Source organism: Petromyzon marinus, chromosome 7, assembly GCF_048934315.1.
Source record: "Petromyzon marinus isolate PM22_M1 ecotype Great Lakes invasive population chromosome 7, UKy_Petmar_22M1.pri1.0, whole genome shotgun sequence".
NCBI classification, from domain to species: domain Eukaryota; kingdom Metazoa; phylum Chordata; class Hyperoartia; order Petromyzontiformes; family Petromyzontidae; genus Petromyzon; species Petromyzon marinus.
The window spans coordinates 10,956,749-11,439,584 of record NC_133673.1 but is presented as its reverse complement, the minus strand read 5'-3'; the positions used below and the strand labels follow the sequence as shown (position 1 = coordinate 11,439,584).

The window sequence follows — 482,836 nt, the reverse complement described above, 5'->3', positions numbered from 1 at the left end:
AAAAATGAGAATAGCTTGTCCCCTTTTTTCTGGCAATACAGCAGGTGCTGAGATGTTAAAACACCAAACTGAAACCTTCTACAAGGAATCATGTCTGCATTAACCGCAATACTTGCGGTCAGGATGCAAAACAAAAAGAAAGCTGTCTCTGGTGTGGACCAATCAGTTTCAAGGACAATGCATATACTACCAGAATATTTTGTTTTTGCATGTTCACCACAAGTATAGGTGGTAAACATGCAGACATGATTCATTGCAAAAGGTTTCTATTTTATTCATCATGTTATCAGAGTACGTTTTTTTGTTTGCATTCTGACCACAGGTATTGTGGTTAATGCACACATGATTCCTTGTGAAAGGTTTCAATTTGGTGTTTTAATAATTAATTTGTACCTGATGATGGTTGCTTGTGTTGCAATCGAAACGTCGTATTCTATTATTACATTTCTTTCAACGTGACTATACCGAAAGAACCAGAGTAATTCCTGCAGTCACGAATGCTTCGAATCTTAACACCTGTTTTGTTGCCAGATACTGGCAAAGGAGGTCCCATGATGAATAAAAAATAGGTTGTTTTATTTGCATATTATATATTTAAGTTATTTGTTCACCTTTCCTATACTTTTCACTCCTATCGTATTTTTGTATTGTTGTAACGTTATGACCTGCCCTTACTGAACATTTGTGAAAAGGAGCTTCTTAGCTCATTGGATTCCTCCAGTATAAACAAATACTATAATTCTAATCATCCCCTCCTCTGTTAAAGACCAGATTAAATCATTGAGCCCAGAAGTTTATGTGCACGTGCGACAGTGTAACATCAGCTGTTGTTACAATGTGGTTCCTTACGTGCGGATAATTCCATTCAACGTTAACGCCTCGTGGTCACGGTCCAGTACGTGTATTCTTAAAATATATAATCAGCGACGTTTCGGGCAATGGACCCTTCTTCATCGCACATAAATCGAGAGGCTAAACCCGAATCACTGCCAGCACAGCATTCACCAAGTTATTGATTTCAATCCAGGCGCAAGATTCACTTAAATTCCAAGCCGTCAGAGCGAACGGCTTGGAAGAGCGCAAACGGTGTCGCGATCCCTTAAAGTGTCTCCATGCCAACGATGATCGATTGTGACGTCACCACCCGAATGGTTTATCTGCGGTCGTGGGGCCATCGCGTAGGTAACTCGGTCGAGGTAAAAAAAACGAATAAACTATTTAAATTTTCACCAGGTAAGGGCCCACTGAGCTATTTCGCCGTTATTTAGAAGCGACCTGGCCACAAGTGATTGCTCAACGAAGTGGCTCGTCATAGCTTGGAGATTTATAGCATCCAAATTACTCTTAAACGCGTGATGTCGAGTCTAAATGTGGAGGGGGGAAAATCCGGCGAGCATGGGGAGCGACAGAACAAGCAAACTCTAAATATATAGCAGGCGTCCGGGTCGGGATCGAACCCATGACCTCCTGTATACCACGCGAGGTAGTTAACATCGTGCCACCATCGCTGCCCCATGGCCAAGGATTCGCCCCAAGGGTCTCGCCCACCTTCACCACCCCCAACCCCCCACGTCCAGTGTCACGGTGCGATGCGAGTTTGAAGCTTCGTTAACAATGACTAATAAAGCAAAACCAAAAGACTTTCAAAGTTATGGCCGGCCAACTTTCACCGATATCGGACAGAGGGGACGTGACGGGATTGCCCAAGTGGCGCGTATGATTTTAAAGGTGGGTTTTGTTTCGTCAGTCGATTTGATTGGGATTTGCATGTTTTCTTTAATATGTAAGAAACTTCGTGTGCTCTTAGATCCAGGTCTTCAGCAGACGCGTCTCCTTCCACGCGGTTGGATACACATAAAGCTGTTTAGGGCCACCCTCAGGACTCCCATCCGAAAATGTCTGTGCATCCATCAAACAAACATGCTCTGATAATATATGTAGTCTTTCAAACGGATTGCCCTGCACCAGACAGCCTTCTTTATGGGCTTGTAACACAAGTGTGAACTGCTACGGTAATCAGTTTCAAAGAGAATACATATATTATCAGAGCATGCTTGGATGTTTTGCCACAAAAATGTGTGGCTTAATGCAGCCCCGATGCCTTGGTGTTTGAACATCGTAATACCTGTTTTAAAGCCTATTGTCATCTCTGGGGGGGGGGGGTTGCTTGATCATTCTTCGCCATGCTGGTCAGGTGTGGGTCGTGAAGACCCAGGGTCGACATCAGATGTCGCGAGTGATTTCAACTGGTTGGGTTGACAGTGTAGTTCAGCAAGCAGTCACCAACTCCACCGCACAATGGGGTCTTAGCTCGCTAAAAGAGAATATGTACACCTGACGAAGTGGGAAGGAATTGCACTAAAAGATAAAATACACAAAATTTGCACAAACCAGGCAAATGATTGAGACACGAATGAGTGTAGGTGGGCATAGGGAATACGTGCATGTGTAATATTCCACGTGGGTTAGCTGTATTTTACAATTGCGGTTTATAACAGGAAAATGGCATTTCGATTAAAACTTTAGCTATATGCATAGTACATGGAAATTAGTTTGCCGATTATGAATTGCTTTCACATGTGCACAAATCGTTAGTAAATCTTGATGTTTCATATTCTTGGAAACGTCCCTCTTATTTCCCTTGCAAAAAAGAAAAATGACTGACATCGAGGCGACAACTTTTATTTTCACACCACTGCAGTCGTCACTGACGATTCAGTCAAATTGTGGGTTATGTACAGTTACCCCGTTCGACAGCAGTTATAGGGGGATGTATTATAAAAAAAAACATGACTGAATCTGTTTCTGTTATAGAGCTGCTGAAAGTTAAGGATTCAATGAAATTCCAAAACAGTTTCCAGCAGATCGGTGTATAGTACAGTATGTGCGCAAGTATGCATTGTGTATATACTGCATAATGCACGTAACTAATCCAACAAATAATATACAAATATCGCCCATTAATGCATCCAATTATTGTAATTTAAGGAACCTTTTTAGCTAATTCCCCTTTCTTGGGAAAAATGTGGGGGATATCGAATGCAAAATTGTTGGATGTCTAATCTAAACGAGTCATGGAATTAAAAATCAATAAAGGTCAAAGTTTAACAGCACAGCCACATGCAGTAATTAGCCGAAGGGCCCATGTTTTGCATTTTGTACTGACTGGCCAGATGCACTTTTTCACACATGGGTAAAGGAAAGTTAAAATTGAACAAGTCTGTCCTTACTTAAAATATTTTCTTCCAATTAAAATAAATTGCAAGTACCTTTTCCACTATCAATGCTGAGGTGGTATGTACAAATCAACACCTATCCAAAGTGTTGTTCTATTTTTTAAAAAAAGGTAGAGGATTAAGATGTTGGATTTTTTTTTCTATTTCCACAATTTATCATTTACGGTCTTTAAATTTATCCAGGTTTACGTATAATACTGACTACACCTTCCCATTAGACAACGGCTCAAAACATCACTGTATATACGGTACTGTATAATATTCACATTGTTAAAACGAAATATTTTATGTACCTGCTTATAATGCCATTTCCCCATGCATCTGTATAAACTATTGTAGCATACAAAAGTGTATCAACACACCTAGGTTATGGATATTTTAAACTATGCATTATTCAAGACACCTGGGATGTACCCACCAGTTTTATCCCTGCATAGATTTCACTGTTAAACCAGCTCAATGCAGCACCATGTTATCTTGGTAGACACAGGAGTAAGGTAATGTTTATTACACTGCTATAATTTATTCAAAATGCTGGCATGCTTTAGATTTGTTTGCATTTTACTATTTGGAATTAACTGATGTATGTTGCTACAATGCACGCAGTTGCAAAAATGTTAAGCCCACGTAAGCCTCCACAGTGGAGATGTCTGTATGTCTATGGAAAATAAAACCAAACTCTGGCTCTCTTAACGGGTGTTGTACACAATTCAGTCAGATGTAAACACCCACATTTTCTAAAATGCATTAAACTAAATATTGTACATACCTTTTGCTTTACACTCAGCATACTACGTATCAGGCTAATAAAAGTGCAAAACTCTAGTAATTTAATCACGTCTGATTAATTAATTAAACATTCCATCAGCCTGCTTGATTAAATGTTAGTGTCCGACTTATCACAAGAAACCCCTTGGATAGACCAGCAGCTACAGCATGTTAAACAGAAGTGCCCTCATGTGGATTTACTTCACAATAGACCTTTGATAAAATACAAAAGTGTGTTGTCTCCACTGTCCCTTTATTCAAGGATGGCAATTATACTTTGTAAGGCAAACTGGTCGCCTGGCCAGGCAGATGGGATCACCAGGAGGAAACCTGTGGTCTTCTTTTGGCGTTGCTTCAGTTGATGCCTGGTGTTCCACCACTAAAATTAAAGGAAGATGGAACCACGTGGGATTGGAACTGGTACCCGCCTTGCTTTTCAATCTGCTTCGACTCTGTAAACAAAAGGAAATCAACAGTATATGTGTATTATTAAAATATAAATACACATGTAAAGGACGATTGGTAATTCAATGGTTCAAGAGTTAAGAAAATTACGTGAAGAGTATCATGGTCCAGACAACAACTTACGAGCTGCTAGTCTCCGCTGTTCTGCCAAAGAAAACACCTCCTGCACCTGCTTCCTCTGCTCCTCAGACAGATGCGAGGTGAGGGCCCGGTACCAATCTGGCTCCCTTTGCTCCAAGACTGTCAAACACACAGCACAAGTGGGCATGGCCAAAACCAATTAATATGTATTTGGTTGTGAAACAATGTGAATGCGTTAGGTTGTTTTTATTTGTGCTTAATCACCACTGCTAATGAAAATCGTAATAATTTTATGACAAGTGACAATTTTCAGTTGTGATTTAAGTATCTCACCTTGCAACACACCCCTAAACACTTGATATTCATCAATGCCAGTGTCTTCATCATCGATTGGTGTGGTATACTCTTCCAGAGCAGTCTCATCCTCTTCCCACTCATCATCGTCGTCATCATCGTCGTCATCGTCGTCGGCGGCTTTGGCGAGCATGTCCAGGTACTCCTGACCCTCATCATTGATATCATCTTCATCACTACCCAGTTCTGTGTGTAATGCAAACAAAGAAAAGCAATTACACCAAGTGTATTAACAAGAAGCTTTTTTAATGCACTTTTCATTTTGGTAATTAAACAGTCACCTCAATATTTTATAAGATCATGTGTTTATAAGATGATATACTTTTCTGTTTTAAATGTTTCCAATCAGTTTTCTGTCAACAGCAATTGTTTCCATATTCTCTGGGTTACAGGATGGAAAAGTTTTCCCCCTGGTGGTTCATTTTATAATCTGGTAGGTGTTTGTCCGTAACCACATTTATATAACTTCATTAAGACCAGACAATTGTGAGAGTGCATTTTACTTTCCAGAGCATAGTATTACCCAGAGGTATGGTTCCTCAGCTTTAGTCGTATAAAACTAAAGCAGCAACAAAGACTTTCACCTCAGGACCTCCATTGTTGTCCAGTCTCAGTGTTGTTATGCTGAAGCTACAACAAAAGATCCATGCAATCTTTGTTCAACCTTCAGAAAGACATTACCATTCTCGCCATTTTCCTCATCGTCTTCATCATCGTCGTCGCTGTCTCCTTCCGCTTCGTCCTCGGCCCGCTTTGCGTAGGAGCGCTTGATGCCCTGGAAGAGCAGGATCAGCGAGGGCACTATCTGTGCGGCCACGCTGCCCACGGCCTCGGGACGCTGCTGAAGCTCCATCAGCGCACACAGCCCCAGTATGCAGATCTTACGGTCATGGATCCTGCCACGCACATCACCATCAGCCTTAATCAATACACCGCAGAAATTAAGGACTTCCCAAACCGTCACAATATCTAATGGTCTTGCGTTGAAGCAATCAAATCTAAGATCTGCACACAAGCGAATTTCATCCCTCCTGGGTGCACGCACTCCTTTAGTTACCACTCTGATGCTATAGTCTTGACAACCAGCCATCATCCCTTCAAGCAGTGTTCTGCCCAATCCTCACTAACAGTCGAGATATTTTTCACGAACATTCTCTACTCAAAGCGATCCTTACGTCTTCAATTAATTTTATGCCTGCTTCTCTGCATACTTCTTTGCATACTGAGAAGTTTTTGTTCCATATTTTGTCAATGTCCATGTTTCTAAGCCACATCACAGCATGAAATATTCACCAAGTGCACAAAACTAATTTTTATGGAAAAGTCACCTAAAAAACATAGAAATGGCCAACAAAACCAATCCATCTCGGTTGGCATAATTTAAGTTGACACAAACACACAAAATATAAACGCAAACCATGCTTACCCGAGAAAGCAGTCCGTGTCGTCGAGCCAGCGCGTTACAAAGTGAGATGTTATGGACTCTGCGCCGTTGGATGGGCGGATGTTCTCGAGGGCACCGACCAGCATGGGTGGGTTGTAGTAGAGCGCAGCAATTACGACCTGGAGGCACATGGTGCGCAGCTCGCTGGACACCACCTCCCGCGTCAGCCTTTCCAGCACCACTTCCACGAACAGTGGCACTACCTATGGGAGACGGGTCCGTGCGGAAAAATACCACAAGAGTTCACTCGCATAGAAGACCGGACAAGCAAGTAGCAGCAGCAGCAATTGAACTACAATGACACCTTTCAAACAATGCAGCAAGAAATATTACGTTGCTCATATTTTTCCCCACATGCTGATTTTTTTAGACAGCTGATGTAAATTACAAAATAATTAACACCATGAGGCATTTTAATATTCACTGCAGGATGAAGGTATGCCCACTCGATCGCAAATCCTCAGCCTTGTGATGCCACAATCCATTTTACTTCTGTAAATGGATAAGTTTGTGTTAAAGCAATTATTACTCCAAACTTATTTTTATCCAAAAATAGTCTCAAGTTGCCAAACATTAATGTACCAGCACAATAACAATTTTTACATACATGCAAAACAAATTCTGGTGTGTACAGATAGTTCCGTACAATTAAATGAATTTATTAGTTTGCAGCTGAATATATGTACGTAGATCCCTCGGAGCACGATAAATTGCTCTGCATCGTTGTTACCTGATCAATGCCTCGTCCTTTACATTGCAGTATGACAACTTCCAGTAGCTTTGCTGCATGGCATTCAGTGTCCTCCCCAGCATCACTGCTCAACACCTAAGAAATATGGACACATATCAGGGACTACAGAATTCAGAGCAGCCAGTGACTCTGGTTTAGCATTGTAACGAGGTGATGCGTCCGTTTACGCTTATTTTCCTACCTTTTTGCACATGTTGTAAATGATCTCCAGGTATCGCGAGTCTGATAGCAGCATGTCTGTGTCGACGGTGATGTAGTTGTGCAAAACTGGCATCAAGTCTGGGTGCAAGAGGTTGCAAGGGTAAAAAATACAAATGGATCCGATCAAAACAGTGTCCCAATACATTCTGTTTAATAAAAACACACATTTATAATACCTAAAATGTAAATGAAAATGTTAAATTGCAATTTACCTGTGAAGTAATCAAAACCATCCTGCTGGAAGACTTCAAAGAGGATGGGCAAGAGTTGCCACAGCTGTGGTGAGATTTGCTGGCAAGTGAGGCTGTAGGCCAATGACAGAATCTCTTCATAGAATTCTACACACAAAACACAAATCAAAATATACCTTGTGCACAATGATAATCAGAATGAACTAAAACACAAAACCATGAACCTATGTGCTTGGAAGAGATACGAAATAAAATGCAGTGTGACCTACCAATAACATGCTGCTGAAGCACCACACCAATCACTTGTAGACAAATGCCTTCCAGCTGCTGTGTAATCTGTAATCATAAACCTGAGGTTGCAAAAGCTCTCGTATTCACTTTATAAACATTGTACAATTTAAATACAAACGTATGTTTTAATGATCAAATATATTTAATTGTCTTTACCAAATCCCCGCAATATTTCAACGCTGATTTTCATGACAGATTAATCAGCATGTATGGAGAGCACGGACACAGCGGACATGTGCTTTTACCCACCTCCTTGTGATCCTCTACCACGCTGAGGATGGTGTCGATGGTATTGAGGATGCCCATAGCAGTTACCGCTTTGTCATCAGAGTTCTCATCATCTCCACTGCTCTGGATAACCTTGTTGAATGTCATTGCCTGCAAGAGGAAAAACCATGGAAATCTCAAAAATACATCATTTATAACCCGACTTTACATTGGTGATTTTGGTTTAAATATTAAACTTGTGAATACTGAATATAAAGTTGTGATAAAAGTAACAATACAAATTCTGGGTACTGGTTTTATATTAGGACCCGTGTATTCAAAGCTTGCACAATGAATGAAGCTCCAGCCTCACCAGATGTTGTGTCATTTCTACAGCAATGGAGGCCATCTCCTCGCTGTACTCGCAGATCATCTTTTGCACCACGCTGGTGAGGTCATCGTTCTCCGTCTCCCGCACAATGTGAAGCAGCTCTTGCATCACCGGCCGCACATGCGGCTTAATGTAGTCCTTGGCTGGTGTATAACAGTAGACATTTCGGCGTTATGCAAACCATTATAACAGACAATTGTCTATTGTATGTGCATTAGGACATTAAGATGCATGTTATTGTTGGTAATTTGAATTTGGTTAAAATACAAATAATTAAATATACTGTTGTGAAGCATATTTCTAATTGTTTTGTACTGTGAGCCACATTTGAGGTCAGATACTATCCAGCAAAAGCTGTGGTCTCTCATCAGAAGTCAATGACTCCTCCAGCCCTTAATATGTACATCACACCATATATGGCCCTCAGTCATAAATAATATGTACGCTCCATTATTAGTTTATTACATTGACCTGCCGATAAACATTGTTTACTAATCATGGTTAGACATACGGTTGTGAATCACCACTCTTTACAAACAACCAAGCTACCAGCCAATACACTGTTCAACTTTTACAAAAAGATTTCCGAATAAACATGCACAATCCAAATTTTACCTTTGTCTTGGTTGGAAATGAGCACCTGTAGAGCAATGGCTGCCTCCACCTTGACGGGCATCTCCTTCTCTTCAATGAGGCAATGTCGTGTGAGCTCCAGCGCTGTTTGCAGGTTGGCATCACTCTTGAACTTCACCTCGCAGAAGTAGTGCAACACCCAGCAAGCCTGCATGCAGACAACCCAACAGCCACTTGTAAATTATCACAAGAAACCAGGCATTTATTTGTATGAACACAACTGTATTCCTCAACCTCTAAAAATCCATATATACTTAAATTATGTCAATTGGATGATGAAAACAGGAAGAACAGATGCACTGTACAACAATGGATTTTGCTGCATTGCTCTCTACTGCCCAAAATGTAGTCACAACAGCCATATGAAACCGGTGTGTGCATGGTGGTCCATCCATCCAAGTACTAGCCAGGCCCAACTTTGTTTAGCTTCCAAGATCTAATGGGACTGGATTCAATCTGGGGATATGGTAACTGGCTCTAAAATTATACTGTTTAATAATCACAATGTAAAATATATAAAATAAAAAAAACAAATACACATCAAAGGAGCAGTTCAAGATTTGAATGCTTGAGTGCAGTGTGAGTGAACATGTATGACTTGACTAACAGATGTAACGTGCATGTGTAAAATGTTGTCTTACCCTGGCCCTCAGATAGCCCAGCTCACTGCTGAACAGAGGAAATACGTGATTCTGCAGCATTGTCTCCATCTGATGCTTGTAAACATTTTTCTATGAATGGACACAAGACCCACATAAAGTTCGGTATAAATAAACATTTAATGTGGAATGCAGTTTACATGTTGACATTTAAAAGTGGGAATATTTATCGAGCTTACCTTCAGAAGGAGTTCAGCAAGCTGACCAATCATGTGTAGGGCACCATCCTTCTGACGTGGATCCACAGCAGCCTCTGTCAGCAGTTGGTAGCAGAAACCCATAGTCTTCTGCAGAACCTACAATCCAGACACCCACTTTATTCACACGATCCATTTTGCACTTGAAATACGTTACTCTTATGTGAACTGAAATGCATTAACTATTGCACACACAAATGGAAATAATCGAGGAATGAAATTGTCACAAGAATGGCACCAAACACGAATCCAGACGTTTACCAAAGTAGAGGCTGGCTGAAAATAGATGGACCGATTGAGTGGAGGAACAAGCACAGAGGAATCACATGGAAACATCAGCCATATAGTATTATAACGGTCAAGTGGAAGACTTCCTGCTGGAAGTGTGTAGATGCAGCGGTCTCCGTAAAGGGGAAGGACAATATGCAAGGAAGAAGAACTCAACAGATCAGGTGTCAGGAAGAGGCAGAGTTCCCCCCCTCTTTTACCTCTTTCCTCTTTTTGGCTGCAGTGTATAACAGAGTCTGTGCAGCCGTAGTTGGAGAGACAAAATCTTCAAAAACATCTATATAAAAGACGATGAAAAAGTACGTCAATTTATACACATGCTTTTTTTTCTCAATAAAACAAGATTGCAGGTATGTACAATTAATGCGCATGCAAGTGATAATACAGAGATGTATGGTTCTGTGCTACAGAAAGCACATAACTTGGCCAATGTAAAATCATAGGCCTCTTTATCCATCGTGACCCTAACCTTTTCTTACCAAACTTCAAACGAATATACTCGTATGGGTCCTCTTGCCATAAAGCATCATCCTCATCCGTGTAGCACATCAGGGGAAAGATCACATCTCGTACGATAGTCTACAAAAATAGGTACAATAAAAAAACTCCCTTGAACATGCAAATATAACAGTAACATATGTAATGCACGTTGTACATTAATCACCCTTCATGAACACACTAACCTACTGCAAATACAAAGCTAGCGGTTAAAATACTCCTAAATATTATGAAACAGGACTAAAAGGTTAGCTGTGACTGGCAAGCAACCTCAGGTTTCCGGGTTCATAGCGCAGCACGTTAACCATTGTACCATCACTCCGCATCCAAAGAAATCATTTATAAATTAATAGGTTTCTATTCATTTTGAAAAGCTTACAAACTACTAACAGAACCATGCTAATTTCTTCCTCAAAAATGTACCTGCATGTGTGGCTTCAAGCCACTCCAGGTGACAGCATGTGCCACACCTGTACTCAGGTAATTGAGTGACTGTTGCAACACACGTGGAGCCATGTAGAACTTCTGCCGATAAAGATCCACCTCTTTCAAAAGCACCTACACAGGTATGGCATTGTGACAGGAAAAATTGACAGCGCAAGTTTAATATAATCCAACCAAAACATCTCGTAGACAGAACTATCGTAGAGAAAAATACTTTCAATATTTGCTCAAGTACAATTGGTTAAAAAAAGACGTTTTGGCTTGTATGTTATTTACCTTAATATTTTACTTTTGGGTATTCAAATCATTTCAGTTGCAATAATATTGAAAGCACAAATTCAATATACTTAGTATGAATTCATCTTCAGAGCCACCTTACAAAAGTGTATTTTTACCTGCTGAATGCCGAGAGCATAGGTCTTCAAGAAGAACTCTGAAAACTCAGTGTACTCCTTTGTCACATTTCCAGGACTGCCATACCTGCAAAAACAAAAACCAGTTATTTTTATAAGATGTAGCAGACTATTCAACACAAGTTTAAACATGCATGTTAGTTTGACAAATCCCACAAGTGTCAACATTTCTACACCTCCCAAGTGTAATATTGCAGAATACTCAATATACTGTACTTGATAAGCATATATATCTTTTTAAAGCTGCATGATTTGTATCTATTTTCCTGTTGGATGCCTATATCTTCATACGTCATTAAAGAAGACTACAAAAACCGTGTACCTCGAAAAGGTAGATAATGAATGTCAGCTTATGCATTAAGTGTGGAATTAATTCATAATGGTCAAACACTGATAGGGCTGTGTACTTGCCTGTCAAACAGACGGGCTAGGATGTGCAGAGCCCACTTCTTCACTTTCCACCATATGAGCTCTGGTCTGTCCTCCTCGTCCACCTGAAGAGTTTCCTAAAAGGTTAACATGGAAAGAGGGTTAAAAAAATCAAGAACAATCACGCAGAACGTATATAAAGCTCATGAGACCACTATACATACTGCAAGCTTAATTAAACACTCAACTGAGTCGACAAAATTAGCACAGTAAATAGTTTTGGGTTGAAAGTTATTGCACAAACACTTACTATTTTTACTTACCGCAGGGACCTCTCTGTCTACCACAATGCGAAGAATCTGCATCCAGGGAGTGAGGGTCTGTTGATTTATGAGCTCCAGAGGTAGTGTGAACTGAAAGTGATCAACACAACAATAATATAAAAAAACCATGTATACAACATCATTCTGATATTAGTGGTTCCCTTCAAATTAAGAGCTGCATTTCAGGTCAGATACTATCCAGTGACGGTACTTCATTCAGCCAGAAGCTGCTCAAGCCGTTTGTGTGTTATACATCACTCCTGAAGCAGCTTTGTAATAAACATTCATAAATAGCAATCATTTAAGACACAGATCTATCAAAAATGTATAACGAAAATCTCTAACCCATGTCTACTAATCGTTTCAAACATGCACATCTATACAATGCTAGTGCAACAATTCTATATATTGTCTGGCTAAGGAAAATATACCTGCATGAGCGCATAAAAGATTTTAAGGATCAGCTTCTGCAGGAGTACAGAGTAAGGTGAATCGTCGTTGAGCAGCTGAACAAAGCGCTCCTGCAGCGTGGGAAGGAAGTGGCTCATGGGCTCCAGCAATGGCCCTCGTTCTTCCGGTTTCTTGTACCTTGTACGACAGGAAAATAACATTTGGATAAAAAAATTAGGGACTATACAAAAAATGCCATCAATATATTCCCCGCAATGCATTTTGCATAACTTTGCTAGCATGCGGGCAGATAAACACTAAACAAATCTCAAATAATCGTAGATAATATAGACACGTTATCTGGCAAGACAATTGATGGCTGCTATTATTTAATTTCCCCATGGTTTCCATTCCCTGGCATTCTTGACTTACTCATAAGCTTTGACAAGCTGGTGCAGGCACAGCATGCTGCCCAGCCAGTAGGCGCTGTTATCAGATCGCAGGTAGAATCCAACCTTGTCCACGACAGCTGTCCACCTTCCCGGGTAATCGTGTTTGATGATTTGACTGATGCACGTGGTGAGCTGCACTCTGCAGAAGGGCGAATGCACACAAGTAGTTTTTTTCCTGTTCATGTGGCATAGCAAACTCAGAACATACCATTTCAGAGTGGGGTACCCAGTAGAACTGAACGATTACTGTAATTGATTTCAAATTGAAATTTCTATTTCGAAGACAATGCATTATGCTTTAGCTCATACATAACTCACATTTTTATAAGTTACAATTGTATGTTGTATGTATTTTGAACTCCTTTTGCATCGTGTGTTGCCAACCATGCTAATCGGAAATGCGAATTAAGCAGCTATGATGGAAAAAAAGTACTTAAACCATCAATTGAATACAAAAGATCGTTACCTGATGAGCTCCGGAGCCTGAATGACGGCCTCCACTATGCTGCCGCGAATCTGCTCACGGTCATTCTCGTGGATGTTAAATGGCATGATCTCACCAGGTGGTGGTTCACGGTCCGGCCAAAACTGACTCACCATGTTTTTCAGGTAAATCACACCTGCAAAGCATATTTTACGTCAGTCGATTTCTCCCCACACACACCTTTTCTAAAAACGAAATCTCAACAGATTAAACAGTGAAAGAAAAACCTAAACAGAGTCGTTTGTAATAACTTTACATTAACTTACAATGTTAAACACTGCAGTTCGCAACACACCAAGGGGGAATCTCATTGTAAATTATATTGATAAAGTTTACAATCGTTTCACATCTCATCTGCTGTAAATAATAGCTTGTCTACCGTGTACCTCACCTGCCTGACGGACAGGCATATCCAGATTCTCAGACATGACAATCTGCAGCAGTGTCGGCGCAAAGCTGATGATCTTGTGCACCTGCAAGCAAAGAAAAATGACACGTATTTGCACTCTGATGCAACAAATTTACCAAAATACTTAGCGAGTTGACGACCATAGCTTTTTGAGCTAGTCTCAGAAAAAAAGCAGCTTACATTTTTGCATCTCCACTTGTGGAACACAAAAATAAGTTATCTAACATGAGCCAGCCATGTGGAGTAATTAATGCTTGAATAACAGTATAATTTTTCACTTGTTGTGACAGCTAAGCAATTATGCCCAAAATACCAGCACTACCATTAAGTTTTAAAAAAAGCACAATGACGAAAAAGACTAAAAAACACATCTAAAAAACGACACGTTGTACATTTCTGTATCATTAATCGTATCCAATATTATGTATTTATGTTGAACTTCTTTCGCACCGTACCGCAGCCAACCGTGCTAATCGGAAGTGCGGGAAACATTACGTTCACCTTGGAAATCCTTAACGTTCAGAGGTTTTGCACTATACAGCTAGAATCTAGAAATAAACTGTATTTAAATGCCGGAGATTAAAAATCTACCAGTTGTGAGACCATAAATTCAAACCATGGCCAGGCCAAGATAAAGTCGGCTGATTATCACGTCTCCAGCGGCAAGAAGAATTAGCACCAACCGGAACGCATCATTACAGAGGCCAACAGTTAAGGTCTTAAATCTTGACTTAAAGCTCCGTGACTTTGCCGAAAGGCCCAAAGAGTAAGTTAACATCTTATTGACGGATCCACCCAACGGCTGGGCAGGCACTAACTAGAATATGCGCACCGTCCTCAATCGAACGGAGTGTTGAAAAGCGTAACTTTTTAAGTCAGCATAAAATTTAAGCAACCAATATCCGCCCGCAAGTTCCCAGTTAAAATGTGCGCGACTCGGGGGCTCCCGTTAGCGTCCAGATGATTGTTTTAACATTACAAATACAATTTTACGCATTACAATCTACGTGGCACGATTATAGTATTCGAGCAGTTTGTTTCCCACAAGTACGCGCTCATTGTACAATATGATCTACTGCTTAAAATAAACTGGAACTAAATTAGATGCGGGGCATCGCCCACATGGCTAAGGGAGGGACTCTCGCCCCAGAGTTCCTTTCGCTACCACGCGGGAAACAGCACCAGCTGGGTGGGTGGCACAATATAAAAGAAGTCTTTATTTAATTTCAGTTTATTATCTGTATGTACATTCGCCGTTGCTTTTCGGCTCTGCCGTTGGATACTTTCTTTAGACGTGGTCGTGTGTATAGAGGAAATGGAAGACAAGTTCAAAAATGTATTGTTTCCCTCTCGGCGTGTGCTGGCGTTGCTATTAAATCCAATTCAGTTCTAGTTTATTAATTTTAACCAGATATTATACTGTACTGCAGTACAAAGCCCTTAATCTTCACTCGAGTCGTGTTTTGTCGTCACACACTTAAGATAGGCTGCTCACAATCCGTCCGAAACCAAATGAAACGCATCAAAACCACGTGCTTGAGAGCACCGCACTCAACATACCGTACTCGGGATCTTATTTTTTTAAACGACGCCTAATCCAATTGAGATTCCGTACATCTTTAACAAAACCCACCCGAGTGAATTAGCGTCGCGCGGTCGCACGCAGGGGCAGACGGAGAACCATGTGGGCCCCACCACCACCACGCTCACATTCCACGTCAATGAATTAAATAACCCCTCCAACGCCGTACAGCACAAAAGAAACGATCCGCGGAACAAACCACCGCCGAACAACGGACAACGCTGTGCCTAACAGTCGACGACCAAAATAAATGCCCACGCCACCGCTAAAAAGGCACGACCGATATATATTTTTATCACGACGCGAATCTACGCGGAGGAGGCGGCGGCGGCGACACCGCGCAGCTTGGGCCCAACGCCTCGGACTCGCCTGGTTCAGCTCCGTCTCGGCCGCCTGCCTCAGGCTGGGCTCCATGGTTCCCCGCAGCGCCTCGATTATTCGTCCGGGATCCATCGCTTCTCTCTCTCTCTGCGTGCCGTCCTATATGAACAAAAAGACGTCTCGATGTTTCGCTGTTATTAAGTTTAAATTATTTGTTATATATTTTTTTAAATGTTCCCTCGCTCGCTCGCTCCGACACGCGGGGCCTCCCGGCGCCAAAAGGAACCCTCGACCGCGCCGCTAGTGCGCATGCGCATGAGCTTTACGGCACACTCCCCCTAATTCCGCCCCCACCCACCCCCATATGTAGTACGACCCGTCGTAAAATAAATATATACAGACCGTCGTAAACCTTAAGACGACCACGTCACTGGGGCCTCCCCTAGGTCGACTCAGCCTCAAATGAGTTACCCTTGTGCGGTTGTGTAGTTAAATATCGTCACTGGGAAGACAAAGGCGGCCGGGCGTGGTTCTGCCCCCTCTCCCCCCCCCAGACCGCATCGTGTGTGCCCCGTGCCAGCATTCAATGGGTGCTACTCGTATCAACAGCAACGCAATTTCCCCGACAGTCTGTGTGTTTTCAGGCCACACGGCGGTGGGGAGTATCTTTGTCTTTGGGCCTCCCCACTGCCACGTAAGTACGCGTGCGTGCGTGCGTGCTCAGACTTTTACCCACCACCACCACCGAGACACATTGAGCCTCACCCGGCAGTGAAAGAAGTGGTGAGAGAGAGAGCGAGAGCCCTTGGGGAAGTGACGTGCGGGGGTAGGTGGAGGGTGGGACGGGGTCAGAGGTCAGCTTCACCGGCACAAGAGAGGCGAACCCCAGTCGCTCGCACGGCTTCTCCGCGCTTCGTCTTGAAGGTGAAACCCGAGGAGAGAGAGAGGGGGGGGGGGGTGTGGAATTCTTCTTTCCTACCAGCGAAAGGTGAGTTCTCCGTGTTTAAATGCATGCGTTCTGTGTCGTCGCTTTATCTGTTCGATCTTTCATGGCAAGCGTTGCTGTTCCGCGTGACGTTTTCATTTTTTTTCTAACATAGGCCCCCTTTAGCTCGCGTGTGCTCGGCACTCGTGGGGGTTTTAAACGTCGACGAGAGGTACGGGCGTCGTCGCGTCGAGGAGACGGAGCGATGAAGTCCTCTCGTGCCCCTGTTTGGTGGATTGTTACTCCAGCGCTGGGTCCAGCCTGAGAGATGGCGGCTTCGCGAAGGCCTTGATCCGGCAGTGGATCGACCGTGGCTGTTGACGACGACGACGATGATTATTATTATTGGAACGCAATTGTTTGTTACATTGTGTGTGGTGATGACTGTGGTGGTTCGTGTGGGTGCGCTTTTTTGAGTCGCGTTTCCGTAAGGTGGTGCTCGGTATCAGAGGTTTCTATATTTCAATTCGTGGTCACACGTGTATTACATAACATTGGCTCGTGGCCTTAAAGCACCGGGCAAACCAACATCAAATTCATCATTAGCGGCGTTGTGGAGACTATTAGTACGGAATTAAATAAAAAAAAGACGTTCCCTTCGCATATCTGACCCCTTCATGAGCATTCGAGCTTGCGTTCAACCGATGCTGCTCAAGTAATGGACACTCAAAAGGGCATGTAGCCAATGCGATGAAATGTTTTATTTATGTGTAGAGACCTATGTGAAAGGACAGATGTGAAAAAAACGTGTTGTCATCAACATTTATTCAACTGGTCGCACCCTAGATGTCTTAAAAGTGTTGGATAGCACTACGATTGTGGTGAAAATCCATTTTGTCCATTGCTGTCGAGTGGACGGGCGGGCAGAATTCAGAAACTTTCCCATTGTTTCAACTGCCGTACTGAGAGATCAAATCAGGGACCTCTGGATTACAAGTCCAGTGTTATGGGAGATACAAAAAAATCCTGTACGTGTATGCGCAGTATTCGACAACTAAAACAAACCGGTGACCTCTGGAAATTAAGTGCAATATGTGCACCATTACATCATGGCAGCAAGCCCACATTTTGTGGTCTCCAATGATGCGTTCATGCTCATTAACCCGGGAGCCCCAAAACCAAATCTGAAAAAACAATAGTAGCAGCACCATCGGATTTTTTTATGAAAAGTACAGAATACGTGTTATTTGTGGAGCAGTGGTACTGTGAACCCGGTGAATGAGTTTGATTCCTGGACAAGGTTAACATCATTGTGTCTGTGTGTCTATGTTGTGTGTCTCTCTCTCTGTGTGTCTGTGTTGGCTCTCTCTGCTTCTGTGTGTCTCCGTGTCTGTGTTTTGTCTCTCTCAAATTTAGTTCTACCTGATGACGTTTGCTTGTGTTGCAATCGAAACGTCGTACTCTATTTAATTTATTTTCTTTCTACGTGACTTTACCGAAATAACCAAAGCGCTAACATCGGTGTTTACTGACATCCGAGCTGGTCCTAGGCATCCCCCTTCACCAATCTGCAATGACCAATGTGGGGGAAGTATGTCCAAACAATCCCATTGCCAACACAATATTGGGAGGCCTTCAGCATTGAATTGACAAAGTTCTGTGCTGTAACGGTTACTCACGTTTGCTTTCTCGGACTCATTTCCTTTAAGGAAACGAATTTTCCTGTTTCTGCATAGCGTTTCGTGATGCGGTCACATTTAAATGCTACATTAAACTAAATTGTTGTTCACTAGGTGCATCAGGAGACCCGAGCTCTATGGGAATGGCGAAGGCCGAGGTTGGAGCACAGCAGGGCAGGACGAGCAGCACCAGGAGCAGGGTCGCACAGAGCAACTCCCATCCCGATGGGAGACTCTCACCAGCCCTGAAACGTACGTTACGGTGTCGCAAAAGCCTCGGTGCTCACGCAGAGCTCGAGTTGCGAAACATGTGGTCGATGCGAAACATGTGGTCAATGCGAAACATGTGGTCGATATGTCAAAATCAGTGGTGGAGCATGACATTGGCTAGTTTAGACTTGAGAGTTGGGATCTGTTGTACAGATGCCACCAAAGGGGGTGGGTGGGGGTGAGGATGCTGCTATATTTTAATTCACACAATTGGTAACTTGTCAATATGGTCATTTGTCAATTGAGTAGGGGAGTTGCTGTCAAGCTGTTTCAAGCTTTTTGCCATTGTGCATTCAGAAAATATGATTGTAAAAATATATCGGAGTCTTTTCCTGCTCCCAAAAATAAATAAGCATTAGCTGAATTAGTCTTAATATTTCAATTATGAGTCCGTCTGAAAGATGGAGCCTTGAGAAACTGCTATAACTTGGGGAAAATGGCCCTAGCATATAAGCTATGACAGGTTAGGGACTTACATGCTCATTTAAGTCTGAAGACTCTGAACTCTGGTTCATACATAGTTTATGTTAGAGATGGCACTAATTCGTGGCATCCTTGTTCCAATTAATAGCTATTTATCGATGCTTCCACTGTCATTTTTTACATTATTGTTAATGTAATGTGTGTGTGCAGAAAATAACCAAGATGGTGTGGACTCTACAAAGAAGCCGCTGCTCTTGCTGGCTCTGATCTTCCTGACAGCTGCAGCAATCATGTTTATCATCTACATTAACTTCCCACAGCTGAGCGAGTAGGTGACTTTTGTGCCAATTACATTGGGCAAATCTGCAATATCAAGACAATACATTAGAATGTTTTAGCAAATGCAATATCATGCTCCATATCCCGCCTCTTACTTCTTCAAGTACTAACCACACAGTATGACGGTCAATGAGGAAAAAGTGTAGACCTTTGTTCATTATTGGTTTTTGGTGTTTAATATACGTGTGGGTGTCGTGAATGTCTTAAGGGTGGACATGAGAGCATACGTTTTTTTAGTGGCTTTAAATATACTGTATCATCAGCCAATATCTATTTACTACTGGATGAAGTCCTCACACAGTCACGATCCCTTAATGAACTTACCATCATCCATCTTGTTCCTGTACATACATTTTTCTCAATCTTAGGTGTCTGTGGTGGTTATTCTCTCAGTCATATTCTCTCCTTTGGCTGCTGTTACATCAGCAATTTCATTTATCAACTACCCTTCTAATGTTGTGTTACTTTCCTTAACGGCCAGTATGATGTATTTAATTCGCATTTGTGTCCTGATTTTCTTTAAGTCTGTGATTTTTATTCCAAGCATGCACCCCTCCATGTTTATTTGTGTACTTTTTAACTTTTTATCCCATTTTCTTTTTCAATGTCCATGTTTCTGATTCATGTCATCATGGGTAATATGCGTTGATTGCAAATATCATTTAGACACAATGGCATGTTACCTGTCATTGTCAACTAGTTTTCTAAAACCACTCCAACCTGCTCTGAATTTCCATTTCATTTATTGTATTTGATTCTCATCTGCCTTTATTAAATGTCCTCGGTATACATATTCTCTTTTGTTTTACACTCGTGTCCCTCGAATAAATCAAAAATATATATTTTAACTAGGTTTTTTATGTACTATTTATATAAACATGTTATTGTGTTCCTTATAAACTGTTTTTCCACAGAGAGGAAAGAGGAAAGATCAAGCTTCCCAAGGATATGGATGATGCAAAAGCACTTGGCCAAGTTTTGTCAAAATACAAAGAAACATTTTACGTTCAAGTCATGGTTGCATTTTTTTCAACATATATTTTGTATCCTTTTTCATATGCGAGCAAATTGTGCCTTGAACGTTAAACTGCAAACACCTGAACATGCTTTTAATTATAGCACCATTTATTTTTTTAAATGTGTTCAAATGTGGTGTTGTCCTTGACTTACATATTTGCAGTCTCCAGACATTTGCTATTCCAGGCTCTATATTCCTCAGTATTCTTTCAGGATTTCTCTATCCTTTCCCCTTGGCCTTGCTGCTGGTTTGTTTGGTAAGACTTTTGCAAGCATTTTTTTATTGAAAAAGTGTTAAATGCCAATTGTCGTATGTGTAAATTGCAAGCACCATAATGAAATATATGAATGTACTCGTTTATAGTGTTCCGGACTTGGTGCATCTTTTTGCTACATGCTGTCATATCTTGTTGGTCGGCCAATTGTCCACAAGTACCTTTCAGAGAAGGCTGCTGCATGGTCAGATAATGTAAGTATTACCTTATGGGCACTATTTTAATCCAAATGTACATGTTCATAATTAATATGTAAAACGAATCTAATTAAACACAACACGTAATTATTTTATAACGGCTTTATAAACACTGCTTACGGTTTCATTTTGAGAAAAATTATTTAATCACATTTTTCTTTGCATCTTTCGGTAACGTCACGTAGATAGGTTAAAAGAAAATAACAAAAACTACGACGTTTCGATCGCAACACAAGCGGTCGTCCTGATGTACACATTCTCTCCGGTCGTCCTGAAAATATGTATACATCAGGACGACCGCTTGTGTTGCGATCGAAACGTAGTTTTTGTTACTTTTTTTTTACCTATCTACGTGACTTTACCGAAAGACCCAAAGAATATTAATTCTTGCAGTCACGAAAGCTTTAAGTCAAGGAATAACCACATTGTCTTGTTACTTTCAGGTGAACAAACATCGGGAGCATCTCCTCAATTACATAATTTTCCTGAGAATCACGCCCTTCCTGCCGAACTGGTTCATTAACATTACTTCTCCAGTCATCAATGTCCCACTTGGCGTGTTTTTTGTTGGAACATTCATTGGTAACTCATTTTCTTGGAAATGTAAAAGTATAAGCGTGACATTTCTTGAGAGATCGTTTTAGTGGTAATGTTTTTTAAAGTAATAGTGAATTTTCTTATTTCAAAGTTGTGTTATAACTCGTAAAACCCATTAAATGTGTTTTATCAGGATAAATTGTGAGTATAAATACCCTAAAATATTTTTTCAAATAAACATTGTATTTATGATGTTGAAATGTGATATGCAAGAGAAGCTTGTTTAAATATTCAACCATAGTATACATTTTTTAATAGAAAAGCATTCTCATTTGATGGTGTCTTTTAGGTGTTGCACCACCTTCATTCATCGCAATTCAGGGGGGCACGACCCTGTATCAGCTGACGACGGCCGGCGACGCTGTCTCCTGGAACTCTGTTCTGGTGCTCATGCTCTTTGCTGGGCTTTCGCTTTTGCCCGTCTTTCTGAAGAACAAGCTGAAACAGAAATTTCAGTGAAACCACAACTGCCTTTCGCAAATGAAATATCCTTCAATCTCATTAGGCCAACATGGCATATATTCACAAGTAAAAAAAAAATCCGTTTAAACATTTTTTCTTTGATCCACAAGTTGTTTAGCAAAATGTCTCATTGAGCTTTCATTATTCCAATTAACAGTTTTTCTGGGCTCATTTTTGTCCAATATTAGAATGCAATAATGCATTGTTATAAACACTGTTTAATTATTGTATGGCACTATTTAAGGTGTGTAAAATGTTACTATTCATGCGTTATAAACAAATATTACCACTTTTATATGTGATATATTTGTACATTTTAAATTCATATTCGTCAAGGAAATGTGCACATCTGTTGTACTTTTAAGAAAAGGTATATACTTATACTATTAAAATAATCTTCAGTTCATAAATGTGATTTCTAAGCTTCTTTAAAAGCTTTGAGTACCATGATAAGAATACTTGTGGATTTTTGTGACTGGTGGTGTACTATCTGAATACTAACATGTTTGTTGATAGGTCAACAAACATATTTTGTCTTGCGTTGTATTATCTACAAATGCCATGATTTAGACTTTCAGAAGTAAATAACGAGTGTTTTAATGCAGTGAAGAAATCCCAGCGTATCGCTGAATTGATAAGTTGTCACAAGTGAACATATTTTCGTAAGATTTAAACAACAAATGGGACTTCAAGTTAATTAACTGAATTACATTTTCTTGCACGCTATCATAATGTACTACTGTAAATGTTCAATGTATAATTTCTTGCACACTTGTGTAGAAATGTACAAAAAATGACATAAAATAATGCACATTAATACTTAAGTATAGCCTATGCATAGTTTTCTGCTTTGATTATACTGTACATTAGTGACCTATTCTGTATCTTGTTAAATTAAATCTTCCACATGAACAAGTACGTTTCATTGTGTACTGTATACCTGACAGCAGCAATACATGTCTGTATATTTGTATTAAATGAAAAGAGACATGACACTAAAGTGCAATGCATTGGTTTTCTTCAACACCCAATGCTGTTTTTTCATCCGAGCTGCCCGACTCGTTTAATCACACAACACTTATGCTATCTAAGATGCTTATATAATTTGTGCACAATTCTATTTAGTGACTGTGGGGAGACCATCTAGCAGTCGATTGACAAAGGGCTCTAAGTTATTTTATCTTGTGATTTTTGTTTCACTGTCATTCTGGGTTAGGGTTAAAAACTGGAAGTTTTATATTGTATTTGTTTTAGAGATGTGGGACTGGTGCATGCATGCATAATGTATGTACTGTACAAGTGCTATGCTTCAAATCCATTGTAGTCACTTGCACGTTTTACAAGTTGAAAATGACACTACTGAAATTGTCCCTAAAGTCATGTGTAAATGTCAATGAGCGGAGTGTCTGAACTTGTTGAGGAATGCTGCACGGGTACATGGTCCTCTGTTCGTCTTGCAAGATGAATTGCATGTGTGTAGGAAAGTGCACTATTGTCATAGTTTTGCATTCGGTGTGAAAATATGCCCTTATATAATCCCCAGACACCCACCTATATTTATAAATATACTGTGCAATAATCTGCTACTGTATTTGCAAAATGCATTTCATTCTGGCTTTGATCAATGTGCTACAATGTAATGTCGGTACATTGTTTGCATTATTGTTATTGGTAACAATATTAATGTACTGTATATCACAAGCAGTTCAACATACCAAATATGGCCTAACAATGTCTCGACTGTCCCGTCCTTTAATCACAAGGTATTTCTTAGTACTCTGTAGGTACCAAGGGCCGTTTTTATGACTGCCATGAATTACAGGAGGACCCGTTTCTAGATACCCCCACAAATAGGGAGAAATTATAACGAAAATTTTCATTCAAAGCTTCTACATGTCTCCCACCAATTTTAACACATTTAAAGCTTTAATATGCAAAGGGCTTCGACACCAGACTGACGTACTATCGTCTCATCCATATACTGCAGGTCGAAATACTCATCTGTTTTTTTCCACTGCTCCACTGGAATTCTCTCCAATCTTAAACAAAACATTACAACCTTGATCAATTCAAGAGCCGTATGTGTCAGTTTAACACTTATCTTTCGCGACGAATATTAAGGTTTTTGGGTTAGATTGCATAAGTATAAATGTGTCGTAACCCTTCACCCGACAGCCAATGAGTCAGGGATTTTTCACGTAAGCAAAACGCCAATTAGTTACTACTTCAGCCCACCGGTGTGTTGGAGAGTAAATCCACAACATTTACAGCCGTATGTGTATTAACTTTTGTTCCAACCTAAATGGTGCCCTTTGTTGTGAGCCTCTTGGCATTTTGCATCTGTGCTCCGCAACTGTGAATTAAAATATTTAGTGGCAGATCTAATAACGTATCGCCCAGTGTAATTGGAAAGTGTTGTTGAATACACATTTTTGTCTACAATCTCCTGAATTACAACTCATCCGCAGTAATGTGACCAATATCATGGACCGCATTATCCAGGTTATCCGTGAATGCATTCCACATTTGTGGGTCAAGAACAAAAAATTGTCCATAATTTGAATAGTAGGGTCACTGATAATCGCGCAAATAATGAGTCGTGAGTAATAGGGATAAGAGGAGTTGTGAACTCGAGCTCGCTCAACTAGAGAATGCATAACTCCACTTCGGTGGGAAACATTTGCGGATAATTAATCGGAAGAATTGGAGCCACTGATAATAGGGCTTTTCGCGGACTCGACGGTTAATCTCAAACTAAAGTATTAAAGTAAACTAAATATTTTTTTATTTAAAGCTTTCGTGACTAGAGGGATTCATATTATTCATAATAAAGGTTTTTGGTTTAGATCGCGTTATTTATAAATGTGTCGTAACCCTCCACCTCCCGACACGGCCAATCAGCAAAACAGTGTCACGTTGACAAAAGACAAAATAGTTAACTACTGTAGCCCACCGGTGTGTTGAGTGAATCCACAGCATTTACAGTTTGAATACGACGTTTCGCTGGTAATTACATCTAGCATCATCAGGCAATGCGCCAGAATGGCAAAGCCCTCACTTGCTCTCGGTCTTAAATAGAGCAGCAGGGTGACGTCATCATTTAACTCATTTCATGTGCAGTGAATTGAGGCGGAGGGGGGGTATTGTAATTATATAATCGATTGGTAATCAGTCAATTGTTATGATTAGTAATGAGTTGTAGATTAGTAATTAGTTGTAATGTGTGTTATTGTGATTATATGCTACATTAGTAATCCGTTAATGTTTCCCCTATAAGGAATTGTAATATGTATTATTTAATAATACGCTTCCAAGCCGCACTAAGCCTATAGCTATCAGAACGATTAAAGTTATTTCTGTTTCTCTCAATTTCAATGGATTCTCTAGTTAGTCTTTGCCAGTAATAATTGGTTTTACACAACACTTCAACGTTATCAAAATCAATTGAGTGTCCTTGTTGACAAGCATGTTCTGCCACTGCCGACAGTTGTGCTTGGGATAATTTTATATTTCTTTGGTGTTCTTTTAGTCTTATGCTGATGTTACGTCCCGTCTGTCCAATATAGCATCTGCCACATAAACAATTAATCCGATATACACCTTCTGTTGATAATTTAGGTAATTCGTCTTTAGTGCAAGATACTAGTTTTTGAATTTTGTGTACTGTACCAAATCTTACTGTAATGTTTTGCTTTTGCAAAACACGGGCTAATTTGTCAGTTACTCCTGAGATATATGGAATTTTAATTGTTTTAAGAATCTGATCGCTTTCAGCAGTGTTGCTTTGCGATCGTGATTTGGCATTCAGTGCTCTGTTAATTTGAGTATTATTGTAGCCATTCTGTCGTAATGCTTCTTTAACGTGTTTGATCTCTCTCACTAGACTCTCACCATCTGACACTGTTTTAGCCCGATGTATGAGCGTCTTGATAAGAGAGGATTTCTGAGCTGGATGATGATGCAAATCTGCATTCAGATAGACATTAACGGATTACTAATGTAGCATATAATCAAAATAACACACATTACAACTAATTACTAATCTACAACTCATTACTAATCATAACCATTGACTGATTACCAATCGATTATATAATTACAATACCCCTCCTCCGCCTCAATTCACTGCACCTGAAATTAGTTAAATGATGATGTCACCCTGCTGCTCTATTTAAGACCGGGAGCAAGCGAGGGCTTTACCATTCTGGCGAATTGCCCGATGATGCTGGATGTAATTACCAGCGAAACATCGTATTCAAACTGTAAATGTTGTGGAGTCACTCCTCAACACACCGGTGGGCTAAAGTAATGAACTAATTGTCTTTTGTCAACGTGACACTTTTTTGCTGATTGACCGTGTCGGGTGGTGGAGGATTACGACATATTTATAAATAACGCGATCTAACCCAAAAACCTTTATTATGAATAATATTGGTCGTGAAAGCCTACATGTTTAACAGGGATTCATATTCTTTGTTCTTATTGTTTTATATTTTCATTATTTGATTGTTTCCCTTCGACGTGACTTTACCGAAAGAACCAATAATATAAATGTTTTACCAGGTAAGGCCCACTGACCTATACACCTCTCTTTCAGAAGCGACCTGCCCGCAAATGATAGCTCAACGAAGTGGCTTATCACGTAGAAATGTATATAGCTGCCAAATACTCAACGGATGTTCATTTTAAATGTGGAGGGAAAAGCCAGAAGACCCGGAGAAAGAAACATGCAAACTGCAGGCGTCAGGCTCGGGGTCAAACCCACGACCTCCTGTATACCCGAGATGTTATCTCCTATACTCTGGTTCTTTCGGTAAAGTCACGTAGGTATAAAATTAAATCACGACGTTTCGGGCGCAACACAAGCGTCCCCCTACCGCACATACCCCTCTCTATCTCTCCTCCCTGGCTCCTCCCCCCTCTCTATCTCTCCACCCTGGCTCCTCCCCCCTCTCTATCTCTCCTCCCTGGCTCCTCCCTCTCTCTATCTCTCCTCCCTGGCTCCTCCCCCTCTCTTACCTATATAGCCTCTTGTCACAGCAGCCCTCTTGCCCACTTCAGCAATTGTTTCTTGCTGTGGTTGTCCCACCTGATGACATACGCTTGTGTTGCGCCCGAAACGTCGTGATTTAATTCTATTTTCAACCTTCGTGACTTTACCGAAAGAACCAAAGAGTATGGATCCCTGCAGTCACGAAAACTTCAAATCTAGATTGAATGTTATCTCCTCTTATCCGTCACCCTTGATAAGGGCCCCCCCCCCCTTAATACAGTCTTTTTTATTTCGTACGGCTTTAGTAGATGCAGAACAACAACTTACAGTTTCACATTCATCTGGTCAAAGCAGCGGAGTGTTATCGTCGCTGTGATGCCTCCTTCACATTTTGTGGATCGGGAAATTGGCCTCGTGATGATAACCTTGTTACACGGTCTGTTCCGGATGACCGGATTAGTATTTTTTGCTGCTGCTGCTGTTGTAATATCCTCCATGTTGTGCATCAGGGCATCTGCTGCCACGGGTTCCAATGAAGGGTAATAAAACCGAGGGGTTTGTGAAGAGGGAGTTTATTGCATCCTGCCGGTGCGGACAAGCCGCCGCCAAACTCGAGCGATTTCAGTTTTATTTATTTTGGTATAGCCCTGTGAGCCATTCGGCTCTTGAATCTGGTGCAACCACAACCAAACAAACAAGCAAAAACAAGAACAAGAAAAACATCTTCAAGTGACTATGTGACTGTGCAAACAGAAAATCCATGAAAAAAAACCCAGCAAAATATTCCCGAAAAAAAAGCACCGTGTACCAACGCCGTGTGCGAGTGCGTGATGTGAAGGTGAACCGGTGTCCGTCGATCCGAGACGCCCCCCCTCTCACCCACCACTCAGGGCGATTTTTTTTTATAATGCTAAACGAAAGTCGCCAGCGCCTCGCCGTGGTCGGTAAAGGAAACGCGACAAGATTTCGTTTCTTTGCGTGGGGCCTCTCGTCAAAAAATATGGCGTGGGGACGGAGGCTGCTGCTGAGGCTGCTGAGGCTGCTGCAAAGCGGCGGTGATTAAAGGAAGAAGACGAACAGGACGAGACGTGATTTTGTTTGTTTGTTTGTTGTTATTGTTTTAATAGAGGGCTTGGGAAATTTTATTTTAATTTGTAAAAAAACCCAGGCGTTTTTATTATTATTTTATTATTATTACTAAGCCATTATCATTGGCTCCGTCAAAGTGTGTGGTGTGGTGGTGGTAGGGTGGGGTGGGGGACATCCATCGCAGAGTCGGCCCCTCGTCTCGGTTCGCCGATCCCCGCGCCGCGCTCTTCGTGTCCGGTGGGACAGCGACGACGACGATGATGATGATGGCGATAACGTTCTGGTCGTGACAACAACAAAGCGAGCAAGGACGCGGACAAACGGCAAGGTCGAAGAAACAAGGCGTCTTGAGACGTAACACACAGAGGCGAGGAGGCGAGGAAGATGAACGCACAGAGCCCTCCCGGGTGCCGCTTCGTTGACTATTTCGTGGTGTGCGGACTGGACCCCGACACGGGCTTGGAGGCCGATGAGCTCGCAGGTAAGAAGAGGGTGCGACGATGTCCAGCTGACGACGACGACGATGATGATGGGTGCCGATGTTCTAATGATGCACAAGTCGTTCGCGTCTCTCGTGTGTGTGTTTGTGCTGTGTCGCCTCGTGTGTATTGCGCATACAAAACGTGCTCCGAGTGGGGGGGGGGGTTGTTGTTTTTTTTTGTTAAGCGCACTGCGCTACGCAGGCCGAACCGAGTTTGTGGTTTGACACCCCGCTCACGGCACATGATCGTGTGACCTGCCCCGACAGCGGGGGTCTTCAGGTGGACATCATCGGCCGACTTAGCCGTGAATTGAGTAGCTGGTGTGGCTCTGTGTGTGTGTCTCTGTTTTGTGTGTCTCTGTGTGTGTCTCTGTTTTGTGTGTCTCTGTTTTGTGTACCGAAGGAGGGGGGGGGGGCGGCGGAATTACAGCACTGGAGAGGCAAATGCGGTCGGGCGTGTGGTGCATGGGATTTTGGGCACAACAACCCAGATCGTGTGCCCTCCTGGCCCTTAATAGGTGCTCGCTAACAGCCCCCTAAGCCTCGCCGCAGTAGTTCGTGTGTACGGCTACATGGGAGGTGGGGGTCATCTGTCTTGGCGCATATGCAATTGTGTAGCACATGCTGAATAGGCAGAGGTGTTATTTATTTATAGGGTTCGTCCAGAGACTTCTATCACAAGGATGAGACGAGGTCTGTGTGTGTGTGTGGTATGTTACCAACGCATATAAAACGCGTTTTGTACGCTTAATCTATCAACTGGTGCATACGGTCTCACTGCTGCTTGTGCTGTATATCATAAGTGTACATTGATTGTGGGTAGCCAGCTAAATGTATCGAGTGTTTCCAATAAAGTGTATCGTGCGTAGGTGTTTGTATTTATTGAACTGGTTGGTCGAGAGCGGCAGAAGACCAACAGAGACCTCCCATAGTTCAGATATTGATGAGACAATTACGAGAGGTGAGATCGTAGAGAGAGTGGCTTTTTCAGAGGGATTTGACGAGTTGTATTGTTGTGTACGTTGACTCAATTGACTCTGCCTACAAATATTATCAAGCAGCATTTGCTTTTAAAGCAAGCAAACTCTGGACCGCTTTCGACCTTCTGGGTCTCATCAGGAGAGTCAAGATTGTTAATCAAATGCTGCTCGATTACCATGTGTCATTTTGGCAAGAGTGCTTCTTATAAACGATGGCACCCGGGGTATGTAAGAACGCAGTGGGACTGCAATTATGTTACAAATGTGGCCTTGCATGATACGGACTCAGGTTGTGTTAGTTTGTTTACTTACATCTGCTGCTAACCCTGACAGATGTCCTTGAATGATTATAATTCGTGTATTTAAGAATGTTTATTTATTTCATCTCTCCGAGGCTGTGCCAATGCCAAACAGCACCAGTCTGGAAGCACACTGACAAGTTAATGGTTTTCAATTTTGAGAAATTTCTGTCATCGAGTGGTACTTTTAGAATCTTTGTTATTTCTCATCAACTTTCCATTTGTAATGTTGATGTGAAATGTTTTGTCATGGCTGATGATAATGACAAAAACATATGAGCCTCTTTCTCAATCCACTGCTGGATGAAGGCCTCCCCACGCCGTATTGGGTCATGGGAGTTGTTTGACCTTTACCACACTGGTCAGTAAGGTTAGGAGGGGTGTTCAGGACTATATGACTATATGCGATTTCAGCTTACTGACGTTAGCCGTGGCCTGGAATAGAATGTAAGCTGGCGATTTAATCGTATTGCAGAGCGCTAGCCACTGCTCCACTCTTCCACTATTCGACTGCACTCTGTGTGTATACCATTTTATATGTTGCAACTACTGTAAAGCAATACTTGACACTGGAAATGTTATTTCTAGATAACACACGCAACCTTTCTCCGCCCATATGAGCGTATTTTGTCTTAATCATTTACTTTGTTTTTGTACTAAACATCTATTTGCAACAATAATACGTCCCACTTTTTTGTACAGAGCATTGGTTGATATGGCTACCTTTATACGTTATATAATCCAAATTGTGTTGCGTAGTCGTGCGACTTATTCACATGACTGTGTGTGCCAGGAGTTAATGATTGAAAAGGTCACTGGGCGGGCAGCATTGTGGAGTGGATATGCCTGCATAATGGACCCCGAATGCATATCTATGCTAAAGCCCATCATCGTCCTTGGAGCAATGCTTGCATCCACCCCCACTTGCCCAGGCTGTGTTTGAAATGTGCCCCAATTCAAAACCGTGAATTCGACTTGGATGTGCTCTTCTTTGCAGGTCTAAATATTTGGCTATTGTGTAACAAGTACCATAAATATGTCAATGCATGCAATAACGGAGCATGGTTATTGCATTGTGTATGGTGTGCAGATTTTCCATCACTGCATTGTCCTATGCTGCACCATCCCTGTAATACAAACAACTCTTTGTAGGATAGCAGGATAGGACAATATGTACAATACTTACAAATCGGAAACAATATACAATGCAGTAATCGTGCTTTAATTTAACGGTTATTATAATACAATAATCAGCGTAATTATGGAGCATGATTTATAGTATATTGTTGTAGTTGTAAGTACAGCTTTTTTTCCTAGTCGCAGAGTTTGTAAAATTTACAGATGTTAATTGAGGCGGCGTAGCAGCGTTCTTTATACGGTACAATATTCTTTATCATATGTGCCTTTAGTCGGCCCGTGTGCCAATAAACCCTTTCTATATAACCAATAATATCCTAATCTATTCGTACGAATATAGTAACATATATCAGTATGTATCTTTTATAAGGGAGACTAAATCGCAAGATCCAGACAAGTTCCACATCTAAATCTGCAGCGACGATCTCTTGTATTTATATTTCTTATGACTGATTCTGTTAGCCATCCCTGAGCTCCGGTTATCCTACTTGTTCATGCCCCATATAAGCCAAACTGTATAAATGTAATGGACAATACTTTAACAGTACACTGCTGAATGAGGGCCTCCACACTTCTTTCGGTCATGAAGATTGATTTCACCATACTCGAACCAGTACCACTCAGGGGTTGTGTGTTGGCCGTGTCCAGGAATCAAACTCAGGTTTTCCGGGTTCGTAGTTTAATACTGATGTATTGTAAGTGCTTGGGTTTATGCACTTTACATACTCATCCCTTACATCACCCTCATTACAATGTTTTCTAATTAGAGTATCCAGGGACATATATGTACTTTCATCATAAAAAAACGAATTGTATCCTTCTTTTCAAAATACAGTAGAGTGCAATTATTTTATCTGTGTTGACTTGCATCTTTTAGTATGCAATTCTGTGGGTTCTGTTGGCAGATAAGGAAGTTATTGAACCACAACTATGCATGATTTGCAAAGACATTGCGAGACCAAAACTGCGTGCACAGCAGTCTTTGCCTCACTACTGCCGAGGGCTATTTCCACAGATGGAGCTCTGTAAGAACTGAAAACATGATTGGACATGTACATGTTTAAGTTTCAAAATCATCTCTATTTTGTGTCGGTGCACCGTTTGAACACAAGCCTATGATCAAATCACCTGGGATGCACCCAATCCCATCACACCTTTGAAGCTAAGCAGACTTCGGCCTGGATATCGCTTGGACAAGTAACGACCATGCACAAAACAGTTGTGGCTGGAGTTGTGGGCAGCAGAGTGCAACAAAATTAATTGCTCTGCATTTCCTCCACCTTGACCAACTCACTGTGACCAACGTATGGGAAATATGGTCAAATAGCCCTCATGACCCGCATGGTGTGGATGAAGCTCTCATCCAGCAGCGGATTGACAAACAGGCTGTATATGTACACGTTTTATGTTGTCATCACTACCATTTTTTTAAAATAGCGTTTGGTGGGAACAAACCGCAAGCATATCAAGTACTTAATGTGAAAATGGCTCCACGTCCTAAAATCCTAAACTCTTGTTCATAATTTGAAGGACGGTCATTATTTGCATGATGGCAATTCACTATGGGGAATGTGAGTCGTGATCTTTCACACACATTTGAGTATTTTCCTCTGCAAGCTTTATCGGAGGCACATGGAAATGTTCATGAACAGTATAATTAGGGTGACTTATTTCAGCCCATTTAGCACACATCACACAGGTTTCAGTGCTCAGTTGCATCACCTAGAGATGTCATCTACGCCTCACTGGTGAATTTGCAGCCAACAGAGGCGCCACCTAAAGCCTTTCACAAAATTGCAACATATGGAGATATGTTTTGTGAACCCTCCCCTAGTTAGAGAGCAGGACAGGCGATATATATTTATATTGAGAACTTTGCACACCAAATTTTTGCTGGCAAATGCATTTCGAACATGATGGCCCAGTTGCCTGTTTTTGGCTATCATTGCTCTAACATTTAGTAACCTCTTCTGCATAGAGCTCTTTTTGTGTAGTAGAAATGTCAGAGTGCTGTTTCATTCATATAATTACACTACAGTATTGTATGACATAAGATTTTCACTTTGCAGTACGTACATTAAACTAAAACTATACTTTGGTTCTTTCGGTAAAGTCACGTAGAATGAGAATAAAATAATAAATTGATAAAATAAAATAACACAATAATATTTTATCAATTTATTATTTTATTCTCATTCTACGTGACTTTACCGAAAGAACCAAAGAAGATGAATCATTGCAGTCACGAAAGCTTTAAATCGAAAAATAAAACTATACTATTTTTTGTTTTCCGAGGTAATGGCCCAGTGAGCTATATAGCTTATTTTCATGATAGCCCAATGAAGTGGCTTGTCACGTGGAAATATAGCAGCCAAATATTCAAAACGCATGTTTCTAAATGTGGAGGGGAAAAAACCGGAGGACTTGGAGAAAAATCCGCGCGACCACGGGGAGAACATGCAAATTCAAAGTATACAGTCATCGGGGTCGGGATCGAACCCACGATCTCTTGAATACCATGCGAGGAAGTTAACATTTCGCCACCGTGGCACCATTATATTATCCTAGCCCATTAAAGACTGAAAAATGCATGATTCGCATGCTATAAATTACGAAGCAGCATTGTACTTTTGATTTAAAGCTTTCGTGACTGCAGGGATTCATATTCTTGGTTCTTTCGGTAAAGTCATGTAGAAGGCAAACAAAATAATAATAAAAAAATTATTGCTGTGGTTTTCACACCTGATGATGATTGCTTGTGTTGCAGTCGAAACGTCGTGAGAATTGTATTGTTTTATATTTGTATTATTTTATTGTTTCCCTTTTATATTTGTATTATTTTATTGTTTCCCTTCTACGTGACTTTACCGAAAGAGCCAAGAATAACATTGTACTCGTTCATATTTATATTATTTTGCCGTAATTCATGCACCATTGTGCAATGCAGCACGCCCAAGTACAATGTGGCAATATGGATAAGTGCTCAGCTGTGTCAGGTGGCTTGCCTGAGGCAGAATTACTTTGTTGGCCAGTGCATGCTGATAGTTTAACACTTTCCACAGCAAGTGTACAATGAAGTTTTCATTTAAGTTGCCTCATATATGGTACATTTGATGGAAAATGGACAGACAAATACAAGCCAGGAACTAGCGTTCACTAATTTTAAGTAGAGTGTAGAGCTGAAAAGATGCAGAGGGATGGTTACAAATATTATTTTAAAAAATAAAAAAATGTTAACGACCTTTTTCTAGCAGGGAATTTTAATTTGGTGGAATGAACACAACTGTTTAGAGCGAATCACACACCCCAGTGCAACGCAATGAAATGATGTCGGAATGTGGAAGTGCACGTTAACGTTTTTTTGTGATTCATTGTTTAATAAAAAAAAATCACGATAATTAATGATGCACAAGTAATGTGTTAGGGCCCGGCCCCAGTGCTTTTGCAACTGTGCTGTGCACGTGGTTGGGTGACGAGTCAATTCTCCAGGCGGATGCGACTCTCTACCGTGGATTTACGTAATACCCTGAGAATATTGGTGACAAAAATATCGGGTTTAAAATCTATTAAGAGTGGCTCGGTCTTTTCCGTCTGCCCATGTTACTTAGAGAGGAAACCGAGGGACTACGCCGAGGTCAGAAACTTAATTACAAACAGACATTATTGATCACATGAGCTTTGTAAACCAGTCAAATGCATCACCGTTGATGACCGGTCGGTGCTCTTATTTGCTGTGTGTTTAGGGAATGTGGAATCTGCATGTGACAAAAATAATAATATTAGTGCGGCATCACCGGTGGGTATAACTTCTTCAGACCACATGATTTAATCTTGAGCCACAGAACACGGTTACTGTATCGTATGCAAGGCTTAGTTCTGGCTTGTCTCAAGGTCATTCTGTTTCCTTCCGTTTTATTCAAAACCATGGCCTTGTTTCTATAATGGGGAAAAGGAACTGAAGTCATTGGCTTTGTAACATTCACCGGCTGGAGCTTTGTATAATTTACTCCTAAAAAATATACCGCAGGAGTCCATAAATATTATTTTACATAAATGCAAATACTGTACAGTATTCTAAGTATTGCTGTGATGTGTGTAGCTTTAGTTGAAACCACATTTAAAAAAAATTATAATCTTGCATTTAGGTCAGTTGGTAGGGCTTTGCCAGTTCTTTGTCTCTTTGATGTTTAACACAGACAAGAAAAGGCACATCCTCAACATGACTCCCATGAAAAATGCATCACGGGATATCTAGCTTAGCCCACACCGATGGTATTAGTGTGCCGGAATAGCAGGGCGCACGGTCTGCTATAACGGGAACGTGATTGCAGGATGATTGTGGAGAATGGACACAGTGCACTGTCACTCGTTGATGTTAAAGCAACGTTGATGGAGGGCGTTGGAGAATTTGATTCAAAATGCTTGCATGGTTTACACAGCTAGGCATGTATAATAATCTACGTGCTGTAATTGTTTTTAAAAAAAATATGGTTCTGTTGAAGCAAAATTAAGTTGCTGATATTTTATTGAGTTGCATGCATGGCTTCTTAATTGGTTCTGCAATACAGCACTTGCTTTATAAAAAGGAGGCCAGATGTAGGTTGTTTTTTTTTTACTCAACCAATACTGAAATTTACAATGTCACAGAAGCCAGTTTTCACCCCGTGCATTAATACACTTGCAACAGGAATCAATATCGTCAGTGTTTCATTGAAAGGTCCAATTGTTCATTGTAATGATTTTTGGGGTTTGAACAATAGACTGCAATCACATTGCCATTTTGTTTTTACCTGCACTCCACGATAACAGTGGAACATTTAGCTCGAAAACTGCTGCCTTGTTTTGATCTTTTATAGCTCCGTTGAAAATAACAGTTATTTAGTTACTCCTTTATATTGTAATAGTTCTGATGCTCTGTGATGTATAAATATTGCTACGCCTGTAATATGTATAGGTATTTTTTTTTATTTTACCGCTCATCGCATTGTTTGGAGCGTATGCTTGGCTGTGGCTAACATCGGTGATAATTATCTGAACCGGTTTTGCGCCTTCCCCTAGGTCGACTCAGCCTTAAATAATTGTGTGGTGTTTAACATCAGCGTTGGGAAGACAAAGGGGGACCGAGTGTGGCGCTAGCTGCACCATTCCCCCTCGTGTGCCACGCTGGTCATGATGGAGTGCTCGCAAGCAGGGCAGTCTGTGTAGGCTAAACGAGAAAGGGTCCTTTGTCTTCCTTACTTGTGTGTGCTCTACCAGTTTTTAATATACTAAAAGGGGATACACGTTTATGTCTGTAGATGTTTCTCCAACCACACTAGAACGGTTGGCTGTGTACCGTGCGAAAGAGGTTCTACAATGCGTACGTGCATTTTTCCAGGGGTACATTTGCGATGCACTTGTTCCTTGGTGGTTACTTAAAAATGTTCACGGGAGGGGGGGGAGGGGTCTGCTCATACAGATTTTAAAATAAATATGAATGTTTCCAACATTGGGTTAATAACCAGTGTTCCAACACTGTTTGAATGTGACCGTTAAGTTGGTTGTCACTGACCAGCAGGGCTAACCGAGGCAACAGTGATACCTTGCGGCTGCATATGGTCTCAGGAACATAATCTCTACATAGCCCTGTCGAGTTGTTTTGTTCTTGTTAAAACGATACAGCATAATTCGCATTTAAATACTATTAACTGTCGATTGTCTGTGTGCGGCTTATCCAGTTTGCGGATTATCCATTCTCATTTGCACCTTTCGGCATGCAAATCTGGCTTTGTAATTAGCTGCTCCTCACTCGCGGAGAGCAAGGGTTTCGGTGCCCACGTGACTGCAAACATGTCGAAGAAAACAGATGGGGGCATAGAAGTACAGTACAGTGCATCAATGCATTCTGCTGCATTGCTCTCTGAAGCCCGCAACGTAGCCCCATAGCGTGTAGCACCTGTAATGCATGGTATTCTCCCATTAAGGCACCGGTAATTTCCCAGGCTCAAGTCTGTGCTTAGCTTCTGAGATCTTGCGAGATTCCGGGTGATTTTGCCATCGGCAGAACCCATTTGCAGTACCACAAATTCTAGAACCGTTGCAGCTCTGTGTGTGTGTGCACGCGCCTCACAATTTAAAAAAATCCCCACATGCGAGCTGTTTGTCACAGCTCTTTCCCGCAACTTATAGTCTGCAGTTTGGCACCGTTGCGTGTTCGTCACGATGGCTCAATCGCCCGGGGTGACTCCGTCACATCTGCTCCGCGTCTGCCGGCCTGGCCCGTGTGCTATGCTTTCACACGAAATAGAAAACTTGCTAAAATAAGCTCCTTGCTGAGTGTGCATATCCTCATTCTCATTCCTCCCCCAATCCCCCCCCCCCCACCACCTCTCACTTCTTACCAGAATGGAGTCTTCAATGTGTTAGGCCTGCCCCCCCCCCCGGGGAGAGCAATGGGACTGCCCCCCCCCCCCACCAAGCCATTAATTGATGTGACATCTGTTGTCTGTTTCAGCCCGCATTCGATTGCTCTTCGGAGTGGGGTTGGAGTGGGGTTAGAGGTTGCGCTAGGGTGCAGCTGTGTGGCGTTTGGCACCCCCGCGCACACACAGATGGGCACCGCGGTGATGAATGGCAAAAGGCTGAAGGTGGGGCTGGGGGGGGGCAGTTTGTTTCATTTGAATGTAAATGCGTTTACTCACGTTTTGCCTTTTGTAACACTTTTTCAGATATAAATGAAAGTATTGAACTAAAATTGTATTTTATCATGTAAGGTGCTCACTAAGCTGTACAGGTATAGCTCGTTTTCATAAGATACCTCGCCACAAGTGATCGCTCGGCCAAGTGGCTTATCTTTTGGGAGTGTATAGCAGCCAAATACTATAAAACGCGTGTTTCTAAAAGGTGGAGGGAAAAACTGGGAGGACCCGGACAAAAATCCACACGACCACGAGTAGAGAGACATGCAAACTCAATATATACCGGCGTCAGGGTTGGGTTCGAACCCACGACCTGCTGTATACCAGCCAAGGTAGTTAACATCTAGCCAGCGTGGTGTCACATCGTTGAGAAATAGTTGAGATGGAGTTGAGCAAGGAAAGTTCATTTCAGATATGTTTTTCAGATGACTATTCTATACGTAATTTATAGGGGCGTTTAATCTATGACAATTATATTTTTTATTTACATGGTATGTAAATATCATGAGCATCTTATTATGACTGGATTGTAAGTTTAAATTGCTCTATTAGTACAACTTTTGCAAGGGTATTGTTTTGTTTGTACGGCTGGTTCTATTGAAACCAATCTGCAGTCATTTGCCTCGTTTATTTTTTGCAGGTCTCTGGTTTGCAGGACTTGTCTAAATGAGCCGTCATCTGGTTATAAAATAAAGGATATGAATGATTGAGTGAATGAATGAATCACACTTGTAAGATTAAGATGATGAAAATCCGGCAAACCTGAAATTGATACCTGGCCACAGCTGACATGAGCGGTGAAGTGGTAACTGAGTTGGATTTTGTACTCTTTGGTTTTTTCGGTAAAGTCACATAGTTTGAAATAAAATAAAACAAATCACGGCGTTTCATTAGCAACACAAGCGGTCGTCGTCAGAGAGAATGGATTCCTGCAGTCACGAAAGCTTCAAATCAAGATTGAGTTGGATTTCTCCCGTCTCCTACCATCTAGCCCCCCTTTCATAACCCTTGCTGACCGGCTTACTTAAGTCTGGTCAAACAATACCCCCATGGCTGACAAGGCACGAGGAGGCTTTCATCCAATAGTGGATTAACAAAGAGCTGTAAACTATTGTTATTTTACTATAATTATCCTACATGGTGCAGTATTACTTTTTGTATGCTGAATATGCTTGTATATCGTGTATACCTGCACCAGTATAAACACGCGACAACACTGGAGCACTGTACAGTATAAAGAATTGCACCATATGCTGTGTTGTAAAACGTAGTTTTCTTTTTTTAACATGATGGACGAACCCCAACGCCGAGCGGTAAGTTATTTTCGTTTCCTACAGAACGTATATGCTTATCGGGAGAAGCTTAGCGCTGCGGTGAAACTAAATTCAAGAAGCATCGTTTTCGTGCGTGTCAGAGGAATTGGGGTGTACGTGAGATCACGTTGACACGTGAAATACAGGACTTGTTTGAAGTGCGCGGGGATTTCTTATGGCCCACAGGAAGCAGATGGTCAAGTTGTCTCAATGTTTCCTCCGGTGACACCATTCTTGCGTTTAATGATCAATAAACGTTATCGCTTGTGGCGCTACTGTCAACCATCAAACAACACAACAACATACTCGGGTCTCAAGACAACAGTCAAAACAACAAGCTGTTGTAAAATTAAAATGTAGTAAGCTCGTTTAAAGAAAAAAGACCTACGGCTACTTGAAGTTAATCCAAATATAAATAAAATGTGTATTTGTGCGCAGTTGGCTTCTGTGAAATTGCATGCTAATTTTAAGGGATCCCGCTTAAACGCATTTTTAGGGAATTAAATGCCTTAATTGTATTAAGGCATTAATATTTTAATGCTTGTTTCCCCACCCAGTCATTCGCACTCGACACTATCCAAGCCATTACTTTTTCATTTAGAGTCCCGTTTTTGGCTTCCGCAGTGTACACACTTGTGTGGCTCTCAAGACAAAATGTTGAAGTGTCTCCGAGTGGATTTAAATAATAATCATCATCATCAAAACCTGTGGAACTGTAGGTCAGTGGTCCGCACACTGCACTTTGTACATGGTGGCTTGATTTTGATTACGAGTCACTGCAAACATCAGTGACGGGGGGCTATCCAGTCACCATTCCACACTGACCAGAGTGGTGAAGTATGGCTAAATAGCCCCCCCCCCTTTCCAACATGGCGTGCAGAGGCCTTCATCCAGCACTAGATTTGTAAAATAGCTGAATAAACTTCATGCTCTTTAGTTGCAAAACGTAATTTTTTAGAAGGCTCTGTTATACCACTGTTTTATATAATGCAGGTGAAATCAACGTGTACATAGTTATGACATTAATAATTATAAGTCCTTTTTCCAGCAGTAGATTGACAAGAGAATCGTAAAATATTAAAAAATGTTGTCTTAACAATTCAATGACTTCGTAAATGCGAATGAAACAAAAACGCATCACGTGAACCTTGAATTTACGTGTAACCAATAAAAAAACCGTAAAGGTACACATCGTCTCAGTTTCGCGCACACGTCACTTTGACATACTTGAAAACTTACCAGGCATTTCGTAATTTTTGCAACCCGCATTCATGCATGCATGCATGTTGGCGGTGTGGAAATTCTAAAAAAAAAATGGGTCACGAGTGCCTTTTGACACACAGCCGTTTTGTGCGCGTGGCATTGGCCGGTTGGCTGGTCGTGGGAAATCCCACTGCAGTTTGTTGTGCCGAGGTGAGTTGGCTAAATCGCAGCCAAAGGTCACTTTGGAGAGTTAAGATCCTTGAGTGGTGCTCAAGAGGATCTTATTTAAGGGTGTCTTCACCTGCTGCCACTGGGACGACACACACGGAAATGACCGTACGTGTTCTTCCCTCGGTTTAACACGTAGGCTTTCGCGAACAATATTCTTAATAAAGGTTTTTGGGTTAGATCGCATAACTATAAATGATTCGTAGTTTGGCAAATCGCCCGATGATGCTGAATGTAATTAGCAGCAAAACGTCCTACTCAAACAGTAAATGTTGTGGATTTACTCTCCAACACACCGGTGGGCTGAATTAGTCACTAATTGTTCACGTGACAAACCTTACTGGCTGTGTTGGGTGGTGGAGGGTTACAACACATACTTACGCGATCTAACCAAAACATATTTATTATGAATTATTTTTGTCTCTCTGGCGTATATCATGTTTATGCATTTCTTTGTGCTTGGCACGAAAGTGTGAATTTTATGGCTGGGAATATGTGTCCCTAAACACCCACTGAGATTTGCAACACTACGCGTTATGTAAATGTTCTAAAATCTCGGGCCATTATCCTGTTACATTACAGTATTGCGAATGCCGTTGAACATTGTTTAAGTTAAAGTGATTCACGTTTCACATTTGTTATTACATTCGAATCGCGATTGCCCACGGACTTTCAGTGCCGCGGATTAAATTATCCCCACCGAATATTGCGGCGCTATTTGAGAAGAAGATTCGTATGAGAGCCATCAGGATTCATTGTTGCGCCGCGCCCGTAGGAGATTTTGTACTTAAATGAACCAGTTTATGCTAATGCACATAAGTCCATTAGTGCTGCTAATGAGATGTGCACAGCATACAGGACCAAAGGCGATGAACCGCCATCTATTTCCTGCTTACCGTTTGCAAGATTCGGGTTGTTTTGTGCTGGGGAGTGGTGGGGGGCGTACAAAGGTGACAAATTGGTTCCACGCCACCACCTTTACAATCACCGTAATCACTAAACCTTTAGCAGCCGTGTACACGTTCTTGCTGTGACGGATTGGAATTAATGACGTTGATCGGACGATGGATTACGTAGCTTTCCATTGTTTATTCGGGACCAGTATCACTTAACGTTTCTATTTTCAAAAATAATCACTATCTCTTTTAAACTGAACATTTATTTTCTTTTGTACATTATCTTATGTGTCCAAGGTTTAACAAACACGGCTGTGCAAATGTACTCTTTCATATATAAGCGACTGTTTTCTGGCAAAAGATAGCATTGCTATGCAAGCAGGTATAGCTTACGTGTGCCGGGCACAGAGTCATGTTGATTCATCAAAATGTCAAAGTTCAAATTAAAATAGCTGAGTAAGCAATTTGTTTATAGAACAAATAAATTATAGATAATATTCCCTATTGTATAGACTGTTACTAGTTCGCAAAAAAAAAACATTTTACTATAATGGTCAAGCAAATATAAGAAAAAACCTTTACGCATATGCTTATACATATTCCATAATGCCGCAGTACCAGACCTGAGCTAACAAATTATGCTTAACAGTAATAATACCTTTAAATTCTGTAACAGTTTGAAGATATAATATCAATCTCACAAATATCAGGCAATATTTGCCATTTGTGAGAATTAAGGAATGGGGTGACTGATATTTATCCGTAATAAAAAGGTTTATTTTGGGTTAGGTCGCCTTCAATATAAATGTGTTGTTAAACCCGCCACCACCCGACACAGCCAATTAGTAAGGTTTGTAACGTATAAACAAAATATGCCAATTAGTTACTACTTCAGTACACCTGCGTGTTGGAGAATAAACCCACAACATTTACAATTCGAGTACAGGAAGGAATACCTTGAACTTTCGTCCGGTTAGGGACCAGAGCATAGACGAATGTCAAAATTGGACGAATGTCAAAGCAGAGCCTTTATTTCGCCCTGCTCATTAAGTTTGATTATGGTAGGCTTTTCTTGCAAATTGAGAACCTTATGGGTTCTTTTAGCTTTACTATCACCACACTTAGGACCGAATATGAATATATTAAAGCACAAAAATAAGAATTTTACAGTAATCACAAAAATAAGCACAATATGAATACTGTACACGTTTTTTTATCATCACGAAAATAACTATGAACACTGTAGTATTATACTGTTATCACAAAAATAACTATGAATTGCTTACAATATAATCACAGAAATAAGTACAGTATAAATATGTGAATATACACAAATATAAGAGATGCTCACTGAACGACTTTTATTCAAAGACTGAACGAAAAAGATGGCGCGTGGCTTGAACGTCGTGGAAGGTTTGGGATGAAATAGGACGAAAGAGGAAAGCGCGTGGACGAAATTTAAAATGTGGTTATAATTGAAAACGGCCGAAAGAGCAAAGCGACGAAATTCAAGTGGACAAAAGTAAAGGTATCGCTGTACAACGTTCCGCTGGTGATTACAACCAGGCTCATCAGGTGATTAGCCAGAATTGCGAAGACGTCTTCCTGTTTCGTTCTTAAATAAAGTGAAGGTGATGTCATCATTGTATGATATTTATCTGATTCCTAAGATGCTATGTTACATACGTAAATCCATATTTATTGTCAGCAAGGAATTCTGAAGTGATAGACGCTACACCGCTTGATCAAGAAACTAAGTTGTGGTGATCAAGTCTGAGGTCTTGTCTGCACAGTACACCGTGAATTCCAGGCACCCTGGAGGACCGCATTTAATTGACAGTCCTCTCTCATAACCCCCGGTCGGGAAGTCATCAGAGGGCACAATTGTGGAAAAAAACCGACACTTAAACAAAATGCGTCGGTGCACGGTTTGACAAGTGATGTGCAAAATGTCTGGCAGCATTCATCAGCAGTATTTACCATGGTTATAGTGGACCATTAGATACCTTATCTGGATGAGTTTTTATTGGAAGTCCTTTGTTAATTTGTTCGTAAAAATGTCTAAAGATGCTTTTTGCATTTTACGCACCCAATAAATAGTGCATTATTGTATTAAGTGGCTCCCCGATGGCTTATTCTAGATTGTGAAGCAAAGCCAATAGCTGGATGCAAATTTAGTCCAGCTCAAGGTCATGAACTGAGTCTTGACTGATGGCAGTTTGGTCAAATTGTGTCCACGTACCAAGCCCAGAATCATTTTCTGTGCTTTATTGGACTGTGCATTATTTCCCAGCTGATGTAAATAACTGCTGAACAGTCACTGCTGGCCTCTAGCAACTGGCATTTTTAAAAGGCAGTTGTGATCGCTCGGACATTTTTGGAGGGGGGGGGGGTGAAGCAGTGGTTCAGTGGTCTGCACACTGCACTCTGAACCCAACAACCTGAGATTAAATCCCTGCTGTGGATATCATCTGTGGCGAGTGATATCTGAACCGGTACTTTGCTGCTCCATCGCCAACCTGCACTGACCAGCGTGGGGCAAATACGGTTCCAACAAACGTCTTGACCAGCACAGTGTTGGGGAGGCCTTCATTCAGCAGCCAATTGACAGAGGCCCCTAAATTATTACTAACACAGGAACGAGGCGACATGTTGGAGGACTGAAAACGCCAGTTACCTACTGTATAAGAAGTTAATCTGGTTTTAAAGGTGGCCCAACAATAAGCTCGCCATAGACAAGTTAAATATAGATCACCTTTTGTGGTAATGTGGTGTGTCGACCTGCACAGCAAAAAATGTACGCTTTTTTTTTTTAGCCCTTTGGTGTTCTGAAATGACCGTACAATACTGGGATGAACTGGAACCTTTCGGCAGTCTGACTTGGCAGGGGCTTGTGTTTATGGGTCACTAGGTGTTGGGGGCTATTGCAACTGTGCCAATATGTTCATGTCCTTGAGTCATGGGATGAGTATTGTGTACATTGATTATGAAAAATGTCCTGAAACATAAAGAGAATAGCAGCTTTTGTACATTTGTTTTCGTTTTGGTCTCCTTTTCACTCTCGGAATTGATAATCGTTTTGCATGACATATTTCATGTCTCCGCAAAAAAAAAGCATCTGTAAAATGTTTATATTGACCCCCTGCAGCATGTGGAAAGTAATGAAGGGAGATGGATTAGAAAATAAAACGTACCCTTTGAACTGGGAACTTTCTGGTGTCATCCATTAATGATTGGCCTGTAGCCTCGTGGTGCTAATTAATGAGAACTGCAGTTGGATTCCCCGCAGAGCGGTCTCCATTATTTCCTTGGGCCCTCCCCAGTGAGCCGCGATCACTCCCCAGGCCTCCTGTTTAGAGTGGCCGCGCGACTCTGCCGCTGGATCGTGTGTCTCATCTCCATTTCCTGATGCTGCATCTCAAATAACTATGGGTAGTGCAATGGAATAAATAACGCGATGGGGGGGGGGGATCACGCATAGTAATTATTTGCTTCATATGCATGCATTAATTTTTTTGTCAATAATTAAACACGATAACCTTTGAAATAAGCGAAATCACGACCTTTTTTCGGCCCTTTGAGGCCTCTTGATGTGTCTGTGTTTTTGACCGCTGCCTCTTTATCGGGGATGGCTGGGCAATGAAGAGCTCTCCCCGAATGGGATTTCTGCGTGAAATTGATTTTCTTTGCCGGACCTCCCATCCTTGTGGCAGAAGGGAGAGAGCTCTGACCTTCCTTGATGAAACATTAAATCTTCTCGGCACCGCTTGGTAATACCGTGGAAGTGGATGGTATTGCAGCATTAGCTAAGCGCTGTAACCAAACGTGTGCCACACCTGGCCTGGCTTGTGGGCCCAGCAGGATTTGCATATCACAGCGAAAATATATATTTTTTTACAGACACCTTTTGGCGTGTATGCTAGCAAAAAATATATTTTCCCAATAGTTTACTCGTTTCTACGTGTGTATTGTACAGCAACCATTTTACCACGCAGGAATCAGTTGAGCTGCTGTGTGTGTGTGTGTTTTCCCAACTGCACAAAAATGAGATTACGAATCCACAGTAGCAACAACAAAGACCGTGCTGCTATTGATGCACCGTTAAGAGCGGATACTATTAGTGCCTATGAATAATCACCCTGTCCTAATGCTCGATAAATTTGTAGTCTCGTAAGTCTGTCCACTTTGTGAATTGAAATGAAAGCAGTGATTTAGTGAGTTGTGGCTAGAATGGGCCATTACATTTAAAATGGCGCAGTAAGAATGGCTGTGGGATTTTGGCGCCAAATTCAAGGTATAACGAGGGATATAGGTTGTATGCAAATCACAGGGTGGATAAAACCCCAAATACATTCCATATCTTTTTAAGTGCAGTCTCAGCTCATCAGACCTACTGTGTTAGAAGCTTCGCACACTGAGAGCGCACACGGCCTTGGGGGGGGGGGCGGGAGCGCGTGTCGGATGTATTATTAATAAGTCGGTGGTAAACCTGCTTTGTTTTTTATTCTCATAAATAATGCGTTCTGCACACCTATGAAAATGCAATTCTGAAATATGTATTTGTCTGAATTCTTGAGATTTATAATGCCTACTTTCAATTAATCAGATTTGATGTCCAGGGAAGGTTTAGCACAGACTATCGATATTAAACAATTTACTGCAAGAATAAATGGTGAGGGGGGATTGGGGGAGGGAACCATGCCCAGGCATACATATCTGCGCTGTGGAAATGGAGCAATGATACTGGCTTGTGTGGAGGATCTGGAAGAATTGTTACCTGGTAAGACTGTGAGCAATGGTGACATCAAGGGGGAAGATTTCATCCTGCAGTGGATAGATCATGGCTGATGATGAATATGAATTAAGGCGGAGTGGAGCACATCTGTAAGCCAGCGATTTGGAGGTGATTTGGTAAATCGGCGAGATGAACCTGATGGCGGGGTCCCATAAGCCCCCGGCTTTTGCAGGAACTGCGTTGCGACGTCATTTTATGTTTGTTGGAAGGCGAACGATACGGCAATCTATTCCTCTCGACGAGCTCTACACGATGTGCTTATAAAAGTTTCAACGTTGTTTTTCTTCTGCGCATTCGTCCTCGCCACTGCGCTTGGACGACACGACAACAGAATGATCCGCGCCAGGTGGGTCGCCGCGTTTATGTGCGCGGTTTATTCGGGATCCCGGGTTCAGCTAAAATCGGCGAGATGAATAATGTATAATCTGTGTGACTCACCCACCCACCTGCTTGCCAATTATATTCCTGTATTAGGTAGTACAGCAGGTAGGTTTGTTCAATATCTGCATGGGATTTTGAGTGCTCTTCATATGCCTGGCTTTTCTCGAGGTAATTCAGTTTCCATACAAACAGAATCACGAAAACATTGCCATACATCATTGGGCATGACATTTGATAAATAATTATGTTTTGTTATCGCGATTGTAAACACAGTACAATAATCACATGTGATTGATTTTACATTGAGCATTGGTGAAATTAACAAATTAATAAACACTTCAATGTGTTATCCATTATAGTGCAGCTTCCAGGGATTAATTTCAACCAGAGCTGGTTTGAAGTTAAATAAACTAGATTCGAAGCTTTCGTGACTGCAGGAATTACTCTTTGGTTCTTTCGGTAAAGTCACGTAGAAATAAATTTAATCAAATAATAGAATACGACGTTTTGATTGCAACACAAGCAACCATCATCAGGTACAAATGAAAGAGAAAGCAAACCTAATAGACTTGGAAATATAATGCAATACAACACAGAGAGTCGGCTAACATAGCAGTCAACACCCCACCTGGTTGATTACGTTCTTCCAAAGATTGCTAAATTTGAGAGAGAGACAAAACACAGACACGGAGACACAGAGAGAGAGACACACACATAGGCACACAGAGAAACAACGCCTCTGTGTCGAGGCCTTAAATAGAGAAAGGGGGGCAGAGAGAGAGGGGGGGTAGAGAAATTACTGTTATGTTAGCCGCCTCTCTGTGGTATTGCATTATATTTCTAAGTTTACTAGGTTTGTTTTCTCTTTCATTTGTACCTGATGATGATTGATTGTGTTGCAATGGAAACGTCGTATGCTATTATTTGATTTATTATTTTCTCTTTCTACGTGACTCTACCAAAAGAACCAAAGAGAAATATAGTAAACTTGGAAATATAACGCAATACAACACAGAGTGTCGGCCAACAAAACAGTCAACACCCCACCTGGTTGATTACGTTCTTCCAAAGATTGCTAAATTTGAGAGCGATACAAAACATAGACACGGAGACAAACAGACAGACACACAAGCAGAGAGAGACTCACACAGAGACAAACAGAGAGAGACACACACACACATAGGCACAGAGATATGCTTTTGTAAATGAATAAGAGTTGCGGGGAGAAATTGTCTGGCTTATAAATGAAGAAGCAAGCAGGTATGCGGAGCTACGTCTCCGAGATAAGTGGACTCGCATTCCCAGTTGATGGCCAATATCAGCTATTGGGGGAACTGCTGCAATCGCAGGGGGAAAAGCCAGGGCTATTTAAAACCAGAGGAAGCGGCGAGTGAATTTGCGATTTCGGGGTGTGATGACCCCTGCATCACAACAGCTCGGCAGCTCACACAGATCGTCGCATCCTGTTGCATCCTGCATTGGTCCGGGATACGGGTTTGAAGTGTGAACCACCCTCTGTGTGGTCCTTTGAGACACGTCTGAGGGAGAGGGTTTGTTTTAACTGTTGAAATTGCAGTATTTAAATAGGAGCAGTACAGACGTGATCTGCTTAGAGTTTAGAACGTAGCGTGGAGGATTTTGCAATAGGACAGGAATAAGCCGAGCTATTGTCACACCATTATTGCTTCTGTTAAATTGCCACTTGGCATTTGTGTTGTACCCCGAAGAATGCAGACATGAAGCCTTTTTTTATTACCACCAGAATAATGGGATGATAATACGCTGTAATAACACTTCTCCTAATGTGTTTCTCCTTCCACTTTTTATTAACCGATTTAGTGCACACACCAGCATTTTATTAGAGGGTGGGAGGGAATACTAACTTTAGGGGGAGGTGGCAGCAGTTCCAGAAGTCTTATAAAGGTGTCTGCCTTTTTTGAGACACCGGCCAAGGAAACTTCGCAATGATCTGACCTTGTAAGAGGGCCTTAGTAACAGCCAAAGAGGGCAGTTCCATGATTTCGGATGTATATTTCAGATACTTTACAGATGCGCGTAATCAATTGGTATAATCATAAAGTGCCTTATATCGTGGGTATAAATGTCAACCAATTAGGATTGGAATTCAGATAGGAAATATAAAATCCACCTTTCCCAATAATGGAGAAATTCTCATGAATAAAATACCATGGTGTCAACACGTACCAAGTCAAACTTACTTCTTCACCAACTGGGATTGTGCTGGTACATGCAGTTTCGTGTACCTGTCCATCCATTGACTAATTTGATATCTGATCCATATTTTCTAAAGTATAGCTAATTACCTTCAAATGGACACTGTATGATTATGATTTATGACTTTTGACTGTGAACATGCCTCATTTGTAGCGCTTCCCCATAGTTCTCGACAGCTTCAATTATTTTTGCTGCTTCACATTTTTGTTACAGCCGACACGTAACTTTGTACACCTCCCAAACGGTTACTTAATTAAATGCTTAACACTATATACTAAAGATATGGAGCGATGAAATCCGTTTGTGTGCAGTTGCAAGGTGGATTATTATTGATTATTACATCACAGAATTGAGAGATGATGACAGCTCTTGATGACGCCTTCATCTAGCAGTGGATTGACCATGGCTGATGATGTTGACCTTGTCTTGGTTCATTCATCATTATCACGATCCATGGGCAGATTACCCATAGGTGTATACTGCATATTTCGTCATTTGTTTCCACTTTCCTCTGTCTTGTGCCAAAATGCTCAAGCAGTGCACATCTTTCTGGCACCAATCTCTTATGTGGTCGTCAAAGCCATTCTCTTTTCGGTCTTCCTCTCTTTCCGGTTCCTTCCATTTTTTTCGGACAACACACATTCAGTCTTCTTGTTGTTTGCCCATCTTATTCTACTATTATAAATAACAAAGGGGAAATTATCAAAGGTTCTCGATACAGAATTTCAGGTTTATTATGCAACACTTGATTGGCAAAAGAGAGAATCTATCGCATGCAGTTTTTTGTTGAGCTGTACCACAGAGAATTCGTTTTTTTACAATTCAAACCCACAAATCCGGTTTGCATGATGCGGGGTTTAGCTGCATAAATGACTCTGGGCGATTAGATGTAAGAGATGAAAACTGAAATTCCATTTTGGGCTGTCATTTAATCAGCAGTGACTAAAGTACTGTCCCGATCGGTTTTGGCATGAGTTTTTAGCAATTTCACTCCCGTTAAAATGACCTCTTTTCACCGTCATGCTCTCTGCCTCTTCTTTCTTTGAGAACTTTGGTGGCTGATTATGATAAAATGCCTCTCAGGCAGGGTATTTTTGGAGTTTTAATATTCCTGGTTGTAAAATTTAAATGGGTGTTTGTATATATTGTTACAGTTCTATCGATATATTTCATAATGTCTCGTGGTTAAATTTGTTTTATCTTTTTTGAGGGTGTGCGACAAGAGCTTTGGAACCTTACGCTGCGGGGCTAGTGTGGACCATGCTCTACTTGCGGCAACGTCACCACCTTGAGAGTTCCGGGTATCAGAATCTGGCCTGGGCTTCTCGGTTGACTCGGCCTTGAATGCGTACCGGTTTACTGTATCCAGCATGAGCCCCGGGGAGAAGAAAAGTGGTGACCCCTAAAACCCCCGCAACGTGTGTGTGTGTGCCACGTTTTGAGACTCGGGAGGCAGTTTCGTCCAGCACTTTGCCGAACATGCGATGAGGCTCAATGTGCAATCTTTTGCACGTATGTGGCCAAGTGAGTGCTGCTGAAAGTGATTTTTTTTTTACAGCCAGTGTGCCACGACCCTTTTGCAAGAAAGTATTTTTGGTATGGAATGCAAATACCCTGTTCTACTGTAATGTCTCGGGTATCGCCAAAGAAGAGCAACTTTTAACGCCAAACTTTATTGCAGTGTGCTTAATTTTGTCAAGGTTACACAAGTGTATCCACGTTCAGGTGTAAGGTAAAATTGCATGTGCAGACTTGTTAGTTCTTCCACTAACCACTTTGGACACACTCGGTAAGGGTGGATGTGAAAGCGCCTGCACAGCCTCATTGTGTACAACATTTATCAAAAGTAAAACTGCAGAATCAGAAACTTTATTTATACTGGAGGAATCCGATGAGCTATGAAGCTGTTTTTCCACAGATGCCTAGTATTTTCACAGATGTCCAAGACGGGTTTTCCTTGCAATCCAGGTCTGAAACCTTTTGAATGCTGGAGGAGAGTTCTGGTTTGTAATACCAAAGGCTGAATTTCTATGTGGGTAGCGTGTCATTGAATCAATATGCAATCTGATTTTCCTGTTCACCTCTTAAATCATAATTGCTTAACAATGCCTAATTTAGATTTGTCGCAGTAGTTTCCATTGTTAATGAAACATAGTGCAGTTAAATTTCAAAGGATCTTATACCACGTATCTAAACTTGTTTCCTGTTATCTATTTAAATTCAGTGCAATACCAAGTGCCAACTAGATCATTAATTTACGGCATCTTTTACCTCTGTTAAAAGTATGACCATCGTCAGTATATTTATATTAGAATTCTAGTTTGTTAAAAAGAGTATGTAGGTCTGAAACATTTTCGAAGTGAAGAAAGCAAAATTACTTTTCTATTGACATCATACTGCTCTTCTTGCCAGGCAGTGTTGAATGTTGCAAATGGTGAAAAGACCCTGAACTGCTCTTACACATTGTCTTGATGACTGACCTTTATCGATGGCTCGCATTTTTAATTAATTTATTTTTGTCATTTTAACGATTTTTGTTTTCAGGTCTAATTTCATCCCTCGGCAGGACATAAGGAGGCGATTCCATTTTCCCCAAAAGTCCGCCCTCTGTTGTGACGTTTTGTTCACTTGTGCGTCTTGGTGCTGTCGCACAGCTCTGATCGAGTGGCTGAAGGATGAAAAAAGCGGAGCCCCTGTGGCTGCAGGTTCCAGGGAGGGAGGTGCTCAAGGTAAAGCTAGCGCCCACAGTGGCCCCTGCTGTTGCTGCCTGCCCAGCTCTTCTGCAGATCTTCCAGTCCTGTCCTGCCAACAGCCCTCATCTCTTCTGCGTCTTCGCAATTTACCTTCCGCATCTCTTGACCTTTGCGCGCAGCAGTGACGTCGAGTGTGGACGACGAACAGGAGCGAAGCAACGCAAGCTGCGTTTTTTTGAGAGAGAATAAAAACGTGTAAGCAGGGCTCGCCCAAAAGCGCTCCATTGCTGGGCGCGTGACGGTGCATCGATTTTGTCGACTCAAACCGACTGTTTGCGCTCGTGATGCGCAATGAATCGCAAGAGCAAGTGAGTGCAGTTTGTGCGAATTGCACGATAACGCAAAACATTTTGGCCAACGGGCTGGACAAAACTTTTACAAACACGAGAGAGGAAAAAAAATGACGAGCAATTTGTCGATGCCATTTGTTTTTATTCTACCAATTCAGTACAGTAATTGTAAATTGCTTTCAAAATTCGGGTGTGCCCGCTCATTGCGTTGCGGTGTCTGCTTTGTGAGTGCGAACGCACGTGGGTTGGTTTCAGGGTCCATCCTCTCTCCCTGCCGGTGGTTGGGCCTGTGCTCGCTGCAGGTCCGTGGTTTTAGTTTGTTCCTACTTTGCCGTTTCATCTTTCCAACTAGTGGTGTCTGTGGCTTGTTTTCCATTTTCTTCATGTTGGTGAAAATCAGGTTCTTTCAGACTCTTGAGAGATTCTCGTTGATTCACGCTTCCTATTCTCTTGCCGAGCATGACGATGAATCGGTTTATTTGCTGTGATTGCGGTTATTGTGAAGCACTGTTGCAGTTGTTTTCTAATAAGGCTGCGGTTGATTATAAACCTTTTGCATATATGCACTTCGGCGTGATATGCAGGTATTTATCTTTTTCATGGAGTTTCAGAATTTGTATGACCACTGCCAGCTCGGAGCCAAATCTCTGAATGCGAATCGGTGAATGCATTTTGGTGATCACCTATCAACTTATAAGTAGATGAGAAAAATGTAAACCACACATCATATGTTCGTTAATTTCTCAATCCGCTGAATGTGAAAACAAATTAACCTGTTAAATTTGCAATGCATTTTCACACATCTTATACAGTCGTAAAGCATTATTTTAGTGATCGATTTGGTCAATAAACCCTCAGAGGCTTTCTAAACAATTTAGTTGAAGTTTATTTTTGCCAAGCAACGGATGTCACTAAATGTGTTTGTTAAGATTAAGACATCTGTAGCGTGTGTAAATACTGAGGCGCGCACACACACTATATTGTGGAGGCAATGCGTTTAATAAACAACTTACTGATCACTGGGTTCTATTGTTAAGTATGACTATACTGTCCTAGACTGTTCACTATGTGTGGGAGAGTTGGCTATCACCGGGTCGGTAGCACACTTGTAACGGACCCACGGTTTCCCGCCCGAACCTACACGAAGAGCGAAGAGCAGAGTTCTCTTGAGTGGATCCCCAAACGAGCTCCGAATCTTGACTTAAAGCTTTCGTGACTGCAGGAATTCATATTCTTTGGGTCTTTCGGTAAAGCCACGTAAATAGATCAAACAATATATTTTTTTTTAAGAAATAGCAATATCACGACGTTTCGATCGCAACACAAGCAATCGTCATCAGGTGAGAAATATCGCAGCAGCCCGCGATATTTCTCACCTGATGACGATTGCTTGTGTTGCGATCGAAACGTCGTGATATTATTTTCTTTTAATATTTGATCTATCTACGTGGCTTTACCGAAAGACCCAAAGAATATGAGCCCCAAATCCCCTCAACGCTCCCCCTTTATCCCCTGGCCGCCTTCGGCTACGCTCCCTCCTGTGTCAAGACCCGAGCTCTCCGCTCCCGGTCACGTGTCCTTTCGTCCTCCAATGGAGGCTTCCGTTGCTCAGCGCCCCTCCAGCTCTGTGATTGGCGCAACAGCGTAGAGACCGCGTTATGGGTCTCTAACACATCCACTGCCATAACTTTGCTCTCAACGGGATGTTTAACGTCCTCATTGATGTAAGTCATCGCGGATTGTGCATCAGCGTGACCTACATCATCAACATCCACCATAATCACACATCTGTCAGAGGGACTCAACTGGAAAACACAGCACAAAAACGTGTGTTGAGGATAGCTATTGAAAACCGACTAGAATCAAAACGATTACATGTAGTCAGAGTCGAGGGCTGGGTTGTGGAGGGCTTTTGGGAAGCTGAAATTGATCGTCACGAGACAAATATCTTATTAGAAACTTGTTTTAAAAAAACTTAAGTAGCGTTTGGCAAAAGCTATCGAATTTCCACCCGTCCCCGGAGAATGCATTTGCATTTATTTCAGCACGGCATGCTTCGTGTAATTGAACAAAACATTTATTGATGCTCCTGTGGTGGCAGTGGTGCCCAAATCATTATAAAAAAACTCAGCACATTCGTCAATAGCACTGCCTTGTATAGAAGACATATATAATCCACGTCATCTCTCTGGCCTCTATATGTATGTGCTATGAAGAAGGGTCATTTCCAGAAATGTTACCTATTATTTTTTTCCGTTTAAGGCCACAGTGTTATTGATAAATGTGTTGCGTTTCTTGTTAGCAGTGTAATTGAAGTGTTTTTACATCACCACCTTTTATTTGCCTGGAAACTGCAAGTGAATCTGTCTTCTCCAATGAAAGGCATTTTTCCAGGTGTCAACACTGGATAAGGAGCTCAGCAGCGGTGTGCGTTGATGCTTTGCTGATAACATCTCACAGCGTAACTGAACTGGTCCCCTCGTATTGAACCCACACACATTCACGTGCAGTGTTTACTCTCTCTCTCTTCATGTTGTTTTTGCGCAGGAGAAGATTTCGATGCCAGCCCACTGCGGAGGACGTTTAAGTCGAAAGTCCTTGCTCATTATCCGAACAACGTGGAATGGAACCTCTTTGACCAGGATGCAGTTGGCATGGTAAGGCCTGGAAAAAACACGGGAAACAAAAAATGGCATTGCAAAACATGCAGCGCGCAAAGCAGTTTTCATTATGAATGCAATATCTGAAGGTGAGTGATGCCAATAAAAGCAATGACTATGGACAATGTGTTTGTGCATACCTTTGTGTTTTTATCTAATTTTATACATGTTGATTTTTTTCGTTATAAACCGAAACCTGCATGAATAGGCATTGGGGTACGCTATCAGCCGCTCGAGGATGGCTGTATTTCCTTGCTTACATTATAGGGTGCATTAAAAGTTTGTTAAACTTGAATTACAAATCTTAGTGAGCTGAACACACATCTGCGAACGTGTCACCACAATATATAAATGTATACATGTACTAAAATACACGTGGACAGAGCAATGTTCTGCATAGACTTCTAGGATGTGCACTGAGAAACATACACGTATCAAAGCCCAGTAATTATATGATATCAGGGCAACGTTGGCATGTTGATGGAACTGTTGGATCAACGATTGACCCAGCGTTCCATGTTTACTGTGAACCTGTCTCCCTCCTGCTCCCATAATCAAAATATTTAGTGTGGTCCCTGATTTTAATATTAAATCCTACAACTCTGCATTAAATATTTGTTCATCTTTCTTGAGGAATCGGCTTGCGTGGCTCTGTGGTAATTAAACCTGTTAAAACCAATTTAGTCTCATTTTAATCAGTTTTATAATCAAATCGTGTAAGATATTTCTCCGATGCGTTCCTCCAGAGCATGTCTGGTTTATTGAATTAGTCGTAGACGTCATCTTTTATGACGGAGAAATAAATGGCAGATTGCTGTGATTGTTTCTAATGCTACACTGGGGTTAAAACGTGGTAAATATTTAATTAACTGTCATGCGTTGATGAACCACGCGCATTTGTATTCCAGTTGTGCGCCGCAGACAATTGGGGCAATATGGCCCACAAATTAAATTCCTAAGTATCAAATAATGTATGCGGATGTGTGCTTTCAGGAAGCTAATACATATTTATGTTACGCCCATGGCAATGGATTTTCTCTCCGCCACAACCTTCCCCTTTTTACCAAAAAAAAAAAAACTTCAGAGGCGTTTGCTTTCGTGTCATCCTAAATGCTCCATAACTAAAAAAAAAAACTGGTTCTATACATTCATGTTAAGTCGCACTCGTCCTGGTTATTTAAGCGAAGTTGAGCAGTAACGACACTTCATGGACTGTGGGAAATCCATCCCACGAGAGTGTTTTCTGGTCATAACCCACAAGTGCTGTGTGCTCACGATTAATTACTCAGCGTGCTCAGCATTTTAAGGAGGAAATTACATCAAAGGTTGGAGCTGGGTAAATTGTGGTTGGTCATTTTTTACAACATAATTTGATTCATTTTGACTTTTTCTCTATTTTTTTTTCAAGTGAAGTGCTGTATTTTGCGTGAGCTATCGTTTGTGCTTGAAACAACAGCTGCCCCATGATTTTATGTTTCTTACAATTATCGTGAATGAATTATTACGTATTGTGATGCAGTGCTTGTGTAGATGAAGCACAAACACTGCCTAGGGCTAGCCGTCAAAATACAACTATTAACAAACAATAATCTATAACATATTCTTTGGGTCTTTCGGTAAAGTCACGTAGATAGTTTTTGTTATTTGCTTTAAACCTATCTACGTGACTTTACCGAAAAACCCAAAGAATATGAATTCCTACAGTCACAAAAGCTTTAAGTCAAGAAATAATCTATAACGTTTCTCACAACAAATGTATGTAAATGTTGAATACACGATGTAACACAATTGTTGTTCCTGGGTAGTAAGTGTTATTTTGTATTTGCTTATGCCTTAAAAGAATAGAAAATGGCTATTATGCCCCACAAACTTTGCTATTGTAACCAGGACAGTGATATGTAGAAATGTACCTATTTTCAATGAGAAAACGGGCGAATTTGTGTCTTTTCGTTCACATAGTCAGAAAAAAAACACATGAATCAAAATTTACATGTATTTATACTAAAGTAATACAAAAAATACTTTGAAAGATTTAGAAGTGAGTAGTTTTTCGAGATTAAGTCGCACTCGTCCTGTAAATCACTTTCACGAATCAGCCCCCAAATGTAGCCTCCCATCATGTTCTCGTTGGTAGCGGCGTTCAAAGTCCAGTATATCCTGGTGGAAGCGCTCGCCTTGCTCCTCCGAGTACGTTCCCATGTTCTCTTTGAATTGATCAAGATGAGCATCAAGGATATGGACTTTGAGGGACATCCTACAGCCCATTGTGCTGTAGTTCTTCACGAGAGTCTCAACCAGCTCCACATAGTTTTCGACCTTGTGATTGCCCAGGAAGCTACGAACCACTGCGACAAAGCTGTTCCAAGCCGCTTTCTCCTTACTAGTGAGCTTCTTGGGGAATTCATTGCACTTCAGTATATTCTTTATCTGTGGTCCGACAAAGATACCGGCTTTGACCTTTGCCTCAGACAGCTTAGGGAAGAACTCTTGAAGGTACTTGAAGGCTGCCGACTCCTTATCTACAGCTCTGATAAATTGTTTCATAAGACCCAATTTGATGTGCAGTGGTGGCATCAGCACCTTCCGGGGGTCCACCAGTGGCTCCCACTTGACGTTATTCCTCCCCACAGAGAACTCGGTCCGCTGTAGCCAGTCTCGCCTGTGGTAGTGCGCCTTGGTGTCTAAATTATTTGTCGTCATTTTTGTATTACTTTAGTATAAATACATGGAAGGATGTTATTGGAAGGATGTTATTAACCAGGTAAAGTCATAACTGTCTGTGATGCTTCCATCCTACCTGCCTATGTTAACAGTTGTTTCCGAGTCTCTGAGTTACATTACCTTGTTAAATGTCTTTACATTAACAGGCCAAATGTCTCACTAACATAGCTGCTGCTCCCTTTCCCTCGATGCGGCGGTGGCGCTCGTTGTTTAATAGGCTGAATGTCTCTCATTAACACAGCCGCTGCTGTGGGAGCCGTCTCACATTGACATGCTAATCTCTAATCTCGAGCAATACAATGGCTTCTTCAGCACCGTAGCCGTGTGGTTCCATTAACAGATTGGCATGCTAATCTCTAGCAACACAATAGCCGAGGTATACCTAGCTCTGCGATCTTACATTTACTTGCAAATTCCATCTCTAGCCCCGCCCACTTACTTTTGGGTTGTACCCATCTGAAACTTTGATAACCTTTGGCTGCAGTAGCTCTCTCGCTATATTTCTTCCTGCCTCAGAAGTCCGCCTGCTGTATTTTTCACCTGAATACGATTGCTTGTGTTGTGATCGAAACGTCGTGGTTTTTTTAAATTATTTTATGATTTTTCTATCTACGTGACTTTACCGAAAGACCCAAAGAGTATAAATACATGTTTATTTTCATTAATATGTTTTTTTCAGACTTTATGTGAACAAAAATACACAAATTCGCCCGTTTCCTCATTGCAAATGGGTCAATTTCAAAATATCACTCTCCTGGTCACAAAAGCAAAGTTTGTGGGGAATAATAGCCATTTCCTGTACTTTTGAGGCATAAGCAATTAGGAAATAACACTTACTACTCAGGAACAAAAAATAATTGTTACACACTGTTATTTTAGCAATAACTGCTGCATTACATACTTGCAGCAGTCCCGGGTATTAAATTATTTATTCTCCATGAATAGAACAAAAAACATAAAGTGAGTGCATTGGCAGTGCTGCACAAACCAGATAGAGGCTATCACAATTACCACAATCGTGGACATCTCATAAAAAAAATATACATGTCCTACATGACCTTTAATTCATTTTCTACCCTTTATTCACTCTTCTTCCCCCCCCCCCCCCACACATTTCTGCAGCTGTGCATGCCCCGGGGCCTGTCGTTCCGGACGCAGGCCGACAGGCGCGACCCGGAGTTCCACTCGTTCCTTATCACCCGCGAGGACGGCTCGCGCACCTACGGCTTTGCGCTCACCTTCTTCGAGGAGGTGCGCAGCGAGCCGATCCGTGAGGCTATGCAGACGCTGTACGCCATGCACCGCGCCGAGCAGGCGGGCGGAGGCGGGTGCGGAGGCAGCGGCGGCCCCTACGGCGCCCCGTCGCCCGGCTGCAGCTCGGATTCGCTCGTCACGTTGGCCGAGAGCACGAGCAGCGACTTTGGCGACACCGACTCGGCCACCGGACTCTCGTCGTCCCTGCTCAGGATGCGGCACAGCGCCTCGTACGACAGCTCGCGGGACACCCTCTTCACGTCCAAGTGCATCTGCCTCATCGCGCCGATGCCCTTCGTTCAGGTGGCGCTGCTGCTACACCGCCACGCTTGGATCGCTGGCGCGCATGACCTGTGTTCATACGCCGCTTTAACGTGTAGTTTCAACGTATTTTAAGTCATCGAATATTTCGACTGTGATTAGTCTCGCGTTACAGTTTCTTCGGAGCCAATCAAATGGCAGGAAGGCAGGCTTTCTTAAATGTTTATATCCCACGGCTGGGCAAAGCCCCTCCCCCCAGTGTATTTCACGATCCCTTGCCACCAGCTGGATATGAACCGCGGACCTTTTTGCTTCATGCATTTCCCTCACAAACGTGTACGCGCGTACGTCTAACCTCTTGGCGCCAACCGTGCCGATCGCACGTCGCTCACAATCGATGCCTTAATGTCGGCCGGCCCGCGATTCGCAGGCCTGCCGCAAGGCGCTGACGCAGCTGCACACGGCGGTGACGTCCCCCCAGCCTCCGCCCCTCCCGCTCGAGAGCTACGTGTACAACCTCCTGTACGAGGTGCCGCTGCCACCGCTCGGCCGCTCCCTGCGTTTCTCCTCCGTCTACATGCCCCCCGTGGTGTGCCAGCGGCCCGGCCCCCACGAGCTGCCGCTCTTCGACTACTGCCTGCGCGAGGTCTTCGAGCTGCTGGGCCTGGAGAATGTGGTGCAGCTGTTCACCTGCGCGCTGCTCGAGCACCAGATCCTGCTGCTATCGCGCGGTGAGAGGGCAGGAGGTCCGCGGTCGAGCCGCCGTGTAATGACCGCGAGCCACACGAAGGGCTGATTCAAGTGAAAGACGGATATAGGCACACCTCATATAAGTACAGTTCTCATATACGCTTATACTATTACACTTGGGGGGTGGGGGGGTGGAAGTGGAAGTGATAATTATATTCATGTTTTACGGTGTTTAATAAGGTACTGTTATTCCACTTTAATGTACTGTTCTAACGTTTAGTTCTTGTGGAAAGGTGACTTCTATAAACAAAAGAAGGAACAGCAATGAGCTCTCTGATAGCGATGTGTCTCCTGTGATAGCGAATTTGTACATGTAAAATTTTGAAACAAAAGCAATAGCTTCAAGCACACTAAACCCCTCTGCTTGGTTTAGATATGTGGATAACACATTGGTGGTCTGGCCTAACAGCAAAGATACACTTAATGAATTTTGAAATCATCTCAACTCGCAAAACCCATCCATCCATTTCACCATGGAAGTGGAAGTTGACAGAACTCAACCATTTCTGGATATTCTGCTCGGACAGGGTCGAAATGGTAAAATAACACACAGCGTTTACCGAAAGAAAACGCATACTGACGCCTATCTGAATGCAGAGTCACACCATCACCCTGCACAGAAATCTGCTCTTATCAAGACGCTCATTCATCGAGCTAAGAAAGTGAAATTCAACATGTTAAAGAAGCGCTGCAAATGAATGGTTACAATGATGTACAAATCAAAAGGGCATTGAATGCCAAATCCAATAGCACGAGAATTGAAACTGCCCAAGTAATTAAAACGATCAAAATACCGTTCATTGCGGCAGAAACTAATATAATAGCTCGATGTTTGAAAAACAAAACCTCCGAGTCAGATTTGGCATGGTACATAAAATACAGAAATTAATATCTGGTACAAAAGATGTACTACTGAAGCTATCAACAGAAGGTGTGTACAGGATTAACTGCAATTGTGGCAAATGTTATGTTGGGAAAACAGGACGAATGATCAGCACGAGACTAAAAGAACATCAGAGAAATATGAAATACCTCAATTCAACTGTCAGCAGTAGCAGAACACACGTGCCAACAAGGACACTCAATTGATTTTGATAATATTGAAGTTCTGTGCAAAACTAGCTACTACTGGCCAAGACTAATTTGAGAATCTATCGAAATTGAATGAAATAAAAATAATTTTAACTGTTCGGATAGCTACCGACTTAGTGCTGCGTGGAAGTGAATCATCAAATTATACATTGTTTAAATGCATGCCTATACAGGGCACCATACTTGAATAGGGATTACCGTTGGTACGGCAATAGACAGGACGGACAAGATCAAAGTGTTTGCATAATGCACATGCATGATGTACGTTGACTCATTAATCCCCCCCCCCCACTTTGCGCAAGAGCACAGAAGCGTGGTCACCACACCTACGAAACAGGTGGACTTCTCCACAAATCTGGCTGTCGCCTAGTTGCAATTACTGGCGAAACGTCGTACTCGGATTGTAAATGTTGTGGCATGTTCTGTTTACGTGACAACCCTTACTCGTTGGCTGTGTCGGGTGGTGGCGGGTATTAGCGACACATTTATATGTTTACACGATCTAACACAAAAAAAAAACCTCTTGTGGTTTCAAATATAATGTTAGAATCTGACAGCGATTCTTTTTCTTGCATGATTTAGAATATCTGTGGTCACAATGGATCAGTGGATCACATGCAAAGCAACACCCATGAACATCTACATTACAGTCTTAAACACCTTGTGTACCATTCTTGCTTTTATCCATCTGCCATTTGCCTGCCCACTCTAGAAATTCGATGATATGCTGTTAACACCTACAGGGTTTAACATGAAAGAAATTATACCTAACGGTGTTAATATTGCAACTACTAATGAGCATTTTGGCAGAAATTAGGCCATTTCGTTCAAAATAAAGTTAATCCTTGGTAATGTTAATGTAACTTGCCAGGAGCGCAGTACGGTATATTTCAATGGATAATATCACACTGAGCAGGCATCCTTGAAGATATACGTAATAAAGGCAAGGAGCCTGCGTTAACAGTTGCCAGATATTATTTATGCCACGGAACAGATGCCGGTTTATGTGAAAATGTTAATACCTATTCTGGCTGCCAATTTATAGTGCAAATATGAGGGCTACCTGCTGATAGATGGCAACAGGGAATAATGAATCCGTCTAAAGTTTATCGTTTAAAAAAAAGTGATTTGCATCTGTAATTGTCAGGCGCTATTATGAATGTAATTAGCTGCCTCTCTATAGGGTTTCCTTTATGGGCCACTTAGTTTTTATATCGCCTTCGTATTTGCCCGTTCCGTTTAAGTTTTACTCCACTTGAAATACTTTCTGTCAGTTCTTTTTGTGGTCTCTTTTATAATGAACAAAAAAAAAACAACCCCCGTAGTACAACGATGCCAAGAGTCCCTGCCAGTAGTTTAACCCCGCCATTACAATACTCTTTTTGAGTTTCAAAGTTAATTTTGAAATGCACGTGGAGCATGTGGATATATGAGCTGGATTGAGACGCATGGTGCAGTAGTGACTTGTATGCGGCGTAATGCTCAGAGCACAGTTGTCTTACTCCAGGCTTTTAAAACACTTAATTCCCTAAGCAACAACTCTTCCTGGAAGTGTGCAGCGCTAAGACATGTTAAAAAAATGCACACAAAGGGACGATGTATTTAGGTCTCAGGCCATCATGAAAAGCGATCCTAAAAAAGAACCCGTCAACCTCCCCAGAGCACATACATAAGCACAGCAGCTTGTTTTGTTTGTTACCCCCTTCCAAACTGATGAGGTTTCTCATTGGCTGGGAAGGAGCATGGTGTCTTGGGTCAGTAGACATACAGCCTGAGGCCATTGGCTCGACAGCTAAAAATATGTTCGTGCGGCTTTTGCAGATTCTTTTTGTGTTTGATGTACCGGGGCAAATGTGCTCTTTCCCTGTGGGCAGACTACCAGCGTCTGATGGTGGTGGCAGAGGGCATCATGGTGCTGCTCTTCCCATTCAGCTGGCAGCACGTGTACGTGCCCATCCTGCCGGCATCGCTTCTGCACTTCCTCGACGCTCCCGTACCGTACCTCATGGGGCTGCAGATCGATGGTGAAATGGGCCGCAATGGGCTGGAGCTACCTCAAGAGGTGCTTGGCGTGTGAGCGCGTGTGATCGTACGTATCGTGGTGGGAGTGCTAGTGCAGCAGTTGGCGTGCTACGCTACGAACCCGGCGATCCACGTTCGATGTCTGCTCATGGCCACCGACACCAGTGATGATTGTCTGAACCGGTCCTGGGCATCCCCTAAGTCGACTCGGCCTCAAATGAGTACTTGGTGTGGTGTGTAAACATCACCACTTGGGAGACAAAGGCTGTCGGACGTGGTGCTGGCCACCCGCTCCCTCGTGTACGATGCCGGCCTTCATAGGTGCTCACTAACAGGCTATACGGGGGATTTTTGTCTTGTGTACGGAACCCAATATATTTGCCTTCATAGGTGCTCACTAACAGCACTTTGCCCCAACGGCCTGAAAAGGTTATGGGCTGGTCTTTGTTTTGTGTGTATTGCAGTGCGGCTCGCCAACTATATGACAGCCTGGCTCGCTCACTTGGCTGTGTTGTGTTGGTTGTTGGACTGCAGCGTTCATAACCTCCCACCTTTCATCAACATGGCTGGAATATTTTTTTAGACATTTGTTGCTACGATCATAGTAAAGCACAATCTTATCGCTGTGAATGAGGTTTCTCTTCTCCAATACCGTCCTGCGGACCTGCCACACAGAGTATCTGGAACAAATAGCGCTGGGCCCTGCTCTATGGCTTGCCCACTCGATCAGTAAGGAAATTACTCACTGATATTTGCTGAGAGCAGCTTTGTTTCGAATCTATTGTCTTTTCAAGTTAGAAGCGCCCAGTTGGTTAGGAGCTTGATTGGGAACTTTTCCAGTGCCAGGGCCACGAACTAGAATTGGATTTCACATCCTCCGATTATCGTCATCATCCACAGAATGGACATTTTATCTACACGCTTTTTCAGCGCAAGCATCGAATAGTACAATGTCACAGTTGCGAGCTAGGTTAAAACATGCACGTATGCTAAAACACTGTCGGATAAAACAGTGCCACCTTTGTTCAGTGCCCAATGAAACAACAGCGGCACGGTCCGTATGGGACAGCAGATTCCAGTGTCGCTTGGGCCAAAATAGCATCGTGGGTCCCCCGGGCCTAACGCGCTGTCGCATTGTGCCGTGCGTGCGCAGGCGAGCTTGTGCCTGGTCGACGTTGACAACCGCAGCCTGGAGCTGCCCGAGGAGCTGCCCCAGTTCCCCAACAAGCTCGAGTTTGTCCAGGAGCTTTCCGAGGTGCTGCTACGCTTCGGCGTTCCGCCCGAGGGGAGTCTGCACTGCAGCGACAGCGCCGCTCACCTACGCAGCCTGTCGCTGTTTGGCCAGACTACGACCTCCCCTCCTGCGTTGGGGAACCGCCTGGGCACGCTGCCGGCGCTTGGCAACCAGAACCATCTTACGAGCGAGGACCGGCGGAACGGAAACGTGGTGCCCAACCCACGCGGGATGGAGGAACTGCTGAAGGTTTGCGTTGTTTCTTATTTTGTTGTTTGTTTGTCAAAGCAGAATTTCAGAGTCATCAGGATCTTTACTTATACTGGAAGAATCCGATGAGCTATGAAGCTCTTTTTCACACATGTCCAGTCGAGGCGGGTCAGAAAGTTAAAGCAACAAACAATACAAAAACCGATGAGAGTGCAAAGTATAGGGATGCTAATCAAGTCAATAAATATAAATAAACGAAATATACGAGTACAAATTGCTAAGTACATCAATTCCTGCTGATTTACCAACAACAAATGCAATCTTGATTTGAAGCTTTCGTGACTGCAGGAAATGCAATCTTGGGCAAGGCAGTAAACAAAAACAGTCGCAGACCACACCAAGACAACACACAGTCCCTCAGCATGCAGATCGAGATGTCCTGCATGGGAGGCATGCTATCATCAGTGAGTGATGGAAATAATGAATATATCAACCGTGCGAAAGGGTAGGGTGGGGCGGTGGCAAGTGTTTTGTTCGCACACTGCGCTATGAACCTGGCGACCTTCCCCATGGCCAGCATCAGTAGTGAGCGATATCTGAACCCGCCTTGGTCCCCACCCCCCCCCCCTTTGCCAGCCGGCACTGACTGGCGTGGTGAAGTATGTTAGAACAACCCCCATGGCCGATACGGCATGGGGGAGGTCTTCATCCAACATTAGATTGACCAAGGGCCGTCCACGTTTATTTTACAATAGAGCAAAGCCCCTTCCATCTCTGCTTTAATTCAATTTACCGAAGGGTCATGTTCGCTGAACTAAAATTAATGGTCCCATGACGAGTTACACGATACATTTTTCAAACTTTGATTAAATACAAACTTTGGTGTTAAAACCCCAATTGCGAGTGACCGCTGTTTGGCCACTCTCTATGTGCGTTTAAATGATAACCGCACGAGCCACTTGTGTGCGTGCCTTCTGTGCTCATCGTTTCCATTTTCCTGCAGGGAAACGAAACGCTGGCGCGCGTGCAGGCGATAGCGAAGAGGACTGGGTTGAATTTTGACATTTCTTACTCGCTGAAGCGTCAAGGAAGTGAAAACCGCTTGGAAGGTCGAGGTAACTGTGCAATGCCACTGTATTTCCACTTTCAAGAAGTAACCGGGTGTAGTTGATTTCATTACCGTACGCGACACTGAGCATATTGTTGAACACGTCTATTTTGTTGGCAAGGCCCTTGTGCCCTCTGAGAGTACTTTAGCACATGAGCAGTGAGGCTTTACAAATGTTTTTCATGAACTCGGCTGGAGACACCATATACCTACCTCAAAATACATAAAGCAGTGTGTGGTTAAAAGGAATTTATTGTCTCTCTTTAAAAAAAACCTGATAACATCTTGACAGATTAATGCAAATGCCCAGTTATTTGTCCCACAGTGAAGTTAAACCATACATACATTTCTATATTTTTCAAAAATGCTTTTTGAAGCATCTGTGTTATGCTATTGTGTGTGTTTTCTCGGTTGTGCTCTATAGTTATACATTGGGGTTTCGGATCGTGCCCGTGTGCTGTTCGGTGTGATGTCCGAACGGAAATTCGCTTCCTGAAGAGGCTCCCCTATAAGTGCGGGGCGAAACATCGGACATCGTGCCGAAATGGCGGACAGCAACAACCCGAAGACAACATCGGAGAGCTATGCGTCGTGTGTGTCGCCGTGCTATTGTTGACCGATACTTCGGGGTGTGTGGGGGGACAGGGGAAGGCTTCGACGGTTCGGAGGCAAACCAAGAGCTTCTCGACCAGAAGTTGAACATTCACGTGCGGGAGGTCTTCGCCAACCAGTTCACGCAGCTGTTCGCCGACTACGAGGCCTTCGTCATCCAGCCCACGCAGGACATGGAGGCGTGGATCACAAGCAGAGAAAACATGCAGAACTTCGACAAGGTGTGTGCAGCGTCATTGAGCGGGCCGCATAGGGCCATAAAGACGAGCGTAGATCCACGTTCACCATCCTGTTGAGCCAAGTCGGCACACCCAGTGCGACGAGGGTGACATTGTTGTAATGTTACGATTTTAATTTTAGCAGTTTTTTTTGTTCACTTACTGTGATTGCATTTTTATTATCTTAGGGGTCCCACGGTGTAATCTCTTTCATTGTGTAAACGAAACCGGATCCTTAAGAAAATACATTTTGTGTTATTGAGTGTATATCTCCATGTTAAATCGTGATAAATTAAGTAAAATATTGAGAATTTCCAAATACTCCTTACTACGACGATTCTATAAAATATTTACTCGGTAACTTCAGATTGGCATTTATGGGATCGTTTCTTGATAGGGAATTACAAAATCGCTTTTAATAGTAGAATGTAATGTTTTGAACTTGTATAATGTTACAAAGAACTAAATGCCGGTTTTCACTCATTCCGCTTGTTACTTTCATGCGAGCACATTTTTTTTTTACATCCCCAAACTTAAATTAGTTACATTGGTCACAACTCCGTATCACTCTGCGCATTCGTTCATTAAACATTTGACGTAAAAATTACGCGCCCGCCCGCTTTATCTTCCGGTCGCAGGCTTCTTTCCTGTCGGATCAGCCGGAGCCCTACCTGCCCTTCCTGTCGAGCTTCATCGAGACGCAGATGTTCGCGACGTTCATCGACAGCAAGATCCTGGCGCAGTGGGAGGAGAAAGAGCCGCTGCTGCGAGCGTTTGACGCGCGCGTGGAGAAGATGCGCGTGTACGGCGTGCGGGCGCCACTGCTCCGCACGTCCACCTACCAGAAGTGCACCAGCACGCGGGAGGCAGGTGAGGACGAGTGTCTGGGGAGAGCAAGCGAGCGTGTCGATATTTACTCGCCACCACGCCACGTCCCGCAAGAATATTCTGCGAAATTGTCGTCAGCGTTCACTTTGGACTTTGATTGATTGTTGTCACCTTTTTCCGCCTTGTTTCTATTGTTTCTTTATTCTGTGTTTGATTGTTTCGGTGTTTTTTTTTTTCTCCGTTCCCCTAAATTTTACGAAATTTTATTTGCATGTAATTTGCTGGGAAAGTAAAAAAAATGCCTGCCCCCGACGCTTCTTTCTGAACTTTTTCGTTTTTTGTTCCTTTTTTTCTGTCGGTGTCCGTTTCGGATCCATCCATCACAGCAGGCAACGTACACTGATGTGCCGAGTGACAATTGCCCTGTTTGCACGTCTGCCTCTCCGTAATTCCAGAGCAAGCTTTGGAGCAGCGACTTTCAAAGATTGACCACACGGCTGTCCACCCACACCTCCTGGACATGAAGATCGGACAGGGCAAATACGAGCAGGGCTTTTTCCCACGTTTGCAAGCGGAGGTGCTCGCTACCGGACCCACCAGCGAGAAGTACGCCTATGTTTGGCTTCGGTTCAAATGCTTGGGTGTTTTTTTGTCAATTTGTATGTTGGTCTTCTTTCGCACTGTACGTAGCCAACCGTGCTAATCGGATGTGCGATGTAGTCACCGTTTTATTCGAGGAGCTCCTGATCTTCCCTGTGCAGATCATCGAAGAGAAGCTCTTCGGCCCAGTGGAGGAGGCGGGACAGGCTGAGGCAGCACTCGGAACACCTGCAGCTCGACAACGACCAGAGGGAGGTGAGACCCAGAAACCTGCGAGGCCTTTATTTTAATTGGGGTTGCTGCAGTGATATTTTGGATTACGGTAATATAGTAATAGTTTGATTTAAGCACACCTTTTATATATATACGCACCGTTATAATATGAGCAACACCATGCACTGGTGCAGGGGGATATGCAGAAACCTGCGAGGCCTTTATTTTAATTGGGGTTGCTGCAGTGATATTTTGGATTACGGTAATATAGTAATAGTTTGATTTAAGCACACCTTTTATATATATACGCACCGTTATAATATGAGCAACACCATGCACTGGTGCAGGGGGATATGCAGGATAATTTTTTATACAAGCATACTTTACCTATTTTGTTTAATTTGTTGTCCTAACCCCACGCCTCGGATTAGCACAGTTGGATACGTACGGTGCGAAAGAAGTTCAACATGCATTCAACATACATACACTACAATAATATGTACACCTGGCCTTGCACCCAAGGGATGTGCTGAAATCCAGCCTCTACTTTATTGTATAAATTTTTTTAAAAAACTACAAACGTGGTTTTTGCTTAAATTTTATCAATCCATTGAAGAGAGTCTAGACTGTGGTGGGAGTCCCTTGAGGTGGTACCTCCCATTTGCTAGAAAATATACTTTTATGCTGACATTTATGGCGAAAGGTTCGGTAATTTAAACTTCGTAGAGACTACAAATGCTTCTCTGCAAAAGCCATCCTTTTCCTTGCATGCTAAAATTTATTTTTTACATGTTTCATCTTTAAAACATCCAACTTGATTTCTTCCTGCAATTTCCACTTTATCCCTTTTATTCGTGTGTACATACCACGTATCGCAGCATGCGTTCACTCGTTAACTATTTTTGCTTTCTTGAAAAGTGTTCAGTTTGCCCTTTGCTTCATTCTATGCTGCGTGCTCTCTTCATCTCTCCGTTTGTTTTCTGCTTGCACGTGCTTGCATGCTGCCCGTGTGACCTCCTACGAACTACAAAAAAAAGCGACTGGAGCGCCTTAGGGCTTGCCTAGAGGATGCCCTGGCGTGCTTGGAATGGGAACAGGTAGACAGACTAGACACCCAGTGGCAGTGGGAGGAGTGGGAGAGGCCCGACGGGACTCTGGTTCGCCCTCCACAAAAATCCCGCTCAGAGTTCTCGCTGGTAGGTTGTGAGCATTTGTTATGAATGTGTTGGGTGTCGCGTGTTGATGGGCGCTGCGGTGGCGAGATGTTAACTACCTCGCCTGGTATACATGAGGTCAAGTTTTCCCGATCCCAACCCCGATGCCTATATATTTGGAGTTGGCATGTTCTCCCGTGGTTGCGTGAGGTTTTCTCCGGGTCCTCCGGTTTTTCCCTCTACATTTATAAACATGCATTTAGGGTATTTGGCTGCTTTTAATTTCCACGTGATAAGCCACTTCCTTGAGCTATAATTTTTGGCCAGGTTGGTTCTATTAAAATAGTTATATAGCTCTGTGGGCCTTGCCTTGTGAAATAATAGTAAAAACAAAATAGTCATGGCTAGATACTCGGTGGAAAAATATTTACACTGTCTAATTGTGAGATGTTATGTACAGAACAGTTGTCAAAACGTTTGTAGAATAGATATGGTATTGGCTTATTTATAATAAATGTTCACATCAGTATGGCAGTATACTTCTGGGTTAACTCATATTGAGAAGTTATTATGTATTTATTCATGCAATAGGCATCACATGTTTTGTTTTACTTCCAAAAAAGCGTCGCCAACCCGAACAATTTTGAGAAACACCGTTGGATACAGTCACTAAGTTTGACGAGCATTAAATTATCTAAAAAAGCGTAACGTAAAGTAATCTTTAAACGTAACATAGAAATGTGCGCAAAACCCTACACTTAAAAGCATTTCAAAAACGCAGCCTTGAGTTTTTCTATGAGTAAGCCCCCCCTGGCTGACGCACGGGGTGACACGTCTGTCAGCGCTACATCCAGGAGGCACGGAGTCTGGGGAAGAGCGTTCGTCAGCCCAAGCTCTCCGAGTTGTCGCCCTCCGTCATCGCGCAGACCAACTGGAAGTTTGTGGAGGGGCTGCTGAGAGAGTGCCGTCTCAAGGTACGCAGCTCCCCATTACGGCTTCCTCAAGGGGGGGGGGGGTCAGTGTTCGACCGGGTAAATTGTGCAGTCTGCTACTTGGAAGTCTCAGCCTGAGCCAGACTTTGCTTTTAAGAGTGTCTGTGCTGTGTGTTAAAATACCCCGCTGTTGAGAGCCAGGCCTTTGAAACCCAACCATTTATCCATGGAAAGTCAGACTCGTTGATTAATCTTGAGAAGCATTTTCTGCAATATTAAAGCAAAAAATGTATTGCTTTATATGTCCATGTTACTTCGCATAAGTATAAATTAATAGTTTACATTATTTTGTCAATCTACTGGTGAAGTCCTCCCCTACGCCATGTCATGTTGTTTAGCCATACTTCACTACGCTGGTCAATACGGGTTTGTGAAGTCGGTGCCCAGACCCAGTTCAAATATCACTCACTGCCGATGTCAGTCGTTGCTCGAAAAATGAACTCTGTTTGCAAGGTTCACAGTGTAGTACGATGACAACTGCACCACTGCTTTACCCCCAGTATAAATATATATAGGATTCTAATTAAGAGAACGTTGTTCTCACATTTCGTGCTTTGCTGGGCGAATGAGCAATCCGCCACTAGATACTGTTACAGAAACATTAGAAAACGGCATTCACACGTTAAGGTATCCCTGGGAGGCCACTTAACACGTTTCCATAAACCTAAACGCAACAACTTAATGAGGGAATAAGGGCACGGATCAATTCACCCCAACAGCCAACCAGCCCTCACGGACGATGGCGTTCGCACGGGAGTCGGTTGTCAACAATGTTTCAACGCCCAACGGCTGTGCTCCTGCGACGTCCCTGTGCAGACCAAGCGGATGCTGGTGGAGAAGCTGGGCCACGAGGCGGTGGAGCTGGGCCACGGGGAAGTGAACATCACTGGCCTGGAGGAGAACACGCTGCTTGCCAGCCTCTGTGATCTGCTGGAGAGGATTTGGAGTCATGGCCTGCAGGTTAAACAGGTAATCGTTGGAAACGATTGAGGTTAGGGCAGCATTCTTCGTTGCAGGGCCCGCGGGTCACTGGCGAGCCCTCGGTGGCATTTAGTGCGGCCCCTAACGTGTGGCACCCGACAATACACAAATGTGAAAACGCCCCATCGTGCTGCTGTCAAACCCCAATGGTTTCAAATATGTGGTGGCCCTCACACTGATGATGTCTTATCGGCAAAAGTGCCCCCCCCCCACCTCTGAAAATTAGTGAAGAACACTGGGTGAGAGAGTAAAGGCGCGGCCCTTCATTTGCTTGCTCATGCCACTGTCGACAGGAGAGTTTCCACTAGAGGGAACTCTTTGTGGCCCCTATTAGAGGGTATCTGGCCTACTCTTCCATGCTGGTGGAATGTTGTCAGAGAGGTGGGAGCAGCCAAACCCCACCACACGCAAATTGTTTATCAACTGTGTGGTGCACCCATTTATATCGCCATGTGAAAGAATCAGAAATAAATACAGAGTTAGCCATTGTATTAAAAAAGTAAGAGAAATAACTCGGCTTACTTGATTCAAAATGTCACATTTTTTCACTAATTGAAGTTGAAGTAATCTTCCGTATTCTGAAAGACAATTTGTTTCTCCACCAACCCACATTGGCTAATGTGGTGAAGTATAGTCAAAACAATCTCCACGCATCTGCATGGCGTGGGGGTGGCCCTCCTCACCCAGTGGTGAAATGGACAACATGGCTGTACAAATCATGCATATACAAGAATAATATTCACGGTAACAGGATAAAGGGCTAATAGTCATGGTGATAATTAAACATCATTGACAATTTTGTGTGTACGGCTGCTCGATTTGAACAGGGGAAGTCTGCTCTATGGGCTCATCTCCTGCGCTTTCAAGAGAAGGAAGAGAAATTGGAGAGCAATCCTGAGCTTGGCTCAACCGGCTCTGGTGAGCGCACTTCTCGCTCCTGTTGGGAAATGTTCTATTTTTACATGTGCCTGCTGCTGTGACACTGCAGCTGCAGCTGTTGTCATCAGTGTTGTTGTTTGATCCTCAAGTGATTTGCTGTTTAATCTGCCGCAGGATTGGTTCCTGGGCATGAAAGAAGAAAATCCGATGCCTCTCCGATTATGCCTCAGCTAAAAGTATCGTTGACGCAAGACATGAGGTGAAGGGCATAGTGTTATCTGCACATTTTCACGCAGTTGTACAACTACAACACGCTATGCGCGTTTATTAGCTTTATCTTAATGTGCTAACTGAAGTTAATCTTTCGAGTCAGTATTGTGTATTTAGAAATTGATTTACAAGCCCTTACCTTGGGTTTCTGCCTCGGTGTAATGGTTAGCAGCACATTGGACCTGCAATCTAGAGATCGCCAGTTCGATTCGGTCTCCCAACGTGGCATTTGAAACATTCAGCAAGTTTCTTAAATCCCACCGCCGAGGGTCCACCCAGCAGTGTAAATTGTTACACTGTTGTTAGTCGATCAGCAGGTGGCACGCGGTGGTGTAAAGTGTGGGTACTCCCACCTCTTCCAAGACATGACCATCGTGGAAGAGGAGGCAAAATACCATCTATAAGGGCTCCCTAGAGCTTCCTGCAGTGGAGGCCTTTCCGCCTACAGTGATGTGAACAAGCAATTTCAGGCCTGTGCGTTTACCTTTTGCTATGTTAATGAATTAAGCAAGTATTGTGAATTGAAAACTCATTTCTTTCTACCTGTTTTTGGTGTTAAGTTTGTTGTCCTTCCCCTACATCTCCGATACGCACGGTTGGCTACGTACGGTCTGAAAGAAGTTCTACATACATACATTTGGAATTTGATCTACGAGAGACCCTACCTTACAGTGGTGGTGATGATAACGACGACGATGACCTCGTGGATTTGTCCCTTGTCACGTGACCAGCACGAACAAATGACCGAACTTGAAACACACCCCCTGCAGGCACATTCAGAATATGGGCGAGATCCACACTGACGTGGGGAGAGCGAGGGCCTGGGTGCGGCTCGCCATGGAGAAGAAGCAACTCGCGAGGCACCTGAAGCAGCTGCTGTCCGACCAGGAGCTCACCAAGTATGAGTTTGAATTTGCCTTCTCCCCAAACGGCAACGTGTAATTGTCTTCGGGATTTGTGTTTTCCAACAACCTCGAGTTAAAAAAAAATCGGCTTCATTTGGGTGCGGCTGCGCATTTGACGTCGTCACTGTCTGTTGCTGAAGTCCCCCGCCCTCCTCCTGCGCAGCCTCTGTAGATCGCGAAGGCACACGGGGAAATAGGAGTGTCGTTTGCCTTTGTTGTCTACGGAACTGGGTGCGAGGAGTGCGACGCAAAGCAACAACTGGAGATGAAGACACACGCACGCGCGCAGTCGTACCCAAATAAAACAGAATTTTGTTTTTCGTGGCTTTTCCTTATTACACCGCCGCCATGCGCACAGTCCCAAAGGCCCAAATTTCCAGGCGGGCCAGGAGCGTAAGCGGCACCGTCAAAGTTGCAGGAGATCAGAGTTTACACGATTTCTTGAATTGAGCAATATCATACAAGAGCTCGGGAAAGAGAGACGATGGGAGGGAATTGCGGAGTCAAGCAGCGTGAAGCAGAAGGAGAGAAGCGTTGCGACATGCGATCGTGGTGCTTGAACGTACAATGGATGAGATGAAAATGGTCAGTCTGGCAGGCCGAGTCAAACACAGAACAGTATCGCACGTCCGACACTCGCTGGGGACTGAGGTGTAGGCGGATTTGATGGAAAGGCCGGTTACCTGAACATCGATATAAAACGACAGTTGCACCACATCCAAATACGTTACTGGTCAATTGGAAGGCGTAAACTGCTCTAAATATAGTGAAATGCTTTGTGATGCTTTTAACAGTAAGTGAATGTACGCAAGATTAAGAATACATTACTGCGTGCATAAAAGGTCGGATGTGTGAACATCTAATAGAAAATTACTTCAAGCACGCACAAATATTGCACTGGGTGTGGCCGGTTAATTGGTCCTTGTGGATTTATGATGGTTGGATATGCGATTTTGTACTGCGAGACTGGAGCGGGTGTTGCAGGATACTTTAAAATTGCCCTTGATTTTCCTGACCTTCAGCGACGTCGATGGCACGGCGAAGTCCTTTGGGCACGGAATGGACAGGAGAAATGAACGAGCAGATTAAAAGTGATTATCGTCGTTGTTCTGTCCATTGATCCAGTCCTTGACATCTGTCTGTGTTTCCCGCAGGAAACTCTACAAGCGCTATGCCTTCCTTCGGTGCGACGACGAAAAGGAGCAGTTCTTGTATCACCTTTTGTCCTTCACCACCGTCGAGTATTTCTGCTTCACCAATGCCTTCAGCACCATCGGTAAGCCACAGGCGTGCTTACTTTTAAACTAATTAGGATAGTCATTGTAGGACGATAACTGCACAAGCTTACCTCCATACAGCAAATAACTCTTGACGGCTGTATTTCAAATGGACTGCCGTCTGACAATGTGCTCCTCTAGAGTATTTTCAATTTGGCCCAAAAAACGTTCAATCATTCGCCCATTTCACATGCATGTTTATTCAAAAGGAAACGAAGGTCGAGTGGTTTCGCAGGCGATCACGAGCTGCGCTATGAATCCCAGCCACCTGAGTTCAATTCTCAACCACAGCTAACATCAGTCACGAGTGATATGTGAACCGGTCCTGGGCCACCTTCACAAACCCGCATTGTTTAGCACGGTGAAGTAGAGGTCAAACAACCCCACGACTTAACACGTAGGCTTTTGCGACCAATATTTATTCATGATAATGTTTTTTTGGGGTAGATAGCTTAAATGTAAATGTGTTGTAAACCCACCTCCAAACTGTAAATGTTGTGGGTTTGCTCTCTTAACACACAACCGTTGTGCTAAAGTAGAAACAAATGTGCACGTTTTGAGAACGTGACAAACCTTTACTAATTGGCTGTGTCGAGTGGAGGTGGGTTTATGACACATTTACATTTACTTGATCAAGCCCAAACAACGTTATCATGAACCCCACAACTGACAGTGTGGGGAAGTCTTCATCCAGCAGTGGATTGATTGACAAACAGCCTGCAAGTTACAAAGGAAATATTTCACGTACGTGGAAGTATGTTTTATTTATTTATATTTAGTGACCTGCTTACCTTTTATTTTTTGCACTCCTATCGTTTTTTTTGTATCGTTTGCTGTTGCAACTCGCTGACCCGCCCACATACTGCACATCCGTGAAAAAAGAGCTTCGCAGCTCATCCGGATTCCTCCAAGTCTAAATAAAGATTCTGAATCAGTATTTCACGTTGGCAAATGATGGCGATGCCTCGTAACCTCCCCGTGTGCCTACCGCCCCCCGCCCCCACCATCCTGCACTCGTGTGCTTTGCAGTGATGCCGTACCGCGTGCTCATCGTGCCCAGCAAGAAACTGGGAGGCTCCCTCACCACGGCCAACCCGTGGATCTGTGTATCTGGGGAACAGGAAGAGACGGGGGTAATTCCTGTGCCGAAAAACGTGCTGGAGATGACATTTGAGGTAAATGACCTTTTTCAGGGGAATGACCTTTGAGATCGACAGAAGACAGAGGAAAAAAATAAGTGCGAGTATTTTTTTTCTTTTCATACCACTAGAATAAGGTTGGTGTGTTAAATAGGTAGTATATATATGCTGTTGTGTATCAAAAGGCACCATTTATGTAAATAATTTCACATTGGTAGGTACTTTGCCTTTTAAAAAATTGCCAAAAGTCATATTGGACCCCGTGCAGAATTCAAGATGGCCAGGTGTTTTTGTAGTACTGTGATGGGTTATTTAATCTGTATCAAAGATTAAAGTGTTACCTGATTGTTTGTGTGGATACTTTTGTTTACTTCCTCATGCCAAACGGTCGTTAATGGAAACTTTCACCGAGTCTGAAGACGTCGTGATGATTTCATGGAAGGGTGTAACAATGCATCAATCGAAAAATCTCAATTATCGTAACTCACAATACGTGCATTGAATCGCACTCATACGAATTAACGTTTTAAGTTTTTTTGCAAATGCTAAGCAAGTGTTACGTTTGGGCTACTGAAGTAAGCAAAAATGTACAAATGAGATTGAAAAAAAATCTTAACAATACGCAAAATTCTTGATTTTCATCAATCTAACTGGCCCTGAATTGCAATGGATCATTGGATCACCAGGGTTGGGGGCTGCGTGTGAGGAATTGTTACACCCATGCTCTCGTTGAAAAAATAATTTCCATCGTTATTAATGTGAAACAGCAGAATGCTTTTCATTACTTTCAATTCTATAATTTCCTTCAAATTGCTGTCAACGTTGATGCTTCACAGTGCCCGAATCTGGGGAAGCTGACGACCCTGCAAATCGGTCACGACAATGCCGGGCTCATGGCAAAGTGGTTGGTGGACTGCGTCCTTGTACGGAACGAGATCACCAGCCACACGTACAGGTCAGAAAGCCAGGTTTACGATTCAACCCAAACCCACATTCGAACCACTGACCCTGAAGTGGGGTTCGTGTTTTTAGTATCTCGGCAGCGGGGGGGGGGGAGTTGTGGAGAATTCAGAGCGAAACTAAACTATTTTTTATCTTACCAGGTCAGGTCCACTGAGCTATGCAGCTCTTTTTCAGAAGCGACCTGGCCACAAATGATAGCTCAACGAAGTGGCTTATCATGTGGACATTTCTAGCAGCCGAATAAATACTTTAAACGCGTGTTAATTATAAATGCGGAGGGAAAAACCCGAGGACCCGGAAGAAGAATCTACATGACCACGGGGAGAACAAAGAATGTGGTTTTGAGTTGATCTGGGATACAAACCCACGACCTCCTACATACCAGGCGAGGAAGTTAACATTTCGCCACTGCGGCGCCCCTCTGCTGTGCGTGCCGGTAGGTTCCCATGCGGCCGGTGGCTTGGCCGTGGTGTGGATGACGGCAGCTTGGAGAGGATACTGGTCGGGGAGCTGGTGACGGTGGACGGTTCGGCAGAGGACATCACACGAAACAATCGCGCAACCTCTCCTCAGAACCCCCTGCCCATGCCGAGCAGGAAGATGGGCATCGCAAACAAATTCAGTGCGTTTCATGCTCATTTTTTTTATTGGAGGAGAGAAGTTGATGAAATTCGTTTTAGATCCCTTTAAAAAAATAAGCGGGCTTTTGTCAGCACACATCGCGCTAGAGCGTGTGGTGGCCGATGGACGAGACTAGGAAAGGAATGGCAGCCAAAGGAGTATACCTCAGAGGGGGTGATTGCTGTGGTGATGGAGTAGTGTAAACGGTGCCAGATGCAGCAGTGAGATGGATTGTGGAATCCCCAGGACCATGAGGGATTGTAACGGCATAGAGAGGCCTTCATCCAGCAGTGGATAGACAATGGCTGTTGAGAATTATGATGAATAATCCATTGAGACTACCAATATTTTATTTCAAGAGTAAGCTGGGTTTTTAAAAATATTCTCGTCAAATGATCATTAGTTTGAAGCGCTATATTTAGCTGCCTAACTGTGATGAAATAAATTGTTATATCTGGGCTTAATATAGTGTAAACATAACGCAATAATGAGTCTGACAGCTTTATATATACTGCACTGTTACGTAAAACAAAATTGTGAGTCGTTTGTATATTTATGTCTTAACTTCGATTTTAACTATAAATAGCGCATACATAAATGTCACTGATACTAAAAAAAATGCATCACCCCCATGTATGTGACGACTTCCATTTATTTTTCATTGATCTTTACCATATTCTCTGGATTTTAGGACACTCTACAAAGTACGATGCATCCCAAACTTGTGCCCAGTGTACATGAAGTTCTACAAATCTGGTCACAGGCACAAACACTTGGGCGGCTTGTAAGACGCACTCCCAACTTGTGCGTTAAAAAACAGTGCTGGGGGGGGGGTGTCCCTTGTAATCCAGGAGAATACGGCACGAATGGAATAATTTAATTTAATTAACACAGCATGTATATTCCGTGTTTGCAATGTGTACGAGTATTTTTTGTTCGTTTGTTTTTACGTCTCAATAGTTTCAAATATTCCACCAACAGAGTTGGACACAGGCCAAATACAGGAGGCTGTTGGAGAAGCAGTTAACAGCCTCGTAAAACACTTCCACAAGCCAGAGAGAGAGGTGAGCAAATATAAAATGAGGGGGGAAAAGGGACATCTATACTAAATCACTCCATGAGAAAATAACCTGCTTCAGTAATATGTCTGGGAGCCCCCAGTGGTGGATATTTCCAGGGCCACAAAATCTATAAGTTGGCCCCCGAGTGAAAGAGTGAATGTCTCGGTGATGTACGTCTGTCTGTGTGTGCTCCACTCTCAGAGGGGCAGTCTCACTCCACTGCTGTGTGGGGAAGGAGGCCTGGTCTCTGCCCTTGAGCAGGTTTTTCACCACGGCTTCAAGTCTTCTCGTCTCTTCCAGAGAACCGTTTTTCTCTGGGACCTCCTGGGTAAGTAAAGCATTCTGGGGGGAAAAAACAAACACTGGCAGCATTTTTGAGGAATTGTTCAGCTTTGGCCGTAATTCCAGTGCTTAAACTATGATCCTGTCGGAGTGGTGCGACAGCATCCGTCTGTCTACCCCCACGCGTGAGCAGGCATTGTTCTTGGAATAATTTCGCGTGAGCATATTTATCACGAGCCCGAGATTACATTTTTAACCAGTTGACATTGCATTCAGAAATGACCTCACTAACTACCGATCCACCCAGTCATTTGGGAAATAAAATATATAGTAATCTAAATGAAGCTGCTCATTTAAAAGCTATCTTTATTAAAATAGCATCAACAATATTGAATCCTCCATAATAGAGGGATTTTTGGGTTAGTAAGGGTTGTCACGTAAACAGAAAATGCCAATTCGTCACTAGTACAGCACACCGGTGTGTTGGAGAAACAAGCCACAACATTTACAAACTGAGTGTACGACGTTTCGCCAGTAATTACAACTAGCGTCATCTTTGTTCAGTTTTTTTTACTCGGGCATAGTTATCGAGTGCGCAGGCAATAATTACACACGGAGGGGCTCATTCTCCATCCCACACTGACCAGCTTGGTAAAAATATGTTCCATTTGCCTACATCCAGCAGTGAATTAACAGAGAAACGTAAATGATTATCATTATAGAATAAACCCAAGGATAGAGAGATGGGTTATGAAGAAGGGTGAGGGCAGGAATTTTGACAGTTTAATGAGGCCTCCTGTTAGGGTCCATGCCAACCCTGCTATGCCACTGCTACACCATACGACTTTGTCAATGCTGCTACACCGTACAGCGTTGTCGCTGGCGAGATGTTAACTACCTTGCCTGGTATACAGAAGGTAGTGGGTTCGATCCCGACCCTAACGATGCCTGCTGTATATGTTAGTTTGCGTGTCTCTCTCTCTCTCCCCGTGGTCGCGTGGATTTTTCTCCGGATCCTCCGGTTTTTCCCTCCACATTTAGAAGCACGCTTTCAGACTTTGGCTGCTTTAACATTTCCACGTGATAAGCCACGTCATGGGCCTGTCATTTGTGGCCAGGTCCCTCCTGAAAAAGAGCTCTACAGCTCAGTGGGCCTTGCCTGGTAAAATAAAATTGTAAAAAATATATAGTTTAGTTTCGATCGGACGCCTGGTGGTGTTGTCGCCAACAGAGAAGGTGTGCATTCACCTGGAGAGCCTGGGGGATGGGGACGGCATCCAGGAAGAACCCACGCCTGTGCGCAACAGCCGCAGCAGCTTCTGCCGTGTCGTCAACTCCATCAACACCTCGCGGCGCAACATCGGCAAGGACGACAAGTTTCAGCTACTCATCTGCCTGGGGGCCAGGTAGTGACGCGGCTGGGACTGCAAGCAGAGCTTTGCCAACACTTGAATAGCCCGTAATGCAAAAACAGGACCGAGTAAGCGTTGACTTTGCCATTGTTACAGACACCGATGTGTATTTGTACATCTGTGCGTATACATGTTCTTGTTGAACACCTAGGCTTTTGCAACCAATATTATCCATAAGAGGTTTTTGGGTTATGCTATCTAACCCAAAAACCTCTATTTTGGCTTGCGTTTATTTTTTGGTTTTCATCCTTACACACGCAAGTTATTTTTTGCTTGTATAATTATGTAAAAAAAGTGCATTTATGCATCCGCTCGTGTACATTCGCTTGCATTCGTTATTACTTTGACTAATGCATGTGTGTGTATATGTGCGTGTGTGCGTGCACTATTTAGCCCATTACCCTACGAACCTAGCGACCCGAGTTCGATTCCCGCTCACGATCAACACGAGTGACGATTAACTGAATCGCTCCTGAGCCTCCCCTAAGGTTGCCTCGGCCTCAAATGAGTATCTGGTTTGGTGTGTAAACATCGCCACGAGGGAGATAAAGGCAGCTGGGCGTGGCGCTGGCCACCCACCCCCTCGTGTGCTGTGCAGTCCTTCATAGGTGCTCGCTAACAGCACTTGCCCCAACAGTCTGCTAAGGCTATACGGGGGATCTTTGTCTTTGTGCGCGTGTGCACTCAGGGACCACCAGCTGCACCGGTGGCTTCCCCTGATTGTATCAAGCCCGGCAACGATGCAGCTGTACGAGGAGTGCGCTATGCTGCGCGACCACTCGCTCGTCAACTCGCTCATCCGCGTCTTGCAGAGCCTCCAGGAGTTCAACATAAACCTGGAGGCGTCGCTCACCAAGGGGCTGGAGCTCTGACGGCAACCGCATCCTCTGAACAGCGTTTCATTCATTTCCCAGAATTAAGAAAACCGTTTTTCGGTTAAAAGAAAGTTTGAATTCAGGTAAACGTGTACAGATTATTTTTTTCCCCGTCTAATTTTTTTTACATTTACGCTGAAAATGAATGAAGGTTGATTAAACGAAGACCTTGGCATTTGCGATTTGTGTTGGGCCTGCCCACCTGCCCACCTTCCCCATCACATTATTTAGTTCGGAGAAGACTTGAGTTTATTTATGATACAAAGAGATTGGTGTGTTATGCTAGATCTGTGAGAAATCCACACCTGCCATGTGCTTGCTTGATCATCTGGCTGATGAAGATGCACAGTCTTTCAATGAAACTGATGGGGTCTGTGTGGTCCCCCTGGGCTGCCTGACCAATTGTGCGCGAATCATTATACTGTATATTGCGAAAATGAAACATCTCACTTTAACTCTTTTCCTTTCCGATGACGTAGGTTTACGTAAGCTTTTTCTTACGCTTCCGTTCCGATTCTGTTCCGATTATACGTTTACGTCATTGGAACGGAATCGATTCTGAACTGAAATTGATTCCGATTCAGAATCTGAAGTAAAAGACCATGCGGAAGGGGCGTATGGCACAGTTTGGTACCAGCTATCAGAGTGTGGCCCTGCCGCTACAGTTCTCTGCGGCGAGTACAATGTCTTTAAATACAGCAGCGGCGGGCCTCTCTAAATGAAATTAAACGTTAACCGTTTGCGCGTTCCGAGATTGTGGTGAACGGGACACCCACCCTGCAACTTGCAGACGTCTGGGAACGGGAGAAGGGTTATAATTGCAAATCAGGAGCAGGCTTTGGGGGTGGGGTGGTGGTTGTGAGTGTAATGAATTGCAGTGTAGGGTAAGTCATGTATGAATCAAAGGATTACAGACTTAAGAAATTAGAGGTGGCGTGGGGGGTTTGTTAATGCACTTCTGAAGTGATGTCAGGACACTGTAAACATACTCCCAAAAAAAAACACTTCATGCCTCAACGCTCTATGGCTCAGTGTGTTCCAGAATCAGAAATTAGCAAGTCGGCATTCCAGCGTGTTTTGTTAACGAATACAAAAAAAGTATAGGTGACGTATTGGTTATCGATCTCTCACATCAGCTGGGAAAGGATGATCAAATTTAATTCCTTCACCAAAACAAAGAGGGGGAACTTGCAGTATATATTAAAAAAAACAGGTGAATCATTACAGAATGTTACAAATGTATGACGACGCTAATCCACGTATAATGTTATTGTTTAGGCTTTCAAGCAGTGTTATTTTCATGTTTTGTTTACAAGAGATGGATGTCACTTAAGTCTTGTTCATCCAGGTATAATCAACAAGTGCTGCCGGAGAAATCCCGCAGCCCATTGCTGTTCTCGTAAAACAAGTCAATCAAATTTGAGACTGATTTAAGCCATGTGTACTTTAAGCTATACCTTTGCAGTAATCTGTGTAAAATACATTTACCTAATTTCCTAAAGCGAAATCAAAAGACAATTTCCCCCCCTCCACCCCATTATTTAATTCTAAGCAATGCAAATGTGAACCTTGTGTAGTCATTTGCTATAACGCAAATGCCGTGTACCCATAACCCCTTGAACAGTTATAAGCTTTATTGAATGTAACAGTAACAAGTACACATCTGCCAGCTTAGTTTTATACATGAACAAAATTGTACAACATGTAACTTATTCAAAACTACGTTTTCGTCCATGTAGGAATCGGTACCTGTTTAAAAAAACACGTCTGCTGTAACTTTGCGATTTTTTTATTTTTTTTGTCTTGCAAGAAATTTTGCCGTCTGCCTATTCCTTTTGTGTGTTGTGAAATTGTCAAGAGTGCTTCGTTTAATTTAAGCTGTTTAGTTTGAAATACAAAAACTTTGCAACTGGAATGATGTGACTTCCATTTTGTTTTCATAACTGGGGTTGTTGCATTGAGGTGGAGCTGTTATTTTGCATTGCAAACATCCACTGTTGTATATTTATCGAAGGGTAAAATGGGTAGTAGATTTGGACACGTTAAGCTTTTGCAATTTAACCAATAACGATTGGTATTTGAGAGCACATCACTGCTCCTTGAAACATTTGTTGTAATTATCACCATCAGTCACTTAATCATGGAGGTGTCAATGTTTTTTCCATCTGCATGTCTGCCACTGATGTTCCTGTCCAAGACACTTTGTTCATCATCCAGCTCGTCTTTGACCAACCAATCATCCTTTTGACTGGGACCTGCAGGAAAATCCCTCCAGTCTTCAAGTGCCAAGCCATTGCAACTTTCCCGTTTGCTCCTGCCAGGAGTGGTTCACGTACCCCAATCTGTTTAGTCCACATGAATCGACAGGTTTGTCCAATTGGCAGTGTAATTTAATATCGACGATTCAGTGTTCAACAACTGCCAGCTTATATTGGAAGACTTTAATACGTATCAAATACAGTAATTGCTTTCACAAATGTATTGGATTGGCCCTCTTAGGTCTGATGCCAAAGCCTGAGGGTTAGATTTGCAGGAGACAGTGCTCATCACACCAGTCACAGGTGTGTCATTCAAATGCTTCCTTTACTCCCTCTTCCCCATGTACCCTAATCTTTGCTGTTCATAAATTGAGTCCAACTGGACTGTAGATTCCCAATCTGGCAGCTGTTTGGAAAGGCAATGAGAAAATATTTAAAAAATACTTTTTTTAAATGAAATGTACCATACGAGTAATGGCAGAACTCTACAATTCCAGGAAGTGGCCCCGAAACTTCCCACAACGTAAGGGGACTGTTGATTTACAGCCAACGTGAGTTGAGCGTGGACAATTTGAGCCGTTAAAAAGACCGTTAAAAAAATATTTCTAATGATAGAATATAGTATTGTCATCAGTATGACATACCTATACCAAGTTTGCAGTCGATAGCACATTGGGAAGTGGGTTAAAATTGAGTTACAAGATTTTTTGAGGATACAACAGACGGAGTGAGTGAAATAAAAGCATGTAAAAAAGGCTTTACCCGTTCTGGCACTAAAACAGGTTAAGATGTTAAAACACCAATTAGATACCTATTGCAAGACATGTCTGCAATAACCACATACTTGTGGCAAAAGTTGCAAACAAACATGCTCTGATAATATGCATTCCTTGAAACTGGCCTACACCAGACAGCCTCCTCCATGGCCTTTGTCTCACCATGTATTAAACCAGAAAACGCGAAAAGGTGAATATCACAACGGTAATTCAAGTATCAAAGCATTAATAACTCGTGTTAAGAAGTTACACCTTTGGGACCTTTTTGGAAAGGCTTTCCCAGGACTCTAATGGCACCATTATTCAGTTATCTCATCGGGCCTTATGGGGCTGGAGTTTCTCGCCACCATTGTGATGAGCACAGTGGCACACGATGGCCACGGTATGCCTGTGCAGCTCTTTGGAGGGACCGTGCTTCAAATAATTATAAAGACCCCGTGCAAATCCCATCAATATTGGCACAGTGCAATTTCCATACTTGCAAACGGCAAGCCAGCTCATTCATTTAGTATGAAGGTTAAGGGATCCAATATTTACTAAAATGTATAATTAACCACTCGGTTGTTACGAAAACATGTTACAACTTGAAAAGTGGCGCACACTCTCCAGCAATCCTGTGCTAATCTGCATTAACAGCAACTAGTACTGTTTAAAACGAACATGAATTCGCAATTAATATTTAAATCATATGGTGTCGAATGAAGGGTCGTTTAATGGGTGAATTTGGCTGATCGGAGCTAGTCCCCTGCACCGTTTCAATGGAATGTTGAATGCACGCATTTTTTTAAGAACCGTCTACGCAAGATAGCCAAACAGGCCTCAATTGTCCACGTGATTTCAGGAGCCGTCGACAGTTACATCTGACGAGTCGACAGTGGTTGTCCTGTGGGTAGATCAACCCTTCCATAGGAATGAGGAATATTCCACCAATGGCTCAGGGCTGTAAACCGGATATGAACACTACCCCCAAAGGCTCATCGGAGCAGTAAAATCACATTGATGTTGACCCTAATTTGTGAAGGAAAAGCTGCCATCTCAAAAAATTGTTCTCGTTAAAATGCAGTTTGAGCCATTCAAGAGCCAACCGATTAGCACGGCTGGCTACATACCGTGCGAAAGACGTCCAACATACATACACTACATTGCCAACATTAACCATTTGTTAAAAAAGTTACATTTCAATGCAGCCGTCTTAGCAACAAAATCACTTTCACCCATATTGCTACTGAACGTATTTATTTGAACGCAAAAATGTACAAGGCTTAGCACAAGACCTTCCGCCAAGTGGTATGCAGTTTACTTAATTTGTTTGGCAACCTCAGGCACAAACTCCAAGTGCAAACATTTAAACAAAAATAGTGCAAAGATGACAGCCCAAATCTGCAGCGAACAGCACAGCAAGTAGGGAATGTAGGCGACCATTTCAGCACAATCTGAATTTATCGCAGCCATGTAATGCATGAGGCTGCACTTGAGTCAGTATTCCAAAAACAAGGTCACACGAGTAAACTGACTTTTGCATTATTAATAATTGCGTTGCTCCGAAAGTGTTACACACATTCAGTTAAAGTGCAAATGGGAACGGTTGAGTTACAATTAATTGCAAACCTCAGGACAAGAAAAACACTCATACCTGTCAACCCATAATGGTTTACCCATATTCTTGTACAGGGAAATAGAGTTCAGGTCCATCCGGCATAAAACAGTTTCAATACGGGCAAAACAAATAGTGTCCGTTTGTGTTTCTCCCTTGCGATGGATTAATCTGTAATAAGGTAGGCACTGATAAGGGGTTGACAGGTATGCAGACTGGAACACTGCTTTGGACTATTAAACGTGCGAGGGTCAAGCAAAATAAATGCATTCGCATCTAAATGGTTGTACACATCTATTTAAATTAACTCCCTCATTAAATCATGGAAACTAATTGTAATACGACAGTAAAAAAAAACCACGCCGGACAGATAACTACCCCTTTTTTTTTAAAGCAAGGAAGACGGTCTAAAAATATATATAAACAACCGAGGGCCGGCACATTGAATAAACAGAACAGAAACAGGGACTTAAACGAAGTGTAAAAAAATTAGTACGAATGAATACATCGCAATCTGTGATCCTCGTGAGAAATGCAGATTTGAACACAAGCCTGAGAGAATTCATGGGCCCTGCCATGAGGTGGGGGGGGGGGGTGTCAGGGTGGGACATGGCCATAATCAGTCCAAATACAGCAGGTATCCGGAGAACGTCGAGTACTTCCAGCTGCTCCCGTAGATCGTGCCGCGGTGGACGCGCAGCCAAATGTTGTCGCCCGTCACCAGCTGCAGCACGGCGTGGTTGCTCGCAGTCTCGTGGTCGGGGGCGCCATCGTTTGCGTAGGCGGACACGAGCACCTCGTCGTTGCGCATCAGGTTAATGTAGAGCGGCACGTTCACGGCCAGCTTGAGGATGTGGAAGATGAACACGTAGGTGCCGTTGGAGGGGCACAGGAAGCGGCCCGTCGTCACGTCGAACGCCTCGCCCAGGTTGCTGATGATCAGGTCGAAGACGATCGGCTGGTCGAGAATGCCCGGCGTGAAGTTGACGGTGCGCGCGGCCGAGAAGGCGACACGCACCGTCTGCTGCGGGAGAGGGTACATGTTGACGGGCATGATGGTGGCCGGCTGGCCCACCACCTGCACGTCCACAGGGGTGACGCTGCGAGAGTCGCCCCGGCCAGAATCGTTGCTGTTGAAGGTGCCGCTCACCCGCTCGGGGCTGCTCTGCTGGGACGAGTCGCTCCAGCCTGTGACGTGGGAGACACAGGGGGGGGTGGGGAATATCGTCACGACGACGAATCGGCAGAATGCACTCGCACAGCTCTTGAACCCGTCTTTCGACTGGTATGTTCAAAGCTGCGCCGCTTTCAATCCCAAGGCCGTTTCAGGCCACGTTTTTCCACTGCAGAATACTAGCCGTGCCGCGGACGTCAAATTGTGTGACGTCGGGGCGCATATCGGTGATGTTACGATTCCCACGTTGTTCAGTCTTCTTCAGGAGTGTGCAGACCGACATCAAATACAAGGAGCGTATTCATTAGCCGCATCCCTGGCCCTGCTTTGGTTCCAACTCGGCACGACAAATAGCCAGTGCAAAAAACACTTGTATCCTGAAACCCCGCGCTGGCTCTAACATGCCAAGATAATAGGGGTATCACCGTGCACCGTTAGATAAATATAATATAGCAACGTCCAATACATTTTGCCATGCAAATTATGTTGGGAGGACACTCCGAGCGACAGCATGACGACCAATGGATGAGACTGGTGACAGAATCGCAAACAAAGGAGAGAACGTGTCCAAGAGCAAGACTGCCAGGAGTAATAACGGTTGATAGCAGCGCTGGAGCAGAGAAATGGTGATGGCATTCATCCAGCAGTGGATAAGACGACAGATGACGACAAAGAAAATTAAAGTGTTAAAATGACTGGGCCTCACCGCTCCGGAATCCGCCGTGCATTGCGCTTGCCACTCTTCGATATCCGTGCTGGTAGCCATAGCCGTCCTTCAGTGCAGAAAAGTCAAGGTTACACATCTAGCTACCAGTTAGAATAAAGAACTACGCAGCACTGCCTTCATTTAAATTAATCAGGGGTGAACCTAGAGACCACGACTCACCCGGTAACTCATGCCTGTATATTCCCGAGCGGGAAAAGTGGGTTGCATGTAAATGCCATTTGGCAAGGCTTGGTACACCGTGCGATAATTCTCCATTCCTGTGAGCAGACACATGCGCGGTCCCAATGTTACAAAGTCATTTGCCTGCGTGACCCACACAGCGGTCTCAACCCGAGGGTGGAGGGGGGGAATGATACAATTAAGGCCACCCCAATTGACAATCCAGTGTGTTCCTACAATGTCCTTTGACAGGGAATACAGAGAATATAGGTTTACATAGCGTTGCACATGGTTTCCAAAAGGCAGGCAAGGTCCATAAATTAAGCCAAGCCAAGTCTTAATTTCAAACTCATCCCAATAACGCATGTGGTGCCATTTTGAAGCCGTCTATCGAATACGAACGGCTTATTTTACACACAAGTCTGAATAATCACATCCCCGTGTAGATGAAAAAGTCTGTCCGAGTATATCCGACACCGCGGTATTTTAGGAGCATTTCTCCCTTGGAGAAGTCGGAAAAAACAATTCATAACTGGTTGCTGAAGTAATGGTCTAAAAATAGGCCACTTCATGACAATACTAAAGGATTACCCACATCTTTACAGTGTCTAAAAATTCCCATTTAACAATCGTGGAACTACCCAATGTAAGTCCTTCTTAGGCCTCCGCATTTCACACGCATTGCTCCCACCCTAGCCTCCCCCCCCCCCATCTCCATCGCTACCTCTGTACATGGCGTGAGAGCCCCGATAGCCACCAGTGGGAGCTCTGCCTCCCCGCACGCCCCGGCTCATCCCACGGCTCGGGTAGTAGGATTGTCCGATCGTCTTGCCCGGGAAGGGAGTCTGCGTTGCGGCCACTTGCTGGAACGGAAGTGGGGGGGGCTGCACGAGCTCCACCTGCGACCCGTACGACCCCACTGGTATGGGCCATCGCCCCCAACCAGAACAACAAGATGGCAAACGCCAGACAGGCATGAGAGAGGAAAAAAAAAACGATGAGTGGCCTTTCGGTAAAACGCTTCACAAACCAAGCACCAACTAACTGTTCGTGCGTAGGCAACCACATTTACAAGCAAACCGTATAAAAGCTAGCTTTTCAAAATGTCAAAGTTTGCCATCGTCAGCCACGGTCACTCCACTGCTGGTTGAGGGCCTCCGAGCCACCGACAATCTCCCACGAATCCTGCGATGCAACAAGTCACACGGCACCCTACACACGAGCAGATTTCATCGCTCCATCCAACGGTTGACTTTGGAGTTGTAAACAACTTGAGCCAAATCAATTGTGCCTTTTCTGCTGGCCAAACATTCCACGCGGGACCTTTATGAAATAATACAAAGCGATATAGCACTCCACACGCACACACATTTTGACTGCCAGAAAGTGTGGAGGCCGGCATCACCTGGCTGCATGGGGCTCGGCTGCAAGAGCTGTGCACTCGTGACCGGCTGTGGCTGGAGGTATCCTGGATTGTAGCTCGTCGAGAACGTTGGTTGGCTCTGCGTCTGATCCTCTGCCTCCATTTCACTCTGGGACTGCAGCGAGTTGCTCATATTGAAGACCTGTGAGGGAGGCCCAACGAATGCACAGCACCCGTGGAGTGTGGCCGAGTTGTACAACTGCCACGGGTGGGTTTTTAGATGCATTCCTCAGAATCGCAGCAATGTCCACACAAATAAACTAAACTTTTTTTTGTATTTTACCAGATAAGATCCACTGAACTACATAGCTATTTTTTTCAGCAGCAACCTGGCCCCCCGTTATATCTCAACGTAGTTTATTGTGTGGAAATTTATAACAGCCAATTACTCTAAACGCATATTTCTAAATGTGGAGGGAAAAACTGGAGAAAAATGTACGCGGCCACGGGGAGAACATGCAAACTCGAAATATACGGGGCGTCAGGGTCGGGAGACGAACCCACGGCCTCCTGTATACCAGGTGAGGTAGTTATCTAACCATGGTGAACCATAGGAGAATGGATTGACATCAAAAGGAACTTTTAATAGACGGGGACATCTATTGACAGCAAGACATACCACACCACTGGTAAGCAGCTACATATTCAATGGTTCTTGCCACCCCCACATACCCAAACTCCAATTGCACGCGTTTATTTTAGTATTTTTAAACATCTATTGAAGACACCCCAACAAGAGGCTCCAGACAGAGTTGAAAGTTGGCTACGGGTGGGGCTACCAGCGCACGTAGACCTGCAAGTATTGCTGAAGCATGAAGTAGCAAGTCTTATGTACAAGCACGAATGGAGTTGGCCAAATATGCAATATATAGGGCCACAGAGCTTGGACAATTAGCTTCAGTTTCTGGCTTCCTTCCGGCTTGTCTATGATTTCCCACGCCTCTGAATCTAATCTAAAAGTGTGCACGTTAGGAATTTGTGTAATTGTATATCTTCTGTTTTAAATTAACAGATGTTAAGTTATATTACTACCCTTAAATTCAAATGTTATTTTTATACCGCATGTTAAGGTCACTCAAAACAACGTCTACCACTTATGTAATGCATATAAACACGCAGAGACGGCACGGTATTGTAATATGGATAACCGGACGTGTTGCGAGGACTGGATTCCCGCGTCTTACGGAGTGCATGCTCGTGAAGGGCACGGCGTTGGCGCTCATGTCGGTGGAGATCCGGACGGAGCTGCCCACGGCCTTGGGCAGCGGGCTCGGGGCGGGCGACGGGTAGCCCTGCGACTTGGGGCTCGAGTGCCGCGAGGATGCACTGGCAGGGGACTCGCGCTCCCGCTCCTCAACGGGGGCAGCGTTCACCTGGCGGAAGGGGGGGGGACGAGCGAGCAGATTGCGAAACTGCCTGCATCTCCCTCTACTCCACGCACTCCCCTACCTCGCTCCTCGCTCTCATCTCACTACTCCCCTCCACGCACTCTCCTAACCTCTACTTCCTCTCAGCTGGAATGTTGAAATGGATTGAAGGACATTAATAGGAATGTGTTTTGCACAGTTATATTTGCGACTGGGCTGATAGCTTATTTTCTAAACGTTTGACAATTGCGTTTAAGCCACACCTCCTATGAGCACAGTTGGCTATGTACGGTGCGAAGGAAGTTCAAGATGCATACATATATCTCACTACGCACTCTCCTACGTCTCTACCCCACCCATCTCACGACTCCCACTTAATGCATTGTCCACTAGAAATCAACGACCTCTGCTAAAGCCCTCGGTTTACCATTTCTCAACGAGAGGTCACTTCGTCTCTTCTGCTGCCACGCCCCGAGGATGGAACTTCCTTTCCCCAGCCATCTGTGCCGTCGACTCCCTGCCATTATTCAATTACAGGCTCAATACCTCCCCCCCCCCTCCTCATAATGGACCACCTCACTCTACCAAATAAATATTTTCAGTTTACGTAAAGCGCTTTGATATGCGGTCACATTTAAAAACATGACAACAATCAAAATAGTGTTAAAAAAGACTTGTCAGCATCCTTTGGATTTCGTGAAATTAATTTCAAACCTCGGTCAAGTCCACGTTGGAGTTGGGCGAAACTGGCCGCGATGGGTTTGGCGTCGAGTGAAATATCTGGCAAAGGAATCAAACATTTGCATTTATAAGAATGTACCCAATGACAATATATGCTTTAAATATTTGAATGTTAAAGTCATTAACTGTCATTATGATCATGAAAATACTGTACAAATGTAAAAAGCATTGAAAATATTAAACTGCCTCTTTAAAATTTAAACAAACCGATGGATTTACTGCATTACTGTGGAGTTTACTCACATTTTCAGAATCATAGTTTTGGGTCACAGGCAGAGGAGAGCCGTGGTTCTCCATTTCCATGGTTGGACTGGATGAGTTGGACGAGGAATGGTTTGACAAGGCGAAGGGCAAGCACATCTCCTGAGATGCCATACAACATTAAAGCAAAGGGGAAAACCCACATGAAAAAGTTGACGCCATCAAAGTCTAAATCATCGCTGCATTCCAACTAGTGCGCTGCTTTTGAAAATAAGTGTAGGCGGCCAAAAGTCGTGTGCAAAGCCATAAAATCACGTTCCGTACCTTCTCGGGTGAAAGGGGTTGAACGATGTCAAGACTGGCTGGCTTTTCTTCAGCTGCCCCTATGTTAATGAGCATGCGAAGCTTTATTTTTTTCAAAAACATTGCTTTTATTACGACAGTATTACTGTAATATTGCCATTTGAAAACTCATTTCTTTAAAACTAGTTTGTCCTTTCCCCGCACCTCCGATTATCACGATTGGCTACGTACGGAACGAAAGAAGCTCAACATATATACAGTGACGTAGAATGAGAAAAAATTAATAAATTGATAAAATAAAATAACACAATAAAATTCTCACGACGTTTCGGCAACAACACAAGCCGCTTGCGTTTCGGCCACGACACAAGCCGCTTGTGTTGTGGCCGAAACGTCGTGAGAATTTTATAGTGTTATTTTATTTTATCAATTTATTATTTTATTCTCATTCTACGTGACTTTACCGAAAGATCCAAAGAAGATGAATCCTTGCAGTCACGAAAGCTTTAAATCGAAATATATACAGTGGTATTCGCAATGGTGAAGGCGGGCCTGGTTTACCTGCGGTTGCTGTTACGTTTGGCAAAGCAATTCCCTGCGCTGCCATGCACTGATGACTCAAAACGGGAGACGTTTCTGCACCTCTCTCTTGATCGCTTTCAGCTTCTATCAGGGACTCCTGGACAGGAATACAAATAAAAAGTTCTTCACATTTACAAAGCTCATCTGTCAATAAAACGTTCAAAACAGCCTACTTACTCATCAACTATTTATTCGAATGCTCAATATTTGCCCGATTATAACGAGGCACAACAATGATGCATACGCATATATTCTGTAGCACTTCCAACCCGAGTTGGTTGTCCAAAGTGATTCATTAGCGATAATAATTTTTATCTTGTGAGCTGCACAACGAGAAGACGTCACACGTGACTGACATCATCAGGAGGGGCATGTTTGACGTGCGATGTCAGCACCTTGGTCAAAATGGGCTTCGTCCATTTAGTAGGTTTTTTTTTTAAACCGTCAAGATTTAAGAGACTCTTTCATCAATTTGTCCAGTTTTTTTCTGAAGAAAATCTTTACAAGCAGTTATTGTGACCGCACATTACATACAGACAGCCAGGCATAAATGGACAGATAACCCAAAGAGGTTTTCACCCAAGGTAAAAATCAGAATATTTATTTATCTAGTGAGCTATTTTCACAGATGCACAGTATGGGCAAGTCGGAAAGCTACAACAAACAATACAAAAAAACGATCGGAGTGCAAAGTATCGGAAGGGAAAGAAATCACTAAAAATAAACACAAAATGGGTAAAGTATATTAAATTCAAATTGCATAAGTATACCAATTCCAAAACTTGGCAAGGCAGCAAAATAGCAAGAAGAGTCCCAGACCACACCAACACCACACAGTCCTTCAATACAATTGTACACATTAAAATGTAACTATCGATACATGGGTAAAGATGAAAGTAAAAGTTGAAAAGCTTGAAAATAAATATAACACAAGTTTAACAAATGGGGGGCGAGATACGAGAGCCAGTCACCTGCATGAAGCTAAAAGTTCCCTGCATCTGGGCTATGAGGTCCAGCAGGCGCTGCCGTTTCGTTTTCGGGTCAAGGGTCGCATCCGGCAACTCCAGGGGTCCGTTGAGCACCGGGATCTCCAATACCGGTGCTGATATTTGGATCTCCAACTTCTTCACCGGAACTGCGATCTTCTTGGGTTGGGGGGGCAGCAGCAGCCCAGATTCCTTGGCCAGCTGGCCAATTGAAGGGGGGGAGGAGGGGTGGAGACATTGTGTTATACAGAGTTGTACAAATACAGCATTGTTATTAATATTTTGCTATGTATAATAACAAAAAAAATACGTATGCGGAACTTATTTCGCACTGTACATAGCCATCCGTGCCAAATCGGAGGTGCGGATATCTATTATATTTAAAATATATCATTAAAAGCATTCATTTTCAATTGAAATTTGAGGACTTACATTTTAAAAACAATTCTTACCGTTGCGAGCGATCGTTCTCTTTTGGGAAGCCTTTGCTAAAAAAAATTAAGGCGAGAGAATGCAATGGCAATAAGGGGATTGTTATTAAAAAAACTTTTAAATGTTTGTTATAGAAATTAAGTGCATAAAATAAGATGCCTACCTCCAGAGATTCAAACTGCAGGCTTGGTAATACCTCCGATGACTGGGAAACTTGAACTTCAGAAACATATTGTCGGTTCACGAACTAAACAGAGCCACATTTCATAAAATAAGCAGGAAATTTAATTGAAATAATGCATCTGTGCCGGTGCCTAATACCAGTGCAAAAAACTAAATAAAATCACTTTCACAAAACTACAACAACTTCTAAGATAAGTCTCCTTACCTCCCTTGTTTTCACGGCTTTTGGAGACGCGGTGACATGTGTTGGAATATTAAGGCCTTGTGGAAAAGAGAGGAAGAGCAGTAAAGAATCACAGCACACACCTCGGATTTAGCAGTAAAGAATCACAGCACACACATAAGACTTTAACCGTTGCCATCAAAAGGCATCGGCCGTCGTTGGTCTCCTCGAGTCTAGCGATCAAGGTGAAGAAGGCCCCAAGGGTCAGATGGTGGGAGGTCATGAAGGGGGGGGGAGGGGGGGGATGTCATGACAGATCTTTGAGATTGCACGTCTACTGTGCAGCAGTTTGCAAGACCTGGCAGAGGGTGGGAAAAGTGATGGCGAGGTTTTGGTGGCGGCATCAATGGCTCTGGCCACGATGACTTCGTGATTAAAACTTCGCGCTAACATTCGCCGCAGCTTGCGTGCCGTTCGAGGGATGCATGGTAACAAACTTTACAATCGCCCTTGTGATGGAATTACATTTCAAGGATTCGATTTGAGAATTCATCCCTTTTTTTGGGTTTCAATGTTGTAAACATGGCGGCCTCTACTGGCCAAAGGTCACGTGAACCAGCTATACGAAACGGATGAATCGACCAATCAAAACTGTGCTATAGTCGACCTTTTTCCATATAAGAGAACAATAATATACACATGCATATGCCTTTTTTTCCCCTCGCTACGCCATTCCTAGTGTGTGTACAAGTGACTTGACACCTGGTTACATTTAGGTTATCGATCCACTTTGCTGTTCACGATCGCACTATTATCGGTATGCCGCGATTAATTCAAGCCACCCTTTGGGGGTGGGGGGGGGGAAGTTGTATTTATCATGTTGCAGATTTTTTTTTAAGTGCTCAGAATACTAATGGCTATGACAACATTCGCCTCGTTTTCGCACAAGGTGCACCGAGGGTCTGGCCTATGACAGGACGCTTCATTATATCTTGAACTCGACGGCCTTCCCCCATGACCCCCGCCTGCTCTGATGAGTCCGTGTGCCCGATACCGTCGATGAACCTGATAATTCAGTCCTGAACGTGAGGATGTTGCAAAGTATGATGCGAGGGAGGATGTGGAATAAAAAAGTGTATATACATTAAAAAAAATACTTTTGAACACGACTGCACTTCACCGCTTTTGCGCATCAATTATCCAAAGCAAAACCAAACGTGGTTGTTTTTGTTGTTGTCGGCACAATGTGATTCAACCCAAGCAAACACTCCAAATCTGTTGAAACGTACTTTCATATTACTCACAAAAAGTATGATCGTGCCCATCAGTGGACGATACGTTTCCACCAGCTGCGGCTTTCTAACACAAAGCCAAGCTCAGATTTACCCAATGTTTTTTTTTTGCCTTAGTAATATTTTCCAAGGCTATGTTGCAACACCGAATTGATAACGTCCCCGTGTAGAAGACTGCAGCAAAAGTTAAGGCGTGTGCACCGTTACTAAAACACCAACAAACCATAGCAGTCCACCAAAGTGCACACGGTGCACGCGAGGGTTAAAAACGATCTGAATTGCACTCCCTACCAAACATATTTCTCACCTATGCTTTTGGCGACAGGTGTTGGAGGTGGAGTGAGTGGATGGATGCGCTTGTTCACTTTGTCGTTATTTTTGACAGGAGTTTTTTCACTCTCTTCCTCCGAACTCTCAGGTATGTACTCCGGAATTTTGTCAAAGTATCCGCACTTTATCACTTTGCTCACAACCTCTTGCACATTGTCTGGGATAAGATAGAGAAATAAAAAAAGACTTTTAATATGAGGTAAAAGGTGCTCACCTTCAATGACTTACTCACTCGGAAAAAGGGAGCTCTAGACAGCCCCCCCTAAAAAGTGTATTTTGGCCTACTCTTCCATGCTGGCCAGAAGGGGGGAGGGGGGGATTTACTCACACTTCACCCCACCAGATGCAACCTGCCGATCTACGAACCGTAGTGCACCCCTTTAATTTATCCCGGTCGGTTGAGATAAGTGGAAGGATTTCAGAAATGTGCCGATGGCTTAAACTGCCATGCACACTGGGGGACAGGAGCAGTCCAGGTGGCCAGTTCGAGATTAAAAAGAATGGTGATGTAATAAGCATGCAACTTTCTATTTCAAATGTTAGTGGAGTACATACGAACAATTTCTTGTTTGAATATATGTGTAAAAGCTCTTTAAAGTATTTTTTGGCATGTTTAGTCGGATTTTGGTAACTACTTACGAGCATCGTCTGAAACGCTCTCTTTGCCTTCCAGAAACTCCCACAAGTGGATAGATGCGTTTTTCATCTGCGTGTCAAAACTGCCCACATGTAACAGGACATTGCAATATAAACTGTTATCAATAGCACACACTGTGATTTTAAGACATTGGTTAAAGGCGGTTAAACAAGAAATAGAAATCACATTTAAGAATTGTACCGGTATACAAAAAATACATACGCAGTGGTGGCCGCTCCCACTGTTGTAAGCCAATCGGTTTCGAAGACAACGCATATATAATTATCAGAGCGTGTTTGTTTGCATGTTTTGCCACAAGTACGTGTGGCTAATGCAGTCTCGGTGCCTTGCAATAGGTGTCTCTCTTTGGTGTTTGGCCATCTTAACACCTCCTGTGTCATTGCCAGAAACAACAAGGCCTGTTCTCTTTCTTTCATCATGCTCATTAAGATAAAAAGATCGAATTGATATTCGCTCTCTCGTGTCTGCTTCACAATCATCTCCGCTCACTACATCTATACCGTCATCTCGCAAGGATTTTACAAAGAGCAGCCCCTCCCCACCAAAAATAAAATTCTGCTTAGTCCATCAGTGAGCTAGTAACTCCCACTGCCGTCTGGTCCATCCCTACTGTCGAGAATGTCATTAGGTATTGACCCAACTGCCTTCATCTGGCAAGCTTTTCATTTGTATTATATACGACAGGCATATTCGTAATGCACAGTATAATAGTGAAGCTTTGTGCAACATAAATTATTCCGTTTACAATAGGCTCCAATTCCATGTGGGAAGAAACTGGAGTACTTAGAGGTGGGGAAAAAAATGCATAAGATTCATAGCTTAGCAAAAATTTCGAATTAATCCACTGCTATTCTACCATCCCTTGAACTCACGTCCCCCAGGTTCGTAGCTCCCAACACTACCGCTGGACACACCACACGCGCGCGCGCGGGTACCTAATGTCCTTCTCGCGGTTGGGGTGGATCAGGGAGTACATGTCGTCGAGGGCCTTTAACTCGACGGGCGCGAGCATCGCGGCGCCGTGCAGGCCCCGCGTGAAGTCTCGCCGCACGTTCTTGTTGCCCAGGTGCTCGAGCACGTACTGCAGCTCCACGACGGTCCTCAGCCGCCTCTTCTCGCTCTCCTCCTGCAGCAGCAGCTTGCAGTGGGCGGCCTTGCGCTGCGATTTCTGAAACTGAACGAGCAGGAGCCGACGCACCCGACGGCGGCAGAGGGGGGGGGGGTTTGTCGTGCCAATGAGAGTCGCCTCTCGTTGCTTTCTTCGCGAGCGATCTCAGCGCAGCCATTCCATTCGTCGTCGCGAATGTGTTTTTTTTTTTACACGTTTAAATGGTCGTTTTAGTCTTATTTTTTTTATGTAATAGAGCGAACGTCACGATTGTTGATATTGACCACTACGGCAACAACCACCACCAGGATCACAACCAACCACCGCAGCAGCAACACTTCAATGACAAGCTTACCACGATGATCGCAACCACTACAGCAATTAGCGGGGAGGTAAAATTTATACTTTATTTTTTAAAGGACAAACACAGGAAATGGGCATGGAAAAGCCCAATTGGAAAATTCATGAACGAGATTAACACTCTTTGGTTCTTTCGGTAAAGTCACGTAGGTAGAAAAATAATAGATCACGATGTTTCGATCGCAACACAAGCAATCGTCATCAGGTGGGACAACCACAGCAAGAAGCAGTTTTTTTCTTGCTGTGGTTGTCCCACCTGATGACGATTGCTTGTGTTGCGATCGAAACGTCGTGATCTATTATTTTTCTACCTACGCGACTTTACCGACAGAACCAAAGAGTATGGATTCCTGCAATCACGAAAGCTTCGAATCAAGATTGAGATTAACTTAATTCAAACGGACAATCCCCTATGCCATCAGACACGTCTCGGTCCTTGACGAATTCAAACATAGTTGCACTTTATCATAGCCAACGGGAAGGCAATACTACTGGTAACGTATGCGATCAAAAATTAACTGTATGCTATGGAATACTCTGGATAGAGTTATTTAATTACCTTTACACTGTAGAACGTTCTGGAAGATCACACTACAAAAAAGAACAGTGTCGATTTTAACACAACTGCGGTTCTATTTCTCCCTAATGAGAGCCACTTTACGTGAAAGTGTGCGCTGTGCAGAGGGAAGGGGAATGTTTACATGGGTTTCTGATATAATAACTACATTAAAGGTTAAATAATGACTTGCAGCTGCTGAGCGAATACATTAAAACGGTCGCACTCGTTGCACACAAAAGTGCTTGCCACAAATGAACCACAAAACCTCGCCCATCTCGTCAAGGAGCATAAACCATCACACGAACGCCGGAGGTCATCCTTGCAGCGGCTTTTGGCTAGCCAGCGAACAAAGATGGCAATTGCAACATGTGCTTTCAGATGCGCTTCTGCGGCCGCCTGGAACGCTTTTTCCTTACGATATTAGGAAACCACTGGAGCTATGCACTTAAATCTAGATTGAAAAATAATTTCTAAATGCTTTTGGTGTCTAGTTTGTTGCACTTAGCCAACCGTGCTAATCGGAGGTGCTGGAAATGTACGGTGCAAAAGAAGTTTAACTTACCTACACACCAATGGCAAATGTAAAACTGACCATCATTTGGTTACAAGCGTAATCACTGCATCATCCACACTCTTCCTTTCATCACGTAGAAAAAACCTAAAACGTACCTTAGATTTTGATACTCACCTCTTGGTTCAGAGTCGTGAAGGTCTTTTGGACATCCTGCGCAAATTCCAAATTGCCAATAACTTCCTGGTAACTATTTACAGCTTCCTGTGAGGCCAACAACAATTTTGGTCTGAAAATATTTTACCCATCATGACTGACAACATTACAGCAATTATACACAGCCCAATATTAGGGCAACAAAGTCACGTGGAAGAAATTAAAGCCCAACGCCTTCACAATCCAATACATTTTAAGCTGGAATTTATTTTAAAAACTCTGACTACAAGAACACATTGCGAAAACGAATTTGTATCCACACAACAATTTCCATTAAGTGATGTCCAAGTGACCGTGATGTCGCCACAGCTCGTGCCAGGCTAAGTGCACTTTGTGGTGATATGAAGCAAATTTATTTACGCACCCTTAGAAATAATATCTAATAACTCTTGTTGTTCAAGGATACACAGGTCATTTTATTACCGTGTTAAAGGTGCAGCAAACACCAAATCTTCAGCCAATTGCTTGGGGGTTGCTTCAGCCCATCACCTCTCAAGGATCCATAAAATCAGTACCACTTTATTGGGAAGTCAAATTGAGATTTGTCCTTTGGATAGACTCGCCACTGCAATAGGAATTTAGAGGCAAGTCCCTTAACTGGCGTTGTAAACAGGAGGCGAGCACCCCTCATCGGGAAACCACATTTCAAATCAACAAAAACCGTAAAACTGGACAAAATAAACTGAGAAGGCCATAATGCATGAGGAAGAGGGCCGGCAATTTGGAGGTTTGGGCACGCTAGCCACCTAATTCGGCATCCTTCTGCTGTATCCACTAGTAACTTGCCCTCTCAAAGAGCCTACCCCGAACAAACTAACCAACCAGCCACTAGAGCTAGCCTTTCCACCGAATAAACATCTTGCCACTCGTCTTGGTTTCCCACATCCGTAATCGTTCTCACCACTTCTAACCAGCCACTAATATACCAAGCCACCCACCAACCCGAACCAACTAGCCCAACCAGTCACCGGTGCTCGCCCTCCGACTTACCCCACCTTTAACCACAACAGACTAACCTACCACCCACCTATATATTTTTTTATTGTTTTATATATATTTTATTATTTTGTTGTTTCTCTTCAACGTGACTTTACCGAAAAAACTAAGAATATGAATTACTGCAGTCACGAAAGCTTTAAATCAAAATCTACCACCCACCGTCAACCCTGTAAAGCAGGACGCTGTTTGTAAGGGGGTAGGGGTTGGTGGTGAGGAGGCGCGAATATCAGTGCTAAAACAAACTTTAAACAAACGCTACCCCACAGGATGTGTAACGGCACGCGGTGCCTCAACCACGCGTCGACTTTGCGTGCGTTCTGCTGGAGCTCTCTCCACCGGCTGTAACGCCTACCGTCTAATTGTACTCAATGATGCTAAACCAAACTGGCTTTGTTTTCTACTTTACCAAGTAAGGCCCCACTGAACGATGTAGCTCTTTTTCAGAAGCGATCTGGCCATCAGCAAATCACGTGGCTTTATCATCACGTGGACATTTCAGGCAGCCAAATATTCTAAAGGCACGACGATTCTAAATGTGGAGGTGGGGGGGGAGCCGGATGACCTGGAAAAAAATTCCACGCGACCACAGTGAGAGAGAGACACGCAGACTCGAAATACACAGCAGGCGGCGTCAGGGTCGGGGTCAAACCCACGACCTCCTGTGTGTACCAGCCGAGGTCCCTGGCATCTCCCCCATTCAACACGCGACACCCATCACGTTCATTTGTACAGCCCCCTCCAATCAATTGTTTTTAACTCGACAGAGGCAGTGGCACAGGGGTGGGGGCCGAGGGGGGAGGGGGCAGGAGGGGGCTGAGCCTTCAGTTTGGGGGGGGGGGATGTCGGGCGGGGGGGGGGGATGTCGGGGGGGGGGGATGTCGGGGGGGGGATGTCGGGGGGAGGGGATGTCGGGAGGGGGGGGGCTCATCCCCCGCCCGCACCCCTGCCCAGCCATCGGACTGGGTGGTACCCCCCCCCCGTCCCGAGCGCTTGTGCCCTTGCCAGCCACTCGCTCACCTGCTGGTCAAGGTTAAGCTTCTCGTCGCTGTCCAATCGCTCCCGATACCCGTCGAGTTTCCCCTGCACGCATGCGTCAAACAGAGAGGGGGGGGGGTTACATCTGGTCATATACAAGGTGGTCCCAGATGTCTTGTGCCCCCCCCCCCCGCATTTTTTTCATTCGTTAAAACTGAATTATTATTGTTTTAAGCAAAGTTTATTTAATACAGAAATTAATATGCAAAAATTGTTAGGGGTCGATTAATTGGGGTGGGTGTGGGGGGGGGTCACATGATATCTGGACCACCCTGTGCACGGAAACTGCAGCACTCGAGCATTTACCATGGGCCAAACGCTAAATTCCAAAACATAATATATTTTACAACGAATCCCCACTGCCCCATGCTCAAATATACCTGCGTGGTTACTCCCTTAAGATTAATAATTCACTGCTGGACGAAGAGGCCTTCGCCATCGTCCACGCCGTGGTACTTATTTGACCATACTTCACCGCACTGGTTCGTGCGAGTTGGGTCTATCACTCGCCACTCGATGTTAGCCGTGGCCGGGGAATCGAACCAACTCGGGGGGAGGTGGGGGGGTTGGAGAACCGCGGTCCACACCGCAGCCGCGCGTCAAACACCGCAATCTCTGCTCCCACCCACCCACACAGATGCAGTGCTGTAACGTTCAAAGGCGCGGCCCCTGCAATTGCTTTCTCTCGCCACTGCTGGCGGACAAAAAAGGAGGGCCCTCCCACTCGAGTGCGAGCGCTCGAGAGAGAGAAAAGCCACGAGAGTTATTCGGCCTTGCAAATTATAAAAAAACGCCCCCATCGTACACAGCAAGTTGAGGTTACTCGCCCAAATTAAAACGAATTCGTTAAAAAGTGATGACTGCATGGGGAGAATAAATCGCATGCGGTAACAAGCACACGCAGTCCAATATTTCCAGCAATTGAATGTAAAAAAAAATCGCAAACCTAACCAATGCCTGGAAATAAAAGCCACGGCTTTAAACAACAAAAATCGATTCCATCCCAAAGCGTATTTTGTATTCAGGACCTCCCCGTTCTACAGTCTTGCTACAGTGCACGACGAATGACAAAGCAATGGAGGAGGCAACATTTGTTCTCAGACAATGCACAATTGGAGCCATCCCCTCCATCACGCCGCGCACACACACACACGCGTGTCCCATGCTACGCACAATTAAACCCGAGAATCAAACCACTTCGAAGACGCCGGCTTTGAAAAATCTCACACATATATAAATGTACACCCGTATACAATACAAGCAAGTAGATCAGCACACACAGGCGTGCTTGCAGTCTAGAACTGCGTGGCTAAACAAGAATCGAGGCAACGGAAGTCCACAGCACACACTGCGCAAAAGTTTGGGGCGTAAATCAATTCACGTAATTTACCTTTCGTTTTTCCAAGTTCCTTATTTTGTGTTTCAGATAGACCATCACGTTATCGATGTAGCTCTCATACACGCCCGTGAGCGTGCGAATGCCTCTTCTCTCGGTCGCACTCTGCTTCTCTTGCATGGTGGGCTTAGGCACGATCATATTTGGCGTCGAAAAATGAGTGAGGATGGGATGAATGAATGAAACACAACAGAGAGGATCGTTCCTCCTCCTCCTCCCTCCCTCCCTCTGCCCACACCCGAGCCTCTCGCGACAAACCAAAGAAACTAGAGGCGGGCAGACGCACTGCAGACGCTTATATAGCTCACGCGGTGTCCCACAAGTCATTGCAAATTTCCTTGGGAATATTATAATAAATAAAAATCATATTAATTCGCATAAAATTGCGTTACCTACCAAGTACATGTACCGAGAAGCGTAACCACAAATAATTTTTAAGTCAATTTTTTGTTTAAATACAAGATCATCGATCCGTTGTTTGTGAGTCTTTGAATTTAGCTGAAACTACCGGATTGTAATTGCACGTCCTAATAATCGGAACAGAATGGCTTTCAGTAGATATTTAAAGGGTTTCAGAACATTAAACTGCTCATGTTTAGTCAGGGAAATCATGATCATAATTGTCCGATTCTTTGCTGGTTTTCACTGAACACGAAGTGTAGTCGTCAATTAATGAGGGATATGAAAGCTCATCACGCCAAGTGGCCAGCAACACGCGGCACCATTTACAACGGATAGGTGATTACAATTAGATAATTTTCATATAATAATGTATGACAAAAATGTATACTTTTTATGAACTGTTGTAGTTCTTTTATACAGGAAAAGAATAATAGAATGAAATAATATCCCATAAGTTATTGTAGTCACTAACTGTACAAAATAAAAAAAACTGATAACATTGTAATCACGAATGACAAGTCTTTAATAGGAATATGCAATGATCACATTCACCCTGCGGCATACAAGTACAGTACAACAATGTGCAGGATTGTGCAGTAACTTACCTCTGTTCCCAACAACATAGCCCCTGTACCGTAGAATAACCTGGTTAATAATGACATTGTTTTTTGGGGTTAGATCGTGAAGATATGTTATTTGTTGGACTATAATCCTCCACCATCCGACATAGCCTATCAAAACAATTTGTAACGTAAGGCAAATATAACAATTTATTTGTTTTTTCACAAAAAAACTATAGTTTTTACCATTTTGTCAAAAACTCTTTCTGGAGAATTTTGCCAATGAAAATTGTCAATAAATGTGCTTGCATTTCAAAATTCCGGTTATTAAACCGACTGCTGTGCCTTTACATTGTCTAAATGTAAAGTGTAAAAAAGTAAGAATTGCACCTACAATTATACACGTGTTGTGCTAAAGTGTTTATTTTCCCCCACACAGAATACCGCCACGTGAGCCCCTGTATACGTTTGACATTTGGGGTTTGACCAGGTACGGAGATTGCAATTGACGTGTACAATAGGGTCTACGCTTTTAAATCATTACCGTAAAAACGCGTGAAATATTCACATCACTGATTTATGTTTGTGTCATATACTGTATCCTTACTGTAAGAGTGGAGCGCATCTAAAAAACCAGAAAATCAAGTTTCGGAGCCCACATGCGCCCAGACCAGATATTTAATTTGCCGTTACCACCCGAGGTGGCATGGCTTTAGTCGTTCCAATGGCTTTATGTGGCCAATAACAGTGAAATTATGCGATAACCATTTGAAATGAGTGGCAATAAAATAATTAAGTCTTAAGTAGCGGTATCATTACATCGGTATGATACGCGTTTCACTCCTTGAGGTGGTTCCAATTCCGTATCTGGCCCTTAAACTAGCAGACGGCCATCTAAGTTTTTCACGCGAGAGAACATTGAACCGATATTATATATTTTTTTTATGAACGCATGTTGAAAATATATGGTGATATTGCACCATTTATATGCAACAGCTGTTTGTATCCTTTATTTGCCCAGGAGCTGAAATAAACACATTGAGGCAAGGTAAACATTGCCTCGTTTGCAAGGGTGACCTGGGTTGTACATGAAGTTTAAAGGTGGAATTAAAAAATTCGTGGCAGACCGTTGAAGATGAGCTGAGCTAAGGGCAACTTGCGACTACAGTGACTTCTATCCAAAAGTGCCTTTAGAGTACTTGGCTGCTAGACATTTCCACGTGATAAGGGGCCGTCCATAAATGACGTCACGCACCTAGTGGGGGTCAGACATTTGTGACGCCGTGTGACGAGGGGGGTTGGGGGTCAAAATCGTCGAAAATTGCGTGACGTCAGTTATGGACGGCCCCTAAGCCACTTTGTTGAGCTCTCATTTGTGGCCAGGTAGCTTCTGAAAAAGAGCTACATAGCTCAATGGGATTTTACCTGGTAAATAAAAAAATATAGTTTAGTTTAAAATGAGAACATCAAGGCTGCGTGAGACATGATTGTGGAAGATCACCGTGTTACTGTTGTGCAGTCAGCCGACATGCGACATTAAGGGGGCGCGTCCAATAACTTCCCATGACAACAAGTTTGACCGAATAAAGGCAAACTGGCACAAGTTAAAGAGGCAATTTATTACTGGTGGTTAGATCTGGAATAAAACATTGAGAATCAGAGCCTCAACGGCAGCCACAAAAAATCTAGTCGAAGCACTATGTAGGCAATATGCGTTTCATATAATACACATGAGTCAAAGGGCTGTGGAAAGACAAGACATACACCCTTGGTTCTGCATGACAGTGCTCCAGTTCACACTGCCAAGATTTACAAAGGATGGTGTCAAGGAATTCCACGTTTAAGGAACTCCTGCATCCTGCCCCTTCTCCAGGCTTGGTATCCAGTGGCTCTCACCCGTTACCCAAAATGGAAGGAGCATTTGCGTGGAAAGCATTTTGACGATGATGAGCTGAATGAGGTAATGCAGAGGAACCTGAATGAGCGGAAATAAATCGTATTTATGGAGGTATTCAAATGCTTCAGAGACAATAGCGCACTGAGAACGGTTGTTTAAACGCGCTTTATGAATTTAAACAATTATATGAAGAATAGATTTTGTAAAAATCTGAATGTGTTGAATATTTAATGTGGTTCTTATAAGTATATGTACTTGGTATATATGTTCGTCTCATTTTTCAACAACTATCATATACTGTTGTTACATCACTCAATCATTTTCTCTTGAGTGTAAAAGTATTTGCTCTTTAACCTGACCAAGAGCAATTTACACAAACTGTTGCATCCGTTACAGATTTTACGGATAGGCCCACATCCCACTTTTGAACATTCAAGTGGAAAGGCGAAGTTAACTTTTTTTTTAGAACAATATTGTTGACTAGCATGTCACATCGACAAAGCAAGGTTACTCTTGAAGTGTCTTCCTTGTGTGGTAAATACACAACAAAGTCATTCACGTTATAAGTTACAGCTTTATTTCACTGTCATATATATATTCGATCATACCTCGTAAAAGGGAATCATTGTTGGCAGTGGAATCTCATTGTAAATGTAGGTGTGGTGAGATCACCGCCCATGGCAGTCTTAAATGATTAACATGTATGATTAGCACATAGGTTTTTTCACAGTCACTCATAATTCAAGTGTAGTGTTCTTCCACGTTGAGCCGCTGCATGTCGAGCATTATATCTCCCGAGCTTTCACTATGCACTCCTGCGAGCATCTTCTCTGAAGAAGCTGCTCTGAAGATGCCTGCGGTAATGTGTGGTGAAAGTAAATTTTTAACTCAATGCAGTGTTTATACATCATCATCATCTGCTACAATGCTTGTACCACCCATATAAACCATATAAACATGTCACCTGTGACTTTATAAATCTTACAACTCTACCTTGACCACTCTGAGGTATGTCAATAAGATTGTCCAGTACATTAGACGGTAATAAAAACTTTACGGGAGTGGAGTGGTAGCACACTGTGGTTAATGCACTGCTCTATGACCCTGGTGACTTACGTTCCATTCAAAGCCACGGTTAACATCAGTGGCAAGTGAGATCTCCACTGCCGCAGGCACCCCCTTTGCTTCTCCAAATAAAGCGCATAATTTTCGAAAAATTCGTTCAAAGCCATATTTAATGCCATAGGCTGCATAGCAAAACAATATAGACCCAGCTAAGCAAGACCACCTCCTGCCACCTGCTCTCAGCCTCATGACGATGCTGAAATGATGTCAGTGATGAGTGTGATAGGAGCACAAGGGACGGGTCCGATGTCCAATGACTCCTGTAGAGCAGCAACGTGCTCGCCTGCAAGCTCTGCCTCCTCGTGAAACACACGAATCCACTTCTCACCTGGAACACGGGGAGAGGCGGCATGAGCTTCTGTTTAATGCATGATGCATAGATTGTGTTTAAACGACGACCATCACATATATCATTGTGCGGTCGTTGTCACTCGACCATTCCCTCATTTGTAATTGAACAAGGTAGAAATGTTGGCACAACATTGGCACAACATTTCTCCTTGGCGAGCTGAGTTTGATTCCCGGTGAGCAATAAAACAATACTTATTTAGCAAATAAAGCCACAACTCAGTCCAAAAACTTTTTTTTAGGAGGGCCCTGCTATATTGGGATGTTTGACCAACTCCAATGTCATTGTTATGGGCCTGCTCTCCCTTCACCAACCGGTACTGACCTGCGTGGTAAATATGTTCAAACAACTCCCATGACAAAACAACAAGGCATGGGAGGGCATTCATCCAGCAGTGGCATGACAAAGGATTACGTAATAGATTTAAAATATATATTTTTTATTGATCGTAAGACTTAGTTTTCGGATTTATGTTCCGAAGTTGAATTCAATTATTTAAGATCACGTATTTTAATGATACCTTTTTACTCAAGTTTCATCCCAATTGTGCCGTCGGAATTCTGTCACGTGACAAAGTATACATTTGCACCTCACACAGCAGTGCAGCTATTTCTGTGAGAACAGCCCATGGAAGCGGACATCACAGAGCTACATCCAAGTTCTCTTTTAAGTAATCTCTTGGTCGACACATGATGGCAACAGCACTTTCCCAGCCACTCAACATTTGAGAGCAATGTTCATCACATTTTCCCGTCCGCACAGCAGCTAACCATCAAGCCTCTATGCTAAAAAGACGACCACTGCATCGCGTGCTTTGAGATATGCTTCTGTGGCCGTCTGGAATGCTCTTCCTTCCGATTTTAAGAAGCCCACTGGAGCCATGCAATTTTAAAATCTAGATTGAAAACTCGTTTTTTTAGAATTGCTTATTGCGGGTTAGTTTGTCGTCATTCTCCCGCACACCTCCGATTAGCACGGTTGGCCTACATACTGTGCGAAAGAAGTTCAACATACATACACATGACAGTCAAACTGATATTCAATTCTCAGAGTTGGAATGTATTCAAAATGTGGTGCAGCATCCAAACTCAAAAAATGTTTAACACGTGTTAAAACGTCACGTCGGGGGCAGGCATGCACGGGCACGTGGGCGGTGTCACCTCGGGTGAGGCGGTGTCCGACGGGGGCGAGGATCTGGACGCCGACGCTGTGGTTTACCGGGTCGCCCACCTGACTACGTCCCACTCCCAGCTTCTGCAAAACTATGGCCAAGGCCATTGCATCTATCGATTGGACAAACCCTGGAAGGAAGAAGAAAAGACATCCATTTTAGTTGTTTTCACCGGCAAGCAATTTTTGGCACTCTTGAATTTTTTTTACAAGAGGCCCTCTATTTAAAGCTTTCGTGACTGCAAGGATTCATCTTCTTTGGTTCTTTCGGTAAAGTCACGTAGAATGAGAATAAAATAATAAAATAAAATAAGACAATAAAATTCTCACGACGTTTCGGCCACAACACAAGTAGCCTTCTTCAGGTGACGTAACAAAACTCTCGGGACGACAGTGCTTCAATACATTGGAGCTCTGTGCTTGTGTTGTGGCCGAAACGTCGTGAGAATTTTATTGTCTTATTTTATTATTTTATTCTCATTCTACGTGACTTTACCGAAAGAACCAAAGAAGAAGAGGCCCTCTGTTGTGGCTGAGAGAAGGAAAAATCCTTTTCAATATTGTGAGTTAAAAACAACGATTACTATTACACGTCCTCTACGCTTTGTCCATCTCGTCTGCAGGTCGTCCTTTATTTGAGTTGGGTTTATATTTGGCCTTTCAATTGTTTAGATTTTCTTTAACTTCAAAGAGTTAATTCATTATACTTTTCACTTAACTGTGGTTTAATAACATTTGTACTATATATACTCTTGGGTCTTTCGGTTAAGTCACGTAAATAAAAAAGTAATAGATCACAATGTTTCGATCGCAACACAAGCAATCGTCTTCAGGTGGGACATGAAAGTTCAAGATTCTGCATTGCTGGTTACTACCGTGCCACTTGTCCCATTGTGGGGGGCTTTGTTATTCGTTTAAAGTACAAGGGGGGACGGAGCATGTCGCGGCAGCAGCTATGAGTAAAACTAGGTTTTAGTACGCATGCTAAACCTCGTTTCTCGAGCCAGCAGTCGACTCACTTTACATTCTGACCCGCCCCCTACTGGAGGACATCTATGAAACATATCTTTAGAGCTCATCGGATTCGTCCAGCACAAATAACTATTCTCATTCTGATACTGCGGCAGTAAATTCACTCTAAACTGCTGGGAAGAGGGGGAAAATGCATTGTATATTTTTTTATAGATAATAATGTTGTCTTTACGTGGGGCAGAGTTACACACCAGTGAACAGTGCATGTTGATGACGGCCTTCATCAACGAGCATTAACATGAGTTTAACACGGAGGCATTCGAGACCAATATCGTCCACATTAGATTTTTTTTTGGGGTTAGACCGCGTGAATATAAAAACGTGTCGTTAAACCCGCCACCACCCGACACAGCCAATTAGCAAGGTTTGTCACGTAAACTAAACATGCCAATTCGCCTGATGCAGCTCGTTGTAATTGCTGGTGATACGTTGTACTCGGATTGTAAACGCTGTGGCTTTGCTCTCCAACACACCAGTGTGCCGTACTAGTATACTACACTATACACTACACTGCTATACACTACACTATACACTACTATACAATACACTATACACTACTATACACTACACTATACGCTAGTGCTGTACTAGTAACGAATTGGCATGTTTTATTTACGAACACATGCTTACTGACAAACCTCTGTAAATTGGCTGTGTCGGGTGGTGACAGGTTTAACGACACATTTATATATTTACGCGAGCCAACTAAAAAAAACCTGTATTGTGGATTAACATGGGTGTTGAAACATTGCTTCATGATTGTGCACTTTGCTAAACTTGCCTCTTTTCTTGGTAGTCGTAACACAATAATATTAGATCAAGCTTATGGCCAAATCACCCAGGATATGCCCAATTTCGTCAGATCTTCGAAAGCTAAGTTGGGTTTTAGCCTGCATAGTGTTTGGATGAGCGATCACCATGCATCATTTAGGGGTTATAGGCTGCTGTGGGGCTATTTTGTGGGCAGTAGAGGATATTTCAGCAACATCCATTGTATGCTCCCTGCTTTCTACAACCCACGCTGATGAGCAGGGCGAAGCTTGGCTAAATAACCCCCAAGGCCCGCGCGGTGTAGTGGAACAGAATGCAACATTTCGTTTTACCATCTTGATCCACTGACAAATACGTGGAGTACTTGGCTGGCTTCATTGTCCCAGAAAAATCAGAATCCCTGCAAAGCCTGCGAGCGACGCCTGCCTCGACACCCTGCGCCGTCAACATCGCCTCGAACTTGGCCAGGGCAGAGCCATCGAGCAGCACGCTCCTGATCTGTTCCTCGCCCTCTTCAGCCGACCCCACCTTGCCGATCGCGTTCAGCAGCAGGCCACCTGTCCAGAAAAAAACAAAGGGGCCGTCCATAAATGACGTCACGCGATTTGGACGATTTTTGACCCCCCCCCCCTCCTCCCTCCTCCTCGTCACACGGCGTCACAAAAAGTCAGACCTCCCCCCCCCCTCAAATATGACGTCACAAAGCTCTGCCCCCCCCCCCAAAAAAAAATGAAAAATGCTTCAAATCGCTTTGAACTATTGTCATTGTAGTGCCTATTTAACGTGGCGCTGCACTCTGATGTTGTAAGAGAAAATATTTATTAAAAAGTCTATTTAACTAAGTAGAACGTGTTGGCTATATTCATTTAAAGTTGCGCATTTTCATGTGACGTCACATTTCTCAAACCCACCCCCCCCTTCGTCACACTTCGTCACAAATGACTGACCCCCCCCACCTCCCCCCTAGGTGCGTGACGTCATTTATGGACGGCCCCTTATCGAGCCTATTCCCATCTCTTCCACGAAGTTCTTAAGTCGGTTGTCTCCTTTTTTTAAAAAGCTGTTTATATAAAGACTCAGACGTTTTGTCGGCTGCTGGTTGAGGCCTACTTGAGCCATGCGGCTCTTCTGCACGCACGGCCACAGCCCAAGACTGTCGGTAACCGCGGCAGTTACAGCGGGCATTGCAGGGAGGCGATGAGCAAACTAACGGGAGCAAATACATTATTGAGGCATCATTCCTTGATGGAGGTATTTCATTTCTACGTTGATGGTTATAGTAAACAGGTCTGATAATTGCGTTATGTAATTTGGTCATGCTTTGTAAATGATATCCACAGTTTTTTTTTCCATCTGGTCCAGGAGCTTTTCCCCTTTTTCTCAGTTACGTTATCTGGTTATTTTTCGATAGTCAAACAAATATCGAATACGAATACAATAAAGCCCAGTCCACAGAGTTCATTCAGAGACATGCCATAAAAACTCAAGTGATAGTGCTTACTGCCTAACCACAACCAAACGCTGTTAACATTGCAAGCAGGCAACAATATGAGCAGCTCAAGATTGGGAATATGCTATAAATAAGTCAGGAGGATGTGAGCGCTCTCACCTTGCTTGGTGACCAGTTGTACCAAATCAGCTGGACCTTTGCCCTGCATGCATTCCACAGACTCCATCACCTCCAGGGAATTGCCAACCCGGAGTCCGATGGGATTATCCATCTTACTCAGCACGGCAATTGTGCGAATACCACATTGTGTCCCCACCTCGACCTGTGATTGGGATAGAAATGTATTGCTTTATGTATGCATGTTTAATTTCTTTCGCACCGTACGTAGCCAACCGTGTTAATCGGAGGTGTGGGGGAGGGACAACAAAGGAAATACAAAAAGCTGTTCTCGGGAAATGAGTTTTAAATCTAGATTTAAAAGTGCATAGCTCCAGTGGCTTCTGAATATCGGAAGGAAGAAGTGCATCTGAAAGCGCGTGATGCAGTGACCGTCTTTGCTCGATGGGCAGCCAAAAGCATCATATATACAGATAAGAAACTGGCGAGATCATATTTCAAAGTGGATTGTTAGTGGTGAAAATAGTAACAACCTCACCAAAAGTAAGTTGTTAGTTTTGATCAAACCACTGAGTGGGTAAATTGTTACATATCTATGACGGATGACTGAAAACATTCTGCATTCTGTATGTCAAATTACCCATTATGCTTGCCATAAAGTTCTATTCATTAGCAAATATTTGATACTATATTAACTGAACTGCAGTGATACAGATAAAAATGACGAGATAGTCAAATTTGATAGGCCCTGATATAGTGCTGACAAATGTCATCCAAATATGACAAGTCCATATGAATTTTCACCATTGACAAAGGGTGATGTTGAATAACCCCTTGAGAGTTGAATACTCGTGGGAAGCCCCTTCGGTTTCAGTTGTTCCATGCACACAATGCTCCCCAATGGTGCGTGGCTATCCATTGTATGCTTAGGAAATCGGGCAGTCACGCACATGTATATTGTTAATGATAGCAGCGCGAGGGCCAATAAGCAAAATGATCAGGTCAAAAGTCCAATTGAGTAATTTCGACCTCGCTCATATGCGCTACATATTTACACAACGCGGTTGGCTATGTAAGGTGCAAAAGAAGTTCACTGTACATACATAGTGGAGCAGCCTATAGAGGAGTTATCTGGCCATCGTTTATATACGGATAAACCACTTGTATAACAGATAAGACAATGGCAATGAATAATATACATCAGTGCCGGAGTAAGCTAGCGTGGGGCCTGTAGCATATGATATAAAGGGGCCCTAAATAAAAAAGACGTAAATATTAAAAACACAATTTTTTTACTTGAATAGTAAAGTAATTGTATTTTTTCATTTGCTATACAGCCATATAATACGACAAATCGCTAACCTTAAACACCCAGTAGTTCATAAAAGTTGAAGGCAGCATAGTACTATAGTAATAGAGCAAGTGCAGAATCACTGAACCGGAATTGATAGCTTGAAAGCATTTAGCGCGGGGCCCTTGAAAGTGAGGGGCCCGTAGCTACTACACATGTAGCTACTTTTGCTACTAGGATAATCCGGCACTGATCTACATCAAGTATTTTATTCTAACACAAGTCACTTTAATGTTATTAAAGTAGTTTATTGAGTTGGAAGGTGATAAATATAAAACAGGTAATAAATGCCATTTATTTTCTGTTTGTGTGGCGTTGGTACCATTGATATGGCAAGTTCCCGAGCGGAAGCTTCACTCTTGTAGAAAGCAGCTTTTCCAAATTTCACATCCAGGACCAAGGCAGATAGGTTCTCGCATGCTTTTTTAGAAATTATAGATCCTACAGACGGCAGGGACAGGAATATTAGTTTACACAATGTAAGCATACCGTATATCGTTTCTCAGTTTCTGTTAGAATAATGCATGTGCATTGTTGTTGTGATGTTCGATACCAGTCACGAGTGGGATGCTGTCCACTGTTGATGTCACATCACGGATCCCGTACAGTACTCTGTCTGCAGGAACCAGACTCTCTGTCTGCCCCACAATGCAGCAGCCCACCGTCTCCAAGATATGCAGAATCTAGAGTCAATGAGGCCAGAAAATGTTCCATGAAAACAGTGCAGAGGTTTGCAAAGAATTTAGAAAGTAATAAGGGAGGTACTGTATTTAAACATAATTGCAGTATGATTGTTGCCATTACTGTAAGTGATGGAAATGTTTTTTATAAATTATATTTATAACAATGTAGTAAGCTCAGGGGGCCTCGTTAAGTCATTAACTGGCAGAATTTTAAGAAAACAGATGATCCTACAACTAACCTTGAATATGTTATTCAAATATTGTATGTTATCACCATTGTAGCTAAATCGTGCTACTACGTGGATCAAGATACACACAAAAAAGTAAATATTCTTCTGTAGTATCCACAGAAGAACTTTGCATAACATCCGGGTAAGTTTTACATATAATTTTTTACAATCTTAACCTTATCGGTGCTGCTTTGCACCCAATACTTTGTGTATGTGATGCGCTCCTACGGGCCTTGTATTTTTTCTGCTGGTTGTTGATGCACGACCTTGCCATTTCGAGAGTTGACCATGTACAGTTGTTTTTGGGTTGTTTGGTTGTAACCAGATTGCAACCACATTTCTACTGTGCAACGAGATCCCCATCGAAAATGAGCATGGGGTTAACTGTGCCAAAATAAACCAAACCAAGCCAAATGTCAAGTTATGGCCAGGAAGATAAAACCCACAGAACTACACCTCCAAGTGTTTATTCAATTGTCATGCGTATTAAACAACGTTTTCATTTATACTGTACATGTGTGGTTATTTTCAAAAGCCGTCTTGCCAAGTATGCAATCCATTTTGGTTTAGCAGGCACTGCGTATTTACGCATGCATGTATGTTGAACTTCTTTCGCACCGTACATAGCCAACCGTGTTAATCGGAGGTGCGGGGGGAAAGACAACAAACTAAACACAAACAGCAGTTCCAAAGAAATGAGTTTTCAATCTGGACTGCGTGCAGTGCCAGAATCGGTATCTCCACAACTGTGCAACATTAAACCACTATGAGTTCCCATTTCACTCGTATTATTGCATGCGCGTGGAAGACTAAAGACAAAAACATGCTGTGTGTCACGACGACACTTTTAATCTAGCAAATATAAAAAAAACTTACGTAGCAGTAGCTTATTTCCCAACAAGTGATGCTGCCATGGTGTAGTGGTTAGCACACTGGACTTGTAAAAGCCAGAGGTCACTGGTTCAGTTAATTATCCAGCCGCAGAAGGCTCAACAATGGAAACCTTTGTCCTGCCAGCAGTGTAAATAGCTACAATACGGATTAATTGATCAGCAGGTTGTGTTTGGTGGGAACGAGTGTGGGTACTTTCACCTCTTCCGAGGCATCTGGCCATCGTGGAAAAGTAGACTAAATACCCTCTAGCGCTCACACTCATCTAGGCTTTTCCACCAGCAGTTGGTGTGAGAAAAGCAAATAATCGCAGGGCTGACCCTTTAGATTTTACCTCAATGTTATATATATTATTTCACCAGGTAAGGCCCTCTGAGCTATATAGCTCTTTTTTGGAAGCGATTTGGCCACAAATGATAGCCCAATTAAGTGACTTATCATGTGGAATTTTATAGCAACCAAATACTCTCGAAGCGTGTTTCTAAATGTGGAGGGAAAAACGGGAGGACCCAGAGAAAAATCCACGCGACCACGGGGAGAACATACAAACTCGAAATATCCAGTGGGCGACAGGGTCAGGATCGAACCCACGACCTCCTGCATGCCAGGCGAGGAAGTTAACATCTCCTAGCCACCGCGGCGACTCAATCACTTGCACAGGGCCTCTGCCGTGGTCACATTCACCTGTTGCTGACTTTGCTGCACACAGAACCCTGGGATGGACTCGAGCTTGTCAAGCGTGCCCCCCGTGTGGGCCAGCCCTCGCCCGCTGATCATCGGCACCTGTTCACGCGGCATCCCAGGTAGTGTGCGATGAGCGAGTTTTAAACATCCCCGCGAAGCACGGTCAGTGGGCCTTTATGTTACTGTACACTGGGTGTCAAATATGCAATTCATGGCACAAAGTAATTGTTACATTTTATAAAGTTAGTAACGTGCTTTGGAACACTAAAGACGTGTGACACAAAGTATAAAATATAGGGTGGGACTGGTGGCGCAGTGGTTCCCACACTGCTGATATAACGGGTGAGGGATATCTGAATTAGTTCTGGGATTGATAAAGGGCTGTATATGATAACGTTTAGTTTATTACACTATTCTTTCAACATACTGAGACAGCCCTACTTTGCTGAATAGTAACGAGCAGAGACACAACTTTGTAAAAATTTGACCTTAGACATGGTCCGCTAAACTCTTTTCCGTTTCTGATGATGTACGTGTACGTCATCAGAAACGTGTACGTCATCAGAAATGTACGTGTACGTCATCAGTTTTTCTTCTGATTATTTATGTGTACGTCGTCAAAATGAGACCGAAAGAAAAAATAAATAAAAATTACTTCATCTGTACTGAGGCTCCCACAAGGCCATGTGGGTGGGCGTGTGGCACAGTTTGGCGTCAGCCATCATAGAGGGCGGTCATGTCGCTACAGTTCTTTGCGGTGGGTACAATGTCTTTAAAAACGGCGCCGCAGTGCCTCTCGAAATAAAATTAACGCCGAGCCACTTGCGCGTTCCGAGAGTTAGAGGTGAACGGGACACGCACCCTACAACTTGCAGACGTCTCTTGAATGGGGAAAAAGTAAACACGCAGAGTGGCACACACGAGGACGCGTGAAAGTGACTGCACAAACCTTGCATCCGCAGGCGGCGAGCGCCGGCGCGAGGGACAGGCTCACTTTGTCACCGACCCCACCGGTGGAATGTTTGTCCACCACCAGCCCGTGCCACTCCTTGGGCCACGGCAGGCGTTCCCCTGAGCTCAGCATGGCGCGCGTCAGCACCGCGGTCTCACTCGCGTTCATCCCTTGCAGCCGTATCGCCATGAGCATCGCTCCTGCGCGCGGTAAAAGAAGGACGGACAATTTGTGCCGTTTTTTTACCGGCCAAAAAAATATATATTTACAGTGAGGGAAAAAAGTATTCTGATCCCCTGCTGATTTTGTACGTTTGCCCACTGACAATGAAATGATCAGTCTATAAATTTAATGGTAGGTTTATTTGAATAGTGAGAGACAGAATAACAACAAAAAATCCAGAAAAACGCATGTCAAAAATGTTATAAATTGATTTGCATTTTAATGAGGGAAATAAGTATTTGACCCCTCTGCAAAACATGACTTAGTACTTGGTGGCAAAACCCTTGTTGGCAATCACAGAGGTCAGACGTTTCTTGTAGTTGGCCACCAGGTTTGCACACATCTCAGGAGGGATTTTGTCCCACTCCTCTTTGCAGATCTTCTCCAAATCATTAAAGTTTCGAGGCTGACGTTTGGGAACTCGAACCTTCAGCTCCCTCTACAGATTTTCTGTGGGATTAAGGTCTGGAGACTGGCTAGGCCACTCCAGGACCTTAATGTGCTTCTTCTTGAGCCACTCCTTTGTTGCCTTGGCTGTGTGTTTTGGGTCATTGTAATGCTGGAATACCCATCCACGACCCATTTTCAATGCCCTGGCTGAGGGAAGGAGGTTCTCGCCCAAGATTTGACGGTACATGGCCCCGTCCATCGTCCCTTTGATGCGGTGAAGTTGTCCTGTTCCCTTAGCAGAAAAACACCCCCAAAGCATAATGTTTCCACCTCCATGTTTGACGGTGGGGATGGTGTTCTTGGGGTCATAGGCAGCATTCCTCCTCCTCCAAACACGGCGAGTTGAGTTGATGCCAAAGAGCTCCATTTTGGTCTCATCTGACCACAACACTTTCCACCCAGTCGTCCTCTGAATCATTCAGATGTTCATTGGCAAACTTCAGACGGGCATGTATATATGCTTTCTTGAGCAGGGGGACCTTGCGGGCGCTGCAGGATTTCAGTCCTTCACGGCGTAGTGTGTTACCAATTGTTTTCTTGGTGACTATGGTCCCAGCTGCCTTGAGATCATTGACAAGATCCTCCCGTGTAGTTCTGGGCTGATTCCTTACCGTTCACATGATCATTGCAACTCCACGAGGTGAGATCTTGCATGGAGCCCCAGGCCGAGGGAGATTGGCAGTTCTTTTGTGTTTCTTCCATTTGCGAATAATCGCACCAACTGTTGTCACCTTCTCACCAAGCTGCTTGGCAATGGTCGTGTAGCCCATTCCAGCCTTATGTAGGTCTACAATCTTGTCCCTGACATCCTTGGAGAGCTCTTTGGTCTTGGCCATGGTGGAGAGTTTGGAATCTGATTGATTGATTGATTGCTTCTGTGGACAGGTGTCTTTTATACAGGTAACAAGCTGAAATTAGGAGCACTCCCTTTAAGAGTGTGCTCCTAATCTCAGCTCGTTACCTGTATAAAAGACACCTGGGAGCCAGAAATCTTTCTGATTGAGAGGGGGTCAAATACTTATTTCCCTCATTAAAATGCAAATAAATGTATAACATTTTTGACATGCGTTTTTCTGGATTTTTGTTGTTGTTATTTTGTCTCTCACTGTTCAAATAAACCTACTATTAAAATTATAGACTGATCATTTCTTTGTCAGTGGGCAAACGTACAAAATCAGTAGGGGATCAAATTATTTTTTTCCCTCACTGTACACACTCAAATACTGTGATAGTAATTCGGCACAGTTGGTGCTCATGGCCATAGTTATGAGGCGATCGGACAAGGTGCCAGGTTTTACAGATAGGCAAAGTCTGCCAGCAGGGGGTGGTGTCGCAATGTCGGCTTCCCAATTAAGTAATTTTGCAAGTTGTTTTTATTAAACGTTGCAAATTTAACATCCACTGCGAAGCAGACGGTGTGATCCTCTGGTTAACGCACCCGCAGTATCAACTACAACCACCTTCATCAGGCGATTTTCCAGAATCGCCCCATTGCCTTAACCACCAGCGAAACGTCGTTACTCAAATTGTAAGTGCTGTGGGTCTACTCTCCAACGCAGCGACGTGCTGCAGTCGTGACTAATTGGCACGTTTTCTTTACGTGACAAACCTTGCTAATTGGATGTGTCGGGTGGTGATGGGTTCGCGACACATTTATATTTACGTGATCAAACCCCAACCACCTTTATTATGGGTACGAAAGAAGTTCAACAAACATACAGCAGAATCCCTTTTAGCGACGGTAATTGATTCCACGAAACCGGTCGTTAAGCGATTTGGTCGTTAAGCGAGTATAGGAAGTACACGTTAAAGGCTTAATATGTTCCGATAGCATTGAAAGTTATCCTTTTTTACCCAAAAAAACGTACTTTATAATATTTAAACAATGGATATTAACACATAAATATACTAACAACATTATAAACACATAATATTAAAAGAAACATGGTTAATCAATGCATCACATAATATTTACTGTACCCACGACAGCCCGTCGTTAAGAGGGGAAATGGTCGTTAAGTGAACACATTGGGCTCTATGGAGGCCCGTCGTTAAGCGATTAGTCGTTAACAGAGGTGACCGTCAACAGGGGTTCTACCGCATGTACACATGTCACCGCCACCATACATGAGTGGTGACTCTGCTCACGTACCGATTTGGCTCTCCTGTATGGTCCCCTTCGCCACTCCTTGAACAAAGAACTCGATGTCCGCGTCCTTCAGGACACCGCCGTCCCGTTTAATGCGGATAATCTCGGGGATCTGAGGAGCCGCAGCCATCTGCAAGCAACGAGGGAGTTAGCACTTGATCTCATGCTGGGCGCGCGTATTATTTGAGTTCTCATTTATATTGAGGTTATAATAAAAACACCGGTTGAAATGAAAATGATGTTACAAGTCATAATCGTACCCCCCACTCTTCAACCTCCCCCCCCCCTCCATTAATTTGGAGCTACAGAGAAAATACATATATTGGAAAGTATATTTTAGCAGCCCTTTACAAACATCTCATACAAGCATAATTTAGTCTCATAAAAAGTTAATGATTATTTTGCAGCAAGTTTGGTGACAAAAGTACATAGCTCAGATAAAAATAAAAACTGTCGGAAGAGAAGTAATGGATCGTGGCATCGGCAGGATCTTGAGAGATAGCTATGATGTAGGGAGCGGACTTTATACAGCATTGGATAGACCAGAGCTGACGTTTAAGCAAAAAGGCTAGCTGCATTTAGATAACAGAATTAGTTTTTAATCGGAGTTAACCCCGAAACCGATATTGACTTTCGGTCGTCGAACCGAAGATCTATTTTTAGAATATAACGCTAGTGCTACGTCTATATCTGCCTACCAGCCGGTCAGTCGGCGCTAGGCAATCCTATGCGATAGGCTGCAAACACACACACACACGTCAGCAGCAGCAGCTTGAGAGCGAGGTTACAGCTGTAGAGGTGTTAACCACGCACTGTTCGGTAACCTGCATTGCTACCAGGTATCAAGGGGGCACTGCAGCGTTACCTCGGGGTACATAACGGTTGGGGTCAGACGAGGTGAAGTGGATCGTAGCCACAGTTTAGGGAGAACCAATCAGCCAGTTCCACGTGGGAATGTGTGATTGGTTATACCTGGCCACGAACGAGTATAAGAAGGGTGACCCAACAGAGCTCGGGGAGTTCTCTCCCTACACGAAGACTGAAGCCCGGGCTGAAGACTAGCCAGGACCCTGAACCAGCCTTCCAGCCCTTTTGAGGGCTAAGGCTCGGCATACCCAGTGGTCAGGACCCACCGGGCCAGCGGTGGGTCAGATAGCCTCCCCTAGGTCCAAGCCGGAGGACTCTAGGCTAGGATAGCGGTAGACGTGTAAGTCCCGCCAAGTCCGGAGGCTGTACCTCCTTAGGTATCAAGGAGGTTAGCGGTAGACGTGCAAGTCCCACCAAGCTAGGAGGTTAGCGGTAGACGTGAAAGTCCCGCCAAGCTAGGAGGTTAGCGGTAGACGTGCAAGTCCCGCCAAACTATGAGGCTGTACCTCCCTAGGGTATCGGGTGAGGGGACCGAATATCCCTCTTGTGTGTGTTAAGGATTGCGTAAGGAACAGTTACAATGAACAGAGTGTGCCTCCTAAGAAGTTTACTCGTCTTTACAACACTACACAGCCACAACCATGGTCTGCTAATGTCAACAGGTGGCAGTCTGCATCTGCATCCGTGGATGGAGTCTCTTTGGCAGGACGACAACAAAGTGCCTCTGCTGTCTTCCCAGCTGCCTGCCCGCCTTGGCTTTTGTGTGTTGCGTTCGCTTAAGTCTACACGTGTGTTGATACCGAGATTCGAAGTCTGACAATATTGATATTCAGTTAGTTAATAGTTCCGTAGCGAATTAGTGATAACGAAATTACGAATCTTGAGTGGAGTAGCAGATTAAAGTGAATAAACGGAGCAGTTAATCACCGTGAAGAATGTCGAAACATGCGGTGTGGGATGACTTCACGAAAGTCGATTATGATCAAAGCAAGAAGCAGCAACCTGCTGGGCGAGAATGCGGAAAAACTGTTGTTTCTTAACTACAATATTCGTTTGTTTGGATATAATTACTAAGTAAGTAACACCTAAAGATTTGATATTTAGCGACTCTTACTGCATGCTCTGAATGATTAGTTCTAGATTTATTTTTAATTAAAGTATTGCATCATGACATATTTCATAAATCTTGTGTTCGGTAACTTCGGTTATGTACCTTTCTGTTTCGGTCTCGGTCCAAAGTGAAGTTTAACTTTCGGTTTCGGCCGAAAGTCAATGTTTAACTTTCAATGTTTAAGTTAACCAGAAATTCAGTTTCGGTCGGTCTCTAGCGTCGGTATTCTTTAACATTTCACTTTAAAACAAGTGTAAATTACGTTGCTCACTGATAACTTGGAGAAGTTTGATTTTTTTGACATCCTCACCACATTGACCCCACAAATGTTTCGACACAACGTAGGAAAGAGTGTACGACCAACGCAATATACTGTAAAAAAATCATGATTATTAGTGTTGCTTGTTTAAAGAATACACAATTACGAATTGAAAAAAAACACGCGTTAAGTCGTTTCACATGGTACAAATGTCATTCATATGTCCTCCAAGTAATAAAAGAAAGTGACTCCTCTACTTACGAACATTCGACTTATGAACTTTCAGAGATATGAACAAACCTGTCCATACTAGCTTTCTTTGCACGTCCAAGGACGGGTGTAATATTGCAGTAAATCAGAAATATTGAATATAAAAATTGTTCAGCTTATGATTATTAATGAGGGGCGGGGGGGGTTGCCCATGTGGAGTGACGTCACCCGCCAATTATTATTGGGGAGGGGTGCGGCATGTGGAGTGACGTCACCCCTTCATGGTTATTGTGGAGGGGTGTGGCATGTGGAGTGACGTCACCCGCTCATGATTATTAATGAGGGGAGGGGTGCGGCATGTGGAGTGCGTGACCTTGTGCGTTCGTGTAAATTTCCACGCGGGCATGAATATTAATGAAGGGGGGGAGGTGCTCTTTTGCAGTGACGTCAGGCACGGATGTAGCACTGTTCTGCGTAGATGTATTTTTTACCGTCACTTTCTATAAAGAAACGTATTTTAAGCGACTTTGCGTAATAAATTATTTAATTCAGCTCGACCTTCCTCTGCGTTAGCGTAAAAATCCACCCACTCATGAATATTAATGAGGGGGGTGGGCCTCATGTGGAGTGACGTCACGCGGGGGGTTGGCCTCATGTGGAGTGACGTCACGCGCGGGACGGACAGACATTTCTGGGTGATTATAGGTAATGTCCAGTTCCAGCTGTTCACGATGTTATTGCTTATTACAAGTTAATTCATGAAGAGAAGAAGAGAACATCTCTTGATACGTTTTTCAAGAGGGTAGAGAGGAAACACGAGCATCAAAGGGAATTAGCATCTACATCTGCAGAAGATGAAGAACCAGTGGCATCTACTTCTGCAGAACATGAAGAACCAGTGGCATCTACATCTGCAGAAAATTAAGAACCAGTGGCATCTATTTCTTTGGAACATGAAGAACCAGTGGCATCTACATTTGCAGAACATGAACAACCAGTGGCATCTACATTTGCAGAACATGAAGAACCAGAGGCATCTACATCTGCAGAACATGAAGAACCAGTGGCATCTATTTCTGCAGAACATGAAGAACCAGAGGCATCTACAACTACAGGAGATTATACAACTTTTAAAGCCAATCCCCGTGTTTAGTGTAAACGCCGTACAACATGTTTGGAATCGACAGGAGTAAAAATTGGACTTACGAACATACTTCTCAAACCTAGCTCGTTCGTAAGTAGAGGAGTCCCTGTACACATTTCATCCGGGGTGTATCCGGAAATCAATTCTGCACCCGGCACACCACATTCAGTACACATCTCGATGTGGCTGCGTTTGCTACCACGCGTGCAACTTATTCCAGGAAAAAAAAAGTTGTCGTGAGAAATTTAGCCTCTATCAAAGAATCGCCAAACTGCAACTGTGGTGAAGCCCAAATCATCAAACGCATCGCCGCCGAGTTCGCCATCCACGCACGCACGCACGCTGGCGATATCGCTGTAGTCCACACAGGGTCTACCGCTGCCTTGGATTGGATTGATGAGGGCCTGCCCATGCCATGGGGAAGTGGAGAGCATAGACGTGGGAGCATCGAAGCGCAGCACAACAATGCATTTTTTTTGCTGCACTTTCCTCTGCCCTTCACAGTGTAGCAACAGCCTCGAAGACGAAGACGCCTACGGGAATGTGCTGCACTCTCTGTACACGGTGGTCAGCTACCCGAGAAATAATCGTGGCTCAACTTCTGCTTTTCCCCCCTCCCGAGATCTGAGAAGATTGAGCGCCTCATGGGCGTGAAGAATGCTGACATACATTACAAATTGTTACAGAATTTGAAATGCGGACGAAACGCAAGTAATTTAGGACGGTATAAGTATCTTCTTGTAAAATGGTATGACAGGAGTAGAGTGAATTATATGTGTGTGTTAAATTCCCCGCTGGGTTAGAGTAACACATGCACGAGAGAGCAGTGTCGCCTATTGCTGTTATTACATTACAACATGCCTGGCCAGCGTGAAAGAGGAAGTCAAAGGGACCATCCAGATTCTAGAAGCTGGAGGCGAGCTCCCTCAATACACAAGCTGGGAGGCCCTTTCGCCAGCAGTGGCGTGAACAGGAAATTGCAGGGCTGCGCATTATTTATTTACCTTGTTATAAACTATTTGAGAATTTAGAACTGGAAAAAATATATATAACGGACTTAGTTTTCAATTTCCAATTATTGTTTATATATACACACACACGCGTGACATGCTGTGCAATAAACTTTACCATGTAGTGAGGACATACGGTACAGTGGTGGGGATTAACACAATTCATGATGAACAAATTCTGCCTGGCGATGGAGGAAGACTTCTACAACTCAGGAGGTAACACAACACACAAGGCCTTTCATCCCATCAAGAAAACAGCTTTATAATAGTTTGTAACAAATGTACTGTAACTGAAATATACTTGTTGAATGGGGTGATGAATACAGTACGTGGAATTAAAATGAGAAAGAGGAACACATGTGCGATGTGAACATTCCAAAGTACATTACATCGTTCAAATTGTTAAGAAAAGTGTGGTTTGGGCAGGACAAGTCTTGGGCTTGACACGTCTTGGCTAGGAGGGCCGACGGCCAAGCATAATGACAGTGACTCATTCCAGGAATACAGAACTCCTATTATCCGCGACCCTATTAGCTGCGACTCCTATTATCCGTGACAGCTGTAACGTTCGAGAAAACTAACACTGTTGTCCGCATTTCTTTCTACTTTCCGCAACCATCTGCCAATTTACTCATTTTGCAAAGCGAAGCTGCTTCTTCGTACTCACGATTGATCGCGGATAAGAGGAGTCATGCCGAAAATTCACTTCCAATTCCCGCAGGTTATCCGCGATTTTTTTTGTTAAAGAAAGCGCGCTGCGTCCAAAGCGAGTGTCACTGTTGTAACTGTTGGAACTCGCTTTGATTGCGAGACAACACGGATAAGACAAAGATCTCCCGTACAGCCTTCAGTTTATTTCAGTTTATTTATTTTGGTATAGCCCTGTGAGCCATTCGGCTCTTGAATCGGATGCTAACCACAACAAACAAAAAAACACGAACAAGAAAAACATCTTAAAGTGACTATGTGATTGTGCAAACAGAAAATCCATGAAAAAAAAGACCAGCAAAATATTCCTGACAAAAGCACCATACACCAACGCTGTGTGCAAAAAAATCCCAGACTGTTGCGGCAAGACCTGGTAGCGAGTAAACATGAAGGTCGGAACGGCACACGAGGGGGTGGGTGGCCAACACCACGCCCGGCCGCCTTTGTCTCCCTAGTGGCGATGTTTACACGCCACACCAGGTACTCATTTGAGGCCGAGTCGACCTAGGGGAGGCCCAAGACCGGTTCAGATAAACATCACTGGTGGTTGGCCGTGAGCGGGAATCGAACCCGGGTCGCCAGGTTCGTAGCGCACCATAGCGCTAACCGCTACACTATCGCTCCCCCAGTTCCAAGAAGACACTTGCATCGAGAGGGGGAGATGCTCACAGAGACACGACAATTGCACAGAGAAAGAGACGGGAGAGACAGGGAAACACTCCTTTCTGTGTGCCGGGCTTGGGCAGGACACAGAACACGCGTAGAAGAGACTCCCGTACTGCAAAACACATGAGCAAGCAGGAATAGTGCAGTAAATGAATGATTAATTAATGATATTATCCGCCATCGGATAAGAGGAATACAATTCGCGGCTGCTAAGACGGAGTTATTTCATAAAACGTCTGAGATGTTCAGCCAGCGAGGAGATGGAGGCTGAGTCATCAACGTTGCTGTGCAGGTGGATTGTTTCATTTCGAAGTGCATGGCAGATGTGGCCGTCGTGTTAACCAAAACAATGGAATTGACTACTTGACTGCCCCGGTCACCAGTGCCAGACAGACCATGGAGCATGTAACCCAACAAACAACGCGTGCCCACGGATAATAAACCAGCGACATACGTACACCAAACCTCAAGAGAGGCTATCGAATGGCTTGATTACAGTGAGCGAAAAAAGTATAGTATTTGATCCCCTGCTGATTTTGTACGTTTGCCCACTGACAAAGAAATGATCAGCCTATAATTTTAATGGTAGGTTTATTTGAACAGTGAGACAGAATAACAACAAGAAAATCCAGAAAAACGCATGTCAAAAATGTTATAAAATGATTTGCATTTAATGAGGGAAATAAGTATTTGACCCCCTCTCAATCAGAAAGATTTCTGGCTCCCAGGTGTCTTTTATACAGGTAACGAGCTGAGATTAGGAGCACACTCTTAAAGGGAGTGCTCCTAATCTCAGCTTGTTACCAATATAAAAAGACACCTGTCCGCAGTAGCAATCAATCAATCAGATTCCAAACTCTCCACCATGGTCAAGACCAAAGAGCTCTCCAAGGATGTCAGGGACAAGATTGTAGACCTACACAAGGCTGGAATGGGCTACACGACCATTGCCAAGCAGCTTGGTGAGAAGGTGACAACAGTTGGTGCGATTATTTGCAAATGGAAGAAACACAAAAGAACTGTCAATCTCCCTCGGCCTGGGGCTCCATGCAAGATCTCACCTCGTGGAGTTGCAATGATCATGAGAACGGTGAGGAATCAGCCCAGAACTACACGGGAGGATCTTGTCAATGATCTCAAGGCAGCTGGGACCATAGTCACCAAGAAAACAATTGGTAACACTACGCCGTGAAGGACTGAACTCCTGCAGCGCCCGCAAGGTCCCCCTGCTCAAGAAAGCACATATACATGCCCGTCTGAAGTTTGCCAATGAACATCTGAATGATTCAGAGGACAACTGGGTGAAAGTGTTGTGGTCAGATGAGACCAAAATGGAGCTCTTTGGCATCAACTCAACTCGCCATATTTGGAGGAGGAATGCTGCCTATAACCCCAAGAACACCATCCCCACCGTCAAACATGGAGGTGGAAACATTATGCTTTGGGGGTGTTTTTCTGCTAAGGGGACAGGACAACTTCACCGCATCAAAGGGACGATGGATGGGGCCATGTACCGTCAAATCTTGGGTGAGAACCTCCTTCCCTCGGCCAGGGCATTGAAAATGGGTAGTGGATGGGTATTCCAGCATGACAATGACCCAAAACACACGGCCAAGGCAACAAAGGAGTGGCTCAAGAAGAAGCAGATTAAGGTCCGGGAGTGGCCTATCTAGTTTCCAGATCTTAATCCCATAGAAAATCTGTGGAGGGAGCTGAAGGTTCGAGTTGCCAAACGTCAGCCTCGAAACCTGAATGACTTGGAGAAGATCTGCGAAGAGGAGTGGGACAAAATCCCTCCTGAGATGTGTGCAAACTTGGTGGCCAACTACAAGAAACGTCTGACCTCTGTGATTGCCAACAAGGGTTTTGCCACCAAGTACTAAGTCATGTTTTGCAGAGGGGTCAAATACTTATTTCCCTCATTAAAATGCAAATCAATTTATAACATTTTTGACATGCGTTTTTCTGGATTTTGTTGTTATTCTGTCTCTCACTGTTCAAATAAACCTACCATTAAAATTATAGGCTGATCATTTCTTTGTCAGTGGGCAAACGTACAAAATCAGCAGGGGATCAAATACTTTTTTCCCTCACTGCACCTCGCTATGTACACGGTTGCCCAGAAGTATTGTGACCCCCCCCCCCCCGGCTTTTTTGCCTTTCGCTCATTCATTTCCGTTTTTGCACCCATCGGCATGCAACGATTATTATGTTTTAGAGAATTAAGTGGGGGAGGTCACGAGACATCTGGATCACCCTGCACACAATAAATCTTGCCAACCACACTTTCCGTTTCGAAAGAAGCCCGTTGCATCGCTGCACCCGTGACCAGATGTCCGACGGTTCAGGCAGCCCTTCATCCAGCAGTCGATGGATCATGGCGATGATGGTAAAACTCACCTCTTCGGTGTCGTGGTGGTCAGCAGTTGAGAGGACAAGCTTCTGGGAGTCGAGTTGTAAGTTAAAGGTTAACCGCACTTCTCCGCAGAGCACCCAGCGCTTGGAGAAAGCGGAAGGGAGGCGTTTTTTTGGGTGTCCTCACTGAACAAAAACGCCCTTTGGCCGACCAATTCGCGTCCCAGCAAACTACGCGCAGCCAAAAACAGAAATAGCAGCGATGTGGGCGCATTTTTCTTTGACTTTGCGATTTGTAATCGCTGTGGTCAAAGCCATGTCCAAATACCGTAACACCCTCTCCCCTACCCCCCAGATCTGCTCTAAAAACCGCGTCTCTCAAACGCGCTGGTGTTCAGCCAGCCACATCTGACATTCCCTTTTCATTGGTTGTTGTTGTTTCAATTCCCGAGCACTCACTGCTCGACGATTTGGAATTTCCCTGCCCATCGCCTCTCCCCATCGAAGTGCTTAAACAGCCTTGCTCAATGCGAGAAAAGGTGTGAATTAACTCTTGTTTGAACCTATTGTTTTTATTATCTGTTGTAACTTGGACAGCGCTGTTTGTCGCTTGGCCATTAATTTTGTCGCGTGGGTTATTTTGAGCTTGTTGTACTCCAGCAAATGTTGTTACATATTTTTGTCGTTTCGGCAGCTAAGCAGCGTTGAACCCGTGTATATGTTGGATGGATAACCACCATGCGTACATGCATCACGTTGTTTGTCATCAGGCCGCTTAAAGTGTTGTGGACAGCGGGGGAGAGTTGTGTACAATTCCATTGTTACTACACTTCGACTAAACGTCCAATGCTGCCCGGCTTCACCAACCCTGCACTTACCAGCGTGGCAAAGTATGGCCAAATAAGCGCCACACGGCGTGTGGTCGAGGTGATGATCATGCAGCAGTGGATAGACACTGGCTGACGACGACGACGCACGTGCTCCTACTCTCGTAATCAGCCAGCGTGCATCCACTGCGGGATGAAGTTGCCCACGTCCCCACGCCGCCTAACCCCTCTCGCCACGACAGCGCTCTGCATCGGAGCGATTCGTCTCGCTCCTGCTCATGAGTTTGCGTCTCATCATCGCAGCTGCGTCTCTGCGGGGGTGGTGATTCCTTCTCGTCTCTTGTTTCGAAATTTCGTCAGCAGCCGCATCCGTTAACAGTCTTTCCTACCTTCTCACCGAAGACGCTGTATATTCCCTGCCTAAGCCAAGCTCATTGTTGTGAACAGTCCGTGTCCAATGTGCGTTTGCTCACAGATTCCCCCGTGGTTTTTTTTTAAATGGATTGTTGTTACACTGCATATCAGGGCAACCCTAACTCGTTCAGCAACACCGTAGCATGCATTGGCAATGACAAAGGGCATATATCGGAAACTATTGTTTTGTCAACATACAGGTTCTACCAGTGAATGCATTCACCCCTTTTAAAAATATGTATACAGTATCCATACCTCTGAACCCCTTATCAGTGCTGCCTACCATATTACAGACCAATTCAGACCTTATAGATCACCCCGTGCCTTATACAACTCAAAGTTCATCCTTCAAAGTCTCATTCACAAGGGAGAATCACAAACAGATAGACAAAAACATTGGTTTTACTCAATTCCCCTGTACAAGAACACGGGTAAAACGTATGGGTTGACAGGTATGAGTATCGATTGCAATCTACCGGAATAATATCTTGAGTTGTACGATATCTTCATCAACAGTGTGTGTCCCGGGCGTGGAGTTGACACGTCGCTGCATAGAGAACGATGTTTTACTGGTAGGAACGAAGTTGTAAACTGAGTGTACCAGCCTGCAATAGATTAATGTGTCCGTCCGTCCGTCCCCTTTCAATACTTTAACGAAGTGAAATCTCGTGCTGTTGGGTGTAAAATCAGCAATAGACAGAGGCAGAGACTTGATATGTCTTATTGCACCCAACATTTGGACGTAACAATGTCATAAAATTGCGCAAAATTCCAATGTTCTTACGAGCCCACCCTGCAGGGACCTGTTTCGCTCAAAATGCGTTGTGGATATTCAGTGGCGCGACAAAGCAATGCTCCACGTGCAACTTGTCAGGGCGCCTTTCGCGATGACGTGCCAAGGCGCCTTGCGTGAAAATAAGAGAAAAGTATAAAAGGAAGGAATAACCTCAGGGGGAAATAAAGAGCCAAAGAGGAACGACGTTTGGCGTGATTAGGAAAAGAAAAAAAACGGTTTAGAAAAGTTGGGGACCTGAAACTTTGCCTGTATGATATAATTTTACTTTTTAAGGCCATCTGTTATTGACGGATGTGTTAAGATTGTTGTGTTGCATAGTATATTGCAGTGCATTGCAGTATTATAATTAGGGTTATATATAACCAGTAACGTAATGCAGAATTAATATGAATATATTACTGGTATTTTCCAACGAGGGCTTGTAATGTAATGCATGTATAACCGTTAGTGTTGAAAACCGCATTTATATTAAACTCACGTGAATGTTATTCTATGTTTGTAATGGTATTCTATCTTTCCAATACACCGGTGTGCTGAACAAGTAACCAATTGGTATGTTTTGTTTACGTGACAAACCTTACGAATTGGCTGTTGGGTGGCGGCGAGTTTAACGACACATAATTACGCGATCTCACCCGAAAACCTCTAATATGGATCTTTGTTATATTATGTTTTCTGCCACAATGTCACCCTTGCCTTTTTTAGAGAGGTGTGGATCCTGAATACTGTACATTCTTTAAAAAGTTTACTTTGTTTCCTGAAACGTATGCTCTCCTTGACGTCTCTTTAAGTGTACCACTGGGTATATTTTGACTTAAAACTTTCGTGGCTGCAGGAATTAATATTCTTGGTTCTTTCGGTAAAGTCACGTAGATAGAAAATAAAAAAAATACAATTAAAATATTCATTAAAAAATATTTTAATGTTCTTTCTATCTACGTGACTTTACCGAAAGAACCAAGAATATGAAAAAAAATTCATTCAAATATTTATATTTATTCATTTTTTTACTTTAAGTTTATTTTTTATATACGTGACTTAACCGAAAAAAACAAGAAAACTGGGTATATGTTACACTTTCAACGTTAACCTTTATAATGCTGATTGAATTCCGTAAGTGTCCATGTTTACGATCGTGTCGTTCACCTCTACAAATATATACTTTAAAATATAATTCATTGCTGTGGTTCGTGTTACAAAACCTTGATACGTCGTGTTGAATTTGACCGATGATTTGTTACCAAAGGACGTTGTATGTGAAAGATTGTATTATCCGTTCAAACAGGGTATTATTATTTCAACAAATATTTTATGGGATTAAGAGTCTTTGGCAAGAAAGACATAGGTTACGTACAAGAAGAATAAGAACACACGTATAACATTAGCACAGGAAAAAAAATGCAACTTAAAATATAAAGCACAAATTACGTTTCTTCACAGGGGATTATGCCAAAAAGAATATCTGCAAAACCTAACTTAGTACAGGTATCATAAAGACATTTGAAATTATTAAAAAAAAACCAATTATAGTAGAACTGCATAATTCGTAAACAACAGTGGTGTTTAATCCCCGCCTCAAGGCACGTGTATTGCCTCTGGCTTTCGTTGCTCTTAATATACTTCTACGTTTCTCCTCCCCTTGGCCAACACTTGATTTATTGTGATGTATTGTGCCATAATTACTTTGTAAAAAAAAAGGTCTCTTTAGAAATGTAATTTATTATTGACACCTGTCTGCACTATTATAAACGTGGGATTGGTAAATTGTTTAGTCGACACTAATCCACACATTTCTCGATTGTAATTATTAACCGCACAAAGAAGCAATGGTAAACACGGTTACCGCAATAGAATACGTCTCACCACTTCCAGCGAAATTACTATTTTTATCTGCACGTTTGCATGGATAACGGTATGCGTGATGGATGTACTTTTGGGAGACCACTTTAGTATCCAATCGTGGTCGTCATAAAATGCGTGTGTAAACATGGCAACATTGCAGTGTGAATTGGCTACCGCTTTCAGTTTACGTATTCCTCTTACACGTGGCTATGAATAGTAATTAATAAAAAAGGCTGTGCATGTATAATATGTGCAAGTACTAGCTGGTTGAAAAGTACTTGGATTGTTTATACGGGCATTGTGTTCACTGTTGAACTGCCAATCATCCAGCAGTGGATAAATACTGCCTGATGATAATGATGACAACACAGAACGGGTTTGAGAATACAAAACGTGCGAGCATGTATTACTAACGCAGTGTATACATGTTAAGGGTGGCTGGTGGAAAGTCAAAATGTATGTGCCCTGCCGAATGAATTAGTAAGGGCCAACAACATCGAAGCCACACAACATTGTGGCAGAAACTCGGGATGTTGTTGATGTATTCTGCTGCAGTGATTGCCACACTGCAGGTTTGAACAGGCAATGCTTGAACATTGCCACTGGGCGGCGTGGAAGCCCTGCTCAGACAATGCCGAGCTCATTGCACACATCCAGCATTTGTCAACATCACTTGCCTTGGTTTCACACGGAGGCTTTCGCGACCAATATCATCCACAATAGAGGTTTTTTTTGGGTTAGATCCCGTAAATAAATAAATGTGTCGTTAAAACCTGGCTGTCGCCTGATGAAGCTAGTTGTAATTACTGGCGAAACGTCGTACTCAGATTGTAAATATTGTGGTTTGGCTCTCCAACACACCGGTGTGCTGTACTAGTGACGAATTGTCCACGTTCTGTTTATATGACAACACTAACTAGTTGGCTGTGTTGGGTGGCGGCGGGTTCAACGACACATTGATATATTTACGCGATCTAACCCCCCAAAAAACCCTCTGTTATGAACACTGCCTTACGACAACAAAAATCTAGACATATAGAAATCTACGCAACGGGCAATGGCCCTCTTTAGAGCACATGGAGAGGGCCATTTGCCCGAAACGTCGTCTATTATATACTTTTTAATCAGCGTCATCGACGAATGTGTTCGAGTTTTGTTCGTTCATTGTGCTTTCTGCACCACTGCCAACCGCAGCAGCATCAGCAAATTATCTGATTACGCCTTGTGCATATCCAGAAGGTAAAATCATCATTATTATTATGAGCAAATATGCAAACGCGTTCTGCTTTGGCTACTGTCATTTCCCTACTGCTAATACCCACGGAACTCATGAGGACAAACACGTTGGAAAACGTGAATACTGCATAAGTGTATATCCACGCATGCACATGCATGTTTTTTCTTCCTTGTCGTTTTATAATACGCCCACGGAATAGCATTTATTGCATGTGGTCGGAATTATACATAACCTCCTTTTGCTTAAAACAAACTTTTATTTGTGGTTAAATCGAAATTTAAAAACGCACTAAATTAAATGCAAACTCGAGAGTTGGAGGTTAACAACAACAAAAAACCCCCATCCCATCTGGAAGACTGTGTCACAACGGTGAGTTTTATTTTTTTCAAATACTGTAATTATTTGCCGTTCTTCTTCTATTTCAGGCAGCACGGCGAGCACGCCGGACGCCTACGGCCACGTTGGGGTTTTTTTACTTCCGCGTGCAGCCCTGGAAAGGGGGAGGGGCTGGGGGTCCTTCGTTAGCGCCGCGCACAGCACGTGGTGGCTTGTGCCGCCCAGCAGCTACCACGTGCTTGCATCGCTCGGCACGGTGAGGCGATACAACTTATAACCCGTATCGGGTCAACAACACACGAGGTTTAAACCGCGTATTTTTATGTGGGGGGGGGGGGGGGGGGTAGAGTTTGCAGGTCTATGCGGCGGTACAGCCGTTTCAATACGGGCAGCAACAAAAGTGTCTACAGTTGTTTGTCTTTCTCCCTTTGTGGAATGGTCGTTGAGATTCATAAGGGAATGGGGTGACGATTATGCTTTGAATTGGTCTGTTATAAGGTAGGCACTGATAAGGGGGTTGACAGTTATGTAGTATTATAGTAGTATATAGTATCATACCTTGTAAACCCATACGGGTTCACCCCGTATTCTTGTACGGGGGAAATTGAGTTTGCAGTTCCATAGAGCGGTATAGCCGTTTCAATACGGGCAAAAAAATGTATGTGTTTGTGTTTCTCCCTTGTGATGGGACTTCATAGGATGAGCGTTGATATTTAGAAGGGCACGGGATGACCTATGAGGTCTGAATTGGTCTAATAAGGTAGGCAGTGATCAGGAGTTGACAGGTATGCTCACGGTACTCTTATGTTTGCCTCTGTGATTACCCCCATTGGTTTTTGAATTGCAGCGGTAATAGGTGATGTGAGTAGCATTTCTTCCCCGGCCCTGCAGTTTCTAAAGCCTTTCCAAATTACCACGGTTGGTTCCGTACGGTGCGAAGGAACTTCAACACACATGCCTTGTACCGTTACTATGAGAATGTACGGCTATGCCAGGGATTGTAAACCAAAATCACAAGAATAGCTATTGTTTTTTCGAATTGGGTAAGGAAAACACAACTCAATATTTCAAGAGCTGGAACGTGCGTGACTATTATAAACTAACACGTGTTTCTCACCACGTGAAACACGATACAGCAACCCATGGGCCTTCTGGATCAATATTTTCCTGCGGAATTTAAGTAGGACTGCCGCACTTTAGACTTTAGCAGGGTCTGACGTGTCAGTGATTTTACCATATTCGTTATTATTACAGTACGTCATTTGAAGAGAGAACGGAGCACTCGGTAGTTTGGGATCTGTTTTAATGTTGCGTGTACTCGGGGGAGGTTATATGCAACCATTGTGTGTATGTTGAACTTCTTTCACACCATACATAGCCAACCGTGCTCGTCGGAGGTACGGGGGATGGACAACATGTAATGTCAGTGATATCAAGGGTGCTCCTGCTATCGATGTGACGGGGGCATTGGATTGAATAGGCGATAAGTTATAAATGCAACACATGTACAATAACTTAAGGTTTTACACTGGTTTAAAGAGCCATTGTGCATAACGTGCTACAGCCTCATCACGCATGTCTTTTGCCGTCTTAGGCCTCAAGGATGTCTCGCAAAAAGGTGGACAACCGCATTCGAGTTCTGATAGAGAATGGATTCAGCCAGAAGTACAGAACCCTCTTTGTGGTTGTGGGAGACAAGGGAAAAGACCAGGTAAGTAATTTGGGAATTCACAACATGACTCGCCAGTGTGGTGGTCTACATCTGTCACACATGTGCACAGCTGAATTGTAAGAAGAAAAATCTATACTAACATGAAAATTATTCCCTTTTTTGTCATGTGTTATTTTGTGTAGGTTGTTATTTTACATCACATGTTGTCAAAGGCTGCGGTCAAAGCCCGCCCATCAGTGCTGTGGTGCTACAAGAAAGAGCTGGGTTTCAGCAGGTAACAATTTTCCAGTGAAACATGTACCAGATACAATGTCATCAGTTGTCTTACAAGTCTGCGCTTGGTGTTATCGCCTCTACATTTTACTCTCCCTTTACTAATTGAAACAATAGCGGACATCCCTTTCTTAATCCACTCACTTCTGGATGAATGCCTCCCTGTCGCTTGCCAGTTATGGGGTTTATTTAACCGAACTTTACCGCTGGTCAGTACGCGGTAGTTACGGGAGGATCCCAGTGCTGAATATTTGTGACTGACGCTAGCGCTGATAGGGAATCAAACTCGTCTCGCCAGGTTCTTGGCGCAGTGTGTGCGAACCTCTGGCCCACACAAATATTTCAACAAATGTAAAAAAAAAATGCATTTGATATCTTGAAGCTAAAAATGCAGCAGACTATCAATGTGCTCTTACACTTACCTTGAGAGGGTAGAGAGTGTTGGCGAGGTGTGGCATCAAGAGCTTTGCCCATGAGGACATCTTGTTCTTGGGATAGCTTTTGCTCGTATTTAAGTAGCATTCCATATTTGCGCTTAAGGAGACCATAATTTCAATGAGTATTACACCTTTGTTGCGCAGCCACCGGAAAAAGAGGATGCGCCAGCTTCAGAAGAAACTGAAGACAGGGACTCTGGATGTGAAGCACGATGATCCATTTGAACTGTTCGTGGCAGCGACCAACATCCGATACTGCTACTACAATGAGACGCACAAGATTTTGGGAAATACCTTTGGCATGTGTGTGCTGCAGGTGGGTGGAATGCAGAAGCACGTCGATGTGTTTTCGGGTTCTGCATGTTGTTCGTTATGATGTTAAACATTTCGCTGCACGTTCTGGGGGACCATCTGCAACGATTGAAGTTCAGGGTGCTTCAGTTCCTGAAATTCAGTTCCTGAAACTCCCAGCATTTTGGCTAAAATGTTTTTTGAATTTCATGCCAAAAAATACACGGTACAGCCTAATAACACATCAGAGCGCTTGTGCAGCACAATCCCGAGAGCCTATGCAGTTATAATGTATCTCTTGGTTCTTGTAAAGTATTAAAAAAATATGTCAAATCTTGACTTAAAGGTTTCGTGACTGCAATAATTCATATTCTTGGGTCTTTCTACGTGACTTCAAAAGACCCAAGAATATAATGTCAACATGAGCATGTACAGATGTAACAATGTAAACGTATCAATGTTTTATTTTCCCAAATTACGACAGCCTTGCCTTCTGTGTCGTTTCATGTGCAGGATTTTGAGGCGATGACACCAAATCTGTTGGCCAGAACGATTGAAACGGTTGAGGGTGGAGGCCTTGCTGTCATCTTGCTCAGGACAATGAACTCACTCAAGCAACTTTACACCATGACCATGGTAAGGCACTAACAGCAATCGATAAATGGTAATCACGACGATGCAGTTAACCCAGGAGTGTCTCACTGAGTCTCAATACCTTTTCAGGGGAGTGTTGCTGCCCATTTGGAGATTTGGCAAATACCATTCATGCATGCGAGAGGAAACCAGCGCAGACAAAGAAAACACATGCATGCTATAACACTCAATGCTCTGCACAGGTCGTTTTAGGACTATATTTTTTTTTATCTTTTGTACTTACCTGGTCACCTTGCAACTCAAGTTTTCAACACCAACTATTTCCAGACAGTCTTCCATCCAAGTGTATGCTAGGCTTAACCCTCCTTATATTCTGAGGTTTGAAGATATTGGGCACATGAGGTGATAAGTTTTTGTAAATTGTTGATATAAAGTTATGTAACACTAATAGATGTGCATGTAATTGTGCAGGATGTCCACACTCGGTTTAGGACGGAGTCGCATCAAGATGTGGTTGGAAGATTCAATGAGAGGTAATTTCTTTTTTATGTTCATGGAATTATTTAATTTATATGTGCAGTGTTAACTAAAGCCACTTTTACTTTTAAAATAACATGTAAAAAGTGTAATTTTTATCTCAAAATAATGGTGGTGTAATTTATGAGCTTACAGCAAAATCTATTGATGAGTGGAATATTACATCTGTTTGCTTTAACTTCCGCTTTGTATAATGACCCCAAAAAAATACAATTTATGGTAAAAAATAAACTTCCATGAACGTTATTTTGCTACGAAACTTGAATCCAATCATCTATGCACTAACGTCATGACACAGCTGCAAAGTATTGTTTGTGCACTGATTTGACTTTGAATGTGCCAAGTGAACTTGAGCTGAGAAAACATGCACATGTGTGTGCTCATAGTGGAGCGGTTAGCGTGCTGCGCTACAAACCTGGCAATCGGAGTTCGATTCCCGCTCACGGCCAACAACAGTGACGACTATCTGAACCGGTCATGGGCCTTGCTTAGGTCGACTCGGCCTCAAATTAGTATCTGGCGCGGTGTGTAAACATCGCCGCTGGGGAGACAACATCGGCCGGGCGTGGTGCTGGCCGCCTACCCCCTTGTGTGCTGTGCCAGCCTTCATAGGTGCTCGCTAACAGCACTTACCCCAATAGTCTGTTCAGGCTACACAGGGGATATTTGTCTTTGCTCATGCACACTGGTGGACGTACACATTCACCAGGGTTAAAACAATAGACAGGACTATGTACGTATGTATCTTTGTTTGAACTCCTTTCGCACCAACATACGTAGCCAACCGTGCACCCATTAATGTGTGTGAGCCAGATACAGCCTAGTATCTCGGGTCCGAGCACTTGGCTCGCATCACTGATAATCTGGTTGCAGTCCAGGCAAAGACACCTGTGATTAAGCCGACTTTTCCAAGCGTAATGATTTTATGGTCCTCAGCCCAGTCGCCAAGGACTGGCCAAAAAAACAACCCATCGCGTGAAATTTGTTTGTTATTTAATTTGGCTAAATGACAGCTGTTTTTTTTTTAAAGAAATCGGTTTTAACTGAATGATGCTGGGTTCTGAATTTAAAAAAATTACGTATAAAAATATATTTGGCTCATGGCACGATGCCAGTTGCATACTTGTAATGTAATTTTGGGAAAAAGTGTTTTTTAAAATGTGTAAAATTTCAATGAATAATACAATAACGCTGCCTCTTAGATTCATCCTGTCTTTGGCCTCGTGCAAGACATGCATGGTGATCGACGACCAGCTGAATATCCTTCCCTTGTCCACCCACACCCTCTCCATCAGTCCTCTGCCTCCAAAACCACAGGCATGCCTCCGCACACACCTTCAATTGTCGTCTATTACACCATCAAATCGTGCTGTTTGTTGCTGGTCGCTTGGTGTTTTGGGCCTTTTGGGACTGTGCTCAGAAACCGTGATAAAAAAAAGAAAAAGGCACACAACTGCCCTTGCAATTCTGTCAGACCATGCACCAACTCTTAACGAGTAGCACAGCAATCTGGCTCTGTACAGAATCAAGTAAATGCGTGGCTTTACGTCCATTATGTGTTTAGGATGAAAGCCTGAGCCCAAGTGAAATTGAACTCGGTGACCTGAAGGAGTCTCTTCAAGACACCCAGCCTGTGGGTGTGTTGGTCAGTTGCTGCAAAACGCTTGATCAGGTAAGGCCTTTTTACACTTCGAGTTAACGTTGAAGGCATGACTGCAAAGCAGCATTTTTTTTGCGGTGACTTAACAGCCGTGGTCATTTTCCTATCCTTCTTTCAAAGGCGCAAGTACTCGCATATTTTAATGAAACTGAAAGAAACCGTTTGACACTGAAAGTCACAATTAAATTGTCTCTCCCATTTGCTCATATGCATTTCCCCCCAAACAGTATTAAGTAACAACCTACTTATGTTAAAACATGTTTTACAACAAAGAAAGATCATGTACATGCGTGACTTCTATAAACAAACACGGAAGTATTTAAATAGCAAACATAACATTACATTTAAAACCCGCACAAGATGACATCCGACGTCGTTACGTAATGGGGAGTCGAGGCACACACGGCATGTGACGTCATCGCCTTGGCCCAAAAGGCTCTCCATTTAGCACTTTTTTAATTGCCGAGTTATGGGCGAAACCCTTTGTTCAATTTGACCCGTTTTCTATTTGGTTAAGGTCCCGTATAGGAAAACTATTTTATGGTTTAAGATATTGTGGCTCGTCTGAAAGAGACTTATTGCGTATGACCTCACCTAATAGACGAGTGGAGCATAGACAACGCTTTAACGCTTTTCTACCGCTCTTTGAAAAGTGTCAAGAAAGCGAGATTTCCACGTTCTTTTGCTGCTGCTGCTGCTGCTGCTGACGTTGCAGGCCAAGGCAGTCCTGAAGTTCATTGAGGCCATCTCGGAGAAGACGCTACGCAGCACTGTAGCCCTGACGGCTGCTCGTGGTCGGGGGAAGTCCGCCGCCATGGGTTTGGCCATCGCCAGTGCCGTGGCCTTCGGGTGATGCTCTCCCCCCCCCCCCCCACCTATGGCTGCACCTCTACCTTTGCGCGCGCAGAATTGTTTCGTGCCAATTTGGGCAGCTGCATAGTACGCTACAGTGTCGCACATCCGACTGTCACGTATCCACCCTGACCATGCTACCAGCTCCAGTGCACTCAGTGCAGTATTTGCTTGTGGCGTAAATGTAATGTTTTTGTCTGTTCACAGATGCGACATTTTCACACTTAGCTATGTGATCTCAACATCACTCACATTTGCATATTTGTAAAGCACAGTCAGGCATTTCCCCCCATGTTTAAAGCGGTGTGCGCTTTGTATTTGTCCAATAACCAATCTGTGCATAGTGCAATTACATTTTCTCTATATATTCATGTAAACAACTTATTTTATATATCTGCCTAGATCCCGGTGCCCAGTGAGTAGGAGGTTATAGGGCATTGTACTAATATCGACTTTGCGTTGTTTGCATTATCGTCATTGTCAACGTCTGTTGTCTCGTCAACAGGTATTCCAACATCTTTGTGACCTCGCCAAGCCCAGACAACCTGCACACGCTGTTTGAGTTTCTCTTCAAGGGCTTTGATGCCTTGCAGTACCAGGTGAGAGATGTGGGTGAGCGGGGAATTGCCCAGGGTGATATTGTTCAGTATCACTTTCAATGTCACTTTCAGATCTCTAATGCCACATTGCTGTAAAGAAAATAAAAAAATGCACACAATGTATCTCATTTTATTCTTCATATGATATAGGTGTACCTTTTGAAATTAATCTCAACTTTCCCTTAAATGAAAATCCTCACGTTCGTGAACATTCGGCAAAAATTCCAATGTATATAATATTACTTGACCATTTGCAGGAACACTTGGATTATGAGATCATTCAGTCCACCAACCCGGAGTTCAACAAAGCTATTGTGAGAGTCAACATCTACAAAGAACACAGGCAGACCATCCAGGTATTTGCAGGAGTGCCACTCTGCTCTCACTGAGCCAGTTGATTAAGTTGTTTTGAATCCATTTGGGCTTGCCGAGGTTAAAGCTTTTCGACTTGCTGTCGGCAGTACATCCATCCAGGGGACGCAGCCAAACTGGGCCAAGCAGAACTGGTGGTGATTGACGAGGCAGCTGCCATTCCTCTTCCGCTTGTTAAGAGCCTACTCGGCCCATACCTGGTCTTCATGGCGTCTACCATTAACGGGTGAGTGTTTCTTTGCAAGTTATTTTTATAGTCGCTATTTTTCCCCCCCCGATATTGGATCCAGCCAGATGGCTGGTCCCTTTTTATTTAAGGCAGAATTGCAAATAAATGTATTAAATTCATATGGCCACATGGGGCCCAGCCACTGCAAAACGGGCCGCAGATGTTACCCGTCACTGTTTTAGCCATACTAATCAGGTACTAAACTGAAATATTTTTGACCTAGAAAATACCGGTTGTAAATTTAGCATGCTCGGTCACTCGTGCCACTGCAAAAGCCTCTTTATAATCGGTGGACGCAGACGTTATTATCTACTCAATATTGGATGGTGCCCAGGCGAGTGTTCATGCGTGGCCTGCTAAAGGTAATTTGAATGTCCAAAATCATCTCTCCGTAAGCAAAAAGGCTCCAACATCCTGCCTGTAAGGGCTTGCCCATAAGAACCCGGTGTAGGGTGAGAACGATGCCGCGCTTTAGCCGGACACCGAGTGCAAGGGCTGTGCGTCTTATTGCCGCTTGTTCTGGCCAGGTACGAAGGCACTGGTCGCTCCCTCTCGCTCAAGTTGATCCAGCAGCTGAGACAGCAGAGCTCCCAGAGCCAGGTGACAATGAAGGCGGAAAACAAGAACACAGCCGTGAGCAAGCTCGCGTCAGGTACGTTTTGTGTGTGAACCCACCATCTAAAAGTCGGGTTGCAACGTTGTTGTTGTGCAGGTTAGGGTTTACACATCCCCCTGCTTGTCACGAGTACATGTACAGCCCTTTTGTCAGTCCACTGCTGGATAAAGGCACTCCCACTCCACGCTGGTCAGTGCGGGTTGCAGAGGGCAGGGAGCACAGATCTGTGAGCACAGAGGTAAAGTACAACACTGGCTTTGCAACAACGTATAACCCTTGTGCCCTTGCATGACTTGCTTAAGTGGCAACGAATTGCGGAGAAGAAATGTGTGCATTTTCCAGGTTGGGCATTCTGCCATGACGGGCTTTCGTTTTTGCAGCACGGAGCCTCCACGAAGTCACGTTGGACGAGTCGATTCGCTACGCGCCCGGAGATCCCGTGGAGAAATGGCTGAACGATCTGCTGTGTCTCGACTGCCTCAACATCCAGCGTGTGTCCGTGGGATGCCCTGTCCCTGACACTTGCGACCTGTATCCGATCTCAATGCTGCTGTTAAATGCTGTGGTGTCATTGAATGTTGTAACTGTCCAAAAACAGAATTTCTTAGGCGCTCGTTCTCAACATTTCAACACCCGTTTCATGGTGTGCAATTTTTTCAGATGGCTTTTTCTTCGTCGCAGTGAAAATGTTATTGCCCTCTGGTTTTGGGGGGTGGGGGGGATCCATTTGCCGGTGTAACAGTTCGTAAAGAAACATTCCCCATGTGGTCCTGACATTCGTCATTGTGCGTGAACTGCCAGTACTTCTTTCAGGAATATTTTGCTGTTCTTTTCAAGGATTTTCTGTTTGCACAGTCACATAGTCACTTTAAGATGTTTTCTTGTTCGTGTTTTTTTGTTTGTCGTGGTTGCACCCGATTCAAGAGCCGAATGGCTCACAGGGCTATACCAAAATAAACTGAAAACTGAAGTACTTTAAGGCAAAGTAGTTTTCACTTTCCATTTCGCGTTCCTTTCTCTTGCTTCACATCAGGCTAACAATGAGTTGTGCATTAGGGCAGCTCTTACAAATGCTTTTGTGTTCAGATGCACTTTTTGGTTCTTACAGGTGAGTGAGTGTTGGCTGGTGAAGTCTGTTTTTGGTTTGTTGTGGCTTTCCTTGACTTGAAGCTACTACAGTTACTATGTGAACCGGGACACGCTGTTCTGCTATCACAAAGCATCGGAGGCTTTCCTGCATAGGCTAATGTCTCTCTACGTAGCTTCACATTACAAGGTATGCGTGTCCATTCAGCCACTTCATCATTTATCATGATAGTGCAATATAACAACAATGGTGGTTGGAAATAAAAAAATATACACAAACGTGAGACATTCTGGGGGAAAGGCCTTTCCGCATATTTACGCCTGCAATTAATATTTAATTTTGCTTATCTTTTTCCTTTGGGACGGCAAACCAGAATGGTGCATTAACATGTATTGGAGGCAAAATACCGGCAAAAGGAGGGCTATAAAAACTGGCTTCTCTTTGAAATGGAGCCATTCCTCCAGAGGCAGGCGGAGTGTTGTAAATTAAAGTTTAGCTGGAGGGGATGAGGATTTTAAAGATTTAAAGACAGATGGTTCTCAGGAAAGACGCCTTAGCCCCTGCTGTTGCGCATGATCAATGGGAAGTCACCTACGGCACTGATGTGTGTAGCAAACTCCCCAGGAGGCGGCGGCGGAAGAGAAATGGAGAAAGAAAGGCCACAAGTGTACTATTCCGAGGGTTCAGTGTTAACCCTTAGGGCACGCCGGAAGGTGGGCTCCCAGTGGAAGCATTTACCGCCACTGTGTGCAAACACGTGTTAGGTCTCAGGTGCACCCACTTGTTCTTCTCTGCCCCCAGAATTCGCCGAACGACCTGCAGATGCTCTCCGACGCGCCCGCCCACCACCTCTTCTGCCTGCTGCCGCCAGTGCAGGCCACGCAGAACGCCCTGCCAGAGGTCTTGGCCGTCATTCAGGTGCCGTGCTCGCACGCAGATGGGGCCGTGCGCATGTTGCCTTTCTTTCGCACCGTGCGTAGCCAACCATGCCATTCGGAGGTGCGGATCATCCCTGCGTTGTGTCCTCCCCGGGCACTCGGTCACCGCTCGGGTTTCCACATTTCCCCTTTCTTGTCACGAGTACATGCACAGCCCTTTTGTCAGTCCGCTGCTGGATAAAAGGCACTGCCACGCCACGCTGGTCAATGCGGGTTGGCGAGGACGGGGAGCAAAGACTTGTGGATGTGGAGGTATATTACAACACTGGCTTTGCTGCACTGTCCTCTGCAGAACACAAGGTAGCCTTGCAGCAATCTGTAACCCTTGTGCCATAGAAGTTAATTCCCCTTGCATGACTTTCTTGCGAAATGTGTGTTCAACACCACAGTTGATAGACTGTCTACTGGCCAAATACATCTCTTCATGCTAGGAAGTTCATACATAGAGAGCACTCAGTCAGGCACTCACAGCTTTGCAGTTGGCCTTAAAGGGTTCTTAGCGCCACCAGGAGGAACCATATATAGCATCCCGTACACTTTAATTTCTCACATTGGTTGATAATTTTTAGTGGCTTTCTCTCAGATGTGTTTTTGGGTTGTTACCCATTTGGCATGATGCCCGATATTCTACTCCATGTGCCGAGAGCCTTCTTCAGGAACTGGATTAATTTAAGTTCCACAAGAAGCTCCAAGGTAAACACAGTAAAATGTCGAACATCATTCAGAACTACATGAATTTTTGCCCGAAAGCACATTGGACGGCGATGTGCATTACAACCGCGAAAACCTATGCAGTGGTATTGCCGCGGTGGCTCTACACACACACACTCATTTAAAAGTTTGAAGAGAGCTGCGTCGGATTTTGCCCGGCTTTGCGTACTGTCGAAAGAATTAACTGTGAGTGGTGCCCTCCTCAGTGGGCTGCTGGCTTTGATGGTGCCGTGCAATCTGTGTAATGTTTTTATAGGTTTGCCTAGAGGGTGAAATCTCGCAGCAGTCCATAATGAGCAGCTTGGCGCGGGGCAAGCGAGCAGCGGGAGACCTTATCCCATGGACGATTTCGGAGCAGGTAAGGCTCCGCGCAGCGTAGTTTGGGTCGTCCGTTTTGTTACCGGCTCGTGGAAATGTTTGGCCAGCGATGCTTATTCTGCGAGCCAAATTTGTTTATTCCCAATGTGTGCTTTTTTCACATTTGTGATGCAGCTGTAATTTCTTTACAACCTGGCAGCATCCTTGGCCATTAACAAACAGAATTGGGCTATGGTTGCTGCCAAACCCTTTTAAAAAAGCCATCGTTTACACTCTAAATCTCACTCTTAAATATGTTGAAAGACGTTTCACTTTATAACCGGTTAAGGGCCGGTGAATATTTAATCTGTTTGCATATGTTGAGAAAAATTGTATGCAGCTTTTGTGGATGTTATTTGAGAATTTCTGCCTTCTAATGAATGCAGTTCCAAGACCCTGACTTTGGGAGCTTGTCTGGAGGAAGAATAGTGAGGATCGCTGTGCACCCAGACTACCAAGGGGTAAGTCAATGCTGCAACCATGCAATGAAATCGTTCAATCACAGTCGACAAAGTGCCTTAACGTTACACCGGTAATGCTGTTGTGGGCGTCTAACTCTGCTGCGTGTGAATATCTGGTTCGCACAATATTGTAACAAATTGGAAACGGTGTTTCTCCTGCGATGTAGAACAAATGCATTAGACTCTTACCGCTGCGTGAAAAAGGGCATTGTAATTGTGTTGTGCTGTGTCGGTGGCTAAATGTGTCGCTGGCGATTGTGCTAATGACTTGTGCACTGGGCTTGTTCCCCTCTCCCGATTCCACTGCTTTCAGATGGGATATGGCAGCCGGGCTCTGCGGCTCCTGCAGATGTATTACGAAGGGAAGTTCCCGTGCCTGGACGAGACGGCGTCGCAGACGCAGGGCCATATCTCCTCCATCGCCAGCGACGTGAGGATCCAGTTTCCTGGGGCCCCTTTCACTGCAATGGACAGGCGATTAATTTACAACGGTCGACTTTGATAGCCGGCTATGAATAACGGTGACTGTGGGTGGCGGTGATGTGGTTGGTGCAGGCGGTGGGGCTGCTGGAGGAGACGTTGACACCCAGGAGAGACCTTCCACCACTACTCCACAAGCTGAGCGAGCGTCCGACCGAGAGGCTTGACTACCTGGGCGTCTCGTTCGGCCTCACGCCGCAGCTGCTCAAGTGAGGCCTTCCCCCAAGCGCCTTGCTGCCTCACGGCGCCCACGACAGACGCCTCTGGCCACTGGCAATCAAAACCTTAGGGGAGGTGATAAAAAGCCTTAATTGGAGATGAATAATTTTAGCGTACCGAGGAGCACCTGCTTTTTGAAAGGCTCTTGAATGGATAGTAAATATAAAATGTTGTCCTGGGATTTCTTGATTTATATGTTTTTTTAATTTTCACTCAAGGCCATGATGCACCCCCCCCCCCCCCGGGCGTTTTAGGGCAGTCATTGCCAGCAATCGACAATGCGTTTTTACTCCAAACAGCTGTGGCTTGACCCCTCCACGGAAAAGACATTGAGTGACAGGTCTGTTTAGATAACGCAAAAAAATTGTGCAGCATCCATTGCGGGTGAAGATTACCCACGATGATCGCCCTAAAATTGCCATAATGTAGCATTGCACTTAAGGCTGATAATGTCTTCTGCGGTGTATGTGTGTGTGTGTTACAAAATGCGCTTTGTTCACTTTGCGATCCCAAGGTTTTGGAAGCGATCAGGCTTCACCCCCGTTTACCTGCGGCAGACCCCCGTAAGTGAACGGGGCTTTCTCTCATGCCCTGTCATCGCGCCGCGCATTTTGTGTGTATGCACGTATGTTGATCTTCTTTCGCCGCGTACGTAGCCAACCGTGCTAATTGTAGGTGCGGGGGAAGGGCAACAAACTATATGCAAAAACAAAATAAGTTCTAAAGAAATTCGTTTTCAATCTAGATTTAAAATTGCATAGCTCTGGTGGCGTTCAGACGGCCACAGAAGCGTCATGGTTTATGCTCCTTGACCAGCTCAGCAAGGTATTGTGGTTTCTGCACTCCAGGCATGCAAATAGGCGGGGGGTGGGGGGAAACACTTTGATTATCTAGCAAAGCGTCAATTTTTAGTCGACCTACTAAATTGCGAGTAAAATAAACGCGTCTGTGTTGCTTTATTGTTATTTCACACGCTGATGTTCTTGCAGAACGACCTGACTGGAGAACACTCATGCATCATGCTTAAAGTGCTGAATGAGGACGAGCAGATGGAGAGGCCCGAGAACTGGCTCGCGGCGTACTGGAAAGGTGCGACTGTCAAGCCTAATCGCCGCCAGTGATTTGAACTCATTGTGCTAAAGTGTTAATACGTTACGTCGTATATCTGTCAGTATGTGGACGCTCGTTGTTATTCATCGTGGTTATTGCTGGGACCACCGTGCTGTTTATCTCCATGTCTTTTTTTTTTACTTACGACTGCCCTGCCCCCACTGTTACGGTCGCTGCAGACTTCCGACGGCGGTTCGTGACGCTGCTTTCGTACCAATTCAGCGGCTTCCTGCCAGCCGTCTCTCTCAACATCCTGCAGAACCGTAACGTGAAAGAGAAACCGGCTCAAGGTGGGTGCCCCCTGCTGCATGGGGTGTCAATGTCGCGTCCAACAACAAACACTCCCCACATCCTGAAGACTAAAAAAAATAAACATTAATGGGACTTGTTAGTTAGTGAGAATTCCTTGGGACACATTTGTACTGCCCTGTCTTTCAAGGCTGTTGGTGCTGGGCCCACCCCCCTACCCCCACTTTCAGTTTTCAGTTTCAGTTAATTTATTTGGTATAGCCCTGTGAGCCATTCGGCTCTTGAATCGGGTGCAACCACAACAAACAAAAGAACAAAAAAAACGAACAAGAAAACATCTTAAAGTGACTATGTGACTGTGCATACAGATAATCCATGAAAAAAACAGCAAAATATTCCTGAAAAAGCACCGTACACCAACGCTGTGTGCAAAAATCCGAGTGGGATGCAAGTCAAACAACAACAACAACAACCACTAATGCGCAGTGACGAAAGTGTTCAAATATCTAAGGACAATTTTAATTTGTATATCTTCTATTAGTATAATGAATTAAATGTCACAATATGTACCATGGAGATAAAGAGTTTAATTAAAAGATTGAGGTCAAAGCTGAAATGTAAAAAAAAAGAATTCCTCTCTACAATTCACATTTCACACAAGCTTTTCATTTGCAGCTATGTAACAAAATGTTCACCAACTTGTAAAATAATGAAACATTTATTCGATAATCAAGTTCACAAAGTTCAAAAGTAACAATCGGGGTAAATGAGATGTTACTTGATTCTTCATGGGCTGCGGCCGCAGTGCTGCGCTCTCTCTATGTCTTGCCCTACCGCATCCGCCCCTCATCTCAATTCCTCCACATTTATAACAACAAGAAAAAAATATATTTTTTTAAATGCTTCTTAAGATACAATTGCATTTTGGCGCTAAATAAATTGTAAGTTGTTGTAATTGACGAACGTAAAAACAAACACTATATACGTTTAAGTAAAATCTCCAGTATATATTTGCTTGGTTTATGGTTGCTTTGCTTGAATTGTATTGGCAACGGGGATAATGTACGATTAACAAAAACTCAACATATTTTAATAACACTTTCATAGAGAGAGGAAAACATATATATAATAGGTGACATTTTGGACAATGGCCCAGAAGCTTTCTGCTATGAATGAAGGCCATCGTCCATAACGTAGCAGATTATGTAAATGCTGAGTCGGGTCGACTGGCTGCCGCATATTGAAGCCACTTTGGGTTGCATTGGTTGTGAATGCTTGCTTGGTGCGCGCGCCACTTTAATCCTGTTGGCAGCACTCAGCAAGTCCGAGTTGGAGGCAACCTTCAGCCCGTACGACCTCAAGCGCCTGGAGATGTACTCTCGCAACATGGTGGATTACCACCTCATCATGGACCTGGTGCCAGGCATCGCTCGCCTCTACTTCACCCACCGGCTGCCCGACATGTCCCTGTCTGCTGCCCAGCTCGTGAGCCTCCCGGCGTTCACTCGTGCAGCTCTTCCTTGGTTATGTCCAATAAATGTGGTCGGCAGCAAAAAAAAAATACGACCCTACCTTCTCGCGTCTAAGCCTCCCCCCTGCCACACTGACCAGCGTCGTGAAATACGGCACCCCACGACCCCAGCACTGTGGAGCCGAGGGTTGGCGGATCGCACCAACGCTGCGAAAACATCCTTCGCCATGGGCTCGCCAGGAGAAGGCAGTGTAGCAAAAATGGGACAGTGTTTCCCCCTCGCACACTTGGGTTTTCGCCTGGTGCTTCAGTTTCCTCCCATGCTTAAGCACTCATTAATTGGCCGGTAACACCTTTAATATACAGAGGACTGCCGAGCATGGGCAATGTATTTGCAGCGGCCCATCACATGCTTGTCTGTGGTTCTTCCTCGAGAGTGAGCGAGCACTGTGCGGGGTGTTATAAGTTGATATTTGTATTATTGACTAAGCGACTGTGTACCCTCTACACAATCAACTGTATCATAGTTTTATGAATTATACAATTTAATGCCCAGCTTTACTCTTTTTGGTCTGCAAATGACCGACCCCATTACTGTAAATCACCCGACTCCTATTGTTAAGAGTCTTTGTGTCTGCATTTGTACAGAAATGCCAGGGCGTACGTTTACCGTTATGAAGCTCGCAACGTGCCGCAGAGCCACTGACGGGTGTTGTTATCGCGTTGCCGACCACACAGGCTCTGCTGCTGGGCGTCGGACTGCAGCACAAGGCTGTCGAGCAGCTGGAGAAGGAGATTGACCTTCCCGTCAGCCAGCTTATGGGGCTTTTCAACCGCATCATGCGCAAGGCCGTGCAGGTTCTCGAGGAAAATCCCACCTTTTACCTTCTGCCTCTCTGTTCTCTCCGGTGTCTTCGGTTTGTACCGCGTGATTCGATCGGCACGATGTCCAACGTTTTTTCCCCGCGCGCTCGAAGCTTATTCAGGGGCTGCATTGAGCAGCTCGCAGGCTCAATTATTTAGAGTTGTCGGCTGCTGTTGGTGTCAAATGTAGGCCAGCCGATTTTGTAAAATTGTCCCTTTGTCTGGGATAAAACCTGAAATAACACATGGTACAACCTGAAATTGCATCGGAGGGGCTGTACAGCATTACCGTGAAACGCTACCTAGTAGCCTTAACTGACGTGTGTGTGTGTGTGCCGCTGTGCGTGTGTTTGTCAATATCTGTTCCTCCGTCGTTGTCTGTGCATCTGTATATTTATTATTCATTCAATTCATTAAATTATTTAAGTGAGATGAATGGTTTAGAAGTGGCTTTTTATTCGCCCAAAAGAGCGATCGCTTCCCCAGTGATGAATCGAGCACCGGTGTAGCTCTCAGATAAAGCACAGACCCAGCATTGTAGCATAACAAGAAATATTTAATCAGATAAAAAATAAATGGGGCACTTTAACTAATCAGTGGTGAACGGTTGAGTGAATCAAAGCATGTTCTACACAGACAAATGGCTTTGAAGCGATTAATTGATTGAATGAATCGCACAGTGATATTGATGAAGGTGTAGCTGGTGTTTCCCTCCTCCCCCCCCCCCCCTATTGTGGATGAGATTGCATTCTCCTTTGCTGACCCTGCTCTTCTTGCCAGGTATTCACTGCCATCCAGGAGACAGCCATCGAGGAGCAGATGACAAAGGTCAAGGAGGTGGTGATGGAGCCTACAGTAAAGTCCCTGGCCGAGGACCTGGTAAAAAAATACCATTTCATCACGATGGCCTGTCGATCAAAAATGGAGGGCATGCGAAACAGTAAATATCAACTGGTGTGATATTTTGGCGTGTTGTGTGTTTTATTTTACAGGAGGACGCAGCCAAGGAGTTTGCAGAGAAGCACAAGAAGGACTTGGTCCAAATAAAAGACATGAACCTTACAGAGTAGGTCCACAAAATCGATAACGGATTGATCGATTGCCTTTGCAGCTCTGCTCCTTGGAGCTGGTATTTCATTGCATTGTACCGCGGTCAATCAGAAGGTCGATTTGAATCGCCTGAATCCGCGCCCGAGCTTGTCAGAGCTCAGAAGCTAAGCAGAATTTTTGTCTGGTTGGTACTCGGAAATGGCAGAATACCTGGGAATAGCAGATGTATATAGGCTTGTGCCAGGAAGATGACAGACCAGCACCAGTGTGTTCTTGCATTTGTTCAGATCTTTTGAGTGTTTCCCCATTTGTTTGTGTACCTTTTCTTTAGGTACTTTGGTTTCCTGCCACATGGCCAACATTAATGGACTCGCCACAGCATCCCAGTACAAAACGAGTATTTACAATTGTTGTGGCTTTCCTGGGCAATTCAATGACATTGTATCTTGTGAGAAACGTGACAGAATACACCCATTATCAGATTGCGAAATCTAATTATGGTTCAGCCTGGATAGTGCTTGGATGGGTGACTCACCATGCCATCAGACAGGTGTTGTTGACTGCTACATACCCGTGTTGTCAGCAATGGACAGCACAGCAAAATATAATTCTTGACCTGTGAGGGTATGCTGCAACCATCTACGCTCCCCACCGTTACCAAACCGCGCTGACCAGCATCGAGAAATATGAGAGGAAGTGGGTCAAGCCACATGGCATGTTCCATCGGTGGATGGGTGAAAAGGGCTGGTACGTGTATTGGTCACGGAGTCCTTGATTGTAGCCGAGGCACAAGCAGTGGTCGTCGTTGTTGAGCACATCTGTGTTCGCAAATACCTCCTGAAATACACATGCGGCACAGAGCACATCCTCCATGGGTTAACAATATAACCCGGTGAGGGGTGTAACATCTGGAGAATGTGTCCACATCCACATCTCGCATGGGGCGGCCAGTGTCGTTCTGAATTTACCTCGCTCGAGTATCTCCGGTGAGCCCAGGTAGGGGAAGAATGCGCTGTGGGGTGTAATAATAATAGGGAGCGTGCGATAGCCGCCACGTTTGGCTGCCGCGATGCATCGCTGGTGGGTCGGTCGGCAACGCTGCTGCATGTGGCGCCTCAGGTACGTGATTCGCGGGGACGACAAGGAGTGGAACGAGGCGCTCAAGAAGGTTGGACCGAGCGCCAGCGTCGTCAGCATCACCGGGTGAGAGTGCGAAACCGTTCAGCTTCCAGTGGCATTTAGTCACCGTAACAAACCTTGTCCCTGTGTCCGCAGGGTAGGTGAGATTTGTTTTCATTGTAACTCAACATGAGCCCAGTACAAAGCACAAACCGTAACGCAGGGAGGGGGGAATAGCAACTCTGCAAACAAAAGCCCGAATTCGGTGCTCCTGGGTTTAAGGAAGGAGGAGAAATTGAGCTCCCCTACCCAGGTGGGCACCACGATCGGGAGGATTAGAGTTTATCTGGGGAGAGAAAGGATGGTTGAGATTTTGAATAATTGATATTGAATTGTTTGGGCCTTGTAAATCACCGATGCCTTCTCCCAGGATTTCGTGTTATCTGATGGAGGTACGGGGGGAGGGGAAGGGCTGAAGTGCATTCGGATCAATTGCAATGCATCAAAGCCATTGCCTGCTTAAGTATTCTAGCAGTTTAATGTCAATTAGACCCATTGGCCGGATGCAACCCATTCTTGGAGTACACAAAGCCCCCCCCCCCCCCATCCATTTCTGTAATTGAGGGCAGGGCAGTCTGGAGATTTCCGCCGCGTTTTATTTGTATATGTGTGCCGCGTAGTGCGAGGTAATACACAAATAGCTTTCCAAGTTCAAGAGGAGGTGCAAAAAATAATAACGTAAGAAACTGATGAACAGCCGCACATGTAAAAGAGCCTTTTTGTTTCGAATAGGCCTGCGAAGATTAAAACCTTAAAAAAAAAACTAACAGTGACGCGCACCTTCACCGTTTTCGTTACCGCTATGCGAACGCCGAAATGCACGCATTGGAACGACGTGTTTTCAGTTCGAACATAAATTGATGAAAACACGAGTAACGATTTAGCGTATTTGATTAAATCGGCTCGTGCAGGTGCTAGGTGGATTCCCATTGCAGGATCGTAAGAGATGCTGGGTTTGATAGGCCCTCATACAGCAGTGGCTGGACCATGGTTGTTGCTGATGGTGAAATATTTCACCTTACCCTGGGGTCTTGTAATTTTTCACATTTCACATTAACAACAGGTTTGTAGGCCTTTTAAAATAAATAGTTGTGCTTTTCAAAGGACAATCCAATGCTGACATTTGTTATTTCCACCTCATATTTTTTGGTATTGCGCGTTTCAGGGAAAAGAGGAAATCTGCCGAGAAGGACTCTTCACACGACCACAAGAGCAAGAAATCCTTCCAGAAGGGCAAGCCTGGGAAACTTGGGAAACCCGGGAAACCCGGGAAACCCGGTGGCCCAGGCAAAGCAGGCAAATCCCGGGGCGGTTTTAAAAAACAAAAGTGAAAGAAGGAAATGTCCTAATTAGTGGCAAATATTGTTTTGCTTTTAACCATTTTTTTATATTATTGATATTGTCAATAATGTCTTTACTTTAATGACTGTGGTTCCACTTTGAATGTTGATTAAAATTATAACATTTTTATGTAATGGTGTTTTTGTTTTGATTTAAAGCTTTCGTGACTGCAGGGATTCATATTCTTGGTTCTTTCGGTAAAGTCACGTATTATTTTATTGTTTCCCTTCTACGTGACTTTACCGAAAGAACCAAGAATATGACGTTTTTGTTGTTTGCATCTAGTGTCGTCGGATTTTATCCCCCGTCTTAAGTTTCCGCGTAACGGGCTTGTGCTTGATGTGCCAGGCTAATGTACAGTGTTTCATCTGGAGGGAAAATCCACGAGGGATGGACTACAATACCAGTTTTTATTAATGCAGACGAACTGCTCCTGTTAGTACTGCCTGGTGGAGTGTATAAAGCATTGGCAAGGTATAAACTAAACTAAAACTAAACTTTTTTATTTGACCAGGTAAGGCCCACTGAACTCTAGCTCTTTTTTAGAAGCGACCTGGCCACAAATGATAGCTCAACAGAAGTAGCTTATGTGGAAATTTAGAGAATAAAAAAAATACAGATTGATTTATTGTTACTGTGCAAGTTGGCTTAATTCTAAAACAGCCGGCATGAAAATATATATTTTGGTGGAAAAATCTACGATGTGTGAATTCTGCTGTTAAATAAATAGCTTGGAAAATGGTTTGGTTTGCGTGTTCTCTGAATGGCCATTGCATCAGGGTAGTTATTTTATAGGAAAAGCTTTTAGGCAATATATAGCTAGCTTCCCATACATTTTAATTTAATTCTGCTGTGAACGGACGGGGCGTTTTCGTTTAATTACCTATACAGTACACGGTACAATAAGTTTGGTGTGTTTATGCCCAGAGTGTGTTGGCTTCATTATACAAAGTGCCCCGCCGAATGAAAGCATTGCCCAGTGCGATCGTGCAAACCTTCAAACAAACCACCGTTATGAATTCATTTTGCACAGTTGGCATGCATAGCGAGGGCAACGGGGATCATTCATTGATCCCTCGTGGCTTCAAACCGCTGTAGGTCATTGCAGTTGGCGCGTCCGATGAGGAGGATACATTAACTTACCCCCGCTGTTCTGCTGTGCGCGGCTTAATGTAGTTCAAAGCGTTGCGTGCCCCTGACGATATTGCGTATGGAAATGGGTAATTTGAAAATGATGAAAAAATGTTCAACCGTTTCCACCCCCCCCCCCTCTATTATCCGAGGGCTGCCGCATTAAAAAAGTGAGGTTTAGCTGGCAAGTGTAGCGTGTCGGGATAGGACGATGAGAGTGCATTTGTTCACAGCCAGGGGTCGTTGTGGACCCACTTCCCAGAGAAGGATGTGGATTCGGTTGACGGTGACCGTGAGCCGAAAGACAAAAGCATGCTGCCGCTTGGCTCGTAGGCAGTTTGTGTTGTCGTGGCTCGAGAGAAGAGCTTTCCATTCAATAAGCATGTTTTGCTTTATGACCACACTCGTGAATTAAATATTAAATATTTTATACGAAAAATTCTAATGCGATGTAGGAACACCGTTGCGTGTCCATGGTGACAATAATGTCGAGCATTCAACGCTAACGCATTCCTTCTCGATCAGTGCTTTGTGCAACCCCATGCATTGTTTTTTATATCTTACTGCCCGTTATTGTCTCTCCTATGACATTTCCTGAATAGTTGGCCCTTGCGTACGTGCGTTGCACGTGTATTTACCCGTGTTTAAAATGTATCTGAAATATGGATCATAAAAGATGGGGCTTTTGAACATTCAGGCCACATTTTACAATGAGGTTAAAAGTTCATTGCCATTGGGTAAGGTCGTAGTGTTCACACCGCTGTGTAATCCGATTTCTATGGTTAATGACAATGATATATTAAATTACAGTTTTGCAATTATACTCAGGATTCCGTAGCCCTTTTTTTGCACACACGCCGGCAGCAATAGGAATTGATAATGCGAAATAAAAATTGTGTAAAAATTAGGAGTTAATGCATTTACCTGTAAATTGGCATCGAAATTCAGCTGTGACGCATCTTATTGAGGGTTGAAGCCGAAGTAAAATTCCCAAAATAATATTCCGTCAACTTTGCAATATATTATCACATTCGAATAAAGACTGACATTTCATCATTACTATCGGGAATATCTTTCCACGGTTTGTGGAGAGACAAATTTGACCGTCCATTGAGTTGTGTTGGAGACGATCGGGTGTAGTTTCCAACAATTATATAAGGGATATGGATTTTCTGGGCCGATTAGTCGGCTATTTCAGCTAAGCTGTGCCTTCCGGATAATTACCATTATCCATTTGCAATGCGATTGTTTTCCAATCTGAAAACATAGCAATTCAAATCCCACCCAATCAATTGCCAAGTCGTCTGCAGTATATCCCTGACGGTAAATCTTGTTCACAGTTATTAAAAAATATATTTGGCTGCAGATTGTTTACATTATGGATTGCTTATGTCCATAGAAATGTAATTTGTCACTAGAATTACATTTAAAATGTTGCCTGAACTGTGTGTATGTGAAATATCAGATTAAGCTAATGCTGTGATTGTGATATTTTTCAGATAAGCAGTACAGCATATAGACATTGGTGTATTGTTAATGCTCTCTCTATATTTATGGTAAAACAGAAGTCCATTCATTCAGCAGAATATCACTTCTGATCGATATTCCGTTTTACATAATTACCATTGATTCTGCCTGCATAACGCAGAGTTTTGGATGGTCGGGATTTAGAAAGTGATACATTTCTTAAACGTACTGAATGAAACTTGATTGCAGGACATCACGGTTCATTTTGTTAGGGCTTCACAATGCTTTTATTTGATCGTCATGAGGCACATTGGCCTTTTGATTGAGGCACTTTGGTTGATAGTCCACTGAGGCGTTTTGGGCACTTTACGATCGGCGATGAAAGACATTAGCAGATTTACCTGGGCATTTGCTTGTCTTTTATGAAGAGCAATTAGCCGATATCCTAATGGACCTCGTAAGAACCTTTCCCCCCCTCCCCCCTCCGCAATATGCTGATTACGGCGAGCCTCATTGTAAGCGGCTAAAACCAGAGCCCGAACAGAGTTAAGTGGTTTAAACTGTGGCAGCCGGAGCTAATCCAACCAATTATCCTATGGAAAGCATATAAAGCCCATGGGGTGTTTGGCAAACACTGGATTTTTTGCGTAATTCAAGGCATGTGCTTTTAAGCCTGACCAGACACGGCCTGCAAAGCGGTGGGGAGTGGGGGGGTGAGCAACCGGCAACCATGTCCGGAGATGAAGAGTTCTACTTGTTCAAAAACATCTCCAAAGTGGGCCCCTTGGATGGTCCGCATTTTCACATTGCCACAAAGTGGGCTTTAGACTTCCAGGCCGCGTTCATGGGCTTCGTGTTCCTGTGCGGGCGGCACGCCACTGAACAGCCATCGTTCTGATTGTCACCGTGAAATGCAAGAAGCTGCGACAGCCACTCACTTACATGCTCGTGAACATATCGGCGGCAGGCCTCGTTTTCTGTCTCTTCTCCATCTCCACGGTGTTCCTCTTCAGCACGCAGGGCTATTTCGTCTTTGGACCCACGGTCTGTGCACTGGAATCATTATTTGGCTCGATGGCCGGTAAGTCTTTCAATTGTTTTCATGTCCAGCTTGTAGTGGACTAAGGTGCACCAGTCACCAAATTAATTACGTATGATTTGTCCACTATAATTAGGAAATTCAGAAACTTTGTTGCATATACTTTCATAACGATAACCATAAATGTATGTTTAACATGGCTCTTCACACAATAGTTCGCGTGTTTTTTTTTCTTAAAGATTTATTTGTACTTTTTTCCGATGGAAAGGCCTGTATTTGAATTCGAATGGCATTTTATTGACAGAACACAACTTGGAACTTTCAATCTGTTCTACCGTATACCCGTATTCTTGTGCAAGGAAATTGAGTTTTCAGGTCGTAAAAGCCGTTTCAATACGGGCAAATTTCGTTATGTCTATTTGTGTTTCTCCCTTGTGATGGGACTTTGTAGGATGAACGTTGAGATTTCAAAATGGCATGGGGTGACCAATAAGGTGTGAATTGGTCTAATAAGGTAGGCACCGATAGGGGGTTGACAGGCATGCTGCTGTGACAGTTGTCTCACACCACCAGCCTTTTCACAAATACCGTTTACTATGGGCGGAATCATCCACTGGAAGAGGCCAAATCAGTTTACTCTTAGAATCTGCTGTGAGCAAGCAAATGCTTCCGGCTGACGTTTGTCTTAAAAAACACTCATAGGCTAATGAACTTAAATACATAGTTTATTTCGGTGAATACAGTATATGAAACGAAAGTCTTCTTTTAATTCGTTATGTAGTGCTACGCAAAAAAAAGCCAATATTTGATTCGGTGCGTTTTATTTGCACATACCTGCATGGGACGATGTATCATTTGTCATTTGTAAATGCCGCAATCATTAATTACACGGTGCATTGCTTGTGTCTGCCCGCCACACAGGCTTGGTGACTGGCTGGTCGTTGGCGTTCCTGGCAGCTGAGCGCTACATCGTCATTTGCAAGCCGTTTGGTAATTTTCGCTTTGGCTCCATACATGCCCTCTTTGCGTTTTGCCTTACCTGGGTGCTGGGTCTCGGTGTGGCTTTGCCACCTTTCTTCGGCTGGAGCAGGTGAGATCTTCGTACGCGTAAGGACAAACTAAACGACTTTCGAGTGTGATTCGCTCTGATGCAAGTAAAGCTACGTGCCTTAATACCAGTATAAATAATCCTACTTCTTTGGCCTTTAAAAGAGCAACGTATGTGGCTGATGATAATATATTTTTCTGATGGATGCTGTAGACAACTGGAAGGAAAAAAAAACTATCGAGGCACTGCCTCTGTTGAGTGTCAGCTTTCGTCCCGTTAGTCCAAGTGATTTTTCGAGGTTGGAACAAGCCAGTTTTAAACTTGACTTCGTGAAATTTATTCATGGTGCACTCATCTTGGTAATGATTTAGTTGGGTAAAGAAAATAGCATGATGCTTCAAAAAACACTTGGTGCTGCTCCCCCCATGGTGCATTATACTCGTAGTCGCTCAACATCCCTACTGAACTATCAGAATATTCAACGGATGATTGCTTTTATTGCATCGTAATGAGTGAAAGTGTGTGTGGGGGGGGGTTCAGTTGCTTACACATGCATTTCCAGTTTGAAGCTGTGATTATATATTATCTTGACTTTAATTCTTGCGGCGTCTACAATAGTTTTTTTACGAGCACATGATAAATATGTAAAAAGGGTTGCGGGTGGGTGCAATTAAGGATCGTACCATTGGTTAAGTTGACCTGTTGTTTTGACCCATATTCATTTCATAATATTACAAATGCTTTAGATTATTTTTGTTGGATATACAGAATCAATTCTTGAAATGATTGTTTACATGCATTTGTCACATTTGTACCAGGACAGATGTTGGATTCTAGGCATTGTAGTGTTTACAAATCGTGTGCAGCCCCTGCATACAATATAACACATTGCGAAGGGATCTTGCACACACGGTTAAATAAAGGTCTGAACTGTTACATTCTGTAAAGTCAATGAGGTACGGAATTTTAAAACCTTGGCATCCAAAAGCGAAGAGATTGCACCCTGCATAAAACACTCCCAAGGGAAGTGCCCAACACGGAAAAAATGGGGTTGGCTGCCCTGCTTGGCAGATACAACGTATCCAATAATGTGCCAGAAAGTAATTTTTACTTTAACAAAAATCTACTCAAATGAACCATTTGTGGGCAATTTCATATTTCTATGGTGGGGAGTCTCTCCATTGTCCAGAACTGTTGTGACTTCGCCACAAAGTAGTAACTCGATTTAGTGACCCCGAAGAGATGATGGGCCGAGACAACCCCCACCCCCCCCCCAATCAGGATATTTAATTTGCAAGCTTTTGATTGCAAACAACTTACTCTAAAACTCCTGAGCAACCTCGTCGGATTAAATTGCGACAATCATTCGAGAAAATATAAACGGAATTATTCGTTCAGTTGGTCCCATAGTCCAACATTAAACGCATGTCGTGCCATTGAATCCAATACCTTAGCAGCTACACCGTCAACTACAGCACTCCTTAGCGCAGGTGCAGCACATCTTTAACAGGGTAGGGGCCGTGAAACACCGCTGCTACGTTGGGGCTGCAGCAATGTTGCAATATTTTGCACACGATGCCAGTTGCTGGCTATTAGAGAGATGCACGCTTCCCAATAGCATAACTAGCGTGGGGGCAGGTGGGGGTGCCTTGCCCTCCCCCCTGCCAGGTGGCCAAAGCTACGAGTTGGGGGGGGGGGCCTTGACATGCAGCACGAGATGCGTTTTTATCAACACGAACAAGCGCGCATGCAATGATGCGACCGTGCGAGACAAATTAAATATCGCGGGCCCCCACCTGACAGATTGCCATACCCCCAACCCCCCTGCTCTTGCACTCCCCCCTCTGAGCTTACAATGTAGTTAACTACTCACACTGGCCTGCTCCCGATGCGTGGTCAAAGATACATCCCCTAGGGATTGCAGTGCTCCTGCAGCCCCGACTGGAACACGGTGGGGACCAAGTACGAGAGCGAGTACTGCACCTACTTCCTCTTCGGTCTTCTGCTTCTTCGTGCAGCTATCGATCATCATTTTCTCCTACGGCAAGCTTCTGAACACGCTCCTGAGCCGGTGGTGGGTTGTTGGGTTCGCGCGCGCGTGCGTCGATTTTAATTATTGGTGAATAATTAAGACAATGTGTGTGTGTGTGCATATGCTGGTTCGTTCCGCGGTAACTCGTGATTGGAAGTTGTTGCGGGGTTTCTTTAGTTTCTTTCTGGATCACCCGTTAAAGCGACATGTTGAGGTGCTTTTTTTTTGTTGGTCTCCTCTCAAATAAAAGGCCAGAAAATTCGTTTAAATTGATATAAATTACACACGCAACTTAATAAATGACGCGCGCATCACATGACGCAGAAGGCCCGGAATTTTGATTACAAATTGAAAGTGTGCAATTTGCTCCAAACGTCCAATTATAATTTGCGTTTTATTTCTAAGTACGCGCTTTATTTATCGGTGCAATGGATACATTAGCGTATGCAACTTGCACGTTCGTGGCAGTCTCCCCACACACCCGTGCACGCTGCAGATGCCTCAAGCGTTTATAATGGCAGTCATGACTTTTGAATATGCTACAGACACATGAGCCACATCTTGGAGGTTCAAATGAGTTACAACTCCGCACCTCCAGTAGGAGGTTGTACACCTAGGAACTGCCCCCCCCCCACCTCTCTTGTTTTTCTCTGTGGGGTGTTGCGTTTTGGAGCGGTAGATACAAATGTGGCTACTTTCTGGAGTTTTTATTTTTCCATTTTTATGGCATCCAAAAGCGAAGAGATTGCACCCTGCATAAAACACTCCCAAAGGAAGTGCCCAACACGGAAAAAAATGGGGTTGGCTGCCCTGCTTGGCAGATACAACGTATCCAATAATGTGCCACAAAGTAATTTTTACTTTAACAAAAATCTACTCAAATGAACCTTTTGTGGGCAATTTCATATTTCTACGGTGGGGAGTCTCTCCGTTGTCCAGAACTGTTGTGACTTCGCCACAAAGTAGTAACTCGATTTAGTGACCCCGTGGAGATGATGGGCCGAGACGACCTCATCACACAGTGGCGTCAACAATTGCCCAAGCTCTGTGGGCCTCTATGGATTTCGGTGTTATTGGCCAAATCATGAGTGTTTTACAAGTGGGAGAAAACCACGCGTGCGAGGGGGAAACACTCCATTCCATACAGACGGAACGAGTGTGGACAACATCTTTATTGTTGTGCTGCCATCTCCTGGCCAGCCAGGATTTGTGATCATCTTGATTTCAAGCTTTCGTGACTGCGGGAATCCACACTCTTGATTCTTTCATGTTGCAGCAGCTCTTTCTCTTTCTCCTACGTCAGCAGTTCTCCTGCTGTGTTTGTTTCACCTGATGACGGTTGCTTGTGTTGCGATCGAAACGTCGTGATCTATTTATTTTCTATCTACGTGACTTTACCGAAAGAACCAAGGAGTGTGATATGTGATAACTGGACGTTCAGAGGAACGGAGTTTGGCAACGTTTGTGCTGACCACCAACCCTCTCGTAGTCTCAACAGTGCTAAGTAGACACGTGCATAGCCACCATTATCCGACTTGATACAATCGATATAAATAGAATAAAGACCTGTACAGTACTCTATTAAACTATAAATATAAACGCTATTTTATATTTGGGGCCGTCCATAAATGACGTCACGCACCTGGGGGGGGGGGGTCAGACATTTGTGATGATGTGTGACGAGGGAGGGGGGGTTGAGAAATGTGACGTCACATCAAAATGCGCAACTTTAAATAAATATAGACAACACGTTCTACTTAGTTAAATAGACTTTTTAATAAATGTTTTCTCCTACAACATCAGAGTGCAGCGCCACATTAAATACGCACTACAATGACAATAGTTTAAAGCGATTTTAAGCATGTTTAAAAAAAATTGGGGGGGGGGGGGCAGAGCTTTGTGACGTCATATTTGAGACTTTTTATGACGCCGCGTGACGAGGGGGGGGTCAAAAATCGTACAAAATCGTGTGACGTCATTTATGGACGGCCCCTTTAACCAGGAAAGGCCCACTGAACTTAATGTGGCTCTTTTCCATAAGCGACCTGGCCACAAACGGTAGCTCAACGAAGTGGCTCATCGTCATGTGGCAATGTATAGCAGCAAAATACTCTAAACGCACGTTGATGATATAATGTGGAGGGAAGAACCGGAGGACCCGGAGAAAAATCCACGTACGGGGAGTGAGACACGCAAACTCCAAATATACAGCAGGTGTCAGGGTCGTGATCAAACCCACGACCTCCTTGTATACCAGGGACGTGCGGTCAGCGGAGGCAGAGCCCCACCTGTCAATTCTGTATGATTCTAATCATTTTTATTTGTCAAAAATCGCCAAATTTTGCGGAGCTGCGCTGCAAATACAGGAGGGAGAGGTGAGGCAGTGACGAGCTCAGCCTCCCCTCTGATTGCGCAACCCCTCGGTAACTGGATGGAGCGCGGGCAACAAGCTCGTGCCTGTTACTATCTCTCCGGAATGATTGGAATCGTACAGAAATTACATTTATAACACGGATCAGTGGAAAAAAATCTAAAATTGTATTCTATAAAAAAAATACTTTTCGTAACAGCTATTTTCATTGGGGTATGACAGGTGAGGCTCTGCCTCTCATGCATCCCCTGAGCGTGCTGCATACCAGGCGAGGTAGATAACATCTCGCTACCGCAGCGCCCAGCCTCACCGCCACAATGCTACGGGATATATCGGCGATCTCGTTGGCCGATTCAAAGCCACTCCCACCGAGTGCCAAAATGAAGCGAATGGGGCGCAAAGTAATTTGCGCCAGTGGCCCATCAAGGCCATTTGCACGAGGGCAATCCTCTGCCAATATCCCTGCTCCACTAAACCCACCGGCCCCTCCCCCTACCCCACCCGCTATCCCCCCCCCCCCCCCCCACATTAGGGCGCCAGCATCGCCCCACCGGAGATTTGTGCCATCGGCCACCCCTGCGAGTCTCAGGCGTCAATGATGAAAACATAAACAACAAACTATTCTCATCAGGTCCCCATGGTGCGAAGTGCAGTCTCCAACTCTTACTAACTCAACCTCTCTGGCCTCTATATTTATGTGCAATGCAGAAAGGCCATTGCCTGAAACTTTGCCGATTATATATTTTTTTTCTTTTTAAGGCAGTGTTGTTGACGAGTTTTGTTAATTGTGCACCACTGCCGACGCAGCAGCATTACCACCAAATATTTGCTGGTATGATTTAGGTCCTAAAATTATAATTCTTAAAATACGGGCCATGGAAACCGTAAAGCCTGTTGCCACGGTGGAGTGATTTCAAGTTCTGCCTGCTTCATGGCCCGAATTCAAGTTTTATTCTCTTGAAGATTTATTGTGGAGCATAGTGGCCCGTGACCCCAAGTGCTTATAAAGTGGAGCCTCCGTCCTCCACCAGCATAATCATCACGACGCCGATATAATTTTAAATGCTACGTAATTATCATGGTTAATGGGAAATGGCAAAAATTGTGCAGTCGCCAAATGTGAATCTGCACAATTATTTTGGAAGAGATATCTGCGTCAGAGGGTATAATTACATTTTCTATGTTATTTTTAGTATAAAAGTTAAATATATTGCAAAGCAATAGCCTACAGGCTTAGATAAAATGTAGGCGTAACAATTAGCAAAAAAAACCCATTGTGCTCTGGCTCGTATATTTTTTGAATAGTCTGTAAAAAGGCCATCATCATGTATTATTTGTGTTTCATATCCAGCATTCAATGCACTTCGCAGTGTATTGGAATAGCAATGCATTTCTGCAAAACGAATTACTATAGATTGTAATTTATTTTACAATTTGATTTAAACTGCAACAGCGGTAATTTCAAATCTATTTTTCGTGGGGTTTTTTTCCATACACGGGACTGTACTCTCTATGTGGAGTGGAACAAGCAGGTTCACACACACACACACTGCGATCTTGAATCTGGCATGCCAAGTTTGATCCCGGCCACGGCTAACATCAGTGGCGAATCCTATCTGAACTGGTTCTGGGCCACCTCCTTCACCAACCCGCACTCTCTTCGTGCGACATTTGATTGATTAAGCAGTGGTCTCCATTCACACGTAACGCACGCGTTTTCACAGCCATTTGTAACCCACGTGTGGTGTTCCAGGTTAGGCTCCGCGTGTTGGAGCATTGATGTCTTCTCTCAAACTTTCGGCACGCATCCTAATTTTACACTTCAAGATTGCCCCGCAAAAGCAGCGCGCGGGCGCAAGCTTGAGAGAAGGCATAGACGCTCAACGCGCACAAATGCCCACGCACACTCGGAACGCGACGAAACATCATTAACACGCGTGCCCTGAGTGGGAACCTTCGGTCAGTAAAAAAACCGCCGCGCCGTGCGCTTCTGCGTTAAAGGTTGCGGTGCAGTAGCAGGAGTCTTTCGAGCACTCAGAAGGCCGAGCGAGAAATGTCGCGGATGGTGATCGTGATGGTGGGCTCCTTCTGTACGTGCTATGTGCCCCTAAGCCGCATTGGCCCTCTACGTAGTTACCAACCGCGATCACAACATCGACCTGCGCTTCGTCACGGTGCCCGCGTTCTTCTCCAAGGCGTCATGCGTCTACAACCCCTTCATCTACTCGTTCATGAACAAGCAGGTGAGCGCCAAAGCGATTGGATTGGAGGAAGAAGAAACGAGTCTCGTGTGTGTGTATGCCCGTGGCCCACTCCTTGCAAACAGAACCAAAATGATGTATTTATTTTGGAGGAATCCGATCAGCTATGAAGCTCTTGTTTACAGATGTCCCGAAAATTGTTGCACTTGAATAGAGCGGGGGCGGCGGCGGAAGATCGGGTTGCCATATTCTGAAGTACACAGCAACCCAAGGCATAACATGTGGGGGACTAACATGGATTTCTTTCCATAAGACATTAAGCAAATTAATGAACCACGTGGAAGCTATTCCACCAATAGTCCTTCAGTGCGTTGTCTTTGTGCTGTTCGCCTTTTAGCGTTGTCTGGTCTAACACGAGTTGAGACGAGGGTTGTACGATTAATCGATTTCAAATCGAAATCGCAATTTGAAAAAAAAATGCGATGAGCAAATCGCAAAGGCTGCGATTTTTTGCGATTTTAAAAGTCCTATTATTCTTATTGGAATTGTTTTATTTGTTATTATACCGTTATTTATTAACTTAACAATTGTTATATGTTTGATTGTTCTATTTAAATTAAAATGTTTTAATAAATACATGTTGGAAGCAATTCATATCTTTTAAGTTCTCATCCTTGCATTAGAAATGAGCAGTTCATATTTTGATGGTAGCATGCGGTAATGCTCCATCGCATGTTTTAAATCTATTCAACAGTGAAAATTGAACTGAAGCTTGACTTTAAAAAATGTAATCCCAAATCAAATCGCAATCGCAATCGAAATATCTGTCAGAAAAATCGCAATTAGATATTTTCCCCAAATCGTTCAGCCCCAGTTGATACCAGGCCCTAAAGAAGGCTGTCTCTGGTGTAGGCCAATCGGTTTCAAAGACAATGCCATTTATTATCAGAGCATGTTTATTTGCATGTTCACCACAAGTACCACGTGTGGTTAATGCAGACATTGTTCCTTGCAAAAAAAGCTTTCTCTTTGAGTGTTTGAACATCTTAACACCTGTTTTATGGCCAGAAAGGGTAAAAACTATATATTTTTAATAGTCCTTTATTGGGAGTGCGTCTGCCTCCTCCCGGTCGTTTGGAGGTCTTCATCTTCCGGTAAGAATGTTACACTCCATAGGTCAACATTTCTTCATTAAGACTCAATGATAGAGTACTTATCGGCCTTAATTGTACAGGTTGAGTGGTAGTGGGAGAGATGGGGTTGCCCTTAATAGAATGAGAGCTGCACTGGCTGCTGCCGGGAGCCCCGAGTGAAAAAGGGTCTTGGAATGTGGGACCGGAGTCGAGTGGGAGTTAATCAGGATGCGTGCTGGAGGGGGAGTGGCAATACCATGACGTTTGAGAAGCCAGGGCGAGCCTCGTCAACACATTAACAACAATCTCTTGCGATTTGAACGGCTCGGATGTCGCCTAATTAAATGCACCATTCCGGCGAGAGTGACGTTGAGTTAACACGGAATGAACAGTTCATGCGGCAGGCCATCTTCAGGATCAGAATCTTTATTTATCCCGGAGAAATCCGATAAGCTGTAAAGTTTTTTTTTTCCCCACAGGTGTCCAGCAGATGTCCAGGAAGATATATTTGTCCATGTGGTAGCGTATATATATCTTCTTTGATAACCCTCATTTGATAAAGTAAAAAAAAGGAATTACATTTGTGCGATAATCGATACGCCACACAGAAGAAAGCAGTGGCGTAGCTATGAGTGTGCAGGCGGTGCAACGGCGTCGGGTCCAACGTGCTCGACCCAGGAACCGGGATACAAAGTCGGGGCAGGTGGAGGGTATTCGATCCCTTGCTCTGAGGGCCCATGCCTACCACCCTATGCCAACCCCTGCAGCGGGACCTTCTTTAAATTGGGTGGGGGTGGGGGCATACAAAAACTCTGGGGGAACAACAGTAAATGTTAAACAAAGGTTAAGCTCTAAAAGCGAATGAGTAGCGGCGTGATCTGCTTGCGTATTCTGCTCGATGTCTCTCGCCCACCGTGGTGTATACGAGAAGGGAAAAGTTGCAACACACGTGGCTTAATTGCAGTGCCCATTTCAATATTTTGCCCAGCCCACAGAAAGCGGAGTTCTAAGCCTTTATTGTCAGGGGCGCTGGGGAGGGGGGGGGGCGAGCACTAGGGGCCAAATTCCACTCGCACGATACCACGTTATAAGAGAGTACTCTGCGGAACCGGGGTATACGCCGAACGAGCGAACGACTTCGCATCGTTGCCTTTGTATTCCAGTTCAGGGCCCGCATCATGGAGACCGTGTGCGGGAAGTTCATCACAGACGAGTCCGAGACGTCCAGCAGTCGCACCGCGGTGTCGTCTGTGTCGACGAGCCAAGTGAGCCCCGGGTAAGCGTGGGTCTAGCGGCACGGAAGATGGAGGAAGGGGCCGTCGGCTGGATGCCCCCGTAGATTGGAGACCTTGCGAGTGGAAACGGAGAACAACGCAAAGGCGAGAACCCTCCGTTGGTTGCACGACAATTGAACAAGCCGTGTAATCAACGTCTCGCCTCCCGCATCAAGGTGTTGCCGAGTTAATTAGGCTTATATCGGTGATATTTATAAAATCTGTCGGAGAACATTGAAGCGTGGATTTTGTGTCGCACATCTTAGAAATTATTCGTATTGCTATAGAAGCAGAATGACCCGTATGCACTGAGTGTGGGCATCTAGTTATGTTTTATAAAGTTCTGCTCAGACATAAATCTAATAAAACCTGCATGTAATGTGAGCGTTTTGCGTCATTTAACCCAAGTCAGTTGGGGCTATACAGGAGTTGCGTTCCTTAGATATATCGAACAGCAATAACTAATTAAAAACAACGCAATCAATGATTCGTTTTGAAAAGTGTTTTGGGCCTGACAATGTTTTATGTGCTAAACACTCGCATCGCACAACTATTATTTTTTTATCTAAATGGAACGTGTACACAAATAGGCCTTCTTTCAGAGCGCAAATTTCTCATTTCGTCACCCCAAAGATCCACGGGGCATGCATCGCGCTGCGTTTGTTGTTTTTTGTCGAACAAAGCCCAAGACCCGCAGTGCGTCTAAACTCCTAACTTACTGGCTGTGCACCGCGAGCCCCGTTGGCAATGTGATTTAGTGATCTGCATTGTAATTACTCTGGGAGTGAGATAGTGGATGTATGCAACATTGCTTAAGCACAACGCGCTTGGGCGCAAACACGGGATGCACAATGCAATCAAATTATGGGGGGGGGGGGGGAGGGGGGGGGAACGTGACATGAGTCGTATTCTTAAGTATTGCGTGTATTCTAGTGTTTTAATCGTATCAGTTTAGCAATGTGTATTGCATTGCGTTATTGATTTAATTGTAGACCACTATATAGCGGCATTACCGTTGCTTTGACGCGCGATGCTTTGGACGAAAACCTACTTGTGTAGAAGTTGCCCCATGGCTGTCCTTGTACCGTCACGTTGTACCCTTTGCTGCCATGTTAATAAACACACGCGTGGGCGATTGAGATGACTGCATTAATAGTCGACTCTTGTTGTTTGCTTCGTGAATGAGTGACATCACGAGGAGATGAGACGTGTCCCCGTGTGAGTTTGAGATGGTTATTGGGGGTCGCCATGCCCTCCACCTTATCGCTGTGCCAATTCAGCACGGAAGGCCTCGCCACACGTGGCACAATCCACCACCCCCCCACCACTCCATCGACTCCTTGCGTCACCGCAACACCAATCCTGAGAAATTCGATCAATTGCAACGATCTGGGGTCGTGATTGAATCAAAGAATAAATTATCTGTTGCCTAGTTTTCATCGTTTCTCATTTTTGTTGCTGGTTATGTTTTGTTCACTCGTTTATCCTAAATGTAACGTGAGCGTGCAATCGCTGTAGTCTGCACTCCTTCATCGCAAGAATAGCCTGAAGACCTCTCGTGGCTAGCAGACCTTGACATTGTCATTTAGGTAAAGTCTCGTAGAAGGGAAACAATAAAATAATAAAAATATAAAACAATAATTATATTTTTATTATTTTATTGTTTCCCTTCTACGAAATTTTACCGAAAGAACCAAGAATATGAATCCCTGCAGTCACGAAAGCTTTAAATAAAAAAAAAATTGTCATTTAGCTCTTGAATACTCACTCTTGTGGCATAGTCACTCCTTTTAGCTGTCACTCCATAACTCGTCTTAACTCACTTCTGTAGAACTGCTTTTGGTGTTTAGTCTGTTGGCCTCCACCCCCGCACCTGCGATTAGCACAGTTGGTTACGTACGGTGCGAAAGAAGTTCCACATGCGTACATACATTGCCATACTCAATAATAGAATACAATCTTGACTTAAAGCTTTCGTGACTGCAGGAATTAATATTCTTTGGGTCTTTCGGTAAAGCCACGTAGATATAATTTTTTTTATTATTTTTAAAAATGATGTCTCTATCTACGTGGCTTTACCGAAGGACCCAAAGAAATAGAATACAATCTACCTATACATTGCATACGTCATAAAAAGTGCCTCACGTACACAATGTGACATGTCATGAGCGTAGCAACTGAGTTTAAATCAATGATCAACGTACTGTTACATCAACTTAAATGCCTAATAATTATCATCATCAGCCATGATCAATCCACTGCTGGATGGAGGTCTCCCCACACCATCATTCCAAACTGTCGCCCCCCCCCCCCTTCACCACCCACTCACTAATTTTACGATATTCACAGATATTGTGTGGCTCATGAGCCTTCCCCTTGTTTCAATTACAGTACTGCAAGTGTGACATCCCAAGTCTTATCATGTAAATAAATACAAATTTTAGTTAAATATTTAAGCATCGATTTCATAATTTGGCCATGTATTGTTTTAGGTGGTAAATTTAAAAAAAGCCTCCCTACGTAAATTAGCTTTTATATGGCACTGGTTTACCAAATATGTAAAACGCACTGGGTAATGTATGAATACTCACAGAGCATTCGGGAAAACAAATTCTGTATCTATACTCTACTGTTGTACGAGGTAGAATGCAAATACAGTAATCAAAAGCGTTTACGCGAATATCCGTTTCCAAACAACCGATCCAGTTTTATAGGAACCCCATTGAGAATGTACGGGCATTAAAAGTCAAATGAGATGCTACGTATGTTAGTGAAACATCACGGATGAAAACATGTATTTCCCCCAAATCTATAACGCCAGAAAGTCTGGCTTATGCCGCTGATATACATCTTAATTTTGGTAAGCTCGGGGAGAGTTCTACGCCTGGCCGAACGCTTGCCGATGCCCGCACAATCACACAGTGCGTGCTCGTGCAAAACTTTGGCTTATTTCACGAAAACATAAATAATAATATACCCTTTAAATAAAAAATAATAGTGACTTGGTGGACATCACGCGGTTGTGCATAGATCGGAACGAATTTTTTTGAACTGCAAGTGAAGCCTACGTGCGAGAGGCTGCTCCGTGTTGTTATTTTTTTTGCACTTTACCGGCTCACGAAAGTGTCCTTGTTATCGATCAGAGCGCTCGAGTGAGGAAAGGCACCCAATACAACGGTGACCGCACACGCAAACCCGAACGCGAGAACTCGATACGCCGGGCCCGGGTACATTATTCACCGGGCCTGCGGTCGTATTCTTCAGAAATATTGATTATCTTGTTACAATTAAAGATAACAATGAGTGTGATGTATTCGCACCCCCCCCCCCCTTCCTCTCTGGTCCTTTGATTCACGCTCTCTCGTGGCTAATGAATGACACGAGAGGGCCGCCGTCGCAGCCACGGGGGGACATTGAGCCATCTCGTCTCCGCCGTGCCTTTGTAATTTGTTCCTGGACGCCTCGGGTTTTTAGTCGTTTCCTCGCTTCTCTTTCGACCCTCGGGTCAACCGGGTCGCGGTAAATTTAATTATCGGCTGTGAGTTATTTGCACGGCACTAATTAAAACTGCCCACAAATGAATCGTGCGGTACTGATTACGGCTTCAGTGGAGATATTTGATGGCACAGCGGGTGACCGCGCAGCCTTAATGCATTAAGTGCCGCGGTCCATATGCCAAGTGCAATGTAAAGTAGTGTGCCTTAATACCTTAATGCGATTCACGTCCTCAAATTGATGTTGGCTCATTCACCGTTTTTATTGAGTCCCCTTTTAAGTTTGATATTTAAAAAAATAATACCTTTCTTTTTACAATGCTGCTTTCTTCTTCTATGTGAACTCTCCTCTGCTTCGCTTTTCCTGCTTTATATCACGAATTAGATTCCTCCTAAGACCCATTCGTTTGTACCGAATACTGTATATCCTGTTTGTGTGTGTGTTTTTTATTTGTAATATGCTTTGTTGAAAATATAGATTAAAATCAATGTTGTAAAAAAATGCGCCATTTGGTTAGCGATTTAATTTTCTTTGAAATATCATCTCAAATCACAACTGTATTGCTGTTTCCACAACAGCGAAGTACAAACATGCCCTCCAGTGCTCGTTATTAAAAGCACATGTTTATTGCGCGTATAAGACTCAATCAGTTGATGTTCCACTACACATCGGGGAGATACGTATTATTTAGTTAAAGTTCCCCGTCAAGGTGACCCTATACATTTTACAGTACAGCAATTTACATCATTCGACACGTCAGCGTTTAACAATATTGAAACGGAAATTACACCCTATTTTGCCAAACATTTCAATTAAAACCTGCTACGGTTATAGCTAATAAAAGGTTCAAAAGAGGTAATTATTATTCAAATGTTCTACACATCCAGCCATGTCAGCAATTTGATTGGTGTAATGCGCTTTCGATGATTAGCATAATGTAAAGAGCGAGGTTCAGCTTATGCTAGATATATCCATAATGCGCCGCAACAATGCATAATTAGTATTCACTTGTTTTTTTGCCTTCAACAGCACTCCGTAGTTAAGACGGAGTGCCCTTGCCAAAAACATGGGATGACCCAGCAGCATTTAACAAGCCTGACTCCTGATGAGACCCAGAAGGTTGAAACCGGTCCAGAAGTTGTTTGCCTAAATGCATTTGTGTGGAAAGCCAAAACCCCAATGGCCTAAACATAACGTGTAATGAGTTTGTCTCCTATTGTTATTAATCTGGGTGATCCACATATAGAATAATAATTTGATGGTGATGCTGCTGCACAAGCACAATTAGCCAAAGAAAACCCCGACACATTCGTCAAAAACACTTGTGTCCTGAAAATGTAAAATAAGTAATATGCGACGTTCCTATAGATATAAAATAATGAGATAAATAGAGGCAACATCATTTACATGACAAAGCCTCTGCGCGTCTCCCACCAATCTCAATACACTTGATCAAATCGGTTAAACACCCGTGTCTCCTGACTCACGTTGTTTAGCATAGCCAGTGTGATTTGCTTTGGGCATTCAGTGACGATGCGTAAGCTGAAGTTTACGATGTCTCACGGGGTTTGTCGTGTACAATGACAAAGGCTCTCCCCCATATAGCCTTTAAACAGACTCTTAGGGCAAGTGCTGTTCCCGAGCATCGATGAAGACCGGCACGGTACACACAGGACCGGATTATCCTAGTAGCAAAAGTAGCTACATATGCTACGGGCCCGCACTTTCAAGGGACCCACGCTAAAAACTATCAATTCCGGTTCAGTGATTCTGCACTTGCTCTATTACTATAGTACTGGACTGCCTTAAACTGTTATGAACGACTGGGTGTTTAAGGTTCGCGATTTGTCGTATTATCTGGCTCTATAGCAGATTAGAAAATACAATTGCTTTACTATGCAAGTTAAAAATTCGTGTTTTTTTAATATTTAGGGCCCCTTTATAACAAATGCTACAGGCTCCGCACTGAGCTTGATCCGGCACTGGGTACACAGGGTGGCGGGTGGCCAACACCACAGCCGCCCGCCCGCCTTTGCCTCCCCAGTGCTGATATTTACACACCGCATCAGGGCTGAGTCAACCTAGGGGAGAACCAGGATCGGTTCAAATATTCACCACTGTTATTGGTCGCGAGCGGGATTTGAACTCGGGGTGGTCGGGTTCGTATCGTATTGTATTGCGCTAATCACAACCAATCGAACACAGCACCAACGTCTCTTGTAACCAATCACCTATACTGCACGAGTAGATGTCAGTGGGCTATCTAATGGACATCTGTGAAAAATAGCTTTAGAGCTCATCGGATTCCTCCAGTATAAATAAATATTCTCATTCTGATAAATGAAAAAAATAAACAAGCAATACATCTCCTTAAACGATATGTCCTTCCGCATAAAAATAAAAGTACATTTACACTCGAACCCATTTCTTAAAGATAGGGTCCTTGTCTATAAACAGTTGGCAGTTCATTAGTATTAGTTCAAGCAAGCCTGATTGTTGGTGAGACAATGTATGTTAAAACCATTCCAAAGTTTTGCTTGCGTTGAACCAATTGCTGATAAAAAAAATGCACTCACAAAAGGCCTTGTGGAGGACAGTAAGTGTAAAAAATAAAACTCCTATTTATTTTCGTTCGGGTTATTGAGAGACAGATGCGTGAGGGAGATATAGTGCCTGCATGTTTATGTTGTTACTTATGTTCTCCACAATGAGACTACGGTAAGAATTTATATATATTTACGGGAGAGGCCAATGGAAGGTGCTACCCCACGTAGTAAAACATCCTAACGTTGCATTAACGTTGGCAAACGGTTGGATCCAAAGTTTAATATTTACTGGCGTAAACTTGGTTATTTTCAACTTACGTCCAGAATCCGTCGAAAAGCATGAACGATGCCCTTTTAACGCACATATTCTTAGACAGCATAATGTAAAATAAAAGTCAAGTGCTTAAAAAAATCGATACGTGTGATATGAAAAAAAATTATATGCGTGTTTTTTTTCGACATGTCATGCTAGATTGAGTTGTTTTTATTAAAACCTCGCAATGCATGTGGCAATGCTGTCACTTCAGAACATTGGGGTGAATTCTGGATTCAAATTTGGTTGGATATCGGATTGTTGGGCCCAATGTTAAATGGATAAAATTTTAACGTCATTGTTTAGACACTGATATAAATTATTTCTATAATCCTAAATATCGATCATTGTATTTACATTTTTTAACAGGAAGTGCAATTCGTAAAACAATAATTTTAATGTATGAAACATATATATTTTAATAATTGAAGCGACAGTGACATCAAATATGTAAAAAATTGTCACATTTTGCGAGAAAAGCATGAAGAAGCATGATATCATTGAAGTGACGTCGCTTTAGAGACGTCACTTTTTTGGCTCAATCCGAAATGGGTTTTCTTTCCTCGGATCATTCGAAATATCATACCTAGAAACGAGTATACGCATAACACAGTAATCCTGCAACATTGACCCAACGTTGCCCTGTAATTGGAATCGTTGGGCCATTATTGGCCCATTCCAAGTTTTGTGGGCAGTTTGTTTAGATTTTAAACAGGGCTTAGTGTTTGAAGTGTGAAAAGTATTTTTTTTTTTATCCATCTGGATGATCTTTCATATTGCACTGCTCGTTGATGGTGCAGTTTGGTCAAACCACTCTTACAACCGACATTGTGAGAAGATCTTCATCCTGAAGTGGATTGACAAAGGGGCTGTAAAATGATAACTGAAGGGGCTCTGCGGCTTACAGCAGCCCTGACGTCAGCAGGCCAGGTGATACACCAGAGGGGATGTCTGGGGGAAAGGCTACAGAAGGGGCACAGGGGGAAGCCCCAGGAACCCGCTGGTAGGTTCTAGACAGGGGGCGTGGCCGGGGCGGAACGAGGCCACGCTGGGAGCATAAAAGGGGGCCCTGAGCGAGAGCTCGAGGCTGTCGTTTGGAGTCGGATTCCCGTCGTGCTGTTGAAGATCGTCGCCATCGTTGCTGTCGTCTCGTCACCATCATCTCTGCCGTCTCCACTCGATATTGCGCTCCTCGACGGTAGTTGTCTGTCTCGGTTCAGCGCCGTCAGTGTTAGACGGCTAGTGCTGTGTATAGGCGAGCAACTCACGTAGAGTTGTGTATAAACGAGCGACAGAAGAATGTGTACCAGCGTAGGGTGCGTATTGTGCAAAGGGTGCTCGGCGAAATAACATAAGTGCCTCCAAGTCTTAGCATCTCCGAGTAAGTCACTACGATGTTGAAGTGGCTCGCACCGTGTGCTAGCCTCTGTACCATGGTGGCAAGATGTTAACTACCTCGCCTGGAATACAAGAAGTCGTGGGTTTGATCCCGACCCTGACGCCTGTATATTTGGAGTTTGCATGTTCTCCTCGTGGTCGTGTGGATTTTTCTCAGGGTCCTCCGATTTTTCCCTCCACATTTAAAAATATTATTTTAGAGTATTTGGCTGCGATACATTTCTACATGATTTGCCACTTCGTCGAGCTATCATGTGGCCAAGGTCGCTTCTGAAAAAGAGCTATACAGCTCAGTGGGCCTTAACTGGTAAAATAAGACATTGAACAGTTTTAGTGCCATGAACCCAGTGGCGAATAATATCTGGGCCAGTATGAGACCATTTCCTCCCCCTCTACCCCTACCTTCACGAACCCACACTGACCAAAGTGGTGAAGTATGGTCAAACAACGACCCACATGGCATTGGGATGCCTTCATTAAGCAGTGGATTTACAAAGGGATGTACAAACCATATCAATCACATCAAGCAATGGAGAAGTGAATTGCTCCTGCTTGCTGATAACAACATGTTGTCTCGACAGGTTTTTTGCACATTGTTTAAGACTAAAATATTAATCCCAGCTCTGGCAACCAAAAATTGAGACAGTTTTTTTGTAAACATCAATGTTACATGTATTGATAATACATCGTCATGAAATCACACAAATGAATGTTAATTTTTATTATCAAGTTCCTTTTTCTAAAAGTACCTGAGCTAAATGTGCTCATCTGCTTCTCGATTCCATGATTTTGGTCCTGGTCTGCCTTCAATAACTGTCCAAGGTATTCTCTCGTGGTTTTTTTTTATTGTCTCTCCAAAAGACATCTTAATGATGATAATTCAGTGCGAATGGCTATATGTTCAGGAGCCAAATACCAATATCTAAACTACTAACTCAACTTTTTATTTTACCAGGTAAGGCCCACTGAACTATATACAGTAGCTCTTTTTCAGAAGTAACCTGACCACAAATGATCGCTCAACGAAATGGCTTATCTTGTCAACATTTATAGCAGCCTAATACTCTAAACACGTGTTTCTAAAGGTGGAGGGAAAAACTGGAGGATCCCATATCGAGGTCTGATAGCCAAGAGAGGGATCCAGGAGAGTGTTTGTGTAGTTTTGTTATTACTGCTCCACTGATAGAATGTAGACTACAGTGGCTTAATATTTGGTCGATCATTTTGGTTGCATGGCGACAATTACACTGTGGTTTATTTGGACGAATTAATTCTCATAGCGAAATTGTACTACATGATTTAGTTTTACTCTTACTTATCTTCACCCCACTTTTCATGGAATCATGAATTAAAATGAATTTAATTCAACAATTTCCTGTAGTTCATTCCCACTGCTCGCTATAATGACAATGTCATCAGCAAATCTGAAATTGTTAATATTTTACCCATAAATGTTTATTCCCGCATTTGTCTAATTCAAGTTTCGGAAACATCTCCTGTTGTTGTGGGCAAATTTGGCAAAAGCGTATCTCCTTGAAGAGAACGTTTTTAATCTTCAGTGCACATTACCTGGACAATAAAAGAAAATGCAAAAACCTGAAAGTAGCACAACAAAACATGAAGCGGTTTCAGTTTTCCGTTTCATTTGTTAGGTAAAACCCTGTGAGTCATGCGGCTCTTGACTCGGGTGCAACCGCAACAAAACAAAAACATGAACAAAAAATATCTTAAAGTGACTACGCGCAACAGAAAAAAATCCTGGAAAAAAACAGCAAAGTGTTCCTGAAAAAAGATCGCATTTTAACGCTGTTTGCAAAAATCCCAGTGGGATGCAAGTCAAACAATAACAACCATAAGACAATGTAGATTAGCGTTATCAAGCCAACTCTGTACTACAACAAACAAACATGGCCAGACCAAACCGTCCTCTAAATCACCAAAATAAAGCCACAAAAACAATGTAACAGTGATCATAGGAACTGTGATTCAAATCCAACAACAAACGATATACATAACATGTACGACCAAACCCCGCAGCCATAGCTGGCTGCATGAGTCACTCCATAACAGCAGGAGCATCAGTAGCAGAATATACATTCTCAATACACCTTTAAAGATCAGCACACCACAATCAAAACTCAAGATTATACTTTGCAATGGTCATCCGGAATGATACATTTGATTTCAGGCCATTCTGAATAGCAGAAATGCAAGCTTGGAATTACAAATAAGAGAAATTGTAAGACATGAAAAGATGCGAAATTTAGAGACTAAATGGGAACTTTTTGCCAGTAGCAAAGTATGAAAAAATAAGAATAGGTTTTACCCTTTCTGGCAATAAATCAGGAGGTTTCGATTTAAAGCTTTCGTGACTGCAAGGATTCATCTTCTTTGGTTCTTTCGGTAAAGTCACGTAGAATGAGAATAAAATAATAAAATAAAACAATAAAATTCTCACGACGTTTCGGCCACAACACAAGTGGCCTTCTTCTACAATGTTGTAGCTCTGTCGTCCCGACAGGTTTGTTCCTTTCACCTGAAGAAGGCCACTTGTGTTGTGGCCGAAACGTCGTGAGAATTTTATTGTTTTATTTTATTATTTTATTTTCATTCTACGTGACTTTACCGAAAGAATCAAAGAAGATGAATCCTTGCAGTCACGAAAGCTTTAAATCGAAACCTCCTGTTTTATTGCCACAAAGGGTAAAACCTATTCTTATTTTTTCATAATTTAGTAGCTGTTCGTGAAGTAATTGGGTTTAACCAGGACATGTGGCGACAAGGCATGGCGACTTCATGGTGATCGTGATTAACGGTAGAGTGGCAGCCACGGGATAGAACACGCCCGAGAGGATGTCGACCGTGCAGCGAGATGGATTGTTGCATCGCAAGACCATGAACGATTGCCATAGCTTGGGGACAGATGGCCTTCATCCAGCAATTGATATGAAGGTTGACGAGCGTGATAATCACCAACGTTTGTTGATGGAAAATTGTATTTATATGCGTACACTGGTAACGCCTTCTACTTGCTTTATGCTTTCTCCTACATCTGACAAAACATTGCATCTATATCTCTGTTTTTCATTTAATGGGCAATTGCTTCTTAATCACACACAATGTATGTCACTTGACCATTAAAGTTGCGTATCAACTTGTATTGCTCTTTCATGTTTTTTGAAATGTAAGATTTGTTGAACTGTATTAAAAATATATATGCGTGTCCTGTAATCTCCAGGCGTCGCAGTTGAAACAATGGGGTCATCAATTTCTTTCATAACTCCCGCCACTGGCCACCCATCAGAATAAATGGGCGGCATCCCACAGCAAGTCAGTCGATCGCCAGGTGGCTCTATGGAACTCATGAGCCAGATAGTGCGGGTAGACGTTTTGGAGGTCAACCTCAATGCACTCATGGCAGCTGAACGTGGTGAAGTCACGCCATTTGCTTACTAGACCTGCCTGCTGTTGACACGGTTGATCATAACATCCTAGTCAGCCGCCTTCGAACTGCTGATGGTGTACAAGGTGCCGTGCTTTCATGAATTGAGTCCTTCATTACAGGTCGGATACAAAGGGTCAATTTTGCCGGTAACCTGTCACGCAGGTCATCGGTGACGTGCGGTGTGCTGCAGGGACTTATACTTGGCCCGGTGCTCTTCCTCCTTGATACCGCTGATGCCATCGGCATCGCCCTCCGGTATATCATCGGCGTGCGTTCATATGCCGGCGACACACACAAACTTTACTTCCATACAAAAGCTGACTCGTGCGTTTCACACGTGCCAAGCCTCATATTGCGTCTCAACGGCATACGGAACTAGGTGACATCAAACCACCTGCAGCTTAACTCTATTAGGACTAAATTAATCGTGCTTGGGACACGCCATCACCTGCACAGAGTCGAACGTGAGCCCATCCACAAAGACAACTGCGACATCCCAGTGTTGGACAAGGCAACATGCCCTTGGTGTCCTTGTCGATAGCGAACTGACATTCGCATTAGGCGCCTGACTGGACGGTGCTTCTACCAGCAGCAGCTTCGACAACTGCGCACGGTCCGTCGTGCCCGGAATGCGGAGACTCCGAGGGTGTTCGTCCACGCATTCATCAGCCACGTGGACTTACTGGCAAGAGCCATCTTCGGCTGTGCCAGATCCGTTCACCTGCGGCCAATGCAGTCGGGTGTCAGATGCTGCAGCTCGTCTGATAGGAAACAGAAATATGATCCGATCACGAGCTTTGATACGTGATGAGCTGCACTGGCTACCTAAAAAAAATACAATCTGAGTACGACGTTTCGCTAGTAATTACAACTAGCTTCATCAGGCGACAGTCAAATGTGGCTGTCGCCTCACCTATATTCACAATCATCAGGCATGTTCTGTTTACGTGATAAACCTTGCTAATTGGCTGCGTCGAATGGTGGCGGGTTTAATTACACATTTATGTCTACGCGATATAACCCACAAAAAAAACCCTCTATTACGGATGATATTGGTCTCGAAAGCCTACGTGTTAAACTGACCAAACAGACACCTTTCACAAGGAATCAAGTCTGCAATAACCACGTGGACTTGTTCGCAACAAGTACGTGTTTGAACATCGTGACACCTGTTTTATTGCCTGAAAGGGTAAAGCCTATGATGTTTCACACTTTAGTCCTGGCAAAAAAAGGTCCCATGATACATTTCATAATTCTTTCCCCCCACCCCCATCGCTTCCTCGGCCTTTTGGCTAAGATCAAGTGAAGCATCTGTTCTTATAATTTAAATAATTCGTTTATTGTTGTAGACGTTCAGATGTGTTTAGTCCTGTGAACGAGGTTGTGGGGGGGGGGTTAGCGTTACCCCCAGACGCACATTCTCGTGGCAAGCGCGCATCCCGTGCCACGTGTCAACAAAGACGCCCCGCATAGCCTGCGCGGACCGGAGAGGCAAGTGCTGGTAGCAAGCACCTATTAAGGCACACGAGGGGATGAGCGTCCATTGGGATTCACGAAGTGGCGACGGTTCACAACATCGCCATTTGAGGCCGAGTCGACCTAGGGGAGGGGGGGGGGGGTGCTGGTGCCCAGGATGAATTCGGATAAATCGCCACCAGTGTTGGCCGTGAGCGGGAATTGAACTCGGGTCGCCGGGTCCGTAGCTCGGCGCGCTAGCCGCTACCCCCCACACACAAGCCACGTCAACACCACCACCACCATCATCACCACCACCACCATCATCACAATCATCATCACCACCATCATCATCACCATCATCAACACCACCACCATCATCACCACCATCATCATCACCACCATCATCATCACCACCATCATCACCACCATCACCATCACCACCATCATCATCACCATCATCAACACCACCACCATCATCATCACCGCCATCATCATCACCGCCATCATCACCACCGCCATCATCACCACCACCACCATCATCAACACCACCATCATCATCACCACCATCATCATCATCACCACCATCATCATCACCACCATCATCATCATCACCACCATCATCATCATCACCATCATCATCACCACCACCACCATCATCCTTGCGGTGATGATGACGCGGAGAGAGGAGACAGCGGAGAGGGAGGCGTGCCGAGGCACACGTTGTGGGAGGAGGTGGTAGTGGTGGTGGTAGTGGGTTGTGGGAGGGGGAAGTGATGGACGGGTTCGAGGCGGTGCCACGTCTCTAACCTCCGTACCGGACGTGGTTACGCTGGGCTCGGCGTGGATCGGTGGCGCTGTCGCGGCCCTCACTTCCTTTGCTCGGCAACCAAGTTCCCTCCCTCTCACCCCCCCCGACAACTATGGCGGCTCCCACGCAACCCGTCTCACAGCGCGGCATCGTCAAGCAGGTGAGAGACAGAGAGACAGACAGAGGCGGACAAAGAGACGGGCCCCGTCCACCCTCCTTGCTCACATCCCCGACCTCCCTCTCCCTAGGCCAGCCTAGAACACAACCAAAGCGGCCGCTCCACACTTCACGTGCTACCAATGGGGGGTCCTCCTCCTCCTCCTCTCTCTCTTGCCACAGCCATGGACTATCTCTCTCTCTGTGTCCGCTGTGAATGTTTAAAAAAAACAAATCCCTTTTTTTTAAATCAACCCGCACTCGTCGCCGTCTCTCTCTCGCTCTCTCTCACAGCGTGGTTGGTTTTTATTTTTTTATTTTAAAAAAAGCATCGACTTTGGACACGTTTCACGCCACGAAGTCGCTCGTGCGTTCCCTTAAACATTTAACTAGCAGCAAACCAAGACACAGCCCCCCCCCGGGGGGCACTATCTTTGCAGTTAACACACACGACACGAAAACAATATCCACGCACTAAGTTCTGGAGGAGTATCGAGGAGGGGGTGCTGGGGGCCGGGGTAAGAAGTTGAAGGCCCCGGGGTTGGGATGGATGGACACGTTGGCACTGCGAGAGTCGATGGGGGCTCTTGGTTCTTGCCGCTGCCCGTGGTGGTGGTGGGAATCTGGGCCGGGCCATTAGCGCCACGCGTTTCCGTTTCCCTTTTAACACGCCACACAACGTTGCAAATATTTTTTACAATAATTTAAACATTTTTTTTGTTTGTTACGGGATGTTTTGTTGTTAGCCCTCCCGTCACCACCACCACTAAGCCCGACTGGCTGATAAAGTAGAAGCGAATGTGGTTTAAAAAAAACCAAAAATATTTTCCCTCCTAAATTAGTTTTTTTTAAAACCACCGTTCGGCGCAATAAAAGGGAGGTTTAAGAAGAAACAAAACCGCGAATGTTTGCAGCATATGTTAGCATTAAAGTATATATGTAAAACTTTAAAAAAACAACAACCCCGAAATGCTTATAAATAAACCGTTATCACCAAGCCCGCGGGCAAATCCACTGCTGGATGAAATGCCTGCGCGCACACACGCACCACACCGCCGCGATGTTATACACATCGTCTTCCCGGCAACTTTAATCGCAACAATGCTGCTGATTTAATCGTTCCCGGGTCTCCTCGTCTTTCCCTTTTTTTCCCCTCCACGCTTGACAATCCCGCCCCAACGCCTCTGAAACATCGGCCATCATCGCTCCTCGCCCATGACGTGTGGCCAAAGCCCACCCTCATTTTAACGATTCATTAAAATGTTTACACCTCGCTATTTTTCCTTCATCCACCTTGTTGGAATTGCAAGTATTCATCGCCACCCCCCCGCCCCCCCCCATACGATGAATATTACGTTTGAGTTTATTAGGTTTGAAAACAATTTGTTTTCTTTAAAGTTTTGCTGCTCCCCGGCCGCCATCCAGCTCGTGTGTTAAATCGTTTCAACTTAACCGTGGTGAGACCCGGTTTAAAAGTAAAATGATCTCTTTTATTCTTTATTTTTTTGTTACCAGGTAAGGCCCACTGAGCTTCACGCGTCTCTTTCTTTCTGAAGCGACCCTGGCGATTACAAATGATAAGCGCAAACGAAGTGGTTTATCATCGCGTGGGAATGTGTAATTTGGCAGCCAAATTACACTTAAAGGCACGTTGATTTGTAACACACACACACACAAAAACCTCCAAATATACATCCATAACAGGGAGGCGTCAGGGGTCGTGATCGAACCCACGGAGCTCCTGTGTACCAGGCGAGGTAGTTAACATCTCATAGCCACCATTGCCTTGTGTCCGCACGTCACACATTATTATTATTACGTGTGTGTAAACAATATACTATAACGTAATTAAAAATGTGTCAGTGGTCAAGTACAGTTCTTCAGAGTAAAAACTAAAAGCGCAGCCCTGCAATTGCCTACTCACGCTACTGCTGGCGGAAGGGCCTCAGCTAGAGTGAGCTTTAAGAGGGTGTTTTTGCCTACTATTCCACAGTGCCAAATAAACTTGGACGTTTGTAATTGTTATGTAATACAGCACTGCAATAGGTTATGTGGAGTATACTGTTTGGTTCGTAGTGTGCAGTGAAGTAAAATATCGATGCAAGAACGTTTAGGACCTTTCAGATAGTAGAGTTGAATGAGGTGAAGAAAATGTTGTAACGTAGAAACTTTTTTTCCCCCAATGGTTCTGTCAATTATTAAAAACTCAACCCTTACGAAAGAGGCCAACGTATGTGCTCATCAACGGTGTTTTGTCTGGTTAGAAAGATCTTCCGTCGAAAGTGTAATGCATAACTAGTGGTGAACTTTAAACAAAAGGGGAACACTTTGTTTAGGGCTGCCGAATGAAAATGTCACCCACAAAAATAATGCGTAAATTAAATCACCGTTAGCAGAATTCGACGAAGCGCCACTTATCCCGCTATTCGTAGCGCAAAAATCATTGTACACTTGGCTCCATAGCAACACGAGGATTTCCAGGCCCGGATGGGCAATTTGTGAGCAACATTTGAAGACATTTCTTTCAGTACCCAATGTACTCCTTGCAAAGGAATTTCCACTAAGTTTGAGATTCAGAACCTAGTTAACTTTAATTCACGATGTTGTGAATTGAACACTGTCTTTCAAAATCCGTTCAATCAGCAGTCCAGCACATGTCTGCAATGACCCATACGTGGTTAGAAATCTTGTATGCACAACTTGGGTGATTAGCTCAGTGTTGACTTTCTGTATTAACCCAACAAATCATTACAAAACAAGCGTTAAACAACATTAAGAGATATATGCCATTGTTAGCAAATACGTGGATAATTGAATGACTATCGAAGGCTTTCAGGCTTACATTGATTCAGACAAAGAGTCATTATCTGGGACTGTTATTGCAAACAAATTAAGCTTTTGTTTAAGAGAAGGAAAGGTTACGCGCTGTTGTGTTTTTAACCAAGGTTAAGCAGATTCGTGCTTTCACTCTGTCCGTCTATAAGGTCGGGCACTAACTCTTGTAAAGCTGATCCAATATGGACACAACTTTAATATAATGGTGTTGGTCGGAAGGACCCAAATGAAAACCGGTCAAATCGATGAAAACCCAGAGACACAAACCAGCACAAAAACAACCGTTTGCAAATATCCAAAAGCCGAAAGCTACCCTTGCCGGCTTCCATACTGCCCTATTGAATACATCCTGGGACAAAAAATAATGCATGTTGGAAAGCGTGACGCAATCTGCTTGTGCGGTGCGATATCCCCCCCCCCCCCACGAATTCGTTAACTTTGCGAACGCGTTGTCTGTGCGCGCCCTCTTCTTGCTCTGTGCACCCGCCCCCCCCCCCCCCCGGGATCGCAGGTGCTCTCCGGCGGCGCGATCATCGTCCGCGGGCAGCCCCGGGGGGGTCCTCCGCCCGAGCGGCAGATCAACCTGAGTAACGTGCGGGCGCCCGCCCTGGCCCGCCGTGCTGCGCTCAGCCTGCCAGACGCCCGCGACATCCCCGATGAGGTGTGCCACAGCGCCTCTGCTCGCACCCAAAGGAGCGCCTTTACCAAGCGTGGGGTGGTGGTGATGGTGGATGTGGCTCGGCGGAAGTGAGATCGCCGGGCTCTGTTGCGTGGGTTGGCGGTTCATGCCTTGTGGCTGCCCTGGTTATTGTTGTGGGTGTATCGACCATAAAATACGACTACGAGCTGTCCACTTCACAGTTGGCGTTGAAGGCCCTCTCGCATAATTTTAAAATGGGTAGGCCCATTGTGTGCCAGCGTCATGGTCCAAAATTTTACAAATTGGAAACATATCCCGCATTTTCGCACCTCCGATTAGCACAGTTGGCTACATACGGTGCGGAGCATACATACTTTTTATGCAATTGGGATTCCAGTTCGCAGTCATCACTCCCCTACTCGTCCACTCATGTTTGTTTGCAGGCCTGGTGCCGAGTCACCCTATACTCACAGGGAAAGCTGCTGCTGGAGGTGGCCATTTCAAATGTTTGAGATGTGACGCGAGTCGCTTAGCGTTTGCCAACTCCACAAAATGCGCCCGAGTATAAACTTCAAACGCGCAGATCGAGCACTGATGTCTGAGAAGTGAAAACATGTAATTTTGAATCATTGCTGTTGGCTCTTACGTTTGGCTGCATCACGGTTTCTCATACTGCATTCCTCGTGACCCGCTACAGTATAGGTATTATGAGTTGACCAATTTACCTCTGTTCTGTTCAAATCCAAATTAAGTTGTTACATGCGGGACATGCCTGATAGTTGTTTAACACGTCCCTCGTAATGAGAATGCTGATGAATTTGAATCAGTGCTGTCTGCATCATGTAGGTTACATGCGAACACATACATATATACAAAACATAATATGAATGCCAGCACTCTATAAAAGCACATGCCAATCAGTCACTCCAAAATTTACCCACTGCCTTAGGGGAGGGGAATGCTTGACGAAGTGTGTATGTGTGTTGAACTTCTTTCGCACCGTACGTAGCCAACCGTGCTAATTGAAGGTGCGAGTGAAGGACAACAAACACTTGTTGCATTTGCAGGGAATTGCGTCATCCAGCCACAAGAAAATCTGAAATAGTTCCTGTTTATTATTTCCAAAAAGAGTTGAAGTCTAAAAAGTTATGAGTTCATTATTTTTATTTTAAAAGCGTATTTGTGCCATTGTTTACGTAATTATAACAAGCCTATCGATTTTAAAAGTATGCCCTCTTGTCATTTCCTTTTAACTCTTGGTGAGTTGCTTTTTATTCTTGAGTTCAACTTTCCAAAATCATTGCAATTTTGCTCTCTTCCGCCTCCTTATTTTTGTCATTTTAACCCCGGTCTGCCTTGAATAAATTTGCCTTGCAAAAGAAGATTTTTTTTATTGGTCCATATTTCCCACTATGAAATATGGATCGGAAGCTTGGACATTGAACAAAGTATATGAAACAAAAGCTGAAAGGAGTGCAACAGAGCATGTTTGTAATTACACCAAGAGAGAGAATCAGAATTGTCATAATGGTGGAATCCGATGAGCTATACAGCTCTTTTTCACATGTCCAGTAGGGGCGGGTCAGAATGTAACAACAACAAAAATACAATACAAAGCAAGGCAATACAAAAAAAACAATACAAAACGCGTTTTAGTGAACATGCACGTTAGAGGCATCGTTGAATGTTCATGAAAAGTAAGTAGGCATGAGCAAGACATGTTCCTGTAAGTGATGATGGCTGATACTCGATACTAACGGCGGGAATAACAGTCATAGAAGGAAATTCGTCTAAGAGACCGCCCTTTGCGGAGATGGAGTGGTGAAATAAACACATACAAAAGCCATATGGATTGTTGGATTGCAGGACCATGAGAGAGATGGAGGCTGCGAAGGGGTGTTCATCCAGCAGTGGGTACATCATTGCTGCTGATGTTCACTGTATTTTTTTAATGCCAAAGGACAGTTCTTACAGTTAATACCTACTGTACGTTGGAGTCATGGATACTCTACTTGTATATATGAACACCGAAAGTATGGACGCATTTCTTAAATCCTCCCCGCTTCCGTCCACCAAGCGCATTGTGTGCGGTGTGGTAAAGTGTGGGTAACCCCGACTTCCCGGATTCGTGGCAACTGGCCAATGTGTGGCAAATAGCCAAATAGTATAAATTCCTTCGAGAGGCGGGCTTTTTTGAGTTCTCTTTAGAGGGAGGTCCTTCCACCAGATGTGGCATGAGCAAGAAATTTCAGGACTACCTGCATTTGTGTGTGGGCTTGGTGGGTGATGCCGTTGTCTGACGCGGAACTGCGTCTGAGAGGGCCAATTTTGTAACACGAATTTTATTGCTCCGAAAGTAGATTTCGCTTTTCACTTGTCACTCGTGAATTTCGTAACTCAATATTGGGGGGGTTAAAGCAAGTACGTGAATGAAATCTACTTGTTGCCCCCCCCCCGTCCTCGCTTTCTCTTTCGATACTCAACGTGTTCGTCAGTTGCCAAATAATCTGTTGTTGATGCGATGTGCTTTCTGCAGGTGTTTTCATTTTTGGCTTAGGACTACCTCGTGTGTAACTTTATACAGTGAGGGAAAAAGTATTTGATCCCCTGCTGATTATGTACGTTTGCCCACTGACGAAGAAATGATCAGTCTATAATTTTAATGGTAGGTTTATTTGAACAGTGAGAGACAGAATAACAACACAAAATCCAGAAAAACTCATGTCAAAAATGAAATTGATTTGCATTTTAATGAGGGAAATAAGTATTTGATTCCTCTGCAAAACATGACTTAGTACTTGGTGGCAAAACCCTTGTTGGCAATCACAGAGGTCAGACGTTTCTTGTAGTTGGCCACCAGGTTTGCACACATCTCAGGAGGGATTTTGTCCCACTCCTCTTTGCAGATCTTCTCCAAGTCATTAAGGTTTCGAGGCTGACGTTTGGCAACTCGAACCTTCAGCTCCATCCACAGATTTTCTATGGGATTAAGGTCTGGATACTGGCTAGGCTACTCCAAGACCTTAATGTGCTTCTTCTTGAGCCACTCCTTTGTTGCCTTGGCCGTGTGGTTTGGGTCATTGTCATGCTGGAATACCCATCCATAACCCATTTTCAATGCCCTGGCTGAGGGAAGGAGGTTCTCACCCAAGATTTGACGTTACATGGCCCCGTGCATCGTCCCTTTGATGCGGTGAAGTTGTCCTGTCCCCTTAGCAGAAAAACACCCCCAAAGCATAATGTTTCCACCCCCATGTTTGATGGTGGGGATGGTGTTCTTGGGGTCATAGGCAGCATTCCTCCTCCTCCAAACACGGCGAGTTGAGTTGATGCCAAAGAGCTCTATTTTGGTCTCATCTGACCACAACACTTTAATCCAGTTGTCCTCTGAATCATTCAGATGTTCATTTTCAAACTTCAGACGGGCATGCATATGTGCTTTCTTGAGCAGGGGGACCTTGCGGGCGCTGCAGGATTTCAGTCCTTCACAGCGTAATGTGTTACCAATTAAATTTCGATTTAAAGCTTTCGTGACTGCAGTGATTCATATTCTTTGTTCTTTCGGTAAAGTCACGTTGAAGGGAAACAATAAAATAATAAAATATATATAAATAATAAAATTCTCACGACGTTTCGACTAACACAAACAGTCATCATCAGGTGTGAAAACCAACGGCAAGAAACATTTGAAAAAAGCGGCGGTCAGTTTTTATTTATTTATTTAAATGTTAGTGTCACGGATAGCGATTTGACAGTTTGTTAGATGGACTCATCCATCTATGTTCGGAAAAGAGGAGGGGGGAGACGAAAAAATTAATGTGTGCTGTCTGAAAGCCACCGTAAGCGTGAACAATCAATTAAGACCTGAAATGGTTTATCACATCCTTCCAATGATTGCTAAGCCAGAATCCATCTTCTCGGTTGAAATTGTCTCTGTGTTTGTGTATGTGGATAGCCTCATGAACGAATCTCTCATGGTAGCCCGATGGCTTGCAAAGAACCTCTGTCTTGGAGAAGTCAATGTCACGTGAGCCTACTGAATTATAACAGTGATCTGCCACGGCCGAGGTGTTGGTCCTACCGTGTTTAAGGTCTGCTTTGTGTTCACGAATGCGGTCCGAGACATGTCGTTTGGTTTCTCCATTGTAACTACTACCACAGAGGCAACTTAGTTTGTAGACACCAGGGTACTGTAGGTCCGGAAACACATTTTACAGACGGAACCAGATCACGGATTTTATGTAATGTGTTGAAACGGACCTGGATCTTGTGTTTATTCAAGATTTTGGAGATCTTTTTTGTGATCCCCGCAATGTAGGGTAAAGTGATGGTTTTGAAAGGCTCCTCAAGAGGGTCTTTCTTCATGGTTTGAGTGATAGCTTTGCGGATTGTATAGTCGGAGTAACCATTAGCCTTAAGAGCTTAGTGTACGTGCTTGAGTTCACTGCCTATGTGTTCCTGGTCGGATATGCATTGGGCTTTATGGTGCAGAGTCTTGATGAGAGAATTCTTCTGTGATGGATGGTGGTGGGAATCCGGTTTCAGATAAGCATCCGTATGGGTAGCTTTCCTGTAGACAGAGTGGCTCATTGAACCATCAGGTCTCTTTTTTATTAGGACATCCACAAAAGGTAGCTTGCCATCTTTTTCGACTTTCATGGTAAATCTGATGGCTGGGTGTATGGAATTGATGTGGTCGAAGAATTGGTCTAGAGCAGGCCGGCCATGTGGCCAGATGACAAAAGTGTCATCCACGTACCTCTTCCATAAGGTTGGGCACAGAGTGGCAGTCTGGATGGCGTCAGTCTCAAATTTCTCCATGAAAATGTTGGCTATAACCGGAGATAGGGGGGAGCCCATTGGGGTGCCCTCAGTTTGTTTGTAGAAAGTTCCATTCCAAGTGAAGTATGTATTGGTTAAGCAGTGTCTCACCAGGTGGGCGGGGTACCTCAGTGTTGAGTCCTTGATGAACCAAGTCTTCAATGATTGCGATGGTGTCAGGTACAGGAACTTTGGTGAATAAGGAAACTACATCAAAACTGACGAGCAGGTCATCTGGGGACAGGGAAATAGCCTTGATTGTCGATACCAGGTGAGTAGAATTTTTGTACTGCAGAGGTGGTTTTTCCAGTGAAAGGCTGCAGGATTTCAGACAGAAAACGAGCCAGTTTGTAGGTGGGGAGTTGATAGTAGAGACGATGGGACGAAGGGTTGTATTCACTTTATGTATTTTTGGTAAGCCGTATAATCTTGGTGGCCTGGCAGCAGAAGGTTTCAACGAAAACTGTTTAGTTTGATCAATTAATGCGGTTGAATCAGAAATTATTTTGTTGGTTTGTGTGACGAGGCTGTTGGTGGGATCTCTTTTTATTTTTGTATAGCTGCCATTGTCGAGTAATTCTTTAATTTTGTTGTTATATTCTATTTATCCATGATGACAGTAGCATTGCCCTTGTCGGCTGAGAGCATTACAATGTCATCCCTCTTTAATTTATATAATTCAAAACGCTCATCTTTGCTATCCACATATACAAACACAGACAATTTCAACCGAGAAGATGGATTCTGGCTTAGCAATCATTGGAAGGATTTGATAAACCATTTCGGGTCTTAATTGATTGTTCACGCTTACGGTGGCTTTCAGACAGCATACATTAATTTTTCCGTCTCCCCCCTCCTTTTCCGAACATTAATGGACTCGTCCATCTAACAAACTGTCAAATCGCTATCCGTGGTGCTAACGTTTAAAATAAATAAATACAAACCGCCACTTTTTTCAAATGTTTCTTGCCGTTGGTTTTCACACCTGATGATGACTGTTTGTGTTACAGTCGAAACATTGTGAGAATTTTATTGTTTTTAATATATATTTTATTTTATTGTTTCCTTTCAACGTGACTTTACTGAAAGAACCAAGAATGTGTTACCAATTGTTTTCTTGGTGACTATGGTCCCAGCTGCCTTGAGATCATTGACAAGATCCTCCCGTGTAGTTCTGGGCTGATTCCTCACCATTCTCATGATCATTGCAACTCCACGAGGTGAAATCTTGCATGGAGCCCCAGACCGAGGGAGATTGACAGTTCTTTTTTTGTTTCTTCCATTTGCGAATAATCGCACCAACTGTTGTCACCTTCTCACCAAGCTGCTTGGCAATGGTCTTGTAGCCCATTCCAGCCTTGTGTAGGTCTACAATCTTGTCCCTGACATCCTTGGAGAGCTCTTTGGTCTTGGCCATGGTGGAGAGTTTGGAATCTGATTGATTGATTGCTTCTATGGACAGGTGTCTTTTATACAGGTAACAAGCTGAGATTAGGAGCACTCCCTTGGATGTGTCCCTTTAAGAGTGTGCTCCTAATCTCAGCTCGTTACCTGTATAAAAGACACCTGGGAGCCAGAAATCTTTCTGATTGAGAGGGGGCCAAATACTTATTTCCCTCATTAAAATGCAAATCAATTTATACAATTTTTTACATGCGTTTTTCTGGATTTTTGTTGTTATTCTGTCTCTCACTGTTCAAATAACCTACCATTAAAATTATAGACTGATCATTTCTTTGTCAGTGGGCAAACGTACAAAATCAGCAGGGGATCAAATACTTTTTTCCCTCACTGTAGGTGGTGGCACTTTGGGGCTGCAGGAGATGGCTGGTGTTTCCATTTGACCGGCATGCGTTTACTTTGAGCATGTGCAAGTGTGGCTGGTCTGCTGCCACGGGTATAGCAGCAGCTGCTGTAAACACGTCTTTTTTCCCATGTGCATGGTAAAAACTCGTGTTCAACAGGAACAGCATTTGGCAGCAGGACATTATGGCCGTAGGCAAACTGAATTAAAAATATATTTTTCCATCTCCTCCTTGGATGTTTCATAGAATAAAGCTTTGAATAAGTTACATTTCACTTAATCTCAAGTTCATCCCCAGCTGAAATTGCTCCTTTGCTCCACAGTGGCAACAAATTGTCACTGTCGTTTTATTTCTATCATGAAGGTACTGAATGTATGTCATGCATAATTGTAACTTAAACGAACCTGGGTCTTCCGCGGTTGTGTTGTACATCACTCCAGAACAGACCATAGAACATGTATAACAACTCGTTGCTCGATTCACAAATATGAACGAGGCATCGCAGCATTACATACTCCTGCTACTCCTGACCCTGTTATCTGGCTCAATCATCCCAATGTAAGATGTTAGTTGTTGCTATGCATCAGTGTTCTTCACTCATTAAAGAGGGGGGCCATTTTCGCCTATAAGACGTTAGTGTGAGGGCTGCCACACATTTCAACACATTTGGTTTGACAGCATGATGGGGTGTTTTCACAGTTGTGTATTGTTGGGGGCCGCACGTCAGGGGCCGCACTAAAGGCCACCAGGGGCCCGCCAGTGGCCTGCAGGCCTTGCAATGAATAACACTGCTCTACATCAACGTCAGCGACAAGAAAAATAAATGTGTAGACGTGGCAGCTTTTAATACTTAAACGCCTTTTTTCCATTTGATTTGTACTGGAAATATTCTGCTGAAAAACTTTGGACTGCAGTGGCACAACCTTAAGTGCACATTTTCCATCCGGACTGCTTGTCGTTGATAGTGGGGACTTGTGTTTGCAATTGGGTCTGACCTCCCCCCATCATTGTTTTATTGCTGCGCCCAACAGCCGTGGGCTTTCCCAGCACGCGAGTTCTTGCGGAAGAAGTTGATCGGGAAGGAGGTGTGCTTCGTTGTGGAGTACAAGGCCCCTGCCGGGCGCGAATATGGCATGGTCTACATCGGTAAAGGTGAGACCGAATGTTCTCCCCTCACCACATCTTGGCAAAAGCACAGCAAAATGTTATTTGTTGCAAAAAAAGCCTACAAAAAATACTGCTTGGCTTTTAATTCCAATTCATAGAATAAAGATGTTTACAGGATTTTACTCTTAAGCTGAAAAATAAAAAAATTTCGCCGAGATATATTTCAGAAATGAAAATACTAATTGTTTTAGATTGATCGTAGAATATGTTACTGAGCGTGATGTTACTTCGGTCACTTCACATCCTACGCTTTTCCCACGGAAAGTGGCATCGGTGTCGCGTGACGTCACTTTTGTAATGACGAAAACACGTAATATTTTTACGTCACGTAAATGATCCGAAAATTTTGACAAAAAAGTATCAAATTTTGCTTAAAAGTCCAACATTTTCTTTACGCATCCCTGGTTATTCGTATTTAGTCGAATAGGAGATTGCTATAAGGTGCGGCGCTGGAAATCACTGGAGTGTGTTTCTACCCTTGTAATGTTCCACTCTTTTGAAATTCTTTAAGAGACATTGCAGTATTTAAAACAACATGAGTGTTACCATTATGAGTGCATTATTTTGCCTTGAAAAGCACATTAGAGCACGTTAGCCAAGTATGCACATGGCCAAATACCAAAAGTAAGATTCCATTTTACTCAGAAGGGACGTTACGTAAAAAGTAAATAATTTGCATCAAGGGTGCATATGCGTTTACTCATAGTTTGATCTTCGTTATATCCATGTCTGCTCATGGTGTTTGCATTTACAAGTGTGGGTTTTGTGCAGTACAATAAAAAAAGAGAATACAGTAATGATAATAATTTTCAACGATTTGTGAATCTTGTTGCTGGAAGAAGACGACCCCATACTGTAGATTGTGGGGATTGTTTGACCATAATTCACCACTGGTCCGTGCTCATGTTAACTTACGTCATCGGAACGGAATCAGAAGTAAAAGGCCAAGCGGGAGGGCGTGTGACACAGTTTGGCGCCAGCTATCCTAGAGTGCGGTTGTGTCGCTACATAGAGTTCTCTGCGGTGAGTACAGTACAATGTCTTTAAATACAGCAGTGCTACGCCTCTCTAAATACAATTAACGCTTATCACTTGCGCGTTCCGAGATTGAGCCATGAACGGGACCCACCCTGCAACTTGCAGACGTCTTGGAATGGGTTATATATGACCGGAAATCAAACTGTTGGCCAGGACTGCTGACCATCCTTGCGTCATGGCCTTTTCTAGACAATTGGCAGGTTTTCAGAGATTAGGTAGCTGCAAAAATCATAGTTTCACAGATTTGTCTTTTCGCAGCTGCTTTGTGTTGCTCAAATTGAGTTGTCTTATTCCCGTCCGCAGACACGAGTGGGGAGAACGTGACGGAGTCTCTGGTGATTGAGGGCTTGGTGTCTGTACGCCGAGAGGGAATCCGAACGAGCAAGTACGTCGCCACATGGACGTTGTCGTGGTATCGTACGTTCATCTGTAGCCACAAGGGGTTCCATGCGCCGTTTTGAGCTGCCGCGTCGTGGCACTGAACATTTGACATTCGTAGCTGAAGATGATGACGATGTTAAACAAAAGGCAATGCTCGACAAATGTATTCCAGTAACGTAACGATGTGTTTTGGTAGTATAGTTGGGTGTGGTTTGCTTATTACCAAATCACTCTGCAGGCACCTGTTCTCACCGGATCTTTGCAGCTAAGCGTTTTGCTGGAAAACAAAATCGATTGGCACATTTTTCTACATGACAACTTGATTTGGCTGTGTCGGGTGGTGGAGGGTGATGACTCTTATTGACCTAACGACATGCGGTCTGACCCAAAAGAAACCAATTGTGAATCAGAATTTTTGCCGGGAAAGCCTTAAGCGTGCAATTCATTATTATATTGACTTAACAAGACTTAACAAGACAAGATATTGACTGTTAACAATAAAAGTCAGTGGGGATGATAGTGGCCAAGACTAATGATCGAGTGGCAGTCCAAGGAGAGACACGCCCGAGAGGATGTCCACCGAGGAGATGGAGCATGGAGATAAGCCCGTGTACCGGAGCTAGGATGAATTGTTGCATCACATGACTTTGGGGGATGGTGGTGGTGGTGTGTAGATGAAGGCATCTACACACCACCACCACCATCACGTCACGATACCATGTGCCATTAAAACGTTCGTGCACGTGACGCTGTGGCTTTAAGAACTCGAGTGACGCGTGTGACTTCACATGGCCAGGAGGAAGTGCACACAAGTGCACTTCCTAGTAAATTATCAACCAATTCAAGAAATGTGATCTCTTACACCTTCGGTAGTTCTTCTGTTTGTTACTGGCCACTTAGCGTTTGGGCCTTCAGGCCTGTGCTCAGAAACCGTAAAGAAAAAAGTTACCTACACAGTCTGTAAGGTTAAAAAATTCATATTTTTGTATTTTAAGTTGTTTTGGATAAAATAATGTATATAGTGCTGTGAGAATGATTATTTAACTTTTATGATAAAATAGCATATTCTCCTACATGTGTGAAGTGCATGGTCATCTTTCAAATGTAATTTTTGCTGCTAGAAGAATTCAACATCTCTTCCCATGCTTTAGTTTAAAAAAAGCTGTGTTTTGGTCAAGATAGAATAAAAGCATCGTATTTTTTCTGTTTTAGTATCATATTGTTCTCAGTTTACAACTCTTACATAGGAAACAACAATGTCTCTTATTGTTGTTTGACCTCATAAACTGAAATTAACTATACAGGACAAGGGAAAGCACAATCGATTCCCAAGTCACATATCTGAAAAGCAAAGCTTATGCATCATTTCAAATGCACCGAGCAAAGTTATTCCAGAATTTGAATATCACTTTGTACTTGTGAAATTTTCATGCATTGATTGAATTGCTAAATTGACTTTTTTCAAAATGTATCTTGTATATTTAAGTTACATGCAGGTTGAAAAAATACTAATAATCAAACTCACAATTGTAAAGTGCAGGACAACAAAATATGACCTTAAGATGCATTTTTGTCTTTCCCCCACATCTCCGATTAGCATGGTTGGTTACGTACGGTGCGGAAGAATATCATCACACATACATACGAGTGTTATCGGCTGCAGTGCTATGTTGTGGGCAGCAGAGAACAGTGCAGAAAAATCCATTCTATTTCACGTCTATGCTCCCACATGTGTGTTCCCTGCCTCCACCGACATCCGCTGACTAACGTCATGGAGTATGGTCTAAACAGCAACACCTGACCTACATACCATGAAGAGGGCCTTCATCTAGTAGTGGCTTAACAATGGTTCTCAATTGCAACAAATTCATTCATGTGAAATTTCTTTGGACGGTACGAACATGTGCTCACACGCCATTCCAATTTTTATTGGAACAGCAACATTTAAAGTAGTAACATGTTTTAATATATTAGGCATTGAAATGTCATATTGGGGCATTGATTTTCACATCATTTTAGAGAGTTTCTGGCCGTTACGGCGATATGCTTATGTATGTGGACAGGCATTTTCACTTGTTAGGAAATGTAGAAGCTGCGGTTTGTTATGGTGGGCCACTCCGTCAAGCCAGCATTCCAACAAACTGGAGCCTTGGGGAATGGTTCCAAATTTATTAGTGCATCTTCTTTTTCCGCATCATGACCACTGTCCGCTATACTCTCATGCTCTTGAAAACACACGTGACACATGTTCCCAAGTTGATCCATGAGCAGTCTTTGGAGTTTCGATTTCGAGGGTCTTACATTACGCTGGCCTATACTTGGAACTAACGCTACTGCGTAGGTTTTCACGGTTGTGGCTTCAGTTGCTATCGTGTGTTGTTTGGCACGATGTCTGGCGTTTCACTGCATGTGAAGAAGCTCCCAATACCGTGGAGTGAAACGGACATGATACCGAACAATGCTCGATATCCAACCGGAAAACACGCCGAAGAGCTATACACTTAGAATTGTTTTCACAACCGCCATACAATACAGTTAACCTCTCTTTACTTCGGTGACCAGACGTGAATTGCAAAGGCGAGTGTCAATGAATTCAGTTGGTGGCAGCGCGGTAGCGAAGGAGGGTAACTACTTTAATCCTGGGGAGCGGGGGTGGCGGGAGGCTTCGGCCCCTATATATGTGAGTTTGGCTGATATGCCAGACCTGCCCTACAGAGACTTGTGGAATGATTGTCCTGTTGTAGCCACCGCACGAATCACTGCAGGAGATTTATCACCGGAGGGGCGGTGCTGCAGTGGTTCGTGCGTACGGCGCTCCTTAGCCCTGGCTACCTTAGTTTTATTTTCCCCAGCGACGGCTAACATCTGTGGCGAGTGATATTTAAACCAGTCGTGGCAATCCTACCCTCCTTCACCAGCGTGGTAAAATTAAGTAAAAAAAACCCCCATGACTGACACAGCATGCAGAGGTCTTTATCCACCAGTGGATTAATGGAAGGCAGTACATTATTTAGAAAATTATTTTATGCTGTAGAATCCAGATGACTTCTTGTATGCAAACAATATGCTCATATAGGAACCATTTCTCAGTTTTTGGTTCATGTTAATTACAAGTATATAAGTGCAGCCCTGCTATTACATATTCACGCCACTGCTGGTAGAAGGGCTTCCACTAGAGGGAGCTCTAGAGATCCCCTCTGGAGGGTATTGAGATGTCCGGACATCTCGGAAGAGATTGGAGTGCCCGCTTGTTTGATGTAAATCATACTGGATTGTCACATGTGATGGGGGGGGGGTACCCAGTGGTGGGGAGAGGGGATATGGGGGGGGGGGAGTGGGGGGGGGCTGTGCTGTCAATAAGCGATGGGTACTTCCACGAGCAGATAACAAACGTACGTTTGAAAAATAAAATGTTCGTATCCTTTTCACGAAAGCAGCGCCGTATTTTGAAACTGCTCTCTGCACTGCCTAATCGATTCAAAGTGGTGAAGCCTGCACCAAACGCCTCCCATCCCTCGTAGCCATGTTATCTGCCACTGAAGACTTGAGAAAGTCAGTGTCCACAAATCCATTAGCTACTCCTTTACCACGGTGAGTGGGCTATATTGACTTCAGTTGAAATCCATCCACAGTGGATTTATAAATATACAAATATATACACGCAAATGTGCATGTATATATTTGTTTTGGTATTTAAACATGGACCTGTTTACAGTGCACTATACATATGTATGCATTCCAAAAAAAAAAAATCTCGCTCACCCAACAGGCGAGAAGAAAACGCTCATTTATGTGAATAAGGCAGGTGCTTGTGCGTGCTCACACGTGCGCGCTCGCTTGCGAACGTTCGCGTTTGAGCGATTGGCCGGTTTCTTTTTCATAGTGAGAGGGGTCTCTGACATTACGCGGTTTTGGCACTGCTGGCGTGTGGATGCCATGGTTGGTTAGGTTTGCTGAAAAGGCAGTTAGGGGGGGTGCAGGCTCTAGCTTTGTGCGGTTTGTTTATTTGCAATTTAATGCACGTGCTTTGCTCGTTTCTGTGAATGCAGATATTTCATGCCCACGCGTGTGTGACCTGATGTGCGTAGTTGGGGGCGCTCGCGTAGCTGTTGGTGCAGAGCACACCCTAATCTTGGTAACTCGTGTTTGATTCCTAGCCATGCAAGGCAAAGGAAATTGGTTATTTAAAACTGGCCTGCTGGTAGCCTTAATTCACAGTGGCCTACAATTAGTACCTGGTGCAGTGTGTACACTAAAAAAATTGTGCATACAATTGAGACGGGCAAGCCTGCTCATCCTCGTGTGCTGCGCCTGCCATAATAGGCGCTTGCTAACAAACACTTGCCGTAATAGTTTACCGTGGCTACGCGAGGGAGTCGTTTGTTTCGTGCATGCTTTGTGTGTGCATGTGCGTGCTTGGTCAATTCGGCCCTTAAATGAGTACCTGGTGCCAATTTGTAAACATCAGCATTGGGGAAACAAAGGCGGTCGGGCGTCAGGGCATTGTGCTGACCACACCACCACACCCATATGCTGTGCAGGGATTAAAATGATTGGTGCTCACGAATAGCACTTTGGTCCCAGCAATTTGTATATCATAAGGTTATAACAAGGAAATCTTCATCTTTTATGTGCAGCCAAGACCAAGCCCGCTTGTGCGACTTGGAAGACCAGGCGAAGGCGCAGAAGAAGGGCCTCTGGGGAGAGGGCACGGGCTCGCAAACCACGCGCGACCTCAAATACACCGTGGAAAATCCCCGTCACTTTGTGGACTCCTTTCACCAGAACCCAGTGAACGGTGCGCTTGCAGAATGCTATTTTTTTATTCATTGCACTATATTTTGTAACCGTAATTGGTTTAAACTCAACCGTGAAGTTTCTATGGCCTCTTCATAGCCACGGGGCAGTGTCTTTTCATCCATTCCGAAGCGTATTTTTTTTCCCTTCAACGAGCTTTATTCTGCATTTATTCATACGAGAGACCAAATTATAAATTGAACTTCATGCTAATTTATTTATCAACCAAAAAAAAGCGTCAAATATAAAAACGTAGACTGAAATTAATAACACATTCATGAAAGTGATCAATATTCATTTGATTGAGCCAAGTAATTTAAGGTTAATTGGAATGGATTGCAGGAAATGATTAAAAAAGCTGTTTGCTGCGAGGTTATTTGGTAAATGAGCTTGTATTGGATTTTGTTCTCTGTTTTCGCAGCCATAATTGAGCATGTGCGCGATGGCTGCACATTTCGTGCCCTGCTGCTGCTGCCAGACAACTTCATGGTGACTGTGATGCTCTCTGGAGTCAAGGTAACCCGCCTCCCTCTTGCGGTCACCACGAACAATGCCCCGCGTGATATTTCGTGCCTTTTCATCGGCAGGATTGCCAATCTGGGGGGATAATGTTGCGTTGCGATCGAGTTCATGAGGTAAATTATAACACTGCGTGAATCTCTATTGTGCCCGCTGTGCCGTTAATGGAACTTTAAAGGGCTCGCCCCCCCCCCCTCCCCCCGCCCCCCCCGTTTAAAACAGTTGTATTGACTGCGAATCATAATGTGCAATATAGGCAATGCAAAAAAAGACTAAGATTTAATCTTCACGAAAAAAGTTAATTTGTTGTAAACTTTCACAGTGTATACTTGGGGTTCATATTCTTGGGTCTTTCGGTAAAGTCACGTAGATAGTTTAAAAGATAAAAGGTGTATAGAAAAAGGTTCTTGGGGTGTTTAGCGTTTCTTTTAACAGTTGCGGATATAATTGTGAAATAACACTTATATTATCTTGTGTTTTATTTTTTACTTCTCAAATGAGTTTTTTGTAAATTGCATATCTTTCTTTTAGTTTAATAAAACAAAAAAATCGTTATATCTTTTCAGTTTAATGACTTCTGAAAGGGCCTATTTATTATTCTGACATGTATTATTGATTGGTTATCTCTTTATGTTGTTTTTCTTCTCTTTAAAGTCTAATTGTGACTATTGAGCTCCTGCCATTTTCTTGAGATCCCTTAGAATGAGAATCTAAAGGTCTATCCTGGTTAAATACGTATTATTTGTAGGTATTTTGTGTTATATATATTTAAACATGTTATTTTATTCACATTTAGGTGATCCAGTCATTTGAGAATTCAGCAGGGTCAGTGTTAAAACACAGCAAAGCACACAGCTTATATATATGTGGAATTGAACACAGCCTAGAGGGTGACAACCTAGGAGATGGAGCGATGAAATCAACCAGTGTGCAGGCACTGGGCGGGATTGTCACATGAGATCATGAGAGACGGTGGATATAACCATGGCTGATGGTCATGTTGAAATTTTACAATTGACAAATTACACTTTTGTTCAGAAATACGTCGCCTTACGAGTCAGAATTTCAGCTGCGACTTAGGGCAATTGTTGGTCTGGCTGGTGGGTGGGGCGGGGGGGATTGGTATCACGCGGGACCACGCGAGTGCTAAATGTCGTTGTGCGTTTGTTGCAGTGCCCCATGTTTAAGCGCGAGGCCGATGGCACGGAGACACCAGAGCCGTTCGCAGCAGAGGCCAAGTTCTTCACCGAGTCGCGTCTGCTGCAACGCGATGTGCAGATCGTCCTGGAAGGGGTGTCCAACCAGAATATCCTGGGGACTATCCTTCATCCGGTGAGGCCTCCATTGCAGTCACTCGGCTAAGTCATCCTCATGTTACTAGGGGCAGCCTTAATTAACCCTTTCCCATTCCGTACACGTCTGCAAGTTGCAGGGTGGGTCCCGTTCAACTCTGAATCTCGGACCGTGCAAGCGGCTCGGCATACATTTTATTTAGAGAGGCATAGCGCCGTTTTTTTAAGATACATTGTACTCATCTCAGAGAACTGTAGCGACACGACCGCACTCTATGATAGCTGGCGCCAAACTGTGCCACACGCCCTCCTGCATGGCCTTGTGGGAGCCTCGGTAGCTAGTAGCTTATTTATTTATTTAGTTTTGCTTCCGGTTTCGTTTTGATGATGTATACTTATGTCATCGGAACGGAATCAGAAGAAAAACTGATGACGTACATCATCGGAACGGGAAAGGGTTAACTGATTACTCATGCCATTGCAGGCTGGGAGGGCTTCCACTTGAGGAGAGCCCCCGCTAGAGAGTATTTGGCCTACTGCCTACTTGCTATTTCTCGCTGGCCAGATGTCTTGGAAAATGTCAGAGCACCAACCTTAATCCCATCACGCGCAACCTGCCGATCGACTAACTGTGATGTACCCCATTTTAGCAGTGTAAAGCCCACTGCGCTAAGAAGCTCTTTTTCGGCTGACAGACAACATCAAAGCATTCCACATTTGTCCATTTCAAATGCCGCGCTGAGAGGTTGAATTGGCAACCTCTAGCTTGCATGTTCAGTGCACTTACTATACTGTGTCAGGAACCACCAGTATACCTCTCGGCTAAATCATCATCTTGGTACAACCATTGCTTTATTGAAATACATTTAGATATTGGTAAAGTACAGCTACCAAAATCATTTCAAATAGTGTAGGGAGTGCAGAGAAGCAAAAGTATTACATTTAATGATGAGCAATGCACTAAAAATTCAGGAAAGTAAAAAAAGAAATCCCATTTCCAAAATGCAGGTGTGGCTTTTGAAGAGGGGGTGTGACCTGACCTGGCGAGCGGGCATAAAAACATGTTTAATGGTGGGAATTAAGTTTCGCAACCACCACCTCATTTTCATCTGCACGTTGCAATGGGATAGATAAGTGAGTGGTCACTACATTGTGTGTGCAACGGTGCATGTTTGGAGGAGGCGACGAGAGTGAGGTGGGGGGTATTGCAATGCCATTTGTCATCGTTTGTCGCGATCAGATGACGACTTGTAGTTGCAGTCAAAAGTGCCGCCCCAACGGGAGTGTAGAAATTTCCCAACAATATGAGGGGTTGTGTTTTTGTTACCTGTTTAACTGCTAAAGTTAGGCAATTGAATTACATGAATGTTTTTTTGTTTCAATGTAATGTGTTGTTCAACTAAAGCATCACTGGCGAGAACTGTATTAGCAGGTAAGAATAAGAAGACATGAAACAGTCACAGCTGTAAAATAAATCGATGGCAAAATTATTGTCAGCATAAACAGAAAAAAACTACAACAAATGAATCAGAAGAGATAACAAAATGCATGGAACAAGCCAAAAACAAAATAGTAAACTGCCACAATTAATGTTATTCATTTATGGTAATGTTACTGGTTAAAATGTTTAATTTATTTTTAATTGTTATAATACATAATCTAGTCGGTGGCTACTAAAAAAATCCACGTGAACATTAATAATGTGTTTTTATTCAAATGCCTTGGCTACATCCATTTGCAATTTAACTCGGTTAAGCTGATGAAAGTCACGTAATTCAAATATTATAATTCTGAAACCGGTTTGAGATATTTTTTTGCTGTATAATTACAATCGTAAATATTTTTTGCATATTTGAATCTTAACCAGATTGTTAAGATGACCAGCAACTCTCATCTGCATCAAAACACACAAATGCGATGCACAAAACCAGTGGAGGTTGAACTGAGAGGTGACCAATTGAGATTCTCCAGCAGCCTGTTCTGTTGGAATCTGAGCCTGTTACTTCTATATAAAATGTTCACATGCATGGCAACACATTGCTGATCTGCCATGCAGTCCTTATAGTGGAGTTTAAAAGTTGCAGAATAGGTTTGAGGCCTTGGTTTGATTTCCGGTTGGGTGGCAATTTCAAAATTTTCAATTGTTTGCTGGAGTTTTGCAAGACTCGAGTGCTATCTTGTGTTTATTGGCAAGAGCTGACTTAATCTGCAAAACGTAATACATTTAAATAAGATTGCAAATATATTTTTTGTAGCCTAAAACGATGCAATTTACACTTTTTTTGCTATACCTTTAACATCCCACGATTGTCACACGAAAATAGTATGCCTGTTGAAAGTTCGCTTAATTTATAATCGACAGCAAATGTGGTTTGGTTGGTGTTAAAGACCGCAATAGCCAACAGTGATTTCGTGAGCACTCTGCGAAAAGGCGAAGTGAATGTCACATCATTATGTCTTTGATTTAATGTATGCAAATTGTGAAAATTTTAAAAGGCAAATGAAAGCGATGACCTATGGTTTTCGTACAGATGTCTTGTTTTTTTCATGCTGATGGCCCCCCGACGGAAGTGTTAAATTATCCTTCAATTCCGTTAATTTACAGCATGCATGCGTGGACCTAAATTAACTCGTCCCTCGTCCTAGGCATTCATCTGTGTACGGTTATCTGGAATGTTGTTGAATTCCGTGAAACTGCTACTTGCACTTAATGTCGCACCTGTGATGCAGTTATGATATAAATTTGAAATAACTTTTTTTAATTGGGCATCCAAAATTAATACGTTTTGCTGCTTCCATTATTGCTTACAAGTGTCCAAGTTGGTGTACTGTGCAGAGAACAATTACAATTGTGGTCTAGACTTCGACTATATTCGTGTCTCACAATCATTAGCATTCAAGTGTTTTTACCCTGTCTCGAGTATGGTTTATTATAATTGGTTGTGGAATTTGGATGGTGTCATCATTTTGGTTTATTTGTTCCCCTCTTACATTGCGGTGAGTCCTCATTAAACCCATTTTCACACGTGTTTTAGCTATAACACTATTCTATTATTAGTGAACACTTCGCACAACGCGGGATGCGTCCGTTTTCGTGCCTTATCTGAGCGGCCGACGACTCGCTAATTTCTTGAGCTGCGCGGCTGAGTGGTCCGATTCAGTGCGCGGAATGATAACGTAAGCGACGTACCCTGCAGTTATTCCATGGCGGGAGCTAAGAACTGAGATGAGGGAACGCCGCTGCGTGCCGTATATCATTCCGCGCATACACCCCGAATTCCCATTCTGCTCAGCCACGCATCTGAAGAAAGTAGTTCGTCATCGACGCGGACAGAAACTGCGTCACAATGGTGTGCGCTCTGCATTGTGCAGAAATTCTTCCCTTATGGAAGAACCGTTTTGTGGCGAAAATGCATTGTCTGAACATGCGTTAAGCGAGGACTCGCGGTATATGAATGTTGCATGGCGGTGAATGTTGCCACAGTTGTACACGTCCATCGCAATTGGAATTTGCACCTGGAGCAAGTCAAATTGTCTCAAATGGTAGTTTGTAAAGAGGCGGCAGTTAAAAAAAAAACAGAGGTGTTATTTTCAAGTGATTACAACGTTCATCAAGTCATTGACTTGGCCGACTTTGGTTTGTCAACTCAGTTTTAGGTTTTGCAAAGTGCATCAACTGATGGGGGCACGAATTGCAGTGGCAGCAACAGGCCAAGGACATTCACTCCGCATCTCAGGCTGTTTGCTAAAATGTTACATTTGACGTAATTATTGTGACCCTTTATATCGCACGTCCTTTCTGTACTTGAAGGCAAAGAACTGAACAAATGTGTTAACATAATGTCATGGGGCCCCCCATCCCTTGTCCAATCATAAAAAAATGGAGTCATGTTGCAGGCCAATTTGAGCTGAAGATGCAGATTTTTTTTACACATGCACTCTACGTCGATGATGCCTGGGCTTTTATTTAATTTAAAACAAGTCTCATGAGGCCATGCTTTGAGCTTATTTTATGGCGCAATGACCAATGTCTTTAAAGGTATTGTTACGTAATATTGTCATCTGTTTCCTTTAGCGTCATTTTGTTATATGGTGGTTGCAAATATTGAATGGACCAGTGGTATTTGCCACAGTGATATGTTTTTTTTTTATAATTTAGTATCAAGCGCTGTTTCATCTAAGTACTAATGCTTTGATAAAAGGGTTAAAATATTTGTCATGTAGAAACTGGGTATATATGCTTTCCTTTAAAATATAAATTTTATGAATATACACAAAGAATATACGTGCTTTATTTGTTGGAGATTTGGTTAGCAGGAGTATGAAATTGAGAATTACAGATGTACATTGAGCTTATCGCATAGCCAGTGCATGGACGCCTGTGTGTGTGTGTGCGTGTTCGCGTGTATGTGCGTTTGTTTGCTAGTTTGGAATCTGCTGATTTTGGATTCTGCTACATTGGGACAGAATCGATCGCGAGACAGGCAGCCAAGAGTGGCTCGCCAGCCGCGCACTCGTGCAGCAGAAATTGATGGGCCTTTGAGACTCACTGCACCCTTGTGACTCAATTTGCTCCGAAATATCGGAGGTGTACAAATGAGTTACTTATTGACTTGACGTTTACTGCTCTTGTATTGTCCTAGTGTTTCGGCGCGTCCCGCACATTCTTTTAGAATGCGCTTTCAAGAGCACATTGCCCTAAATGAGTACGAACAACATAAATGTACCTTGAGGCGGTAAGATATTGAATATTGATTTAACCTAAAAGGTGCATGAGAAACTGTCGGGGCTTTCCCGTGAGTGTGGAAAGTGCGGTTTGGTGGGAGGGGACGATGTGGGGGGAATTGAAATAGAAAATGCCCTGGATTGAGGGAGCAACCAGCTCTGCTTTGTACGCTCCTGAGATCCCAGTCCATTAGCCACAGAAATTGAACTGCTGGCTAACTCAAAGTGCTGTGGCCTCATTTGTATTAGGAGACCCGAAATGAGTGGGGGAAAAAGGGGAAGAAACCACTGAGGTCTGTGGGTGACAGAGGGGCAATAGGCTAGGCTATGATTACATGGGGCATTGACTAGTGATGGCGCCAGCATTGATGATGACAACATAGCAAAGTATATATATATACTCCAACTCGGGTTGCTTTCGTTACTGCCAAGTTTATTCACAGTGTTTAATAGTTGCGTATACATTTTATTATCCGCGAAATCACTTTATTGTAAGTGGATGTTGCGCGAGTGAAATCTGTTCGCATTGCACATCTGTGTGAAAGGAGGTAAGTATCGCGAGGATGCACATTTCATGTTTCAAGGAGACGAGTTTGTAGGAATGGAACGGGTGGTCGCAGCACTTTGAGGGGATAGTGCCAGTGTCGGGAGGGGCCTTTCATCCAGCAGTGGATAGAATGTGGCCGATGATACATTTTTCATGCAATTTTCATTCTCAAAAACATTCACCAACTTTTGAATTTGTGGGCTGAATTGTAAAGTAATTTGAAATACTTTTAATCCCTATATAATTGCTTTGTGATGGAAAAATGAGTAAAATCACTGAATTAGGCATTATACATGCATATAACAGAGTTTTTTTTACGTAAAGAAAAATGTCGCCCTGCTTAAAATATTAACTCAGAATAATTTTAATTGTCATCCCCCCCCCCACAAACATAATGCCTGAGAAAAGACCTATAGAAGGTAAAGAGTCTTGAAAAGACACGTTTTAGACGGCTCGCTAATAAGACTGGCATTCCTTTTACTGGTAGGAACCTCTGGTTACACCAGCCCACAGGGGATTATTGTGTCCGTCCGTCGTGCATAAAAAAATGGGAGGGGCTGGGTGGGGAGGGGAGGGTAGGGAGGGGCTGGGTGGGGAGCGAGGGGCTGGGTGGGGAGGGTGGGGAGGGGCTGGGTGGGGAGGGTGGGTAGGGGCTGGGTGGGGAGGGTGGGGCTGGGTGGGGGCTGGGTGGGGAGGGGCTGGGTGAGGAGGGTGGGGCTGGGTGGGGGGTGGGGCTGGGTGGGGAGGGGCTGGTCACCCCGTGGTGCCCTTATAAAACTCAACGTTTAACCCACTCACGCCGGCTTGTGCCTGCCTCAGTCGGGCATATTTGTGGAATACACCACGCCACTGTTGACCCTGGTCATTGACCGAGCACCCCAACATTCCTACCAGCTCCCTCCGCAGGAATGTGTTTGGATAACCAGCATCTTTAAAAATGTAACATCTCGTCGGTCAAAATAGTTTTGAAATTAAAATCTCGCGTATTTTTTAACATAACGTGAATGCCAATTGCTCACCAGGTAATGAAACGATCACCTCTTCTGGATCATTAAATTTCAACTCAAAAAGCAAAAAAACCCATCGAAAATAAGCAAATGTTGAACGATTAATGGAAGCTTGTTTTGTGTTGTTACTCCTGTGTCGGAGGGGAGGTGCTGGGAGGTGAGCATGTGTGTGTTCTAATTATTCGAAGCAACTTTAGCTCAACGTGATAGAAATTTTAGCAATTTGAAGATAGTTTTGTGCTCTAAGAACACTCGTGTTCACAGTTTAAAACTATCATCGTTAAACATCAAAAGTTCCGTGTAGCTTTTTATATTTGATCGTAAAGAGTGTGTATATTTATGTTCTACATGTGCCAATTACAGCCTTGCAACATGGCTATTGGTGGAACCCTTCTAATCAAATCTGTAAATGATCAGAAAACCCATCATAGCAGGCTGGTAAACCATAACTTTCAAACGAGACAAAAACATTACTAATAAGCACAAGGCCTATGAGCGTACGCAAAAAACACATCCGAATGTCGTGAAGGAGTGCATCGTGATTCCTCTTGTCTTGGATCACCATCAAAATCGATTTGAACAAATGTGACGGACTTTGACAGCAAGCAGGGATGGACAACTGTGGACCGGTTTTACCCCCATTGGGGACGCATCGACACAATATAGTCACCAAAGCTCACTGCTGCAAAGTCTACCTTTGGAAGAAAATAAAGTGTACATGTTGAGTTCACACTTGCACACTTATGGGGCCCATGAGCTTGCATATGAGTAAAGGCTGTGTGATTGCTACGTGTTTTTGTGTGTTGGTTGATACGTATGGTTTGTTCCGGCCTGCACCATTTTGTTGTGATGTTTATTTTTTTTATTTAGAGATTTGATTATTGTCAATAGCCAATGCTAATGGGGGCCCCCATAGTGTGGACATCTTTGAAAAAGAGCTTTATAGCTCATGGGATTCCTCCAGTATAAATACATATTATAATTCTGAAATGTTCTGAGTGTGGATGTAAGGACGCGACTTGTATGGTTTCCAGAGGCAGACTTTGCAGCAGTGAGCTAAGCATTCGTGACTTTAGCATTGTTTATATTATAACTCTGCTGATGAGTCCTAATGAAGATTAAATCGGCCCACAGTTGTCCATCACTGCCACTGTCAGTTGGCCACATTTGCTCGAATTTATTTTGACGGTGACTTAAAACAAGATGACCACAATGCACTTCTTCAGGAAATACTGATCATTGCATAATGCACAAAGGCTGTGCTTTAGACACATTTGTGTGTGTTTGTAACGTATGCAACCCTTTTAGCTTGCACAATTCCTCATTATACCCTGTGCAAGTATGGAACAAAAACTGATTCATGTGTTGGTATAGTTCAAACATGCTGTGTGTGTAAATATAGAAGTACAGCCTAATAATTGTTATCTTGTGTTGTGAGATCATTAGAAATGAATGATCCTATTATAGTAAGTCCCTGGGTTGCGGAAGACCCAACTTACAGAAGTCCGACTTTACGGAAATGCTCCCATAGAGTTATTTACCTTACCTACTTTATTTAACACAATTACACTTTGATTGCTCATGGTCTCAGCCATCCGCGATTAGAGAAGTCTAGGTCTCGCCTAATGCACTGTGTTCAAACATTCGGAAGTGACTGATTTCTGTTAACAATTACTTTTTAAATGTTTTTGTGGTATTTATAAACAATTTGATACAGTATATCTTCCATTAGTTGAATTATTGGGTAGTAGTATTAGGGTAGAAGTGCCAGAGCATATGTACAGTGATACGATCAAGCTAGCGATAGAAAACGGACGATAGCGCAATGCAATACTGAGAGCAAACGAACTCTTAGTTGGGTAGGGGAGACGCCACTATTTCCCCCAATGGGATTTTATCGTTGATTTTGGGGGGAAAATTGTTCAGTTTCCGACATAGGTAAAATTGGGGTTATGAACCCAGGGACTGCCTGTACTGAAGAAGTATACTGATATGGCATACCAAGCGTAATGGTTGACCTGCACAAGTTTTGTGTCTAGAAAAAGCCAACATTTAAATTTAGTTTTATATTACTTATTTGGAATTGCAATTTCTAATTTAAATTCTTAATCTTTGGCCTTCAATAAAATATTCTTTAATCTAGTTAACTGAGCTGGAACTGCTCAGTACTTATTAAAGTTTTTGAGGTTACCATTAAAAAAAGTGAACGTTTCCTTAATTGTTCCTTTGCATGTTCATGTGTGGAAGCCATACACGGTGCCAAACTAAAGTTTAATTGTAAACAATAATTATAAGGGGTGGAGAGGTGGCGCAGTGGTTCCTGTGCTACGTTGCTATGAGCACGGCGACCCGGGTTCGATTCCTGGCCATAGCTAACATAAGTGGCGACATCTCTGAACCAGTCCTGTCATTTACCCCCTTCGCCAGCCTTCGCTGACTTAGCGTGGTGAAGCATGATGAACATGGAATGAGGGGTGGCATTTCATCAACGGTGGAGTTTGAATGGCTGGAATTGATTCATTTTATTTACAATAACTAGGGCCCATTGTCAGTCATGCAATTGTTTGATCATACTTCATGCTGGTAGGTGCGGGTTTGTGAACAGTGTCCAGGACCAGTTCAGATTTTAAAGTGCCGCTGATGGTTAACTGTGGCCGGGAATTCAGCTCGTGTCGACATCTTCAGAGCGCAGTGCGGCAAATGACTGGCCCACACCACTCTTCCCTTGCAATGTAATATCGGATCATAATTTGTACTTTTGCAGGTTTCATTTGGTCACGTGCGCTTTTGGGAATTGAATACTTTAAATAGAAATAGCAGCATTGAGGTGTCACTTTAAGGGCTTGCCAGGAACATTTCCTGTCGTACATGTCACATTGTTTCTCCCCCCCCCCCGCCCACAGCATTAGGTGATGGTACATTTTTGAACACTTAACGCACCCTCACACTTCAGCATGGCTGATATTTTCAAACCCAACTCGCTTGGTTAGATCCGAATATTTCGTCATGGTGACCTGTTCTGAATTATAACACTAGAGGGAGCCAGATGTTTATTATTTCCGCTGCTGCTTTGACGACACGTACAATTTTCGTTGTTATTATAATGTAATTGTCAAATACCCTTTAACTGCACAATCTTAAAATTTTAAGCCAGCTTACAAGTTTTCTACGCGTAAACATTTAAGATAATTATTTAAGTTTTTGTTGTTGATGTCTCCAAAACCGTGCGTGTTAATTTTTGTCTTTAGAGAGAGAATTTCAATTGGAGAATCAGTTTTTTTTTTGGGGAAAGAACATGATGATGATACATTAGAAGATTTGTTTTTGTGTTTTGCTTGTCTATGAGATGTGGGTCACAGAGCATTTGTTTACGGTAATAGTCATGCATTTGTAGTCTGGCTTAATGTTGCTTAGCACACAGCAGGGTGCAACAATTACTGACAAGAGAAATGAAGGTTTCAGTATTCAGAAAATATTGGGGGGTAGGTTTATTGAGCTGTGGACAAGTGCTAAGGAGTGTCATAATTTGGTCATGCTTTCCCCCCCATTCTGTACGGATCATCTTTCTTCCAACATGGGCGGAACAGAGCCCCCCTGCCCCCCTTTGACAGCGCTAATATTTCTTCGTGATAAATTGCTTTAATCTTGAGCCCAGAGAGCCCCCCCCCCCCCCTCCTTAAAAAAATAGTTTGAGATTGCTCTGGTATTAACACCTGCTTAACATTAGTTTTTGAATGGTGTTGGCAGGCTTTTTGTCGCGTGCATCTGGCTTACTGTGGAGGTTAGTTCATGTGTAAAATTGACCGCTCTTTAAATTGGTAGCTTGCCTGGCTCTCCAGCGAGGTTTTTTTTGTGCTTTTGCCAGATGTATACAGTAAATTACATGTTTCCGATTCGGTACAAATGGAGGAGGCTAATTACAGCGTTTGGCTGTAATGAAAAATATAACGTTTTAATTACGTCAGGGCACACACGCTTACGTCGTGTTTGTTATTGATGCAGTTTTAATAGCCGCATTTCGACGTAGTCATTGGAAAAAAAAACCCCAGACACGCTTACAATTCTACGCAGCTTGAAAATCAGATTGTTGTTTCATGTGTACATACTTACGTACACGCGAACTGCGCGTCGAGGTTATATTTGTAGGTTCGAAATGCCCTCTTGGAGCAATGCCGAGCGAAGCAAGCTGGTGTGCGTAACGAGCGAAATGCAAACGCGCGAGGAACCCGCTCGTAGTTCTGAGAATAAAAAAAAAATCTATAAGACACGACTCGTGGTCATTGTCAAACCGCGCGTAATACCAGTCGCAGAGGTCTTGTATACTGGGAGAGGTGGAACGGCCTTGAGGGTTCGTGTTTGTGTTAACCAGAGCATGGGCGTGCGATGAACACCCACATGGTAGCTTACAAGCTTCTTTCCCAATGTTTTGCTCTGGCCGGTCGGCGGGCGAAACCTCCGAGTTGTGGGATACACACGCTGCTCCTGACATATTTCCACGTAGCACGTTATAGCTCTGAGTTGCCCGCCATGAAATTCAAGATACCTGGAATTGTTCTGCAGGCTTTAAATGAAGCTGAAAAGACTTAATTTGCACTGCGTGGTTAAACCCGACATGTTGCGTTTACGTGTTGATGTGACCGTTAAAGGAGTTGTTCATCTGCTTCTCGTGGACAATTGGTTGGGTGCAGTCGTGTGGGACACGCTGAGCTGTTAGCCGCGCACGGTGGCTTACATTTGCAACACAACTCTGATTAGAATACGTCAATGCTTTGGGCTGATTGTGGGTTAACTGTTTTGTTATATTTTTATTACATTCGCCTGCCACATTTCATCTGATGTATTTATTTTGTGCCAAAACATTGTTAGTATTGAAAATAATGCAATTGTTTAACGAGATTTTAGCTTGCTTTCATACGTCTGTTTTGAATTGGTTTATTTTAGCACAAGTAAAACACATTGGGCAGGCAATGCCTTTTTAGAACGGGGGGGGGGGGGTGGACCTGGTTACACAATAGAAACTTGGTTAGAGCAAAAAAACACGAACAAAAACATTCCAAAACTACTACATGGTCAAGTTCCGAATGGCAAGGTCGCGTATCAACATTGTACAACTATCACTGATTACACCGAGCCTGGCAGAATCAGATACAACACAGTATTGGGTGCACAACATGACTGAGTTAGTTGAGATTTAATTTATAACAAATATATAAATTAAAAGTTCCACAAAGCAGAGTGATGAATTACACATTTAATTTACCACTGAAATTGTAAGTGCTGTTGTTGGTCTTAACAAATGCGTCACATACTTCTAAATATCGTTAAAATTATATCTTTTTATAAATGTAAATTCTACAAAACAAGTAATTGGACTGACCTGCGTTGGTGTTAGTATTGATGTTAATTTTGCCTGATGACTGAAAAAAAATCAACCCTAAATTTGATTTCTCTTTATTAGTTAAAGTCCATTAAAAATAATTGGTTCTATTGAAACCAAAGCATTGTTTCACATACTTATTTTTAAGGATGATTGATGGGCTTGTGCAGTACCCAAAATTACCAGAGTGGTTCCTGTTAAAAAAGAGCTATTGTTTTTTTTGCTGCAGAGGGCTTGAGTGGTAATATCAAGGGGATAGAAAATGGTTGTCCCTATTTAAATAAGGCCAGGCACAGTGTAGCGAAGGCAGAACACATTTCCTGAATGCATTATCCATGCTGTGGCTCAGCCCAGAATGTTTCTCTGATATGCAAATGTAATGTGTATGCAACTGTTTTAAAGCACTCTCCAATCCACAATTTAATGCAATTTACACTAATCCCTTGCTGTGGAATTTCTGTTCTGCATTTTAATCTATGAGACCCTTCTCCCTCTTTTGCAAAGTGATGGCATATCTCTCTCCAAGTTATTGTTGTTGATCTTTTATGGCTATGGTATCCAGTGTGCGGCTGCACCAATTCCTTTTTTGTGAAATTTGTATGCGTTGCTTTTTATAAGCATTCTTTTATATTGATCTTTCAAAAACACTATCTTATTGACAAAATCTAAATCTGTCAAGTGGCAACTTTTGAACGTCCATTGTGTGAACAGAGCTATGTGTTTGTAAATATCATGAACGTACCAATTTGAGCTAAATATTTAGGAAAACCGCTATTATGTTATTCACATTTTATACCTCGTATATTCCATTTTACAAAGCGAATAGTTTCCGTTTTCTCTTTTACAAAAAAAGTCACGCGATTATATCGATCGTTACATTGAACCTGCCCGTTATGGGTGCAAGATAAGAGAACGTGAGCTGATGTGTGCACGATGGACCGTCATCATCAGTGCCGTGCCATCTGTAAAAAAAAACATTGAGATCTCCTTGGCTGTTTGCAAACATCTCCGCAGAGAAGTGGCACCCTGAAAGGAGCGTCTACGTGCCTCTGAAGGCATGCACATTAATGAGCCCCCGCGTCTGCTTTAGTATGGATGACGACACCCGCAAGTTTTTGCCACTTCACTATAAAAGCGGGCGGCTTGAATGAGAATTTCTTTTTAATAGGTTATTTTAGCCAGTATGCCGTACGGTTTTAAATGGCCGCTGCCATATTATATCTTTATTTTGCTTCGATGCATGGACTGTTTTTACATTACACATGGGCATTTCTCTGACCGACCGCAAAGGTATAGGTGCGATTTGTTTTTGACCGAGGCGCTCGCAACGTTGGCTGCAGACGTGTCGTTTAACAATAGGTACGATCCGGCATGTTATTCACAAACGTAAAAAAAAATATCTCTGTATCAGTATGCCATTGTCTTGTACACACATTCATAACTGTGTGCCGTTAGGCTTCTGCGGTAGTAATAATAATGTACACTGTCAGCGAGAAAGCTGCCCAGTGTTACAGAGGCATGGCCTGCTCAAGTGACGAACTCAAAATCCGACATGCGTACGTACTTTTCGGTGTGCCGGGGAGAAGTTGAGGGTGAGGAGAAGTTAACATTAACGTAATGTGGAAACGACTAAAGCTGAAATGGGCCCTTCGAAATACAATTGACATCCTGAATGCAATAATACGAACAAAAGGAGGGAGGCTGAAAGGGATTAGTGCAGGCTTGGGTGGCTCATTTCTCATTTGGATAAAGGCTGTGTATTAGCCAAACCAGGAAACCAGCTGTGCGGGAAAGGCCACAAAAGCCACATTTGAATGCAGAGCAGAGAAGGGAACAGGCTTCTGTCCTGAGCAGCCGCAGCATGTGTTTTTGTTGAGCCGAGTTGAAAAGCTCAAAATCCAGAAAACGGCTAAGACCTATGGGCTAGTTAAATAGAAGTGCACAAATGTGCTCACCTGCATAAAACAGCATTATGTTTGTAATTGGAGCATAACTCAAAACCAAGAAAGCCCTTTGTTTAATGCGGCATGTGGGGAGGACTTCATGCAGCAGTGCATTGACAAAAGCTGTAAATTATTAGTAATATATACATGAGATGCACAATTGATGTTAAGTTGTTGTTGTGGCTTTGGGCTACTGTTGGTTCGCAGAAATTTTACAAACACAACGAGTGGTGCATTTCGTTGAGTGGATGCAGTCTTGACAACACAGCTTGCGGATTTCAAGCGTGACGCACACCTCTAATCTAGCACTGCTGGCTTGCCAGGAGAAGGCAGTCGAGCAAAGTGTGGAAGACCATCTGTATGGGGATAGAGTGCTGTGCCCCCCTTCTACACGTGTGTTTTCTCCAGGTGTGCTCCGGCTTCCTCCCACAATTAAACACTCATTCATTAGCCGATAATACCTTAATATATAGAGGCCCATAAGAGCTTGGAGGGGGAGCGTAATTTATCGTCGGTTCACACGTGGCTGCCTTTCCCACTTTGCCTGTGGTTCCTCTCATATGAGTTGTTCTCTCTCCCCGAGAACAAGCGAATCCCACGTGTTTCCAGTTGAAATGATTATTATTACAAGTGTGCCCACTGCAGAGATGTAAGCTAGACTTTGAAGTGTACAGACCTTATCACATTTCATACAGTGCACCATTGTTAAGGATCAGAATTGGATTAGATGGTCACACGGATAAAACGCAATATATGAATGTTATCCAATGAAGATTGGGTCACAACCTGATCAGTCGATTGGATTAAAACTTTTTTTTCAATTCTAATATGCTTACAAATTCGTGTAATGATTTGCCACTTCCATGATTTTATTGATTCGTCATCACACTATATGGAGTCTGATTTTCTATCGTTTGATTTACGATAGATTATTTTGGGCCATTGTGGTGCAAATAAAATATCTTATTGCTGCTGGATTTCCATGAAACACGAACAAAATAGGCTAGAGTCATCATGACTTAAAGCTTTTGTGACTGCAGGAATTCATTTTTCTTTGACCTTTTTGGTAAAGTCACGTTAATAGGTTCAAATTAATACAAATAAAATAAACAAAAAACTGCGACGTTTGGATCACAACACAAGCGATCATCATCAGGAGTTAAACAGAGATCACAACAGATACGATCGCTTGTGTTGTGATCGAAACGTAGTTTTTGGTTTATTTTATTTTTATTCATTTGAACATATTTACGTGACTTTACCGAAAGACCCAAAGAATATAGAGTCATCATTATGATCCATGGGCTCTCCGCTGCTGAATAAAGACGTCCCCATGCCGACACCATTCTTCGCGATCCTGCAGCGTTATTAACCATCTTGCTCCTGTGTATGAGCCAATCACGTCACTCCATTTCTACAGTTGTCCAGTTCTCTACCATTCTGTCACCAGTCTTGTCTACCGGCTATCATCAATTGTATAGTGGCTTGTGTTTGTTCCTTGATGTATGCAATCCCCTTTCTGTCTCAGTGTAAGTTCCAGCATGCTTCTTTCCATGCCAATTTTCATGCTTATAACAAAGTTCTATTTTCTTTTCAATGTCCAATTTTACGATCCATGTGCACTGATTTAAAACGTTTTCCTCAGGTAATTTGGTATGCTGTTGTTATTTATTTCTTTACATAACATATTTTTTTTATCCCAATTCACTTTTCAAATATGTTCTTGGCATATATATTCTACCTTTTTTCCAGGCGTTCCTCCCAATGAGCCAACTTTTTCTACGTGACTTTGGTTTATCATATTTTTTTCTGACAATTGGATTGCCAAAATAAATAAGGTATCACCGATTGGATCTGATTGTATTGGGATTTCCTGTTGATCTCGATCGGCTTCTGTTAGACCCAAATAATCATCATCAGCCATTGTCTAGCCGCTGCTGGATAGAGAGGCCTCCACTGGCCATTACCATCCCTCACACTTCGATGCTGGTACCATCTTTCTTACTTTGCCTGGTATACAGAAGTCATGGGTTCGATCCCTCCCCTGACGCCTGTATATTTGGCGTTTGTGTGTTCTCCCCGTAGGTCACATGGATTTTTCTCCGGTTCCTCGGTTCTTTTGCCTCCACATTTAGAATCGAAATGTTTTTAGAGTATTTGGCCGCTATAAATTTCCACATGACGTGCCACTTCGTTGAGCTCTCATTGGTGGCCAGGTCGCTCCTGAAAAAGAGCTGTATAGCTCAGTGGGCCTTACCTGGTAAAATAAAAAAAAACAGTTGAATGTTTAGATCGTTTATTCCTGCATATGGATTGACCTCACCATTCCATGTACATGGTGCTTGGCCTCTTGGATCCGTTCTCTGCTTTGGCTGCCATTCCATTACCAGTTTCTTCTCCGCACATGGTTCCTCTGATTTTATACTCTTTGGTTCTATTGGGTAAAGTCACGTAGGTGAAAATAAAATAACAAAAAATCACGACGTTTCGGCCACAACACAAGCGGCCTCCATCAGGTGAAGGGACGAGACTGTCTGGAGGACAGCGCTGGAGTGGAAGAAGCCACGCTTAGATCACGACCTCTGATTTTAGTTTGCTCCATAATCCACGTTAATTTTGTTGGTCACTCTGTGTTTGTCTGTTTGCATCTTCATGCTTCTCTGCACTTTTCAACATTGGTTCCATTCCCTTTGCAGATGTATACATTTCTTATCCATTCGTCACCGCTGACATGCACAGGTTGAAAACTTTTTTCTTTAGATACATTGGTATACGTACTGCTTTTCACTCCCAACAATGTGTTGTGCACTGTTTCACAATCGTATGGTGTTTTTTTATATTAATATTAAACCTTTTTTTAGTTAATAGTTAGCTAGTTTTTTCATAGTCGTGGTTCACATTAAATCTACAAACTAAATTACTGGTACAGTCTTGGCATTACAGACACCTCTATTTATAATAATATATCAAAGCATTCTACTATTTACATTTTAGTATACCCTAGAGAGCAATATGCTGCTGGCACTGGATTAAGCACCGCTTAGTCAGCAAAACACCATAGCACAATGTACTCCACAGTACAGCATGTACTTGGTACGCAGTTTTATTATGGCATTTAATATTGTTCTGTTTGTAAGTATAAATTGACATGTGCTTGTACTCACAGCATATATCTTTTTTTACAAGCTGATGCTTGTTTATCAGTGCGTGTTGTCTGTGTATACAGTGGAGCGGTGTTGCGCAGCGGGTTAACGCACTTCGCTCCAAACCTGGCGACTCGAGTTAGATTCCTGCTCACAGCCAACACCAGTGACAATTATCTGAACCGGTTCTGGGCCTCCCATAGGTCGACTCGGCCTCAAATGAGTACCTGGTGCGGTGTGTAAATATCGCCACTGGAGAGACAAAGGCGTTCGGGCGTGGTGCTGGCCACCCATCCCCTCGTGTACGATGCTGGCCTTCATAGTTGCTCACTAGCAGCACTTGTGCCAACATTTTGTTAAGGCTATAGGGGGGGAGCTTTCTCTTAGTATAAACAGTGGGTAGCAAAAGCACTGCGCTGCAAACCTGGTGCCCTGCGTTCAGTTTCCGCTCACAGCTAAGACCAGTGACAAATGTCTGCATCGGTCGTGGGCCTTCCTTAGGTCGACTCAACCATCTAATGAATACCTGGTGCAATTTGCAAACGTTGTTACTGGGGAGACGAAGGCGACCGGCATAGTGCTGGTCACCCACCCCCTCGTGTGCCATGCTAGCCTGAATAAGTGCTCGCTAACAGCACTTGTCCCAACAGTCTATTTTAGGCTATATGGGAAGCTTTCTATTTTTTTCGTGTGTGTATATGCATTTGCAGGGGTGGTGGCTGGTGTAAATAACCCTTGATCCTGTGATTCCAGTCACCTGTTTAATTTGTTGTAATTAATAGCAGTGGGGTGGATTCGTGGCATAGTATTTAGCGCGCTGCGCTCTGAAGCCGGCGATCCGAGTTCGATTCCCAGCCACGGCAAACATCAGTGGCGAGTGACATCTGAACCGGTCTTGGGTCCTCTTCCCCCCCCCCCCCCCCGTACCACTTCACCAATGTGCATTGACCAGTGTGGCAAAGTATGGTGAAGCAACCCCCGTGAACGATAAGGCATTGAAAGACCTTCATCCATCAGTGGATTGACAAAGAGTAGTAAATTTTAACAGCAGTGACGATTGGTATCTGAACCTGGCCTGGACCTGCACTGTATTGATAGACGCAGATTAAAGTGGATATTTGGTGCGGTGTCAAGATGAGAATAGAGAGGCAAGGTTCCGACATAGGCCTATAAACCCTCCATTTAAATTTGGCACCATTAATAGTTGCTCACCTAATACACTTTGGCCAAATTTCTGTCCATTAAAGGGGAGGGGGGGGGTAGCCTTTGGATTTGAAAAACCCATATTAAAATTTTCTATGAGAGTAGCAGATCAAGATGTACCCTTTGGTTCTATTCGGTAAAGTCACGTAGGTAAAAAAATATAAAACAACAAAAATCACGACGTTTCGGCCACAACACAAGTAGCCTTCTTCAGGTGAAGGAACAGAACTGTCGGGACGACAGAGCTTCAACGAACGCTGCTAAGTTTCGTGGCGTCTTTTTAAGCTGGGTGAGAGAAGTGAGGCACCTTGATAAAGGAGTGTACATATCAAACAGGAGAATTTAGCATTGAAATAGCTGAGGGATTAGCTTGTGACTGGTGACAGAAATTGCTATGTTAAAGTCAAAGTTTACACATCCCCACAGAGGCACCTAGTACATGGACGCCAAAGGGGCTGCGCTACCCAACTATCCAGATGTGTGTTTTTTTCATGAAACAATGAGTGCTTATGGCCTCATTACCATGAAAGCGTAGCGTGACGCGTAGCAAATGAGTGGCATTGACCATGTATTTGTTGCATGGTCACTGCATTGATTCATTGATGAATTTTGATTTCTAAAGGCTCTCCATGCCCTGCAGTGCAGTGCCTCTGAGAATGAATGTTATTTGATCAATGCAAATGATACGCAAATAATATACTCCTGTTAAATTTAGGTAAATGGAGCAAACAAAACTGTACAAACGAGACAGCAAAAAGTAAGAATGCAAATCGTTTGTGCCATGTTTTGCTGTCCTCGCGCTTGTCTGTAGTTTATTGTGCCTTTGAATTATTCTACGCATTATAATTTCAACGTTATTATTCATTTGATTTATTATTATTTATTTGATTTAGTTAAACGTTATCTGCAGGAGACGATCATGAATTGTAGAGGTTGTTGCATGAAATATTGTGATAGACAATTAGGCTTCTATTGCATATCTTATATAACTTGTTATCCAAACTCGTTGGCCCCCAACATAAATACCGTCCCAATTCACTGGCGGAGCGGCTGAAATTACTATTGTCTTGAGACAGTTTTATTACGTATAAATCCGGGTTCTCCGATTAAATAAAGTTGCTTAGGGGTTTTGAAAAAGTCCAAATGAGAATTACGATAATGATCTGTAGATTTTGGATGTATGAGCTACAAATCAATATTAAGGGAACCGAGATTGTTTTCATTTCAGCGGAGAAGACTGAGTGGTGATATGTAATAGGTTTTTGAATTGTAATTGAGTTCGGTAGCATTAACAGAGATGAGCAATTTCGGCGAGACACAGCTGTTATGACCAGAGGTCATTCTTACATGTCGAAAAGAAGTCTGACATGGGCTAGAGGAAACTGTAAAAAAAGCAATGCTAATGATGTGTATTTTATCAAACACCATCAATTGCTAATGATGCTGAGATGCAAATGCTCCAGAGTGGCTTTTCTGTGTCTAAAAAATGTTTGTAAATTGGGCCATTTCAAGATTATGGCCAAAAAATAGTTGGCATCTGTGATTTTGTCACTCTGCTCATGTACAGTAATGTATGAATGTAACCACGTGGATGGAAACAGCTGGATTCATATAGGAATGAGCCAGATGGCTAAAGGGCTTTTTCACATCTCAATGTGTTTCTGCTGTTAAATTCTTATGGACTCTGCTGAAACCACATGCTTCATAACCTGCACAATGGGTTTAAATATGGCTTTGTAACATTTGCTTTGTAGATTAAAAAGTAATTTACAATTCTGTATTCTATTTGTTACTTTTTAATATGATTTGAGTTATTTTTGAGGCCTCTCAACTTTTTGAACAATTCTGCTGTGTAATTTCCTAAACCTATAAAATAACACTTCATCATATCATACATTTATAACGATTAGCATCTTATTTCATGAATCATCGTGAGCTACGGTCTATCCACTGCTAGATTAAGGCTTCCCCACATCGCTGTCCGTCACGATTTGTGCATGTGAACCTGTTCACGTGAACTTGTTCACGTGAACCTGTTCACGTGAACTTGTTCACGTGAACAGGTTCACGTGAACCTGTTCAAGTTCACGTGAACCTGTTCAAGTTCACGTGAACCTGTTCACGTGAACTTGTTCACGTGAACCGATCTCAGTGCCTCGGTCTCTCCAGCGGTCATATACTCGTGGGCATGTGTCCCTCCTTTGGCTGTCAATTCCATTGCCAGTCATTTCCCAATGGCCATCATCCCCTTCTATCGATGGTGTCCTGCCTGAGCCCACTTTCTTTAACAAGTCAAGTATCATGTCTCTAATTTGTATTTAATTCCCCGATGCACGTGCTATTCTTTCTGCATCTCATTGTAATTCCAAGCGTGTCATTTCTCTAATGCTTCTTTGCCCACTTTTCAGGCATTTTTGTTTTAATTGTATTTGTCGGTGTCCATGTTTCTGATAGTGTCACAGTGGGTACCCTCGTGCAGACGAAAAACCTTAAAAAAATACCATCCTGCTGTTACCTATTTGCCATCATATTGATCCCATTTCACGTTCAATCATAACCATAGGTATATGTATTTTTATATACGAAAGAAAATAACTGTTGGGAGGGGACATGGGTGAAAATGTTTAATGAGTATGGAAGGAAATTTATGGATCTGCAAAAATGAAGACACCGCTGTGGCATATATTATGTCGCATGATCGTAGGAGATTATGTATGTTGAACTTCTTTCGCACCGTACATAGCCAACCGTGCTAATCGGAAGTGCAGGGGGGAAGCCTTCATCCACCTGTGGATTGAGAATGGCTGTTGATGATTGTGAAAGAATGTAAATTCATTTGTTATTGAAGGTTAGATTCACGGGAAAGTAAATTTACCTACCATGTCAATTTAACTCGTCTTTTGCGACCAATATTATCTTTAATGAAGGCTTTTTTTGAGTTATATTGCGTAAATAAAAATGTGCCGTTAACCCGCCACCACCCGACACAGCCAATTAGTAAGGTTTGTCACGTAAACAAAACGTGCAAATTAGTTACTCCTTCAACACACCGGTGTGTTGGAGAGTAAACCCACAACATTTACAATTTGAGTGTGATGTTTCGCTCGTGATTACCACTACCTTCATCAGGCAATTTGCCAGAAATGTGAAGAAAGTCTTCCTGTTTCTATCCGAAAAACCCCATAAATATGGACTATGTACATTTTTTACAGACTGCCAAGATGTAATTCTCAAGATGCTAAGTAAAATCTCACCCTTGATTATCAAATTTCCATATCCACACGCAAGTTCCAAACCACATTACCTGCGAGTTATGTTATGATAGTTTAAGATTACCTTACTAATTTATCACATTCACTATGGAGGAATCTATTTCCATAAACCGATGCAGTGGCAGATGAACACTCCCACGAAGTACATCCCACTGACAGGACACAGCATGGGGGCATTTACGTGATTACCTTTAAAGTTTCTCTTTGAACAACAGTCGTACGAAATCTCTGCTTGTTAGTTTCCGAAGAGTTTAAGGAGATTAAAATAAATCTGTCTACAACACAAATATGAAGGTTACATAATTTTTACGCCTTTTTTCTGTACGTGGTGTTCACACCGTACAACTCTTATTTTGGTGGCCAATATTTTTTGGTGCTAATTGTGAATATCAAAACCTTATTTTGTTTGTTAAACACGTAGGCTTTCACGACCAATATTATCCATCAGAGGTTTTTTGTTTAGAATTATAAATGTTGTGGATTTTCTCTCCAACACCACCGGTGTGCTGTACTAGTAACGAATTGGCATGTTTTGTTTACGTGACAACCCTTACTAATGGGCTGTGTCGGGTGGTGGCGTGTTTAACGACACATTTTTATTTACGCGATTGAACCCAAAAACCTCTTATGGATTATTTTGTTCGACTGCGAGCGTTCGGTCTTTGCAGTAAACTTGTATAATCCTTGAACAATATCTTTATGCAGTATCTTGGCATGAGTATCTGTGCCTGGCCCATGGCTCTAGTGGCAGATTGTGCTTCTCTTTTGAGGGTCGGACTTGAAAAAAACAAATGTCCATGTTGATCTGAAGGGCTTCCTTTCAGAAGTGGATGAGATGCTGATGGACACAGCCCATTGGCAAGGGACATCGAAGCTGCCTGTCCTGTAATCCAGTTGGCTGAAGTGATAACCGGGGTCAGGGACTGCATCGCCGAGTTGAAGCCACCGGTCGTGACATTGTAAGGCCCAGGAGGGTGTAATGCAGCAGTACCACGGTGTATGGGCGGTTTATATTGTTGTTCTGTTTCAATGGATTTACGTAAAATGACATCTTCACGCTATTACCTCTGTTTAATTGCAAAATGTTCAAGAATAATTTAGCGGTAAGCCTAACTATGAAGGCAAGGCCTTTCCCCCAAAATGTCAGGTATCCAGCAATGCACAATAAATGTGTACATACAGTGCAAGTCAGCCTTTCCTTTTAATCCCATGGTAACCATTCATTTTCTTCTTTCTTTGCACAGCACATTCTTTCATTCGAAAGGCTCTCCTCGGGATAATATATTTTATTTTCTGGGGCGGTCTGGAGGAGAGGAGAAAATAATTTTGGGTCTTTGGGAGCTGTAGCCTGTGGCGCGTGGACTTAGGGCTCTGTTGTCGTCGAGATGTACGAGCTGGAAGATGAGGAGCTACAGCTGTGCCCCCCCCCCACTGCCCCCCCCCCCATTCCACCGCCTCCCCCCCCACCCCACTTCACTGAGAAAAAAAAATCATCGCTGATGCATTGCTTTTCAACCTGGTTACCCCAGCAACAGCCGTATGGCCAATGGGATTGGCTGCGGGTTGAGTTGACCTTATTGAGGCGTAATTTGGTGTGTGTGCTTGCTGACTCAGGCTGACTGCTAGCAAAGAGGGGTTGGAGGGGGGAGGCATAGATATATATGAAAAAAGTGTATTGGGCTTTCACGTTGCCTCATGTGGGTAACCCGTTTGTGTTTCAACATACCTCCTAATCAATGGTGATTACAAGGACCAGTGCTCACTTGCAACTGTACAATTGGATTATGATGTTCATTGGTTAGATATTAAAGTAATTACCTTCCCTTCAATTCTTGCCATGCATCCGGCGCAAAGAGAAATGACCATTCTTAGTTGTGCGCTTATAATCAGCTATTACCGTTTTTTAATTCAAGTACCCTGTGTTCTTGCTACTTTATTTTTGGCAGTTTCCTTCGGCAGATGCATCACGGCGCAGGATTTAAAAGATCACCATGTGCGCATTTTCTGACAGATTAATTAGCAACGTAGAGAGAAACCACAATTATTACATTGCCCCGACTTGCGTATTTTGAAGACAAGGTGGAGAATATAAAAGGGTTCCATTTTGAATTAGCAAAGGAGCGAGCTAATTTATCTTTTTCATTAACAAAATTTGTGATGCATGATGGTGCCAATTTATTGCAGCTTGAAGTATGCTGAAGAGATCGTAAATGTGTGCACAGCATGCGGCTGATGAATGTTCATGTGAAGCTTTAATTATTTTCCTGTGAGCGCTTGTTTACCACGAACACTGGATCTTTATGGTCCTCCAGAGTAGTTCCTAAAGCCGCAGGCTATTGGGCACTAGCCTATTAATGCATTCAGACATAAACCACGATCAACATAATTAATAGTGTTTATCATTTTTCATAGTTGAGGTGCTACAGTAGCTGAGCTTGTGATGGGACCCCGAACGTTGACCTGATCTCTCGATATTCTGTACGGCGTGGTGGCAGTGCCAGTGTTGTGGCGGGGTGCTGGGGGTTATGTCGTCCTTCCACAAAGACACAAAGGCCATTGTTCCATTCTTGTTGCAGACGTTAAAATCCCGAGGCGATATTTTTCCGAGAGTAAGATGTTGTACGTCATCGCGAGCAAATTGCCTGCCCCGCACCCCCCCCCTGCCCACCACATTCTCCCGCAATAATTCATTTTATCCCAAAATATTAAAGGGGGGGGGGGGGTCATCCATCTCTAGTCAAGCCTTCGTCGAGTCAAATGGCATCGCGAATCACACCCTTGATTCAGATTTTCCGAGTAAACCAATGAGTAGAGGAGTGTACGCAACACGGCATGGACGTTACCGAATGCGAGGCGTAACTCTGCAGTCAAACAGTAGGCAGCTGCCTCGGCTTGGGCTCCCGTCGCTGACGTCAGTAAATCAAGCAGCCAGTGACAGCGGCAAGCCCCCCCCCCACCCCCCTCTCTCCTCTCCCGCGTACCGTCTCGGGCAGATAATGCAAACAATTGCAGAGCCTCAATAAATAGTGTTGCCGTTCAGGTGCTACATTCTCTTAGTGCTTTTGCGCATCGTTGCCATTGCACGTGAAAACATTCCAAATTAATGGTTCTTGAGTGTAACACCTCCCCCCCCCCTCCCCCTTGTCCAAAGTGGGCGAAATCTATGTTAACTAATTGCCATAGGCATATTGGAAAATAACAATTAATTGAAGAGTAATTGCATTTTCCACTTCTGCTATGTGTAGTGCTTCTGCAGTGACTAATTTAAATGTAACTGCAATGATTTTGTTTGTTAATGTGTCAAAATGTACCAGTGCACAACAAAATTGCAGGACATGGTTATTTTAAGTTATAAGCCAGCCTTTTAGTGCCTTTAGTCTCAGGTCTATCAATTTGGCTCCAGTTTATTAGAAGTTGTGGGAACAGCCGCATAAGACGATGGTCACTGGTAGATGATAGTTGTGTGTGTGCATTATTTTGTGGGGAGCTGTGGCTTGCTGCGCTGCAAACCCGGCGACCCGAGTTCAATTCCCGCTCACGGCCAACACCAGTGATGATTATCTTAACCGGTCCTGGGCCTACCCTCGGTCGACTCAGCCTCAAATGAGTACCTGGTGTGTTGTGTAAACATCGCCACTGGGGAGCCGAAGGCGGCCGGGCGTGGTGCTGACCGCCCACCTCCTCGTGTGCCGTGCCGGCCTTTGCTAACTAACAACACTTGGCCCGGGAGTATGTTTAGGCCAATTTGGGGGATCTTTGTCTTCATATAATGTTGTTGGAAAGTTTAGTGTGTAACAACATGGCGTAGGCACAATGGCAATGCGTACTCATTGCAGCGTGCTTTTAATGTTGTAGTAATTCCCATAGACGCCGTCTTCCTCTACCCTCGCGCTCATATTTATGGGCGCTTGCTCCATGGGCCCCAAACAGGAGTCATATTATATTTCAAAAAATATATTTCACAGTTCATTTATTTTGAAATGTGATTGAGAAAGTGGTCATGCATACTCTAAAATGAATAAAATTTGATGTGGTCTCAACTTGTTTTTGTACGTGCTCGCCAACCATTTTAATTCGGCGATCAGCGACAACGACGACAATGATGATGATGATGGTGATACATAATTGTTATGTTTTACATTTTTAAATGTTTTGTGTGCTTTTTGATTTCCCTTCTCATTTAGAATGGGAATATCACAGAGCTCCTCCTCAAGGAAGGCTTTGCACGCTGTGTTGACTGGTCGATGGGCATCTACACACAAGGCCCAGACAAGCTTCGAGCTGCCGAGCGGTATGATCAGCACTCTACAGTGCATCGACATAACACACCGATCTGTATGAAGCCGTCACTAAGCTTACGGTCTCGTCTTATTTTCTCACATAGCCCCTGATAGCAGCAATGCACGTGACCCTGTGCATTGCCTTGCCTCGTCTTAATTTGTTTCTTTGTGTGATATATTACTTTGCACATGTGCAATTTAAAAAAAGTGCCATTTCCTTGAAATATTGCCGGATTGTAATGAGTTGTGTGGACCTGCTACAACAAACATGGCCTACATTGTACGTTTTATTATGGGAACAGTATTTTTTTTTAAGAGTCAAGATTACAAATGGGAGGTTTTGGAATTTGGTTACATTTTTTAGCGATCGATGGGAGTTTTTTGTTAAAATTGATAATTGTAAGGAGGTCACGAGCACACAGAGACTAAAAACCAAGCAAATAACATCTGGTAAACCTGCGACAGGCATGTCTGCATTAAACACAGAATACACATGGCCCATGTAAATACAAATGCTGTCGTGTTCTATGGTGGATTGTTCCCTTCTCAAACATCCTCGGTTGTGCTTTCCATTATTTCCACCTCAGCATGGTAAAACAAAAAAAATGTCAAGGCACCTGAGATAAATATTATATCATGTTGAGTGATGTCATGTGTTGATTCTTCAGGCACTGAACAGAATTCATTTCCAGTCAGGTGCTGTGTTAATTTAAACACACAATATAGTAAATGTAAAACCCTTCGCTTTTCTTTTTGAAAATGCATTTCTTTAGAGCTGCTTTTTGTCTTTAGTTGTCGTCCTTCGCCTACACCTCCCATTAGCATGGTTGGCTACGTACGGTGCAAAAGAAGTTCACCATACATACATATGTACACTTATGGATGATGGCTCTGCACAAGACATGTTAGTCATGGGGGTTGTTTGGCCATATTTCACCACACTGATCATCACTGTGAGTTGTTGAAAGGAGGGGTGCCCACAACCGGTTGAGGTATTGCTCGACACTGACATTAGCCATGGCCAGAAACAAGAGCTCCGGTTGAATGTACGTTGAACTTCTTTCGCACCGCACGTAGCCAACCGTGCTAATCGGAGGTGCGGGGGAAGGACAACAAACTGGACACAAAAAAGCAGTTGTAAAGAAATTAGTTTTCAGTCTAGTTTTAAAAGTGCACAGCTCCGGTGGATTTCTAATATCGGAAGGAAGAGCGTTCCAGATGGCCGCAGAAGCGCACCTGAAAGCGCACGATGCATTGACCGTCTTTGTTCGATAGCTACCTAAAATCCGCTGCGAGGATGACCAGAGTTCGCGTGATGGTTTATGCTCCTTGACGAGATCAGCGAGGTTTTGTGGTTCATTTGTGGCAAGCACTTTGTGTGTAATGAGTGCGACCTTAAAGGTTGCCGAGTGCATATCCACAGTGCACCATCCAGTCTGCCACCGCTCCACTCCATATGTTGTTTTATCTCTTGATTCCATTAAGAGTTTTTTTGTACGTAAATGTCGACTTTGTTGCGAATGTGAAATTAGAAATCAATGCTTTTGTCTTGTGATCTTGAGGTTGCAAAATAGTAATTGTGTTGCACCCAGCTGTGTAACGATTCGACAATGCTTTTTAGAAAACACCTTTGACAGATGTTAATTATATTCTTGGTTCTTTCGGTAAAGTCACGTTGAAGGGAAACAAAATATATAAATTGTTTTTTTAGATTTGAAAATGTTTTCCCCTATTGGCCAACATTTGGAGTATTACCTCAAATGTTTCACAATGCTTCTGCCATTGGAAGAGATGCACAATGCATTCATAAGCATTGTTCATTTTAAACAGTGCGCGCACACACGGAAAGTCACCTAACAATATGTACCTTCAGAAACAGTCAAGTTTTCACATATGGAATGTTTAGAATATTCGAGGTTATTATTGTTGGTTAAATGTAATTTTATTGCTAATATTTAATCTTTGGGTGGAGGGCAATGGCTCAGTCGTTCAGTGTACTGCACTATCAATCCGCTGACTTGAGTTCTATTCCTGAGCGTGGCTAATGTAAGCGGTAGAACGCAATATTTGAACCGGTCCTGTGCCTTGGGCTTGCTAACCGCCACTGTGTAGCATGGTGAAGTCTGGTCAACCACAGCCCTCTGCTGATTGATCGCGTTCACAGGCTTCCATCCAGCAGTGGATTGACAAAGGTGGCCTGTCATTTGTTTAAAGGGTTGGGTTATTTTTTTTTTACTTAAAGCGCTGTGAGGCCCTTTGTTAATGGCGCTGAATAATATCGAGTTTCAGTTAGTAGCCAGTTATTATTTTGTAAAATATTAATTTGTTGTTTTAATGCCATATTGTGAATGATATTTTTCGTATTCTAAAGGCTTCTATTTTTCGTCCATATTTTGTGGATGGATATCGTTTGTCTTCATAGGTGTGTGGAATATTTATTGTTGAAGAGTGTTCAATTCCACTGCTTTGTAACAAAAAATTGTGGTTATTCGCAACGAGTTGCTGGACCGTTTTTTTGCCAACCTGAACAAAAACATTATCTTAAGGCTGTCCAATGAACTAATTTAATATTTGATCACATTTAGGTATTCAATTTTAACTTTGTTTATCTTTTCAGCAAAGGTAGAACCAATGTAGAAAAAAACAGAACGGGGATCGCTGAATTTGGTAGAGATGAGTAGGGATATACAAGCAACTTAATGTGAGGCTCACTTGAAAAAGCGTCAACGTGTTGTGTACCTGTCTCATAAAACTGAACTCGTGCTGCTCTGGACCGGTAATTGCAGTGTTAAATAACAACGCTCTTTGTTCCCTTAAAAAAATATGTTATCAAAACCCTTTGTTGGCCCTCATTGCAGAGCCATTTATTAACTTTTTAAATTGTTACATTATAATTTTTGATTCCAATACGTGTCAAAATGTCGTGTGTAATATTGCATTAAATTTTCTGTTTACTTAAATCAGTTATTTATGTCATTCTATTTTACCGCTTCTTTATAGGTGATTTTCATTTCTCTTATGTTGGTAATGCATGTTTTCTATCAAATTGACTTATTAATATGTCATTTAAATGGGCACTACATTTCTAAATGTAAAATAGTGCGTCACTTTTGTTGTATTGTTTTGCTGTTTGAATGCACTTGTATTAAATTGAACACATTTATCAGTAACATATGTAAGAGGCTGATTCAGGCAATCTTCATAGAAGGGTCATTGCCCAAACCATTGCCCATTATATATTTTGCGTGTGTTTTTTTCCCTTTTAGGAACAGCGTTATTGACAGATGTATTGTTGGTTATTTGTGCTTATGCAACATCGTCAAATGCAAGAAGCGCGAGAGAAACAAAGTGGTTGTATTAAATGTGTTATAGTTTACATTTTATTGACCCAGGGTTTTTTTTCCTCTTGAGAAAGAGACGTTGGGGGTCTTAATTGGCTCTCACCTTATTATACATAAAGGTCATCTTTCTATACAAAAAATAAAAACGCTTACAATTGCAGGATTGAAATGTTATAAATAGTGTAATGTTCAGTTTCTCTTGCTTGCATTGACCGATTTCTTTCCACAGGGTTCTCTTTTTTGGGAAATTATATTTACAAGAAAACTATTTTAGCTTGCTTAAAAATTATTATAAAAAATGTGTATTAAAGTCTCATCACTGTTATTAAATCCAAACACAAAGTATTCACATATTTTAGATGCATCTAGTAATTAAATCACAGAAGCGATTTTGGTCATTCAAACATTGATACATGATAGGTGCTTGTGCATAAATGAAGAAATAATTGCCAGTGTATGTTTTAACTACTGACAATAATGTTTTTTTTTCACTACTAAACATTAGCTTAAGCGGAGTTCATAGTGGTTGACGCAATCAGGCTTACACTTTCAGCTTCTTTTTTAGAACTAGATTTTCACTTAGTAATTGCATTTACATCTTGTAAAAAATTGTTTACTTCCACTTAAAATTAAGTCCGGATTGTTGTCAAAAAGCACATGTTTTTGCCTACTGCAATGGGCAATGCAATTTGCATATGCATAATAAAACAGGCAAGCTATTATAAGTCGATTAGCCATTACAAAGGACTTTAAAAAAAATTTAGGCAGTGAGTGACATTGAGCATACACATGCGGTGGGTGAGAGTCGGCATACTCAGGCAGTGAGTGACAGCCGCATGCACAGGCAGTGAGTGACAGTAAGCATGCAGGGGCAGTGAGTGAGAGTAAGCATACCCAGGCAGTGAGTGACAGCATCATGCACAGACAGTGAGTGACAGTCAACACACACAGACAGTGGATGACAGCATACACATGCATTGAGTGACAGTCAGTGGGTGGCAGTGTACACAGGTAGTGGCTGAATATTACAATTGATTGTGCATAAGAACGAGTTAAGGATTGCTCGGTAATGGGCTACCGAATAAACTGAATACGCGAATTTGTATACGACCTCTCAGGAAAACAACACTTCACTCTTGGCACACAATAATTGCACGCAAGTTGAGTGGTGTGAACCAAAAACTAAGCCATATCATGGATTTGAGAAGGCTGTTAATACAATTTTTTTTTTATTTAGCAGATTTATAACCCTTACTGGACGTGTATTGTGTTCTAAATTTGACATTTTCACGGACATGTCTACAAGGAGGCTTTCAGCACTTTACGCTCCTGGTTTATAAGGTGTTGCATTTTATCAAATTGGATTTAGACTTTACACTTTCCAGTGATGATATGCCATAAACAACAGCTCCTAATACCGAATGCTCTGGTTGGTTGGGCAGTAGTAATATTAAGTAATTGGATACAATTATTAAGTATAATTACTTTGTTACATAGAAATATTCCAAAGATAATTACAAGTAATGTTTATCATCTGTGGATAATATACGTCTTCAAGTAATAACGGTTCTTGCTGAATTTTGCCACTGAATATCGTTCAATCAAAGCCGCGGAAATTCCACATTTCCTAAAAAATTCCTTTGTTCTGGTTTGCGCGTTATCCTAAAGCGATATATAAAAAAATGCTGACGTATTTTGTGCGGTTTCCTTTGTACACAATCGAGTACTCAACACCAAGTGTGTGCTTTGAAAGCTGGGTAATCTGGCGTAGATACAAGGGTATAATATTTCATGCCAGCTTGTTTATGATGCCGACATTGACAGATGTATTTTGCAAATTAAACAGCGTACCATTTCTTATTTTCCACTTTCCCAAGACCTCAATTTTAATCCACCCTTTGCAATGAATGTAATTTTACATGTGTTTCTTAGTAAAATATAAGTTATTTTAATGACTCCGACCACTATTCTAAGGCACAGTTATGGAACTGTATGAATATGTCTTCAAAGTTTTATTTAGAACATAACTTTGCTCAGTAGGCCTTCATCTGTCCTGATTACATCTTGCTCACAAGAAAGCAATATTCTCTGCTCGACAGATGCCAGTGTTGGATATACAGTCACACGAGAGCTAATACCAGTCCCTTCCTTGCAATTTCTTTTTTGGTGAACGTTATGACTCCAGACACCAGGCTGCTAGTAGGTACATATAGCATGTCAAAATGTAATGTTTATGGTCTCGTACTGGTATCTTTCTTTTATCTTCTGCCTCTTCAAGCACCTTTTGTCCTTGCCAATAGACATGGTAGCAGTTTCCAAGCCCTCTCTGCCCGTTAAAGTAGACAATGATTGTTAAAAGTATTCCTTTCTCATTTATGAAAATAACGTAAAACGATAATAATTGACGTAAAAATATGCACCTCAGTAAAATAATTTGAGCATCATCAGCTGTAATTCATCCTCTGATAGATGAACACCTACCAGAGTAATTGCCATCTCTCACGGTCTCGCATTGCAACAATCCAATTTAGCTCCCGTACTTGAGCTGTTTTCGTTGCTCCATCTCCTTGGTAGTTATTCCCACGTTCCCTCCTTTGACTGCCGCTTTGTAATTTCTCTTGACTATCGGCCATCATCCCTTTTAGTGGCATGTCTTGCCCAAGCCCACTTATATTTCTTAACAATCAGCACGATGTCTCTTTGGTCAATGTGTTCCTTTTTCTGGTGTCTCATTGTAATTCCAGCCGTGTAACTCTTCATGCATCGTTGCATACTTTACAGCGTTTGTTGCATTTTTACTCCCATGTCCATGATTCTGATCCATATGTCATAGCGAGTAATTTTCACCGAATAAAAACGGTTGTTCTTTCACCACATTGGTGGAATCGTTTGATTTCAAATATATTTTTTTATGTCTTGCCTTAATTATAACATTCAGTTTCGGCTATTGATCTGGACTACAAACACATGCAGAAAAAAAACCACGTGGATTTTGTATAAACAGCTGAAGGAATGAAATGCCTAATTTTTAATGAATAAGTGGAAATAACTTGCCTTATGAAGCCAAAAGTAAGTTTAATAGTTTTTCAGCTACATACACATTTTTAAGTGATGAACTTCCCAATGTGACAATGTTGGACACGCTTTGGCGATGGTTGCTATGAGTTTTTGAAGCAGACATTTCATATGCGACTTGGGGTTGTGGCTTCATCATCTGCCTGTTGTCTTCAATCTAGCACAAGGAGATGCTAATATTTCGTGGTGTATAAAACGAAATTTGGGAGGTACTCAAAGGTTTAATTTTATTTTAGACAAATGTACGGAATTTCATATGGCTTTTGTAAGCTGTGTAATGAAGTTGATCGCAGCCTGAGAGTTGCTTTCAAATTTAAATGTTTTTTTATTATCTTAGAAAATGCCCCTGTACACAAAAAAAGCTACTTCATGATTTTGCATTCTGAACTTAACATTTTTCAAGTAAAAAAATGTTTGCTTCAACATTCTTATTTTTCCACTTAGCCATTTTTGGATCTTATTTAATTCACGTAGGTTCTTTATTTGCTGAATTCTGTAGTTTTTTCTCTTCACACAGTTTCTTGTCTTTTTTTGGTTGCATTTGTCCTCGTGACATTTTGAAAAAAAAAAATCCTACCGTTTCTGCGATTCCTTGTTTTCCTGTCAGTGCCGATAATTTTTTCCTGTCACTCACAATCTCTTTGCATCGCCGCTCTCTCCCTACCCGTCCGTGCGTTAGGTGGCTGTCCATTTGTTTTAGCCCCTGCCCTCCAGAGTGTTTTTTGTTGGACGTCTCGCCCTTATTGCCCCTGCCCGTGTGCATGTGTCTGTCCAGAATTGCCAAGGAACAGAAGCGTCGCATCTGGAAGGATTACGTGGCACCAACGGCCAATTTGGACTCCAAGGACAAGCAGTTTACGGCCAAGGTGCGGACGCGCCAATCGCTGTTGTGGTTAGCAGCTGGGTTAATCAATGAAAGCAATGCCTGCTGAATGTTCAGCCTGGTGACATCCAATAATAAAAAAGTGACTCTGATAATTGAATTTTTACAGTGCCCAAAAGCAGGTGCATGTGAAAAATGGGTGCACAAAATATTTCTTTAAAATGTAAGAGCATTTGCATATTGTTATTGTAATAGCGGGCATGCTTGTTAATTTAATGCCCGCCAAGCTATACAATTTCCTTGTGTGTTGCCTTTTGTTAATGCTCTTGATTGTTTGGTAGTTGTTAAAACACATTGGGGTGCAATATTCATTTGAATAGTGAAAGAGTGCAAAAATGAAATTTAAACCTCAACATATAGTTTACCTTTACAGTGGAGGATGTCCTTGGCTGGGTACATATTGAATGGACAAAAATTTCAGCCCCGAAAAAAGTGGGTATTCTATCAAAACGGCAGTGGCAGGTTTGCCACAGCAATCTATCATTGTGACGCTTCAGCTCTACTGTGGCAAGTATAAATGAAGGAGACTGCACCATGTCAATTTAACTTAATTTGACTATGCAGACCAGTGTTCTTAAATTACCCAATCTTATTTATTTACCTAAATGCATTTGTGAGACACTGTCCTGACGAGTCGAAGCTACATTTTAAGCAAGTTTCACAGCCAACTAAATTTTCAAAAAAGTGTTACCACTCTGCTCTGTGAGAATTAAAATATATATTTTGGTGTTAAAACAAGTTACATGTTTTAACAATTGTTAACTGTTGTTTTGCCATTTCATGAGTGGAAATGATTATCAGCAAGTATACGTTCCAGTGAATTCTCGATGCAACTAATTGAATTGTGAACTGAGGTCACGAATTTAAAACACCGATGCATGTGCCAGTTCAGCCTGATACTGTTTGCTGCTAAGGCACACGCTTAGAGTAAAGATTTTCAACATGGCTTTAGAATTGCATTTTTAAATTAAAGACTATGCTTTGACTTGTTACTTTTTTCTCTCATAAATGTAATGACTCCTACTAATGTAGCGTTATTTCATGCGGGAAGATTATCACGTGGTGCTTCAGGGTGAGCCAAAATGCAAGTTGCTTTAGCTGCATTAAAGTATAATTTTAAAAAGTGTGATTAACACCTCTTGTATTCAGTTTCTTTTCAATGGCATATGGATAGCATTTTATTCTGATAAATGGTTCTCAGGAGGGCCCCTATTTTGTAGTTGCCTGCTGTGGATGGTGGCGTGCTTTATTGTGCTTGCATGGTGCATCCTGGTGAATGTCTTGTGATGCCATGAAGCCGAAACAATCGTTAACTGATGTACCCCAACGCTGTTTTGGCTTTTTGTGCAGGTGGTGCAAATCCTAAATGCGGATGCCATTGTGGTGAAGACCAATGCGGCAGAGTTCAAGACGATCCACCTCTCGAGCATTCGTCCGCCCAGGATGGAGGAAGGAGGAGGGCAGGTGAGGAGGCCCTGCGTGAGATGGGTGTCAGAAGCACTTTGACCCGCAACTGCAGTTGGCCCTTGACACAGCCCCTGCCATGCGATTTGATATGGACTCTGATCTTTGCTACTGAGATAATATGACACGCGTGAAAGCCCTTCTTGTTTGACCATTAGATTTCACTTGGAAGTAAATACTGTCAATGAAATGTTTCAAAAAGCATATACATACGCACATACGCATGTGCATAACGTATATTTATGTAAATATTTACAAATCCCCTGGGAGCCTGTTTTTGTATAATGGTCATAACACTGGTCCTACAATGTAGAGGCCACACGTTATATATCCCAGCGCGCCAGTCGAAACAATCTGCAAATTCCTTCAATCTTCCTGCTTCTTTTCACCCAATAGAAGTATAAATGCGTCCACTACAGTCGTTTGGCATGTCAGGTGTGGTCAGGTAAATTATGAGTAACCCCACATTTTCAAATATTTGTGGTTAGTGTGGAAGAGACCAAATTACCCTTGGGGGGGGGGGGGGCGGCTCTAGAACTTTCTCAAGAGGAGCATCTGTCAGCAGTGGTGTGAGCAAGCAATAAGCAAGCAATTGCAGGGCTGCCCCTACATATCTCCTTTTACAAACGTTGTGCGCTCTGCTGGTGAGAGAGCGCTGTTCGCGAGCGCTCGTTTTGGTTTGGCATGGTGCATTAGGGGAGGGCTGCCTTAGTTTCCGTGGTGCGGACGTTGGCACACGGTACCAAAGGTACTCCACTACAAAGTAAGCGGAAGTCGATTTGGTAGAAGCCAATCCGAATGCAGACGCTCGTTGATCGCAGGACAGTGGCACTCAGCACAGTGGGCTACTCCCGCACGTTGTCCGTCACGCGCGCGCATGAACCCAGCACTCGCCAGACATCCCACATCTCTTGCAGTGCCTTGGACAGCTTTGCTTGTGTGTGTGTGTGCACTTTCTAAAATGGGGAATATTCTTTGGAGCAAGAAAGTGCTGTTACGCGCAGATTCCGTTATCTGTCATGATGAACTCTCCAGCTGCTTATGCGCAGCATCGGTGTGTGTGTGTGTGGTGATAGTGATGTGGTGTGATGAGGTATGACACCGCTGGGCAAAGCGTGGTTTGTTTGGGTTTAGTACATTATCCTGTTATATATCTACTGTGCGGAAGCAGTGCATGTATTGCACTGTGAGGCCTGTCAAACCTGAGTTTGTATTCTGCCCACGGCTAATGTTTAAGTAGAGATGCGGGGGCTTAGAGGTATGGCACAAAAATGCATTTCACAGTCAGAACGTTGCTCTGCAGCCCTATGGAAACATGTTTGTGCATGGTGGTCATCCACGTAAATACTAACCAGGCTGAAACGTGCTTTAGATCTGATGAGATCGGTGATTTTGATCATATTCTTAATGAATGTGTCAGTCTGCGTACATTGTCTCCAGTCGTAAGTAATTTACGTGGCAAATGGGGCATAGCACAGTGCGTATTATTTATGGACATGTATATTTATTGTTGTTTTAAACACTTATTCATAATTGTAGCCTGATTTTATAAAAATGTACAAAAGGGATTTCAGTTTAGTTTGTGTTAAACTAGCTGCACGCTTGTCCTTCGGATGTGACTCGCCATCCGTACTTCCCTCCCACGCATCCCCCCAACTCCCCCAACCCGCACTTCCCCTTGCTGCCCCCCACCACACCCCCCTCCCCCACCGCACCCCCCCCCCCCAACTCGCATTAGCCACTGCAGGGAAATCAAAAGTTAGGACGTTGGGTTCATAGCGCAGTGTACTGACCACTGAACCAGTGATTTACCGCGCCCTCCCCCCTCCCCCACATCAGTTTTTTTCCCCCCCAAATTGGTGATCCAGGTACAAACTAATCTTCTTTGGCACGACTGACTAATGACTTGTAAAGGGGCCACTGCTGACTCGAGGTGTCATGTCCTGATGGCTGGAGGGTTTTGTAAAGTTAACCACGTGACAAAGCAGTGTCATGTTTAGTAGTGGGCAAGACATTGGAATTTAAGCCACTTGGAGCCATCTAGGTGCAAAACAGTTAAAATAAAAAAAAAATTCTGAGTAATACAATGCATTTTTCTTCCATTGTTGCCACTGCAGCTTCACTGAAGCCTTTTTGGCATCAACTGCTTGACGTTTTTCCACCGTCACGGTTCCGCTAGACTTAAGTGCAAATGCTCGGGGCGCCCGACGTGCTGAATTTTACGGCATTAAATCCGGCAAATCATCAGGCGTTCCGCTAACGATGAAAGAAATTTGTTTTTTTTTGTATGGCTGCATTGTATAGAGAGCTGAATAAGAGGCATTAACTGATTGTATTTTCACTCATGTTGATGGAGGTAATTTTAATTTTTGCTTCAAAATGTCTGACTGTTCAAGAGTTTTAAGTTATTTATAACAAATTGTTTAAGTGACCTAAAAAACAATTCATTGTAAAGTGTATGTGGTTATTATCGGCAATAATAAACCTTGTTTTAAAATGTAGCCTTTCACTAAATTAAAACATTTGTCATTTTGCTTATATTATAATTTTTTAAATACAGTAGGAAAAATATTGGAATCGTTACTTTTCTGCGTGAAATACCAACATTTTATTTTATTGCACTGTTTATAGAGTATATGCGTATTTGTGTCATTGTAATTCTATCTGATGGCACTTGCAAAGCTTTTAGGTGATTTTTGTTCAAAGATTGTTCAATAGCATTGGCAGTTTTTCGTGTCATTCGGAATTGACGTTTCTGGCCACTTGTGCATTGTTTTAGCAGACAACAACAATGGTGCATTTTTGGCAATCAGATCACACCTGTGTGATCACTTACTCAGCTCAAAGACTGAGCGCTTGACATTAAAGTTCAGTGAATTGTTAAGCGAATACGGAGCACATCTGACAGTAAGATTGTGTACGCTATTTGAAAGCTCTTTTGCCAGTTGTCATTCTCGAGTGTATTGCAAATTCATGCTAATGTGCCTCGATCAGATTAGTAATTGTCAGAATAATATTCTGCAAATTGACATTGTACACAAACTGCATGTCCACAGTCAGCCTGTATGTGTATGATGAATGGTCTCATTTTGTAATAAATAAAAAAAGCTATTTTTTTGCATGTGTGTGATTGTTAATACAGGACAAGAACAGAAGGCTACGTCCTCTGTATGACATTCCTTACATGTTTGAAGCTCGAGAATTTCTCCGGAAGAAGCTCATTGGAAAGAAGGCAAGTGTCTGCTACATTTCTTGCATACTAATGCACTGAGCAGAGGTACCGTATGTTCCTGTGCGTAGTGCGGCATTACGTATACTGCATACTTGTACATGAACACACAGCAATCATTTTTAACTCGCATTCATTGTGCGATCTGTGGGGGAGGGGAAGAAGCTTTCTTACATTTATATATATGGCTATATGGTCTCACAATTGTACAAGCCATGGTTTTATTCTGGGGCAAGGTGGCTGTCATGTAGGACACATTATTTTCAGCAGATGTTATGTCTGTGCAATCAGCACGAGCTGCAAGTCAGTTGGTGAATTGCATTGGGTTGGATACCCCACCTATCACGACTGGCCAGTGTAAAAGCGTGACTCAATTTCAGATTTATTCTGGCAAGAAGAGCTGTGTGTGCAGCTCTGAAAATTGCCATTTTAACTTGTACAAAATACCGCAACGGTCTCACGTTATTTCCGATGAGGTTGATCCAATTGATATATAATAAAAACAATATTTTGTCGCCTCTTATTCTGCTGGTAATTTTATTTGTATGTTGTATTTTTACTCGGTCAGAGCTCCTTTTTCGTGGCTTAACAACAGACCGCTCTTACGTCATGGGGACTACCGCAATATTGTCAAGTCAGTAGCGGGTGGTGTACTAAGTCCTTTGCGTGCTTTGCTGCTCGTTTGGCATGATGAGGCCGTGTTTTGTTCCTGGTTTACCTCGGCACTACCGTTGGTTGCGCCATCCCCTGAAACACACTAATTTTGACAGAGCACGTCTAAATTATTTACTCTGCGCACACCATTATTGGTTTGTTAATATTCACAAGACTTTGGCGCTCTGAATGAGTAAATCCCATACGGCAATATATCCCCACCTTAGATACGTTCTTGCACTGCAGTGCTTACAGATGCAGCTGTATATATATGCGCAGGTAAATTGCACCGTACTGTGCAACATGCACGGTGAGAATGACAGCTTTGTATTTTTGTCGTAAAGTATAATCGCGTACAGGCATGCTTGGTCGCACTTTTTACTGCGAAAGTTCAACTTTTTTGCACACAAGATTACAGTACTCGCTGCTTAAAGTATATTGTTTGGAATGGACGGGGGTATAGCGTGTGTCGTGGAGGCTGATATCGAGAACAAGAGATGCAGCTAAGCATGGCCCTGTGCCATCCATCAACACTGCTGAAGACCAGCTGGGAGTTGGCAGGGGGCCACCATAACAAACGTTTCTCCTACTCAAGTCTGGCCTCTTCTAATTAAATTCTGGTCCAATCAGCACTTTAAAAAGAGAACTGGCATTAGCGGTGGTGCAGGAAATGAGGCTGCTACTTTTAGGCCTTTAAAAAAAGAAGATATTTGTGCGTTTTAGATGTCTTGCGAAAAAATAGAAAAAGTACATGTGCAATATAGTTGCTGCTACTGCTGCATTATCAATTAGTCTCAAATTAGTTCTGGAATATATCAACAGGATTTTTTTTGCCTTGGATTAAAATTATCATACTTTGCAAGATAAGGTAGGAAAAATATTGACTCTTTCCTTCCTTCCACAAGAAAAATATTATGACCTTTAGCTAATGCCTAAAGTAATTATATATGTATGATTCAAAATATTACATATCAATATTTGATTCTATAATAAGCCATTTCAGATTATTTGCTCGTATTTAAAAAAAGAATAATTCAAAGCAGAATTGGCTAGATATGGCAGAAAAGAAATTGGGTTTGTGACCCGTGTGCGTGGGTCAGAAAGTTAAGCACCCTTTGAGTTATATTCTTGTGTTCGTGGGCTTTCTGCGAGTGCCTTGTGTTTTCGTAAAAACAACTTGTTAAAGGGAGCCTGTTCAATGTCCCAATGCAGCACTCCTGAAGACATTGTCTTGAGACTCTCGGTGAGGCTTTCCGGGGTAAATAAACATTACGTACAGTATGTGTGCAGTTTAACACGTAGGCTTTTGCGACCAATATTATCCATAATCGAGGTTTTTGGGTCAGATCGTGTAAATATAAATGTGTTTAACCCACCACCACCCGACACAGCCAATTAGTAAGGTTTGTCACGTAAACAAAACATGCTAATTCGTTACCCACAACATTTCCATTGACAATTCGAGTACGACGTTTCGGCAGGAATTACAACTAGTAATTACAACTAGCATCATCAGGTGGACAACTTGTGAGCAGACTACATGTATTGCGATTTCTTGTACCCACAAACGGCAGGATGTACAGGCATGGCGTGCATGCATTATTTAAGTTGATTAGCCTATGAATAACCCACCCGGTAATGGATGTCGATTGTGATTTATATGCATACGTTAACCCTCCCCCTCCCTCTGGCCTTCGCACCTGATTGGCTCACGAGTGATGACATCACATTTATCCTCTCTATTTAAGACCGTAGCAGGAGGATTTCTCCACAGCTCTGACTGTCCGGCTTCATGATGCTAGTTGTAATTATTGGTGAAATGTCGTACTCGAATTGTAAATGTTGTGGGTTTGCTCTCCAACACACCGGTATGCTGAACTAGTAACGAATTGGCACGTTTTGTTTACGTGACAAACCTTACTAATTGGCTGTCTTGTAGTGGCAGGTTTAACGACATATAGTTGTACGATCTAACCCAAATAAACCTCTTATGGAGTATGTCTACAGTATGCATACAGCATATCATAAACCCCCCCAAAAAACCACCCCACATCCATTTTTCAGATGGTGAGAAAACATTGGTCGTTTTTGTCACCTTGGTTTGTTTAATTATTGTAGCCTTTGCTGTGAGGCCCATTTTGGTTGCCAACCTTGCTAACAAGGTGATTGACCAATAATGAACTTTTTTGACAAACCTTTCTTCTGCCATGACATTTCCCCCCCCCCCCAAAGTGCAGACTCAACACATCAGGGCGGAGGGAGATGTCAAATGAAAATAGCTATATGCGCAATGCAAGAAAATGAATCTCGCTCAATGAAACGGCACAACTTTGGCAGGCAGATGGGGAGCAAGGATGGTGAGCTGTCTGGCAGGTATATTAACTAGGCTAGCCGTAACTCTATTTGTATAATTTATTTATGCACTATATTTAACTCGAACTAAAATTACTCTAAAGTATCGTATATCATTCAGAGCTGGTGTTTGCATTATCCTTTTTATACTACAATATGCCCAAGCTAACATTGTTATTGCTGAAAGTTGCTGTTAATGCATCCAGATGTTTGGACGTGATAAGCTATCGGGCTAAAATGGAGTTTAAAATGGAGGTTGGACCAGGGATGCCATTTTTGAGGCCTCACAATAAAGAAAGTGCTTAAAGCCTGATCTTGGTGAATTTTAAAATTGCTTTTCTGGAAATGTTACACATTTCACATCTTATGTTCATACACCTCTGGCGTAAATAAGTGGATGTAGTTTTATCTTACAGTTTCAATGTTTTTAAAACGAGTGTGCCAAGCTGCAGAAGAAGTGAGCATTCTTTCATACGACAAATGAGTAAAATAAAATATTTGTTGTTGCAGTCTTGAAATAAATAGTTGTTTGCGGTGCTTCCCTGGGTGAATGTGTGCATAGTGTGACATTAGAGTGGCAGGTGGGTTTGTTGTTACTATGGGCTTTGTCGCCTGCAGTGTATTTCCACGCACCAAAGCCCAAGCAAGGCACAAACAGTTGGCGTAATTGAGTATTGATGGCCTGATGATTGAGATTGACGTACAGTCGTTTTTCTTTCACGTCTATCAATATCATATAAATAAAAAAGGCAAAATTCCCAGTCTTGTTTAATGATAACATTAATATGAAATACAGCTTAAGATATCGGTGCATAATTATGCCTAAAGTGCTCTTGGCATATCAAAATACTGTGAGTTTGTGACTGACCAGTGAAAGAATGGCAGCGTAACATACCGAACATTGAAAAATTATTTTATTATGATTCAGCATTTTTTCGTGCTGCTCTGTACACAGAAAATCTTGAAAATTAAAGAGATGAAATCGTACGTCCTGACACAGGTTTCAATTTGCATTAAAAAAACCTTGATAAAACACCTAAACGATTTGTCAATTTTAATGTGCTTATGTCATACAGATTATACGGAAACATAAATATTGTGGCCTCAGAGTTATTAAGTGACCTTTGATTGTGCGACGTGATAAATATACACATTGACACTGCAAAAATTAATTCTGTGATCCAGTGTATAAAATTGTTTGGCCAAGGAGAATATTTTTCAGCAGCCGTGTTAGTGTAGCAGTGGTGTCACTGAGATTGTGTGCATAAAGAAGAACAATAATCTTGAATTAATACATTATACAGACACAGACTGCATACGGATGCGGGGAAGCCACTAGCATTTTAAAAAGGCAATGGAGATATTGCATGGAATGTATAATTAATGAATGGGTATTGAAATGATTGGTTGTTTTTTTGGTACTTATGAATAGACCAAATGGGAATTGTGTGAAGCAACACGCATGGCTGTTTAGTCATCATGCTAATACATTTTTTTATTGTGTAAGAAAAGGAAAATTATATTTATGTACATGTTTTCTTGTTACAAAATGTTCCGAGCACAGTGTAGATAAAGCCCTCAAAACACATTTGGTGTTTGTTGTTTACGTTTAATTTTTCTGTGTAATTGCCTATCTTCTGGGTGCACTCGTCCCATCTGTAGGTCAATCTGTGGGCCGAGTGAAAATAATTTATTTTGGTAATGTTAGACATTTTCCGAGACAGCTGTCTGAAGGTCATTAAAATTCTCCGTTTGGGAAGGTGCCGAAATAGTAAGTTGCATGGAAGTAGGTAGCCGGTTTGGGAAATGTATTTTGTGATTCATTCTTCCATTTGTATGAATATTTATGATGATTATAATCGCATGAAATCCTGGTCATATGCGCTATTATCAGCAAACATTTGAGGCTATAATACTCTTGTGGAATACATTTAGACTCTCTTTTGTCTTTATTGTGTAAAAGTCCATGTCATTTGAATAAATATGCTTTGAAAAAAATACATTTAACAAAAAGTCACGTGCTCAGTCTCATGTGTAATGTAATAAAATTAAAAGACTTTCAGCAGCGAAAAAATGCAACAGTTCATTATCGAGCGGTTCGGCTCGAGAAGCAAAAAAGGAGCTCTGAGCGTGGCTCCTAAGTACGTACGTCGCCCGCTCTGCTGAATCCGGGCCTCCCAATGCCACACACGGGTCTTTGGGATTATTTGGCAAAAACTATATCGGAGACGTTTGGGAAATTAACAAACTGAATAACACTGAACAATTCCTTAAACAAGTTGCACATTATTGCAGCCTACAAAACAGAGTTAAAAAAAGTATGCATTTTATGTAATATAAAAGTTGACGTAATTTGTGTATGTGAGAACGTTTTACTGGATTGTTGTCTGCCTTACGATATTGGAAGAGATGTACGTGCCCTCTTGGACCTTATAAAGTACACATTTTTAATATTGTCTGGTTTATTTTACACGAGCGTTGAGAATATTTGACCATGAACCCACGTTTATGATGCAATCGCAGCACTTACGATCAGTGGCCGCGCAGTGGTGCCTTGGCTAGTGCATTATGCAATAAAACCAGTGACCTGAGTTCTCTTCTCGGCTTTGGCTAACATCAGTGGTGAGTGAGATTTGAACTGGCTCCGAAGCTCTCCCTTCACCAACGTGCATTGACCGGTGTGGCAAAGCGTGGTTAGCAGCCCCCAATGACAAATACGGAAAAGGATGTCTTTATCCAGCAGTAAATCAACAAAGGGTTGAAAATGCTTCTTATTGATGCGTTTGTAGTGCATGCACCTAGAGCTGTTGGCAGCATTTTTCGACAATATGTCAAGTGATGAGACTAATTCAATGATGCCAAGAAGAGTGCGTACTTGTGCTTATGTTGGACAGGTGTCCCGACACTCTTGATGGGAACAAACTTGAATTGCAAATTTAAACAAAACACTTTATTCCAGAATATATCTATGGGTGTACGTAGGTTTGGGTCTGTGAAAATAAAAATGTCGGTCCTGTAGATATTCATGGCAATTTGAAATTCTACAAGGTCAGTGCTAGGATGCTTTTATGTCGAACCCTTTTGGGTTGCTTGTAAACATGCATTTGCGCACAGACAGTCCTCTTCCACCCATCTTTTAGCCCAAACGTCACACCGATGGATTTTCATTTCTCTCCTCAAACTGAAGGACAACCGCTAAGGACAATATTTTCAGAGTAAAAATGACCTTTAAAGGCTTTCCCAGCGTTCTGACAGCACCAAGAGGAACTATTTTCATCAGGAATCCACAGCATTCTGCCAGCTATACAACTACTCATCCTGAAAAAGGAAGAGATTACATCAAGAAATTACATTTACATGACCCATGGGATGTGTCTGTTGTTATTTACACTGGTGCAGGGATGCATCGAACCGCAGTTAAACTTTATTGAATTGTCCAGTGTAAATCACTTGTCTGTATTACAATGAAAAACTATTGTGAAATAAAGCGGGACACAGAAACACTTGGACAATTGCGCTCCACAGTAGCACCTGCAAAAATACTACGTTATTGCATGTGGGTGGACTATCTTTTTAGGTTATCGAAAGTAGCCTGCCCAGAATGTTCTGCACAAACACACTTTTATGAACTGTGCTCTACTTTCTGCTGTGGCCGCTTTGGGCTGCTGCTGCTGCTGCTGCGTGCGCGCGTAGGTGAACATTTCCGTGGACTACATTCGGGCTGCGTCGGCGGCCACGGACTCCACGCCAGCCTTCACTGAGCGGACGTGCGCCACCATTACAATCGGAGGAGTGTAAGTGGGGGGGCCTGGGATCCAATTCTCTTTGCAGCCGTCGGCTTCGCTCCAGCGCAAGTCCTGCGTTGGGGACCTCGTGCTGCGTCGCGCGCTAACTGTGAGCGCGGCATTGGCTCTTCTCTGCGGCCCTTTCCAGTGCGAGATAATTAAGTATGGTGACACTGCTCTTTAAGGATCATTCAGGATTTATGCGGTCAGCTGGATGTTAACTTCAATTTAGCTCTGACCTTCAGCTTTAGAAACACGGATGTGCACTAATTTGATAAACCCTGTTGTTTTCTCAGCCACCATTTGAGGCCAACAATCTTTCTTCATGTAATATAAATGAGCAATCCTTAGCTAACTTTGTTTTGAAAGGCATGTTATAGGCAACAGCTCTGGCGAGCATCCTCGGCTGGAAGCCTACACGGGTAAAAGTTTTTGCCAATAATTGTGACAAAGATCGGCATTTTCCGTGCCTCGAGCCAGACATCAACATCATCATCGTTGTAAACAACAACAACAACTGCCTCAATACGTACTGCCAATTATTGAGCAACAATGCTGTGCAAGTATTTTGTTCCCTGAGATATGTATTCAATTGCTCACTTGAAATTATTAATTATTCTCATTTTGGCGACACTTCCCCACCCGCTCCCCAGACCCCCCCCCCCCCCTCACTTTTATATTGTGCACAGCAACACGGCTCTGAAGCTGGAGCAACCGCTCGGCCACTACGCGCCTTTATGTTGGCATTTGCCTTTACCATTCCCAGCACCTGTGATAAAGTGTCTGCGATGGAGTGCGAATGCTCGCATGGACTGATGGTCATAGGCACCTTCCCGACAATGACTCCGTTGTGTCGTCGTTCCCCCCCCCCACCCACCCTTGTGCAGTGTTGGTTTTTAAATCCCTCACTTGGTAGTCCCTGAAAGTCGGCCCACACCTGCTTTTGCTTCTGCCGGGAGCAGATGGGTTCTTGGCTATTGCGATGGCTGCAGCATTTTAAAATTGTTGGCTCTTTTATTTAGCGGTGTGGATTTAATAATTGCATGTTCCCGTTGGAGATGTGCGTGTGCGGATTAAACCGGCCGTCCTGTACCTTTTGATCACCCCGACGGTGCTCGTTTCTCTCAATTATTGTGGAATTTTCAAAGTGGGACGTATATATTTTTTGAGAATTTATTCAAGAGAGAAAGTTGGAACTCGTAAAAATAGACTAATTTATCTTTTGGCAGTAGATGCAATCTAAGATTTTGGTGTAGGTTGGTTCGCTTGAATGTTTCTTCTTGTATGTTAAAATGTTGCCGGAGTATTTGGCAAGGCAATGCGCTGGGTAGGCTTTTCTTGAAACGTTTCCCCAAGGCTTTAGTTTTCTATCCAAGATGCGCGGCTTCTGGGACTTGTGCTTCTGGTTGCTTACATTAGGAATGCATCGGCCAGGCTCTGCTCTCCAGAGGAGGCTGTGGGTAATATTGAGCTGCTACGTGTATGGGGGGGGGGGGGGAAAAATTAGTGTTTGCTATGTATCAATCATACGCATGATTGGCCTCGAGGCTGTGGCTGTGCAAATGCATTGCCACATGTGAAGAAATTTGCCGAGATCAGCTCGGTGTGTACCAGCGATGCTTTTGACCTCCAGTGCCGCCCTGTTGATGGCTTCATATTTCTGCCTAATTAAAAGTGCGGAAAGCTGAGCGTCGTTGCATTTGCCAAGAAATTATCACGTATTATATTCATCGCGTAAACCGGCAAATAAATGGTGTTATTTTTAAAGTGCTTAATGCTGCACAGAGATGTATAGCTATTAAAGCATTACAAGCATTTGTATTACATTTCAATCTTATGGATACACTGTTCAAAGTTTGAATATTTAGTTATTTGGAGGGGGATGCCTTTCAGCTTAGTATCTGTCTTTAAGAGCAGATTTTGTTTTTGATTTTTTGGTCACGCTCACATGTACGTATGTGCAACTTCTTTCGCACGGCATGTAGCCAAGTACGCAGAACGAAGGTGTGGGATGAAGGACAACAAACTAGACATAAAAGGCAGTTCTAAATAAATGAGTTTTCAATCGAAATTTAAAAGTGCGTACCTCCCAATGGCTTCCTAATATGAGAAAGAAGACGAAACACATGTATCCATAATAGAGGTTTTTTTTTGGGGTTAGATCGTGAAAATATAAAAATGTGTCGTTAAACCCACCACCACCTGACACAGCCAATTAGTAAGGTTTGCCTCGTAAACGGAACATGCCAATTAGTTACTAGTTCAGCACACGGTGTGTTGGAGAGTAAGCCCACAACATTTACAATTCCAGTACGACTTTTGCCGGAAATTGCAACCAGCCTCATTTGGCGATTATCCACAATTGATCTAACCCAAAACAAAACCTCTTATGGATAATATCGGTTGCGAAAGCCTACCACGTGTGAAACTGAAACACACCGTGTAGAATCCGCGTGCCCGTCGCGTATTGGCAACGTCGCGATTTTTCAATGCTTCTTCTCTGGGATATGTGCCCCCCCCCCTTGTCCCATGGTTCCCCCGGTTCACAACTGTGGGTGCTTGATGAGTAACGTGATGTGGCAATTCCATCGGGAAATCCTGTTCAGGAGAAGAACTTTAGGGGGGAGCAAGTAGGCTGGCCCGATGACCAATGGCTGTGTAATAAGTGTGAAGATTTATGATGTGTAAGGAGACGGTGAAAAGGTGCAAAAGCCTTGTTTTTTGGGCGGTGGTTTTTTTTGTTGTTCGAAAGAGGGCAAGAGGTTTGTGGCAATAAATCAAATCCTAGTGACGGAGGAGTCTAACAATAAATTGTCCAGGGCTTTGACTTCAGTGATTACATAGCTCGGCCAAAGTTGATATTTGGTCGTATTGCGTTTAACTAAGTTACAAATGTGAAAGCTATCAGTGTAGCTCATGTAATATTATGCAGTGCTTGAAATATATTGGTTATGCGGTGGGTTTTATAAATATAGCCACTGATTTTATACATTGCTTGAAGGTATTTTTTTTGTATTTGGGGAAGCAGTGGCACAGTGAAAAGCGCACTGCACTCTGAACCCAGAAACTTGAGTTTGATTCCCGACTATGGCTTCTTCAGTGGCGAGTGATAATTACATCTTTCCTGGGCCCTTCCCACTGTCACCAACTCCGCTCCACTGACCAGAATGGCAAAATAACAAACAAGCAACCTCTGTAACCAACGCAGAATCGGGGAGGCCTTCATCCAGCAATGGATTGACAAGGCCGTGAATATTTCTATACTTTTCACAGTTGTGTTAATGGTGAGGACGCACTTGGCCGGTCAGCATATATCGTAACGAGCACACACACAGTTGATGTGTTTTTATTCATGTGCAAAGTGTATGTGTTTTATATACATACACAATAAAACATATGTACAGTATGTGTTATGCATATTGAATCTGACGGACAGTCAGACTGCATGCACTATTGTTCTTTGCCATCCCTCTAAAACATTTCCACCTTACACGACTCTGTGTATCTTCTGTTGTAAATTGACTCTACCGTATGCAATCGCTCTTCACATCAATTAATTATGACCCCCTTCCGCCCCATTCCTGCCCAGCTGCCTTGTGTTTTTCCTCCTTTCATGATCACCCCCACCTAAAATTCCTGTCACTGCATAGCCTCTTGAGAGATATCATTGTATCGAGATGCTTTATACATGCAAATTGTGCTTTTATGCCGTATCAAAAGGGTTAACGGTGTCGAAAAATAAAGTCTTAAGTGTTAGTTTGCACACCTTTTAATATCACGGTTTCATGATACGTAGCATATATAATGGAGATGAAGGGACACGGTGACGGCTGTCAAGAATATCGCAAATCCCGAGCGCCGCCTACACAGGCTCGTTGCTATTTTACAAAAGAAAAAAAACAGACTGTAGAGGCATATCCTCCACTACAGGGAACTTTTAAAAGCTGGGAAGTGCTCTTGAGAACAATATGTTCCCCTATAAGAGCATCGTAAGGAAACAAGATGTTCACTACAAAAAGGTGCGTGGCTGCCTATTATTACGCAGTATCTGTAAAAACAACGGGCTTAACTATTAACCGTTGTGGTGTGGCACTTTTTCGGTGCTTTCATGCTGCAGTTTTGTGTGAACCTCAGCAGGTGTAATCAAATGTAGAATTCGGGCCTCTTGCGCTGAATTTAAAATTTGCCTTTCATAAAAAAAGATAATGCGATGATGAAACATTACCTGCATGCCAACTGTGATGTGAATAGAATATTATACTTTCCACATTCAGCTGGAATGACTTAGCAGGGATTTTCACCTGCTGAATAATAGCAGCTCTCTAGTAATTAAAGCAAGAAGCATCGGCATTTACAGTTGCGAAATATATTTCCACTGCGATGGTTGCAGGTGTGAAGATTTTTCTTCTTCCACAGGTGCAAATTAATTCTCGTGATTTAGATTTCACGATTTGATTCACAAAATGATTCATAGTTCATGGTGTGTGTCATAGCGGATAGTGAGCGCTGATTAAAAAACGTTCTTTAGGCACATTGGTATGCATGGAGAGAGAGAGATGCATGCTTGGAATTACATTGACAGAAAAAGGAACGCGTGGAATGGAGAGAATATATGCGGGTTAATTGCACTATTATATTTTTTTATTTTACCAGGTCAGACCCACTGAGCTATGTAGCTCTTTTTCAGACGCAACCTGGCCACAAATGATAGCTCAATGAAGTGACTTATGGTGTGGAAATGCGTTGCAGCCAAATACTCCAAATGCATGTTGATTGTAAATGTGGAGGGAAAAACCCGAGCACCCGGAGAAAAATCCACTTGACCACGTGGAGAGAGACACACAGACTCCAAATATACAGGCGTCAGGGTCGGAATCGAACCCATGATCTCTTACATACCAGGCGAGATCTTGACTTAAAGCTTTCGTGACTGCAGGAATTCATATTTTTTGGGTCTTTCGGTAAAGCCACGTAGATATTCTACCAGGTTAAATGTCTTTACGTTAACAGGCTAAATGTCTCTCTAACACAGCCACCGTTGCTCGTTTTCCTCGATGTGGCGGTGGTTTTCGTGTTGTCCATTTTTCTTGTATTGACATGCTAATCTCTCACAATACAATGGCCACCTCCACAGATTCGTCATCGTGGAGGTAGCTCAGCTCTTCGATCTTACATTTACATGCAAATTTCATCTCTAGCCCCGCCCACTCGCTTATGACCTTTGGGCTATACCTATCTCAAACCTTTATAACATCCTGCCTCAGCAGCTCTCCCGCTATATTTTCTCCTGCCTCAGCAGCTCTCCCGCTATATCTTTTCACCTGATGACAATTGCACGTGCTGTGATCAAAACGTCGTGACATTTGTATTGCAGTCACGATAGCTTTAAATCAAAATTTGTATTGTTTATTATTATTTTTCTATCTACGTGGCTTTACCGAAAGACCCAAAGAATACACCAGGCGAGGTTTTTAACGTCTCGTCACTGCGGCACCCATTCAAGCTATGAAGAAAAGAAAGGCTTGGTTAGGAGACATTTGTAAAATGTGTGATGGTTAAGATTAATGACGCAGTGACGGCCAAGGAATGGAACACATCCGAGAGAGGACGTACACCAAGGAGATGGAGCAACGAGCTCAGCTCATGCGCAGGTGTCGGGTGGATTCTATTTTTAGGACCGTGAGAGATGGCAACGCATTAGAGAGGCCTTCATTTAGCAGTGAATGTATCATGGCCGATCATAAATGCATGTATAAGCTTTAATGCTGGTTAAATATTGCAGGGTGCATCTTAATATTAAAAAAGTATCCTATTGGAATTTGGGATGTTTATCTCGCTAACATTTGAATTATTAGGGGGGAAAAACCTCGGAGCCTGCTTTTTGGTAATTTAAACAAACCTTCCTGCATACTAAAACTTTCATAACCATTGTGTTATTCAAAACATCGGATTTTGCGGCCAATATCATGACTCAATTATGTAATGAGTTATGAATATCTTCTTTGGTTCTTTCGGTAAAGTCACGTAGAATGAGAATAAAATAATAAATTGATAAAATAAAATAACACAATAATATTCTCACGACGTTTCGGCCACAACACAAGCGGCCTTCATCAGGTGAAGGGGGCGAGACTGTCTGGTGGGTGCCTCTGCGGATGTGTATGCTTTAACTTTTAACATAGCTATTTCTGTGACCAGTCACAAGCTAATCATTCAGCCATTTCAATGCTAAATTTTATGCTAATTCCTTTGTCAAGGCTCTTTGTTCCTCTCACACAGCTTAAAAGCCGTGATCTGAACGTGGCTCTCTCACTCCAGCGCTGTCCTACCAGACAGTCTCGCCCCCTTCACCTGATGAAGGCCGCTTGTGTTGTGGCCGAAACGTCGTGAGAATATTATTGTGTTATTTTATTTTATCAATTTATTATTTTATTCTCATTCTACGTGACTTTACCGAAAGAACCAAAGAAGATGAATCATTGCAGTCACGAAAGCTTTAAATCGAGAGTTATGAATAATTTGCAGTGATCTGTAAGTCCACCGCTGGTTTGAAGGCCTTCCCCAACCCATGTCGGTCACAGGTTTTCACGCTGATCAGTGTGGGTTGGCGAAGGGTTTCCAGTACCAGTTTACATGCAACTTGCCTCTGATGTTATCCATCACTGGGAATCGTACACAGATCATTGAGTTTAAAATGTAATTGTGCTGACCAGCACACACACACCACCACCTTTCCACCCCCCATTTAAATATCCTGTTTTTTTTTTTACACGTGTTTCATGTACCTGATATCTAGAGAAGAATAATTTGTTTGAACGTAATTTTCTCATGGTAAATTGCTTTCCCATTATAAAAGTCCATGGATAGCAAGTCAAATCTGTATAGTGTATTATTTTAAATGAAGCGCGAGGCCTCTCCAAAATGTACATGAAGAGTCGGTGACAAACGTCGTAAGACAACAAACACCGCTGTTGCGCCACTAAGAAGCAGTGATGTGACCAGGGCGTTTGTTCCAGGATAAGTGGATCTTGAGGCGACGTTAAGTGTCGAAGGCTCGCTGGCAGGAGATCACGAGACAAACCCCCAGGTGCTATGGGTTGACTTTGCTAATATGACTGGCAGATGCAGCTCCTGCGCTCAGGTCTTGTCAGATAGGCCTTGTAAGACAGGCTCTTACCAGATACGTTTTCTGATAAATTCTGTATTAAGTTCAAAGCAATCATAATGAATAAGCATTTTAATAAATTAATCCTGTTCTCAAAAACTTTGCAGGTGCCTTTTTACAACCGTTAACACATTCATAAAACCATTATTTCTGAGCTAAGAATAGAGATTTAGTGTTTAACTGGTGCAGTGTACACAAGTTATATAGACAGATTATAGACCATAGGATTGGACACTGAAGTGTGTTGAAATGTTTTCTTTGACTTATTATTAAGTAATATTAATGTTATAAATATTATAAAGCCCAAAGGCTGTTCCCTACATGTCAAGTCTTTAATGTGTGCATGCCATTTCTTGTTAAAGCTGTAATGGAACTTAAAACCTCCTTTTTCCGTGAACAGCAGTGATGGCTTGTACCCAGGGTTTGGCTAGATTTCCCTACCCGTAGCGCCGTCCTTTGTATAGACTGTGGTCACGAGCTGATTTTATACACGTTTATACAAAGCAGAGCCTCGTTTGATGCACTATGGTTGAAATGATGCAAACCTATATTCATATTCTTAGTTTTTCAACGTGACTTTACCGAAAAAACTAAGAATGTGAATTACTGCAGTCACGAAAGCTTTAAATCAAAAAAATATGATGCAAACCTGTTTTGAAGAAAGTGCACTATTTATTTTTAAGTATTTCTCATGCAGGGTTTTTGTAAAGGCATGGGATCAGCGATTACAGTTCATGAATATCCGAACTATATGATGCAATTAAATTTTGTTTGGATGATAATACAGTTCCTTAGTGTACAGGGTTGAATGGCTGTACCGTTCCAGAAAGTTTTCTAGGTGATTTCTTACGGTCGGTTAAATTATGGGTATATACTTGTCTTACAACCAAACTCTTTTGAAATCGATGGGTGTCCTCTTTTTTAAAATTATCACAATCTCAGTTGGACCAAGAACCAGAATGAAGCATGCTTTAAACACGATTGGTCACATGTAGTAGACATGACTTGTCGACTGTCCGTGTATGGGTTTAAAAAGTGAGAGTGTTATCGCAGGAAGTGTGTGATTGAGGAATCGGGGGCATCAGATGCGTAATAGCTATAATGCCTTGATAGAGTTTGAAGTATGAGAACATTTTAAGTTAATTTGCTGACCAGTGGGATACTGGTGGAACTTGTATTATAATGTTGCCCTTTATGTATTTGAGCGCAGAGTCTCGCAGAGAAATTCTGTACAATCTGAAGTTTACATTTTTTTACTTGGGATGTTATGTTTATTCATCTAATACATTTAAATGTGTCGTGTAACCCGTAAGTGTTCAGGTACCTGTCCTGTGGCTAATCCATCTGGCCTATTTATTCCATGTGCTTGATGGAAATTTTACGGAGGAGACTTTTCATTCGTGCCCAAATTGTTGGTTACTTTTGATTGTCTTCATGGGGTCTGCATAAAATGTTTATTCATTTTGCATCCTAGAGATGTGTTGAAATGGCCACCTTGGTGCAAGTTTTGAAATTAATAATATTTTCACATTTTAAAATATTTTGTTCAGATTTAGAATCTGTAATATAATTGAAATAAATACAAAAAAGTTGAATATTTTATCTAATACGCTGTGGCCACCTTCCTTGAAGAGATTCATCACTTAGTCTATTGAGGCTCGTAAGTCGTGACCTGATTAAATCATACCAACCCTCTGAAAAGGTCCCTAAATGTTACAATCTTTTTTTTTTAATCTGTTAGGATTCTTTGTTATATCCAGAGAGGTTAAATTCAGTTTATGCATTATTAACTGTGATGAATTAAACCTCCATATGGGTAGAATTTTTAATAAAGTGTCAGCTAACGGCACCCTCTACAAATCATTTGCGCTTGGGAGCGCATGAATCATTTCCAGACACAAGTTGCTGTTTTTTTGGGGCTTCTTCAGAAGGGCAACACTTTTGTACTGATGGGGGGGGAATAGTACACGTGCAGTGTGAATCCATTCAAGCCCATTTTTGTTTGCCGTGGATCGTTGGCTTGACATCATCATGTGGTGTCCTCTCCGTCTGCGTTGGAGCAGACGTCACAGCAGGCCTTCAACAGTGCTTCTGCGCATATTGGACAATAAAAAGACAAATGCGTGCCTTAAAAGCCAGCCTCGATGAGGCATTGCACTGTTCATGCGTTCGTGCAGCAATCATTTTTACAAGAGTGGAACATTCAAGGATATTGATTTCTGATCGTGTAACTAACATGGGCACGGCTACAGTTTGTCTTTTTGAATAATGGAGGGTTTTTTTTTTCCCCTCGTAGATAAAATGTCTCTTGCCTTGTGACAACAACCCAGGCTACATTGACACGTGCAGCCTGTTAAGGGTAATATATTGCCACGGTAATGATTTCCTTGCTAAGCTCACTAACGATAGGAATAACTTCTGTTTATGTCCTTCATTTGTCTCTGGAAACTAAGGACACCCACATGAAAATAATTATCTTAAGTGTTCATCCTAAGACAGAGGAAGAAATGTAATGTTTATTGTTAATAAATTCAACATGTTGCAAACAGCATGAGGCCGATCAGGACCCTTTTATTTTTATTATTATTGTTGAAAAATGGTTATGTTTCATTACAAGTGAACGCAAATGCAAATGTTAACATCTCTAGAATGTATTTAAAATTGTCGAGATTATCCATTCCAAAGTGTTTTACATTAAAAAAAAATTCAAGGCAACTGATCCCTTGCAGGCAAATGACATGATTACTAATTGCATCATGTTCTTTGCAGCATCACCATTCTGTGAACCCTGTAGCGATGGTGGAATGGCTGCGATGGCTGCTGCGATTCTGGTGCAATAATTGCTTCTTTCTGTGTGCACGTCATGAGTGTGCTATAATCATAATTACGATAAAAAGGATTTCCTAACCAATATACGGAATGTCTCTCTTTGAGCAGTTGTAAAATTGGGTAAAAAATTGTGATTAGTCAGGTATGGCAATGAAATGTCAAATAGCAATTATAAAGTCAATAATTATTCTATTGTAATTTGCTGTCTTGCAAAACTAAAACGTTGTGGCCGCTGTTCTATTATACGCTGGACTTTCTATTTGTGATTGTCGCCCCTTCCCAGTTTGATTTTGGATCGTTGGGATGTTTTGCAGGAATATTGCCGAAGCCCTTGTGAGTAAAGGGTTCGCCACCGTCCTCCGATACCGCCAAGATGATGACCAGCGTTCTGCCCACTATGACGAGCTACTTGCTGCCGAGTCCAGGTATCTGTTTTTTGCCGTAATTTACACATTGACCTGTCACCGTTCGCAAATGAGCAGAGTACCCAGTGGTTGGTGTCGTGGTCAGCACATGGGACTCAATAAAAATCGGAAATATTTATTTTTACTGGAGGAATCTGATGAGCTTATGAAGCTTTTTTTCACCGATGTCCAGTAAGGGCGGGCCAGAATGTTACAGCAACAAACAGAAAATATATATACAAAGAAAACTTACCAGCTATTAGCTTCTTGTCTAGAAGCGACCCGACCACAAATGAGAGCTCAAATAAGTGGCTTATGTGAAGATTTATAGCAGCCAAATAATCTAAACGGCGATTAGATTTTTTTTTGTTTCGGGACGGTAGTGAAAACAATGCAGCGGTATAATTGGATTCACCACAGCTAGTCCATCAACAGGTCGCATGTGGTGTGATATGAATTGTGGGTACTCCCACCACTTCCCATATTTCTGGCAAGTTGTGGAAGAGTGCCCAAATATCCTCTAGTTGGGGTGGTCTTTAGAGCTCCCTCTAGCTGGAGGGCCCTTCTGTTAGTAGTGGCGTGAGAAAGAAATTGTGGGTCTATAACCTCTGGGTGAGTAAGCGGCGGAGAGAATTTTGGGTGTCCATTTTGTTTGTTTTTAAGGCCACTGTCATGTTTAAAGTGTGTTGCTGCTGCTAACCTGTATTAACTCTAATAATGAAAATAAAGGTTAACTGCCTGTTAACTCTTCTCCATAGTTGGCTAGGTATGGCGCGAAAGAGGTTTAGCCTATATACATGCATACAGAAGGACAATTCCCATGAACGTCGTTTTCCTTTTAAGGTAGTGTTATTGATGAATGAGTTTTGTTTTCTCTGAAGAGAACCAAACTGTCTTATGTCATTATATCTGCCTTGGTTGGCCGTCTTAGGCATTCATAATACTGTGGAGTTAGGAACTGCATGCTATTACGAGTCAGTGGGCTACAAAATACCTGTTTTGCGCAAAGGTAGTGGTTACAAATCAAATAATAGTCGTACGTTATTTCAGTCTTGATTTTGTATGTGACGTGTTTCCTACCATATTTATGGCTGTTATCCAAGGCTCCCTTACACTACAACCACAAGTGTATACAAAAAATAAAGGATGGAATACAATTTTATTAAAAGTCAAGAGTACATGTAATGGGTATCTGCTAAAGAGAATTTGTGAATAATTACATAGTAAACAATCTTGTAAGAAAGGTTTAAAGTACATTGCTGATGCATCTAATTAAAGCAATTATGAGGCAGTTTGTATTTACCAAATAAACAAGACACCAATGCATTTAGAATTAAGGTATTTTGATAGCAAGCATTAATATTGATAAAGTATTAAAGCTTTCGTGACTGCATAAAATTACTCATTGTTTTTTTCTTTCGGTAAAGTCACGTATGTAGAAATATAATAAAATTATATTAAAACAAACAATCACGACGTTTCGATCACAACGCAAGCGATCTTCATCAGGTGTCAAGAACAAATCACGGAGGTAAATACAACAAAAAGATGAGAGATGAGAATTCAACAAACCTGAAAAAACATTATGTGAAGCACATCCAGTCAGGCCAACAACACAGTTAGACACTTCCTGGCGGATCACGAACACGAAATTTAACACTCTTCTGAAATTCGTGGTCTGCCAGGAAGTGTCTAACTGTGTTGTTGGCATGACTGGCTGTGCTTCACATAATGTTTTTTCAGGTTTGTTGATTCTCGTCTCTCATCTTTTTGTTGTATTTACCTCCGTGATTTGTTCTTGACACCTGATGAAGATCGCTTGCGTTGTGATAGAAACGTCGTGATTGGTTTTTTTTTAAATATAATTTTATTGTATTTCTACATACGTGACTTTACCGAAAAAAAACAACATTAATATTAAATTTTGATTTAAAGCTTTCGTGACTGCAGTAATTCATATTCTTAGTTTTTTCGGTAAAGTCACGTTGAAGAGAGATCCCACCAACAGCCTCGTCACACAAACCAACAAAATAATTTCTGATTCAACCGCATTAATTGATCAATCTAAACAGTTTTCGTTGAAACCTTTTGCTGCCAGGCCACCAAGATTATACGGCTTACCAAAAATACATAAAGTTGATACACCTCTTCGTCCCATAGTCTCTACTATCAGCTCCCCCACCTACAAACTAGCTCGTTTTTTGTCTGAAATCCTGCGTCCTTTCACTGGAAAGACCACCTCTGCGGTACAAAATTCTACTCACCTGGTATCAACAATCAAGGGTATTTCCCTGGCCCCAGACGACCTGCTTGTCAGTTTTGATGTAGTTTCCTTATTCACCAAGGTTCCTGTACTTGACACCATTGCAATCATTGAAGACTTGGTTCATCAAGGACTAAACACTGAGGTACCCCCCCTGGTGAGACACTGTTTAACCAATACATACTTCACTTGGAATGAAACTTTCTACAAACAAACTGAGGGCACCCCAATGGGCTCCCCCCTTTCTCCAGTTATAGCTAACATTTTCATGGAGAAATTTGAGACTGACGCCATCCAGACTGCCACTCTGCGCCCAACCTTATGGAAGAGGTACGTGGATGACACTTTTGTCATCTGGCCACATGGCCGGCCTGCTCTAGACCAATTCTTCGACCACATCAATTCCATACACCCAGCCATCAGATTTACCATGGAAGTCGAAATAGATGGCAAGATACCTTTTTTGGATGTCCTAATTACAAAGAGACCTGATGGTTCAATGAGCCACTCTGTCTACAGGAAAGCTACCCATACGGATGCTTATCTGAAACCGGATTCCCACCACCATCCATCCCAGAAGAATTCTCTCATCAAGACTCTGTATCATAGAGCCCAATGCATATCCGACCAGGAACACATAGCCAGTGAACTCAAGCACGTACACCAAGCTCTTAAGGCTAATGGTTATTCCGACTACACAATCCGCAAAGCTATCACTCCAACCATGAAGAAGGACCCTCTTGAGGAGCCTTTCAAAACCATCACTTTACACTACATTGCGGGGATCACAAAAAAGATCTCCAAAATTTTGAATAAACACAAGATCCAGGTCCGATTCAACACATTACATAAAATCCGTGATCTGGTTCCGTCTGTAAAAGATGTGATTCCGGACATACAATACCCTGGCGTCTACAAACTAAGTTGCCTCTGTGATGGTAGTTACATTGGAGAAACCAAACGACATGTCTCGGACCACATTCGTGAACACAAAGCAGACCTGAAACACGGTAGGACCAACACCTTGGCCGTAGCAGATCATTGTTCTAATTCAGTAGGCTCACATGACATTGACTTCTCCAAGACAGAGGTTCTTTGCAAGCCATCTGGCTACCATGAGAGTTCGTTCATGAGGCTATCCACATATACAAACACAGAGACAATTTCAACCGAGAAGATGGATTCTGGCTTAGCAATCATTGGAAGGATTTGATAAACCATTTTGGGTCTTAATTGATTGATCACGCTTAAGGTGGCTTTCAGACCGCATCCATTATTTTTTGTCTCCACCCTCCTCTTTTCCGAACATAGATGGACTCGTCCATCTGAACAAACTGTCAAATCGCTATCCGGGTGCTAACGTAAAAAAAAAACGCCACTTTTTTCAAATTTTCTTTTTGTGGTTTTCACACCTGATGTGATGATTGCTTGTGTTGCAGTCAACGTCGTGATAATTTTATTGTTTTATATTTTTATTATTTTATTGTTTCCCTTCTACGTGACTTTACCGAAAGAACCAAGAATATGTTTCTTTAGTCGCTTCCTTATTTTTTGTCAAGCAATTATTTTAAGTTTGAAATATTTCTGGTGTATGGTGGATTATGGTAATCTAGTGCGTCAGACTCACCTTTTGCCAAGTAAACATTTAATAATATTATTCAACCTATCATTATTTTGAAAAATATATTTTATTTCAAACGAGCGTCTCATAAAATAACGTCTGATAAATGTTACTGTCCTAAAAAAAAATGTATTGCAAGTTCCAATGGCATCTACCAATGCTTCCAAGGAATATATACATGACACAGAATCACCTTGCCACATTCATCATTGACACTTCCTCATTATAGAAGCATTTACAGTTGTTTGACAATTTAGGCAATCGACCTTCAGAGCAAGGAGCTCTGTGGCAATTGCCCAGAACGTCCACCGACTGTATATTTCTGTTATAAGGCACCGTTAATGATGCATGAATTGAATTTTTAAATACACTAACGCGCCACTACCAACGCAGTTACCGAATTTTTTGAGGGAGAGAGTAATCGCCATTTTGCTTCATGGAACTGTTTAAGAGCATCAAATGCAGGTGGTACTAAACGATGGCAAAAAATGAAAAACAAATATCATGCAGCCATTCCGAGGTAACCGTATGCTTTAAATATATCATTACTATTTTGAGAGGGAAAAAAATATTTCCACATTTTATGGACGTGTTGAAAATATCTAAATGCAGGTGGCACTTAATGCGTCATAAAAAATGTTAAACAAATAAATAAATCTAATGCAGTCATGCTGAGATACCCAAATGCTGTACACATGCTGGTGTTAATGGTTCTCCGAATAGTGGAATACATTTTCATGATATTTTTGGGTATTCCTACAGCATGAATTGCTCACCAGATTTTTTTTAATGTTTCAGGGTAGATGCAATGGAATGTTTTTTTCTCAACATTCTTTAACACGGTTTGGGCAGTCACCCCTTTTTAATAGCAGAGAGAGACCATCCAATGTCTAGAAATGTCACGGAATATATATACGTACATTTGTTTTTCCATTTAAGGGCATTGTTATTGACGAATTTGAGTTTTTCTGTGGTTGGTGTTTGTTAACTTTGCTTGTGCACCGCTGCCACGTGTAATAATAAGTGTTTTTTTTATTATTCTTTGGTTCTTTAAGGAAAGTCACGTAGATAGAAAAAATAAAGGTGATATTGTTATTAACCTTATGTATTGTTTTATTCATTATTTCTTCTATCTACATGACTTTACCGAAAGAACAAAAGAATATGAATTCCTGCAGTCACGAAAGTTTTAAGTCAGTGTTTTCGTTGTTTAAGCGAATAGCGCAGCTTTGTTTTGCCCCACCCAAGCGAATGAAACGTGGGTCGCTTCTGGAAAATAAAAAGAGAAGGGGCAAAGATACGCTGAGTGCTATCGTCTAATTGATGGCACAAAATGTTGAAAAGTCTCTTTGGTGTCAGGAACCTTGAGTGGTGTAAATTTCAAATGCATTTTCACGTCAAGTTTAGAAACAATTTAATTGCAAGGACACTTTACTCAAGCTGACAAAGTCGTTGTTTGCTTTGAAGTAATGTTAAGGGAAGAACAGTAAACATGGGACCGTCTGTTGCCTCGCCCCATTACTCCGTTTCATGTACGGAACATCTTTTATTTGGTAGTGAAAGTGAGAGATTTATGCTTCGCGGGTGCAATCCGAGGTTGAAACGCAGCGCTGGGGTCTGCAGCGTAAATCCGCATCCACCAGAGGGGAGAAAGCCTCCATAAAATAAGGCCAATACGACGAAATGGTACTTAATTTTCTACCACTCACTTTAGACTTGGCACAACAGAACTTTGCTCGATTGGAGGTTGTGTTTACTTTAATGAAATCACGAATTCACATACGTGTACAGTAAACATCTTGATTTCTGTTAACACAGTGTGGGAAAAAAAAACTATTCTGAAGAAGTGTGCAATTGAGAGCCCTTGGAAATGAACTGCAATTTTTCGAGTCAAAATATCATTTCTAGAGGAAGAAATGCAAACGTGGATACTGGGGAAATTTAGGGTGCAAAAAAATCATTCAAGGCATGTTTTGATCCGTCTGCTTAACTTTCGTGTTGTCATTACTTAACTTTTGTGTTGTCATTACTTAACTGGGGCTGGTTTGTGTTGGCCAGCACACAGTGGCCTTCTTTTATGGATGGGGGGGCTTAAAATTTTTACGAGTGCAAGCTTACAGGGCCTAGTCAGTGTGTGATGCCTTATCTTTAAGAAGTCTTGCCGTGTGCCGTTTGGATTGTAAATAAGAAATTGCTTGCTTATAATCATTCTCCCGCAGCTGATTGTAAAGGCCTACAGTGGTAGGGCAGGCTGGGTGGGGTGATTGTGGAGGTGTGGTGGGGAGGAAAAAATACATCTGGATTATGATATGCAGATATCTAAATATATTTTTTGCTGAAATTATTTTTTGTATTCTGAGTCCTTTAGAAATTGCCACTTAGGTTTTTTTTTTTACGAGCAAGAGGAATTTACCGTAGGCTTTTTTTGTGTTGAGACAATACGTTGCTCGGATAACTCAAGCTATCTTGCTGAAAGGTGTATTCTGTCTCCATTGTGTGATGCAAATTATTTAAATGTAGTAAATGTCACTCATTGCTTTAAAACGGCAACCTGGTAATTGATTGTCTGGTGTGCTGCCATTTGAAAATAACTGTCTCGGCCTCGCTGTGCGCTGCGTTGCACCACTATCCGAGTACCCTATTTTCCCGCATATAACCCGCGGGGTATACCACTTTTTACAAACAAAACAAGACCCTGCGGGGTATATGGAGGTGCAGGCTATCCCAAAAATATTTTACACGTGTGACATGTCATAACACTTACCTTTGACGAAAGCACTGCTGAATAAACCACTCACACTAAAATTGCACACGTTATCACGTTTTAAATTAATTGTTTGTACTGTACAATTAAACGATAATGTTTTAAGTGCGCGCACTGTTTACTGGTGACGGGAGAGCTGGGAGGAGAGAGAGGTGGGGGTTGGGGGTAAGGGCAGCTGGGGGGAGGGAGAGGTGGGGGGGGCGAGGCGAAGGCGTCACTGTAGTGCCGCTATTATCTGCGCAGTGCGCAATCTACCAGTGCTAAAACTGTACTTACCGTACTTATCTACCAGTTGTGTTACTTATTTATTGGATATTTACTTTTGTTACTTATTTACTGTTTTAAGTTCACTCGCTTCCAGTTAGTTTGTTTTCTTTGTGCACGTTATGATTTTAATGTTAACAATTGATAGTGGAATGTATTACAAATGTAAACTTTGTATTAATATGATGGAATTAAGCTGCGGTAACGACGTTAAATATATGAATGCATACGATGTATATGGAGGTGCGGGCTATCTGAAATTTGTTTGACACAAAACGCTATTTTTGCAGGGTATATGCGTATGCGGGTTATATGCGGGAAAATACGGTAGTTAACCTCGCATTCAATAAACCTTGAGCGCCAGGGTGAACATCCGACTCCAACGTATTTAATGAATGAAATGAGGTAAAACTGATGGAAAAACACAGCACAAAATACAGCACCTGTTAATGCTTGCAATATCAATACAATGAATGAACACTGCAGCATCATAACATTGTCTTAGATAACATGAATCTCAACAAATAGGTCCTGGATGGACCAGGCACCTACATTAGCACTGAATAGCTATACAACAAGAGATTAAGCTACTGTGTTAAATAAGGCCACTTTGTGTAATCACCATACTGCAGCCTAAATGTACAGTGCTGCATATAACACTGAACTGTGGATGAGATACTTCTTCATCCTTCCTCTCAAGATCGAACTTTCACAATAATACAAGTGGTAAGCTTCGTTGTGAGCTCGGCCCCATATTCGTCATAACAAGTTAACAGAATTATAGAGGCATTTACAGCATTATAACGGCAATCCTAACTGTTTTAAAAGGTTTGAAATGGGTGTAGCAGTTACATGCTAATTTCTCACATTAACATCACTAGCCCCGGCCTCTTCTTTATAACCCTTGAGCTACACCCATTTAAAACCTTTTAAAACAGTCTGCCTCAGCAGCAGACCATGCTTTCACACCTGATGACAGATGCTTGTGTTGCGCCCGAAACATCGTGATTTATTTTATACCTACATGACTTTACCGAAAGAACCAAAGAGTATGGATTCCCAGTATTATAAGAACATAAACGAACTTACAGACAATGAACAGATGCACCCGTCTTCACTGAGACGCTAATTGTGCCTCCATTTTGTACTCTGTGTAATGGTTGATACGCCTGCCTCATGGCTGAGAGAACCTTAAATCGTAACTTCCTGGTCACGTGACCAAACTCAACACCATATCAGGAAGTTCCTGTGTAAACACACCCCCATATCTGCCGTGGGGCAGAACATTAACGAAATTATTTTTTATTTCAAATTGTTCTGCGTACTCCAAATAATGGAGAGGAGATGGTTAAAAGACATTTATCTGATTTCAGACTCCAAAAAAAATGCTCATGCTTTTGAGAGGTTTTGCAAATAAGTAGGGGCCAGAGGCCATACGCACACAACATACTCAGGAGTGGATCAGATTTTGAGCTGTCTGTGCCTTTATTGTTCAGCAGGTGTGCTTGAGGCATTGGCTTTCATGTTGAAACTCTACTTTTGTGGACATTCTCTTATACTTTCTCATCTCATGAGGTATCGCAATTCGTCATTTGCTAAAGCTGATATCCATTGTTCTCCATGTGAAGTACCGTTAGCTAATTGGTATTTGGCTTTCATTCTCGTTAGCTAATTGGTATTTGGCTTTCATTCTCCAATTGCTTGATATTATCTGGTCAATGGTCTTTTACAGGATTCTGCGTATTCATACTTTTGTTTAGCATCTCTGCCTCTTTGTATACATCTCCTTGCCATCAACATGTCTTCTGTTGTTCAATATACTGTATTCCCTTTATCCTTTTAAACCTTTTCCACCGCTTTCAATGCACTCTTCATTACAATCGTAGATATTGCATTATGTAAAATGCATTTGATCTGTTGCTTACACATTGGTTGTCTCCTGACGTAGACTCGATTGTTACCTATCTTGTTGTCTAACCTATAATTAACTTTGTCTTCTCTTTGGCTATGTTGAAGTTCAACATCCATCACTATCCTGTGATCACTTCACGTGTTGAATTCATCGTGTTAAATTCATTGTGCAAGATGGTTTGGCTGTGCACATTATCAAAGAAGTGGAACGAACTGTTGGAATAAAATTAGCAGCCCTATTTATTAAAATTCTTAGGTTCACCTATCTACGTGACTTTTTCCAAAAGACCCAAAGAATATGAATTCCTGCAGTCATGATAGCTTTAAGTCAAGATCTATTAATTAAAAGTTTACACAAATTAAATGCCTTAATCACGTAATTATACTTTCATCATTATGGTATTAAAAATGGTGGTAAATTAGACTTTATTAATTAGAGACCCATTCGCTTTTTATAGCACATAAATTGTTCACAAAGATCAATAGGAATAGAATAATGGGTACTTTAGAGGCCAACCAACCACGTGAGCAAACTAGATTTAGGAAGGGATTACTAATATTGATCACCACATATGTTCTATTAATCAGATTCTGGAAAATTATTAATGAGTGCTAATACTATGGTCTAAACTTCGTACGCTCTGGAAAGCAGTTTAATGTGGTGGAAATTGTTGCGTGCAATTCAAGCTCTCCATACCAAGGCCCTTAAATGGAAGAAAATGTATTGAAATAATTAAACCCAATTTCAAAAATGGAAGAGCTACACAGACGTTGCATGATGATAGTACCAAAAGGCCACTCGGACAAGGAGATGCGCTTTTACCAAAGGTATTAACGGTGACATTGTAAGATATTTGACAGAATTGATTGTAAAACCAAAGGTATGTAAAATAATGAAGAAAAATATAAAGTAATACTTGAAAGTGCAAGTCCAGGATAAATATGAGAGAGACAAAAGTCATGTTCAACGAATTCGCTTATCAATTGCATTCATCTGTTGGAGAGACACAACTGTAAAAAACTAATAGACAAACAAATAGTAAGTTTTTTTTAAAACTGAACGTATTCATGAAATCGTCATGCCTTCAGAGTAAACTCTTTTTTGCAAGTGCATTTTCCCTGCTATGACATCGATCAGACACATGGACATTGACAAAGAACATCGAACAAAAGATGAAAATAGTGCAAAGAGGCATCGTTTGGTGCATTCTTGGAATTACACTGAGATACAGAGTGAGAGGGACACATGGTTTCGAGAACATAAGCAAATTAGAGTATTGATTGCTCAGAAAAGTTAGTGGGCTTGGGCAGGAGGACTTTTGGCTCGAAGACGCGATAGCTCGTGGTTGAGAATAATGACGGAGTGGCTGCCAAACTAATTTCTTTCGAACTGCTTTTTGTGTTTAGTTTGTCCTTCCCCCCGCACCTCCGATTCACATGGTTGGCTACATACTGTGTGAAATAAATTCAGCTTACATGCAAGGGGAAGAGGGAGCACCCTTAATAGGTCGCATCCTCCATGGAGATGGAGCTCTGAAACAGCTTGTGTGAAGCTGCTGGGTGGATTTGTTGCATTGCAAACCACAAGTAATGGGAAAGCTTTGGGCGGAGGGAGGCTTTCACCCAGCAGTGGATTGAGCATGGTCGACGAATATGCTTTTTTAATTTTAACGTTTGCTTCATGTCCACAAACAAATGTTTTCCTAAATGCCTTTCCTTGATCCAAGTAAAGGCATTTAGTTAGCAAGCGGCACGTGTTTTACAATGTTGTCAATGAACGTTATCTCATCTGTTATAACCATGGTATGGTTGTTGAATGCAGGTGGTGTTGTGTCTGCTTGGGAAATTAGCTTGGCACTTAATTAAATTTGTAATCTGATCATGAGCCAATATATGTCCATCAAACAAATTTTGTCTGCTATTGAAATCTTCATCAAAAGAATAATCATCGTTGCTCTGAAGTGTTATTAATTTTCAAATAAAGAAAGATATAATTAAAATGAAACAGGAAACAAAAGTAACAGGAGCTCAGACGTTTCGCAGTCTACCCAAATGTAGACGGCATTTATGGGTCATGTAACACGCTATTTACTACGATAATGAGCCAAGAATGTCTGTCCCACGTGTGACGTCACTCCACCTTGGCCAGCCCCCCTCATTAATAATCATGAACAGGTTCATATTTGCGTATGGAAACCTTTCACGTGAGCGGAAAGTTAGGGAGAAGGGAAATTAACTGAATAAAACAGATGAATCTTTGATTCCTTCCGGAATGGATTGAAATTTTCACTCCCATTTCAGGGCTTTCAAATCCATTTTGGCCCATTTCTACCACTGAACGAACACAAGGCCATTGCATTCCTACATGAGGGATAATTGCTCCCATCTCCGTGGTGGTTGTCCTGCGGAAGGGATTTTATGTCGATCTCTATAAGGAAAACAAATTGTATATTCCCCAAGAAACAATACATTTTTGTTCAAGTGAGTTCTGACCTGTTAAACAAAATAAAGCGAGGAGGGTGATGGTCCAGATGTCACTCTTGAAAATTTAAACCACCACTGTGCCCTTTACAGTATGAAGAAAGAGCTCCCGGACCAAATGTAATAAACCCTGAGCATCATAAAAAAGTGGGACCAGCTGTTACTATTGGATATATTAATAAATCATTAGCAATGAAAAACAGCTGAGAAAAACGTACATTTTGATGTCTGGCATATCACGTTTGTTGTCGCCGTGTATGCTTCTTAACCATATATTTATACATGCTACATTTCACTCGGTATTTTCAACAATAATGACCCCGTTCTGCTCCAAATGTGGTGAAATTTGTTTTTTTTATATCTATGTAATCCTTCAAGTTTTAGACACGAAGAAACAATGTGAGATCAAATTATGTTGTCCTCCACATTTCTGGCATCCTTTTTGCCGTCTGCAGTGCCAGAGCATGATGCAAAGGAAATGTTTTGATACTTTAGACAATTCTGTTATTTCTTTCAAATGTGGTGCGATATCGCCAAAATTAATTTTGATCCGTTTTTTGTTCTTGAAGTTGAAGTTGGTGCAAAGTGGAGTAATTATTTCTTACCCTTACCGCTTGTGGTTTGTTTAGCTGCCCGTGAATGGATTATTGATGTTTTTTAAATACTTCAGATACAGTTAAATGTGCTTTTAGTTCAGATAATGTTGCAGGTAATATCTTAAGCACGAGTGTCAATTTTGATCACTTCCTTAACTTAGTCTCTAATATAAACATGAATTATATATCTGTTTTACCTTTTTGTAGTCATTTGTGTTATTCTTAGATGAGACTAATTTGGCTGCTAAGGTTAAGTTGATGATGGGTCCAGTCTAAAAGCACTTAATGCAAACAATCATGTCTGCATGGGAGGAAAGTAGATAAAATAGCTTTTTATTTAACCCATAATTTGAGTTATTCGCAAATGTATTTAACTCTTGCACCCTTGACACCATTTAACCACTTTGGATGCTATTGCTGCTCAAATTTTATGCTGCCAGTTTTTGTCAATTATAAATAATTTTATTACGTACATTTCAAACATCTTCACGCGTTTTTTGTTGTCAGGGCAACGCATGCGTGAGAGGTAAATGCCTGCGCTTGTGAAAACGATAATGTGTGCGTTTAATCACGAAGGGCTTTGGGAGTGTACTTGATGGGGGCACATATGGCCAGGCGAAGAAAAATTGCATCAGAATTTTGACCTTGACGGAGAATAACAAAAAAACACACGTTTGTCAGTAATGCGACAGCCGTGGAAATCTAAAGGACAGGCTTTGTACGGCGTAAATTTCAAAAAGCGTCCTTTACAAATTGGGCTTATCTATTTGCCTCCCATGGTCTTCCTACTCTGGCAAGTTTTTTTTTGCACTTGATTTATTTTAAGGATGCAATTTCAGTCGGGTATAATTTGATGGCACCATTCATTCAAGAGGTTGTGTTTTTTTTTTAGTAAAATTAATAATAAGTTAGATAATTGTAAAATAATTAAAACAAATGTGTTCGTCGTGCTATAATTTCGGTGATTTTATAAAAGGAAAAAGTCACCTTAACACTTGTGAGCATAACTGATATTAAATTTGAAATGCTTGTGTGTTAGTGAATGGTGTTTAACGTAATCTTCCAAGCTGGCCAGATGTTTGGAAAAGTGTTTTATAGAGTAAAATATAAATAATTGTCATGTGCAACATTTAGCGAATAATTGCAGATGTCATATAGCAAATGATTAAATATCGTTTACGTATTCCGGAATGGCTCTGCCATGGGAAAGCCCTCTTCTGGCAGTGGATTGACAAAGGGCTTTATACACAAAATTGTGCTATGTGAATTCCTTCTAAAGTATGCGTGTTCTGTATATGCAAATATATTTCATACAATGTAAGGATCTGTGTTGGCAGTGGAATAGAATCCCAGGCAAATACTTTTTCTGAAATTATATCAGTAAAAGTACAGTTTTCAGAATGTACTATGCATTTTCTGATGAATTTGAATTGTAAATACTGTGTATGCAGTTATTCATGATTAATATTTGCATATGCATATAAACTAACCATATAAGCATGTTCTGAATGCATGTGGCCTTGGTTTTTGTTATATATATAAATAAGCTGTAAAAGGTAATGAAGGTTTTTTAATAATCAGAAAATATTCTTACAATGAATACACGTGGACATGGCTGAATGTTTCAAGCATCACTAAATCTTCAATGTCATTGCAACTGCAGTGGTAAATTGCATATGCTTCTCACAGAAAAATAAGGCTGCAACCTCGCAAGCATTCTGTGATTGCAGCCTTTGTACTCTGTCTGTGTCTTGTATAACGCACAGGTGAACGTGTTTGCTGAGAAGGGTGGCGTGGCAGGCAACTTCCTCATGCCTTCTGCTGCGATTTCATTCACAGGGCAATCAAAAATGCCAAGGGGCTGCACAGCAAGAAGGAGGTTCCGATTCACCGAGTGGCTGACCTGTCTGGGGTAAGGCAACCCCCCAACGCGCGTCGCTTCGGTTGCCGTGAAAATAAATTGAGTCGACCTCTACACCGGCGGCATCGTGGATAACAAAAGCTCAGTTTTGGTATTCCTCATTGTGGGTGTGCAACAAAGTGATTTTATTTCCTGGCTGGTGATGGTGACAAATGCAGGTGATTGTATGTTTCATAGAAAAATATTGAATTGATTTGTTTGTAATTATAGCATAGATGGAATATGTCAGCATGGACAGCTGGCACGCACGGGCTCGCTTGGCTCTCGTATATTGTGAGGTCTTTTTTCCCATTCCTCTCACATATTTTGTCAAACTTTAACGTTTTTTTTTCATCTATGAAACAAGTCACGAAATGGGGAGGAATGAAAAAGAATTCAATAATGGAAAACGAGCGAAGCGTATCACGTGAAATCCGTATAATTTAGGATGCAAAACGGAAGGCACCCTCAAGATTTGGGAAAGTATCAACTTCGAGCTCAGACTTGATGACCCATTCATTGACGCTTGTTTCTTCTGCGAGGTGTTATTCAAGTTATGTTAACGCTATACATTGCACACTTGGGTACATTGTGGGTTTTCACATTATCTTGGGGGTGCTTTAAAGAGCAATTATCAAACTACGAATGATGAAGTCCCAAACATTCAACAAATTCGGTGGCTACTTGAAGTATGCACAGAATAATGTATAACTAATTTCTTCCATTTGTTTTGGTGTCCGATTGAAAGTTGTACAAGTTTATTTATTTTAAGTGATCTGATTAAAAAAAGTTTCAGGCAGCAGCATGACTTGAAATGAAATTCCACCTCAGTTGTTGAATGTGGGATTTATGGAATAGCCTTTGTTGTTTACTACCTGTAGTGAGAATTTTTCCAGCATAAATTGCATTGCTGAATTACCCAGATTGGCAGTTGGGGGCCACTGTCATATGCCAGTTGGATATCATGAAACCTATTGGTATGCCAGCTCTTACCACCAAGTACATTTTCTTCGCTGTTTCATACAGCCTTCAAACTCTCAGCAAGAAGTATCATATCCATGCCACGAGCCGTTATTATTCTCACGATTCCAGTTTGTAATGCGGGGATTTATGTATTCTTAAAACCTGTTCTTTTGGGAGCAGTATTATGATTGCACGTACCTGTCTGCTTCCCCTGCTGTGCGACTGGAAAACAAGTTTCTTTACCTCAAATGCAAATGGTTTGGGTTTGTGGTGTCCTGAGACTATACTGATAGTTTAACAAAGCCTGCTGGGTCAGTGAAGACCAGCTGTTCAAGGGATGGCTAGTAATGCTTGTATATCGACATTTGCATGGAAGCTGCTTGCAGTGGTGGTTTAACGCCTCACTGCTAGAACCAAAGACTCACCACTGGGGGAAGGCTCTTCGTTGAAGGTCATTGGAACAGCAGATGCCAATTTTGAAAAAAAAAATCCCAGAGTGCTCGGTTGTTTCCGTGCACCTGCAAGAGGACCATTTTTGCTTTGTAACTATTATGTCATGCATTATAGAAGAATTGCTCCAAGACCTTGAGAATGACTTGCCAAGACATTGTCACTCTGGGTGGCTTGAATAACTTACCTCATCACACAGCACAATATATTCACTTCACGTAGAGTTAACGGTTCAATTACCGCCAGTGCTTCAGAATGTCTGCGAGGATCTACCAAATATTTTGGTTATGAACAAAATGAACATTACACATTCCACGAAATAATTTGTCACAGCAAAAAAATAAAAATTGGAGATAACCCACAACTCTGTTCAAAGAAAAAAAGGACACAAGAGAAAAAGCACTGCTCTTACACAATATTTATTACCCGTAGCTCTCTTGATGGGGGGGGGGGGGAACATCATAAAAATATAACTTGATTTGACGAAGCACTTGGAAACGACCCTGGCTTAGTCAAACGCAACTTGGCTGCATTGATGTCAGTGACGCGCGTGTGTCCGCCTAAAATAATTGAGATTGAAAGAGTAGCGCTGGAGCCGAGTTGTGCTGAAGGCACTGGGGGGGAGGGACTGATGCTTTGAGTTGCTCGACCTGACAGGTGGAGAAGCCTCCCACAGGGCCCCGGTGGCCATGGCTGTGCACAGTGGTGGTGTCGATTCTGCCTCGCTTTCGCCTTCTTTTTTTGCCGCACTAGCAGCCAAGATAATGGCACACGAAGGCATCTGGGCGCACCAGGGGAGACGCGCACAAGTGCTGAGGGTGCCGCGTCCAAGCGTTTTGCCAAACGCCATTGTTGTTGGCAGTTGGTTCTAATTCACAAACTGCAGTTAGATTTGTTCAGCGTAACAGATGGCAATGCTACGAGAATTCTTTCACGGGGCTGTGGGTGGTTTTTCAACCCATGATGCAATATTTTCGCTGAACGTATTAACATGTGCGCATTCAATATGCCGGGTACATCGACTGAAGTAAATGTAATGAGCTGTGTTTATTTTATGTTACATAGTGAATGAGAATAATACAATTTGAAATTATAATAATAATAGCCCTTGGTAAGCATAAATTACATTATCATATTGTGTGGAGCCAGGTGGGTCCTTTGAGAGCTTGCAGTAAATTAAGTAATTATTTTGGAGTTAAAAATATGTTTTTGGAGGAAATTATAGACGGCAACATTTTTGGTTTTTGTTTCAGTGATATTTTGATGTTCTCCCTGATTCGATAGATGAGTAACCAGCACAAAAATTCCAACCGTGATGACACGTTATAGCCTTGACTTCAGTCGTGGAGTTGTTCTGTTGAAGAAAATGTGCCTTTAAAATTGTATATTATGTCTGAATATAATACTTGAGTTTTCCCGGCCCTTTGTACCGCTTCACTTTATGCATAAATGGAGTTCTCTAAAGTGTTTCACAGGATGCTATATATATAAAATCCCCGCTTTTGGACTGATAGAAACATCCTGGTTTTTTTTTATTTGCGCAAATGAGTATTCAAAATGTATACGGAGGCATTTTCACTGCATGCGTCACTGTTTGATCAGTAATACATAGCTGCCAGCATAATGGTACATGCAGTAGCTTTTTCCTGTATTGATGTTCCGACCATAGCCTGTGAATAGCCAGATCAGTGCTCTGTGTGCTTTCACTTTCGTTGCTAAGTACAACTTTTATACTTTTTAAGTACAGTACGTATGTGAACATTTTATAGGTCGGTAGTATTGCTCTGAGAGTGACAGCAAATTGATTGTTATGCATTTGCCCAGAATACATCACGGTTAGAGCTGTTCTATGAAGCCTTCTCTCTTTAATCCCGGAAATTCTACACATACGTTCGAATATGTTTTTGTTTGTTTAATCATTGGAAACGTTACCGTTTGTCCGTGTATAAATAGATATTGTCACAACCACACAGTTGTACCTGCTGCATGCTGGGAGCTGGAGTCCAAGTAAAGAAACTGTCATTGTTTCCCCCATGATACATTGAGGTGGTGCTCCATGCCTAGTTTATATGCATAAGCCAGCAGTGGAAATTCTACGTTGCTATTTCATGTTTGAGATTATCCATAGGACAACTACTTGTTGACTTCTCCGCAAGGCGGTATTTATGATGTTGTTTCGCCCTTGGATGGATAATATAATTGTCCGAGTTAACCTGCCCCAAAACCAGGATATTAACGCACAACCTTAACGCACAACCTTAAATGTACTATAACCATGTGATATGTGTCTTTACACTGTATCTCATACAATGGTGTGCAGGAGCTTTACAGGTAACATTTGAGATGGTTTGGGTATTTGAGGGAGTTTTTTTTCCATTTGGGTTGGGTATTTGTTCCTTCATGAGTAATTCATGGCTGTAGATTTGTGGTGCTTCCATTTTGACCTGCTTCACGGTTCATGTCTGTGTTTTTAGAGATAGCCCCAGCTGATGCATCTTTGTAGTCGTCTTGTCAGCTGGTGTTTGACAACATATAATTAATTATTGAGTGCAGGGACATGTTTTGACCTCGACATCACAATGGCACGTGTAATTGTTTATGTACGCACAAGTGCTCTGTTTACATGCCGAAGACATGAATAAAACAGAACTTGTTTAGAGCAGAAAAGCAATGCAAACAAAAAGGGTGATATTTAGTGTGCTATGGGGTTGAGTTTCCGTTCATTACCTTGTCGGTACATGCACACGGTCTTGCGTAAGGATAGCATTCTCCCCAGTACAGGCCATTGTTGTGCAGAGTCTAAACTTATTATTTAGCTTGGTATGTGTTGAGTTATAGCACTGTTATATATCGACGGTGATAAACTGATCGCCAGGGGTTGTTTTTCTTGACAAGTTGATCGCTCAGTCATCAGTTGCTAAATAAACCACGGGAAGACATCCGCTCGCTCAACACACGTGTCATGGATTACGATTTCTAACAACCAGCTGAGGATTTTCACGGCATTGCAAGCGATCGATTGAAAAAAATATATACCTACGTTGCATTCTCTTATTTTGACGACACAATTCTTGGGCATAAGTCACACTTCTGCAGTGATGGGGATAGAGTGGGAAAGGGAGTCACTTTTCATTGTTCTTTGTTGACAAATAATGAATTATCAGTGTTTGGGGGGGGGGGGGGGAGACGAGTTTTGTCTAATGGAAGTCAATGTCAGATGAGCGTTAAGTCCTTCCATCATGTGCCATCGGGGGGTCAATGTGAATAGCCACCGGCATTCCCCTCCCACCCCTGGCCAAAACGTTAGCCATAGTCGACAGGCATACTCGGTAGAAGTGCATCACCGTCAACTGTAATTCGAAGGAGTTTTTTTCTTGGCGTTTTGTAGATTACGGTAGATCATCGATTACACCGTAACCATTTTTTTGTTCCTGGGTAGTAAGTGTTTTTCTGATTGCTTATGCCTCAAAATGAACATGTATTTATACTAAAGTAATGCAAAAATTACTACAAAAGATTTAGACACCAAGGCGCACTACCACAGGCGGGACTGGCCACAGCGGACCGAGTTCTTTGTGGGGAGGAACAATCTCGACAAATGACTCCTAAATCTTTTGTAGTTATTTTTGTATAACTTTAGTATAAATACATGTACATTTGTATTCATATGTTGTTGTTTTTTTCTCATTTAAAATAGGTAAAATTCTCATTATCACTGCCCTGGTCACAAAAGAAAAGTTTGTGGGGAATAATAGCCATTTTCTATTCTTTTTAGGCATAAGCAATTACGAAATAACACTATCCAGGAACAAAAATTGTGTGACATCGCGTTATCCAGCGGCTTCGTGGGGAGGGGCGCTGTATTTAAAAAAAAAAACGCTGGATAATTATAATCACTATCATTCAAAATAGATTATTTTTGCACATTCTTGTATGCCGTGTTTTTAAGTGTTTTTATATATTTTTTAGTATTTTATTAAAGTGTTTACTATATGAAACTCGCATAAATAAACATACAAATAGACAAAAATATCGTTAAAAAAAACTTACTGGATTTACTGTACTGTACTTACGACTCCTGTCTTGAAGACTCTGCATAGGGTAATGTATACACGTGCAGTATTTTCATTGTTTAAGTTATATGTAGTGTATAATATACTGTATATAAAATTTAACAATGCAATGAAGCGTAGCTACCTTTTTTGTCACACACACGCACGGACTGGTGACAGCCTTTAGAGGCGCTTTGCCGGTTTCGCCGGATCGGCCTGGGACCGCCAGATAATATTAGAAGCCGGAAAATTGTTCGCCTGATAAATCGATGTTCAACTGTGTTTACCTGAATACATTTGATTCTCCGTGAACGCCGCACGTGCGACTTAACACGAAGGTGAACTTAAAATACAAATCTGTTGTGAATTTCAACACGTGGCACAGAAATATTTAATTGTAACAAAAATGTCTTAAGAGTGTTACTGTGAAACTAATTGTCTTTAAATAAAATTTCTGCCAGCGGGCACTCCTTTTGTTAAAAGATGCTGAAGCAAAGTCTGCTGTCAAACTGCGGTTCAAAATCTTGCGTGGAGATTTTGTTTTTTTTATATCGCTTAAGTGATATTCAGCTGTCAAACAAAGTGTACTCCATGCCTTTATAGTGCACGATGTAGGAAGAGCCATGCGAATTTAATCAGGACACCTTTTAATTATTTTTGCCTGCAAGAGTTAATCTCGATAGTGTTCAAGTAAATGTCCCGTACAAATGTACAAAGATGGTGAAATAAGAACAATTATTTTCATATCACCCCTATTTATATTTGTTTATTTTAATTTGCTGTACATATAGAATGAGAATAAAATAATAAATTGATAAAATAAAATAACACAATAATATTCTCACGACGTTTCGGCCACAACACAAGCGGCCTTCATCAATGTGTTGTGGCCGAAACGTCGTGAGAATATTATTGTGTTATTTTATTTTATCAATTTATTATTTTATTCTCATTCTACATGACTTTACCGAAAGAACCAAAGAAGATGAATCCTTGCAGTCACGAAAGCTTTAAATCGAAATTTGCTGTACATATTTAAAGTTACCAATCAAGATTTTTTTTTACATACTACTTTGTCAATAAAATTTTTTAAAGTACTTTTTTTTTGCTCAGGCTTAGGATAAATATTCAAAGTGGGTTTGTGCACTTTCCATATTGGAATGATGTGCACCATTACCTAATTCGTTAATTTGGGTTTGTTCTTGTAAGTCACTTTGGATTTTGGAGGATTTTCAGAAGTGTGACATACGGGTGGGTGACGTTCGCCGCACGAGGAGCACCTTAAATGTCAGATACATTTTAAGGACTGGCTTTTCACACACTGCAAAATTACAGGCTGACACGATTATTTGCACACATTCACCCTCCCCTCATTTTACAAGAATTCCTGAGGCCTTCCACTGCCCTTCCCCATCTTCTGGTACCCAGTTATTAATGCTTTTGGAAGAAATGTCGTGGTATCTGCGGCAAAGCGTTGTGTCTTGCACGACAGGTTGATTACATACAACACACACACTTGTCTTTCCTCGGGTTGTCTTTAAAATTGCTGTGGGCATATGTTTCTTCCTCATGGTAGGAAACACATATAAATAAAACAAATGTTTATTTAAGTTACCGTGACATTTATGGAAAAATGTAAACTGTACTAAACACACTATTCATTTCAGTAATTAAAATGGTCTTCACATACATTCTGTTTAGAATTGAATATTTTTTTTTATCTGCCCTCAAGTAATGTCGAGTGGTAACCAGATGTTAAACAAAAGCGTCTTAAAAAATGTAAATACAGATAATTTGTTTAAGACCAATTCAACCTTTGAGTAATCAAGATTTTTTTTTTAGATAATCCAATGGAACTACATCTTGATTTTTTTCCCCCATACATTTATTTCTAAAAGTTGGCCTAATTTAAGTTGCCTTATGAGCAGATGTCCTTACACTGATTAAACTGCACAGTGGGCAGAGGCTGAGAGAAGGTAATTGCTTTTCCATACGGAGGAGATTTCTTTGCCCCAATAAATTATAATTTCAAAGGAGGCACTGGCCCCCCAAAAGAAGGTTGTATGGACCAGGGGTAAGTAGATCAAAGTGGCAGGGGGGAGAAAGGAAAATCCAAACCTGCAAAAAATGGTTTGCTATTTGTTTGCACTAAGATTTTTTTTTTATATATATTTGATCTCCACAAATAGACAGAAAATATTGATTAATGGTCCAGAATGTCTTCTAAACATAATTGCTCACCTATAAACAACCCGGGGATGATGCAGTACAATACTGCGTATTGTATTATTTTTTTCTTCTAACATTACGCATTTCTTCATCTTGTGCGAGAAGGAGGGAGGGGGCTGGGCGAACTTGATATGTGATGTACATTTGTTCCAATGCATGAGTGATCTCGACCACTAAAATATAGGTAAGTTTTCAGTAACTTATGTGGTATTCTTAATAATCTATGTTTTCTAGATTTGAAGCTTTCGTGACTGCAAGGATCCATACTCTTTGGTTCTATTCGGTAAAGTCACGTAGGTAAAAATAAAATAACAAAAATCACGACGTTTCGGCCACAACACAAGTGGCCTTCATCAGGTGAAGGGACCGGACTGTCCAGAGGACAGCGTTGGAGTGAAGACAGCCAAGCCCAGGTCGCGTCCTTTAAGCTGTGTGGGAGGAAACAAAAAACGCCTTGACAAAGGAATTAGCATAACAATGATGTACTGGACCGGCACGGTGGGGGTGGTGGGGGGGAGTTTACATAATGTTGGTGTGAAGGGAAATAAGCTGCTGTGAAAGTGTGGAATACCACTACTTTTTTTTCTTCATGATGACTTGTCATTTATCATGTTATGTCTCTGTAATCAATGAATGCTTTATTGGGGGGAGTCGAGCATAATATGTTTCGGAAGCTTTGTGTTAAGGTACACGCAGTGCACTGTAATCAATTTGGCAGTGACTTAAATGCATGTGTGGGGAATGCACACACTGTTTTCTAATGGATTTCAGATATTCGGAGGTGGCTGTGTCGTGCCAGGGGTCTGCCATGGTGTATTGTGGTCCGATTAAAATGCTCACGGTGATCACAGTATGTCCGCATATATGTGCATGCTCTATCCACTGCTTGATGAAACTGTCGCCATCTCTCATAATTCTGCGATTATTGCATCGCAGAATTTTTAATAATTCGTCCAGCGCCTTCGCACGGGCTTATTTTCCATCGCTGCGTCACCACGGTGGGCATCCTTTTTTCATGCGTTCTCTCCTTGGGCTGCCACCCTGTCATTAGTTTTGACCACCAGTCACGGGTCCCCTCTAGCTATGCGTCTTGCTCAAGTCTACTCACATTCTTACAAGTCAACGTGATGTTCCTTGACACACCTTTGAGCTGTCGTTCCATTTTCGTTGTCAGTTTTCGTGTTTCTGCTCCACATCATAGAAGAATTAAAACGTTCTTGTTGAGGCAAATTGTTGATTTGTTTTTGATGATTCGGTTCAGTTTTACAAACGTACTCTGACCGGCTCTTGTCTGCCTCTTTATTTGAAAATTTGATCATTGTGCACCTTCAACAATCTAAAAAAAACTGCCTTTTCTACTGTAATGAAGAATCGTGTATCGGGTTAGGTCCTCGCGGGTATCCACGGTGGTGAGATGTTAACTCCCTCGCCTGGTATACAGGAGGTCATGGGCTCGGTCTCGACCCTTGACGCCTGCTGTATATTTGGAGGATGCATGTTCTCCCCGTAGTGGCATGGATTTTTCTCCGGACAGCGTTGTCCGCTGGACAGTTTGTCCCTTCACCTGATGAAGGCCACTTGTGTTGTGGCCGAAACGTCGTGATTTTTGTTTTATTTTTTTACCTAACGTGACTTTACCGAATAGAACCAGAGTATAGTAGTTTCATAGTTTAACCTGCGCAAAGCGAGTTGGAAGCAAGTAATTTTCTCGACTTGTCATTTGGGTGTGGGTCTGGTCATGACGCTAACAAGGATATGATGACCGTGTCCTGACCGCACCCGAGAATAGCAAGCGGTAAAAAACGTTATGGCTCCATCTTGCTCTGCTGGTACCACCCGACCTGATGCAGGACTCTACTCTCATGCACTTCACCTCGGGTCCCTCTAAGAGAGATCTTCAATTGTTTTTCTCATCCTGAGCCCCACTTGCAGCCTTCTTTGTTGAGTTATTCTGTCATATGCCGAATTTTTTTTTTTCCCCCATCAGTTATTATGGCTGTCATCAGCAAATCTTAGATGGTTATATTTTTTCCATTTCATATTTATGCCTTTGGTTCTCCAATCCATTTTCCTTCAAGCATCTTTCAGTGCCACTTATATGCTTACGTGCAACAATAAAAGGTCAGAGTTATTTTCTGCTCAAACGAGCACTGAGGTGGTGCTCCTCCCCAGTTAACAGCCCGAAGCGAGTGCGTGGCAATTCCACATGTCTGTGACAGGAGCTTGTCCATGCATACGGCTACCGCTGGTGACTTCCCACAAAATGGTTATCCTACCTGTCAACCCAGAGGGATGATGAGCTGCATCGCCCCCCGACCAGGATTTGAACTCAATCAGTTGCTTGCGAGAGTCGCTCGCTCTACCGCTAATGCATTGTGGGTCGTCGTTGAAAAAGAACTGCTAAACTCAATGTGAGCCTTAACCAAAATAAACTGACAGCCCGACTGACTGATAGGGACTGCATTTAATGTTTTGCTACTTCAGCTATTGTCATAAATTATAAACTGGTAAATTAATTCCCCTTTTATCCGTGAGTTTATTCACCAGGGTGATGCTCTTTGCTCCTGGGTAATGCATTGCAACGGATGATTTTGCTTCAGGGGAAATACCACCTTTACATATTTCTCACCATGAGCAGGGCTTGTGCGGCAGGTCTTGAAATCAAGCTTTGCCATCTATATTTAGCTATTGCATATCGTGAGTGAGTGTACCGTGTCCGTGAGGGAGAGTGTATGATTGTGCAATGTGAATTATTGCATGTTGCGTGTGCTGTGTGTATGTATGTTGTGTGCGAGTGCATTACGTGTAAGTGCAATGTTGGAGTATTTTCATGGTTGTGATTTGTAAGGTGCTTTGAGAAGCCACAGTATTTAAGAGCCCAATAAATGCAAATCTGTACGTGCATGTGGCAGTCTCATACACTCATTACCTTTTTGCAAAGGAGTCCTCCGTGACTCTTTACACGAGGGAAATCATTTTTTTTATTGATATTGGACTCCGGCACAGAATATTTTCGCTCCTATGAATTAGGCTAGGCTGAAGGGTCTTTAAAGCCTTTAAAGTCAATATTAGTTTTGCCGGTGCACTTTGGTAACTTTTATAGTGATCGCCAAAGCTTAGTTTGGTATTTAACGGTTGTCTTTTTCCTAAACTGTCTCGGTAAAGTGTGCCTACCACTGGTCTGACCAAAGTTGTAAATTTTTCGTAATATTTTTTTGTGGTATTTGCTTTCTTTGGGGATTGAGGAGATGGGGGTCGGGGTGGCATATGCGGCACATTAGAATCCATAAAATGTTTGCATGTTTTTATATTAATATTCAGCATGCTCAGTAGCCAAAGCACAGAAATCAAGTTTGAAGGCAATTAGCAAAAGAAATAAATCCCGGAATTCCTTGATGTTTACAATTGAAACACTTAACTTGCCTTGGGATGCATGCTAGATGGAGATAATGATGTTGATGGCAATGATGGATCCATTACATTAGACCATATGGTGAAACCGGCGTGCAGGCATTTTTTACGTACGTTTTTTTTGCACGCATTTCGAGGATGTTTGTGGATCAGAGGTTACGGAAGCGAAAAGTAGATATATGTAGAAGTATCGTGCTACGAAATATGAATTAAGAAGAGTTTTGGCAGGCCTTTTGTGGAGTTGTGGTGTGCAGCAGATGAAACGTGTCGAAGGAAAGGAGTATTATTATTTGTTGAGGGATGATTGACAGAGTTTTTCTGTACACCTCTCTCCACACAGCATGTTCTCAGTGCAGGTGCTCTACGGTGCATTTTATGAATGTAATGGCTTGTGGCTAACAGCGTTGTTGAAATTCAGAATTTTCGAAAATTGTCTAAATTAGCAATTTAACAGAAATTTCCATCAATTAATAATAATGAAAAAATAAATCGTAAAATGGAAATAAGGCACGACGTTTTACAATTTTGTTTTCGCTTTGTATTTATAATTTCTTTACCTATACTGTACTGTGACATTTACCAAAATGTCATTATGTGAATTGACACAATGTAAAACAAGTTGCTCCACGATTTCTAAACACTTTTTCGAGTTGAGACAGGAGCGGGGTGTTTTTATCCCATAATGCAGTGCTTCTCAACCTCACTCATTCCACGTCACACGTTCGCGCTGGCTTCAAGTTAGCGGCACGCCGTTTGCCCAACTGCTCCCGCACGACCGAGGGGAGGCTGAGGGGACCCGGGAGGGGTGGGATGAGGGATGACGGCCACATGCCTTACTGTGTCCCGACCAATGGAGAGGGGAGGGCGGGATGTGATGAGTGAGGGCCGGATGGGCACACCTGGGATTTTGCTGGAGCGGCCACATCGGTTTGCTTAGCACTGCTGCAGTGTACAGCGTTGAGATTGAATTTGACCATTGGGTTCCCAACGCCTCTGCCTCTTTACAATTAAAGAAATGTCGTCGCCTGCCAAAGTAGCCAGTTTATTCTACTCTGCTCAAGAAAAAAAAATATAAGTTTTGAATAGAGACGTGGGAAGAAATATCTCGTCACTGGCAATGTGAAAATTTACTTTTGAATGCGGATTTTTTTTCTCCCCCCGACATCGCATTTGAAACTGTTGGGCAAGTTTAGTTAAATGCCTCTGCCCACCCAGCAGTATCCATGGATACACAATACCACAAAGTCAATCGGCATGCGGTGGGGGGGGGGAAGTGTGGGTACTCCCACATCTTCCCAGATAATTGGCCAGAATGGAAGAGTAGGCCAAAATACCCTCTCCAGGTGGCTTTCCAGAGCTTCCTATATTGGAGACTTGTACATTAGCAGTGGCGTAAAGCAATGCATTGGAGGTATGTTGCTGTACCAGCCATAGAAGCATGGACTCAACCTGATTTTACATAGGTGACCATGGACTCCCCCAACAAAGATCCGTGGTTTGCTTTTTAACTGTCACACACACGTGTCGTACACTTTGACCCATTCGCTGAAATATTGTAAAATAAGTAAAAAAAATACGGTTTGTGAGGTGCGAGCACAGCGTGCCTGTGAAAAAAGTCCTATTCGTGAACAACTATGGAAAGTGACAGTTACATCGTGCACAAACATTGGCCAGTTAATTGACTAGGGCGGATATGTGAGGGTCAGATGTGCGACGTAGTGTGTGCAGGAGGCACACGATTGGTGGGTTTCTCAACATACACGTATGTGTTGGCAGTTTCTCCCCAGCTGTTGTAATGCCAATGAGAAGGACAATGTCTATACCCAGCTGTGTCTGGTCTGTACAGGGAGGTTAATATTGAAATAACAACCTCCCTCGGTTCACTGATGGCGCTATGACAACACCTATGGCCGTTTACAATAATTATAGTTCCCCCTCTATGCACTCTAACAATATGTGTACTCCCCAAACATCAAACAATTTTGTCGTGGTAGTACTCTCCGCAGTATACTTTTGCTCAAATTAAACTGTCAAGTGATTTTTTTTTGCAGACACCTAACTTTTAACGTGCACATTGATATTGCTCATAGGAAATTAGCAGTCGGGCTTTCTAGACTGTGTAAGTACAACACGTGCGCTGTATGAAGATGAATATATCCCCAAGTACACTGCCGAGTTGGAGAATTTCATTCAGCAAACAAAGTTGCTGTGATCATATTCTTCCGTACGGACCCGAGCAGCACTGGTGTTAAATTTGCAGCGACCCACAATCCCAAAGCAATCATTCTTGTTGCCGCATTTATCTTCCATTCTCATCCCTGGCCCAAAGCGGATGTTTGATTTGACCGAGCCCTGTTTGATAGTTTTAAACCACTTCATATATATCATTGCTCAAAAAATAATTGCAAAGGGTGTGGACTCATTCTCATTCTTTGTCGTTTTGGCACATTTTTTTATGCTCTTTTTTTTGTCTCAGTTGCCAGAGTGAATGTTTGAGCATAATGGCAGTTCATATGCGTGGTATGACGATATGTCAGGTCTAAAGGGCTTAGGGCACCTATCAAGAGACGGAGGCATTTGTCATGAAAAGGGCAAGGCCTTAATAAACTCATATGCTACTCACTTCAGCTCGATTCAAGAGCCTGAATGAGTAACCTGGTTTAATGCCATTTGTTAGCCCGAAAACTGCTTAATGTTATATGTAAACTCCCATTTCTTGTGTTGCAAATATTTGCTTATAAAACCACGTGTATGTTTTAGGTGTTAGCGTATCTTTTTAAACATTGAACTGAACTAATTCCACGTAAATTAAAAGGTCCGGCATCCATTCAGACTGTTGTATAAGCTTCGGCAATAAATATGTGGGGCGATATTGGCAAAAAGTAGAAGACAAATAAAAAAAGCAATTGATCTTTATACAGCTTAGGTAGCCTAATGGGATCGGCTTTAAACAATTACAAGCCGTAAGCTACCTTGCCGGTTCGGGTGGTTGATTATCTCTTTGCCACTAGCTCGAGAAATGCTTTTTAAATGATTATCCAACATTAGGCCCTGACCTTTTCTTACAGGCCTACCATGCCATGTCGCTATATAACGCTCAGACCATCAGCACTTTAACCTTCTTTTTGGCAGGGGGTGCAGTAGTAATGGCAAATCAATTCTCTCTCCCTTCCTTATTGACAACTGCACTTTTGTTTTGCACACAGAGCTGGCTTGTGTGTTATTATGTCGGTTATGTATTGAGCTAGTCATTGCACGAGCTTCACAATAAGTTATTTTCAAAACTCTTCCTTCCATTTGTGTTTGAAGAGTCGGTGACACGTAACAACATCTCTGTGTTATTAGTTTATTTTGCTCAGGAATTGTCTGAAATTGATGTTTGCGGCGAAAGTATTTTCCTTACTCTTTATTGATTTGCGACTTACGGTTACGCTATCGAGCTGTTAAGAGAAGGAACGGGCCATTTCTAAAATGCTTCTGTACAAATTTGCTATTGATGTGTTGCATTTAGCTATAGGGTGACATTAGAAGTGTGATATCATTTATGTACAATTTGTGGGATTTTTTTTTATCCTTTCCGGCTGATTCCAAGTCATGAACTGGGTGACTCGGATTTTGCACCACAATTGCCTGTCAACCTTGGGTTATTATCTCAGAATTTTTAATAGGGGCTGGTAGAAAAGGTTTACAAAGACATTATCGGTGGTAGGTCACCCAGCGAGCACCTGATATTACAAACGACCTATTTAGTACCGCAAGACTACCCTGTCAAGACTGTTTCCGCGATTAACCACGCATTGCAGGTTACATGACTGCTATTTCAAGAGAAGTGTCAATTCCTCAACAAAACTTATGACTTTTTCATTAATTGCAAGCTGTCTCAGTTTTGACTTTTTTTACGATGTCAAGTGAGGATGTATTTTTGACTCGTGTAATTATAAACTTCTGGAAAGTTCGTCTCTATTGCACCTTAACATTATTCTGTCGTGGTATATGTCATATTTGCCTTTGCCAAGAGAACGAGGCTCGAGGTACCCGGCATTGTGAACACATCAGTATAAACACGCTTTGCATAACATTTTAATTAAACAGTTTATGTTCATTGAACTTTTCCCCCACCGTCTGTAGCCGTCCTAATTGGAGGTGCGGGGGAGGGACAACAGACAATGTCCACATTGTAATACGTATATGTAAATTATATTGATAATTGAGCTACGTTAAATATATATTTAGAAACCGTTCCAAACTGTCTTCGATACCTTGTGGGCAAGTGTGAGTGGTTATAAACTGCCATATTTAGCCAGTTGTAAATACTTTTGTGCATTAACAGCAATCACTCGCTTAGTAATTGTGACAGCTTATTATGACTTTTTAGTAAAAAAATAAACAATACAAAATATTTACAGGATTTTTTTTTTACTTAGTTATCATCGCTTAGTTTTGTCCTGTGTGCTGCATTGGTTGTTTTCAGATAGCACTCCCAACCCGACATTCGCTGACCAGATGGCTATCCTGGTCCTGCCAATGTCCCTGCTGATGTTCATGGCTGACATCCCCTACCCCCCCCCCCCATCGCTCGCTTGCTCTGCTCTTTCTCCATTCCTTACCCACACTTCTCTCCTCTCTCTCACTTTCTCACTTGCTCTTGCAGCGCGATGTGTAACAGCCGCTGGTATGGCCGTGCATAGCAAGTGCTCAATTACAGTACTGCAGTGCATGTGCTAATTTAACTGCCAGATCTCATGGTTTTAAGTGTTTCTTTGCCGATTGAATTTTGTTCGAGTATTTGATAGTTTCTTGCACTATGCGACAAACTTAGCGGGAGGTGTAGCAGTTTGTTTTTTGGTGGTTGCTGTGATTGGAAAAATACAGTGGAAAGTGGCCAAGATAAAGAAAGGGGTAATCAACACAGGTGAAGCGATTAAAGCTAAAACGTGCCAATAGTTTTTTTTTTATTCTGGAAATAGTGCTGTTGTATGGAATTGTCATACTTTAAAGATGTTCTTCCTTCTATATTGATTAGCTACATGTGCTTTTCGTTGGGATAAAGTGTGGATACTTCCACCTCTTCCAAGACATCTGTCCAGCCAAATACCCTCTATCGGAGCTTTCTGGAGCTCCTTCTAGTGGAGGCCAGCAGTGGCACGAGAAAGTAATTGCAGGGCCCCATCCCCTTTACCATTTAAATCTGAAATTAAATACATCCTGGAAAATGGTGCACATTTCACATTAATCTAGATTCACACGCGTAATATGCAAACAAAATTGTACACACACACATTTTATGCTCACCCACGCATTGCCTATTTTTTTACTGCAAAACAATCAAGAATGGTCGAAGAAAGAAAAGGGTAGTCGTGGGAAGTGATGGGTGAGGTGGGGGATGGGGAACAGATGAGGGAGGTGTAAAAGGTTGAGAGGAGTGGGGGGGGAGAGCAGACGCGTACTGCAGGAGAAACGGAATTGAGGAATAATTCTCTCCCGTTCCAAACTGCAATTCTTCTTTTTTCCCTCGTGCAGTGGCTTCCATTGTGTTTTTCATATCACTTATTGAATGCTTTCCAATGTTGTCCTTGCTCTGTGGCATATCCCTGGAGCGCTGTAAGTGTATTCGATGTGGACTGGAAACTTATCAATACTGGCTCGAATGTGTACAAAACATATTGAGCTCTTGGATAATATTTTGTAAACGTGAGCACTAATCTAGGAGGTTAATCTTCGCTTAATAGAAAAGTCATGTTCCCTTGGTCATGTAATATGCACATTTACCCCTTTTGGTAAAAGGCTTGGTATCCACAATATGTACATATATATTTTTTTAAAGCTTTCGTGACCGCAGGGATTCATATTACTGGTTCTTTCAGTAAAGTCACGTAGAAGGGAAACAATATTTTAATATTTGTATTATTTTATTGCTTCCCTTATACGTGACTTTACCGAAAGAACCAAGAATATGTACATTTATATAAAAATATATAGTCATAATAAATCGTGGTAATTTTTGCAATGGGTTAAATTTCTCTTGGGTAAAAGTAAAAACATGGAACAAGAGTAGAACGACACCTACAACAGCATGATGAGTTGCACACTAGGAATTTCGGAAGCAGTGTATTCGAACCCAATGCCAATGAGAATTGACTTAAGAAAAGTGCCCTTGTGTACGGCGCCTAGCTATGAGGGATGATGACTGATGGATGAGACTGGTGATGGTATTTGCAAAAGGAGGGAAAATATCTGAGGAAGGGAAACTTTTTAGAGATGGAGCAATGAGGTCATCCCATGAGCAGAAGGTGAGATAGAAAGTAAAATTGTAAGAACCGTGGGCAAGCTACGTGGAAGAGGCCTTAATCCATCTGTTGGTAAACCACGGCCGATATACGGTCACGGAAAGTGGTTCATTTGGTTGAAATTTTGGATGGACTGTTTTTCTTTCAGACCTTCCGCATCGCAAGAGATCCGCATTAAATGTGTGTGTGTGTGAAATGCGTAATACCGTAAGTAAGTAATCAACACATGTTTTTCGTCTTCTCAATCACAGGACGTTCAAAAAGCCAAGCAGTTTTTGCCATTCCTTCAGCGAGCTGGCCGGAGCGAGGCTATTGTGGAGCACGTCTTCAGTGGATCGCGCATCAAGCTTTTCCTGCCCAAAGAAACCTGCCTCATCACATTCCTGTTGGCTGGTAAGCCCCCCTTTCCCTGCATTCAGGTAGTGATGCGTCCAGTTTCCTCCTTTTGGTTACCCTTGCAAGTACGTTTTAGTTGACAGTATGTTACTGAATTTTGACTGCATGAAATCCCCTTATTATATTCAATTAACTTAAAACGGTTACTCATTTGTCCATAGTATTTAATTGTAAATGTCATGCAGAGCTGAACATTTGTGGTTGACTGGATTTATAGAGGTTGCTGATGTGAACTTATGTTTGTGCGTATGTGTGAATAATATATTTGCATTGCAGGAGGTCATATTACAGTGAAAGCATGGGTAACATAAGCACATGCGAGTTCTAATTGTACACGACAGAAATTTCAGGAAATCAAAGATATGTGGCTATTGCTTCTACGGTTATTGTCTAAGGACTAGGTTGCTTGCTGCTAGCAAGCAATGAAATATAACACGATTATTTGTTGTAATAGGACATGCTCTTTTATTTGGTATATTATTCAATTAAATATTTACTAATTCATTACCCTCAGCCATGATCATTTCACAGCTGGATGAAGGCCTCAAGTTGCCCCTTTCTCAGGGCTCCTGCGATGTCTTCTCTTCTTATCTTATTTTATATTTACAGAGCGTCTGAGCTCAAGGCTATTTACATAGTTTGCAAGTCGTAACAATCCATCTAGGACCTCTGCACACGATTTGATTTCATCGCTCCATCTCTATGGCGGCCTTATTGGTGCGCCGTGATGGCGAGACGTTAATTACCTTGCCGGGTATGCAGGAGGTTATGGGTTTGATCCCGACCCTGAAGCATTTATATTTGGAGTTTGCATGTTCATCTCCCCGTGGATTTCCCCCCGTATCCTCTGGGTTCTTCTCTTCACATTTAGAAACATGCGTTTAAAGTGTTTGGCTGCTATAAATTTCCACGTGATAAGCCATTTTGCTGAGCTATCATTTGTGGCCAGGTAGCTTCTGAAAAAGAGCTATATAGCTCAGTGGGTCCTACTTGGTAAAATAAAAAGTTTAGTTTTTCGTTACTCTGGGGTGTATTCTCCTCTGGATGCCATTCACATTGCTCGAGACCATTCACCATCATCATTTCGAGTGACGTGCCTGGTCTAATCCCATATAGTTTTCTTAAATCAATATAGTGTCTCTAAATCTTTTAAGTTCTGTGATCCGTGTTTTTATATATCTCTCTCTCTCAATGTAATTTCAAGTTCTTTGTGCACTTTTCAGCTTTTGTTTATTTTTTGCCAATGTTTCTGTGTTTTTTTCCAGTTTCTCCTTGTGACATTTCCACCGGTTTCTAACGATACTGTACATGAATGTGTTTGCTCATTTATGTTGAGCCTAACTTTGTAGCTTTCTCTGAATTTCTCATCACGTTTCCTTAAGTTGATGCCGATTGAACGCTAAAATCTAAGTTGCATAAGTATTTACTCAATTTATATGTATGCCTTTGTTTCTCCAAACTAATGTTTGGAAATATATTCTCATGTAGCCACTGAATAATGTTGGAGAAAGCGTGTCACTCTTCATGACTACATTTTTTTATAGTATTTTGGTATTTTCGTGTAACTGTTTTTTTTATATAAATGGTTCACTTAGACATACAATATTGTAATCATCGAATTATATTTCAGTCATTCTATTTAAAACAAATGGGTCATAAAACTTAATTCCAGAATGATGCACCATTTAGTCATTTATTGCACGAATATACATTGTTGACGAATGTCATTGCGAAGTGTGGTTGGTCAATGTCAGCCAACCATTCAAGCAAAGCAGGTTTACGGAAGGTTTCTCTGCAACCATATTTTCCCATTAATCAGATTCTGAAACAGACTTGCCATTGTGCCTAGTCGTTGACTCGACAGAAATCCATGCAGTCATCCAGGCTGTCAAAAAAACAAGGGACAACATTTTTGTAAAGAAATATAACCGTACATTGCAGATCATTGTTAGAGCTCTTAACGATGCATTGATTCATCGATTGTTGCAGATGTTGCACTACTAGTGTGTTTTTGTATTGTTTGTTGTATAGTTATAATCTGCCCCTTCTGGACATCTGTGAAAAAGAGCTTTATAGCTCATTGGATTCCTCCAGTATAAATTGAAACAAAAATCTCCATTTTACATGCATGGAATTGTGTGTTTCGGATTATGTTTTCTTTAAAATGCGTCGTTTTCAAACGGTTGCAGTGATTCATGTATATACTCACCACGAAGTTCAAAATAGAATAGATTTTTTTAAAAATATAATTGCGACTGATTCGCACCAATCCCTTGAATCACCAAGGAGAGCATGGAGGAATGGGGACAGTGGTGAATCATGGCACCTCTAATTATCATAGATCCAACCGCGGTTTAGTGACCTGGAGTTTTTTGTTGTTTGGTCATTAAGAGCTATCTCAGGCAGTGCTGACGATTTGCCACTGACTCCTTAGTCGTTGCTTTTTTTTATATCCAATTATAATGTATTCGTGCTCCAATGAGCATTGAGGAAATATAATCTCGCAGCGATGCTTGTATTTTGTTCCCGAACCCATATTTGGGTCGCGACACGGGAGTGTTTAGAATTCAGAATTATCTTTGGAGACACGTAGTACCTTTTTGAGGTTTCCTTTCAAGCATCATCGTTGGAAACTTTCACAAACATCAGAGCTGCATTCAATGTATCCTGTTAGTACGTACACATGGTTGCTTTGTTCTCGTTGCTATGGCATCTTCAAGTGCTTTGGGAACAATGTTGTGTTTTTGAATATTGTCAGTGGAAGCGCTATTCCAACACAGGAAGGCCTCCTGCTTTATTTCTTTTATCTTCACACTTTTTTTTTCAACTGTCAAGAGGTTTGTTCACATGAACGGCCCTTGGATGGGTGTTGCTTGTGTTGTATATCTGGGCTGTTCTGGCACAAGACATAAAATATCAACAGTTTTTATCTATCTGTCACATTAATGTCCTCTTCTTGTTGCCTTTTGTAACTGTCACATTATGTTTTTTTACACGTATATATGTATCAGCTTTCTTCTTATCACACTGCTGTACTGTTTGTGACATTTATCTAAATTCATGGTGTGTCTTATACATATGAAGTCCACACTTGGGGGGAAAGTGATCTATTTTTTGTTTTGTTTAAAGTCCTTTCCTATTCTTTGACTCCATAAGAAAACGCTTGTGTTATATTTATGAATTATTATTTTATTTCACAAGTCATGTGATTTGTTAGTTACAATAGACCCCAGCTTTCAGTGAAGCTTTTAATTTAGGTTAGTATTCAGGAGTGTCCCACGTATTTACATGTGCATGGATGTGGAGACAGTGCCACAACTGCGTTTTATATAGGGGTATATTTATTGTTGAATATTATGTGCTGGAGGCAGAAAAGAATATGTTTTAAGCTTAATATATGGCATCTGTATTTTGAAATGTAATTGTTTAATATACCTGGTATATTTGATGTTGATAAAATTTAATTTGGAATGCCTGAAGCTTTTTAAGCTTTTGCCATAAAAGAAGATACATATAGCACTCTGAACCAGATATCAGTAACTTTTCTGATTGGTGTGGGCCTTTCCAGATAATTTGAGAATTCGAAGAATAAAAGTAGAAAAATAAGCAAACGAACATAATCCCATCCCATTGGCCACACTGGCTTCTGGGAGTGCATTCTATCAACAGCATTGGTTTAATACAAGCAAAACTGTACCGGTTTAGACATTCAGTATCTCATCAGCAGTGAAGCTCACTTAAACCTGTGGCTGGTCAACTGTCCAATGTTTATAGGCAATGACTGTTTCTTAAGATATGGGCCTTAGTTCGACACTAAACTATATGATACATAACATAATCATAATATTGTTCGTGAAAGCATATGTGTTAAATAATGATAAGTGTCATTGTGGAGAATATAAATAACAAGGTAAACAAGCAGACAGATCATCTCTTTCCCAAATGTGATCGGCACATTCCTAAATATACTGCTGAAAGAACACTACTCTCAAATATAAACAGAGTTATACATACTCTTTAGTTTTTTCGGTACAGGCACGTAGGTAAGCGTTAAGTCACGTAAAGTCACGTAGGTAAGAGTTATACATCACAGCTGAAAGCTGAGGCCATTTTGCTTATTTCAATCGTATCTGGAGCATTAGCTGTTTTAGTAAAAAAAAAACAATATTGTTAGTTTTTGAAATTGTACCTGCAGTGTTTAATTACAATGAATATTATGCATTCATTATTTCATTCATATACCACTGACTCAAAACTAATTGGTATGTGTGGTTAGATCTGAGGTTAGTCTGTAATAATATTTTCATGAAAAAAAAACACTGTTTGGTAGTTCTGCAGTTAATGGGCTTGCCAATGGGATAGTAAATTTCAAGATTTTCCATTAAGTCCCATATTCAGTCATTATTACCACATGTTTAATCCAATGTCTTGCATTATATGTGATGTAAATGCTAATGACCCAATGACACACATTTCAACGTTAGACCATTTTTTTGCCTGTTTCATGACTTTTGCTTTTGTCTGAAAATGGCCTGCATTGGCTTATTTGTAAATAAATGTTTCCCTTGAGGGCTAAACACGTCTGTAAATAACGTACATGTATTTATGGGGATATGGCTAATGTTTCATAGAAATTCGTTTTTTTACGTGGTCTTTTTTTGCACAATAATGAGTGGTGTCAAAGCACTTCAAAGCAAAGTCCCACATGTATCGTGCATTCTTTTTGAGTGGCTACATACGATATTGGTGGCACCGAGACGTGCATGGATGAATTGGAGGTTTTCACTGATGTGTGCCCCAAAGAGAAGTCTATTCCACTATATTTTAATGGATGGCTGCTCACAGTTCTTCAGTAATCATTTCATTTGTCGAAAAATTGCCTTGCAAGCAATCAATTTTTATTGAAGTGGATGTTTTAGAAGCCTGAGGTGTATGGCACAATAGTCCTCCCTGCATAGCACAGTTGGTCTATGGATTAGCCATGGATATCATTCAGGGAAATAGCTAAATAAGACAAGTTTCTTCTTTAATGGAATGGTTATGATCGGGCAGTGAAGCCAGAATTATAAAATGTATTTCCCGTTTATTTTCGGAAATGTTGGTGCTATTTTAACCATTTTTTGTATGACATTCTTTGAACAATTAAATATTCTTTAACTTCATTGGAGAAATAACATTTTAAGTTTCATATTGTAAAACAAGAATTTATTGCAGTTGGATATTTATCCTAAATCATGAAATATATTCCCTGATTATTAGAATATGACAAACACTGAGGCTGTTTCAAAGGATGTGGCTTGAAGCTTGATCGAATTGAACAATGATGGTAATTTTTCATAAAGTCCTTGAATCAGAGACATGTCATGGAATAGCCTAATTCGTAACCAAATAAGTAAATTACCTTAACGGCATATACATTTTTGCAAATTAATTTTTAAAAAATGTTTGCATATTAAATAGTTAACTGTCCCATTCATTGTACTTATTTTCCAGAACATAAAGTACTGACATCATTATAGTTTGATAATGGTAGAACTGTGAGTCTCAATCAAATTTCACAATACATTTTTTTTAGGCTTTCATTTCTAAAATGTCATAATTTATCAGTTACAAGTTTAGCATTTTTTTTCCTCTCTCCAGCTGTGAATGCTACATTAGCATGCTTAATTGGTTTAGTGTTATATTAGTCATTCTTGTTGGCTTAACTGAATATATTGTGTTTTAAGCCCAAAATATTTAGAGATTAACAGTGAAATTAGATAAATTAAATTCACTACTTTACAACATTTGAAATCTTAACTATTAATTGCTTCTTAGAAAATAAGCTTTTTTATGGTGATCAATAAAGGATTTAGAGATAATAGGTTATTTATACATTATGAACTTTCCGATGTTATTTTTGTATCTCGCTGTCACATGGCAACTTCGGAGTGGCTGTTGGGTGATGTGCGCTGTTTATTTCCGAGCGTTTTGTCTTGCTGGCTGTCTTTACAACAACAACAAAAGTGTTCGCTGCTTGCGATATTGGCCAACAATGCCCCGCTTGTTTTTTTGTTTAGGCATTGAGTGTCCACGCATGGCTCGGAACGGCCCAGGGGGAGCCCAGGAGAGTGAGCCCTACAGCAATGAGGCCATGCTGTTCACCAAGGAGATGGTCCTTCACAGAGAGGCAAGTCATTTCTCGCGCTGCAGGAAGCCTCGCATTGAGCTTTGCCCGCTTTGATTTGTGTTTGGAACGCATCTCGCTGCCTCCAGTGCACCGCACTCTTGTGCAGTGACTGTGTTGGGCACACACGGTGGAAGGCGTTGTGTAAAGTTTCTGCGGGGGTAAAAATACGCATGACATTAAAGGAGGCGATAAAATTTGAAAGCATTAAGTCATTGCCATTACCCACAGTTGTCATGTGTGACAAGCATTGAATTATTTAATCCGCAGTTGTGTGAACCCAGTTCCTCTGTAGGTGGATGACATGAAGCACTGTGGGTAACACATTACCTTGCACATTTAATGGAAAACCTCTATTATAAAGATATATCGAAGGGGTTAAACAACATATTTTAAATTCCACTGACAAAGGTTATTAAACAAGAATTCCTTAATGCACACACAAGGTGAGTGTGTCCTTCCTGCAGGAAAGATTATACAATGACATTTTTTACATCTACATTTTCATTAAATAATGAAATGCATATCAATGAAATATATAGTGACTATGGTAATTGAACATTTTGGATGGAATTGAAAAGCTGGGGATATTTTCACAAAACCTATTTGTTTAATGTTAATGAACATTATAAATTGCAACAGTTATCTTTGCATTATGAAGCAAAGTAATTGAATTGCATTGAACATTCCTAGTACTTTTTTTTACTATAATCTTCAAAGCAGCAGCAGCCTGAATCTCGAGCGGCCACAGGAAGTGGTAAGTACACACAGATGTCACCGGAATATCTTCGTGATGGATAAGTTCGGTAGGTGCCACCTCTGGGTTTCATTGACACGGCTGTGCACGATAACCCCTAGTGCCATCTCGAAATGCAATCCCTGCAGGATTATGATTTTTCTTTCGTCGTTCCTTCGTGACATCTGTGCTGCATTTTGCTGTTTGGAAACCCGCGGGAGTATTCCCTTTGTTGAGCACTTCTGCAGTCCTTTGTACCACCACCTGCAACAAAACCTTATAAGTTGGAAATTCCATTGTATTCCTCTTAAGGGTACAAACACATGTTAGAATTCATATGGCAACGGTTAATCTCCCAAAAAAAATCACCGACACTTTGCCGTATAATGGACCCATTGCTGTGGACAACATTTTGACTAACAAGCACGAGTATTGATCAAACTGTGGCTGCCCTATATGTTGCTAATTAGAAGCACCGAGTGAATTCCTATGAATTCCTAAGGTTATTGTCAGTCAATTACTCGCTTGATTTCTGCATGCTCTGGCGACTTGTGCCCTTTAAGGCTACCAATGCTCCCCAGGCTCGCGTGCATCAGTTCCTGGGATGGGGGTCCTGAGGCTGCAGCCTCCAGCATCTCTGACAGTGAGAAACGGGGTCATTGTTATGGCCGTTTCGTGTGCTGTGACGCGCTCGTATTTGATGCCTATGTATGCATCCCTGCTAGGAAGGTTATTTCCCCCGAACACCTCAACCCACATACGAATTAGGTGCAACTCTTTAACAATCTGCAGTCCCCTCTAAGGCTCGCCAACCAAAAACAAAATGCCATAAATTATTGAAAATATTAAAGAAACATTCATATTATTTTACCTCCCTTTTCAAGAAAAAAAAAGAAAGACTACCATGTTTTACGTATACATTACAGTGTATAAGCTGGATAGCATATGCATCAACTTCAGAATTGTTACAGAAGGTATTTCACATTGAATGTGGAATATATATAATTTAGTCCTGTAACCGTGCATTGACTGGAGCAGCGTGCAGTGTTTCACAGGAAAGCAGGCAGTTTTGAAGCTCTTTTATGAAGAAGAAGAGCTTTGATGCATAGCTCTGCCACTGCTGGCTGGTCCCAGGGTACTGTCAGACCTTGAAAAGTCCTGATGAGGGAAACTTTGTTTGCCGTGGAGCACATTTGCATTCAACACAAGGGTTCGACGGAGGGCATAGCGGCCAGGACAAAGTGTAGTGGGAAGCATGAGCAAGCAGATTGTGCAGTGAGGGAATAGCTGCAGACATTTCCAAAGATATCTTGGGCACAATTGCGTGTAAAAAAAATATAGCCGTTTAACATGTAATTTTCTACAATTTTTAGCAATAAATAGAACCCTGTGATTTATTTTCTTCAGCCAGCAGTATATTTGAGCGAGGAAGACTGATACCATTTAAAAAGAGGTTTTAACGTCAAAAATGTTGTATATTCATACGGAATAAATTCAGTTTACTACAAAAATTGGATACTATATAATCCGCATGTGTCTGATGGTGCAAAAATGAGTCTGAATAGCCCACGGAATGGCAATGTAATATGGATTATTTTTTTTGCTGGCCTATTTTGTTTCCTGTCAAGTCATTGTTATTCAACCAGCTGCTGGGAATTTGTGTAGGATTTTTCCAGAATTAAAATTTTAAAGGCACATTGTTATACCCTGCCTCTACGTGTGGCAACCTTATTATGCCTTTTCTGACACGGAAGGGGATGTGCTTTGTATTACCATCTTGACAGGTATTATACATGTAACATTTAGATTGTACCTGTTGAATTTGTAATCGACGCCTGGGAGGATGTTCAGGGTACATATCGAATTGATTCACTCTGGTACCCAAATTTGTAGCATATGTTGTGTTTTGGCTAATTCATGTTATATATTCTTAATTCCGTATTTTTTGTTTGGTTCATTGGGAAAGCACATATGATATTCTAAACGAAGACAAACCTTGACTATTAATTCAATTAATCATGAAGTACTTGCTACGATTATAAATTGAGTGCACAAAAATAAAAGTTACATGCAAATAAAACTTACATGTATTCATCATAATATATCAATTGACACGGTTGACCACGTACGGTGTGAAAGAATGTAAACAGACATACACTGACTATATTAGTGTATGCATATTGATATTTCGAATGCAAGGTAAGGGTTGTGGAGGCTATGCATGCCTGTAATCCAGCACTGTCACATGAGATCCAGTTTTGGGCATAAAAGTACAATACCCGGGCTTGCTAACACAATGCCCCCTCACGCGTGGGTTTTTTTGCTGGATGCTCCAGTTTTCTCCCACGTGTATGAACACTTCGGCTGAGAACATCTTACAATATAGACAACCGCAGAGCAATTGTTGGTGCCAACTCCTCCACTGGCTGGCATCTCCAGATTAGTTTTTATTTCTCGTGAATTTAAATGGGAATAATCAGCATTATTATGCAAGCTCATGTGACCAATGATGAATTAATGACGCCGATGTAATAATTTGCTTCTACGTCTTGTTGGAGCACACCTTCACCACGACACATTCATCATTTAGATAAGCCTCTGTCTGTATGTTGTTTGATAAACATTTATGTACATAACCACCGTGTACTCGCCGAATTCTTACATTTTTCCATTAGGCAGAGTGCATCTAAAGAGCTTAGAAAGCACGTTCCTATGTTTACTCTATTATGGAGATTCCACAGTTATCCAGTTGTTTGCCATCAGAAAAAGGCTCCAACCGTTTTTTTAGTCCAAAGAAAATTGAGTTTCAGACCCCTTCTGGGTACATTCATTGAGATGTAGACTCCCCAGTGTGTGATTTTTAGACGCTTCATATTACCGTAATTTTAGTCTAAAAATACAGCAATCATGCTCACTGCCAGTATTTCTTTTCCAAGCACACCCACATAAAAAAAAAATTGGGAGTTTCCTCATACAATTGTTATGGGTTTTTTGTTTATATATATAAAAACACATTTTAATCAACAGCTTGCATTCAACTTTGTAATAGTGAAATCATCAGGTTGTTAAAAAGAATGAGCTGTTAAAAAAAAACAGTGGTAAATGATACATACTTTTTTCGTGTGAGGAACTTGATGACTCCTGCAACATCGTATTACAGTGTATCAGGTATATGCAGCTTCCCTGCTATAATACATATATTTATTTACTACTGCTAAAGCTGACGATCTTCACCATGTAAAAGTGTACGGTAATTTTGTTAAAATCCTATATTTTCCCTTCATTTTTGTTGTATATTTTTTTAATCATTGCAATAAAATTTTACACGTCTAAATCACATACTTTTTAATGTAATGAATTAATGATAGAAAAAGATAACATTAGCATCAAGCACTTGTGTCGTGCATATATATCTCATTGATGTGGCTTTTCGGACTGAGAAGTGAATGAGATGGGAGTTCCCTCGGTATGAATAAATGAAACATAATAAGTAGAAGGCATGCATCACAATGTGCTGTACATAATGGAGACAATTGTTTTACAATTATTAGTATATGGGAACTCCAGCTATCCGTGGTGATGTAGGGGCATTATTGGCATTCCTGTAATCCACATGGTTATCTGCTGGAAAATGTAGATAATATGATGAATTTGCTGCCGCTTTTGGGTGATTTCCTCTCGTCTGCAAAAGAGCTCATATTAAGTTTGCGATAATGGGAGGCAACTTCAAGGTGACTGCTTCAACCCGCAAGTAAATACGGATAATGGGAAGGTGCGAAAGGGTTTTAATGTATCGCTACCATCATCACCATGATCATTATTACCACCGTCGTTACCAACAACATAAATTGTAAATAATGGATTCTTATTGGGACAATTTTATGCACGTACTGTGAGAATTTAAATTGTTGACTTAAATAATTCAACATAATCGTCCGTGATCTATCCCTTGCTCGATCAAGGACTCCTGAGGCCATCGTATCCATCCGGCTCCTCCACACAAACTGATTTAATCACTCCACCTCAGCACGCGACATCCTCTCAGGCATGCTCCCTCCTTTGGTTGCCACCCTGTCATTAATCTCAACCACCACCCATGTAGCAACATGTCCTGCCCAAGCCCACTATTCAATATGATGTTTCTAACTTGCGGATGTGAATCGTCACATGCCTGGTTATTACTTTTTGTTGTTGTTGTAAATTTGGTAGTGGGCATTAAATGGAATACATTGAATTGGTGGTTGCTGGCCCAATGGTGATGTTGGTTCAATGGGAGCCCAAAGCAGGAGTTTATACATTTATAAATTCGGGTGATATGACAGAAGAGATGTAGACAAGACAGATATAATGGCATAAGAGAAGAGAGCCACAGATGAAACAGCAATGTAGCAAAATGAGAGAGATTGTAGACAACTAAAATGGAATAAGATGAAAGAGCGGTGAGACATTAATTACCTTGTTAGGTTAACGATGATGTGTTTCTTTGGATTTGAATTGGAGCTGATATGTGGGGCCCCACCCCCTCTTTTTGAATCTGGGGCCCGTGAGCCTCTTGTGGGCCTAAGTGTTTGACTGATGTGCTTTATTCCTCGTACCACTGCTAAGTCCACGTGCTGTACGGACGTCTCGTAAAGGAGTTGTAGAATTGTGGATATCTTGGCAGTGCTGCTGAGTGGACATTTCCAGGTTGGCCCGAAGGAGAATTAAAAGCATTCTAAATGTTAATGATCACGGGCTATTTATGTGTCGTTGCGCAGGACCGACATGCTATAACGTCATTCTTTTAAGCCAGTGGTGCTCAGAAAATAGGGGTTTGATTTAAAATATAATTAGTGGTTGCATCTCCTGACAGTTGATTTCTTGTTGGGTGTAAGATGCGATTTCTAATGAAACTGCATTCCCTTTTTTGGAAATTTATTTGATCAATTATATCCAAGCTCTATCACACTTGTAAGGATTACTCCATGTAATTATCACAGTCTGTCACCCGATTAGCACGTTGAATAACAGCAGTAATTGGAAATTGTGTACCATGTCGTCGCCATTGAAAAAACAACCCCGAACGCTTGCTGAATAGCGCGAGTTTTGGTCAAGCATTGCAATGGGGCATAATAATATCGCAGCTTCCAGACAGCTTCTAAGTTACGTTATTGCTGGAGATATATTTGCTACGTGTGCTTAAATTTATATATTTTTTTGAAGCCTTGCTTATCTCATTAATACAGGTTTTGCATTTTAGCTGTTAAGCCTACAAGGTTGATGCAATAAAGACGATAGGAATGACACCAGAGTCTGGGAACCTGAACCTCATTAGAGTAATTGAGCCTCCGGCTCCTAGAAAAGAGGGTTACTTCGTGTCCATTGAGACTCTGGAAGGCATACCCTTGCAGAAAGAAGAAAAAAAAATTGCAATGCAAAGTTGCAAATCCAGATGTATTGATCGACTAGAATCCTGATATAATTGCGTCCCGTGATTTAAACGGCAGCAGAAGTGGATGCCGGTGGGACTCGTAATGTGCAGTGTTGTCGGCATTTTTAAAATTGTTTCTTCTTTCGCCGTGCGGCCCTGGTGACCTGTAATTGCACGCTTGGCTTCCACGCAACCGATGGGAAGGGCCAAGGCTGCAATGTCTGTCCTTACCCCCCCCCACTACTGGCTAGGATATTGGAAAAATTCCACAGTTTCTTCTGTAATTGGATCAGAATGTGATTTTCTATAATTAAGGCCAAGCCAATCTTCCAACAACACATTTTCCACTGCTTTTTCAATACAGCCACAATGTCCTATTGACTTGGTAAAATAAAAAATGGAGAATATTTTATCAGTTTTCGGACAGCTTTCAATCACACTGTATTACACTACTGTTATTACATTTTATGCTCGGGGTGATGCTGGTAAATTTGAATCCATTTAATATTTTTTAAAATTAATTTTCTGTACATTTCTTATATTTGTTATTGTATATACATTTAAAAATGTTGTTACAATTTCCTTGTTTTCCCAATTAGCTGGAAAGCCATTTTAGAACAGAGAACTTGGGCTTCAGGTCTATCAATTTGCATTGGTATATTTCAAAGATTTAATTCCAAAATAAATTGCACATTCTTGTGTTACTTCCCCTTCCAAAATATATGATCCCTTAGCGTTCCCAAAGACCATTCTTCATGTATCAACTTGAGCAGTTGACCCAATCAAGTCTTAATAATACTCCTTTAAAGAGGGTGGTTTGCCGTGTTATTATATATTCTGCATCTGCAGAAACCGTTTCCAATTGTGAAGCTTTCCAGGCATGCACAAGGCACCTTCAAACATGAACTGAAATAACACACTGTACTATTTGTGAATGCACCATGATATATGGGCAGTGTGTATTAATGGAGCTGGGAAAATGCCATTTGGTGGCAATGAGATGGAGCTTCTACTTTTATGCCGTACACGTAACATAGCTTGAGCTGGCGAGCGCAGCAAACTGTAATCCGCAAAAAAAGTGATTTGGTGCTGATTGGAGAGTTGGGATCTGCGGATTGAGTGGAGCTATAGTCGATGTCAACTGAAGGACGGTTGTGAAAATTGTTAATAGGAAAATAAAATTTGCAAGGCAGGATTTTCAGGGTGTCTAGATTTGATTTAGGCAAAGAAATTAAATTGCTGCAGCGGCTCTTGAGATTGTTTTGATATTGTTACAAACAGATTGTGTTCGAAATGCGGAGTTTACATAGTCGCTATTGTTTGCTGGAAAGTAATTTTTAAATAGGGCACAATAAAAATATATATCAGTTCATATAATGAATTAAAATGAAATATCAGTTAATTGTATAGATTACAGTATTAATGCACAATCAAAGAATTAGACAATATTTTAATACAATATGCAAGATTTGTTGAATCTGTCATGGCCACGAATGTAATTGCTTTGGAAGAAATTGTTAATCTTTCTCCCCCCCCTGAGTTTTTGTACTGTATATGTCTTTAATGTGGCAGAACAAAGACAGATGTCTGGGGAGGTGGTAAATGTCCTGCCATTTCAATGATACTCATGGTGGTCATATAATTATACAGTCGTTCACGTGTGAGCTTTCACATAATGCAACATTTTGAGAGAATCTCGACTCGTGTTCAGAAAAGCCCATTGTGGGTTATTGAGTGTAAGGAGTTCATTTCCTTGCACAACCCCGATGCTGTTCTTTGAAAGCCATTTGTGCATTGCTTGTTGTTCCTCCAAGAAGTCACACAGAGCAGCAAGCCGGGCAACCTACCTTATCTTGGCTGATTTATTGCGTCGTAGGATATGAGGCTTCCAAGCAGAATTCTCTAGGCAGATTTTCCATCCCATTATGTGCTACAGATGTGCATGTCTAATTGTGGGCATACGTGTATGAAAATAGAGAAGGGTGGACATTTTACCGCTGAAGTGATTACATGGATTGATTAAAAATGTAAATTGGTTGGCAAAGCATTTAATCTGACTGACAGGGTCAGTCTTATATGCATACTGTTTATCGCAACACCAGCATTACTTGGTGATTTTTTTTTAATATACAGTACATAAATTTAGAGGTGTCAAATTTTTGTATGCGGTACATTTATAAGGATGGAGACAGTACTTGGGTCAATGGAAAAGGTGAAAAATGTAGAGACGCAGCCCTACAATTGCTGGCTCACATCACCGCTGGTGGATGGTCCTCCGCCAGAGGATGTTTTGGCCTCTGACGTTTCGGAAGATGTGTGGGCACTCGCGCTTCTAAACACCACACGGGGGGGGGGGGGGGAGGAGGACCTGTCGATCGTCTAAACCTGTTGTGTACCCATTTATATTGCTCGGTGGACAGAGGTGGGGGGGGCTTTTAAGGAACGTGCCAATTGGTTCAATCGCCGCACTGCGAGTGTGATTGCCGCTAAAGCGGGGACAGTTGGTTTGCATGGAATTGATGGATCAGTTCATGCAACAAATGAATTGGCATATTGCACATATAATTAAAACAAGTACACTAGTTGCTGTAAACTGGATAATAAAGATTCTGCAACATCAGTTATAAGAATGGACAATCACGAGCAAGTGTTGTAGCCACATGAAAAAAAAAATACCTTGTGACTACGTAACTCCAATTATCGGCATATGCTTTGCAAAAAAGACATTGCATTTTAATGGGTTGTCACTACAGTTATGAAGGGCATTGTAAAATCAATGCAATCGTGCAGGTATTTTGTTTTAAATGTGTAGATAACGGGGGTGTTCTTGGTCTGCGCGATTGGCATGTGTTTTCTCTGCTCGCTGTGCTGGGCTGTCGTGTGTGTGTGTTTGTGTTTTCTCTTGGGGATTAAGAGTGAATGTGCAAGTGCATCGAAATGTAAGGCTAAGAAAATCAAGGGTAAAAGGTTAACCGCACAAAGCCACCAATTTCAAATAACAAACGCAAACATTATGGTAGAGAGCACCGGGAGCCCAGATGGAGTAACAGTTTAGCACTTTTCATGTAAATTATCCTATGCCAAAATTCCCACATTCAGCAGTCACACCAATTATCCTGCTAACAAGATCTCTTTCCAAATTAATTGTATGTAAGCTTAAATAGTCTATTTTTGTCCGCTGTGATTCTCAGGAACTTATTCTCCTTCAGATTTGAAACCTGGACGATGACAGTTAATCCTGTACACACCTTCTGTTGAGCTGGTAAATGTTATGTTGGGCAAACAGGACAAATGATTAGCACGAGACTAAAAGAACAACAGAGAAATATGAAATTCTCCCAAACGCAACTGTCAGCAGTAGCAGAACAGGCGTGCCAACAAGGACACTCAATTGATTTTAATGGTCCCCGTATTGTCGGTTGTACTGCATATTTTTGTTACCTGTCGCACATAATTTTTTTGCAGTCATCATATATGCTTCACGAGGGATTCGCATTTCATAAATTGTTAGCAAAATGAGTTTGCGCACGTGAACTTTGTGCATTAATTTTGCATTGCGGGATGACATGCGCGCGCACATACACAACATATACACGATCACTTTCAATTAAGGACAACTGATGGCTGTCTGCGACTTAAAAATTTGTGCGGCAAATGAAGGGCCAATGCATCATTTATTTTTGCACTTGGTGTGCTTGCTAATCGAAGCCGATGAGAGCTGCTCATCCAGAAAAATGTGAGAGCGCGAGTCAAGCTACGATAAATTATTTAGGGTGGGGTCGGTCCCCCACATCTGCGGCAGACTAATTGTGAAAGTGTTGTTTGCAGGAGATATGCTCACCTGTTGGTAGGCTAGAAGCACAGTATGACTGCAGGGAAAGTGTGAATAATTTATGCTGGGTGCAATGCTCATAATGTTGGCTCTGCTCATTGCCTTAAGTTGGCATGCCTTGGGGAATTCGATGTGAGGAAGTATTTTGCTCAAAGCTTACCGTATATATTTCATATTGCCCATGAGACCATTCGGGGAAGCTACTCCCGTACTATATATTGGTTGCAGTACTTAAAGTGCACGTGTGCCATCACTGCCCAATAAATGGCAACGCAAGAAATGTGACGAAAGAAAGAAACATTTTTTTGAAACCTGAATCCAAACACGGATGGGCAACATCAGCATGCAGTGGTGATATTGCAACCAGTATCATTCATTTTTGTTTGGTGTGCCAATTTAGCAACGTAATGTTTGTTTTAGTTGATTTGGTACAGGACCATGAACTTGGATATATTTTTTGTATGATTTGAAAGTGTGCGTGTAGTGTATCCCCCATAGCCTAATTTACAATACGTGTATGTGGTTAAATAATTGCATGTGCTTCGTTTGAGTAAAATGGTGTGGAATGAGACGTATCAAGGTTATTGTTTCATGACATGGAAAGACTTCAAGTTGCATTGCTTGATTTGGGCAGTTAAGAACATACACTGCCACCGGTAAATAGATAGCTGTTAAGGTTTCCGCATGGTCAAGTGAGTCCTATTTATTAATTTCATTATGGATTACATTCCTGATGCATTGCGGCAAGCTCCTGAAACACAAGATACAACAAATTGAGTTGGAAATAGGATACCGCTTTGCCATACAACACTGCAAGTTTTTTTTTAAAATATGCAGTCTATGTTCTGTGTTCGAGAATTTGTGTGGCAGAAGAAAATTAAAAACCAGTAGTATTTCCAGTGTCTCAATAGTAACAGTGACCTTTTCATACATTTTATGTCTTGTCAGGTAAAAAAAACCCTTAAAGTGCTTCTACATAATGTCATTGAAGCTATATTTTTTATTTCGCTGAAATAATCCAAAAGACTCTTGTAATGAACTGGGAGAAATTCATCCAGGATAAAAATGTCACCAGCCGCTGCTCAGTGCAGGGATGTATAATTACGTACACCGACTGGACAGACTCTCCAATACCCTCCAGAGGAACTCTCCAACAGCACCCTCTCAGGGGGAGGCCCTACTTCTACCAGCAGTTGTGTGAGCCAAGAAATTGCAGGGCTGCTGCAACCTTAGCATTTTGTTACCTGCACTTTCAACCCTACGTAGTTACCTTATTGTTGCCCTGGTTGGTGTCTCAAACACTCGATGGCATCATCTCTGCACGATCCGGCAATCCTGCCTCTAAATTTGCATTCACAATATAGCGCACGTGGCGAATCATTTCTACACCATGTGAGCTTTAGTAATGTCACGTGTAAAAAATTGTACGAGATTGTAGGTAATGGCAGGCATGGTTTTCATTTGTGTTGTGCTATGAGTGGTAAAATGGTCAAGGCTACATTTCACAGGGGTTCCTTCTCAAGATACATTCACTACAGACGATTTGGATTGTTTATTTTTCCTTTCTGCTGTTCAAATGCAGTTCATTGGTGACACTTCACACTCATGCCTAAATGCTTCGATAATTTTTTATTGGATTGCCAAAGTAGACGTTAGTCCCTTGTAAACCAATTCAATTATATTGATTCTCAACAAATAATTGCATATAGTATATTTGATATGCTCCACCTAAGTGTTATACAGTATTATTTTCAAATCTGATTTTGTCGAATCTGACGTCTCACGAAATGTATTCGTTTTAATTTCCACTTGACAGAGATTTTAAGCATTGTGTTCAGAAATTCATAGTGTGGACTTGGATCACTGTTTTGGTCTGCCATGGTATTATTTACTTATGTGACTGTACGTTGCTTTATGTGCCAAAGAAGGTGCCAACATTGTTCACTCGAGAATGTACGATTCACTATAAAAACTGGATTTTTTTATGTTCACAGGCTCATGATTTCAATAACTCTGCCATTTGACTGAATTTAAGTTTGCAAAACAGAAAAGTGTGTAGTTTGCAAACATGCTGAGAATTTTTGATGAACTTATTTAGTTACGTTTCTCTTGTGAGCAAATAGAATTGATTTAATATTGGCAACTTAAGACCGAGACACCTTACAATGAATTTGATTAATTCAATAAACAGAGTTGTTAATTCTATAATTTAATCCTGCTGCTTAAATATGCTGGGATCCTGACTTTTTTCATTTGGACATGAATGCGTTGAAATAAATAAATGCAGGTTACTTACCTGTCCGTTTAAATAATTAACATTTCTCGTTCACGTGTCATTATTACAACGTGATGCGCAATTAGGTTTGTTAATGTAAAAGAAAAGTGCGCGAATATCGGCTGTTATAAACGTCCTCATGTTTTAACAAATTGTGCCATTGTAGTTATCGGTTGAAAGTCTAGAGCTCCACGACTCCATGGTGGCCACGACAAGGGTTTGTTTACCACAGTTTTTAGAAACGTTGTCTTTTAGCCACACAATGTTGTGTAAGAATAGCCTGCTGAAACACAATCATGTTGTGTTTTTTTTTTGCCCGTGTTTGTTTTGGATTTCACTTTCTCGTGAGTCAGCAGCAACTGTGTTTTGTACTCCCACCTTTAACGAGACAATTTCGCTGAGGGGGCGGCATGCAGGTTGTCCCGAAAGTAGTATTTTTTGTTCATCTTTTAATATGGAAAAAAGGCACGGGCATCGTATTTCATGTAGATTTCCTTACCCATAATAATACGATAGCAATGATAGGTGATATGCTGTTGTTAAGCTATACTGTTTTATATTGACGTTCCATTGCATCAAATATTTGCCAAAGGTAGGTTACACATGCTGTGATGGCAGATGTGAAATTGTCATGTTACTTGAGTTCGTACACATTGCATTTCGTTTATCATGGTTTCACTGGGTTGATGAGTAAAATCCGGGAGCCAATGAAGTTATGAAACCTAAAAGTTAGATATAATTTAACATCATCCACATGCTCGGGACATGTCATGTTTTTGGATCAAATCACGAGGTTTAAAAATGTGTGTAATTGAATCACAAACCCTTACTCTAATATCCCTTTCATCTTATGTTCGTGTTGAACTAGGAAGCTGTATGTTAAGTTGTGGTGGCTCTCTCAATTCATCTTACTGCGGCTAGACCTTAATTTCATGTAGATTATTACATTGGATAAATACAAATAGTTGTTTATAATGTATCACTTAACCATGTTAGATAAAATTTTGATTTAAAGCTTTCGTGACTGCAGGGATTCAAATTCTTGGTTCTTTCGGTAAAGTAACGTAGAAGGGAAACAATATTGTTTTATATTTTTATTATGTTATTGTTTCCCTTCTACGTGACTTTACCGAAAGAACCAAGAATATACATATTCTTAGCTCTTTTGGTAAAGTCACGTTGAAGGGAAACAATAAAATAATAAAAATATATTTAAAAAATAATAAAATATATTTTTACCGAAAGAGCTAAGAATATGAATTACTGCAGTCACGAAAGCTTTAATTGAAAGAATATACATGTTAGATTAATTTAATTGTAATAAGGAAAGTTGGACATGTGGATTTTTTCTTTAGTAGAAATAGTTTATACTAATTTGGTGTGTTAATAATACAGGACAACAGATGTGTTTTACTAAGTAATAAGCACAAATGCCTTTAAACAAATATTATGTAAATTTCTATCACTGCACATTAAGCCACATGTTAATGCTTCAAATGTATTTGATGAATGCAATTTAGTCTCTTGCTGTTTCAAATAACTGCATACATGCCCAATTAAGTCAACCTTTTTCCAGGTTCATCTTGGTTAAAGGGATGTGTTTTATCTTTGTGCTGAAGAGACAGCTAACCCACAAAGAAGTTGCTTGGATAGATGCTTTTTAACAAAGATTAACGTGGCCTGCCAAACAGAATTTGATTTAAGAACCTGCCTAATTGAGAGCAGCATCGTTTGTGCTTGATCCCAAGTAATGAAAATTTATGGTGAGCCGCAGAGGCCCTGGTTGATATTCTGCACCACGGCCGCTCATCTTACGATACCGGGTGAGACAAATGTAGGCTCACTGCAGCATTGGAGAGGATATTGTGTCACGTCCTGTGTGTTTGCTGCCGCTTCTGCCTGCATCCGTGCATGCGTGTGCACAGCATGTCTGTTTTGAATACCACAATTCACCCTATAGGCAATTTGTTACTTGTGGATTTATTTGATATTGATTTTCAGAGAATGTCTACAAGTAAAAAAAATGCTTTTGCTTTCATTGGCATATCAAACAGTGGCAACTTTCCTTTAAATTGCCATATGTCTCTGCTATTTCTGTATTATTTTGCTTATCATTAGGCATTTTAACCCTTTAGGCAATTAAATTTGTCTGTATTCTCTTAAATTAATGGATTTTCTTTTCAAAATATCTTGTTTACAGATATACAAATAGCTTGCCACTGTGATACGCACCCTCTACTTGTTATGCAGTGTTTTAAATTAAGAGTGAATTCCCCATGTTGCTAAATAGTTTCAGTCTGTGAGTTCCACAAATATTTGCTGACTCGATCTGCCCCTTTTTTAATATTTGTTTTAAATTTATCGTGCTCAATTCTCGATACATGTTATTATTTATTTTCAAGCGATTTCACATGAGTATACTGGAATGTTATATCGCAACTACGTGTACGGTTCTCGTTTTTGTTGTTGTATACCGTTTGTGGCAGTGTTTCTACACCAATGCCGATGCAGGGCCTGGATTATGTTGATATGCATGCAATATCCCAAACACATGTTTGCCTAATATGGTAGTCAAGCTGATATTTTAGAAATTCTCATAGCTGTAATTTGGTAAAACTTTAGCGACAAAGCAAATTCATTATGATGGCTTTTTTTATGCACTCATTGGTGACCAGGGCAGAGAACTAACATTTACTACACTTGAGAAACCGGTTTAATTGCACTAATGAAATCCGGATTGAAACTGAGGATCGCATTAGTGGCGGCTCAGTGCACTGACCACTCATCCACCTTATGTGTTGGTTTTTGTAGTGTTTGCATTCATTGGCATTTGAAAATAGGTAGGTTTGCATGTACATATTATTTAAGTGTTGCAGCTTTGTTCTGAGCACACTACAGATGGATTATAGGATTTGCCATGCCTATATATTGTGGTGCGATATGGTGTAATTTGCAGTAACCCTGTGACTTTGAGATGGAAGCAATAAATATAGAATTCTCAATGTAATCACTGTAACCATAATTGTCATTCATCATCTTAATTTTCATCATCTTCATATTTTTTTACCAAGGATAACCTAAGGTAATAGGATGAATTTTCCAAAGTAATAGCTAGGTGGCCGATACACAGATAATATGAATGAATGTGAAAGCCCGGACCGGCAGATAATAGGAGTTGCGGTTAAGATGGCCTTAGTTAGCAAGAGTTACATTGTACACTTTTACACCTGCAAAATATTACATTTGCAGCACAATTCTTAATTTTTCCATCCTGCATATAGTTTTAATCATATTTTTAGTATTTTTTTAGTTATTAATAAAGAATATGTTCTTTTCACAAAATTGCATAAATATTATGTGCGTTTTATGAAACAAATTCTGTAACAAAAAGATAAATGCATTGGTTGGCTTCAATCGCTTTAGAAAGTAAATAATTATTGCTATGAATTTAATTCAATCAATTCATTCAATCAACCTTAACAATTTTGATTTAAAGCTTCTTTCGTGACTGCGGGGATTCATATTCTTGGTTCTTTCAGTAAAGTCACGTGAAATAACCAAGAATATCAACTTTAACAAGTTCTTTTTTGACCATGGGTAATCAATTTATATGAAAAAGAACCATAATTTACAAGCACGTGACCATTTTTCATGTATTTCCTCTGCCAGAAATCTCTGTTCAAGCAGCACTACAGATGCACACTTGGTTTCACTGCCCTGATCTAATTGGGATTCGAAGTTTGTCACTCGAGTGAAGGGCTTCAATCGGGTGGTAATCAGTTAATGAGACATTACGGCCGTGACACTTGGTGCGGGGAAATGTATGCTGCGCTAATGTGGAGAGGACCACCTTTGCGAAAGGATAAATTTGGCTGTTATACTGGTGAACAATAGCCTTAAGATCTCAAAAAGCACTGTGGGATATTTACATCCTGCAAGCAAGCAGATGGGACAGCAGGGCAAATATTCTCTTCAAAGGACTACACGTTTTTTGATGCTATTCTCACAGCATGCAATCATGAGTGCCAAGTTGTAGGTGCATATTCGGTGACCTTGGACTCAGAAACTTGTGCTAAAGTTTGGAAACAAAGTGGGACTGCAAACATCGCCAGAATCCGCATGGAGCGTCGACTGGATCCCGTGATGAAGTTGTTTTTGAGCCACGTTTCTTCTTGAAAGAAAGAATTATTTTAAAGAAATTAACTTCTTTATATATTTTTTTACAGTGTAGGTTTAACATTTTAGTGCTAATTTTACTGACATTAAATGCGACAAAGTAGTAGAGGTGCGAGCTTGTCATGTGGATAATGTACAAAACTTCAAACCATGACATTTATACTGACATGCAATTTGGCATAAAGCTTAAAATTCAGATAATCTCTCGTTGTAATTTAAGTGTGAACGTGTCAACAATGTAATGTAATTCTGAAAGAAGGCAACCCCACGTTGCTGTTTCTCTAAAATGTGTGCCAGTTTAGTTTTCCAAAGACAATGGAATCATTTTCAGAAGCATTACAAGGTTACCTTCAGGAATTCCTTGATGTTCATGAAACCCGGCATCCAATACACCTGCCCATGTCGAAGCAAAATGACATGAACAGTGGTGCCCTTCACCACCTTTCATCCTATCTCTGCCAAACCCTAGTAGTCATCACAACCTGTCATATTTTCTCAGCCAAAATTGTAATGGATCATAGTATGTACTGGAACAATATACTCCATGATGATTTAGATATCTACACACTCTTGTAATGGAAAGTAAATCATACATAGTTTGTTTTAATTGAAGCTTTTAATACGTGTTAGAAATTAATTTGGACTTTGTTTTTTTGGCACCTGCATTTTTTTTTCTAAAGGACACTAACAGTTGACGTACAGTGGTGCTGGTATCATCCGCACTGACAGTTTTCATTTTGGAGAGAATGTAGTATTGAGTATCAGCAAATATTTTCTTACGAAATTGCATTGCAATCTGATGAGTATTTTTTAAACATTTGGAACAAAAGCTTGAGGTGTAAAGAATTGCTATTTTCTGTGGAGTGTCCTCGGCCTTGCTAATGGGCCCGGGGTTAAGGAGAGCCAAGGATAGGAAATAAGGTTGGGGGTGGTGGTGGTGGTGTAGAATGGGAAGAGGATATAGGCGTAGGGTATTGCATGCATTTTGACTGCCTCCCATTATAACCCGCAGAGTTATTGTGCTTTTTACGTAGAAAAATTTGAGAGGCTTCTCAGAAAATGAATGTGGCCTAGTTTTATGATTATTTAGCCTCTGTGAGGCATGTGCTGTTTCTGATGACTTGGAGTGTATTATTTGGCTTATTAATGCACCCAATTGTTTAAATCACAAATTATTGGTGTTATAAATACCTGTTTTCAAATAAAATGACTTATAAACCCATGCCACATAATATTTCAGTTTTATTGACAAGAATATTCTTGTAACTGAAATTGGCTGTTGATTTTGCAAAATTATAAAATGCAGTACGTATAAATATACTACAATGTAGTGCTGTATATGGTGTGGGTGACTGATGCACAAATAATTTAAATATATTTTAGTGACTATGCTTTGAATCAGGTGCATACCATTTATGATCATAGTATAATTAGTCATTTATAATACATTTTTAATCAACATCTGAATCATTTTGTTTTCAAAAGCATGAACATCAAATATGATTTATCCATTTCCTGTACGTATGAAAATGAAATAGCATTTTTATTTATTTATTGCTTCTCATTAACGTTGCCGACAACGAGCATGTTGAATTCATATTTCGGAACCATAATCCGCTCATTACAAGATGGAATCCGAAATTCTAAGCTTAAACGAATAGGCTATATGACTAATCTTTAGTTGCATGGCTTGCATGTTGCATTTAACATTGTTATGGGGATGGCATTGCAGAGAACAACATAGCAATCGATTTGCTGTCACTGTGACTCTGTTTCATCTGCCAGAGTGCTGCTGGTAACAAATATGACAGTGCAAGGGCAAGAGGGTTAGGCAAATTGCCTATACTGATGGCCGTTAATATGCTTTTATGGCCAGGGGTTGGATAAACTAAAGTTGTTTTCACCAACACAGTCTTGTCTGTGTTTTATAGAGGTAGCATCACCGTCTACCTTCATGGAAGTATCCTTTCCCTCGGAGTTTGTGTTTTTATAATCTCATCCCACTAAGTGTTACATTTAAATCGAAAATCTGAAGGTGGTATGGATTTTATGAGAAAAAAAACCACCTATTTTTGGCACTCACCAAGTTTATTTTATTCACCATTTGTGCCAATACAGATGCCTACATGCGGTTTTAAACCAGCAAGGAAGTAAATTTACTTGGTGAGGCTATGTACGGTGTAAAAGACGTTCAACATACGCACATGCAAGTATTGGTCGATGTTAAAACCAAAACCTGCATAATAAAAGCATTACATACTAACAATTCAGATGGATATGAAACAAACATAAACAATTAATCGATTTGTGTGTGTCTTCATATTTGAAAATTACGTGAAATTATGTTTCTTAAATAATAATAATAATACGAGGGGCAGCCCCCTAGCTTCAATTAATTCCCCAAACTCTCTTATCCTAGCCCTGCCTGATCTCGCTCTGCCTTTTCCAGTGGAACAAACACCAGAAATGTGTTTCATAATAAAGGTTTTTTGGGTTAGATCGCGTTTATTTATAAATGTGTTGTAACCCTCCACCACCCGACACGGCCAATCAGCAAAAAAAGTGTCACGTTGACAAAAAGACAAATAATTCACTACTTTAGCCCACCGGTGTGTTGAAGAGTGAATCCACAACATTTACAGTTTGAGTACGACGTTTCGCTGGTAAATACATCCAGCATCATCGGGCTGCTATACACTGCCTGGCGAATTGCCCGATGATGCTGGATGTATTTACCAGCGAAACGTCGTACTCAAACTGTAAATGTGGATTCACTCTTCAACACACCGGTGGGCTAAAGTAGTGAATTATTTGTCTTTTTGTCAACGTGACACTTTTTTTTTGCTGATTGGCCGTGTCGGGTGGTGGAGGGTTACGACACATTTATAAATAAACGCGATCTAACCCAAAAACCTTTATTATGAATAATATTGGTCGCGAAAGCCTACATGTTAGAAATGTGTTTGTTACATTTTTTCATGCATTGACACGCTCTGAATCCACACGGTTGAACTATGTTCAAAGACGGTCACCACATCGCGTGCTTTCAGATGCGCTCATGTGGCCGGCTGGAATGCTTTTCCGATATTATGAAGCCACTGGAGCTATGCACTTTTAAAATCTAGATTGAAAACTAATTTCTTTAGAACTGCTTTTCATGTTTAGTTGGCCTTCCTCGCACCTCTGATTAGCACGGTTGGCTGCATACGATGCGAAAGAGGTTTAACATATATACATTCCTGTACTGGGACTCAGAAATCACTAAATTGATAAATTATTTTAACTGGACGAGCAGCAGTTTGCCCCCTTTGCCCCCTCCCCCACCTCCGCTAAACACTTCCTCAAGAGTTTTTAAAGTTCTAAGCTCAGATGCGAGAGTTCAAGTTGAAGTTTTTGCTAAGGTGGGATGTACAAAGCGTCCTGTAAGTAATCATAGCGGTTTTTACCCCGAGTTAGCAGCACAACGCAGTCTTTTTCGTCGAATTTACTGCTGCGTGTGCAAGTGCTGTATTTCAGCGCCGGCGGTTCAACGTGCCCGCGTGCACCAAAAGTTGCTGCAATTGCAGATCAGTAATTAGGGCAAGCGATTCGCATTCACGGTGTTTTTTCACTTCCTCGGACCCGAACACACATCTATGTTCACCGCAGTCCATTACCCTCTCAAGACAGAGAGGATGGAGCATGGAGGTACGGTGTATTTGGCACCTAAATGCCATGGAGAATGGCCGGCGCCGGCCCGGCAAGAGGCAGCGCACCAAGCGGCTTCAAAGTACGCGGTTGCCCCGCTGAGGCAAATGGGGGAACCGGAGCTAGCACTTGGCACCGCCGGTTGCGTGAGTGCAGCCAGGTGAGGTAGAGGCTCCTGGGTAAAAAAAAAAAAAACTTGTTAGAGACCCGTAAGCTCCCGAGGCGGGGGTTGACATGCGTCAGCAGCCCCGCAATACGCCTACCGAGCTATCGAGGCCCACCAAGGGACGACGACGTGGAGTTGACGGGTAGCATCCCCCAGCCCCTCCAAGGTGATGTACGCACATGCAATGGTGGGGGGTGGGGGAGGAGCGCAGTGCCAAGGCCTGTAAAAATAATGGAGGCCATTGACCGTCGTTGGGCGACGGCGCTGCAGAAATCGTCTGCCAGGAGGGCTGAATTTGCGTGACAACGCACTCATGGCCCATGTACCCTATGTCAAGTGCCTCTTAGCAGGCCTTCAACTGGGACCACAAGTTTCGGGGGGATATGGTCATGATGTCATTGACGGTGGCAGAGCCTGTACGAGCTCAGACTGAGGAGAACTTCTGGCAGGCCCAAGAGAGGGGGGCCCTGTTAGAAGGTCTGGGGGAGCTCATCGGTAGCCTGGTGGCAGAAATGTTGAGCCTCTTGTTAAGAGAGTCCAGGGCTAGTGCTGCTGCTGGGCCTACCTGTAGTGTGAGTGAGTCCCCAAGCACCTCAAGGTGTAGGCTGCCCCCTCTCAGGGTGAAGGTGACAAGACCTCCGAGCCCACCTCTTTCAAGCGACGAAGAGAGGGGGAGGTGAGCTGGATGCAGTTCACCCCAGTCATGGAGATGACCACTTAAGTCAAGTGGGTCCTGAGTAAAGTCAGGCTAGGATACAGGCTGGAGTTTACGGGGTCATCCGGATAGCCTGGGTAGAACCTCAACTTATGCTGGACCCAAATATGAAGGGAGACTTATTCGCATAAATGTTGAGGTTCTTGGGGATGGAGGCTGTAAGAGACGTATCAGGGAGGCTGTGGGATTTGGGGTTCTACTCACCATTCTAAATGATCCCCAAAGCATCTGGGAGTTATAGGGCCATCCTGGATATCAGCAGGCTCCACAGGTACTTCAGTTGTCAATTCACACTAGACCCATTGCCATTGGTCACAAGTGCCCTCAGGTTTGGTGACTGGATGGTGTCAGTAGACCTGAAGGATGTGCACCAGCACTTGTCAAATTTAAAAAGCAACCACAAGTTCTTGCATTTGATCATTTCAAGGAGACACAGGGTGTTTCTTCAGGTCCTGCCATTCGGACACTTGGCTTCCCCGAGGGTAATGACAAAGGTGTTAATCGTGGTCACCTGGGGAAGAACAGCATCCACGTGTATACATACCCAGATGACCTCTTGATAAAAGCAGGTTCTGAGGTGGCCCTTGCAGAAATCAGTGTCCAAGGTGGTTCGAACCTTGCAGGAGCATGGGTTCGTCTGAACAGCCCCAAGTGCAACTTGCGAATGGGAGCCATAAGCGACACTGCCCTAGGAAGGGTTCTTTCCGCAGTGGAGGTCTGATACTTCAAAGCAGAGGCGGTCAGGGGGAGCGCGAGGTGCTTCCTTGTAACCCTGGGCCATATGGCGGCAACAGTAGACATGCTCCCTTAGGTGAGGTTACTTATGAGGGCCCTCTAATGGTGTCTCCTAATGGATTGGGACACCTGCTGAGGCAACATTAGGCACTTTCTTTACCGGCAAGGCAGGGTTCCCCTGGGGTGGCTCGAGTATGCTTGCTTGCATGAGGCTGTTCCCCTGGGTTTTTTTCAAGGAGCAGCTGGTCATAGAGACATACACAAGCCTATTTGGCTGGGTAGCATGCTGCCAAAGCAAAGCCATGCAGGGCATATGGTCGGTAGAGGAAGGAATGGAGAACATCAATCTCAGGACGGCAAGGCTATCGTTGGAAACAACTGGGAGCGATGGTCATGGGAAACGATGTCCTGTTGAGATGCGACAATATGGCGGCGGTCGCCATGGTGAACGAACAGGGCGAGCCAGCTCGCCTTTTGGCTTGGGTGAAAAGAAGGGGAGTGTTGTGGCTGGGCTTGTCCTTGTCACCTCGTCGAGGCTAGTCGGCTAGACCGCAGGTTTGTTGACTTGTGAAACCCTGGACCTGACTGAGTGGTAATTACATCCTAAGATTTTTCAGTTGGTCACCAGGAGGTTCAAGATGCCCTGGATTGTCTGGTTCATGTCCAAAGAAAACGCAAAAGTGAGGTGATTTACCTAGAGATACTGACAGCAGAAAGTTGTGGTAACGGACGTAATGTCCGATTGTTGGTCCGTTACATCTCACCCATTCCAACTAATTTGAAGGCAATTTGAGAAGATCGCCAGGGAAGACGCTCGAACAATCCTAATTGCCCCGAACTCGCCCAAGTAGATCCTGGTTTTTGGACCTGAGGTCCATTCTGCTGGTTGAAGCGCTGCAGCGTTTGTTGAGGTCTGACCTACTCTTGCAGAGGGGGTTCCGGTGTCAGGACGTGCAGGCCTTGACCTTGACGGCATGGACATTTATTGGGCCAGGTTCTCCATATTAGGTCTGGACATAAAAGGAGGGTGCAGAATTTATTCCTGGACCCCAGGAGGCGGTCCACTTTGCCGAGTGTACGATTTCCACCGGAACAAATTTCGAGTACGAAACCCAGTGTGGTGCGGATTTGGCGCAGATTGTAAAATTATTGGTGGAAGCATTCGGTCCTGGCCCCGAGGGTCAGAGCGGCGTCAATTTCGGCTTTCCACAAAGGAGGTCGAGGGGCACACGGTCGGGCCACGAGGCAGAGGAGAGGCCACGAATAAGGTCGCGGTGGGGGGGGGGGGGTAGCTCCCTGGAAATTTACACTGGGTGTTGAATGCTTGGTTACACCGAGATTGCTTGGGAAGGCTTTCATCCAGCAGTAGATGTATCATGGCTGACGATGGTGCACGTGGTTTATCTCTAGGTATTTGTGTGTGTGTATGTATGTATGCGTGCAGCTACACTGAGATTGCATGGGCAGGCCCTCATCCAACAGTGGGTAGATTATCAATGGTAATAATAATGTGTGCATTACAAAATGTATTTTGCAAACAAACGTTCAGTCATTTGCACAAAAAAAGATGAGTCTTCTTACAACTGTGTTTGTACAGGAGCCGCCCCCGTGGTGTTCGTGTGAATAGATGGTTTGCCTGTATAGAACTAGGAGGGGACACACAAAAGGATTTGATAATGATGATTTTCTTACAATTGTTTGATATAATTAACGGTGATTTTATATTGACTCCTCATTTTCAAAGACAACAATGTCGGTTTTTATTGCGTAATAAAGGCTTCATCTGCTCATACGATGTATTTAATGTATCACATGTTTGGAGTTATTGTCGTACAAAGTTATACAAATCCTAGTGCCAATGTATTTACAACCTCTCATGCCACATTTGATGCAATAATGCATCCCCTAGCAAAAATGTTCCCGTTCATCAGGCCTATTAAGCTCCAGTTAAGATTGAGAGCAGCAGAGGGGCACGTCAGGTGTTTAAATTGGGACAAGTAGTTGCGGATGCTTTGGTCTGGGAGACCCAACTGTTTGTCACAAGGCAAACACAGCGGGAGGATGTGGAGGGGTGACCTTATTCAAGAGCAGTCCTTGCAGAATCTGCCCATCTGAGATGGTATCTGCGTTCTAATCTCCCTCGGGACATCATTAGAATCCTTTTTTTCTGTAGGGGCGTGCAAAGGAAGGGCTAAAGCTGGTTGAACAAGTACAAAAAGCTTGCTCAGCGAAGCACTTAATATTACAGAATCTGCACAAATTCAGAATTTGTATTGCTTATGAGTTATGTATTGTCTCCATCATGCTACACTTGTGAACGTGCACAATCTTGTATTTTGTGTGCATAGCGTGAGCGTGGGTCCTCACAAAGGCAGAGGTGTGCGAACGTGCGCCATCATATACTCTGTTGTGCGTGGTATTTGAGCACTGTCTGCATAGATATGCATGGGGAGAGAATGACAGTGCTTCGAAAAGTAACCCATTTTTCATTGGGTTATGGACCCTATTTCAATTTGAAAATCTCCCCGTTAAATCTTGACTTAAAGCTTTTGTGACTGCAGGAATTCATTTTCTTTGGGCCTTTCGGTAAAGTCACGTAGATAGAACAATAAATTAAAATAAATTAAAATAAAGTGAATAAAATAATAATAAATAATACAAATATCACGACGTTTCGATCGCAACACAAGCAATCGTCATCACCAAGCAATCGTTATCACCTGATGACGATTGCTTGATATTTATTATTTATTCACTTTATTTTTATTATTTTATTGTTCTATCTACGTGACTTTACCGAAAGACCCAAAGAATATACTCTCCCCGTTCCCTATGGACAGTTTACACCATTGAAATATGTACTAAAAAAACCTTTAGTGCATTTCTATATTTAATGCCTTATATTTTTGAACCACATCCAAATGTATGTTTATTGTTGTAATTTCCACACATTATTATGAAAAAATGTTGTGCTTAAGTGTTAAAAACTGTTGTCAAAGTTAATTATATGTTAATTAAAAAATGTTTGCCGGTTACATTGGATTAAGACTGCATTGGATTGCTGTATTTTTATGAACTCAAATTACTATTATGTAAAATAATGTTTACAGAAAAAAGAATATTGACAAGCACTTTTTAAAATAATAAATTAAGATATATATTTTTTTAGGGAAAAGTGTGTCCTGTAAGGTCATGGTCAATGCCATAAGTCTATCTGCCATAATGTGTCAAACCCAAAAATGTTTGGCCAACCTTGAAAGGGTTGGAAATTATTTTGAGCCCTACTGCAACAGAGGTTAAGCCATGATAGATGAGATGGCAGAAAGCACTTGGTTTTTGGTCCTTTTCATTGTCAGTTTGGTGACGGTTGGATTTGGAACAACGAGTTTCGGTCCATTTGAGAGGAATGTGTTGGATTTCCATCTTTCACGCTCATTGTGTGACTGGTCAGAGTGGTGTTTTCCTTTAATGCTCTGGCTGGCTCGACTGCCACGATCTCTGGCATTTTTACCCTTTCAATTGCTATTATCTCAAAATCATCAGCAGCCACAATCTGCCCATGGCTGGATGAAGGGCCTCCCCAAGCCCTCACCATCTCTCAGTATCTTGCGATGTAACAATCCATCTAACACCTGCGCATGAGCTGATTTCAATGTTCCATCTCCATTGTGGCCAGTGTGTTGCCTCATTTGACGTGCCACTGTGTCTTTAGTCTTGACCTGATATGTCCAATATAAATCCATTTACTCTTATTTATAGTACATTTGGTGCCTCTGACTTGTATATGCTATCTAGGTGTTCCATCCTATTTCTGATTCATGCTTAAAAAATACATCTCAAAAAGCACATTTATAATAATTAAGTCTATGGCACGCTAATTAATGTAAAAATAAATCTGCCATACTCCTTTACAATCCAAGGTTTACAGAAATTATAATGAACCTAAAATATTTTGTTAACATTGCTGTTTAATATATGGCATGGCTTCAGTCTTAATATTTTACAACAAACTCTTAAAAATTACAATGTATGCATACGTTTGCGTATCATATGGAGAACATGGATTTGGAATTCTCTGATAGTTAAAGTTTTGTTTGGGCAATCAATTATTCATTGACGGTCATAGTGAAACGGCAATATTTTCTACTTGTATAATATCCATACACTTCAAATCAAGATTATATAGTATCCCCAATGAAAAAGCAGCTCCAGATTGTTTATGTAAAAGTCTGCACAACAGAGATCTCGCAACACGGCCAGAATGTGAAATAATTTTAACGATGGAGAACAATAAAACAAAACTACTTGTTGGGCAGATTGAACAGCGCTACTGCACGTCATCAACATCCTCGCATCATAAAGCAACCCCCACCATCGGTGGTGATGAATAAGTTACGTACACAAATGCAATGAATAGTTTCTGTCGTGACGTTCGTAATTTCTCAATGAGCTGGTGGTGTGGTGTAGTATTTTAGTGCGCTGCGCCAACTACTGGGTTTTATTCCCAGCCTTGGCTAATATCAGTGGTGAGTCAAATCTGTACCGGTGCTCAGAATCCCTCCTGTCATCATTCTACGGTTGCCAGCATGGTGAAGTCTCGTCAAACAACACCTATGACTAACATGTTCATGGGAAGCCTTCATCCAGCAGGGGATGGACACATGGCTGTAATTTATTTGGGTATAATGTGTTTTAATGAATGAGTGCCTGTGATGGTTGTTGTAGATCAGAAAATATGCACATGTATAAAACTATATTGGTTTAAACCTGGACAAAGCCAATTCATTGGATGGCCCTCTCGTGATATAATTTAGTGTATACAGGAATACAATGTATAATTTCGTGTTTACTCTTAAAGGCAGAACCACCATTGTGGCCCCAAATTGAATAAACAAAATGGTTACTTTGAATAAAACTGCACACAAAGGTATTGCAATTACGTCCGTGGGATTGTTAAAGAACATGGACGACTGATTGCTACGTGGTTTGATGGGCTGCTTTTGAGGCTGAATGTCCCATATGGAATTTTAGATTTCCCAAAATGATTAGGCATATTTAGACATAAAAGTCTGACATTTTTTTACAAGATACACTCAAGTGGAATAGATGTTAATTTGTTGAATCTGAGATGATCAAAGAGCTTTCTGAAAATAGATAAAGCTGAGTATAGGACACTTATTTGGAAATGGCTGTATGCCGTTCGAAATAATGTGGAGATCCAGAGAAAAGGTTACAGAAACAATAATAAGTAGTGTCCACTAAAGGGTGATATTCCGCAGGAGCGAACATCTCTGCTCAACAAACACGGGAAAGAGAAGCATTCTCAGTGCAGAAACTGCGAAATGAAAACATGGTTTCTTGATAAATTGTCACGTTTAAATATATGATGAAAAACAATTACTTAGTTTTTTTTAATGACCCAGAAATGTCAATGTATTTTGAAGTGTTGCAGAAGCTCGCATAGAAATTGTACGGATATGGCATTAGATGCATTGGTTAACGCATTGGCAAGTGTGTGCTGATTGTCTGCTTGCCAAAGGGATCATCTTCAAAAAGAAACAGCCTCGTATTTTTTTTTCTCTGCACAAGCGTCCGAGATGGTTGCCTTCAGAGGCTCCGGCTGCATAGCGTCCTCTTTTGCCGCATCGCGTCCTCTTGGCATATAGCATCCCTACAATATTTTCGACCTTGTGTTTTGGACATTCATGATAACATGTTTTTTCATAGTTACAAACACACAGGGTAAAGGTGACTGCTGGTTTATAAGCAGAATTGCTTAGCATTTTCCTGATGTGCCCTTCAGGCAAACGCAGGCAGGAAAATCCATTTTGTTCATTATTGAAGAAAGTGCTTGGAGGTCTGAGTTGCATATAAATTTACAGAGGTTCTTGGCAGTCAGAATTTTTTTTATCAATTTTATTTTTACCCCATAAGTTCAAATGGATATTTTTTTCACCATATGTGTAAATAATCTTCAACATTTTCATTAAAATGCACTCTTAAATTTGATCCGTTTGCAAGGGTGAAATTGTGCATTAACTGTGAACCCAGAAGACCTGACCTTTTTTTCTTTGAAATCACATTTAGACTTTAGCATATTTCTTAATTCATATAATTTATGATGGCAACGAGATAATTATGTAGTTGATGTAAAAAAATGATTAAGACCATGGAATTTGAAAATGTGTTAATGATATCCTAAAATTCTGGGTGAGTGGTAATAAATAGAACAATGTAATACAGAATAAATAATGGTTGTTTACGTGGGATCCATTGCAATGTCTCGGTATGACATTGTTGTTGCCACACTGTCTTCTCGCCTCAAGTTTTATTGAGTGAAGTTTACCCCTCCACATACTGTGTGGTGACCCAAATTACCATGTCAATTTAGCACGGTTGGCGTGAAAGAAGTTCAACATACGTACAATGGAATATAACTACAATTGCATAGAGAAGCATACAAAGTGAAAAACGTGTGGATTTGCGATAAATTGATACATACTTTCTGAGTTTCACTGAAAAAGTGCTGGGAAAGGATATAAACACTTGAGCCAATTTAATGGTACAGATTTTCTTTCACAAGATGAAAGGTCCTTTCTGTGGTTTTTTTTTTAACATGAGGCCTAGATTGATGCCAGCAATAAGAATAATTGATGGTAAATACGTTTTTGGACTTGCTAAAAGTCTCCGTCACTTTATTTAACTGCTGATAAAACTGCCTTTTGTGCCAACCTTGGTAGTTAGAGATGGTCACGACCAACATGTATATTGGAGCAACATATCTCTAAAAGATAACTTTTGTAAAACCTAGGTATGCCACTTATAAAACTATCTATTAATGGGCTTCATTCAAGCAAGACGGAGGATACATTATGCACACAAAAATATTGATTAAATCTCGAGGCTATTGTAGCACAGCGCATATGTTGGAAATTAGCTGCCTAGAATCCACTTTTATTGAGGTTATTTAGTATTTCTACTGCATTCCACCAAACCACTACTGGGTGTAATTCCAAGCAGTAACAAAATATGTATCAAAAGATTCTGACAAAAATGGAATTAGCCAACCAAACACAAGAATGTTATGGATGTCAGTGCATTAAGATGCAATAAATATTGAATTATTATTTTGGTTTAATCCAAGATTGAGCTAATTTTATTCAATTTGGCGCAGACTTCATTCATTGTCTCATAACCAAAACCTGCTTATTTCTTTGGCAGCGTTAAGTTTTCCGAGTGACAGAAACGAATTATGCACGGCGTGTACGCACGGGTTGCTTCTGCCACTCAGGCAAGCTCTGTAAGCTGTTTCCTTTTGTGGCTGTCTTCCTCGGGCCGCTTGTCACCCACAGCTTTCTCCTCCGAGTATTGTGTTCTGATTATTGTTGCGCGGTATTCTTTTTTTTTCATCACTCCTTCCTGCTTGCTGAGCAACTCATTCACTTTAAACTTCACCCATCTGCCCCCCCCCCCTCCCCAACGCCACCCCCCTCCCCGTCTCAACACCCCCGGACCCAACAGCCCCCACGCACACATTGGAGTACCACACGATGCAAGCCAGTGCTGTGGTATCATGCAGGGTGCCTTGTTAGGGTTTCCATGGCTGCCATTCAAGCCACTGCAATGCAGATCCTGTCTCATGACCATTACAATGGAGCTGCCACACAGCCCATGGTAATAGGCTGGACTGTGGGAGAATGAGAGAGAGGAGGAACTGGGATTGGAATTCATGAGGCAACCTTTCTTTGGCTTGTTGTGGATTTGCACCTCATCTAACACTGTCCTCATCTTGCCTTGTTCCTCTATCGGATTAGGTCGACGTCACTGAAGTGCTTTCCCAAATATCTATTGGTCAGTTAATAACCTTCATTGGATTCTGGGCAGATTTTTCCACCTTATTTCTGGTTGAAAAAGACAATTTTGACGACGTCAATGTCTAAAATGTGTAAATTATGTTGCATTTTTAAATGGACACATCGGCATTATTTACGTCTTGTTTTTTTGCATATGGTAGTTTTATTGTCGTTATATTCAACAAACTACACAACTCTATAGTTGCCTAGCAACACAATATGTTATACATTCGTATGTTTTCTCTAAAATTGCATAAATATGCATTGCCGCTTGGATATACATGGGTCAGCGCCTCCATTTAATTTAATTTGATCTGAGGGTCCTTGCATTCACATACATCTTACACATTCTTTAATCTTGAAAGAAGGATTACGTTGACCAATTCTTATGCGTGCAGCGTATATTTTCAAAATTGTAGTACTGTATACATAGTACATTCTTTAACTCGCCAAAACCTTTTTGCTTCCAAGGAAGCGCGATTTCTCACGTGACGTTTCACCTCTATGCTTAAATAAAGAATACCTGCATGACTGCACATGGTAAGGCACAGCAGTGAATATCGTTAATTTAACCGTTAGGTTTGCATACCGCTCAGTTTCGAGGCTCGGAGAAGCTGTAGGCGTCGGGAGGAGGATGAGTCGGCATGCCTTGGAGGCCGGGCTCGCCTTGTCATCCACATAACAAGTGGCTGGGTTACAGGGCATATGTTGTATGACGTATTGGTCATGTGCCTTTGGAGCACGCGTTATTTTGCGTGTAATAACGTACGCGTGTCATTTACGTTTTGTGGCTTCTTAATGTTTGCATGTCCTGCGCTTGCTCGTGTGCGTCGTATTGGTGGATAATGAAAGCAATCATTATCAGCCCTTTGTCAGTTCACTGACGTATGAAGGCCTTCACATGCTGTGTCAGTTACGGCGGTTTTTTTTTACCATACATCACCACGCTGAGTATTCATCTTCCTTGGGCTAGTTTACATTTCACTTGTGACTTACGTTAGCCATGGCTGGGAATCCAAACTCGGGTTGCAGAGTTCATAGCGCAGTGCATTAAACCACATCACCACCATGTCACCGGTGTTGCTTTGATATGCACTGTAATCTATCGTTTGGTTGATTTTCACCTGGCTTTTAAACTCGATATATTTGTAACGTTATCTTTTTTGGTTTATCTTTAAGCAATTTAAGTTTTGGCACAGCCGTATGAATATATGGATTGTGCTATGGGTCATCCTGCAATGCAAGAAATATTATCTTATAGAAAACATCTGTTCAAGTGAAAACGGTTGCAGGGATAGGTACTTTCACAAATTATTCCCGATTAAAATTGCAGAATTTTGTTTATAGCTGAATAGATGTATTTGTTGATGAATGCCATTCCTTTGAAAATTATATTATGTAAGATTTAAATGTCACCAAACTCTGTGTCAGTTGTTTTACAACCCTTTTCAGTTCTGTGTCTTGTTTATTGATCAGAAATGGAATCTATTTGCCTTAGGTATTTATTTTGGCTGCATGAGACTTAAGCATTGTTGTGACTAATGCATGTGCAGAGATTGCTAATCGCCCCATGTGGCCTGAGCTTATATACGATATTTGTTTTGTTAAAATTCAACAAAAGAGTGCCGCCCAAGTCTTACACTTTTGACATCATGAGCATATGACAGGTGACTTGAAAGAATATTTCATCAAAGACACGTGTACTGTGGGGGAGATGAGAGAAAGGGAGAAGAGTGATACGCGGCTGTGCACTCCAGTGATACTTCAATACCTCGTTTGTGATTGATGCAGAGCTGCTTAATTGAAGAGTTGAAAAAGCTTTGATTGAAGGCGCATCACAGCTTGGCAAATGTTTAATAAAATCATTCTCTTGAGAAGGAATATTTGCATTTTAAAATGTAATGTTGTGGCTTTGTTTCTTGGTGGCAGGCTGGATACTGCGTGTTTGTAGCATTTAGATTAAAAATATATATTATTGCAATTTTATTTAGTTTTCATTTTGAAAGCATTGCTATATTTCAGGTTCACAGGACCAACATTTGTCTGAACTGAAAGGCCCATCTTTAAGATGCAGTGAGTTTTGTTTGTTTTTATTATGTCTTTATTTGAAGCAACGGTGTCCTTAAGTGTCACATGGCATTCTGTGTAAAAAAAAATGTAAACTACACTGAGCAATGTTTTTACGAAGTAAAAATAAAAGCTTTAGATAGACCACGTCATGTTATTGTTCATTACACATTATGCCTGGTAGCCTGTTGAACTTCCCACTGTGTAATATCATCGTTCTATGCTGGGTCAGCATTGTTAGTTTAGAAACCCCACCTTGCTCAAATATGTGTCGATGCAATTGGTTTGCGTGAAGTATATTTAACCTTAAAATGATCACATGTGAATTGTACTGCAGCAGACCGTGTTAAGGTTGGTCTCGTTACATACGTACCTACATGTTTTTTTATTTATTTTACTCCTGTGAAAGTAAAAATTGCTCATTTGAGGAAGCCTCATTGCACTGGATAAGTTAATATTATCAACTGTAGATTCAGTGTCGACTATTTTCGAACACGTGGAAAAAATGTGGAGCGCAAATTAAACCTTGTGAAACTGGAGACAAAACTCAGGTAAATAATTGGGTTAACATCAAAAACTAGCTCAGGAGCTCGGAGAATTTAGGCTGTTTCTAAACTCCTTATTAAATCCATAGAAAAGCAAAATGAGTAAATGTTACCACATTCAATCGTGAAATATTTAAGATCGTAATGGACAGTGTATTCTGAAAGGGGAAGTAGGCATGAAAGGCAGAACAAGTTATCCAAATAATGCAAAACACGATGTGAAATGCACACAGCTTTGCAAAAACTTCAGAAAATTTGAGAAAATAATGTGCTGAAGGGATGACGTTTTTAATTAGTGCACAAAACCAGTCATGAGATGGACTTTGACAAATAATATTTAACAAATGCAGAAAAGTATGCAAAAGTAGCCCGAGGAGATGCATGCTTTCAAATTACACCAAGTGATATAAAGAGGGAGCACACGGGATCGGACAACAGACGCAAGTTACAGACGTCACGTTAACTGCTCAGGAAATCAAGTGAGCTTGGGGCGCAGGACACATCGCCAGCAGAGGGATGATGACGGCTGAGGGACGGACTGGTGATCGATTGGCAGCCGAGGGGAGGGACTGCACCCGAGAGGACCCGACCAACGTTGCACTTCCGCTTAGCACGGGTTGGCTTGCGTACGGCGCGAAAGAAGTTCAGCATATGTGCATGGATTACGGAGGAGGATCAATGACGTCGGCCTCTTGAGCATGAGCAAGAGAGAGAGGGATTGTGGCGCCGTGGGACTGTGAGCAATGGCCATGATATGGGGGAGGTCTTCATCTAGCAGTGGATAGAATATGGCTTGTATCTTTTGGCGTTGTGCTCGAATTGTTTAACGTTTTCTGCAGTCACACTTGGAGAACCGGATGTACATAAAGCATGCATCTTGGATTGCAACATAAAAAATGAATCGCTTTTACTACTTTTGATATATTTGAACAAATTCTGATCATATGATGGCTATCGTGGACCGTAAAGTCCAAAATGCAATCCACAAATGCAGGAATAAACCATGAGGTTTTTACTTGGCATTGATGTATAAACCAGTCAGATTCATTTTTACTCTGTCATTTTGCTTATGCATTGTTGCATTATCTATTGCAAAAATGTTAAGATTAAAAATAACCTTTTTCAAGGGATGGTTCCATCTATTTTGATCATATATTTTTTTACAATCGAAGGCACATTGTGATAAATTTAAATCAGTTGTAATTTTCTAGCTAACATCATGCATCATTTAACTTGTACAGTTGATCAAGGATGCTTTAAACGGCATGATAAGAACAGAATGTAACATGATACGCACATTTTTATATGTTTAATATAGTCGTGGAGCTCGGATGAACAGGAAATAAAAAAAAATCCTTGGCATTACCCAGCGGTAAGATTTCTAGCCGTAGTTTGTTATTTATAATGCCAAGGTAATTTCTGCCTGGAAAACAACAACAACAACAACAACAAAAAATCGCTTTTAAAGGACCTACTCTTTCGGGCAATTGCCGTGCCTTTAATTGACACTCATATAAAAGATGTGAACTCTGCCCTCCGTTTATCCAAGTGTAATGAGCGTGTATACTCCCCGCAACTATGTCACGGGGAGATGCGAGCAGCATTGACGCTATCTCACCCCCCCCCCCGCATTCAGTCTTAATCTGTACGATTGGAGCAATGCATTCAGTGGAAGTCCTGACAGTGTTGCTGCGTCAACCGGTGTGAGCACTCTGGGGACGTTTTCCTTTGCAGTTTATAGTGCTTCATTAGGATGGTTCCTACAGGGAACATGGAGATTATTCAAGATTCACTGTGCGTTTCGTGGCTGCTATTAGGGAAAGAAAGAGTAATGGGTGGAACTGGACTTATACTTCAGAACGAGATGCTTGCTGCTGGAAATAGAAACCTCCGTTACCTTGACATTTTTTTATATATATAAAAAGAGAAGCATATATAATGATGTTCCAGGCAAATTTGGAGTGAGGAATGTGATTTTTTTTTTTAAAAAGAACATTCTGATGTATCTTTTCTTTAATGTAGTTAATGCACATACCCTCAAGTTAAAATCTAAAGGATTTGAAAACGTGTACTGTGCAAAATGTATTTTCCTCATAATAATTAATGGAACTAATCTTCCATTTGTCTTTTTTTTTCTAGAATCTGATTGATAGACAACTTAATATTAAATTCCATTATATCATCATTACGCTGAGTGTAGAAGATGATGACATATGATTCAGTAGAAACTGATGTAGTCATCCATACTCTTAAAACCTAAGGCCTGAATGAAAATTATATTATATAGATATTATCAAAACCACTCAAAGATGGAACAGCTACATTGAGATTGTATAAAATAAAATACAGATTGGAAGAGAAGTGTTACAGAGAGATAGGCTTTTACCAGGGAAATTCAGTGAAAGAAGATATTTTCCAAAACACTGGATTGCATAATTAAAAGAGGTAAACATAATAGAGAAAGCATTACCCATTACAGATTTTCTGACTCTAGTTACAAGAACCAACTAAAATATATGCAGGAATTCATTGGAAGACCTCACCTGAAGAAGTGAGAACAGGTTTGAGTGATTTTGTAAAATGTTATTTAATGATGAAAGTTACCATAACAATCTGCCTGAGGAGGACAGTTGTCACCCGATGCATATTGCCTGCTATGACATAGATCAGAGACATGGATTTTGATAATGGAACACACTGAAAAAGAATACAAAGAAGTGTGGATAGAAAGTATGCTTTGAATTACACGAGAGATGGAAAGAGGAAATCGTGGATCAGAGAACAAATACAATTTAGGGATACCATGCTGACTTAAGAAGGGCGAGTGGGCTTTTGCAGGACACATTGTTAGAAGGGATTGGTGGCTGATGGAACCCTGAGAGAGCGACCACTACAGAGATGGAGTGATCAGATTTGCTCGTGGGAAGGAGCAGGATGGATTAGTGCATCGCCAAAACCTTGGAAAGGGGGGATAGTGATAATGGGGGGTGGCCTTCACGTAAGAGTGGATTCATCATGCTGCTGGTGAATCTATCACAGGTAGATCAATTAGTTTAATGCCGACATTTTTTTTTTATATAGGCTAATTTAAATTATATAGTTATTTTCATTTCCATTATTGACATCTTTATACTAATTGTCACTTTTTGAAAATTATAATTGATTGTTTTTTGCTGCAATGTTGCAAGAGACTCATTTTCTGATATTGAATGTGTTTGTTGTTTAGTGCACAGCCCTTTTTTATCCTGCAAGAACATCACATCTGATGATTTTTTTCATTTTGAAGGCTGCACAGGAAGCAAAATGTGTAGTATTAGGACAGCTCATTGATTTTCAGTAGGAAAAATTGGGATGGTAAAACATGGCTTGAACAACGATGAAAAACTGGCTCAAGCAGACTAATAAACTGAGCAAGGTCAGACTGCAAATGACCACAGCCAAGATGAGATCAGCTCTTTGAGGGCAACAGTGGGCCGCTTTGTTAAGTTGCAGTTGTGTATTGGTGCTAAAAAGTAATGTATCATTTCTGTCGTAGTAAATTCTACCTGCAGATGGTCATGCAGATGGTTGACTAAAGAGGGCAAAAGTGGAGGATTAAGACAGCTTCAGGTGACCGTCACAAAAAAACGTAACAGCGTAATTCACAGGCTTGTTTTAAATTTGGTCAGCGGCAGCAGCGGCTTCATAAATTATTAGGCTACAAAAGTGCCTCTTAATTTACCCGTATCAGCACATACTCTGGCGTGTTAAACAAGAGCTGAATTAATTGGCCTTTTCCTAGGCTTGCGGTATCCAAAGGTGGTGACATTTCGAGTCGGTTTACAGAGACACATTGTAGATTTTATATATATATAAAAAAAACAAAGACGTTCATGGCACTTAGCCCTGTGTCATATGCCCGATGTAAATGTTTAAATTTACATGAATTACATGCTTTGTATTATATGCAAATCAATGTTATTGAAACATTGAATACATTTGAATGCAAATAGCATTTCTAATGTTTCCTCATGAACATGTTCTGTACACCGGGAAGTATATTATAAAAGTGAATAATTGACGAAGTAACATTTTTGTAAAAAATATATATTTAGCAATTAAATTGTACTGATCAATATATCTGTAGCTTTTGTGCAAATATCTGATTGATCGTGCATTTTCAAATTTCTACTCACGTTTGACCTCTTGGGGATATAAGCACAAACATGTGAAATCTCTGTCCAGGAGTCGTAATGTTGAAAGTTGTAATTATTAAATATGTAAATCACCTTGTAACACAATCTCGTCATAGCTCAGAAGCTAAGCAGTGTCGAGCCAGATAATTACTTGCATGGGTGAGCACCAAGGAAATATCAGGTCGCTGTGGGTGAGTGGCGTTAGCAGCTTAAATAGGGAGTACTTTTCTGTTGAGGCTGGGATTCAGGATTCTCTGCTGGGAAAGTTACCATTTTTTCATATGAAATGTAAATCTGAGGTTCTAATTGATCTGCAAATGTTATGAACTCTGATACAACTCGACTAGAGCAAGGGCATCTTCACCTAAAAGGTCAACTGCTATTTTGGAAAATTCATGGATTAAATCGTTTACCTAGCAAGGGCTGGACATCTGTATACATGTGGTTACTTATTTTGAACCACTGCCATTTTGAGAATTCAAATAACAATATATTTTTATACCTTTTACTTAATTGAAAAATTTCACTCTTTACTTTATATAGCCAAAAGAGATTAATTACTTGAAGCCTTCTTCCATAGGAATATTTCGTATCTTAATCCGTTAGGTCACTGTATTTTATGTAATTGTGTCCAAGTCGGCTGAAGTGAAATAAAAAAAAAGTCTGATCAACCATGATTGCAATACTAATGTAGGAGATTTTTTTTTATTGCATAACATCCCACGTTAAATAAAACCTCCATTTAATACAAATTTGATTTTAGTAGTATACGAACCTATGACGGTTTCGGTTGCCATGCAGTTATGTGACCTGAAGAGAGGTAAGAGCTTTGAAATCTGGTGGAGTTTAAGTAAAAATGTGCCCGTGACCGGGTGGCATGGTAGCAGGTGTTCGTGACATCATGATACCCATCTGTTTCTGAAAAATGTGATTATGATTTTTTTTCATTGCCTGTCTGCTGGCATGTGCCAGATTTGTATGCCCTGCATCATACATTATGAAGCAACTTGCTCTTGACCTGAAAATAGGTTCTGTTATTCAAGCTCTTTGGTCTGAATTAACTGGGCCTGTATGTAAATTCACCTATGTTACTCAATAAGACTTATTGCACAGGTAAGTGGCATTTGACTGACAAAAATCACATCTGCTCATAAAAATGTTCAGAACGAAACCTAGCAGAGACCCACTGGGAATAACTGAAGCCATTTCATAAGCGCATTGTAATAAAATAACATTCCAATACTTATTTTGCCAAAATAATTATTTGTTGGAGAAAATCAACTAGAAAACCACGGCAGAATATGTATACTTAAGGAAATTAATATCAAAGTTATTAAATAATTAGGCAGAATTAAGTGATTTTGTAAAACTGAATTTTGATAATGAAAGGCAACCCACTCACCATGCCTGAAACATGTATTTTTCAATTATTAAATATTACCTGCAATGATAAGTGTCTTCGAAAAAACATGGAAATTGCCAAAGAAAATGGAACAAAAGCTGACAAAAATCATAGGGCTCTGTAGGGGATTACTCGGAGAGACAGAAAAAGGAATGCATGGATCAGGGAACAAACGCTAATTAGAGACATCGTCTTTACTGTTGAGGAAGTAAATGGGATTGGGCAGGACACATTGCTGGAATGGATGATGGCCAGGGGACCAGATTGATGAAAGAGTGGCAGCCAAAGGTGAGGAAGTGCCGAATAGGACAATCACCGTGAACATGGACGTTATGACATCAGATCAAGTGCCGGAGTGAGGTGGATTGTGGCATCACAAAACGATGAGTGATGGTGTTAGACATTGGCTGATGATGGTAATGACAATAACTTGACTTTTTTTGTGTATGATGATTTGCATCTTTTGAAGGGTAAATTTAGTTTTTGACCATTAAAATATTTTATGTGTGCAGCCTTTGTTACGTTTTTAAGTTCTTGGCCACTGCCAGGTCAACAAAGAGTCTCTATTTCTCTCTTTAATCCTCACCCTTTCAAGTGAGGCAAACTGGATTTGAAACTTCAGGAGCACCTGCCTGCATCTCCTGTTTCAAAGTCTAACTGAGCGAAACACAACAAATAAAAAACCAGCATGTGCCAACAAATATATTTTGTTTTTAAGCGTACATATTCTCCCTTGTGATAACATTTTTTTGGACCATGTGTGAAGAGTTAAAACATTATTTAAATTCGTAATACTCAAGGTCAGGCAGATTCGTTGGGTTTTTATGTTACAACAGCCTGCAATTTCTCACACAAACATGTGGCCAACGGCAGATAAGCATATTAAAAGTTTTGAAGAGTCGTAGAAGTGGAAGAACCTGGACTGCCTCGCAAACTAATGCACGGGCAACATAGATAGACATTAATCTGTGGAGATAACAATTTTGTCAACACATGTTAGGAATCGAGCACGTATTTTTGATGCCTGCTGTAAAAAATCTTCATCAGACCTTGTCATATATTTGTGGTCACAGTTGCTTGACGTGTACAAGTATTAGAACAGTATTGTTAAGAAAAAAAAACTTTTAAGCATTTTTTTGGGATCTAGTTAAAAGGCTGTTTCTTGCAAATGTAATGGAATTTCAGCATCGCACATTTGCACTGTCAAGATATCAGTTTTGTACCAATCCGTTATCTCACACTGCTTTTTAGGTGCACACTGCTTGACATATGTCACTCAAAGATTTTTTTGGGGTATTAACACAATTGTAAATGTCACTGCATTCTTTGCATATTACTGTAGCCTTCAAAGTAGATGTACTACACAGCTCTGGTTAGCTTAGGAGGGGATATGACTCCAGACATGTGGTCTCCATGTGGGTATATAAATTGCTCTCATTCTTTAAGAGAATAAATTTTGTGAATGTCTTGACTTGTGCAATGTACATTGCTCATGTACCTGAGATGGAGTATTCAAAGTAGCATCACAGACTTTAATTTCTTATGATTTTTGTGTCTTCCTCAGTAAATTATGAAGCAACACTAAATGCTTATGATCATGTATAGAGGTAACTTAGCAACCTCATGACCTAAAATATTTTTCTTCATATTTCTGCACCTAGCTTTGAACTATAATTTTACATTAAAAAAAACGTTCGGTTATATTAATCATTATTCTCGTGCGGTCATTTAATAAATTGCTGCAGAGTACTTATTAATGGCTCACATTACGCTATGTAAACTCCTACCGACTTCCATAGGTACAATTTCCATTTTGGCCACGAAAAAAAGAGAATTATATATTAACGTATAGGTGGGAGACAGTGGTAGCACAGTGGTGAGCGCATTGGACTGCAAACCCTGCGACCTGAATAAGATTCCCAGGCACAGCTATCATCGGTGGTTCATTATATACGAATTGGTCCTGGTCCTGGGCCCACCTCCTTTACCAACCTGCATGGAAATTATGGTAAGGAAAAAAAACCCATTTAGGATGGGGCGTTTGGGGCAGCCTTAATACTGTAGTAGATTAACAAAGGGCGTTAAATGAATTGTCATTCATGTGTACAGCTCTTGTTTATATGTGCACGTGACCAAATCACACGGAAAGCACACAGTTGCATTAGCTGTTGGAGCTGGTTGAGGCTGGATAGTACTTGGATGCGTGACCCCCATGCGCAAATACTGGAGGTGGTTGTAAGTGGCAGGGCTTGTGTGGCGCATAGTGAAGAAACTATGCACCACACATTATATGACCTTACGCCGTTGCGCCACACATCCACCAATACAGACATGCGTGATGACCGACGTGGTGAAGTATGATAAAATAACTTCATGAGCCACATGGCCACATGGTGTGGGAGGCCTTTCTCCAACAGTTGATTGACAAAGAGCTGTGCATGCGCATTCTTGAGATATTACAATAACTTTGAACATGTCTATGCTGTAGCTGGTATAAAGGTATCCACTGTGAATTTTTGTGGGTAAACTGACGTGTGGACATATGCAGCGCTCTTAAAAAAATGTGATGGCTCAACTATACTTTCTCCATCCTGGCACCCGTACTGATTGATATAAATAACTGACCCCAAAGGCCAGTTTATAGTGGAGCTCTCATGGCAGTGAAATGTGTGGACTGTTAAAATATTAGATTTTTGGTCTTTTTTTATTGTGCTTTATTTTTTGCTACCGTAAAGTCCCATCGCTGTAAATTCAGGTCCACTGCAGCACAAATTGGGGGCTTGGTTCGTTATTTTCAGAACACTTCATTACCCTCACAAGACCTGGGAAAGGTGGATTTCAAATTAACTTAACAATAGGGACATGGACTCGAAAATGGGCAGCTGTTGATGTGGGTGTCTGTACATATAGCAAGTAAATGGACAGGCTGAAAGACGGGGAAGGCCCATATTTCATAGGTTGCAAGGCCGCCAGGGGGAATACATGAGACATAAATTACCTAGGGAGGGCAGAGTATTCCGCAACTTTGTGGAAAAATAGATTGTTTGAAAAATGTTGCATCAGAATCCATTATTAGCTTCAGTGCAGCGAGTTTATTTGTTTATTCTTTCAGATATATGAGAAAAAGTGCATAAAAGCACCATATACTAACACCCGTCCAAGCTTTATCATGCCCAACTGTCAGTGCAGATTTATTTGGCAGAGAATTCCATCATGTGGGGATTCTGTAGGGTTACGTAATGTAATCCACAATCTTAGCGGTGGCAAACGCAGCACTTAAAATCTCCCCGTTTGTCAGTTGTGGGGTCAAGGGCTAGGGATGGGGCGTGTCTGAGCGACTAGACTTTTTCCAGCGGGAGACTGTCCTACTTCCCCGAGTGAATACACTTAAATCACTTCCATGCATGTATCCAGAGGGCATCATATACTACGTCCATCTTGCAAAATAGACTTTTTTACCGCAATGGGCTCTGACCTGGGTATAAATAAAGCTTGTGAATGTATGTGCATTTAAGTGTGAAACTTTGATGCAATGTTAAATATTACGTTTATCTAAGTACAGCGTCGCACATCCAACCATCACCCAGTGCCCAATTAACTGCCCGCACCCAGCGTATGAAGTATGTGCGTGGTGTAACTTTCATTTTCCTAAAGGTGTTTACAATCGAACCTTTTCACAAATGTGTAAGGTGTTCTTAATTTCACATATATTTGCGTACTTATAAAGTACACTAAAGTATGTTTAAAGCAGCTTGTGCTTAGTTTTTGTCTCAATACCTATTTGTGCACGGTGTAATTAAATTGTATCCAGATATTCACACATCTGACCACACAAGTCCCCAGAGACATGGATGCACCATTGTTGTACTGTACTGCGTAAACATGTTGGAGTTTACAGAACAGAATGTGAGATGCTAGTAATGCTCTTAATTTTGTTGACGTAAAAAAGTGGAGCTATTTGTCGACCACAATGAACCAGGGTTAAATATCAGCAATTTTAACGATGTAATCACTTTTTTTAAGGAGAGGTGTATTGTCTTGGGGCGGTGACATGGTTCGGATGTAGTGCATTCGCCGCTCATTCAGCAAGTTGTGGTTTATGAGTCTGGTTGGCCACCCTGGTTAATACTGCAGGTTGGCCGCAGTTGACGTTCAAGAGCCCGTGATATAATTCGAAAAAGAGTAATCATTGTGCCGGCGTCATGGTCCACAAAAAATATTCGAATTACTTGAATTGGGAAACAAATAACTTAACTGGGTTACAAAAGCAATAATTTCCCACTGCAAAAAACCTTTGCATAATCCTCCTGAAAAGTTTTGAGACACGATGAGGCTTATGTGCAATATCGTATATAACGCATAGAAACAAATGGAATGAGTAATATCTTGTGGGAATACTTGGGTCCTTTTCTCATTGGGCACAAATAAATATCTTGGACATATGCTCAGTTATCTACGCTGATTAAGTAGACACTGGGGAATCTGAAAAGGAAAACCTTCTTCCCAACATGTTAGACTGGTGAGGGAATACTTGCGAAGCTTGCACAGAGGGAGGCAGTAAAACCAATGGAAACTGTAGTCTCAATACACAGCAAGTGTGGCAATTAACAAAGAAGTGAAGCTCCAGAGAATATGAATCACATCTACCTGCAACAGTTGAATGCTTCAAACATTATTCCAATACATTGCTTGGTATTAAAGCTGCACAGTTTGTCCATTTATATAAAAAAAACAATCTAACATCAAATTGGCAATCCGCTAGACTTGAATAGTTGTAAATCATTTGCTGACGTTAGAGTTCTTTGGCACTTGTGAGCAGTTATAGTACTTCCAGTAATTTGCTTTTCTGGCATTCTGTCTATTGCTAAAAGCTGCAAAGGAGCTTCCACGGTAATTCTACAATGTGCCTTGCCAATAAATGGCCATCCAATCTAGGCTGATTTGTAGCTTGGACTCTATTGGCCAGTCTTGGCTTACAAGGCCCCATGTGGGTGACTTGCAGGCAGTGTGCAGCGGGGAAGCTGTCTGTGGCATAGTGCCATGTGAGGAAGACTGCACTAATTTGGCCTGTCAGAGCTCGGCAGTTTTCTTGTCCTTTCTGCGCTGCTGCTTCTGGCTGTGTCCTCTTCTTTCTTTGTCATTCCCCCCCACCCCAGCCCATGCTCCGTTTTGTGCACCTTGTATCATGTTCAACAGAGCAGCTTAACAGAAGATATGCTCAATTTAATTAGGCTGTTTTAATACTTGCTTTGTATATGCTTGGTAGCACGTTAATTTTGGCATCTGAGGCTATACAATGTCACCGTATTGTTTGTTCATATAATAATTCATAGTTTGTGTTTTATTAATCTCACACGGCGTATTTTTTCCTTTAATTATAAATAAAAGTTAAAATTAGAAAATAAATCCTCACATTTTTCAGACGATACTTACACCTTGAATCAAAGCTTCGAACCATTAAATTTGTTTCGGCTAATGCAGCCTTTTAATCACTATTTTCAGACATTAATGTGTTTTTCATAATTGCAGAGGCATTGTTACCTGATCCATGACATTTCCCAGATGCCGTTGGGGTGATGAACAACAATTATATTGGAATTGTCGGTGCTGATAAGTTCAGACCTGGTCTATGAATAGGGAGGGCATTCCAAGGTTAACTACCAGGCACTAAGGTCCCCACAGTACCACAGAGGATTCCGTCGCTGGCGGTGCATACCCGCACTTTTGGGATCTTGGCACTTATTTAAACCTTGTGGATTACCATTTGTTCTGAGAAAGGTCATTTCAAACATATTGATTTACTGAGGGGGAAAAAATATTGGAGAAAGGGGTCCATTAAAGGATGAAGCCACGATAAATTTAAGTTTAAAGGATTAGCATATATACAGTTTTTTTGAGTATGAACCAAAATATTTATTATATTGATTTGTTAATACAAATATTTAGAAAACTGGAAAGAAATGACACAGCATGCCGTTTTTGTTGATCCAAAGATACTGATAAAATAAAATATTTCCTTTATTGATTCATTATATGAACTGACCCAATGGTTATAACAGCACTCTTCACATTTCAAAAATTCACACTGGTTTTTGATGGCATCGTCCATTTGGTTTCATATCTGCGTATTTCACACCTTCCACGAGAAACATTATTTTCTTGTGTACAGCATGTATTAAAAACTCGTGCCGAGTATTGGGCAAATTATCTTTGCTGTGCTAGACGGTGTGCACAGTAAGTGTTCATATTGGCTTGTGGTGGTGTTATTGAAGGTACCCCACTGTAAAGATGAGCCGGAGCCAGAGCATGCTTGGATAGAGCCCCAGGGGTTACTTTGTTTTTCTACCACTTCCTTCCTGTCAACTCTGTATTTTCGTTGATGGTACAAAATGTCTTTTCTGCCTTCTCTGCAGTATACAAATAGCAGCAGGATTTGGTCCAGAGCTAGAAATAAAAAATGTTTTGAAATGCAGGGGGGGGGGGGGGCGCGCCTCGTGCTGTCTTTATCAATAACGTGTGGACATTAATGACGGGCAGTAATGTAAAGTGGTGCATGCAGTGCGATTTTAAAAAAAAGTCGCATCGCAATTTATCGCGCGTTACGCGTAAGGTAATCGCATTAACAATGTTACCATAGCTTTTGCTGTGCAGCCGTATATACCTTTGCACCTGCATGCAACCAAACGTGTGACTGACACACCAGCTGATGTGCAGTATACGTGCGTTGAGTACTGTATGTTACACAGCAAGACTGCTGCACTTACCATTGGGAATATATGACTTAGGCCAGCGTCTAAATGGTCATGGAAATAGATATGATTTCTCGACATTCTGCACACACTGGCCTTTCAAATAATGGTTTGTTAAAATAGCATGTATTGTGATAGATTCATAGTATGAATTAAATGTTTTCAACTAAACATTTTGTTTGAAGTGTGAACGTTTGGTAATTAGTGATGTGTAATAACAGCATTTCTTGGCATATCTTTGCATTTTCACCCTATGCTTGTCTCCTTTGTACATGCCCTCATATTTATATAATCAATTTACAACCATATTTTCATCCAGTTGGATGGCAGAGTGGTCAGATAATGTGGCTTATAATCAGAAGGTTGCCAGTTGAATGCCAGTCGTAGGTTGACTCAGCCCTTATTCCATTAAGGGTCTAAAATAAGTACTACTTTAGGGGAAGACATCTCTACCGTATGATTGTATATTCTCCACCTGTGACATAAGTGGTGGGAATGTGAGTTGAGGACCACACTTTAGACTTTGTTCCCATTCGAGAATCAATCCTTCCATTACCATCTGTGTATCCATTTATCCACATGTTTTTATTCTAGCCAACTCTGCTACATGTGAACTGAAATAATTGAAGTGCCCTGCTGATGCAATAAGATACTAAAATGCCAGTGCTGTCCATTTCCTATTTTTGGAAGCATCTGGCTTTCAAGTAGCTCCCAATTTTTTTTCCTTCACATAAAACTGAAGCTGTTTTGGCTTCAATTGTTTTCGCAGTGTGAGCTTGGGCTCTTGCTGTCAGCAGCACAGGATGTCGGTCCCCTCTTATAATCCTTTGCTATGATCCCACGTTACAACACTTCATATGGCGAAAAATAATTTGTGTCTCAAGGTAGGTCGCTGTAGGACATCCTGTCACTTGAGGCCTTCAAAGCTGAACATTCCTAGTTTTTTTACGGGGGGGGGGGGGTGTGACACATTGCTGTGAGGCCAAGGACCGTCTTCCAAGGTGTTGATGGACATCAGATACATCGCGGTTCCATGTTTTGTTTCAGGCTTAACGTGCTGCTGCTGCTGCTGTAGTTGCAGAGCACCAGAGAGGTAATGTGAGGAGCTTGTTGCAGAGCAATGGATGACGCAGATAGTAAGTTTGTAGCGTGGTGTGTGCAGTAGAACAATTCCTTACACGGGGAATACACGGATCGGGAACATTGATGTATACCAAGGCAGTTCCCGCCTCGCAGGGGGCTGGCACCTGGGTTTCTTGACTGCTGTGTGACGCACACATGCCTCAGGCAAGGAGAGGAGAATAGGGAAAGAGAGGTGGTGGGAGGGGAGGAGGTAGGGGATTGTATGGAACACCTCCTTGGGCTGTCCTTTAAATAGTACAGTGTACTGTCCAGTTATTGGCTAATTGGTGTCACAGAATTCGGACAATATCCGCAATGAAACAGGGACAAACATTTTGGTTAATTTCCTAATGTGCCAATTAATTGTCCTTAAGAAGTACAGTATACGTTCAGCAAGATTGCTTAAAAGAAACGTCAAGTGTTAAAATGTGTTTATTATAGTTCCGCTTATCTTTGGTTTGAATGTAAAGTGCCAACGTGCCACTTTGTCATTATGTTTGAGCTACAGCCCTTCAAAACTACACCCTACTATTACCCCAGGAGTCATCTGGCAGTATAATCTGAGGGAACGTACAAGAACCAGGGGCTTGCTCAGTGCTGAATTTGAAAGCAATTATTAGTAAAATAAGCATCCAAGAGACGTCTGTCACAAAAAAATAAGCATTGCTGCGTCTCCATCTATTCACCACAAGGTTAATAAGTATTAGGGAAAAGCGAGCTACCTGCGTTTGAAGTACTGGGGTTTTTTTTGTATGAACGATGGCATGTTTATGTTTTGTATGCACTAGTCTGGAAACAAATGGAAGTAATGACCCATGCTAGAGGAAATTGTAGAGGCAATCAGTAGGCTAGGTGGTGGACCTTTATGGTCCTGCTCATGTTTGATTCGTGAAAAATTGGCAAAACATTTGTTAGTGTGCACCTGTTTCTAAGATTGTAGTAATGTCAATGCACATTGCTTTACGTCTTATTGCTCATGTAACCATCATTCTCTGTTGAATATCTGGGCTTGCTGCCTACCTAATTCTGACAATATATGTTCATCTGGTTGATTTCCTGACTTTTTATTTTTATCTTGTCGCAGTATTTAATATTTGTACAACTGAGGTGGAATATTTAATGGATTGCGGTGTTTTAGTCGTTCAATACGGACCTGCCATGCCATTTAAAATTATGGTTATGCCATCAGGCGTTTGCCGCAGTATTGTGGGTAGAGTTACCAGCTGCGCAAATAGCACATTCTTCTGCAAAGCACCCATATCAGGTGAGACTGGAAAGACCAATTATATAATTATTGTTGCATTTGATTCGAAGTCAATCCCCAACACGCAAGTAGTATTATGCAATTCCAAAAAACAACTAGCTGGGCCTGTTGTGCAGGCAGAGTCAACGTTGTGTGCTGGTGGAGCCGAAAGGACAGCGGGCTATTGATGTCAAATTGCGATTCAAACATGCTCACTTGCATAGCAACAGAATTAGGAATGTGTATTGTAATGGCACTTTTAGGCAAAAAATAGGTTTTAATTAAAGGGCAAACCATTTTTTTACCAAGGCTTATGTCTGAAGAAAACAATCGTTGTCATTGAATTTGTTTTTATAAAAACAGCCTTTTCATTATTCTGGGATACATGTAATAAACAGAATTTATACTGGTTCATTAGCATATGTTTATATACATAATTTTAAATTGTCTCTCAAGTTGTACATTTTAAATTCTGAAATATGTATCATATATATTAACTCCAGTGCTGCGTGTGTACCAGCTTTTATGCCCTGGACCTGGACCTTACGCCTGCACTCTGTGGTGATGACTCGTGAATATCGGACTTTTTTAGCCTCTCACGACACCACAGTACTGCGCAGTAACTAAACTTCTTCCACACTCGTATCAATGGTTTTCAGGACGGATGCCAGCTGAAATATATCGATGGCCATTAACATCAAGGGTTTCAGTTCTGTTTGGCAGTTCTACGACATTGCCCTGCATTGGGCAAAAAAATACATTGAAATTCATCTTATTCTCTTATGTTTTCAAAACCTGTAGATGCATTAGTTGTTCAGTGTAGACGTTCAAACCACTAATTATTACGTGATTGCGTTTTGTATAAGGTAAAATATTATTTTTGAAGAACATTTGCCTGGGGGTTTAAACTCATAAGTTGATTTTAACTAAAAGAGCTTATTTCCAAATTCTCGAGCTGCTTATTTGGTACTGTATTGTCAACAGTATCCGTTTTCTAAATTGGTTCCTTCTGATGTATATTTTTTACGTTGATTTTTTTTGCAAACCCTATTAGCTGGAACATATTTACAAATGAATTCAATAATTTTCCCTTTTTTTAGACCAGTGCAGGGAGACAAAACAATTAAATAAATAACGTTATTGGGACATCTACATCTTTAAATAATTTTACCAGAAGTCCGTGACGCCACATCATTGCGTATACCTAGTCATACTAAATTGAAAGCAAGCAGACCAAGACAGAGAGAAAAAAAATCGCTTTTGTTGCAACGAGCCTCTAAGTGAAAGCGCGCGACGTCTGTAAAGACTGGGTGGGTGGCGTGGGCAGCCTTCTGACACGCGGCCTTTGCTCCTGCTCAAAAAGAGAAGCGGTATTCGCTGCAATTGCGAAGGCTCCACTTTGCGAAAATATAAAGGCCAATGGTAGGCAGCTCGCACCAATGCCACCTTCTTACACAAACCTCGTCAACCTTTTTTTTGTTTATTAAAAATTAGCTCTCCTGCCAAACAGCTGTTGCACGGAAATGTTAATCTTCACTTTCAGACCCTACGGAATCGTTTTTTTTTTCACCTTTAGGATTTATGAAATTGTCACAGCACCGTACACCGCAGAATGACTCTTAGGTGTGATATCATTAGGCGTGCCTCGCCACCCAGAGCTTGTCTTAATTATCGTGTTGATGACAGTTAAAGTCACGGCACAGAATGTGAACATAATTAAATCAATAGTGAGCACCCCGGTGCGCTTAGAATGATGGTGAGCCCGAGGGGGCCAGCTGTCTGTCAAGAACGAATGATAAGACTTTTTTCGTCTGCTTATTCTGAAGGTCGATAGTCCACTATTAGAGGATTGACAAACCTTTTGGGAACAACCTTTTGTCCCCTGTAGGGGCTCCTTAATGCCCTTCCTGTCTACATTCATTTTTCCAATGGTGTTTATTTCTTTAGCCCCATTAACCAATCCCTTTAAAGATCGTAAAGGAGTTGTGCGCAATTCTAACATGATGCCCGCTGCCCAAGCGTACGACGCGAGGTGGCATGGCATAACTACATCCAGACAAGGGGAACAAAAATATAGCCATTTGCAGTAACCATTGATTTCATTTTCTTTTCCTTCTCACCCTTGCTATTCGACCTCTTCAAATTAAAGTGTTATTTGTTTTCCCCCATGAAAGAGCAGGTCGTAAATTCAGTACTGCATATTGTGTAAGTTGTGTGCTTTTTGCAGGAATGGGCAAAGTAAATCACAAACTGTTCCCGGCACAAAAATACTGTCAGGGGCATATGGGCTGCAACATTCTTATTTTATTATTCTTTTAAATATTTGTTTTTATATGCAATGCAGCTTTGTGTTGGCTTTTCTATGACAATGCATTAGAAGTATTAGAGAAGCCCTCGACTCATTTCTTGCGATACTTTTCCGTGGGCACAGTATCAAGAAGTGCGTCATATGTTTTCCTCCGTGAATGCCATAGAGAACACACGACACCAGATTCAAAAGTGGGCTGTCATGTCAGTTTTCGTGTCCAGTTACACCAGCCACAATAAATAGCTCATTCCCCAAAATCAAAACAGATTCTATCAGTGTGCAAATTAGTGATGCTACCTAGTACACATATGGAACTAAAGATATACATAAATGAAATAAATGAAGAACTGAAATGCAGCTCTTTTTTTCACCACCCATCACAAGTGGTAAAGTAAAATACTGTTTATATCAACGTGGAAGAAATATTTTTCTCCCCATTTGTAAAAACACTCTTAAAACAGGACTGTCATCAGTGTTTGAAAACTATCCATTTTTTTTATTTAATTCTATTGGCATGTCTACTACAAATCAGTTCATAATTACATTTGTAAATATGCAAACTTCACATGGAATAGATGCTTGATGATCTGACAACATAAAAATAAAACTTTGGTAATGTGACAAATGCTACAAATTGTCTTTTTTAAATGTTTAAAAGACGCATATTGTTGTGTTAGTAGTCGTACATCACTTCACCAAATGAACTAATAACAATGTATATCTCCACAACTGGTTTCATAACTAACTTACCTTGTAAGAACTGTACTTTTATATAAAACAGAGGTTTAATTGGCAAATTGACCAGTTAATCTTACATAGGCCACCTTATCAGGACATTGTGACCACATCCTTATATTTCTTTGAATAAAATAAATCTTTTACAAGATATGAGTTTTTGCACAATTAAAACCCACGCAGTCCTTTCACGCATACATACGTACATACATTAGTCCCAAACTGCAATTATATTTGCGTTTCCTGAACATTCTCTTTCGAGTTTGTACGTATCAGTAAAGGTTCATGTATGGAATGGTGAAATGAGTTGACCGCCGTGTGGTTGAGAGTCCCCATGTGGTTGCTGTAGCCGTACATGGGCTTGTATGTGCTGTAGAGCCCTGTGGGGTTAATGACCCCGTCGTGATTTTTCTGCTTGGGCGATCCCAGCGAAAGGTCCAGGCCCAGCGGCGAGGCATGGTGAAGGTAGTGCGGGTTGTGCTGCTGCGTGTGCCGACCTCCCAGAGTCCCGCTGGCGCCGGCCCCTACGTCCTCGTCCACATTGATGATTTCGATGGCACGTGCCTGGATCATGTGCCGCCCCTGCCGATGGTGCTGCTTGCGCAGCTTGTAGAAGATGACCAGCATGGCGGCTGCCATGAGCGTGATGGCCACGAAGCATCCTATGATGATCTTGGTGGTCTTCATGACCTCGTCGAGCCCTGCCGTGGACGCGCTGTCCCCGGGGCTCGCCGAGGCGGCCGCTGGCCTTGTGCCCACGGCGGTCTCATCTGACGGCCCGTTCAGGGAAAACGGCGTGGTGGTCAAACGCGGGGAGTGCGTGAACCCCCTGCCGTCCCTGGCACCGCCGCGGGTCGGTTCGCTCGTCTCAACCGTCACGGTGGTGAAATAGGTATATCCATTGGTGCCCGTGTCCGGTGCTGTCACATTCAATGTTGCCGAAGCAGTCGAGTTGCCGACAGAATTGGCCACAAGACAAGTGTAAATCCCCGTGTCTTGCACAGTAACGTTCGTAAAATTCAAAGTCCCGTCGTGCAAAACAGAAATCCTAATTTTGTAAGATCCATGCGTCATTGACGTGCCGTTTGGGGTGATCCACGTCACAGAACTTGCAGATGATGGCGCTCGACATCTCAGCTCGGCTGCCATTCCCTCGCTGATATTCACGTCTGACGGAGGAACCTCGATTAATGGAGGGTAGCAAGTAAATCTGCTGGAGTCCAGCTCCCAAAGGTTAATTGCCTTGCGGTCCGCAGGTAAGGCGCAGCGTGCGCAGCAGGTGGCGTTGTTGGGTACGTTCTCCCTGAGCCACCAGCTGAGCCAGAGAATGTCGCAGTCGCACGTCCACGGGTTGTGGTGCAGATGGACCCGCTCCAGCTTCTGTAAAGGGCTGAACAAGTCATGTGGCAGAGACATGAGGCTATTGTGCGCCAAGTTCAGCTCCTTCAGGGACTGCAGCTCATCAAACGCATTCCTCTCCACCAGCCGAACCTCGGAGTGCATGATCCACAGCTTGCGGAGGTTGGCGAGGCCCTGGAAAGACCCTGGCCTCAGGATCTCAATTCGGTTCCCCGAGAGTTCCAGTTCCTCCAATCTCACCAGTGGAGAGAGTTTCGGCACTTCACGCAGGTTGCACATGCCCAGGTTCAGGTAGCGCAGGTTGCTGAGGCCCTCGAATGCTTCATTCGATATAAACTGCAGCTTTGTCAGCTCTCCCAGGTCCAGCCGCTGCAACGACGGGATGCGGGTGAATGTATATGCCGAGATGTCTTCGATGGGGTTGTTCCTTAGCCACAGGTCACGCAGCTTTGAAAGGAATTCAAAGGCTCCGCTGGGAATAGCCGTAAGCCTGTTGTCAAGAAGCTCCAGAGTGGTCAGGCTCGTCAGCCCATTGAAAGCCCCCACCTCCACTTGCCGAATGGCATTGCGCGCCAACTGCAGCACCTCCAACCTGTGCAGATTTCTGAAGCTGTCTGCTTGCACCATCTTGAGGCTATTCTCCTGCAGGTTCAGAACCCTCGCCGTGTTGGAGATGCCACTGGGCACCTGATTCAGCCCCTTGCGGGAGCAGATGACACGGTTGAACTGCTGCGTGCATGAGCACACAGCTGGACAGGTCTGCCCCTTGACTGGCGGTAATAAAGTCACGACCATGGCAAAGAGGCACAGCAGAGTCACAGATTGCGTGATAGACGTTGGCAACCGGAGCTCGGATATTTGCCTTGGAATCTCCAAATCTGACGTCATCATTAATGCAACTGATTAAAGCAGCAAGAGAATATTCTAAAAGCTCGCCGACAACGTTCATAATTTTTTAAATCTATGTACATTGCAGTGTGCATTGAAAAGTGCTGTACAACTTTCCACTCGCCGTCCGCAAAGATGCATTGCTCCGCATGTGTATGGTCCATGTGGTGGGTTATTTCTTTTTTTTGTTAGCCGCAGTCCGTCGAAACTTGGCAAATAAATTACGCGGCAGCTATTGTGTCAGTCCAACACGTACCGGACCACATCTTTTGACGGCAGGGCGGTTTTCTTTGCAGCAAAATGGCTGCGTGTGGAACCTTTTCATAGGAGCGCGTCCTTGCTCTCTCTCTCTGCTCTCTACATCACGAGGAATGACGGAGGAGGTGGTGGTGGTGGGGGGGTCCCCGTGCCGTGTTCACCAAAATGAGCTTGCGCGCACACACACACACAAAACAAGGGGTTTGCTGACACGTCTTCTATGTTCCCGTTACGTTATTCCTCGGATAGATGTACTTTTGTTTGTTTGTTCCAATACGCTTTTTGTTTGTTCTTATTCGCAGAGGATGTACTTTACACGCAAAAAAAAAAAGAAAAATCGTTCTTAGATGAAGAACGAACCAAAATGTTGGCAATACAACTTACTGCGTTTCTTCCTTCTCATTCAAGCGGCGACGGGTTTAAGTAGCCCTTGGTATTTCTGGCGAGGTTGATCTCTCTCGCTCGCGTAATTCCAAATTCGCGTTTCATTCGCGCGGCTGCTGCTGCTGCTGCTGCTTCGTTTGGAGGCTGCTCCGAGAGGGCGGCGAACGCACTCGGCAGCTTCGCGTTTATAAAAAAAAGGCACAGAGGGAAGGGACACACAGAGAGAGAGAGAGATCGGGAGAAGAGAGAGAAAGCACAGCCAGCAAAAGAACACACATCAGGTTTTAGCCATTTTCCCGCGCTCGTGTGTTACCGCCGTACCGAATGCAGAGAGACGATGTAACAGAAGCAAACAACAACAATAACTACTTGAGCGTTCGGTACCTTTCCGGAGATGACTTCCATTCGTTTGCGCCGTCACTTGGCACGTTGCGGAATTCGAGGCGGCAGCGGCGGCGGCAGCGATTTTTTTGTTATTGTTGCCTCGTTTATTTTTCTCGACGACGATGCACGAACAACAATTGCCGTTTCTGCCGCTCGAAAAAGTCTTTTCACTGCCCCCCCACCACCACCACCCCTTTGTCCGGTTGAAACGAACCCTGGCACGGCCCGCGAGCCTCTTCCCGGGCAGAGTTTGTTGTCTGTGGGGCTTTCAATCATTCGCTTCCATCACCTCCCCCCCCTACACACTCTTGCTCGTCGTCCGGTGGGGGGGCTGCTCCCCCACCCACCCTCCCTCCCCAATATCTCTCTTGGGGGGGGGGGGAGGAGGAGATTTTTGTTGTTATTTAAACTTCCAATTGTACGAGAAGAGCGGTGCCGCAGATGGACCGCTGCAGCAAGCCGCAACCCGGCAGCAGCAGTCAGCAGCAGTCGTCAGCAGCAGCAGTCGTTGTTGTCGCCGCTGCCGCTGCTACTGCCGCCGCCGATGATCTCCGTCCCAGCCCCCCCCCCCCCGTGCGCCCGCGGGGTCTCCGCCTTCCCTCGTGCGCTCGCTGTGACCACCACCACCACCACCCACCCCGGTTCGCTCGCAAGCACGCAGATGATGAGTGCCCGTAGCAAGAGCCGGCAGCCGGGGAGAAGTGTTGTTTGCGAAGCGGTCGTCGTGGTGGTGTCGTTGTTGTGGTGTCGTTGTTGTGGTGTGCGCTACCGAGTGGGCGCGTTTGTATCCCAGGGCTAAGTTTAAATGCCCCCAGAGGTGCGCAATTCTTTTTTTATCACTTCATCGTCGTCTTCTTATAAACACTCATTCCTTCACTACCTTTTCCCTCTTTAGTTCGCGAACAGCGCGTTCACTTCGTCGCAGTCGGCGACGAAATGAAAATCAACAGCAAGGATCTTTGACGCATTTTCATTCATTTCTTCGGGGGAGGGAAAAAATTTTTTGAAAATAATAAATAGAACAGTCCACAGGTATACTGCAAACGCGCGCGAACGCTTATTTCGTGAAAGCGCCCGGGTTTTTCTTGGCTTTTCTTTTCCTTACTGCCGCTTTTCGTTTTCTTTCTAAATCAGCCTTCTCTTTCCCAACGAAAAAGTATTTTTAGACAGCCATGGGTGGAGGGTTTTTCCTTCTTCCTCCCCCCTCCACCACCACAAAGCACCTCTCTTTTATGTCATCCTCATGGGCTCGTTGACTTAAATCGCTCGCAGCATCTCGGAAGACCGGTGGGTGAGAGGGGGGATGTTGTTGCTCGGCCAGCCGCAGCCGCAGCAGCAGCCGCGATCCTTTCGCACAGACGACGACGACGATGAGGAGGAGGAGGACGACGAGACGCGCTAATCCGGCAGCGCTCCTCACTCTCGCTGGCAGTCCGGGCAGGCTCGCTCGCTCGCTTCAAGCCCCAGTGCTACACCGTCGGCTTTGCTTTCACTCTTTCCCCCCCCCCCCCGTGCTCTCTTCCCCGCTCACAATCCCACCCCCAACGTGATGAATAAAACATAATCATCCAATTACTCCCCATCATCTCCGCGTTGATTGGTCAATTGGATTACCGCATGACGTGGCTGCTGCAATGCCACGTGACGAATACCGACCCCCCCCCTCTCTCTCTGCTTCCTTTCCCTGCAACTCTTAAGACTGCGCCACCTCTCTCCGCAGCGTGGGAAGGGTTTTTTTGTAAACTTCCCCCCCCCCTCTTCTCTCTCGCTCTCTCTCTCAAGCCACCGCCACCACCAACCCAAGCCAAGCACCCGAGTCAGACCGGCAAGCACACAGCAAAATCCGCCTGCTGTGATGTGCTTCCACCCACTGGTGGTGCTGTGTGCTGTGTTGTGCCGTGTGTGTGTGTGGGCTGCAATAAAAGTGTCATTTGGGAGAGGGATCATGTTGACATTTTTGTTTTTCTCCTTTGGATTACTTTGTGAACTTGTAACGTTTTTGTACGGTTAGTGGTGACCAAAAAAAAAAGATGCTGTCATTTTAAAAGGCAGCCCCGTTGTGTGTATTGGAGTTGTCTTTTTGATCAGCTTTCTAATTAAAATTTCTCCTTGTAACCTTGCTTTAAGTACATCTTCCGTTGGCAGACATTGTGATTGAATTCGTATTTATAGTACAGTACACCGTTTTCTATCTTATCAGTTCAGAAAACTGGCATACAAAGTAGATGACTCACACATCCACGACTTGTACAAAAAATACTACGGTTGTTTTTAGCCTCCTTGACTGTTGGATGTTCTTTCGTCATAAATCAATTCACACTTTCATCTTTACATGAGCGAGGCAAGGTTCTATGAAAATGCTCATAATTTTACAATGGAGAAGAATTTACTTCACGCATAATTTATGTCTGATATAAATACAACTCTTTAGTTCATTCGAGCGGTAATGCTCGATTGCTTTGGAACATTGCAATACTGACGTGATGCCGAGCCTCGCTTTTGCAGTGCGTACTTGTCCAAGACCTTGCACATTCACATGGGGTCATGCAAGAAAAGCAAATTTTGGTTAATTCAGCGGAACCTTTATTTGGGGCACAAGAATTAGTGAGTGTACGCACAGCCTAAGCTCTGACCCTTAACATTCTCCAGCTGTTGGTTGTTGTTAATTGGCTATTGACTGGAGGCCCAGTTAGCTCTACACATTGTCTGCTCTCTAAGTGGCCTGATTGTTTCTAAAAATGCTCCCTTGGCTCCTGTTGCCTCAATGTTTTGAAGTTTTAATCACTTATTTGATTTGTTACTCTCAATAGCTATGTAACTGTTACTGTAAACATATTTGTCCTGGAACAAATATTGATAGATGTTGACCATTTTGCTAACATTACAGGGGTATATTTGGAAAAAAAAATGCGATCAAAAGGAAATAGATCTTGTTACTTATTAAATAAATGCGATATTAAATAAATGAAAATGATATTACGTTTGTTTGAGTGAACTTACATATTTTTAACCGTTTAATATAATCTTATTGTGTCTTCAGCAGTTGTTTTAAATCCTACATTGGTGACTTATTGCTTGTATATTGTAAATTGGAAAATGTAGAGTTTGTGGACGATTTGTAAAATGGCTCCATTGTGCCTGCTATTTTAGCAAGATGTTGGTAAAGTATTGACTTTGTGTCACCGGTTAGGTTTGGGAGTCATTGACTTAAAATATATAGATTAGTGGCATATTTCAGATTTTAACTGTATTGTCATTTACACAGCTAAACCGATTATCAACATGGAAGCTTGCAAAGTCCTGAGGGATGATGACAATAAAAGAGCTTTGACTTTGAGATCTAGTGGCTAGAGACTCAAGAGCCACATTTTTTTATTTTCAAGAGAGCGATGAAAATGGCATTAGTCACAATAGCTCCCTTTGACTATACAGTAAGTGTATACTTGTTATGGCCACATATGCTTTGCACAAGTTCATTGTTATAGAGTATTGACTGTTATATGCTCTAAAAGTTGAATTTAAAAAAATACTAGCAGTGAGAAGTGAATTTAAAATTGTAAGGTCAGTGAGCCAATGTTAAATTTACAGTTTTTCCATTCAAAAATAATATAACAATTAAGCAATGTTGATGAACTAAACCCGCTTGAGCATAATTTAACTATTTTGATAGTAGAGGCATGGAAACATGATAAAAAATATTTTCTGGGATACGCATGACAAATGTAAGGGTTCATTAGGGAATAGTTGAAATAAGCTATTTGAAAGTACACAATAATAATTGGTTAAATTATCTCTTGCGAAACAACAGTTTTTGTGTACTTTTTAAAACCCACTGTCAGCCTCACCTGATGAAGCAGGTTGAGTGCCATGTTGAGGGTACATTATGGCAATAGTGGGGATTGGGGAGATGAGGCTGCTGTCAAATCACTTTATAGCAGCCAAAAGGTGTCAAATAGTGTGGCGTTTAAATATTTTAAAATTTTGACTCTTTAGCTACAACTGTTGCCAGCAGATTAGTACAAATTGCAATGTATGTGTGTAGAGACCTGTCTTTTGGAATCTCTCTATGTTAAGGGCATCAATAGCCTCTATTATCATACCCCGTATTACAGCTTGACACTGCACAATGGAGCAATTTCAAGCTACTTGAATAGTAATGACGCGGATGTCTGTGCCGCACAGATAATGAAGGGTTGGCTAAGTTTGTCTGTAGGCAGCATATGGTATTTAAACGTTTTCCAAAACTATTTAGCACGAAAAAATACTGTTTAAGAATCCAGTAGCAAGCTATGATAGAACAATTGATTCAGTGATGCTACTAACATTAAGTAAAGTCAATGAGGCAATCTTAGTAACCAAGAACAAAATTACCGTGGAAGAAACACAAATCTTAGTTTGCACACAAAGTATTTTACCCATTGCTAGCACTATGTCTAGGATGTCATTGGTTGTGTATACTTTTGAGAGATTGTGGCTATTTCTTATTACTTTAATAGCTTTATAAGAAATGTGGAGTTGAGTTTGTTGTACTTCTTCAAGCAATTGTATTGATAGATATACAATGAAATTGCGCAAATTTCCCATTACAAGGAAATACAACTTTTTCAGGACGCAATTTAAGCTTCAGTTCAATTGTCCTACTCTAACCACATTGTGCATTTGATATGCATCTTGTACTGATGAAACAGACTGCACTATTTCATTTGCCCTGCCATTATGGTAATTAGTTAAGAGTGGTGGCATTGCCAGAAATACACACAGTATGTGAAATATCTGAAAGACGATTCAGATGAATTGCGTACATTATTTCACATGCACTTTTGTTTTGCAAATGCTTCATCTATATTTAAAATGTTAGTTTGTTATGCGTTATAATGAGCTACTGAAATGCAATGTTTGATATTCAGTGCAGTCCTTACAGAGGCAGAAAAGTACATATGTTTATCAGACGTTGCATGAGCCCATTTGTAATAAAATAAATAAATACAAAATTTACAGCTGTGCTTCATCTGCTTCTGGATGACTGCGTCTCAGCCTAGTCTGCAGTGAGGGTTGTTTGTCCATACCTCACCGCGCTGGTCAGAGCGAGTTGGTGTTGAGGAGGGCCCAGAACTTTTTCAGCCACCACTTGTCACTGAGTCAGCTATGGGTACGATTTGAACTCGTGTTGCTGACCTCATAACAAACTTATAAAATATTTATTTTAAAAGTGGTAACGTTACGAAATGGAATACATTCAGGTAAGCTCCATTTGAGATTTTTTTTGTATATCCGTCTTGCAAAGGAGACCTGGGTAACTGTAATTATAGTTTATTTTTTGTGTACACTTGTACATAATTTTTAGATTCCAAGTGCGTTTCATTTTTTTTTTATCACAAAGTGTGGCAAAAATTTTGATTTTATAATTCACAAACTTGTCATCTGCTAGTTATATACTGATGTTGCTACCTACAAGTATAATGTGAATGTTCCATTCCCTCTTCTATTGTGCTACCTATCATTGTTAAACCTGTTTTTGTCAGAGTGAGATATATGTCTTGTCGCTAAGGGCAAGGTGTCCAGTCTTCCACACAATGTAGAGTGCATGTTGGTGCAGCGCCATATAAAGTATATTTGTGAACTGTGAGCAATTATTCATTGGTTCAGCTTGTAGAATACTGGCGTGGTCGCAAAGGTTAGCAGCACTCTGGGCTTAAAATCCAGAGCTCGCCAGTCGATCTCCCCGTGTGGCAGTTTAAACGGTTGTGCAAGTTTCTCAAATCACCTGCACCTGCGCTCCCAGCAGTATAACTAGGTATACAGCACAAGCAGTCGATTGGCAGAGTTCGTGAAGTAGGATAAAGTGTGGGTACCCCCACCTCTTCATCTCCAATTAACACGGTTGGCCACGTATGGTGCGAAAGAAGTTCAAGATACATAATTACATACATCCGACCAGCATGCACGAACAGGCCATATTATCCCCAACAGAAGCTCTCTTAGAGTTTACTTTGGACGAACGTCTGCCAACAGTGGTGTGGGCAAGCATTTGCATGGCTGAACGATTCTTCAAGTCGAGAGAATACAATGCACAGATTCCAGTTTAATTATTGCTAAATGTTATGAGACCTCCTTTGCCAGTAACAAGATATATAAATAGGTTTTACCCTTTTAACTGGCACAAAAACTGACACCATTATTCAAGGCATCATGTTTGCAATAACCACAACACAAGCAGTCAAAATGCAAACAAAAGAGACAACTCTGATAATAATAGTAATAATTGTACGCCTTTTGGCGTCTTCTGGTCCAACACCAGTGGAGACTAGGCTCTAAGAAAAGCCGTCTCGGCTGTGGACCAATCAAATTCAAGGACAGTGCATATTATTATCAGAGTTGTCTCTTTTGTTTGCATTTTGACTGCTTGTGTTGTGGTTATTGCAAACATGATACATTGAATAAAGGTGCCAGTTTTTGTGCCAGTTAAAAGGGTAAAACCTATTTATATATTGCTAAATGTGTCAATATCTAACTGCAAGCACAGGTGTCACTATAATCGGAATTTTTTATTGTTTTCTATTTAATGTTGGAAAATGTGTATCCTGTTTAGATACACATGTTTGTTAGGAACATGCTGTGCCATGGAGTGTATTTAAAAAAAAAATGATGGCCAGCATTATAGTGATAGGCAGTGATATAGCTTACCAGAGTATAAAACAATAAGAAAACACAGGCACATCATTTAAAAAAAATACAAATATGCCTAGTTTTTGTGTATTTTCTTAAATAATAAATTTTAGAGTCTGGGAATATTTCAAGTAAACAGTTTAAAATTATAGAGCTGTGTAAACAATAAAATGTTGTAATATTCTCATGAAAGGCATAAAAGTAGCAAGGGCTTGGAATGAGTGTTTCGGCAGCGCGATGGTAATTAGTTTCCATTATTGTGCAGTGACATGTACATACAAAATTCTGCCATCTTGCCGAGCAGAGTGACTTGCTTTGATTTTAAATAATGCAGCATGGAATGTTACATGGCAGGTAATAAGAGGGAAGGGGCTCGTTTGGAGCAACATCAGGATTGATTGGGATGGAGAAGGAAAGATGTTCTGACTGAGGAAGCGAGTACATGCACAGTGCACGTTCAGGTCCTTGATTGATGGCAGCCATTTACCTCTCCACAATACGCGGGGATTTCCTCCTTTTCTCGCCCGGTGCTTTTTGATGGATTTCTGATGAGTGTCACATTGGCGGCTGCTTCAGAGGCAGCATAATAATGGTAAGAGAGAGTCGGTGAATGAGGCAAGTTCTTTTATGCATAAACTGGCCCTTAAATCTAATTTCTCGTGAGAAATTGATTAATTCTCTTGTTGGTGCTGATCAATGTGTTTTTAGGTTTGAAGGGCTGCTGCTCAAGAGTCCGCTGAATAATACAAATACATTTATACCCACAGTTAATACAACCTGTTGCGTGCACTCGAACAATCACCTTAATCTTCGGAGTTCAACTTTATTTACGCATTTAATTACCATTGTGTAAGTGGGCGATGGTTGAGGTGCAAAAAAAATTTCATCATAAAATTTTAAGACTGGTCAACAAATAAACGCCAGGTCTTTGTCAATCCACTGCTAGATGAAGACATCCCAGTGCCATATCGGCCATGGGTGTTCTTTGGCCTTACATCACCATGTGTGAGTTGGTAAATGGTGGGGCTCCCAGGACCGATGTAGATATCACACTCACCACTCAAGTTATATCCATGGCCATAATTGAACTCAAGGGTGCAGGTATAGAGAGCAGTGTGCTGTCCACTGTGCCAATTGTCTCAATAAATGGCAACTTGGTTAGGTACCGACCCCCCCCACCTCTCCAAATAAATTCTAAATTAGATTTGAAAGATGTATTTTATTTTTAGTTATCCGAGGCTTACTTGACAACATAGCCAGCAGCAGAAAGTATTCTTCCATCTGGCAGGTGTTGAAGAGAAGACAGACGCATCTATAGAGCATTTAGAAAACTGCTGTTGTAACCTTGTGCTGTGCCCCCCGGAGTATTATTGTGGCTGAGGATGCCAAGTGGAAAGAAATGGATTTGATCTTTTTCCCTGTCAGGTGCTGATTCGCACAAATTTGTGTCAATCAATATCTTCAATATATATTGACATCTTATTTATTTTAAGCAAACTGTACATTACTGTGAGAATAGCAGCAGAGGAAAATGGTGCGTTTGTGATTGTGGATGTGCAGTTTGCTTGATTTTTAACAGGAAGCTCAATGTTGTGCAACGCTGAATTGAATGGACTGAACATTGCTTTTGTAATCATCACAGAAATATGTCATTGGTATAGTGATTCACATTGATGTGTTATATATGATGGAAGTGATGTTACTGAGGTGAGAGGTGATTACATAGACTTTGAAAAATCCTTTCTATGATTGTAATGAAAATTAGTTTCTATGGAATATAAAAAGTTATTCCTCTTATTGTGATCTCATTTTCACATATTTTCTTACTTCACATTTACGTCCATCGCTACATAGCAATTCGCCCTTAACTGTACCTGGTCGTTACAAATTCGTTTGTCTTTACAGTTTTTTTATTTTAAGTAGTTAAGCTGCCATTTAATTCACAGTTACTGGCACAGCTGTTTTAATGCTGTGTTGGCACCGCTGTGCAATGGTGGCTTTGTATTCGGATTGCTCACTTTTAGAAAAGAGCGTGTAATTTCCTGCAAAGAATGCGCCCTGTGACAACATTAAGGGCTGATTGCTTCAAAATAAGCAATTGATCTTGGATAATGCCATTGGAGAAGTTGTGGCCATTTAGTGTTGGCAGGCTCCACTTGTCTGCCACCTGGACGCAAGTTTAGTCGGCTGCCTGAAACCCCACTCTGCATTTGAGTGTATATATCTTTCAGCAACATGCTCAACTCGTGGTCCCTTTGCTCAACGAGAGGCTGACATTCAGGTCAAGGCCATTTACAATCGACCCACTATTCGGCTTGTCAATGTGCTCTTTCAAAGCTACACTTATTGTAGGGGGATGTACAGCAGTACTTTAGTTAGTCCTGCCAGGAAGGTATTTGTGGCATGCTTGGAAATACAAAAAGATTACTCATGCATCATTTGGGGAGACTGTGCTAATCATTGTTCTTTCACTTGAATGAAGTTGATTTGGCATTTGAGAGCAGAGCTATATGAAAGGGCGTATTGAACAGTTGCTTGCCTTTTCATGTTTCACTTCAGAAAGTACCTCAGCCACCAGATATTTCCAATTGTGGTCCAAAAGCCTTCAATTTTAATTTGATCAATAATTTGATAAGGCACAGGCTTTCAAAGCATTTGCATTACATTGGTATTTTAGCAAATTGATTTTTTGCGTGCATCACAGCTGAAGAGAGTGATATTATGAAGATATTATCTATATGCTGCTTAGGATAAGCTTTATCTTCATGCAAAATACTTTAATGAATAAATCATGCCGTAAGCCGTGGGTATTCAGTATATCACAACGCAAGCTAACTGAAAGATGAAAAATAGCTCCCTGAAATGTGGCAGCCAACTGCTATCCCCAATCGACACTGTATTACAAACATTGTAAAAACTCATGGATAACATTAGAAATGGCAAATGCATCTTCTGTATGGTTCTGAAGCCACAGTGACAACACATTTGTTTTTGAAAAAAGTAAACCTTGAATGACGAATATGTAATAGCTACCGTTGTGCAATGTAATCAATCCCAATACAATCTTAAAATATATATTTTTAAACACATGCATGTGTTTGTGTATATATGGGACATTTTTAAACGTACCCATTTTTGCAAGAGACCAGACCCAGCATATGGCCTTCTTGTGCCGAGTAAGCAAACATAAAGCAGCATCAAAGGAATGTGAGCTGGATTCATCTTTGTTGTATAGCTGGATTAATCTGTGATTTTAGTGTTTATTTGAAAAAATGTAGGTGTTTTATTTAAATTGCCAATTTTAGCCATCCTAATATGAGGTTTTAAAAATATTATCTCTAAAAATAATTTTACTTTGTTGCTATTGACTGCCTGTCAGCCTTTGAACCTTGACACTGCACCAAGGCTACTTCTGATCGTTTTCCGATAAAGCGAAAGCTTTCAAAACTTTAAAAAGTAAAGCCACAAAATCATGGAGGCATCCTCTCCAAAGCCAGTGGTGCGGCTATGACCGTTGCAGATGGTGAAGGTCAACAAGCATGAGAAGGTCTATGAAGAGGGAATGCCTCTCATCCACAAGGGCTAAACATCTTGGCCAGGACTTCCCTTGTGTATGACTGCAGAGCCCTGTGCCAATTAACCTGGCAAACACACCCCCACATGGGAGTGGGCTCATACATTTTCAGGATTTGAGGGGGGAAATGTGGTTATAAAAAAACGTATTTTCGTTCATATCTCCAAAACAGGTCGTTTTTTTTCTTCATTTCAGGCTCAATATAGACCGTATTGTCAAGCAGAATTTGTTCATACATCGGTGACTTAGATATTAGACACGTTTACTTAAGCAAAAGCTGCTTTAGCATTTAAATAAACATGTTTGTGCATTTATATACTAGTCCCACACAGATTATGTAAAATATCTGTATTTTGTCAATTTCTTTTATTTATTAATGTGCTGAGTGACTTGATCGTTAGCTATACAGCTACAGTCTGATTACCAGAAGCAGTTGGTAACCTGATAAAGTAGTAGGTGGAGGAATGTTTTAGGTTACTTGTATATTGTTATCCTCTTTGCATAACATATGGCTATAGTTTTCCCACCTCAGCGTCGAGAATAATATATTCATAGTGCCGACATATCTTGTTGACATGTGCTCCTGTCGAGAAAGATTCAATGGGTTTTGATGTCCTGTGTTTGCCGAAGGCTGCTTCTCTCCGGCTTCTCCACTGCCCCCCCCCCCCCTGACCGCTTAAACGGGATGTTCTTGTAACATTTAAATATATTTTTTTCATCTCACTCTACACAACGAATTTGTATTGTGTTGTAAGGGATATTGCCACGGCTTAATGGTTCGCTCACTGGACTTTCAATCTAGAGGTCTCCAGTTCAATCTCCTGGCACGGCAGTTGAATCAACGTGCACGTTTATTAAATATCACCCACCTCTGTCCATCCCGCAGTATAAATTACTTTCCCCCATTATCAACTCCCAGCTGTCTCCCATTTAAGCCGGATGTCGAACTGGCCGTAGCTGTTGCTGTTGCGAACAGACCATTGCCTTCACCGCCCTCAATGAAGCTGGTTCCCAACGTCAACAGATAACTGGCACAGCAATGATTGACCTCTCTGCTGCCTATGATGCTTGTTTGACATCGTGGCCTGGCTGCTACTGCTGCTTTTAACCAAAATCATCAGATGCCTTTCTGTTGTACACCTAATTGTCGTGATGCTCAGCAACCCTACTTTCAAGTTACATCTCACTGGTAAACACAGCCGCAAGATGATCATGAACAGCGGTCTGCCTCGTTACTCACGCTGTCATGATTTCATATATACATGTATAAGTGAAATACCATTTACATAATCTCAAAGGTTTATATATGAAGATGACATAACCATTGCTGCACAGGGCACATACCTCGAGAACTTAGCCAATACCATAAAAGCCGATCTAAGTTATTGGAGGCATATTTACGTCGCTGGAGACTCCGACCTAATCCTTCCAACCGACCACAAGCACCTTCCACCTGAACAATCACGCAGCAGATGCCACCCTTGATGTGTCGTTCTCTGGTATCCCAGTGACTACGACCTCACTCCCAAGGTATCTAAGGGTTAACATGGGTAAAAGCCTGACCTTCAAGGCCCAAATAAAGCAGATCTGTGAAAGGACAAAATCAAGAAATCTCCCTGCTACAAAACCCTCCAGGAATGACCTGTGGCACCTCAGCTGATGTGCTGCAAACCGCCACCCTTTCACTGATCCACTCAGTGGCAGAGTATTGTGCCCCAGCCTGGTCCGGGAGCTCGTACACAAAACTGCCAAATGGACAATTAAATAACGCAAAGCGCATCCTAAGCGAAGCACTGAAACCGATACCAATCCCCTACGGTCCCTGTTCTGGCAAACATTTTGGCACCGAATATCTGCAGAGAGATGCATCCACCAACACCTCAAAAAATGTACCTCGCCGCCAAACTCAAGTCTTAATCCCCCACGTGGGATCGCGCTGTCGCCTTCATAAAATCTCACTCAGATTCAAAAGAACGTTAGTGAACAGAGTGGCAACTACACAGATGTCCAGAATAAAATGCTTCGTTCGAGACCCAAGTATGGCACCTTCTGGCTTTGACATTCCTGCGAGACACACGTGTAACCATCAACTGCATCAGAACATCAACAGATTAATTCGAAACATCTCCGTACACGGAACATTTAAAGAGGAATCACAGTTAGCGTGATTGTAGCCATGCCACCCAAACCATGGACCATATAGTAAACCACTGTGGCCTGCGCTCCTTCAACGGAGGAGGAATAGCAAAACAACACGAACCCTCTCCTGTGAAGCCCTCTCGTGGCTAGCAGCCCTCAACATTGGCATTTAGCTCCGGAACATATTGCCACACGCAAGAATAGAATGGGTACAACCGCAGTCGATCGGCAGGTTGCGTGTAGTTGAGTAAAGTGTGGGTAACTCACCTCTTCCAAGACATCTTGCCAGCATGCACGAGTAGGCCAAACAACTACACGGCAGATAGTTCTAATGGAGGCCTTTCTGTCAGCGTTGTTGTGAGTAAACAACTGGAGTACTGCGCCTTTACCTTTTAATCTTTTTTATACGTTGTGACTTCTTTATAATTAAGCTGTGGTTTTGGGTTATTTTTTATCGTGTAAAATTTTTTTTCAGCTGGTCTATTTTTTATTGCAGTGATTTATACGTTTTTAATATGCAAACCAGGAGCAACAGTAACACTGAGTAATTTTAACTCAAAATGTATTGCAATTATTTTGGAATAATATAGTTATGCTTTTGATTTTGTTTTGTTCGAACAAATAACTTTTCCTTATTCGCCTCAGCAAAATATCTGTGGTGGTTTCGCAATGGCTTTAATTGTTGGTACTGGTAGTGGGTTGGGGAGTTTCATGAACATGTGATCCAGCAACTCTTACCTCCAAAGCTCTAGACTACAAGCATGTATCCATCACCACTTGGCTCAAGGTGGCAATGAAAGTAGTTTTTACTATGCTTTATATATATTGGATGCAAAAAAAAGAGTTCTAAGAATATTTGTACCCAAACATTAGCCTCAGACTATAACGACGTTTTTTTTTCAATTTTTAACAGCATTACATTTATATAGATATAGACGTGCACTTCTTTGATTTTAAATGTGCACATTTTTAACAGGTTATGCTGAATGAAACAAAATCACCGTACTTGTACACCACTGTGGGTAGTGGAGCCTTTGAGCGGTCTTCATTGCGGGATGGTCTTCCTTGACCGTGACAAACTTTCATTCATACATTGGCATTGAACCAAGGGACCACGATGACGATGATGATCATGTCTCTCTTCAGCAAGTGTTTGTTCAACGCCCTAATTTGCAGAGAAACAGTTTGGAGGAAGGGACTTGAATGCCCCTCAATAAAGATGGCACATTCATGGGCGATGTTCCCAAATAATGAGGGGCACCAAGGGGTGTCCAAACCCTTGAACCTGAAGCCTTGAGTCCTATCAGCGATCCCCGGTCCTGTCACAGCTCATTATTATAAATGCGGTGGGATTTTTTTCTGTTATTATTGCTATAATGTTTTGTGGGTTTTTTTATTATTATATAAATGCTAAATTATTCACCAATACTTTGCATATCACTGTAGCATTACCACATTGGAGTATCACCTAAGGTGCATTATTTCCGAGATGTGAATTCAAAGGCTCTCAAAACACGCGTCCGCCTACCGTTCGCATCGTTATGTTTACAATTCCGTGTTCACGGTATGCAATTCAAATTTTAAACATGGAATGAGATTTTATAAGTGTAGAGCGATTGTATTACCAGTGCTCTGCTCTAATGGTTCAATGGGCGTGAAATGGGTCGTTCACTTTTGTCATGTTGTTACTGCACTCTTGTTTAGTTTGGCGCTAGAATGTGAGATTAGTCTTGAAAATGTCAAAAGAGATATGGAGAAATGTGTCTAGCTATTGCCACTCAATTATTTTTCTTGGCATTTAAGCATGACTATTTTTAGATTTGATTAAATATTCCGATTTATCCTTTGTTTACAAAACCATTGATAAATACAAGGTGGTACAGGATGAAAGGAAACATGCTAATTTTTACGTCAAAGATAGACGACTACATATTTCCTGCGAGCATGTGGTGCATTTTAATGGGACAAAAAAATGGACCTTGCATATGAACTTATAAAATATGGACATATAAACTTCAATATTGACCTTTTCATTGTACATTCATTTTTAAGATAAGGTCCAGTAATTTACATCTTGACAAATCCTGCTGGGTCTATAAGGAAAACTAAGCCAGTCCCTTTCCATCCTTCCAACATATCAACAGTTCATATCTGGCCGGCAAAACGGTACTGCAGCGAGCGGCAATAATTCTGTCCCTGACCTTCATATATCAGTCCTTTTGAAGGTGATCATTTGATGGAACGGCAACAATTTCCTGGCTGAATGAGTCTACAGCACTTTGATTGAAATCCATTGTACTGCAAGTGTCTGTGCCCACATGGCTGATCCTTGGAAATGAATGTGCTTGGAATTTTTTATTTAATAGTGAAAGCTAAAAGCGCTGCTCCTGTTTTGACGCAGAATGGTGTTTGTACTTGAACTGTAAATAGTTTTTTTTTTCTGTTTGCCACACAACATTTTTATATGCATATTAACGGGACTGTTTAACACCCCTAATTTATATTTAGTCATTGAAATGTAACAATTGCAAGGCAATGTTAACTGCATGAGCTGTATTTATTTGTTATTCGTTTTTTGAAATGTACTCACGTAAAATGTTTTTTTTTCCTTTTATGCAACATGCAGGTAGAAACTAGGTTGGACTGTAAATTACTTTAATGCATATATGTGCAAATCTTGTTTTTTGAACATTCATTGCATTGGCCGAAGCCTTACAAGATTATTGTTTCATTGCTTTTGGTAGCAGTGTTTAATTGTTCATTTGTCTTTCAATTGCCCATGTAGTTGTTGAAAATTGAATTTTGGCAATTAATTTCCCGTTAAGTTTATTTTCTAGAAAACATTCAAAAAGAAGTGTAACTGAGCAAACTCATCAAACATCCTGAATCAACATTATACCGAGCCAATAGAGGACATGGAGTAATTTTTGATTTAAAGCTTTCGTGACTGCAGGGATTCATATTCTTGGTTCTTTCGGTAAAGTCACGTAGAAGGGAAACAATAAAATGATAAAAATGATAAATCGTCATCAGGTGTGAAAACCACAGCAAGAAAATTGTATTATTTTATTATTTCCCTTCTACGTGACTTTACCGAAAGAACCAAGGACATTGAGTAATTGAATGTTTAAAGCCATATCCATAGCTTGAAGCGTCATCTTTAAAAAATCACAATTTGGAGATGGTTAGAAGATCAAAGGGTTTTGGTAGTTGATCCCAACAGCAAATGACTTCCTGGAATCGGAAATGAAATCTTCAGGCTTTTGAGTGCATTGTTTGATTTGCCATGTGCTTTGAGATTTCTTTGCAGTTGGCTCCTTTATCTTTATTGCATAAAAACTAAATCGTAAAGCGTACTAAGATGACAGTTATATGTTTATTCGATCCGTTTGTTTTTCATCGCAACGTAAAATTATTTGCAGTTGCTTTAACTGAGGGATTTAGCTCGAATTTTTGGGGTTGAATAAAATACACTTCATTTTTGGGTGTCTGGATTTCGAAGGTTGCGTCAAAAATAAAGCAGAAAAAACAGGAAACAATATTAAAATATTTTGATTTAAAGCTTTCGTGACTGCAGTAATTCATATTCTTAGCTCTTTCGGTAACAATAAATATATATTAAACAATAAAAAAAATTCTCACGACGTTTCGACCATAACACAAACCGACACACCTGATGACGACCGTTTGTGTTACGGTCGAAACGTCCTGAGAATTTTTATTGTTTTACATATATTTTATTATTAACGTGACTTTACCGAAAGAGCTAAGAATATAATATTAAAATATCTTTAAAAAGCTGTAACATTTTTGACAAGCATGTGAGGTGCGTACACATTGTCTATTTTTATGTTGCCCAAAGAAAATGTGATCTTTAATTTTAATCATGCGAATTAAAAGACAGGCAGTACTTGCTATTTGCAAAATAACTACATTTGTGGGTCTCTAGCCTTCATCATTGCTTACACATTGCCTCCTCGAGAGGGAGTTTATATAGCCTCTCTAAAGGGTATTGGGCCTACTCTTCCACCCTGAGTAAACATCTTGGAAGAGGTGTGAGTATCTGCACTTGACACCACGGCACATGATTTTCCAACGGATTAAACGGTATGACCCTTCATGCAGCAGTGGATTAAGAATGGCTGTTTGGTGTGATGATGAACAAAAAACAAAACGATAATTTTCAGTTGATGTGGGATGGGATGCTAAGGGGGTGTGGGGGAAAGAGCACTACTCATGTAATGTGGTGGTTGATGTCATGTAGTAATAGTTTGAATCCATGCACATTTTAAAAGATCTATTATAAAATTACAATTTTAACATTCTTTTGAAATTACGATGAAACAAAGTAGTGCAAGTATATTTGACTCTTGTTCACTGTTTAACTGTTTACATGTTGTTATTTGTGGCAACTGCACGTAAAAATGTCTTGGTTTAATAGTAACACTTTAAACACGTTATTATGAATGCATCTGCATTACGGTGTAATGCCTAATATATCAATGCACGTTTGATATTCGGCAAGGGCTATTTAAAACACTTGCTACGATATGTACAAAGTGCATCTTTAAGAGTATTCGGTGGATCTCGGCCCATCGTGTAATTTGCAAAATGTGTTTTGCCCCCCCTTCCCCCCCCCTTTTTCTGAAATGGCTAATTAGGAATGTCCTATTAGGCGTGTGCATATCTTTGCGAGCACATGCGGCAATTAAAATTGAGACACAAGCAAGATTGATGCTGTTTATAGTCGGCGCGAGCCACAGGAGAGCTGAGCGTTGCAGCTTTTGCAGGGCGCAGGAGCCCAGCAGTGACGGGCGCCGTGCGTTGCGTGCTCTCTCGCCCAACCCAGGCCCACAACTCTCCCCACCCCACTCCACCCGGACCAGAGTGCACGTTGGTTTAAGAGCTGCCCAGTAATAGAGGGGTTTTTTTTTCGGTCGACGTTAATCGTTTCTCACCGTTTTTTATTTGCATGTCAATAATCTACTGGATGTGAGGGCCTCTCCTCCCCCACCCCTCCCCCGACAACATCTGGATTGTCTTGGGTTGTTAGGCCATGCTTTGCCACGCTGGTCAGTTATGAGTTGGTGAAGGCAGTGAGCATAAGATGTGCGAGCATAGAAGGTACAGCACGACATTGTATTTTGCTACACTGCCCCCTGCTGCATATCACATAAACCCGCAATAAAAACCATATACGACCGAACGTTCCTTTGTTTTTACACAAAGTGTGTATTTGGAAGAAAATGCAATGATCTGTATCTTGGAAACAGCACAGATTACAATTGTACCGTTGAATTGTATCATCTCTACATATATAAAAGATAAATTTATGATTATGTGTGTCTGTTCAAAATGTTTAGCGTACTTCCCGACATGCAACAAACTTGAAATTTGCCATGTGGGTACTTTCCAGACTGTACACCATGCAAAAATTATAAAAATACACTTTTTGGGGGGGGGGGGGGGCTCAATAATGCATATATTTTTTGCACGGCAAGTGAGCTGTGACGTCACATCTGTCATGTGACCCGTGTGCGGAAGCGAAACAGAGTGTGCCTGCTGATCGCGGGTAAAGTGAAATACAAATGTGTTGCAGGTCTAAGGCGTTCTTCGCGCAGCATTGCTTTATTATTTCAGTCGTTTACTGCCGTACGCACCCTGAAAGTTGTGTGTGTGTGTGTCTGCAGCAAGGCCGTGTATGTGTACCTATGGTTAGCGCGCTGCGCTACGAACCCAGCGGCCCGAGTTCGATTCCCGCTCACGGCCACCACCGGTGACGATTATTTGAACCGGTCTGGGGCCTCCCCTAGGTCGACTCAGACTCAAACGAGTAACTGGTGTGGTTTGTCAACATCACCACTGGGGAGACAAAGGCGGTCGGGAGTGGTGCTGGCCACCCACCCCCTCGTATGGTATAAATGATTCCAAAACGGTAGTTTGAACATGTTTGCCCTCCTCTCCACCCCATCAAATGTATTGAACATCGGGTAATTTGCTCATTTTCTGTATCATACTGGTAGCGCATACTCACATTTTCCATATGCTTGAGCCATTAAAGGCACGAGGCATATGTCCAGTAGGGAATATACTTCAATTTACAACAGAAGGCTTGTACATGTTTTCAGAGTAGCACAGTCTAAAGTTGTCACTTATTTTCTGGTTCTACCTGGTTTTATTTACGCATGCTTATATCATGCAATGGGATTACAGTACAACCCCTCTTAATGACGGTAATTGGTTCCACTAAACCGGTCGTTAAGTGATTTAGTCCTTAACGAGTACTGTATAGGAGATACATGTTCAAGGCTTAATTCGTTCCGATAGCATCGAAAGTTTCCCTTAATCACCCCAACATTTTTTTGGTAATTTCTAAACAATGGATATTCATACATAACGGTACTAACATCATTATAAACACATAATAGTAAAAGAAACATGGTTAATAAATGCATTTATATTTACTGTACCTCCAACAAACCGTTGTTAACAGGGGAATGGTCGGTAATCAAACAATTTGGCTCCGTGGAGGCCCGTCGTTAAGCGATTAGTCGTTAACAGGGGTGGTCGTTTTGTGGGGTTCTACTCTACACAACTATACACCACTACTATACACTACACTATACACTACTATACACTACACATTGGGCTCTATGGAGGCCCGTCGTTAAGCAATTAGTCATTAACAGGGGTGGTCGTCCAGAGGGGTTCTGTATTTCTCCAGAACCAGTATTTTTGTTGTAGATGATTAAATATCATATACGTACTTTGTAACAATTCTTAACGTGAAGGGGTGCAATCCTGCAATTGTTTGTATTTCACCGCCTCCACCAGAGGGAACTCTAGATATCCCTTGTTGGGAGTATTTGGCCTACTCGTCTTATTATCCAGATGTCTTGAAAGAGGTGAGAGTATACCCACACATTGTCCCACCCCACGAGATCTGCTGATCGACTAACTGCGGTGTACTCAATTATGCTGCTGGGTGGACAGATTGTTAAATGCAAGAATTTAAAAAACAGTTATAAGTTTTTGTGTTGCAACAGCATTGTATTAAGGGCATTAACTTAGATAAGACACTTGACAGGGTATGTAACCTCTTCTTTGGTTCTTTCGGTAAAGTCACGTAGAATGAGAATAAAATACGTGACTTTACCGAAAGAACCAAAGAAGATGAATCATTGCAGTCACGAAAGCTTTAAATCGAAAGGGTATGTAACGTTGTGTGCTTCATCGTAGTTATAAATCAGCCTTGTTTTCAGTGCGCAGCAATCAACAAAATCTGTGCATTGTACATCAGTTTCGACTAATAGAGTTCCATAAACACACTATGCAGTGTCCTGAATATCATAAATAATAAATATAATCTTAAATTTTTCACAGTGCATATTCAATAACTAGGTTCTCGAACAGTGCTGCTTTGTATATAATCATGCAGAACTGTGAATCGGATACCCAGCCTCGGCAATTTGTCATCCAGCACTAGCCAGCGAAGAGTAATATTGCTACGTGATTAACGTTTACCACAGCATTTTATATCGTCACATCTGCTACTTACATGGACAGAATAAATATAAATTTTATGGAAAACTGTCAATGAATAGTTTCAAATAAATTTTGTAAAATAATTTATGTTTTTGCTGACTTTTTTTTATTGATTAAGCATTTGGTAGAATGTGTTATGAATCATTATACTTTTCTTCCCAATGAAATTCGTCCATAGGTTATGTAAGTTTGGAAACGAATGTAAGATTCACAACCTTCATTTATAAATGTTTTTAACCATATAAATCTTGCTACGCTCTATTTTTTTAATACAGTAAAGCCCTTAAAGTTAAATAAAGCGTGGGTCATGACAGAATATACATTTTATTTGCAGGTGTTAATTGCTAATTTTGTGATTTATATCATGATGTTCAGTACAACCTCTCGGCTGAAACGTGTTGTCTTTTTTTCAAATCAACAACATCATTATGCGCTGCCCCAATTTAACTGCAAATATATTTCTGCCATGCTTTGTCATGTTTTTAAAAATAACTTTTACTCATAACAAAAGTCATTTTCCTGCTTTGCAACAGCTTTGAATTCGATGTTTGTTCCACCATGTTTCAATTGCATTCCTGCATTCCTACTATTGCAACTGTGGTAAGCTTAACTTTTTTTTGTAGATTTCAGGAAGAAATGTCAATGAATGAACAAAAGAGGCAAAGCGTTGAACACTTGTTTGTTCCACAAAATGTCCTCCAATAGCTAGTTCTGTGGACAAGGAATTAAATGGTGATAGCCTAAAACGGCAAGACATCACACCTGATATTGTCTCCATGAACAAGGATGTAAAAATGTGGTGGCAGCAGTTCTCCCTGAGCTATTGGATCACAAGTTGGGCTAATGCTGCACGACAGCTTCTCATTAGGCTGTAGGACATTTTCAACCCTCCTCTTGGCAATTGCTAGTCAATACACATTATTAGCTAGGGCAATGAACGTGTTGTAGACATACCCACTGTTAAAATGTATAATCTGAACAAAATGGTTTTGAGTCCATAATTTTACTTTCACTCTTTGAAGAACATGGAATGTCCTTGAAAATTTCACGTTGAAAAGTATTGCATATTTTCTGATTAGATGACACACGAAAACCTACGAGACATTCAAAGTCCCAAGTATCATTTTAAGCCGTCTCAAAATAGTCATGGTCGTATTCTCCAAATAGCAAGACCAAGAGATGTTTCCTGAAATTGCAATTGGATAGTGTATAAAGATGAAATTAAGCTTTCTTTAAGATGGGCAGTTCAGTATGTAATGCAGGTAAGTTAATTGCTCAGTAACTTGAATTTCCTCACCTCTGACTTGAAGCCCAACCTCAAGGATCAGGGATGACCCTCCTGGGATCTGTTAACATGTTTTCTCCTGGTAACTGTCATTGCCAGGACGTGTCTGGTGCATGTCATGACGTTTTCTCGTGTTCACCAGCTTCTTCCTTTTGTCCGCGGTTGACATTTGAGCCTTGTGTCATCAGGAAGTAAAAGGCCATTCACTGAAAAGTGAACTGTGCTTTTCATTGTCGCCTATCATTTCCAATCTATTTAGGGGGAAAAAAGGCCAAATAATAACTTTAATATTACTGTTTTACACTGCATGCCACTGAGGTATTATGTTTTGTTATATATACTGTGTGTGTTTATATGTACGTACTGATGTTTACTTTTGTGGTAGTAGAGAGCATGACGGTATATGCTATGAAAGCATAAACACATTTAATTAAGAGGTTCTTGAAAATGCACTGTACTGTGCGACACACACCACGATAATTTTATGGTTGGATAGAATCTGTGTACATCCACACTGGTTTAGGAAAAGAGTGACAGCCCAGCACTTGCAGTGAAAAAGGATGTCATGGAAATGAGCAGGCCCTTGCACACTCGGCAGGTTTTCCCTTGCCGGCGGCAAGGATTCCTTTTTGCGCTCGGCATTGCCTGCGAGGAATGCTGGAATGAGCAAAGTGGAATCCAGAGAGAGTGCATTACAGATGGTGCTATTGTTACGTTACGCGAACCCCGGTCATCCTCGCAGTGGCAGTTTTTGGTTAGTCATCAAACAAAGAAGGTCACTGCATCGCGTGCTCTCAGATGCGCTTCTGCGGCCATCTGGAATGCCCTTCCTTCCGATTTTTGGAAACCACTGGAGCTATGTATTTTTAAATCGAGATTAAAAACTCATTTCTTTCTAACTGCTTTGTGTTTAGTTTGTGAAACAAACTAAGTCTATATTACATTAATATAATAAATGTGCTTAATATCGGTTTACTGTATGAAAGTTGGGTAGTTGGAGGCCTTTAGCATCCATATACTAAATGCCTCTGTTAATAGGTAAACTCTGACTTTAACATAGCTCTTTCTGTCACAAGCTAATCCCTCAGCTATTTCAATGCTAAATTATTCTGCTTTGATACTTAAACTCCTTTGTCAAGAGGTTTCACGCCTCTCACCGAGCTTAAAAAGACGCTAGGAATCTTAACAACACTTATTGGAGCACTGTCGTCCCGACAGTTCTGTTCTTTCACCTGATGAAGGCTACTTGTGTTGTGGCCGAAACGTCGTGAGAATTTTATTGTCTTATTTTATTATTTTATTCTCATTCTACGTGACTTTACCGAAATAACCAAAGATGATGAATCCTTGCAGTCACGAAAGCTTTAAATCGAAAAAAGCAGCAAGATTGTTTACACGTATGCTTTTTTTAAGAAAACAAAGTAAAAAAAAATCTCTCCATAAAAATGTCTATTTACAGTGAGGGCAAAAAGTATTTGATCCCCTGCTGATTTTGTACTTTTGCCCACTGACAAATAAATGATCAGTCTACGATTTTATTGGTAGGTTTATTTGAACAGTACGAGACAGAATAACAACAAAAATTTCCAGAAAAACGCATGTCAAAAATGTTATAAATTGATTTGCATTTTAATGAGGGAAATAAGTATTTGACCCCCTCTCAATCAGAAAGATTTCTGGCTCCCAGGTGTCTTTTATACAGGTAATGAGCTGAGATTAGGAGCACACTCTTAAAGGGAGTGCTCCTAATCTCAGCTTGTTACCTGTATAAAAGACACCTGTCCACAGAAGCAATCAATGAATCAGATTCCAAACTCTCCACCATGGCCAAGACCAAAGAGCTCTCCAAGGATGTCAGGGACAAGACTGTAGACCTACACAAGGCTGGAATGGGCTACAAGACCATTGCCAAGCAGCTTGGTGAGAAGGTGACAACAGTTGGTGCGATTATTCGCAAATGGAAGAAACACAAAAGAACTGTCAATCTCCCTCGGCCTGGGGCTCCATGCAAGATCTCACCTCGTGGAGTTGCAATGATCATGAGAACGGTGAGGAATCAGCCCAGAACTACACGGGAGGACCTTGTCAATTATTTCAATGCAGCTGGGACCATAGTCACCAAGAAAACAATTGGTAACACACTACGCCGTGAAGGACTGAAATCCTGCAGCGCCCGCAAGGTCCCCCTGCTCATGAAAGCACATATACATGCCCGTCTGAAGTTTGCCAATGAACATCCGAATGATTCAGAGGACAACTGGGTGAAAGTGTTGTGGTCAGATGAGACCAAAATTGAGCTCTATGGCATCAACTCAACTCGCCGTGTTTGGAGGAGGAGGAATGTTGCCTATGACTCCAAGAACACCATCCCCACCGTCAAACATGGAGGTGGAAACATTATGCTTTGGGGGTGTTTTTCTGCTAAGGGGACAGGACAACTTCACCGCATCAAAGGGACGATGGACGGGGCCATGTACCGTCAGATCTTGGGTGAGAACCTCCTTCCCTCAGCCAGGGCATTGAAAATGGGTCGTGGATGGGTATTCCAGCATGACAATGACCCAAAACACACGGCCAAGGCAACAAAGGAGTGGCTCAAGAAGAAGCACAGTAAGGTCCTGGAGTGGCCTAGCCAGTCTCCAGACCTTAATCCCATAGAAAATCTGTGGAGGGAGCTGAAGGTTCGAGTTGCTGAACGTCAGCCTCAAAACCTTAATGACTTGGAGAAGATCTGTAAAGAGGAGTGGGATAAAATCCCTCCTGAGATGTGTGCAAACCTGGTGGCCAACTACAAGAAACGTCTGACCTCTGTAATTGCCAACAAGGGTTTTGCCACCAAGTACTAAGTCATGTTTTGCAGAGGGGTCAAATACTTATTTCCCTCATTAAAATGCAAATCAATTTATAACATTTTTGACATGCGTTTTTCTGGATTTTGTTGTTATTCTGTCTCTCACTGTTCAAATAAACCTACCATTAAAATTATAGACTGATAATTTCTTTGTCAGTGGGCAAATGTACAAAATCAGCAGGGGATCAAATGCTTTTTTCCCTCACTGTATATAGATACATTATGTACTAGGTCAGCAGCAATGCTCCCCGCCCTCCCACCCCATCAGTCTGATGCATTTACATGACTCTTGGTCTTGATTCGATTGAAGAATAGATCATTTTTCGTCTCATTCGGATTATTTCTCATGTGAGTCTCGTTTATACACAGTTTGTGTTCACTGCATTCTGTATCAGCTTAAACGTTCGATTTGCATCTATTTAATCACAATGCAATGCATATCTCCTGAATGAGGTGATTTAAATACATGCAGTATTAACAGGACCTGGTATACATCAATGCGGAAAAGTTTTTGTTATGTTTCTGTTTATATAGCCTTCAATGTTCTTAGCTTAATTCACAATGATGTATACGACATCATGCTCTCATTACAGCAGAATGTAGCTTTGGTGTCGGAATTACACTGATAACACATTGCTGATGTCGGATTTTCAAAAGTTATACGAATAAATTGTCTCTTTTAGTTCCTAAACTCATTGTTTTATTTTTTATATTTTTTGTAACTTGTAACTTCAGTATGCCAGTACATCTTAAAAAAAACATACAATATACTTTGATAACAAAAATACACTCATGTAATTGTGTTTTTTAAAGACTGCACTTTAAATAGATTTTCCAAAACACACGGTTTTCATTCTAATAATAGAATAATAATCATAGCCTACTGTTTCAATAATCTTCCCTCGTATTGTGGTACTCGCTTGTTCGGTCAATTTGGTATTTTAAAATCCTCGTGTAATGCGAGTATTTTTAAATCAATGGTGCTCGTTGATTTCTACCGTTCACCTCCCCTGCACTGGTGCTATTTAGAAAACTAATGAGAGCAAAGCCTGACGACCCCGTGCTGGGGGTGCCTAACATTTAGAGCGTGGTTGAGTGTTCTGTAATTGGCTTCAACTCGAAATTCTAAGGGAGGTGTGAGAGAGAGAGAAAAAGTACCAAAAAAATCCCTTACTATACCCCCACGTTTCTGGTCTTGGTACAAATTTGTCATTCCTTTCCCAAGGAAACCAGGCTTTGGAGTGGCAAATTGAGGGTGAGGAAGCTTGAAGCAGTTGGTGGTCCTTGGGCAGCGCCGTGGGTTTGGGAATGTTGACCGTCTTTCACATTCCGGTGTTTCAGTCGGGCTTGGTTGTAAATCCACTGTATAGCAGGAGCATTGGCAAGAATTGTACCTTTTATATGTTCGTATGTATATCATGTGCTTTGTTGTATGAGAATGGTCTGATTAATATTTTAATACATTATATAAAAAATACTTATGGTATTGAAAATAGCTGATTCAATTTCACAACAACCTTTCATGGTGTTGTTGTTGTTGCAGTTTGTCTTACCTCTTGGCATCTGGGGTAATTTGTGAATTTTCACACTTGACATCTCACACTTTTACATCTGTTAGTGGTTTTCATTTCAGTTGTATTGTACTACAATTATGTGTGAAGGCTTAAATAAAAGTATGACATGTTTTAAAATAGCAAAACAGGATGAATGTGAATAGGTCCATCTTGAAGTGCTCCAATAAACTGAGCAATTGGTTGATTGGAACGGACCGGGCTGAAAAAGGATTACATGGAAACTGTTATAACGCATCTTCTTTCTTTTGCGAAGTCCAGAAAACTAGTAAATAGAGATTCTTGAATATCACATTCTTGATTCTTATTGATATCTTGCTACTGCATAGGTCTGCCTATTAATGAAGTGAGAACACTCACTATGTATATTGTAATTTTTAAGTAGCCCAAGATTTATTGCTACTGGAAAGCAGTTCATTTTGCTCTAACATCACGCACTGCATACTGGCCTTCTATGAATGTTTCACATTTCACAAAAAGCACTGCCTTAGAATTGTAATGTAGTCCAGAGTTTGAAACGCCCACATTTTATTATTGTGCTTGTGTCTTTTGGACAGTAGTAGTCAGCCAGTTAAGTTCATGTGGTGTTTGGTTTGATTTTGAGGATATTCTGTTAAAATAAAGTGAGCAAAATCAAGAGATATTTTGAGTATGTGGACCAAACCCTTGGTGATGCTAATGCAGTGGTAAATCCGTAGAAGTAATGGATTTTTTCCCGTTACATTTTTTGAACACACATTTATCAGCAGGAAAGCACTATGCATAAAACAGGCCTGAGACATGCATAATGCAAAGTTTCCCATGCACTAACCCAGTTTAGTCTAGTTTTGCTGATCAGTGAGTGGTTGAAGTCATTGGCATTTTCCAGAAATACCCATCGTATTGGGGGGTCCATGATTATTCCCACATTAATTACTCCAGTGTTGCAGATTTTCTGCCGGTGTCCTCCCATCAGAATGATTGGCTTACGTGTTGCAGCCATTACATGAGGCAACGCAGAGACCCTTGTCTGGCAGATGGCCAAACCAACTCAGGTCTACACCGCAGACCAGCTTGTCAAGCACCCGTTTTAAGATCTGTTCGTTCCGCTTACAAAGTTCATCCGTGGACGTTTGCAGGTGCAACCTCTTTCTCTCTCTCTCTGGAGGAAGGGGTGAACCAATACCACTCGTGTATATGGGTTAATGGGGCGCACCGTGACATGCGTGTGTTTTTTTTATACATGGTTAGCGTTGACGAAAATAAAAATAAAAATCTTAAAGCTATAATTTTTGTTTTTAAAATGGCTCTGTTATTTTGTTACTGCCGACTCAAGTCAATTAGCTGAGGTCTTCAAAATGTGCCTCAGGTTCCTGGGCAGGTTTTGAGCACCGTGAAGATGCTTTCGAGAACCCAGGAGCTCCCTTGAGCGGCCAATCAAACGCCTTTTGACAGATTTGTCCCGTGAAATAAATAGACCGTAAGAAATATATATCTCACATTGGATGTGGCTCACCTTTTTGCAGGTTGCCATATTTACACCAATGTTGTTGGGGAGCAATTCGAAACGTTGAGGTTGGTTGGGTCTTTTTCATGGTGGAATGATGAAAGTCGTTTACAAACTTAATCTGTGCCTACCCTTTGGTTAATTCTATTTAAATGTCCATTGTGTTTTTGGAGGGGTGTTACTTCTCATGTTGCTTGAAGGTGAATGCAACGGTGTATTTAATACAGGACTTGATATACGAAAGATTAATTTTACTGGTAGGAAACGTAGTGGACTGGAAGCCCAACCGAGATTAATTTACAGGAGGCAGGAGATTAATTGTGTATGTCTGTGGATGTCTGTCCACGTGGGAGGGGTGGGGCTGCGTGGAGAGGGGAGGGTAGGGAGGGGCTGGGTGGGGAGGGTGGGGCTGGGTGGGGCTGGGTGGGGAGGGGCTGGTCACCCCGTGGTGCCCTTATAAAACTCAACGTTTAACCTACTCACATCGGTTTGTGCCCGCCCTCAGAGTCGGGCATATTTGCAGAATACACCACGCCGCCATTGACCCTGGCCATTGACCGAGCAACCAACGTTCCTACCAGCCCCCTCCGCAGGAATGTGTTGGTGTGAATGAGGTTTCCCGACAATGCTAGAAATGTAAGCATGGCACTCTGCACGATGACCTTGTCAACAGAAATGCTTACATTAGCACAAACAATGCCTTTTTTTGAACATGTAAAAAAAACATTTGCACTGCATTATCGATGCAACGGCGAGGTTCACAATGCATCTAAATGTAAGTTTTTTTTGCGTTTCAAAATAATAGTTAATTGTGTTTATTCGTATGGGATAGTCATTACATTGCGATAATCTTAATTGCTTGACATGCATATGTTGTTGGGTATATAAATAAAACATTTCACAGCTCTCCGATTATTCTTGTAGAAAGTAGGAAAATCTGGCAATCCACATTGACTTTGGTGAGAAACCCTCTCGACTGTATTAGTTTTCTCAGTTAGCTCAAGTGTTCCTTAATCCCCAGGCATATGCTCAATGTTCAATTGAATTTCTAAGTAGCACATAACTTTCAAATGCAATGTCCAGTACTTGTGATAATCGGCCTAATGGCAGAGTTGTCACTCGGAGAAAAAAAATAATTGCTTCGGAGGATTATCTTGCATGACAGATGGTTCTGATTTTCCAACGATTGTTTTTTTATTCTCTCATGGCAATTGAGATAGTCACATGAGATTTTTTTTCAGAGCTATAAAAAATGTTTTACAACACTGTTATCGTAATATTTAAATGGTATGGAATTTGATTGCTCGGATATTATGTAGTATAATGTGTATCATTTCAGGAAATTTTGTTTGGTAAGAATGTATACAACTGGTTTAAACATACATTTCACAAGAGAATTACCCGTGTCTTAAATTAAAAAGTAAATCTGATTCTTGCTCAAATGAGCATTGACGTGCGTGCTGCTCCCATTTGCAGCCCTGAACTAGTGGTGGACATTCCATGTTCGTATGGCGGTGGCATCATCTATCCATCGGACAACCACAAAGTGGTACTACTAATTTTATCAAACCCAGAGAGATGATGGGCTGACTCGTCGCAGGATTTGAGTTGACTAAGATTTGAACTCGCACGTGATCAGTTGAGCTTATCTAATGTTTTGTCTACCCGTGTTAGTCCGCTGTTGTCATTTCATGAACATAAAAAATCCTCATTTTTATGCATGGAAATGTAGATCTAATTGGGAACATCGTTATTTAAAAATGAATTCCTTTGTTATTGCACCAGGACAATATTTTGTGACTTATAGCCCTTATTGAGATGTAATACAGGTACTCATTCCCGGGAGGGTTTTTGCAACTCAGTACTGGATAATTTTTTACCTCCGTCTTCTTATATAGTCTTTATACCATCTAAATAAGCTGAAAATTTGTATGTATATTTATTAGAACTCCTCCTAAACCACTCCACCAATTTCAATAAATGAGGTGTCATTTCAAGCTTATGACATAATCTATGCAAATGAGATTTAAATAATGAAGAAAAAAATTACCCTTGCCTTAATAATTTTACTAATTCTGCCCATCCCTTCTGCTGCTTATGCACTCTATCATTTACAAAAGTCTGGTGCATAATGAATGCCCCCTTTCACGATCGTATAATGGATACGTGTGTCCTGTTAGAGAGGGGCATGTGTGGTCGTTGAAAGAGCCATTGAATCTCAGTTTGCATCCCACTAGTAATGAATAACCCACAGTGCTCAGCACTTCCGAATTTTGTTACGATTGGCCTTGCCTTGCCAATCCTAATATAGCCTATTTTAACATGTAAAATTTCTATGCACAGTATTTAGCTCTCTGACATTCTTGGGGCGATGCAGTGGTGAGTGGTTATCTCCATCGCCTCGTATGCTGGTCGTGGGTTTAATCCCGAGCCTGACACCTGTATATTTGGAGTTTGCATGTCACTCTCCCTGTGGCCGCGTGTATTTTTTTCCAAATCCTCCGGTTTTTCCCTCCACATTTAGACTCAATATGTGTTCAGAGTATTCGGCTGCTATACATTTTCACGTGATAAATCACTTCGTTGAGCTATCATGTGTGGCCAGGTCGCTTCTGAAAAAGAACTACATAGCTCAGTGGGCCTCACCTGGTAAAATAAAAAAATAAGAAAAAAAATTGTAAATAGTTATTGTGTTTCGTACGGAAGATCCAAACGGTATTGCATTGGATTTCCTGGAATGGAGGGGTGATTGAAGCACACAATTAGCGAGGGATGGAGGGCAACACGAGTTGGAAACACTATGAAATGGAAGACTATATCAAGGAATTTGTCATCATCTTCAAAAGGTCTCAAGGGTCAGTGACCATGTATTGGAGTACAAGCTTAGCGAAATGGGAAAGTGGCAATTGTAAAGCTAATTCATGACCAGAGGCGATGTACAATGGGGCTCTCTGAAACTTTCTTCACAAGATCACAGCCAGTTGGCTTTAAGATGTTTCCACAAATCACGAGATTAGGGTTATAAACTTTGGTTTGAGGATGCAATTTCCATGGATCTGTCTCGGTTTCACTTTTAAAATATCCCTTTGTATGTTTTATGTAAAAACGATTATATTTTAATAAATGATAAAGTAACAACTGCAGCTGTTATCCATTTTATATTATAATTGCATATTTACACATTTATCAGAGAGAAGATTCTTTTGAAAATTATTCATTGTCGTGTTGTGTGTGTGCACATTACATTGATTGCCAATGTTACAAATCCCATATAATTCCTTGGCGCACAGCATATGGGACATTCCAAATTTCCCTCAAGTATCACCTCGACAAAATATATGTCCATAAGAAGAGTCTTCAGAGAACACCTCGCAGGTGCAATGCAATGTACGGGTTGATGTATTGTCACTTTATTGGGCACAACACTGCAAAACACTTTTACTTTTATTGATTATAAATGGGCCAATTATATAACACCAATAACGTAATGTTCATGATTATTTAATATAATATACAATCATAATAAATTTCTGTATATTATACATTCATCAATGTATATAATACAATAATAATGTATGTACATTTTCTTCCCATTGAAACCCCCTTGCGTTGTGTCAGTCATGGGGGTTGTTTGACCATTCTTCACCGTGTTGATCAGCACAGCTTAGTGAAGGAGGGGTGGGAGGGGGCAAAGTCTTGCCTAAAACAAAAGTACCTTACTCATTCGGAACACTGCGCACGACGCGTCAACGCGCGTCCAAAAACTTCACCAAACAAAACTCTGCCATCCCTTTTTTTTCTTTCGCGATGTGCCCAGGTGGAGGTAGAAGTGGAGACGATGGACAAGGCCGGAAACTTCATCGGCTGGCTTCAGGTGGAAGGAGTCAACTTGTCGGTGGCGCTGGTCGAGCACGCACTCTCTCGGGTGCACTTCACAGCCGAGCGCAGCTCCTATTTCAAAAATCTCACGGTCGCCGAGGAGGCTGCTAAGAAGGCAAAGGAGAAGGTAAATGCGCCCTCTCCACTTTTTTTGTTTGTTGGATTTACTTAGCGTCCTTCAGACCGGGTGGTGAATGCTGAGACAAGAAGGACAAAATTCATCTTCTTTGGTTCTTTCGGTAAAGTCACGTAGAATGAGAATAAAATAATAAATTAATAAAATAAAATAACAATTTAATTCTCACGACTTTTTGGCCACAACACAAGTGGCCTTCTTCAGGTGAAAGGAACAGACCTGTTGGGACGACAGAGCTTTAAATCGAAGGACAAAATTGTCCCCTTGATAGTTTCCGAGACTTTTTATTTAGATGCAGGCGATAAATGCCACCTTGTTGGCAGCTCACCAAGACATCTCGACGTGATGGTAGATTAAACAACACTCGTGGCTGTTAGCCCCATGATATTTAAAATATAATCTACGTGTTATTTTTTTTGCTGCATTTAGATAAGCATGGGCAAAAAATACATCTGAGTTCTGAATTCACCAAACTGTAAATCAGGCAAACTGAAAATTGGGTTCATTTGCATTTTTGTTTTCATTTAACTTTTGCCAGTCATTTGTTTTGGCTCATTAAAAGTTGCACCTTGTCGAGTCCATTTGGGCTAATAGCCACACACGTGCTAAACTCTTCTCGTAAAATGGATTGCTTTAAGCATGTTGCCAGTTTGGTGTTGAGCACGTACTTCAAAAAAATGAAATCAGTTGATACCTAAATATTAAAATTTCTGGGTGGCTGTATGCACATTTAGGTCCATGTGGTATTCTGCGTGGAGGGGCCTGCTGATAGTAAATGGAAAAAGTGTTGATCGTTTAACATAACAGTACATAGAACCTTGCATTTAACCACTGCTGTTCTCATATCACATACTGTGGGACCTGTATTCCACTCAAAATTACGTGAAACAGTATGATGTTACACAATTTTTCGTTTTGAGATGTACAGTGATGGAAAAAAAGTATTTGATCCCCTGCTGATTTTGTACGTTTGTCCACTGACAATGAAATGATCAGTCTATAATTTTAATGGTAGGTTTATTTGAACAGTGAGAGACAGAATAACAACAAAAAATCCGGAAAAACGCATGTCAAAAATGTTATAAATTGATTTGCATTTTAATGAGGGAAATAAGTATTTGACCCCTCTGCAAAACATGACTTATTACTTGGTGGCAAAACTCTTGTTGGCAATCACAGAGGTCAGACGTTTCTTGTAGTTGGCCACCAGGTTTGCACACATCTCAGGAGGGATTTTGTCCCACTCCTCTTTGCAGATCTTCTCCAAGTCATTAAGGTTTCGAGGCTGACGTTTCGCAACTCAAACCTTCAGCTCCCTCCACAGATTTTCTATGGGATTAAGGTCTGGAAACTGGCTAGGCCACTCCAGGACCTTAATGTGCTTCTTCTTGAGCCATTCCTTTGTTGCCTTGGCTGTGTGTTTTGGGTCATTGTCATGCTGGAATACCCATCCACGACCCATTTTCAATGGCCTGACTGAGGGAAGGAGGTTCTCACCCAAGATTTGACGGTACATGGCCCTGTCCATTGTCCCTTTGATGCGGTGAAGTTGTCCTGTCCCCTTAGCAGAAAAATACCCCCAAAGCATAATGTTTCCACCTCCATGTTTGATGGTGGGGATGGTGTTCTTGGGGTCATAGGCAGCATTCCTCCTCCTCCAAACACGGCGAGTTGAGTTGATGCCAAAGAGCTCCATTTTGGTCTCATCTGACCACAACACTTTCACCCAGTTGTCCTTAGAATCATTCAGATGTTCATTGGCAAACTTCAGACGGGCATGTATATGTGCTTTCTTGAGCAGGGGGACCTTGCGGGCGCTGCAGGATTTCAGTCCTTCACGGCGTAGTGTGTTACCAATTGTTTTCTTGGTGACTATGGTCCCAGCTGCCTTGAGATTATTGACAAGATCCTCCCGTGTAGTTCTGGGCTGATTCCTCACCGTTCTCATCATTGCAACTCCACGAGGTGAGATCTTGCATGGAGCCCCAGGCCGAGGGAGATTGACAGTTCTTTTGTGTTTCTTAAATTTGCGAATAATCGCACCAACTGTTGTCACCTTCTCACCAAGCTGCTTGGCAATGGTCTTGTAGCCCATTTCAGCCTTGTGTAGGTCTACAATCTTGTCCCTGACATCCTTGGAGAGCTCTTTGGTCTTGGCTATGGTGGAGAGTTTGGAATCTGATTGATTGCTTCTGTGGACAGGTGTCTTTTATACAGGTAACAAGCTGAGATTAGGAGCACTCCCTTTAAGAGTGTGTTCCTAATCTCAGCTCGTTACCTGTATAAAAGACACCTGGGAGCCAGAAATCTTTCTGATTGAGAGGGGGTCAAATACTTATTTCCCTCATTAAAATGCCAATCAATTTATGACATTTTTGACATGCGTTTTCTGGATTTTTTTGTTGTTATTCTGTCTCTCACTGTTCAAATAAACCTACCATTAAAATTAAAGACTGATCATTTCTTTGTCAGTGGGCAAACGTACAAAATCAGCAGGGGATCAAATACTTTTTTCCCTCAATGTATAAAATACTTATCTGGCCACATGATTAAGTTGGCATCAAGAGACAAAACAAGACCAAGAACGGAGCTTGGTAACAGGGGCTATATCTTGGGGAGGGTAAAACGATGCTGTGACGAGAAACATTCAGCATACTTTTTGCAAGAATCTATTCTAAGATAACTCTTATATAACAAATGCCATACTGGGATACAATTATAAAATCAGGCGCAACAGCTAGACGTTAGTGAAAGGATTTTTTAATTTAGCTGTTTTTAGTGTATGGCTGTCCTAGCTTAAAATTAAGCATGTGTAAGTAAAAAAAAAACGACCGCTTTCGATGGCAATAGCAGTAAATTTGTTTCCAGGAGGCACATGCATTACAGAGTCAGTTATTTAATGCTACTGTTAAGAGGTTGCTCTTGCACTGACGAATATACAACAGCACCAGCGAAAAAAAAGACAAGATGGAATTTGATGCCAATTTTAGGTTGAGGAAGCACATTACCGACATTACAATTCACCATTTTTTTCAAGTTCCCAGAAACTTTACTGCAAATATACAGACAGGATTGTTATAGACATGGGCATATTCACATCTTCCTGTGCTGATAATACAGTAGTACAAAATATAACTCACCATGTAGCTTGATGTGAACCATCAGCTGAGAATTTGTTTTTTTTATATGATATGCAGTGCAATTGCATGCAATTTTTTCTCAGTCATTTAACATGTCTGAATCTGTTCAGTATGTTATACTGTACCAAGCATAATTATGCCATGTTATATATAAACATGTCTTTTTTAAAATTCTGTTTAAGCAAATCCATTTACATAGGTTTCAAAATATTTATCGATGGATTTACTTTTTAACAATTTTGTTATATTTTCGCTGTTCTGCTTTGCACAGCTAATGTCTCTTGCAGGGGATGCTATTTTTTGGGCATTCCAAACCCAGATTTTAATTTCGGGGGGAGGGAGCGTGGGGGGAAAGATTTGACACGTGCATTATTTTGAAAGAAAAATTATTGTACTTTACTGAGGAAAACATGGACAAACATGTTCATACAACTTACCGTTTTCACCACTCTAAAATCTCATGTTGATAGGAATATTTCTACCTTGGTTTGCTTCTGATTATAGACCTCGCCATGATGTTGTACCGTACCTTCGGAGAAATTGGTAACTATCCCTGGGTGGGTGACGTGGCCTAGTAGGCAGCATGCTCCCCACTTGCAGTAGAGGTTCACGGTTGGAATCCAGTTGCTGCCCAGCCCGATTGTTACAGCGGGTGTATTAACCATAATAGTACATGCTTGTTTGCTTTACAGTGGACGTTAAAGGCGCCATTCGCAAGACTAAGCCGTCGTATGCTGACATCAGGGTCCAAATTTGTCATATTTTAAAATTACCTGCAAATTGCTCAATTTGGATCATACATAACAATCATTGCTTGGTACTGACAGCCTAATGCCCAGGGTCACTATTGCAAATGAGACTATCCTGGTCTCTTTGAGTTCTCACCTGGTTATATAAAATCAACTTGAACTCATGAGTTCGATTGATTGGGAGCCTTGTGTCAGCTTCTTTATACATTTGATGAGTAGCTGCTACAATTAAGAGCATATTCTGCACAAAAACTTAAAATATCCCATTTGAATTGGATAATGTTTTGAGTTTCAAAGCGTTCCTTATTTTGAGGGAGAAGTACAATTTAATTGGGAAAGAAATTTACCCTGGACTACTAATTTAGTGGCATTCTGTTGAAGTTTTTCATTTCGCTTTTTTTACAATTATGGCAAAAAAAAATTAATTAGCTCTTGGAATTGTGTGTGAAGCTAATTTGGCACAGCTCGCCTTCACAATTACCGTACACATAATGCCACCTGCCTCAGATGCAAGATAATGTTTCCCCTCTTGTACTTGACAGCTGCAGATGATACCGCTGTGTAACAAACCCATGTATAGCAAATGTGTAGGGGACCCGCACCTGCTGTGGCAACCACGGGCTATCGTGTGTGGGCTGTTGTATGGATTGGGCTTGTTGGGAAGAGAGGTGTCTCATTTCGTTTTGCATCCTCAGTGGAAAACGCACCTCGGTATTTTTGTAGCACATGCCGCCAATTGCCAGCTTACGCGATGGGGACACTTCAAAAGCGGCTGGCGAGTTTTATTTTATTTTATCTTCTAGGCGTTTGCAAGCTTTCATATTGATTCATTGTGGGAAAGAAAACGGAAGGGGATGTATGAAAAAATTATCCATAGTTAAAGTATACAACATTCATGCAAGAAATTCTTTAATATACGTGAGCAAAATTGCGGGCATGATTGGAGAATTCATGCACAGGGGTAGGCCTTTTAAATGTAAACATGGAAATCAATGTTACATTATCCGTATGCACGTACGTGCAAATCCCAGACAACACACCACACTGACAATCAAATGGTTTGTGTCATACTATGTTATTATGAAAAAAGTTTTGCTGGCTGGCATGCAGGCAGGCATCCCACAGCATTTAGCCGGGAGCCTACCCCCCACCACTATACGCCACCCTTGCCATGTATCCCACGCAAATGCACGGGCAGTGCTTAGTTGCGTAATGAAATCTGAAAGGCATAAGCAGTAGTGAATCTAGATAGTGGTGAATTGCCAGCAAGGAGGGGGAATGGAGAAAAGAGTGTCGTCATATAATGGAGTACAAGTGAGATCAATTACATTTACACATAATGGGAGATAATGTATCTACATAGGATAAATTTAAACTGCGTAATTATCACTATGTATCTGCCTGTTTCACTATCTTCAGTAATAATATGTGCGTAGTTAAAAAGAAAACATTTCTACATATTTGAAATTGTTCAAATATGTTGTCGGAATACTCGCCGTGAGCCCTGTTAGTGTGATCCACTGACAACCATCTCACTGAACAGATCTGGGCCGACTATACGGAGCAGCCAGAAGAAGGGACAACCGTGCCGCTCGTAGAAGAGACGGAGCGTAAAACCGTCTACAAGCAAGTGGTCATCACAGAGATCAACGATGACTTGCACTTCTTTGCCCAGGATGTGGAGACAGGTAAGCACGTGGTCTCCCTTCACACACATTCAGTGCATCCGCCACTCCATGGGGGCCTCCTTGAGACAAATAAGCTTGGATATTTCTCAGAATCAGAATATTTATTTATACTGGAGGAATCCGATGAGCTATGATGAACCTCTTTTTCACAGATGTCTGAGAGGTGGGATGTCCGGTCATTGGTCATATGATATCGGCTCTTTTCTGCGTCTTGTTTGGAGATGCATCGACTGAAAAACGCAGAAGTTTGTGGCATTTCAACTCTAAATAATTAAGTAACTTACGAAGTCCAGTTTTAACTATTTAATTGAAAGTGTTCAGCACATCTAACCTTTAAAAGGCATTTTTTGTCTGTCTGTCCGTCTGTCTGTCCGTCTGTCTGTGTACGCTCGCTTGTGAGGGATTTGGCTCTCGGACCGCGGGGTTCGCGTAGAAACATTTTTGCCGGGCGGCACGCCCCAAGCCCCCTGCTTCGCATAGGCTATTTCGTTTTCCCATCCGTCACCGTTAAAGTAGTTAAGTTAACGTTTTAGTGCGATCCCTCTTTATTTATTTATTTACTTTTGCCGCCCGGCTCGCTGCTGCGCATGCGCGAAACGCCGACACGAGTTGCCCCTGGCAACGCACTCATGCCGGAGGGTGGGGGCCATTTCTCATTCGCTTTCAAAATGCAAAAAATGTACACGCAACGCTGAGGTAAATTCATCAAAGTGTCACGTCCTCTTCTCTCCCCCTCCACCCCAATGTGTGCACTTGCTATTATAGGGTCGGTAGATACTAAAATTAGAGTGATTGAATAGGATTATTGTAGCGCGGGGGGGGGGGGGGGGGTAGCGGCCCAGCCCACAGCCTCGGCCGGCCGGGCAATCAATGCGAGGCCGGAGGCTTTGCACGGAACTAGGCCTCGTCACGGCAATCTGTCAGGTGAGTACTTTGTGCTATATAGTCGATACACTGCTACTAGCGGGGAAATATATATTTTAAAACGTCTGAAAACCTAAAAACATAACATACAAATGAAAAGATAACTCAAATTTCGATTTAAAGCTTTCGTGACTGCAACGAGTGAATACACGATTCAATTGCCTCAATAGTGAATTAGTGAATCTGGTACTGTTGAATGCGCGAACCAATGAATGGATGACTTAATGAGCGAGAGAAAAGATAACTCATTAATTTAAAACGTCTGAAAACCTAAAAACATAACATAAAAATGATGAGATAACTCATTAATTTAAAATAAAAACCCGAGCGTGCCAAGAATCGATTCTTTCAATCGCGCAAAGGAATCGAAGGTTGTAGATTACTTTAGAATCGTCTTGAAGCGACGACGCGCAACAGAAACATCCTAGATAAACCAGCAAATCTTTAAACGTATTACAACTATTACAACGCTGTGTGCTCAAATCCCAGTGTGATGCAAGTCAAACAATACCAACCATAAGATAGATTAACCATATGTTTTCTAAATCACCAAAAAAAAGCTTCAAAAACAATGTAACAACAGTAACCATAGGAATTGTTATTCTCATTTAACAATAAACGATATAAATAACATGTACGACCAAACTAGCAGCCATAGCTGGCAGCATGACACTCCCAGTGTATGATGTGTGAGTGAGTCAGTGGTAGTGTGAGTGAGTGTATGATGTGTGAGTGACTCAGCGTATGGTGAGTGAGTCAGTGTATGCTGTGTGAGTGAGTTTATGATGTGTAAGTGAGTTAGTGGTAGCGTGAGTGAGTGTATGATGAGTGAATGGGTCAGTGGCTGTGTGAGTGAGTATATGATGTGTGAGTGAATCAGCGTATGATGAGGGAGTCAACTGCTGTGATCATAGCAGGTATCACCACAGTATGCACTGCTGTAATCATAGCAGGTACCACCACAGTCAGTATGCACTGCTGTAATCATAGCAGGTACCACAACAGCAGTATGCACTGCAGTAATCATAGCAGGAACCACTACAGTCAGTATGCACTGCTGTAATCATAGCAGGTACCACCACAGTCGGTATACACTGCTGTTATCATAGCAGGTACCACCACAGCAGTATGCACTGCTGTAATCATAGCAGGTACCACTACAGCAGTATGCACTGCTGTACTCATAGCAGGTACCACCACAGTCAGTATGCACAGCTGTAATTATAGCAGGAACCACCAGAGTCTTTATGTACTGCTGTCATGAAAGCAGGTACCACCACAGTCGGTATGCACTGCTGTAATCATAGCAGGTACCACCACAGCAGTATGCACTACTGTAATCATAGCAGGTACCACCAGAGTCAGTATGCACTACTGTAAACATAGCAGGTACCACCAGAGTCAGTATGCACTGTTGTAATCATAGCAGGTACCACCACAGCAGAATGCACTACTTTAATCATAGCAGGAACAACCACAGTCAGTATGCACTACTGTAATCATAGCAGGTACCACCACAGTCCTTATGCACTGCTGTAATCATAGCAGGAACCACCACAGTCAGTATGCACTGCTGTAATCATAGAAAGTACAACCACAATCAGTATGCACTGCTGTAATCATACTAGGTACCACCACAGTCAGCATGCACTGCTGTAATCATAGCAGGTACCCCCACAGTCGGTATGCACTGCTGTAGTGAAAGCAGGTACCACCACAGTCGGTATACACTGCTGTCGTGATAGCAGGTAACACCACAGTCGGCATACACTGCTGTAGTGATAGCAGGTACCACCACAGTATGCACTGCTGTAATCAGTGCAGGTCCCACCACAGTCGTTATGCACTGCTGTTATCATAGCAGGTACCACCACAGTCAGTATGCGCTGCTGTAATCATAGCAGGTACCACCACAGTCAGTATGCACTGCTGTTATGATAGCAGGTACCACCACAACATGCACTGCTGTAATCATAGCAGGTACCACCACAGTCAGTATGCACTGCTGTAATCATAGCAGGTACCACCACAGTCGGTATGCACTGCTGTTATCATAGCAGGTACCACCACAATATGCACTGATGTAATCATAGCAGGTACCACCACAGTCAGTATGCACTGCTGTCGTGAAAGCAGGAACCACCAGAGTCAGTATGCACTGCTGTAGTGAAAGCAGGTACCACAAGAGTCAGTATGCACTGCTATAATCATAGCAGGGACCACTACAGTCGGTATACACTGCTGTAATCATAGCAGGTACCACCACAGCAGTATGCACTGCTGTAATCATAGCAGGTACCACCACAGTATGCACTGCTGTAATCATACCAGCTACCACCACAGCAGTATGCACTGCTGTAATAGCAGGTGCCACCACAATATACGCTGCTGTAATCATAGGTTGCACCACAGTATGCACTGATGTAATCATAGCAGGTACCACCACTGTCAGTATGCACTGCTGTAGTGATAGCCGGTACCACCTCAGTCGGTATGCACTGCTGTAGTGATGGTAGATACTGCTATCGAGTTGGTATATACTACTATATAGAGTTAGAAGATACAAAACAGTCAGTATATACCACTGCAGTCAGTCAATACTGCTACAGTCAGTATATACTACTATACAGTCAGCACATACTACTACTATGGTGAGTAGCTACTGGAGTCAGTAGATACTACTATAGAGTGAGTAGGTACTGCTATAGAGTTAGTAGTTACTCCTATAGTCAGTGGATACTACTATAGAGTCAGCAGATACTACTATACAGTTAGTCGTTACTACTATAGAGTCGGTAGATACTACTGTAGGCCCAGTATATATGACTATGGTCAGTAGTTACTGCTACAATCAGCAAATACTACTACACAGTCCTACTGGCTCAGAGATACTACTGTACAGTCAGTAGATACAACTACAGAGTCAAGAGATACTACTTACTCTGTTGTATGTATGGTGTGTAGGTATAGATACCTACGCGGGGGTAAATATATATTTTTGAGGGGGGTGGGTGTCCACAATTTTCGGAAAACTTTTAGATCAACTATTTACCCCACACTCTCTATTACTTTTTGACTTTTGCAAGCCTCTTATAATTTTATTGGTGATGAAATGGACAAATGGCCCACTGGGCTTTCACAATATCTTAGTATCTGTGTATGTATATGTAAGGTTTTTAAGAGTAGTTCTAAAATATTTTTTGGACCCAGGCAACGCTGGGTACTTACCGCTAGTATCTTATAAATATGTATTGCGATAAATGTGGAAGGAAAAACATATGGAAGTAATTCTGGGATTAATCAGAAAATGTTCATTTTAAATTAATAAAACACTAATTTAAGAAAAATACATTTTAATTGTGACCATTTAAAATGTATTTCACAAAGGTACCATGACATTGAAAATATAACATTTGACATTGACAATAGGATTGTTTAATTGTCACGTTATCATGTTTATTTTTTTAATGAATTCAACCATTTGCACACAAGTATTTGTTAACGTTATTTTGTGGCGATGCGTGTCGTTGATATTATTTTATGGTATGTTATCTCAAAAATTAACTGTGAGGGGGTGAAATCTGATTTGCTGCTAAACTGACAACTCAGCCTAATAACTATACTCATAAATTACAATCAACTTTGTGATGATGAGCAATTCTTTATCTTGATTAACTTTGGGAATACCTTGACCTGCAACTGAACATCATTACGACTAAAATCTGATATAAATATCAATGTGTAGCTATGTTTTTCAGTTTTGTTATTTTAGCATCTTTAGTAGGATGATGCATTGAATACCAGATGTGAGTTTCCACACGGTGCAAAATGTGGCTTCAAAGAGTACTAGGAATATCACGTGAATTGAAACTGAAGTAGACATTAGTCAATGGTTTTCCAGATGAACCGACAGCCGACTTAAAATGCGGCACTGAGATTTTTGACGAGGGTATCTTGAACAGCAAGCCAACCATTAACCATTTGTGACCGCACTTCTAAATAACACAGTTGGCTACGTGCCGTGTGAAAGAAGTTCTACATGCATACGTACTGAACAGGTAGCTTATTTACATCGCAAAATACATTAATCTAATTATTGTAACGCTTTACCATTTTCTGAATTAAACACAATTGTCTTGGTTAAGCTGGAAAAAATTGGCTTTACAGGAGCATTATGTAGCCTGCAGCCTTAAATAGCTTTCATCTGTCGTATTTGTTTTTGCATTGCATGAATATCTTTGATGCATCTTCTTAATTAGATGTGTTTGGCACGTAAAACAAGGGAAATACACGTGGAATTAATTGTGATTTGTTCATCTTGGAGCAAAAGTATATTATTATTATTGTTCTGTCATACAGATACAGTGAACTCTGGATCATTCAGGGTCATTGGGGGGAGGTAGGGAGAGCAGGGGAGTGGCATGCGTAACACAGACACAGATAATACAATCACATGTAAATTGCCACAAAAACATTGCTTACCTCCGTAGAAAGTGGAGTGAAGATCTCAAATTTGTTCTTTTTTTCGAAGGTAATCGGTTTACTGGCGATCATGTTTATGATCACTTGTGCACAGTTGCCAACCCTTGAAGAATAAGGGCCATTAATTAAACCTGCTTTCAAAGAGAGATGTATTTTCATGCAAGCATGATTAATCCACGACCTGGATAACACACCCTTGGATAATCATAAAGTTTACTGTGTTTAAATTAAGAAAATAGAAACCTTTCCTAGATGTGATCTTTAATTCAAGGCTTTATTTTGATGCCAATTAACTCTCATGTGGCACATGTCACACACACAGGCTTTGACATTCTGTACCAAAACATAATTTTAGCATAGTAAAATCTCCCTTTATCTCTGCCCACTATTTTCTGGGTTGGGCCAATGTGCAATTCCTCCCATTATTCACAAATTAGCACTCGTTCCAGACAGACGCTAAATTAATCATATTCAGTGTCTGTGGATAATTGCACAGCAGCAGGAAACTACGAATTTTTATTTGCAGTGGATGTCTTGTTTTTCTTTAGCATTGGATGCAAAACTGTAGATATACATTCACTCACCTTCAGGAACTGTATTCATGCTCGGCCACTGCATACCACATTTTGTTGATTTGTACTACTTTGTGGTTGAAATATACGTGTAGGTTACACGTTAATGGCCGTATGTGATTCTGGTCATTGACAACTGTAATAAAATGCATTTTATTGAGTCATTAATCAGAGAGCTAAATTGCCACATTATCATCCATTTACATCGGTATATTTTCCAATTTACTTTTTATTATACTTATTAGCAGATGACAATTGCCAAAAGGAGCTGTGAATTAGTTGATTATACACAAAGTCTCAGTTTGTTTTCCTTTTTCAGAGTAAGCAAAGTGCCCACTCTGCAGCATGTGTACGTACACGAATTTGCGGTGGCGTTTCGATGCCTTTACGTTGTCGCAAATGATACCACACAATGGATATACAATCTCGTGGTACACTTGAAAGCGGATTTTAATCTAAGTGTACTTACCATTGATATAACTGTGCTTCCGTTAGACTTTAGAATTTTCTTACCTTGCAGCTTGATAAGAGAGGACTATTTTCATGGAATATTTCCATTTCACGGAAAGAGAAAAAAATAATCGCGTCATGTTTAATAATTGGAGCCAAGAAAATGTCAGCAGCTCATATTTTTTTATAAACTGCGATAGGTTGCATTTTTTTAGGTATTTAATACAATGAACGCTGTCATCGAAACACTGCTGAGTATACATAATGATTATGGTGCCATATAGTCGTGCAAATGAATGGTAGCTTGATCGGTTGTAATAAAAAAAGGGAACTAGGATGTCATCTAAAATTGATATTCTAGTGACGAAGCCATACAGATGAGTCTTACACAAGTAACGTTCTTAGAATATGAATTGTAATATTGTGTACCAGTATGTTGATGTTAAAATCAGTCATGAAATATCTTAAGCCACCAATGTATTTGTATTATTTTATTTTATACCTACGTGACTTTGCCGAAAGAACCAAAGAGTATTTGTAAATGGTAAAAAAACATTTACAGACATAAATAATATCTTTGTAATTGGGACCATATTTCTGGGTGGTGGCAGGTTAATGACAAGACATTTGACATGAAATTACTGCGTGGCCTTTCACAAGAACATATACGGATCATTTTACTGGCTACGAAAAAACCCCACGTTTAAAGTGTACCATTGCCGATGCTAATAAAGGCTGCGGAAAGCTTAAATCTGCGATGTGATCTGCCTGCATCTGACGTGCCAGGCGCACAGTTGGAAAAGCTGATGGAGAGCATGCGGTCCGAGCTCGCAGCCAACCCACCCCTGGAAGGGTCCTTTACACCTCACCGTGGTGACTACTGCATTTCCAACTTCGCCGACGGAGAATGGTAAACTGATCACCTTTCCCTCATGTACACAATCTGCGCCAGAAAGACTGAAAGCAAGTCACGCGGCATTAAACATTAATGTGGGAGCATCTGCCCTCATTTGGCCCCTATAAAGCAAACCAAACTGTTGGCTTGTCTTGGGAAAAAAAAGCATTTACAATAGGGCAGCGAAGTTTTTGAAATTATGTGCACGTACTTATCCCTTGAGTTCACGTGCCTGTATTAACCCTTACTGGTATATACATATACGATCTTCCCAATTTCATTATCTTTTTTTCAAGTATTTTCATTATCCTAAAACGATTTGACTCTCCAGGCCTTCAATATACGAAGTTTGTTTTTGCTGCGGTTGCTGTCTACAAACCACTAATGCAGTAATATGTTACTAGTTCAATTCTCATTTGAGTTGAGAAATGCTACCATATATGTTTACATTCCACTTACAATGTATTAAAATTCAAGCGGTGGTGAAAGCAGTTGTAAACACATTGCAGATGTTTCCTCCCTAATGCAATTACAGTACCGATAGGCCTAAAAGCATTTGAGCCTGCACATCCGGTGCTATTTAAACATGAGTATAACGGCTAAATATGTCAGTTTCCAGTTTGATTCAATGTTACGGTGCAGAAAGGCGAAACAACACACATTCCTTGGAACAAGTCTGCCATTGGCAATGTTAGCATTTTTGCAGCTGCCAGGTTCCTGCCTATATATCTGTCCAATTATGTGTGTGTGTCTCCCAGCATGACAAATCAGATCGGCTGCGTGTTTGTTTTGACAGGTATCGGGCACGCATTGAGAAAGTGGAGGGATTGTCCAAGGTGTCCGTTTTCTACATTGACTACGGCAATGTAAGTCCAAAGCTGTCATGGCCACATCAATCTCAGAGTACCAGCGGCGCGCACGCACATGCACACGATGTTTGTCAGATTGAAAAGCAGTGCACATAAGCAGAAGCGTTGGTATCTTTTCAGCAAATGTTACTTTTTTTAAAGGAAAGATGTAACCTAATGCGGTTAAATTAAGTAATTCATATTTTTGCTTTCGCAGCTTCATTTTTCAACGATGTTTCAATTCACGATGCTTGAAAACATTTCTGCTGTCTGCAACTGTACTTTTGTGCATTAATCTTTCAAATATACACGTTTAGTTCTAATGTAAAAAAAGTAATCTATACAATGCAAAGCAGGGTTGCAGCTTTATATATATGTATTACATAATGCCGATGCATTCATGTATTCGTTTTCCACGTTTGCTCAAGCACATTTTCGGGGCTACATGACCCTGAGAAATGTTGGGCGCAATCGTACGCAAAGAGAAAGTGTTACAAGCTGCGGTAATTCCGTAACGCAATTTAAAAGGCCGACAGAGGTATTGTTGCGTTGAGCATCGTGTGGCTTACGGCTGCCGTTACTCATAGGCCCCTGAGCGCACGTGGGTTTTCGTCCTTTTTGCTTTTTCGCAACAACAAAAAAAAGAGCAATGTTATTGTTAAACAAACCCGGTCATCGTTCACCGTTGCAGAGGGAGATGGTGGCCAACGCGAAACTCGCAGCCCTTCCGACGGGCTACAGCGTACATTCCTTCCCAGCACAGGCCAAAGAGTACGCCTTCGCCCTGATCCAGGTTGCAGAAGACGTGAGTTCTCGAGCACTCATGGCACAAAACACACACCACTTTTGTTCTTGTGAAGTGCATATTTGTAGGTTTTTTTGTTGTTGCTGAATGTTAAAATATTTCCATTACGTCTATGGAAATGGAAATGTGTAAGTACATGAGTGAATCGATATTTATGCTTTCAGATATTTATATTTTCAGTCTTTTTTTCTGCAATAGAAATGTACAATTGTTAGGTTTCATTGATTTTTCTAGGAGCTTTCCTACATGGATGATTTAAAAGAAAGAGTGACTTGTCTCTATTCTGAGAGTAACTTTTAAAGAAACCATATTCTCGAAAGGACACTACGATTTAAGCAACAACAAAAACATGCAATGAGTATATGAATGCAAACGTCTTTTCGTTGCACGTTCTTATACATTGTGCACATTCGATTTTTACCGGTGCTTGAGCAGTTAAGATTTATCGTGGTCGTGAATGACGGGCAAAAGTTTGGCGACGCATTCCGATTCTCCCGTGTAGGCAATTAGGGTGTACATTGTACCGTTCCCAAGCCTAACAAGCTCTTGTGCTTTAATGCAGCTGTGGCAACAGGTGATTGAATACATGATCAAATGGGTACGCGCTGCTGCATGTTTTATTTACAGCGCACAACGGTTTCCTCGCCGTTTCCGACTGTGTTACAAATGAAGTGTCTGCTGCAAAAAAGAGGGTTTTAATGTTAAACGCTGAAAACAACTCTTGCCGAACATTAGTCGAGGCCCTGGTAGAACGGGTCCTTTTTTTATGCTAGATGCCTTTGAATGTGCTTTTCAGCTGGAAGAATGAAAGATGAAAGGTTGCTGTTATATTCCAGACATGCTATTTATCTGATTACCCATTGCGTAATAATGATACGAAAGAGATAGTTCGTATATAACTCACAAGGCTAGCCGTTGGACACTGAAAGAGAGTTCAAGCAGAGTGTAGATAAGAAGACATAATATATTCAAAGTCGTTATTCTAGGCGGTTAAAAATTGTCCTGCCCAAAGGACTTCTACAAGTACACAATGTCTGTCCAGAGCTGTGGTTGAGCAGAAACTCAATACACAACCTAATGACTTTTACTATCCAATTTGTATAGCATTTACGATGCAGCCATATCTCAAGACAATCTACAGAACAGTGTTTATAATACATTTTTGTTCTCGTGTCAGTTGCAATATACTCTAGGCTATCTTTTTTTAGTTTAACAGGTTTCTGCATTGAGCAGTTATGTCGATCGGCAGATCACGTCTGATGGCATCATCTTAAGAGTCTGCCCACCTCTGAAGATGTCTCCCCAGCATGGAAGCGTAGGCCAAATTCTTGATGGGGTCTCTCCAGAGCTCCCTCGAGCAGAGGTCCTTCTGCACCTTTACATGTACCTGCATTGGGTATTTTTTTTTCAACCATCAAAATACACGGTCACGATATGTTTTAGTGGTATATTTTGGTGCCAGGCGTGGTGGTGTGCACTTCCTCACATGCATTTTAGTGAATTCAAGTGAAAACAGAGCTTTAGGCGGTTGTTGAACAACTTTTGCTCTGCTCGACCAGGAAGTGCTTGTTTATGTTTTCCATTAATACTGGCACAAAGCACACAGTTCTAAGTTATAATTAGATACAAGTCATTCATGCCATCAAGCTGCCAACGTGCGCCATTTCTCGAGTAAATTCTAAGGGTGTCGCGTTTGCGGTATTTCTCACAGTTGTGTTATTTTAATATCGTCATAATTTTTCAATGCACGGTGCACTTTGCCGTGTTACGCAAAATGCATTGGCATCCCTGCATGGCAGATAATCTTATGCAAATGCGCACTCCGATGAAACGGAGTAACCATTGTGTAAGAATGTGGATTTCAGCGATAAAGCATAATCCCAGCTACACACAAATAAGTAGGCACAAAACTGGTCGGTTTATAATACTTTGGTGAGTAAGGGTGAAGCATATTTGCCAAGCAAATACTTACACAGGGGGTAAATTCGCAGATGTATCTCTGGTATCTCTCGGTACAAGAGACACACGAATGTTTATAATAATGGCATTGGGCTGTTTATATGTTTGTGATTGAAACGTATATTCTATGCACAATATTTTTAACTAGCAAGTCTACGCCTTGGATTGAATATGAATTGACATAAAGCATCCGACGTCTCGTTCGTGTTATTGTGAGGCTTATGTTTAAAGGTTAAATGTATAATTATGCTATGGTCACTTGAATTTTGATTTAAAGCTTTCGTGACTGCAGGGATTCATATTATTGGTTCTTTCGGTAAAGTCACGTAGAAGAGAAACAATAAAATAATAAAAATATAAAACAATAAAATTCTCACGACGTTTTGACTGCAACACAAGCACACCTGATGATGATTGCTTGTGTTGCAGTCGCAACGTCGTGATAATTTTATTGTTTTATATTTTTATTATTTATTGTTTCCCTTCTACGTTACTTTACCGAAAGAACCAAGAATATGAATCCCTGCAGTCACGAAAGCTTTAAATCACAACCAAGAATATGTTAACTTGAGTTTGATAACACTATGTAATACAATTTTTGTTCCTGGGTAGTAAGTGTTAGTTCATAATTTCTTATGCCTAAAAATTATAGAAAATAGCTATTATTCCCCACAAACTTTGCTTTTGTGACAAGGACAGTGATATTTTGAAATGTACCTATTTGCAATGAGAAAACAGGCGAATTTGTGTTTTTTCGTTCACATAAAGTCAGATAAAAACAACATATGAATCATAATTAACATGTATTTATACTAAAGTAATGTGGAAATTACAACAAAAGATTTAGAAGTAAGTAGTTTTTCGAGATTTACGATTATACTGTAAATCACTTTCACGAATCAGCCCCCAAATGTAGTCTCTCTCCATGTTCTCGTTATACTGTCCTTGGTAGCGGCGTTCAAAGTCCAATATATCCTGGTGGAAGCGCTTGCCTTGCTCCTCCGAGTACGCTCCCACGTTCTCCATCAATTTATCAAGATGAGCATCAAGGATATGGACTTTGAGGGACATCCTACAGCCCATTGTGCCGTAGTTTTTCACCAGTCTCAAGCAGCTCCGCAGTTTTCCACCTTGTCTTGATCCCTGACAGGCATGCCGAAAAATGCCTTGTAGGCCTCACACATCTTAGCAGATGCTTCCACAGAGTACTTTGTCGCTCTTGTCTTGATAAATTGGCCGCAGACATCGCAAAATGCGTCTGCCGGATGCTTGCAGCCTCTTGATGCCATCTCAGAGAAATGCAGATATGTATCCACTTAGGTAGCTGGAACTAAACTGAACTGGTGGGCTACTATTTATATTACTGGAAAGTTCTAGAATGTTTTAGAAGTTACTCCAAGTTTACTCAGCACTGAATCTATCTGGAATGTTCTGGAACATAGGTAAATTTCAAAATATCACTGTCCTGGTCACTAAAGCAAAGTTTGTGGGGAATAATATCCATATCTGTACTTTTGAGGCATAAGCAATTAGGAAATAACACTTACTACCCAGGAACATTTTTGTTTGTTGCACAGTGTAATCTTTCACCTGTATCATATGGGATGTTTGTACCAATTGTGGGAAGTTGTATTGAAATATTAGTTGCCTTATTGGGTTAAGGCAGGAGTGTGGAGCGGAGACCTGGCAGAGCAGAGACGTGGTAGAGAGCACATTTCTTTATGAACCCTGATAACTGAGTTTTATTCCAAGCCACGGCTAACATCAATTGTTGGTGATAACTGAACGAATCCTTGGTCCCTCTTAACCAACCCACACTGACCAGCATGGCGAAGCATGGTCAAACAACCAACATGGCCGACACGGGATGAGGAGGCCTTCATTCAGAAATAATTATTTTGACTATTTTAAGTGCAACTTGTGAGATGTTACAATAAATGGGAGAAGCATATCACCATAATGATAACAATGTGACATATATGTCTATGAGTATCCCCATGACTGAGGGTTGACGTCCATGTTAATGCTTTCCATCTTTTGTGATCTTCAGTCTCTCTTGGAGAGTGCCATCCTGAGACTTGCATTGTGCAGCCAACTGATCCTTGCTCTTCTCTTCCCTTCATTATCCCTGTCATAATTACCTTCGTCATAGCTCCAGCCGTGACCTCAGCATTTGTCCAGCATTAGCCATCTTCTCATCAGACTTCTGATTTTTGCCAGTAGCCATTCTCTTACAGCTTGTGCTTTTTATCTCTTCTCATCACATCAGCGTACTTGGTCCATTTTTCCTATAATCCCGCATCTCAAAACATTTCGTCTTCTGACCTTATCCTTTTCACGGTGTCCATGTTTCACTGGCATATGCCCACTACACTCCACACTAAAGCTTTCGATATCTTCATCCTCGCATTACTGCGTCGTGTCTGACTTTTTTAAGATTCCTGTGACTTTTTCAAAAACGGTCTTGGGTATTTTGATTCTTCTTTTAACCTCTTGTTCACACTTTCCAGATCCAATAATTGCTGAAACATAGTCCTTCTAAACGATGTTAATTATCATCCATTTACATGAACATTACCTTTTGTCTCTAGGTAGCTTATTTCTGCAAGCACTGTGTGGATGATTTTTTTAGTATTTTTATCTTAAAAAATAAACAGTTTTACATAACAACATTTCTGTACCTTCAAACCTATGATAGTTTTCAGTGGTTATAAAATAGGGATAGTTTTTTAGCCAGTTTAATCTTATTTAAAAAAAAAACATCCGCGCAATATATCAGCTTATTTCACGTTTTATATTCTCACAACGCTACTGCGGGTCTGTACTGTGTACAAAGAACTGCAGTGTGATATAACCACGTACAAAGTAATTTTCTCGTCCAGAAAGGTAATTCAACTGAGCCTCAAAATAAAAACAAAATACTTTTGTGTTTCATGCGATATGTAATCATGGCTGACATGCATTAATTGAATGTGGTACAAACATCGTTGAAAAAAAAGAATGTTTGCAATTGAAAAATGCATCCAAACAATAATACGTTTGTGCATCTGCTTTTAAAAAAAATGCAACGTGCGCTCACTGTGACGAAAGTGTTTTCCATTTTCCATGAAATTCTTAAGGTACCAAATACGTTATATATAGCCGTAGCATTATGTACAGCAGTCCACATTAAGTTTTGATTGCTGTGTTGGTACAAGCGTGTGCAATGGAACTGATGTTCTTGCTCGAACATCGTACGGGAATTTTGTTTTAATTGTCTGGTTCAGCCGTCGCATCATCAATTTTTAAGATAGCCTCAATATCCCATTCCTTTGAACATGTGTGGCACCCTGGCAGCTAATAGCACTGGTGAAAATGTAACATCATTTTTATTGCTTTGTAGGGGGGGGGGGGGGTCAGGTCTTCTTCTGCACCCTGTAATTCATAAACACCACTGTCTTCCAAGCTGATTTGTATTCACAGGCTTGCCCGCGCTTTGCTGCAAAACCTAATAAAACGGCCAGTGCTCTCCGTTCAAGACCTTTACTTAATAACTAGTTGTTGATACGGAGAGTCAAAAAGAAATGCCTTTATTGAATGAACTGTACATTCATCTTTATGCTAATTTAAAAAAAAATGGTCATTCAATAGGAAATAGATCATTTCCAGCTAGAAACAGAATATTTGACGATGTAGATCTATTCTGCGGTGTAGAATATGCCGTGTGTGTGTGTTTTAATATTTGGTATAATGCAAATCTGCTCATTGGGTTGGAGAAATTGTTATTTTGGAAAATGTTAATTTTCTATTAACTTTGTAGTTTACTATATTAATATTCTATTCTATTTCATTTGGATAGAAGCTGTTGACTCTTTATGTTCAAAGCATTCCATTATCTTTCATATGAAAACTGTTTTTGATTAGCTTCTTGTCTTTCTTGTTATACACACTCAACCATTTTTCTAGATTCTTTCATATAAGAGTAGTGGTTTATTTTTTGTATTTTATTATTTTTTCAAACAGGATTTTTTCCTTTTTAGTTGTGTACTAATACAAAACGACTATTTTGTGCAGTCTAAATCACCACCACATTAGATATCTTTAAAATAATAATCATTAAAATATTTGTTTGAGAGGTGAGTTCAAGTACAATTTCGATGTACCACGTTTATTGTGCCACGTTTCAAAAATCATTGTTTAATAGGAGTACAAACATTAAATGTACGACTCTTTAACCCTTGTTCATTATTTCCATATTGAAGATAAATCTTTTTGAATAGCGTTTAAAAAAGAAATAGGTGTATTTCGAGGAGTTAGAGCTTAGCAATGTTGAGATGCACACACCTTTATCTTTTGGCTAAAGATGGTAGACAAAGGCGCACGATCAATGGTGGAGCGATTGTGTGTTTGCATGCTTTACATAGCTATCTCCTTTTTTATACTCGCAACCCAGTGTTTATTTTAAAAGGTTATGATGCCTCCTCTGGCTTGCTTAAAAGGTCAGCAGTGTGATAAATGCCCCCCCCCCCCTATGGTAAGTATGTTACAATATTGCAGCAGCCAGTGGCAGTTTTCCCCGATGGGACTCCATAACGTGTACATTGTTTGGTTGCGTGTGCGCGTGCCCGTGGATTTAATGCACGACAGGAGGATGCCAAGGGGGATACGGTGGATTCGCTGGTTCGTGACGTTCAGAACATCCAGTGTCTCCTCAACGTGGAGTATCGTGGCGCAACCTGCGACCACGTCACACTGCTCTACGCCGACACGCAGGATGACGTGGGGCTGGGCCTGGTCAAGGAGGGCCTTGTCATTGTCGAGGTTCGCAAAGAAAAGCGGCTGGCCAAGCTGGTGAGTCTCGTTTTGCATGTGATCGTCCCCTGCTTTTGCATCTGTGTGACTCCCCCCTTCCCCCGCCCATTGAAAAAAGGCGTTCAGGAAGGTGAAATTGAGTCATTGGCTTCAGACAATTGCTCTGCAATTCAGGAGGATTGCCAAAACTGCTTTTTTTGGAGACTTTGCTCAGCATTTTGTATGTTTGTTTACGTTTGAGATGTTGACTCAAGAAACGTGTGAAACCGATAGGTTTGTTTGTGTGATACTGTATCACTTCTATCTTCCTCTTTTTACAATGAAGCTGCGAATCTTTTTTTTTATCTCAAGCGAAACCTTTAGAATTGTTTAGTAAGAGGCAGTACTGAATTCTAAAATCCAAGGAAAAATGTCAAGAGTATGATTACACATTTGACATTTATTGTCGTGGACGATAAAACCCCTGTCTGACTGGGTGTGAGGCATTTGCAGTCTCTAGTTTTGAGGATTTTTGTACAAAAATTGGTTTTATTTGAGTGACACACGGAGCCACACAGTGTGATTCAGTAATAACGGCAGAACTCTTCGCAATGATTTCGTTAAGTGTTGTAAATGGAACTTAGATTTTCTCTTACGTTGCACTGTAGAGCGAACATTTATTTTTTTGCCGATTTTATTTCAGAAGATGTCATTTTATTGATCACATTTCAAATTGATGCGTTAAGGGTATCACAAGTCAATTATGTTGAAATACTTATATTTAGCCACAAAATAATGCTGCTGGCAGAGTGATTTAATGTCAATACATTATTTATTTTATAATAATCACGTGAGGTTTGACGTTTTTTCCCAAACCAATTGTACGAACTTAGTTTGAGCAATTTGGCTTTGTTTTTAGTTTTTGCCAAATATACAAAACAAGTGCACTTATTAGCATGTCATTGGTTGTTATTTATTCCGGTTGATTTGAACATTACAAGTTTCGTTGGCAAAGCTGCGGTAATTGTCGCCTTCACCTTGCACGCGTTAACGCCGCTGAACGTGAGACCCCGGATCTAGACGCTCGCACGCGTTAACGCCGCTGAACGTGAGACACCGGATCTAGACGCTCGCACGCGTTAACGCCGCTGAACGTGAGACACCGGATCTAGACGCTCGCACGCGTTAACGCCGCTGAACGTGAGACACCGGATCTAGACGCTCGCACGCGTTAACGCCGCTGAACGTGAGACACTGGATCTAGACGCTCGCACGCGTTAACGCCGCTGAACGTGAGACACCGGATCTAGTCGCTCGCACGCGTTAACGCCGCTGAACGTGAGACACTGGATCTAGACGCTCGCACGCGTTAACGCCGCTGAACGTGAGACACCGGATCTAGACGCTCGCACGCGTTGACGCCGCTGAACGTGAGACACTGGATCTAGACGCTCGCACGCGTTAACGCCGCTGAACGTGAGACACCGGATCTAGTCGCTCGCATGCGTTAACACCGCTGAACGTGAGACACCGGATCTAGACGCTCGCATGCGTTAACACCGCTGAACGTGAGACACCGGATCTAGACGCTCGCACGCGTTAACACCGCTGAACGTGAGACACCGGATCTAGTCGCTCGCACGCGTTAACACCGCTGAACGTGAGACACCGGATCTAGACGCTCGCACGCGTTGACGCCGCTGAACGTGAGGCACCGGATCTAGTCGCTCGCACGCGTTAACGCCGCTGAACGTGAGACACCGGATCTAGTCGCTCGCACGCGTTAACGCCGCTGAACGTGAGACACCGGATCTAGACGCTCGCACGCGTTAACGCCGCTGAACGTGAGACCCCGGATCTAGACGCTCGCACGCGTTAACGCCGCTGAACGTGAGACACCGGATCTAGACGCTCGCACGCGTTAACGCCGCTGAACGTGAGACCCCGGATCTAGTCGCTCGCACGTTGAGGCTCACCTGCGCGCCGGTGTCGTCATTTGCATTGCGGCACCTTCATTTATCAAAGTAGGACACGGACACGTGGAAAGCATTCAATCAATTTAAGGGATGACTCATTTAGCCACGATGCCATCTGGCAGTGGCATTTAACACGAGCCACTAAAAAGATCACCAATCCTGTCGCTGACTAATCGTGTATATATCTGTGGAGCCCAAAAGATGGTTGGAGGCCGAGGCTGCACGCAGGGGCGGCTCTTGTTCAGCTGCGAAGCTGAGTGGGAGTGATGTACAGTCCCTCCGCTAGATTCAATTTCCTCCAGCAGCGGGTTGTATGCCCATCTTTCGCGGGCACATGCTGGTTGATGAGCTGTTTGGGTGCACAAACCAACCCTGTAGGACTAGACTTGATTATTGCGTGCATCCACAGAGGGCTAGAAGATACCAACGCTTTTGTTTAAACTTAGCCAAGACATAATTTTAGATGTCTGATAAAGTGGTGGGAAATGTTTCTTTGTGTCCTACATTTTTAGTTTTTACGTTGGCCAGCCATTTTAAATTCTGGCCTGAGATCCAGCACGTTATTTTCATTTTTGCATTGCACTTCACAATTTGTGTAACGCTGAGTAAATCGTAAAGTAGTAAAGCGATACTGTCATTAAAAAGCAGGGTTATCGTTTTCCTTGGTAATCATAATCTTTACATATACTGGAGGTATCCGATGAGCTATTGAGCTCTTTTTCACAGATGTCCAGTAGAGGCGGGTCAGCACACTACAACATACAATACAATTAACGATAGGGTGGAAAATAGAGCAAAGGTAAGCAAAAGCAGCTAATTAAAATAACAACATGAACATTGTTTTGTTGGATATGAAGTGTATGAGTACAACCTGCATAGGTACGTAAATGCCTGCCGATTTTTCAGCTCATTGAAAGCTTGGGGCAAAGCAGCAAAACAAACAAAATACAGTCCCAGACCTCACCAAGACAACACATAGTCCCCCAATAAAATTGCACATTAATCAGATTCCTTTGGAGTCGTTAATTTTTGCTCTACATAAGAATGTATAAAACATACATAAACAGCGTCATCATCAACCATGATCATACATAGACATTTCAGGAAATATAAAGAATGCAAAGCATATGAATGTTAATGGTTACATTGTGAATGCATTTCCCCTTATCCCTTCTTATCAACGTGCTTTTTTACATCTGGGTGGAGTATATAATAGACTATTATGCATTTCCACTAGATTCTAAAAATACCGAGGGGTAATAATGGTGGTAGTGTTTGGAGCTTGCCAGGATGTGTAGGCATGGCCTATGAATAGTCCTTTGACCTGTAAATGGCAAGGAGCCTATTAAGAGCCTTCACCCGCCCTCTGGCCTAGATCAAAATACAATGGATGGTTTAATTTGAGGGGCCGAAAGTGTGTTCCCATGGCAGTATACTTTGCAGTAGAGTCCAAGCAGGTGTCACTACGCATTATTTCAAGTTTCTTATGAGGTATATTGCTGGCCGTTTGAAACGTGACAGCCATTCAGCCTGTACGTATGCGTATTGAACTTCTTTCCCACCTTACATAGCCAACCATGCTAATCGGTTAGTGTGCTGCAATAATAAATAAAGACATTCTGGCTAAGACTGCTCTGCCACCTTTATAAGTGATGGTTATGAAACACCTAACAGCTGTGCAATTTATCGATCTTCATGCAGTGGTAGGGGCATCATTAAACAGTGAGAGCAAAACCCTCAGGCCCTAAGAGGCGCAATGCAAAGAGCAGTATAAAATGTAATACAGATCTCCCCTGAATCATACTTCTATTCTTGCCTTGCGTGTGGCAATATGTTCAGGAGCTAAATGCCAATGACGGTAGTCTGCTAGCCACGAAAGGGGTTCAGGTGAGATTTCGTGTGTTTTTGATATTTCTCCGTTGAAGGAGTGCAGACGACAGTGATTTACTTATTATACGGTCCATAGTTTGAGTTGCGTGACCACGATCGCACTACTGTGGCTTGGCTTCATTCGCCATTCATGAAGGAGATGTGTGCATCGGCCCGCTGAAGGTCTGATGCTGTTCATGGGGAGCCATACATTTAGTACGTACGCATGGAGGAGGGAGGGGGGGGTTAACCCAAATGTGTACGCTTGCGTATGGGGGGGTCTACTGACAATGTATGCATAGGAAACTGGGGTGGGGGGGGGGGTGAAGCCTCGATAATAATTTGTCTACATTCGCCTTTAAATGAGTTAGTGCGGCGGTGGACTATCTGTTTGCTTCAACACGTTAATATTATTAATCCTCGATCGTTTCTGCGTGGATTAAATATCGGCCGTTCTATAGGATTCGGGGAGGTGGGGGTGCATCAAGCGTACGTACGCAGGTGGGTGGGGGGGTGGTGTAAAAAGTCCGCGTGCGTACAGGGAGGGGGGCAGGGGTCAAGTTTTGACAGATTTTTGCGTACGTACTAAATGGATGGACCATGGTTATACCAATGTCTTAGAGGAATGTCAAAGCCAGGAGAGGTGCGATGCTTGGGTCTCATATGAGTTGTATATTCTGGACTTCCACGTTGTTCCCCCTGTTAGCCAGCGCTCGTCTGGAACTGGATGAGATTTTCGGATAGTATAAGCATGGGCCCAGAAATGGGATCGTGACTTGAATCGGCAATGAGGTACATTGTTGAGGTCTTGGTTGATGGGTAGGTGGTTTGGCATAAGGGGACCAGGGGATTTGTATCGGTTTCAGTGTTCCGCTTATCATGCGCATTACGTTATTTAATGGTACATCTAGTAGTTTTGTGTACGAGCTCCTGCACCAGGCTGGGGCACAATACTCAGCCACTGAGTGGATCAGTGAGAAGGGCAGCAGTTCGCAGCACATCAGCTGAGGTGCCACAGGTCATTTCTGCAAGTTTCTGAAGCAGGGGAATTCCTGATTTGTTTTTTTCGCAGATGTGTTTCATGTGGGGCTTGAAGGTCAGGCTTCTATACATAACTCCTCGATATCTTGGAGTGTGGCCATAGCATACTGGGCTACCACAGAAGGACACATCAATGGTGCCATCTGCTGCATGACTGTTGAGATGTGGAGCCCTTGTGATCGTTTTGGAAGGATTTGGTCAAAGTCTCCAGCGACAATAATATGCCTCCAATAGAGTTAGATCAGATTTTAGAGTATTGGCAATGTCCTCAAGGTATGTGCCACATGCAACAAGGGTTATGTAATCTGCACATATGAACTTGCGAAACTATGTAAATGGCAGGTCCCGTGTATGACGGTACTCGTACCAATCCTTGAGGGAGGCCATTGTTCATAATTCTCTTGTGGCTCGTGTTTCCAGCGAGGTACAGTAGAAAGGTATTTGATGACTTTGGTCAACAGCAGCAGTAGGCCACGGTGCCAACCAGCAGAGGTCAATCATTGCTTGTGCTGGTTTTCTGTTGAGGCTGGAAATCAGCTTCTGTGAGGATGGTAACGGCAACGGTTTGTTTGCAGCAGCAGCAGCTACGGCCAGTTCTACATAACGGCTTATTGGCGAGGCAGTTGGTGGTCGAGAATCGGGGAAAGTCTGGAAAGTTTGGCACGTTCTATTAGCTTGGAGGTGGAGGACACTTGAGGGATATTGACCTGTAGCTGGAGAGCAAGGCTTGCGGCTTTCCAGGTTTCAGAATGGTGATGACTTTGCTTGCTTCTTAAATGGCGCTTAATGCGGGTTCATGAAAATAATTTGGGGCTATCTTGAGTTTTAGTATTCTGTAATGCAAGAGCAAAATTCAGCGGACATGGAAAATGTTCATAGAGCAAAACCAGGTGTTTTGTTATGTAATAATGTATGCTTATGGACAATTATTTAATTTTAGACACCAAATTGCTTTCTATGTATGCAATCCACAGCAAAACTTGACTTAAAGCTTTCGTGACTGCAGGAATTCATATTCTTGGGTTTTTCGGTAAAGTCACGTAGATAGGTTATTTTTTGTTCTTTTCTTTGAACCTATCTACGTGACTTTACCGAAAGACCCAAGAATATAACAATCCACAGCAGTCTATCTTTTGCAGGTTGCTGTTGTTTTAAATAGCACGGTAAATTGTTCTGCTAATTAATTTATATAATCAAGTTGGTGTGTGTGGGAAGGGTTTAGTCACCGTTGTCAGTGCTAGTCATGGCTTGATAAGCAATGGGTGAAAAAGAAATCTCCAACACACCGGTGTGCTGTACTAGTAAAACATTACATGACAAACCTTATGAATTGGCTGTGTTGGGTAGTGGCGGGTTTAACGACACATTTATATTTACGCGATCTAACCCAAAAAAACCTATATTATGGATGATATTGGTCACGAAAGCCTACGTTTTAAACTGCTTAAGACCGCCAGCAGTTTTAAAATTGTATTGACTAACGTCATTAATCTAATAATTTACCAAATTTCCTTCATTATCCCCAAAATAGATACTGAAGTTACATATTAAAGAACTCTAATAATATGATATTCAATATAATATTATTACATGACAGTTGTAGTGAGAACAATCTGCAAAAAATGTGAATTGTACGGTATGTTTGTAGAGAACAAAAATACAGACTTGTGCAATTGGAATTTCTGTTTTTCTTAGGTGCATGTGTTTTATGAGTTTTGTAGGATCTTCAAACCTCTGCCCAGGTCACTTTGGCAAAAAAAAAAATTGGGAACTATTTCACTGAAATGGATTTATACAGAGTGCTTCAAAAAAATAGTGACACTTATAATGGACTATCGTTTTTAATGGAAAAAGAGCGGATAATACACTGTAACATGATAACAAATGTATGTTAATAGCTTCAAAAAGTCAAAGTCTCCCACTTGTTCGCCATCGTTGTCAACACGTGGCCTGGAATCTTCTCCAGGTGCTCTCCAGAGCCCGGAGGCGGCAGCAACATGTCATGTGGTGTTGTCGCAAATTCTCAGAAGTGTTAAAACATTTCTTGAAGCTCCCTGTATTTGTCTATTTATATATTTATATTTGTATTTCTATTTTACCATCACAACATATTAATGCCTTCCCATGCACGTGTAAATGTTTGATCCCATATTGAAGGCAAGTATCCTCTTGGAGTTTGCTGACAACGTATTTCAACATCAGCCCGGAGTTGTTCGTGGTGTGGAGTCGTGAAACCCGAAAAATATTTGAGGAGTGTGATTAAATGCATTGTATGTTGAACTTCTTTCACACCGTACATAGCCAACCGCGCTATATATATACACACATTAAATTATTACTTTAAAAAATATTGGTAGTTTGAGCATTTTTATTTGACAGGTATAAGGTGGCTGAGTGGCTCAGACCACCGAGCCAGCACCCCTGATGAGATTTCTGGTTAGAATCTAGATTCCAACCAGCTTGTAACTAAACCGGTTTCTCAGATTTGTTTACTTTAGTTCTCATTTCACATTCCACCATGAACACAACATTTTATTTTAATTACGGTAAGCACTTGTCAATATTAGGTTAACATACTCGGCTTCCTTACAGCCAAGCTTAAAACATGATCTTGACTAAATTTGTTCTCTAATGTGAATCTTGAATAAGCATGTGAAATTGTGAACAATGCCAAGCTTCCAAAAAGAATGCCGCTTGAGGGGTATATTATATTTATCATGAGTAACAACAATCACCACATTAACGCTCTACATTTGCAAATTGGCGCTTGTAATGAGTGCACATTTAAATCGTTTCAAACCACTATTTCTGAATAACTAAATCATTTTATATTCTTTGCTCTTTCGGTAAAGTCATGTTGAAGGGAAACAATAGAATAATAAATTATATATAAAACAATAAAAATTCTCACGACGTTTCGACCACAACACAAACGGTCTGACTTTACCGAAAGAGCTAAGAATAAATCACTTTATTTCATAAGAATCTAAAATAATCCTCAAACTTCAAAAACATTATTTTATTGTTGAGTTATTGAAGCGTCTACCAAGTGTGCAATTTGCACTTGTGGAAACAGTGGCAGTTATAAGTGAGATGGTTTGCAGATGACAACAAAATATAAAATAATCATAATGCTTCAATAATGCTCAGAAAATAATAAATATTTCTTACCACAAAATAATTGTATTTTGATTTCTCCCACTGTTGTTGTTACCCAATGACCTCGTTAGAACTTTGTTTTTTTTATTTTATTCAGGTCTCTGAGTATTTAAAGGCGCAAGAGTCTGCTAAAGGAAGCAGGGTAAGTTTTATTTCGATTTAAAGCTTTCGTGACTGCAAGGATTCATCTTCTTTGGTTCTTTCGGTAAAGTCACGTAGAATGAGATTAAAATAATAAATTGATAAAATAAAATAACACAATAATATTCTCATGACGTTTCGGCCACAACACAAGCGGCCTTCATCAGGTGAAAGGACGAGACTGTCTGGTAAGACAGCGCTGGAGTGAAAAAGCCACGCTCAGATCACGACCTTTAAGCTGTGTGAGAAGAAACAAAGCGCCTTGACAAAGGAATTAGCATATAATTTAGCATTGAAATGGCTGAGTGATTAGCTTGTGACTGGTCACAGAAATGGCTATGTTAAAGTTAAAGCATACACATCCGCAGAGGCACCCCTTGACAAAGGAATTAGCATAGAATTTAGCATTCAAATAGCTAAGTTAAAGCATACACATCCGCAGAGGCACTAAAGTTGAGGGGGTGCCTCTGCGGATGTGTATGCTTTAACTTAGCTATTTCAATGCTAAATTCTATGCTAATTCCTTTATCAGAGTTGTGTTTTTTGTTTGCGTTCCGACCGCAGGTATTGTGGTCAATGCAAACATGACTCCTTGTAAAAAAGGTGTCAGTTTTGTTGCCAGATAAAAGGGTAAAAAAACAATTATCATATTTTGTTACTGGCAAATGAGGTTTCCAATGGTGTAAATGCTTACCCCGAGCTCTCATACTCGGATGGTGCATTGTCTTTGAGTTGTGTGCCTTTTGGCGTCATCTGGTCCAACACCATGTGAGATGAGGCTCTAAGGAAAGCTGTTTTAGGTGTGGACCAATCAACTTCAAGGACAGTGCATACATTATCAGAGTTGTGTTTTTGTTTGCGTTCCGACCGCAGGTATTGTGGTCAATGCAAACACGACTCCTTGTAAAAAAAGTGTCAGTTTTGTTGCCAGATAAAAGGGTAAAAAACCAATTATCAAAGAAATGGTAGGTTTATTTGAACAGTGAGAGACAGAATAATCCCATAGAAAATCTGTGGAGGGAGCTGAAGGTTCGAGTTGCCAAACGTCTGCCTCGAAACCGTAATGACTTGGAGAAGATCTGCAAAGAGGAGTGGGACAAAATCCCTCCTGAGATGTGTGCAAAACTGGTGGCCAACTACAAGAAATGTCTGACCTCTGTGATTGCCAACAAGGGTTTTGCCACCAAGTACTAAGTCATGTTTTGCAGATGGGTCAAATACTTATTTCCCTCATTAAAATGCAAATCAATTTATAACATTTTTGACATGCGTTTTTCTGGATTTTTGTTATTCTGTCTCTCACTGTTCAAATAAACCTACCATTAAAATTATAGACTGATCATTTCTTTGTCAGTGGACAAACGTACAAAATCAGCAGGGGATAAAATACTTTTTTTCCCTCACTGTATGTGGTGGTGGTGGTGGGAAGTGTTTTATATACTGCCACCTTTTCCAGGGAGCTGCCTGTAGTTATTAGAGGGCTCTTCCGATTGCGGTGGCATGAGCAAGAAATGAGGCTCTTTTGATCATTGCATGTGTTTTTGTTTTCTTTCAGCTGAACATTTGGCGCTATGGCGATTTCACTGCAGACGACGCCGTGGAGTTTGGCTATAAACGCTAGACAGCCAAGCAGACTCATGGGGAAAAAGAGAAAAAAACTCACCTGAAAAAAAGTCGCATGTAGCCATTTCTCATACTATCTTATCAACCTGCAAATACTGTAAGCTGCCTACAGTTTATTGCTTAGTGCCATTTCAAGCCTCCATTTACTAGTGATAGTTCTGCTTCTATTTTCTTGTGATGTCAGTTGGAGGGGGGTAGACTGCTCAGGCTGTGGGGAATTTCTTTGTATGCCAAATGCTTTTAAGGTAGGATGTGGTACATTTCAGCTGTGACAAAGAAATTAACAGGGCTCTTTTTGGCACGGGAGAGTGACATGAATAGTATTTTAATAGTTTTGTAATTGATGACCGATTGCAACTTCCTTATTCTGTTCCAAAATGTTATGTGCCCGTGTCATTAATGTAATGAACATACTTCCTGCAGTTTCTGCCTTTTAATCAAAACCCACAATCTTCGACCATACATGAATCTGTGAAAGCTGGTTGGAACGTTGCATTGTTTTAATTATATGACTGAAAGGTATATACAGTCTATGTAATTATAACTAGTTTGAAGTGAAAGATCATCGTCGATAATGCTCACCATTTCAGTCAGTATTGGTACAACCCTTGGTTTGGCTACCTTGAACTGCTGTATACTGGCAGCTTACTGTTTGACCAATAGAAGCTACATGTCTGTACTGGATGAATTAAAACAAATATCAGTGAATGCATTTTCTTATTGTCACTTTTTTTCTTATGATTCCACACACATCATGACTATACACGTATTTTAATGTGATGATAAACATGTGTGACACGCCACATCTGCGATGGATGACAAGTGTCTTCAAATTGTAATTCATCCCTGGGCCAATTATTACATCAATTGTGAGTCAACAGAATTGCGAGTGTTTTCTAAACAAACTTGCTTGTAATTTTTTTAATTTTCGGAATTATATTCTCAGATAATTTGTATGGGATATAATTTCTGTTTGCCTATTTGTACATTTTTTTTTAATTCCCCATTGGGAATACTTTACATGTCTGAACTATTCTTATTTGCTAATGAAGTCAGAGTGATGGCATGTGGCAGGTTTCTTTCATAAACATCTGGAGAATGTGACAGTAATAATTAACAAGTTGTCCTGGTTTGGGATGCTTGCACATGATGCTGTTGTAAATTCTTTAAGCTGTGAAGAAACTGGATGAGCCACTTAATGAATCATGACTGGTTTGTATTTCCATTTTAATAAGCAACACCCTCCCACACCATACCACCCGTGCTTTTGATAGTAATGGATGGTATGTTGCCAGTTGCTTGTGGTGAGACGCTTGCGAGTCTGGATTGTGTGCAGTAATTTAATGTCAATCTTGTCTACGTTAATTACCGCCTTCCCTCTACTTTCACCAAAAAATTGTATGGGATTAATCTTGCATTTGCCGCAGCATAGATTACTTGCTGTGATCTTCAGCGAATTACATATATAATGTATGTATGTGTGTTGAATGTCTTTTGCACCGTACGTAGCCAACCAGTATAATTGGATGTGGGGGAAGGACAACAAACTACACAAAAAACAGTTCTGTAAACAAGGCCTGTGGAGTTAAATCTGGTGTTCTAAAAACAATAACTGCTTGGATTAGTTACAAAAGTGTTTTCTTGTTGTGGGTGTAGTATAAACGCTACCAAAAAAAAACCTCCCAATTGAAAGCAATTATTTTTGAAATTTTAAAATGACAATCGCAAGCCTATTAAAATACATGTATTTTATTAAACAGCATGGTGTAGAACATGTATCTACTGGTGTATTTTAAAATTTCGGATTATTTAAACCATCATAAAACCACACCTGCGATATTTTGGATTTATCCTCGTATGCTGTCACGGGTAATGATCTAATGTTATCATTATGTCCATGCTAGTCCACAAAGTGGTGTCACGTGGTGTAAGTTTACATCACCTTCGTTAGAACAAAGGCACACTGACAGTGTCAATGATGCGAATGTCCAAAGGCAAGATCCGAAATTGTATCTAAGAAAATTTGCAATACAAACCTCATCACTCGCATTCACACGTACATATGTAGTGGGTTCCGGAGACATTTCGGATAGGTAACTTCTTTATTACAATACAGCACTCCAACAGTCCTCATACACTGTTACAGCCAAGGGACACAGCCTACTCCTAGCGTGCCGTGACACTGGCTACGCTCTCGGGTCCTCCGCAATAATCACCCTAGGGGAGGCTACCCTGACCCGACCCAGCCAAGGTGCGGGTCTAGACTCTGGCTTCCTCGGACCTCGCCCTTACAAGGGCATGGGGCCGGGAGTCCCAGAGTCCCACCACTGGCCCAGAGTCCCACCACTGGCCCAGAGTCCCACCACTGGCTCAGAGTCTCACCACTGGCCCAGAGTCCCACCACTGGCCCAGAGTCCCACCACTGGCCCAGAGTCCCACCACTGGCCCAGAGTCCCACCACTGGCTCAGAGTCCCACCACCGGCCCAGAGTCCCACCACCGGCCCAGAGTCCCACCACTGGCCCAGAGTCCCACCACTGGCCCAGAGTCCCACCACTGGCCCAGAGTCCCACCACTGGCCCAGAGTCCCACCACCGGCTCAGAGTCCCACCACCGGCCCAGAGTCCCACCACCGGCCCAGAGTCCCACCACTGGCCCAGAGTCCCACCACTGGTCCGCATAGCGGGTCCAGAGTCCTATCTAGCTGCTGGTCTTCGGCTTCGGTCTTCAATTGGTCCCAGATCGGCTGGGGAGGTCCCCTTTTATGCCCCTTGCCCATTGAGGGGTGGGGCTGCGAGGGATCCTAGACCCCCGCAGACCCTCCCCTCTGGGACTGGCGCTGCAGCCCCTCCCCTGACGGTACGGGGTACCACCGTTCCATCATTTATGTGCTACACATACATGAAAAAGTAACACTTTACATTTAGTGCTCCCTTGCTCAAGAGTCATGCTCTCAATGCAGCCATCCGTTATGCAATGAAAACATCCTAGCTTCGACCAGCCTTGGGTGAAATGCTTTTGAGTTTGTAAATCACAATTATATTTTTTGGATGCTGTCTGGTTTTCAGAGGTGTGATATGCCACACTCTTCAAGCAAAGTATTAAAGCGGTTTATAAGGTCGATTTTATATATACTCAATGTACAGATATATTGATGGTAATGGGCTAATACACATTGCCAAACCCATTGACAGCGACATTACCTCAAAAGTTCGCTATCTCGTCTTGCGAGCCATTGGAAAGCATTTTATAACTATCATAAGGAAGAGTTGTTTTCAGTCTAAAAATGTACCGCACGTTGAAAGATTTTTGTTTAAACTATTGCGAACGTTTGTATTATGCACTTCGCGTGTGCGAGAGTCTTCTGAGTAAGCAGCATATATCGACGTGATTTGGGGTTGTGCAGTGTGTTTGGCACGATGCCCACCGTTTCACTCCACGTGCTGGGGGGGGGCCCTCTTCAGGAATGTAATTCTTCAGGAACTGAACAGTCGCACGTACGCACACACACACACACATTTAGAGATGCACATAATCGCAGTGTATTCATGTATAACTTATTTCTCGCCGTACGTATGCAACCGCGCTCATCGGAGGTGCGGGAAATGTTTCAATTTGAAATGTGCCACCAATTCCTTTCCCCGTGCTACATCCGTGACTTATGGTTTGTCGCGAACAGTTGTGCACAATTGCCACCACACTCGGAAACCTACAGGCAAGCTGAATAATTATCATGCATTTAGATAGGTTTTAATAAACTTCAAAACAAATAGAGCTGGCATTTGAGATATTCATGTAGTTGCATACATTTGTGAAGGGGAAAAAAATAACTTTTTTTTAACTTTGAGTCGCTGAAGTTTGCTGTGGATGCAAAATAACGGATGGGCGTGAATAGTAGGGTGATGCATAATTGAGCATTAACCGTCAGCAATGCTTAATATTGTCGGCTGGTACGTTTTAATACTCGGCGTTAAAATGTAGTCAAATTCTTAGGGCGAAATATTTTGTGTTCTTGAATTAAGGACAATTAAATTGAACACCTTTGTTTTTTTATGAACTTGAATTGTCCGCTTGTTTTGGAATGTCTGTCTAAAAGGTGTAACGCCTTTTGGCGTCCTCTGGTCTAACACCGTTTGAGAAGAGGCTCAAAAGAAAGCTGTCTCTGGTGTGGACCAATCAATTTCAAGGACAATGCATCATATTATCAGAGCATTTTTTTGTTTGCATTCTGACCACAAGCATTGTGGTTAATGCAATCATGATTCCTTGTAAAAAAAGTTTCAGTTTTGTGTTTTAACACCTTAACACCTGTTTTGTTGCCATAAAGAAATGGGAAAACCCTATTATCAGGTGCAACGAGCTTTAAATTGTTGCCAAAGTGACACTGAGGCTAACTAACAAAGCTCAAGGAATATATTTTTTCTAAATGACAGCCTGGCTTGCTGACTTTTTTAAAAGTTTTGACAGTTTCTCCACCCTGTCAAAACTCTTGCTGGGTATATGCCTACAACATGTTCTGCCAGAGTTGGAACAGACTTTACCTGAGCGTCAGTATAATACTCTTTGGTTCTTTCGGTAAAGTCACGTAGGTAGAAATACAATTTAAAAAAATCACGACGTTTCGATCGCAACACAAGCAATCTTCATCAGGTGGAACAACCACAGCAAGAAAAATGGTTATTCACCTGTCGCTTTGAACCTCTTCATTACTGAGAACAGCAGGAAATTGCAAATAAATTTAGATGCTCATGGGATAAGGCTGTTGCCTTGGTGTGAAGGTGAGCACACACTGGACTTGGAATGCAGAGACCACTGGTTTGATTCCAACTCCGGGCGTGGAAGTTGAAACTCCCACGACCAGCGCAGTGTGGGAAATGTCTTCATCGGTATAGGATCGACAAAGGGATTTAAATAGTTACGCCATTAAATACTAAATGGGAATGTATTGGAGTCGATAAATAGTAAATAATTTACTTCAGGAGGTATTGTTTAAAAAAAATGTTACGAAAAGTGAATATTTCCAAAAATATGTTTGATATATAAACATTGCCAAGGAGTGCAAATGTGATTTTTGTTTTCCAGTACCTGCAGTCATTACCCCCCTCCTCTGCCAGCCAAACACACGAGTGTTGAGAATACGGATGGATAATAAACTATGCTCTTTAGGTATTTACTTATGTTCAACACTTGATCCTGACCGACAGCATGGCTGCAATTGGTGGCAGCTGCCCAATTATACAGAGGACCTCCAATCGTGAAATACGAGCACGGAACTTCAACTTTCATTTTCTTTAAGTGTAATTTGTTTCACTTCGATGAAGGCTTGCGCATTTGAACTCCTTCAGGAAAGCACGTGCTCTGGATGTTTAATATTTGAATAGGTTGTATACATCTTGTATCCTGCTCAATGTGATGTTTATTGTTGAAAGAAAATTCGAAAAAAAGATGCCGTTATACAGGGGGTGTGGGAAAAATAGCCTCACGAATTCATGGAATACGATCAACGAAATTGGCGTTGGATATTGAAGGAACATGAGTTGCACACCAATATGGAATACTTTGCTTCATAAAAGTACAAAATACACGACCGCGGGGGTAAGGCACGATTACAGATCAAGATGTCATCATGGCCTCAGCCATTGATGCCGCCACGCGTTACAAACCTCTCCCCGAAAGCCAGATCCCACAACTGCTGCACAGTAGACGCGATACATACAAAAGATGCCCTTCTAGAGCGTTCCACAATCTGCTGGTCTTACATCTTCTTTTCCCTTTGGTCGCCGGCCTCATGGAGACCATTTCACTGCCTGTCCCTCCTCCATCCAACCAAGTGCAACCGTTGTGTTTGCCTACTTCTATCTACCACACTGCCACGTTCTTTACATGGCTTCTGCATAGGATTAATTTAACATGCGATGCAGTACTGCGCCTTATTCACAATAGATGTGGACTTCGAAATTAACGTGTATCCTTCGCGTCTTTGCAGTGTGTTGGATCGTGTGACTGCCATGCCATGGGCAGAGGTTGAAGGAGGCAAGAAAAGTTGACTATCCATAGCATCATCACCTGAATGAATGAATCATCTTCATCGTGATCGTCATTATTTTTTTCAATCCACTTCTCTTGTGTGGTCATCCGCCTCTCGAGGTGCTTCTCTCGATGCCCGTCCCATGAAACCATCGCAGCAAGAGAGACAATAGAGACGAAACAACGGCGACTTCTTGGAGTCTACATCAGGGACGTGCGGTCAGGAGAGGCGTGGGAGGCAGAAGCCTCACCTGTTACGAAAAAAAAGAATAATCAAATAAAATTTATATTAAGATTTTTCCACCGATCTGTGTTATAAATGTCATTTCTGTACGATTCCAATCATTTTTTCTGGTCAAAATCGCCAAATTTGCGGCGCTCCGCTGCAAATACAGGGAGAGGCGAGAGGTGAGGCAGCGACGAGCTCAGCCTCCCCTCTGATTGCACAACCCCTCGGTAACTGGATGGAGCGCGGGCAATAAGCGCGTGCCTGTTACTATCTCAGTATGTCACCAATTTAATGTTTGTACACCCCTTCATTTCATGTCCTCGCCTTCCATACTCCAGGTAACTTATATCACGTATGTGTACAAAGATATTTAGGCTCGCTGGTCTCGTCATGGGGACACGCCCCCCTCAGTGAGGCCACGCCTCCCTCCGTGAAGCCACGCCCCCCCTCAGTGTGTGAATCTGGCTCTGACACTACTAGCCAGTGCCTCCCCAGCCATTGACCTCGCCGCACGTCACTTTTCTACATCATCGTCATCAATCATTGACGACGGCGGCAAGTGGTGCCGGCAGCAGCCACGTTCCGTGACGAAGGAAGCTACATCGACGATAGAGTTTAGCCATCATTGGCAACACATTCATCATCATTGTTAGCACCATATCCATTATCCACCGATCATAGTGGATAATGGCATGGATGTATTTACCTTACTCTCTTGCAGCCTTAATGTAATCTGATGGGAGCAAGTGATGGATATCAACATGATGAATTTAGTGGCCATCTGTGGCTCGTATCCACAAAATTAAATATGAAGGGAACGCCAATCCATGGGCAGGGGAAGACTCGTAGATCAGCCAGGCCCCGAGCTTATTTGATGTTAGACACTGGGGATAGCGGCCACAGATTAGCAGAGTTTCACTGCCATTCACGGTATTGTAATCACAATATTGGAATTCAATAATATTGCAATCAAAATATTGTAATCCTTATCAGAATGTCATTAAATTGCGGGTTGATCCTAAGGAGTGCCTAGGACTGGTTCAGATATCACTCGACCATGGACATTAGCTATGGTTGAGAAACAAACTCACCTCAGGAGGCTTATGGCGCAGCGTGCTAACCACTGCGCCACCGCTCTCGTTATAAAATTATGTTTCATATAAAAAACTTGAATTTAATTTGGGGATGAAGGCAAATGTATGGTGATAAAGCTTGGTAGTATTTTTATAGTTCAGAAAAGCATACTGTAGACATGCACTGTTTATATTTACATTAAAACAACTTAAAGTTAATCCACAAAGTTACATTTTGATCTTTCTTTAAGGGAACATGATTAATTTCTGTGCAAATATCGTCTATATCGTCTACGATTGGATGAAGACCTGACACAGGTAAGAATGCGATTCACAGCAACGTCTGTGGGTTTTCCACTTTATTTGTGGATGATGGAGGCTCAGGGACTTCATCCCTGTCTCTACGAAATGCCCATGTCAGCTGCGACTAATGGAGTTAATGTGAAATGCACAAATCTATCATCACACTTGCAATAAAATCTGTCTATACGGGTGTGTAAAAATAACGTTGGGCACCTCAGCTATTGCCATTTTCAAATGGTTTTCAATCGAGAGGTTGTAATCATTTTCCCTTTTATTATTATTTCAACCCTTCATCAATCAATTTCGGGATGAAGGTCGCCCCACCCCACGCCGTGTCAGGCATGAAAATTGTTTAACCATACTTCACCACGCTGGTCAGTGCGGGTTTGTGAAGGGTCAGGAACTCAGGACTTGCCTCCGCTTTAACTCGCCACTGATCTTGAACGTGATCAGGAATATAACTTAAATCACTGGGTTTAGAATGCAGCGTGGCAGTGTGCTTATCAAAGTGCCACGGTTCCTCCCATCGCCTATGTAATGCTATCCAAATCATTCGGTTTGATATTTGTTGGCTGGGCCGTTGCATAAAAAGTACATATGTTAAATTTTGATTTAAAGCTTTCGTGACTGCAGAAATTCATATTCTTGGTTCTTTCGGTAAAGTCACGTAGAACGGAAACAATAAAATGATAAAAATATAAATAAATACAATTCTCACGACGTTTCGACTGCAACACAAGCAATCATCATCAGGTGTGAAAACCACAGCAATATTTTTTTCTTGCTGCTTTGTTGTGTGCTGTTTTTTATGCTTTAATCACAACTGTGGTGGTGTGCTTTGCATAACAGTTATTATTTCACAAGGTGCATGCAGATTTTATAAGCATATTTAATGCTTAATGGATATTTACAAATTCGGATGTTGAGTTGTTCAGGGAAGACCTTTGTTATGACAGTGTTACTCGGGTGTCTGGAATCCAGATGGAATAGTCAGCATGGTGTCAACTGTTAAGTCATTATCTCCCGTGGCATTTGGACTGTAAATGGCTAGCCAGCGGACAAGGCACACGCTTTCAGATGAGCTCCTACGGCCTTCGTAGAGTCTTAGAGTCACTGGAGCTATGCTCTTTTAAAACTAGATTGAAAACTAATTTAGTTATAACTGCGTGATGTGTTCAGTTTTTCGTCCTTCCCCCCGCACCTCCGTTTAGCACGGTTGGCAACGTACGGTTCCAAAGAAGTCCAACATACAATACAAATTAATGAAATGAATTAATCTAAATCGCTTAACCAAATTTTCCCTTAATTATTCCAATGGACACTCAAGCCAGCATACCCAACAGGGTGGCGTATGAGAATCAATGGTAGCTTATGATGGAATAAAACTACACATTTCATAAATTATTAGTGCGAATAGTTTACCTGAATATTTGGTACTGTACATTGTTATTACATATTTAAGTGTTTGGCAAGTTGGGATGGAAGAAGTGTTCACACTTCGTTGCACCACAAAAATTGACCTCTTGACATGCTGCAATGTACTGCTCTTCAGGGAGGTGGTGGATGAAGGAGCTTGCCACAGGCAAAAAAATGTATAAGAAATCAGAATCTTGTAACTTGCAAATTTAAGTCCATTGGACCTTATTACAATACAGCCTCATGTGACCAAAAATCCCGGACAAAAATACAGCATCGTACACCATTTGGTATGTTAAAATGAAATCGCAACAAAGTCGTGATACTGCTCTGGCAGTAGTGCACAAAGCCTACAATAACAAAAACTCGACACGTCTATCAACAGTGCTACCCGAATACAGAAAAAAAGCATCGACAGGCGATGCTTTGAGTAATTACTCTTCTTCATCTCTGCTATAAAGAAAGGTCATTGTCCGAGACATCACCTATTATATATGTGTATTATCCTTCTCTGCACCATCATCATCCATGACCAATCCACTGCTGCCTTCCAAAGCTGCACCAACCTCGCACTATACTGCTATGTAATGTAATCCACACAGCATCTGCGTACGAACCGATCCCATCACTCCCTGACTCTGAGGGCAAGCGTTCTCGGTGAGCGTTATCGACGGGTGTGTTAAGTTGTTGTCATTGGCACATTATTCGTTCCTGAAAAGAACGAGAGTGGCTACTATGAGGCAGCACTTAATTTTGAGGAAAGGCACATGCCTTTAAACGTATTGGGACCAATTTGTGGGTAGACAACCGAGCAAGTGCCCATGTAGAATTTGGAAGGCTAAGGGGCACATAACCTCCCTGGGGTCTTTAATGAATACGTCAATGTGATCGGTGGTGTCTTTTTTGGGAACAGGTGAAGGCTAGCAGTGCCCAGCCTGAAATGATGGCTGGGACATTGATTAGCACTTTGCATCCTCTGTAGAAAACCAATCGCCATCAGGGCAACACTCATTACTGCTGGAGCCCAGCCATGGTAGCAGTTTAGTGTAAAGGTCAACCAATGTCAAACTCCGCACGATAGAATAGCATTCCATTGCAACACTCACAAACTCATATGGCTCTCTGTAATTATAAACATTCCCTTCCATTGAAATTGATCATGGACAGTCCCTGCACAACTGTTAACCACGTACAGACTTATCATTTAGTGTACCATTTATGGCGTTTCATCCCAGAATGGATGAAAGGTTAAAGTTAATAATGCTATACACCCGAAAAACCTTTAAATTGCATACTCATAAATGGTGGTGGCGGTGCCTTCCTGTGGACACGTGATAACTAAAATTACTTCTAAGCGCAGCAAAGGTTCTTTGGTAATAATGACAAAAGGAAATAGAAAAAGTTGCTGCTAAATTGGATTAGATGGACTGGGATGTTTGCCGACTTGGAGACGATGTGGAAAATATTACTACATGCCAGTCAAACAATAAAAAGCTGCAATATGATTTTGTTTGACTTTTTCTATCCTTTGCCTATCATATGCAAATATTTGGGATTACTGTATCGACATTTTTGGATATGTTGTGTGCTGAGAATATATTTTTTCTGTTTGTCATACTACTGTGGTATTAAACCATAATCCATAAAGTAAACAGACCCGATTTAAGAATGGACATTGAAAACAATATTATTACAAAGCTTGCAATACGTTTCTGCAAACTTTGATATATATATTTTGATAAGCATATGTTTCCTGCAGCTGACTGACAGTGCAGTGGTTTATGCACTGCGCTGTCAACACGGTGACCCGAGTTTTATTCGTCGCTATGGTCGCCTCAGTGGCGAGTGATATCTGAACCAATTCTGGGACCTCCCTTCTTCAGCAACCTGCACCGACCCAGCACGAATCATGGTCAAACAAACCCCCATGCCCCACACATCACGGGTAGGCCTTCATCCAGCAGTCTATTAATCAACGGCTGTCAATTATTTATCATGATCTAATACAGGGTGCTTAAAAAAATGTTTTAACACTTCTGAGAATTTGCAACAACACCACGTGACATATGCTGCCGCCTCCGGCCTCTGGAGACCACCTGGTGAAGATTCCAGGCCACGTGTTGACTGATGGCGAACAAGTGGAGACTCTTTGACTTTTTGAAGTTATTAACATACATTTGTTGTCATTCATATGAAAGGTTTTTTGGGTTAGATCGCGTAGATATAAATGCGTCGTAACCCTCCACTACCCGACGCAGACAATTAGTCAGGAATTTTGATTTAAAGCTTTCGTGACTGCAGGGATTCATATTCTTGGTTCTTTCGGTAAAGTCACGTAGAAGGGAAACAATAAAATAATAAATATATTTATTGTTTTATATTTATATTCTTTTATTGTTTCCCTTCTACGTGACTTTACCGAAATAACCAAGAATATAGTAAGGAATTTGTCACGCAAACAAAACGCCAATAAGTTACTACTTCAGCACACCGGTGTATTGGAGAGTAAATACACAAAATTTACAATGTGAGTACTTCAGCACACCGGTGTGTTGGAGAGTAAATACACAACATTTACAATGTGAGTACTTCAGCACACCGGTGTGTTGGAGAGTAAATACACAACATTTACAATGTGAGTACTTCAGCACACCGGTGTGTCGGAGAGTAAATACACATTTACAATGTGAGTACTCTCCAACACACCGGTGGGCTGAAGTCGTAACTAATTGGCGTTTTGTTTACGTGACAAATCCCTTACTAATTGGCTGTGTCGGGTGGTGGAGGGTTACGACACATTTATATCTAACCCAAAAACCTTTATTATGAATAATATTGGTCGCGAAAGCTTGTGTTAAATTTGTTATCATGTTATAGTATATTATCCGTTATTTTTTCCATTAAAAACGAGTCACATATCAGTGCTATCACCCTGTAATAACCCTGCTCCATTGAGCATTGAGGAGGCACTCATGGCAGGGGGCGACAACCACTGACTACAAAATGGTACCTATTTTATTAACCCCGGGTGGATGATGGGATGTATGTTGAACTTCTTTCACACTGTACGTAGGCGACCGTGCTAATCGGAGGTGCGGGGGGAAGGACAATGAACGAAACACAAAATGTAGTTCTAAAAAAATGAGTTTTCAATCTGGATTTAAAAGTGCATAGCTTCGGTGGCTTTCTAATATCGGAAGAGCATTTCAGACGGCCGCAGAAGTGCATCTGAAAGCGCGCGATGCAATGACCATTTTTGTTCCGATGGCCAACCAAGAGTCGCTGCGCGGATTACCGGAGTCTGCGTGATGGTTTATGCTCTCCACCAGGATTATCAACTCGCAAACTTCTCATTACGAGCCATCATTCACTCTACCACTGAGCCACCTGGCAAGATGAATAATACTGTATTACTATTATGTACACAAATAATTACATTGTCTCCCACGTGGATTTCTGAAGCTATATTTTAAAGTGACAAGGAGCGTAACCAGGAGATTGTTAATTGTGCTGAAGCTATGTGCAGAATGCTGACGTGTTATTTTGGGGCGTTAATAACAACGTGATATGTGCTTCTTAACGCACTACGCAGCGTGAAGACACAAATATGCATATTCAGTCCAAGACCAGCATTTTTTCGCCATATAAATTTAAAAAAACAACATTAGCAGTTTTTTTCCCCCCGATACCAGGTGTGATCCTATATTTCATTAAGCCGAGTAATGTACGATTAGTTGTAGATTACAACAGACAAGATGAATTGAGAAATAATATAATTCGTGAAACCCACGTGTATATTACCCAACGGTGTAATTTCTATGTACTGCTGTATTACATAATTACTGTTCCTTTATGTGGGACAAAAGGCTTGGTCCACCTCCCCCCACATCTATCATGTATTTAAAACATCTTGTTATATACGTATAGCACGTGTAAGGGGAATCTCATAACTCGGAACTCTGCGCGTATGTAGTCGAAAACAAAAAAACAGCATGGCATGGTGTGCGACTTTTGCATACTTCATAACAGGTATTCAACCAGTCCTTTTGAACTAAATTTAGGCCAACGATTTTTTGTGCTTTCATTCAATAGGCATGGTGTTTAATATCCCCCTCTTTCCATGCCTTGTCACCGCTGAAATTGAAATGGTTGATAAGTGTGAAAATGAGGACCTTCAGTATGGAAGGAGTGTAAAGAAACTATACACTAAACTCGAATTGCATTACTTCCCTTAAAATTGACAACAATCTTCAGAACCTAACTTTTTGGTACATGTCATGCAGTGTAATGTGTAGTTCATTTTATTATAATCTTATGAAAGTCCACTACCAATTGAATAGAAGAGAAAAGTTTACTGCATGTTTTAGAAAGTGCATTGAAATTCTCTTCATATCCAGGGGACCCTTGCAGAGCTAGGAAATTAAGGATTGTTGTATTGTAAAATGTAGTTGTTTTTACAATATTTATTACCTGTCAATGTGGCAGTCATATTGACATGTTGGCTTATTTGTATTACTTTGGGAAATGTTTGTTGTTTAATGTGTTCTGCTCCTGTGTCCATGTGGGCTATGCCTGTTATGCTCAGTGAACACATCTTGTCAAGGGCAACGGACAAAGCAACTTCCATTGCCCTGTATTAATACATCCACGCATGGGCAGACATTTCCTACATCCCTATCTGCCTCCTGCAGCTTGCATGACCTGTGGCCATTAATAGACCACGCGGTTAAAGGACTCATGGGATTGTGGCATGCGATTTACGCCCAGGCAAAGATGCTGCACATTGTGTGGACTGTGTTTGAAGCAGGTGTTGGAAGGCTGACCGGAGTAAAAGTTTCTATTTGGGGTGGGTAGACCATGGCTTTCCACAAAGACCACCAAACACTATACAGCATAATCATGGATTTCCAGCGTTTGTGGCATTCCTGATAGTGCCGTTTTATCAACAGCATGTCAGCGATGGCTCTCAATAATAGCAAGTGAATGTGTACAAACCAAATTGGACAGTTCTGCCCACTCCACGCACGCACCTTATGCACTCTTATCACCTTTACAATGTAAGGTAAAAAATAAAAAAAAATTACGTTCTAAGACTTTGTATTAACTGGTACCAACTAGCCATTCAGTGGTTGTGCGGACTATCTTAACTATGAAGTTATTTTCACTCAGCTCAATTGAATCAGAAATTCATATGTATGGGTATTTCCAAGTTTTTTTTTTAAAGAGCAATGTATATTTATAATTCATGATGCAGCAGTAATAATTAAACCGATATTTTATTTCTAAGACGTTCCTATGTTTAATTGATGTGTATGCTTTTTTACGTTATTAAAACCCAAAAATATTCATAATAATTTGATAAAGTAAAAAATATTAACATTTGAAATATATATTTTTAAAACTAAATTACATGGGGTGGGGGGAAATTGAATTTTCTCAATGCAAAGCAATACAACACAATTTTATTTACCAGGTAAAGCCCACTGAGCCATGAGCTTTTTTCAGGTGACCTGGCCACACATGACAGCTCATCAAAGTGGCATAAATCATGTGGGGATTTCTCGCAGCCAATCATTGAAACGCATGCTTCTAAATGTGGGGGGGAAACTGTGGAACCCGGAGAAAAATCCACGTGACCACGGGGAAAGAGGAAACGCGAGCTTCAAATATACAATGGGTATCGTCAGGGTCGGGATCGAACCTATGACTTCTTCGTACCAGGCGAGGGAGATGTTTCTCGCCACTGCAGCGTCCCAGTGTGAAAATGAAGGCGTTTAAATATTAATATAGCCAAAATTTTCCATTTCTAAAATTTGTGTTATAATTTGAATCAACTAATTCTACATGGAATTTATGTTTCTATCCTTGGCGTCATTTCTGTTTAAATATAATTAAAGATGTGACGCTGAATGGTAGGGATGAAGGCCTCGGACATGGCCATTAGGTGAGCTCGTCAGGTTTTATACATAAAGCGGACACACTTTATCCACCCATCATTAGCTTTGATGGGCTGCCAGATATTGACTTCACTTTTGTGTTCAAGTACAGGCCTATTTTTCTCTCGATATATTGTTGTAGTTGTGATAGATGCGAGGCTCTGCATTTAGTATTAGCCTAAATGAACGTATACAATATCCATGCATGCATGTTGTTTTTATTTGTATCGCTTCATAATAAATAAAAACATTTGTAAGGACATGTATTTGAATATCCATTCACGTATATTGGTATACCTATGATATATTATCAAATGTATTTTGAATTTGTTTCAAAAATATGTATGCAAAGAACTGCAAATTATAAGAAATGTGTCAAAAGTCAAATTGCCCTTCAAAATCCATGTGCAGTCAACAGCTTAGGATCACGCAAATATAAAACACTACATTCTCAAAATCCCCAATATTTATACATTACTGTTGTCCAGTTTATATTTATAAAACTGGTCCAGAAAATATCATTATTGTATTTTAAACATATGTCTTTATTCACGTTTCCCACGCGTGGGATATTTCCAACAAGAAACAATGATGCCCGATGTTACTGGCCACATGCATCCTTATTTACAGCGCCTAGGGTTGGAATCTCACAGAGTTGGCTATTATAATAAACATAACAGTGGTGGGAGGGGGGGGGACGAACATATGGGAGAGTAAAGAGCTGTGCATGTTGCTTGGGGAGGGGGGGATCTCATATAATTAACAAGGCGTGTGTCCTGGTATTTTTTAAAAGCATATTATAATTCATCCAGGAATGCTGCACGATTGTCTTTCATTTGGATGTTGGGCCAAAACCGATGATTAGTGAGAGGAACATGGATAACGAGGAGAAAATTCATGCATGCAAGAGGACAATGCTCGGCCTTGCCATCTGACGGGCACTGTATATCTCCACGCCTAAAGAACACCTGGCAAGCCGTGGCGGGTCACGCATCCATGTATTAACTAGGATCAAATGTGCTTATTTTCTGAGAACTGATGAGATTGGATGCATTCACGGTGATTTTATCGGAGGAAATGTGTTTAAGAATATTACTATTCGTCAACATATCTAACGGGTATTGCATACATTTTGCCTGATAACCTTAACTAGCCTTTTGAGGACCATGCATTTTTTGTTGTTCGATAAATGGTGGAAAAATACTGCAAGGTCCTGCATGCATACACTTCTCTTGTGTTTATATGGCTCTTTCACCATTACTTTGTCACCTACAATAAACGTCTGTCATTCCATTGTGTCCAAATGTTCTTAGGTTGCAAATTAGATTGTCTTTGTGGAACCTGGTGATTTTGTCGAGCATACATTATCCACCAGTACGCAACGTCCTTGTGACCCAGAAAACACGAACGTGAGCAGCATTCATTTGCTCGGGACTCGGTGCACCTTCGATGTAAAACCACATTATGCCTGTGGCTGCTGTCGCTCGTCATATGCATCTGTGCTGGACGCAATCTGCTTTCACTTACGATGGCACCCAACGTTAAAGGCATTACCAGCCTGTACGCTTTGGGCAGGCTGCCTTGTAACCCTTTGGGCCTTTGGGGGCAGAGGGCAGCCACAGAAAGCAAAGCTGTAAACAATGCTCAAGAGAAACCAAACACATCTAAGGGTGGTGGGGGGTGGGTGAGATAGAAAAACATGACATGATTTTACAAAAAACTCTCCTCTTGAATGGTTTTGGCTGGGACTGACCTGTCATCTGCCAAGTGTTCTGGAAAAAGGGCAATGATGAAAACGGCCATGTTTTTTTTACATATCCCTCATACATAAAAAGGAATATTAACATATTCAGCTGTGTAACGATTTAGAGAGTTCATAACACTGTTACTTTGTATACATCCATGCGTTTATGCTGCCATACCCTGTATTTTATATTTATAAACATATATAAAAAGGATACACATAATTTCAACTGCATAAATGGAACATTTTTTATATACAAAATCACTTCTTCTTAGTACATCCTTAAACCTTCCATGATTCAGCTGAGGAATCCCGATAAGTATAATGGAAACTAGAGCATGTCATCTTTATAACGATTACATGTCAAAAGAGCCTTTATAGTAATATACATAGCTAGAATAAACCATCAGTAAGACTTTTAAAATTACAATTGTAAAGAATACAAACAATTGATACATATTTCTTTTACATTTATGCGTTTTGTATGCGTAGCTTTCTAATTAAATTTTCAAACATTTAACAGTTGCTCAGTCGTGATTTTCTTACAAACGAAAACACAGAACATTGTACAAAATGCTTCTCCAATTTCTCTTTTCGCAGAATTGTCCAAAGGCATTTTGCACTAAGCCAAGGCACGACCCCTTTGTGCAGGCTGCGGATGATGTCAGAGAGTGCGCCATTTCAGGTGATCCGCGACTGTTCTCTGAATTTTAACCTACCTTAAAGACATGTAAAGGTTCTTTGTGGTTGCACCCAAGAGTAAGTGTGTGTGAGCCCAGGGTGTTGTTTGCCGAGAAAAAAAGAATTAACGTACAAGGTTAAATGTTTATTGTTTACCGAAAGTTACGCTTGTTTTTCAGCATCCTCGTGAGCCGTAATAAGGCCACTGCTGGACGAAGGGGTCTCCCCATGTCATCGCCATCTGTCTTGGTCTTGTGATGTCGAAATAGATCTCGCTCCATTTCATCGTGGACAGCATATTTGGCTTTTTTCCCTCCTTTGGCTGCCATTCTCCCGCAAGCCTCGTCCATCCACTATCAATCTCTTCTATCTACGAGTTCTGTCCAAGCCCGCTTAATTTTCTGAACCGACAAAATGTCCATCGTTTTCGTTTGCTCACTGATCCACGTGCTCCTATTTATATCTCTCTGTGTAGCTTTTTCTTATTCATCTCTCCATGCTACTCTGCACACTGTTCAGTGTTTATTTACTTTGTCAATGTTCATGTTTCCCCATCCATATATCACAGCAGGCAGGACTGGAACTAACATCTGTACTGTCTCAGGACACCCATGAAATAGAGCCGAACAGCTGATTGGGTCCTTCCTGCTGAAATAAAATCTCAAATTTAATCAATGCGTTGACTGAGCCATCCTTGTTAAGACCAGGATCGCTTCTTGAAGTGTGAAATCTGGAATATTTCCATACAAAAAATGATCTTTCTCATGGGGTAATATTTTGCTATGATGTTTGGTATTGATATCTGGTTATAGTTCCTCCACTCATGTAATTATTCTCGATCATGCATACATGGTTCCATCTTCATCAGGGCTACAGTTTGTGGTTCACCTATTACCAACTTACTTTTTGCTGCATTCACGCTCTCATAGCTTGACACCAGCATTGTTTGTGTTATCTTCTAAAATCAATTTAAACTAATTGAAACTAATTGAAAACACAATATAATTTTCCTCAAATGAAAACTACATAGCAGATTATATTTCGGGCAATTGCCCTCCCTCATATCAAATACATAGACATGCCAGCGAGATAGATTAAGAGTTAGAGATTGCACTGTACACTATTTGGCCTGATAAGAATTTAATTTTTTTCCAATGGACAGTTTTAAATTGGCGTGCGAATAGTTACCTATTCGAAGATATTGAGTAACAGACTCTGATAGTGTGGTCAATATTTCTCTTTTATAGATAATTTTTTCCACAGAGGAATGCTTTGTATGAATGTTGAACTTCGTTCGCACCATATGCAGCAAACCGTGCTAATCGGAGGTGCTTCGGAAGGACTACAAAATTAAACACAAAAAGCAGTTATTGATAAAGGAGTCTTCAATTTAGATTTAAAAGTGCATAGATGTGATTAGGGTAATTGATGACAATTGAGAATAAGTGAAGGCATTCCTGGAAGTAATTTTGGCCAGAAATAGTGAAGGCATGATAAATATCACCAGTGACTAAAGCTGACACTATATTTATCGAAATTAGATAAGCTTGCTAAAATAAATTATACCCATTTCTTGAAATAATTACTTTAAAGACTTTTTTGGGGCAATCAAATACAAGCCAATCTCTGTTTGATGTAGACATGTATTCACTTTGTTGGGGGGGGGGCAGGTGAGGGGGACACAAAGGGGAGTGACCTTAATTTGTATTGTGGGATTAGCTTTCTAAATTAGCAGTAACCTACTCTTTGGTTTTATCGGTAAAGTCACGTGACTTTACCGAATAAAACCAAAGAGTATGAATCCGTGCAGTCACGAAAGCTTCAAATCTAGCAGTAACCTGATCATGGATTGTTAGTTCAGGGCTAAATTCACAGAATGTTGTGCAAATGGGACTATACAACCTTTTCAGAAAAAAATATAATCTTCGTATAAACCTAGATTTTGTGCTTCTGCACTTAATAGACTACACCATTCATACTCATTTCCACACATTGTGTTAGAAAAAGGATTATCAGTGTTAACAACATGCCATAGAAAGAGCGTTTTTGCTGTTTGTGCAGTAAATGTCTACCTCTTCTGAGTCACTGGCACTGTTAAAAATGATTTCTAAGCAGTGGGAATGTATACACCATGAATTAATTATTCATCCTGTCTGCTTTGTTAGAAAATTTGATTTTGCTTCATGGCCATGTACTGCACACAAAAGGTACTGACAATATTCCCATGGCATAAATAAACATTTTAAATGTGAAGTCTCTTTTTCTGAAGGTTGAGGTTGAAACAGTATGGATGAAAGGCAGGAGGGTTTGCAAAGTTAGTTCATTTGAATTGGGAAGCCACAAAAAGTGTCCCAGATAAACCCCCCCCCCCCAACATTTTATGCTTTGTAGAAGACAGGGTAATATCCTCATGGGGGCATGCTTTATAAAAAAAAAAACTAGTTTCTTTGCCCATCCAAGGACGGGTGTATATTGCAGTAAATCTGAAATAGAACAAATGTGCTCTCATGATTATTAATTCATTGCACAATCATCAGACATGGTAATATTTTGTTGAAATGAAATTTACAATACTATCCCTCTTTCAATTTGAACAATGTCTAAATGCATTTCAAGATTCTTCCAACAAATTAAAGGATATTCAGGTTAAGAGGATCTTAACATATATAAAAACTGCAGTTGGGAAAAAAACGCACGATTTACATGGAAATAAAAATACAGAACGACCGTGTAAGATGCCGAAAGATGACTTACTCCAGAAGGCAAGAGAGGTCATCGTCCTTTGGGGACGGGCTGCATGCCTGGTACGTTCAAAACAAAATCAACTTCATCTGAATTCGTACCGAGGGGTGTGTGAGTGTATGTTAACGTGCCACACACTCTTTTGTTAAGAGGACATATCACAAGGCTGCTATTTACAGCAACGTTTTAATATACGTGCTCTGTGATGCTTGAAACCAACGACGGAGGAACGCAAAGCCACCAAAAAAAAGTGGTTACAATTACTGCTGAATATAATACCGCTTCAAGGTAAAAGGTGTATGAACTCCAAGTCTGCGTAGAAGTACGCATTCAGAGCAGCGTGAGTTTGCATATCAAGCAAGTTACGAGCAGTCTTGCTCAAATCTTTGTGAGAGCAGAAAAGCTGATTTTACAAGAAACACCATTTGGAGCTTGCCTGATGCAAAGCTAAAATGTGTGCTCTGGGTTGAAGCTTAAGATGTTCCAACGTACCATAGGTATACTGTGAAATACTCCCAACAGACAACCATCACAATGATAATTTATTACCTGTACAACCAAATATTGACACACCATAACCAAATTCAGAACGGATTTCAAACTTTGTTGGTGTGACTTTCTGCGTATTATGTTTAGGTAATTCCAAACAGAACTAGGCAGGGGAAGTCGGAGCATCTGTAGATTTGTTATTGCAATTTGCAACAAGTGTCGCGGAGGCCAGCCATGGTGCAGATGATGACCTTTAATTCTCTGCGTGCAGCTCCGCCCGAGGGGGTGGGATGGAGAGGGGTTACTACAGTGGGTGAGCTGCTTTGTTCATAATAGATCAGGTAATTTGAATTTGTTTAATGTATCAATGTCATTTAAAATCAATGCAATTATATTTGTTGCCGCTGCTACCTTATTTACATTTCATTTGCATCCCCATTGTAAGTTAGCCCCCACCACCCCCCCCCCAAAAAAAAACAGTACAGAATCGGATCGCATGACTTGTGTTGCATTCACTACGACAATGTTTTGATACATCCGTCTCGTTAATTTGCTTGTGTATTTCGATGTTCATATTTTGTAGCAGAAGGGCAACGGCTTTGCGCAACTGAAATTTCGTTTGGTTTGGTTTCAGTCACCGCCGGTGTTACTCTGTACGAACTTCAAAGCGAGGCGGCTCCGATGGCTGTATTTCAGTTTGAATACTCACTGATCAGTACAATATACCAAATAGGTATTCTAGCACAGCTTTTTTTCTAAATCTGCCTTGGATTTGTCAATACGAGGTTAATTTATAACGCTTACTTTGGCTTCAATAATATGACCGATATGAAAAATGCACATTTGTATTCCGTTTGGGATTATATGAAGTATTCATATACACTTACTTGTTTTGATGTGCACCAGACCATAGAAATGGAATTGAAATGGCTTGGCTCACAATGAGGTTTTTTTTTTAACATATACAATCAAATTAATTAAATTCATGTTTTATGTACAATAATTATACGGATTGTAAACGTCTGAGCGAGAATTAACATCTTTAGTAAACTAGTTTATATTTGGATTTAATTCTGATAATCTCAATAATAGGCAATTTCTTGATATTCTTCTGTAACATCGCGTTGTCAATGGCTTTGTTGATTTTATACTTGAAGGCTGTCGGCTCTGCATATATTAAGGCAGTATGTACAGCATTTAATCAATGCACGCTATACAGTCACCTACAGACAATGTGAAAGATGTTATAATCAATAGGTTTACTGCGTAGGCTTTAGCGGTAATGTTCTATAGCTCTCCGATTTATTTTGGGTTGTTTCGAGAACTGAACTGTACCTATCCTGATTTGAAGCTCTCGTGACTGCAGGAATCCATACTCTTTGGTTCTTTCGGTGAAGTCACGTGGTTAGAAATAAAATGATATAAAATATAAAACTTTATTATTTTATTTCTAACCACGTGACTTTACCGAAAGAACCAAAGAGTATGAACTGCACCTCTAGGTTTGACGTTTTGAGTTCCCGAAGCGACACACGAAATGTGCGTTTGCTATTGTTTGTTTATTGGATTCATTTCATTTGCATTTTAGTGCAAGCTCTGGAGTCCAGTTATTTACATGGAAAGTATTACACCTCCATCTGCGATGCATTCCTTTGTTGTTCAATCTCATTGTGTGTGTGTGATATTTAGCATCTTGAGGTGTGTAACCTTTCCTCTCAACGACAACACATGCCTGGTAATCTGCTTTCTCGATCATCCGCATCTTCGACCCTGATTTGTAATTGGTGTGACCCGGTGCATTTAGCAAGAATTACTTTATCTGGAACTGAACATAGTGAGAATTGTATAATGTATTTAATTACTGTACTGACCTACACACTTCTGCATTACACACATTGCTGCATGACGGTTGTTGCTGTAAAAGACAATACAATTATTTCCAGCTCTTTGTCTGTTTTATTCTGGATAAAAGCCTCCTCATACTGTATTATCCATGGGGGGGGGGGGGGGGTATCATATTCACAATGCGGGCCAATGCTCATGACCCGTTCTGATATTGGTGGCCACTGAGCTTAGCAGTGTTTGTCCTACCAATTGGGGGCCCCTAACCAGAAATTATGTTTGCCTCTGTCCTCTCCTCACTCTTCTCGTGCGATGAAAGAAACATGTACAGTCTCCATCCTCAACCTCATTCCGTTCATCTCTTAAAGCTTCCCCTCTTTTCTATTGTCAATTGTATTCCTTTTCCCTCTCCTCACCCCTCCACTCATTCCCATCCCCCCCCTGCCCTTTTATGATCCCTTAAGTACCCTCGATCGCGGCCACTAATTCCTCAATCCTTTTAGCATACCCATCATCGAAATCATTCTATTGGCACTTTTTTAACGATGTTAAAGGCCTTGAGTGAAGGCGCTCTATAAATATAAAATAATATATGTGAATGTAATGGATTTAGAGGAGCATTGTGGACAAGCGATTACAATTATACAAATATAGTGAGATAAGAGTGATGGTAGACATGACAAAGATGTAGTGTGATGACATAAGAGTAGATCAAATCGGTGACATTATTACTACTGTAGTGACATCGGGGGATGTCACTGTATGGTGCCGGCCCGAGAGGGCCGTGGCGTGCGATGTCCCTACATCGCGGACAGCACCGGGTGTGTTGCTGTGTGAGGCCGGCTCTAGCACAGCACGGCGTGCGATGCACCGTCATCGCGTGCACCCCGTAGGTGGGTGTAGTACCAGCCCTAGCGGGGCTTGGTGAGCGCTGGGATAGCGCGGGCACCACGTATAGCGCGTAGTGCGAGCTCCCACCAGGGGCAGTGGGAGAGAGTGACCCCTGGGACACGGTTGCCCCGGGCCATGGCACTCTGGTTGACCCCATAGGCACGTGACCCGGAGTGTCCACAGAGAGGCCCCCAGGTGGGGGGGGGGGGGAACTAGGGGGTGATCACGTGTCCAGGGAGAGCTCTCGAGGGGGAGCTGGAACGCTCGAGGTGGGCGGGGCCAAGGGCGGTGCGGCCACGACCCGGGAGGATATAAGGTGGGTCCCTGAGAGGGACCGGGGTCGCTGCATTCTACAAGCTGAAGCTCTACGTCCTACAAGCTGGAAAATTTACAGGCATCAACACGTGGCCGGGACCCGAGTGAGGGTCAGACCCTAGCTGTAACTCCTACGTATAGGGTAGTTAGCTGGGTGGTCACCACCCTAGGCTGTATCTGGTGAAGGGGCAGTTACCCCTTTGTGTTAACAGGTTGATGCTACAATAAAAGTGTTCCCTCTAAAGAACGTCTGCGACTCAGTTGGATTCACTACACTACTATAATGAGCCAATAATGTTTGTGTGTAATGCGCGTGACGTCACTTCACATGTCGCACCTCCCCCCCATCATTAATATTTATGAGCGGGTGGATTTTACACTCACGCAGAAGGTCGAGCGGAAATATTTTTTTCGCAAATTCGTTTTAAGTTTGACGTTTCTTTATTAAAAGTTAATCTAATAAATAATTATACGCAGCAATACAGTGGATTTGGTGTCTTTATTTATTTCTTCAGCACTTGAGACAAAAGGTAAGTCTGATTTATGCTTCTTCATTATGGTAAAACTAGCTTTTTTGCCCGTCCAAGGACGGGTGTATATTGCAGTAAATCTGAAATATTCAATAGAAAAATTGTTCAGCTCATGATTATTAATGAGGGGGGGGGGGGGTTGCCCCATGTGGAGTGACGTCACCCGCGAATGGTTATGGGGGGGGTGCGGCATGTGGAGTGACGTCACCCGCTCATGATTATTAACGAGGGGAGGGGTGCGGCATGTGGAGTGACGTCACCCGCTCATGATCATTAATGAGGGGAGGGGTGCGGCATGTGGAGTGCGCGACCTTGTGCGTTCGTGTAAATTTCCACACGTGCATGAATATTAATGAAGGGGGGGAGGTGCTCTTTTGCAGTGACATCACGCACGGATGTAGCGCTGTGCTGCGTAGATTTATTTTTACCGTCACTTTCTGTTAAGAAACTTAACATTTGAAGCGATTTTGCGTAATAAATTACTCAATTCAGCTCGACCTTCCTCTGCGTTTGTGTAAAAATCCACCCACTCATGAATATTAATGAGGGGGGTGGGCCTCATGTGGAGTGATGTCACGCGTGGGACGGACAGACATTTCTGGGTGATTATAGTAGGTAATCGACATTTCTCGGTGATTTTCCAGATATTGTATCGAATTCCTATTTATTTCAACCCCAGCGACCGAAACCAGAATAAAGTATCAGAGCAGTGAAATTTAACAAATTGAAGGTCAGTTATATACAGTGCTACAGTGACGTGAAGTGAGGTGTTTTATGTCTTCGTTTTGTACAAGAATCACTGCCATTAATACAGTGCTACAGTAAAATCCAGTGAAGTTTTTGATGACATACTTTCGTGCAAGATTCACTGACATTAAATTTACGCAAGATACAATTATTACTCTGCTCAATTTTTTCGTAATTATTACAGCTTCCGTCCTAGGATGGGAAAACAAGCTAGTTTATAATAAGCAAGTGATATTGGCAAGTTAGAGATTTAGTGAGATGAGATACGTGGCTAACAGAGAGCGATAGTATGTTATTATTCTGGCATAGACAATACATATTTTAAGACAAGGTATAAGATCAGATAAGGGAATTGCATTTAAACAAGGTATAATAGAGAAATCACAAGAGATCAATTCAGATGAGGGAGAAGAGATAACAGCAATGTGCTATAAAGAGTCAGGAGAGAGATGATCAGAGAAAAATGCAGTCAAATGAGATAGAAGGGATAAGCGAGAAATTAATTCAATTGAGATATAATATTTAGATATAGACATGTTTGTAAGAGACATAGGAAAGAAATAAGGGAAACGTATTTAGACAATGTTCAGGTACAAGACGTATTCAGCTGGACGAGAATGCCTTCATAAGATAGACAGGAGAGAGATGCATTTCGATATGTAAGATAAATGATGTATAGAGACATATCCAAAAGCACATGCATACACTGAGGTTATAATCTGCAGTGTTTTTAAGACTTAGGCTCGAATCCTCACAGAGATCCACCTGCAGTAGCTCACTTCCTGACAGAGGTTATATACTGAGGAAACTAGATAACTTATTTATTGTACAATAAAATACATTTACTGGAATATAGCACAAGATTAATAATAAATTGAACCAGATAACTGCATTCCAGATATGAATTTTAAGTGGATATTCAGTGCATCCTATGTTTTCCCATGAGCTGCTAGGGACCCAAAGCATTTTCTTATTTTTCTTAGGTCTGGCACCACCACTCCTGGGAATCGAGCTCAGGCTCTTGGCACAGTGTGGTATCACTGCGTAAGATAAGGACCATACGTATATTTTCGACTACAATTAGTAATAACAAAATATAATTTTGGAATATACCGAACTTTTTACTTCAGTCAGAAAAAAAAAGTTGGTTTTAAGTTCAGGCGTTAGTATTGAATTATTTAACAAATGTGCTAACATATTACACTAGCCTTTTGCCCGTCCAAGGACGGGTGTATTTCAGTAAATCTGGAACTTTCAAGCGAAAAGCAGACCGCGACGTGATATATTCATTGCATCATTTTGTGTGCAGTTTGTAAGGCTGCGGTGACACAGACTTATTCCATTTGAAAGTTATAATCCCTTGTTCATAATGACGTCCTGTTTACTTTGATGTCTCAACAGCGTCACGGAGATCACGTGATGACGTGAGGGTTCTGCCTTTGTAGTGAGGGTTGTGAGTTGACGTCGAGGAGGGGGGAGGAGGCGCCTCGCCCCCCCCATGTGGAATGACGTCACCCGCTAATTATTATTAATGGCGGGGGGGGTCCATTCGGAAGACGTCACCTCTTCATGATTATTAATGAGGGGGAGGGTGCTCCATGTGGAGGACGTAACCTGTTCATGATTATTAATGTGGGGGGCTGGCCGACGTGGAGTGACGTCACGCGCAGGACACACAGACAGTCTTGGCTCATTATCAGCATGCATTCGTTTTTGCAAATGTTTGCACCTTCAGTTAACCGGTGGTGTGCATTATTTGATGAGGTCTAACCGTGTCTAAAGACAGCTGCTTGACATTTTTACGCAAGAGATAAAAAAACACTGAAATTTTACTTTTAAACATCTAAGTCTCTCTTTGTCCATTTCACGTGAATATATATCTTTAGATATATATATTTCTTCTTGGATGTGGTGCAAAACGAAGCGAATTCTTTTGTTGTCTGTAGGGGGAATTTCTTAAGAATAAGCATTCACTTATCAAAAGGTTTCGATGCAATGCAATTGCAGTTGTTTTTTTGCCATGTGGTGCACCTTGAGTCTTGACTTTGTTTACACATAGCAAAACAATGTTGAGCGACTGCAAACGTAACAATCCACCCAGCACCTGCATACAAATCGGTATCATAAACGCTCCAAAACACACCATATATATAGTGCAGTAATTAGCACAGCACTACGTCACATTCACAGTGGTTGTTGGTATGTTTGATGTAAAAGGCATATGCTAAACGTTTGCAAAAGGCGAGCCTTAAATTAGTACTGTATGATGCTCACCCCTGCCCTTAGGGGCCGTCCATAAATGACATCACGCGATTTTGGACGATTCCCCCCCCCCCCCCCCCTTAGTCACACGTCACAAAAATTCAGACCCCCCTCAAATATGACGTCACAAAACTCTGCCCCCCCCCCCCCCCCCGAAAAAACATGCTTCAAATCGCTTTAAGCTATTGTCATTGTAGTGCGTATTTAATGTGGCGCTGCAGTCTGTTGTAGGAGAAAACATTTATTAAAAAAGTATATTTAATTAAGGAGAACGTATTGTCTATATTTATTTAAAGTTGCGCATTTTGATGTGACGTCACATTTCTCACCGCCCCCCCCACCCTCGTCACAAATCGTCACAAATGTCCGACCCACCCCTCTCGGTGCGTGACATCATTTATGGACGGCCCCTTAATAGGTGCTCGCTAACATCACTTGACCCAACAGCCTGGGCTATGCGTGGGGATCTTTGCCATTGTGTGTATGCATGTGTAGTGTTTGTAATGACGAATAACTTCTTATGAGGCACACTCTGTTTATTGTAATTCTTCTCTTACACAGTCCTTAATACACAGAGGGGTATACGGTCCCCTCACCCGATACCCTAAGAAGGGACAGCCATCGGACTTAGCGTGACCTACACACAGCTCTCTTGCTAACCTAAGGAGGTACAGCCTCCTATCTTGGCGGGACTTACTCACACGTCTACCGCTATCCTAGAGTCCTCCGGCTTGGACCTAGGGGAGGCTATCTGACCCACCGCTGGCCCGGCGGGTCTTGACCACTGGATACGCCGAGCCTTAGCCCTCAGAAGGGCTGGGAGGCCGGATCCAGGGTCCTGACTATCTTCAGCCCGGGCTTCGGTCTTCGTGTAGGGAGAGAACTCCCCGCACTCTGCGCGGTCACCCTTCTTATACCCGTTTATGGCCAGGTGTAACCAATCCCACATCCCCACGTGGAACTGTCTGATTGGTTCTTACCAAACTGTGGCTACGATCCACTTCACCTCATCTGACCCCAACCGTTTCACACAGAGGTAACGCTGCACTGCCCCTTTGATACCTAGTGGCAATGCAGGTTACTGAACAGTGAGTAGTTAGCACCTCTACACATGTGTTAGGGGAGCGGTGGTGTAGCTGTTAAGTGTCACACTACGAACCCGGCCACCAGAGTTCGATTCCCGTTCATGGCACAACACTGGCGACGATTAAACTGAACCGGTCCTGGGCCTCTCCTAGGTCGACTCAGCCTCAAATGAGTACCCTGGTGCAGTGTCTTAAAATAATCTCCACTGGGGGAGACAAAGGCGGGCGGGCGTTCGTGCCGCTGGCCACCCACCCTCGTGTCGTTCCGGCCTTAATAGGTGCTCGCAAACAGCACTTGGCTCCTACGGTCTGTTAAAGGCTATGGCGGGCGGGAGGGATGATCTTTGTCTTCGTGTGTTGGAACACGGTGCGAATGAGATGGAGCGCGCCACGCTGGTGTGATGATTCCCTGCGTGTAAATCCAAAAAAACAGTTCAAGGGATGGGCAATAATGTCAATGCGCTGACATCGGTACCGCTCGCGTTTCGGCTCCGATACGTCGATGTCTTGACGTCGATGTTGAGCTCTCCGATAAACACGGGAATATCGATGTTTTTTTCCTTTTGATGTATTGCTTTCCACGTTGTTACTCCTGCCGAAATGTAAAACAAATATCCCGGTATCCCGGCCGTCCATTGGTAAGGGGCCGTTCATAAATGGCGTCACGCGATTTTTGACGATTTTTGACCCCCCCCCCCATCGTCACACGGCGTCACAAAAAGTCATACCCCCCCTCAATTATGACGTCACAAAGCTCTGCCCCCAAAAATAAATCAAACATGAATCAAATCGCTTTCAAATAGTCATTGTAGTGCGTATTAAATGTGGCGCTACACTGATTTTGGAAGGCGAAAACATTTATTAAAAAGTCTATTTAATTAAGTAGAACGTGTTGTCTATATTTATGTAAAGTTGCGCATTTTGATGTGACGTCACATTTCTCTAACCCCCCCCCTCGTCACACACCGTCACAAATGTCTGACCCCCCCCTAGGTGCGTGACGTCATTTATGGACGGCCCCTAATCCTAATATTCATCCGTTTCATACAAATAAAACTAAATCGGTCTCCTTTGGAAAGGATGTTGGCGTGTGTGTAGTAGTACGGTTAGATAAGTTTAAATTGAATACATTTTAAGAAGCTGAGTGTTGACCCTGAAACAGCCTTTGTATATTTTGTGTAAGATGTTATCGATATTTTTTCCATCCGACATAATTTTCAAACGAAGACTGCGATTGAGTGTTGACCCTTCAGCAAATAGCCTTATACATATTGCTTTTGTTTCATGCTTTCATTCTCTATTTTACAGGATATGTATCCCGGAAGTTTGTGTTGTTGTTGACCCTGCAAATAAAATACAGCCTCGTCTCCTCGTTGGGATTTTTCACAATTTTATAAATGATTGTCTTCGATATTAAACCATGCTTCTGAATATTTTAATTACATTGCTCTCTCTCTCCTTAAACAATTCATTTTTTTAAAAACATGTCAAGAATAGAAACAATCGTAAAAATAGATTTCGATGTTTTCATTGCAATATCTTCGTGTAAAAGTCGATGTTTTGATTTAAAACCATCGAGCGTTCATCTCTTAGGGCCTGTCGAGCCTTAGAGCTTCAATTCAACCCTATGAATTAGAATTAGTACAATCTAAATTACTCTAAGTAAGAAATGAATGGAAATGTTTTTACATATATATAAAAACGTCATCACCACTTTTAATGCTGTAACATGTTACAAAACAGTTCCTGAGTGCTAGAAATTGACGTTTAAAAAAAAGAAATTGACAAAAAGAAATGTTAAAAAGATGTTGTTCTTACCTTGACCTTCTTCTTCCCTCTGCTTAAGTGACTTGACCTCTTGAAAATAAAACCCACTCGTTTCGCGGTAGAAACGTCGCCATTCAAACGTGTTGTGAGTTGCGTCGTGAATTAAGTTTCTCTCTCGTCCTCGTACCATAGACAACTTTCGTTGCAATACGAATGTAACGTTTCCCAAACTTTAAAACGTCGACATATTTATGTACTCACATTTAAACCACGAAAGAAATACATATAGTCAATGCTTGAGTCAATGCTTAATTGGATATTAATTGGATATTAAGTACTATGCGCGAAAAAAATGGGTTTAAATAAACAAACTTCCGGACAAACAGAGTAACAGACAACCTCATACTTTCTCCACTATATTAGAAGATGATGGTATCAATGTGTTTCTTTCGTTACTCACCCCTATCGAGTCTTACAGAACTATAAACTAATGGAGTGGGGGGGGGTGATATTTGGATAGAGTGGGCCTCGCAATGGTAGCTCGTGATTGGCCACGCTTTTGAATACTGTGTTAATTAAATGTCTTTATAAAAGCAGCTGCCACCATTGAAACAACACCAACGACTGGTGCAGAAACGTAGAGGGAGCCTTTACAGTGGCCGTGGATTGACAGGGTGATATTTAATTATATTATGTTGAACGTCACATGTACGATTTTTAGGCCACACAGGATCATGGGGTCATCATCATCAACAGCCATGATCAATCCACTTCTGGATGAAGGCCTTCCCAGGTTTTTGCTGTCTCTCACGGTCACAGGATAAATGCCCTATAGAACCGACAATATTTTCTCCACGCTTTAATAAGTTTCTCTTATGATGCTCTGCTGCCTAAATCTTATTGTAACTTAGCCCGCATTGTGTGATGATTTTTCTTGACCTGCACGCAGTTTTCAATGTTATGGGAATTGTCATTGATTGGAGAGGAAGTGATTTTTTTCTCCCTTTGCAACCACACGGTAAAGCCAAATCAGCTACAAATGCCAATGTTTTTTTTCATTATCCTGTAGCCATTATAATTGAAGCTGGAATGATCGAATTGACCGCAAATGAGAAGATTTTTAGTTGATGGTTTAACTTTGCAGCAGTGCCACATATATGAGCCAATTCGATATCGTTCTCAAGCATACCATGAAAATAGGCCGTTTGCTTTTTCACAAACATTTTAATGTGGTGATTTTGAGAGCAGGTATTAAATTGTTGCTTGTACTTACGCTTTGTACTTAATCAAGGCACCTGCGCATATATATTCCACTGCAATGCAATTGGTTCTATTTTACTTTGTGATTTAACTTGATTAATGGCGTACGCTGCCCACCAAGCCTTTGAGCATTTTTCAAACAACATTCTCTGCTACTCTACTTTGTAGCACTCTTCTGTAACATTTAAAAGCACCAAGTTTAACCATTATGCAGTTTATTTTCATGTAAAAAAAAATTAACTAACGCAGGAGCGTTTTGCAAGCTATGATATAGTACCTGCATTTTTATTCGAAAACTGAAATGCGTTTCTGGCTTTCATATCTCATTTTGAGGGATATATTGACACGATAAAATAAATATACTGAACTTAAATTATCCACAGAATAAAATATTACGTCTTTCACGTAAAGTAATACAGTACAGTTTAAACGCGAAACATTTCAATAAACGCAAAATATGTTTCAGCTAAACAAAACACAGGGATTTTAAATCATCCTGAGGTACAGCATGTTCAGAATGCAAGAGCCAAACCTCAAATCTTTATGGTGACTGAGAAAACGGGTCACTTTTCAAAATTGCATGTAAAACATCCAGGGACTCATGACATGTTGTGTCCATCAACAGCAGATCGCAAAGTAAAATATATGTTAGTAAAAAAAATGCACACCCCACCGTAGGAATGTGTAATTTCCACGACTGGCTATTTTTGCAAATGGAAGTATGTTCATGAGCGAGATGACAATGTCAAGGGCTGCTCGTAATAAGAGGGCTTCAGGATAACGTTTGTGTAGTTTTGGTATTCTTCCATTGAAGAAGTGCAGAATACAGTGGTTTATTATATGGTCCATAGGTTTGGGTTGCGTGACCAGAGCCAGCTGCGGATGGCCTTTAATTTTCCATTTATGAAGGAGATGTTTAGATTGTCATCTTTAAGTTATAATGCAATTGATGGTACACCAGTGCCTTTAACGAATGTCAAAGCCAGCATGTGTGATGTTCGGGTCTCAAATGAGGTTCACCAGCGTTTTCTGGATTTGGGTGAGATTCTTGGATAGTGGCACAATCCTCGAAGGGAGATTGGGACTTGACTAGACGGTGAGGTCGATTGTTCAGGTATTGTTTGATGTATGTCTGCAGATATTTGACGGCAGAATGTTTACCAGAACAGGGAGCCAGGGGGATTGGTGTCGGTTACAGTGTTCCACCTGTGATGCGCATTGCGTTATTTAATTGTGTATGCAGCAAATTTTTATTTAAAGCTTTCGTGACTGCAGTAATTCATATTCTTAGTTCTTTCGGTAAAATCACGTTGAAGGGAAACAACAAAATAATAAAATATATATAAAACAATAAAAATTCTCACGACGTTTCGACCATAACACAAACGGTCGTCTTCAGGTGTGTTGGTTTGCATAAATTTATTTTTAAACGGTGCATTTATTTATTTATAAAAAACGTTAGCGCCACGTGCAGCGATTTGGCAGTTTATTTAGGACTAGTCCATCTATGTTCTGAAAAAAAAATCGTCTCCCCCCTCCTCTTTTCAGAACATAGATGGACTAGTCCTAAATAAACTGCCAAATCGCTGCACGTGGCGCTAACGTTTTTAAAATAAATAAATAAATGGATGCGCCGTTTAAAAATAAATTCATGCAAACCAACACACCTGAAGACGACCGTTTGTGTTATGGTCGAAACGTCGTGAGAATTTTTATTGTTTTATATATATTTTATTATTTTGTTGTTTCCCTTCAACGTGACTTTACCGAAAGAACTAAGAATATGTGTATGCAGCAGTTTTGTGTACGAGCTCCTGGACCAGGCTGGGGCACAATACTGGATCAGTGAGAGGGCAGCAGTTTTCAGCACATCAGCTGAGGTGCTACAGGTCATTCCTGGAGGGTTTTGTAGCAGGGCGATTCCTGAATTGGTCTTTTTACAGATCTGTTTCATGTGGGGCTTGAAGGTCGGGTTTCTGTCCATGATAATACCTAGCTATCTTGGAGTGAGGCAATAACAAACTGGGTTACCACAGAAGGACGCATCAAGGGTGGCATCTGCTACACGATTGGTCAAGTGCAATGCCCCTTGTTGTGTGTTTGTGTGTTTTGGAACGATTTGGTTCGAGTCTCCATCATCAATGGAAATATGTCTCAAATAACGTTAGATGAGCTGTTAGTGTATTGGAAATATTCTCAAGGTTTGTGCCCTGTGTAGGGCTGTAAGCATGGAATGAGCACCACCTAAATGCTCACGCTTTGACTTGACTGACTTCTGCATTTGTTAAAATAGTTGAATCTCCTTGTACACTACCTCTATGTGACAAAATTAAAAGATGCTTATGAAGGTTTAAAACTTTCGTGACTGCAGGAATCCATACTCTTTGGTTCTTTCGATAAAGTCGCGTCGGTAGAAATAAATTAAAATTAAAATTAAACAAATACAATTAAAATAAAATGAAATGTATTTTAAATTATTTCTAACTACGTGACTTTACCGAAAGAACCAAAGAGTATGCTTATGAAGGTTATATGTTTGGAATTGTTATTAGCTCTATACGATGTGTATTCCTGATATTTAGCATGCATAACAAAAGTGGTGCATTTTTATTTGGATTTCTGACAATTTAAGTCTCATTTCTTCCCTGTAGGAGTGGTAAACTGATGTGGAGACGTAGCCCTTGCAACTAGCATTGCAGCTTTTTGTAGGTTTATTCTGCAGTGCTATATTTATTCATCATGATATACATCGTATTTTAACACTGGCTTCAAAATGTGAATTGTTTATTATTTAAGTGACTATATCATCTTTTATGATTATTATTAATAAAAAATATTATCATTATTTACATCTATTCCTGTGAGATCACCTCTAATCCGGCGTTTACAAATCTCAACCAAGAATCCTGAATGAATTGCGACAAAACATAATTAATGAATGTTCAAAGATTACACCTGTAAATCTTCAAACGAAATCCTAAATTCATTCAAAAGAAAATTCATGTATGCATGAATAAATATTAACCGAAGTCAGTTTGAGCATTTGTTAAATTAAATAACCCGATGTGATTTGTTAAAATATCATAACCTTGTATCCAGACTTTTGGGCCACCTTGTAAATAACATATATTAATGGTCAACACACTTCACAAATATATTTACAGTTCGTACCATGTTTACATTAAACATAGATTGTGAGCATAACATTCGAATTTTATTTTGATAAAACCATAATTTCACCTTATTAACATTCATCGAGATGAATTCCCAACGTCACAAAAAATATAGAAGACAAAGCCCCTCCTGCATTAATTAAATCATGCCCGTTTCTCGATACGGCTAATGCATCTAATGTATTGCATGCCCAAAAAAAGAAATATTTGGCCATAGTTATTTCTGTATCGATGTTTTTGGTGTTTATATTCAGTTGTTAACAATGGACCACTTAAGTTGCCATGTCAAATTAAGCTGAAGTGTGTATTTACATGTATTCATGCGTGCCAAAGGGAAATTGTATATCGACATTCATTTCAAGTCCTATACTACTTAAAACTAGCACAAATTGTGTTTAATCTTCGCCATTTCATTTCTTACCATTTACACATTTCAGGTTTACATTTCAGTATGTGTAGCAAGATAAAAATGTGTCTTTTTACAAACTAATGTATGCTTCTCCAGTCTTCTAATTGAGAGGAGAGCTGAAACGAGGGTATGCAAAGGTACCGAATTTCTACATTACATTTCTACAGCAGCCATCACACGCCATTTGAAGCATTCTGCTAAGGATGCCTCTCTCGAGGGTTGTTGTCTGGTCATCTTCCTGTAAGTACAAATGTAAAGTTAGTGGACTAGGAACTGCGTTGTCTTTTTTTATTTTGAATTCATTGTTAGTTTGGAAGGGTCTGTGATTAATTGGTAACAGAAAATTGACTTTGTGCGATTAGAATTACATTTTTGTAATTTGTTTCGAAAATAGAAATGTCCATTTGTTATTTTCTTAAAACATACTCGTACAACTTATACTAACGTAGTTATTAGATTATGTCTGTTTAGTCATTAATTAAATCAAAACATATACGTGATGACTAAACTACCCGATATAGTGCACGGGTGGTAAACATTCCTGGAGGATACACGATTAAAGCTGTTTCATTTGTAACGATTAGTGTTTGTGAAGTGTTAAAATATCACAAACAGGCTGATACAACACCAGGTATATCGATTGTGGATGTACCTCTATGCAGTATGATAGTGTGTGCATGCCATTTAAAGTAGGTACAGTGAAATGAAATATATAATTATTAATACGGTTTGAAACTCGTCATAAACATATGAATAAAGAATACCCTTTCCAGGAAAAATACAGGTGTTAAGATGTTAAAACACCAAAAACACACCTTTCACAAGTCACCAAGTCAGCATTAACCGCACATGCTTGTGGTAAAAGGGTAAAGTCTATTCTTTTATTATTATTATCTCGATACTGGCAAAAACGGTCCCATAAATATTACTGGTCATACAAATATATCACATTTTTCAGTTTCCAGTAGGAATTTAAAATATAAAGAGGTGTAAAGTCTAACTTTCAAATAATATACTTAAAATGCACTGTTATTTGCAAGTTTTAACTATCCTAGCTTAAATTTCAATTTAAAGCTTTCGTGACTGCAGGGATTCATATTCTTGGTTCTAAAATCACGTAGAAGGGAAATAATATAATAATACAAATAAAACAATTAAATTCTCACGACGTTTCGATTGCAACACAAGCAATCATCAGGTGTGAAAACCACAGCAAGACATTTTTTTTTAATGTGGCGTTTTTTTCTTAACGTTAGAGTTTTGCCAGAAGGTCTTCATTGATGGACCAGAGAGCACAGATGATCTTTTTCATGCGACGATTTAGAACTTGTATGAAGAATAAACCACATTTCTTACATCTATACTTGATAAACCCCATTGCCATGCACTATATAGTAATACATAATACTATTGCAGTAGACCTATGTAAGCATTAACAATTAAGTCAGCCATGTTAACGTCAACCAATTTCTCTTTCATCCGAGCCTTGTGTTTTTAGATTGATTGCTCACATGTAAAGTTACTATGTTTATACATTTTCAATGTTAAGGGAGTGCCTTTATTAGTGCAGTGGGTGGTTGGCAGGCAAATATAATTTGGCCTGACCTGCTACCTCCATGGTTGTCACATTCAGCAGCTCATTAATGAAGAGTAGTTGTGAAGGTGACACAAAGTTAGCAGAGAACTGGTGTTGCTGAGCTAGAGGTTTTATTTTGCATTGGCTGAGGGTTAATTAAATTACTGTAGTGTCTGATTAATTTGTGGAGATGGCTGCCAGTGCTGGCATTTTTGGCCCGTCTGTCAAATAAGACTGATTAGCTGTAAATAACACCATCTGCCCTAAGTCAGCTTATGAACCTCGATGTTTCAGCATAGCTGAAAGTACTTGGAGCCATCCCACTAAGATTGCCATGCAATGTTCAACATATCTATGGGACCTTTTTGCCAGTATCAAAATTATGAATAGAAGAATAGCCATTACCCCATCTGGCAATAAAACGTGTTAAGATTTTGAAACAGCAAATAGATGGCTATTGCGAGGCATCAAGTCTGCATTGACCACACATTCGGAAAAAACATGCAAACAAACATTCTCTCATAATATTTGATGCATTGTCTTTAAAACTCATTGGCCTCCACCTGAGACAGCCTTCTTTACGGTCTTGTCTCGCCAGTGTTAGACCAGAGAATGCCATAGGGCAAACAGGACAAAGGCAATGCAAGTATTAAAAGTATTCATAGTTTTAATAGCTCGGGTTAAGCAGTTAAAACTATGGGACACATTTTGTTCAACAGTTTATGACGAAACTAAAAATTAAAGGTACTATGTATTTTTTTTTTAAAGCTTTCGTGACTGCAGGGATTCATATTCTTGGTTCTTTCGGTAAAGTCACGTGACTTTATGTAAATATCAAAAGTCAAAAGGAGTGGAGCAGTGGGCGTAGTGGTTGTCACACCAGCGACCTGCATTCGATTCCCAGCCATGGCTAAACGTCAGTGGAATGTTATCTCATCTCTTCTTGGGCTCTCTTCACCTTCAACAACCTGCATTGACCAGCGTAGTGAAGTATGGTCACACAACCCCATGACTTAAATTTCGATTTAAAGCTTTCGTGACTGCAAGGATTCATCTTCTTTGGTTCTTTCGGTAAAGTCACGTAGAATGAGAATAACATAATACATTGATAAAATAAAATGGCTGACAAAGTGTGCAGAGGCCTTCATCCAGCAGTGGATTGATAAAGGGATGTAAATGGTCATTTCCTCATAATATATTTGTTTTGTATTTCACACAATATAGTAATGTATTTATTAATGTCTCGACATTGTACTATGCTATTTTTCTTTACAATATAGTGTTATACAAAGGCAATACTTAAACTAGTCTTGAATTATAATATAGTGTGCTGTAATGCTCTGCATGTTTTATCTTCTCATAACCTTCAGGTCCTTGATGAAATAGAGAAATATGTTTCAGAAATGGGTTTATATATAACTAAAATGTTAATTTAAGATCACTTGTCTAGATATACACTAATAGAACATTCTGTAAAGAAATAAATTTTCCTAATTCACTTACACATCAAAATGACACATTTTTAAATATTTTTTTCCAGCCTGCTTAGGGTCATGATGTATGTATAATTCCCAGTATCTTAGAAATCGAGCAATGTTTACAGGCTTCAACACAAGCCCGATTAACAAATGAAAACCACATTGCAATGGGTACATTTTTCCTTTTACCTTGAGCTAAAGCACTAACGCCATATGACTGTTGTGGTCTTTAATCTGTTTGAGTGCTGTTATGGATCACAATCTACAGTTACTTTCTGATAAATAGGACATTTTCACTAATCTAGCAATTTTATTGCACTATTGATCTGGGAACGGTACAGATGTGTAAATCTGCACTGAACTGCGCAGATAAAACAGTCGCTCCAGTTCTGGGCTCGCAGATAGTGTCAGCGCTGGCTGCCAGCAGCAGCAGCAGCTGTAGCAGCTGTCTCGTTTCGCTGGTGTTACACGGCCTGCGGAGACGTGCAATAGGCGAGCCTTGCTACAAAGAAGCGGTGCGGAATCTCAAATGCCTGGCATTTGGTCACGTAAAACGAGGGGAAACCATGAGAGTACAAATGAAGTCGCTTGCGTGGGCAAGCCTATACAAATCACCGAAATTCATAAATCGAGGCATGTTTGTAGCTCGCATCAGCGTTATGAGGCTCATTTTTTCTTTTTCAAGCTATTATTATGACACGTGTTCTTTAAAAAAAAAGAATTGAGTTGTAGAACCAACATGTTTTTGCAAAATGTATATTTATTGTTAGAGTAAAAGTTCAAATATTTTAATAATATTTTTCGTGACTGCATCATGTCAATAATTATATTACCGTTGAAATCGTATTTTTTGGTGACAGAAGCATAACCCATGACATATTAGTTATTACATGCATGTCAATATATATGCAGTGTAATGTTTAAGCAGTGCCCAAATTGGCCTGTTTATTGTTATGAAATGCTTATTTTTCTCTGCAAAGTTTTCCACCTGAAAAAAATATACCCATTGAAAGTACATGCAATGCGTATTGAACCTCAGGAAGTCATTTGTCAATAGTGTTTTTGACATAAGCTCATTGGCATTCACAGGCATTATCAGTCAGTCCATGTTGATGCATTACTGAGAGAGTAAATCAAGATGAGGAGTCATTCAGCATTCACCACTAATTAGGCAGCCAGCGTTTGAGAAGATAATATGTTGCAAACTACCCTCTCTGCTGAGCGGTTGAGTCACAAAAAATATGGTGGGAAGGATTTTATCTGGGCGTATTCTGTGCATGATAGAAAAGAGATCCCTTTTAAAAAACAGGTATTATTCTGACTACTTACAATTCCATGCTCCTTCCAAAAACATTCACGTGTGGTGTGCCAGTGTATAAATAGCACTGGAGCGTTGTTATTCTAAAGCACATCATTTAAGACAGAAGGATTGTATATTAAGATTGAAATGTTACGTTAAAGCTGAATTATATTAATATATAATTTCTGTATTCATCACATAAACTTCGAAAACTTTTGCGATCCATGAAAATATAGCTTGTCTTTTAAAATAAATCTATGGGATAAATGGCTTTTAAAAATTGTAACAGAAATTACATTAGATCATGACCCATGTCGTAAACATGGGTGGATTGTGGAAAATTATACAGAACCTTTAAATGTGTCGTGGGGTTTTTTGTGAAAAATTTTCTTCCAAATTTAGAACATCATTCGTCACGTTCACGAAAAACATCCACATGGCGTTGTATTGTAAAAGCATAATTCTGTATTTCTACAAAAAATATCTTTATTCACACATCATAGTGAAACCTCTGTGTTGTATAACTCCTGGAAAATTACATTCATGGCAGCCAATTGAAATAGGAGATGTGGATTGGAAAATTATTTAAGATCAGACATTTCTGTGGTTAAGCCTTGTTTGCTTGCAATGAAATCAAATTGTATTTTACATGCACCTTGATGACCTTGCTAACGGTTTTCTAGTCGTGTTAAATTATTATTGTCTTTTATAGATTGTATTTTTTTTTAGAAACATATATTCACTAAATACTATTACAGTATGGAAGCATCCCACAGATTCAATCTCCTGGCAGTTGAAGCAGTGGGAAAGCTTTTTTTTTATATATCCCACCCTACCCCGCAGTATATGTTGGTACACCACAGTTAATCCGTTGGTCACATGATGTGGTGGAGAGAAGTGTGGGTATTCTCACCTCTTCAAAGACATCTGGCCTGTAGAGAAGCTCTCCAGAGCTCCCTTCTGTGAGCCCCTTCTGTGAGCAGTCACGTGGGCAAATAAATGTAGAGCTGCACCTTTTCGCATATTTTGACATTTGACAATGAACGGTACTGTATAAAGCTGTATTCATTGCGAAACCCTGATGTTTGTAAACTTTGTTTGAGAAAAAAACATGTCACATGAATACATATGCATTATTATTTTTATTATACATTTTACATCATCGTTGAAAATCACTGCGCTACATATCAAGAACAAAATGTTTGATATTCTGTTCAACTCATGCACAGTTAATTTGTAACATAAATAAATAATGGTTCTTCAAAAATGCTTTGTATTACGAACACTCTTTGAAAACATTACATTGCCCACATACATTATAATTCTCAAACGGTATTGGAATCCTGACAATTAATCAGTCTTCCATGCTGAAAGCAACAAACAAATGCGATGAATTCAAGCGATGCATACCTCCTGCACTCTATAGCTCACTTTTAAATGAATACATTCATTATATAGAACAAATGAGACACTGTTGAGTAATAGCATCCATTATTTGCAAGTGACAACAATCACAATTGCTAGGCACGCAACGATGCATCAATTAACAATGATTCCCTATGCTAATGATTTCATTCATCGAATCATGCGTGTGATAATCAACTATGGCGTATGCAAATTGCATAAACATGATATGCGAAATGTAAAACTTAGCCTAATGTGGGTGAATGAGACAAACAATAGAAATGAGACGGAACAAAAGAGAGACATCATACAAAAAATACAGGCAATATATGAAAGGGGATAAATGAGACGGACATATTTTTGACAGTACAAATATAGCAGACGAAATAAGAGCACGCGAGACAACCCTAAATTTAAGAGTGCGATCAAAAACAGTAAAAAACAACAATCGATGTTCAGAACAAGAGGCAGCGTATATGAGACAGACCAGTGCAGAGAGTACAAACAAGACCATGGGTAAAATCATATTACCACATTATTGCAAGTATTGATGCGTGATTTTAATTGCAAACCCGAATCTGGGAAATAAATTAAATAGCTGGTGGAGGTGCATGTCCAGTACTACAACATGGCAATCGTCATTATTATGAATTTGTAACGTAACTCTTGAAAGCAAATTCCATGCAGAGATCATTTCCTACAACAACACAAAACGAATACATGACAAAACAGTACCCTTGTTAATAAAACTATTTATTTCATTCAAGCTGACATTGTAAAGTGTGCTGCTCCCTCACTCTACTGGATTCTTCACCTCACTTAATGAATATTCTTGCAAGAGTGTAGTATAGCCATTTCTTTGAAAACAACAGCACCGCTTACATATCACACATTTACACAACATCGGGAAGAAGGCACATTGCACAGACTACGTGTTTGTTTGACTGTAAGACCATATTTCACAGTTACACACTCACGAAAGGCTATATAGCACTTCATATGTTAAAGAAACTAAACAAATAACTGTTGCTTTGCGCTGAGAAGCCTTTATTTTAAACGTATGTAGATGTTTCCAGGTAGGCCATTTAAGTCTTGCTGCCAATGAAAAAGGTGCTTGGTAATCAGCCAACAGATTGTCACTTTCCGATGATAATACAGATAGAATCGGGCCCTCTTACCTTTGATCATACGGTGGCTATCCAACATTGCCAAAAAAATATGGTTGAAAACTGTCACGGTGGTTGGAGTAGAACCATCAGGCTTAACGTGCTTTTTTTAATATGCTGCCTTCTTTAGGGGTTGTTTGCAAGACGTTGCTTGTCAGAAAGTAGGACAACTTAATTGCTGTCCGTGCAGGTGCCAACATCTTATCTCTTGTGTGATGTATGCTCTTTCCTTTGTCTTGAGAAATTATAAATTTTCTCTCTCAAAATAGAAATGTGGAAACTTGTAATTTCGTCTTTTTTTATTCGAATTTAAAATGCTAATTGAGGTATAATTTCAGCCAAAACGATAGCTACATAATTGCTGCGCTTTTTTTACATGTAGTTTATTAATAATAATAAAATATGGCATCGCATCACGATTGCCTTCCAAATCGTGAGCTCTAAAAAAACCACATGTAAAATAGATTGGTTAGAAACACTAACCACTGTGCTCCCAGTGCGAAAAGGGTAATGACTGATAATTCCATAAGCGACACGCAGTTAATTTCCCTTCATTTTCATCGACGTTTGAATTCCCCTTCCTCTCCCCCCTTAGCTAAGGTGCAAAATAAAGCTGCGTGGCCTTCCTCTCTTGAGACAGAACAGGCTACGGATGGGCCAACCACCCCCCCACTTCACCCTCCCCAGTTCACACCAGTGGGTAATCATCGACACAACCAGAGAGAGACAGAGAGCCGGTGGTGATACCCGTGACAATTATACACTTCCCGCATATGCTAACATTGGGGCCGGCAATGCATAGGTTTGCGAGGCAATTGGAAGGAGCTTAACCCGTTCACCTGCAGTTGAAATGCGGGCCATAAAATTAAATTGTGATAGAGTGGATGTGTTTGTTCGCGGAATTTACAGCAAATGCCGTTAAGCTGCAGCTGCGACGTTTCGTATACATTTATTCATGGTAAACGTATGGGGGTTGTTAAGGATAGTTTAATAAGTATTCCACGTGCATTTCTTTGTTGTTAGTAATTGTCCTCGCTTTTTAATAGGCAATGCTTTTTTCTCTCCCTCCAAATGTATTCCAGTTTTCAGCAAACGTGTATTCGTTGCTGTGCTACATTACATTTGTTCGAATCGATAAGCACAATCAGCGGTTCGTGATTAAATCTGTTTTGCATATTCCCATGTGTATATTTTCAGTGACGATAATTTATTTTTGTTTGAGTATTTTCGAGTTGCAACGCCTTTCGATACAGTGTACTGCTATGCCAACAGAAATGCTACGGTGTAGATGATTGAGCCAGTCCACTCGATTTAGCGTGAGATGCAAACCTATTAAACATTTAATTAGGTAAATTGGCCATACCTAACACTTGCACTATGAAAACCCTAAGTTAGCCTGTCAGATGAGTGAGGGTACGGTTAAAAGTTACTCTGTCACACTATTTCAAGAAAGGTTACACATTATAATTAGCTTGCTTTAGTTCAAGTAGGCTTGCCAAGTAACTTTATAACACTGTAACTTTAATTACGGCAGTTGGCAATTTACCACGTTTATAGTGATAACAGGTTCCGTATAAAAAATAAAATAGTTATACACAAACGCAATGTTTAAAACATGGTAATGTAAATGCCACTTAAATAATTTCCGAGCACTCTGATTTACTGAGAAACAGTGCTCTAGTGAAGCCTTAGTTACATAACCCAAAACTATATGTGCGCGTAGATGCTTCATTTGTCAGGTGATTGCAACTATATTGTTTACCATAGAGTTGTATTTCATACCAGTAACGTCCTATCGTTTATTTTAATTGGATTGTAATGTAACTTTCAGGCTATATACGGTCGGTCTACTGAGGTACAACAATAAGCATGGTATAGACTGAGAGCAATAAATAGAAACATCATAATAGGTACAACTATGCTTATTGATGTTTTCTGGACAGCCGAAAACAAGCACAGCTCTCTGGCATTTTTTAAAAATAATTTTCTAGTGTTTATTAAAAAATGTACTCCAGATTTATTTTACCAGACACACTCGAAATGCATTGATAATGCATATTTATTGTTCAAACATTCCATTCAAGTTACACATTCATCGTTTCTAGTATGTTTGAGAAGGAGACTACTGCTTATTAAAATGAATTATTACGTGCATTTATCGCCCGCTTTTCATAAGCAGCAGTATTTTTCGTCGTTGGTGTCGACTCAGACAGTGGTGATTCTTACCGTTAGAATCTTGATTTGAAGCTTCCGTGACTGTAGAAATCCATACTCTTTGGGTTCTTTCGGTAAAGTCACGTAGGTAGAAAATAAAATAAAATCACTGTAATTTATTTTATTTCTTACCGTGAGGTGAAGATTATTTTTTTTCAACTGTTACTTGTCTGCACAGTTGTAAGCATTACCATTTTTTTTGCATTAACAGGTCCCCAGAAATGGCATCATAAAATTACCAAATTATCCTGAGCAATTATTTAGCTTTGGTTAGTGATCTAGCGACACAAATAAAGTTTCCGTAGTTGGACTACACACCAACAGCACTCTAGGCAGTGGCGAACTTAAAGTTTCTTTGCTTGATGAAAAAAATCAGAATATATATTCCTGGGTTTTTGAAAAATGTCACATTTTACAATTTAGGTCATATGCCTTGCGTTGTCCTCAGCACTTCTGGGGAAATATTATGCGTATTGAGTGGTTATTGAGTGGCTTTTCAGAGGTATAGATGGTTGGAAGCTTCAGTACTAAAACACAATAAAATACTCTATATACATTCAGAATATATATTTTTAGTTACATTATGTAACTATCAAAATATTATTACACATGCCATGGTGTACTCAGTATAAAGGAGTACACTACATTTAGTCAATCAACATGTCACATGTGATGTGTGGTAAAGTGTGGGTACTCCCACCAGAAGAGTAGACCAAACACCGTTTTGAGAAGCTCTCTAGGGCTTCCTCTAGTGAATGAATGCCATTCTGTCAGTAGTGGCCTGAACAAAAAATTCCCAGGGCTGCACCTTTGGTTATAGCAAGACAAATATTTCGAAGAAAATGTTGAGAGGAAATAGATTTCTTTAAGCCCATCAATTAGCTACAAAAAAAATATATTTAATAACATATAGATCTTGAACCTGCTCCCCAGCAGTGCTTCTGAAAAATCTGATTCCCCGCGCAGCTTGCAATGCTTATTCTGGTAATTTGTGAAATGTAGGACATGGAATATAGGTTATAATGATCTGTATCCAATTGGTGTATTGGTCAATTGCTTGGCTATCATCTCTTCTCTATAGTTATGGGTTTTTTGTTTTTTTTACAAAGATAATATTCAGGAACTTTTTTTAAGTAATGGAATATTTAAGCTGCCGACTATAAAAATGGATGAGATAAAATTGAGTGGCGAAAAGGTAGCGGGAGAGTAGAGAGTTATTGAAACAGCTGAGGGAATTGGGTTAAAAGGTGTAGGGAGAGGAGAGAAGTGGTGGTGATAGGTTTGAGGCAAGATTGTAAATTAGGGCAACCGCACAGGAGAACTGCAGTGAGGGTAAGTGGAAGGTAACAGTTGGAGATGGCTGCGCATAATTTTATTGGTTTACCTTTAAAATAATCCATAGCGATAGGAATAATTAAAAACACATCTTAAACATTCGCACATTATACCATTTGTTTTCTGGTGTCTTTTTTTTGGGGGGGGGGGGGGGTTTGTTTTTTGGAAGGAGCTGCTTTCCGGGACTGAATGAAGGAGCTCACATTGCTTCTCCTCGATTGCATCCGTGTTTGCCGGCTGCTGGTGGTAGTCGCCAATGCATTTCCTCGGCTTGGGCTTAGCATTCTGTTTTGCAGGCGGGCCAATGTTGTGTTGCTTCGTGTGGAAGAAAATCGGAGTTGCCGGAGAAAACTCACCGTGCATACATGCGAGGCGGTGGCATTCTTACAGGTGGGTTCACGAACCCACTTAGGGGCCATCCATAAATGACGTCACACACCTAGAGGGTGGTCAGACATTTGTGACGATGTGTGACGAGGGGAGGGGGGGTTGAGAAATGTGACGTCACATCAAAATGCGCAACTTTAAACAAATATAGACAGCACGTTCCACTTCATTAAATAGACTTTTTTTAAATAAATGTTTTCTCCTACAACATCAGAGTGCAGCGGCACATTAAATACGCACTACAATGACAATAGTTTAAAGCGATTTGAAGCATTGTTTCATATTTTTTTTGGGGGGGGCAGAGCTTTGTGACGTCATATTTGAGGGGGGGTCTGACTTTTTGTGACGCCGTGTGACGAGGGGGGGGGGGGTCAAAAATCGTCCAAAATCGCGTGACGTCATTTATGGACGGCCCCTTACTGTACTGTCATAGCCTGGCCACCATCTGGCAGCCCAGTGGGGATTGGGAGTTTGCGGGATAAAACTCTTGCGTGTGAACCGACAACACGGGCAGTTAAAGCCAACAACGTGCTCTATAATCGAGGGAGAAAGTGAGGCGCTTTGCGCACAGTTTTTTTTTAAAAGCTACCGGCATGTGGAATGAAACGTCGGACATCGCGCCATTAAAACCCGAAAACACGTTGGGAGCGCTGTGCAGCATCCACTGCGTAAACCTACGCGACAATACTGTACCATTTTATTATTATTATTAACGAGTAACATACTGCCAGTGTCATAACTTGGTTATCATTGCATCTTTGTAAGTGGAAATGCAAGTACGCCTGCAAGAGACACACCATCGGGATAATATCATAAAGGGCGTGTAAGGTGGGGAAAATTGGTTACTGAATGGCAGCAAAGGATACGTTCGCCTATGAAATTGGGCATACGTGGGAGGAAAATGAATTACAACTGTGTAGATCTGGGGGCAATTTTATCGTCAGTGGTTGCTGACGGCGATGATGATGATGATAGTACTGATGATAAAAGTAATGGTTACCTGTCATCATCATCATCAGCCATGGTTAATCCACTGCTGGATGAAGGCCTTCCCAAGCTGCTGCTGCTTTCACTTTTTGTTTCTTCAGCCTGTGCCTCCTTTTAATGTGTCAATGTTTAAACCGTATTCACGTTATCTTAACCATGGCTCGTCTGTTTTTATAAAGATGTTGGTCTTATTTTAATTAAGGCCTCAGTTTGCGAGAGGTTTGAACGGCTCCGTTAATGCCGACTGAGTTAAAACACCAAGTGGATCCTATGTGACAGAGAACAAAAGATAAAATAGTAAAATACACGTGCTGCCTCAACATATCCGGTCTATGCCTCAAGCTTAGAAGCCAGCCAAGAGCCTAATTTTCTTAGAATTCGATTTTGTCTTTCCTCTACAGCCTAATCACTTAAGAAAGGATGTTTGGTGGGCCTGTGAAAGTAAATTAAGCCACTAATATGCAGGTATCGTACACTCGAAAGTGCTGTACCGATAATCCAAACAAAGTTTATGTTTGTTTCAGGTAGTTCGAACTACCTGACTGCAGGAATTACTCTTTGTCTTTTTCGGTAAAGTTACGTAGAAACAATTAAAAAAAATACACGTGCTGCCTCGACATATTATATAATTTTATTTTTATTATTTCTACGTGACTTTACCGAAAAAAACCAAAGAGTTGTTTCAGGTAATTTGATGTATATAGAACCATTAACCTTACAGTTAATCTCAGCAACAGAAGTCGAAGAATGGATGTGAACATCTTACAAAGGTGTGGCTAACGATGGCTGTAGATTTGACATTCATTTTATATCACAGTTATATTTAGTGTTGTTAGTCTACATTGTTGTTTGGGTATGTTTAATTCTTTTTTTAAATATACCGGTGGTATTTATTGTCAAGGCAATTATCTTGGTATCTTAATATATTTACAGTTCATACAGAAATATGCACATTTACGCAGTAATGGAGGTAGATTTCACACCACATGACACCTTCAAAATCAACAGCGCAGCGTAATACATCTCCATGACGAGTTGGCATTTTTCTAGAACTATTCTGGGGCAACCAACTTCATCACAGCAAGACGCTTCAGCACTTTCGCTCGTTGTCTCCGACGTGCTTCATTGTGTTCTGGGAGAGAGACTGCGGCGCCTGCTAATATGCGCAGAGATTAGTTCTGCAGGAGATACAGTACAAAGCTTCCGTGAAAAAAAAAACTTGACATCTCTTGCAGATATAACTCTTTGTATTGCTGACGGTTCTTTGAGAAAGTAATTTTCTTTTATTATTCTGGATACAGCGTATGTTTTAATGGAAGTATTTGGATCCCCGGGCTGCCAGGATAACTTAAGCTGTCAATTATTTAAAAAAAAAATTCAAAGTGGCATCACTACCCTTTGGACTTTTTGGTAGGAAACATTTATTCTATTTAAAGTGGGAAAAAATTTGCATGTAAAATGCTGCATTATTGTGAAAGTTTTAAATGAATAGAGGTTTTTTTTGGCAATTAGTTTATAACTAGAGTAATTTGTAAGGTTCAATACTGTACTCGTACTGTTTATGGTCTAAAAAGAAACAACAACAACAACAACAACCGCCATTCGCCAAGTGGCGGTGATGTCACCACGGCGCTTGTGCCAGGCTATGTGCAGGTTAAGGCCACGTGAAGTGTCGAAAAAAGAAACAATACAATATATTATATGCCGTTTATGTTGTAGAAATGAATGCACATTAATAATTATTTTTACATAACAAGGTACACCGGCTTTTCTGAAGTTGGTGCAGCATTAGTTAATTACATTTGGGATAGCGTAATTAATTACATGAATGTCATCAGAGTTTGGTAAACCCATGTGCTACTGTCGACACTTCTAATTAGGGAGTAGAAGTAACATTGTGTACTAATTGTGGCTGCACTGGAACAATTGCCCACGTTGAAGATATTTGATGGACTTGTTTTACATATTCTGAGATTGCCTGTGTGTGTCACTTGATAAATTATCAGTCCCAAGACAAAGCCTGCGAATCACGAAAAATGCTGAACGTCTCACCACCATGAAGCACTTTCAAATTTACATATTTTTTAAAAGAGAACATTATACATGTAGTTTTGATTATCTGTGCCCAACGCCTGACGCTCTGTACGCTGTGTCTAACGCTGGGTAAGCTGCGTGCATTTTAATGAAATTTAAAATATATATTTTTAGTTTTTCATGAAAGGCTTATTAAAATTGTAACTAATGATTGGTTTATGTTGATTTGTCAAGATGCATAAAAAAATACAACCAACATCAAAGTGCTGATTCAACAAAATTTATCTCAAAATAAACTTTTGGGAGATGATTGTCAATTTACACCAAATGTGATATATACAATCTTTACATTTGAGTCTTTTTCATTAAATTACATATTTATGAACCCGTCAGATGACGGGCAATTACACTAGTATCATAATATAAGCCAAGCAGTTATATTTTAACATGCACGTAATAAATGAGGCATTGCATATAAAAAAATAAGTATATAACATAATTAATTAATTACATTTCGATGTAAAGCTTTCGTGACTGCAAGGATTCATCTTCTTTGGTTCTTTCGGTAAAGTCACGTAGAATGAGAATAAAATAATAAATTGATAAAATAAAATAACACAATATTCTCACGACGTTTCGGCCACAACACAAGCGGCCTTCATCAGGTGAAGGGGACGAGACTGTCTGGTAGGACAGCGCTGAAGGGGACGAGACTGTCTGGAGGACAGCGCTGTCCTCCAGACAGTCTCGTCCCCCTCACCTGATGAAGGCCGCTTGTGTTGTGGCCGAAACGTCGTGAGAATATTATTGTGTTATTTTATTTTATCAATTTATTATTTTATTCTCATTCTACGTGACTTTACCGAAAGAACCAAAGAAGATAATTAATTACAAATACGCAAAACGCCTTTGTCAATCCAGTATTGGACGAAGGCCTGTACCTACCACACCGTCATGGGAATGATTGTCAGGCACAGGAGCTATTGCCACGTCAGTCATATGGGTCAAAGTTTATATCTTTATTTTTCGAATTTTCTGCAAATAAATTATGTTGTCATTGTCAATAGCCCTGGCTAAAGCAAATATCCTTCCCAAGTTTGTTGGTAGGGTCTTTCGTGAATTTATATATGCTAACTTAATTTACATGCTCCATCTTTATAAATAGTTTAGATAATTTCCGTGCCTTTTGAATGAATTAAGGCCTCAAGTCTGTAAGAGCCTAGATGATCTATCAGTTTACAATAAAGCAGCGACACTTGAAGAAGTGACCATTGCCCTTTGCAGTACTGTGCTGAAACAATGGAAAGCTCCAGGACTATATGGCATCACTGCGGACATATAAAAAAGCGGAACCAGCTCCTGCATCAAATTTAGCCGTAAAGTTTATTACCTACTGTATTTACATAGCAATAAAATACCCTGATTATAGATATTTAAATTTATATTGTTGCAACTCTGTTTTGGTATGAGAGATGCACATATTTGTTTATGGGTCTCTACAGCTATGCACACTTAACCCTTTTCCATTCCAACGACGTACACGTGTACATGTAGGTCATCAGTCTTTTTTTAATTCCGATTCCGTTCCGATGAGGTACACGCACGTCATCGTAAACGTACGTTATCGGAATTGGCAAGGGTTAATGGTCGTATCAAGATGACGCCCTGTTCTTACCGAGCAATGTATTAACATTCCATACTCCTATCCCTATCCTGCCACTGAGGATTGTGTTTTAGAATGGATTAAGGAATGGGACGATACTTTCCACGCACTGAGTGATGTCGTTCGAGACATCACATTGACCGTTTAAGGTAAATAAGGGGGAGGGGGGGGCTTAGGCCGGACTCATCACGAGAAGCGATGATGGCTGGCGGAAGACACGACTTATGGATTTGCAGCCAGAAGCCAGGAGGAAACAAAGCGGCCACAAGGGGAACCGCGCCAGAGTGGACATCATCCACGGTGATGGAGTACTCAATTCGGCACATATACAGAAGTGAGATGTAGATTTGCATCGCGGGACTGTGAGTGTTGGAAACATGCTTGGGGAGGGAAACCTTCACCCAGTAGTGGATAGATGACAGCTGATGATGTTGAGTTACAATTACATTTTATTTATTCGAAATGGGTTACTTGAACAATGAAAAATAGTATGTTCAACAGGGACGGAGCCACAGGGGGGGGGGGCGGGGGGGGCTCAGCCCCCCCTGAAATTTTGGCAAAGTCGGTAATCGGGATAACCGGATATCTGGCTGCAGCAAAAAGCTGCAGGCTGCCACCTCGTGCTGCCCTGCAGGCTGCCACCTTGTGCTGCCCTGCAGGCTGCCACCTCGTGCTGCCCTGCAGGCTGCCACCTTGTGTGCTGCCCTGCAGGCTGTCACCTTGTGCTGCCCTGCAGGCTGCCACCTTGTGCTGCCCTGCAGGCTGCCACCTCGTGCTGCCCTGCAGGCTGCCACCTTGTGTGCTGCCCTGCAGGCTGCCACCTTGTGCTGCCCTGCAGGCTGCCACCTCGTGCTGCCCTGCAGGCTGACACCTTGTGTGCTGCCCTGCAGGCTGACACCTTGTGTGCTGCCCTGCAGGCTGTCACCTTGTATGCTGGCCTGCAGGCTGACACCTTGTGTGCTGCCCTGCAGGCTGACACCTTGTGTGCTGCCCTGCAGGCTGACACCTTGTATGCTGGCCTGCAGGCTGACACCTTGTGTGCTGCCCTGCAGGCTGACACCTTGTATGCTGGCCTGCAGGCTGACACCTTGTGTGCTGCCCTGCAGGCTGACACCTTGTGTGCTGCCCTGCAGGCTGACACCTTGTATGCTGGCCTGCAGGCTGACACCTTGTGTGCTGCCCTGCAGGCTGACACCTTGTGTGCTGCCCTGCAGGCTGCCACCTCGTGCTGCCCTGCAGGCTGCCACCTTGTGTGCTGCCCTGCAGGCTGACACCTTGTGCTGCCCTGCAGGCTGCTTGAGCGGCAGCCTTTCGAACTTATCGAACTAATCAGCCACACCAGCGGCTTCGACCTATTAATAAACTCCGCGTTCAAATCCAATAAAAAAAATTTTTTTTACATTTGTGGCGCCCATTGAAACACATAAACACTGGATATCTCAGAATATTGAAGTCAGCAACCCCCCAAAGTAAAAATCCTGGCTCCGCCCCTGACGTTCAAGATTAGGTCCATGACCACTCCAGTTAAATTTCGATTTAAAGCTTTCGTGACTGCAGGGATTAATTTTCTTGGTTCTTTCGGTAAAGTCACGTAGAATGGAAATACAATAATTAAAATAAAACGTAATAAAATGTTTTATTTTATTATTTCTTGACTGCAGGGATTCATTTTATTATTTTATTATGGTTTATTATTTTATTATTTTGTTTCCCTTCTACGTGACTTTACCGAAAGAACCAAGAGAACACTCCAGTTATATTTGTATGAAGTTAGAGTAATGCCACTTTCATGAAGATTTTCTTCACACATTGCTTACTGTCCGTTGCCACTATCATTGCTGAAGAGTAGAAGCATGCGAGAGGTATGTTTTGAGGTTGACTGGCATTTTAGTTTGGAATAATTATTTAAATATTCTTTGGGTCTTTCGGTAAAGTCACGTAGATAGGTTCAAAGAAAATAACAAAAAACTACGACGTTTCGATCACAACACAAGCGACCGTCATCAGGAGGAGAAAAGATGAAAGCTGCTGAAGCAGACTGTTTTAAAGGTTTAAAATGGGTGTAGCCCAAGAGTCATAAACGAAGTGGGCGGGGCTAGTTATGTTAATATGAGATATTAACATGTTAATGTGAGAAATTAGCATGTTAATGTGACATCAGAGGGCGACCTCGCGGAAGTGGCTATGTTAACGTGAGAGATTAGCATGTTATTGTGAGAGATTAGCATGGTAACGTGAGAGATTAGCATGTTAATGTGAGAGATTAGCATGGTAACGTGAGAGATTAGCATGTTAATGTGAGAGATTAGCATGCTAATGTGAGAGATTAGCATGCTAATGTGAGAGATTAGCATGTTAACGTGAGAGATTAGCATGGTAACGTGAGAGATTAGCATGTAAATGTGTGAGATTAGCATGTTAACGTGAGAGATTACCATGTTAATGTGAGAGATTAGCATGTTAATGTGAGAGATTCCCATGTTAATGTTAGAGATGAGCATGTTAATGCGAGAGATTAGCACGTTAATGTGAGAGATTAGTATGTTAATGTGAGAGATTAGTATGTTAATGTAAGAGATTAGTATGTTAATGTGAGAGATTAGTATGTGAATGTGAGAGATTAGTATGTTAATGTGAGAGATTAGTATGTTAATGTGAGAGATTAGCATGTTAATGTGAGAGATTAGCATGTTAATGTGAGATATTAGCATGTTAATGTGAGAGATTAGAATGTTAATGTGAGAGATTAGAATGTTAATGTGAGATATTAGCATGTTAATGTGAGAGATTAGAATGTTAATGTGAGAGATTAGCATGTTAATGTGAGAGATTAGCATGTTAATGTGAGAGATTAGTGTGTTAAGGTGAGAGATTAGCATGTTAACGTGAGAGATTAGCATGTTAATGTGAGAGATTAGTATGTTAATGTGAGAGATTACCATGTTAATGTGAGAGATTAGCATGTTAATGTGAGAGATTAGCATGTTAACGTGAGAGATTAGTATGTTAATGTGAGAGATTAGTATGTTAATGTGAGAGATTAGTATGTTAATGTGAGAGATTAGCATGTTAATGTGAGAGATTAGCATGTTAATGTGAGAGATTAGAATGTTAATGTGAGAGATTAGCATGTTAATGTGAGAGATTAGCATGTTAACGTGAGAGATTAGTATGTTAATGTGAGAGATTAGTATGTTAATGTGAGAGATTAGTATGTTAATGTGAGATATTAGCATGTTAATGTGAGAGATTAGCATGTTAATGTGAGAGATTAGTGTGTTAACGTGAGAGATTAGCATGTTAACGTGAGAGATTAGCATGTTAATGTGAGAGAGTAGTATGTTAATGTGAGAGATTACCATTTTAATGTGAGAGATTAGCATGTTAATGTGAGAGATTAGTATGTTAATGGGAGATCGGAGGGCGGCGTCCGAGACGACAGCGCGGAAACATCACAGCCAGTTATGATTCAAACTGGTTAATAACGTCCTCCCAATGATTGCTAAGTTTGTACCCATCTTCTCTGTTGAAATTGTGTCTGCGTCTATAAATATTGAGCCATCCATATTTATAGACACATGTCTTGGACGCCGCTCTCCGATCTCACATTAACATTCTAATCTCTCACATTAGCATGCTAATCTCTCACATTAACATGCTAATCTCTCACGTTAACATGCTAATCTCTCACGTTAACATGCTAATCTCTCACATTAACATACTAATCTCTCACATTTACATTCTAATCTCTCACATTAACATGCTAATATCTCACGTTAACATAGCCACTTCCGCGCCCTCATTGCGGAGGTCGCTCTCCGATCTCACATTAACATGCTAATCTCTCACATTAACATGCTAATCTCTCACATTAACATGCTAATCTCTCACATTTACATGCTAATCTCTCACGTTAACATAGCCACTTCCGCGCTGTCGCCCTCCGATGTCACATTAACATGCTAATTTATCACATTAACATCACTAGCCCCGCCCATTTCGTTTATGACCCTTGGGCTACACCCATTTTAAACCTTTAAAACAGTCTGCCTCAGCAGCTTTCCACTTTTCTCCTCCTGATGACGATCGCTTGTGTTGTGATCGAAACGTCGTAGTTTTTTGTTATTTTCTTTTAACCTATCTGCGTGACTTTACCGAAAGACCCAAAGAATATGAATTCCTGCAGTCACGGCAGCTTTAAGTCAAGAATTATTTAACACAAAAGCTAGCGCGCGTTCATATTTTTTAACATCTTTCAAATTACCTTTGGTGAGTTATTTTCATGAGACGTAGCATTAATGTCCACGTACTGTGCGTGAATTTGTGAAATGAACATTTCATCGCAATGAAATTCTAGTTGTGGGTCTTGGCTCTGTGGTACAGTGGTCAGCACACCGCAACCGTAAACCCGGCGACATGAGTTCAATACCTTGCAATGGCGAACAATCAGTTTCCCTTCAACGTGACTTTACCGAAAGAACCAAGAATATGCAATAGAAGCTGTTGAGGGTTTGTGATATGAAAGCTCAAGCTGGGTCTAAAGTCAACACCCCAGTGGCACCAGGAAAGCTAGCTTCAGGAATTAACATGTTTCATCTGACATCACTTAACTTTTGTTTGAATGACTTTATAAATGTACAATAATCCTGGTGGTAACTTACACATTTCTTTCGGTCATGAGACGAAAGTTATTTTTTAATCAGAATGTTTTTGTTCCTATCAATATAAAAGACAACTTATATCCACAAACACCCTCTACTAAAAATGCACTCGTCTCAGGGGAAAAAGCATTGTAATGGCAGCAGCACCGAACTATTGTGGTTCATCCCTAAGCCATGACCGCACCACTGCTTTCAAAGCCTCGTCACTGTCGAACGGCCTTTCACGCAAGCTTCTTTCAGAGGATCAAAAAAGTGGAAGTCTGAAGGGACTAAGGTCTGAACCGAATGTCAGATGTTCCATAATATCCCAATAGCTTTCCCAGAAATTCCATCGTTACCCGATTATCATGTTGAAACACCATCCCCACCCTTACTCAACAGTCCACAGTTTTTCCAATAAATGTCAGGCTTCAGTTTGTTCTATAACAAGTCACCGCACAAAGCACTGGTGACAGACTCTGGGTTTTCCTGGAAGGCAACTGCTATTGGACTCTGTACATTCCAAATATCTGTCATGATTACCATTCTGGCAGAAAGTGTACACGTATTTTTCCTCAGTGGAGAACCTGTGTGTTTCCATTCAGCACTCTATAGTATTTACTCTCTGGCTCATGTCGATGCATCCAAGTTTCATTGGCAGTGATGATATGAGCCAAATTTGCGTTTCATTCATGGAGAAGCGGTAGGCCAATACCACTCACGCTAGTCATCATAAACTTGCTCATGTACCGATTGCTGCCATCACATCCACTTATAAATGTTTCCACGCTTCATAAAGTTGTCACCATATTGCAGATTCATTATTTAGCATATTCACTTTTCCTAAAACCCTCAGCAGAAGGCAAAAAAGCCAAAGTAAAAACCGGTTGCTCGCTGTTCTCCTAATTTACATTTTTGCATGAACACAGGATAATCTGCCCTGAGTTTTAGAAAATATATCTTGTATAAGACTATTAGCATAATTACTAATTCATTGCTATTTTTGTTATTGAAATCACATTGACATTGATTCCAGATGTAATCATCCTCTTTGATACACAATAGATTTTTGGGTCAGGCCAATGCGATGATTTTGCCAAATTTGTGTCGTTAAGACCCTCCACTACCTGACACAGACAAACACATGATATTGTCCTATATACAAGTGTTTAACTTACCAATTATTATTGTTTGAACTCAATGGTAAGTTGAGGAATAATTGTCACAGGTAATTTGTTCAAATTAAATCTGATGTTTCGCTTTAACCTGTATCAAGCATCTTCAGGTAGAGACCAGGAAGTCATAATTTCCTTGCAAATTTGATGATTTCACCACATGGTTTTCACACGTGATGATGATTGCTTGTGTTGCAATCGAAACGTCGTGAGAATTTGATTGTTTTATATTTTTATTATTTTATTGTTTCCCTTCTACGTGACTTTACCGAAAGAACCAATAATATTTTAAAAGTCTATGTATTTCTATGTGACCACGCATGAAGCCAGCACCACTAGGATCCTGGGTAAAAAATCCAGGCAGCCACCTTGTGACTAAAAATCAGGTTCTCAAGGATCTGGAGTTGATGGTCTCCATTTGGTCACCAACGTCCTCATAAAGAAATCATGAAATTATTTATTTTATTTTCATTCGATTAAAAATATCAGTTTGACTACAATATGAAGATCCTTTCAGTTCAGCAAGGAATTTGGAAAAGGTTTTATTACTCCCCCGAGTTTATATCAAATAGGTCACTTTAAACGATCACAGGCGTTTATCTGGGAAATCTTCTGCGAGCTGTCCTCTAAACACTCAGGGGTGTGTGCACCGTTCTGTGGGCTGTCTCTATGGATGCTTCGTCTCATGAAATTATAGCGAAATTGGAATTACATTCGTATATTTTAAAAAGTCTCTTTCCTGAGCTAAATAGCCTTGCTGATAGTTCTCGGAAACAATCCATACAAACAGCAATCACGATTGATATGTAAGTAAGTGGACGACTCATGCATTCAATACCACTATACAATCTTTTGTAAGCTTAAATTAGCCAGTTATAATATATACAGGGTCATAAAAGTATTAACCGTTATTAAATAACTATAATTACACAGCAGTGTGTGCCTGATTCATGAAACTATGAACACACATTTACTTGGTCGAGTGAAGGTTATATCACAAGTCTTATGCTTTTAAACCTTCACACTCAAGCTTGTATTGATAAAAAAGAAACATATACTTTATAGGGAATATGTTGCCTACATTGAAATCACGCAGTTAAAAGCACTGCATAATTACAGGTCTTTGATAATGGATTATACAGAGCTTTCATACATCCTGTGTATGGACAGTAGTATACGCGTATGTTCTGTATGTTCTGTATTTATAATTCTCTAAGTGTTTACTTGCCTGTATTATCACCCTAATCACTTAGCTTCTGAAAATGAAATACGATAGCACAGGATTGGGATTTGCTTTATTGGTCCCCATCTGTGCCTGCCAACCATTTTATACGTAGATTAAAAACCATAATGTTGTATCACCTCAGATGTTTTAAAAGAGGTCAACTTAATAGTTCAACATATTGGTCCTAATCAGGTCTTTAAATCATTGGCCGGGTTGCATTAAAACGTACCGTCTCCATACGGCATGACTTGCAATTGACTATTAGAATCTAAATTAGATTCGAGGTGTTGTGTGTTCTGTAGGTTAAACAAATAACCAAAGTGAAATATTCAGCACAAAATCTTAAGACCAGGTTTTAAATTTATGAAATGGTCCGTCATTTGGTTGAAAGCGGTGCACGTCCCCATGTTAACGTGTTGCGTTATGCTGGAGTCCTCAAAAGCTGTGGATAAAACTGAGGAGAATTTTCAAAGTTTATGACAACAACAACAACAAAAACCCTGCAACAAAAACTATATTTACGAAATCCCACAGACTCATTGTTGTTTGGGAAAAAGCAAGAAAGGTTTGGACAGACTTCGGTGGGCATTTAAGTAAACCAGCCTAGATTTTCAATATATGGATTGAACGTGATAAAAAAGAATGAATTTCTGCTTCAAACCCCTATATTTATTGTTTGAGAAAATATAAACATAGGATAAAAATAACAACATTGACAGTTTTATTTTAAAGCCAATATGTTTCTTTCCATTTGGCTTTGATGTGTACAGACTTGGAGATTGCTTTTCAAACCGTGGCATCATTGTACTTTGTAAAAGCCTTGTTTTTGATCCTTAGCTATTTTCTTCACCGTTTGAAGCTTTTAAAACTATTTTGCATTTTCATTATGTTGTCGTCGTCTAAAATGCAGGTGGAAATTTGTTTTATTTTCCTATAAAATAGAATTATTCTTTTTCGTCTGTAAACTCTTTCAATCCCATCCTTACATGTTGTGTTTGGTATTTAAATGTAATACAGTACTATTTGTATACAAGCTATGGGGTAGACCTGGATTTAGATATTAATACATATTAACTGAGCCATTATTATGATTATAACATAATAAAAAAAACTGTAAAATTATCATGTATATCCTATTATCCTTACAATGTTTGCATTATTTTGTTGTTGTTTTATGATTAGTTTTGTCTTTTCCTTCACATGTATTCAAGTGTCATGTGATTAAGAATCCTTTCCGAAATCTACAGAACAGATATTTGGCAAAGGACTCCTGAAAAATCCTAAAAGTAATATTTTTTCCATCCTTTACACAATATGGGGTACACATTCCCATTGCGCTTTGCAATAAGATTGCCACATGACGTTCAAACTAAAATATATTTTTAAACTCTCAAGGGCTGAAATTCAGCTCAATTGCATGCACAATATATTGGTGTCATTTTTGTGCAGTCAATGGTGACCGGGTCGAGACCATCAACTTGCTACACGTGAGAACCCGTTTTAATCAGTGGCTGCCTAATTCCAAACCCAGGATCCCAGTGCTGCTAGCTCAACACTCTGACCTCTCAGCTACCTGGCCACCTCATATAATAATTATCATTTCATACTCAGTGGTGGAAATGGGCCGGAATGAGTCAGAATGCCATGGTGGGAGTGAAAACTCGAACTTGACTGCATTCTGTAAGAATCCAGGCACAAGTTTAGCGGCCAGTAGTCGATACATATATACTGTGAGTATAATTCGCAAGTTATTTGTCTATCATGCTGTGGATTTCCCAAATAGTGCATGGGAGTAAAACATACATAGAATTGTGTAAAAGGTCTGCAAATATATATAAAAAACAATATATAGATATAGATCATTGCTTTATTATTTCAAATGAATGTGCTGAAACAGGCCAACCATGATCATGAATGAGTCAATGCTTTTGCTCAGACTCAGTTTTGTACGGTACAAATCTAGGTGGGGGATGGGGTGGGGGGCACGGTCTTTAGGAGTTCCCCCAATAATTTCTTCCCATTTCCAGCCCTGTTAATACGATTAGCTCAAACTTGATTTGGAGCTTTCGTAACTGCAGGAATTACTCTTTGCTTCTTTCGGTAAAGTCACGTAGAATTTTTTTTAAATAATAGCATACGACGTTTCGATTGAAACACAAGCAATCATCATCAGGTACAAATGAAAGATAAAACAAATCTAGTAAACTTGGAAATATAATGCAATACAACACAGAGAGTCGGCTAACATAATAGTCAACACCCCATCTGGTTGATTACGTTCTTCCAAAGAATGTCTCCGTGTCTGTGTTTTGTCTCTCTCTCAAATTTTGCAATCTTTGGAAGAACGTAATCAACCAGGTAGTGTATTGACTGTTATGTTAGCGGACTCTCTGTGATGTATAGCTCAATTGATATTTACAAAACACACAGCCAGGGCCGTTATATAATGGCCACAACAATAACGTATACCTTATTGTGATGGAACAGTGGTGCATTGGTTACTGCGATGAACTATGAATCCGCAAACCTCAGTATCATTCCCGGTCTCAGTATTATTCCTGGGCTCCCTCTCTTTTCAATCTACACTGACTAGCATGGTGAAGAATGATCGAACATTATCCATGAATGGCACAATCTTTGGAGGCCTTCATCCAGCAGTGGATTGGCAATGTGCTGTAAATGATGCTTTTTAATTTCAGTCAACGGGTTTAGTCACGGGGTTATTTGATCATATCTCAATATGCTAGTCAGTGTGCGTTGGTCGAGGTTATATTACTGGCCACTGCTGTTAGCCATGGTTCAGGAATTAAATATAGGTTGGTGACTGCAAGTTACCTAAGTCGTTTCAAACCATGGTTAAGAGTCTTAATATTCAGTGTAAATGTATTTTACCTTTGGAATTTATACGAAATAGCAAAACTAAAATAAACTTTTGAAGATACAAAAATTGGAAAAGTGTCGTCAGCCGCCTAAATTGCTATTACCATCCCGTACGGGCCCTTGAAATTAATACATTATTACAATTTTAGTTGGAAATGACAGTTAATATTTTGACAAACATGTTAAATCAACTAGAATGATAATTAAATATTAAATACTCTTTGGTTCTTTCGGTGAGGTCACGTAGGTATAAAATAAATCACGACGTTTCGGGCGCAACACAAGCGTCCGTTATCAGGTGGGTTAAGCATGGTCTGCTGATGAGGTAGAATGTTTTAAAAGGTTTGAAATGGGTGTAGCCCAAGGGTCATAAAGAAGTGGCTGGGGCTAGTGATGTTAATGTGAGAAATTAGCATGTAACTGTAAGATGGGAGAGCGGCTTCCTCGACGAGGGCACGGAATTGGCTATGTTAATGTGAGAGATTAGCATGTTAGTGTGAAATCAAAGAGTGGTGCAATCCAAAGCGGCCTCCGAGACGAGGGCACTCTTCAATTTCACCCACACGCACACACACTTTCGCCATCAAGGATGGCGTGGAGGAGGCCGTGATGGTGTGGAGGAGGTCGTGATGGTGTGGAGGAGGCCGTGATGGCGTGGAGGAGGCCGTGATGGTGTGGAGGAGGCCGTGATGGCGTGGAGGAGGCCGTGATGGTGTGGAGGAGGCCGTGATGGTGTGGAGGAGGCCGTGATGGTGTGGAGGAGGCCGTGATGGCGTGGAGGAGGCCGTGATGGCGTGGAGGAGGTCGTGATGGCGTGGAGGAGGCCGTGATGGCGTGGAGGAGGCCGTGATGGTGTGGAGGAGGTCGTGATGGCGTGGAGGAGGCCGTGATGGCGTGGAGGAGGCCGTGATGGTGGGGAGGAGACCGTGATGGCGTGGAGGAGGCCGTGATGGCGTGGAGGAGGCCGCGATGGCGTGGAGGAGGCCGTGATGGTGGGGAGGAGACCGTGATGGCGTGGAGGAGGCCGTGATGGTGGGGAGGAGGCCGTGATGGCGTGGAGGAGGCCGTGATGGCGTGGAGGAGGCCGTGATGGTGGGGAGGAGACCGTGATGGCGTGGAGGAGGCCGTGATGGCGTGGAGGAGGCCGCGATGGCGGGGAGGAGGCCGTGATACACTCACACATCATACGCTGACTCACTCATCATACACTGACTCACTCAGCATACGCTGACTCACTCACACATCATACACTCACTCACACAACCACTGACTCATTCACTCATCATACACTGATTCACTCATCATACACTTACTCATCATAAGCTGACTCACTCACACATCATACACTCAATCACACTACCACTGACTCACTCACACATCATACACTGGCAGCGTCATGCTGCCAGCTATGGCTACAAGTTTGGTTATACATGTTATGTATATCGTTTATTGTAAAATTTGAATCAAAGTTCCTATGATTACTGTTGTTAAATTGTTTTTATAGCTTTATTTTGGTGATTTCGAAAACATATGGTTAAGCCATGCTTCTTGTGGAAGTGCGGAGTTGGCCTGATAACTTTCATCTAAATTGTCTTATGGTTGTTATTGTTTGACTTGCATCACACTGGGACTTTTGCACGTAGCGTTGTAATACGTTTTTTTTTTTCTGGAAGATTTGGTGGTTTGTCCCAGGATGTTTCTGTTGCGCATCGTCGCTTTAAGATATTCTCTGTTCAAATGTTGTTTGTTGCGGTTGCACCCGACCCAAGAGCTGCATGGCTCACAGGGCTATACCTAATAAATGAAACTTGAAACATTAACATGCTAATCTCTCACATTAACATAGCCGCTTCCATGCCCTCGTCGAGGACGCCGCTCTCCCATCTTACAGTTACACGCTAATTCCTCACATTAACATCACTAGCCCCAGCCACTTCTTTATGACCCTTGGGCTACACCCATTTCAAACCTTTTAAAACAGTCTGCCTCAGCAGCAGACCATGCTTAACCCACCTGATGACGGACGCTTGTGTTGCGCCCGAAACGTCGTGATTTATTTTATTTTATACCTACGTGACTTTACCGAAAGAACCAAAGAGTATGGATTCCTGCAGTCACGAAAGCTTCAAATCAAGATTAAAATATTAAATGTTTGATCTGTATAGGCATTAGGTAGGTTGCAATGGAGTATTGACACTGAGATGAAAAGCTATGGGTTTGAGTAGCTGCTTTTAACACATTAGACTGTAGCATGCAATCGATCACTGAAGAGTTTGCCGTTACTGCGACAAAATTGCTTTAAAAAAATAATGCTGCTTGCATATTGACACACGGTGCATGAAAGCGTATTTTTACGTGTCCGTTGAAGTATGCGCTTAACAATATAAATACATAAACACTGATAGCATTGTACAGTGCAAGTATTACACGATGGAAGCCACCCACATGCACATAGATATAACAACATTCATTTTCCAGTGTATTATAAATAAAGGAGATGGCCATGATCTATCCACTGCTGGAGGAAGGCCTCCCCAAGCCATTGCCACTGCTCATGGTCTGACGATGACACAATCCATCTACTGCAGCTCCTCCACATGAGTGGATTTCATCGCTCCATCTCCATGTTGGATACCCCTCACATTTAGCTGCCACTCGGTCGTTACTATTTAAACTAAAATATATTTTTAAAATTACCAGGTAAGGCCCACTGAGCTACGTAGCTCTTTTTTAGAAGCGACCTGGCCACAAATTATAGCTCACCAAAGTGGCTTATCGCGTGGAGATTTATAGCAGCCAAATACTCTAAACGCGTGTTTCTAAATGTGGAAGGCAAAACCGGAGGCCCACGGATGTCAGGGTCTGGACCGAGCCCACGACCTCCTGTATACTAGGAAAGGTAGTTAACATCTTTCCACCGTGGTGCCATTTAGTCTCGACCACCAACCATCATCCCTTGTGTCCTGCTCAAACACGCTTATCTTTTCTTGACAGTAAGATAACAAACATGATACATTATATTGTATGTTTGTATGTATGTATGTTGAACGTCTTTAATATGGTGTGTTCATTATTTTATCAGTATAACTCAAAAAAACTAATTTCTGCTGTTTCTTTGCATACAATTCAGATTTTGTTCCTTTTTATTATTATCTGTCTATGTTGCAGATGTATATGTCATAGAAAGTCATATTCACTGATTTAAATTGTTCTTATTCAGGCACATTGATATGTTGCTTTTCTTGATTAAATTCAGTTTTTGAAAAGCATTCCAACCCATGTTCATTCACCTCTTCACTTTATCATTTTGATATCTTGTCCCCCCATCAATAACTGTCCTAGGTATTAATATTATCATAAGTTTTATAGGTGTAGCCCTGTCACAAATATCATTTATTCTCTTGCATACTTTTTGTACTTGACTGTTACTTTGTTCACATTTATCTAGAGCCCAACTTTGGATCGTCTTTATTAAGTTCTTCAATAATTTTCAGAGGGATTTATTTTATTTTATTAATTTTACATCCTATTCTCTATCAATTTCTAGAATGAAGGCCTCCGCACACCATGTCAGTCTTGGATGGTGATTGACCATACTTCACCACGCTTGGTGGACCCAAGGCCGGTTCAGATATATCTCACCATGAATGTAAACCGTGGATAGAAATCAAACTCAGGTCACTGGGTCATAGTATAGTGCAGTAACCACTGCTTATAGCATTTTTTATATTTATGTTTTAAATATAATATTGGGAAACCAGGTATCGCAAATACAACGTCAGATGCCTCAGTAATGTCTATGAATGATTTATTTTGAATTGAATGAGTTTCTCATAATTATTCGCATTGAGGGCATTTGGTGATATTGGCTCTCGCTGGCTGCATTTGAGTAATTAAACAGACTATTAAGAGACCCTGAGATGCATCGCAAGTGCCTACTCGGGTGGAAAGCAGAAAATGAGATCACAGCAGGCATGATTTTATTAAATGGTTCTTTACAAAGCAGCGAAAACTTATACTCATATCTGAATAACTGTATATATCTATCCATAAAATAATGATTTCACCAGTAAGTTACACTATCACGTAAACAATCTATGTTGTATGTGCAATTTCGGATAGTACTAGTTAATTAGTTAGAGGTTAATACGTGTAGTAAATTGTATTATTTTTGTGTAAAGCTTTGAGGGCACATTACATACACACATTTATACTGTTTACACATACCATTGTTGTGTTTGTTCTGTACAGTATATCCATGATTCTTACATTGGATATTCACTTGGGGGGGGGGTGAGAGGTTGGGGGGTCACACAGTGGTTCGTGTGCTATGAACCCAGAAACCTTGAGTTTAATTCCCAGCCATGGCTAACCTCAGGTTCACGTGATATCTGAACTGGTCTCATCGCCCAACCATCAGCATGGTGAAGTATGATCAATCATCCCCCATGACCAACGCGGTATGGGGAATCATCCATCAAATCAGTGGATCGATAAAGGCCTGTCCGTTATATATTACAATTCAGACAGACAAAAACGGACATACTTAATGTACTCAACCATGTTCAGGATAAATACAATCACAACGGAGAAGCAAAACGCATTCCTGAGAATTAAGAAATTAGGCTTCAGTGAAGTTTAGTATTGCTATTGCTGCAGAGACGTACGGTGTACCTATATGAAAGGTGGACTGATGTGCAGGCCTATTGCTCAAGGGCAGCAAATCATCATTGATGGGACATGGTCCAGATCATACCATACAAAAGTGAAACAACAGTCAATGGAATGCTGACATTCCACATCACTCTGGGCCAAGCAACCTTAGCAATACCACATCATAGTGATAACCGATCATAAAGTATAAACATGAAGCTGCTCACCTATATCACACAAGCCTTTCAGGCATTGCGGTAAATGCATTTAACTATGACCGTTTATCACCAAAACATATGCCTTTGTGAAAGACACTCCGCAAAGATCGTTAGTCTATTTGAAATTGTTCGCGATGACAATGATCAATGCACATTAATCTCTGCTACATCACCAGGGCTGCAAGCCACATGTGCAACCTGCTGTTAGCTGCTCAATATGAATCTACAAACGTTTTATTTTGTCATTAAATAAACCATTGTACAGTTTTACATTTTGTCGTACTCAGAAACAGAAGTACATTCATGGAAAAAGTTGTTGCAACAAGCTAAGTAAGTACATTTATGAAGGTGCAACTCTAATAACCTAGGTTATGGTAAATGTGCACGAGAGCGTATCGGTGTATAATAATATTGATTCACGGACAAGAACTACGGTGTGTTTCCTTCTCGTTCGTTCGTTTCCTAGTCTGCTTGCCCTGGTGGCAGTCAAGGCGGCAGCGTGTTGAGTAGTGGTGGTCCACACCGACCTCCCTTTCCCTGGTGACAGACTTAATCTCTTCCTGGGGAATTCCCAGGCATTCCCAGTCGTTCCCAGGCCAGTTGAGCGACATAGTCCCGCCAGCGTGTCCTTCTTGTCCTGAATAGAAATGCAACATTCATAGTCAAGTCAAGTCGATTTTATTTTTGCTTAAACACGTGGGCACCTTTCTGGCATAAATCTGCCACTTAAAGTGCCATCACATTAATACTGATGAACATAAAAATAGAACATTTAATACAATTACAAAAATACATATATACTATCTACAGTTGTTTAAAATATTAAAATAAAAGCAAGTTGCGGCCGTGAGTTTGTTGTTGTATGCAAGTGCAAAGCGGTGCGTTGTTGTAGTTGTGACTTGAATGCAGTGATGGAGTCGACTGTGCGGATCGCTTCGAGGCAAGTTCTGCCAGGGGCTGTGGTGCTGCAAATGAGAAAGATCTGTCCAACTCCTAGGTTTTGTGTTTGGTTGTTGGTGAATGGAGGAGTCTTTGGGTTGAGGAGAGACGTGATCTGTTGATTTTCTTGACCTGTATGAGGTTTCTTGTGTAAGGTGGAGCTTGATCGTGGATTGCTTTGCATGTCAATATAATTATTTTGAAGTGTACAAGTGTAATTAAGGACACCTCACTATCTGTAGCTGATTTGCTCGTTAGTTTCGATGTAGTCTCGTTTCGATGTAGTCTCTTTGTTTACCAAAGTTACCTGGCAGCCCTTTGATTGGTGGAAAACTCACCACCGCCGCAGTCGCTGCCCACCACCTACATTCTCATTGGCTGCTGACATTTGGGCTACGCCCATTTCAAACCTTTATAAACAATTGCCTTTAGAAGCTAACCCCCCTTTTCCTGATGGCGACTGCTTGTGTTTCGATCAAAACGTTTTTTTCTTTAAACCTATCTACGTGACTTTACCGAAAGACCCAAAGAATATGTACAGAGTATGTTTTTGATTAGTAGTCAGTGTACGGTTTTTTTAGCGTTAGTGTGATGTAGGATGATTTCTGGAGGTTGAAAATTAGTCTAGGAGAAGAAAAGGAGGCTGTGAGCGAAAGTCATTTGGTAGGAAAGTGCTCAGTGAGCCTTAGCAATGGATGGGGTCAAACAATAAGCGCGTGATGAGCCAAGAGATTGGGGGCTCTCATAATGACAATGCCTGCAATCTCCCCTCTAGCATTACCGCCCTATTTGATGTTTATTTCAACATTTTACTGCACACTAAAAAAAGGAGGACAGAATTTCATTTTATTGAAAAGGGCAGTAACTCGTTGGGGCCAATGAGCCAGCTCGGCCCATTAAAGGGCCTGCATGATCTGGCCCCGCGGCAGACACACGTGTATGGCCAATCACTGAGGGTTCACAACCATCCCCGGGTCCGTCAAACGTGTACTGCGTCCTTCAGGATTCCGCACACAATGGATGCTTTGCAGCAAGAATGTATGCAAAATACAAACCGTGCACTAGCGAGTGAAGTTAGGTGAAATGATACGCGCTGCTGGTGCGGACAGAGAAATAAGGCAAAAGAAGGTCAGTTATGTTCATTTCTGTAAAAAAAACACTGACTGGGAAGGCTTCAATTATGTAAGCATGTTCTTGTGAATTCTCAAATGGCATCATGGAAGAGGCTGTCAGTATAACAGCCATTGTGCGAGACTCTAAATCATTTGTGATTGTGATGCAAAAAAATCTGCGAGTAATATTTTTTTTGCTTTCTGTTAATATTTTGTATTCTAGTGCTTTACCTGTGCATACTGCCAATACATACATTTTAAATCTGATGGAGACTAATGCCTAAGGTGTCCATGAAATACCAATGTGTAGTACATGTTGACGACTTGAAACTTCGTCTTATTTCTCTACATTGTCTAACGTTGCACATCCTTCGTAATCCTTTTTGTTACCCCCTTTGAGGTAAAAAAACAGCAACCTGAGGTACTTATTAAGAATGTTGTCTCACGTAATTAATGGGTTTTTTAATGTTTGCCGCCCATGTAAAGGAAAGCTCTTTTACTTCAAAGATAACACCAACATTTTTTTGTAAAAATAAATCGTGTTTGAAAATGTAGAATATTTTGAATTTTGGACATCAAAGGAGTATGGAAATTGAGATAGAGTATACCTTTTTAAGAGGGTTTTAGACCTCCAATGATCAATAGAAAAATATAAGATTGTCTCGTTATTTAATACAGTTATGAAGCACTGTACTTATGAAATGGATGTCTTTCTCTGATAGCAGTACTTTAAGAGCATGTTGAATGGCAGAATGACGTTCCTTTTATGGTATCTTAATATTTCTACACATTTCTTATTATCGTGAGATAACAATTGTCATTTACAATCATGCCTTAGTTGTATAAGATGTTATATTACATGAATATATAAAGGATTTGCAATTTTCAGTAACCACTATCCTAAACCAATTACATACCTGAATATTTTTTGTTACATTCATACACTAGAAAACACCAAAATACAATTTGTATTCAATTATTTAATAGAACACTTTGTACCAGTAATTTTCAATATACAGGATCCCAAGACATGGCAGTGGCTTACATCCAGCAGTGGATTGATCTCGATTGTGCAATGCGTTGGATGTTTATGTTGTATATCTTACAGCCCTTGATTTCAATCATATATTGGACATTAGCAGGATTAGCACGGTTGCCTACGTACGGTGCGAAAATAATTTCAACATACGTACGTACATTTGTTTTATAAAATTGTAACTGCTGAAACATCTTGATTTAAAGCTTTCGTGACTGCAGTAATTCATATTCTTAGCTCTTTCGATAAAGTCACGTTGAAGGGAAACAATAAAATAATAAAATATATATAAAACAATAAAAATTCTCACGACGTTTCGACCGTTTGTGTTATGGTCGAAACGCCGTGAGAATTTTTATTGTTTTATATATATTTTATTATTTTATTGTTTCCCTTCAACGTGACTTTACCGAAAGAGCTCAGAATATGCTGAAACATCATTGCCTTGTTGACTTTATCTCCTTGTGACCCTCAGCGGTGTCAGGTTTCTTGGGTAGAGAATTGCCGCTTGGCTGTCACACTCGAGCGTGATCCATTGCAGTTACATTCAAGGTACAATCGGCAAAGAACGAACACCGTCTCTCAAATTGACGAGTCTTAGACCAGCCATAAAATCAGTTTTTGTTTTAGTATTTTCTATTGTTTTGAGTATTTCGTTTTTAGTATTTTTAATATATATTTTTAGTATTTTTAGTTTTAGTATTCTATTCAATGATGCGATTTTGATATTCTGTGTTTAACAATTGTCACCTCCAATCGAGATTTCATAAGCAGTTGCATCACCGGTGTAATTTAATGGATGGGCATTGTTGATTGGTTTTCCTCAATCCTTTTTTGGTCCACAGTTTTAGTTTTTCCTTTGATATGAAGGCAATGATCTCCATGCCTTTTTTTGCTTGCCTAATTTTGGTTAATTATTTTTCTCAAGCTTTGTTACAACCCACACATCGCTAAACAACATGTGGATTTTTAGAGGTGACGTAATGATAATGAGTTGATATAATTTTAGTACTCGAGCATGAGAATAGTACTTGAGTAAATGGTAATGTGGCCAGCTGTGTCTGACATTAACTGTACGCGCTTGGGATAAATCACTACGGGGCTTTTTTTCCATACATCATGATTACGACTATGTAATAAGTATTGTTGGAGCATGAATCAAACATGGAATACATGGAATTGGAGTAATTAGTCACACTTTGACCTCTGAGGCCAATCCAGTGAATTCCAGTGTTTCCTTTCATTGCACCGTTAAATGAACACCTTAATGACGTAATGCATTACATTTTGACCAAATAAAATGTCACCTACCCGATGTGATTCATTGGCGTTACTCTGCAGTCTCGTATCTCTGTAACCAAATTGAATTAAGTCTCATAACTTGAGTTTAGGAGTTTTTCACACACAAATTCCATTTGTCAAATTACTATATGTTGCAACATTTTTACAAGTACAGTATCATTATAACTGAATATTTCGTAGCCTACATTTGCCAACAGCAGTGCCCAACGCAACAATACCAAATATTTATCTGACTTTCTCCATAATATTGTGATAACTGTGTTTTTTGGGTGTATTTATAAATATCATAAGTGTATTGAATGCGATTTAAAGCTTTCGTGACTGCAATGATTAACCTTCTTTGGTTCTTTCGGTAAAGTCACGTAGAATAAAATAATAAATTGATAAAATAAAATAACACAATAATATTCTCACGACGTTTCGGCCACAACACAAGCGGCCTTCATCAGGTGAAGGGACGAGACTATCTGGTAGGACAGCGCTGGAGTGACCAGACAGTCTCGTCCCTTCACCTGATGAAGGCCGCTTGTGTTGTGGCCGAAACGTCGTGAGAATATTATTGTGTTATTTTATTTTATCAATTTATTATTTTATTCTCATTCTACGTGACTTTACCGAAAGAACCAAAGAAGATGTATTGAATGCGTATATGTGTTAAACTATTTAATAAATAATATTTGGAAATTATTCTGTAATATATTGACAGTGGAAAAATCCTTGGCATTCAGAATACTTGCAGTCAGACCACGTGCTTGCTTTTATTTGATCTCACATCTGATCAGATGATATAGATCGGCGATTTTTAAATTGTCTTCATTAATGTTTGTATGTGCACCTTTATAAATGCCCTCACGTCAATATTTTTTAATTTGACTCGTCTTGTACTGAAGTCGCTGATGGGTTTATGCATCGAGCCACTCAGCAATAAGCCTTTTTATATTGACTGAGCTGATGGGACGGTCGATAGGGCTAAATGTTTGGCTCCACTCGCTGCAAATTTAATTTCAATTATGCAGGAGTTGATGCTGTATCAATGTAAGGATGTGGCATGAAGACCATTGAAAAGGGTTTTTATTTCCCCAATGCGGATGTTTTGGGTTCTTATCACTACACACCACAAACATTACAGTAACATAGACGATTAACTTAAATGAAATAAATAAGTCACCTTTGTAAATGTCGTTCTAAAATGCTGCATGCAATCTTGATTTGAAGCTTTCATGAATGCAGGAATTTATACTCTTTGGTTCTTTCGGTAAAGTCACGTGGGTATAAAATAAAATAAACCACGACGTTTCGGGCGCAACGCAAGCGTCCGTCAGATGACGGATGACGGACGCTTGTGTTGCACCCGAAACGTCGTGGTTTATTTTATTTTATACCTACGTGACTTTACCGAAAGAACCAAAGAGTATGCTGAATGCACTTTTTTAATACTGTATAAATGTGTACATTCTTGTTTATTTTTATTGTTTTGTATTTGCACCCTGTATGAGTGTGTTGCTTTGGCAAATTAACAACAGGATAGGTCACATATAGTTGCGACGATTAAAAGGTAAAGCAATATTAAAAGGCTCATCTCAATTCGAAGATGCATCTTAATGCGCTGCTAATTATAAAGTAATGAGCATGAGTCTACACACATTTTTAATTAACTTCTGAAAAATATTTCTTAGCATGCCGTGCACATGTACACACTCAACTACTGATATTTACGGCACTAGCTCACTTTAAATATTGCATGCTTTATGCATTGGCTCTCAAGTCTACTCGGCAGAGTTGAGGGGCGGAGTAACAAAAACCACTTGGTAACATCAACACCATTTTGTCAAGAGACTCTAAAACGGGGTTTATGTCTTCCTCAGTGTTGGTTTGGCAAGGAGATTCAGTTTGCCTCTAATAGTGACAAAGCGCAGCTCTACGCCGGAGAAAAGGGGGCAACTTTAATTGCTGTGGACCTTTAGTTTTAATGATGAAAAATCAAACTAAAGAAAATAAAGAGATGCTTGTTAATGATTTTTTTTCTCCCCACTTGCTTAATCACAGACATTGCCTAATTTACCAGATAACATTTATTAGTGTTTGTTGGTTAAAGGCAGCTAAATTATTACTTCCCAATGATTAAAATTCCAAAATAGTTAACTAAAAGTCAGTATACAAATAAATCGTTGTCAGCATATCTGTAGCATTGACAATTGCTAAATGTTTATGGTTAAGAGCATGCAAAATACCAGCATTAATAAAAACATGGCCTTTACATTTTAACATATAAGTCTGTTTAATAGGTTAATTATTATACGACTAACATTGTAACATTCGTTCAGAATAGAAATGACGAAACGTTAGTATTTCTTTAGTATTTAGCAAATACCCCGTTGTTAAGTAGCAGTGTTATAAACGGATTAATTAATGTATCATCGTTTTCATACATAATTTACAAGTTGATTTCTAATCAATTTGTTCGTGGCAGAGAGATGCATAGTGGTTTATCCAATGTGCCTTATAAATAATGAATTTCCACTTAACTCAGGACACACTGAGCCAGTTGCGCTGATACAAGTTTTCAGATGCTCATGCATCTTTAAATGGCCTTTGTTGTTTTTTTTTCAATAGAGGTGAAAGATTCCTTAACAGAAAAGTGTATTCACTTGATTCAATGGGTTCATCTTTCTACACACATCGTGTGCAGTGAGTTCATGCAAACAACATGACAAGCAGCAAGACCCTGCCTAAGGCCTGTGACAAGTTTATTTAAACAAGAGTATCAATGTGATTGCTTAAGAGCTCTCCTTTGCGCACCATCCATTAATGTCCTTTGTTACCTCAGCAGTGCTGTTCCAGTTATTATCACCCACATAGGGTAATATGTTACCTTCATAACGAAGAACCTTAGTCGCAATAGTGGCAAACAAGATTGAAAACAATTTACCAAAGTGGAACATTAGTATAATTTTTGTTGTTGTTGCCTACAACATCAAAATACCACAGTTTCCCAAATAGGAGCATTTGTATATTACCTGCACGTCAATAAATTATTAATTTAGTGACCAAAACCTCGAGGCCACAATGTCTTACACACTTGAAACTGGCAACATTTATTTGTTTCATCTTAACATGAGCTCCACCTTCCCCTACCTACCTACCTGCCACCTAATGGACATCATACGTCTCAATTATTCCAGCGTGACTTGTCGAGACAGGGGCACGTTCTCCGCTGTCCCTCTACCTGGATGCTCGCCTCTGGGTCGTTCGTCTGCCGTCACGAGTGTTGTGATAATTGGTTGTGGGTGCTTTATTGTGTGGTGGGTGGCAAAAAAAATAGATAAATTTTCTTAATGGCTGGTGCTGGCTTGTAGACCAAAGCCTTTTCAGTCGCTGAGTTGACATTCAATTACAATAAATAGGAAATTGCTTATGAGTCGACTCATAACTGCACATCTATTTTTAAGTTTAGGTTTATATATTTATTGAATGAAAATCCGTTACGATTAAATACGAAAGTTTTCATTGGAAACTTGAAAAACGAATTGCAAGGTGCCAAAGATGGAATAGTATTGAACAGCATTCGGTCACATTGATGATTTAACATGAAAATTATTATCTTATTTTTCATCTAATGCAGCAAACCTACTAAGGTTGTTCAGAACATTTTCAGTGGTCATTGTTAATATCATTGTTGATAACATGACCAGAAAAGGAATCTATTTCATGATGATAATTCCCTTTCCCAGGAAAGCCTCAGTGATTGTATCAGGTTGGTCCTTCATTGGGATGTTACGCCAATCCTTGGCATGTGGGAGGAAAGTGGAGTACTTTGGAGTAAAACTCGTACCGACAAGGGAATCAAACATAAAGCTCCACACAGACAGATTCAATCTACGACTGTACTGTTATCTCCTGGCCACTATAAGACGATGCTACATGACGCGTATAGGCAGCCCGACTGTTTTCTCCCGATCATCTCACAGCCCAAAATGATTTGACTAATTTCCATGTGAGCCACAACCCATGCCGACATATACTAACGGATTGCAAATGCCATGTAGATATTGCACCAGGGACTCATTTAAGGCCGAGTTAGCATGGGAGAAGCAGCAGCATCATTGTTATCATTATCATCATCATCATCATTTATCATTACCATTGGCAACATGCTAACTGAATATTACCATCATCATTACAACCGCTATCATTTTCATCATCTTCAACATCGTCTTCATCATTGCCATCATCATTGTTTTTACGCGGCGCTAAAGCTACATTTTGGCTTCACGCTACATTAAGCACCATGGCTGAGTTTCAGAGCAAGTCTCACACATACGTGTGAGATGGATGCAATCTGATTGGTTGGCAAGATCCTTCAGCGGGGCTAGCATGCTGATGTCACCACAATACACTCCCAATTCTTGTCGATCCTCCCCCAGCTATTGATTTGGATGGACAATTTTTTTTACTGAATGGGGCTCCACCCATTCTGGGGCCAAACGCTCATCAATTTGGTGGAATCGCTTGCGGGAAATTTCCGAAATAGCGTCGGAATTCGACAAAAAAAAGTGTGAACGCAAGCTCTGTGTGAATTGAGTCCCATGTCTTCCTTAATGGCACGTGGAAGACAATATAGGTGCTCCATTGGGTATTGAGTTATTTATGCTAAGACAAGGCTGAGGAAGCAAGGAATAGTAGTTGAGGAAAGCAATAAAAGATATTGATCAGGCTTAGGCTTGAGATCTATGGAGCAATTCTATTATTGAGACCTTTTTGATGCTGACTTACTGCAATTGTGTCGCTAAATAAATTTACCGTAATTTGAACTCCAGCTTGTTTGCATACGACTACATTACTTTTCCTGCAGCGTAGCAAACTGCCACCCTACTATTTTGAAAAGTCAGATGATATACATTTTTAATTACGTATTCACTTTCTACTTCAATGATCTACTTCAATAACTTTGAATCAATGCCTCTTTTTTGTTGTTGTTGTTTGAGTTTGCCTTTCAAACGGAAGAGCACAAGTTATACCATTGCCATTTCCAGTCGTGTTTGTTCACGTGCAGTGTCCAAGTTGGGAAGAGTGAAATGGTCAATAATGCATTGATTGCCTGGCTTCGATGTAAACTTTAGGCTTGGCCGCCCATTGATTTAAAAAAAAACGTAATCTTTTTTCAAAGGAAAATCTAATTCTGTTTACAGACGGTCGTGGAAATGGAGGAATCAGAAATCGTCAGACATTTTGTCTGCTTTTTAATAAATGTGTCTTTACAAACACTATATACTGTATTTACATGTATTTAAAACGTGCTGTTGCATGTTGTGTGTAACATTCAGCGGTGGAAATGTGTTGAAAAATGCCTAGACAACAGTTTAAAGCATACTATTTCTAAAAATGTCTTGAGTGATATTCTTTATATGCGTTTACTTTAAATTAAATATGACATGCAATTCTACCTCATATTGTGTATATTGATATGACACATAACAGAGTTCAATTTAATTTGAATTGTATAAATGCGGTAAAATTACTGGAATTAAATGCAACTTTACAATGTTAATGTCTGTGGGGTTATTGCTATTATAAGCGCTCGCACTTACACAATCAATATTACACTATCACACTATATTTCACATGAGTAACATTGTGCAACGTAGTTTTGAAATGCAACACATTTTAATCGGTATTAAGTATTTCACAACATTGGGACTGTTTCAGTACCCTGAACTTCCATGAAGTCGCGTGATATTGTACATTTTTAATGCATGGAGTATCTTGATGCCGGCGAAGTGTTGCTGTAACGGTTTCTTTTTTGGTGATGAATTACTGCACGGAGCGACAATGCCTCTGCTGCATTTTCTAGAAAACTATGCCGAATTAAACTACAACGGACATAACTGTCTATTGAATGGGGGAGACTCTCAAAGGTTGCACACTCAACCTTGAAATTGTTGGTCCACTTTGGAATTTCTGGCCCTGTCGAATACTTTCACCAGACCCCGTAAAATCGGACCGGAGAGCCTTTCTATCAACAACAAAATAATACCTGGCAGTTTAGTTGCAGTTAGCTTATGGGCTTCATAGAAGCCAATGGCTGCCTTCCTTTTCAGCACGTGTATTCCCTTGGAGGCGAAGCAAAATTAACTGCTCACAATAAAAAGGTAATATCCCTGGGAGTGAAAACGAAAATAAAAAAAGTCACTGTACAAACAACTTGTGCGAGACTTAATGGAGCCGCACTCTCAAAAAAAAGACTATGCAATGTAATAAGTAAATAAATAACCAAATAACTCTCCCAACCTCCTGAACGTAATGTGGATTCCTTATTACGTTCGCAATCATGAAGACTGTGTGCCGAATTTAATTTCATTCTAAAACAAATTTAGGCGGAGATATAAAACAATGAACCTTTGGCAAAAAACACACAAGTTGATCAGGTTTTTTTGTAATAGGCTATCGTTCTCACTTGATTGGGATCACGTGTATAATGAGCTGTAGCCCTTTCCCACCAAGCGCAGTCAAATGAGATAATGTTCTCAGTAAAGGCACATTTGAAATGAAACGCCGGATTCTAGCCTGTATAAATATTGTACGTGAAGTTAATAATGGCGATGATTACGAGGCCAATGAAGATTATAATACTTGTACGCTCATGCGCACGTTTAAAATAATGTGGTGAAAATCAACGGAAGCGTCAAGTCTTCGTGTCCCACAGTTTCAACGGTCATGTAAATGTTTAAATGAAGCAAAACAAGTTGAGGTCCGAAATGTCTAATGGGGTGCCGCAGTGCCGCAGTGGTTCTCCGAGCCTGTCAGTCTGATTTTGAAGGCTGGCCACAGCTACCCTCAGTGGTAAGACGATACAGAAACACAACCTGCGTCCCTCTTCCGTCGCCAACGCACACTTAGCAGCTTC

At 41.6% G+C, this 482,836-nt stretch overlaps 9 protein-coding genes, 1 long non-coding RNA gene and 1 pseudogene across 22 annotated transcripts; 6 read left to right on the top strand and 5 right to left on the bottom strand.

Annotated features, from left to right (window-relative positions):
• Positions 1-2,666: 2,666 nt before the first annotated feature.
• On the bottom strand, positions 2,667-16,597 carry IPO7 (importin 7). The gene is made up of 26 exons (XM_032949092.2): positions 16,579-16,597; positions 15,891-16,001; positions 13,922-14,003; positions 13,513-13,666; positions 13,027-13,185; positions 12,636-12,792; positions 12,205-12,294; positions 11,924-12,018; positions 11,495-11,579; positions 11,079-11,213; positions 10,637-10,736; positions 10,358-10,434; positions 9,852-9,968; positions 9,655-9,744; positions 8,996-9,161; positions 8,363-8,523; positions 8,032-8,160; positions 7,761-7,827; positions 7,513-7,638; positions 7,281-7,378; positions 7,079-7,174; positions 6,331-6,551; positions 5,586-5,800; positions 4,884-5,090; positions 4,593-4,709; positions 2,667-4,456 (listed from the first exon to the last, which is right to left on the bottom strand). Exons 2-26 carry the CDS (start codon positions 15,972-15,974, stop codon positions 4,359-4,361), a joined length of 3,126 nt encoding a protein of 1,041 aa, XP_032804983.1. The 5' UTR covers positions 15,975-16,001; positions 16,579-16,597; the 3' UTR covers positions 2,667-4,358.
• TMEM41B (transmembrane protein 41B) lies at positions 16,245-23,019 on the top strand. Its single transcript, XM_032949094.2, has 8 exons — positions 16,245-16,830; positions 18,561-18,698; positions 19,350-19,467; positions 20,393-20,521; positions 20,659-20,752; positions 20,860-20,964; positions 21,411-21,549; positions 21,854-23,019. The coding sequence occupies exons 2-8, from the start codon at positions 18,584-18,586 to the stop codon at positions 22,021-22,023; spliced, it is 870 nt and encodes a 289-aa protein (XP_032804985.1). The 5' UTR covers positions 16,245-16,830; positions 18,561-18,583; the 3' UTR covers positions 22,024-23,019.
• Positions 23,020-27,993: 4,974 nt separating this feature from the next.
• LOC116939969 (DENN domain-containing protein 5B-like) lies at positions 27,994-82,285 on the top strand. Of its 5 annotated transcripts, none has more exons than XM_032949083.2 (25): positions 27,994-28,589; positions 51,388-51,462; positions 54,324-54,433; positions 58,280-58,714; positions 59,103-59,403; positions 62,389-62,576; positions 63,690-64,019; positions 64,984-65,095; positions 65,734-65,921; positions 66,557-66,788; positions 67,202-67,352; positions 67,508-67,601; positions 69,568-69,687; positions 70,522-70,674; positions 71,514-71,604; positions 71,740-71,824; positions 72,606-72,734; positions 73,895-74,016; positions 75,047-75,192; positions 75,993-76,111; positions 76,560-76,741; positions 77,701-77,804; positions 78,003-78,129; positions 79,315-79,489; positions 80,184-82,285. In XM_032949083.2, exons 1-25 carry the CDS (start codon positions 28,493-28,495, stop codon positions 80,365-80,367), a joined length of 4,050 nt encoding a protein of 1,349 aa, XP_032804974.1. In that variant the 5' UTR covers positions 27,994-28,492; the 3' UTR covers positions 80,368-82,285. The 5 variants fall into 5 exon arrangements, with proteins under 5 accessions (XP_032804974.1, XP_032804973.1, XP_032804977.1 ...); XM_032949082.2 differs by having other exon boundaries at positions 27,995-28,589; positions 69,556-69,687; XM_032949084.2 differs by having other exon boundaries at positions 27,996-28,589; positions 69,556-69,687; positions 77,722-77,804.
• A 2,338-nt stretch (positions 82,286-84,623) lies between these two features.
• On the bottom strand, positions 84,624-102,164 carry CAPRIN2 (caprin family member 2). 4 transcript variants are annotated; one of them, XM_032949090.2, is made up of 21 exons: positions 101,898-102,164; positions 100,490-100,552; positions 98,435-98,521; positions 96,655-96,893; positions 95,701-95,780; positions 95,039-95,218; positions 93,482-93,537; positions 93,257-93,340; positions 93,114-93,149; positions 92,647-92,862; positions 91,655-91,772; positions 91,115-91,173; positions 90,833-90,952; positions 90,563-90,628; positions 89,666-89,854; positions 88,464-88,680; positions 87,783-87,977; positions 87,059-87,156; positions 86,879-86,945; positions 86,149-86,186; positions 84,624-86,022 (listed from the first exon to the last, which is right to left on the bottom strand). In XM_032949090.2, exons 1-21 carry the CDS (start codon positions 102,042-102,044, stop codon positions 85,618-85,620), a joined length of 2,760 nt encoding a protein of 919 aa, XP_032804981.2. In that variant the 5' UTR covers positions 102,045-102,164; the 3' UTR covers positions 84,624-85,617. The 4 variants fall into 4 exon arrangements, with proteins under 4 accessions (XP_032804981.2, XP_032804982.2, XP_032804979.2 ...); XM_032949091.2 differs by having other exon boundaries at positions 84,624-86,019; XM_032949088.2 differs by having other exon boundaries at positions 84,624-86,186.
• A 3,152-nt stretch (positions 102,165-105,316) lies between these two features.
• On the bottom strand, positions 105,317-128,009 carry TYMP (thymidine phosphorylase). Of its 3 annotated transcripts, none has more exons than XM_076065377.1 (10): positions 127,597-128,009; positions 118,392-118,518; positions 115,565-115,767; positions 114,616-114,714; positions 112,681-112,810; positions 112,450-112,568; positions 110,819-110,981; positions 109,542-109,766; positions 107,397-107,537; positions 105,317-106,215 (listed from the first exon to the last, which is right to left on the bottom strand). In XM_076065377.1, exons 1-10 carry the CDS (start codon positions 127,654-127,656, stop codon positions 106,073-106,075), a joined length of 1,410 nt encoding a protein of 469 aa, XP_075921492.1. In that variant the 5' UTR covers positions 127,657-128,009; the 3' UTR covers positions 105,317-106,072. The 3 variants fall into 3 exon arrangements, with proteins under 3 accessions (XP_075921492.1, XP_032804972.2, XP_075921493.1); XM_032949081.2 differs by lacking the exon at positions 127,597-128,009 and adding an exon at positions 126,764-127,056; XM_076065378.1 differs by lacking the exon at positions 127,597-128,009 and adding an exon at positions 120,183-120,252.
• Positions 128,010-132,305: 4,296 nt separating this feature from the next.
• NAT10 (N-acetyltransferase 10) lies at positions 132,306-152,560 on the top strand. 3 transcript variants are annotated; one of them, XM_032949077.2, is made up of 29 exons: positions 132,306-132,426; positions 133,765-133,881; positions 134,025-134,116; positions 134,697-134,868; positions 135,357-135,479; positions 135,909-135,970; positions 137,177-137,291; positions 137,539-137,646; positions 138,350-138,483; positions 138,992-139,085; positions 139,343-139,441; positions 139,547-139,683; positions 140,214-140,338; positions 140,683-140,833; positions 141,482-141,578; positions 142,191-142,307; positions 143,295-143,396; positions 143,782-143,856; positions 144,170-144,286; positions 144,412-144,545; positions 145,070-145,118; positions 145,545-145,644; positions 145,845-145,955; positions 147,227-147,399; positions 148,124-148,243; positions 149,030-149,128; positions 149,242-149,315; positions 150,419-150,502; positions 151,644-152,560. In XM_032949077.2, the coding sequence occupies exons 2-29, from the start codon at positions 133,774-133,776 to the stop codon at positions 151,807-151,809; spliced, it is 3,138 nt and encodes a 1,045-aa protein (XP_032804968.2). In that variant the 5' UTR covers positions 132,306-132,426; positions 133,765-133,773; the 3' UTR covers positions 151,810-152,560. The 3 variants fall into 3 exon arrangements, with proteins under 3 accessions (XP_032804968.2, XP_032804969.2, XP_032804970.2); XM_032949078.2 differs by having other exon boundaries at positions 132,333-132,473; XM_032949079.2 differs by lacking the exon at positions 132,306-132,426 and adding an exon at positions 132,519-132,668.
• A 153-nt stretch (positions 152,561-152,713) lies between these two features.
• LOC116939966 (ultraviolet-sensitive opsin-like) lies at positions 152,714-166,382 on the top strand. The gene is given in 8 exon segments (XM_032949080.2): positions 152,714-155,297; positions 155,300-155,498; positions 156,378-156,546; positions 158,407-158,500; positions 158,502-158,578; positions 162,909-163,017; positions 163,019-163,150; positions 165,405-166,382. Coding segments are annotated over 8 exon segments (1,047 nt in total). The 5' UTR covers positions 152,714-155,147; the 3' UTR covers positions 165,522-166,382.
• An 8,507-nt stretch (positions 166,383-174,889) lies between these two features.
• LOC142924028 (uncharacterized) lies at positions 174,890-178,645 on the bottom strand. The gene is made up of 2 exons (XR_012941168.1): positions 178,225-178,645; positions 174,890-177,473 (listed from the first exon to the last, which is right to left on the bottom strand). It is a non-coding gene; the product is annotated as an uncharacterized LOC142924028 (long non-coding RNA).
• Positions 177,984-178,136, top strand: LOC116940120 (U2 spliceosomal RNA; annotated as a pseudogene).
• A 294-nt stretch (positions 178,646-178,939) lies between the features above and the next one.
• SND1 (staphylococcal nuclease and tudor domain containing 1) lies at positions 178,940-406,996 on the top strand. The gene is made up of 24 exons (XM_032949074.2): positions 178,940-179,138; positions 182,481-182,630; positions 190,267-190,387; positions 191,744-191,825; positions 196,459-196,619; positions 197,040-197,134; positions 198,311-198,469; positions 223,831-223,937; positions 231,118-231,208; positions 232,576-232,689; positions 235,832-235,921; positions 242,618-242,718; positions 253,018-253,128; positions 266,847-266,919; positions 284,551-284,692; positions 290,755-290,864; positions 375,000-375,188; positions 380,630-380,774; positions 387,989-388,112; positions 388,894-388,963; positions 389,637-389,750; positions 396,336-396,539; positions 404,622-404,666; positions 406,221-406,996. The coding sequence occupies exons 1-24, from the start codon at positions 179,091-179,093 to the stop codon at positions 406,284-406,286; spliced, it is 2,712 nt and encodes a 903-aa protein (XP_032804965.2). The 5' UTR covers positions 178,940-179,090; the 3' UTR covers positions 406,287-406,996.
• LOC116939964 (leucine-rich repeat-containing protein 4C-like) lies at positions 340,034-345,584 on the bottom strand. 2 transcript variants are annotated; one of them, XM_032949076.2, is made up of 3 exons: positions 344,066-345,584; positions 343,682-343,858; positions 340,034-343,467 (listed from the first exon to the last, which is right to left on the bottom strand). In XM_032949076.2, the coding sequence occupies exon 3, from the start codon at positions 343,040-343,042 to the stop codon at positions 341,021-341,023; it is 2,022 nt and encodes a 673-aa protein (XP_032804967.1). In that variant the 5' UTR covers positions 343,043-343,467; positions 343,682-343,858; positions 344,066-345,584; the 3' UTR covers positions 340,034-341,020. The 2 variants fall into 2 exon arrangements, with proteins under 2 accessions (XP_032804967.1, XP_032804966.1); XM_032949075.2 differs by having other exon boundaries at positions 340,034-343,858.
• Positions 406,997-482,836: the final 75,840 nt, after the last annotated feature.

Coding starts and splice junctions, on each gene's coding strand:
- IPO7 (XM_032949092.2), bottom strand. CDS start 15,974: ATGGATCCCGGACGAATAATCGAGGCGCTGCGGGGAACCATGGAGCCC. Junction 8,524..8,995: donor CATTTCCAACCAAGACAAAG/GTAAAATTTGGA, acceptor GTTATACACCAG/CCAAGGACTACATTAAGCCG. Junction 7,379..7,512: donor TGGTTTTGATTACTTCACAG/GTAAATTGCAAT, acceptor TCTTGCACCCAG/ACTTGATGCCAGTTTTGCAC.
- TMEM41B (XM_032949094.2), top strand. CDS start 18,584: ATGGGAATGGCGAAGGCCGAGGTTGGAGCACAGCAGGGCAGGACGAGC. Junction 19,468..20,392: donor AACTTCCCACAGCTGAGCGA/GTAGGTGACTTT, acceptor GTTTTTCCACAG/AGAGGAAAGAGGAAAGATCA. Junction 20,965..21,410: donor CTGCTGCATGGTCAGATAAT/GTAAGTATTACC, acceptor TGTTACTTTCAG/GTGAACAAACATCGGGAGCA.
- LOC116939969 (XM_032949082.2), top strand. CDS start 28,493: ATGAACGCACAGAGCCCTCCCGGGTGCCGCTTCGTTGACTATTTCGTG. Junction 28,590..51,387: donor GGAGGCCGATGAGCTCGCAG/GTAAGAAGAGGG, acceptor GCTGTCGCACAG/CTCTGATCGAGTGGCTGAAG. Junction 72,735..73,894: donor TCCGACCAGGAGCTCACCAA/GTATGAGTTTGA, acceptor TGTTTCCCGCAG/GAAACTCTACAAGCGCTATG.
- CAPRIN2 (XM_032949088.2), bottom strand. CDS start 102,044: ATGATCGTGCCTAAGCCCACCATGCAAGAGAAGCAGAGTGCGACCGAG. Junction 95,781..96,654: donor AACCGCGAGAAGGACATTAG/GTACCCGCGCGC, acceptor ACATGTGGGCAG/TTTTGACACGCAGATGAAAA. Junction 93,538..95,038: donor ACCTGTCGCCAAAAGCATAG/GTGAGAAATATG, acceptor CTTTTCCACAAG/GCCTTAATATTCCAACACAT.
- TYMP (XM_076065377.1), bottom strand. CDS start 127,656: ATGATCATCACCTCGACCACACGCCGTGTGGCGCTTATTTGGCCATAC. Junction 118,519..127,596: donor GGCCATACTTTGCCACGCTG/GTAAGTGCAGGG, acceptor CGTTGCTTGCAG/ATGGCTGCGGCTCCTCAGAT. Junction 107,538..109,541: donor TTTGTCAGTGGATCAAGATG/GTAAAACGAAAT, acceptor TCTTCCTTCCAG/GGTTTGTCCAATCGATAGAT.
- NAT10 (XM_032949077.2), top strand. CDS start 133,774: ATGTCTCGCAAAAAGGTGGACAACCGCATTCGAGTTCTGATAGAGAAT. Junction 134,117..134,696: donor AAAGAGCTGGGTTTCAGCAG/GTAACAATTTTC, acceptor TTTGTTGCGCAG/CCACCGGAAAAAGAGGATGC. Junction 149,316..150,418: donor AAAGACATGAACCTTACAGA/GTAGGTCCACAA, acceptor GTGGCGCCTCAG/GTACGTGATTCGCGGGGACG.
- SND1 (XM_032949074.2), top strand. CDS start 179,091: ATGGCGGCTCCCACGCAACCCGTCTCACAGCGCGGCATCGTCAAGCAG. Junction 198,470..223,830: donor TGGGGACTATCCTTCATCCG/GTGAGGCCTCCA, acceptor CTTCTCATTTAG/AATGGGAATATCACAGAGCT. Junction 242,719..253,017: donor ACCATTACAATCGGAGGAGT/GTAAGTGGGGGG, acceptor GATGTTTTGCAG/GAATATTGCCGAAGCCCTTG.
- LOC116939964 (XM_032949075.2), bottom strand. CDS start 343,042: ATGATGACGTCAGATTTGGAGATTCCAAGGCAAATATCCGAGCTCCGG.